The following is a 452,295-nucleotide window of genomic DNA, read 5'->3' as shown; positions in this document are numbered from 1 at the left end:
GTCTTGCATTGTTCACAAACATTACCAGGCAATGTAAGACGATATATTACATCGCCAACAGCACTCGTCAGGGCGAGATCCTCCATCCTCTGCACTGTCGACGCCATGTTGGAAATCAAAGTAAGCGGTCTTTCTCCCGTGATTACTCGGGCACGCGAGCGCTCAATAATCACTGGCCGTTCAGAAGCTAGCGATAGCTCGCGATAGCAATCACTCACTCTCCTGAACACGCCTCAGATGTCATTTTAAGCGGACAGCAAGTCACAAAATGGCCACCCTTGAGATGGTGCCAGTAAATAGCATTGCGTTTTCTGGAGTTTTGGGGTTTTTTATTTTGTGACTTCCCGCCGACTGAAAATGATGTCCGTTTTCAGATCTCCGTTAACAACCAATCACGGCGCAGCTTCCGAATGTCACATGAACAAACTCGAAAAACTGGTGAGTCGGGGTTGGTCGTCACTCGTGATAGCTTTGATGTCAGCTTCGGGCAACAGCAAGTCACAAAATGGCGGCTCAAGATTATTCAGTAAATGGTGTTTTCTGCTTAATTGGTATTTTATAAACATGAGTTTAGCGAGATTGTCGTTTTCGAACAATGTGTTAACAAAGAAGATGTTTTGGTTTTTCTTTTTCATTTTTTGGATGACATAAACTGACTAGAATTTAATCACTTAATAGTTAAAATAATAACCAAGCCTTTCTTTGTTTTTCAGCTGATAGTGACCCACACTCACTTTGCCCAAGGCATCAACTATTAGCTAACGGTTTTAAAAATCTCAATGTTTTGCAGCTCTGTACTGAAAAAAAAAACAAAAAACAAAATAACAGCTAAATGTTTTTCAAAAACACATACTTAAATGACAAATCAAAATGTTTTTTGACGTAAAAAGGAAAAAGTAAATTAGAAAAAATACTTAAACTGACATGTTTTGCTGGAAAGGTTTTATCGCCAATTTGAGGTTTTTTTTTTTTCAATTATCATTTTTTGGGGGGTATAATTCTTTAATTAATATTGTTTATTCTCTATTCCACAAAAAACCCAATTGTTTTTTCCAAAAATCACATCACAATTAAAAAAAAACGTTCAACTAAAACTTTTGTGGAAAAAAAAATCTAAAATAAAAAAAATATGTATGAGGAATCAAAATCATTTTGTCAAGTTCAAAAAACAAAAATAAAATAGACTGAAAAAAATATGTTCTACATTTTACGTTTGTTTTATCACTTATTCATATTTGCTCCTCGATGTTGCTTGAATACAATTAAGATGAACAGTTGAAATCATTTTTTTAAGTTGAAATACAAAACAAAATAATTTAAGTATTTTATTTTATTCTATTTTTTTCTGAACGTTTGCAGCTGCGTATAAAAAGAAAAAAATGCTATAGTTTAGTTTCTTTGAAAAACTATAATTTAGTGGTTGGATGTTCTAATTATTACACACTTGTAAACATAGTAATAACATAACTACTTACGCCCATACCTCCCTGAGAACACTTGATCTTGGAAAGTTATGCAGTCCGGTTAGTACTTGGATGGGAGACCACCTGGGAATACGAGGTGGCATAAATCGATCATGGTGCACGCTTTGCTGCAACAGCGCTGACTACATCCCCCGGTATAGTCGGTGAAAATGAACCTCTTTTAGGTGGACAAAATTAACTTCCATCCTTTATCTCTACCGCTTATCCTCAGTAGGGGGGTGCTAGAGCCCATCTCATCTATCTTCGGGCAGTGGGCAGGGGACACCCTGAACTGGTTGCCAGCCAGTCGCAGGGCACATAGGGAAAGGCAACTCGCTCATTCACACCTCGGGACAATTTGGACGGGCCAATTAACCTAACATGCATGTTTTTGGAATGTGGGAGGAAACCGGAGTGCCGGGAGGAAACCCACGCAAGCAAGAACATGCAAACTCCACACAGGAGGTTTGATGTCATGACCTCAGAACTGTGCCGCAGACGCGCTAACCACTGTGTCGCTGTGCTGACTAAATTAACTCAATTGAAATTAATTATTTAAAAACACAGGTTGCTATTTTAGTCACAAATTTCAAACTAGTAGCCCCTCGTGCTAATCAGGAACAAAAATGGCTCTCAGATTCAAGTTGTGGTTGTGGTACCCCTGAATGTAAAGGTTAAAATCTTTCTTTTTTTCCAAGAGTGTGGTGCACTTGGAGTTCTTGGATGCAGATACAAAGCAGTGTGATTGAGTTGGGTCAGAGAACGGGCGGGCTGCTTTTCCTGGCCTGGGCGGCTATTTGGCCAGGTGTGAAAATGTGTACTCACAGGGGCGGGACCCCATCGACCCCAAGGCGGCGGGCAGAGCACGACCAGCAAAGCCACATGTAAGCCGTGGGGCCCCTGAGTCCGATTTTGGCCCCCACCTTCCCGATCCCCGCCCTGCTTGCCTCCTACTCCTTTGACACACTGCCACATCTGTCACTATCAGCCCGGGCGGCACAGGGCAACCAGTGTAGAGCGAAGGATTCTGTGTTTAAAAAATGTTTTTTTTTAAAAAAGGAACGGAAGTTTGAGTAGCTTAAAGACGTGTTTGAAGTGAAGAAACTTGCTTCTACCTGGACGGGGGCCTGCCTGGCTTATCGTGTCCTTTAATATGTTTGGAGGTGTGACAGGCTTTGATATCGTTTATACCAGGGGTGGGCAACCTTGTTTTGTCTTGGGCCGCATTGGACTGACAAAATTTGTAATGGGGCCATAGGAAAATAATTGCAGATTGATGACTGCATTTTCTGGACTATTAGCTGCACCTAAAAACTCCAAACTGGTGATAAATTCTATGGTGCGCCTTATAACCCAGTGCAACTTATAAACCACAGGTTTTACGGTATACAGTATTCCCTCGCTCATCTCGGTTAATAAGGAATAGAATCCCGTGAAAAGTCCCGTAAAATCTGCGAAGTAGCGATGCTCCTGCAGAAAAAACCTCAAGGGTCAAACTTACCTATTGATGACGTCCTTACCCACTGAGAGTACATGATTGTAACAGAAAAACAAGAATTACAAATAAAAAAACAGAACTGGTCTTTATTGTCATTTAATTTGGAGGGCTTGTCCTTTTAGTGAAAGTAAAGGATTTAAATAGTGGGTGGCTAGCTGTTCATTAGAAGCGGGTAACCTTTAAATGAGCCAGGAATCCTTGAAGGTTAAAATACAAGGGTCACAAATGTAAACATTTCCCACAAATTTTAGCTCCATGTCATCCATTTCTTGGGTAATTGATCTGGTGTTAGTATTAGCTGTAGCAGCAGGCCGGACCTGCGGCTTTGGTAATGCAGTTTCCCTGACATTGCCCCAGTTAGTTCCTGGAGCCTTTAACAATCCACAGAGTTCCCGCTGGTAATCACCATTTCTTTGTGCTTCTCTGACTTTCCTCAGAGTCTGATTTAACTGATTCTTTTTTATGTAAGGCTGCTAAAAGCTATCTGTAGCTGTGCATTTGCAGTTTGTTTTGGGTGGACACATTGACTTGTGAGCCCGTTCGCTCCAGCTGTTCGACTGACAACATACACCAGCCTATCACAGTCTAGGACATACACATTCACGCCCACCCGGCACACAAAGCCCCCCCTGACCTGTCCCTGTCATAGCATTTGTGTGCTATCACACACAGCACACAATGACACAATGGCATGATGACACAATGACAAAAAAGACCGTTCAATTCAAAATATGTGAACCAGCAATGACTAAGCACGAACTCACTACCTTATTTGTTCAATGATTGATCATTCAAAAACATGACAAAATTGCAAACATTGTATCCGGGCTGCAACTTACAAGTCGATTACATAGTTGATAAATTGATGAATTGTAATTTAAAATAATATATATTTTTTCAAATATTAAAGTTTTGGACGGATAGATCATTTGCCACAAAATAACAGAATATTCTATAATATACTGTTTAAATATAAAATATCCAAGTGTTTTTCAAATAATTTAACAATAAACAAAAATACATCAAACTGAATGCCATCCACCTGCAAATATGTAAGATTTTTTTAAAATAAAAATGGTCTGCCGGACCAAAGTGCAACTACAAGTTGCCGGATAAAGAGTACATCCCGCAAACAAAATATGGTCTCGGGTCGCCCTCTGCTGGATTAAAGTCGTACTACAAGCATATCCTCTCAACGTCAAAATAAAATTCAATTAACTCGTATTTGCATCAAATTAACGTGCTGAGTGGCACATAAGGAGTGTGACACAACAAATTGATTTTGAAATTCATCGCCACTGCTTTTAATAATTGGTTTAAAAATGTTTTATTGATTTGTTCTTGCAACCCTACATTGAATGCAATGGGAAACAAAACAATAGGACTTAATCACGAGACCACGACTGTTTTTTATCTTATTATCACACTTTTACTCATAATGCCAGAAACTAATGTATTAGAATGGAGAAAACATAAAATAATTTTACATTGCTCTGTATCATTTGAATGCAATTATGCATTTCCAACTTTTCTTCCACTGTATATTCCAGAAAATATGAGACATATTAGTTCTAACAAATACAATCTTATTCAAAAGTAATATCTAACTTTTCAAACCACTAAATTTGATAATTTGCACTAAATATCTCAATGCAAAAGGGCTCTTGCAAAAGTGTTTTATTGCATGAAATTTAAAATCTTGATAAAAAGAAAATTGATTAAAAAAAGAACAAATACTGAAAAATGTAGCCAGCTATTTGAATCTTGGGCATGAGCACAATGAAAAATATAGTCTTTATGGGGTTACACAAACAGACAGAGGCCGAATAAATCCAGGTTAGTGCAATTGTATTTGTATTATACAGCACGTCTGTGACTTTTTTGATAAGTCAAATAACGTTGGGATGGTTCGTATCCTAAAATGTTCTGTTGATAAATGGTAGTCAGCAAATGCAGCTAACAGTAGGTGGTTTGGAGTGGCACCTGGCTATGGTGAAATTCAGTGAGCATATTTAAAACTGAAGGTCATTGTTTGATGTGAGGTGGCTTATTTTTCTTTTGTGCTTCTCTAAGTTTTGTCTCGCTGGCCAAAAAAAAAAAAAATCCCTTGGCGGCCCTGATCTGGTCTGCGGGTTATAGTTTGCCCACCCCATTGCTTTTACGAACAGTTGCCACTTTGTTTTGTTTTGGAGACCTTTTTTGATTGCCCAAGAATGATTAGAAATCCTCATGCCATCTTGTTGAAGACATTTTTTTTTCCTGAATTCAAATTTTGTATTTTGCCTTGTGTAACAGCAATTCTATTTCAAATAATCCTCTTAAAAAACTGAATTATCATATACAAATTAAAACAGTAAGAAGAATAATGCTGTTGTTTTTTATATTTTTTCAAATACATTTTAATTTATTTAACAATCGTATTTCAAATAGCCCCATTCGAAAAACAATTCTAAAATCAAAATAAAACCAAAGACCTCATTTTATCTTTTATTATTGTTTTTATCAGATTTTTAAAGGGACTTTTCAAAATATAATTGCCAATCGAAACAGAAAAATGCCAAATTTAAAATAGAATTATAAAAAATGTTTTTAAAATGTTTTAATTGTTATTGTTGTATTTCATATTTCAAGTTTTGAACAACAAAACAAGGATATCAACAGGTAACTATTTAATTACCATTAAAACGTTAATAAGTAAAGATTTTTATAGGATACTGACAGAAAAATGTGTTCATTGTAAGCATGATATCTTGTATAATGGCATTGTTAATAATTTTAATTGATTTTCTTTAGATATTTTAAAATCATTTTTAGTTAGATTTTTCTTACGTTGCTATATATATATATATATATATATATATATATATATATATATAATATATATACCAGTATATATATATATTTTTTTTTTAGTATGGAGCTGCAAACCTACAGTAAAGCTTTCAGTAGAAAATAATGAAATCATATTCATAAAAAAGATTCTCGCAATTTTGTTGAATAATAAATGCTTAAAATAATGAATGAAATGTAAAAAAATATATATACTCGTAAACATAAGAACAAGTTTCATTTGGAAATATTTCAATTATTTTTTCTAAAAGGTCCATACCTTGTCCACATTAAAAATTAAAAATAAATCATAAAAAAAAAAAAAATGTGAAAAATAACACTTAAAATTTCTGCCAACTGAAACACATTTATTTGCTGTGCAGTCCTTTTTGTTTATTTTTATTTGAAACAAAAAATATATATAAATACGTAGAGAGAGAAAAAGAAATGTATTTGCATATTACGTGGATATCTAGTTGTATTACTGCAATGTTTCGTACCCAATTGCTCATAAATATATTTTAAGATGTAAATAATAATATTATACGATGATTGTATTTGCAAAAACAATGTACTAACTGTTCGGGAGTAGCTCTTGGATGGATTTTTAACCTAACTATTATACAAAAAAAAGATGTAGTATATTGTGTAAGGTATTGCCCGCATAACACACAAAAAAAAACAAAAAAAACCAACAAAAAAACAGATACTTTGCCACCCCCACTTGCGGTTTGCATTTCTATATCCACAAGAGCTCCGTGGAAATACCTGTCGAGATAATCAAAACATCCAGTGAGTTTTATTTATTTGTCGTCCAAATGAATGGAACCCGAATGATCACTTCTGGGTGACAACGGAACCTCAGCAGCAACTCGGTCGCTGTTTTATTTTCTTTTTAGAATTATTATTATTACCATTATGCATTTACATGTTTGTTTCAGGAACCAGCCAACAACTTACGCTTAACAAAATGATTGCCCCCTCTGTGATCTTTTTGCCATATTGCCACGTTTCAGGCTTCAAACTCAAAGCCAAAACTTAAAGCTTTTTAAGAATCAACAAGATGTGAGACACAATCTTAAAGTGGAACCAAATGATTTCAACATTTTATAGTCTATTTACAACAAAAACAAGAGAAAAGTAGGTGTTGCAAATATATTGGCACCCTGTTTCTATCTATCTATCTATCTATCTATCTATCTATCTATCTATCTATCTATCTATCTATCTATCTATCTATCTATCTATCTATCTATCTATCTATCTATCTATCTATCTATCTATCTATCTATCTATCTATCTATCTATCTATCTATCTATCTATCTATCTATCTATCTATCTATCTATCTATCTATCTATCTATCTATCTATCTATCTATCTATCTATCTATCTATCTATCTATCTATCTAAGAGCATGTCTGCTTCCTTTAATTTTCCTTCTCAAGTCAAGTCAAGTCAATTTTATTTGTATAGCCCTTACTCACAAAGAGTCTCAAAGGGCTTCACAGGTTATTACACAGACTATTTTTTCAGATTATTAATACACCATCCCCTGATCTGGAACCAACATGAGGGCAAGGAAAAACTCAAAAACCTCAACATGAGGAAAATTAAGAAACCTTGAGAAGGGACCGCACATGTGGTATCCCCCTTTCAGGATTACCAGACAGCAAAGGATGTTGCAATCACAAATAATACAGAGATATTGTCCACGAAAAGTGTAGGTTATTCTCGAAATGTATTTGTTTTGTTCCAAAAATCCCCTTTAAAAATTGACAGACTTGTAAAGCTATTGTCTTACAAATCTACCGTCAAAAATGCCCATGCCATTATCATCTGTAAAAAATAAATACATAAAAAATCAAGCAAAAATAAAAACCTTAGCTTTATGTATGTTCCAACTCAGACTATTCAATCTTAGCAGCACTTGCAGTGATTATTTCAGTTTGGGACAAAACCTCCGAGTGTTATAATTCAAGAGAGAACAAAATCGCCCATATCCTCCAAATGATTAAAGAAGATCCTCCAAATTACTTTGGGCATGTATTGGATTTGGATTTTAGGTGAATTGTACAGGAACATTAAGGGGTTAAAACTAACAATATAAAGTGGTTAAAACGGCCAAGCCAAAGTAAAGACCTCAATCCTATAAAGCATTTTTAGAGATCTGTAAAATGCTGTGCACAATCAAAATCAAACCTTAGGGAACTTGAGCTGTTTTGTTAGGAAGAATGAGCAAATATGTCTGTTTCAAGACGTGAACATTTTCCGTGTGTTAGCACAATATAAAAAAAGACATGTGCTTTCTTTTCACGGTTGTGTCTCACAAGTTGCTGATTCTTAGAAAATAGTTTGAGGTTTTTAATTTTTTTAGTTTTAAGTGTTAATCCTGAAATATGTCCAAATGTCAAAAATGTCTTGGGAGGGCAATACTTTTTAAAGCATTGTATTTGTCCTCACTCTCGTTTGTATAACTCGGATTTGCCTTTAGATCTCAACCAACACTGTAAACGAAGTCCTTCGGCGACTTCCTACTCCTCTGGTTTCTTCTTGATGTTTTTTTTTTTTTTTTTTTTTAACAATATGCACTTTTCCAGGCACATATATATACAACCGGTTGGACTTTTTATGTTTCCTGATGATGTTTGTCCTTTTTTTTTTCTTCACAGTTGCAATTATATCTCATATTTTGGTGCTCTGCTACATAGCGAATTATGTCGGAACTGTACTATATTTTCATAAAGAAGAGTCATGAAGATGAATATCATGTTTTTTCGCTGTCATTTATTGTGTAGAAATAAAACACTGGTTAAAGTGAGATTGTTGAAGAGTGGTCATTTTTTTGTTCATGTCTGTGTGTTTTGAAGTATCAGAAGGAATGATTCAATCATTTTCTCAGATATTTTGTTGTAGTTATTTTATTGACCAGTCACGTTACATTCTCTGGCAAAATGAGAGCCGTGATGGACGGCAAGAAGCATTTGAGTCCACGGCAGTTGAATAGGCAGGTGACTTGGAACAAATACCATTAACCACCAGGTAAGAATAGAACCACCACTTTTTTATCGATGGTGAGTTATTACTGAGCCAACTGGCAAGGTTCTCAGCCCGATTTGATATTTTATCTGCAAATAACACAGAAGGGACTTGCATCCCTCAATTTATTCCATTGTTTGCAGCGAGCATTTTTACAAGGTACGTTTGATTCCGATCAATTTCATGTTAAGTAGGTACAAGTGTTGTGGCTAACTTCGACTCAACAACAGCGTAAACGTGCACTCTGTTTTTCTTATTCTTCTTAGTTCTGCGTTTCGACAGAATGAGTGTCATGATAGTTGTCTGTATAAGGTGTTTATTAAGGAATATTATTTGATGCAATCAAGGGGGGGGTTTATTCTGCAGGAAATCAGAAATTAGCCACAACAAGTCACAACAAATGCACTCAATATAGTTACTGGAGCTAAATTTTTAATTATAAACAATACGAGCAGCTTTCGGTTACAGTCGATTTGAGATTTTATGCCAGCCTGGATAAAATATATTAGCATATACAGCTAACGTTTGTGTCTGACCTCCGCAATGATGAGGTGCCTCCCCGCGTCAGTGAGCAACATGTATCAGTAACCTAACCAGCTAAGAAGAACTGGAAGGCATCCAGACTTTTATACACGTTTAGCACGGGTGTGTGGGGATACTCCATTTATAATATAGTGGTACAGATCGTGTGGACTGAAATCAGACAGACGGGACCATTTGTTTCGATGTGTCAATATGTAAGGATGAAGCTACCAATGTACTGTTTACTACGGGTTACTACCGTCTGCCATAATGTCGTCACATGGTTAGGTCACGTGTGTGCAAAGGGTCAATACTATCCAGCAGGGGTGGGCAAACCACTGCTCGTTAGGCTTTTTCCTTCTGCCCGCAAAAAAAAATAGTGAACATATAATGAAAATGTATACAGTAAATAAAGTACTACTAATAAAAACAAGTTATTTTTGACTTCTAACTTTGTCACCATTGTTTATTTGTATTTCTACAAAAAAGTACTACCACAGAAATGCTACAAAAATACTACAAAACTAATTACAATTTAGTGCTTAAAAACAGGGACCTAATACGTTGTTTTGTAAACATTCAGAAAATAAAAAAAGTATAGAAATAGTAGAAGAATTTTACTACACAAATACTATATTGCATATGTACTACTGCAAAAATATAACAACAGAAATGGTACCAAAATACAACTACAGAATATTACAAAAATCCTACACAAAAATACTACTATGGAAATACTTCTGAAATATTTTACAGAAATACTACAAAAGTACCACTAATACAATAATTGAAAAATATTAGTACAGAATTATCACAACAAAATTACTACTTCTACAAAAATGCTCAGTAGAACAAAAACTACCTTAATGATGCAAAACTAAACATCAAACTTAGTGCTTAAAAGAGGGACCTTTATATTATTTCACTTTAATTGTGATCTTATCTATTTAAGAACAAATAAAAAGAAATAAACATCTAAATGTCTGATTGTTTATTTATTGATTATTGAAAACATTGGATAGGTCTCCTGGAATGGCCCCTTTGCCCAATGTAGCCCTGGAATCCTAATCGTTGCCCACCCCTGCCGTACAGCAAAGGTGTGAATGCCAAATTTGGCTTCTGATGGAATGTTAAAAATTTTATAAATACCTTTATTTAGCAGCCAGAAAACTTAAGATTATTTTCAAATACGATCAGATATATAAAGCAATAGTTTCTATTGTCTCTTGTCATTAGTAGCCTAGATGGTAAGGCGCCCGCTTTGAGACTGGGAGGTTCGGGTTCGCGCCCCGGCCGAGTCATTCCTAAGACTTAAAAAGTGGTCGGCGGCGCCCTCTCTTGGCTGCGGCTGCATCGGGTCAGGTGCAATCGACATTTCGTTCTGTGTACATTGTTACACAGAATGACAATACAAGGAAATTATTATTATTATTATTATTCATTTTTCATTTTCAACGGGCACAAAATTGACTTTAAAAACAACATCAATGCTAAGAAAAGAAAGAAAATCTTTATACAATGATCCATTTTGCTGGAATATGACCCCATTATTGTCAACAGTTTATGTATTTACTATTTAACCAACTTTTAGTTTTTTTTAAACAGTAATTTGGGTCAAATCAATCCAAATAGTTGATAAACTCTTAACCCAAATTGGGCTATTTTTGACCCAGCAGCTATTTGAGTGCACAGTTTTGTACACACGTACGTTTTGCCGTTTACTGTATGCTAAAAAAACAATTTTGAATATGGACAATAAAATTATCTGAAGTTACTTGAATAAAAATAGTTATTTGAATCATACACATTCATTTGGATTGGATCAAATTATTTTATTGTGATCCACAATATAACAAAACAAGAATAAAGAATAAACGATTACATTTAAAACACGATTTGAACACTTTTTATTCCAGAAAAGAATCGAATAAAAGTTTTGTCTTTCACTAAAATCAAGTATCTCCTCCGTCAGGATTTTTTTTACTGTAGGTATCGATCACGCTTGCATGGCTATTGAATGTTCAAAAAAACTCGAAATTATAATTTGACATGATAAGTTTAAGGAATTGGTTGTTGTTTTTCACATTTTACATGAATATTACAGAATACCTAAATTTGAATTGATTGCAAGTCTGCAAAATTCTGAAGGTTATTCCGTTTAAAAAAAAAATCAGATTAAAAAAAAAAAAATCACAATACGCCCATGAGGAAAATCGATGAGATAGGGATTTTAACGGAATAGTTTTACGGGGATAACTGGAAAAAGTAAGTGCTTTCCCAGCAGTCAAACTCACGGCTGGCTACGTTTTTGCTTAATGATATCATTTAGAGAATCCAAGTGGTGTGTTAGCTCAGGAGCTAATGTCAATATTTGCCCTATGGATTGCGCTAACTGCGTAGAAATAAACAGTTTTATTACGTTCCAGCAGATCATCTTCCTTGCGTGTGGGCTCACCGACCTCTTAACACGCCAACGACGCGTTTAGAAGAAGCATCTTGTTTACAGGCTGACCTTTTGAACGGAAGCCTGCGCCCATCGTTGAGGGTCATAAATCTCAGCTGGGTCGACCAAACCATTAAAGTTGATAAATACTGCGGTCGTGCGCCTGAACGCCAAACCGTGACGATTACACTTTGTACACTTCGGCCTGACTCCTTATGTGACAGCTCATATAATTATCTCATTTTAATGGAGCGCTTATTTGTTCCTGAGTTAAGTCGCCAGGAACATTTTAATGCGACAGACAAAAGTCCTAAAAAATCTCTGTTTTGCAAACAATGCACTGAAGATGGTATGTATGTCTGCCTTGCAGTCAAGAGTATGTGGATTCAAATCTCAACAGGCACTGTGAATCTACTGAAAAATAATACCATAAAACGTGAATATGTGAACCCCGTATTCATGAATAAACCCTCGACCCAAATAAGCCACTAAGTCTGTCTTCCATGAGGGGTTATTAAACATTCTCTATCAGTAAAAACCAAGCACTTCCATATTTAGTAAAAAACGACGTGTGCATTTGAGTTGAATTTGTCATTTATTTGTTTTATGATTGTCATACTTATATGGACCCGACTTTAAAGTCTTGTGCTGTTGTGGATAAGAGTCACTGAAAAAACTCAAAAGAGGAGACACAACACAAAACAATTCAAAAACAAGATACGCAGAAAGAAACCACATTTGAAAACATGTACTATTTTGCACAATGTTGACTATTTTTGCAGCATATTGCACTAATACAATCCCAAAACTGTATGTAACATCCTACATGCCCACATTTCTTGTGTAAATATTGTGTAAATTATAACCTTTATCTTCTTTGTTCCTTTATCTTCTTTGTTTTCTTTTATCCTCACTGTTAAATGTGAAACTGGAGTACCACGCCCAATTTCGTTGTCACAATATGTTTAACCCATTTTTTAACAATGACAATAAAGGTATATTCTATTCTATTCTATGTATAAATGTATATACATACCATAACAAATACTTTTATGTACTGTAGTTTAAGGATAACTTATCATAAAAAAACACTCGGACCAGTAATTTGACTCACGTCTAGCATCCCGGACGCTAACGTGGAGCTACCCTTTAGCTATCCAGAGCTAGCGCTGTTAGGACACACAGAGACACGAAAGCCTGCCGGAAGCAGAACACGAGGTAGTGTAACCCTGGGCACAAAGATTTCCGTCTGCTGCAAGGACGTCGAACTTTTGGCCTAGCGTGTGACATCATCCACTCTGCTGTGGCTGAACTACAACACAGCACCCCGAGGCCATCCTGTTAATCTGTTAATAAACAACATAAGGATACTGCTGGAAGTGTGAATCTTCCTACGGGGATAATTTAAGTATCTATCTACCTTTCTATCTATCGTTCTATCTATCTATCTTTTATTTCCATGTTTTATATTTATTTTGTTTTAGTGTAGCCTTATCACTGGACTGACTGTATGCTTAGGTAAGTGTTTTGTGGAGTTAAAGCAGCAGACAGTTTTACATTGCTCTTAGCCGAAGGGGCTTATTAAGTGATATATGATCTACTGGTGGATCACAGAGTAGTACTGGTAGATCACGGGAAAAGTGTATGTTTTTAAAAATATATATTTTTCTCAAGATTTGATAAGTATTTAATGATTAGTAGTTCAAAATAAATCTCATCTCATCTCATTAGCTGTACCGCTTATCCTTATTAGGGTCGCGAGGGGCTGGAGCCCATCTCAGCCATCTCCGGGCAGTGGGCAGGGGACACCCTGAACTGGTTGCCAGCCGATCGCAGGGCACACGGGGACAGGCTACTCACTCGCCCAGTCACAGCCAATTCACCTGAAATACAAGTCTTTGGAATGTGGGAGGAAACCGAAGTGCCCGGAAGTAAACCAAGCAAGCGCGGGGAGAACATACAAACTCCGCACAGTAAGGCCGGTAGCTGGATTTGAACCCACGCAGGAGGTTCCCACGACCTCAGAACTGTGCCGCACACGCGCTAACCACTGCGCCGCCGTGCTGCCCTAGTTCAAAAGAAATGTGAAATTTATATTCATTTTTTAGTTAAATTAATGACACAGGGGTTTATCGAAATGCCTTGCAAATTAATAAAGAAAACAATATTGTTAATGCATTTATTTTTTAAGTATATGTTGGAATTCTAATCATTACCTCAACAGTACAGGGTAGTCATTATTTTCGTATTAATCAATATGCACTAAGGCCGTTTAGTGTTACTTAATTCTCGCAAGAGTATTATTGGACAAAAACATTGGCAACGAAAAAAAAGAAGAACTTCATCTAAGTCATGGTGTTGACTAATATTTCAATTTTTCTGGTGTATTACATGTTTTATTTTTGTAGAGAATATTTGAATTACTTAGGCTGGGTTGAGAAATAGTGTCAGTTTATCACTCCACTAATTGGGAAACATTTTTTAAATTATACACTGCTATTAAATCTTTTTTGGGGGTGGGTAGATTATATTGACACATTCCTTTGTTAAATAGCTTGCATGCTGTGAAAGTGTGAGTAGCCCTTTTCCAAGTTTTAAAGCTCTCCTTCATTGAACTTTTTGGAACAAACACATAAGTAGGGATTTGATTTATATCAGCGATGAGATTGATAACTGAATTGTATCTGTTTAATTCAAACGTTGACGTAATGATGAGCTGAGCTGTGTAGCTAACCATCTGCAGCGTCTACCGAGGCACGGTAATTGCTCACCAAATGCTTAATAAAACGTAATAAATGCATCAATCGTGTGACTGGCGTGTACAACATTCCGATCGCACATTTTCAGTCGTCCTTGGCCGCCATCAGAGAAACATGTGCTCCATCTCATTGGTTTTGAAGTCGGCAGCGCCTTAAGTTATGTCTTGTGGGTGTTCCAACATATGTTAGCACTTTTTCGGAGGCCAAGTATCAACAAGCACGTCTTCAGTTTCTCCTGATAGGAGACGGGGAAGCCGAGAAGAACAGCGAGAAGTCGAGGCTTGATTTCTTTTTTCTTTTTTTGACTTCCAAACTGGGGTTGTATAGCAAAGCCGTGCTGTTGCGGCGGCTCATGCTGAATTACATTCCGATGTACGCCGCTTAACAAAACTAGCAGTCAATCAATCACCTGTCATTGAGTTTTCTGGCTGAGTGCTGCTCAAAAATGTGTTTTTTTACTTTTTATGCAATTTCAAATACTCAAACAGATGGCACAAAAGTTTTGAGAGAGTACATTTACATTAAAACGATAGTATATAATATCTACCCACCGACATACCTACCTAGTTGCCTACCTACCCACTTGCATGTCTACCTACCCACCCACATACTTACCTAACCACCTACATTCCTACCTACCCACCCACCTAAATATCTCACTAACAACCTACATACCTGGCTACCGATGTGCATAACCCCCCACCCACCTACATACCTACCTCTTTCTCTCTTTCTCTCTCTCTCTCTCTCTCTCTCTCTCCATTTATCTATCTATCTATCTAAATTTTTTAGGAAGCGTCTTTTTTGCCGCTAGTGAAATGGACACACGGGAAACATTTTACGCTAACCGTGGTACGGTCAAAACATCACTGAACTGTTTTCGGTTCACTTACCAAGCAGTGTTTTTATTAGTGACTGCTTCGTTACCTACCTACCCACCGACATACCTACCCACCCACCTACTTGCCTACCTACCCACTTACATGTCTACCTACCCACCTAAATACTTACCTAACCACCTACATACCCACCAGGGTTGGGTAGGGTTACTTTCAATTACTTTTGGATTACTCCAATACCAAAATAAACTAAATATGACTAAAATTACTAAATTTTGTGCAGGCTTGGGGAGTAACGGAATACATGGAACGGCAAAAATGATGTTGGCAAGCTGTTTGGATTTATTTTCATTTTGTTTCTGTCGCATTTTATGTTAGTTTTGAGAGCAAAGAGATCAAAGCCAGGAGAGAAAGCTTACCATGTGTTGTGAGTCATAATTTTATTCGTATTTAGTTTCTTTTGTCTTTTATTAGCATATTTGGTATTGGAGTAATCCTAAAGTAATTGAAAGTAATCCAGTTAAAGTAACCCTACCCAACCCTGATACCTACCTACCCACCCACCTAAATACCTACCTACCTACCACCCTCCATACCTGGCTACCCACGTACATAACCCCCTACCCACCTACCTACCTACCTACCTACCTACCTACCTACCTACCTACCTACCTACCTACCTACCTACCTACCTACCTACCTACCTACCTACCTACCTACCTACCTATCTATCTACATTTTTTCACTGTCCCTTTCTAGGAAGCATCTTTATTGCCGCTAGTGAATCAGACACACGGGGAACATCTTATGCTAACCGCTGTACGATCAAACATCACTGAACTGTTTCCAGTTTACTTAACACGCAGTGTTTTTACTAGTGACTGCTTTGTTACCTTTTGGCCATGGACTGACTGAGCTTGGCGTTCGAAAGGGACTAAGGTTTAGAAACAGCAGCCTATATTTGTGTGTTTTTTTAAAATATATTTATAACTGTGAAAGACACATAGAAATGCAGACTTGAGATCGTACACCAGCAAGACATTTGCTACATGCCTCCAAACACGGTAAGTCATTCCAGTTTGCTTTTCGTAATCATTCTTAAAGAATTTCTTGCACGACAAATTGTGAAGACTGCATTCTGGTTTTAATTTTTATATTTTTTTCAAAAGTGGCGGCCAACTATCATCATTCAAAAATGGACAATAGAATAAGCAGCTCTTTTATCCATGACAAAGTGATGAAAAGAAGTTTCGTGTGGCGAGACAATCAATCAAGCTCCAGTCTGAATAAGTAATGTTTCATTCGTGAACAAACTGCTCAAAGAACAGGCTCATAAAAGTTAAATTTACATGTGAGGACTCGATGGATTTGAGATGATTTAGACCAATTCCGGCTCCATTGCGTGCCCGTGTCCGGCGGCAGCGTTCAGCGCTGCATGGTACATGAAGCCTGCCTTTCGTAATGAAATCTAACTTACACAAAATGATATAAACAGAAGAACAATGAAAGGAGGATAAAATTAAGCAAAAGAGAAGCTCGGCGCAATCCAAATGTAACAAATATTATTTTAGGCCCGATCGGCATGACATTCAGATTGGGTCAGGTTTGAGATCTTACCTATAGCTGGAAAGTGGCAGACAAATCCTTTTCCAGGTTGAGAAAGGCTTGCTCGTTTCGATTTGTCCAATCTTTCGCTATTAAATCAACACTACAGAATATTTCCTTGTTCTTAGTCAGCAATGGTTGAGCGAGGTTTTCTCTAGGGATTCTATGTCTATTCCTCTCTCTCTTTTTTGTTCTGTGTTAGTTGCAGTGATGGTAAAGGACGAAGCAAAAACATGATAACCATGAAAGCATAGCTTGTGTTTATCAAGAAATTCGAAGAATGGCCATGCATTTTTACCTTCGTTAAGGTTTATGGCCATACCCATTTGTCGATCAAGACATTTATCAAGAATCAGGACCAATAAAGTATTGAAGGGCATAGCAATCATTATAAGTAAACGTTTTGAAATTGGTTTTAATCTGCAATCCCTACCCCCCGCTGAATCCACCTACTTACTCGACTGCACCAGCTCAAGTCACGTTACACTACAGGTAAATAAAATGTAATTTATTTGTTATATGTTTGTATATGTATGTATGCATATTACGTATACAGTAGGTAGCACTCACTATATAATATTTCATTACTATTTTTTAATATGGCTATACAATTTTTTTTTTTTTTGCCTGGGGTTTGTAACGCATTACTTAATTACCATAGGTTTCTATACCTCCCCACACGGCAATTTCACCTTATGATCCCCACCTTTGAACAAATCAATAACATATACTGAGGGTCTACTCTTTATATATGTTTCAACACTAAATAATACCAAAACCTTTTATAAGTACATTTTTTTAATGTTCACATTCTTCAAAAGTAAAATGACAACCCACATAATACATTTTTTTTTTACAATTGTACAATGTGCAATATAATTTAAATTTACAGTTTTATATCACAGAAAATTAACATACAGTAAAAAGAAATAAAGACCATATGTAGGTGAAAAGATGGACAAATATCGGCTTTTAATTTCATTTATTTTTCCTGCTTATTATATTTTGTCTAAGGTGGTAGAATCTTGTCGTCTGCTCTGGTGAATGCTGCAGGAAATTGTTAAATGTTAATGAAAAAGTTTATGAGAAGGCTATTATCCTTTTACTGATGACAAAACAACGTTATAAACAATACATTCAAAGCAAATAGCGCTCTCGTGATTGAGTTTAAATAATTCAAGGTATTAACTTTGAAGAACATCTCACAGAATTACTTTGAGACCAGGCTCAATATACTGAAATAATTTGTTTCCCTTTCGACTGAAATGATCAATCATGAATTTGATTGTAAGTGTTTGAAATTTATTGACCTTGTTATTTTGAGTTTTATCACACCGTAAATTCAGAAAACGTATCAAACAATAAAGGAATAGCTCCATAGTAAATTTGTTTCTGTCAGTCTACAATATTCTGAGGGATCCATTTTAAGATTAAGGTGTTTTTATGCTGTGGATCAAAGCTTTAAAGCACTAACTCTAAGTTTCCACTTTAAACTACCTTTCAATGTTCAATTCATGATTTAGAAGAGCCTTTACCAGAGGCTTCAGGGCGTTAACTGTGAGTTTATACTGTAAGCCATTTTCATATTCTCTCTTGAATCAGCTTCAGAGCTTTATCTTAAGTTTAATGAGCTTTAACCCAAAGCTTTAACTCTGAGTTTACACTTTTGAACCAGCTTCGAGTTTTGAGTTCAATCTGCTTTAAAGCTTTGACTCAAGAAGTAAAGTTTTGACTTAAAGCTCTAACTCTGATTTAACTGTTTAAAATAGCTTTAAATTTGAGTGAAATCAACCCAAGAGTTAGAAGTGCTTCAACTCTTATTTTACCCTTAAAAAAGCTTTGGAATTTGGGTAAAATCATCCTCAAAGTTTTACCTTAAAAGAAAAATTTTAAAATGTGTAAAGCTTTACTTCAAGTTTAAATTTTAAACAGTGTTATATTTCGAGGTAAATTAGCGTTGAAGCCCTAAATCAAAAGTTACAAGTACTTTAACCTAAACCATTCAAGCTTCAACTCTGATTTTACCTATTTGATTTTACACTTTAAACCAGCTTTGATTTTTGAATAAAAATATAATAAAATCTGCAACTCAAAAAAAGAAAAACATATTTTCTTAAAGCTTCAACTATAACTTTACACTTAAAAAAACAGCTTTCTATTTTGAGTTAAAACTTTAACTAAAGACTTAGAAGTGCTTAAACTTAAATTGTTAAACCTTTACCTCAACTCAACTTCAAAAAGCTTTGAATTTTGAGTTGAATCAGCATCAAAGTCAATGCTAACTTAAATGAACAAACCTTCAACTCGGAGCTTACACAATAAACCTGCTCTACATTTTGAGATAAATCAGCTTCAAAACGTGAACTGAGAGTTAGGAAAGCTTTAATGTAGAACTTTAAAGTTTTAACTCTGATGCTACATCTTAAACCACCTTTGAGTTTAGAGTTAAGCTAGCTTTAAAGCTTAAACTCAAATGGTAAAAAGGTTTTGATGTAAAACTTCACAGTTTACACTTCAAACCAGCTTCATATTTAGAGCTAACTAAGCTTTAAAGCTTTAACTCTTAGTTAAAACAGTTTTAACCTAAAGCTTTAAATCAACAGTTGAAACAACTTTAACTTAAAACTTGAATGCTTAAATATACACATCCCTCGTTTTTGCTTTTTTTTTTAGGTAAAATGTTCAGCAATCCATCCGAATTGCTCAAAACAATAAATTATATTGTGTTCTTTAAGGGCTGATGTTTTGGTTAGCAAAGACGTTCTGACACAAAGGGGGATTTCTAGGGCACTTTGGGCCCTTGTTGTTAGTACTTTTTGAATTTGAAGGGTTATACCAAAAGCCATGACATTATAACACAATCTAGGATCCATACACCAAACAAATATCTTTTACCAACAATCTCACATTTTAGGGAATATTTCCGTGGTAAAATTTGTTGGGAATCTATGTTTTGGTTTGGGTATGAAATAAGAAGAAGACTGGAAAACTTACAGAATTAACTATGCAATGGCTTTAACAGTTCCCTTTTTTAAGGTACGATTTTTCAGTAAATCTACCTTTTGAGGTTTAGACTTTTTTCCTCCTCTTTTTAAGTGCTTCACGTACTTTGAAAGCATGAACAAAGCAACTACAATGTTACATTCAACGTATTTAAACAGACCACTGGCTGATCGGCTGAGGGTGACCTTCCACTTTCTATCCACATCTATCTACAATATTCACGTCGCTTGTTCTTCCCATTTGCAGGTTTTGTGTCTTACATTTTGGCCACCCGCCCCCCTTTTTTTTTGCGGATTTCTCCGCTGACACCTGCGACGGGGCAACGTCAGCTGGTAAATCAGTCAGTGACGTCCAGGAAAGGACAGTGTGTCCCTGTTGCAGTGTCTCACCGGAGTTTGGTGTTGCTGTACGTGTTGCGCTGTACAGAAATGAGCTTTTCCGTGCAGGCAGTGCGGCCTTCGTGCAACGAGGCACTCAACTCGCCTCCGCTGGCAGGCGTTCGACCGTCGTCGCTGCGGCAGTAGACGTACGCCATGGTGTCGGTGCGGCTCTGGATGTGCCTACTGCGCAAGAGGGAACGGCAGTAGTGGCTGATTTTGTCCACTCGGCGGAGGATCAGGTTGGCTTTTCTATTACAGACATGGGAATGACAATGAAAAGAAGGACAGGACATGTTAAATATTATCAAACACAAATTCATACCTCTATATACGAGCAGCTCTAGACACGTGAATGTCGGTATTTAAGATGTATATAGATAAAACATATACCCTCCCAAGAATATGTTGACATATTGCCATTGTTCAGGCTATAGTTTTATAGATAAATAACGCTAAATAATTTTGAAGAATAGACAACATGTGCAACACAATCGTTTAAGGTCACACCATAGCATCTCAAATGTATTCAAATCTGGCCACTCCAAAACTTTAATTTCATTATGTTGTTTGAATTATTTAGGGGTGGGCTTGCTGGTGTATTTCAGATCGATGTCCTGCTGTATGATCCAGGATCGCTTGAATTTAAGGGCATTACCTGATGGCTGGACTTTTACTTTCAAGATTTTCTGGTAAATGCTGGAATTTACTATTCCATCAACCACAGCAAGTTGTCATAATCCTGTGATAGCAAAGCAGCCCAGGCCATCACACTGCGACAACCATGCTTTACTGTTAGTATCATGTTATTTATTCAAATGTTATGCACTGTTTACATCACCGGTTACTGGCTGTACACTTTCCAAGAAGTTAAATTTTGACTCATCAGTACACAGAATGTTTTTCCAAAGGTCTTGAGGATAATCAAGTTGCTTTATGCCAAATGTGAGACAATTCTTTGCGTTCTTTTGTGACAGCAGTGGCTTTGGCCTGGGAACTCTTCCATGGATAGCATTTTCGGCCAGTGGCTTCTTAAAGTGGAGTCATGACCAATGACCTTAATTGAGGCTAGCAAAGCCTACAGTTCCTCTGAAGTTTTGCAGGTTCTTTTCTTTGACAGAAAAATGATTTTTGGTGTTTATCAGAAAATACTGAAGGAGAATGTCCAGCCATCAGTTTGTGCTTTCAAACTTAAGTGCTCTCAGATTATACAGCAGGACACCGATCCGAAACACACCAGCAAGTCCACCTCTGAATGGCTCAAAATACACAAGATGAAGGTTTCTGGAATGGCCAGGTCAAAGTCTGGATTCAAATCCAATTGAGATGCTGTGATTTGACCGTAAACAGGCAGTTCATGCTAGAAAGCCCTCCAACACGGCAGATTTGAAACAATTCAGCAAAGAAAAGTGGGCCAAAATTCCTTCACAGCGTTGTGAAAGACTCATACCCAATTATCGTAAATGTTTGATTTCTGCTATCGCTGCCAAGGCGGCCCAACTCACTAAAAGGTTCAGGGGGCAATTACTTTTTTTAATAGGGACGGATAGGTTTTCATTTTTTTTTGTTCCATAATGAACGGAATCAACATTTCAAAACGGAATGCTTGATTTCCTTGGTTTGTCTCTGTGTGATATTAAAATTGGTATGATAATCTCAAATCTTTGTAAGTGATAAAGATGCAAAAACAGGGAATTCAGTAAAAGGGCAAATACTTTCTCATTACACTGTATACTTTGGGCCGGACAACTAACCCGTTGCTTCGCTTCGGCTTCGCAAACACAAAAATTGGAACATCACATAGTAGGTTTTATTAGCCCTAATTTTATTTTGGACCCAAAAATACGGACAAAATGGGCCATATGTAGCTTGCAGACCTCTGTTTTGGGGTGTCCGATTCTGAACCGGGGCAATTGCCCGCCAACCTAATGCGTTGTTTTGTGTCAAATCCTCAAATAAGCGTGCATTTGAACGCCCCACCAGGGGCAGCTGCCTGGAAACGGGTGAAAGGGAGAATCCAAATCCGCAGTCCGCTTCTGTTTACGACACAGAAGCCCAACAGAGGAAAGAGGCTTGCGGTGCAGAAAAACAACCCAACACACCTACAGTCGGGTTTCAATTCAAGGTTGTTAAGCTGGTGGGGATTCTGAAAATGAGGAAAACACACACGGAGAAGGGGGGCGGGAAATTCCGTTTGTTTTGAAAAGCAGCGTCTGCTGAGCATCAACATCTGTCTTTAGTTAGGCAAAAGGAGTACAGACATCCTTTTCACTTATTTGCTGAAAACGGGGGAAACATTTTCTCATTTCCCCACTCTGAAATTCTTGCATATGACACAACAGAATACCCAACACATCATCAAGAGAGACCTGCCGGCGTGTGAACTGGAGACAAATTAAACATTTATGACGCTAAACTAACTGAAACGAACCCCCAAAAATCTTCCAATGGGTGTCAGGTTCCACCCTCCTGTGATGAAATTGAATGGGAATACTTTTGAATGGATGTTTTTGGGAAAAGTGGCTAAAATATGACAGTTAAAAAAAACCCATGTGTAAGTCGAGACACTCCAAGAATCATAGTTGCTTAGTTGAGTGCTTATTCACCTTTGATTTGTCCGGTCAGTTTTATTTGGCACTTAAACAGAAATTGAGCATGCTTTGGAGTTATCCTGGAAGACATTGACCTGATTCTTGCTAACATAAAGAATTCTGTTGCTTACATTGGAGGAATTTGCTGCGGACGCTCATTTTGCTTTAGTTAACAACTAGAATATTAAACTTAAATGAAAAATGTTAATGGCTGTTAAACAAATGATTAACTGTAAATATTTCTGTAAACTTTGTAAATCCCGCAACACCAATATATAGATATTTTTTATTTTACCTGTCATCCTTTCTTATTTTACTTTTTATTAATTATTTTCAATTTTATTTTTATTTTTATTATTTGTTAATGCAACATCTATTTCAGCCTAGTCATCTTGGAAATGGGGATTACCTCATGTGCGGTCCCTTCTCATGGTTGATACATTTTTCTCATGCTGAGGTTTTGAGTTTTTCCTTGCCCTCATGTAGGTTTTAGATCAGGGGATGGTGTATTAATAGCCTTCAGATTAAAACAGTCAGTGGTCTGTGCAGCACTTTGAGACTCCTGGTGATTCGGGCTATACAAACACCCCAAGAGGCCGCAAAGCTACCAACATCAAGCACTAAATAATCCAAAGTGTGCTCATCCAGGGGAGACCCTGATATAATCAACATACCTAGATACCAATTTGTAAGCAAAAAATAGGGTTGTGGTAGGACAAGAATTAGATAAGGCTATACATTTCTACATTTATTAATAATGTTTTTTCATCCTCTCCCTCTCCTCAAGGAATGGAGTTTCGATGTTATTCACAGCAGCGATATATACAGTAGAACCCGGGTGTCCAGCAAAAAAAATGTTGGCGCTTCGCCATCAACACCAAATAATTTCAAGTGTCCAAAGACATATAAAATTAAAATATTGTGGTGTTTATGCGTATGACGAGTTAGGTTTCTAACATGCCTGTATGCTATTGGTCATGTAAAAGGCTGTTCTGCTATTGGTTTGCATAACAGCATTATGAAACTACAGATATGCTATTGATTGAACTACATCCCCGTATATTTATTTTTGTGCGCTTTTTAAAAAAATTTATTCGGCGTATTTTTGTCCTGTATTAATTTGTTTTGGGTCCAGGGCGTGCAGCAATGCTAAAGGTAGAAGCACAAATACGATAACTCTGTAAACGAAGCTTGCAATTATCAAGAATACAGGTAGCTCTACAAAGTATTAACTCAATAGTTTTGCACACTTTTTGTTTTTTATTTGTTAAAATTTTTTAAAATATCCATTAAAGTGTGTTCCACTTCATGATTGTGTCCCATTTATTGTCGAATCTTCACAAGAAATTACAGTTTCATATCTTTATTTTTGTAGTCACAAACTTCCATACCTGTCAACCTGTACGGTTTTCCCCTACAAAGTACGTTTATTATGCATTTTAAGACGTGTACGACGTATGAAAAAATATGTACGGAAAAACGTAAATTTGTCAATCATGGGTACCATCTGCTACACACCGACTTTCACGAAACGGCAAATCAATCAAGTCCAACGAGTTCGCCGCGGAAGTCTTTACCTCGGTATGTTTTTTTTTTTCCGTTGCAAACGAAGCGAGTGGTTTGATGCAATGAAAGGAAGTCCGTCTTTTTTTTAGAGAACCGGCTTTTTCGGCTCAACTCATCAAAGAGAGCTGGCTCTCAAACGGCTCACTTGCTTTGATGCATTAAATTACGAATTATTATTTTTATTAGTTTTATAAAGAAGTTAAGAAAAAAAGGAAGTATAAAATGAGAAAATTAAAAAAAGACAGGTTTGTGGTTATCCCTTTCAGTATATTACCAACAATAATTTAATACAGAAAACGATTTCATAATTTGAATAAGAAAATGTATTATTCTACTTAATTATACTTGCATGTATTTTTTCCTTCTACAGTGAACATCCAAGCTACTTAATTTTTGAACTTTTTTTATAGTAAACCTCATTCATGTCGAGCAACTCAGGATCTCACAACGAAATGTTAATTAACAATATACATGATATAACGAAACACATGTACAATATAACATGTCAAACTACATGAATAAACATGTTTAAAAAAAAATATGGTGTAAGATTGTTTTGTATTTTGTAACGGAAAATACGACAGTTTGTAAGGGCATGGAGCCGTGGAGGTTGACAGGTATGAAGTTCAAAGTTTTGCAAGCCACTGTACAATAAAGAGAGCAAGCAAATCGCTCCCCTACTAAATTGCATGGCCATAACCAATCAAAGATCAAGATTATTTCAGAACAGATTACAAGGGTTTACTTTGAATTGCATAAAATGGACAAAACATCAAAAAAATGTCCCGACCGGAGAACTCACCTGGGGCCCAGCTCGTCCTCGCTGCGCCACACAAAGTCACCAAACTTATCGTAGAGGGAATTGTAATGATGCTGCACCCGGTAGAGCATCGGAGGCGGGATTTCCATCAAGGTGTTGTACGCCAGCTGCTGTTCCTTTCCACTTGTGTAGCCATTGTACAAGTTGTACACCTTGTCTGCGATTTCTTGGAAAAATGAGAGAAAACGTTCAAGAGATACACTTGCATCTAAAATGGCCGGCGGGGTTCGTTTGTTTTGAGAAATCACGGTCAACTACTCCAAATTTTTGAGGTTGGGATAACGGCGTTGGTGTTTTCCTTTTTTCCCTGAGTTCAACTCAACACTAAAAGTCATTTGAGTTAGTGTCGTGATGGGGAAAACAAGTTTGTTAGTTTATGTCCTTCAGATGTGCTTCCTTCACAGCCAGCAGACCAACTATGGGGTGATTTATCGGCAGAAATTACGGAAAGAAGAAAAAGAAAACCACCCGGCATTTGAGAAACGAGATCATTGCTTGATTGTATTATCTGAGTTTTTAGGTGCTGTTTTTCCTCATTTTTGATTAGTGAGGCAAGAAAAAGTGGTATGGGGCAAAAACCTCCCTACCTTCGGCTCGGGTATCGTCCACCATGGGGCAGGACGTGCGAATGGAGACGTAGCTGGGGTCCGAGTGACTGCCTCGGCTGTCCACTGCATTGAGAGTGAACCTGGAAAATAAGTATGGAATACACTCAAAAACATTTTAAAAATAAATAGCTATGATATGTTTTTTGTCGGATATCTAAAATGTTGTCCCATTTTAGTCCAATTCCAGTAGCACTTTCAAAAGTTGTCATCAACTTACAATTTTAATTTGGTTGACTAAGATCCAACCATTTTATTCCAAGTCTTCATTTAATTTGTCAAGTTTTAATCAATTAAATTGTTTTTTGTGTTAATCACGACAATTGTTTTCTACTTTGGAATATTCAATAACAAAAGCTATTGCTTGATCAGGATTTAAGCCACAGTAATGTTAATATTTTTGAGGAAAAACAATGGTCATGAAAATACCCAGGAATGGCCATTTTGTTTACGTGCTGGATTCAAGGACAGGAACGAGACAGAATCCGACCAAAATCATGCATAGACCTTGTGTCTTGTTTTTATCCTGAAAGTCAAGTGTCCATAGATCTTATTCCGGTCTGCATTTATTGCAATTTTTGTTTTTTTGTTTTTTGTCAGTTGACAGAAATCCCCCTTATTTCAGTCTGGGTCATTTTCTGCATCATGCTTTTTTTGTCCAATTGAATCTAGTAGATAACAATGTTTTATATTTGCTAACAATATTGCTACTAGCTGGTAGTGGCACATAAATAACGCACATAAACGTCTTTAGAATGATCTAATATTTCACTTTTGTATGAAATATCACATAAATAAATGTTTTTTATCAGTTAGATGGTAACATAGTTTATTGCTAACCTGGTGAAACTATTTATTTTAAACAGTGGTCCGAGGACATACCATTCCACCCCGATGATGAGCTGCGACACAAATAAAGCAAAAAATAAAACCAAAAGCAAAATTCACTTCTCAAAGTGATTGAATTAAAGGAAATACAAACGTTCTTATCACCCATTAATATGAGCATAAGGGTAATAAAACAAACAAAATCACAATAAAATTAGATGTGGTCCTTCTCTAAAGCACAGTTGGGATGGCGCCAATTGACTGAACAGGAAGAAGAGATCGAGCAGGGCACTATCACCTTCTACTGTATGATTGAGCCTCTGTTGTTTTCTTCTTGTAGGTTTTAGATCAAGGGATGTTTAATAATAGTGTGAGGTTTACAATAATCTGTGGTCTGTGCAGCCCTTTGAAAACACTTCTTCTTAGCATAACTTTACCAGGGCAAAGGCCCTCGACCCACTGATATTGTGTCCCATGGGTGAGAAACACTGGTTTAAAAAAAAACATCTCCTATCTGCCAAAAATGTATCATTTGTAACGTCTTTCCACTGTCAATCATCAGTCGATAATCCATCAGCGCCAAAAGTCTTTTAGGTACCTTACATTTTGGACACATATGTCCATTTGTGGATCACAGCTCCTCGAAAACTAAAAACGGTGAAAGTCTAACTCAAAATAATAATCCACACGGTTAATAATCTTCACGAGTAACAGTCCTTCTGACTTTTCCCCTTCCGAACTCCGACAGGCCAAAGTTTATGCCTCTGAAAATGTCAACCAATACATTTTATGGGAGAGCTCAGTGAAAATAAAAAAAGGGAAAATGGTCGAGGGATCAGACGCATAGCACTTCTCAACTTTAAATGGCCTTTTGCAAATGTCGAGGTGTGCCACTGTGTTTGAATAAAAGGGGGAGAAAAAAAATCAAAGACAGCTTTCCAAGTGGCAGGGAAAAACGAATGTTTTCTAGCAAAACCATGGAGAATCTTTGTGGTTATCTTTACTCCAAACCACTATAAGAAGAAAATAAAAATGTCAATGTATTGTATTCATAGTTGTTTAGCTATATCGGGATTTTATGCAGGAAAAAAGACCACAACTCTTTGAAGTTTCTGTTTGTATTGTCGCACCTGTGTCACCTCGTAATATCTTATATCCAAGTACGGCGATGCCAAACCACAGTCTGGCCGCATACTCCGACAGCCGGTATTACTGAAAGCACCTGCACAGATCCTCCCATGGAAAGTGTTACAGAACGTCTGCTGGTTTATTCCGCGGCTGCCCGAGCCGGGTATCCCAAATTTTTAGGACCGTTGCACTGATGCTTGTGGTTCAATGGTTACTGAAAAATCACCCGTGTGCAAAAAACATTCCATTGGGGGGAAACAAAATACACAAAAACCTAATGTGAAAAATCATCAAAATGCACAACTGGATCAGGGACACCATATATAAAATAATATATAAAATAATTACGTAAACTTTGTATTGATACACACCCATGCCTTATTTATTAATTTCCCAACCACTTAAACAGTGGGGTATTTTTGTAAAACAAGGTAACTTAAAGGTGTTTATCCGTCAACAATTAATAATAATAATAATATATTTTTAATCATTTAAAAATAGTATCGAGATTGTGAGCAAGCTGACTTTATGGTGGAAAAACACAGTGAAGTACAGGAGAAGAAGAAGGTGGGAAAAGAAGGTCAAAAAGAAGAAGAGGAAAGAGGGTAAAATAAAAAGGAAGAAGAAAGAGAAGAAAAGTAAGGTAAAGGAGCAGAAGGAAGTATAAGAAGAGAAAAACTGAGAAAAGAGGAAGGTAGAAGAGAAAAGGAAGAAAGAGAAGGGCAGAGAGGAAAAAGGTGAGAAGAAAAAACAATGAAAGAAAAGGATGAGGATAAAAGATTAAAATGAAAAATTGTTGAAGAATGATTACAAGAAAAGGAAGAAGAAGAGTAAGGTGAAAGAGCAGAAGGAAGTAGAAGAGAAAATATGAGTAATAAGAAGGGAAAAGAGAATAAAGGAGATTAAGGCAAAGAAAGAGGACAAGCTCAAGAAGGAGAAATATGAGAAGGAATACAACAAGAAGATTAACATTTGGGGTACAAGACGAATAACATGAATAAGAAGAAGTAAAGGAAGAACAACATGATAAAGAAAAAGAAGAAAACGAAATAGAGGGAAAGCAGGAGGCAAAGAAGAAAAAGAAGAAGGAGCAGAGGAACGGAGAACAGTCAGAAGAACGAAAAAAGAAGAAGGAGAAAAGGAGATGAAAGAAGAAGAAAGGTCATTAGGGAATTTAATGAGAAGAAGGACAATGAGAAAAAAAAGGGGGAAAAGGAAAAAAAGAGAAAAGATGAGCGAGAAAAAGGAAAATAGTAAGAAGAAAAATAAGGAATGGGAAAATTCGGAGGAAGGAGAGGAAGAAGTAAAAGAAAGAGAAGAATGAGAACAAGATGAAAATAAGGAAGAGAGAAGGTTTAGACAAAACAAATGAAGAAAAGGGTGAAACAAACAAGAAGGCACCTAAGAAGGAAGGAGCAGAAGAAGGAATACTAAGAAGATAAAGAAGTATGGAAACAAGAAAAGTAGAGAGAAGAAAGCCAAAAAGAAAAAGAATGAGAAGACAGTGAAAAGGAGTACAGAAAGGGATGAAAACCAAAATATGGGTAAGAAGGGTAAGAGGAAAAAGAAGACTAAGAAGAAGGAAGGAGACGAAAAGGAAGAAGAAGAAAACTGAGAAGACAAGGAAAGAGAAGAAAGAAAAGGAGGAAAAGGACATCAAGAAGAAGGAAACGAATAAGATGATGAAAATAAAGAAAAAGTAAAAGAGGGATTAAGATAGAGAATAAGAAAGTGATAAAAAGAGTACTTTCTTCACAAAACTAAAATGATTGACATAGAACAAATAACATATCCTGTACTGTTGTGTAAACATATTAGGCAACCACTTGAAAAATAAATTTGTCTGTTACAGTTTATTTGGTGTCGAAAACAATCATGGGAAAACATTGCTAAGCACAGCAGCGAATGATATAAAACTGCAAATTAATTCATAAGAAAAAAACGTTTCAACATTTTTATTCAATTAGCTTTTCTTTAAACAATCGCCAAAACAATTCAGACGCCCGCATAAACACAACGAGACGGAACAACCGAACACAAATTCCAAGCATTAACCCTGCCTCATGCGCACATACCAATACAATATTTGGATTGCATTTCTTCTGAAACACATTTGCTGTGTTGTAAATCCTGTGCATTGAGGCAAGGTCCAAGTCAAGCCTGTTTGTTTTGTAACGTGACCTTTTTGGGCATTGCTAGCATACTTTATCTCATCTTGCGGAAGTGGCATTCCCCCAACAACCTCACAATGGGGTTTTGCACGAGATTTGGTAGCAAAAAAGGCAGTTTAATTAAAGCACTCATCTTTAGCAGTGGTTGTTTTAACAGATCTCTATAAACAAGTTGAGTTTTATTATAGTCACATTGACTATAGATTTAAAAGTATAGTGGGATGTTTGGACGCGTTCTAAGGGATGGGCAGGGCACCTGTATGATGCGGCAGAGGTAAACCCGTGAAAGCTGTCGGGCTCTGCTGTTGAACAGAAGTGTTGTGTCACCCTGACCCAATGACACTGGAGCTTTCTTGTGTTCCGTTTCATCTGGAGGGACGAAAGCATGACCGACTAGGGTGCCGAGGTGCTTAACTTGTTTGGGTGTTTGGGCATTTGCGTTGGTCATGGCCCCCCAAAAAATGTGTGTGTGTTTTTTGCTATTTTTCAATTTTTTTATTTCCTTTGTTTATTGTGTATGTGTTTATCTTGCTGTCGGTCACCCCTCTCGAGGGATATGACCAGGGTAGGTGGGTAGGTGGGTAGGTGGGTAGGTGGGTAGGTGGGTAGGTGGGTAGGTGGGTAGATAGACAGACAGACAGACAGACAGACAGACAGACAGACAGACAGATAGATAGATAGATAGATAGATAGATAGATAGATAGATAGATAGATAGATAGATAGATAGATAGATAGATAGATAGATAGATAGATAGATAGATAGATAGATAGATAGATAGATAGATAGATAGATAGATAGATAGATAGATAGATAGATAGATAGATAGATAGATAGATAGATAGATAGATAGATAGATAGATAGATAGATAGATAGATCAGGTGCTCCGTAGACTACCATCAGGTCTGAGAAACGGCTGAGGGGCGTCAGGAGAGAATGTAAATGCAACGCTGCAGGTCTGGCCTACTGTCACGGCTGAGCTAAAAAACAACCATCACAAGCCACCACTGACAAACCTGTAGTTACCAACAACAGATCAGTTCCCCATGAAACGGATGACCTAGCGCTACAACTTGGAGGAAACCACTACATTTGGGACAGTTGTATTTTAATCATCATGGGGACCTGGTTCAATTCGATGTAACATGATGCTAGCATGCAGCTAGACAGCCTCTCTTTAAATTGCTTTCTTGCACTGAAAGGAGATGTCCTTCAATTTTGTTCTACTTTTAGATAATGACAATAAAGACCATTCAATCAACAGCATTTTTGTGTCCTTTGTCTAAAGTTGTTATTTTGTTAGCTGTATACTCCCAGTCGGTAAAGACATCATCTCGAGGTAAGATTGACCCTTGAGGTCTTTCATGAAGGTGCAGCGCTGCCTCACAGAATTTCACAATTCGTGGGGGGTCCTGGTCCCCATTAACCGCGATAAAAAAGGGATTACTTTATAACTATACTTGTATGATTTTGTCATTTGCTTTTTTTTCAGTCATTTATAACTTCTTTAACTTTATAGTTATGTTCCTGCACGGAGCCTTTGCTTCATGAATGACGGTCCACTTGTGACTCCAAGAACCAAGAGTAAGTCTGCAGCTTCGAGAGCGTTCTCCATCTGCCTCCGACAAAAAGATCTGCAACCTTAGTGGAAGTTTTTAAATCTAGACTTAGGACCCACTTCTATTCAATAGCTTATGATTGATGCCCACCTCATACTTTTCTTTCCGTCTTTTTCCGACTTCCTGGCTGGTGGTGATACAAAGGAGAAGGACGATTCGAGATGAGTCAGCGGACCAGCATCTGGACCTGAAGCATGTCAACGCCTGCATTGACCAGCTGGCAGAAATGGGAAGCTGCGTCGTTGCTGTCATGGACTTTTTGGATTATTTTACAAGCTTGAGGCATTGTTGCTGTCTTGCACTTTCCGGACACATTTCAACATATTACCCATTTATTTCTTTTCTTGATGTTAACTGTGTTTTGTGTGCTGTTTCCCAATGCTAAATCTATTGCACCCTGGTCATCCTGGAAGGGGGATTACCACTCGTGAGGGCCCTTCTCAATATTTTTTTTTTCCTCATGCTGAGGTTTGGAATTGGAAGATCGGTGGATGGTTTAATTGTAACTTGTGCAGTCCTTTGAGACATCTTGTGATTAAGTGCTACAAAAATAAATGTGACTTGACTTGACTCGTCATGATCAATAACTTTTTTTATTTATCCAGTTGCATTTGTAAGGCTTTTCCATTGTTTCAGTTGTGTTCTATTTTGTTGTCGTTTGTTGCTTGGGATCGTCATATTAGTTACTATTAGAACCAGTTTGGACAAACTTTTGTTTGGGAAATTCCCACTGTAGCTTACTCTTGGTTTTATTTTCGCTCAGCATTTAGACTGCCCTCATTGTATAAAAGTAATGGTCAGACACTTTGACTGAACACTCAAGAATCCGACAGCCAAGGTCTTGTATCACATTTGTGGCTGGAATAATGTGTACTAAAAATGTTTTTGACCTACTCACGACACTGATATAAAAGAAAAACGTGGACGAAGAAAAGCCGCTTCTTCCTTTAATTTTTAATTTGGACAAATTAATGCATTACTATATACAGACGGTCCCATAATTATAACTTCTCGACTTACGCAAAACCGTATATATGAACTTTTTTTTCCGGATGTGGAAAAATATCTTAGCAAGTTGTCCTGGTCCAGTACATTGCTGTAAGTTAGATTTTGTATTGCATGCACCTTTTTTAGAGAAGAGGACAGTGCTGTAGTGCTTCTTTCCGACGCGTGGAGCTGTGAGAGGTCACTCAGCATTCACTCCGAAGAAGAAATACGGCTTCTACTTCCTAGTTTGTGTGTAAACACACTGTACTGTATTTCTAGCACATTAACAACTTTGACATTTTTATTGCTTAATTTCTAATGCATTCATTCAATATGGTTGGTGTAAAGTGTAAAGAAGAGGCGAGCCGTTTCTTTTGGAATGAAAGTGGAATAAGAAAGCTTGATGTGGTTGAGAAAATGGTATGATCACTTTTTTTCCCTCCACTTTTCACCACAGAGGAGGAAGTTGCCTAACTTTTCCAATAGTAAGTTAAATTTACCTTTATTTATCATTATAGTCAAGTTATGTTTATTTGTGACACCCTTAATCACAAGGTGTCTAAAAAGGCTTCACAGACCACAGAATGTTAACATCTAATGTGTGGCTTTGTTTTTCAGTACTATGCTTAATCATTCAGCCTGCTTTGTAACGTTATTACATATATATATATATATATATATATATATATATATATATATATATATATATATATATATATATATATATATATATATATATATATATAGCTATGACTCAGCCGAGGCTTGAACCACAACCCACCAGTCTCGGGGCGGGCGCCATACCCCCAAGCCCACCGAGCTGGTTGTAACGTTATAGAGCATATTATTGTATTAAACGTTTATTTTTAAGTTTCAAAACAATACAAGTTACTTATACAAGCTTTAAACATACTTACATAAACCTTAAACATAAAAAATAAAGCACTGAAACAACTTACAAACAAAATCAACTTACGAACGATTGTCTGGAACCTATCTCGTTCGTAAGTTGGGCAGTGTCTGTACTACATTATCACTTGAAATAAAGGTTGCGTAGAAATAAGCTTTTTACGGTCAAAAGTTTACAGATACACTAACGGTTTACTTGGTTGACATTGACTTAACTTACTGAATAATTATACACAAAAAAGCCTCCCGAATTTGTAACATTTTAGTGCCCTTTAATAATCGACCACTAATGGTCTTTTTTTCAACATAAAAACTTTTCAATTATGGTAAAGACGTCCCTTGTGTGTAATTCATATTTGCCAGTCGAATGCACAATTAGAGTAATTTATGTACATGTACTGGCCACACATACGCTGCCGCTCATGCAAACCTAAAACAGGGGCCTTTTCTTTTCAACGACATTTTATCAAAAAAACAAAAACCCGCATGAAGTGTTTGCCAACACTTCATAGCTGCGTTTTAAAAGTTGGCTTCAGTCTACACGAACGGCAATTACAAGGTTGTTATGTGCAGTTATAAAATAGTTTCTGCCAGGGCTTTAAACCTCTCCGGGGACTCGACCATGTAGATGTTTTTGTTTGCTGGTTGTGAGACAAGCGCGGGATAACTGCTCATTGTGCAAAGACGTTAACTTATTATGTGGAAATGGAGGGGAAACATTTTTGAGCTTCGTTGGCGTATCGCCGGAGAGGAACTTTTCGTGGCTGCCAGTTTGGGTTTCATTCTTCAGACGCGATGGAGGGAGTGCGCAGGGGGTCGGGTAAACAGGGTGTCCGATGATGATAAAGATCGCCTGGGAGCTCAAAGAAGCCAAAATGTGGTCTGGCCTGCCACGAGAACGTCAAACATCAAGTATGAAAATTGGCAAGACGCACAAAAACTTCTGTGGCCACCCAGCCTCGACTTGCTCCAGATTTTTTGCCCCCTCCTTCATTTCTTTCAAGGAGTATATTACATAGACGTAAACATACTGTAATCACGGGCGACTAAACGAAGCCTTACCTTGACCCCCAGCGCAAGGCAGCCATTTCCCCCTTAACCACGGACTTGGCCTTTGTCCTCCATTTAACAAGCTCCCCTACAAAACGGGCTGCTTTTTAGTGCCAAAAGTGTCCTTGAAAAAGAGCAAAGTCGTTTAACACGCAATTTTAAGAGGCAGCTCGTCTGGCGCAACACTTTTGGGTCCCCGCTGACCTGTCAGACCCCACAGGTATACGTCGGTGGATTGACATGACCTCAGGATGCCACTGCAAACACTTGGGTCCTTTGTGAGACCCCACATGTTTAATACTAAAATCACACACTGACACAATACTAAGTAGGCACTTTTGGTCCCTATAAACTTTTATTGTGATTCAATTAACAAAACACAAACAGGGTTGTTTTACCATCCATGTGGTACCATCCCTACTAGTTGCCTAATCTCTTTTAGGGTTTACCCGAAGAAAGTCTGTAGACTCTGAACTCTGAACACCAGGAGATTCCTACTCTGAGGAGCGATGGTAAAGCCTCTTACAGGGTCGGCACACTGGAGCTCTGCTCATTTTGATCCCAAAGTATCCGGGCCCCATTCATATTTAACCCAGGAGAACCCGCTGGTCATAATTTTCCAAAGAAGAAAAGGGTTCTGGGGTTCTCTAGGGTTTAAGAGGACCTGTCGGCTAGGGAGGTACTCAGTGTCAGTCCGAAGGTGTCTCCCCAACCAATTACAGTTTCTGAAATTTCTTTGGTAGTGAGTTTTCACCAAACGCATACAGGTTGTCTTACTATTGATGCAGTGTCATCCTTACTGATTGCACCAATCGCTATTAGGATTTATCCTAACCTTAGAGACCAAAAGTCTGTAAACTGGAGATCTACAAACCTCCGCCCCTAAGAGTTCAGGCCTCATGCAAACTTGAAAGGGGAACTGGCTACTTAAAAGGTACTTCAGGTCAGACCGAAGGCCTGTCCTCAAACGGGTACAGTTTATAAAAGTGCTATACAGGGAGAGTTCAAGCTACCTGGGTCAAAAGTTAGAGAATCAGGATCTGAATTATTTGCAGTTTCCAAGCCGGATAAACCAGGTTCATGTGACATTATACTCTAAGGTGCGTGCAGTTTTTTGGCACGAGTAAGTTACCTGGCTTTTTCTTGCTTTAGCTACTACAAAAATGTCATCCATACGCCCACGCTGGCAGAATGCTCGCCTTCACTTTCACTTCATATCTGGTACAGCGCTTTAAAATCTGCTTTGTTAAGTTGGACTCTTGGACTGGAGCGCAAAACTTTTAGACTGTTTGTGATTAAGAGCTACACAAATAAATGGGAATTGACTTGACAAGCAATATGTGGATGGCCATTTAATTAGTAACAAGTTTTCTTTCACCTTTGTATACTTTTAACTTGATTAACTTGAGGTATAGCCTATCAATAACCAAACCCAAATCCAATTCAAACATGAACTCTAACACCAAAAATAGGTCTGGACCAGAGAGTCACGACAATTGGTACCCACAGTAACGGTAAAAAAACTGTCATAAGAACCTCATTTCATGGTAAAGTAAAAGCTCAGCAAGAGTCGAGGAACACAAAAGTCAGATTAGAGTGCAAACAAACTACGTTGACGTTAAAGTGAGCAGTTCCCCTCGTAATCTAATGACACAGTCAAACAATGTCTGTACATGAGATGACAGGACAACCTGAAAGCGACAGCAAGCAAGCTAGGATCAATTAGGGAAGTATTTTTGGCTCACGGATGGAAGCCGGGGAACGAAGAGGACGCCTTTTCCATTACGTCAGCAGTTTGGACATGCATCAGTCGAGACAGCCTGCAAATCAATCCGTAGAATTGTCCATCACCCCCGCAAGATTTGTGGCAGCTTAGAATACCTGACTGTTTGGAAATCCTCAAATCTTCTAGATCAGCAGCAGCGTCACAGCCCAAAATAACACCAAACATGTCTTGAAACAGCCAAAAATGTATCAGGCCATCGCCGTTTGTTAATTTCCTATGACTATTTTAACTGTTCTGGCAATCAAACAGCAAAATCAAACTCTATGCTGCAATCCACAGGCAATACCTGCTAACTTTCTCAACAATGGTTCCACATGGCCGTTGGCCTATTACATTTTGGACGGCGGGGAAGACACTGGAAAGAGAAGAAAGAGGGGAAATAAGGAAATGAAAACACAAGAGAGTTGATGTACTGCCGAGTAGAGAAAGAGAGAGTGGACAACATATAATAAACCCTATTCCCTAAATAGTCATGAATCATTCTTTGGAAAGGTTTTACAGGTCATTTAAGAACTTGACCTTTTTTGGAGATGTGGGTTGTGCAACAACTGGTACAAAAAAGCTTGGCGGAGTTTCTTCAAATGTATAATGTTCACTCATTTCCATAACAGTTATTTCCGTTGAAAATCATTCACAGAGAGGGGGGTACAGTCATTGGGTGGGGGAATAAAAGGTGGTTCGCAAAGGTTAGGAACAAGATGGATGTGGTGGTGAAGGAATTCCAACAAATGGACTGTTTGGTCTGCAGACTGACTTTCGGAGACAATTAGAAGCAGCTGAGGAGTAATCAGGGAATAGTTGGACAGTTTGTAGAACATGAGGACACTGTCCAGAAATGTGCACAGTTAAAAAACAAAAACAAACTGCGGATAGAAAAACATCCTTCGATGACACATTTTGGGGAATGAATAAGTTGTGACTTGTGAAATAATAAACCGCGGGGCACGTAGTGAGTTTTTTGGACTGGAGGCATCGGGAGTTTTGTGTTCTAAATTGGACACAATTAGCAATAGTTGACTTTTGGAAATGAGTGTATATGTATGTGGTGATAGCCTTCTAATTTTTACATGCCCAACAGTTTGTGACTCTTGATATCTGTGCCACTTCTTTTATTTCTATTTACTGTCTTCGAATTACATTAATGTAAAGTACTGTAAAAATAACAGCGAAAAAAATGTTGAACGTATTGTATTTGCCTTTAGCGCAACATGAGAGATGTGGATAAGCATTTTTCTTGCCCCTAGATGGTATCAGCGCAACATGATTAAAACAAAAGCTTCTTAAGTTAATAATGTAACAGTGTCAGTCAGCTTCTTTTCCCACCCCAAATAATGAAAAATGTCTAAAAATAAAATCCTATATCAAAATTATCATTATTCTTTTTTTATAGTTCATCAAAACCTGAAACCTAGAAACCTGATTTGTAATCTACCAAATTAGATCACAGTGCTTATTTCAAGGTTTAATTTTCTTTTCTTTTACTCAATATAAATACATGTAAAATCAAAATAGGATTTTTATATGATATATTTTGGTGATTGTTGGTGATAGAAATGAGTGGAGAGGTGTTGTGAAAGGATAGTTGAAAGTTTGAACACATTCTAAGGGATGGGCAGGGCACCTGTATGATGCGGCAGGGGTAAACCAGTGAAAACTGTTGGGCTGAACAGAAGAGTGTGTTGTGTCACCCTGACCCGAGTGACATGGCTTCTTTCTCATGTCCTCTTTCATCTGGAGGGACGGAAGCAAGACCAACTTGGGTGCCGAGATGCTTAACTTGTTTGGGTGTTTGGGCATTTGGGTTGGCCATGGTCCAAAAGTGTTTGTGTTTGTTTATGCTATTTTTTTTCCCTTTTTTATTTTCTTTGTTAATGTGTATGTGTTTGTCTTGCTGTCGATCACCCCTCTCGAGGGATATGACCAGGGTGGATAAATAGAATCTTTTAATGAGTAAAATTATTTAAAAAAATAGTAAAAAATGAAAAATAATACAATGGAGTTTTTTTTAGAATTAAAATACTTTAAAATGTAGTAAATGAAGAAAAAAATACTTCATTTTGTATAAAATATTTTTAAAACCAAATTTTGTCTCTTTTGTTTTGAGATTTTACAAAAGGAACTGTTTTAAACATAGCAAAAAGAAAATACAATATAAAACTAATGTCAAAAGTAAAAAACTTTTTTGGGGCCAGGCGATAGGGGGAATATCTTATTTACTTTTTCTTATTTGATTTGGTGCACAAACTAAGCATTTACAACAACCAGAGTACCATTGCATAAAATGAGAATTAATGGGAAATCCTTATCGATATATTTATAATATATTAAAAAAGAAAAGATAGGTCAATGAATTAAATGACTTCAACAGTATCACGACTGTATTGTTCCGTTTGTCAGAAGTGGGTGCTTTTCTTCCAGGAGTCCGACGTCTCCATTGCTAGAGAATGCCTGCCGGAGGTTTTATCTGGCTTCTCTATTCAAGTGTGTTTAGCTGCAAAACATATGTGCCCTCAGACGTAATTTCCACGTAAATTTGGCCCTTATCAGTCTTTAACAACGCTGTGAAGAATGCATAAACAAAGATAACCGGCCCAGTTTGAAATTAGCCTTTTTTTGCAAGTTAATGTAACAGGCCTAACCCAACAGATGTTACCCAAAAAATGGTATCTGCTGATAAAAGTTCTGGGAGAGTCTTGATTGTGAAGCAAAGTTATCAACTGTAATGTGAAATAAAGCTTTGATTTGAACAATTTATTTCCTTACTAAGTCAGATAGCTTTGTTATCATGTTTGAACAATTCACACTTGTACATGTCTTTTGAAAAATGGACCTGTCTTGTTGTGGTTGATGGGCAAAGATGAACTTCTGAAATGAGATCAAGGCCACCAACCAATCAAAGCAATGCTAGAACTGACAGCCACAAAAACATGTGGGCTCTGCTACTAAAACATACAATGTCTGAAGAGCATGAGCTGGCTGTCTTGTTTGGAAATAAGTCAGGAGAAAGGAGATTGTGAAGATGTTTATATTGTTTTGTTTTTTTTAGATTTGAAAATACATATATGTATCGCGGTTCACAGTTGACGCTTCACTTATCCTTTACAGTGATTCCTAATTCTAAAACATACAAAATGTGAGAAAATAGTTAATGTTTTTGCATAATATCTATCTATCTATCTATCTATCTATCTATCTATCTATCTATCTATCTATCTATCTATCTATCTATCTATCTATCTATCTATCTATCTATCTATCTATCTATCTATCTATCTATCTATCTATCTATCTATCTATCTATCTATCTATCTATCTATCTATCTATCTATCTATCTATCTATCTATCTACCCATCTACCCATCTATCTATCTATCTATCTATCTATCTATCTATCTATCTATCTATCTATCTATCTATCTATCTATCTATCTATCTATCTATCTATCTATCTATCTATCTATCTATCTATCTATCTATCTATCTATCTATCTATCTATCTATCTCTCTCTCTCTCTCTCTCTCTCTCTCTCTCTCTCTCTCTCTCTCTCTATCTATCTATCTATCTATCTATCTATCTATCTATCTATCCATCCATCCATCCATCCATCCATCCATCCATCCATCCATCCATCTAAGTTAAGCCAATCTCATCCCAATCTCATTTGGCAAAAAGCTCAGTTCACTCCGTATGAGTTTCCAGACAGTCTCATGGTTAATCACACTTGACTCCAGTCAAAGAAGAACTCTCCGAGGTGAACGTCTTGGAATCTTGGCGTTCAGTGAGTACATAGCGGATTCTTATATCACTGCCACCCCATCACATCATTGCAGAATATTAAATATTACCACAAAGCTCAGAATGTCTGTTCTTGGTTTAATATCTGGTGCAGTTCACAGTACGATGCTGAGCATGGTTGTTGATTTTGGAGTTTACGGCTAGCCTGGATGAATTAGTGCTCAGACAGTGATAAGAGACACTTCAAGCCATCCATTTATTCTGACGCTGAAGGTAGAGAGGTGAGTCGGTCTGAAGCGGTTCAACTTTGCTCTGATCTGCTTCAGATGTTTGTTTTGGCAAACTTGAAAGCTGCCAAAAATTTCTGAAGATGTTTGCTGTACATTTTTTGAGTGCAAAATGTCAGTGCTTTCTCATTTTTATAATTTTTCTGGATTTTAAACCATGTTGCAGTCAATTCTCCATACAGTTCTTTAAAATAAATAATCGTTTGGATGCTCTTAATGTTTTGAAGCTGGAAACAAATGTTATAATATACATTCTGGGCACAGCAGCGGCTCCTTTTTCTGAGAGTGCTCAGGAAAAACAACCTGGCACAGCACCAAACCTGCTGGTATCTTTCTACAGAGCCACAGTGAAGAGCACGCTACCGTACGGCATTACGGTATGAGATACCGGGTGCGCAAAAACAGACAGGAGAACCTTGCAGAGGGTCATCAGCACATCCCAGAAAATAATCGGCACCTATCTCCCTAGTCTAAACAACATTGTTGGCCTAACTGCTGAAGCAGAGCCAGCAAATTCTCACCCTGGCCACCACCTCTTTAACCTGCTTCCTTCTGGCAGACTAAACAGATCCTTTAAAACAAGGAATAACGTGCTCAGAAGCAATTTCTTTCCCGAGCCATCACCATTTCAAACTATCACACAGAACTATAAAGAAATAACCTGCTTGTTTACGTGAAAGATTACTATATCATACTTATTTTTACACAATGTTGCTTTTAAACGTCATTGTACGATGTATTTACAACCTGGGTCAGTCTACAAGAACCTTGATACCAGTGCCCATCCATCTTAATGTTATTTTTGTTTTCTTTAAGTCTTTTACTTCATGTTTGTTAATCAATAAAAATAAACACACTGCAGGTATGTACCATACTCCAAAAATTCAAAAAAAATAACCCAAAAATAGCCTGACGATCAACTACCCCCAAAAAAACAGAATTCACAAACACAAAGTTATTCTTTTTTTTTTTTTTCTTAAACCAGCCCAAAAATAACAGAAGATCCAACTTACTTGTAAAGACTGTCGGGCTCCAGGCACTTGAAAACGACAGAATAAAGAATTGTGTGGGGGTGTTCGCCGCTCCTTTTGCCGGGCACGACACAGGATGAACCCAAACCTGAGAAGAGGTCATCCAACAGGCTCAGGACTTCTCCTGGTTGGGACATAAAATTAGGAAAATGAAATAAAGATACCAAAAGAAAAAAAATAATACAATTGTTGAGCTGTACTGAAAATACTATATCCTGTATTTTTGTCATCCAGGCAAGATTTTTCTTTTTTTTCTTGCGGAGTCCCACACAGCTATTTTCCAGAGCTCGTGGATAAGATGGAAAGGTGGGAGCTATAAAAACACTCGAAAAAAGCGCTGAAAAGGTTCGATTTCCAACCATTTCTACACACAAGGAAAGGCCTGCTTAGTCGAAGTTTATAATATGAGCGCCAACTTGTAAATACACGAAAAATCTGGCTGGAAGGCCGAAAAGTTAGGCGAGAAGTCCATGAAAGAGAGATTTGACCTTTCTGTGGGGAATTGATGTGAATATACAAAATGATTTCCTAGAATGCGTTCCTGTTCTGCTTTGTTGGCTGAAATGCTACAATTTGTTTATTTTATCGCATTTTATTCCTTTTTTTGCTGCTCCATACCATTGTAGTTTCCGAGAAAAAAATGCATCCATTATGTTTATCATCATCCCGTTTAGGTCATGTACAACTATATATGAATAAATAAATAAATAAATAAATAAATAAATAAATAAATAAATAAATAAATAAATAAATAAATAATTACATAAATAAATACATAAATAAATGAATGAATAAATGAAAAAATGAAAAAATAAATAAATAACCAGTGACATGCTGTCAGGAGAGGCAGCTGAGAGAGTGGCTCACCTGTCATCATGGAAATATAAAATGAAAAATATATTAAATGGTTAACTTTATTCAGTGTTAATGTTGTTTCTGATGTGCCTTTTTGGTCTTTTCAAATTTTCAGACATTTGACTTTATTTTATAAATATCACTAATAAATGCTCTAAGTTATGTATTACAGTGCCCAGTGTCTGAAGATAAAAAGTGAGACACGCAATTCTCTTGAATCATGCCAGAAGGGGATAAAAAGACCAAAGATCCTGATAAGGCTCACACCTTAGCCCAAAATAATAATACTAACTATAGTATTAGCAAACTAACATTATGTCGAGCCATCCAAGAATTGCTTTCTTGTTGCATGTATTTTTTGCATAATTCTATCTATCTATCTATCTATCTATCTATCTATCTATCTATCTATCTATCTATCTATCTATCTATCTATCTATCTATCTATCTATCTATCTATCTATCTATCTATCTATCTATCTATCTATCTATCTATCTATCTATCTATCTATCTATCTATCTATCTATCTATCTATCTATCTATCTATCTATCTATCTATCTATCTATCTATCTATCTATCTACCCTGGTCATATCCCTCGAGAGGGGTGACCGACAGCAAGACAAACACATACAAAAACAAAGAAAATAAAAAAGGGAAAAAGTAGCAAAAAACACATACAAAATGTTTTGGACCATGGCCAACCCAAATGCCAAAACACCTAAACAAGTTAAGCACCTTGGCACCCAAGTTGGTCATGCTTTCATCCCTCCAGATGAAACAGGACAAAAGAAAGCGGTCGTGTCACTCAGTTCAGGACACACTCTTACACTCTTCTGTTTAACAGACCCTACTGAGGATAAGCGGTGCAGCTAATGAGATGAGATGAGATATATATATATATATATATATATATATATATATATATATATATATATATATATATATATATATATATATATATATACCCCACTAGACAAGATGTCCTCACAAATGGTGTACGATGTACATAATTACATGATTTTATAAACCAATACTAATATATATCCATCCATCCATCAATTTTTGGCAACAAATATCCTCACTAGGGTCTTCTGGCAGTGGGCAGGGGACACCCTGAACTTGTTGCCAGCCTATTGCAAAGCTAATACAATACACAATAACCTAAACAGTGTTCCTAAAAGGCATAAAAAAGAAAGAAAACAGGCCTTGTACTTGTTTCTTCACAATTTGCTTCATTGTATCTATTAAAGCACAAAACAATGCATTAAATAGTTTTTTCCACAATGGATGCTTCTCATATTTACAATGGCATTTTTAGAAACCCAGCATGCCCACTCAGTGACAATTTTTTGGGGGGGGAGAAGCAAGTATATTAAAAACATTTGATCCCCTTTTTCAATTGTTTGTCCTTTTGACCGTGACAAAAACCAACCAACCTACCTCAATGCGAGCTATGATTTAGTGTTTACTTACATTATTTTAATCACAGCACCACTTGTTATTGCCAGCATTAACCCCACCATACTCATGACCACAACAACATTTTATGGAACAGCAATTATCCTGCTCTGACCACTTAATCATCCACATACATGATCTATGTTCTTTTTTCAGAATTTTTTTTTTTTTTTTACTTCATCCATTGTCCCTTTTTTTAATTTGATGTAAAGAACAAAAAACACAAAGTATGTAAACACATTGGCTAGGTTTTGTAAAAGACAAAGTCTTTCAATATTGATGTAATTGAAGTGTTTGAAAATATGTGAAAAATATATAAAAAGAAGATCTTTGGCTGGTCTCTGCCCAATCTGGAGAACATTGCCATCTCGTGTCATCACAGCAGAGCCATTTACTTTAGAAAATACTCTACTCACTAACAGGCTCAAAGAGAATCACTCACAATTTTCTTCCCCAGGGCCAAAACTATCCTAAATAAGTGTGCAAAACTGTGCAAATATGTAAGTTACATGTGACTTATTTGGGAATTATTTTTTGTTGCTACTAAATGATTTTGCACTAGTTTTAAATGTACTATTGTTGAGAGTGCACAAGAATGCTCACGATTTCCACCATTGTATCTATATATAGGGTTTTTACGGGTGCTTGAAATCCTTGAAAATAGTTGAATCTCAATGTTAGTGTTGTCACGGTTGAAAACTGCTTCCATTTTGGTTGAAGTGCTAGTAAATGCTCGAAATTGGGGCCATGTTTTTCATTAAGTGACTTTGGACTTCAACATGGCGGCGCATGGATGCATGCATGCGGCTAGTTGCTCTCCAGCTAATCTTCTATTTATTGCCGTTCTCTTGTCTTTTTTGCTTTCACTTTTGGACACATGTGTGGCCAAAAATACTTACAGTAGGGACACACTTATTCGGTTGGGTGGGCATCTAAATTTCGACTTTTCGAGCACTTTTTATACCGCCTATGATATACCGAGCGAACTTCAAAGAGATCCGGTCTTTTAAATATTAGATCGCTTGATCCTAAAGCTTTACTTGTTGATAACATTATTTGTGATTATAAACTTAACTGTATGGGTCTTTGTGAAACTTGGTTACACCCAGATGAGAATTTAGCGCTAAATTATGCTTCACCCCCTCACTACGCGCGTAGCCATGTAGCACGCACGTTGAAAAAGGGTGGCGGTGTCGCGCTCATTTCTGAAAAATCGCTCAAATTTAATCCTCGTACCTCTAATAATTACAAGGCGTTTGAGGCTCTTGTGATGCGGTCCTCTCTATTGTCAATTTATGTAATAACTATCTATCGCGCACCTGGGCCATACACAACTTTCTTAGAGGAATTTGCTGAACTTTTGTCTGAACTAGTAACCTATGCAGACAAAATTATAATTATGGGGGAATTTAACATTCATATGAACTCCCCACTCAGTTCACTTACTATTGCGTTTAGGTCTCTAATTGATGCATTTGGTTTTAATCAACTGGTTGATTTGCCAATCCATAAAGATGGGAACACGCTCGACTTGATTCTGACTCGAGGAGTTTTAACCTCAAACATTATGGTGTTACCGTGTACTACCGTTATCTCGGATCATTATTTAGTTACATTTGAGGTGCTAGCTAAATGTAGTGTTAAAAAAGCTGAAGGATTTAGCGGACGCAATATAAGCACTGGCACAGTTTCTGAGCTCTTTGAACTCCTTCCTGGAGCAGTTGCGTCCTTTCCTTCATACAATGGCTCGATTGACTCACTCATGAATGAGTTCAATACCACCCTGACTAGTGTCCTGGATTCAATAGCGCCCATAAAGCTAAAATCACGTCCTAAAAGATGCACGCCTTGGTTTACTGATGAAACTAGAACCCTTAAACAAGAATGCAGGAAATTGGAAAGAAAATGGCGCGCTACCAAGCTTGAGGTTTTCCATCAAACCTGGTGTGACAGCTTGTTAAAGTATAAAGTGGCCCTGGCCTCTGCAAAATCGGCCTACCTTTCGAAGGTGATTGCGTCTTTTTGGCGTCCTTGGACCTTCAGTTCTAAATATTATAAACATATCACTCTCCTCAGGTGTAGTTCCAGCAGCTTTTAAGTCCGCCGTTATTAAACCCACACTGAAACGACCCAACCTTGATCCAGAAATCTTAAGTAATTATAGACCTGTGTCAAACCTACCTTTCCTCTCTAAAGTACTTGAAAAAGTAGTGGCACAGCAGCTGAATGTTTTCATATCCGAGAATAACCTTTTGAATCCATGCAATCAGGATTCAGGGCTAACCACTCTACTGAGACAGCTCTGATCAAGGTAACAAATGATCTCCTACTGGCAATGGATTCTGCAGTTCATCACTGTTGTTGCTGCTGGATCTTAGTGCTGCATTTGACACAGTGCACCACAATTTCCTACTAGAACGGTTGGAAAAATGGATTGGTCTCTCAGGAACCGTCCTCTCGTGGTTCAGATCCTACCTCTCAGATAGGACGCACTGTGTTAAATATGGTGAAATGACATCTGAGCCCTTTAATGTTACCTGCGGTGTTCTGCAGGGTTCAGTGCTTGGCCCCCTTCTTTTCAGCATTTACATGCTTCCATTAGGTGATATTATTCGCAAGTACAATATCAGCTTCCATTGCTACGCAGACGACACTCAACTATATCTTCCGTTGGAGGAATCTCCCACACTAAACTGTGGAAATTTGGAGGCCTGCCTCATTGAGACAAAAGAGTGGATGTCACTCAATTTCTTGCGTCTTAACTCTGAAAAGACCGAAATGTTAATCATTGGTCCATCTAAATGCCGTAACTTATTCTCAAAAACTGCTGTGAACATTGACAAATGTCACATCACACAGAGTGACTCAGTTAAAAATTTAGGTGTCATATTTGACCCTGATCTATCTTTTGAAACGCATGTAAAGAAAGTTACTAGAACCGCTTTCTTCCATCTTCGTAACATTGCTAAAATCCGTTCAATACTGTCTCAGTCTGATGCGGAAATTATAATTCATGCATTTGTTACCTCCCGTCTCGATTACTGTAATGCACTACTCTCTGGTCTCCCAAAGTCTAGAATCAAGTCTCTTCAGCTGGTACAAAATGCCGCAGCGAGGCTTTTAACTAGGACAAAAAAATACGATCACATAACACCGATTTTGGCTAACCTGCATTGGCTCCCAGTTAGCCATAGATGTGATTTCAAGGTTCTCTTAGTATTTTACAAAATCATACATGGACTTGCTCCCTCTTATCTTTCAGATCTGATTTGCCCATATGTCCCGGTTGGAAGCCTACGATCTGAGAGTGCCGGTCTTCTGGTGATCCCAGGAGCAAATAAGTGTTCTGCTGGTTCGAGAGCGTTCTCCATCTGGGCACCGGTGCTGTGGAATGCTCTTCCCCCTGAGATCCGATCTGCAACCTCAGTGGAAATGTTTAAATCTAAACTTAAAACTCACTTCTACTCCATAGCATATGAATAACCTACTCTTCTTGTCGGCTGAAAAATAGTCTGTGTAATATAGTGTACCGGTAATAATCTGTGAAGCCCTTTGAGACTCTTCGTGATTTAGGGCTATACAAATAAAAATGACTTGACTTGACTTGAGTCTACGTAAAAATTATGCTGACGCTCCTCTTTGGTCAGTTTGCTTTGCCATTGCATTTCTTCTTCCCTTGTGACTAACAGCAGCTATAATTATTGTGTTTAGAATCATCAAATTGTCCTTAAGTGTGAGTAGGAGGTAAGATGAGATCAGTCTAACAACAAACTATTTTCTTCAATTCAATTTTTGTAATTAAATTTTCCTGTACAAAATTTTTTAAATGGTGGATACAATTTGAAATGATCAATACGTTGATAGGTATGGAAAAGGTGTCCGAGAAAAAAGGAGAATGATGACTATTGAAACCATTGTAACATACAAGACTTTAAGTCTAATTTTAAGTGTACAATGTGGTAAAGTGGTCTGTGGCAAATTCACATTTGCACATGAAACAAGTTCACCTTACAGAAGAGCATTGAATTGAACTGCAACCAATAATGTAAACATGGTACTGTTCCTGAACAAATACCTGTAAATCTGTTGTCAAGTCAAGTCAAGTCATTTTTATTTGTATAGCCCTTAATCACAAATAGTCTCAAAGGGCTTCACAAGTTATTACAAATAAGAAGTTTAGGTTATTCGTATGCTATAGAGTAGAAGTGAGTTTTAAGCTTAGATTTAAAAATTTCCACTGAGGTTGCAGATCGGATCTCAGGGGTAAGAGCATTCCACAACACCGGTGCCTGGATGGAGAACGCTCTCGAACCAGCGGAACACTTCTTGGCTCTTGGGATCACCAGGAGACCGGCGCTCTTGAAACGAAGGCTTCGGGCCGGGACATAGGGGGAAATCAGATCTGCAAATGGATGAGTCACAACATTAGCTTTTCTGTTGGCTTTGATCTCATTGATCTCATTGCAGTTCTCTCTGATAAGACTCCTGTTGTCACAATGGCAACAGAGCAAAGAGTGCTTGTTCATTACTTTGCTGATTTTTTTGGTTTTACTCTCTTGACTTTTGGTCTAACAATTGTTGCAGTCAAAGTGTTTTATTTTCTATACTGTAAAATGTTTTTTTTAGGTTTTATTCAACAAATGATCTTCACTTTCTGACTTGATTTTAAAAAATGCAATGGAAGGTTGACACAGACTTTGTCATATTTTTTATGCATATTTGTTTATATTATGTTGCTGCTTTTTTATTTAAGCCTCATTGCATTTGTTCTGAAACAGTTGTAATGGAAATATTTATATTTATTTTTTAATACTGTGGATTTTTTAAATTGTAGCTGTTTAATAAAAAAAATGAAACAGTTTTTTGGAGCCTAAAATCTTTGTGCTGTGTTTATTGTGAATACAAACTAACTCAAGGAGGAAGATTTAATTATTCAATGATTATGACCTTTTCAATCAATAAGTTAAGGTTTATTATTAAAAAAGTTGAAAAATTAAGTAGCCTGGGCGTTAACTGTAGAAGGAAAAAATACATGCAAATATACTTAAGTAGAATAATACATTTTCTTATTCAAATTATGAATTCATTTTCTGCATCAAGTTATTGGTAGAATACTGATTAAAGGGATAACCACAAACCTGTCTTTTGTTATTTTCTCATTTTGTACTTCCTTTTTTTCTTAACTTCTAATTCTTCTACTGGTTGAAACTTAACTGTTTTGGTCTCTCTGAGACTTGGTTACGCCCGGATGAGTTTTTACCACAAAATAATGCTTCGCCACCAGACTACGTTAACAGCCATGTAGCACGTTCTTTGAAAAAGGCCACCCTTTTCGCGCGGTGTCGCGCTCCTTTCTGAAAAAACGCTCAAATTTACTCCTCGTACCTCTAATAATCACAAGTCGTTCGAGGCTCTTGTTATGAGGTCCTCTCCATTGTCAATTTATGTAATAACTATCTATCGCCCACCAGGACCATACACAAGTTTCTTAGACGAATTTGCTGAACTTTTGTCTGAACTAGTAACCTATGCAGACACAATTATAATTATGGGGGACTTTAACATTCATATGAACTCCCCACTCAGTTCACTCACTGTTGCGTTTCAGTCTCTAATTGATGCATTTGGTTTTAATCTACTGGTAGATTTGCCAACCCATAAAGATGGAAACACGCTCGACTTGGTTCTGACTCGAGGAGTTTCAACCTCAAACATGACGGTGTTACCGTGTACTACAGTTATCTCGGATCATTATTTAGTTACGTTTGAGGTGCTAGCTAAATGTAGTACCAAAAAAAACTGAAGGATACAATGGACGCAATATAAGCACGGGCACAGTTTCTGAGCTCTCCGATATTCTTCCAGGAGCAGTTGCGTCCTTTCCTTCCTACATAGGCTCTATCGAATCACTCACAAATGATTTTAATGCTACCCTGGCTAGTGCCCTGGATTCAGTAGCGCCCATCCGGCTTAAATCACGACCTAAAAGACGCACGCCTTGGTTTAATGATGAAACTAGATCCCTTAAGCGAGAATGCAGGAAATCTGAAAGAAAATGGCGCGCTACCAAGCTTGAGGTTTTCCATCAAATCTGGTGAGATAGTTTGTTGAAGTATAAAGCGGCCCTGGTCTCTGCAAAATCAGTCTACCTTTCGAAGGTGATTGCGTCACAAAAGAACAATCCCAAGGTCCTTTTCGACACTGTAGCATCGCTTACAAGGCAACAGACTATCCCAGATAGCTCCACTCATTCTGCCCACGACATAATGGTCTTCTTTACTAAGAAGATCCAAATCATACAGGAAGAAATCGCTAAAGACAGTATTAATTCAACACATACTAAAGCACTCAAATCTATAGATGCACGACATGGTGGCTGTCCAAGGATTTTGTCCCGTTTTAGTGAACTGTCACTCGATAATCTTAAACAGATGGTGAATACGGCCAAACCGACGACTTGCCAGTTCGACCCGCTTCCAGGTTCACTTATTAAAGGTCTCTTTGGGGTTCTTGCACCTTCAGTTCTAAATATTTTAAACATATCACTCTCCTCAGGTGTAGTTCCAGCGGCTTTTAAGTCCGCCGTCATTAAACCCACACTGAAACGACCCAACCTTGATCCAGAAAACTTATGTAATTATAGACCTGTGTCAAACCTACCGTTTCTTTCTAAAATACTTGAAAAAGTAGTGGCACAGCAGCTGAATGATTTCATTTCCGAGAACAATCTCTTTGAATCAATGCAATCAGGATTCAGGGCTAACCACTCTACAGAGACAGCTCTGATTAAGGTAACCAATGATCTCCTACGGGCAATGGACTCTGGCGCATCATCACTTTTGCTGCTGCTGGACCTTAGTGCTGCATTTGACACAGTGGACCATAATATCTTGCTAGAACGGTTGGAAAAATGGATTGGTCTCTCAGGAAACGTCCTCTTATGGTTTAGATCCTACCTCTCAGATAGGACACACTGCGTTAAATATGGCGAATTGACATCTGAGCCATTTAGTGTTACTTGTGGTGTTCCGCAGGGTTCAGTGCTTGGCCCCCTTCTCTTCAGCAATTCTATGCTTCCACTAGGTGATATTATTCGCAAGTATAATATCAGTTTCCATTGCTACGCAGATGACACTCAACTCTATCTCCCGATGGAGGAATCTGCCACACTAAACTGTGGAAATTTGGAGGCCTGCCTCACTGAGATAAAAGAGTGGATGTCACTCAATGTCCTGCGTCTTAACTCTGAAAAGACTGAAATGTTAGTTATTGGTCCATCTAAGTCAGGGGTCGGGAACCTTTTTGACTCAAAGAGCCATAAAAGCAAAAAATATTAATTTTATTTTGGGAAAGAGCCACACCATATATTATGAGACAAATTTACTAAATTGCAAAAACCCGCGCCCCAGACAAAAGCTTAGTCTTCAGCACATTTATTTTTGATGATTTGATTATGAAAAGAGAATAATGCCAGAGCCCCTGTCCCAAAATCAACAAACATACCACTTTAAACTTGTCTCTTTCTTGCAATTACTCAAGATCGGTTAAACTCCTTTTGACCCTTTTTTTCATACATATTGGTTTCAAAACTAGATGCAAGCAGTTATTGTGTAAAAACGTCACAACATTCTGCAAATAGGGAGCCTGATGAGCTCACTTTTGGCGCAGACTTCGTAGGGCGAGAGATGGGAGGGAGTGCGTGCACTTTTTGCATAGCTCCACCCATCCCTCCCACTCACCCAATCAAATGACTAAGTTCTCTTCCGGTGTTTTGGCGTATTTACAGTTCTGTGGATTCATCATAAGGTATCTGAACACTGAACACAGATTATATAGTGAACTTTTATATAAAGGATTCTTTAGCGTTGTACAGCCAAAACAGGTTTTTTTCCCCCTTTTTTTGTGTGACACCTTGACTGTAAATTGTAGTGAAAAACGTGCCCTATATATACTGCGAAGTAATTCAATGATATTTAGCTTTGGTTTGGATTTGCGTGTGCCTGTAAAGGATGAACGACGCAGGTTTTGAACAAAATGGAGGAATTTTGCATGCAATCAAATTTGTCTCTGAGCCACAGATACTCATAGAAAGAGCCATATATGGCTCGCGAGCCATAGGTTCCCGACCCCTGATCTAAGTCCTGTGACTTATTCTCTAAAACCGCTGTGAACATCGACAATTGCCACATCACACAGAGCGACTCACTTAAAAATTTAGGTGTCATTTTTTACCCCGATCTGTCCTTTCAAACACATGTGAAGAAAATTACTAGAACCGCTTTCTTCCATCTCCGTAACATTGCTAAAATTCGTCCTATACTTTCTCAGTCGGATGTGGAAATCATGATTCCCGCGTTTGTTACCTCCCGTCTCGATTACTGTAATGCTCTACTTTCCGGTCTTCCGATTACCAGACTCAAGAGTCTTCAGCTGGTACAAAATGCTGCAGCGAGGCTTTTAACTAGGACAAAAAAGTACGATCACATCACCCCAATTTTGGCTAACCTGCATTGGCTCCCTGTTAGCCTAAGATGCGATTTTAAGGTTCTCTTATTACTATACAAAATCATACATGGACTTTCCCCCACATATCTTTCAGATCTGATTTCCCCCTATGTCCTGGCCCGAAGCCTTCGTTCCGAGAGCGCCGGTCTCCTGGTGATCCCAAGAGCCAAGGAGTGTTCCGCTGGTTCGAGAGCGTTCTCCATCCGGGCACCGGTGTTGTGGAATGCTCTTCTCCCTGAGATCCGATCTGCAACCTCAGTGGAAATGTTTAAATCTAAGCTTAAAACTCACTTCTACTCCATAGCATACGAATAACCTAAACTTCTTATATGTAATAACCTAATAATTTGTAATATAATGCATCAAAGCAAGTGAGCCGTTTGAGAGCCGGCTCTCTTTAATTAGTTGAGCCGAAAAAGCCGGTTCTCTAAAAGGAGACGGACTTCCTTTCACTACATCAAACCGCTTGCTTCGTTTGCAATGAAGAAAACGATACCGAGATATATAGACACATTGGACTTGATTGATTTGCCGTTTCGTGATAGTCGGTGTATAGCGAATGGTACCCATAGTTGACAAATTTGCGTTTTTCCGTACAGATTTTCTCGTACGTCGTACACCTCTTAAAATGCATAATAAACGTACTTTGTACGTCTAATCCGTACAGGTTGACAGGTATAGAATAAATGCAAAACGAGACGAAGAGAGAAGCAACTCTTTAGTGTATCTGATGATGAATCAGACTTGGAATATTTCAGGACGAAATGTATGATTTCTCTATTCTTTAACGTTTGTTTCTGGCAATATGAGTCAAAGTGTTAGCGCTCTCACTGTCGTGACCTGGGTTTGATTCTCATTGTATCCATGCCATGTGATTATGGTCAGCAATTTTGGTGATCTGATTAATGAATGCAAAAAGACAGTAGTATACAGTAAAACCTCGTGCAGTAACCCACAGGTACTATATGCAAGTCTTGACCACTGCATTTTGAGATATATGAAGGGCACTTTCATATTTCTGGACAACTTGTGGTTTTCAGGTGTGTCTTGCAGTAGTCAATATCCATCCATCCATTATCTGCACTGCTTATTCTCAGTAGGGTCGTGGGGGTGCTGGAGCCCATCCCAGCTATCGTGGGGCAGTGGCCAGGGGACACCCTGAACTGGTGGCGAGCCAGTCGCAGGGCACACAGGGACAGAGAACTCACTCGCCCATTCACACCTAGGGACAAATTGGTTAGGCCAAATAACCTGAGATGCATGTTTTTTGGAATGTGGGAGGGAACAGGAGTGCCCGGAGGAAACCCACGCAATCACGGGGAGAACATGCAAACTCCACACAGGAGGTTCGATCTCATGACCTCAGAACTGTGCCGCACACACGCTAACCACTGCGCCGCCGTGCTCAGGCAATATCTATAAATATAATAACTATGTAGGAAAATGCCGTTGTTCTTTCCGATAGATTTACATTCCTGTTAAAACTTAATTAATAGTCACACTACGTTTTTTGTGCACCAAAAAATCCAAATAGCAGGATTCTGATGGCAGAAATTACAGTCCGTGAAGTTCGATTACTAAAAAAAAAAACATTTTGCGTGTTCTCTGTCTTACATAGCAGTAATACAAAAGAGGTTAGTTTTTTTTAGGTGTAGACGGGAATAAATTGTAACACATCACAGGGCTAGCATGTATTTAGAGGAGATGCTGAAACGTATGATGTAATTCCATATGTGTGCCTGACCCAGACTGACCCAAATGTTGTGAGAGGACGAGGAAAGCCCTGGCAGCCCGCCACAACAAGCGCAATATAGCGACGGGAGCGGATGGATTGGAAATTCAGAGAAGGCGGCCTCGCTTGTACAGGCTTGAATGCAAAGGAACTGTGGGCAGTGAAGGACCGATTATGAATAATGAGCGCAAAAGCAACACATGTAAATGCAATGAGCACATCTTTTACCATTTAAATTCATGTGTTAATCTACAAAGTCTTTGTAGGTTCTGAAAACTGGTTCAGGGAGTTTGTGAGTGAAACGTTTGATTCACAACCCCAACGTCAAAAATGATTATTTTCTAAGAAAGAAATACAGTATTTTCTGGACTACAAGGCACACTTAAAAACCTCCAGATGGCCAGAAATTCGAAAATGCGCTTCATAACCTAGTGCACGTTGTATACCATAAAACACGGTCAATACATTTTAAGCTGCATACGGTACTTATACATATGCGTTACGGCACAAAATTTTGGAATACTACTTTAAATGTGCAATTAAATAATTAAGCAATTTAAATACATTGCTGACAAAATTCTAAAAACAAATGTATGCAACAGAAATTGAACCTGGGTTTCAACGGTGAGAGCACTACCCTAAACCACTACACTACCAGTAATTCAGACAACATACATAAAGGCATTTCACTTTATCTGATTCTCACAGTATTTTTTCTTACCAGAAATGAATGTTAGAGAATGGAGAACACAGAATGTCATCCTGAAGTATATGAATAAACGCAAATTTCTATTCATCATCGGATGCACCAAAGAGGTGAACTGCACTTGTACGGCCACGATCCATTATCCTGTCATGTGAATTTGCTTCTAGCAGGACTTGTAAAGACAGGTTAGTTAGCCCTGGAAAGTCTACACTACACTTTACACTCATACTCATGCAATCCATTATCCCCAATCCCGTATTGATGCAAGTAGGGAGCGGCAAAAGGCCCTCTTGTGTGAAGGCTTGCTGTTTTGGCACGCCTAAAACAAAATGCACGGTTGTGGCTGCGATCTGTTATCATTGGTTGATTATTGCTGGGAGCAGGCGCTGAGAGAACACATTTATGCCATGTGCGGTGGCTGTTCTTTTTTCTTTTTCTTTTTGCCTCAAATTAAATCCACTCATGCTCCTACGATCCCTTATTCCCAATTACAAAGGGGTGCAGGCGGGGGCCGGCAAAAGGCACTTTTGTCGAGTTGCGTGTTGTTCTGAGCCACCTAGAATAAACGATCCATTATCCCTGGTTTACTACTGCTGAGGGTGGGACTCAGAGAAAAAAAGAACACATTTGTGTGGTGACTGTTTTCTTTTTTTCTTTCTGTCTAAATTGAACTCCACCTATATCCCCGTGATCCCTTATCCCCAATTCCGTATTGCTGCAAGCAAGGGCCAGCACAAAATACTTTTGTCAGGAGGCTTGCCGTTCTGGCCCTGCCTAAGCCTGGTCTTTATTAACCGCGATAAACTAGGGATTACAGTATCTCAATAAAAGTGATCAACAATGTTTTGAATTATTGAAGTAAAATGATAAAAACGTTATTCAACCACAATTGTCAAATGTGTAACGTGTGAACGATAGTCAAGAGATCAGAACTAATCCCTCGACTGTTCCTGGCTGAATCATATCTGTTTATTGCCAGAGTGTGCTGTGTTATAAAAGTAATTAAAATCTACACTGATATGAATTAATTGCTCATCAAAAGCAGCCAGGCACGACATTCCCTCTCTTTTTTGGGGGTACAACACCACCAACAACCACTCGTTGGCCTGGATGTCATTATCGTTGCTGTTCGCATGGCCGTGCTTTTAGAAGAGTGCTTGCAAATATTCCACACCACTTATCCTCTTGACTGTATTCTTTTCTTCCCGCTCCAAACATGTGCACCACTTATGCTTGTCTGGGTCCCAGTTGCATAAAGGGGATTATGGAAATTATAATATCAAGGGGTGATAAGTGGGATTTTAAAATGTGAAAATTGCCATGTTGAGTGCTGCTATAAACAATTAATTTGTCGATTGTTTTGTAGATTTATAGATGAATTGAGAGAAAATAATGCTCTCATATTAGTCCCCGTATTGAAATAGATCATTGATTGTTGAAAAAAAGATTTTTTATGAAATGAAATGATCTGCATTTATATAGCGCTATTCAAGTCAATGACTACCCAAAGCGCTTTACAATGTGCTCCACATTTCCCAATAGCGGCCTTGCAGCCATGGGGAGGCGCTAACTTGCTTATTGGGGGCATTAGGGGTTCAGTGTCTTACCCAAGGACACTTCGACACGTAACACGGACGAGCCGGGATTCGAACTTGGATCCCTTGATCCCAAGACGAGCGCTCTACCTCCCGAGTTACTGCCGCCCCTTTTTTAGTGGCTATGCCTAAAATACAGCATAACATATGCCAAACATATGTCTAATTAAGAGCAAAAAGAGTGATGGTTTGAATGATTCTTTTTAAAAATAAATAACATTTTCTCATATAGACACAGTTAGTTCTTTCTGTTTAGTTTAAGCATTCTTTTTTCAAACCTAGAGTTAAATATTTTTAATGAGCTAAATAAAAAAACAAATGCAGGATTAGATCATTATGCTTATTTTAAGGATGTTTTGTTTATTTTTATTTGTAAAAGAAGACAAAATCTCTTCGGAAATCGCTCACCTAATACACCAATATTTCATCACACTAAAGTCAGGGCAAAGATACATGATTTAGAAGGGCCTGCCTTGGGAAAAGCCTGATCCCCTCTGTCATTACCCTTCTGGCCTATCCAATCAGCCTACCCTCATAGACCCACTGCAGTAGCTCAGGAGGTAGAGTGCTCGTCCTGAGATCAAGGGATCCCAGTTCGAATCCCGGCACGTCCGTGTTACATGTCGAACCGTCCTTGGGTAAGACACTGAACCTATAATACCCCCAATAAGCAGGTTAGCGCCTTACATGGCTGCAAGGCCGCTATTGGGAAATGTGAAGCACATTGTAAAGCGCTTTGGGAAGTCATTGACTTGAAAAGCGTTACATAAATGCAGATCATTTCATTTTCATTTCATTTCATCCTGCTATTTTTTTAATATAATGCCTGTTGTTTTCCTCCGGGTCAGTAGGTGAAAGTGAATAATTACAAAAAGAAATCGAAATCTGAATAAAAAAATATAAATATATACAAGTTTCTGCCAATGGGGCAGGAGTTTATTTTTACTTTTTTGCTATGAGTTGATACATGTACAGTATATGTATTTATTTACTTTCTATTTGTAAAGAGTAAAGAGACCTTTCAGAGAACATCTAGTCACTGTAATATAATTATTTCTTTAATTTTAAGCGTATTTTTAACCCAGTGTGCCTAATGTTTGGCGAAAGGAAGAGTATGAGATTAGAAGAGGATACATTATTTTTATTTCTGTGTTTGCAATAGAAAAAAGGTTTTATAATATATTTTTGTGCAATGATTGATCAATCCAAATGAAGTTTGATTCCTCGTCAGATAAACCAAAGAGTTGTTTCACTCGTCGTGCTTTTTTGCATTTATTTTTTTTATCTTGTAGGACGATCCTGTTTTCTCCGTAATCTATAAATCATTTCTGGCACCATGAGCAAAAGATGAGTTAAATTCATATGCATTTTATACGTCACTGTATCATTAGCACGATGTTTGGCGATTTTGGTCAGTGACATTAACCAATCAAGCAATGCAATAATACATACTGTATATGCATAAAATGTGCAATGGCTATTCAAATATTTATTCACTAGCTCTTACAAAAGTGTTAATTCCATTAGTTCAGTGTGCCTCATATATCAAGAATAAACGACAAAAGACTATTTTAGGGGTGCACCTTATAATCTGTTGAGCCTTATAGCAGGCCTGGGAAATTATATGAACGGGGAGGCCACATTGGATTAAAACATTTGGTTGGGGGCTAGGCCAAGGGGAGTAAAATGATTGACTTTTTGATTTGATTTGATTTTGAATCTGCTACATTGGTGACACAAAACAGATTATGAAGACCAATGCAATTTTTTCCATTTGCGTTCATGAAAAAATACACACAGGCATCTACATGTTGTATTTATGTTTGTTTAGATATAGATTAGTTTCATCAAACTGGTATTAAAATGTCTTTTTTAAGGACTGCATTTGATAATATGCATTTAAAAGCTAAAAGTGTAATAGGGCTAGCTCAGAAAGCTTATTTTTCTTACGTGAAATTTTGAATATCTCAAAACATAAAATAAATACATGCTTAAAAAAATAGCTGTAAGGTAAAAATAAAGCCAGCTACTTGAATGTTTCTATATGGTTATCAAGCTCTGGCTTTTTCCCGTCAGCCCTTTTTTCTTTATTTTATTAGTTTTAAATTTAGTGCAACTGCGTATTTTGGTTTTTCAATCAAGAACACATTATTGCTTCATAAAAAATATATTGTTTATTGGGACTGGAGACACAGACAGGGACACTTAAACAAACAAAAGTGATACTAAAGAAGAATTTTTAAATTAGTGGTACTGTATTTATCATTTTATCCATGATTTCATCAGGTCCCATGCCCACTGTCTGAAAATAGCTGGGATAGGCTCCAGCAGTACAGACGCTCCCCTACTTACAACCATTCGACTTACGATAAACAGCAGATACAAACATTATTTTCGGTATGTTGAAAAATATTCGTACATTGCTGTAAGTAAGATTTTGTATTGTGAGCACCTATTTCTGAGTACAGGACATTACTGTAGTGCTTCTTTCAGTATGTGTATATGTATGTACAGGTATGTATACAGTGTGTATATATGTTTATATGTATGTCTATATTATGTCTATATTATGTCTATATTATGTCTATATTATGTCTATATTATGTCTATATTATGTCTATATTATGTCTATATTATGTCTATATTATTTCTATATTATGTCTATATTATGTCTATATTATCTCCAGCGCGGTAAGAACTTTTACATTTTTATTGTTTGATATCTCGTGTTTCCATTCAATATGGTTGGTGAAGAGTGCAAAGAAGAGAAGAGTCGTTTCTTTTGAAACAAAAGTGGAATAACAAAGCTTGATGCGGTTGAGAAAATGGTTGGTTCGCTTTTTAGGCCCCTCTCCAACACGGAGGAGGACCTCTTGAAGCTTACCTTCCAAGAGTAAGTTACACTTAACTTTTTTTATCTTTATACAGCATATTTCTTTTGAAATGTTTATTTTTTTAGTACAAAACAATACAGGTTACTTATGCAAACCTTAAACATACAAAATATAGCACTGAAGCAGCTTAGGAACAAATTTAACTTATGAACGTCCTTTGTAAGTAGGGCAGCGTCTAAACTATTCCATCCTGACTCTAGTGAAGATAAGCGGTGCGAATAGTAGATGAATGGATAATCTATTTTTATTTTTTTAACACTTTCATTTAGCGGGTCAGCTCAAAAGGCCTGTGGATTGCCCTGGGGAAAATATTGTATTTTTTGCATTGTATCAACTTGCCAATAAAATGCAGGTCACAAATCTATCTTTTACATTCTCATGTATCGCTTTCAAGTCTAAATGAAAAAAGTCTTAAGAATATTAACGGCAGAACAATTAGGAATGGGCAACATAAGTCATGTTTTAGATTCATCACATTCAAGGATTTTTCTTTCATTGCGGTTGTTGTAACCGGGCCAAAAAAAAACAGTAATGGATAGAACACTGTGCTTGTTGAAGTTTAACTGAGTGAATATTTTCTAAAAACGGGTAGAGGGAAAGGAGGCAACATTAACAATGTTTTGTGGGGAGACAGAAAAGAAAAAGATTAAGTACGAGCGGGAAAAAAAAAGAGGACTGCTGAAACTCCTTGGCCACTCGCCTGCGATCCGCAATCTGCTGATGGCGAAGCTCGTGACGACTACGTGCACGGCGTCCATTTTTAGCGATGAGGTCATTTTTAATTAACAAAACAAAGAGTCAGCCGTGTCACTCCAATCTGTTATCTGCACCCGTGCTCAAGGACGTCGGTTATCTCCATATAATTCAATCTCTTTTGGGGCTTATCAACGCCATGACAGCCCGCTCGTGTAAACAAGGGGCCGAGATACATCGTCGGAACCGCCACAGGAACTGAGAGAGACGTTCCAAATGTCATGGCTACGTAGGGGATTGAACGCCGGTTCGGTATTCATGCCGCATAATCGAAAGTGTGGGATGACATCACCGCAAAAAGATTTAGTCAATCGCCAATCGTCCAAGTTCCTCCACTTAAAAGAATGAGAAAAGAGTGCAACTGTCATTAGATGTACACCTCAACTATGACAAATACAATTTGAACAATACCCTTCTCTGCCCCCCATCATCTGTCCCCCCAGAAAATCACATTGTCCTATCTTTAGAGAAAATATTTGCTCATTCTCATGCTGGAAACCCAAGCTAATTTCCTCTTCAATGCCATTAGTGATGGAAGAAAGTTTTCATTCAAAATCAAACAGTCCTTTATTAGATCATTCAAGTGCACTTGACCAAACTTCATTCGGGCTTCGCTGTGTACTGGTTTTAGCAGAGGTACATATCTGGCACTAGAGGATTGAGTCCTTGGCAGTATAGAGTCTTACTGCCTTGTTATTTGGGTTCCAGCTCTGTACTTTCGCAGAGTCATTTAATGAATCATGCAAGTGCTCTCTAGCAGACTTCAGATGGGCCTGAACGTGTACTGGCTTAAGCAGGGGCACACAAAAGGCCCTGCATGATTTAGGTCCCTTGCGGTGTAAGTTTTACTCATAGTAGTCTTTGTTACTTTCTTCGTAGCTCTGGACATTCGAACAATCCTTGTCAGAAACATTAAAATGCTCTTTAGCTAACTTTATATATGCCACTGGAGGATTTGAGTTCCCGGTGGTTTAGTATTTTACTGATCGTAACCTTTGTTCCTTTGGTCTCAGCTCAAGACATTCTACCAGTCCTTTTCTGGATCATCCAAGTGCTCTCTAGCAAACTTCAGTCAGGTCTGAACGTGCGATGGTTTACACAAGAGGTCATGTCTGGTCCAGCAAGACTCAAGTTGTTGGTAGTGTTGTGCTTTACTGATAGTAGCCTTTGTTACTTTGGCCCCAGCTCTCGACATTGCAGAAGTCCATTTTTGGATCATCCAAATTCTCTCTAGCACTGGCAATGCAGCATTGGTCTCTGGTGGCATAGAGTGTTGCTTTGCTCCCAGTTTTCTGCAGGTAATTTTCTTAATTTAATGTCTGACTCCGTATTCCATGGTTAAGGTCAATCTAAGACGACCATTTTAGGCCTGTCTCATCACTTTAGGTGGAAAAACGTGTACAAAATGTTCTTCACCACTGTAACCGCCTCACACGCCTCAGGGAAAACTTAAAAAAAACGTAATGTGCTAAAAAAAAAAAAACTAAACCTTTTAGATTTTTAATTAGTATAAAAAGTACGCGTGTGTTTGGGCATAAAAGTGTCGCCTGGGCTGAAGTGTGATTTAAGGACACTGAAAAAGTGGCTGACAAAACAACTGAAATGGGGAAAAAAGAAAACAGGCGATGACGGAAGCCAGAAGCGTGTCGGCGTCCGACTCGTACGCAAGGCGCCTTCCACTTATGAGTTTTACTAGATGCTTTTCGTAACAATTTTGGCACCTTCTCTTTTCCTTTTGGGAGCTCACCGTGAGAGACAGGAAACGCAGACGTCTGACGTTACAGACGAGGTAAGCCGCTAATCATTCCCATGCAGTCAATCCATAACACGCAATTTAGTGCAAAACAAACTCAAGTGGCAAGAACTGTGTGATGTGTTTTCCTGAATGGCGGTGTTTCTCCGGTGTGACCTATATAACACGTATCCAATCAATGTGGGCGGCTGTCAGCAGGTCTTAAATCTTAATTGATTATGAGTTTCTGCCACATTTATGTGTGGACCCAGGAACTAATGCAGGTGTTCTCAACAAAGAACAATCTGAAGTAAATAAAATGCAGGTAAAAAGTAACAAAAACAAGAATGGGGTCTCAAATCTTCTAAGAAAATATTGAAACAAGAAACCTGATTTGACCTTGACTGTGGCAATGAATTGTCCAATTCTAGTGTCTGGGCCAGTCAGTGCTATAAAGAGACGGAATTCGATGCATGTTCAGACGATAAATAGGCACAAATGTGTGCTATCTTACGACTCTCCCCCGGTTGGCACCCTCTAGATCCTGACAGTTTTCTACCCGGAGTATAAGGGCTTTTCCTTAAACTTTAGGTGAGAAGCTCCAACATCCAGTAGGGAATCGAAATAAGTTGAGGTTGTAAGGATCTCTGTGCAGGTTTTGACCCTGAATAGACACAGGTGGGTGTGTTCTTGTGTTACTCGTCGCAGGTTTGCGCCATCTAGATCAAGGCAGTCTTCTCCTCAGGGTATTAAGGCAAAAACATAGGATGAAAAACTAATTATTCAGTAGGGAATCCAAACCAGTTGAAGTTGTCCATGAGTCCTTTCTGGGGGCCTCCCAGACTCAGGTGTTCCCGGAATGATGTCCCACCAACAGTAGATCCTGGGTATAACCTGGGACATTGTTTTTTGGCTGTTTTGAAAATGCATGCTTCCTAGGAGATAGAGTGAGAAGTCTCACCATCCTTTAGGAGGTCCAAACCAGTTGAGGATGTTCTGGAGTCTGGTTTGGACACAACCAGGACTCCTGCATGGAATGTTTTTCCACCAATCTGAGATCCTAGGTATGACGTGAGACTTTGTTTCTCTGCTGGTTTTGAAACATGTCAGGATGGAGGTGTTAGATAAAGTGACTTGAGTAAGGGAATTTAGGAATTCTGTGTTGAACCTGACTGCACCCCAGAAAAGAAGAACACACATAAATGATTGAATAAGAGAAGGTTATAAAGTAAATCACCAGCAGTCATAATTCTGAATGATTCTGATGACCGATAGAAAATTTGGTTTCAAAACAGAGTGAAAGAATGCCAAACCTAACACCAATGCAACAGTACTGCCATTTCAAGTAGGGTGTTTGTTGAACACTACCCCAGACTTGGTGTGCCATCTAGAGGCCATCAAAGTAAGACCCATGTGATTTTGGGTCTTTCTAAAAAGCAATTCCAAATAAAGCAAAATACACTTCTTTGGAGAACAGGAAACGCATATATGGTAGTAGAACACCATACATGAATCTAAATTTACCATACTATTGCAATGGCAGTGCAAAAACCCCAGTTGGTAATGGAGGGCACTTCAAATGGTACTAAACATTTTAAAACATACCTTGAAATTTAGAAACAATGCCATGCCACAACACTTCATTTCACGACACACTGTAGAAAGATATAAAACACATTTTATTATTTTTGTAGATTTCTTTATTTTCCAGACATATTAAAGTATTTTTGTGAAATAATAAATTGTGTGATTAAAATCCAAATTAGCTTATTTATGTATTTATTTTAATGGTATATTATACAGAAGCTGCCCGACTTCCGGACGATCATTGGGAAGTTGATTTTGTTCATAAGTTGCTTCAGTGCTATATTTTTTTATGTTTAAGATTTATATAATTATGTTTAAGGCTTCTATACGTAACCTGTATTATTTTCTACTAAAAAATAAACATTTCATAAAAAAATATGCTCTATAAACACAAATAACGTTAAGTGTATCTTACTTTTGGAAGATGTGCTTCGAGAGGTCCTCCTCCGTGGTAAAAAGTGGCCCAAAAAAAGTGTTCCGACCATATTCTCAACCGCATCAAGCTTTCTTACTCCACTATCATTTTAAAAGGAACGGCTCACCTCTTCTTTACACTTTACACCAACCATATTGAATGGATGCACGAGATATTAAACAAGTAAAACGTCAAAGTTCTGAGCGCGCTGGAGATTCAATACACGTAGCACTATATGTTTACATACGAACTAGAAATAGGAAGCGGATTTTTTTACTTCAGGGTGGGTGCTCTCACAGCGCCACGTGGTATAAAGAAGCATACAGTAATGTCCTGTACTCGGCAAAATAGGATCGCAATACAAAATATGACTTACAGCAATCCCCCAAATTGATTTATTTTGTTTGTTTGTATAAAATACTTTTTCTTTTCTATTGTTGCTATAAATGAATAAAGTATCTATCTATCTATCTATCTATCTATCTATCTATCTATCTATCTATCTATCTATCTATCTATCTATCTATCTATCTATCTATCTATCTATCTATCTATCTATCTATCTATCTATCTATCTATCTATCTATCTATCTATCTATCTATCTATCTATCTATCTATCTATCTATCTATCTATCTATCTATCTATCTATCTATCTATCTATCTATCTATCTATCTATCTATCTATCTATCTATCTATCTATCTATCTATCTATCTATCTATCTATCTATCTATCTATCTATCTATCTATCTATATGTTTATACATATCATTAGTTAAAGTGTCCTCCTATTCTTGTTTCACTTAACATATACGAGCATAATCAACTTCTCCTCAAGTAGATATTCTCCCTACCCTCTTTACTCACATCCAAGCCAAATAGACAACTACAAATAAAAATGCTGAAATCAGGGAGCTTATATGCACATATGTGGTTGTGTGTAACCAGTAGCGAATGGTATGAGCGCATGGGGAGGGAGGCGTGGCTTATACAGTAACAACAAACAAACTGAAAATCAATGGGGCAGACATGAGCACAGAATTTGTAAAATTATTTTTGCAACACACCATGCCAGGAGAAAAAAAGAAAACGTCTTGGGCAATAGTCAGAATTAGGAGAAAAAGACCTGGAGTGGTTTAAAGCCCCGGGACAAAATGTATACGAAGCGTCTCAGCCAAGTGTTCATTTGGAAGCTCTCAAGAAATAAGAAAGGTTCACTTCTTCCAGAGGTTGGTCTACATGTTTTCTTCTGTTAATTTTATTGTGGTTATTATAAAGCAGTTTAAGAATGTCGGCTTCTTTGCGAGTATATACTGCATTCATATCATTTCCACTGAGAAATAAGTGTTTCTTGCATGATCCGTGTCGCAGATCGCATTGCGGTCGACCTTAGTCTCCGTTGTAAGCCGGGCCTCAAATGACTTATCTCCCATTCCTCAACACAGAGAGAACCGGGCCGGGGGTGACGTTTTTCTCCACTAAGTACTCAAACACAGCTCGCCTTTGGATGCCTTTTGACTTTTACGCACCCGGCACGCTCATTCGAGACTGCATGCGGCGAAGCAGCGAGTCACAATTTACATGCCAATGGGGATGAGTTATCATATTTGAAGACTATAAATGCCATCACAACTCACCTTTACATTTGCTTTTATTCGCCACTTGGGATGATGGACCGCCATCTGCGGTGACCTCACGTTCACCTGCACTCCATCTCAGTGAGTCAGTGTTTCTATGGCCAGGGTTTGTGGGAACAGGTGATCCCCCTCTGTCTGCTCCCAATCTACGCCTGGCTCCTCAAATGTTTTTTGTGACGTAAGGGTCTGCGCATGAAAATGACCTTCATGGGGCCAAGCAGATTGATAAAAGGACGCAACCCTGATACGAATGTTTACTGTCATATTTTATGGCTTTTTGAGCAAAAGTTTCCGATCACGTTTTACTCATTTTTAGATATTTAGCATCAAAACTTAGGAACGCCTTTCAACATTCCTGACCCTCCCCAACACTGGATGGCTTTTGGAGGTTAGAATTTGGGCAAAACAAAAATAGCAATAAAAAAAAACAGTAACATAGAAAGAAAACATGCAATTGTCTTACCTTCATATTAATTAAGTCTATGTGGTGCTCCTTTGGAATAAAAGTGTTAATAGATAGATAATTCTCCATTTTGAGACACAAGTCCATCCAATGGGTAATGTTTGGGGCTGAAATGTGCACCAAATCGGATACCTTTGCCTCACTAAAGCCTTCTGCAATGAGGCTAGAGAATTGGGTGCCTCATTCTCCATGTACTAATAATGAGCCCAGTAATGCATTAAATACAATAATATTTGTGTCATGTGTAATGTGAAAATTCTGCAATATGTATATATTTGCAAACGACCAAAATTGAATGATGATAACCTAACGGATGATTTTTTTTTTCAAAGTTAACATTTTATTGAGCAGGAAAAAAGGAAAACTAATTGAGGCATTTTTGTCTTCGAAGCAGAACAGGAATGCATTCTAAGAAATTCTCAGATGCCTCATCTGCCTCCCTACGTCACTGCATGATTGGTGTAGGTCCTATTTTCCAAATCCAATCATTTGTAAATGTTGTTCAAAACATGTTTATAATATTGATTTAGGCATTGTACTTTGTGTTTTTTGGACTTATTAGACCAATAATTTCCTTTTTTTTTTTTTAAAATGTATCAGCCACTATTTTGGTTACAGACCTCTTTAAAATCTTAATATCGATATCAGTCCTAAAATAAAATAAAACACCAGTCCAATTGAGGTTAAATAGTTACAAAGACCTGATTTGAATATATGTTCCTATTCATATTCAAACACAGGACATCCAGCATCACTGCAGGATTGCGTTCCACCTTGCAGATTTGTCCAAAGGGACTGTATTTATTCCCTAATAACGCACATTTTTCGTACCTAAGAAATAACTCAAAGGTTGGGTGCGCCTTTACAATGTGTCCAACAATTGATCATTCAAAAATATCGCTGACCACAATCACAAAATGTTCAATGCGACCACGTCTCTCAACCCTTAAGACACAGTCTATTTTTAGTAACAACATCCCGAACACTTGCAAAACCGTTTTATGATGTATATGGCAATCCTTGATAACTTGTGCGCAATGGAAAGGCATTACCGTCACAATTACTAATATTTGAACTTATGAGATCTCAATTCAGTCTTCATCTTATTAATGATGTATTGGTGTATGGACTTAATAAACAAAATTTGTTGGGACCGGCATAAAACAGCAACAACTTTTTGAGTGGACTCGTTTTCCATTCATTAACGCAGATACTAAACTGTATCTCTGACCTCTCTCGCTGTCTACAGCAGCGAAGGAGTTAGCAAATAGTAGCCAACTACGTTAACATTAATTTGCAGGACAGAAAACGAAACATGAAAAAAAAATGGATGATTGTATTAATTCATGTGGGGAAGCTGTGAGGGACGAAAACAAATCTCAATTTGGGAAAAAAAAGCCTGGTTAATAGTTAAAATCACCGCACAGGAACAAAGCCCTTACACCTAATCAGTCAATCACACTATAGATGTTCATCACTTGATAGGTCTTAGCCAGTTGTATATGTTCAGAAGGGCAGGTCAGCAATTCCTCTTCCTGCTGTCGTCTAGACAGCCCTGGCATTCGAAAGGCGTCTTGAAAATATGCGAACTTGTTTCCGTGTGCATACCATCAAAGGGCGAACTCTTGAGTGTGTGACTCATGCACTGACGTTTGCATGAATGTGCGTGCGCAACTGCTTTAAAATCGCCCGACCTCAAGCCAATATTTTTGTTTTTATTGCCTCAGTAAAATATTTTTGTCAAGAATTCTAAAGTTCGTACTGTTGGTATCATAACTGCAAAAAATGCAGTATTATCAACGGCAATGGTTATGAAACAAAGGGCAGCAAAGTGGAGACTGTGAAGCAACATTGAATGCATGTTTTACAATGAAAAAAACTGTAACCTCTCTGATAAAAGTGAAAAACATGATGCTTCTCCACTTTAAGTTTCTGTTTGTCTAGTTTACCTCTTTTAAATGTTATGGCATGAAATTACACTTAACAACAACCTAAGAATATTAAAATATTAATTTCCTGTTTTCGTGCGTATCGGATCGGGAGTGGACGTTGCACTTAAACATTATTTTTGTAAATGAGTGGCAATATCAGTGAGTGATACAGGAATTAACCTTCAAAAAATAGCCTAGGTTTGTTTTTAAATGTTGTGTAAGCGTTTTTATTTTTCATTTCTCTGTTCTAACTTTGTATATGATCACTGATTTGTATTCATTAATTAACCCAAATGTAAAGCTTGAAAAGTTCAATAAGTAGGTAGATTGGGGGGTCGACTAAACTCTAAACCCTAACTCCCAACAGTAACACAAAACCCTAACCTCAAACCCTTAAACCCCAGACGCTAAGCCTCAATGCTCCTCACTTAACCATGATCCCTCAACCACTAACCCTTTACCCTTTATCCTCTAACCATAACCCTCTCACTTCTAAGTTTACAGAACTCCTAAACCTATCCCTAACCTAAATACTCACTGTAACTTTAACTCTAAATCATAACGATAACCGTAACACCTCCTGAGCTAATCCTGACCCTTAACCTAGTGTTTAGGGTTTATGGTCCAAGCCCTGACCCTCTAATCTTAACTTCTAAACCTAACCCCTGACCAGCTTACTCTAACCTAAACTGCAACCATAATCCTTAACCCTTACCTTTTAACCAAACTGTAACTCTAGCCCTGTAATCTTAATCCCTTAATAAAAACATAAAATTACTCATTCATACTGTAGGTCCTTGTTGTAAACAGCACCGCTGCCGGTTTTTATTCCAGAGGAGACTAAGGGCACAATGCGGCAAAATAAAAACGCCATTGTGTTTTTTTCCACCAATTGTCAACACCTACTTGAAGTTGGTCTATACAGAACAACGTCTTCAATTATAAACTACAGAAAAAAGTAGACAAAAAACAAAAAAACAAGTGTACCTATGGCAACATAAGACGATCTTACAACAGAAAAAAAAAGGGATAAAAAAAAAAAAAAACCACACATTTTGACCCAGTTTCGCATTCAAGTGTACACGATCACTTAAACGATTCAGCCCGAAATGAGCCAAACCTCGACTTAAGCGATGGATAAGAATTTTCCCTTCGGATCGTCAAATACGGCTTTCTGTAAATCAGACAACTAATCCTTTACTGCGTGCACACCCGCCCTTTAGATGTCCAATGTCAGGAAACGACTCGAAATCAACATAGACTTGGAAAATATGAACAGGGAAAAAAAAAACACCAAGATGCCCCGAGCAAAGAATGCTTCCCCAGAATAGGCCTCCGCCAAGGAATGCGCTCTTCCTTGTTTGTCAAAGTAAAATGTTTCAATGATGGACGGTGTGAAATTTTATTTTGAATCTCCTTCCAAAACGGTTTGCTTTCAAAAAGCTGTCTTTTATTTTTCCCAGGAAGCACCCGAAGATGATCCTCGGAGAGAGAACGGCCAGTACCAATCTGATAATTTCCAAATAAGACAGTGTAAGTATGAGAAAATTATACATCACAAGGTGGTGCGTCATTATTTGCTGAGTCCGGAGAACAAGATCTCATCGTCTTAAGAGCCCCCCTATTATTTCATAAATCTTCTCCCTCGGGCGATGCCTGCCTTCCAAGTACGTACAGCGATCTTGCCCACGTTGGAGACCAATGCCGACCCTTTAATTTTTTTCGAAAGTTTTCCAAAGCGACAATCCGATAGAAACCTAGACATAATAGTGGGCGTGGTGTGAAAAATGAAGATAAAGACGTCTAATCTGTTTTAGGTGCTCTGCAGACGACATGATTTATAGCGGAGACTGGCACGTAGCGGAGTGAGTCACCCGCACCATCTGCCCCTTCCAACCACCTTGCTGGGGCCCGCCTGCTTCATCAGCACTCCTCCCAGGGCTGATGGATGGCCTGTCCATATTTCCCAATGACTAAAGCCAACTTCTTCCACACCAATTTTACTCAATTCCTTTTGCCCCATCCGCCAACTCGCGGAAGCTAGCCATGCCATTAACCAAGCGCCGGATTCGCATAATAAGAAAAGGTATAAACATAAAAGAATCATCGTTTGGATCAGAAATATTAAAAGATATTCCTCATTGGGCCGAACGGAGAATACTTGAAAGATTTTCTGGCCATTTTTTTATAAGTAACAGTAATTTTCAAAGTTAGCTGTGCCATTAAACTTGCAGTTTCAGCATTGTAAGTAGAACCCTTAACCTAGATCACATGGGCCAATCTGACCAAATGTGGCCCGCCACATCATTGCATGTGGTCCGCAGGACAACACTGAGAGAAGCTCAAGAGAAAAATGAATGTCAAACATTGACTTGCAGTTGTAAGTACTACTTATCAACAACTCAAAAGCACCACTCCCAAAGCGTTATATGCTGATTATCATTAATCAACCAGAGAACCTTTTTAAAAACTATCCCATCGTTATTTTACAAATGCAATATGATTTTTTTAGGTAGCACCTGAGTGTCTTTGCAGGAGTTTAGAGAAGCCTTAGATGCTTTCTATAATTGACACATTCAGGTAAACATTTTCATAAAAAATAACTAGCAAAAAGCCTTTTAAATGATTAGACCAATTATTTAATTTAGTGTGTGTCTGCCATTTTTGTGTCTGAGTCATACCAAGCCAAATAAACAGTGATGGAAATTGATTCAGTGCGGCACGGTGGGTGGTTGAGTGGTTAGGCCCTAACCGTTAGGGCGTCTGCAGAAAAGTTCTGAGGCCATGGGTTCAAATCCAGCAACCTGCCTCCCAGTGCTTGTGTGGGTTTCTTCCTGGCATTTCAGTTTCCTCCAAAAACATGTCAGGTTAATTGGCCGGTCCAAATTGTCCCTAGGTGTGAATGACCGAGTGAGTTGTCCGTCTCTGTGTTTTCTGGCTGGCAACCAGTTCAAGGTTTCCCCTGCCCACTGCCCGAAGATAGCCGGGGATGGGCTCCAGCACCCCCATGACCCTAGTCAGGATAAGCAGTGCAGATAATGGATGCATGGAAATTAAATCAATTGTTGTTTTTCTTCTTTTTATTTTTTTATTATATTTTATTTTTTTACAAATGCCCAGTTCACATATACTACAATAGACTGGTCAAGGAAAATATATATTGAGGAAAAAGAAATCATGAATAGTAATTTATAATGATGTGTTTTCTACCACTTCTTGTTTCCTGGTCTTTGAGAAAAAGGCTAAAAATGATTGGACAACAGGTGCACTTTGTCACTTAATACCTCATAATGTGTTTTTTGAAACAATTGCCAATCAGTGAATTCATTAGCTAATTATAACATTTTTTCCCAAGCAATAGTGACATTACTGTTTATACATTTCTGATGCAAATAGGCCTTCCAACATCTGATAAATTTGTAGGAAAAAATTACATAAAATACTCGATTTTAAAATCATATTGTATCTCCATGCATAAAACAAAAAAGTCGAAAAAATAAATTGTTGAAAGGCAAATCATTTCATTAATCCGAACAATTTCGTTAGTAAACGAAATAGAACAATTTTACTTAACACTGAAAAGAAATATATATTCCCATACCATAGACAGACAATTGTGCATATTTTTTGTGTACATTTTCCAATCTATTGTTGTCCATTACGTCAAATACTAGCGTTGTCTTCTACATCAAAAACTGTCGTCGTCTTCTTCTATGTCAAATAGAGAGACCCTTGCTGCTTCACGCTTCGGTTATTGCCAGTTCACTCCTGAATCGATTTAGTCATTGTCATTAATATCATTGTATTGTGCATTGTGTTCAGTGGAGACTGATTAAGGGGGTCGCTCTGTGTTGGGTTGCCTCCATAAACAAAAAATGAAGCACTCTGATGGCTATCTTTGAGCGGTCCATTACATTGAAAATTTTCATCAATCATATCAGACTCTAAGGAAATTCAGAAGAACACAACTAAATGCTCAAAACCAATGGGTGCTTCCTGTATTATTATCAGCTTCTGGGAGAAGGCTCATCTGGCATACAGCTAACGTCTAGACTAACAACTCTTCGAAGCAACCACTGCGCGCCCTATATCTTGCCAACGCCAGGTCCATTAGTCATGAAATGGATGACTTGGAGCTACAACTTGTGTGAAACCGCTATATTCGGGATAGTCTGTTCTAATCATCACGGAGATCTGGCTCCATTTTGAGGACACCCAAAGGAAGTGTGCAGCTAGCCAGCAGCTCTCTAAATATCCTTTCTTACTTTGGAAGAATAATCTCTCCATGACACTTATTCAACTGCTATTATGTGATGTTTTTTATCATTTGTAGATCTATAATTGTTTCTTTTCTTACCTTCGTATATTCTCAGTCGGTAATGATGACATCTCGTGGTAATTTTAACACTTTAGGGGTGTTTATGAAGGTACAATGCTACTTCTCGGATTTGCACTTCTCACAGATGGTTTTAGTCCCCATTAACTGCAAAAGCCGAGGGATCTTTGTATTAGCTTGTATTTATTTTTTATTCGTTTTTTTAACTTATTCTATTTTGGAAAGGTATCTTTGTATTTTTTACGTCAAAAATCAGTGTTTCTTCAAAGTGGAAAACTATTATAGATTTCTTCCACGCGGAACTTCTATCGTTTTTGTCTACATCGAGCCAGAAATATGTCTTCTTCTACATTTAAAGAACAATTGTCTTCTGTGTCTTTTTTTTTTTTCATATGCATTTATGTCTTTGTTTTATTTTTTTGACAGATATATTTTTAGTCTTAAAAATACATTTATACTTAGTGCCAATAGTAACTGTGCTATTGACACAATGACAACTTATTGCTGTCTAAACCAACTAGCAGGGAACAAAATGTCGATTTTTTTAAATTAAATTAAGATTTCCTATCTCTTAAAAGTACATAACAATTAAGATTTAAATCTCACTACTCAATATTTGGCACACAAGCTTTCATAGCTGGCACTTTAAAAAAAGGAAAAGATGTGACGTTTCTTGAGAAGAGTATTTTTGCGAAATAAACAAACCTCCTGGACAAGAAGACAGACACGGTAAAACATTATTAAACAATGTCGACGGACCATACCATCCTAATTATGTGGTGATGCTCCCCCCTCAAATGCATCTTACAATTTGTTTACTCTCCTGGTGCTTTTGTCTCGTTTATAACCTAATTTTGGGGGCTCAAGTCAATGACAGGTTTGAAGTATCCTTATCGGGTTTCTTACCTGTATAGACCTCGGCCTCTGAGGGGTCTTCTACCCGTTTGTGCTGGATGATATAGTCCGAAACTTTGCAGCCAATCAGGGGCTCCACGTCCAGCCACTCCAATGCTACCATTGTGCTTGAAGGCTCCAGGTAAGAAGCTAGGCGCAACCTGAAGCAAATGAATACAGTTTGTGTACGAATTGAACAGTTTGTTTTACCGTGAGTTTTTATAATATTCTTATAACATGTCTATAAACTAATCAGCCTAAACTGTAGACCCCGGGTTACAGTGTATTTCAAAATGTTTTTATGTAGCTTACTAGATAAGATGTTATTTCGGCCCCTCGAGCATTTTCTTCACCATACAACTTTGACAACCAAATCTTGCACATTCGCAAAAAATCGAATTTCCCTGTGTCCATGCGAATATGTGAGTCAGGTTCCTCATACGTCTCTAAGATGCCTGACTGCTATTAGTATGTATAAAATGTTGATCTGCTATTGGTTTTCTTCACAAAATCACTAAGTGTCCAATGTGCTGTTGGCTGGGGTATTGGGGGTTCGGAACCCATTAGCTTATTACCATAGGTTTCTATCCCCAGTTGTACTTATCCTTACTATCCCCACCGAATAAGTTTATTCCGTTTTAGTATGGGACACCTGCAAAGTTGATTTCACAGGATGCCAGTTTGCTATTTTGACCATTATTGTACATTTGTTGTTTTTACTATGACATTATTGTATCTTTATTGTGTGGCTGTTTTTTGAAATTCCACACCCTTTAGGGTGGATCTGCTTTTGTAGCCAAGTAGATAAAATTAAAAGAAAGGGCCTTTAGAACTGGTTGGACTTTCTTATCTCAAGGTTTTCCTCCCTGTCCTCCTTGCAAGTTCAAAATCCAGTGTCGTCTTCTCTCCTCATTGTGGGTGTTTACTAAACTTCTTGATTTCTTGAGACTCAAACTCTTGTTGGATGTGCGTTCATGTATACACATGTGTATGCCACGTCACAAGAAGCTAAACTTAACACCAACTCAGAAGGGTTTAATGTGGGGGGCAAAATATGTCATATTTGAGAGAGCTAACCAACCACCCCTAACAAAAATCGCACTTACACCGGTTGCCTGAGGGGACTGCAGTTGGGCAGTCCGTCTTTACCGAAGGCACTCAGGTCACAGCGACACCAGTTGTCGATGACGTCGCCCTTTCCGGCACACCAATATGAGCTCATTGTGGCGCTCTTGAAGGCCTGCAAAGGGTAACAGGTGAGAGAAATGCAATTATCTCTGAGAACATGCACCGGCTGTCCATCTATGTGGTCTCTTTCCGACCACACACATACACGCACGCTAGCACACATAAATGCATAGTAATCGGCAAAGCTCTTTTTATATGACTCTTCTTCCGTCACAAAATTTCATAAAAGATCATGAACCTCTAAGTATAAAACCCTAAAATAGCTAAAACAACCTTCTTTGCATACATATTTATGAAAAGATGGAGCCCAGGAAACACGTTTCCCACACACACTTTCACGCATACACGTCGACAGAAAGACCTTTTCAATTCCGCTGCTCCCAATTACCGGAAGCCAGGAACATCTCACTAACATCGTGGAGCTTGCGATTTCATAGATACACTGCGACTTTGGTGATGGAGGTGTGACAGCCCCGCCCTCCACCCCTACCGTCCGGCTATGCGAAGGAATGACATCATCCTCTGCTTCATTAGGATCTCAGAAGAAAAAAATCAAACCCACAGAGCTCAGTCATTCTCTAAAAGGCAGCGAGTGCTGTAAAACACAAAGTAAGGGTTTCCCTTAAAGCACCGGGAGCGAGAAGGAGGGAAGTTCAGCACTTCTCGATCAAAATCAATAGAGCACTCACAAATCACAGTCACAAAAATCGGACGGTGGATTGCAAAGGAACATTATTGCTGGGTAGCGGGCGCCCGGGATGAAATATGAAGAAATGTCTGCTTTGTTTGCTAAGGGTTAGGGTTAGGGTTAGGATTCACATGTCAAAAAGCAATGGCCCACTTTTTAGAGACTTCCATAGTCGGCGCCACATAAAAAAAAAACGCGCACTGAATTAATTATTGATTCCCATCCATCTTTTTTTTATTCCTTTGGAACAGGGCCAAGGTCAGTTACGAGTGCAAAGGTAAAGATCACAGACACAAATTTAGAGCAAGCTATTGCTTTGTTATAACAATAATCATTTTATTGCCTGATTTATTTTTCCTACGTATCATACCACCAACAAGCACATTTAAAATAACTAAGTCACCCAGAAGCACCAAAAAATAATAGGTTTAGAATAGTCTGATTAAATAAATAAATCTGATCAGTGATTTCCACCTTGTTGCAATTTGACATTTTAGATATGAATAAGATATTGAGGTGCAAATTGCATTCACAATTATTTAATAACAATACAGTTGACAAAAATAAATTACATGAATAACTAATCAATGTTGACAAATTAATGCAGTATCGGTAAGGATAAAAACGTACTAAACCAACCTTAACAATAAATCCTGAACTCCTTGGTAAAAATCACAAAACCGAGAAAGGCAGGCTCCTGTAACCTATACTTTTGGCCGTGTTCACTCCAGAAAAACATAGACAACACACACTTAAGCATGGTTTATGCGTTGAGAGGAGTGGCATCTCATGATAGCATTCTCACCGATGCTGCTTCTCCCAGGAATCTATTGGCAAAGTTTGAACATGATTACAAAACGTGATATTGTTCGCCCTTAATAGGGAATTTTCCAAGCCGTATCACACACCCTGCATGTTTTATGATATCAGGGTTTTGTGATCGCCAATCAATCCTGACTTTCTCTGGGGAATCAATTATATTTATTAGGCTAAGATAGTTCCATGCGAGTGGCAAGTGATAAAATTGAAGGCTTTAGTCTGACTTAAGTCAATGTGACTTGATTTTTTGGATAATTTATTGGACATTCTTCTGTTTTTTTGGAAAATGGAAACTTCGATTTGATTTTCAGTACCCTGCACTAAAAGCTCTGCAGCACATGTGTCTGTTTTTTATGAGAATCCGAAAACTTCGATTTTTCGGTTTTATTTTTTTTTTGTGGGAACCTGGTTTCTTTGACCTGAGTTTTAGATTTTTTAATGAAAAGTTGGTTGATTGACTTGGTTCTAGGACATAATAATGACAGCTCTAGAACAGATTCTATAGGTTTTTGGGACTCTGTGACCTTTGACTTAAGCCCTGAGATACCGCTCTGATAGCTATAGTGCAGTGTGTCTATTTTTCTTTTTTTACTGTATGCTACAGTGATAGCTCAAGACTAGAGCATATTCTCAATTTTTACTGGATACAGCACTAATAGTTATAGAGAAAATTCTTCTGTTTTTGTGGGAACCTGGGACATTCTACTTGAGTTTTAGGATATTGCGCTGATAGCTGTAGAACAGATTATTCTGTTGTTTTTTTTAACAGATACTGCACTGTGAGCCTTAAAGCATATTTTTTCTGGTTGTTATTGAAACATAGGACCTTCGACTTAAGACTTAGGATACTGCTCTGATAGCTGTGGAGCATATCCTTCTGTTTTTTATGGGAACCAGGGATTTTTGACAGTGACCTTTAAGGAGAACCTAAACAGAACTGTTGAGGCCACAATCAAAACAAAGTCCAAATCAGCAGCAGTATACTCAAGATGACAAAATCAATGCCCGTGTCAAGATCAAAACTAAGCCTCGAGCCCAAGCCCTGAAGTTTTGATTTATGAGTCTGTAAAATAAACAAGACCATATTGTGGACCCTCCAAATGAGCCGGACAAATAAATAGATCTGGAAAACCAAACAGCGGCACGTGTTATAACTTCTCTCCCCATGTGGCTGGGGGGAAACAAAATCAGTAGGGGGCTTGGCTTCTTACGTCACCAGGACACAGGCCACAGACAAAATCAAGACCAAAATATAAAAATGGATGGAGGTCTATGTCGGCTTACAGATGAGACAAATCGGAGGTGTGACCTCAGCCGCCCCAGGCGAAAAAATGCTAGAGAACGCTATCAGATTCCTCGAAAAAAGCAAAGAGCTCCATATGGACTGGCACGATTGGCCGCATGGCTGCGCATGTGAAAAATAGACAAAGCGATTAGCACCGTGTTTATGTTTGACAAGTAATGCATGCCAGTCCTCTCTGGGTAAACATGGAATGGAAGTGTAGTTTGGGGGAAGTGGAGAAAGCACAAAAGCCGCTAATGGTGCTGAAGTCTTACGGGTATCCGGACAAACTACTGGAAGTAGTTGGTTCAACCATCAATTCGGGAAGGGTTGGCTTGCGTAATAGAACGCGTTAAGTGATAAGTCTTGTAGCTAAAAAAGGGTTTGAGTTAGTAATGGAATGCGTTGCCCAGTGATGTTACTTGATAAGAGGATGATCGTTTACAACATTGATTATCCATAGATACATTTCCCAGAAGTATATCAAAGCATATTCTGCATATTCCTTCTTTGACTAATGGGAAAGCAAGAGATAAATCATTGTGCATTATGCTTCACTTTGGACATTTTTGACAAAGACATTACTAGATGTCCGGATTTGTTTTCATGGTCAGTTGCCTGTATGGCCCAAAAAAAAAATCTGGATTTTATCACGCAGTCTGAATGTATTTTTTTTTATCAAGTTTTAACTATTAACCCCATCTAACACACATTTACTGGATGACAGTTTTAATGATTGAAAAAAAAAATGTCTTGTGTAAAATCTCCAATCTAAGTCAGTGGGTTCAATTCATACAATTAATTTCACGATTCAGCAAATTTAAAATGTTCAATATGATGAATTATTCAGCTTAATTAGAATCCATGCCTAGCCCTAAATCAATGCCCCCCCCTTATTATTTATCATGTTGCGCATTTTTTTTTAAACCCAAGAATACTAAAAGTTTGGGTGCGCGTTTTTGGTTGTAACGAGATTAAATCCCTTGTTTCAACAGTGAGAGCTGGACTGTTACTACTGTTCTACCAGTGATTTTAAAAGCATTGGGTTTTCTCTCATCATCACACTATCTTTAATCATGGTACCAGAGACAAATGTTAATTTTGTTATGTATCACACATGTTACAATGACAATTACTTGTCAATTACAATGCTTGAAATATAATAAATACATACATTCATTGTCATCATAACAGACAGTGCATCCGGAAAGTATTCACAGCGCTTCACTTTTTCCACATTTTGTTATGTTACAGCCTCATTCCAAATTGTATTAATTTAATCTCTTAACTCAAAATTCTACACAAAATACTCCATTATGACAATGTGAAAAAGTTTTTTTTTTTACTTTTTTTGAATTTATTAAAAATAGAAAACTAAGAAATCACATTTACATAAGTATTCACAGCCTTTGCCATGAAGCTCAAAATTGAGCTCAGGTGCATCTTTTTTCCACTGATCATCCTTGAGATCTTTCTACAACTTAATTGGAGTCCACCTGCAGTAAATTCAGTTAATTGGACAAGATTTGGAAAGGCACACACCTGTCTATATAAGGTCCCACAGTTGAGTGTGCATGTCAGAGCACAAACACCAAGCATGAAGTCAAAAGAACTGTCTGTAGACCTGCGAGACAGGATTGTCTTGAGGCACAAATCTGGGGAAGGATGCAGAAAAAAATCTGCTGCTTTGAAGGTCCCAATAAGCACAGTGGCCTCCATTATTCGTAAATGGAAGGCATTTGGAACCACCAGGACTCTACCTAGAGCTGGCCGGCCTTCTAAACTGAGCAATCGGGGAAGAAGGGCCTTAGTCAGGGAGGTGACAAAGAACCCGATGGTCACTCTGTCAGAGCTCCAGTGTTCCTCTGTGGAGAGAGGAGAGCCTTCCAGAAGGACAACAATCTCTGCAGCAATCCACCAATCAGGCCTGTATGGTAGAGTGGCCAGACGAAAGCCACTCCTTAGTAAAAGGAACATGGAAGCCCGTCTGGAATTTGCCAAAAAGCACCTGAATGACTCTCAGACCATGAGAAACAAAATTCTCTGGTCTGATGAGACAAAGATTGAACTCTTTGGTGTGAATGCCAGACGCCATGTTTGGAGGAAACCAGGCACCGCTCATCACCAGGCCAATACCATCCCTACAGTGAAGCATGGTGGTGGCAGCATCATGCTGTGGGGATGTTTTTCAGCAGCAGGAACTGGCAGACAGGATAGAAGGAAAAATGAATGCAGCAATATATAGAGATATCCTGGATGAAAACCTGCTCCAGAGCGCTCTTGACCTCAGGCTGGGGCGAAGGTTCATTTTTCAGCAGGACAACGACCCAAAGCACACAGCCAAGATCTCAAAAGATTGGCTTCAGAACCACTCCGTTAATATCCTGGAGTGGCCCAGCCAGAGTCCAGACCTGAATCCGATCGAACATCTCTGGAGAGATCTGATAATGGCTGTGCACAAACGTCTCCCATCCAACCTGATTGAGCTTGAGACTTATTGCTAAGAAGAATGGGCAAAACTGCCTAAAGATAGGTGTGCTAAACTTGTGGGATCATATTCAAAAATACTTGAGGCTGTATTTGCTGCCAAAGGTGGATCAACAAAGTATTAAGCAAAGGCTGTGAATACTTATGTAAGTGTGATTTCTTAGTTTTCTATTTTTAATAAATTCAAAAAAAGTTAAAAAAAAACGTTTTCACATTGTCATAATGGAGTATTTTGTGTAGAATTTTGAAATAAGAGATTAAATTAATACAATTTGGAATGAGGCTGTAACATAACAAAATGTGGAAAAAGTGAAGCGCTGTGAATACTTTCCAGATGCACTGTATAACATGCGCACAACTGAATTAACATTTGTCTCTGGGACTGTGACTAAAGACAGTGTGAACATTTTATAAATCTACTGTCTTTTCAACAGTCATCTATACAACTGGTGGTCCAGTGGTCTGATTAATGAGCTGAATTTGGAACTTATTTTTCGTAAATAGTGTTATTATTCATTCAACATTATTATTATAATTATTATTGTTATATTATAATTTGTGATTACAAACTCTTTTAGTTCACGATTTCCGTCACCCAGACCCCTCTGGAGCCACAGCTGGAGCCGGGGTCCGCTTGGGAACGCCAGGTGGCACGGGGGCTGGGAGGCATCAGCTCGGAAGGAAACGTGGGTCCCCCTTTTCCATGGGTTCACCATCCTTGAGAGGTGTTCCAGGCATATTCCACCGGCAGGAGGCCCCGAGGATGACTTCTCTCAGGTGGCCTGGGAACCCCTCGAGATCCTGTCAGATGAGTTAGATGAGGTGGCTTGGAAATGGGCTTCACTGTTGAGGCTGCTTCCCCCCGCGAATGGAATTTTCGAGGAATATATCAAACATTTAAAGTAGTGGTTCTCAAATACTGGGGCGCTAAAAAAGGGCAAAGATTTGTCATGAATGAAGGTGACGTGTTGCGATGAATATCGAGCAATCATTGTTTTTTCCCTACCTATTTGATGTGATTAAGAAAAGGTCGATCGATCAAAGCAGCGCAGAAGGGTTAAATTATGTTCTCTCCTGATCCATAGGCCAAATGTATTGGCGGTACTTTTCCCCTATTTAACGTGAGATTTTTCATTTGTTGTGATTTGGTCCTCACTGCCAAGTCCAAATCTACGTCTTGGTTTCAATTGTAATTCTTGAGTCAGTATACCAACGAGCGTTATTGGTATAATGTTGTCAACACAATGACGTAGCGAGACAATTTTTTATTCCAAGGGGCGTGTTCTTAGGGTGATACTTCGTACCAGTGAGCACCACGTTGGTGATCTCAGCCCTATTGCCATGATTAATATTACAATAAATTGCACTGAAAATATTTTAAACCCTTGAGCATAGGCAAATTATAAGCATTGACGTCAATCTGCCAGACTTGCTGGAACCAAAATTCTATTTGGACATTTCCATTTTAGAAGCCTGACGTGCCACAAAAGCCACTGTGACCTCTTTAATGTATTAATCAGTTGGTCCACGATAAGCTGACCTTATTACTGTCCGTCTTTAGCGGCTAATATAAGAAAACACAGGCCAGCTGGCCCACTGTATTGATTCATAACGTGATCACCAATGGTGGTAGATAGTCCGTCTACACAGGAAACATATTAGATGTGGCGCTTCCAAGAAATTTGAGATGTAGGTTGGATTGATTCATCTCAACTGTGATGGGTGGGCAAGAGATAATTTAATCTAAAAAGCCACAAGAAGATGTATTTGTGGTTTAAGCATCGACAATCAATACAGATCGGGAAGAAAAACAAGGCCAGAACTAGGAGTAATTTCCATGCCAAGCCTGTAGTTGGCAGTATAACTTTGTAAAAAAATATAACATGTTCATCAACTGCTTTTCCTCCAGTGAAATGTGCTTTGCCCTGACAGTAGGATTTGCAAATATCGGCACTTTTCTTAAAAAGTCTGACAACAAAATGGCAACCTCCACAAAAAATATTTTCAAGGTCTTGACGAGTATGTGGTTTTTCTGAATTCCATCATGGAGGAGGAAGAGCAACACAAAAGCACAATAAGTATATATATTTTTTTTGTTGCCTTTAAGCAAAACACAATTAACATATTAAGTACAAAGTCACTTAGATACCACTTTATATGTTTCTCAAGGGCAGCACGGCGGCGGAGTGGTTAGCGCCTGTGTTGCACAGTTCTGAGGTCATGAAATCGAACAACCTGTGTGGAGTTTGCATGTTCACCCGGTGCTTGCCTGGGTTTCCTCTGGGCACTCCAGTTTCCTCCCACATTCAAAAGGCATGTATGTCAGGTTAATTCGTCGGTCCAAGTTGTCGCTAGGTGTGAATGACTGAGTGAATTGTCTGTCGTTGTGTGCCCTGCAACTGGCTGAAAACCAGTTCAGGGTGTCCCCTGCCCACTGCCCGAAGATAGCTGGGATGGGCTCCAGCACCCCCGCAATCCTACTGAGGATAAGCGGTGCAGATAATGGATGGATGGATGTTTCTTATTGCCGAACTGTTACTGTATACAGTGTAATGTAATTATAACTTTGCATATCCAATTTATTCACCATATTTTCCGGCGCACTCGATTAAAAGGCCTACGTTCAAGTTTTGGGCCAATTTAGTGTTTCTGGGTGTTTAATTCAATTTCCTAGGGTTGTACCAGGGCTTGAATCCTTGAAAATACTTGAATTTCAATGTTGTGTTTCAGAGGATGGAAAAGTGCTTGAAATTTGGGTGAAGTCAAGTCAAGTTAAAGTGCTTGTAAATGCTTGAAATTTTTGCCACGTTTCTCAACAAGTCTACTTTAAAATGAGGCAGACACTGACCTCTGGTGGCTTCCCTTTGCAAATGCATTTCTTCTTACTTTAATAATAATAATAATAATAATTTCCTTGTATTGTCATTCTGTGTAACAATGTACACAGAACGAAATGTCGATTGCACCTGACCCGATGCAGCCGCAGTGCAGCTGGCATTAGTTTGTACGGCATTGTCCTATAAAGCTCAAGAGGACAAGTGGATGCTACACATAAACAGGGCACTATGAAATGTGTATTAGTGCAAGGGTTACATATCAATTACGGACATTTGTTATGGGCCATGCAAAGAATGTAAATGTAAGTTACATAATGCATCTTTACCCAACATCTGTATGGAGATAGATGAGTCTTAAAAACAAATATATTCTCTCAAGATCTAAAAATTATATGTCTTAAAAAATGCACACGCATGATTGAAAATTGCATTTGCAAATCCCAGATATACATGTGGCTCTGCAAAATGCTCGATTCACACGTTTTTTTTCTTTAATGGCACTGTGGAAATTAAAAATTGGCTCTAAAAGTCCTCAAAAAGTGCATGAATGTGGCAATGAAAAGGATGTAAAAACCCTGATTTCAGAACATCAAAAACACCCAAAATACCCAGATTGGGAAACAATCTGCCCCAGGTGTTAAATGAATTTCATTCACTGTGTATTCATTGAATTTTGCACATATACAGTTCTAGTCTTACGTCATCCACCTGCACAAAAGCAAGAGCAACCAAGTACTGGGATTTTTTATTTCTGCAAGTCAAGCCCAAAAAATAAAAATAAATAAATAAAAGGAGAAGAACAAGCTCATCACGGAGAGAGCTTTTGCAACATGGCAGCTGTCTTTCCTGATCGAAGCAGCCAAGTAGAAAGAAGTCTCAAAGGTGTGTTTGTGTTGTGTGTGTGTGTGGGAAAGACACGCACGAACACACAGCAAACTAGATGGATGTTTTAATCCAAAACATGTAATACATATACCATGTTATACCTACCTCAGGGTTAAGGAGTAACAGAATAGATGTAACGGTGTTACGTAATTAGGATACAAAGAAATTAATTGTATTCCATTCCAGTTAAAAAAAAATACTTAATACAATTACAAGTACATTTAGTTGAGATAAAGATAACTTTGCAGAATTGCAATTTAATTGAACCTATATTTACATATCCATAATGGCATCTGTTTCTATCAATATTTCAATCACTGATATCGGGGAAACAGATTGTTGCACAGATTGCAGAGACGGCCAACGCATACAATGTGTTGCAGTAAAATCAATTTACTTTTTGTCTTTATTTTATTTCTCCTATACTGTAGCACTCATTTTGTTAAATTGGCATGAGCCTGCAGTTTTGTCAGTGCAGCGCAGTTGTGCACTAGTGATGCGTTCAGGGACACTTAATAAATATTATTGCTTGTCTTCTTTTGTATTTTGCAGTTAATTAGTGTTTAAAATAATCATACAATCACTGTATTGTTAAATTTTAAGAATGTTTTACTTAGCCTGGTAAATCGGGATAAAATAATGGATGTCACTCCACTTCTTGCGCCTTAACTCTGAAAAGACTGAAATGTTGGTTATTGGTCCATCTAAATGCCATGATTTGTTCTCCCAATCCTTCCTTCCAAACACACGGTTAGAATATTAATAGAACAGTTTTTTTCCATCTTCGCACCATTGCTAAAGATCATCCTATGCTGTTCCAGTCCGATGCAGAGATTATAATTCATCCGTTTCTTACCTTCGGTCTTGATTACTGTAATGCACTACTCTCTGGTCTCCCAAAGTCCAAAATCAAGAGCCTGCAGCTGGTACAAAATGCTGCAGCAAGGCTTTTAACAAGAAACGTTTGATCACATTACCCCGATTTTAACTAACCTGCATTGGCTCCCTGTTAGCTTAAGATGTGATTTTAAGGTTCTGTTGGTATTATACAAAATCATGCATGGACTTGCTCCCTCATATCTTTCAGATTTTATTTCCCAATGTGTTCCAGTCCAGAGCCTTTGCTCTAAAAATGCTGGTCTACAAGTGATCCCAAGAACCAAGAAGAGAACAGCAGGTTCGAGAGCGTTCTCCATTCAGGCTCCGACGTTCTGGAATGATTTGCCCCCTGATATTCGATCTGCAACCTCAATGGAACTGTTTAAATATTGGCTTAAAACACTGTTATGTTCTATAGTTTACGGGAGACTTATATTTCATGTTGACAATAGCTGTGTATTGTTTGTTATTGCAACATCCATTGCAGCATCGTCATCCTGGAAGGGGGATTACCTCATGTGCAGTCCTTTCTCAAGGTTTCTTCATTTTCCTCATGTTGAGGTTTTTGAGTGATTCCTTGCCCTCATGTAGGTTTTAGATCAGGAGATGCTGTATTAATAGTCTGTGGTTTGCAATAATCTGTAGTATGCGCAGCCCTTTGAGACTCTTTGTGATTAAGGGCTATACAAATAAACATGACTTTACTTGACCTGACTAGGTTAGGCCTCCCCCTTCAATCAAGTAAAACTTGAAAACAAGACATCAAAGAATTTGTTGGGAATCTAAAAAGTGAACACTTGGTGTGTTCAAAATAATATGTTTTTTCTTTATATGATGTTAATGTGAAGTGAAACAGAGCATGTCTGGTCTGCCATGTGAAAGAACAAGTTTTATTTATGCCTTTCAAACTATTCTACGCAGTTAAAATGTAAGCACTTAAGCAACTACCTGATCTTTTCAAGGTTACTTTATTCATTTTTCATTATTATTTGGTATTGGTGTAATCCAAAAGTAATCAAATTACTGCAAATATTAAGCAATCTTATTACGTTACTGATTACATTTCTAAACAGGAAGCAGGGGCCAAAAACAGAAGCAAAAGGAAGTAAAAAAAAAAGAAAATGAAGGAGGAGAATGATGGACTCCCCCTCCTTTCCTAGGGGTCAATGACATCAATTAGAAGCTAATAATCCTGCTTGGAGCAATACAATGTAGTCCGGTTCAACTTCCCTTTCTGTACATCCCTGAAAAACATGGCTATAAGAGGTGAAATAAGGGGCGGGGGAGCGTAATGCATAATGATAAAATTGAGACATTGTGTGCTCGCTCCTTCAGTTATCGATGGGGCCCACCGGGGCTCGTCAGCTTTCGACTGCGCTAGTCGTATGTACGAGTGGGTTTTGTTAGTGTTAGTGGTGAGCTGATTAGACGCTTGATTAAAGCGTGCATAAACTAGTTGTAAGCACAAAATCCTGCATGATGGATGCATCTATGTAAAATACTTCTTATGCAAAAGCAATCTCCTATGATTGACTTCAACGGTCCAAACATTTAGCCATTATACTGATACTTTATACACACAACTGTCAAGGCTTGTTTAGATACACACACGCACACACATGCACGAGTAAACTGCACACAGACACACGCGGGAGCTGCACACATCTACTTTTTAGTCTGTGACTTGCTCACAAAGGGATAAAACGATGATGTCATCTTTTAGCTGGGCCCCGTTGGGTGAAAATTTGCCGTTTTACGCCCTCTAGAGGTGATGGGTGGCAGCCGCTTCAGGATGTACTGTTAATCAATAATAGGCATAATGTTCATCAATCTATAAGTGTAATCCTTCGGGTACATGAATAGATTTTGGTGTTCCTTGAGATTTTAAAATACATTAAAATACACAATAGTTTTGTTTATTGCAAAGAATGAATGTCAAACTCAAAGGGCAATTCATTATCAAATAAGGTTTTTTACGTATTAATTAATTAATTAATCAATTAAATGTATTGATTAATTTAAAGGTTATTTGTCCTACTTCTATTTTGATTTGATTTATACATATTATATTTATATGTTGGTGAATTTTGGTATATTTTGGTAAATTTGTTATAAGTTTTTTATATTCTTTATTTATCATATTTGTTTTTTATTTTCGTACTTTCAATATTATTATTATTTTTCTATATTTCTCTATTTTTACATTTGTTTTATTCCATGTGGTTAAACTTTTAGAATGTCATACTTTGTTAAGATTTTTATGTTTTTGTTATTTGTGGTTACATGAGGCGAAAAAACAACCTGAAATGAAAAAATAAAATTAGATATGGAAGGTAACAAAAAATTATGCTAATTAAAAAATAATACATTTGAAAACATATATTTTATCGCTTAAAACTTTTTCAACAAACTAAAATTGAATGAAAATATATATGTTTTAAATATTTGCCTCAATGGAAAAAAATATGTTTTATCATGAATTTGTTTGCTTATTTACATAGATTTATTGTACACAACTTTTATATGTTTTTCTGTCAAATCTTTTTATTTCCATACACATGATCAATACTAACATATAACTGAAGCTCCAAATTTGAATAATTTAAAGGAATTAATTAACAACAATAATAGGGATAACGCAGATGTAATTTTGTATATTTATTATTCTTTGTAATGTGATAGGCACGAAAAATTGGTTAGTATGGTTAGGGGATTTTGGCTGGGAAAAAAAAGACAGGGCTTACTTCACTAAAATTATAATAAGCGAACAGATGCGGAAATAAAGTGTATAGATGATTCTTATGCAGGGTCATTGGTGTCCCCCTCACGCCCCTACGGGACGTCTAAAACCCCCGACTCGCCAGCAAAGCCACCAGGATTGCAGGTGACCCCACCCGCCCATTTTACAGCCTTTTAAACCTGTTGCCGAGTGGGAAAAGACTGCAGTCTCTCAGAGACAGGACCAGCAGGCTAAAGGACAGCTTATTCCATCAGATTGTCAGGACTTTCCCCCTGCCTTTTGCTAAACAAATGCAAAACTGCTCTATTTAGATTGCTGCTATATTTTGCACATTTTTTAAATCAAAAAACAATGTATTTTTATATTTTTGAAAAATACTTTAATAAAGAAAAAGGAAAATTTGCTGCAATTGTTTTATTGTATTATTCCTTACCTATTGAATGTTTGCACGAGAAGAGGAATCAATTTCAATTGTGTTGTATGTCGTGCATATATTTTACAATACCATATTTTACAATAAAGTTGAAGTTAAAGTAAACGTCATAATGATGTTCTCGCAGGTAAGGCGATGCCGAAAACAGTGACCGAAAGAGAAAAAAAGCCTTTACATTTTTATGAGCTTTCTCAGCCACCAAAAGAACATTTGGGGACGGAACGTAATGTACTATTATGTCAGCAAGGTGCTGAACCGTGTAAAAATTTACGAGACAGTAACAAAACTCTGAAAACCGCATCTCCAAAAAGGCGGGCAGCGAACGCGACTTGGCAAGTCGAGAAGTAATACGATCAAACTTTCTTGTCATCGTCAGACGTCTTGCTGAGATATTTTGGACTAACTGTGGGCTTTTAATATTAGACGTGGGAAGACAAGAAAGCAGTATGGTAAAAAAGTCCCCTGCCTTCATGCGGATTGAATTTTTACAGTATTTTTGATTTGTAAAACACACGTTTGCAGTAAAATTCAGATTTTTAAGGATAATCCAGATGTTTTTTGTTGAGTAACTTTGGTAATGTTGCTATTAAAAACAACGATGCTGTTACCAAACAAGTATCTGAATTGTTAATTTTACAAATTTTGCATAATTAACTATCAAAAAAGGATTTATTGACCAACAACAAATAGTTTGATTACCATTGTGATTAATCTGATGGTTATTTTAGTGATCATTTAATGAATCAGATTAAATAAAAAACAGTCTCGTCCAATTAATGAATGAATGTGAACTAATTAATTTAGTTATTTATTTCATTGTTCATTCATCTGTTTTATAAGTCAACAAATCAATCAAATTAGAGAAGTTTTCATTAAACTTCAAATGGTTATTTTGAATAATAATTTATCATAATTACCTTATATAATTCATTCTGTCATTAATTTGTTTATAGAGTCTATTAATTTGTCTTGAACAATCAATTTATTTTTCAATAAGTGTTCATTTCATTTTCATTTAAATATTTCACACAAAAATAATTAATTTGGTTATCCATTTGATTCATACATAAAATTGATCAATCTAATAATCACATTTTAAAAAAGTTTAAATTGGAATAATTCACCTTAATCAATTAGTTGTTGATTTTATTCATGTTTCAATTATTTGTGTTAGTAAATCCATACATCAGCATACTTTGTAAATAAAGTTATGAATCCGGGTAAAAAAAATGTTTTCTTTTCAGAAAAAAAGGTTATTCTAGATAGTTAATTGTAAGAATCTTTTAACCTACACTAAAAATGTATTAATTTAATTAATCTGTCAATTATTGTGTTGATCAATCAACAAATCATATTTAAAAAATGTGCATGTCATTTTAATAATCATCCTAAATAATTATCAACCAAAAATAAATTATTGATTTGATATGTATTTGATGTGTAAGTTATTCCTTATTTGTGTTGATCAAGCAAAGAAAATGTTCACAATATTTCTGTTAAAATTACTAATGATAATTAATCAAATAACCTTAATTATTCAATTCAGTCATACTTTTTGGTTATGTGCTGAATATTTTGAATTCCTTCAAAAACATCGTGACAGTTTTCCCCATATGAACCTCATCTCATCTCATCTCATTAGCTGCACCGCTTATCCTCAGTAGGGTCGCGCGGGTGCTGGAGCCCATCCCAGCAATCATCGGGCAGTGGGCAGGGGACACCCTGAACTGGTTGCCAGCCAATCGCAGCCATATGAACCTAGTTAACTATTTATTGATTTAATGAAATAAGGTGCAGGACCTCTAGCACCACCTAGTGTGTATCTCTGCACAACCTGAAACTTTTAGTTGACAATTCATTAAACAATGGAAGTCTCACCTCTTTGGTGACATTATCCTGGACCAGGCTGAAGAGGGGCACCACGCGGCTGACTTCAAGCAGTACGGGCACGGGGGAGGGCGAGGGCTGCTCGCCTCCCCTGTTGCGGCCCCTTATAGCGGCTGGCCCCGCCTGGTGGTGGCACAAGTGACAGCTGAGTGGGCAAATTCCTTTTTCTCCACAACGTATCTCCACTCCGTCCACTGCGTCGTCCGAGAGCACCTGGCTCCTCTGCAATGCCGTCAGGTAACTGATGAAAGGCACTGATTTCACCTCATGACGCCCGCCTCCACCTGCGAGCGCTTGCTCTGTTGCTTCTGCAAACAAAAACAACATACAACATAAGTAGAATTTCTGCACTGTTTACTGTAGTTGTTATGACAATGAAAACGTTTCAAATTTTAATAATAACAAACAGTCCTATCCCTAACTTCTGACCCTAACCCTTAACCTTAACCAGTAACCCTAACACTATCCCGTAAACTGTATCCACCGAAATATGTCTTAACCACTCACCTTAACCCTAACCCCAACCCATAACACTGAACCCTAACTACTTACGACTAACCCATAAACCTTTACCCTAAACCTTAACCACTAACTCTAATCAGTAACTCCCTAACTATAACCCTAAACACAAACCACTTACCTTAACAGTAACCTAATAACTACCTACTAACCTGTAAACCCCCAAACACATAACCCTAACCACTAACTCTAACCCTTAAACTGTAAACCTCCTGACTATGACCCTGAACCCTAACCACTAACTCCAACTCTTAAACTGTAATCTCCTAACTATGACCCTGAACCCTAACCACTAACCTTAACCATATCCCTAACTACAAACCACTAACCCTGACCTGTAACCCCTCAACTAGAATCCTTAAACTAACCCGAAACTTAACACCTAACCCTATTGTTCTACCCTAACACCCCAACCTTTGAACTCTCACCTCCTAATCCTATTACCTAACCCTTTACCTATATGGCCCTAAGACCAACCCTTAAGCCTATTACTAACCTGTAGCCCTAGCCTTAACACTAACGTCAACCCCTTAAGCCCTAAACCGTAAACCCTTACCCTAAACCTGACCCCTAAAGCTGGCCCCTCTAACCATCTAACCCTATGATCCTCTAACTCTCTAACCGTACACGCCCACTCTAACCCCTAGTCTGACCCTAATGCGAGCCCCCTAAACCTAACCGGCAAACCCTATGACCCTCTGACCCTTTAACCACACAACCCTAATCCCCTAAACCTAGACCACAACCTAAGCCTGACCTTAGACTACCCCCTAACCCCCAAATCCTCTAACCCTTACCCCTAACCCAAACAGCTGGAGGGACACTCCTCCCCAAGAAAAACAAGCTCTCCCCGAAACACCATTTCACCAGCTTTCGAACGGCCGGATGGCAGGAAGAGGGGCTTTCAACCCCCATAAAGTGTCAACAAGCAATGTTTGATCTTCCCATCAGGGTTGGTTTGACAGTGAAACAAAAGGGGCAAAGGAGGATGGCGAGGCAACGTGTGCATGTCAACTCAAAGGTTTCCTCGTCACACGGTCGTACCAAGAGCTCGTAACTTAACATCTGCTGCTTGACCCAAAAACGCCAACTGATCGCACCAAGACATTATTACAGATACAGCAAAAAACATAATATTTAGGAAATATTTTTATTTTATTTTAATCATTATTACACCTTTGATTTTACCATGTTTTTTTGGATTATTTTAGTTCAATACACCATTCCTTTTTGAATGCATTTTTCTTGCTGTGTGAAGCTTCAAGCATTTTGCAAAATGCCAATTGAATAATTCAGGAAAAAGATACAAAAAAAAACTAGAAACAAAAAAGAATAAGAAATTAAAAAAAATCTGCCTAACAAAAATATATTACTTGGAAAAAAACTTTAGTTTTTCCATTTTATTTTAGATTTTTTTAACATATACTGTGAACTGGGCAGCATGGCAGTGCAGTGGTTAGCGTGTATGCGGCACAGTTCTGAGGTCATGAGATCGAACATCGTGTGTGGAGTTTTCATGTTCTCCCCGTGCTTGCGGAGGGTTTTTTCCGGGCACTCCGGTTTCCTCTCACTTTCCCAAAACATGCATGTCAGGTTAATTGGCCGGTCAAAATTGTTCCTAGGTAATGAGCGAGCGAATTGTCTGTCCCTGTGTGCCCTGCGATTGGCTCGCCACCAGTTCAGGGTGTCCCTTGCCCACTGCCCGAAGATGGCTGGGATGGGCTCCAGCACCCCCGCGACCCTACTGAGGATAAGCGGTGCAGATAATGCATGGATGGATGGATACTTTGAACTTTTTTTGCAGGAGGGAGTTAAAACCAGACTGTAAAAATTGTTCAGTTTAAATATTTATGAAATAAATCCATAAAAATCTTAATATATATTTAGAAATAAAAATCGATCTCCTCATGTAGAAATTCTTCCTCCTGTATATACACACATATAAGCTGAATTTACAACAGTGAAATAAAATACTGAAATTAGGGGGTCAGTTTGTATACACATATGTGGTTTTGTGTCACCAGTAGCAGATGAGATGCAGCATGTGGGAAGGGGGCTTGGCTTGTACGGAAATCAACAAACTAACGAGAAATCAATGGAGTAAATGTGGGCACCAAAATTACAGTAAATGTTTGCTGAATTTTGGTGTTTTTATCTGTAAAATTGTTTTTGTAATACACCATACCTACATACATAGAGAAGGTGATCTTCAAGTGGTTCAAAGTTCAGATAATGGATATGGAGTGTCTCTGCTTTGTTTGCAAATTCTCAACATTATAAAAAAAGAGAAAGGGTTACTGCTTTTACAGGTCAGTGTACACATTTTCTCCTATTTGTTTTATTACGTGTCTATTTTAAAGCAGTTCAAGGCAGCCGACGGTAATTTTTAACAAGATAGTTACTTTCAGAGTAACAAGTTCAGTTTTGGTGTCTTTCTAAAAAAAGAAACTAGTTGCTGTAACTACTTTTTTCACTACCGTGCTAAACACTGCAGCCATTCTTTCTTGCATCATTCCTTTTTCACTCTTAACCTTTGGCATCCATCTCCTTTCGGCCTTTGGGAAAAGTTGCCAGTGGACGTGTAGGTGGACACAAACACAGACAAGAAGAATGGTGCCAATTTCCTCGGCCATTGATCTTGCACCAGCTTGTGAATTAAAATGTCATTGTTGCTTGCAGTATAATTACTCATCTGGGACCAAACCCCAAAGGGCGGCTGGGGTTGTGTTGCTCAAGGCAACAACCAAGTAGAAGACATATAAGTAACACGACGATTCAACAAAGATGTCGAGAGGTATGCAATTGTGTTCTGGATATGTCAAACATTATTGTGAATTGTTGCTGTGTATGTATAATGGAAACTAAAAAAACGACTCACACTATATATACGTATAATAATTGCAGTAAATACTTGAATTTCACAAGTAAATTCCAGTACTACTTATCAATCTTTTATAAGTCTAATAATGAACTGTTTAATATGAAAAACCTTATGACATCTCCGAATGGGAAATGTACCCATTTCTTTTCATGCGGTTCCGTTACTATGCACGTGAAATGCTTATACTGACATCCAGTGGCTAAATACTGCAATTACGCCCTCAAATAAAAAACAATGACGTCATTTCAGGGCTTTCTGGAAGACGTTGACATTTTGTTTTTTTCTCTCTCTTTGTTCATCTGCATAAAAGGTTACACTTCAAATTCCACAGCTTCACATTATAAACGAATGAAAACACAAAGAAAGGGCTGACTGGAAAAAGCTGCAGCTTATCTTGACCCAGTCCTCTCAACTCTCCTGATACTTTTCACATGTGTATATTAAAAAAAAGGGGTATATTAGCACTTATATCACCATTTTTCAAAGAAAAACGACAGTATTATTGGATTTACCTTTCCCCAGTTTAACATTTTACTTGGAAGAGAAAAAAAAATAAAATCAATATGTAGCTTGATATAGAATAAGATCATAATTGTGACTACTCATAAAAATATCCGATTTAACATAATCATACACCCACACACAAACACACGCACACACACGTGCACCCTCACAAACACATGCATGAACGAATGCTCGCACACACGTGCAACAAAATAATGTGTTTAGATACATAGATATAACACATTTCCTCTTTTCTTTCCTGTTTTTTTACATGCTCTCTCTCTTTCACCGATCTTCTTTTTGCCACGTGAAGAATAAAAATAAAAGACTACCCGCATCCATCTTGTCTCTCTACTCCCCTCTGGAATTATTTTGTGTTTAAGATAAAACTGGAAAAAAAGTGTATTAAAAGAGATTACAGAGTACTACAGCAATTATGACTAATAAGGATAATTATAAACATAACACCACATTTGTACTTAATGATGTCATGTTTAACAATTCGATATCACAGTTTTTATTTCATCTCATCTAATTTTATTTCATTCCATTTATTTTTTTATTTAATTGACCCTTTGCAGTAACAATACCAATAACCATAATAATAATAACAACAATAATAAAAAAGTATAGTAAAAGTATCATTAAAATAATATAAAAAAACAATAACAATAATACTAAAAGATTATAATCATGGGAATCATCATCCTTGAAAAAAATATAAAATTGAATGTATAAAAATATAAAAATATTTATTTTAAAGAAGAATAAACTCAAGGTATAGAAGAAAAGAAAAACGTGTGCCCTTAAACAATGAAATATTACAATCAAGATAACAACAATAATATTAATAATAATAATCATCATAATTATCATCATCGTCGTCCATCTCTTATCTGCACCGTTTATCCTCAGTAGGGTCACGGGGCTGCTGGAGCCCATCCCAGTTATCTTCGGGCAGTGGGCAGAGGACACCCTGAACTGGTTGCCAGCCAGTCTCAAGGCATAATAATAATAATGATGATAATCATAACAATAATAACAATAATAATAATAATAATAGTAATATATCATTATCATCGTAATCATCACCATCACCATTGACAAAAATATAAAATGATATTAAATACTGTAAATAAAAATATATGCATACACATCCTCACCAACACTACTGTTTAATGTGTTCGACGAGGCATGTCCAAAGTCCGACCCGAGAGCAACTTATGGCCCGTGATCGGATTTTTACCGGCCCCCGGCCTCCGTCAACAAATGTGTGGCTCACCAGTAATCTTTACTGCAGTATAAAATAATTTGTAAAAAAAATATGAAAAAATTACAAAACAAAATAAAATGGAATCACATTTTCACCAGATGATGGCAGGAGCCCTTTAGCCACATTGTCGTTGGCTTTCTGTGAGAATTTATGACATGGTGATTGCAAATAAAAAAAGAAAAGGAACGTTGACTGTGAGGGCTGCCGCATCCAGGACAAGTGGAAATTGGAGTATTTTTTCAACAAAATCTGCAACAATTGTGTCCGCCTAATTTGAGACTGTGGCTGTTTTCAAAGAATATAATATCAAGAGTCACTGCCAAACGAAACATGCTTATTACTACAAGCGAACTGGAATGGAACACTGTGAAAAGGTGAAGCAACTGGAAGCGCTATTTTACCAGAGTCTGAGAGTCAAATTCAAATGCTAAAACAATATTTTTTCATTCCTGAGTAGAACAAATATTGTTTAAAATAAATGTTATTTTACCCAAAAAGACATTTTGTTAATTTTATAATGGTGTGTTTTTTTGTTAAAATAAAATAAAAAAATCTACCACTGCAATAAATATATTTGTTCATTCATTTTCTTTCCCTGTTTATTCCTGGGCTTAAGGTCACGTGGTGAGAAGCCAGTTTTTAAAGGGCCACAAACAGACAGACGATCATTCACTCTTATATGAACACTTACAGACAATTTATTGTGTCTATTTAGCTTTTCATGCATGTTTTAGGTGTTATTATTATTGTTAATTGTTCAAAGAATGCAAGGCTGAATAGTCTGCATTTTCAGCTTTCCAAATCTCGCCCGCTTTCTGAAAAGTTTGGAAACCCCTCTGTTAGGCTACCACTTTCTCCCCTAAGAAACACATACCGCCAATTGATTTTTCTTAACTCCACCGTTTTTTTTTTTTTTAATTGCCCCCCCCAAATTCATGACACAAGACAACTGTAGTATTTTAGTCTATAGCTTCTGTATTAGTGAACCAAGACATATTTCTGCATGAATAAACAGCTCCAAAGCCCACATTCGATTACTTTCTTAATATCTGGATGTTTTTCGTGCTACTTTTGTTTGGAATGAGGCACTTTTCAATAAAAATGCGTTTTAAAAAAGTTTGCCACTTTCGGTTTTTAAACAAGGACAACTTGTTTGTAGTTTTATTCATATTCTGTAGACGGATTGTGTGTTGCGCTTAAAAATAGTGTGCAACAACATCAACAGCTTTTTAATATCATATAGGGTTGTCACGCTTGTAATAATAATAATAATAATAATAATAATAATAGTACCGTTACGCCGAGAAATGCATCCCTGCCGAGATTTGCATTCCCTCGCTACTATAACCACTTTTACCTTGTTTTATCTCACTTTTATATCACTTTTTGGGAATGTAATGGCGAGCATATCACCAAAACCACTTCGACTTGCATTTGTTGGGAATGTAATACAACTTAAACAATTCCGTCTTTGTATTTGTTGTGAATGTAACCGAACGGTAATGCACACCGTTTACAAATACATTCCGGACTATAAGCCGGTACTTTTTCCCCAAACTTTCAACCCTGCGGCTTATTCAGTGATGCGGCCAATTTATGTAATTTTTCTAACGGCCGCCAGCGGCGATCAAGTACCAAAGGTAAGATTTAGACCGGTGGAATATATGCGCTGAGGAAGACTGCAACTTCTTGGCTTGACTAGCGGCAAGGAATCTTTCGCTAAAACTGGCCGCATGTGAAAGTCAACTTTTTCGCAAGTCTGCCAGTGGATCCTGACAGCGTGGGGCAGCATCAAAAAATCCACCATCAACAACGGGTTCCAAAAAGCCATGACGGAGAGGAGGGCACACCAGCAACAGTGACCGCGTGAGTGAGGCTGCGGGAGCGTGGGACAACGTCTATATGACACTGTTTCTTTCCGACATTGAGGAAGACGACCTTGATGGCTTAAGTTGTAAGGAGGAAGATGAGGACGGTTTACCGTGATTTTTACAAGTACGGTATGTTTTTTTAACAGACCCGTTTACTGTGTTGCGAGCGTGGTGCTAGTGTGTTGCTACCATTAACTGCCCTGTCAGGCACCGTTTGGGATGAAAGTTATATTATTATTACTATTAAAGCTTTGAAAACTCTTTCAGTGTACCATCTTTCTTTGTAAATATGTGTAACCCATGTATAGTATATATCTGCACCTGTATATTTTTGTAATGTATTTATTTGAGACATTTATTCTGAAAAATAAGGGGCAGAGGAAACGCGGGCCGACGGAAAGTGGGGTAAAGGTAAGTGAGACCTGTTGTTGCGGCGGACAATAGTGGATATATATTTTTCCCACCCTTACCTTTGGAAATATAGACTTTTTTTTCCTTTGATTAGTTTCAACGGGTACCCGGACTCTGCAGGTCTGCATCAAACCTTAAGTACCAGTATCATTTTCCGTTCATTTTGCCGGCTGTGATTCTTGGACTGTGTACTTCAATGAAGGACATTTAGTTTCAACCGCGTGACTTGAAGTCGGGTCTGGATAAATTTAATGTTTGTTACAATTTTTTAACGTGGGCGCATGCGGCTTTCCTCTGAAAATGTGGTGGGTGAGGCTTATAATCAGGTGCGCTCTATAGTCCGGAATTTACGGTAATAATAATAATAATAATAATAATAATAACTCATCCATTCATCCATTATCTGCACCGCTTATCCTCAGTAGGATCACGGGGGTGATGGATGCCATCTGTCTTCGGGCAGTGAGCAGGTGACACCCTAAACTGGTTGCCAGCCAGTCGCAGGGCACACAGTCAGACAACTCACTTGCTTATTCACACTTTAGGGACAATTTGGACCGGCTATTAACCTGGAGGAAACCCACACAGGCACAGGGAGAACATGCAAACTCCACACGGGGAGGCTGTGGAAGCTGGACTTAAACCCTGATCCTCTGCACCGTGGGGCTGCACGCTAACCACCCAGCCGCCGTGCCGCCCAATAATATATGTTTACTGACATTGCTGGTAAAACCCTTGTGTGGAGCTTATTTGCCCATAATAAAGGGATGCAATTTAAAGTGGCACTATGAGACAGGATGAGCTAAAAACTTATTCTCAAAGCAGAAGGTACAGGAATTGAAGAGTTAAAGGGGAATATGATTATCCAGCAGAGGTTTTTCACCTAAGCAAAATCCCAAAGTGAAAAGCACACATTTTAGTTACATTTTTCACATATTTTTTATATTTTGAATTCGCGTATTTTGACAGAAGATATTTTTACGGAGTATTTTAATTGTTTTTTTAGTATTTAAGTTAGTTTATCTGGAAATAGTATTCCTGTCAGTTTTGAATTGATTTTTATTTCAAAAGCACACCTTTTGGAGGAAAGCACAAATTTGATTTTTATTTCATTGTTTTCCATATGGGCAGCATGGCAGCGCAGTGGTTAGCGCATGTGTGGCACAGTTCGTGTCTTAGGGAACCTCCTGCGTGGGTTCAAATCTAGCTCCAGACTTCCTGTGCGGAGTTTGTATGTTCTCCCCGTGCTTGCATGGGTTTCCTCTAGGCACTCCGGTTTCCTCCCACATTCCAAAAACATGCATTTCAGGTGAATTGGTCGGTCCAAATTGTCCCTAGGTGTAAATGAGCGAGTGAGTTGTCGGTCGCTGTGTGCCCTGCGATTGGCTGGCAACCAGTTCAGGGTGTCCCCTGCCCACTGCGCGATGATTGCTGGGATGGGCTCCAGCACCCCTGCGACCCTACTGAGGATAAGCGGTGTGGCTAATGAGATGAGATGAGATGTTTTCCATATTTTGAACTTGGGTTTTGACCGGAGATATATTAATGGAGAGCAAATTATTTTAAGCTATTGAATGTTTAAGTTTGTTCATTGTGGAATAATACACCTGTCTGTTTTTAATTAAAAAAAAAAAAAGTCAACCTTGAGTCTATTCAATATATGTTTATCCTGACGTGGTGTATCCAGTCCAACTGTTTAGGAGGCGACCATTTGCGTTGCCGTGACGACGCAACGGCAGCCAATCACGACGAACGTCCACGCTCTCACACACTTTACGTCACCGCGTAACCTAGCGTGATGACGCCACCACCCTTTCGGTCTCCTCAGCGGACGCAGAAGCAGTAACCGAAGCGAGCGTGCCTCTTGCTGCACATCTTCACTTGTCAAAAGCGAAGGTATTTTACTTCCACGATAACTCGTTAAAAGAGGACATTTTAAATGCGCGGGCGTTAAAATGAGCTATTTTGTCCTGGGAGATGGAGTATCGAGGCTTGCGTGGCCTGTTTTGGAGTTAGCATAATAATATAAAGGTTGCTAACTCATTAGCTTCACCGTCTTCACTATTTTACAATGTGATTGCTCTCTTCTGTGTTTATTGTTTACGTAGTCATGGTGTATTTTTTGATTTCTTACAATTTTATTTTGCATGATGATTGCTTTAAGATGCTTCTGCATCGTGCGTCGCAAACAATACGACGTGTGTAATTCGAACTGGGTATTTGCAGATCATATGACAGCTATCTTCATGTATCAGAATATTCATAGTTATAGTAGTTACTATATAATCATAATAATGATAATTCTGATGTTTAACAATTGCTCACCGATGCTAAGGTGACACCCGTAAAATAGAATAGAAAGCCCTTACAGTATTGTCATGACAAAAAGTGTAAATGAAATTCAAAGTCTCAAAGCTGCAAAGAAACATTACTTGCATTGTGTTTAGTGTATTTAAAGTTGTAAGAGATTTTTTTTCAAAATTAGCTTGCACATTTAAAGGAAATATTGTCTTTTACTAAAACATCTTGTGGTCACGTTGTGTTTTTACGTGACAAATGCATGTATTTTTTTCATTCATTTCTTTTAAATTACATTATTTTTTTCACATAACGTTTCTCTATTCTTCCTTAATGATGACTTCATAGTCAAATAGCCTTCGTTCCACACAAAAGCTTTATATAAATTCCCATGTTCTCATAAGTTTCATGTCCTCTTAAAGGGACGTTTTTAGTTTTGAATTTTACATCATTTAGGATACGATTACACACTTACCTAAATCAAACGTTTTAATGTGAAGATCTTCTCTTTTATTTTATGCAAGTTTTGTATTTTTTCCATAATTTTTACATTTAAAAATATAATTAACACATATTTGAAGGTGATGTGTGTAGTTTTAAAAGGTCCTTAAAGTTTGAAGTGTTTAAAATTAAACATGTTCTTTTAAAGGGACAGTGCAATACTTAGTGCCTCATAGTGGTACAAAAAAAACGTTTATTCAGTTAAAAAAAAAACAGATTTGAAAACTGGGGAAAAAATGCATGAACCATAATACCTATGTTAAAATGTATCTAAATAAATCATAGGTCAAGAAATTTGTATTTATTTTTCACCGTGGAATCCCTTTCTTGGATTTGTGCCATGTTCTTTCGGCATCCTGCCTCCACGCTATGCCATGAATCACTGGCCCTCGCTTGTACCAGACGAGACTGTGTCATCTAGTGGTCAAATATTACACATTAGGGCTAAGTATGTGTTAACAATACCTAACTGAGTTCAAAGAGCATTTAGATTATTCTACTGCCCTCATCTGTTTTCATCTTACTTTTACCCTCTGTGTTCCTACCACAGTGCATTACGCTGAAGGAAAGGAGTAGGGGCTGGGGGTCATGGGTCTAGTGATTCCACACACTGGCTCGCAGTTTTATTTTATTCTAGAATGAAAATGGTGAAGGAGAGAAAAGGATTGTTACAAATACAGTCCAAATTTCAAATCAAACCCCATAAAAGATGAAAAAGGAAGGTATTTCGAGGGCTCCTAAGAATTTCACATTCTTGCACGTGCAACTAAAATATAATAACAGTGGCTGAAATTAATTTCAGCCAGAATGCGGCGTCAGCAAGTAGAATATTTTCAAAGTTACAGACAAATTTAAGTATAACGTATCTTGTTTCCGCATTATATGTTTGATGTTTTTATTTAAATGCAACTTTATTGCAGAGCAATTTCAACATACCGAGGGCCCAATACTGCGTCATGTCCTAGGGCTGTTGCAAATATGACATATACTGGTATGTCTAATCGTGAATATTTTTTCTTATTAATGAACATTCTTCACAGTTGTGTTTACTGACTTTTTTAAACTCCTTTTACTGTGTTGTAGTCTTTGTTTTCAAAGCCTAAAAACTTGAAACAAAGAAAAGAGACATTTGTCTGCTGCTGTTAGCTGCATTCACTTTAAATGTGTTGAAATCTTACAACTGAAAGCGAAGCAAAGATACTTGTATCTGCTCTGCTGCTGTATTTACTTTAAGTGTTTGTGTTGAAATTAGAGTATTTTTCACATCTGTGCACCTCATTTTTGCACTTTTTTCAAAAATGCACTTTATTACTGAAAAGTTTAGTCAAAGACATTACAACCTGTAACCTCACATGCATTATTCCTCAAAAGGTTTTAACCTAACAGACGGAAATCCTGCACTGAACAGAATGTTAAGTTAATTATGATTTCTTGATTTTTCTTGACTTTATTTCTTGACCATTAAATTGTTCTTCTTTAGTATGGTGTACAGTATATGTTATATTAAGCTCATATTATCATAGTATCATATAATCAGGGGGGAAAAATGACAATATATCTGTCAATTGTTATTATGTATCTGACAATTTACCATCCCCAGGAATTCCTAATCGTGACAGCCCTATCAAAATCATGTTCACTCACAACTGTGGCCAAAATCCTAAAAAATAAATACATAATTAAAACAGTTACACAGCGCCTGCGTATTAAGTTGTGTCCGTAAATTAGAATTACTACACTAAATTGTAAGTGCATAGTGTTTTTAAAGTTAGTCACCTGCAAAGGAGATTTCATAGTAGGCCAGTTCGGTATTTTGTTGTCCGTTGTTTTGACTTTTATGTCATTGTCACTTTCTGCCAATCACCGTGCTTTTCTTTGATTTCCACGCCCTTTAGGGTGGATATGTTTTTGTAACCAGGGAGATGTAACAATTATGAAGGGCTCAAGGAGGGCCTTTAGAAATGTTTGGACTTTCTTATCTGAAGATTTATTTCCCTTTCCTCATTACAAGTTCAAAATCCATCTCTCCTTATTTTGAATGTCTACTTATAAGTTCCGACCTATCACTAAACCATGAAACATATTTGACAGATGCTACTAAAACTGATGATTCAAACAATGTTCCAGAATTCTATTAGGTTTTTTTTTTTCCAGGTAAAAGCCACAATGGCGCAACCCTCTTATCCCCTCGATCCTGATCTAATGAGGGAGGTCCTTGAATGCCCCATCTGCCTGGAGACCTTCAACGAGGACCAAGTAAGGCCAAAACTTCTCCAATGTGGTCACACCGTGTGTCGTCATTGCCTGGAGCGACTGCTGGCCAACACCATCAACGGCGTGCGTTGCCCCTTCTGCAGCAGAGTGTCGCGAATGAGCAGCATCTCCCAGCTGGCCGACAACCTCACGGTCCTCAAGATCCTTGACTGTGCTACGTCTTGCGGCGCTGCAGCCGCCGCTGCCCTCATGTGCGGCTCCTGCCGCAGTCGCCTGCCACGACACTATTGCCGAGACTGTGCCACCGTCCTCTGTGAGCTTTGCCAAGGGGAAGGACACCTGCGTTCCGGGCATTCCGTACAGCCCGTCCGGGCGGCTGCGGAGCAGCGACGGAAGGAACTGGGTGGCAAACTGTCTGCCCTTCGCAAAATCATGGGCGATATCCAGAAAAAGAAGACAGCTCTTGAAAACATCGCCAAGTCGTTAAAAGCAAAGTATAGAGCGGTGCAGCAGGATTACGCAGCTGCTGAGCTGCAGCTCCAAGAAGAGCTCTGCCGCTCTCGAAATGTGTTTGCCGCCTCTATGGAGGAGGTTCAGAAACGTAATGGGCGGGTCCTGGACGAGCAGACTTACCTCCTTAACATTGCAGAGGTAAAGGTGGTCTCATGTTGCGACTACCTGACCATGAGGGCAAGGCAGAGCGACATTGGCCTACTGAGGGACGACGGTGGCAGTTGCGAGGATGAGGAGTTGGATCTCAGTGGTAGTCTGCCCACCGTCTTCCAGCTGCACCAGCCAGAGTTAATCCGGTCAGAACTGAACCAACCGATAGAACTTGGGCGATTGACCTCCAGCACCTACACAGTTGATACGGACAGTTCAGATTTGGATGAGAAGCTTGAAGGGGCTTCGGGCTGCACCAAAGGGTTGGCGATGGATCTTTACCGAGATGTTGATATGGTTGCGATGGTTGAGGACACACTTAGTGGACCACCTGGAAACTTTAAGTCTAAATCAATGGATGAGGGAGGCGATTCTCAGAATGGTGCGTGTGCAGGACCCCCAGTGTGCCAGTTTGTAAAGAAAATGGGTTGTAAGGGGGCGCTCCCTGGTTCTTTCAATCTGCCCGTTGCCATCTGTGTGACCCAGCAAGGCGAGGTCCTGGTGGCAGACCGGGGCAACTACCGGATCCAGATCTTCAACCGCAAGGGGTTCCAGCGGGAGATCCGCCGAAGCGCCAGCGGCATTGATAACTTTGTGCTGAGTTTCCTTGGCGCAGACCTGCCCAACCTGGTGCCTCTGTCAATTGCTGTCACGCCTCAGGGTTTGGTGGGCATTACTGACAACTATGACAACTCGGTGAAGGTGTACACCATGGAGGGGCAGTGTGTGGCTTGCCACAAAAACCAGCTAGTCAAGCCTTGGGGAATCGCAGCCACCCCATCGGGCCAGTTCGTTGTGTCGGATGTTGAAGGCGGCAAGCTGTGGTGCCTTGCTGTGGACCGGAACGTTGGTGTAGTGAGCTACAGCCGGTTGTGCTCGGCGGTGCGGCCTAAGTTCGTGGCGTGTGACAACACAGGGAATGTGTACTTCACCCAAGGCCTGGCGCTCAACTTCGAGAAGCGCCACAATGAGCCCCACCTCGAGGGCGGCTTCTCAATCGGTTCTGTGGGTGCCGACGGGCAACTCGGCAAGCAGCTCAGCCATTTCTTTTCAGAGACGGAGGACTTCTGTTGCATCACCGGAATGTGTGTGGACACCAACGGGGACTTGCTGGTTACAGACAGCGGAAGGAAGGAAATCCTGCAGTTCCCTAAAAATGGGGGGTTCAAAGTCCTTGTCCAGGAAGGGCTTAACTGCCCGGTGGGTGTGGCTACCACTCCCAAAGGGCAGCTGTTGGTGCTGGACTGCTGGGACCACTGTGTCAAAGTCTACACATACATTCAAAGACGTCACTCATCCACCTCGTAGAACAGGAGTCAGGAACCCAATTTTTTTTTCTTTTCTTTTCTTTTTTTTTTTTTGCGAGCCACACCATCTATTTAAGGACTAAATTAAACAAAATCACCAGACCCATCCTCCAGACAAAAAAGCAAATGCTTCAGCAGATTTATTAAATCTTTCTTAAATATTTCTATATTTCTATCAAATAATACTAATCCCAGAGGCTTTGTTCTATCTCAAAAATATACCTTCTAAAATTGCCCAAAGTTAAATAACATGATCGAAGGTTTTTTTTTACTGTCACTTTTGTCGTAAATAATGGTATTAAACAAGGTGCGAGTTATTTTGTAATAATGTCACAAAATACAGCAAACCAAAAAAATACAGACGGATTAAGGAAAGTGTGCTATATCTGCAGAGATCCGCTCACCCAATCAAATTGCTCTGGGTGCTTGGCTAGCGTTTTTGCTTGTTTACAGTTTCTTCTGTTGGTTAATGAGCTTCCATATAAAAGATTCCTTCCAGACATACAGCCAAAAAGGTAGTCTGTTGGTGCAATACAGAGAGTGTCTAGTGTAATTGAAACTTTGCTCTATATTTTGGACTGAACACACATCTGTCTGATATGCTTCAGCTTTGCATACACTAAAATTTAAAAGCCACAGCAAAGATTACCATGACCTTTATTTTAGATGTACTGGCTCACTAAATTGTCTCGACCATGTCCACAAAGTTATTTTATTTGTTATTTTAATATCATTTTTATCTTGAGAATTTGTATAAGCCAACTCAATTGAAAATCGTATCAAAATTGGGTTACGCTCACAACATTCATGGATGTTGTCAAAATATCTCTTTCTACTGATAACTGGATTGGAATTGCAATAAAATAAAGAGTTAAAGATTTCAATCCATGGGCGCTTAGCCTGTAGAGCACTTTATTGTGAATTCCTTGTTTTAATTGTTGAGAGCTTTAGAGTTAGACTGCGAAGTTAACTAACATTAAGTCACTAACTTTTGTAAACTGTACAAATCAGGGAGCATGCAAATCTTACTTTGTCATATGCATGATGTGTCTTGTTAACCGTTGGCTAGAAAAAGTGACACAAAAGTGAGCCCTCATTTTTCGATGACTATGGCTCATCCGCTATCGTTGTTTTAGTTACTCCACGTGTTGCAGTCATTGATGTTCTACCATTGTAAATTTACATAAAAACAAACAAACAAAATATTTCAACCTATTTTTTTATATACACTATGCAAGCTTTCTTCAAATTTGATTTTTCTTCTCTGTTGAAAACTTGCCTCATCTGCAAAATCTAGTGTCTCTCTCTTTGTTTTATTCGCCAAAAACTAGCAATGATTTTTTCCTACAAGCAAAATACGAATGGTATTTTCCTCTACATCCCTCAAATTGTCTGTTTTTGATTCTAAAACTAGCGTTGTCATCTATCGATAAAGATAGTGTGTATTCTATGGCAGAATGAGCCTCTTTATTAATCCTGAAAAATCAAGCCATCTTCTGTGCATACAAGTAGCATGTACACGGTTAAAACGAGGCTCGTCTTCCACGCCAGAAAATTAGCCTCGCCTTCTGCACATTAAGCTAGTCTTTATTTTAAAAGACGGTTAAAACGAGTCTTGTCTCTTCTGCACAGAAAACTAGCTCATTATCAACACGGCAGATTAAGAAACTCACAATGAAAATAAGCACTGTCTCTTTCTACGCCAAATGTAGCATTCTGCAACCAATATCAATGTTGTTTTTCTTTGATGCGGAAAACAAAAGTCAACTTCTTCACCAAAAAAACTTGCTCATTCTTCTACACCTAAAAACACCACGTAAAGCCACATGTATTGTTTCATACTGAAAACAAGCTTCATGTTTTCCTCTGCGCCCTTTTATGGATCATAACCTTTAGTATTAACCAAGGGCGTAGTTTTAGCATGGACAGGGGGGACGTGTTCCCACCAATATAGAGCAATCATTGTTTTATCCCCATCACTATCATGTGATCACTTACAAATGCTCAATATTGCACATTGGGGCTTTAAAATGATTGCTGGACCCTAAGTATTCAGTCACAAAAAGAAAGCGAGATTACATGTTAGAGAGACCAAATAATATTTCAGCTGACTTGGGAATTTTTTTCTCAAATGGACAGCAGTCGTTGCAATATTTATATGAAAGAAGTCATTGCACACTGTAATTAAGCAATATCTGTATTAAAGTAAATGTTATTCACAGTTGGATGTTTGCAGTTCTATTACCAAAGCATACATGTCTTTCAGTATGAGAGAGTGCAGTTGTACACAATACAAGTATAATGAAATAAGCACTATCATAGTGTTATTTATACATATAATTTGTACTACCTAAATATATATGTCAGATTTAGGGATTTGCTTTTTGAGGCATATAAACGACTTGCTATACTCAGGGTTTGGAGGGTCACTTTAAAAAATGTAATCCGATACAGTTACTAATTACCTGTTGACAAATATAATTGGGAATGTAAATCTATTAATTTGGATTACTTTTAAAACAATACGAAAATATTCTAATACAATTCAAAATAAAAATAATAATACAATCACTATATTTAATTAAGACAAATAAACAATGTAACCTTATAAATGAATTAAAGGGGACCATAATGACTTGTAGTCCTACAAAAGGGACTCTAATTTTAACCACATAGTATTCTCTTTTACCGGTAAGCAAAAATAAAACTTACTTTGAAATAGTAGAAAGGTAGGCTCTGTTTTAGTTTACATTAAATGCACATTAATAACCAAATATATATGTCAACACACCAGGCTTTACTTTCTAAATTTCCAAAGAACTCTAGAATGTATTGTGTTCAAGTTTTCCTTGTTTAAAGTATGGATGCTAAACTTCCCGGCAATACTCAGATTGACCAGGCTAAGTAAAGTATTCTTCCAATATAACAATCCAGTTATTGTATAGTGATTTTGAATCATATTGACTAAACATCCCTGAACGCATTACTAGCCAGCAACTGCGCTGGCCTCACGATACTGCAGACTCGCACCAATTCAAGACAATGAGTGCTATATTGAAGGAAAAATACAATACAGACAAAAAGAGAAGTGTTTTTACCTGCAACATAGTGTATGAATTGGCCGTCTGTACAATCTGATATGACGTTACTTTGTTGGACTCTCTCGAGTGTCGGTGATTGAAATTATGATAAACACAATTCGCCTGTCGGCGCATTTTATATATATATATATATATATATATATATATATATATAAAATCAACATTAAGTATTCCTTATTTTGAATAAACTTACCTGTAGTTTGATTACATTTTGTCTTTTGTAACTGTAACATAATTCATTTACAATTTTGGGGTGTCCCAATTACGTAACGCCGTAATTATGTGTATCCTGTTGCTCCCCAACCCTGGCTATACTATACTTAAACTGTTAGAATTAACTTTGTGAAGCAGAACTTCCATTTTCCGTAGGGAATCTTCATGAAGTGAAACGGATATGCACCTTCCAGCCCAGGTTGTCTTCTTAAGAGCACATTGTTTGAGCCTTAAAGCTGACTGCACTTAAAATGTTGCTGTACATATTATAAAGGAGATTGAAATCACGTTTATAAATGTCCGGCATCTCCTCTTGTAAAAACTTCACATTCAAGTGGTTACTTGCTGTGTTCTGGGTAAAAACCTTCAACAGCCGAAAAGAAGAAGAAAAAGTGTCCTTGTGGCAATCTACTAAAAATCAATGTGTGAAAGTGTCATGTTATTGTTTTCTTTTTTTTTTAACGTGTGTTTAGTCCTTCAACTAAAGTCATTTTGGATATGTCTCTCAGGTCCTCTGGAGCATGCTACTTTTATTTTGTGCAAAACACCGAACATAAAAAAAAAAAACATTGTGTGTGGTCAAATCTGTATTGTTAATTCCCGAGTGCAATAAACATTTCTGAAGTAAAAATGCATTTGTATTTTTATTAAAAAATGTATTTGTTTCTCAAACAAATGGTGAACGCCATTAAAGGTGCAAAAACATTCATTACTGTATATTCTCGCATATAAGCCTATTAACCCATATAATATAGGACGGATCTTTAAAACGCCTTTAAATTAACCACATGCTAAAAAAATACATACCAAATCATTAATGAGATGTGTACCTAGACAATGATAATTATTTAAATGTGTAGATATTAAAGATTAATGTACTGATTATACAGATATGATTAAAACAATTTGACATTATTTATTGGACACTTCAAGCGGTGCTTCGATGTTAGACACTCATACTTAATTGTTTGTGTTAAATGTATTTCCTTCTTCGTCACAATCGACAGTTTTTCACTATCACTAACGTTCTTGGGACCCATTATTATGAGCAAAAAGGGCAACAAAACGCACCAAATTACAATAAAATGAGATGTCACCCCTTAAACACATCCGGTTTGTGACGATTGACTGAAGAGAAAAAAGGGATTGGGTGAGAGGAGGGCTTGTGGACACACCAACGCCCGTGGCCAATACGTGGTTGTACCTGCCTAACGGCCCCATATGCGCATAGACCGACTACCTGATTTTAATATTGAATATTTTAGTTTAGAATTTGGTATAGCCGGTATATACAAACAAAATGTTTTAAATAGTTATTTTGGATTGTTTAACATAATCAAAGATGTACAGCTGATGTTACCAACCCCTTTGGAACTGAGTGACACATTTTGTTACTAATGGAATGGGCAACCATTTGCAAAAACATTTATGAAATAACTTGTGTTTCTACTATGTTGGTACTTTATTACAAGCTTTTATTATATGTTAAGTCAACCACTAAAACATCTCATCTCATTAACCGTACCGCTTATCCTCATTAGGGTCGCGGGGGGGCTGGAGCCCATCCCAGCCATCTCCGGGCAGTGGGCAGGGGACACCCTGAACTGGTTGCCGGCCAATAGCAGGGCACACAGGGACAGACAACTCATTCGCTCATTCACACCTAGGGACAATTTGGACCGGCCAATTCACCTGAAATGCATGTCTTTGGAATGTGGGAGGAAACCGGAGTGCCCGGAGGAAACCCACGCAAGCACGGGGAGAACATACAAACTCCACACAGGAAGTCTGGAGCTGGATTTGAACCCACGACAGGTTCCCATGACATGAACTGTGCCGCACAAGCGCTAACCACTGCGCAGCCTTGCTGCCCACCACTAAAACATATCAGTTATAAAATGTAATGTACACTAAAATTGCAATGATCCATTACTGGTGAGCTATTGTCAGAACCTGGGCTAAACAGCTGTTTTAAGTGGGTTACGTGGTGCCCACGGGCACCGCATTGGCAACCCCCCCAAAAAGCGTTTTTTCCAGGGAATTTTTCATATCAAGTATGTGCTGGGAGCCAACAATTTTTACATGGTTTGTACACCCGTTGTAAACCAAGTGACTCTTTTCATGTGTGAGTAATTACATACTGTCTTTTGAAGGAAAATAATCCCCCTCCCAAATAAATGAAGAAAATACACCCACTTTTTAATGTACTCACCTTTCTGGTACTGGAGCCAGAGCTGCTGCTGGGCCTTCTTGCTGGGGAAGAAGATACTGCAGCTGAGCTCGGAGCCGTATAGCGCCTCGGACACGTAATGGCTGCCGTATTGCTCAAGGAATGCTATCAATTCCTCGCGCGTGCTTTCGCCAGACAGGGTCTTTAAAATCTTGGCGAAACCTACAGAAACGGTCAAGAACAAATACATTTATACACATATTTGACCGCCAATATGGGTCAGTGGAACATACATATGATATAGAGCCCACGTATAGCAATAGATTAAAAAAAAAACTAAATTGGGATGGGTCCCAAAATACAACCCTGTGGCACTCCATGTAAGATTTCAAGCTGACCTGATGCCAGAGTGATGGAGCTGAGCTTGACTTTGTACATATTGCTGCGGACTCGCCACTGTTGGACCACGGGATATCCGGCAGCCTCGTTAAAAGTGGCGTCGCCTGAAAGAGACCAACAATAAACATATTTAAATTGCATTACAATTGAGTTAATTACATTTTTCTGTTTCCAAATTTGGCAAAAACATAACCCATGTACAATATTAGCGGATATACTGTTCCAAAGAGTAGTATTTTTTTCTTTTTCCAGCTGGCCTTGAAAAAAGATATTGCATTAAAAGCCATCCAAAACGTTTTAAGAAATACCTTCAAATCCCCAAATTATATTTTCTTATGATTGCATTTAATTATTGGTAGTTATTCCTCAAATTTCCGACTGTTAAACGGTCCCTAGAGGGCAGACAATCTCCATTGTTGAGAGTACAGATACCTTGGGGAGAGATACTGATAGTCTCTCTATACCAGAGTACCAACGTTTAAAATATTAAAATGACCTTTTGGAACCAAAATACTTTTCTTAAAAAGAGGCTAATATTCAATAATGATATTTATTTTAAAAATATGATTTTTTTTTTAATATTTACGTGCGATTCCTGTAAATCAATTAACCCCCGAACAATCGTGTAAAATGTGCCTAAAATCCCAAATTCAAGGCGTAGCCAAAGTAAACTGAAGCTGTTCTTTAACCCATCCATCCATTATCTGCACTGCTTATCCTCAGTAGGGTTGCGGGGGTGCTGGAGCCCATCCCAGCTACCTTCAGGCAGTGGGCAGAGGACACCCTGAATTGGTTGCCAGCCATTCCCAGGGCACACAGAGACAGACAACTCACTCGCTCAATCACACCTAAGAGCAATTTGGACTGGCCAATTAACGTGCATGTTTTTGGAATGTGGGAGGCAACTGGAGTGCCCAAAGGAAACCCAAGCACGGGGAGAACATGCAAACTCCACACAGGAAGGTTCGATTTCATGACCTCAGAACTGTGTCGCACACGCGTTAATTACTGCGCCACTGTGCTGCCCCTGTTCTTGAACCATTTGGATAATATGGAGGGTGTTGGTCTCTTTTGAAAGCTAACACACTGAAGTTTTGTCCCAAACTGAAATAATGACTGCAACTTCTAGTAAAATTGAGTAAATTAAGTTGGAACTCATAGAAATAGCTTCTTGCAATAACATACCTGCAGAAGAGTGGAGCATGGGCATCTTGGCTGAAAAAGAGCTGGGACAATAGCATGGTCCCAGTTCCAATTTGTTCACAAAGGTATGTCAAAGTGTTTTAGAAAGTGTCCTTTTGGAGATGACCAGTGTACAGCTCTAAAACCTCGGCAACCGTGTATTTTACTTTGGTCAATTTGTAAACATTGTGAAAGAGTTGTTAATTTTCTTCTCTTTCCAAAAGTCTATCACTCACGCGTGATAATCGTGCATAAAAATAGATCTCACGTCGCATCACGCACGTTTATTTTCGGCTCTAATTTGAATACACATCGTAAATATGCATACATTTATGTTGGGTATTTCATTTGCTAACCAATGTGCCTCTCAACATTTTGGTCATTACTGGCAAAATATTTTTTAAGCCGAAGTAGGTAATGTCATTTTTTTTAAATACAGGCCCTCGCAGGCTGTCAAGGGCTACGGACCGTGAAAAAAGCTTGCAATTGTTGCAAAACGCTGTCCATCGAAAAGTTATAGCCTAACGACTATATTAGAAATCATCTTACAAGTCGGTTTACTTGGTGGGTTTAAAAGGGCGACCACAAAAACTATGAACACAATATCATTAACATTAAATTCATCATCAGATCCACCAAAGAGTTGTTTTCCTTGTCGTGCTTCATTGCTTTTGTTTATATCTTTCAGGATGACTTTCTTTTTTCTCAATTCTGTAACATTAATCCCTGGCACCGTTGATGAAAATATTATGATAAAAATACTAAATGGAATTTCTTTTTGTATGACATATATATCACTGATGGTAGTGGTTAGGACTCAGTGCTCTCACCGCCGTGACCCGGGTTCTATTCCCATTGCAACCAATGTTTTGCGATTGTGGTCAGTAATATTTTAAAACTGATCAATCATTTTAAAAATACAGTATACTACCGTAAAATCTTGCACCCGAGTAATTGTTTTGGCAAAAAAATGTGTGTTACACAAGAATAAATACAGTAATTGCCTTTTTTGCCCCCAAAAGATTGTTTATTGGATGTTGGCAGTATTTAAAAAAAAAAAAAGTCACCCGTGAGGAGGTCCAAGTTGGGCAGCGGTTCTGACAACACGCCTCTGCATTGCTCCTCCACCGGCAGTGGGAGAACCATTAAGCCATCAGCGAGCTGAGGGAAGTCCTTTACAAAGTTGTTATCTCTGTAGGGGGAGAAATGAGGTTAGCCCACATCAAACCTGCCATGAATATTAAAGCAAAAGTAGAGCTTTGGCGCCGACAATCAGAATCAGAATCAACTTTGTTATAGTGGTGTTAAAACAAACAAACTAAGTCAGTTGGCAAAAATATATAAATGTAAAATATAATGAGTAGAAAATATATAACTATTCTAAAATGAACACTGAACACAACCGGGATATTTCACTTAAAACTGTTTTCCACGTGTCCTATGTGAGCTTGTGGTTTGACGTGTCGATAGCTCTGGGAAGAAGCTATCTTTCAGCCTGTCTTTTGGGCCTTGTGGGATGTGAACCGTCAGCCTGATGCAACAGTTCGAAAAAGTAGTTTCTGGGGTGCAAGGAGTCCTTCAGCATGTGTTTAGCTCTGCTGAGGTAGCGAGAGCTGGCATTATCCTACGGGCAACCGGTGATCTTTTATGATCCTCTGTAGGGCTTTCCTGTCTGCTGCGGAGCACCCTGCATACCACGCTGGGATACAGTTAGTTAGGATGCTCTCTATGCTGCGCTTCTTCATCAGGTTGTTCCTCCTGAGGACTCTCAGGAAGTGGAGGCACTGCTGGGCCTTTTTTTATCGCGGCCGTGGTCTTAGCCTACCAGGAGAGGTCTTTGGAGGTCAGCGCGCCCAGTAATCAGAAAGAGTGGACCCTTTCCACACTGTCCCTATTGATGTGAGGTGGGGCTATATCTGCTAAACCATTCTTGAAGTCCAGGATTATCTTCTTTGTTTTTGTGATGTTCAGTTGGAGGTTGTTCACAAAATGTCAAAAAGGGCGGGGGCAGACCTGAAAATTGCAGATGAAAATGGACTCTGCAGATTGCTCCCAATAACAAAAGGAGGGATATCGTATGGGTGAAGGGTTCCTCTAAAATATAAAAAATGGCGTTTCAGGAAAAAAAAAACCAGAATATATATGTGTTACACGCTCCACATGTGTCCAATAGATAAACTGCTTCAGACTTTTAACAGCCTAAATGAAGCCAGCTCGGTTTAATTTCCTGGACCCAAAAAAAAATGAGTTTTTCGCGGCATTGCGAGATGTCTGGCGACAGCCAACGATTCCCCATAATAATCCACTTTCACGGAGGTGAGCACGGGAGCTATGAACGAGTGTCGTGAGGACTCCAAAGGGGTTGGGGTTAGATATGATAGATTCAAGGGCAGGCAAAGAGGGGAGGAAAAAAGTGCTTTGAGGAGATTGGAGGAGCTTAATGCTCACATTTGAAACACTGTTTGATAATAACAAATATGTGTACTGTAATCTCTCGTTTATTGCGGTTAATGGGGACCAGAAACCTCCGCAATATGAAAAAATCTGTGAAGTATCCCCCCTCTATTTTTAACATGCGCTCTACGATCCCCTGTTAGCAGGAATAGTCAACTGGCGATAATGGACCAAGGCTGCACAGGTGCTGTTTATTTTATGTGGAAAGAACAGAAAAAAAGACCTGCGACATTACAAATTTGCTATTATAGTCCTTGCTCTAAGCAATAGTCGATTTGGGATAATGGATTGCACCCGTATGTTGCTTTTCTTTTAGATAAGAAAAAATAAAATCAGTGGATGACTCATGTTGGCACTATCATTAATCGCTCTCAGCATTAATAGACAGGGGAAAACGGAATGTGGGCAAAACAGTGCAATTTATTTCAGGCGGGTCATATTGGCACGCTTCAGCAGCCCAAACTGGGAAAAAGTTGCTCTGCTGGCCCCTGCTCACAGTAATAGTCACGGGAGAATAACGGATTGAGGCCGCAAAGGTGGTGTTCGATTTAAGCTCAAAAAAGGGAAAAAAAAGAGCTGCCCTACATGGCTCAAATTTACTCTCTCAGCCCTCGCTCTCAGCGATTGTCGATTGGGGACAATGGATCATGGCTACAACAATGCATTTCATTTTAAGTGGGTTGCAATGACATGGTTCAAACGCATTTCGTTTTAGGTGAGCCACAACTGCACGCCGCCCAACAAGAGTAACTTCTGACGGCCCCCATCTCAGTAATAGTTGACTAAGATAAGGGATTGCAATTGCACGGGTGTTGTTTATTTAAGGCTAAAATAATGGAAAAAAAAACGAGCTGCCATACATTACACAAATTTGCTCATTCAACCTATGCTCTTAGCAAAAGAGAACTGAAGGAATGGATCGCGGTCAACACAGTACATTTCATTTTCTGACGGCCCCCGCTCACAGCAACAGTCAACCGGGGATAATGAATTGCAGCCAAACAGATACTGTTCACTTTTGGGGGGAAATAATAGAAAAAAGAGCTGGTCACAAAAAAGTTCTCTCTGTTTATATAACTGGAAATCGAATCGTGGCCAAAACAGGGCAGTTCATTTTAGGCGGACCCAATGGCATGCTTCAGCCGTCCGAACTGAATAAAATATGTTCTCTCCCGGCCCAAGTTCTTGGCAATAGTCTATGGGAGATAACGGATAACTTTCGTACCTGAGTATTTTATTTTCGGCGGCTCGGAACGGGACAGGACTCCCGACAAAAGTTGTTTCTGCTCGCAGCAATAGTCGACCAGGATAATGGATCATTGGTGCTGTTCATTTAAGGCTGAAGAAATGGTTAGCCAGAATGGTGGCAAAGTTCCATTGCCAGGAATAGTGGATTGCAGCTGCACAAGTGAAGTCAATTTTTTGATGAACAGAACAGCAAAAAAGAGCCGCCTGACCAGACAAAAGTATCCGCAGCAATATCAATTGTGGAGAATGGAACACAGAATATTTTTCATTCCGTGATGCACTGAGGACGCCAGATATGAAACTAGTACGGTACATGTGTCCAGCCGCGTCACGCTGCATCCATGAATTATTATTGTCCACCACATTTACTGATCTCTGCACCACTGGGCCATCCAATAAGGGTCGCGTCACCAGGTTTTAAACATTTGTGCTCGACAATGCAATACCGATGCGGTAAGCCACCCAAGATCCACGCGCGGGGAGCGCATTCTGAGACTTCCTAATCCTCCCCGATGTAGCCCGGCACAGAATACAAATTCTCGGCACGGGCCAGCACAAAGAACTTGCTGTACTGTGTATCTGCTGCTAGCGAAATTATGTTACGTCATGTAAGATTCACCCTTATTGAAAATACTAGTAATAAGTTTAAAATCAATAATAAAATATGTAATGCGTATTAAAAAACAATATACCGTATTTACGGCATCATAAGGTGTACTTTCTGATGTATTTTTCATATACAGTAATAGGCACACTGGACAATGAGGCACACTAATAATTTGAGTTGTATGAAAAATACGTTTAAAATGAAATAATGTATTTTATAGAGTGTAAATTAACAATAAATATAGTTTCACCACTAAAAATTGTTTTAACAACAAATGATTAAGTTATTAACCACTAAAGGACACTCAAAGACGACTCCATGTTTGGGCACCCCTGATATTTTCGAGATTTTCCTTTATAAATCATTGGTTGTTTGGATCAGCAATTTCAGTGAAATATATCATATAGCAGACAAACACAGTGATATCTAACACATCTAACATTAATTGAAATTAAGTTCATAAGATTTACAGAAAGTCTGCAATAATTACCTAAACAAAAGTAGGTAGGTGTATACATTTGGGCACCCTTGTTGTTTTTTCCCTGTTGTGTTGTTTGTGTCTATTCTATATTCTTCTATTCTTCTTCTGTTTTATTGATTTGAATACCTTGAGCAATAATTATTGAACAAAAAATGTGTTTGGTTAACACATTGACCCTTGAGCTACATACACATGGAAGCCAATCACGAGAAAGGGTATTTAAGGCGGCGAATTTCAAGTTGTTCTCTTTGCATCTTCTCTGAAGAGTCGCAACATGGGAGCCTCAGAACAACTGTCAAATGACCTGAAAACAAAGATTGTTCAACATCATGGTTTAGGGGACGGATACAAAAAGCTAGCTCAGAGATTTCAGACCTCAATTTCCACTGTGAGGAACATAGTGGGGAAATGGAAGGCCACAGGCACAGTTCTAGTTAAGGCTCGAAGTGGCATTACAAGAAAAATCTCAGATAAGCAGAAGCAGAGGATGGTGAGAACGGTCAAACTCAACCCACAGACCAGCTCCAAAGACCTACAACCTGATCTTGCTGCAGATGGTGTCACTGCGCATCGTTCAACTATTCATGCGCACTTTTCACAAGGAGCTGCTGTATGGGAGAGTAATGAGGCAGAAGCCTTTTCTGCGCACATGCCACAAACAGAGTCGCTTGCGGTATGCTAAAGCACATTTATTTGGACAAGCCAGCTTCATTTTGGAAAAATGTGCTGTGGACTGATGAAACTAAAATTGAGTCATTTGGACATAACAAGGGGCGGTATGCATGGCAGAAAAAGAACACAGCATTCCAAGACAAAAACTTGCTTCCCTCAGTAGAATTTGGTGGTGGTTCCATCATGCTGTGGGGCTGTGTGGCCAGTGCAGGTACTGGCAATCTTGTTAAAATCATTCATGCAGAGAAACAAGTACAAAGTTCTGGAATGGCTATCTCGGTCCCCAGACCTAAATATTATTCAAAATCTCTGGTGTGATTTACAGCGGGCTGTCCATGCTCGGAAACTATCAAACCTGACTGAAGTGGAGATGTTTTGTAAAGAAGAATGGTCAAAAATACCTTCAACCAGGACCCAAACCCTCATTGGAAGCTATAGGAACCATTTAGAGGCTGTTATTTCTGCAAAAGACTACTAAATATTGATGTCATCTTTCTGTTGGGGTGCCCAAATTTCTGCACCTGTCTACTTTTATTCAAGCAATTATTTCACCTTTTCTGTAAATCCTTTGAACTTCATTTCACTTCTCAGATATCACTGTGTTTGTCTGCTCTTTGATACATTTAACTGAAATTGCTCATCCGAACAACCGATGATTTATAAAGGAAAATCTTGAAAATGATCAGGGGTGCCGAAAGTTTTGCATACGACTGTATATAACCATATGATGGCCTGGAGACGGATAGGTGCCACCAGGCTGTACTTGCCGAAGACACGTCACATGAAATGGTGCCCCTAAGGCCCCATTGGTTAAGGGATCTAACCAACCAACCAACCATATCAACAAATAAAGACTCCTTTGTTAATAATTAACTCATTGAAAAAAAGGAGCGCATTTAAAAAGTGAATGAGAATAAATAAATAAGATAATAATGGAACGCCCTGTTAATATGTATGATTTTTTAAATGTACTTGTTTGTAATGAATGAAAAATAATCAAATTACTTTTTGGGCATAATGATTCAGACAAACTAATCCTCTGATTAATAAACACACCATTAGAAGTAATCATTAATATAAAGCATAAACATGTTGATAATAATAAAATAGTAATTATAAAATCATTGATAATATTAATAATAATAACAAACTAGTTCTCTGTATTTAGTGAACATTTTCTTAAAAACAATAAAGGATATATTAGTAATTATGAAATTAAAAATATTAATCGGATTAGTGACAACAGCATTAATAAAAACATAAATTAATAATCATAATAATTGTTTAAATGTTTGTTTCTATTTTGTTTGAATTTAGAATTCAAACTATAATTGTATGTTTTAACCTTGTTTTAATATTAGCAATAAAAAACAACAACAATGATAATACAATTAATACTAAACATTGTTTCCACTATTATTTTCACAAGTTTAAGCTAAAAAGTTGTATTTTCATTTGCATTCGGGAATTTACATTGAATGAAATGATCAATTAATCATAAGAGTACAAACATTGTCAATAACTGCAACATTAACTATAATAATAATGCTAACTTTGCAAACATGTGTATTTTTACTTCGCAATCATTTATGTTTAAAATTATAATTGTAAAGTGTACATAGAAGTAGTCACAATATTAAAAATTATAATAATGGTTTTAATTACAGTAATAGAGAATGTCCCCAAAAAATGTTTATCTTCAAATTTGTATATCCTTTTGCATTCAGGATTTTCCATTTAAAATTCTAAATGTATGCAATCTCATTACATAACAAAATTAAAACGACTCTCTCTCTCTCTCTCTCTCTCTCTCTCTCTCTCTCTCTCTCTCAAAAAGCTTGCGTTGAAAAAACTTGAAAACAATGCATTATTGTCAATGCCAGTAAGAGATGTTTATCAAGGAAAAATAATTATACTAAGTTTATTAATAATACTTTTCTCCACTATTATTTTCATTTTTTTAAGCAAAAACGTTTTATTTTATTCTGCATTGAGGCATATACATTTAAAAACATAAATTCATGCAGTTTCCATAAATAACGAAATTTAAAATGACTCAAAAAGCTCAAATTGCGTGAAAAATGTGCAGTATTGTCAGTTACAGTGAGAAGTGTTTATCAAACACAAGCTGCAAAGACACCAAATTCCACTAGAGTTCAGTGTTTCTCCGCATGAAAATTTGATTCCTGCGCCTTGAACCCAAATCGGATCAGCAGCTTCATTTTTTTGTGCTTTATTTAAAGCTGCAGCATGTAACATACTTATTCTTTGATTACGAAGAACTTTCATGCATCAAACTTTTTAATGTGTTCACATAACACAAACACGATTGCAAGCAAAAGAAAACAGTTAGTGGATATATACCAGTATATAAAAGTGACACATAAATGAATGAGGGGGAAAAAAGGCCATTGTTTTTGGAGTTCTTGACAATAAGAAGAGATTATGCTTTTGAAGTGGAAATATTATGACAAGAGATCCCAGCCAAGAAAAAAAATGTATTCCTGCTACGAAGAAAGTATTCAATTATAATTGTATTCCTCATGAAATAAATCTACAATGTATCTATATTATTTTATTAATTATGATTAAAGGTGGTGTCCATAACTTCAAAATATTGTAGTGGCTGACCCCATCTTCTGACTGAAATCGCAATTGCAGCTCCTTTTGTTTTGCTTTCAAGTGTGTGAAATTCTTAGACACGCTCAGATAAACTCTTCTTTTTTCATATTTTTGGGGGTTTGGGTTGTCATTTGGACTGTATTTGAAACAGTCCTTTTCTTACTTTCACCAATTTCATCGTAGATTGAAGGATTGCCGCCAGCATACCCGTGATTTCACCATCCACCCCTGGCCGGTGGATGATGTAATGTTGCCCGCAATATTTTTCCGTGTACTGTATATCAAAAAAGAAGCGAGTCTCGAGGTCATTGACATCAAAAGATTTTTTTTTTTTTTAATAAATGTAAATAATTGCAGACCAAATGCTTTTGTAGGCTACTAGAGGACAATGTTGTGTTTATAATGCAAGGTGAGTTGGTTCAGGTACAAAACAGTTAAGACATTCAATGCCAAACTTGAACATCTTTTTACCCCATTGTTTGTGAACAACTGGACAACTGGTTCATTTCTTTCTTCCTTTGTACCTTTCTTATTTTTCTCTCTCTCTTGCTCTCTCTTCTAATCTTACTTTCTTTCTTCTCTCATTTTGGCTCTTCTTTTTTTCTCTCTTACGTACTCTCCATCTCATTCTTTTTTTTTTTCTTTCTTTTTTTTTCCTCTTCACATCCCTTCTTTCTTTTGCTCTCCTTTTCCCACTCTCTCTCTCTGTATTTCCCTATCTGTCACTTTCTCCCTATCTGTCTATTACTCTCTCTCTCCTTTTCTATCCGTCCCTCTCTCCCTCTCCCTCTCATACTCTCTCTATCTCTATATCCGTCTCTCTCACTTTCTCTCTACCTCTCTCTATCTCTATCTCTATATCCATATCTCTCTCTATCTCTCTCTACCTCTCTCTATCTCTATATCCATATCTCTCTCTTTCTGTCTCTCTCTCTCTTTCTCTCTCTCTTTCTCTCTCTCTCCCTCTCTTTCTCTTTCCCTCTCTCTCTCTCTCTCTCTCTCTCTCTCTCTCTCTCTCTCTATATATATATATATATATATATATATATATATATATATATATATATATATATCCATCTCTCTCCCAGTCTCTCTCAGTTTCTCTCTCTCTCTCTCTCTCTCTCTCTCTCTCTCTCTCTCTCTCTCTCTCTCTCTCTCTCTCAGTCTCTCCCTCTCTCTTTTGCTTTTATATCTTTCTGTTTCTCTTTCTCTCCTAATCTATATATATATATATATATATATATATATATATATATATATATATATATATGTATACATATATATATATATATATATATATATATATATATATATATATATATATATATATATATATATATATATATATATATATATATATATATATATATATATATATATATATATGTATATATATATATATCCATCTCTCTCCCAGTCTCTCTCAGTTTCTCTCTCTCTCTCAGTTTCTCCTTCTCTCTCTCTCTCTCTCTCTCTCTCTCTCTCTCTCTCTCTCTCTCTCTCTCTCTCACTCTCTCTCTCTCACTCTCTCTCTCTCTCTCTCTCTCTCTCTCTCTCAGTCTCTCCCTCTCTCTTTTGCTTTTATATCTTTCTGTTTCTCTTTCTCTCCTAATCTCCTCCTTGCTTTCCTTTTTTCTCCGTCTTTCTTTCCTCTCTTTATCTAACTTTCTTTATTTCTCTCTCTCCCTCTCTCTTCATCTATTTCTCCCCCTCCCTTTCTTGTTCTCTTTATAGCTCTCTCTTCATTTTTTCTCTACCACTGTCTTTCTGGTCTTCATATGTCTTTCTGTCTTCATACAGTATACATTTTCTACTCCCATTGCCATGGTGACTCGTGGACTCAGGTCTCCATTCATGCAACCTTTTTTTTAGCGAGCCAGTGAGGAGGGTACGATTCCTCACTTTATTTTGCGTGCAGTCAAATTTGCACTCCTGGTTTTCTATATCAGGGTAGCACAACTGAAAAAGTCAGAGTTAACTTCAGCGCTGGTTGAACTTCCTCAGTAAAATGGGCCTCTGTCATTGAACATTGGGGGCGGCAGTAGCTCAGGAGGTAGAGCGATCGTTTTAGGATTAAGGGATCCCAGTTCGAATCCCGGCTTGTCCGTGTTACATGCCGAAGTGTCCTTGGGTAAGACACTGAACCCCCAATACCCCCAAGAAGCAGGTTAGCAGCCTTACATGGCTGCACAGATCATGGCCGCTATTGGGAAATGTGAAGCACAATGTAAAGCGCTTTGGGAGGTCATTGACTTGAAAAGCGCTATATAAATGCAGATCATTTCATTTCATTTCAACAGAACTGATCAAATGATTCATTTAAAAACATCATGCGAACCTCTTGTTTCAAGCACTGACTCTACTATTTCAGTTCTTCAAAGGAGCTGTCATGCCCATCACAATCAGATACGGGTCACATGAGTATAATAATATTAAAACAAATCTGATAACGTCACTTATTCCTAAGTGGGTATAAAAGCCAGCAGTGTAAAAGCAGCCTAAAGCAAACAGAGCCTCCCGATGCTTCATATCTTGCTCCATCTTCCCGGCGACGTGAAAACAATCCCCCACCCTTCGTTCTTCCAAGGATGTGATGGTTTTTAAAAGATAAGCGCTTGTCGCGGCAACTGCTGCGAGATTATCATAATTGTGTTTTTGCACGTCTCGCCATAAAGAAAGTCGTCATCCTTCCCGTAATCTTCGCACATGCGGCAACGGGTAAAAAAAAACACAAAATAGCAACCATAGAACTGGATGATTTCTGCAGCTGCCTTGCCGGTCGGATTGCACAATGGAACGGGATAATTAGACCAGTTGTCAAAGGAAAACAGCAGCGCATAACACAAAACAGCAGCAAAAGTTGAGCGGAGGGTTCAGTGGGATATGTTTACAGTTTTTCTATGGAGTTTGTGCAAATTCTGGTTTTTACCCCCACACAAATTGGAAAATATGATAAACCGTTGATTATTTCACTATTAATCAGCATTTATTTGGATTTTTCATTCACAACACCTTGCAAAATTAGTGTCAGGCTTCAAACGTTTGGATAAAATGATCTAAATATTATATAAGAATCAACAACACGTGGAACACATTCATCATTAAACATTTATATCGTGTTAACAAATAAGACATTTAAAATTAGGCCTTGGCAAAAATATTGGCCACCTTTGAGTTAATACTTTGCACAACCTCCTTTTGTTGCGATCACAAGCCTTTTTGGGTATTTATCTATACGTTTTGCATATCTTGAAAAATAAATATTTGCCCATTCTTCCTAACAAAACAGTTCAAGTTTCTTGAGTTTTGACGGTGATCGTTTATGCATAGCATTTTTCAGATCTTTCCATAAATGCTATACACTATTTAGATCTGGACTTTGCTTGGCCATTTTAACACCTTTATATTATTAGATTATGCTTTTTGTTCAGGGTTGTTGTCCTGTTAAAAGGTGAACCTGCATTCCATTCTCAGGTCTTTTGCAGACTCCGACAAATATTTTGACACATTCATCCTGGATTTAGCTCAATCCACCTTCTCATCAAATTGAACGATCTTGCCAGTCCTGGCTGAAGAAAAGCAACCCCAGAGCATGATGTTGCCACCACCATGTATGACAGTGGGGATGGTGTTTTTTGGATGATATGCCGTGATACTCTTACAGCAAACGAAATGCTTTGTCCATTTAGGCGTCGCCCCAAAATATACGCAGATAAGGAGATATGGCAATGGGGGAACGCTTTTTATTCAGAAATGTTCAAGCAACGTTCATTCAATGTTTGAGCAATGTTCAAAGTTCGTTTAAGAAACGTTGGGCTTTATACTCGTGCTGGAAACATCTTGTAATGTTTTCCCGGCCCAGCATGCTCAGTCAACAACTTGTGACTTCCTGCAACAACATTATCCCATGACCTCCGCCAGATGTCTTCACACGATAGGTTATTGTCAGCTCAAAGGCCACTAGCTCACAGTTCATCCACAACACCTTCAGCCCAAAAAAATAAATTTTGCTTGTATCTGACCAGAGCATCTTGTTTGACATGTTATTTGTGTCTCCTATATGGCTTCTTGCAAACACCAAATGGACCTTATTATGGTATTCTTTCAAAAAGGGCTTTATTTCTTGCCACTCTTCCATATAACGCAAATGCCTAATAGTTGTCTTATCCACAGATTGTCGGAACTCAGCTGGGTATGGCTGCAGGTCATCCAATGTGATCATGAAGCTCTTGCTTGCTTCTAAGATATGTTTTCTCCTTGCTCCGGACACAGGTCTTAGTAGGTTTTTAGGATTTATGTGCACTGCATTTTCATTGCACAGTTCTTCAGGAGATGTGTAAACGTTGGGAAATCTACTTTTGTTCCATTTCTGCTTTACACTTTTACACATCTTTATCCTGGACCTGCTTGATGTCTTCTTTGGTCTTCATAATGCTAGTGTCTCTTTTCACAGACCTATGAGCCCATCACAGAGCATGTGCATTCTAACTGAGACTGAATGACACACAAGTCCACTCTGTTTTTTATTATAAGTCATTTAGTTCAACAATGGATCATACAGAAGGCATCAGGGAACATCTCGAGTCAGTTGGCTGAGTTGAAAAATCAGGGGACCAATGTTTTTGCTACACCTATTTTTTTATTTTTTTCCATTGTGAATATAATATAAAATGTTGAAAAATATAGGTTCAACTTCACGATTGTGGCTCACATAGAGTTGATTCATGGAAAATATTTCCAGATTTTTAGCTTCTAAAAACCTAAAATATGTCAATATGATTAAAAGTACTGGAGGTACTGCGGTACTGTGTTCACTAGGCACTGCAACAGGGATTTTAAATCACGTTTAGTAGCTGCTGTTTGTTTTCTCCTACATTACAGGACTGCACAAACAAATCACAACCCGCCTTCGAGTTGTTCATACAAGTGTAACACAATGTAAATATGCAGCTCCCTGTTTTTGTTTTTGTTTTTTTTCATCATTGTGTGAAAATGAACTCCATTGGCTGGGAGCATTAACATAGAAATTGTGCTTTCCTAATGCAGATAGAGGAAAAGACGTAAGGGGTACATGGAAGGTTGGTTAATTGGGCCATTTTTTTTTTTTTTTAACACGTTGTAAAGCCTGAGAAAAAATAAATGAAAATGTGTTCATTTCTATGTTTTTCTCACCCGAATGTCACTTGTTTATGACCAGTGACAACTATATAAAGCAAAGCTCTCAATTGAGATCAGTCAATTCTAAGTTTGAGTGGGTAGTGGATCAGTTTTGTGACATTTTAGTATTTTTACTATTTTCTGATAGGTTCCTTTGGAATTTTGTTAACATTTCTCAGTCAATATCATCATCTAAGCTGCAAATCCTAACACACTTTAGCGCATGAATACATTGTTTTTAAATCGATTGCATTCTCGATACACAGGTTGAATCAATCATTCAATCAAAACTAAATCTTACAATGAAAACTATTTCTGATTTCGGCCATGACAAATTCTTTTGTCATTTCAGGAACTTTTTATTCATGACCAAAATACAAAAATACAATAATACAAATACAATACAAACAAAATATTGAAAAAAAAGGGAAATTAAGTGTTAACATATGATGAGATCATTTTTGCGTATCAATTACCATTTAAAGTGAACATTCTGGGATTATTTTTGGGATTGAGTATTAAATGTTGAATCTTGAGGTCTAACAATGGTATTAGGTGTTTTGATTTTAATGCAGTTTAAAAATGTTTGAAAATTGAATTATTTCTGACATTTTCTGACTTTAAAGCAAGAAATCTTGACAACACTGTTGGGTTTGTCACTATGGAACACCTTCTAAACCTTTTCTGAACTAGTGCACACTTTCGAAAAATATATATAAATTACAAAAAGATCAAGCCACACTGCCTTTAAAACACCATTATACAGTATTGTTGAAATTCTAGCTTTTATTTTATATTTTAAATTGACTATTAATATAAACATGTGGAAATAATAGTTAAAATGACATATTGTCCTATAGCAAATAATTGTACTCATTTTTAATTCTCATCTCATCAGCTGCACCGCTTATCCTCAGTAGGGTAGCGGGGATGCTGGAGCCCATCCCAGCAATCATCGGGCAGTGGGCAGGGGACACCCTGGACTGGTTGCCAGACAATCGCAGGGCACACGGGGACAGACAACTCACTCGCTCAGTCACACCTAGGGACAATTTGGACCGGCCAATTCACCTGAAATGCATGTTTTTGGAATGTGGGAGGAAACCGGAGTGCCCGGAGGAAACCCACGCAAGCACGGGGAGAACATACAAACTCCGCACAGTAAGGCCGGGAGCTGGATTTGAACCCACTCAGGAGGTTCCCATGACTTCAGAACTGTGCCGCACATGCGCTAACCACTGCGCCGCCGTGCTGCCCTTCATTTTTAATGTATTTTTCTTATTTTATGTACCGTTATTTACATTTCAGAAAATCCCAAAAATGATTAGTATATCCTATGGCTGCAATAAAAGATTATTTGAATAATCGATGTATCACTCGATTATTTTTTTCCACTAATCGATGAATCTGAATTAGAAAAAAAACAAGTTTTTTCCCTCCTATTTAGTAAGATTTAGATAAATATTGCACGAAACAACAGAATATTTGATCATTTCAAACAATACAAAATCCAAGTGTTTGTCAAAATAGCTCAACAATTTAAAAAAAAATGTATGCCGTACACGTGTACGATAAAAACGGTATCCCCCTCTGCTGAACCAAAGTGATACTACAAGTTTCTCACCGAATCAAGATGCACAGGTAAATGTGGTCTCGAGTCGCCCTCTGCCTGATCAAAGTGTAACTACAAGCATATCCCCTCAACGTCACCCATAATTGAATGCACTCTTATTTGTGTTGAATTTACGAGCTAAGTGGCGCACAAATCACTCGACACAACTAATAGATGATAACATTCGTTGTTAATGCTCTAAATCATTGATTCGTTGTTGCAACCCTAATACAGTAATCCCAGGGTGATCGTGTTAAATGGAAGTGAAAATCTGGGAAGTATTGTACAAAACAGTTCTCTTGTCAACAATTGTCTTTGTTTTTTTATTTGCTTTTCCTTGCCATGTAAATAAATAGTTATTTGTTTAGAAACAAACCATGGTGCATAATTCATTTGTGTGTCTATATGTTTTCTTTCGGATTGAAATATCAATGGACTGCAAAATCGATGATTTAGAGCTACAATGCAATATGTTTTGATGATTGCTTCCTTTAGAACACAATGAGACTGTATTTTGACTTAATCTGGTGGGGAATCTTGAGCACCATCTGTTGGTCGATGAAGTAACCACCAAATTAGATTATAAACCAAAGAAATATAATTTAAAGCAGTTCTCCCGACAGCCAACTTTGATTTTGACTGAAAGTATACACCAGGCAAGCACACGGAGTCCAGCCCATGCAACATACACACTCAACCTTCCCCAGTGATGGCATTTGCTGCAGAACACAATGGGATACTTGAATATTAAGGACAATAAAAAACAAATACAAATCCACGAGTGAACCAGCGATAACTGAAGCACGAACTTGCGAGAGGTTACTGTATTGTAAAAACCCAAACAGCTGCGATTGAGCCCGTTCTGGACTAAAAATCACCTTGCTGAGCTGTCAGTAGAAGAAGCAGCGGACCACCGTCTGACAAATGAGAATATTCGCCGTAAAGCATCAAAGCGTCAACATTTGATGGAGTTGCCTCACAGGAGGCAGCTAACAATGCCTGGCATTGATAAATGCCTTCAGTTGCTTGCTAGCTTTTAATGAGGAAAAAAGCCCGGCGAGGAGTAGAGGTTTCTTATTTATTTTTGGGGGTTTTGACTTGGGCTAAAAAGTAGGAATTAGAACCTGTATGGTTTTAGCATTGATGAATGTACTCCCGGCACGGCAGTGAACTTCGCCCAACAGTATTTGCAATTTCACTTCACCCTCCGGTTTGCTATCTGTCTCCGTCCTTTCATCCTACTTTTCCAACATTTACCTTTCATGCATTTTTCATGAAACGCGATATAAGTCGGCGGCGTTTAGCATTCGCTTACTGCCGCCGGGCTTCTTTTGCGATATGATCGCGTCACTCATTTGACATTGAATGGCAGGCCCGGCAGATTACGTAATGGCGGATAATTGTAGCTTAATGTCCCTCGTGTTGAGTCTTAATTATTCATTGATAGAGCTAATTGTATGCAGTGGTAGTGTCAACACGTTTTTGGAAGGTGTTTAAAAGGGAATAAACTGATGATCCATCCCTCCATTATCTGCACCGCTTATCCTCAGTAGGGTCGCGGGGTGCTGGAGCCCATCTCAACCATCTTCGGGCAGTGGGCAGGGGACACCCTGAATTGGTTGCAAGCCAGTCGCAGGGCACAGAGGAACAGACAACTGATGATATTTTACTATATTTATTTGTGTATAATGATCTCTTTAAACACTGGATATGTAAGAATAAAATATTGAATAAGTAAATATATAATCATTTTATAAAATATGATTTTTAGAGAATTATTTCACAGATAAAAGATACTTTAAGGGAAAAGAACGATACCATTTTTCAGAGTCTTAAATCATCAAAGTCATTAAAGATACATTAAAACAGGTTTTGTGACCCATCCCTGCTACGAATGGGACCGTAAATTACTTGATTTAATAAAATATAGGCTTAGCGACAAAGCATTGATGGTTGTGAGTACCCTTGTGCACCCCCTAGATTTGTTTGTAACACTCATACAGAACATAAACTCTGTAACAAAATCCTAGCCAGTCGAAAGAACTGAAAGAATAAAAAGTTCTACATTGCTGCTAGAATCAAAATCTGAACTGTTCACGACTCCATAGACGGGTATAGAAGTCAGTTATGTACTGAGTAAAACTGCACGTAAATATGGAACATGATACCCCAAAAGAGAGACAAAACGGTTTTGTACTCATGTTTTAATGAATATTTGGATTTTAAAAGCAAAAACACCCTCGGAAATATCTCGACTACTTTGTTTACACAGTTTTGATTGCATTCAAATGTAATATTTGTTGTAGCTCAAGAGCAAATTTTACTGTTGTGAGTGACCCATTTTACTGCTTCTTAGTGATCACCATATTTTCCGCACTATAAAGGGCACCTAAAAGCCTTCAATTTTTGTTTTAATCCGACCATGCACCTTATAACACAATGTGCCATATATATGGATCAATATTTAGTCGCAACAGGTCAAATCAAATCAAATCATTTTTATTTGTATAGCCCATAATAACAAAGAGTCTCAAAGGGCTGCACAGACCACATATTATTGCATACCACATAACGATAGAGAGAAAAAGATGGGGAGGGAGAAAAAGTCAAGTCAAGTCATTTTTATTTGTATAGTCCTTAATCACAAAGAGTCTCAAAGGGCTTCACAGGTTATTGCACAGACTATTTTTTTACAGACTATTATTACACCATCCCCTGATCTGTTGTAACCTAAATGAGGGCAAGGAAAAACTCAAAAACCTCAACATGAGGAAAATGAAGAAGCCTTGAGAAGGGACCGCACATGTGGCATCCCCCTTTCAGACTGCAGATGTGGCATCCCCCTTTCAGGATTACCAGACAGCAAAGGATGTTGCAACAGGTCTCACAACTACAGAAAGCAGTGATGAGTCATTGTGATTTTCTGGAAAATGTGTATTCTTACTGGCATGAGAAATCATTGACATGATCAGTGTCTCTAAAAACAATGTTTTAGTAGTCTACTGTGCTTATTTTAACCTTACTTCTAATTATCGAAACTTGAAAATAACACAGTGGTAACATTGTAACCACATGCACGGTTTACGGATCCCTTAACCGCCAAAGTCATAGGGGTACCACTTACTGTAGTGTGTCTTGGGCAAGTACACCCTGGCGGCAATCATCCATACCGTTTGTTTTCAGGTAGGGGCTTGCTCCCCTAAAATTAAACTTATAGTGCTGGTTTCCATGTTTACCAATCACAGGAGATTCGCCCTGATCTGACTCAGATACAGCCCCTTCATCAACTGGTTGCTGTTGTTTTTCGGTGTTATGAAGGAGTCAGAAACTCATGGCTCGCGAGACATATATGGCTCTTTTTATGAGTACTTAAGGCTCGGAGATAAAATCGAGTCAAAACACACTCCCTCCTGTGGAGTCTCAAAGCTGAGAGGGGGGTTTTTAAGGGTTATTGTTCTATCTCCGTTATTCATTATCCATTACCTGTTATCGGTCAGGTCAGTTCATAATACGCTACAAAGCCTAGGAGCCGGGACACTTACTCTCAGCCAAAAGGCCAAGCTAAGGTCCTATCCCTAAAGCCTTGCTGCGATCATTGCGAATGCACCTCTCCCGGAGGTACTGCAATACCGGGCCGATGCGTGGAGTGGACAGAGCAAGCTCTTATTCCATCTCCGGATTGCAAAAATCAACTTAGCCAAAGGCCAAGCTAAGGACCTAGCATCAAAGCCAGAAGTTTCTGGCCAGCTCTTATTAGTTTACAACCCTAGAACCACAGTCGGCTGGTTAAACTCGATGTTGGTACATGCAGGCCTAAGTAACGCTCACATAATTCTCGGTTCAGTCAAGTATATGTAGGGCACCTTTTGAACTACAGTTTTATAGTCAGGGTGACACACCAACATACCCTGTTTTGGCAGTAGGTCGCTAAGAAACCCTTTACATGTAAGCTCATTAAACTATGTAAATGCACTGTTGAACTACTTTATGATGAGGACTCACAAAACAAAAGGCAAATACCCGGAAACACCAGCAAACCACTCTGAGCTGTTTGATTGTGTGAGTGGTAGAAGTGGGCCGATCTATGCACACAGCGCAAGGCACTCCCTTCGCTCTCTTGAAGATTTTTTTTTTCATCAGAACTTTGCTTTCACCTTGTTTTCAAACCATTATTTCGGACACAAATGAGCACTCATAAGTCATAAGTAACTCATAAGTAATTGAGGGAGGGAGACACAGGCTCTGGTATTATTATTTTCATTATTAATATTATGAACAATATTATTAGAATGTCATAATCTTTTTCAAATCATCAAATTACATGATAAACAACTGTAATGTGACAGAAACCGGGCAACTGCCACAAGCAATTATATTTCTGTAACCATGTTTTGATATTATCTTTTCAAAGAGTTCCATGTAAGACATTCAATCTGAATTATTTCTACAGACCTCTGTAACCGCTTATAAAACCTTGATCTCGGATAAAGAGCGAAGTATAGAACATTTGATGGGAAAAAAAAACAAAAAAAACTCTTGAGTATATGTCTGCTACAAGTGGCTGGCTATTAGCATAAAAAACATAGTAATGATTTCAGACTTATAGCACTAATCAAACGAACATGTAGTTCTCGCATTCAAAGGGGTTGGCGACCCATGGTTTATATTGTGCTAGAGTAAACGTTGATTTATTTAAGGGATAATCGGGAAGAATTCTGCCATCCAAATATATTTTTTTAATTCAATACCAGGGCATTAAACCCCCAAATATTATTTTCTTTCTAACATTTCTTCACAAGCTTTCCACTCTAATTCTTTTTTTAGAACGCATCGTTTTAGTTTTGACTACATGGCCTTATCTCGGCCCACTTCTTCCCTCCGGTCAAACTGGCTGCAAATTTGCCGTACGATTCTTTGGAAACCACTGTATTAAGCCAAGTTTGCTTTGGGCGCCTCGTATGAGCCGATGACCAGCCAACGGACGCCTAGAGACAAACATGAGTTCGTGTAAGGACAAAGAACCAACCAAGCTTGCCTTTTACGTGCGCAGACACCCCTCGCTACATTTATACAGTTATCGCTGGTAAACGACTTCACAGATTTTGAAATCACTTGACTTTGTTGTCATTGATATCAAGGAATTGTTTATTGTGTTCTGAAGCACACAGTGGAATCAAATGCTATCAAAGGGGTTGTATGTGTGTGAGTTGGGTGGGCGTGGCTATCTGTGACCGTGACAGTGAGAGGCTGTTTCATGTGGCCACCAAAAAAAATTGCGAAGCAAAACGGCAGCTAGCTTTTAGCGGCTAGTTTTATTGTAAACAAATTCGTCAATTGAAATGGGACCCTGAGGAAATTCCGAAGAGCACAAATACATGGAGATTACCAGAGGGTGTTCTGTGGATTGTGATTGGGTACGGTAAGGGGCTGCAGGTCCAACCTACTGCTATGGCTACATTACAAGCTTTAAGGGAAATTTCGGTTTGATTATAGTTTGAATGTGCCTTTGTATGATGTTATCCTCAAAAGAACCTTAACAAAGCCAAATAATATATCAAGGTGCTGTTTGTATTCTTGCTACAAATGTATCTTCTTGGGACCCGCAAACTATTAATCAAGATGCCCTTCGCTTTGGTGCTGGGAAGTGCAGGGAAGAACTTTCCTCCCTCTATTCCTTTTTATTTACATAGACGCATTGTACCTTTTGTGTTACAAAGTTTCATTGATCTTACTGCTCACACGACATTTAGCGACCAGCATTATTCATTTCATTTAAACATGTGATTTCTGTCTACACCAATCAGATTATTTTCTTGTATTCATGTAACCTGGCTTAAGACAATCAGATGCGTTGTTCTATGCGTGCGCTGTCCAATAAATGAGCTATAGGGGGAGTGTGATTCCTTCCTAAGCCAATCTTGGAAGCACGCACCTCCAAAAAACCTAAATATCCGACTCAGAATGTGTTCTTTCCTTTATCCTAATACAAGCTCAAGTTTTAACCTTGACAAAAGCCACCCCTGCCAAGCATGTAACTCACCAATGCCAGATATATTACCAAGGAAACGGATGACCTGGAGCTACAACTCGTAGGAAAGCACTAAATTCGGGTCGGCTATATTGTAATCGCGGAAAACTATATATGTATATATATATATATATATATATATATATATATATATATATATATATATATATATATATATATATATATATACAGGACTGTCTCAGAAAATTTGAATATTGTGATAACGTTCTTTATTTTCTGTAATGCAATTAAAAAAACAAAAATGTCATACATTCTGGATTCATTACACATCAACTGAACTGTTTCAAGCCTTTTATTATTTTAATATTGCTGAATTTGGCTTACAGCTTAAGAAAACTCAAAAATCCTATCTCAAAATATTAGAATATCATGAAAAAGTATACAAGTAGGCTATTCAACTAATCACCTGAATCATCTAATTAACTCGAAACACCTTGCGAGGGTTTCCTGAACCTTAAAAAACACTCAGCTTGGTTCAGTAAACTAAATCACAAGTATGGGGACGACTGCTGATCTGACTGCTGTCCAGAGGACCATCATTGATACCCTCCATCAGGAGGGTAAGACACAAAAATAAATTTCTCAAAGAGCAGGCTGTTCACAGAGTGCAGTTTCAAAGCATATCCACAAAAAGTCTGTTGGAAGGGAAAAATGTGGCCGGAAACGCTGCACAACCAAGAGAGATGACCGCAGCCTTAACAAAATTGTGAAGAAGAGCCGCTTCCAGAATTTGGGGGAGGTTCAAAGACAGTGGGCTGAAGCTGAAGTCCAGGTATCAAAAGCCACAGTTCACAGACGTGTCCGGGAAATGGGCTACAATAGCCGTATTCCCATGGTCAAGCCACTTCTGAACTCAAGACAACGGAAGTGTCTGACTTGGGCTATGGAGAAGAAGCACTGGACAGTTGCAGAGTGGTCCAAAGTCCTCTTTTCAGACGAAAGCAAGTTTTGCATTTCATTTGGAAGTCAAGGCGCCAGAGTCTGGAGAAAGGCTGGAGAGGAGCAAAATCCAAGTTGCTTGAAATCCAGTGTGAAGTTCCCACAGTCAGCAATGGTTTGGGGAGCCATGTCAGCTGCTGGTGTTGGTCCACTGTGTTTCATCAAGTCCAGAGTAAATGCAACTGTGTACCAAGAGATTTTAGAGCACTACATGCTTCCATCTGCTGAAAAGCTCTATGGAGATGAGGATTTCATTTTCCAGCATGATCTGGCACCTGCCCACAGTGCCAAAACCACCAGTAACTGGTGCACTGACCATGGCATCACTGTCCTTGATTGGCCTGCTAATTCCCCTGACCTGAACCCCATCGAGAATTTGTGGGGTATAGTTAAGAAGAAGATGAAAGACACCAGACCTACAAATGCAAATGAGCTGTAGGCTACTATCGAAGCATCCTGGGCATCAATAACACCTCAGCAATGCCACAGGCTGATTGCCTCCATGCCACGCCGGATTGATGCAGTAATCCGTGCAAAAGGATTCCCAACCAAGTACTGAGTGCATCAATGGACATGTTCAAATGTTTGATTTAGTTTTGCTGTTATAAAATTATTTTTTTACTTGGTCTGAGGAAGTATTCTAATATTTTGAGATAGGATTTTTGAGTTTTTTCAGCTGTAAGCCAAAATCAGCAATATTCAAATCATAAAAGGCTTGAAATAGTTCAGTTGATGTGTATCCAGAATGTATGACATTTTTGTTTTTTTAATTGCATTACAGAAAATAAAGAACTTTATCACAATATTCTAATTTTCTGAGACAGTCCTGTATATATATATATATATATATATATATATATATATATTTATATATATATATATATATATATATATATATATATATATATATATATATATATATATATATATATATATATATATATATATATATATATATATATATATATATATATATATATATATATATATACAGAGAGAGAGAGAGAGAGAGAGAGAGAGAGAGAGAGAGAGAGAGAGAGAGAGAGAGAGAGAGAGAGAGAGAGAGAGATTAGGAAAATGTTGTTTCCAGAGTAAAAACATCTCTCTTCAGCGAGTCTTCTGCTCTTTGACATTAGCGGCGTGTTGTTGTATATGACTTATTGACAAAATGATTACTGGCCACAAAAGTGCCTGACAAGAGCTTTAAGATGACGCATGACTCCAGCTACACAATGCACACATAACTGAAGGTGACTTAATCTTAGCATACTAAAAATTCAAAGAAAAAAAAAGCCTGTACATGCAGACGAGGAAAAATGCAGTGATAACCTGACCTCTTGTCCTGGCCACTCATTAAACCCTTAACGGGCCGCCACAATGTTAATGTACGAATACATGTCTGTAGGATGTCACCAGTCACTGAAACATGACAAGCAGTCGAAAATAAGATACATGAAAACTATAAAGCTAACCAATTACGTCCCTTAGCAGTCATCAAATGGGTTAAATCTCCGCAAATACGCCTTTGTTACACCCAGGGCCGTCCAGTGAATCCAACCATGTACAATATCTACTCCAAAACAGACAAGAATAGTGACGGATTAAAATAAATAAGCATAAAAGCATTTCTGTACCATTGGACATTCCTTGTTGTAATCTATTAATTTCGCTGCATAATTTCCATTTAAAAATAAAAATACACTTTTTTTTCCGAAATGGCTGTTCGCCATTACACCTTTTGATTGACACCTCTCTCGGCTGATAACAGGCTTTTTTTCACCGTCCACAACCCACTTTAGCATATAAGGGCCAGTTTGAATATGTTGAACCAGTAGTCACAGATTCAAATGATGATTACCACATTGGTTATCGAATGAAATTCTCAAAAGAACAATACGCAGATGTTCAAAATATATTCAAATTAGACCCCAATATAAACATGCGTAACGCCCCTTGTGACTCACTTTTATGCACCGTTTTTACGCACAAGTAAGCACAATCATTGATTGACTAGTCAAACATTTACAACTCTTTTAGATGGCTATAAAATTGGCCTAAGCAGAGTACAGTTTTTATAGCTGTAAACTTGTCTCAAAATGGCCACTTTTTTAAAAGGCTTGACCTTCTCTTAGAAAAATTGGTCAAATTAAATGTTTCCTTTTTCTGTTTGTGAACTAATTTGAAAAGGTACTAGGTGAGGCTTCAAGCTATTGTCGCAACTGTTTTCCAGCTACGATGACAATGCTATACGCATCTGAAGGCAAAAAATGCGAGAATAAAAACTTCCTATTTTTGTGTGTTCCAACTCATATTATCCAATGTTAGTAGCACTTGCAGTAGGTATTTCAGTTTTGAGACAAAACTTCAAAGTCTTATCTTCAAAAGAGACCAAAACCACCCATATTCGCCAAACGGTTCAAGAACAGTATTTGTTTCACTGTGAGTATTTCTTGGATTGTGATTTTACAGAAACATTAATCGGGTTAAAGAAAGGAAAAAAATTGCCTAATATCGTTTCTTGGCTCGCCGGAGCTAATTACTGGAAATTAAAGTTGAGCACATGTGAAGCGAGACCCACAAATTACACGTTCGGGGGGAACATAGTTTAGTTCGACGGATATCGTTAATAGAAGATGGACAAAAGTAGACACATTGTCTCACGCCATCTTTTAAATTTCAAACTGGTTCCTGCGTTTCCTTTAACTTTTTTAGTGAAAGACGTTTTCTAGCATAATGTTTTATGGTCTCATCATCATGGCACTCCTTGCGCTGTGTCAACCGTCTTTTATGTTTTGTTCTGAACTAATTGGTATTCGAACATATCTTCCATTTTCTCCCTTTAACGTTTTGTTAAGTTTTTCCTAAATAGGGTTGCAGCATTACAGTCTTGTCCCCATGGTACTCTTCTCTGTCCATATGTGGGAAAGTTTCTGACACTCTATACCTTTCATGTTTTTTTTGGTTAAAACTAGTTGGTGTTCCATGTTATCCACCATTGACATCACTTTTTTCAGTTAGAACCAGTAATTTCAACATAGCTTGTGTTTACTTACTACATGTTTTGTGTTTTGTGCAGTTACAACTAGTTGGCATTTCAATATATCATACGTTCTACTCTTTTTCATGTTTTGTTCTGTTAGAACGATTTTATATTTTAACATGATCATCCATTGTCTTCCTTTCATGGTTTGTTCAGTTAGAGCAGGGGTGTCAAACTCGATTTAACTCGGGGGCTACAAGATAGAACAAATGTTCTCTCTTGGCCGGACTAATGAGGAAGGAAGAATGAAAAGGAGAGATGGACAGAAAAAAGAAGGAAAGAAAGAAAGAAAGAAAGAGCGCAAGAGAGAGAGAATGTAAGAAACAAAAGAGATGAAAAGAGAAATGAAGAGAAGAGAGAGAAAAATAAATTCAAACAGAAATAGATAGAGAGAAAGAGAGAAGGAGAGAAAGAGAGAAGGGGAGAAAGAGGAGGAGGATGCAAGAGATAGAGAGAAAAGACAGAGAAAGAGAAAAATGAAGCGAGAGCAAAAGAAGGTAAAAAGGCACAGATAGGTAAAAAGACAAAGAGGAACAAAGAAAGAAAAAGATAGACAGAGCGAGTGAAAGAGAGAGAGATAGAAAGTGAGAGAAAAAGGGAGGAAGAGAGAAAGAGAGAAAAAAAGAAGAAATACAAGTACAGCGTTTGTAAGAGGCGGCTGGCTTTGGCAACATCAAGTGGACATATTTCAACCGGCAGCTCTTTTTTCTCTTGTACTTTCCTTAGCGTTGTCTCGCGGGCCAGATTCAATCCCTCAGTGGGCCTGATCCGGCCCGCGGGCCACCTTTTTGACACCCGTGGGTTAGGGGTAGTTTGTGTTCTTACATAACCTGTGTTGTTTTCCTTTCATGTTTTGGTAATTAAGATCTACTAGGTGTTTCAACAATTGATAGCAGGAATATTTAGAGGCACTTTAAAGTAGCTTTGATGCATTTGAATTCTTAAGATCCTCGTAAAATTTGTATTTCTGTTTTTTAGTACTGTATCCAATACAGACGACTGTAAATAAATCCTTTTCTAAAATCTAATTTCCGTCCGCCTGTATGATATCCGCTTCTCCGAAACCTACATCCACTCATCTAATTTCCTTTAATGAATTCAAAAAGGTATTTTATATTTATATCTGTTCGATACAACATAGTGAGTAAGCATAGCCTCACCCAAACCAAAGGATTTGATTAGCAGGAAAAAGACCGGGATGAAATGTCAACTACAGATTTGCTGCATGTTGTTGCATTCCCAGTCCTATTGCATACAAGGTGTAATGGAATAGCTCTCAACCGTAACATTTACATTAGCACGTGCCGCTTTATCACATCCCCGGAATTCGCCGTCCGCCAGAAATGGTAATATTCCGTAATTCCATAACTGCAAAAAATTCATTCCCGGGACTCGCTGGCGAGACGCCTTTGGAGATCAATTTGAGACAAAATACATGCAATGGAGTTATAAATCACACAGCTTTCTGTTTCTGTTCTTTTTTTCAATACAGTGCGGCACCTGAGAGGCTAGGACTGGAAAAGTCGACAAATTCATCTACCTCATCTAATATTTCATTTTGCATAGCCAACGGCCTCTGCTGATGTGGGAAACCGCAAAAAATTGGAAGTTGAAGGCTGTGGGATACGACGCAAATCTACATATCAAAGCTAGGAGGGGTGGTTGAGGTGGGTAAGGGGGGAATTAGGTGAATAATATCCCGCATTTATACATCGCTATATATTTTTTCAAAAACGAGAGCTCGTGCACTGGGAGGAAGTCAGTCATTAGACAAAGCTTTTGTTCGTTTTAACAAAACGTCGCAGCGGATTTGATAAGCAGCATAAGTGCTTAAGTGACACTGACACTCGGTAATGTTTAATTAGCGAGGAGAGAGTGAGGGTATCGCACTTGTGTGTTCTTATTATATGGTCCTACTGAGAAAGATGAAAAAAAGGGTAACAAAGAGGTAACATTATGGATCTTTGAAGTCTGTACCGTCAACGGAAGTTAATGAGTAATCAAAGAGCCTCATGGCATGAGTAAGAAAAGATCTCTTCAGTCTGTCCGTGGTACAAGACAGTGACAGCAGTCTGTCGCTGAAGCTGCTCTTCTGTCTGGAGATAATGCTGTGTAGTGGATGTGATGCATACAGTGGAACCTCGGTTTTCGAACAAATCGGAGTCCGACCAAAAATTTAGAGAACTTCTTGCTCCGCTGTTCGGTCAAAAAATCGGAGTTCGAACGCCGGTAATGCGTGAGTGCGTACGCTAGGGTGCGATGCTGAGCGGCGTACGGGTGTAGTTGCTCTTTTCGTGACCAACTGTTATCGCGTGCGCACGTGCTTCGTTTTGCTTTCGCTTTTAATATAGGTGTATGAAGTGTTTTAGCCCCTAATTATGCCTCCGAAGAAAGTCAGTGCAAGCAGCAAAGTTGCTACAGGTGAAAAAGTAGTGCTTACAACTATGGCATTTAAGAAAGAAATAATAGCAAAATATGAAGGAGGTGTGCGAATGTCTGATCTTGCCTGCGCCTTCTGCCCCGACCACAAAAGTACGAAATCCTATTCATAATTCTTTTCTTTATCCTTTTTTTTATTTTTACACGTTCATGTGAGCGTAATCTTTCGTACGGAAGATTACGATAACGCGAACGTACGATTAGCCTGGGTTAGCTTTATGTTTGCGTTAAACATTCAAGGTAAACATTCAGGGTGTTGGAACGGATCCCAACATTCAGGGTGGTTGAACGGAGCCCCCTTTCCAATGAACCGCTCACCACTTGTTGTGGAGACCCGGGTGCTAAATGACTTGTAAACGACCTGTTTTTTTAATTTTTACACGTTCATGTTAGCGTAATCTTTTGTACGGAAGATTACGATATTGCAAACGTTCGATTAACCTGGGTTAGCTTTATGTTTACGTTTAACATTCCGTTTTGGAACAGGGTTCTGGAACAGATTATGGTCCAGAACCGAGGTTCCACTGTATTTGATTTTGTCGATATTTTAATGTAATAGACAAAACCATTTATTTTGTTTTAAGATTTTTTGTTTTATTCAAATACTATGATATAATGTATTTTCCTTCCCTACAATACTGTGACTGTTATTACTTTACGGGGTACAAATTTAGATTTTTAGGAGATTGTGGCATTTGAGTGTCATTACAGTCCCATTATATGTTGGAAAAACAGAAATTCCACAAATGCCAGAACTATCCCCAGCCAAAATATATATTTTTTTTAACATTTGCCATAGTTTAAAAAAAGAGCAAAAATGAGTCAACCATCATTCAAAATGTTTTAGTTTTAATGAAGAAGGTACAAATTATTTGACAATCTAGAGAAAAAACAAAGTCATTTTGCGTTAGTAGCGTTAGCATTAGTAGTGGTACGCAAAATCCTCAGAAATAACAGCATTCTGTCATGATTACTGATTCGGGGCGGCTTCCCTGTTGGCGCCAACAGCCCTGGTCGCTGATTGGCTCCCGGCCACTTTTAAAACCCCCCGGCTCCCTGTTACCAGCCTCAGATAGTTCTGCGAACCTATGCTCCTAGCTAGGTAAGCTCTGTACCTTTCGACATTTTCCTGTCCTGTTTTCTCCTTCCTAATCCGTTTCTGGCTTGTGACACATTCAGATTTTTATTCTAAATATTGACTGCACATGGTTTTGACCCAAATGTCAAAGACATGTGATGTCAAAATTATGCCATTACTTCAAAATAGAAGCATAACAAGGTTAATTTTTCCGGGTATATTTTTTGTCTAAGAGACAGTATGTAACATTCAGTGCCTCCTGGTGGTATAAAAAAACTTCATTCAATAAAAAACAAAAACAAAACATTGATTTGAACAATAGGCAAAACTACATAAACTATTTTACCAATGTTAACTTTTATAAATAGGTCAAAAATTGTGTATTTTTTTACATAGTGGAATCCATACCTAGTAGTTGCTGCCAGGTTTGTCTGGCATCTTACTGCTACGCTCTGCTTATTTGCCACTGGTTTTCGTTCACATCACACAATACAGTGCATACAGAGGTCAAATATTACACAATGCTGCTTTTAGGTGAAGTTTATCGTATATTCGATTAAAAAAAAAATCGTTTTCTGGCATTATACCTAAATGTCAAAATGAGGTTTTAAAAAAGCCATGAAAAAAAATCCAGCCAAATACTGTTCATTAATAACATTTGAATGTTTTAAACTCGAAAGTGATCTTTGAGTGTGGTGCAAAGGTTTATGATCCATTCTCCCATTTTTATATGATATTTTTATTTTTGTGGAGGCAGTGATCAGAGACTTTGCTAATTGGCTTCTTGAGAGCGCCGTCGTCACGGAGGTTCCTTGAAGGGGAAGACCTTAACACAATTATTTCCCCGTTGTAAGAGATTTGTATTGTTAACAGCGAATGAAGAAACATGTTTTAAAAGTGAAGCAAATTGCAGATTATTTCCTTTCAAAGGTATGAACTATAAAGAAAGCTGTGAACTATCAGCCAGGGCAAAGGCTGATAAAAAAAAGGGTGGTAGGATCCAGCACGCCACCGTCCTCTAGAGGGCGCCAACAAGCAGATGAAATCGAGGATACTAAACTTGTTCCCTATCACCCACACCTGACTTTAATCAGCAACCCTACATTTAAAGACTGTGCCCAAATCAAAAACTGTCAGAATGTTGTTCCTACTCTCCTGCCTGAGTATACCTGTTGTTGATCTCCTTTGGACTTCCTGAACTTTGCTACCTGTAAGTGTTTTCCTGTGTTTTGTGTTACTTGTTTTCTCCCCCGTCCAATATGCAAAGCACCTTTCTTAACTCCCTTTGCCTGAAACAAACTCTAGTCAGTTTGTCTCTCTGGCTCTTGGATCCACCTCTAAAACGTAATATTCTAACCAGAGTATCATCATTTATCCTTTTCTTTTCCCTTTTCCCGATTACTGCATTTCTTTGACATGAGTTGCACCTAAAAAAACAAACGCTGGATAGAAATTTCAAATTGCTTGTAGTCTGGTGCGGTTTATATACTGGACAATAATCCTGCATGTGTGAAAGAGCGAGCAGAGACCGTAAACAAAGCCAATGCGAACGAGGAAAATAATCAAAACAGTAAAACTAACGCACACTTCAATATCATCTTCTGTAGTGTGCAACATAAAAATACTTCTAAATAAAATTATAATCTTGCAAAGTAATCCTTATTTCAACTTTCTATGTAACTGTAACGGAATACAGGTACATTTTTTTGTATCATAAATTAGTAACGCTGTTACATGTATTTTGTTACTCCCCAAGCCTGGCTGTTTATGAGCTTTTTAGCTGGTGAAAAAGGGGATACTTTGGAGTGTGGAGAGCACAGTAACCATATATGAATAATACATGTCATGGTTGCCCATTGCCCTCAATTGGCCCCGCCCATTTGGTGCCAGCTGCGGCTCGTGCCTGATTGGCTTCCCTCCTATTTAAGCTCAGTGCGCTCACTCACCCTTTGTCAGTCTGTCAACGAACTGCTCCACCCGCAAGACGTGTGTTTTAACTCTGTCCGGTAATCGATCCAGTCTATCTCATCCTGTTTGATATCTGACTCCAGTCTCCAGTGTCTGGTATCGATCCCACCTGTCTCGTCTTGTCTGATATTTGATCCCAGTCTCTAGTATCGGGTATCGAGGCCGTCTATCTTGTCCTGTTTGATATCGGACTCCAGTGTCTGATATTGATCCCGTCTGTCCCGTCCTGTCTGATATCTTGCTACAATATCCGGTATCGATCCAGTCTGTCTCGTCCTGTCTGATATTTGACTCCTGTCTCCAGTATCTGGTATTCATCCTGTCTGTCCCGTCCTATCCGGTATCGACCCCGTCTGTCCGGTATCTGGTAATATTCTCGTTGGCCTCTGGCTTCCTGTTTTTCCACACCGGACTTCTGTCTTACTTCTTCGGCCCATCGATCGCCGAATCACTGGCGTTTGTGTTAACGTGCATGACTGCCCCAGTCCCGTAAATAAAGCTTGTGTGAAAACGTTATGCATCTGGGTCCTCCTCCTGTTGTGGTTCCGACACTATAATCTACTTTTGTGGTGAAAGCAGATGTCATAATGTTAATATTTGTTCTATGATATACATTATTTAAATGTATTCCTTTTTTTTTTCTGCAACCCAAGCACTTACTGTAGTTTGAATTCCATGCAGCTTAAAGTCCAGTGCGCCTCATGCATGAACAATACATCACAAAAGACAGGTTTTTTTGGGGGGGTTTGCCTTAAAAACTGGTGCCCTCTGTACTGCAAAAACACAGTAATAGTTTAATCAGAGTTGGGCCGGTGCAATGGAAATTATGTCTAAGTGTGCCTTTTATACTATAGTCTATATTTTACACCCAATATATACTTTATACGTTTTATGTTTATACATTTCTATAGTATACTCAAAACCAGTTACGTTTTCAAGCACTTTCAAGGTCAAGACAATAAGTTTCCCAAGCCAAAAGAATTTGTCTCTATCTAAAAGATGCAATTTGGAAAATCACTGGTAGACTACTGTTATCAAACAGGTGCACATTACTCCTCTACAACTTGAAGACCACTGGCAATTTTTTCAAGACTTCTATTTATTTTCTAACAATGAACTGCTGTAATGTATCACATGAATCATTCAAATGAATTAGTTAAAAAGGTACAGGCTTCAAGTATATTGTTATGATAGCTTGCCCTCCAGTGGAAGAGTGTACTAAATTCTTTTCATGTTTATTGTTGGGTTAAAGTGCCCTTTAACGGCCAGCAGTGTATATCACACAATGTAACCAAAGAAATCGTCTAATCAGAATAGCTCTACTTGCACATGTTTTATTCTGTCCTCCAATCAGAATCCATGAAACGTATAAGAAAAAAGGCTCGCGCTTCAATCCGTGGAAATTATTTCAATAGCAATCAAAGAGTATTTTTGCCTTGCCCGAAGTTGACTCCTTTTTAATACATAAGTTTGTTTGTAAGTCAAAAAGAGTATGATTTCATCTTTACATCATTTTGAACCTGACAGCTGGATCTATTGTTATGATATACAGGGTTTGAGCCAGAATATTCCCCTACAACTCCATATTTTATTTTGTCAAATTTTCTAAATCAAATTTAAAAAAAAAAAAGGCTTAAAAACTTAAAAGATATTGCAGTTTCACCCATATAGTTTCGAGGGTGGCTGCGCGGATTACAAACTCTAAAATAGATAAGCAGGGGACATACTGAACTATGGGAAAATTACTTTTTAATTCATTGGATACAAACGATTGGGTCCATGAAGTGTCTGCCCACCCATTAAGTGTGAAATTTTACATCCCGGTAAATCAATTGCATTAGAAGTGTGCATGTTCATGTGCATTTGAGTGTGACTTGCACTCACTCTACTGTAGTACTTTTATTGTAATTTAATTTATTTGATGCGTTTCATTCGAGGAATAAGAAATGTAATCAACATTTATTTATAAGTTTTGAGTACTATATATCGAAAGATATTCATTACAGGGCCAAAAGTAAACTCTTGATTAGTGGCGTTTTTTTAGGCCAAAAACATCAATTACCTCGAACTGCTCTCTATTTGATTCAACATATTGTTGGTGTCATGAGAAAAATACTACTGTTTGTACAAACTTCAAATATTGAAAAAATATTTAGCGTATTTACTGCACCTTTATAGGTGCACCTAAAAAAAACATCAATCTTGCCAGAAATTCTGAAGTGCACCTTATAATCTGATGCACATTCCAAATAGGAAAATATGTTCCGTAAAATTGGCAATGCATTTTCACACTGAATTGTTAGTATATTTTGTAAGCATTTATCGATTCACCAATTGATATACAGGTGATATCAGATTTCATGATAATTATGTAATTTTTCATGAAGTAATAATGTTTACAACTTTCAAATAGCTAGCTACATATTTCTGTATTTGCATTTTTTCCTTAATATGTATGTTCTTATTAATCAAGATATGTATCAAATTTCACACAACTTAAAAAAGAATAAAATGTGCTGCTTAAAAAGAGGGGCATGATGTATGACCTTTCAGTGTTTCAAAACCAAGATGCTGAGAGTATCTCCTACAAATATGCAATCAAATATAACATCTCTTTGTAGATGATTGCATGTACCATTACATACAAAGCTTTGTGATTTTGGTCACTTATCAACTGATCAAATATTGCATTATTATATTGCATGAATACACACGGTAGCTCTTACTTTAGTATTAATTTCACGGCCCTTATGGTCAAGTTAGCCTTATGTATGCAAAATATATGACAAAAGACCATTTTGTGGTGGTTCACTTAATAATCCGGTGTGCTTCATAATGTAGAAATATGGAATATTTATTCATAAATACACATGAGAAAAAAAATGATGGATCTTTTTTATGCCTAAGATCTCAAATACAATAATCAGTGTGATACAAAATAATCAATCAGTATATATATATTTTTTTTCCTCTTGGCCCAGCCCATCTGCCAAGTTTTTCAACAAGTTTGCTTGCTCCTGGTTAAGCCTGAGAGTGCATTAAGCAAGGCACAAGTAGCATGATGCATTTTGCCGGAGCTGGCAAACCCTTGATGCCGTGTCCTTAAAGTGTCAGTAGTGTAAGTGCAAATGAGTAAATGGAAGGTACTCAGGAGGAAAGTGCAAAAGACTCTGCCCGTACTTTCGCATGAACACTCTTAACGCCTTTTTGGTCGCGTGATTACACCAGTGCTTTCCACACATGTACCTCTGTTCAAAATATAATACAAGGCAAGTATATAAAGAAGTGTTCTACGTTACTATTTAGTGTCAACAGTAGTCTCATAGTTTGGCTGACCTAACTGCTGCATGTCCAATCCATCTCCATCCATGTTAAAGGATTAACAAGGCACTGTCATACACAAAAGTATTAACATGATGAATACAACAACTATATTTTGTAGTGGTTAAACAGGATAAACACGTGACAAAGACTTAAAAGAGAGAAATAAATATAATAATATGAGGATAATTGGGCTAACATATTTTCATGGTAGTGCTTTGCCTAAATTGTTACTGCATCAGACTAATAATAATAACATAACATAATAATTTAGTGGAAACAACATTTTCTCTACATGCGCAAGGTATTTTTTCAGTCTTTTGCGTTTGTTCAGGGTGGCAAAGAAGTGGTTCATTTCGTGTTTGTAAAGTTTTAAATTGTATGTATTTTGTATTCGATTACTGTCATGCACGACTCTACGGTCTCCCAAAGTCCAAAATCAAGAGCCTTCAACTAGTAGAAAATTCTGCAGCGAGGGTTTTAACTAAGACAAGAAAGTTTGATCACATTACCTGGATTTTAGCTAACCTGCATTGGCTCCTTGTTAGGTTAAAATTGTGATGTTAAGGTTCATGCATGGACTTGATCCCTCATATCTTTCAGATATAATCTCCCCTTCTGTTCCAGTACGGAGCCTTCGCTCTGAAAATGGTGGTCTGCTAGTGATCCCAAGAGCCAAGAAGAGATCTGCAGGCTCGACAGCGTTCTCCATTCGGGCCCCCGTGCTGTGGAATGCTCTCCCCCTGAGATTCCATCTGCAACCTCAATGGAAATGTTTAACTCTAAGCTTAAAATGCACTTCTATTCTATTGCATATGAATAGCCTATATTTTATGTTGACAATATCTGTGTATTATTTGCCCTCATGTAGGTTTTAGATCAGGGGATGGTGTCATAATAGTCTGTAGTTTGCAATAGTCTTTTATCTGTGCAGCCATTTGAGACTCTTTGTGATTAAGGGCTATACAAATAAACATGGGTTGACTTGACTTGACTATTCTAAAAATATATTTTTAGGTTTTTTTGGAAGTGTGAAATAATGAAACAATTGAATAATTATTAATTGGTGTATGCAATTACCTATTTATATATGTAATGGGGTAATTACTTATATATATATATATATATATATATATATATATAATTTTTATCTATTTCTGTTTCTATTTTAAAATGCTTCATCCATCCAATTCTACTCTAAACATACACTCTTATCATCATTTTAGTCGCGTGATTACATCGGAAGTTCCCCCACATGCTCCTTGGAGGAGGAATAATATCTGTTTTCTAGAGGGAATCTGCAGAAAGAGGGTCAGCTTTCAATCTTAAATCGTCATCGTCTATAGTTTGTTCCTTGCTGCAAACTCTGAGAGCACTATAGTTGCACGACCCGGTACAAAACTCCGCTAACACGAGACGGTGAACCTCTTTTCTTGTCTGCAGTTTGAAAACTGATAAAAGGCAGCCGATCCTTCACGGTTATATCTCTTCAGAGACGTGGACAGTAAACACAAAAATGTCGAGCGAGGCTCAAAAGACAATCTTGGTCTCGATATACACCAGCCCACAAATCAATGAGGCGCAGTGTGGTCCCGTGGGGTATAACAAAACAGAAATTGACAATTTAAGCCTCTGCATGTGTATTAGATACTACCTAATGGAGTTGAAGGAGGAAAAACGTTTTTACATAGTTGTCAAATCCATCTGAGAATGTTATACAAATCAAAATCATAACTTTTATGTGCTTTTCTGAACACGTATCACAGCTAAAAGCACGACTCAAGCATATATACATATCACACAGTTGGATTTGGTTAGGAATGATGGACACTGCTTGGATAAGCCTTGCGGCACCTGCATTCCATTCTAGGTGTGCACTAAAAAAAACAGGCAAACACTATACAGATGCGCCAGTATTGGGCCGTCAGGGGCTGCAAGGCCTTCTCTGTTAGCCTGAAATATCCGAATCATTTGATGTTTCGTCTATTTTGTCCATGAAGACTTATTAAATAATAAAATGTTTTCAACCCCCCTTTATCGCATCTTCCCTGGTTGTGCCGCTTCCAGATGTGTGCATCTTTAAGCATTTAACCAATCACATTTCAGCAATTACTTGTTGCCAGTGTCAGAAACCAATGTAATTAGTTCTTATTTTGCTCAATAAAGGTTGAGATATCATAAAAATCGGGAGAAAATCTTAACTTTATGTCTGCATTTATTAGTTCAAAGATGTTTTTTTTTTTAAAAACTGATTTATTTTTTAAATGCAGAGGATCCTGAACATCAATCCCTACAAAAGTGTATATATATAGATATAGATATATAGATAGATAGATTACTGTATACGATACACCAAACTGTTTGTTGGTACTGGACTTCAGCATTACAAAAACCCCAGAAACACTTATGGACAAATATCCAATGTAGAGTGTGCAACTTTTGAATTTTTGCAAGTGTTACTGAGTGTTATTAAACATTACTGATTTGAAAGTGTTTTCATAAAATATAATTAATCCCATGAGGTTTCAACACTTTACGAATGACCAGGTTAAACAAATTACCGGTATATCAAAAGTTATCTAATTACACTGTTAAAAATACGACTTGTTTTGACACTTATTACGTGAACGTGGCAACTAATTACCGGAAGGTCATCTGGAAGATCTGGCCCAGGTTGACCTGTTGGCTCTTGTTGTCGTATCCGCGCAGCATCTCTCCGAACAAGGTGGCGTTGAAGTGTACGGCCTGCCGTGGGCATTTGGGACCCTCGCAGTTGTCTGACTGCAGCAGGCACGAACGCCCGTCCGATGCCAGTTTGTACTCCTGCACGCACCTGAGGAAACCACGAATCGGGGGGGGTTAGGGTGACGTACACCGATGGGATAACACTTTAACAGACTGAAGACCGGCACTTTACTCGTACATCTTCGTGACTGCGGGAATAAAAGGAGCTAATGCCCTGTGACATCGTCCCCAAAGAGAGGACCCGCTCAAGGAGAATTAGCATATCCTTCACCTGTCATTTCCTTACTTTTCTGCCCCGGCTGTATGAGTTATGCAAATGGCCCAGCAGATGGCCATCATTGCGTTTTCCTGAAAGTCAGCGGGAATGATCTCAATGGTGATGACCAATTAAAGAGCTTTTCGACAAAGTTAATTAACCCATTCAATGCTGGACATTTTTCTCAAGTTTGGAAAGCTGAATGAGTTACGGTGTTTGCGCTCACCCGCAGTACATGAGTACATTGCTGGAGCCAGGCTGGTTTTGGAGGGGTGCGAGCTGCTGGTGGCACAATTGCTCGCATCCTCCGTTGAAGCCGTCGGTGCAGTCGATGCCCCCCGAGTAGTCATAGCAACCGGAGCCGTCCTTCATCGGCCTTAGCCCATTAGGACACTGAAAAAACGAAAATGGGAGGGTCATGAGTTAGATGGAAATAGAGAGGGCACGGGGGTCGGCGCGTGCATTTTAATCAGGCGTCACCGAGGAGGTAGCGGCGCAGATCAGAGTCGGGCAGCGAAACCGAATCAAAAAGTAGAAAGAAAAGCGGAAAAAAATGATGAATTTAAATATGGCTGTCTAGAAAGCAGCTTTAGATCACAACAGCCGTGCATACATTTTTTTTTGTTTACTTTGATTTCTATTATGAGAGAGCTATTTGGAGCAATTGAGACTCCTGGATCAAAGATTCTTTAAAGAAAACACGTTCTGACTGAGCGTAAATCGTCCTTCCGGGGAGAAAGAATACGCAAACGTCTGACCTTATTTGAGCAATTTTCCTCCCTTAGATCAAAGCCCGATTCGACATCCAATCAGGTCTAACAAAAAACGATTTTCTTTTTAATTAAAAAAAGGGTTTCTGGACAAAAAATAGTTAAACAGTGGTTTTCAGGCAAATGACCAGAGCTAGAAAAAAGGGATGACAGGTCGAAGCTAAAGGCTACTATAGTAAACATGTAAATCTATGTACTATTTAATTTATCTTAATTATTAAGGCAAAAGCCCAAATAAGAACTGTATGCTAGTTAATTCTTCTACACAAAAGGTTCATCCTTGAAAACCTAAATTGACTGAATAATGAATAGGTTAAATAAAAAAACATTTCTTATTAATGTGGCAAAACTAATAAGGAACTAGATAAACACAGATACAAAAAGCCGTTCTTCTCCCCCCCCCCCTTTTTTTTTTCCACATTTCTAAGAGTTCCCATAAAATCACAATTACTCAATGATGCTGAAATAATATTGGAATTGGTATGAGGTCATGTAGCCCTTGTATGTCTGCCGCAAAATAATGATTGCAAAATATTGCAATAAACATTTTGTTTCATGGAATACATACGCTCCCCTACTTACGACCATTCAATATTGTTTTGAGATGATGGCTTTTAGAGAAACTTATTTTGTAACATAGGTCATTTAAGCTATTTTACATATGTGTACAGCTTTGACTGGAAGGAGCAGGGCGACTTTTTAGCCAATCAGAATACAGAATAGAGTGAATAATAAATATCCTTAAATAGCAAAACCGACCCAATGAGGGATTACTGTGTACAGACGCTCCCTCGACTTGCGACCATTTGACTTACGAAAACGGTAGATTCGAACATTTCTTACAGGATGTCGAAAAATATCCGGATTTTGTATTGTGTGCACCTTTTTCCGAGTACAGGACATTACTGTCGTGCTTCTTTCCGCCGCTATCAGTGTGGGGCGATGTGAGAGGTCACCCAGCATCCACCCAGAAGAAAAAAAATCTGCTTCCTCCTTTTAGTTTGTGTGTAAACAGTTTTTACTCTCTATACTATATCAATACTATCTCCAGTGCGCTAAGAACTTTGAGATTTGTATTGTTTAATATCTCGTGCATGCATTCAATATGGTTGGTTTAAAGTGTAAAGAAGAGGCGAGCCGTTTCTTTTGAAAAAAAAAGCTTGATGCGGCTGAGAAAACGGTTGGAACGCTTTTTTTCGGCCACTCTCGAACACGGAGGACGACCTCTTGAAGCTTATCTTCCGAAAGTAAGTTACACTTAACTTTATTTATCTTTAAAGAGCATATTATTTTATGATTTTTTTATACAAATAAAATACAAATTACTTATACAAGCCTTAAACATACATATACAAACTTTAAACATAAAAAATATAGCACTGAAGCAACTTACGAACAAATTCAACTGACGAACAATTGTCAGGAACCAATCGCGTTAAAAAAAAAAAATAATAATAAAAAAAAATCAACATCTATGGTCTAACCTTGAAACTTTCTCCTGTTCACTTTACTTTGTGTAACCATGTAAAGAGATGTCAAAAGTTACGACCACTACCACATCTTTTAAATCTTTTTCCCCTTTTATTTCATCATTTTCAACCGACATCAACCTTTAGTATGTCACGCGCGTGAGCGCTACACAAAGCGACACTTAAAACGATTTGAGATTGCAGCGGGATTTCAAAATCTGTTTCAGAGCGAAAAAAAACAAAACAAAAAGAGCGTAAGATCCACTTTACTTTTCACAAACACAATATCATCATGAGCCGAGAAAGGACACAGCCTGTGTAATGTTGTTCATTGTGTATTTGTTTCTATTCCAATCTAATCAAAACTAAACAAATATGAAGATTTTTTTTGTATCATATTTTACTGGGCTTTTTGGCCAAGCAGTAGTCTGAAAAGGGGTATTTGGCAGAAATATAACCACATCTGGTCCATAAATAACAGCAACAATGGAAACATTTTGATATTCTATTTGGCATTAATTGACATGTCACGATATTGACTTAATTTGTGCCACCCAATCTAAATTACAATTCTTATCTGTTAAAAAGGTGATTTTAATCCAGTTGAAAAGTAACATAACCTCTTGTGGCTAATACATTCATGCAGTTTCATTTTGATTAAAAATATTTTTGTCAAGGATGGTCCCTCATATCATTCATACCAGTAAATAATGTTTACTTTGCTTTACATCTATTTATTGAACCCACTTCACACAAACTTCTCAAAACACATATAACTGATGAATATTGCATACTTCTAAGTTATCTATGTCCAAATTTGCTCCTTATGTCAAAACACTCATGCGTTTTAATAAATGAAAGAGTTAAGTAGTTTATGATTAATAAATAAGAGTGATGCATGTTCGTCAACTTCACGCTGTGGTAACACGTTTGGTCGAAAAATTAGGTGATTGGACAAAGGCTCTTGAGTTGGTTGATGAGTTTAGATTATCAAAGGGTGGAAAATTGTTGAAGGAACAGAGTCAACTCTAAACAAACTTTGCAGGACACGTCTGTAAAGAATGTTAAGTAATACAACTGTCCCCGCAACTATAGTTTTTCAAAAACACCTTGTCCAAATTTGAAGTTTTTAAGGTTATTGTTAATGTCAAAAGTGTTTGATCAGCTTTACTCATTGAAAGGGTTAAATAATGAGAGCTGGATAAACGCGCGTGTTCAGTTTATGTCAACTACCTGCCCAGTCATTCATCTGAATAACATTTTTATACAATATTATAATCATGAACAGTATTCATCCATGGGGATTTTGGGAATTGGATGCGACGTTTGAGAAATACTTTGGGGGATGATTTTAATTCAGCAAAGGGGGGTATACTGTGGGAAGTAAACTGCACAAATTGTGCAGGGCACATCTGGAAAGGAATTTGGGTTACAGTAAAGCTGCACAGCTGGAAGTTTTGAAAAATCACTTTTGCAAATTTAGTGATGTTTTTAAGATTGCTGTTTTTGATGTTGAGATAGTTATATAAGTGTTAACGTACTGAAAGGGTTTAATGATTAATACAGCATACATGTCATTTGCATGCCATGTCTTCTGAACAACATATATGGATAACAGCTTATTTATTCTATACATTTATTTTTATTATTACATTATATCAATTATTTCCATCATAATACCTGTTGTTACCACATATTGTGTATGAAAGAGTTGTGATAGCCTAGAGTATATTTTTTTCAAGACTGAGAACAGAAGTTTTAGATGAACTGAATCACAAGAATTAGTTCTTTAGAAAATATAACTTTTTGATATGTTTATGAATAGCTTGACATAAGCAGTTAGCCGATACTTTAACCTTAAAAAAAAACTTCTAGATAGTTAATCAAATGGATTTAAGTTTAAAACAATTTTTGATTAATTGCTTACAATACAGTTGTATGCATGATTTCATAAAAAGATAAATGAAGAGATTAGTTTTCCTTATTAAAAGTTTTCAATAATTCCTCCGTAGACCCGAGAAAACATTTCATAAAGCAAACTTGCTAAGGTGTTTACTATGCACATTCTCTCGCAGGGCGATTACAAACGAGACATTCACGACACCGATAATTACCACCAAAATTATGTTTCACTCCTGAGTACACTTCAGGGGATTAAAGAAAAAAAAACACACAAACACACTAATTAACTTGGGGAAAATTGAGCAAGTCAAAGCAAAGTGTAGAAGATCTTAAAGTTTCGATGCAAAAGCTGCTTACTTTAAATACCATCGGAAAATTTAGGGAAATATTTTAGCTTCTTTTTTTTTAATCCTTAGCTAATTTTCACGAGTCGATCTATATTAAACATCAACAAGCAAATCATCTCAGAGGCAGTTGGTGGGGTATCCCACATTAAACCCATTCCCCCCAAAAATGGGAATAAAGCGAATGTGGAATTTGACTTTAAAAATGTTCGCTTCTCAAAAATGTGGGATTTTAAACTGCCGTCAATAAATATAAATTAATTAAACGCCAGTGATACAATGAGTCGACAATTGTTGAGAGCGGGTTAAACAATATTTGGGAAATGAGACCAGAAAGTCCCATGGGACCAAATTACTTAGTAAATGCTTACATTCTCTTCATCAACACGATTTCAGATTGTCACCAGTAAAATGTTCCCCATTTGTATCGTCCCCTGTGACAGAATCATAATTAGATACTTATATGTGTATTGAATACAATTTATTGAGACATTTGGAATGGAACTTGGCCACAATTTCCAAATTCCCTTCGTTTCACTTTGCAGTTTCCAAATGGTGTATATACATTGGTGTTTTGTACGTGTCCCAAAAAAAGAAACAGGAATTAAAACGTTTTCTTAATGACATTATGCTGCAAGCACAACTACAGAAAAAAGTGCCACACCTGAAGTACATTTTGTTAATTGGATTTTTATCATTTAATGTTACCACATTTTGATTTGCCTTTTAAATAGAATAGGAATGGAAATACTTAACATACAACGAGGACGTCAACCCAAGCCAAATATCTCAGAGAGTAAGGCAGGTCCTAAAAACTTAGCTGAATGGTAGAAACAAGGTCTGAGCCATTAACATGTACATACGGCCAGTCAACAGATACCACACTGGTATAATAAGCTGGGCTAAAGATGAAATGAAAGCCACTGACATCAAGACAAGCGTGTTCATAACCATGCACCATCCACCCCAAGTCCAGCACCCTGAGGCTATTCGCGAAGCGGAAAGAGGGAGACCGAGTACTACTGAGCATCAATACCACAGATAAAAAGTCGAAAATCCAAGACTACATCGAACAAATGGCCACAAAATCTGACCTGCTAAGGGAATGTCTCAGGTAGCAGACCCCTGATGAGAGTGTAGAGAAAGAGGAGCAGACATACCAGAATGACAATCTCCTGCACAGAAATGTACCACCGAGAAGGTGACTGACATCAATAAATCCTACCAGTATTTGGAAAATGCAGGACTGATAGCACATATATTTTGATCATGGGACCACAACAGGAGTCCATAAGCACAAAAGCAGACTAAATTAGACTAAAGATACAAACTGTGCAAAGATGCCCCTGAAACAGTCCAGCGTTTTGTGGCAGGGTGTTGGATGCCTGCAGGAGCTGCATACATGGAGAGGCACAGCCAAGTTGTTTAGCTAGTCTACAGAATTATTATATGGAAGTACTCAAATGACGATTGGACATACCGAATATGATGGGAACATCAGGGCCAAGATCCTGTTGGACTGACAAGAAGTTCCTGGCTAACCAACCAGACATAGTGGTGGTGGTCGAAAAGCAATAAATGTGGCGATCCCAGCTGACACTAGTATCAAAACGTAGGAACACGAGAAACTGAAGGAGCAGCTAAGGTGCTTCACAGAACCGTTAAACTCCCGAGCATATGATGCTAAGATACTGCACAGAACCCTTAAAGTCCCAGGCCTATGATAGGGAACATTCCATGACTAACGATGCTCGCTAAGCTTTTTGTCAAGCCCACTCTGGTCAAAAATAAATATTAAGAATCAGCAGCTTTTTGAAGAAAATGTCAAAGGTGCAAGGCAGCCAACCTAGACTTGATGGTTGATTGGACTGAATGGGGCAACTTAATGCTTCTTATTTTGGCGCGGCGTGAAAGCACTCTCTAATGGCGCTATCAAAGGAAAGAGCAATTTTAGCTAGCTCCTCAGAGACGACATGTTTACAGAAAGAGCTACTCAAAAACACACCACTTTGTCAGCTTCTTTATCCAAGTGGATGACTTCATTTTGGTGGGAGTCACAATGCCTACTTTTGACATACATATCCGAAAAAGTGACAAAGTAATCTGCGATTACGCAGTTAGCTAATGGGTCTATTGTACCACCGCCACACTCCAGACCATGGCTTAAATAACGCTCGGGTTGCGTTCTGCTCTTGCCGCGGGTGACAACATAACAAATGAGGACTGACTGTTCCTTTGTCCCGAATCTCCCATCAGGCCATGAAGCTCCACTTGAAGGGGAAAGGTATTTAAAAGCAGCTTTCTTAGGAAAGGCGGACACCAAGAAAACAAAGGGAGCAAAAGGCTGCCTTGAGGTGATATAGAGAAACAGTACGCGTATTTAAAATCCGCCAAGGTCTAACTCGCAACACTCGGTGGAGGCCTTTTGACTCCACACAAAAGAGTGGAATTCATTATACACCGACTGGACAAATCATTAAGGACGTTGACACAACGCAATGAGATCAAATACCGAATTTAAACCACCGCAGAAGCTAATATGCGCTTTTGACTGAAATATTAACTGAACGTATGTGTATGGTCCTTTGAATGACTAATTAGAACAAATGGCAGAAGGCACTCGGCGTAATTGGTTACCCGGCGACTGCAGAAAATATGCCGTACTCCATTCTACTGCTGGAAGACAGGAAAGCCGTATTGCAGCACAATTTTCCAGTAAGTGTTTGTTCACTCACTAGCAGATGTGAGAGTAATCTACAATGCATCATAAGAGAAGGTATATATATATATATATATATATATATATACCAATTATTATACAGGGTTGGGTAGGGTTACTTTAACTTGATTACTTTCAATTACTTTTCAATTACTGCAATACCAAATATGCAAATAAAAGACAAAACAAACTAAATATGAATACAATTATTAAATTTTGTGCAGGCTTGGGGAGTAACGGAATACATGAAACGGCAAAAATGATGTTGGCAAGCTGTTTGGATTTATTTTCGTTTTGTTTCTGTTGCATTTTATGTTAGTTTTGCTAGAGATCAAAGCCAGGAGAGAAAGCTTACCAGGTGTTGTGAGTCATCATTTTATTCATATTTAGTTTCTTTTGTCTTTTATTAGCATATTTGGTATTGGAGTAATCCAAAAGTAATTGAAAGTAATCAAGTTAAAGTTACCCAACACTGAAGGCAGGTAAGGCTGTGCCCTATCTTTTTCATACATTTTGGTAAAACAGTTGGTTTAACTTTTCCCAAGCTCAAATGAGGCATTGCAAGTGACAAACATTGAATTTGCGTGGCCATGATTAATATCCTTTGTTGAAAACGTAAACTATATACAAATTATCAAGATGAAATTTTCAATGTATCCAGTTATTGTTCTTTAAAGTCCTTCACATCATCAAATATACCAAAGAGTTTTTCTCCCTTGTGTTTATTTCTATCTTTTAGGACAACTTTTTTTCCTTCATTCTTAAAAATGTATTTCTGATACCGTGTATAAAGATAGTATGACGATGAGATAAAAACAGATGCCTTTTCAAGTTCCATCCAAACCACTGGTGAACTACCGGTTACGTTTGGATGCTCTCACTATTATGAACTGACCGATAACGGGTAATGAATAACGAAGATAGAACAATAACCCTTAAAAACCCCAAAACCCCCTCACCGTCGTGACCTGGGTTTAATTCCCGTTGCATCCAATGTTTTGTAATTATGGTCAGCACTATTTATTGACTGAGTGTTAATATGTTACTCTCAAAACATGTGCATAATGTGCACCCAATTTGCGAGTTTAAGGTAAAAAACAATGTGCATTTGACAGAAATAAATATGGTAGATGTTTATATTTATTCGGTGTTAAGGTTTCTTGTTTCATTTAAGTTCAAAGTATTGTAATTTTTATTTTCCAAACAGCTTAATTTTCACACCATAAGTATACAAAGAGAGCAGCCCACCAGGAATAATTTGTCTCACAATTGCCCCCCATAAGAGCGAAAGGATTACTGCACGCCTCGTGTCAGGGGCAATAGTGAGACCACGATTAGTGATTCTGATTTGGCACATTCTCTTCAGGCCAATCAATAGAAAAAGAGTATTAGCAAGCTACCAAATATTTAAGTGTAGGATATTTTTGTCACGTTAGAGCATGTGTGTCAAACTCAAATTCACAGTGGCCCAAAATTAAGCAGAGAAGTAAAATCACGGACCAAAGTCAATGTCGATTGAAAAATTAACTGCAACTGATATGTACTATTTAACCTTTTCATATGGAAACAGAATTTAGTTTCACTTAAACACAGAATTTGGAACATCTAAAGCTTAATATTACAAAAACATGAGGAAATAAATTTGATATAAAAGACACAGCGGTATTCATTTCTTATTTTATATTAACAACAGAACCAAAAATGGTCATGTCATTTGATATAAATCCAACATGTCAACTATTGACAGACCATGCCTTGCAGTCGAAAAAGTCCAGAAGAAACAGATATATTCAAGCTCAGTTTGCTACACTCTGATTTACTCTGTATGTTGGTCTAAGCTAGATACCTAGCATCATTTCTTAGATGCAAGTTCATTTAAGTCTGGAGCCAGGCTCTGTGCTGAGGAAAGCCTCAGGACGGAGTGAAGGTGCTGATCAGTGAGTCGACTTCTGTGAGGTGTTTTGTCCACCTTCATCACAGAGAACACTTGCTCCCATAGATATGTGCTGCCAAATTGTGTCTGGGAGAAAACATGGAAACTGAAGACTTTTTTTTTAGTTGTCCATGTAGATTAGTGGAAAACTCTCACGCGCTCAGCCATGGTATTTCTGCCCAAGCTCACGTTTAAAACATCTTGTTTCTTATCTGGGCACACGATTTGACCATGCCATTTTTGACAAACTGTCCCTCATTGAAGGGCCAGGCTGATTTTGCAATCTCTGCTGCCACTAAAAAGCTGGCCTTTACAGCAGCATACCTGTCAACCTGTATGTTTTTGCTGTACAAAGTACGTTTATGATGCATTTTAAGACGTGTACGACGTACAAGAAAATCTGTACGGAAAAACGCAAATTTGTCAATTATGGGTACTAGATGGGAAACACAGACTATCACGAAACGGCAAATCAATCAAGTCTAAAGAGTTCGCCGCAGAAGCCTCTATCTCGGTATCATTTTTTCTGTTGCAAACGAAGCAAGCGGTTTGATGCTACTGTGTGCATGTGTCTGCCGCCTGGGGATTTCCCATCATGCATCATTCCGAAAAAAATAATATGGTGTAAGATTATTTTGTATTTTGTAAGGGATAATACGACGTTTGTACCGGCATGGAGTCGTGGAGGTTGGCAGGTATGCAGCAGCTTCACTCTTTGAATTTGCTTTCGTAAACAAGGTCTGCCTGCAAATCTTACTTATTTTCATCTCCTCCGAATTTTGCAGCTTCTGCTTTAGGTCCATGTCCTTGTACTTTTCATTATGTTTCATTTTATAGTGTCTTCTTATGTTATACTTTTTTTATTACAGCCACGCCAGCTCTGCACTTAGGACAAACAGTTTTGTACATTATAGTCGTGAAATAATTAGCCTCCCACCTGTCTTGAAAGGTCCTGTTGTCTATCTTTCGTTTTGCCATTTTTGTGGAGAGTGAAATTATTAATTTGTCCGATGCGACCGGGGCATGAATGAATGACTGTGATTGGAAGTAAGGAACACTTGCCGGGTTTTACTGCATGCCAAAATACTAGCAAAGCTTTGTGGGATTTGTAGTATTAGTGGCAAACTACATACCGCGGACCAGCTCTAATGCACATTTGATATAATCTCGCGGGCCAAATATAATCACACTGTGGGCCAAATTTGGCACGCAGGCCTGAGTTTGACACATATACGTTAGATGATTAAATGTCGATACAAATGTTTTCAAAACTAGACTTCAAATTAAGTACAAGACAAGCACGTTACGAAGCTTTTAAATAGTAGGTGGTAAATGGACTGCATTTATATATATATTTAACCAGTCACTGAGGATCTATAAAGCGCTTTACAGTGCGCTTCACACTTTACGCATTCACAGTCAAACAGAGATAGCGGAGTTAGGCAAGGCACCTGCTTACCAAGGGCATTAGTTCATACAAAAAAAAAAATGAGCGCAGACTTCATTTATAAGTAATGGTAAGGTTTAAGGTTATTTATACTACAGTTTGTATATTTTTACAGATAAAGTGCTGTTTTTTTAAAACAAAACACGTTCAATGTTGCCTAACAAATAATGAATAAACTGCACAGTAGGTTTATTTATTTGGAGATCTGACTGAGGCTAACCAGACATAAAAATCACTACATGCCACTGCATGATGGAGTTTTTTGAAAAAAAAAAAGCCAATTTTTGTGCCTTCTGTCTAACTGTAGCCATAAAGATTGCCATGATTAAAAAACATTACATACATTTTTTATAATATAAAAATATGTTCTCTATACAAAACTCACAATAGCAGCGTCGCAATCCGGTTACAAGATAAAAACAAGATGGCCGCAGTTGATGGTTGGTAGCATTTAATTTGACACTGTTTAAGCCCGAGGCACTTTTGTTTCCTATATTGCATGATATTCAATGGAAACGTATTAAAAACAAACTGGTATAGAGTTCAAATTACATTTGAGAATTGCTAAGATAGTTATTTTTTAACGTATGTACACTTTAACAATTTTTTGACTGACACATAAATGTGTAATTCCAAATTGTCTATTTTGCGTTGACTTAAATTAGAAGTCCTGTCAAATAAAAAGGATAAGTGAATTGTAAATGAACTATTTAAAGTAATAATACCCATACGACCATAACCCCTCATTATTGTGCGTCCGAAGTGCATCACAGGTTAAAATCTAATCTGCAATTCACTATCCCAGATGACATATCGCTGTGAGTGGTGGCCGGCAGAGTGAAATTTTGTCTGGCCTGGTGGCTTTTTTTTGCCCTTACTGTGCTTTCGCTTAAAATGAACTTCACAAATGCGTCCGCGATCCATTTTTTTCCATCACATATTGCTGCGAGATGGGGGTGACAGAAGGCACTGCTATTGGGTGGCATGACGTTCCGGCCAGGGTTAAATGAAATGTCCCCGTGATTTATTATCCCCGATGGACTATTGAGGAAACTTAAGTCCGACAGCGCACATTTTTTTCCTGATTTGAGATGCTGAAGCATGCCATTGTGGCTAGCCTAAAATGTATTTTTTAAATTGTTTTGTGTACGGTATATTTTATTTGCTATGTCGTGACAAAAACACTTAGAATAGGGCTGCCAATTAGTGTTTAGTATGATGTAGTGACGCTTTGAAATACAGGGGTAGTTTTTATTTTTAATTGTTATTGGGTTTTTTTTTATTTTGGTCCTGTTACTAATCCCGATAGACTTTTGTGTTTTTTTTCATAATATTTCAAACGTGTTTGATATATAAATTGGTAAGATAGTGGAAAGGGGACTAGTAACATCGATTAACATTATTAATAAACAAATGAACTATAATGTACACAATTCTATTGTTATAGAATTCTAAACTAATCTACTACTTCTATAAGAATTTATATCGGAAAAAAATGGGGCATATCCAACGGGCGCTTCATCTACTTCAAGATTTGTTCTCACTTCAACTGTATCCGAGTCAATTCTTATTTATTTTCATTGTTTACTGTTCAATACATTATTAAACAGTTGAAAGCCCAAGATGATTTACAACCAGGATTATGAATTAAATATCAACTATTCATTCTTCAGAACTTGTCAAAGTCGACTGAGTGGAAATGGTCGATAAGCAATTTAATAAAATAATAAATGATAATCTAAGGTTAGCAAGCAGTGTAATAAAACAAACGAGAAATAAAAAACCTTGAAAACCTCTTCTCTGTTTTAGATTTCAGATTTAATTCCCTGCAAATGGATTCCAAATGTCTGGAGTGCTGCAATGGTGCTTGAAGGACTCCCATAATGGATTTTAAGCCACCCGTGTGCCATATCGCCGCTGTGCTCGCTCCCACTCTGACAGGGTTGGTTGAAATAACACCCACCCAGCTGAGTTTGGGAAACATAGAAAAGCCGAAAAAAAGAAAAAACAAGGATGCTGAATTAATCTTTGAAGACTGGAGGGCTTTGTTGATGTGCACGAGGTTGTTTAGAACTTTACACAAGTCTCTTTGCACTTGTGATTTGAACCCGACGCCATTGAGTGTTCAAGACCTTTTCTTACTTTCCTAAATGATGTTTGCCAAGCTCTTCAAATGCTCTGAACTCATAACCTCGTGTTTTTACCTTATTTATATCTACGACTCGCTCCCGGCGAGTCCATGAGATTCGAGGTTTCAGATGTGAGTCAACGTAAGATGTCGATTTGTGTTTTTTTATGAGGTTTGTATTCTTAACACTAACTACATCCGATCCTTGTGTTGGCGAAGGCAAATATGAATTTTACGTAGCAGGACTATTTGCCACTTTATCACAAGCACATTGTATAATGAAACAAAAAAACAAAGTGCCAATATTAATGAATACTATTATCACGTGGAGCAATGTTTTGCAACTGGTGGGTTTGGTCTCAATGGATCTCAGGCCTTTTTCCTTGGCAAAACAATGCTAGGAAAAAGAAAACGGTGTCCATACAATCCTACTACAACACTTTTTCACAACATGGGATAAGGCATTACACAACAAAAAAACCTGTGTTTTGCCAAAATTGCACTGATCAAAATTAGAGAATGTTTTCATGTGCCTCCCATTTAATGATGCTAACCTACCACATGGTGCTAATTTATTTGATTACCTGCCAACCCCTATTTAACTGGTAAACTAATTGTCTGTTTCACCGACTTAGCAAGATGATGGGCCTTTCTAAAGTGACTGAAACGCTCCGGCAGCAGGTTGTGCAGATGACAACAAAAGGGATGACCTTATCAGCCATGGCAAGACAAGTTAATAATTAAAAATCTGTGATTTCAAGAATATGTAATCTTTACAAAACTACAAACTTGGAAGACGGATGCAAAAGAAGACAGGTCACTGCAGAGGATGTCAATGAGTAATGGTGTCCACGCTGCAGCTGGAATTGCTCGCCAGTTTAGTGCTGTACATGGTAAGGAACTGTCTCGCCGTTATGAACATTTGGACTGAAAACCCATACTGCAATGACCAAACCTCTTATTATCAAAACAAAATAAAAAAGTGAAACTGAGCTTTGCTGAGTAGCATGTTGTTTGGACAGAGGATAACTGGTCCAGAGTTCACTTCAGGGATGAGAGCAAATTGTAATTTCTTTGGGTCTGATGGAAAGCATTATGTTCAGCGACACATTGGAGAAAGACTAAACCCAATGTGTGTAGAAAAGTCAGTGAAAAGTTGGGGTGGAGTGCCATGTTTGGGGGCATGTTTCTGAATCTGGCAGTTAGGATGCAATTTAAATAGGGGCTGGCAGATAATCAAGGAAATTAGCATCATTAAGTGAGAGTTACCTGAAAAGTTTTAAGTATATTTAATGATTTCATATTTATATATATATATATATATATATATATATATATATATATATATATATATATATATATATAAATAATCAGGTAATCCTACCATTGGCTGGAAAATGCAGGACTGCCCACAGGCCATAAGCACACCACCCATAGTGTTAGAACAAGAACAGATACAGGACCCAATTGCGTGATGTTCTCACACAAGCTTTTTATTTTATGGGGAATGGTGAGTCATGCATCGGTCTGGCGTGGAAGTATAGGACACCAGAGACCGACGAGATCGATAACGAGTCAGGGTAACGAAAATAAACAGGAAAAACTAGACGGGAACCAAAACTGGAGAAACTAACGAACAGGACAAGAAAAGACGGGAAAAAAACTGCAACCCGAAATTAAATAGTACAAAAATAAACTGGAACAATACTGGACTGCAGATATCACAGGAAACCAGGACAGAACCCACGTCTTGTAGGGCATAAGTTCGTTGACGAGCTGACACCAAAGCAAGAGAGCACTGAGCTTTATATACACAGAAAGTCAATCTCTTAACGAGCCGCAGCTGGCACAACACGGGCGGGGCCAATTGGGCCCCACGGCAACCGTGACACACACGGGCGCGGCCAAGTGGGCTTCATGGCAACCATGACACACACAGGCGCGGCCTAGTGGGTGCCAATTGCAATCATGACACATAGGGGCCAGGATCTACCAGAGAAGATCAGACCCAAAATGAAGATTATGCAAAGATACCCCCTCAAAAAATCCAGCACATTGTGGCAGAGTGTAAGATGCTAGCTGGATCAGCATACATGAAGAAGCACAATCAAGCAGCTGGGATATGATACAGGACCATCTGTAACCAGTACCCCAATCCCGGTGGGCACTACCACAAACGTCCTCTGACAAGTAGCTCCTATCTAACTAACTGGACATAGTGGTGGCGGACAAAGCGCAAAAGCAGGTGGTGATAAAAGATGTGACAATACAATCTGAAGCTAACATAAGGAAGACACAGATTTGGAGAAGTCCCAAGGGTTGAAAGAGCAGCTGAAACAGATGTGAAGTGCCAAGGCCAGCTTTGCCCCCTTAATACTGAGGGCACTTGGACTAGTAATGCAATTGGAAGAGCACTTTTAACAGAAACCAGGAGCAACATCTGAAACCTCCAGAAGAGAGCGGTCGAATGACTAGCTAAGGTAGCGTGCAGAACCCTCAAACTCCGAGGCCTCTGGTAGAGGACACGAGTCTGAGGATGATACAGACGCCACACCGCCATCGCTGAGGAGGGGATTTGTCTTATGTTATTATAAAAATATGTTGACACATTGCTTTAATGGACATTTCATTTTTTTACGGACACAGCGAGTTCCGTGTTTTTCCCAGCAACTTTTATTCTCTATTGTCAACTACAAATGTACAAGAAAACAAATACAAACTAAAATCTTCTTACCATGCAACCAGAAGAATCCAACTGTCGGTCCGACACGCACTTGAAATTCTTCTTGCAGCCCCCGTTGTCTTTGGAGCAATCACGAACAGGCCCGAAAGACGACATCAAGTCCTCCACCGTTTCGAAATATGTGGACATCATGGCTTCGTCTCTAGAATTAGGAATATACAAAATGAAAATCATTAAAAGGAGAAATTACATATTTTAAGTATAAATGACAAACGGAAAAGAAGGCTTAAGCGGATAAACACAATCCCTTGTCGTTCGGAAAGTCGTTTCGTATAACCTTGCAGTTTCTGGTGTAATTAAGATCCGAGTCATGTGAGTCTGGCTGTTGTTTCTTTTTTTTTTTTTGAAGTGAAAAAGTAACAATCAACTGCACTGACTCTTTTTTCACCGACAAGTTGCGGAACTGGCGTCTATCAAAATGACAGCGCAGCTTTTCCCTTGAGCCATTACTTGGGTTGGTGACAGGAGGCAAATTTGTCAGTGACACACTTAAAATAAAGCTGTTGGCAACTTTTTTAAGGTTGCGCGCAAGTACAGAACATTGGAAATGTTTTGCTGCTGTACTTGAGGTCCATACGATGGCTTGGGGGCGATATGTGGCCCAGGGACCATTTTTAGGGTCCCGATCCCCCCATATACTAAAAAATATTATATTTGTTCCTAAAATGCATTCCTATTTTAGAATTAATCAGTTTAATAAAATGTAATTAATACAATTTTATATCCAAAATTATATCTTTTGTTTTTGAAGTAATAGTTATTTAATTTTATTTAATTTACTTTTTTTTTTTTTCTATTTTGCGTATTGTTTTGTTAATATGTTTTTGTTTTCAATATATATATAATACCTCAAAGAAATGGTGCTCACCAGCAGATGCTCGGGAAGCGACTGACCGAGGCAAGGTCGGGAGAGAAGGCAATAGCGCAGCTGCAGGTTGGGCCTACTGCTACGGTTGCCTATTTGACAACTCTCACAAGCCATTCCTGCTGAGCCTGTATCTCACCAACGCCAGATTAATTGCCAATTAAATGGATGACATGGAGCTACAACTCGTGGAAAACCAAAATATTCAAAAGCGATGTACTTTAATCATCACTGAGAGCTGGTGGAGACCGCCACTCTCTAGATTGCTTTCGCTCACCAAAAGGAACATTTTCTTAAACTTCTGTATAATGACGATAAAGATCATGCGTTCAACTGCAATTTTGTGTTTGTATTTGTAGATCTATAGTTTTATTTTGTTACAGTTATATACGCTTAGTCAGTAAGGGCGTCATGTTGAAGTAAATGTGATCTTTGGGATTTTTATGAAGAGTCGCTACTTTGTGGCTTTTCACTTTTTTAAGGCGTTCATGTTCCCATTTACCACAATAACCGGGCGATTATTGAACTTGAGTATTTGAGTATTCTCTACCTTGCGCCATCTATCAGGCCCTCAAATGTCTGCCGTCATCCTAAATGACTGGGTGAGTGACCCCTTCCATGTTTTATTTGCAGAGCAACAACAATGGCGCAACGTAGGACACCCGGTGCGCCCGACAGTGACTCGACTCCATAAACAGTTTCGGCATCGTAAATGACGGCGAGATGGATGCGCTGCTGAGTAGGTCGAATTTCACGGTCTTATGCCATATTTTTTTACTGCCGTTAATTTGTATCAAGCGGTGAAGCTGTAAAACTGAATAGCCGCTGTTCGTCAACATATACGCATCAAAATGCGAGTTTGCAAAATTCAGTTTGACACACAAATTTACCATACATACTCTTGGAGGTGGGAAGAGTATAAATACTGTATCTAGTTGCAGTATTAAATATTGGGGTACTATGCCAGATTTTTTTCATACCAAAAACCAAATCTTGAAAAATATTTGCTACCAAGACCAAATACTGATAGTAAATCCATAAATGACTTTACCATTTACCATTACTTTCATTTTCAATTCTTGGTTGTTAAATGGCCATTGGAAGGCATACTATTGCACCTATACTCACACCTGGTATCAGTACTCAACCTGTGATTAGCATTACGTACCATATACATTTGTGTAAAACACACACTAATGTTTTATTTGCAACCCTTATATTATTGCGCAAAAAAACGCAATATGCTACCGTAATACAACCCCTAGCAAAACGTATGGAATTACTAGTATTGGGCAAGCCCTCCCTCTGGATTTTAGTTTCCTCCCACGTTCCAAAAACATGCATTTCAGGTGAATTGGCCGGTCCAAATTGTCCCTAGGTGTGAATGAGCGAATGAGTTGTCTGTCCCTGTGTGCCCTGCGATTGGCTGGCAACCAGTCCAGGGTGTCCCCTGCCCACTGCCCGATGATTGCTGGGATGGGCTCCAGCATCCCGCGACCCTACTGAGGATAAGCGGTGCAGCTGATGAGATGAGATAGAAAAAAAATCAGATTACAAACATGAAACAAGTAATTCCAAAGTGTACATATTAGCATTCAGAGACACTAAAATAAATTAACAAAAAATATTGCAATGGTCAGTAAATGTTACTTTTATAGAACAATTCCAGGGAAATAAACATGGAGATACTCAATTATGTGGAAACATATGGAATGAGTGCATTTTTAGTAGAAAATAAGGACACACTAAGTCAATTACCTTTACTTAATCTTGCACCTGGCTTTGATCAAGTCTGCTCATTAGTCAGCGGTTAAAAACAGTGCAGTTATCACACTTTGGGGCGGCTATAGGACTAAGTGGATAGGAAAGTATCAGGGTTCCAACAAGAGAGAGGTCTCTTGAGACCAAAAACAGGATCATCAAACTTCTTGAACAAGGTAACTCTACTTGTATGGTTGCCAAAGATGTGGGCTGCTCACAATCAGCTTTATTAAATGTTTAGACCAAGTACAAACAGCATAGGAATGTTGTTAAAGTCAAGCGTGTATGTATTGAAAACAGAAAATGCACAACAAGACAAATGAAGAGAAATAAAAGTATGTTGGAGTCAATGTATGTGACAGAACTGTGTAAACATGCCTGAAGGAAATAGGATTTTCATATAGAAAGCTAAAAGGAAACCATCGTTGACGCTCTAACACAAAAGAACAAGACTGCAGTGGGCTAAGGAGAGGCAATCATGGACTGTAGATGACTGGATGAAGGTTATCTTCAGTGATGAGTCACGAATCAGTTTGGGACAAGGTGATGATACTGAAATTTTCTTTGGTGCTGTTCCGGTGATCTTTACAAAGAGGACTGCCCAAAGAAAACATCCTACAGTCTTTAATGACATGGGGCTGCATGTCAGGCAAAGCCACTGGGGATGTGCCTGTGGTCAAATTTGCAATACATGCACAATTTTACTTTGACATTTTGGACATCATTCCTATTCCTTCAATTGAAAAAAAAATGTTCGGGGATGATGAACTAATTTTCCAGGATGACAATGCATCATGCCACAGAGCACTGTGGAAGCATTCCTTGGAGAAAGACGCATCCAATCAATGTCATGGCCTGATAATATCCCAGATCTCAACCCAATTGAAACTCTTTGGTGGATATTGAGAAATATTGTCCACAGCGATGCTCCGATCTGCAAAGAGGATCTGGCAACTGCATTTAAAGAGAATTGGCACCAGATTGCTAAAAAAATACCGTTTGTCACTTATCGAGTCCTTGCCTCAGGGACTGGAAGCTGTCATACAAGCCAAAGGTGGTGCAACTAAATACTAATAATACGTTTTGATTGATTTCTTTGTCTGTTTTTCATGATTCCATTACTTTTTCCTCAGAATGGAGTGATTCCACATTTTTTCCCTGTGCTTGGACTATAAAAGTAGCATTTACTGACATCCACAAAACTTGTTTTATTCATTTATTTTCATGTTTCTGCATGCCAAGGAGTTGCACTTTTGAAAATGTTTATTATTTATTTTATTCTGTTTATCAGAGTTATTTCCACAAAATAACATGTCGTGAGTATATGTCCTAGACTGGTGGCTCCATACTTTTTGCCAGGGGTTATATGCCGCCTAGATTGTCAGCCCAGCTCTCTTATATAACCTGCACACTAGAAGTTATATTTTCGGTTAAGAAAAAATATGATACGAGAATAGATACGGTATTAATTTTTTTTATATCTATTTATTATATTCTACTTCCAATACTCAGAGACAGGTAGGACACGTTGTTGAATTAGGGTCAGGCAAGGGCCAGGACACCATATCCAGTGTTTTTTAGAGGGAAAAGAGCATTCAGTGCATGGGCCATTGAAAAAAAATGATTTTGATCTATTATCCCTAATCTCATAATGTTGGGCCTAGTGGCCAGATTCACCTCTGCCTTGCTTCATTTTCTTATACAATTTTCTTGTATCTGTATATTGTTTTTCATAGGAGGGGGTGTTTTTCTTTTAAAATGGATGTCTTTACACTGCACTTTGAGATGCATTTTCACGTGCGAAAATGCTTTAAAAAGAACATTGATTTGTTTCAATATTTACAATGGAGGTGAATCAAACATAAAATCGACCAGCCCCTCAGCGAGCCTCCAAAGTTACTCACGACCAGTGTGCCTATTCTTCTATATAAATTATTTTTACTTGTGTCAAAAATTGTCATTTTTTTAATGTAATTTCTAATCCCTATATTAAACACATCTGCTTCTATTCGAAATATAATTTAATTGTCCAAAGACAGCTTGCAACCTCTATCTATTTCCTTAATGATGCCCGCAGGCCGCATATAAAAAGTATTCTAAACGGCCAGGGCTTGGGAGTGACCTTTTGGCAAGATGCAGCATATCTCAAAGCGACAGTAAACTTAAGCCCGTCTGGAAAATACCCACAGGACAGTGTTATGTTCTTCCGTGAAAACCGATGGCCTCGCAGTTGGCCTTTACTTCTGGAATGAAAATGCGAAAAAAAAAAAAAAATACTGTAGCAGTGAATAAATCGATCTAAATCCTGCTCAAAAGTGATGTCCGTACATTCAAAATAGTTAACTTGCTGACGCCATCCTATTGCTGAAATCATCATTCCAGCCTCTGTCGAGCTGCTTGTATGGCGCGTGCACTTATGTGTCTCTCGTAAATCTTTTGGGGGGTTTGGGTTGGCATTTGGACTGTATTTGAAACAGTCCTTTTCTTACTTTCACCATTTTCATCCTTGAATAAAAGGAAACCACAAGTGTGTGTGTGTGAAGTCCATCTGCCTCCCCCCATGTCTCCCACCTCCTTTATTTCAGCCTCATGCACTCCACGGCTGGAACACCGATGATTATAGTAAGATAAAAAGAGACAGGCGCGATGGGAAAATATAAAGGCTCTTTGAACTCATTCGGGCATTGTTAATTTGGTTTCCACTTATGTTCCTGCACGGAGCCTCCACTCTGAAAATGCCAGTCTACTTCTGACTCCAAGAACCAAGAAGAAGTCTGCAGGCTCGAGAGCGTTCTCCATCCGGGCCTTGGTGCTGTGGAAAGCCCTGCCTCTGGAGATAAGAACTGCTACCTCAGTGGAAGTTTTTAAATCTAGACTTAGGACCCACTTCTATTCAATAGATTATCATTGATGCCCACCTCATATTTTGTTTTGTCCTGTATTTTTCTGACTGCCTGGCTCGTGATGATACGAGGGAGAAGGACGCTTTGTGGTGAGTCAGCGTACCAGTGTCTGACCTGATGCATTTCAATGCCTCCATCGACCAGCCGGCAGAGATGGGAAGCTGCGTCGTTGCTGATATGGACTTTTTGGACTGTTTTACAGGCTTGAGGTTTCGTTGCTGTCAGGTACTTTTTTGAACTAGTCTACAGGTTCGAGGCGTTGTTGCTGTCATGCACTTTCTGGACAAATTTCAACATGCTACCTAGTGTTCTCTTTTATTGATGTTTACTATGTCTGTGTACTGTTACCCAATGATAAATATATTCCACTTTGATCATCCGGGTAAGGGTAGTACCACTTGTGAGGCCCCTTCTCAAGGTTTCTTTTTTCCCCACGCTGAGGTTTTGAGTTTTTCCTCACCGCATGTTGGTTTAAGATCAGAGGTGTAATTGCAATCCTGTGCAGTCCTTTGGGACATTTTTGTGATTAAGGGCAATATAAATAAATATGACTTGACTTGACACATACTTAATATAAAAATATTTAATTTTAAATTTTTTAATGACACCAAATTAAGCACCTCCACTTTAAGAAAACTAAAACAGATTTGTGAAATCATTCAGAATCACCTTGAACTTGCTTCTACGCTAAATGATCTCAATGGCGAACATCAAAGGTAGGATTTTTCCAGAGTCAAACCTGAGGCGAAATCGACAAAATAAAAATGGCCTCCGGGCACAAGTGTAAAATAAAAGCACATTTATCAGACCCCTTTGTATCGTTCTCAGCCACTTAACGGCAATCGTGATACCATCAGCACCTAACTGGATGATACCCAATATTATTGATTTTAGCTGGAAAATCTGTCATTAGTAAACGGATTAGACAGTTGACACGTCTGGGACATTCACCGCTCCATATTTTCCACTTCTCTTTTTGTTTTGTCACCTGAGAACAGCAAAACTAAATAACTCTGAGTGTCCTGATTTTCACTTCCGGTACCAATATTTGTTCCCAAAGTATCGCCAGATACCGATATTATCCTTTTTAAAATTAGTAGGACAAGTACCATATTTTCCACATCATAAGGCGCACCTAAAAGCTTTAATTTTTTTTCTCAAGCTGACCATGCTCCTTATAATACAGTGCGCCTTATATATTGATCAACATTGTGTTTCAACAGGTCCTGTAGAAGTGGTGTATATATATATATATATATATATATATATATATATATATATATACCGGCGTTTCATTTCCTAACCAACGTGTCAATCTCTATTGGCTAAAGTTATTCGGAGGTAAAAGAAGCCGGTCCTTTTTAGCATTTACTGGCTCGTACATGCTAAAGCGCGGTAAAACAAAGCCTGAAATTGGCCGATAAAAATGTAAATTACAAGTTAGGGTGGTCTACGGGCAAAAGAAAATAATTTTACTAGCCGGTTTATTTGTAAACAACAATTATAGGGTAAACAAACCAACAAGCAAAATCCATCAATGCAGATATGCTTTTCGTTTTTTTTTGGAAAAATTGTCGCATTTATTGCAGATTTTGGAGTATATAAATATTTTATACAGTTGGATTCGCTACAGGGCTCCAGCACCCCCGTGACCTTACTGAGGATAAGCGGTGCAGATAATGGATAGATGGATGGTTTGATTCACTACACTCACAGATGTAAATAGACCATATTTGCAAGATGACTTCTTTGGTAAGCTATCACCGTATTATATTGTTCGGGTATCTTGATTCAGACTGATCATGCTGTTTGTGTTATGAGCATTAAATGGTCATCATATCTTGAATCCCAAGAGTTTAAGCTATCCAATGATATGTGGAATGATGTATTTTAGTGATTGGTGACATCGTACAGACACCGTGTCCGTACATCTTTGAGATAAGTATTTGTTTTTCAACAGTCCGACTGCCGGTAAAATCATTAAGAGGTTGATAAGGTTTGACTGACCTATCTGACTGTTATGTTGACGTCCATACTGTAGCGCCTTATAGTCCTGTGCGCCTTATATATAGAAAATGTAAGACGAAAGATTTTTTTTGGGGGGTACGCCTTATAATCCAGTGTGCCTTACAATACAGAAAATACTGTACATGTTGTTAGTGAAGTATTCCCTCTTTCGTCATTATTCACAACTAAATTGGGCTGAACATCGTTTTTTGACCACTTCTGTTCCGCCTTTACAATAATTCTGGTAAACAATTTTATATTTTATTTTTAAAAATATAAATCCAATACTGTTTTTTGTCTGAGATTGGAGCAATATTGTTAATGGTATCAAATTGGTACACTTACAACAATAATTGATTTAAATAATATTACATTTCTTTCTCTCTTTCTCTTTTCTTGCTTTCTTTCTTTCTCTTTCACTATCTATTTATTATGTTCTGATTTATTTTAAAATATACAGATTGTAATTGTTTTTATTTTTACATTTGTTCATTTACTAATTTGTTTTTTATTTCAGTGGACTGCTTGGACACGAGCAACAATGAATTTAAATGTAAATAATTATTTAGGGATGTATGCTTTCATATTTTTTCTTATGTCATCATTTACTCACTTTTTTCAATCAATTGAACTGCTTGTATATAACTAATAATATAATAAATTTATAATAAAATAAAATCCAATACTTTTTTCTGTCTTATGTCAGACCGATATCTATAATGGTATCAGATTGTGACACCTTTATTGGTTAGAAAAAAATAACTGTTTGTTTTGGGCTGTATGTATTTATTTAGTGCTAGGTCTGTTCATTTATTCATCTATTTACTATCATTTTCATTGACTGCTGGTATACAGTATGGGGCCGGTCACACAGACATTTGCGGCTGAATCACGGCCAGAAATTACTGCCTTTGAGGCGGACGCTATTGAACGTATTGAGGTCGCTATTCAGACGAGATACAGCGGTGCTTAATACGAGGTCGGAAATTCGCGCATGGGTGGCAGCGCAAATTTATTTGGCGCTGCTCAATTCTTCAGAGCGCGGGTACACAGCCTTTCACGAGCGTATTGAGGCTGACCCACGGCCAGAATATTTCTGGCCGTGAAGCAGATGCCGTTGGGCGCTGTTGGACATTTTGAGACCGCCATATACACGAGATAGAGCAGTGCTTTACTCGCGGTCGGAAATTTTCACATGGTTGGCCGCGTTCAAAACTTTTGAGCTGCTCAAAAGTTTGAGCACGTGTTAAACCGCGTGCCGCACACGTGGTCAACACGAGGAAATGACGCGGAAATGACGCGGAACGACGTGCTCTGGCCGCGGCCAGGGCGTGCTTACACATGGGTAGGACGGGAAATTTCAGCGGGTAATCGTGGGTGGAGCATGGTAATAGCATGTTCTGCGCCTGTATCGCGGTGTTATTACGTGAAATTAGCGTGTTACGCGTGTGACGGTCAAACGCCTTTCTCCGCGTATAAACAGCGCGAATGCCGAGCACACGTCAGTCGTGCTCGTGACGTCAAGGGGGTGAACATGGATCCCCGTCAGCGTAGTTTCTCTTCATTTCGAATAAATCTTTCGGTGCATTCGCAATGGTCATAGCAAGGCTTTAATGCTAGGACCTTAGATTGGCCTTTTGGCCGGCTGTGATTATTGGACTGTGGACTTTAATGAAGGACATTAAGAGCTTGCTCTGTCCACTCCACGCATCGGCCCGGTAATGCAGTACCTCCGGGAACGGTGCATTCGCAATGATCGCAGCAAGGCTTTAGGGCTAGGACCTTAGCTTGGCCTTTTGGCTGAGAGTAAGTGTCCCGGCTCCTAGGCTTTGTAGCGTATTATGAAATGACCGATAACGGATAATGGATAATGAATAACGAAGATAGAACAATAACCCTTAAAAAAACCCTTTTGGCTGGGCAGTGTGGGTGTTGCGTAGGAGTCGGATTTGGGCACAACACCGGCTCGGGAGCTTTTATAACCATGGTCCACACGAGAAAAAGACGCAGAAATGACGCGATGAGGAAGCGGAACAGTCGCTGGCGTCTGTTGAACAGCGGAACAGCGGGTTGGCCAATTTTGCGCATTTTCCATCCCGGGCAACCACGGGCAAAAAAAAACCGCAAAATTTTAGCCGTGATTCAGCCGCAAACGGCTGTGTGACCGGCCCCTATAACAACAATATCAGAAATTTTAGATAAAATCTGATAATTTTTATTTATTTGATATTGGATTGGAACACCAAGAACATCCATCCATGTTCTGTGTATCTAACAACTTTGTATTCTTGTCAATCTAGTTAATTTTTGACTGCCAAGAAAAAACCCAAATTTGCTAAAGGCTCTAAAATCTTGGCTGCCATTTTTGCTGCAATATATTTTTTTAATTAGGACAGCAAGGGTTGAATAGTTTGTATGTTGCACTAATTGGGAACCTTAGGTTGCTCCCTCCTAAAGGAAAATCCTGAGTTTTAAAGTTGATTTTGAGACTTACTTCTCTTAAAAAAATCTGCAAAGCTTTATTCTAATCTCCAAACGCTCCCTAACGGGAACATCTCATTACTTTGTGACAAGTAGTCTGTCAACTTACGCACTAAACAAAGCAAAACAGTGCAAAAGCAGGAAAAGTGCAAGGTGCAATATGCTGCATCTGACATTCCTTTTTTAAATGTATTTGTATATATTCAAAGATGATGACCTAAAAACCTTATGTAAGCTTATCCCACTAAACAAGCACTTTATGTAACCAGGAGACATTTTCCCCCTTCACCTTGGACTTTTTACTCGGCTTCTTGATACCCACAAATTCCCCAAAAAGCAACATTGGGTGTTTCTTGCTGGTCCTGCTGACAAATGACTGCTTAATATGGAGGAAAAGCGCAGGGAATGGAAATTGTGACAGGTGGAAAAATAATGACTTTGGCTCAGCTGTGTGGTGCATGCTAACTGGATTTCTGCATAGTGGGTTGAAGGTGCAAGTGATCAGTCACATTAGGCCAGTTTAAGACACACAAAATGAGAACTCTTGACTTGCATGTTGTAGTTTGTATATATAACATTATTGTTTTATTATTGTTACTACCAAGGACATTTTATTAAATATTTGCATTTGTTATATTTTCAAACATCCGACCCCCCCCCCCCCCCCCCCCCCAAAAAAAAAAATTAAATAAAAATAAAATAAAAATAAAATAAAATAAAATAAAAATAATTGAATACCATACTATTCGCATTATAAGACACGCTGGATTATAAGGGTCACCACAACAATAGTCTTTTTGATCTATTTTTCATATATAACACACTGAAGTATAAGGCACATGGAATGAAAATTACAGTATAAGTTAAGGTTGCATACAAAATAAATAAATTAATATAAATTACAAAAGTCTATTACATACATTAAAAATTAACTCTATGACATCTGGTTTCACCACAGAAAATTATCAAGAAAAAATTCACATGTCAACCATAAAAGGGCAAAGACCACTTTATCAGGGATCAGAATTTTCCGCGGATCCGCGGATTTCCGCTGTTTTTGAACCCCAAAGGTCATTCCCGTAAATCGTCTAAATTCGATGAGAAAATATTTTGGGGGGGTGAGGTATGATACGTGACTGTTTCATCACCCCAAGTTAGCAGTTAGAGATTGCGAGAAAAATCGGCAAAAAGAAGCGCAGCGCATTAGATCTATAGCAAATAGATCGACTCCTACCAATCAGCGGAGCTTTTGTTCAGAGCATTGGCTTTCTCAAACATGGCGCTCCTTCCGGTCTTTTCAAACGGTGAGATGAGTGTTTGAAAAAGTAAATATGAAAATACTAAGAAAAGAAGACGAGGCTTTTGTCTTTAAGATTGATAAAGGAATCAAGAATAAATTTAAGTGGTCATGGCTGGAGAAGACTGTCACAGTAAACGTTAAAATCGGCGCAAAGATCGAGGAAGTTACAGAAACTTTGAGCCAGTTCATCGCAAAGTGTGATGTTCCAGGGAAAGCAAAGTGTCTATACTGTGTCGATCTGATCAATTATGGTACGCGAGGTTGTGTGGCACTGATCGATCATGCTAAAATGAACAAGCACAAAGCAAAAATAGCTTGCCAGCGATCTTATTATGCACTCGGATCCGCATTTAAAATCGGCAGTGAAACTAACAGTAACGCCACCGGTTCAACATTATTGGCCGTTCCAAATCCTTCCACTTCAAATACCAGCAGCAGTCAACCACTGGTTCCCCTGTGTGACAGAAAATCCCAATCTGAGGTATTTATAAATCTATTTATTTATGAAATGATTTTATCTTTTGTGTTTATACAATATTTAGAACAGGATAAACAAAAATTTATGACATGTATTTTCTTTAAGCATGTTCAGTTTGTGCATTCTATTTTCAAATTAATGATGAATGGTTATTAATGTATATATTTTCATATATATTGTTGATTAGTAGCTAAATACAAGGTCCATCTTCATCATCAAAACACAACAACAATGGTGATGGTTGTAACATTGTAATCCCCCAATTGTTTTAAACATCTTAAAACTGAAAAAAATACATGGTTTCTGTTTTGTTGGATTTAATTCATTCTAGTGCAATTTTCACATAGCAAATAAGATAAATGCTGTTGGCTTCAAGGGGGGCATCGCCCCCCTGAGCCCCCCACCGGGCTCCGCCCTGGACCTGGCCGGGGCCTGCGGCCCCTGGACCCTGGCTATTTCAGCTGAAAATGAAAATCTCCATTCTGATCCCTGCCTTATGTTTCTCAACGGTAAAGCAGTTACCATATGCAGTACTGTTTAAAAACAATTCCAGGTAAATTTGTACAAACCATTTTCATAAACAAAAATCTTAAAGATCAAGGGATGGTGTAATTGTAACCTGTGCAGTCCTCTGAGACATTTTGTGATTAAGGGCTATACTAAAACATGTGACTTGACTTGACTTATTTAAGAAACAAAATAACCCAGATCTTTAAAATGTTGTTATTTTCTTTAAAACGGTTTGGGAAAAAATCACTTCTGGGTTAAAAGTACAGTTGTCGCACTATATCACCATTCTGCCAGTTTTGTGTCGAGTTTAAGGAAGTTAAAAAATAAGATAAATGTTCACTGTAGGCAGCCATCCTTGTAAACATTCTTCATTTTATGTATCGTATGCACTGGATGATCAAAAGTAATAACATTGATTAGTAACAGTGACATTAATATCACAAACGCACTCTAATCAGTAGCCAAGAAGGTCTCAGTTTCAAAAAGGTCAAGGACTCCTAATAGGCTGACCTGATATCGACTTTTTCCGGGTGGCGTTTCCAAAAGTTGAGCGACGCGAGGTCGATTCCACTAGAACTCATCTGACCTCAAAGCATATTCATAGCATATAAACAGTGACTAATGCACTCCCTCTAGAAAACTCCTCTTGCTTATGCGGATGATGAACGATCCAAATGCGACTCCCCAAAGTCAGAGCGGTGCGGCGGTGTGATTACAGAGTGCGCCCCCTGCACTTGATTAATGCTCCTTGCAAATGTGCTGACTTGTGTTGAATATTGCAAATTTTCTGGAGAAAAGAAATCCAAACATTTCAGCGGCATTTAGTGTAAAAACCAGCATCTGAAAAACACGATAGAAAGATAAAATGAAAGTGTTTCGGAGATCCGGCGCCGGTAGGATTGATGTATTTGTTTCTGGTGTCATTCACGCTGACTAATGGCACGTTTTGATGTCTCGCTTGATGGCAGTGAGCAAAATCGTTCATCACGCAAGCCGAGTATCTTTTTTTAGCCAAAAAAAATAAATACATCTTATGAATACGGCTTGAATACGGTTTGGAATAGAGACGGAGTGATTGTTTGTTATTTTCTGTCATTATAAAAAAAGAGGGCAACTTGGATTAAAATTACCTTGCAAAGTTTGGAAACAAATACATTCATCACATTTGAAGTGTTGAAAAGTTTTTAAAGTGCTGTCTTTTTTTCCAATGAATAGCCTGAAATCACCCATACTTGTTTTTGTAAATAACAAAATGAGTCACTGCGCTCACTAAATTTGCACCAATACTTTTAAGTACACAGAAAACACTTGAAAAAAAGACAATTTCATGACCAAGGAGGCATTTATGACTGCATATACCAGGTATTGGTTGCAAACTGATACCAGTTCTTATTTCAAGTGACCGATACAAGTTAAAAGTTGGATATCACTTTTTAAAGATCAGTAGCCACACAGGAACCGTTTGAAAATAGGACAATTTCATGACCAAGGAGGTATTCAGGATTACATATCCCAGGTATTGGTAGCAAGTTGTGAATACTGATACCCGGTTTTGATACCAATATCTAGATGCATGCATCATCCTCACTATGGAATCAAGACCTACACATTTGAAAATGCAACCGTTCCTCCGGGCACTCCGGTTTCTTCCCACGTTCCAAAAACATGCATTTCAGGTGAATTGGCCGGTCCAAATTGTCCCTAGGTGTGAATGAGCGAATGAGTTGTCTGTCCCTGTGTGCCCTGCGATTGGCTGGCAACCAGTTCAGGGTGTCCCCTGCCCACTGCCCGGAGATGGCTGGGATATGCTCCAGCCCCCCCGCGACCCCAATAAGGATAAGCGGTACGGCTGATGAGATGAGATGAGAAAAATTGTAGTAATTCAGGTAATGCTAAGAGTAACTATAATGGACAGGAGTTTACATATACTAATGCTTGGTAGTTGTACTGATAATAATCTTATTCAAAGATATACAGATAACATCTGACATATGCTTGATTTAAGTTCATTCAGCTGATGCTTATTGTTTCCGGCAGATAGTTCAATGTTTCAGAGAGCAGCGCGTAAAAGCCAGCAATTTTGGCAGCGAGTCGGCATAGCAATGCTCTCAGTGCAGTTAATAGATACTGTTTTAGCAGGAAATAGTGCCAATGTGATGGATTTCCGTACGGTTGGTCGTGAATAATCCAAGTCCTAAATACGGCTGCAAAATTTAGTCAACATTGTCAACAAAAATCAATGATAGAAAAGTTCAACAATGAATTCTATTGTCAAGTATTCTCACCCGAAATGTTTTTCCAACAGAGTAAGGCCTCTCTTTATGATTATAATCTCTGCTATGAGTCGCTCATGCAGATTAGCGTCTCTGTTCAAACCAATGAAATATATAAATAACAGCGTCATCAACAAGTACACGTACCAGAACTTCGGGAGCATTTATCCTGAATACTGCAGATAAAAATACTACTATCAACGTTCGCAAAGAAGACATGCTTAGCGTGGCGGTACCTCAATGATGCACTAACATTTAAAATGAACAGTCGGACATTTAAACAGAATGGAGCCCTACTCGCCTCGGTAAGATTCAAATAACATTCAAGCCAATAAGGTTTTGACCACATGCTTTGTACAATTTGTACGTGTATATTTTTTTTAAAACGCTAGAAACTATAAATGTTAAAACTGTTTGATTTCATACTGTGGAGAATCATTGAGTACTTCTGTTACAGAATTTGCAGTTGACCACTGAATATTAATCACAAAATGTGCAAAACGTTTGTTTTATTTACTTTTCTACTGCTGCCAGTGAGCCTGTTTTTGATTTATAGGAATAACAAATCTTAATAAATGTTGATTTGGATTTATTATTCATTTGCCTGTCCCTGAAAAAAATAGGTTTAATTATGGATTTATGTACCGAAAAATTTGGACTATAATCTGCAACTTTCTTTCAAGATTTCAAACTTGCGGGTTATGCAACGATGTGGCGAATTTATGCATTTTTCCTAAAGTCCACCAGGGGCGCCCGAGCAGTGAAGTTAAGAGTGAGACACACGTAATATATGTGTTGATGAAGACACAAGTTTAAGGTAACTTTGAGCTTTGTGCATAAATAAAATTAGCATGAAATACCTTTATTATGGAAAAGTGTCAATCAAAAGGGGAGCGCCAACTACCATATTGGGGATGATTTTACGAGTTTATTTATTTGTAAACATTAATGATGTGATGAAATGAATGGATTAGAAGAAGGAACTTAATAAAGCATAATGTTGGTCATTAAATGGTCATTGTTTCTTCAATCCCAAGAGTTTAAACTTTCCAATGATATGTGGCATGACGTATATCAGTGACTAATGACATCGTACAGACACGTATTTGTTTATCAAAAGACCCACGGGCGGCCCGGCAGGACGTCAAGGAGTTAGGTTACCTTGTATTGTTGAAATTATTTTTTTGTACTGTGTCTTTTTGTAAATATATCATGTTTCAATGTGGGCACATGTGGCTTATAGTCAGGTGTGGCTTAAGTATGTCCAAGTTTTTTTTTTTTTTTGTTTTTTTTTAACTGGGTGCGGCTTATAATCAGGTGCACCTTATGGTCTTTATTTTCGGTATTTCTCTACTGACCAAGGACTGTTGGCAAACTAATTGGCAAATCTGTAGTATCTTCAATAAAAGAGGTATTTGTCCTGAGTTTATCATCACGTTTCACATAATTTAATCAATTTCAAACTATAATTAAGAAAAACATAATGATAATCCTATTATCCGTTCAATTGTTTGAATAGTCGTGACTAGTTGAGTACAGAAATAGTCGTTAATTGCAGTCCTAGTCCTAAATCGGATGTTTACTGGTAATCACAGGGTTCGTACTTTTCCGTGTCAAATTCAAGCACTTTTTATGGAATTTCATAGCCTACTAGAATGCACTGTATTGTCTAATGTGAACAAAAAACAGTGCCATATGTGCACAGCCTAGCAGCAAGATGCCAGAAAAACATGGAAACGACTATTAGGTATGGATTCAGCTATGTAAAAAACATTCAAATGTCTTGACCTATGAATATTTATAAGAATAAACAATGGCTACAATATTTATTGATGTTTTCCTATTATTCAAATCAAATTTATTTTTTGACCACATGAAAGTTTTTGTACCACAAAGAGTCATTAAATAATACACACTATCCCTTTAAAACAAAAACAAATCCTGTGTGAATCATATATTTTGTTGTTTTTTTATTTAATTTCATTTTTTCGTTTGAGTGAGACACCTTGACTGTACATTGTAGTGAAAACGTGACCTATATATTCTGTGAAGTACTGCCTTGCATATCAGCTTTGGTTTCTCTTTGCGTTTATCTGTTCAGGATTAATGGCTCAAGTTTTAAACGAGATGGAGAAAATTTGCATGCAATCAAATTTGTTTCTGAGCCACAGGTACTCATAGAAAGAGCCATATATGGCCCACGAGCCATAGGTTCCCGACCCCTGGTCTAGAGGTAACATATATCTGTCGTCTTGGGCGCGAACTGTAGGGGGTGATGCTGTTTCATAGAACAATGCCTTTCAACCAAATGCCAGGTGCAGTAAATAGAGGGAATAAAAAATGCAATGGCCAAGTGAAGCCACCAGAGAGCAGTGTCATAAAGATGACTTGTTGAGAAACATGGCAACAATTTCAAGCATTAACAATCACTTGCCCAAACATTCAAGCAATTTTCAAACCTTGAAAAAGCAAAATTAATATTGACGCATTTTCAAGGATTCCAAGTACCTGCACAAACCCTGTAAATATTTGGAAGGTTGTTATTATTGGTATTAGCTGTTTTCTCGTAGCCGGTTTTAAAACTTCAGGAGGAAATAAAAACAAGATGCCATTATTTAAGCCAATCCATAGTGAAATTTGGGGTGGAATTTCAATTGATTTATTCACAAAGATCAGTAATTTATGATATCAGCATGTCTGTCATGTTCTGAATGAAATCAGTGTTCTCAAAATTTCCAAATTCCAAACGCTCCCACGGGACAAGCCAGTTCACACTTTGGATAATGAGACGTTCCATTATTCATTGCTGCCTGACAGATCTGCCATGTTACGCAAACTAATCACAACATAACCCGACCTGAGTTGAACTCCACACACAAAAAAAGGGAGAAAACACATTTGTGTAATGTATGCGAATGCAGAAACATACACTGGGGTAAATTTATCTCCAGCTAGTAATGTACTTTGGTTATTTTTTTTAGTTATTTATCATTCAATAACAAACACATTCTTTAAAAAGCAAGCAAACGTATGCAAATAATAGTTACAGAGGTTGTGAAGGTCAGCAGCAACTTAAATGAGCAAAAGGGAAAACAAAATAAATAAAAAAAATATGAAGACAAAACTGAATGGAAAATCACAGACATTATTCGCTGACAATTTTTCTTCTAGAATAAATTGTATTTTAACATTATGGTGTGTTTTGAGAAAAAAAAATGCAATATTTTTTCAGACAGTACTTTTGTTTATTTTTTGTAGTGCAGTGGTCAGTGAAATAATGATCAAATAACTTGTTCAGTTTAGAGATTATATTTTTCTTTTAAGTATCATTTCATAGATTTGTTCTTTTTTTAACTATTTATTCTTAATTTCCAAACCTGACTTTTACAGTGCAGGGCTCCAAAAATTGTGGAAAAAAAAATCTAGCAATATAAAAAAAAACGAATAATAAATGAAAAACAGTCAAACGAATACAAAATCAAAATATGTTATTTTTTATGCTTAATAATGATATCAAAACTATAATACGTTAGTATTTTTTAAATAATTCTATATATAATACCATCAATTATTATATTGTATTTTCCTGTATTCTTAACTCAACTTGTGTATTTATAGAATCCTCATTGGTTAAAGTGAGAAAGAATAGTCATTACAACAATAAAAATGTATTTATTTTTTAATACCAACTGCCACTGCATTATTACAACAACTACTATAGTCATTATAATGTTATTAAAAATATTAACTTATTCTTTGCCAACCATTATTTGAAGACAAGTGACAACTAATAAACTCAAGATTCAAAACACACTGAAACTGTTAAAAAAAAAAAAAATACAAATAAAATGAAATATTTTTTTGGGTGTAAAACGAATTTCTGGAGTTTTCTATTACAATCATCTGAATGAATTGGAACCATATGGCTGATGAAAAAAATATAAAGTGATGGAACAAATTTGAATGCGTTCAAATATTTTGATATATTTAGTAACATTTGATGAAAAAATTAAAGTATGCAAACTTGAAGTGCCATAGACAGCCATTGATGTCAAAATAAGTTTCCACATGATTGGCAGGTACGAGGTAACAAAGGTGAGGAATGGTCAGTAATGAAAACTTGGCAGAAAAAAAATGGAAATTGGGACTCACCGGACCTCTCCTGGGTCTTCGGTCACCAGCACGTCCGTTTTACAGCTGGCAATGGGATTGATTGACAGCTCCACAGGCGGCACCACGAAGCTCTTGCTGACAGGCAGCCACAAGCCTTGGCCCAGACTATAGAGTGATCTGTGTTAGCACAATCACCAGACGGACATTTCAAGCAAAAAAACTTTGTGACAAACATGACCATGCCACAACAATGATTTCATGTCTAACAGCTTCACACTGAATAAAACAACAATGCGGCTTCATGCAGATCAGTGATACAGTCAATGACTGTTATTTGTAATAGTAAAAATCAACCTGAACCCACAAAATGTAAGGATTTATAATATCTTATTGTGGGGGAAAATAGTCATATTAATATTAATAACACACAGTATTGACTGAGTGTTTCTATTTGAGCAAATAGTTTAATTTTGGGGGTTTTGACTTCATGCCTGTGTTCATGTTTCTGCCTGGTCACAGCTGGAGTAAGTATCTTACAGAAGAAAAAGGTTTGGAGTCTGACTTAACGTGACGAGCGGGGCAAATTTGGGACCATCTGTTGTTGGTGCTTGTCGAGAAGGAACACTTGGAAAAGACGGCTATGTTGCTAGTTTCTATTCATTTGAGTTTAAATTACTTTACTTTTAATTTAACTACTCGTGAGTATAAAGTATGATGTTAAGTATTGACTATTTGAAAAATGTAGGGGTAAAAAGGAAAAAAAAACAACAAGGATAGAAATGTCAGCAAGGATTTAGGACACACAAAGTGAAAATTGGGACATTTGATTATTCTACCCTATAATGTCGCTAATTTGGGGGCTGGTGAAAAAAAGAACAAAAATGATCAAGTATACACCGCTCAAAGTTTGGGCTATCATGTATAAACCAGGATGTCTGGACACCCTACATTGTAATACAGTTTAAACATTTTAAATTGGCTATACACTGAATCACAGACTTTCAGTGGAGACGATAAATTATATCCTCAAGTTACGATTCCTGTTTATTGAAGTGTTTGGAGCCCAATACCTTCTCGATTTTGCTCCATTTTTTACGTCTGTTAAAAAAATGTTGATTTATTTAACACTTTAATTAGACATTAAAAACAGAAGAGGTAGCTGTTCGAGTTATGTCTGTGATCGAGTCCCTTGGAATGCATGTTCTGGTAAAATCTCTTCACTTCAAGTATTTAAAAAAAACATAGTTAAATTTGACATAGTTTTGGAATTAAGTTTATTTATTTTTTTTACTAAAAAAAAAAAGGTAGTGTATGTATACATGTAGTTATTGATATTTTGTTGGGTTAAACATTATACTAAAATTACATTTTAAACTGACTTTTTGTTTTTATTTTTGAAGGCCCCATACTGTATCATATAGCTCAAGGGACCCTAACCTTTTTGAAGCCGAGAGCCACTTTTTTGTTACTATTAGCACCAAGAAATACAATTACATATGCATTCCTAAATAACAATTTACCGTCTTATCTCTATGCTGTTTCAATGTTATTTTTTTGTTATGACCGAGCAGTAATCATTAGAAGTAGGGTTAAAATAGGTTCGGACAACCACTAAAATACTTACACGAGGGCATTGTTTGATATACATATACAAATTATAAGCTTAATTTAAAAATAATTTGAAAATATTTGATCATGTGTCACCAGCTTTATTGTGTCATTTAGAACACACATTTCCTAGAAAAGTATAATGACCCATTACTGGGTTACTCTTTTTAGAACTGGGCACCACCTTGGTGGCCTCTGATACAGCACATTCCACCTGTCCAGTAACTTGAAAATAAAACTAGATTTGAAAGACGCAACTCAAAATCTGGGCAATGTGGGATTAACCAGGATGATGCCCTTAAATTATAAACATTCAAACTGCTACTTTAAATCTATTTTCTCTACGGGTTCCTTGGTTTACTATGCAGCCTATTCCTACAGCAGTTACATGACCCAATTGTGTTCATCGTCTGTTACTGACCTCGGCTAAAACACATTTGAAAGCATATAAATTTGAATTGTTTTTACTGTCCTTCTGGACATTCAGTATCCAAAATTAGACCCGATTCTTCATAAATCAAATACTCAAAACAGAGTTCATAAATTCCAGTTTGATTTAAAAGCTAATTGTAGTATACCTCCACATGAACAATTCAAATAAAAAGGAAGCTGTTTTTGTCTTTTTTCCTGACAAATCTCCAAGACAAAGAAAAAACAAAGATTAAAATCCACAGGAGTCCAACGCGCAGGAGGAAGGAAATAAGATAATGCCTCACTAGGAACACGGGGCATGACTAGACTTTTTATCTTGGAGTGTTTGATGCCTATTAGCAGGTGGGAGACAAACAATGGGGCAAAAAATATCCAGAATCCCGGAAGATATATTTAATTGAAAACTTTACGGTCACGGCCACATTATCCGAACACTCTTATCATAATTTGCAGCATCAAAGATGCCCCACTTGCCAAAATCGTCTTCTTGGATGCCAAAATAAGCAACGCGCTAGCATCAGTAAAACTATCTCGGGGTAGCAGGCTTTTCAATATTTGCTGGTAAATTTTCTACGGTGCTATTTTTTACCCTCACTGCTGTTTTCATCCAAAGCTTCCAATCTTAAAGCCAAATCCCTGCTGAGATTAAACTCTACTTTTCAATCGCCTTGAAACTGAAGACCTGGGCGGTGATCTCCGCCCTCTGTCTTTAAATATGAACAAAAGCTCAGGTTGACAATTCTTGATCGATGGTTTCATCAATCATTACTTTAGATAACCACACCCAGTCCTCTTTAGAATCCATTTTTTTTAGGAAACGTCATCCATCATGGTCTCTCTTTTGTTATGAAAAAGACTACTTTAGAAGTTTTTTAATCATATTCGTCTGATTTGGAAACTCATGTCCTGTACCAAAGTGAACCTACAAAAGGTTCAATGACAAACACATTTCAAAGGTATTAAGTCCTCCGGGAAGAAATAATAAGTTAAGTGGCAATAGCACAACTTAACCCAAAAAATTGAGCGCGCTGTGAATTTGATTAAAATAATTTAAAAAAAGAAAAGTTCCCGGAATAAGTGCAGCTTTCAAGAATCTTTAGGATGATTTGGGCTCAATTGTATACACATATCAAAAATATGAATAATATTGGGTGCTGATGCATGCCTTTTTTCCTTTCAGTTAGATGATTGTAATGCCCTGCTCTACAGTTTCTCCAAAAAGAACATTCCCAGTTTGCATCTACTACAAAATTCAGCAGCACATGTGCTTATGGGTGCCTTGGGGATGGTTCACAATCAAACCAGTTTTAAAATCGCTGCATTGGCGCTCTGTGATTTAAGGGGCTTTTACTAGTTTTTAAATGTATAACGCTCTTGAGCTTTAATAATCAGCTCGCGCGGTCCCTGAGGGCCTCTAGCAGCGGTTTGTTGACTGCTCCTAGGGTGAAGACCAAAACCTTTGGTGAAGCAGCATTAGGCCACTTTGGTCCTCACCCATGGAACAGTCTCCCGGAAGATATCTGTCAGAACCAAAACAGATACAGGACCCAATCGCGTGACGTTCTCAAACAAGCCTTTTATTTTACAGGAAATGGGGAGTCATGCACGTTAGGAAGCCGGTCTAGTGTGGAAGGACAGGAAGCCAGAGACCGATGAGACCGATGAGACCGATGATACCGATAATACCGATTCCAATTGGCCGAGTTGATAACGGACAGGTGGGGTCGATACCGGACAGGAAGGGACAGACAGGATTGATGACAAATCAGGGTATCGATAACTAACAGGAGAAATTAGACAGGAACGAAAACTGGAGAAAATAACAAACAGGACCAAAATAAACGAAAAGAAAACTGGACGAGAAATTAAACAGTAACAATACTGGACTGGAGATTTCAACAGGAAAACAGGACCAATTCAGAACCCACGTCTTGTGGGGCAGAATTTTGTTTGATGGGCTGACAACCGCAAGAGCAAGAGAGCGCTGAGCTTTATCCAGACAGAAAGTCAATCTCTCAACGAGCAGCAGCTGGCACCACACGGGAGGGGCCAATTGTGCACCATGGCGAACGTGACACACACGGGTGCAGCCAATTGGGCGCCATGGCAACCATGACAATATCATGTCTGCGGGGAACCTTGACATTTTGAATACCCATTTTTAATTTAGCTTTTAAATGATCACATTTATTAAGTTTCATTTGTTTAATTTTTAACCTTTTACAGCAACATAATGTATTTTTACTAATAAATAACATTATGCTTTTAATAATGATATATATATTTCAATTTTTTGTTTCTGTTCTATTTGTATTTTTTTTTAAATTATATAGTGTTTTCTCATGTTAGGAGACACACTGGTTGAAAATTGCTGAAAATCCTGAGGCCATATTATGTCATCCCTATCGGTGTGAATACGCCTCCTTCAGGTCCCTTTCCTCACATGGTTATTTTGTGCCTTGCCATAATCATATTCTACTTTTTTTGTATTCAAACCATTATGTGTGGATGTTTATTAGGTGTTTTGGGTTGTTGGGCAGGGATGAAAGAGGCTTTGTTTGATTTGTTTTACCCAGCACTTTGAGTGGCGATTGATTGCCTAAATGTGCTTTACAAATAAAGTCGAGTATTGATTAATGTAATTACTAAAAATAGATTAGGTATCTGTTAGAGACTAAAGAAGTGGGAAATAACCTAAACTCCTGGGTTATTTTGATGCCGGTGTATTGCATATGTTACAACAAATGATGGTCACTCAAGATAAAATCCATCTACTGGTAGTCGTTGAACCTTGCTGTATACGAATGGGTTTTCTCAAGAAAAAGAATGTCTGTGAAATAATTTGAATGGAGACATCCATGGGGGCCCGCAGTGGGGGTCGACTCCTCCCCAGCATGAATTGCATTATCGTGTCCAGCCGGCTGTGTCTGCTCCTCTGCAGGCATCTTTATGCTCCGTTAGACCCACAAACACATGCCAGAAAACCAAAAAATACTGGGCAAGGCGGTCAACAGGATTTTTCCCTAAACTACAGTCTGTTGGTCACATATGGCCTGCAATATATATATATATATATATATATATATACGCAGTACGGCGACGCAGTGGTTAGCGCGTGTGCGACACAGTTCAGAGGTCATGAGATCGAACCTTCCTGTGTGGAGTTTGCATGTTCTCCCCGTGCTTGCGTGGGTTTCCTCCGGGCACTGTGGTTTCCTCCGACATTTCAAAAACATGCTTGTCAGGTTAATTGGTCGGTTTAAATTGTCCCTAGATGTAAATGAGCGAGTGAGTTGTCTGTCTTTTTATGCCCTGCGACTGGCTGGCAACCAGTTCAGGGTGTCCCCCTGCTCACTGCTTGAAGATAGCTGAGATGGGCTCTAGCACCCCCGTGACCCTACTGAGGATAAGCGGTGCAGATAATGTTCATTCGTATATATATATATATATATATATATATATTGAAAGTAATTGTATTACAAAAAAATAAGGTATATGAAAGAACATATTATTTATAAATATTTCTGATCGCGACATACATTATCAAATATTGTTAAATTTAAATCAAGGCACTGATTCACACAAACATTTTAATTTTCATATTTCTTGATCCTTTTAAAATGAGCAAAACTATCTGCCAGTCTAACAAAAAAATAAGATAATTTTGATCACTTTGTTTATTAATTTGATAATCACATCTATTTATGTATTTGTCTTCATCAAAAATATGCATACTGTATAGTACACGAAATTGTGATGGTAATTGGTTAATATTTTGTGTGTACATGTTTTTCTTTTTGTAGAAATAATTCTTAAAATAGGAACAAATATTAATAGGAGCCAAATCATCTGATATATCCGGACTACCAGTGGCATTAGATGAGATATGAAAATGAATTGTTTTATCTGCTTATCACATCTTGAGTGACAATACCAGGAACAAATGTTAAATTTCTAGAGCATTTCACATGTTACAATGACAATAAATTTGTCAAATAATTGTCATTTTAACCAGGGTCGGAAAGTTACTTTAAAAATGTAATCCAATACAGTTATTAGTTACCTGTTTAAAAATGTAACATAAAGTAACAGAAACCTAATACCATCATATTGCTATAATGTAACTTGATTACTTTCAATTACTTTTGGCTAAATCCCAAACCATATGAGCTGATAAATTATAAAATTGTGTTCAACATGAATGATCAATGTAACATTGAAAAATAATTGGAAGTCAGGTAGTTGCTTGGGTGTTGTGTGTTAGCATCATCTCTCTTTGTCTCATCTATTGGTGCTTTATATAAATATGCTAATAAATAAAATTGTAATCCTGCAAAATAATCCTTAATTTCTTACTAGATATACCTGTAATACGATTATGTATTTTTTTCCTGTAACTGTAACAGAATATAATACCGTCTTTTGGTATCCTCATTATGTAACACCACTACATGCATTTCATTACTCCCCAAGCTTGATTGTACCATTTGTCTCTGGTATCGTGATAATAAGATACAATCCAGTGCTCTGACAACCAGACAGAACCTGTGAAGACAGTGCACAGCACAAAATAAATTATTTTTTTCTGTAAAGAGCCCACAGTGTTACGTGGTTATCATTATTTTCATAAATAGTGTTCTTATATAATTTCCGACTTTGTTCTGCAAACATTTCAGGGTAATTTGGTTATTATGTATGTTATCAACTCATTCAATGTCATAACATATACTGTAAATGTGTTTGCGAAAGCACTGTTCCTTATTCCCATAATGAAAAGATGTGTTTTTAATGTTTTATTAAATAATAAAAAAATACAAAGGGTTTGACGCTGTTCATCAGTAAGTACGAAGCCCGTTATGGGCGGCAGTGGCTCAGGAGGTAGAGCGCTCGTCTTAGGATCAAGAGATCGCATTTCGAATCCCGGCTCCTCCGTGTTACATGTGGAAGTGTCCTTGGGTAAGACACTGAACCCCTAATATCCCCAAAAAGCAGGTTTGCGCCTTACATGGCTGCACGGCCGCTATTGGGAAATGTGAAGCACACTGTAAAGCGCTTTGGGAAGTCTTGACTTGAAAAGCGCTATATAAATGCAGATCATTTCATTTCATTTCATAGAATGATTTCAGTTTGATATATCACCATTGGATGGCAAGAATGGCTTTGATGGGCTTTGATCGCGCAGTGAAGCAGCGTGGTTGGAGTCGCGCAATATGGACTGATACTAGCAGTTAACTCTTCAATGGAGCTTTTTTTTAAAAAAAGTAAATACATGACAACGTCCCATTGTCAGGTCAGAGAGGGATGACGTTACATGCGCGTCCATAGGAACACGGTCGCCCGAAGAGAACACAATCGCCATGGCAACCAAGCTTGTGTGATCAGTTCACCAGGCGGTGAAAAGTTCTTGCAAAGTTCATGCATCAGTACATCTGTTTTTAAAATAAACTGTGATTTCACAGACAAATTGCCCTTGTGTTGTTAATGGAAAGCATTGTTTAAATATTGGAGGTACCAGAAATGCAAAAAAAAAAGGCACCAAAGTGAAAGTTCTGCTCAAAAGTCTTTGCTTCACAAAAAACTGTTTCGCTCAGAAGTTTTCTTGTAAATGATTATTTTCTAGAAACTTGTGTTCGAATATTGTTTACTAAACAATGTTAGCAGCTAAAAAAAAACATCCTTTTTTTCTCACAAAGAATGAGGGTTCAAGCTATCTCTTGATATGTGCCATCTATATAAAGCCAAATAACTAAATTGTCTGTATGCCTTTAAAAATTGGCTGGCAACAGCTCTCTGAATTAGAGAAAAAAACATCCAGTATCGAATGAGTGAATGGTATTTTTTGTTTTCAGACATTAGTTCTGTGAATAATTCAGAGGAGTTATTTGATTGTCGCTTTCTGGAAAAAAATAGATTTTTACAGTTGAGCATTACTGCAACTGGCCCCTTTCAGAAAAGTAAAAAGTTATGTGACCCTCAAAGGAAATATTTGGCGACCTCTGCTCAACAGTTCATACAATGTTTCACAACATTGATATCAATGACAACAAAGACGATTCAATTCAATTTAATTCATGCAATGGGCTGAGGGAAAATGTTGTGCAACTCACCTGAAGATCCTCTCCGGGGCTTGTTCGCCTGTAACAAGGTCATATCCTTTCTCAAGGTTAGCGTACGGCCAAGGCCTTGACGGAAAAAGAAGGAAAAATGACATCACATAGTGGCACGCTTACGGCACGAGTACACAATTCATTGGAGCAGATGGAAGGCACTTTACGGGCGCACGGAGGTGATTACCGTCTGTTACCAACCTTCCCGCAAAACGGTGAGCTGGAACAAGATCTGAAGCTGGACCGGATCCAGCAGATGACAAGTGGAGGGGAACAGCAACGTGGAACGTTAAACACGGTTTTAGCTGGCTGCTCCGATACTTTCCACTTATTTTTATACCTCCGTTGGGTTCGTGCACGATTTCCAAGGTCAGATTCAGACACATTGCCATAACTTTTATGAGAAATTTGAGTTTTTGATAGACCAGTGATCAGGTAGTCTGTTTTTTTTTTTAATACTGACTTGGAAATCTGTTTGCATGTTAAATGTACACACATTCTACTGAAAGTAATTGTTTTTTTTGTACGGTATTTTGTGGACTATAAGTTAAACCTCAAACCCCCAAATTGGCCAAAAAGGTAAACGTGCACCTTTTATTCCAGGGTGTCTTGCATACAATAAAATTGGTAATGCATCGTTGCAATTTTGCAAACGATAAGTGTTCTGCCTTTGAAAAACATAAAGAGTGGTCTTTGAGTGCCCTCTTGTGGTTGACATGTGAAATGTTTGTTGCACAAAACTCAAACACCAACTTTTGAACCCTAATTGCAAATCCTCTTTTGTTGTTGCTTTGTAAGTATAAAACATATTGTGATTACTTAAATGAAGATTTTCTTTATGGTTATGTTTTTTACAAAATTAGGTACTCTTGTTTGAATTGTTTACATTTTCATATATTAGGTGAGATGGCACAACATTCATTTGGACAGGTAACTTAAAATTAGTTTTACCTGGTTATATCAGTATCAGAAATTATTTTCCCCCCATTTTATTAACACTCCACTTATTGAAACATAAATATTTTGTTTGTTTGTTGTACATGATTCAATTGTTTGTTTGTTTGTACATGATTCAGATTGAATCGTTTCTTGTACATGATTCAATTGTTTGTTTGTTTGTACATGATTCAAATTGAATCGTTTCTCCGGCGCCGTCACGAATGGCAGCCACTCCAGCAGCTCCCGTGTTATTTTCGATTGTTCTCAGTTATTTTCGATTGTTCTCAGCTTAGGGATGCTGCTGGAAAAGTGAATTTCCCTTCGGGGATGAATAAAGTATCTATCTATCTATCTATCTATCTATCTATCTAACCTGCATGTGGTAACTGTTGTCCCTTTGAGAAAAAACATATAGTAGAATTCAAGTGTCCTCTTGTGGTTAACGCGCTAAATGTTGCTAAAATAATTTTTTTAGTAGTGAAACTAGTTATCATGACTTTAATTTCTGTTTTATGATTTTTTTTTTTTATGAATGTTTTTTTTTTTTTTTTTTTTTTTATGCAATGTTAGCTCTCACTGTAGTCTTAATTCAACGTCCCTTATAGTTGAGTGGGCCTTACCTATGCAAAGTAAATCACAAAAGATTATTTTTTTTAGGTGCAACTTATAGTTTGGAAAATACGGTATTTTAAATATTTTATCGATTTACAAAAACGGCAAATAAAGTAATACATTTCAACTGATTTGATTTAAGTTACATCAAGCAGTTTTTAAGTACGCTGTTATCAAAATTTTCATTTTAAAAGCAAGATATTTAATATGGAATGAATCAAACCAACTGTTCACTTAAAAAAACTGTCAATCTGTAATGTATAATAAAGGGGTCTCCAATCTTTTTCAATCTTAGAGCCACTTTTTGTTACTAATTAGCACAAAGGTCACCCTGTTTTATATGCATTTCTAAAGTAACAACCTATCATGATATAACTATGTTGTTACTATGTTATTACCAGGTTATGTTTTGGAAGTAGGGTTAAATAGACAACACACAAACACACACACCGCTGGCCTAATAAAACTGTTGCTTTAGTTATATATACATTATATATATATATATATATATATATATATATATATATATATATATATATATATATATATATGTGTATGTATGTATATATTACCTTTAATTTGAATTAACTTATATACTTATATATTTACCTTTAACTTTAACACGTAACTAAATGTTTTTTATGTATTTGTATATTTACTAATTATTTATTTATCTATGTTTTTTAATTCATTCATTCATGTACAGATTCATGTATTTATGTATGTATATTTTTGCTGATTTTACTTCTTATTTGAACTGCTTGGCAAAAAAAAAATAAACAATAAAAAAAAGTATTCATGTATGCATTTATTTATTCATTAATTTACTGACTCGTTTATTTATTTTTGCATATTGTTGTTTTATTTTTCAGTTTTTAATGTAAAATATATATCAAATATTTTTGTCACTTTATGTATTTGATAATTGTTTTTTAGTCTATTTTATTGTATTCATTCATTTATTGATTTTTAAATGTATAAAATTGTTGTTTTTTGTACCTTCTGATTTAAAAATATACATAAATGTATGTATGTATTTATATATTTACATATAATTTATGTATTTATTCATATGTTTTTTATTTATTTTTCAAAAAAATATGGGAAAAGATATATTCTTCTAAGAAAGTAGTTTAAAACATGTTTTCAAGACCCACTATGAAATTAAAGCCCAGGTTTCCCTTATAAACCATAGTAAACTGGAGCAGGTGACGGTGTGTCCCAAAAGACTTAATTAATTGGGGACATTTCTAAAAATAGCTCACTAGTGATTGAACTCTATGACATGTTAAGACAGTGATGTCTGAAGAATGGCAACACTTATGTATTCAAACTTAGCATATTTATAAATGCATCGAATGATAGATGTTTTCTAAAAACAAAATACAGGAATCTCTCGTTTCTCAGTGAGGTTGCGTTCGAACATTGTCCTGTGAAATTCAAATTCCACAAAGTAAAAACCTTTATTCATTTATTTGATTACATTGAAACCAAAGAACAAGCCCTATTTAAAGACTCACACAATTAATAAATGAAACTTCCGAACTTGATATTTTTTGTTCTATAAACAACTTCTGGACCGTTAAATTATAATTTTGAAAATAATCCTGCTAGTACTATTGATTGGTTAGAGACATATGATTGGCTAACCGAAATGGGCACATGTTCAGAAAAAGCAGCTTTATTTGAAACCTGATTTAGGCAAAAATCTCAATTTGGCCCAGAAAGTGAATTATGCACTCCTGTAATTAGTTTGACAATATATATTTTATAATTTTGCAGGTTTTTTTTTTTTTTTGGGCTGTAGTAAAAATGATTAGATATTAATTCTAAACGGGCAGCACGGCGGCGCAGTGGTTAGCGCGTGTGCGGCACAGTTCTGAGGTCGTGGGAACCTCCTGCATGGGTTCAAATCCATCTCCGGCCTTACTGTGCGGAGTTTGTATGTTCTCCCCGTGCTTGCGTGGGTTTACTCCGGGCACTCCGGTTTCCTCCCACATTCCAAAGACATGCATTTCAGGTGAATTGGCCAGTCCAAATTGTCCCTAGGTGTGACTGAGCGAGTGAGTTGTCTGTCCCCGTGTGCCCTGCGATTGGCTGGCAACCAGTTCAGGGAGTCCCCTGCCCACTGCCCGATGATTGCTGGGATGGGCTCAAGCACCCCTGCGACCCTACTGAGGATAAGCGGTGCAGCTAATGAGATGAGATGAGATTAATTCTAAACATTTCAAAACTCTTCACTTTACTTCACGTGTTATTTTGTCACCATCTTGCATATGTAGAGGAAAACTGCTTTTACTTTCTTTTAGCGTGTCTACATGTCTAATTTGTTGGCGATAGAAAGCATCTTCCTTTGCCTTTTGGGCCCGGCTGCAGTCGGTCCAGAGCGTTTTTTTGAGATGATGGCTTTTAAAAAACATTTTGTAACATAGGTAAGTTAAGTTATTTTACATATGTATACAGTTTTTACTGCAAGGGGCAGGGCCACTTTTTAGCCAATCAGAATGCAGAACAGAGTGCATAAGAAATATCCTCAAATAGCAAAACCGCGAACAGTTAACAGCGACGCTGCGAGGGATTACTGTATACAGACGCTCCCCTACTTACGACCAGTGCTCCCTCTAAACTGCGCACGTGCGCAATTGCGCACTGCTCGCACATTCTCCGCACACAAGAAAATCTAGCCAGCGCACAAAAATGAGGGCTCAAAATTACTTATTAAGAAGCGACTCAAGTCAAAGTTACAGTGTATGAAGGTAAAAATACACGAGTTCCCCTGACGTTGTGTTATAAATGCGGTATTTTGAAGTCGAGTCGAAGGAGAACGTAGTTGAGTAAAGTTAGTAGAGTTTGTCAGGAAACCGGCTTCTTCGGCTCGGCTCACTAAAATGAACCGGCTCTTTCGGGTCCTAAACGCTTCTTCGGGTTGTTTTTGCTTCTTTAATCCCAACATGACCAAAAACTATGTAAAATTATGCGCAAAATGACTTAAAGGAAGGGGGAATAGAACAAAAAAGAAAATATAAAAATACCAAAATGAAAAAGTACTGAAAAGCTGAGAAAAAAAGAAAAACAAAAGGAAGAGAAAAAGAAGGGAAAATTTGGAAAAAAGACAGAAAAAAAGAAAGACATGTAGGAAAAAGGTAAATAGAGAACAAAAAGAAAAAAGTAACAGCTCGGAAAAAATAAACACAACGAGTTTTTTTAAAGGAATTTACAAAAAAGGAGAAAAAAAAACACGTAAAAAAGAAGAAAAAGTTTGTGTTGCATTCAAATAATTTCCAATTATATCAAGTGAATCTTGTTGCCAACATTGTATTTCCACTAAAAAATGTGATCAAGTACAGTTCTGTATCTTACGACCGACTAAATAACTTGATGTCAAGTTTTGGACATGTTTGATAATTAATTATCTTGCCACACTTGGGATTATGGTTGCTCACTGTTGTTTCAAGCGCTGCTCACAGACTTTGTGTGAACGCTCAGACCCGTGGAAAATTAGAGGGAACATTGCTTACGACCATTCGACTTACGAAAAACGGTGGATACGGACATTTTTTTCAGTTACATTTTGTATAATGTGCACCTTTTTCCGAGGAGAGAACAGTACTGTAGTGCTTCTTTCTGCCGCTACCGGCGTGTGGTGGCGCTCAAAAAGGTCACCCAGCATCCACCCCAAAGAAGAAATCCACTTCTTCTTCCTTGTTCATGTGTAAACATACTACATATACTGTACTGTATCTCTAGCGCGCTAAGAACTTTGGCATTTTTATTGTTTAATATCTCGTGCATCCATTCCATATGGTTGGTGTAAAGTGTAAAGAAGAGGCGAGCCGTTCCTTTTGAAATGAGTTGGAATAAGAAAGCTTGATGCGGTTGAGAAAATGGTTGGATCGCTTTTCTTTGGCCACTTTTTACCACGGAGGAGGAAGTCGCCTAACTCTTGAAGTTAATCTTCCTAAAGTCAGTTAATCTTAACGTTATTTATCTTTATAGAGCACAATATTCTATGAATTTTGTATTTTTTATTACAAACGAAATACAGGTTACTTATACAAGCCTTAAAAATACTTATATAAACCTTAAACATACAAAATATAGCACTGAAGCGACTTATGAAGAAATTCAACTTCTGAACGATCGTCCGTTTGTAAGTAGGGCAACGTCTGTATGTATCAAATATGTTTTTATTTTTTTTCACCGTGTGTAACGTTATGAAATTGAAATTAAATTGTCATGATGCCTTTAGGCTTTTGATATCGTGTGACAGCTCTTCAGGCGTTTTGACAGACGCTTCTCAAGAAACGAGGGGCCGCGTGAAGCTTACCCTTCGTTGTGACCCCAGTCACTGCGAACGCAGAGGTGCTTATGGACGAGATCCGGGGAATAGCCGTCATGACAGCTGCATTCTCCTGAGACGGAGGCGAGAAACACATTTGTTTATTGTCAGCAGCTGAATACATTTCCATTTTGAACAGTGCAACTTCATTACCCGCCTTTGCTTTTCCACAACAGAAACATCTGTCGAAGCTCTTTCTTTGAAACTCATAATATTCCGGAAAAATACTCATTAATGGTGATGAATTAGAGTGCGGCACTACGTTTAAAAATATGTTAGGATGGATTTAATTAAGCTGTGTAATTGGTTTAAACTGGATAAATTCAAGATTGATCGCTTGGAGTAAAATACATTTTCAGGTTTGGAAAAAAAAAAGACACCATCGTTTCTCATAAAGTATGAGTGCAACTTTTACCAATAGAGCAGCCGAATAAAAGACAATTGAACATGTTGCAGTGGTGTCTAGCTTGTTATAGCTAACCAGAAAGGCTATTGTAGTTGCATAGGAAGCTAGGTATAAAAACAACTTCTCGATAGTTAGCCAACAAGAAAGCCAATCTTAGCTACATAGCACAAAAAAATAAAACTACCTACCGACTACCTTTCTGTCTACCTACCTGCCTACCCACCAATCTGTCTACCTACCTTTCTGTTGAACTTTATGTCTGCCTTTCTGTCTACTTACCGACTTTAGTACATTTCTGTCTACCTTTTGGCTACCTACATACCTACCTAACTATTTACCTACCTACCATTCGGTCTATCTTTCTGTCTACATACCTACCCACCTACCTACCTACTTACCCACCTACCTATTTACCCACTTACCCACCTGTCTACCATTATGTTTATATTTCTTTCTACCTACCTACTTACCTTTCTGTTCACCTACCTACTTACATTTATGTGTAACTACCTACTTACCTTTCTTTCTTTTTGCCTTCTTAACTGCCTGCCTGCCTGCCTGTCGACCTACTTATCTACCTACCTACCTACCTACCTACTTACCCACCTACCTACGATTATGTTTATCTTTCTGTCTACCTACCTATTTACCTTTCTGTCTAACTACCTACTTACCTTTCTTTCTTCCTGCCTTCTTAACTGCCTGCCTACCTGCTTGCATATCTACTACCTACCAACCTACCTACCTACCAACCTACTTACAGTGCTGTGAAAAAGTATTTCTTACCTTTCTGAATACAGTGTTTTTGCATATGTATCTCTTACAAAGGTTTCAGATCATCAAACCAGTTCTAATAGCACACATAGACAACACAAATAAATATGAAATGTAGTTTTTAAATTTTCACTCCATTTATTGAGGCACAACAAAATCTTGCCCTATCTGCCACTACGTGGAAAAATAACAATGCACTATTCTATTTCATCGTATTATTCTAACTTAAGCCAGTTTTCTTGTGACTAATTAAACAAGTTACTATGTTTTGCCTATTTATCCTCATTGTCTTATCTTTCCTATATTTAAAATCTGTATTACATGTTTTACCCTGGAGTGTCATGTCTATTCTTGTTACATGCAATGTTTTACAACGTTGATTTCAATAACAATTCAATTTAATATTGAAATATTAATGCATGAAACAAAAAATTAAAGCGCATCTCGCTAAAGGAAGGAGGCAAGGGGATGGGGGACAGTAATTTTACGCAAGGACTGGCATTTTTCTTGTATTCTGTTATGTAAATGGTGAAAGTAAGAATAGGACTGATTCAAATGCAGTCAAGATGCCAACTCCAACTACAAAAAAGATGAAACAGGAATAGTTTATTGGAGCGCTAAGAATTTAATCTGAATCCAATAATTTAAATTTATAATAATTCATAATATTAAATCATCGCCTCTTTTAACTCTACTGCGCTATTTCTTGTCATTACGTATTGGTGTAATGGAAAAGATATTATGCTTATACAATGCCCGCTGTCCTCACTTAGAAGGTATAGTTATGCAATTGCCCCTGAGCAGGCTGTAGCAATTAAATCAAGAAGCTCACGTTTTCCACAGCGTCCTCGTCGAATTCACAACGTGATGACTCCAGTTATCATTTTAAGACGACGAGCTGTCCCCATTATTAGCCAATTCATTCTACCATGCTGTTAAATGGCCGACCAAGGAAGAATGGATTGTGTCATCGATCATCATAAGTATCCTCATAAAAAGACCTGTGAACCTCCATGCTCGCTTTGTTTTTTCTAATTAAAAATTTCACATCTTCACCACAGATTTGTGCTATTTTTGTGGGTAAATTTTGGTCAAGATGTGTATTTAATTAGTGTCACTTTTAAATTAGAATTAGAATTGTCTATTCTGTCAGTGATAGCACCTTGGTTATTATCGTTTACATGTTTAGACATGCTATTCCAGGACAAACACGTAATAAACTATTTCCCCTGGGCCAAGCAATTCAAACCCCCCCACCGTACGACAATGTTAAAAATATAATGATAATAAATGTTATGGTAAAAAAGTACTTCTAATATGTATATACATTAATTTATAATTCAATCATTTTGAAAATAAAATAAAAATTGCTACAGAAAAACTACAAAATACTAGAGAAATACTACGAATACAGCTACAGTTATACTCCAAACATACTACATAAATTCAACAAATACACTACTATGGATATACTACAAAATGTAGATGTAGATGTCTTAGTGTATACCGGTATTTATTCATTCATGTAAGAAAACTGGATAGGTCTGAATTACCTTTTCCCATTGGGTATCAGATTTGACTCATCAAAACATCTTATCTATTTTCTCTTCGCGACCCAAACCCTATGCCACATTTTTAAACTAATGTGGCCCAGGACCCATACGGTTTGCACACACCTGTATGAAAACACTTTAAGGAAAAAAAGATGTCAGAATAAATAGGAAAATATATTTAAATGATAGTGCTTGGACACTGGCCTAAGTTTGTCGGGATCCACTTTTCTGAGTTCTTTTCCCCTCTTTTCTGCTCTCTCTTATCTGTCGCTTCACCCTTATTGTCACTCACTATGGGGTTCAATTTACAGCTGTTGTCACTTGTCTTAATTTCTCTTTGTTTATTCCTCCTATCATGACTTGTCCTCTTTCCTTTATTTGTACCTCACCTTGGTTCCTTGCTAGTTCATTGCCTCTCTCCATGTCACAGCACTATATTCAGTGTACTAAACCCCTGCCTTATGTCCCGGACTACGAATACAGCCTGATGAACTTTGGAAATGTCAATTTCACTGCTTGGACTCACTGGATCTCTGAACCTTTTGCCCGTTTATTTCTTAACTCTTGATTGCCTGTGGTGTTCTGGAAACTGTTGCCTCCTTTCTATGTGACATACCTAATAACGGACAATTGTTGAATTGTACTAATCTGTGCTTTTCATTGTGCTTCCACATCTTCTTAAGAGAGCCCAGAAAAAGTTGTAAATACTGACCTAAGTTTTAAGTGCTTTGTAACAATTATCTAATGACAAATAGTAGAATAACACATTGTTGTAACAAAACTCCAAAACAATTCAATCAATAACATAAATTCCCATTTTTCTATACATTGGCAAAACATGTATTTTTTCACTGATGTGCGTGCCTCTTTAGGGTGGTTATTGCACTGGTGAAGAAATCAGGGTCAATCTTGATCGCAATAAAAAAAGGTTTATTTTTACAAACACAACCATTTATCTGTTAGAAACAAAGACATTTAAGGAATGGTAAAAGTTTACAAGGTAGCAAAATTAAGTATGGATTTGAAAATGTCGATTTTACGGTCAGCGACAATATCGTCCATCCACAGATCATGTTAATAAGCCTGAAGCTTTGCAGGCAGCTGCGATTATTCATCAGATGGAACGCTGTCTTGGGTGCAACTATTATCCCACATTCTCCAAACTTTATTGCGGCTCGTGTTGCTTTTCAGCCAGGCACCGTTTACCAGACAAAGGCGGAATATTTGTTGCAGCTATTTAACTGCATCCTATACGGCTGCCGCGTCTCCCCTTGAGGTGAGCCGAGAGCCTATAAACATGGCCGGTAAATTATTAAATAGCGGGTGATAAAATGTGAATTGTGTTGCCTGCGTGGCCATTACGCATTTTTCCACTATTGTGCCTCCGAAAGCGAATCGAGCGAACGAGACGATCGCCATTTATTTTGAGAACAGTCGAGGGTTTCGTGGAATATGACCTGAGATTTTACAAATGTCATCCTCCTGAAAGACATCATAAATTCCTATGTACTATTTTTTATTCTTATTTACAGACAAAAAAAGAATGAGGGATAAATAGATTACATTCATGAAAAAATGTTTATTGTTTTATGAAACTTTAACATTCTCTATCTCCATCTATGTATTTTTATGACTGTGTTTGAAACCAGCATTATTTTATTCTATTACAAAAAAAAAAGCTCGGCAGCGCAGTGGTTAGCGCTTGTGCGGCACAGTTCATGTCATGGGAACCTGTCGTGGGTTCAAATCCAGCTCCAGACTTTCTGTGCGGAGTTTGTATGTTCTCCCCGTGCTTGCGTGGGTTTCCTCCGGGCACTCCGGTTTCCTCCCACGTTCCAAAAACATGCATTTTAGGTGAATTGGCCGGTCCAAATTGTCCCTAGGTGTGAATGAGCGAAAGAGTTGTCTGTCCCTGTGTGCCCTGCGATTAGCTGGCAACCAGTTCAGGGTGTCCCCTGCCCACTGCCCGGAGATGGCTGGGATGGGCTCCAGCCCCCCCGCGACCCTAATGAGGATAAGCGGTACGGCTAATGAGATGAGATGAGAAAAAAAAGCCTCATTTTTTTCCCTATCATCTAAAGTCGGCTCTTATACTACGGCTAATACTAGTGTTGTTATTTCTTTGTGGAGGACTAACGTTGCCTTCATCTTGAAATTAGTGCATTATTCTTTAAAGTTGAAAGCTAGTGTTGTTTTTACGAGGGAAATTAGCAGACATATTCCTCTGAATGGAAAGATAATGTCCAAAATTGTTAGTGTTTATCATATTCATTATAAATATATATTATATTTATTATATTCTGTGTGACAAACTAGTATATCATTTTTATAATCATTCTCTTTTACGCAAAAAAACAACAACTCGTTTTTTTTTTTGCTATCCTTTAGACTAGCATCATCTACTACGGCTAAAACTAGCATTGTTGTTTTCCCTGCATAAAGCGTTAATGCTTAAAACAAGCGCCATAGTCTTCCGCGCAGGGAGTGTATCTGGCCTGTTTTCATGAACTAAATTAGCGGAAATGTTTTCCTGCGTGGAAAGATAGCCTTGTTTGTTATTATATTAATAATCTAGCTGAAAAAAAATGCAATTTTACTGCAGTGCCACTTACACAATTCTTAAATTCAACCATTCTTTGAAGTGACTTCAAGTCTGGAATACAAGGTAACAAATTTTGTTCTTAAACTATTTTACGGTTCATGTTGCTTCAAATAAAAACACACAGATTTATTTATAATAGAAAGTCTCTTCCCCAGGGCCACCACCACCCTAAAAAAGGATATAAGACTGAAAAATGAACATCTTGCCTAGGTATTTGATAATTCTATTCTGTTTTTAACAATGGACACGTGCAAAGGTGATTTCAAAGGATGACCATGTAAATTTTTGAGGTCTATTGCACACTGTTAATTGTTATTTTACTTTGACATCATTGTCAGTATCGGCCAATCATGTTGCTGTTCTGATATCCACACCCCTTAGGGCTGACCTGTTTTTGTCATATTGACGATTTGATAAAAAGAAGGAGCTCAGGGGATTGTTTTGATTGGGATTGAAATTATCTTATCTGAAGCCTCTTCTCCCGGTCCTCCTTGCAGGTTGAAAATCAATTGATGTATTTTATCCTTATTTTGAGTGTCTACTAAAGTTACAATTCAACAGCATTGAAAAATGTATATGTTTATTTATCTACTCTTACTTTGGAGGCACGTTGCTGTTGATGTCATTACACTATTGTTCTAATGCACTTACAACCTAGGTCAGTTCCTAGCACCTACTTTTTAAATACGCCCGTTTAATGTAGCATTCTTTATTTTAATTTATTTTCCTCTTTTTATCCTGTTTTTTACATGTGTATCCTGAAGAGCCACGTCTAATCTCTTTGTAAACCATGTTTAACTGCGTTGTTATCAATGACAATAAATCTAATTCTAATTCTTACCTAGTATCCTTTAAACAAGTCTCACCGACCCATTAAAATCAAACCCGAGTCTCCACGGAAACCGCTCTCCTCTCACATCGTTATTTTTTCTGCCATCTAACGTTCCTGCCATCTGTTCTGCTCCGATCGTAAGTTAGCTTCGCCCTCGGGCTTATGTTTATCATTGTTTTGTTGTGATTGTGAGGAGGACACTGATAGAAATAGAACACTCTTGTGAAGAGCACCTTTAATTTTCGCTAGCGGACAGATTAGGCCCCCATCTACTCCCCCTCTTCCTCAAGGAGACTCAACGCACTTGAGGGCAATCACTCATCAAATAATCTTGGATGAAACTGGGTGGAGGGGGGAAGGGGGTAAATTGGGGTAGACAAGGAGCCCAGGCTAGACGAGGAGCATTAATATGAAGGGAATCTCGGAACGTAGCGAGCTGTGATAGAGTAAACGGATTCTAAATTGAATTAGACTGATTACTGCTCTCGCTGGGTATAAATACACAAGAGAAGAACGGGGGGATGCTGTCGATACTTAACACAGCACAATCTACAAACTCCATCGTCGGCATCTCGACGAATGTTGTGCTGATCCATTATGCATCAGCCTTCAACATGCCCTTGACCACGGTGACATTAATTCACATACATTACAGATGTAATCCATTCTAATGAGCTTAGGCTTGATGTAGTGGGCACGGAACAGCAGCAGGAGCTACGCTCGCCACTCGAGTGACGGCATGACAGCCTGGACCTCAGGGATTTACTTCAAGTCCTCTTTTAATGTCAGTGCAAATATGCTCGCTGATGTTGGACTTGCTAAATTGTGTGATCAGGAACCGTGGACCTTTAGGCTAGTCTTTTTTTTTGAACACCTGGGACTATTCGATTTTTTTTAGACACACAAACATGGATCCTTTCCTTAAAACTTTAAATCGTGATCCATCTAATAACCCTCTATAGCACTCTGCAAACAAATACAAAATATATTTTATTAAGGGATATAGTGTATTATTTAGATGTCACTAGTGTTAAAAGGTGTCATTCATTTAAAAAAATGATTTGAATAATAATAAAAATACATGAACATTCAATGAACAATTATATAAATGACCATTTTTTATATGCTGATGAAATTATAATTTGTATTCATTTTTCTCAAAATTAGTATCACGTAAGTTCAGGGAGCTGACATTATTATCCCTCATCTTGATGCTACACGTTGTCATGATTACTGATGCGAGGAACCTGAGCCCGCTCCTTTGGCGCCAACTGCCTCGGACGCTGTTTGGCTACGCTAGGCAAGCCTTTCGACCCTGACTCTCTCCTGCTCTGATTCCCGTCTGTTTCCTGGCTCCAACCCATTTTCTGAACTTGACTACGATTTTTGTTCCCCCCGTCCCGGCCACGGATCTGTTTTTTCCCGCTCTCAACACTGCCTTTGCTCGCCACAGAAATGCCAATTCCACGTCTGAGCAACCTGCTCCTCGCAACCGCAATCTACGGATCGTGTGTACTATCCTTTCCCTTCTTCCAAATAAACTAAGAGAAACGCACAAAAGTGGGTCCTGTTTTTCTTCTGGTCCTGACACACCTGGCCCACAAAAACTAAAACCTAGTACTTGGATCCAAACCAAACTATTGTCCTGGGATCAAAACTTCGTATCTCCATCCATTACCTCAAAGCACCACCTTTCTATGTAGATAATGTAGCCCTTCCCTCTCACACCAGCACACTTTGCCATTCTCACAGTTTATGCCTGTGATGACAATCAACTAGATTTTTTTGATGCAGGAATCTACAACCCTAAACTGTGGAAATTTGGATGCCTGCCTCACTGAGATAAAAGAATGGATGTCATTCAACTTCTTGCGCCTTAACTCTGTAAAGACCAAAATGCTAGTTATTGGTCCGTCTAAATGCCGTGACTTGTTCTCAAAAACTGCACTGAACATTGACAAATGTAATAGCACCAGAGTGACTCAATCAAAAAGTTAGGTGTCATATTTTACCCCAATTTGTTCTTTCAAACACACTCTAAGAATATTACTAGAACAGCTTTTTTCCATCTTCACAACGTTGCTAAAATTCGGCCTATGCTGTCTCAGCCTGATGCGGAGATTATAATTCTTGCGTTTGTTACCTCCCGTCTTGATTACTGTAATGCACTATTCTCCGGTCTCCCGAAGTCCAAAATCAAGAGCCCTAAGCTGGTGCAAAATGCTACAGCGAGGCTTTTAACCATGACAAGAAATTTTGATAACATTACCCCAATTTTAGCTAACCTGCATTGGCTCCCTGTTAGCTTAAGATGTGATTTCAAGGTTCTGGTGGTAGTATACAAAATCATGAAAGGACTACTTTTCATGAAAGGTCTACTAGTGATCCCAAGAGCCAAAAAGATATCTGCAGGTTTGAGAGCGTTCTCCATTCGGGCCCCGGTGCTGTGGAATGCTCTTCCCCCTCAGTTTTGATCTGCAACCTCAGTGGAAATGTTTAAATCTAAGCTTAAAACACACTTCTATTCTATAGCATATGACTAATCCAATATTTTATGTTGACAATAACTGTATTTTTGTTATTGCAACATCCATTGCAGCCTGGTCCTCCAAGAAGGGGGATTACCTCATGTGCAGTCCCTTCTCAATCTTGAATCTTATATACATATGGGGCTGGGACTGTATTTTGTTTCTCAGAAATAAAAACATGGACTGCTTCAAACCTTTGCTTAAAACCTTAAATCATTGGTCGCCAATATAGCCATCACCCCTCAAGGACCACTTTTGTTGTAGTTTTCTCGGACATTTGAAACCCCTGCAAAAGTCCAGAGATTTTTATAACAGAAATCAAGTTAAAACAATCATTACCACGATTAATGTATTAATGTTGCATGGATACTGATACCAAGTATTAGTATCAGACCAATGATGCCAAGACTCATGTCAACATATTCATACTTATAATTACCGGTACTTAATACAGGTATCGTCTTTAACTTTCTGTACTATTACAAGCTGTTTCATGTCTATTTTATTTTTTACTTTTTAGAGTAACTGAGCATTTGTAGTATTTCGTATGCATTTAATATTGTTCACGTTATTTTAATTGTGTTCTGTATACATAATGCTATTTTAAATAATTGTAAAAATAACATGAAAATTACCATTGGATTCACATAATCATAGCTTATTGATCGTTGTATTTTATATATATATATATATATATATATATATATATATATATATATATATATATATATATATATATATATATATATATATATATATATATATATATATATATATACAGTATGCTTATCCTTGATATCTATATCACTGAGTATCGTAGGGATACGTATTGGTATTATTATCTGTTCTAAAAGAAGGTACAGTGACAGATCTACCTGATTTTGAAAATCAGTCCTCAGAACATTTAATTAGTGGTCACCAAATTACTTTCTGGTCCTTAAGGACTATAGGAATTGCAATTTTCTAGGAAAATGTAAAAGCAAATCATTTAAAACAATCATAAAAAAGTAAAATATTTCATGTTTCCTAATTCTTGAGAAAGTCATAAAAATATTAGTTCATCAAAATCAAGGATTGGTGAGAACTGATACCATATACATATTGGTATCAGTAATTCCACGTCTCAAGTCTTATCTGTCCTCAGAAGAGCTATCAATGCAGGTAGCGACCACCACTTTCTGCACCATTGGCAAATTAATTCCAGAATAAGGAGAACATCAAAGTAACAATGTCTCGTAAGGGCATGAAAATCTAATTTGAATTCGCCATCTTCTCCTCCTACTGAACCCACCCACTAACTCCAGTGTACCAGCTCAAGTCATATCAAACCAAACATGGTAATAATTTATAATCTGATCTGATCACATGCATGCATTTTACATATAAGTAGTATTAACTTGATAATGCTTTGGCATTTTAATATTTTTATCTGGGATATGTTGGGTTTAGATAGATAGATAGATAGATAGATAGATAGATAGATAGATAGATAGATAGATAGATAGATAGATAGATAGATAGATACTTTATTCATCCCCGCAGGGAAATTCACATTTCCAGCAGCATCCCTTCGCTGAGAACAATACAATAATAAAGCAAAAGGAATACAGTATACAAATACCCAATGTGATGTGCTAATACCCACTGTAGTGTGTTGTATAGAGTATTTCAATTGTGCTACATAAAATACACACTGCAATAAAAGTACGGTAATATGCAATGTAGGGGGTGTGGTTTAATGTGGGCCTTTACTCCGCCGGGTGGAGTTAAAGAGCCTCATGGCATGGGAAAAAATATATTTTCAGTCTGTCCGTGGTACAAGACAGTGACAGCAGTCTGTCGCTGAAGCTGCTCTTCTGTCTGGATTTAATGCTGTGTAGTGGATGTGATGAATTGTCAGTGATTGACTGCAGCTTTTTCAGTGCCCGTCTCTCACCTACTGTTGTCAGGCTGTCAAGGTTTGGAACACATTTGCCAAGTATGATAGCTTGGTATTCCCTATCATAATCCCGGGGATAACTGTATTTAATTATTTCAGAACTTGCTTTTAAAACTGACTTGTGACGTCAATACTTGGGCATTGTGAACGAGTAATAAGTATTTGACGTCTACATCCGTCAATGGCAGTCAATGTTAGTTTTGCTGTTGCACTTTCACTAACCTGTATCCTGGTCACAAATCTGCTCGCAAGGGTCGATGGTCCTCTGCCCACAGTAGTCTCGGACCCACTGCGAGGATGAATTGCTTTGATAGTACAGGATGAGCTTGGCCGGGTTGAGCCAATCGGAAACGTCGAGGAAGCTGCCCACGCCCACAACAAAACTACTTCCTGTGTAGCAAAGAAATGAAGTTCAGACAATTTCTTGATTGCTCTTTGATTAGTTGATTCCGCTTGTTTCCGTTTCAATATTGGACACATGTAAAGGACTTCACATAGGATGCCAGTTTTATATTTTGTCTATTATTCCTTGTTGTTGTTTGTTATTTCGACTTGTCTGCAGTGTGCATCAGGTGTAGGTGAACTTTGAACCGCGGCAGGATTTGGAATTGGTTCAGCCAAATGAAAACGGTCATAGTTTCACGACAATGATACACAAGTAAATAAGGTACAACTAATAAAATATATATAAGATTTTATGCCAGCTTTGGTCTCATTGACTTTTGAGTGCTCAACAAAATACTACAACAAGAAAACTACAAAAATAAATATGAAATTTAGAGCTTAAAAACAGGGACCTAACATATTGTTTTAATTTGCTTTCATTTTGAAAGAAAGACAATGCTACAAATAGATATACTATAATACACATAATATAATAATGAAACTACAGTAATGCTGTAATATACAAATACTACTATAGTAATACTACAAAATAAATTTACACTAATAATACAAAAACACTACAGCAATACCCCAAAAATACTATTATGCAAATACTACAAAAATACTCCTGCAAAAAACACTACAAAAATACAACTGCAAAAATACTACAAAACTACCACTCTAATCCTTCAAAAATACTATTATGGAAGCACAGAATTACTGTAGACATACTAAAAGTTCAATTTTAAATTAAGTGCTTAAACATTGACTTAATTTATTTTTTTTCTTTAATTGTGAGCACTCAGTAATACTATGATACGGGAATACTACTACAAAAATGCATATATAGCACTACTACACATTACACTACAAAAACGAATCCACAGTAATACTACAAAAGTTTATCTCCATTTATAATGTACTACAAAAATATTATGTTGGAAATTCTAAAATAATCCTACCTCAAAATTATTTTAAAACCACTGTGAAAATGTATCTCAGTAATACTACAAAAATACCAATGCAATCCTATAAAAATACTCCAGAAATGAAAAAAAAAAAATAATCGTAAATACAGCAAATATACTACTACAGTAATACAATATTAATACAAAAAAAAGACAAATCTTATTAAAAGTGATTATGAAAAGAAATATAACATGAAGATGTTTTCATATACATTTATTCAAAAATGAGAACAAGTTGGATCGCTCTCCCGGACCGGCTCCATGATCCACAATTTTAACCTTATGTGGCCCGCGATTCAAACTTTGCCCGGACCTAGTTTACATTATTGTCACTATCTGCCAAAAATGTTGCTGTTCTTTTATTTCCACAACCTTTAGGGTGGATTTGCGTTCGAAAAAGAGATTTAATAAAAAAGGAAAGGCTCAGGAGAGGGGTTTCAGAACCAATTTGGAATTTGGCACTGTTTTTTGTAGAGTCTCCTCCTGTGTTCCTTGCAAGGTCAAAATTCATTGATGTCTTCTCTCCTTATTGTGAGTGTCTATAAACATATCACAATCAGTAAGAGTAAAGTCATCCTGTTTCTTTATTTTCACGACACATTTAGATTCCTTGATCCATACGGCTTATTTAAATAGGAGTATTTATTGGACTTCCTCGCTCATTGGCACTGACTTACTTCTCTTTCTTATTGCTCCCGGGCCTATCATTAAACTCTGATCACTGAACAAGATTATCCCTAATTGATGCCAACGACTTTTACTTTCAATGAAGGCGCTGAGGGGAATCCCGGCACACATAAAGATTATTTTACGGCAAAGTATAACCGAAGGGAAGTTGGCCGGAGGAGGCCTTCAGAAGGGGTGCACGTTGTTGGGTAAAGGTCAATTTAAAACCTATTGTGGAGACACAGTTGGACACAAAGGTTGCCATGGCATTTCGAGCCACCGAGGAATGGATGTAAACTTTAAAACAGTTCCTTGAATGTAAATGTTAAAAAAGCGTAAATAACGTATTTTCCCAAATATATTGTTTAACTAGTAATTGGCCAGGAATTTGAAACTGCGAAATATTATCGGGTGCTCCTTTTATACCGCAAATTTGGTGGATAAAATTGGAAATAAGGAATAAAAGAAGCGGCAGCTCAGACGCCAACTTCCCCTTTTGTCGTCAGTTTGGACAATAATTACCTGTGAGTATGAAATATATTGCAATTACTTGATTGAATATATTTTTTTAATGGTAATGTTTTGTAAAAAATGACGTACTCTTGTTTAAATTGCGGTTGGCCCGACCCACTGATCTCAAAGCCTCCCGAATTAGCTGCCATCAGGTAAAAGACTGCAGAGTCTCAGATGCAGAACCAGCAGGCTCAAGGACAGCTTGTTTCATCAGGACTCAGAACTCTCCTACCCCTCTGCCTTCGGCCAAATCAATGCAATATGGCTCTAATTAGATTATGGCTATACTTCAACTGTTTTTAATTATTTTTATATTTTGACATTTATACTTTTTTTTCTAACCTTGCTGATATTTGTTATTTGTGTTGTGTATTATTTATTGTATGTTTTCACAATGGGAAGAGGGAAAAAAAATATGTTTTGTACATTGTGCATATATTTTTTTTCACAATAAAGTTGGATGTTGAATTGACGTTAGCATAACTTAGCTTAGGTAAAACTGTACCTGCCTAGTTAGCAGGCTAATAGGTCTTTGAAATATAAGGCTAACAGTAGAGACCATTGTCTGAAAAAACTCTGACTCAAGAAGATTAAATCTGGGTGAACAGAGCATTGTTCATTACCTTTCTAGCTATCCAAAAAGGGGCGGTTTTGGGGTGAGGACGGCAGAGTAACCATTTATGAAAAAAATAATTCATTTTAATGAGTAAACCAGATGTCCTAATGCTAATTTATGTTGTATGAAATATTTTAATTAAGATTTATTTGTCTATGTTTTATGCAACCCTAGTTTTATTGTAGTATTAAATATATGGACCTAATAGTCCAGTGTGCCTTATATATGTAAACAAATATGAAATATCAAAAAAAAAAAAAAAATATGGGGGGAGTGCGGTTTACAATTCTTATATAGTGTGGAAAAAAGAATAAGCTTCTGGCTTGTGATTTCATTGGGCCAGAGGTTTCCAACGTGGTGCTCACGGGCACCAGGTTGCCCCCTAAGAACATCTGAGATGCCCGCAGACCTGTCACAAAAATAGCTCTCAAGTGCTGGGTCATTTTGAATTTTTAGTAAACATATTTTTTGAGTGGTTGGCCAAGTCTATTTAACCCTACTCCCAACAAATTAACATGGTAATTATATAGTAAAAACAGAGTAATAACATGATACGTAAAAAAAGTAGCTTTTAGTTTGAAAAATATTGCATTAGGCGAACAAATATAGACACAACATTAACAGACCTGTCTGTGTTGTCTTCACCTTCGCTTGTAACAATTATTCTTTTTACACTCGCACCACCTTAGGGTGCAGGAGAGTGCCAAAATGTAAACAGTGCTATAAGTGAGAATAGGCTGCCAGGTGAACGTGAAATATGATATGATGCAATAATGATGACACTTGAGGTTTGTTTGTCTATCCAAATATGTTAACAAATCTGAAGATAGCAATTACTGCTGCCACTGGTACACTTCCAACTAATGAAAAAAATTAAAATCAAATGAAATTAGATTAATATAAGATAAAAAGTAAAAGAATAAATACAGGGCAGCAAGGCGGATGAGTGGTTAGTGCCTCCGTGGCACACTTCAGATGTCATGGAATCGAACCTTACTGTGCGGAGTTTGCATGTTCTCCCCATGCTTGTGTGGGTTTACTCTGGGCACTCCAGTTTCCTACCACATTCCAAAAACTTGCAGTTCAGGTTAATCGGCCGGTCCGAATTGTCCCTAGGTGTGTATGTTTTTAGATATTAGAAATATAATTAAATGGTTAATTAATAATAATAATATTAATAATTAATATGTATAATTAATAAAGAATGTTACTTATCGCTTTATTTTGTTTGTTTAATAATGTGTTTTTTATTTAGCATATTTTAGGAATTGTTTCTCTATTTAACTGTATTTCAATTAGAACATAATACATATCCTGATATTCATTTTCATTTTTTTTTAAATGGACATTGTATGGGATAGATCTGCATGGATAGAGGGGGAAACCAAATATCCAGTATAATAAGAATGGAAAATCAACTAGATTTATTATTTTTTCATTATTTTTCTTCTTTTAATTTAAATATACTTTAACTACATTTTTATTACTAATTCAACACATCTGAATGGTGAATACATATTGTTTTGTGCGCCTGGCCTGATTAATATCCATTGTGTAGCAACAATCTTTGGTTTACCCCAGGAATTAAACAAAAAATAAATAAAAATAAACAAATTAAAAATAAATATCAGCCATTAATTCACTAGCAAACAACCTTAACAAATAACAATACATTTAATTAAAATGAATCCCCAAATTAGCATTGTAAGCTAATTTTCAGTTGACGGATTTGTGGGCAAGACAATTAAAATCCAACAGCCAAGGTTTTGCATCCAATTTTCTTGTGTTGCATTTATTAAATGCACAGTACTCGCTCGCTGTATCACGGTTAACTTTTTACGTTTTTTTTAACTTTGCGAATCTTTATCATGCATTCAGTTCTGCATTCTGATCAGCTAAACAGTCACCACCAATGTTCCCTCAAAGCTGCGCGCCTGTGCATTCGCGCACTGCCTGCACATTCGCGCACTGCCTGCACATTCTGAGCGCACAAGAAAATCTAGCCAGTGCACAAAAATCAGGGCTCAAAATTGCTAATTAAGAAGCGAATTAAGTCAAAGTTACAGTGCATGAAGGTAAGAATACACGGGTTTCCCTGACGCTGTTTTCTAAATGCGGTATTTTGAAGTCAATGTCGAACGATGTTGAAAAGTAAAAGTCAGTAGAGTTTTTCGAGAACCGGCTTCTTTGGCTAGGCTCACTAAAGAGAACCGGCTCTTTCGGGTCCCAAACGGCTCTTCAGGTTGTTTTTGCTTCTTTAATCCCTACACGACCAAATATTATGTAAAATTGTGCACAAAATGACTTAAAGGAAGGGGAGGAAATGGAACAAAAAAGAAAAAATCCCAAAATGAAAAAGTAGTGAAAAGCTTAGAAAAAAGAAACAGAAGGAAGAGAAAAAAAGAAGGAAAAATTCAGGAAAAAAGACAGAAAAAAAGAAGAGAAAGAAACAAAGGAAAAAAAGTAAATAAATAATAAAAAGAAAAAAGTAACAGATTGGAAAAAAGACCACAATGAGATTTTTTTAAAGGAATTAAAAAAAATAGAAAAAAAACTGGGAAAAAGAAGAAAAAGTTTGTGTTGCATTCAAATCATTTCCAATTATACCAAGTCAATCTTGTTGCCAACATGTACTTCCACTAAAAAAATGTGATTAAATACAGTTCTCTATCTTGCAACCGACTAAATAAGCCCCCAAAAATGTTAGTATTATGCGTCAAAAGATACTAGGAAAAAAAAGAAAATTTTGTGAAAGAATTGTTGTAAAAACAAATGTAGGCCGTAAAACCTTTGCAATAATACATAAGTCAATTAATTCAAAAGTGAAAAATGTTTTTGCATTGCCGGAAACTCAGCAAAATGTAACTTGATGTCAAGTTTTGGACATGTTTGATAATTATTTAGTTGCCACACTTGGGATTGCCGTTGCTCACTGTTGTTTCAAGCGTTGCTCACCGACTTTGTGTGAACTCTCAGACCCGTGGAAAATTAGAGAGAGCATGGGTCACCACACATATTTTCTGCCTGTGTTTGTCTGTGAGTCTGTACCATTGCGGTCTAAGATACACATACCTACATTACGTATGCATGAATATTTTTAAATTTCCAGTGTCTCAAATTTCTTTATTTTCAACAAAATGGTCTGGACCCACAAAAGCACCAAAAGGGAGAGGAACATGATTTCTATCGCCAACAAAGTTGGACTTTTTCGACATCCTAAAGTAGATAACATTTGAAGTAAAAAGTTGTGACCTTAAACATTCCCAGTATTTCAATATAAAACCGTTTCTTTTTTTTTTTATCACAACTTACAGGACAGAATTAAAACGAAAAAAAATACAACGTGATTGGCTGGCAACCAGCTGGGATGGGCTCCAGCGCCCCCGTGACCCTACTGAGGATAAGCGGTGCCGATAATGGATGGATGGATGGATGTTTACAACGTACAGTACTTTTACATTCTAAAGAATTGCTTGAGCTTTCACATAGCGTTTGTTCTTTGGTTTAATGAATACTAGAGTATTGATGAAAATAAACAAAGGTTTAGACTACCGCGGGTTTTTGGCATGCAAACCCTGTGCAAAATAAGGCATTACTGTATACCTTAGCCACTGAGAATACAAATAGGTGAAAAAATCAATCTCCAATTGGACAGGCTAAAGCCAAAAGCAACAAGGCTATTTTCAATGAGGCAAGCGAACAAAGGATCCGCTGTGTCTCATCAGCTGTCGAAAAGGCAAGGTGTCATTTTTTTTTTCTTGAACAAATAAAAAGATGGCCTCCTTTTTCAGAATAAAAGTCTAATTATGTCATTTCATGGAAGCCATCATCATTACATGGGAGACTCTTACCACATGTGTCATATGTCAATCGAAAAATGTTGTTTTTCTCCTTTCTAAATGTCAAGGACCCGTGATTGTTGGAGTTTGAGGCATACTTAAAGTATATTTTTAATTTACAAGGACACAGAAGTGAAAAAAAAAACATGTTTCCTTCTTAGTGGTAACCCTTTTCACACGCTGCCTATTCTGTTCTTTTGTTGTTGTTTTCATTCCTGCTTTGCCGCCGTGGTCCATTAGTCACTGTTGTCAAGGTTTGTTCTTCATACCGATTCGCATCCTTATCTCTCGTCTCTCAGCTACTTTCCATCACTCATTATTTTCCCACTAGAAGGAATTTCTAGAGAAGGGCTGCTCAACTATTTGGGCAGTACTGGGTTAAGAAAATTGTCCTTGGGGGGCCATACCTAGCCCCTTTTTTAAAATAACAATAAATATTAAAGCAGACAACTACATGCTTTATTTCTTTATATTTGTTTTTAAATATATCAGTTTCACATTTGTTTAGAAACACTCACAAATAAAGTAAAACTATATACACGTTCCCTGTTTGAAGCACTAAACTTGATATTTAGTTTTGTAGTAGTACTGTAGTTGTATTTTTTGGCAGTAATTTGCTGGGATTTCTGCAGCTGGATTTTTTAGTATTTATGTAGTATTTTAGTGTATTACTGTGGTTTTATTTTGTAGTATTTCTGTAGTCAGATTTTTGTAGTATTTCCTTGGTATTTTTGTTGTATTACTGTTGTTTTATTTTACTAGTATTTTTGCATTATTTCCATTGTACTTTTTTTCTAGTTTATCTGTAATATAGTTGCAGTATTACTCTATTGTCGTTTTTGTAGTGTTTCTGTCGTATTGTTTCTGTGTGGTATTTTTCTAGTATTTCTGCCGTAATATTTCTGTGGTGGTATTTTTGTAGTATTTCCGTTGTAATATGTCTCTGGTAGTTTGTATCACAGTATTACTGTAGTGTATTTTTGCAGTATTTATGTAGAAGTATTTTTTTAGTATTTCCATATTAGTATTTTTGTCATATCAATGTTGAATTTTTGTAGGATTTCCATTTTGCAATTTTTGTATTGAAGGGCAGCATGGCGGCGCAGTGGTTAGCGCTTGTGCGGCACAGTTCATGTCATGGGAAACTGTCGTGGGTTCAAATCCAGCTCCAGACTTCCTGTGCGGAGTTTGTATGTTCTCCCCGTGCTTGCGTGGGTTTCCTCCGGGCACTCCGGTTTCCTCCCACATTCCAAAAACATGCATTTCAGGTGGATTGGCCGGTCCAAATTGTCCCTAGGTGTGAATGAGCCAATGAGTTGTCTGTCCCTCTGTGCCCTGCGATTGGCTGGCAACCAGTTCAGGGTGTCCCCTGCCCACTGCCCGGAGATGGCTGGGATGGGCTCCGGCCCCCCCGCGACCCTAATGAGGATAAGCGGTACAGCTAATGAGATGAGAATTTTTGTATTGAATCAGTAGTGTATTTGTATTTTTTGTAATATTTCTGTGGTATCTATCTAGTATTTCTGTTGAAATATTTCTGTTATAATATTTTTGTATTATAGTGTTACTGTATTGGTGTTTTATTTCTGTAGAAAAAAATGTATTTCTGTAATAATTCTGTTGATTTTCGTCGAATTAGCTCTGTAGTTTTTTTAAGTAAATAGTTTTGTAATATGCTGTAGTAGCATTATTATTATAGTATTACTGTAGAATTATTTTTGTTGAATTTCTATAGTATAATATTTTTAGGATGAAAAAAATACATATATGTATTGGGTACCTGTTGTGAAAGTACAGATTTTGATTGTAAGTTTTGTAAATATTTTGTAGTATTTTTGTAATAATTGTGTAATATTATTTTGTTTTGGTCAAATAATAATTCTGTTATTTTTCGTCGAATTAGCACTGTATATTTTTTTAAGTAAATAGTTTTTTAATATGCTGTAGTAGCATTATTATTATGATATTACTGTAGTATTATTTTTGTTGAATTTCTATAGTATAATATTTTTAGGATGAAAAAAATACATATATGTATTGGGTACCTGTTGTGAAAGTACAGATTTTGATTGTAAGTTTTGTAAATATTTTGTAGTATTTTTGTAATAATTGTGTAGTATTGTTTTGTTTGGGTCAAATAATAATTCTGTTGTTTTTCGTCGAATTAGCACTGTATATTTTTTTAAGTAAATCGTTTTTTAATATGCTGTAGTAGCACTCAGTAGCCTAGATGGTAAGGCGCCCGCTTTGAGACTGGGAGGTCGCTGGTTCGCGCCTCGGCCGAGTCATACCTAAGACTTATAACATTGGTAAAATGGCGGCGCCCTCTGTTGGCTGCGGCTGCATCGGCTCGCTAAAACGGGTCAGGTGTATCGACATTTCGTTCTTACAAAGAATGACAATACAAAGGAAATTATTATTATTATTATTATTATTATTATTATGATATTACTGTAGTATTATTTTTTTTGAATTTCTATAGTATAATATTTTTAGGATGAAAAAAATACATATATGTATTGGGTACCTGTTGTGAAAGTACAGATTTTGATTGTAAGTTTTGTAAATATTTTGTAGTATTTTTGTAATAATTGTGTAGTATTATTTTGTTTTGGTCAAATAATAATTCTGTTGTTTTTCGTCGAATTAGCACTGTATATTTTTTTAAGTAAATAGTTTTTTAATATGCTGTAGTAGCATTATTATTATGATATTACTGTAGTATTATTTTTGTTGAATTTCTATAGTATAATATTTTTAGGATGAAAAAAATACATATATGTATTGGGTACCTGTTGTGAAAGTACATATTTTGATTGTAAGTTTTGTGATTATTTTGTAGTATTTTTGTAATAATTGTGTAGTATTATTTTGTTTGGGTCAAATAATAATTCTGTTGTTTTTCGTCGAATTAGCACTGTATATTTTTTTAAGTAAATAGTTTTTTTAATATGCTGTAGTAGCATTATTATTATAGTATTACTGTAGTATTATTTTTGTTGAATTTCTACAGTATAATATTTTTAGGATGAAAAAAATACATATATGTATTGGGTACCTGTTGTGAAAGTACAGATTTTGATTGTAAGTTTTGTAAATATTTTGTAGTATTTTTGTAATAATTGTGTAATATTATTTTGTTTTGGTCAAATAATAATTCTGTTATTTTTCGTCGAATTAGCACTGTATATTTTTTTAAGTAAATCGTTTTTTAATATGCTGTAGTAGCATTATTATTATGATATTACTGTAGTATTATTTTTGTTGAATTTCTATAGTATAATATTTTTAGGATGAAAAAAATACATATATGTATTGGGTACCTGTTGTGAAAGTACATATTTTGATTGTAAGTTTTGTGATTATTTTGTAGTATTTTTGTAATAATTGTGTAGTATTATTTTGTTTGGGTCAAATAATAATTCTGTTGTTTTTCGTCGAATTAGCACTGTATATTTTTTTAAGTAAATATTTTTTTTAATATGCTGTAGTAGCATTATTATTATGATATTACTGTAGTATTATTTTTGTTGAATTTCTATAGTATAATATTTTTAGGATGAAAAAAATACATATATGTATTGGGTACCTGTTGTGAAAGTACAGATTTTGATTGTAAGTTTTGTAAATATTTTGTAGTATTTTTGTAATAATTGTGTAGTATTATTTTGTTTTGGTCAAATAATAATTCTGTTGTTTTTCGTCGAATTAGCACTGTATATTTTTTTAAGTAAATAGTTTTTTTAATATGCTGTAGTAGCATTATTATTATGATATTACTGTAGTATTATTTTTGTTGAATTTCTATAGTATAATATTTTTAGGATGAAAAAAATACATATATGTATTGGGTACCTGTTGTGAAAGTACAGATTTTGATTGCAAGTTTTGTAAATATTTTGTAGTTTTTTTGTAATAATTGTGTACTATTATTTTGTTTGGGTCAAATAATAATTCTGTTGTTTTTCGTCGAATTAGCACTGTATATTTTTTTAAGTAAATCGTTTTTTAATATGCTGTAGTAGCATTATTATTATGATATTACTGTAGTATTATTTTTTTTGAATTTCTATAGTATAATATTTTTAGGATGAAAAAAATACATATATGTATTGGGTACCTGTTGTGAAAGTACAGATTTTGATTGTAAGTTTTGTAAATATTTTGTAGAATTTTTGTAATAATTGTGTAGTATTATTTTGTTTTGGTCAAATAATAATTCTGTTGTTTTTCGTCGAATTAGCACTGTATATTATTTTAAGTAAATAGTTTTTTAATATGCTGTAGTAGCATTATTATTATGATATTACTGTAGTATTATTTTTGTTGAATTTCTATAGTATAATATTTTTAGGATGAAAAAAATACATATATGTATTGGGTACCTGTTGTGAAAGTACAGATTTCGATTGTAAGTTTTGTAAATATTTTGTAGTATTTTTGTAATAATTGTGTAGTATTGTTTTGTTTGGGTCAAATAATAATTCTGTTGTTTTTCGTCGAATTAGCACTGTATATTTTTTTAAGTAAATCGTTTTTTAATATGCTGTAGTAGCATTATTATTATGATATTACTGTAGTATTATTTTTTTTGAATTTCTACAGTATACTATTTTTAGGATGAAAAAAATACATATATGTATTGGGTACCTGTTGTGAAAGTACAGATTTTGATTGTAAGTTTTGTAAATATTTTGTATTTTTGTAATAATTGTGTAGTATTATTTTGTTTTGGTCAAATAATAATTCTGTTGTTTTTCGTCGAATTAGCACTGTATATTTTTTTAAGTAAATCGTTTTTTAATATGCTGTAGTAGCATTATTATTATGATATTACTGTAGTATTATTTTTGTTGAATTTCTATAGTATAATATTTTTAGGATGAAAAAAATACATATATGTATTGGGTACCTGTTGTGAAAGTACATATTTTGATTGTAAGTTTTGTGATTATTTTGTAGTATTTTTGTAATAATTGTGTAGTATTATTTTGTTTGGGTCAAATAATAATTCTGTTGTTTTTCGTCGAATTAGCACTGTATATTTTTTTAAGTAAATATTTTTTTTAATATGCTGTAGTAGCATTATTATTATGATATTACTGTAGTATTATTTTTGTTGAATTTCTATAGTATAATATTTTTAGGATGAAAAAAATACATATATGTATTGGGTACCTGTTGTGAAAGTACAGATTTTGATTGCAAGTTTTGTAAATATTTTGTAGTATTTTTGTAATAATTGTGTAATATTATTTTGTTTTGGTCAAATAATAATTCTGTTATTTTTCGTCGAATTAGCACTGTATATTTTTTTAAGTAAATAGTTTTTTAATATGCTGTAGTAGCATTATTATTATGATATTACTGTTGTATTATTTTTGTTGAATTTCTATAGTATAATATTTTTAGGATGAAAAAAATACATATATGTATTGGGTACCTGTTGTGAAAGTACATATTTTGATTGTAAGTTTTGTGATTATTTTGTAGTATTTTTGTAATAATTGTGTAGTATTATTTTGTTTGGGTCAAATAATAATTCTGTTGTTTTTCGTCGAATTAGCACTGTATATTTTTTTAAGTAAATAGTTTTTTTAATATGCTGTAGTAGCATTATTATTATGATATTACTGTAGTATTATTTTTGTTGAATTTCTATAGTATAATATTTTTAGGATGAAAAAAATACATATATGTATTAGGTACCTGTTGTGAAAGTACAGATTTTGATTGCAAGTTTTGTAAATATTTTGTAGTTTTTTTGTAATAATTGTGTACTATTATTTTGTTTGGGTCAAATAATAATTCTGTTGTTTTTCGTCGAATTAGCACTGTATATTTTTTTAAGTAAATCGTTTTTTAATATGCTGTAGTAGCATTATTATTATGATATTACTGTAGTATTATTTTTTTTGAATTTCTATAGTATAATATTTTTAGGATGAAAAAAATACATATATGTATTGGGTACCTGTTGTGAAAGTACAGATTTTGATTGTAAGTTTTGTAAATATTTTGTAGAATTTTTGTAATAATTGTGTAGTATTATTTTGTTTTGGTCAAATAATAATTCTGTTGTTTTTCGTCGAATTAGCACTGTATATTATTTTAAGTAAATAGTTTTTTAATATGCTGTAGTAGCATTATTATTATGATATTACTGTAGTATTATTTTTGTTGAATTTCTATAGTATAATATTTTTAGGATGAAAAAAATACATATATGTATTGGGTACCTGTTGTGAAAGTACAGATTTCGATTGTAAGTTTTGTAAATATTTTGTAGTATTTTTGTAATAATTGTGTAGTATTGTTTTGTTTGGGTCAAATAATAATTCTGTTGTTTTTCGTCGAATTAGCACTGTATATTTTTTTAAGTAAATCGTTTTTTAATATGCTGTAGTAGCATTATTATTATGATATTACTGTAGTATTATTTTTTTTGAATTTCTACAGTATACTATTTTTAGGATGAAAAAAATACATATATGTATTGGGTACCTGTTGTGAAAGTACAGATTTTGATTGTAAGTTTTGTAAATATTTTGTAGTATTTTTGTAATAATTGTGTAGTATTATTTTGTTTTGGTCAAATAATAATTCTGTTGTTTTTCGTCGAATTAGCACTGTATATTTTTTTAAGTAAATCGTTTTTTAATATGCTGTAGTAGCATTATTATTATGATATTACTGTAGTATTATTTTTGTTGAATTTCTATAGTATAATATTTTTAGGATGAAAAAAATACATATATGTATTGGGTACCTGTTGTGAAAGTACAGATTTTGATTGTAAGTTTTGTAAATATTTTGTAGTATATTTGTAATAATTGTGTAGTATTATTTTGTTTTGGTCAAATAATAATTCTGTTGTTTTTCGTCGAATTAGCACTGTATTTTTTTTAAGTAAATAATTTTGTAATATGCTGTAGTAGCATTATTATTATGATATTACTGTAGTATTATTTTTGTTGAATTTCTATAGTATAATATTTTTAGGATGAAAAAAATACATATATGTATTGGGTACCTCTTGTGAAAGTACAGATTTTGATTGTAAGTTTTGTAAATATTTTGTAGTATTTTTGTAATAATTGTGTAGTATTATTTTGTTTTGGTCAAATAATAATTCTGTTGTTTTTCGTCGAATTAGCACTGTATTTTTTTTTAAGTAAATAGTTTTGTAATATGCTGTAGTAGCATTATTATTATAGTATTACTGTAGTATTATTTTTGTTGAATTTCTATAGTATAATATTTTTAGGATGAAAAAAATACATATATGTATTGGGTACCTGTTGTGAAAGTACAGATTTTGATTGTAAGTTTTGTGATTATTTCGTAGTATTTTTGTAATAATTGTGTAGTATTATTTTATTTTGGTCAAAAAAGGGGCAATGGGGAAAAAGTTGGCACCCCAAAAATAGTATTTCTGTAGTATATCTGTTGTTTGTTTGTAGAATTTCCACTGTAATATTTTTGTAGTAAATCTTTTCGTAATATTTCTGTAGTAGTATTCAAGTATTATTGTATTACTGTAGTAGTATTTTGTTGTACTTCTATATTATATTTTTCTTTAGAATGAAAGGGAATTAAAAGTACTGATTCTGATTGTTAGTTTTCTGATTATTTTGTGGTATTATGTAGTATCATTTTTATTTTAGTCAAACGAAGGGGCAATGGGGACAAAGCTGGCACCAAAAACGTTTTCATTCGAATAACTTTGTTTACTATTACATGTATTGTCATTAACTTTTGTAAATTTTCGTGTTCGGTGGGCCGGATAAAATAGCCTTGCATGTAGCCTGCGGGCTGTAGTCTGCCTACCCCTGTTTTACAGTGTGCATCACATGTTTGGCAACCATGAAGATTATGCTCCCTCCGCCCCCTTTTCCACCCAAGCCAAACACAGATCTGTCATGTTTGTTTATTGTGTGGTGGTTTGTTAGTCTGTCGACTCAGCCATGGACCTTCAATTTTTTTTATTCCACCAACAAATTAGATATTTTCTAAAAGCAGTAACCGTGGCCCATTAATAGTCAACAGATTTGGCTCATTTCTAATATTATTTTTTATTAATTCATGAAAATAACGGGTGAAGTCCCATATCTGGAACTTCACTTATAAAAGTGATGTCCAGAAATGAAACATGTTCTACTCGCTGGCGTCATCTTTTGGCTTAAGTCATCATTGCATCATTGAGTCATTGAGCTGTGTATGTACCGCTCGAACACACTCTTCCGTCGTTTTTTTGTTTTTTGTTTTTTTTTGTTTGTACTGTACTTACAGGTAAAACGACTTTTTTTTACCTTCACAAATTTCATGTCACACAGACACAGAAAAAAGAAAAAAAAACTGGTGAGATGAAAATGGGAGCACTCCCCATGCCCCCTTTTTTTATTCGAATGTGTTCTGCCCTGAATAGCTCTGATGAAAGTAAGATAAAGCAGATTGGTGCGGTGGATGAAAAAACATAAGGGCTCTTTGAACTCAATTGGGCATTATTGGCGCATACATAAAAACAAAAATATTTCACTTTCGACTATATAAAGAGACCTCAAACAAGGCACTCCACCTTTGATATATATAACTATAGGTTTGCTTTTTGTGAATTTTGACTGCTGCTAGACTTTTTTGGGAATTTATCCCTTGCGAAAAACGAAGGATTACTGTAATTTGTTTTGGTTGTAAACCATTATGCCTAGTTGACTATTAATGAGAGCGGGGTATGACAGAGCAAATTTTTGTCATGCATGCCGGTTCTTTTTTTAAATGTCTTTTCAAAAAATATTTTGCACAAATCGGATATCACTTTTGTGGCTGCAATCCACTATATCTGGTCAAATATTTCTTAGAGCAGAGGCCTTTAAAGTGCTCTTTTTCAGTTCAGGCTAGAAGTGTCCCCCTGTGACCTGCCTAAAAATGAACTGCACTGTTTTGGTCGTGATTCATTATCCCTAGTCGACTATTCACGCAATAAAGTGTGTGGCACTTGGAGCGTGACCTTGACAGTGAGGGTGCAACCGAGACCGGCAGTGTTTTTTTTTTAATTATTGTTTTTATCCATTCTGTTGAAGCGTGCCATTGTGGACTGCACTGTTTTGGCCGCGATCTATCATCCCTGGTCGATTATTGCTGAGAGCAGGGAACGAAAGGGCACATTTGGGTCATGCGTGGCGGCTATTTTTTTAATTTGTTTTTTTATTCTCTTTTTTCTTTTGGCTTAAACCAAACAGCACCTGTTAGGCTGCGATTCACTATCCCCGGTCAACTGTAGCCAAGAGAAATGGATGGAAGAGCGCATTTTTTTCCGTTCATGTTGCTGAAGTGTGCCACTGTGGCCCACCTAAATTGAACTGGACTGTTCTGGCCGCATTCCATTTTCCCCGGTCTACTATTGCTGAGAGCGGGGGCCGGGAGAGAAAATTTCTGTCATGCATGGTGGCTTGCAGAGCATATGTATATATTTTTTTTCGGTTCAAGCTGCTGAAGTGTGCCACTTTGGCCGGCCTAAAATGGACTGCACAGGTTTCGCGTCACAAGTCTATTATCCCTAGTCGACTTTTTCTGAGATCAGGGCCGAGTGATTAAGTATGTGGTAGCTCTTTTTTTCTGTTCTTTCAGTTCTTTATTTAGCACAGAGTTGTTCACAATTTCCTGCCCAAGCCTAATGAATATGTGGTGCTTACCATCTGCAACAAAGTGCTCCGGCACGTGGAGCGTGACCTTGACAGTGAGTGGGCAGGAATCCTGCGTGGCGTAGACAATGGCGAGCACGCAGGTGCTGATGGTGATCAGCGTCAGGGTCACCTTGTTAAGAGGACTGTGTGGGTGGCCTGCATGTAAACCAAAGAGAAACAAGGTTAAATATTTTGCGGTTGCTCATTTCTACATCGATCCGAAGCTGGAATGGAGGCATGCAATCACACCGCGTCTCCGTCTACAGTATAACACAAGTTAAAAACATGGTGCACTGACATTGGAGTAGACAAAATGATAAATTAGGAGTGTTTGGTTTATGGTGTTTGTGAAACCATTTTCAAAAGCAGGTAAAGAGTGGGTTATCCCATAGTTATTTGGAATAATTATGTGCATATTCTCGGTTTTGCTGTTCACAAAATTACCTATTTGCATTTAATAACTTCAATCCACCTAACCAAACACCAAAAACACTTTTTTGCAGTTGTTTTTGAAACAAAAACTTCTTAGGTCACAATCAGAAATCAATGTCAAGAAAATATGTTGAAATTATACCGTTTGAATAAGAAAAAAAAAATCATTTTCTCTTTCCCTTCCTCTTTCTGCTGATTAACCTCTCTCTTCCCCTCTCACTTTCTCTTTCTCTCTTTCACTCTCTGTCAATTTCTCTCTTTCTCTCTATTTCTCTTTTTGTTTCCCTCTTTTTGTTTTTGTTTCTGTATCTCAATTGTTACCCATTTCTCACTTTCGTCCCTCTATCTTTTTATCTCTTTCTTGAATCTCGTTTTTTTCTGTTTGTGTCTCATTTTATCCCTGTCTTATTCTACCCCCACCTCTCACTTTCTATCTTTTCCTGTTTCTGTCAATTTTTTTCTCTCTCTATTTGCCTCTTTCTCTCCCTGTGCCTCTCTTTCTCTCTCTGTCTCTTTCTCCTTCTCTGTCTGTTTGTCTCTCGGTCTCTCTTTGTCTTTCTGTCTTTCCTATCTGACTCTCTTTCTCTTCCTCCTATTTTGTCAGTCCATCTGTCTCACTGTTTGTCTCACAGTCTTACTGTTTCTTTGCCTTTCTATCCGTTTCTCTGTCTCTCTTTCTGTTCCTCTCTCTCTTTATGTCCTGCTTTTTTGCCTCCCTCCCTCCATCCTCATTTCTCTAAATCTCTCTCTCTTTCAATTAAACTTTTAAGAACACCATATTTGTTTAACCTGATTACCATGCAATGGGTCTTTTGGCCAGGCACATGAATCGCGGAAAATAAGTACGAAACATATATGACTTAATAAAAAAAAAGAGAGAAATAAATCTATATCTATTGGGTCACTTTGTTTCCAGATGTGATTTATGTTCTTATTGCCAATGACAACCTTCCAACTGGCTTATTTTCTTTGCCCTTTGGTTTTGTCACAGCTCCCATTTCCCAAAGAGGGTTTGAAGGGAATTAAATTACCCATCTCATTTCCATCCACCTTTTGGTGTTTGTCAGTTTTTATAATCCAGCTTTAAAGTTATACAAACATACTGTGCCTCAGGCTTCTTAACAAAAGCAGAAGTTTAAAAATAGAGTGTTTTATCTGAAGGTCAGAAAGGACAGAGCTAGATTGAGGACAATGAATCCCCCTTATTGAATCACGTGTCGATCGCAAGGTTGTAAAGAGGCGGAAAGTGTTCAATCTGCAGGGAAAGTGCTGGGCCAGCTAATCCCTTTGGGGTGCGGGTGATGTCACCGGCCACAGGAACGGGGTCTCTCAATTACGATAAAAGCCTACTGAGTAGACAAAAGCGTGTGCACTCACGCTGGCAAATATTTGCTTTTTAGCCGCAAACCCGACGCACTTGGTTGTTTGTACATGGCCAAGCCCACGGCGAATGTGTGTTCAGGCTTAAGAGCTTGACGTGTGTTTATCTTGAAATTCCTTTTCACCGGCGCATCTTCTGCCGTCTGGCTACTAACCTTTGCTGCGTCGCCGTCCTCTGTGCTGCTCCGTGTAAAACTTCATCTGGTTGTCGTCTTCAGGCTCTGACCCTGATTCTCCTTGAGGACCGAACATGCCTGTAGTGGCTTGGGAGGATAAGGTTTGGGGTAGAGTGGGGGAGGTAGGAGGAAATACAATGGCAATCAATTACTTGATCGCTGGTTAAATCAGTGGTAGCTTATGAAGCAACATGTGCTTCAACCAAAGTTATTTCCATAAACAATTTTCTGAGCACTGTATTTTACAGACTATGAGTCACTTTTGAGAAGGAGCACTCACACCTTTTCAATGGCCAAGTCAAAATGAGCTACCCACTTCAAAAAATAAAGATTCAAGAGCAGTTTACCCTTGAAAAAAAAACTCTTAATTTGTGGAATTGAATGCTCACAATATTTTTTTTCAATTCACGTCCAAATGATTTAAATATCTTTAATTAAAACAATAAAATGGAATAGTCAAAAGCTAAATAATTGTCAACTCCATGATTCAATTTATCAATGTATCAACGTTGTGAGTCATTGTACTACATTGGACATGGCGCTATATGGTAAACTTGCAATAAAGAGAAAGAAATATAAAAGCCTATCAGGATAAAAGGCAGAAAGCGATACAATGTACTGTCATGGACCAGGAACGGAGACGGGACCCAATGGCGTTCATTTTACTCAGTTTTTATTAAGAAAGAGGACAGTGCTTGCATCCACGATCCGATGATCGTCGGTCAAAGGTAGCAGATAGCAGGAACGGGGAAGTGGCACTTCCGTGTAGAGCGAGGGTAGTCGTTGGCAGCGAGAAAAACAGGTCAATGGCCGGGACGCAGGAGCAAAAGCAGAAACAGGTCCAGAAAAGAGGTCGGCAACAGGTATCAGGCAAGAAACAGGGCAGGATAGTGTCGGAGAGTACAAAAGCTTGCCTAGCTGAGAGCATAGGTTCGCAGAACGATCCGACGAGTGTTGTCAGGAAAGCGGAGGTTTAAAAATGAGGAAACAGCCAATCAGCGTCCCCGGCTGTGGGCACCAACGGAGCAGACTCAGGTGCCCCGCATCAGTAATCATGACATGTACTGCTTAGAGACAGTTTTTACAATAGTGCAATGGAAGAATAGTGCACTGTAACGATGCAATGAAAAATACCCCAAAAGAGTCTAAATATACATATCTGTAACGATGCAATGAAAAATACCCAAAACGAGTCTAAATATACATATCTTCAGGCAATAATATTAAGCAGGAAAAAAAAAAGTTGCAAGACATGTTTTCACAGTTTTGAGCTCTCATTTAGAGTGGTGATGGCCCTGGGTAAAAAAAAAATGAATATTTTTTCACAAATGAACAAAAATGGGTAGGTCTCCAGTATTGGCCCTTTGGCCAAATTTTCTAACCCAACCCCTGAATTAACTTGATCTTATTAGAACAACAACAAAAAGCTGCAGTCAAAGTGAATAACTTTGATTTCAGAGTGCCTCAAGGAATTCTTAATCAGTGATCAAAAATCCCAAGAGTCGGCATTCTTTGCACAAAATGCGCTGAAATGTTAAACAGACTCCACGCTTTGTGATTCCACTCAATAAACCGAAAGCTCTCTCAGGTCTCAAAAAAATAGTCGAGATGGGAGAAAATAAAACCCGAGAAAGAGCTATGGTGAATTAGCAAGAGGGAAACAATCTCCCCAGTGCATTAGCAGCTCGCTGAACATCCGAATCAATTTGGGCTTTATTAACAACACAGTCACTACTCCCTGCGCTCTTTCGGTGTGTTATCATAAAATAGTCGGATATCGCGACCTTTATTGTCCGCCCAGTGTGTGGAAGTTGTTTCTGCCATTTAATGATCTAGTGGTTTCCATTCCGCCGGTACGAGTATGAGTGGCAGGCCGTGCATTTCACACCTAGGCCTTCCTTAGAGCTACGTCTGAATGAATCTAACGCTCAATAATTATTTTATGCCTGTAGAATATTTACTGCAGCAACAACTGGGACATGTATACAAAGCATCAATAATAACCTCATACATTTGAAATTTTATTCGGGAATAGAGTAATATTTTATTCACTGAAATCCTTTTTCATCCGTGCACAAAATTCGCTTCCTTTGTATCCTCATGAAGATCTCACTCTTCCATACAGATTTGTAGTGTGTTTCAATTCCCCTAAAGAAGTTATTTTCTCTGCCATTGAATCTAATGCTGAAATTTGAACCTGTCCTATCGTACTTCTGGCATACGTTTTTATTCGAATCTGAGCTAAAAATGTCCATTCGACATAGGCAGTGGACACAGGGATATTTTCTTCGCCTTTTTGGTGTGATACCTCTGTTACCGCCCCCTAGCCAATCATAGTTTGTGAAACCACTGTTTCCTTAGGCCAGGTTGAAGGCCCTGCCTACACCAACTCAAAATCTCATGAAGGCCTCCGGGTAGAATTCTGACCCTGACAAGCTCTACACACTCTGCAGGCTCCTTCAGGGTGCATGGGATATTTATCCATACCGTCTACATGTGTTTTGTGGACTTCTCACCAATTATGTTCAATACTTTATCGAGAGATTTTTTTTAGGCGCAGCCTTGGCCAAGAGGGAATCCTGTTCTGGGGTTTAATCATTGCATTTCTGCTTTTTGCAAATGATTTAATTCTGTTGGCTTCTTTAAGCCGTGATCTTTTCACTGGAGCTGTTCACAGCATAGTGTGAAGTCAAATATTTTGTCTTGTTTTTTGCCAATGGTGATTTTGTTAAAGTACGCACATATTTGGAAACTTTTTTTTTGTAGAAAGCCTAAATTACGTTAAAATAAATAATAGAAATTACATATTTACAAAATATGATATATGCTATAATAAAATTTTGATTATATGATATAATTAAGCGAATTGATTGACACTCAACTTTAAAACTAACTGTTCTCCGTCCAAAGAGACGTACAAATAAATAAATTCAAATAGAAAAAGTGACACAAACTTAATTTACTTAAAGGCGCTGTCCATAATTTTAAAATATTCTTCTTGCTTATGCTATCATCTGGTTTAAATCATTTTTGCAGCCTCTGTCAAGGCTGCTTGTGTGGTAGGTGCAAGTACGTGCGAGTCCTATATGTGTTCATTTGAACACTTCTTTTTCTTACTTTTTGGGGGTTTGGGTTGGTATTTGGACTATACTGTATTTGGAACAATACTCCTCTTACTTCCAGCATTTTGATGCTACGCTAACAGGTAACTGCGAGCTTGAGCTTGAAATAACTCCACCCTCCACTTCTGCCTCCTAATGTGTTTGGACTCCCAAACAACTATGATTTAAGTAAGATAAAAGTAGATAGGGACGGTGGACAAAAAATAAGGCTATTTCAATTCAGTTGTACATACGTAATAGATCAAATATTTAAAAGGAAAAAAGAAAACACACTGCACTTTTAAAAAGGAATTTAAGCAGCTGAGTAAACATATTAAACTTATTAGGATTTACTTCTAACACGGGTATCCAATAACGGAAACAAAGATAAACATAGGTGAAAAAATTCCCGGGAAGAAATATCATCAACCCTAAAACAATGTTGAGTTAGATAAGATTCACAGTTCCATTCACAGATCCGTTTAGCGCGTAGGCCGCCGAGGCACCAATGAGGACACAACTCTTGACAGCTTTCTTCATTGTTGATGGTTCCTGGCCTGTTTTTGAGTGGAGGCAAAGTTAGCACCAGTCCATTCCTTAATGTTGTCAGCCCAGTTCTTTTTCAGTCTTCCTCTCCTCCCGCCCTCGTGGACTGTGTCCCGGAGAATTTTCTTGGTCAGTCCTGATGATCTTGATGTACCATACAACTAAAGTTTCTGTCCGCGCACAGTCGACAACAGTTCTTTGAAGGGTCCAATATGCCCTCTAATCGTGCTATACACCGTTTCGTTTGTCATATATGGGCTATGTAGCTGATGCCTAGAAGTGTCCTATATCATTTCATCTCCATGGCCTGGATTTTCTTCTACTGTTTTGCTGTGAGGGTTCATGTCTTGCAAGTGTAGAGGAAGACTGAAGTAACCAGTGCTTGCATGAGTCTGATCTTTGAATTTTCTTCTATATTCTTGTCACTCCATACGGGTTTAAGTCTTACAAGTCTGGCTGTGTTTTGAGCTATCTTGGCTATGATTTCTGTTTTTAACCCCTCTTCTTATGTGACTGCTCCAAGTTAAGTACATTTGATGAAAGGTTTAAGCTCTTGGTGGTTGATGATGATGATATTGGTGTTACCTTGGGGGTTGATGTGTATTCATTTTTGTTTTTTTTTCGTTGCTGATTTTCATCCCATAATTGGTTGATTCTTTGTCTAGGCGATTGACCAGATCTCTAAGTTGCCTTTACTGCAATATTCTCAGCAAAACGGAGGTTTGTGACATTGTATCTCCCAATGCCTACTGTACCCTCATGTTGGTCTAGAGCATCAGTCATAATCCTCTTCAGGAAGATGTTGAATAAAATTGAAAAGAAAATGCAGCCTTTTCTCATACCGACTGGTTTTTAACCACTCTTAATCGGTACCATTGGTCTGAACTAGCATCTGGCCCATTTTGTGGCTTGCATTAATCCGTCAAACACCTTCTTGAATTCCACCACGATGTAACATAGGTTTCACTGGTGTTGTTGAATAAAAATAAGAATACAGATGGATATTAGGAGAGAATGAAAATGTCCTTGCAAAGCATTGACCTATGAATAAAAATATGATTTCATTTTTTGTTGATGGCCACAGCTGATTTTTTTTTTCTTATTCGGTAGTAGTAGTATTATTTTTTTTTTTCGACATTGTTTGAATTGTTTTTTGTCACCCACACTCATGTTTTTCTAACATTCGTGTCAACTGATAACAGCTTTTATTCATACTGTAATATCTAAAACAATCAATGCGTCCTGGGTTGTAGAATGGACTGACTTCTTCAAATACTCCCTTTCCATTAGAAGAGATAATGGCCATTTAAGGGGTCAGGGTGATAATATCTGGAGGGTTTTGGGGAGTGTGTATGTGTGTGAGATCTACTGTAGATGACAGGCCAATTGTGCTCCCAGGCCACTGCAGCGGCTTGATAAATATAACAGAGAAGGGAGAGGCTTTGGAGATGCTGCTGAACAAAAATTGCTTTTTACAGTATTTCCCCATCCTCCCTTTTAGCTGTGTTTTTGCAGCTCATTTCCTTCACCCACCCACCCCTCCTTCTGGTTCCCTCTCCACCGATATCCTCAAAGCAAGTCTCTTAAAACACATTTACTTCAATTGCATGGTGGTAAACCTGCTATGGCAGTGCAGCAGTTTTCTATTTATATGCAAAAAAGGGTGTTTTCGTGGCAGGGATAAGACGGCCTTTGACCTTTGAGCAATGATAATATTTGTAAGACTAGAAGCCGTTCATCAATAGAGTACAATTGTGCAAGGGGGAAAAGCGGTAAGGAGAACATTTCAGATTTGAAGAATGGTGAAATATTGTAGTTTAAAATGAATTGTGTTTTACTTGGGAGTGAAATGACAAATAGAACTCCATACAACACAAATAAATAATTATTTCTGAGGTGAGGATAAAGAAAACTTCCTAAACAAACTTATTAACCTATTATTCATTTTTTTTTCAAACCAGCTTATTACCAAAAGACCAGAATATTTTTGGCTCCAAATGTCATCAACTAATTGAAAATAAACCAGATTAAAAGTAGCTTGCGGATATATACAACACAGGGGAGGTATTTTTTCCCTTATTGTGATAGTTTGATGAATTGTCAAAAATGTTATAACACAACAAAGGCACTTCGAGTATAGATAGGTAGAATATAACAGAAGTTATTTCCAACCCCATGGTAAAGGAAGTAACTCAACTTTGTTTTTGTACAAACCGCAGGGTCAAACAGGCATAACGATGAACTAATTCACGTCCTTGTCTTACATATTCCAAAAATCAGCGGGGACATGTCTAGTACAGAGAAGTAACAAAGAGTGCCACTTGTTTTCATACTGTGACCGCAGCTGTCGATGTTAATCAACTAGCGTAGCCGTCCATATCCATTAAATTGGAATTGACGTATATGCAGGTGTGCAACAAAAACATTATTAAAACAAATCTCAATGTACTGAACTGACTTAAATTTTAGAGGCTGGTAAAATGCAACGGATCTTGAGCTCTCTCACCCCTCGTGTGCATGCCAAAGTGATAGAGAGGAGGCCCAGTATTAGTACTACAACATTAACAAAAATATATATACTTATATGCTTGGAATCTTACCAACAATTAGTGTCGGCCGATTGAATATTTTATCGTGGCATAACAAATTATATCTTTCTAAATACTTCATATGCCTCAAATAACACAAATAAGTATTTCAAATCAAGACACTTTAATGAAAACAGCTTTAAATGGTCAATTTAGTCGACATAGTAACAGTTAATATAAATGTAAGACTAAAAAAATAAAACTGAAACTGAGAAATTGATTTTTTTTTTAAATATTTGTTTCCCTCTGCAAATTATTTTATGAAAGATAGTGTCTAGTGGCTTGCAAAAAAGATTGAAAAATAATGATTTGGTTGCATGTTGTCTTACAAAAAACAAACCCAATGGAGTATGTAAATTACACGTGGTTCTACTAGTTCTTCCATACTTAACATATTGTGCAGAAGTCTGGGGCAGTAATTACAAAAGTTCACTACAGCCCCTTTTTATCCTCCAAAAACGTACAATTAGAACCATACACAGGGTAGGATATTGAGATACTAATATTTTATTCCTGCAGTCCAAATTATTAAAATTAGATGATTTAGTCAAATTCATCACTGCACAGCTGCTATTTATGGTCAGCAAAAACACAGTGCCAGAAAACATCCGTAAGTTATCCTTTCGGAAAGAGGGAAATTATAATTTAAGGGGCTGTAGTGAATTCATAATCCCAAAGGTGAGAACCACTAGGAAAAGTATGTGTGTGGAGTCAAGCTTTGGAACAGATTGCAAGACGAGATCAAACGGTGTCCAACTATTCACTTGTTCAGGTTTAGATACAAAGGAACATTCCTGGTAGAATGCAGAGAGGAGGAGGATGGGATGTGAGTGGTGTAGGAGATTGGGAATAGTGCGTCTAGGTAACTTTGTGTTATTGTTGCTATTCTTTTATCAAAACTGTTATTATTAATATCATTACATTTGTTGTTATATCATTGGTACATTTGGTGGGAAAGAAGAAGCGGTAGGTAATAATAAGCAATAATAATAAAAATAAGCATTTGCTTCTTACTACCCCTTTCGAACAGATTATGTAAAATTATTTTGTTGTTGAGTTATTGTTTTTGTTCTCTCTTATTATTTTGATGTTCAAATAAAGTTTTCATTCACTCATTCAGGTGGAGGGAGGAAGCGTTAGAAAATCTCCTCTGGGGCTTAGTGCCTCTGCAATCTCATCATTGTTTAATTTAATTTGGAAGATGAATAACCCCATAAACTGATGGCATAAATAAGTCTAAAACTTTATTTTTAGCTCAAAGGTTAAGAAATCAGCCACATTCCACAATCCATAATTTAGCATCGTTATGTAAAATCCTACATTTTACTTCATAGGCGTATCGCATAATTGTCTCGCAGGCAAAGAAGCAGCTCGTTTCGAGAGCCTGTCTCATTTTGGATCAATATCATGCGTTACCAGAATTACTGCAGCGAGATAAGTTCAATTTCTCTTGCCTTGGAGGTTTGAAAAATCGTTATAACATTCGCTATCGTCAGACCGACTGGGTCAGAGTTCAGTTTTTTTCTTATTTCCGGAGGAAGAGTATACAACATGGGAAGTAACTTCACAAAAAGGGCAAAACATATTATTATTTTTTAAATAACAACATTCAAACTGTAATCTGTTGTTGATCCCTGTTAAAAAAGGGACAACTACCTTCACCCAATATTGGAAACATGCCTCCTTTATAACAAGCACTTTGTCCTGCTCACAGCAACAATCAAGGGATAACAGATCACAATTGCATAGTTTCGTTCATGTCAGGGGGATTATTGGTGTCAAAAGAGTTGCCAGGCATGATGCAACTTTGCTCTTTAAATCCCCCCTCTCAATTAGTCTACAATAGATAATGGATCGCGCCAAAGCAGTGTAGCTCATTTCAAGTCAATGATATGCTTCAGCACCCAGACCCCAACAAATACACTCTGCTGGCCCCAGCTCACATCAATAGTTGACCAAGGATATTGGATCGCGGCCCGCATCATGAATTCATTTAGTCGAGCAGAACGGCACAATGTATTTTTTTTCTGTAACTGTAATGGAATACAATTACATTTTTTTTTAACCCTGATTACATCACGGGGCAGCACGGCGACGCAGTGGTTAGCGTGTGGGAGTTTGTATGTTCTCCCCGTGCTTGCGTAGGTTTCCTCCGGGCACTCCGGTTTCCTCCCACATTCCAAAGACATGCATTTCAGGTGGATTGGCCGGTCCAAATTGTCCCTAGTTGTGAATGAGCGAGCGAGTTGTCTGTCCCTGTGTGCCCTGCGATTGGCTGGCAACCAGTTCAGGGTGTCCCTTGCCCACTGCCCGATGATTGCTGGGATGGGCTCCAGAACCCCCGCGACCCTACTGAGGATAAGCGGTGCAGCTAATGAGATGAGATGAGATTACATTACGTTGTTACATGTATTCCGTTACTACCCAACCATGGCCATATATGATTGGAGATAAGAGGTGGCAGACTTATTTTCAATCCGCAAAGCGAAGTAGCGAGGGTCTACGGTATTCGATTTTAAATCCATTTTGAGTATTGGAAACCGACACCGGCTTTCCACATTTTTTTAAACTTTTCTTTCAACCGCAGATGTTGGATGTACGGAACCCGGGTGCCATTTCTCGCTAGTGTGAAGGCACGTCGAGCACGAACATCAGCGTCCAGGGATAGCGAGCGCGCTTAAATGAAGCAGACAGCCGCGGTCCTCGCGCGGCTGTAATCACATTAAGGCGACGTCTTAGACACTCTGACACAAGCTAAATATGTCCCAGTCAGACTCCATGGGCAATCAAACACACACACACACCCTAAAAAGGGAAAAAGGGGGAAATGCAGATGAGCCATTTATAATGTAGAACATGACTTGTGAGAGACTGCTAAAGCTATAATCTAACTTCTTGTTATAATTTGTGTTACTTGCTGTGACTGTCATTCATTGCAGGACATAAAAGGTGTGGCCCGGGGGCCAGACAGGCCTGCGAGAAGGTTTTCTTCGACTCCTGAGATGATCCTGATTCATTTTTGCACCATACCATTTTTTCACTGTATGATACATTTTGAAGAAAATGCGGTTTTTGCTAATACATTTATTCTCTTAATCTTGAGGCTCTTTAACTCTACACGGCAGAGTAAAAGCCCACATTAAACCACACCCCCTACATTACATATTACAGAATTTTATTGCAATATGTATTCTTTGTAGCACCATTTAGATAGTCTATGTAACACGCTACAGTGGGCATTTGCATGTCACATTGGGTATTTGTATTTTGTATTCTCTTTGCTTTATTATTGTATTGTACTCAGCTCAGGGATGCTGCTAGAAATGTGAACTTCCCTGCGGGGATGAATAAAGTATCTATCTATCTATCCATCTCTATCTTTTCTGTGCCGCTTATCCTCACTCGGGTCGTGGGAGTGCTGGAGCCAACGCAGAAATCTTTGGGCAGTAGGCAGGGGACACCCTGAACTGGTTGCAAGCCAGCTGTTTATATTTCACTCGATTTTATTTTTTCAATTTTTCAGTTGAGTGAGTGATAGAAAAGTTATGTTATTAATCATTTCTTGTAAGACATTTCAGTTTACTTTTGCAAAACTATGGTGCCTGAATACTAGCAGGTTGAGTCTCTGAGGCAGCTTTCAGCATCAATAACCACAAATTTACAAACAATAAATTTTGAAAATGATCAGTAATTTGATCTTGGGTCTCTTGATTGCATCTCTGATTAGTTTTCTCGTAATCTGGGCCAAAGGTTTAGAGGGACGACCGTGTCTTGGTAAGTTTGAAGGGGTTTTATTCCTTCTCAATTTTTATATTTGTGCTCTCACAGTTCTTCGGAAGACGTGTAAATAAAATATAAAATATTGAAGTAATTTGGTTCAATTTCACGGTTGTGTCTCCAATGTTGTTAATTCTTAGAAAATATTTTCATTTTTTTTAACTTTTAGTCTGAAGTCTGAAATGTGGCAACATGACAGAAAGTTATTGGGGGGCAAATACTTTCGTTAGTCACTATACATGCAAGTTTTTTGGCTGTCACATCTGAGAAGAATCTGGCAAGACCGATATCAAACCAAAACAGCCGATGTTCAGAAGTAAAACGAGTGGCTTCCGATCCACAAAAAGGGATTAGGAGTCCAATCGGTGTTTACTTCCCAGGTGTTGTGCTGCTCTGCATTTATAAGCATACGCGATGCCTAAAGGTATGTCACAATGGCCGCCCACTCGCCGTCAAGTCTTCACTCTGCACCGTTAGTAAAAGCCAAACATTCAAAAAACATCAGTGATTTATTTCATCATCCAGATTTCAGTTCCTCACTTGTTATGTTTTGCCTGATTGCTTTATCCCAACGCTTCGAAGTTTGCAATTTATTTAATTCGCCACTCAGAGTGGGAACATATTCATTTATAGAAAAGCTACATGTCAACACCAATATTTGTATTTCAAGGATGACCACTCGAAATGTGCCGCCTCATTTTGATTTTATTGTTAAACAGATACTTGAGCCTGTGAATAGAGTTTGCTTTTAGGTTTTTTTTTGTAAAATATCCATCCATCCATTATCTGCACCACTTATCCTCAGTAGGGTCGCAGGGGTGCTGGAGCCAATCCCAGCTGTCGTTGGCCAGTGAGCAGGAGACACCGTGAACTGGTTGCCAGCCAGTCGCAGGGCACATGACACCGACAGCACAGACAGACACCTCACTCGCTCATTTACATCTAGGGACAATTTGAACCGGCCAATTAACCTGACATGCATGTTGTTGGAATGTGGGGGTAAACCGGGGTGCCCGGAGTAACACCACGCAAGCACGGGGAGAACATGCAAACTCATCACAGAAAGGTTCGATCTCATGACCTCAGAACTGTGCCGCTGACTCGCTAAACACTCACCAGCGGTGATGTTACCTTTGTAAAACGGAATATTTAATACATAAATAATGGTTAATATTTTGCAGATTTTGACTATCGAGAGTAGCAACCTCCAAAAATAATTACTGTATCAGAAAAATGCAAACACCACACAACAGCTAAATCTATTTCAATAATTTGATCTTTTGTGTTGTATTCTACATGAGGCTAAACAAAGTATAATCACATCATATTTTCAAAATGGCTATTTTTACAAATACATGTGCCTTATTTGCAATATAGTTGATCTCAATTACATAGTGTTATTGGTCTGCTTTGTTTTTTACATGAAGTTTGTGGATGGAAATGCATTACTATGGGCATCTGTGGTAGTTTATCAAATGTATATCTGTTACTTTTTATCCAATTTCCACTTTTCAGGCAGATAGGCAAGGACAAGGTGAACTAATTAAACTTAAATAATATAATATACAATAATAATATAATATATAATAAATAATTAAACTTGTTGCCAGTTGCGTGTAATGCCAGACAGAACTAAACTTCACAGACATGTATTTTAAGTAGAGTATATGGCCAAAAAACTGAAAAGTTTTAATCCATTTTAAACAATAAACCCGACAAAATATATATAATTATCGAAAGAAAGTTGTAAAAATTAAAAAAACAAAAACATTATCCGTAAAATGTTTAGGGACGAATATCTGATTTAAAATCAGTAGAAAACAATTTAACTTTGAAGATCAATCACGCCAGCAGCATTTAGAGGACGCCAGGGGACTCATTAATGCACACAACTGGCACACAAGAACTACCTGGCACTACGCTTGTGTCAGATTGCTGTTTGTTTGTGACGACCCAATATGATGCAGTGCCCGGTCTTGATTACAGGAAAACATATATGGATCTACCTGGATTTTTTTCACGGAACTGTTTAACATAGTAATCCTCAAAAGCCCTTTTACAACCAATATGCTAAATAGACATAGACAACCTCACTCCTACACTTCTTTAAGAGACTTGGAGCATACTGGATCAATGCTAAATGCTAATTAGGGTCTCTGAAGACTCAAAGCTTTCTTCTCACTCTGCAAGAAAGAAACAAATTCCCATTTGTCAAAAAAAAACCCCTAACAAAACACATGTTTTTGTTCTATACATATTGTTAACGACAATTTTTTGTTAAAGAAGGAAAAAAATACAACAACAGCTTTATTAATAATAGTAATAACAACAGCAATACCAACAATACTAGAATATTAGAGTAAAAATGGTTTCAGACCCACTGCGAATTATCATGATTAATAATAGTGAAGCAGATATGAAAGACATATCTACATTGTTAGAGGTTTGGTGCCCGTGTGTCACTTTGTTACTTTGTTCCCTGCTTTTTTCCATTTCCAGTTTCGGTCTTTGTTTCTGGTTTGGACTTTGTCAGGTTTGGTTTAGTTTGAACATTCAGTTTTGTGAACCCTTGTTTGTTTGTCACTTTGTACTTCCTTCTTGTTGCTCAATACTATCCTTCTTGTTGAGCACCTTAGTATCCAGTTCCTGCTTCCCCCATGTGGGTCCATCACCCTAAACAACCCAACATTATGCTTTATTTATAGGCACCTAATCTTCACCCTGTATAACTTGTACTGTTCAACAACAGGGCTGTAGTGGGGAAGGCCCAGCAGCGACTTCACTTCCTGAATGTTTTCAGGAGGAACAACCTGGAACAGAAGCTGCTGAGGTACTTTTACACAGCCACATTGGAAAACATTCTGGCATACGGCACCACCATACCGTATGCCGGGAGCACGACAGCGGACAGGGAAAACACACATGAATCAACACAGCCCAAAATATATTTGGCTGCTATCTGCCCAGTCCAGTGGATACTCCTGGCTTGCAATACTGTAGCAGAGCCATTACCTTTATTAAATACAATTCCACCTCTTCGACCAGGTGGTAGGCACCACAGGTCCCTCAAAATTGGGATAAAAAGGCTCAGAGACAATTTCTTCCCCAGACCCTTCACCACCCTAAAGAAGCGCACAAAAATGTGTAAAGATATCTTGCGAATAACTTTGGTATTTTGCTTTCTATTGTTGATGCTAAATGAAAATGAAAACATATACTATTGCACACAACTTTGAAAATATTTACCTTGTGACCTTTTTTTAAATTGTTGTTGCCTAAGGTTTTTGCACTTCTTTATATTTGACTATTATTTTACTTGAATTATTACTATATATGGGCCAGTTTTCAAAGCACAACATTGAAAGTAGTTTCTACTTATTCATCCTGATGGTATTTTTTTTTTCTTTGTTATATGTTTTACCTTGGAGTGCCATGGCTAATTTAGTTGTATACAATGTTTCACAAGGTTAACATAAATGACAATAAAGGCCATTCAATTCATTTTTCTTCTATTGTGCCTATCTGGCTTTATCCTACATTTAGCAGAGCCACACATTAGGTCAGAAGAATGGGTGGCAGTGCTTGAGAGTGATATACTCTTCCCTGCGGCTTTATTTTATTTCTATTTGTCAATGGAGCATGAGAATAGTGAAAGTAAGAAAAAAAAAAACAAAAAGATAAAATAATAATAATTTATTCAAGAAATGCACGTACATGAACATGAGCATCATGAACGAGCCGCAAACATGACTTTATGATGGCGACAGAGAGTAACACAGTTCCAAGTTCGGTACAGCTCTTTTAAGGATACCAAGGTGAGAAAGTGGGCTAATACACACTGAAAAAGATGCAGAAATTTGTCAACCCTAAGCAAAATTCCAACGCGGAGTTTTAATGACACAGGAAGACGAGCACGCTAACACCTGCAGAGCTAAGCTGAGCCGACAAAAAAACACTGAGAGTTTTCCAGCCGAGCAACTGTTGGGACTTGCCGTCCTCCCAATGCATTCATCACTCCTGCCTACCTCGCTTCTTTACTAAGTAAGGTAAATATAGCAAAGTGCCAGTTCAGCTGATATAATTCCCCAGTTATTAAAAAAAAAGTACGGAGACAGAACATAACCGCTTGTTGTTTAGGCAGCCATCGAGACAAATAAAGGCCGTTAGTGACAAAGTGACAGTTAAGTGTTTTATTCTGCCTCCTGACCCAGCCAGCATCCACCCCCGCATTATACACTTACAATACTGCCATTTCAGCCACCTACTCAAATGATGTAGGATATAAGATAACTTTGGACAAAAACTATGTAAAATTAAATCATCTTCACAATGTGTATTCAGAGCATAATATAATGTAGCAAACTTTGCATTATACATTGGAAGATGCAATGATTATAGGTGGTGAAAAAATTACTTCAGTGGTAATATTACAAGACTTTTATTGGGTATGGGTCCTTAGAACTAAAACCTATCGAGTATGTGTGCAATTATTTAAAAGGACATTAAGTATTGTTTAGTATCCCCTTGTGGTAAAGCAAATGCTCTGTTTAAAAAATAAAAAAGTTGATTTGAACAAAAAGCAAAAATACGTGAACCAACAAAATTAACATGCATTTTTTTTAAGTACTTGTGGATCGAGAATTATGTATTTATTTATTATTTTTTATATAGCCTGAGCTTTACTTAGATACAGCTGACTTGCTGCAATAGGTACCCCAAAAAAACAACAAATCTTGTAAAAGGCTGGACCAAATATGAGAACAAAAATGATACGGTTTTGTGACTTTGAGTTTAGTTAATGATGTTCCTTGTCCTTTATAGCGCTCATTTTTGGTTGCGTAAAGCAGTACAGCAACGTCTGCAGGTGGAGAACAGGAACTTAAAGATCTGGTCAATCACCTGGACAAAACATCAACCCAGTACGGGATGGAAATCCATACAAACAAGTGAAAGTAATGAATAACAATCTTCTTTGTATAACCACAAACATCCCCTTAAAACACAGAGAGCTAGAACCTGTCACCAAATTTAAATAAATTGGAGCTGTCATATCATAAGAGGAGTCAGAACCAGAAATCATGGCAAGGATGGCTCAAAACACAGCCGCGCTTGTCAGTACTCAACTCATCTGTCGGGACAGGAACATAGCAGTGAAACCAAAGACTCATGCAAGCTCTGATTATTTCCATCTTCATCTACACTTGCAAGACATAGAATTTCATAGCAAAACTGGAAAATAAAATCCAGGCCATGGAGATGCGATGCTACAGGAAACTTTGAGGCATATTCTACTTAATATATGTGACGAACAAAATGGTGGAACCGTAAAGTAGAGGTCACATGTTACGTAGTCCCTTTAAGACAACACCCAAGGTTTACTTAAATCGATTTTGATCAGTTAATCGTTGAGAATTTGACTAAAGACGTAACCCTACTTGATAAATATGAATGTACGACTGACGTAATAAAACTTTTGTAATGTGATGTTCTAAAAAGGTTTACTTGAATTAATTTGATTAGTTAATCATTGACAATTTGGCTAAGGACATAACGCTACCCAATAAATATAAATTGATGTCTGGCATATTAAAATGTTTGTAATTTGACGTTCAAAGAATGTTAGGTCGTTTCGCTAATAGTCACACCTCCTGAGATGGCCTAAAAAATCCTAATCAAAATAAAATGGAAACATAACAAGCCTACAAAGCGTACCATTACAGGACTAAAATATTGATGTTTTAAATACTTGAACACCATACATTTGGCAAAAAAAAAAATATGAAAATGGTTGTAAACTAAATAGGGTGCTAGCTTATTTCAAGCATTCAGCACTCAGAATGTAATGGTTTATTATTATTTGAGCCCAGGTAATATCAAATGAAATATGATACTCACTTTTCAAACCTCAACCTCATTCCATTTTCAATCATCAGTAATCAGCAGGACATGTGCTTGTTTTCTTCTAAATTGCCTATTCCACACAATAAACGGATGCAATGAGCTTTTTGTATCTTTTTAGGATTGGGGAGTTTTAGGCTGATACATTTTTACGTATAAATAGCAAAAATTCAATGCATTTTCAAAATAATAACCTCTAAAAAAATCAATATTTGATCAACTCTGCGAAGTATTTTAAGATGTATGATTTTTTACAGATGAGTGCTAATATTTACTGCAATCATTCTTGTATGGTGGTAAATAGGGACCAAAACCCTCCGTTATTTGAAAACCCTTATGAAGTAGCCACCCCCCTTTTTTAACATACGCCCGCCGACTCTAGCTAGCACCAATAGTTGACCAGGGATAATGGATCTCGCCTACAACTGTGCATTTCCCGGTTCCTGTAACCAACAAAGGAGAATGTGTAGAATTTGTCCAGACCTACAAATACCTGGGTGTGCAACAAACTGGACTGGACTGCCAACACAGAAGCTCTATGTAGGAAAGACCAAAGCCGACTTTACTTCCTCAGAAGGCTGGCCTCCTTCAAAATCTGCAAAAAACTCCTGAAAATATTCTATGAGACAGTTGTGGCGAGCGCCCTCCTCTATGCGGCAGCGTGTTGGGGAGGCAGCGTCATGAAGAAGGATGCCTCTCGTCTCAATAAACTGGCAAGGAAAGCGAGCTCTGTTGTGGGCACAGAGCTGGACAGCCTGACAACAGTAGCTGAGAGACGGGCACTGGAAAAGCTGCGGTCAATCATGGACAATCCATCGCATCCACTACACAGCCTTATCTCCAGACAGAAGAGCAGTTTCAGCGACAGACTGCTGTCACTGTCTTGTACCATGGACAGACTGAAGAGATCTTTTCTTCCTCATGCCACGAGGCTCTTTAACTCTTCCCGACAGAGTAAAAGCCCATATTAAACCACACCCCCTACATTGCATATTACCGAATTTTATTGCAATATGTATTCTGTGTAGCACTAATTAGATATTCTATATAACACGCTACAGTGGGCATTTGCACGTCACATTGGGTATTTGTATATTGTATTCTCTTTGCTTTATTATTGTATTGTTCTCAGCTCAGGGATGCTGCTGGAAATGTGAATTTCCCTGCGGGGATGAATAAAGTATCTATCTATCTATCTATCTATCTATCTATCTATCTATCTATCTATCTATCTATCTATCTATCTATCTATCTATCTATCTATCTATCTATCTATCTATCTATCTATCTATCTATCTATCTTTCTATTTCAATTTAAGCAGGGCAGAGCTGCATGCCCTCAGACAAAAGTGCCTACCACTGGATTGCACTACACATGTGTAGTTCATGTTTTGGTAGGACAGAATGCAAAAAAAAATTGCTACCAGGCGAAAACAATGTCGCTGCTCCCCCCAAAAATATTATTCGGGATAATGGATTTTGTTTAAAAAAAAAAGGGATTTCTTTTTAGAAAGAAAAAACTCAGTTCAAGCATTAACTGTCTGTACCCATCCATGTACAGTATTTGGTATGCTCACCACATGGGCCGACCTACACACTCTCAATCACTGTATACGCGAAAAAGTGGGGGCTTCCTCAGTGAGTGGAAACCACAATTTAACAAAGCCAATCTTGCCGTAATACGGTGATTTTTCATACTGAAATCATTCTGAGAGGCCTGCTATTTACAGATGAGTTGCGCCAAACACTTCTAATTATCATTATTATTTATTTTTTTTACAAAACAAAAAAAACAATGGATTTTTACGTTTGAGCACTCAGGGACAATGCTTGTAAAAAAAATGTTTAGACGTTATGGCATTGAATTAGTTAATTATTGTTTTTAACAGACGTGTTGGCAATATTAAACATGTGTAATGTTTTGCATCACTGAAAGCATCATCTAATCACCAAACCACCAAACAAGACAATGCTCTGTTGGCCAAGGTCATTCACAATCAAAATAAAATATAAATTATTAGAAACAGCTAGCTCAAGAAGTAGTCTGACCTTTTCGTCCACGACACTTGCTGCTTGAGCAACTGTTAAGAATAGTTTCTGTTAATGGGTTCAAGGATCTGATATTACAAAAATACAAAGGTGTTTTTTTCTAAAAACTCATAATTAAAATAGTAGTTTCATGTCCTACCTCTGTTGTGACTTGGTACCCTTCGTCGGCTGGTAGACGAACTGTTGATGACGTGCTGGTATCGAGAAATGTCCGGCGGGGTTTTGGGAACACGGAAGCTGTCCTGGAAACGTTGCATCAAATCCTCCACGGCTTCCCTGCTCTGGTCCGCAGCTGCCAGAAGAGTGAAAACCGTCAGACGCATCATAACACTTTGCGGGAACGCTACTAAAGCCATTTCTGAGATGCGCCCAGAATAACTTCATTGAGGACATGTTTAGGACGTTAGCATCAAATACATCACGTTCCAAAAGGTTTTTTTTCTAACTTTCAAAAGATTTCATCAATTCAATATTGCCTCATCACTCTGCAAGGATCCTACAGACACTCAGCCTCCGTCATTGTGATTGATGAATCCGAAACACTTGTCTTCGGGCAAAGTGACTATTTTAGAGAGAGAAGAGAAGAGAGGAGACGCTGGCTTCCCCTTTAAACGGCAATAGATAAAACGGGAGGGTATAAAAGTCAACCGCTGTACGGCAGTGATCTTTGTGCCTTTTGACATCAGAAAAAAGGCCAGCGATACTTTTGACGCCGCGCTTCAAAAGCTTATTCCAGTGAAGTGCGATGAAGTTCTTGTCTGGTGAAGCACAGTCAGATTTACAAATAAATTAACCTAGATTCCATTCATCATTTGATAGGTAAAGCAATAAAACAGTTAATATAAACTAAAGCATAGGAAATTAAGTCAATGCACTTCTTTTAAATAAAAGCATCACTAGATAGATAATAGGTTGGAAAAAAAACATGAATCCCTGAGTTTATGTTATCTGAAGTGTTTCTTATTTTAGCTGCTTCCGATGCAGCTTTGATGGCTCTGTGAAGGGTGGCCTCAGATTCCCAGGTCTACCAACAGTTTGGTGGTAGACATACCACGAAGCCTCTGCAGCCCAACTCCACTGGGAGGACCTCAACATTCCAGCAACAATGTTGTGCTTCAGTGGCAAACTTGGCATAGTATAGGTGTTTCCTCCTGAAAGCCTCATCCACTGAGTCCTCCCAAGGTGCCGTGAGCTCAAAGACAAACACTTTTTTTTTCTGAGAAGGGGACCACAGCACCAAACCCGGTTTCAGGGTGTTAATGGCGATCTCTCAAGCTGCTGGCCAAGATGAGCCAGCATCCTTCGGTCCCTGGCCAATCATAACTGGCCTTGTTCGGTGAGTATGGCGCTGTCCTTGGCTTCCTTAGCCCCTTCAAGGACATTGGTAGTTGCCTGCTGGTGGTTGATTGGTGGTGGTAAGGCGTTGGTGGCTGCTACGTTGTCTTTCAGAATGGACGCAATCACAATATAATGAGAAAGTTCAGCGGCTTAAAAAAAGAAAATCCCTAAATTGGAAAGTTAAAGGAGAAAAATGAGACACGCAATAAACTACAAAATGAATGCCATTGGTATATACGAGAAACACAGCAGCATTGATGTATTCCATTTTAATGTTACAGTTGTTTCCCTAAATTACCTTAAAATAATGAACCCCTATTTGAATAAACAATGCCCATTTTTGGTTCGGTCCGCCCCCCCCCAATTTTTTTTTTTTAGCAATGCTGAAATACACCTTTTTTTTTTTTTTTTTTTTTTTTTTTACATACAGCAACAAGCGTTCAACAGTCATTGTTCTATAACAACATAAATAAAGTTGAAATAGAGTCATAGGTAATATTATGTATGTAACGATCAGCTTTTTGGGTCCCAGAATCTTCTTGTTTTTTTATGGAACCAAGTCACAATGCAATACGTTTCTCCTAAAGAAACAAATGAGGAAGAAACCAATTCAGTGTGCTCCGTAATGTTTGAATCACTGTAATCACGTTTTGTTAACATTTGTGAACAAGAAGATTAAAACAGCAGCTTTTGATTCTAACACCAACCTTATTTTCTCGAATTCTCGTAAGAAGACACTAATATCTATTGACAATCACAAACTATGTTAGAACACTTGATTAGGTCTGGACATGCCACATGAGCAGGATACTGGACAGGAGTCAAAATGCATGTGCAAGTGCAAGTGCAGAGGTTTGTTGACGGATTGACAAGGAGTGAATGGGAGCACTGAGTTTAAATTGGAGAGGAGTCAATCAGGCAACGTGCAACAGCTGGCGCCAAACGAGCGGGCCCAGTTGAGGGCAATAGGCAATCGTGACAACATTACTTGACTAGTGGTTAAATTTCGCCCACCTGTTGCAATCAATGTTGGTGTGATAAATATTTGCACAATTACATGATATACTCACATAAAACCTTGTGTATAACTCGCGCCAGAACTTTAAATTACTTTATTGGGAAACAAAAATGTGCATTATACACTAAGATACACGGTATATTGTGCACCTGACAATGGCCAATTATCACTTGAAAATGAAAACATCAAAGCTGTTTTTCATACTGTATTTGAGAAGTTGGCAACCCGCTGTGCCAGTTCCGAAATGGCTGCATTGGTCAGAGAAAAATCAATCCGAAATGTGTGAAAAAAAATATCAAAACACTTGAAACGAGGGTTCAATTAGCATTTAAATGATTGGCTATAAAAAATATCTGGGGTTTTTGGGACTTTACGTAAATTTCTCATTTCAGAAAAATCTGAGCGTCTTAATACACCTTTGATTAACTTCCAATAGTGTTTTGTAATCACTTTTTATGTTTGGATTAACACCAGGAAAAACAGACCTTCTAATGGGATTTTCAACCTCTATTGTGGTACCAGTTTATGTTTAAAGTAGGGCTGCAATTAATGATTATTTTAATGATGAATTAATCGGCATGTTATCTTTTTGATTCATTGATGAATCGTTTAAAAAAACATTTGAAATGTCCTCTTCTTTCAAATATTAAAGTTTTGAATGGAAAGAAAAGAATGCAAAAATAATAAGGGTCTCAAATGTGGGGCCCAGTAGGGTGTTTGAAATAAAGACATTACAATATGAAAAAAAACTAAATAGAAAACAAAAACAAAAAAAGAAAATGAGAAAAATGTAAAAGAGCAAAGAGATTAAATGAAAAATATCAAAAATAATTCTAAAAATGAGCAAATAGGATCTAGCAGTGGGATGTTTTAATTGTTTTCTTTGGACCTAAGCGGTGTCTTCAAACCAGTTCTGAAAATAGCTCACAAATGCTGGGTCATTGTGATTTTCTAGTAAAATTATTTTTCATTGGTTGACTGATGCTATTCAACCCTGTTTTTAACAATTAAGTAAGTAGCATAATAATAACAAAGTAATAAGCGGCTATTTTAGAAATTTAAATTATTACATCACAATTAATGGGCTTCATGGACAAGAGAAAAACATCCATGTATTGATTTTTGGACAAGTTTAGAGGTTCGAAGTTTCGTTGCTGTCAGGGACTTTTTAAGACTATTTTACATGTTTGAGGTGTCGTGGCTGTCATGCATTTTCTGGACAAATTGCAACATATTACCTATTGTTTTTTTCCTTTTTAATAATGTTCACTATGTTTTGTGTACAGTTACCCAATGCTTAATTTATTGCACCCTGGTCATCCTGGAAGGGGGATTACCGCTGTGAGGCCCCTTCTCAAGGTTTCTTATTTTCTCCGTGTTGAGGTTTTGAGTTTTTCCTTGCCCGCATGTTGGTTTAAGATCAGGAGATGGTGTTATTGTAACCCGTGCAGTCATTTCAGACATTTTGTGATTAAGGGCTATACAAATGAATGTGACCTGAATTGATAATTGTTTTTAAGTAAATAAACAAATAGAATCTGAATCTATTCATGCATTGAACAACATAATTTATTCATCTTCCTATTCATTTGTTTTTACAGGGAATACAAAAAACTGAATTCAAATTCAGTTTTTTAAGGGAAGACACAAAGTGAAGACACAAACAAATTGAGTTTTACTTTTAGCTAGCTATCTGGCTACTTTTTTAGCTCTGTAGCTAGTTATCTTCCTATTTTTTTAGCTAAATAGTTATCTAGATAGATGGATAGATTTTACATTTGTTGCATGATATCTAGCTAAAATGTAATTTTTGTTCCTAGTTATCAAGCTAAATGTTCGCCCTTTTTCTATTGTTTATGTTTTTAATCCTCCGAGCTGGCTTTTTAGTTGGATTGTTAGCTAATCCGCAAGCCATTTAGCTAAGTAATTCATATGAACCTGGGTGCAATTAGCGCTAACTTGTAACAAAAGGTAGCTCTCAGCTTCTAAAGGTTGGAGACCGATGCTAACTAATATCCACTGTCCCTTTGAAGCAAAATTGTGTCGTTGACTTTGTGGGGAGTTTTCATCACTGGAGTAACAGTAAAGAAAGATCACAAGAAAAAAAGGGAAATATGTTTCAAATGTGTTTGAATGTGTGTTATGGAAAAAAAACAGCTTTGATGGCTTGGCGGCAACAAGGTTTTTTTTTTCTTTTTTGTATGTATTTATTTATTTTTGCCTCTGGCTATGTTGTAAACTGAAGCTGCGGGTGTACCTGGGTCACGTGTGAGGGCGAGCACTTACAACGAGGGAATTTTCGCCTGCTTTTCCATTATCCAAATATAAAATGCTAGCCAAGGGACTTTGGTTCCCTTGAAAAGCATTTCAGATATGAGAGATTGATTCTCTCAAGACCTCCGTCATCATTTCTTAGTGTATAGGTTTCAAGCGAACATCTGAACTCTCAAGATCAAAAGTAAAATAATGCCAAACCACTGATGCTCCTAGTTCTTAATGGAATCTGCCTAAATGATAGGCACTCAATTTAGAGTGCATGCTCCAAACTCGTGGCCCACCACTTTATAAATGCCCCGCGAGAATCTAAAATATCAAAAAATCTAAAATGAAAATAGCTCAAAATATTGCTTGGACCAAAAACTCTATTTCCCACAATGTTTGTCAAAATCAATATCTGCAAAGTGACGATTAAGTGCCACTACACGCCAATGTTTCGATATCAATGCTAATGAGTGAAAAAAATCAATTATTTTAAAAATGTCCAAGGACATTTTGTTATACAGTGGTACCTCTGCCTACAGGATTCATTACCATCATATCTAGAATTGCTCGTATCTCGAGCAACTTTTCTCTGCAATAAATGACAGAAAACCATTTATTTTGTTCCCAATCTCCCAGAAGAATCTAAGTTAACCCTAAATAGCTATAAAACATGTCCTCTTTATCAATAAAAAACACATTCAAATAGTTGTTGAAGATATAAATACAATAATACTACACATAAGATGATAAAAAAATACCGTGTCTGGAAATTCTCGTAACTTGTATTTTCTTTCATATGTCAAGCAAATTTTGCTCAAAAAACATCTCAAATGTGATGTTTATCTAACTCAAGTATCTTGTATGTAAAGGCATCACTGTATTTAATGTATAACATATCAAAGAGTAGTTATATCTATTTTACGTATCAATTGCCTTCAAGGTCAGTCATTTAGCTGATGTGGCTCTCAGTGAAAACTAGTCTGACACCCCTGATCTAGAGCAAACCATGTTTTTTTTTCCCCGAAGCCAATTTATGGGTGTAGTTAAACTCGGGGAAAAAAAAAAGTTAACCAATGATATCAAAATATACAAAATAACCAAATCAATTATTTTTAATAAGCAAAAAAAATAAATAATACTGTCAATGCATGATAAAGCCGCAGTATGTGAAAGTGATATACAAATGATATTTTAATAGAAAAATGACATTTTGTATTGATTAAGTTTTCCTAGCCTACCAAGTATTTCTTGACGCCCTAAACGCAGATTAAAATATTTTTAATGAATTCATTTCCATTTTAATAGGTAACATCCAATAAATAACACTGATTTCCAAATAATTTTAAAATGAATCCTAAATCCAGTGGTGGCATTTTTTAAAATACTTGACAGTAGATATTACTAGAATTATTTAGGCAGCACTAAGCAGTTTTAAGAAGTACATGGATTTGTTCAGATTTTTTCGGCTACATATTTTTGGGATAGAGGAAAATAATGCTATATTTTGAGGCTTGCAGTACAGTGTAGCAGGTCATGAGCAAATGTCCATGATTTGTTTTATATTCACTCAATTTAGAACAGTATATTTGTTACTGGATACATCACTAAATTGGAGTTTATCGTGCAAAATAAGTATGCTGTCATATGTGTACTGCACTTTACTCTTGTTAATTCTTCATCTCACTCTTGCCTCTAATTTCCCTTTGTTGCAGCACCGTTTGTAAATTATATAGCACAAAACAACATAAAAGCATTGAGTTGGTCATTTCACTCCCAAAATTTCTTACAACTAGTCATTAATGACGAGGAGTTTTACTAGGCACTTCAACTTAGCTTTGTGAAGGGAAATCTTGATTTTCTTAATCCAACCCCCTCACCATACACCTTGTGGATGAATGGGACAGTCTTTGAAGCTAAAAACTACTTTTGTGAATTGAATTGTCTTTTTTTTATTGATAACAAACTGGTGAACATTGTTTTTAAGAAGATTAGACATGCTACTCTAGTTAAGCATGGTATCAAGTCTTGAAAGAGAAAAGTAAGGCAACCCAGCGATGTCCTCTAGACTGGACAGAGAGCAACCAATATTATCACGCTGATTATCATGTTGATTACTCTCTATTTTTCATATTATTTTTTCTGTCTGATGTCGTGATCTCAGCATAACAAGTTGTGACCAGAAGGGTGATTTATTGATTTGCTCAGTTATAGATATTGTTTTGTTTTTTTTGTTTTTTAATGAATTATACAGAAGAACCGAAATAGCAAAATCTTGGTCAGTCAATTTTGTGTTTGACGCAAGCGTGTGCTTTTCTATGTTTTCCCTTTGCTTGAGCTTTGTCGACATTGAACAGTTCAGCAATCATCAGTGCATTCATCCATCTTCCCAACTATCTGCCCATCAATCATCAATAACGCTTCTCCCAGGTCACGGCGCTAGGGAGGGGGCCGGAGCCAATTTCAGCCTACGTGTCACCTGACTGACGAATACGGTTTCCGGCTCCAAGTTTCTTCCTTCCAGCTAAGCGAATGATTCAAGACGTCTCAGGAAAAAGAAAAATTGTACCTTTACATATAATTTCAATGTCGGTTATATGACACACGTATCATATTAATTACATCTGTACTTAAATCATTCAATGTCATGACATAAAACGGGTTTTCAGAAGCATCGTCCCTGAGTGCCAAAGCATAAAAATATATTTTTTGGTTTAATTTTGAAAAACAAATTTCAGAGGGTCATCAGTAAGTATCAAACCATTATGAATAATTTTAGTATGAAAAAGCACAATTATGTGGCAGGAGTGACTTTGATCGGATATTTGTCCACACATCGATAAAGCCCCCACTGCCTTGTGTTGCTTCCTGTATCCAGAGAATGAGAGTGTGTAGGTGACCAGTATGGTGAGTAGGCATAGTGAAGCAGTATCGTGAGAAAAGTGACGGCATAAGTACAGACAGTTAATGCTTTAAATCTTTATCATTTCTAATAAAAATGATGGGCGGAGAGGGATGATGTCCGTGCATGTCCGTGATCGCCATGGTGACAGATATCAGGAATCCATTTCACTGGCAAAACTGGGTGCTGAAAAGTTTTTGCAAAGTTCATGCATAAGTTCAGTGTATTTGCAATACAATGTTATTTTGTAAGCAAAGTGTCCTTGCGTTTATGAGAAGCATTGTTTAGATATCTCAAATGCAAAAAAACAAAGCAGTGGAGTGAAAGTTCTGCTTTAAATACCTTTTTCTAGAAAATATTTTTGTAAACGAGTATTTTTAAGAAACTTAGCAATCATTAACTACAGTTTACTAAACAAGGGTTGAAGCTTGAAACCTTCCTTTTAAGCTTTATTTTGATGTGTCATATACCTATAAACTGTGGCTACAAAACAAAACTTTCCATACGCCTTCAAAAATGAGTCAAAATGGTAAAAATGGGCTGGCACTGGCTTTTCCCATAATAGAGAAACATACTTGTTTGATATGTGCTACCAATCTGTATTTCACTTCAACAATGTTGTTGTTACTGCTACGTGATGGATAAAATATCTCATGTTCTCAGAAAAAAAAATCCTTTCACTGTTCTTGATAAAGGACAGGAACAAAGTTCCCCCAAAAGAACCCAATGAACAAAACTGCGAGAACGATTTCACCGATTCTCGAATGCAGCCCGAGGGAATTGCTGCCTTCACAATCGTAAACCTTTGACCACGTCTCTCTCCCTCACTCCCTACTAATAGTACTTGACCCTCTCTCTGAATCTAGATGGAAACTTTTCTCTCCACTGGTTGTCAGTGGGACCGAATAACAATCGGAAGTCCTCCCACCCGACCCATACATCCTGGGGGCATCTTGGAGCAGTAAACAATGTGGCACGGAATCTGGTTTGCTGTGCTCCGAATTCACTTAACTCCAGGTAAAGGCGAGAACTTGCTAGCAAAAAGTCGTGGCAGTTTTTCTGTTAAAATGTGTTTTTTGTAAATATGAAAGTGTCAATGTCAGCAACCTAAGCTAAATTGTGTTATCATAGAATGCACCAAAAGTTGACTGCATATCCCTGATTTTGTATCCACCACTAACCATTGTTAGTGGGTCAATTTTGGCAGCAAAAATAAAGGAGTATTGTTCAATGTAGTTTATACAGCATCCTTACAAACATGATATGCATCCAGACATGGGTGTAACCATCCCGTTTTTGGAGGTGCTCGAGCACCCCCAAAAATTATAGCATTTTTAAAACTCTCTTTTCTTTGATAAATGAAATGATAGGCTTAAATATGATTAAAAAAAGCTGGATAAAAAAATGCAAAATGTTGCATGAATCGGTGTCAATTATTAACATTATTATATCCCCCATCTGTCAGTGATTACTGCAAATAATTCTGTGTGTGTTTTTTTTTTTTTTTTTATGATAACATATTTAATTGTATAGATGAATGTGTGTGCTGTTGCCCTGGTAACACGCATTAGCTTTGTAATGTAGTATAGTGAAAAACGATTTGTGGTCATTGTCAACTATGAGGTCTTGGACATTTTATCCGGAAAAAAACAAAAAAAAAACCAGTAACAATAACGTTGTATAGCTGCAATGATCATCCAAACATCATTATTTTGACAATTATGGAGATATTGTGGGTGGGGAAAATAAAACTCAGCATATTGAATAAAATCTTAGAATATTGGAAAACAAAAACATACAAACATGTTTGATTAGTACAAAATAACAGTGTCAAGGAGTGTATTTAAAGGTTGTCCAAATAGACAACAAACTGCTATAAAAAAAGCAACTCACTAGAAAGTTCTAAAACTAAGTTTCTAGATTATTTTTGTCACATTAAACATGAAATATGTTTGTATTACAAAATTTCCATTATCATTACAATCTGAGTATACTGTCCTATAGGACCAGGATGGCTCAAACACAATAATTAATCTTATCTAAATTAAAGATAAAAGCCAGATAGTACATTTTACTATATGTCAAAAATGATATGTATCTTATTTAGTTTCAAGAACCATTCAAAAAGAAGTTAAGCACTTGGCATTTTAAACATTTCATAAGCTTGGCTAAATTACAATATCTTTTTTTTTTTTACTACAACATACACGGTCTATGTGTTTTTTTTCTATTCTATTGTGTAGTGCAATTTACATTACTCTAAGCAGATTTAACCCAACTAGAAGTAGACGCCAAACTAACAGTTTAGGTGCTTGTGCACTCAAACACAAACAAAGCATAAAAATCTCGGTTTCCAAAAGTTAAGAATTTTTCTCCCCACAGGTTTATTTAAAAAAAATCATGATCACGTAGCGTATTGTGGTCTGGTTTAGAAAAAAATCATCAGTTTAGTTTATTCTAGGAGCTAAAAAAGTTAAAAAAAAACTCAATGGAAAGTTCAGTATCCGAACGTCGCTACACTCACTTAAATTTAGGGTTCATAAGAATTACAAATTAATTTAAACACGTTTGATTGATTTAAAACATCGTTCATTTTACTAAGATGCCACTTCCACACAACACACCAAACAAGACATCTATAATACAATGTCTACGATCATAGTTCCATGTGCACAGGGTTCAGGGGGTTACTTCAAAAATGGGTACCTTTTGAAAATTGTAATCAGAAACATAATCCAAATACCATACGCACCAAGTATTAACTTTCTAAATTTACAACACACTCTTGGATGTCTGTCGTACAGGTTCAAATTTGACTTATTTGAAGTTGAAATGCCAAACCTCTTGAAAATATTCAGATTTACCAGGCTGTCCAATTATCTCAAAATGGCTGATGTCCTTCTTATTCAGATGTAAGCATCTTGGATGTTATTTACAACAACAATGACCATGAAGTAAACATGTATACAACATAATACAGTGATCCTCTTTGAACAACAATTAAAATGAATACTAAAATAATGCAATCAATCAAATTTACAAAATGTTCCTCAACGCATCACTAGTGCACAACAACACTAATACACAAATACATAAACAGCCCCGGCCACAAACCTGCAGGCTTGTGACGATTCAACAAAATGAGTACTCAGTTGAAGAAGAAATAACATACATACACAAAAAAGTGCTTCTACCTACAACACAATGTGACAAACATGCAGTGTTGGATGAGTGGGCCATCTGTACAGAATTATTATGAAGCATGCCCACGTGTTGTGATCACCTTATTTCTCTCTGTTGCGTGTCAGTGATTGCAATTATTTATATTTTTAAATAATATTGTAATATATACAATTATATTTTTTTGTATTCTAATTAGGTAACGCCGCTACATGTATTCCGTTACTCCCCAAGCCTGTTCGTGCGACATTATTCCACATGGTAACAACGATAAAAACAAAGATCCCATTTGGAGTTTGTTCGTGTAGGGGTCACAGGACGAACGATGTGTGCCTTGGAAAACGTCTAACAGGGAACATTGTTAATCCAAGAATTGGTAAAGCCAGGGGCTACGCTTCTTAGTGTACAAGTTCCGACCTCCTGCGGCATCATCCTCATCTGTCCAGCGCAAAGGGTCCTGTCTCAAAAGATGGGGCTTGAAAAGACATATAATCCAAGAGGGGATGTCTTACATGCTAAGTTCACAATACCCTCAATGCCGCCAGTGAAATGTATTTTGTCGTCACTGTCGTGTGTTTACTTTCGCATCCCGAGGGCTCATTTAAAGTCAACGCCAACATCAAAGTAAATGCCAGCGTGTCATTTTTGCCTGAATGCCAATTTAATGGCAATTCTTTCCCACATATGCGTACCTTGTTCTCATCCATCTTGACTGGCAGCTGAGAATCATTTGTATTCATGTGAGCGGATGAAGCCACAAGGGAAATGACGGGGAAGGGTTTTGAAGATCGTTGGGCCCCCTGTGGTTTTAATTTGGATAGTGAGAGGGACATCAGCAAAGGGAAGCTGAGAAATGACATCCTTAAAAATCCATGCTTTTACTGATGCCTACCTTTCACCTAGCTCAAAAAAGCAATAAAGTTGCATTAGTGTTGCCTTGTTTTCGTCTTCCCTTTCACGCCTTGAAGAGCAAACGATGGCAGAGCCGATCAATAAGGATGAGATGAGTGGTTTTGTACCAATGCATACTATTTTGTCCACACTGTCCCAAAAGCTGTGAACCGGATGCAAAGACAAAGACAAAACTCTTGGAGTGACAAAAAAGGTATGATGAATATGGAGTCGAAAAGAGACAGGAGTTGAGGATCAAGTGGTTTCGAGATGAGACAGTGCAAGCCCCGGTGGACGTAGGGAAATCCAGTCAGTCTTGCAAGATAAATGTAGATTTATGAATTATTTAGCATCCACCATCCGTTTTGGGAGTCCTGTAGAATTTAGGAATATTCACGTTTGTTGCGGAGAACTGTTCAAACCACTCACCTCTACCATTAACCCCAAACCTTGGCCCAAACACTAAACTTGGGGTCACCAATGTGGTCCCTGCGGACCCCCTAAGAACACTTAACTAGCTCTTGGTCACAGAAAAACCCATTCTAATGTAAGCAAGAATATAATCAAAGTTAACAGAACTCCTAAACACCACCATAAAACAATCATTTGGGTCCTAAGCATATTTGTATAGTTGTTTTTTTTTTTTTTTTTTTTATAGCCACAGTATGAAATGATATTTTCTAAGAAATTTCAGGCACATACTACTAGGACAATTATTGACCAAAGCAAAAGCAGCTTAGAAATGCAAGTCAAATGTGTATTATCTTGTTATAAAATACCTGGATGTCCCATCTCCCAGGAGTTGTTAATGGACCAGGAAAATAATAGGAAAAGGTATTGTGTCTTGCCTTCAAATTGCTCACTGCCAAACAAAGAAAGGATAGCAAACATCCTAGTCTCAATCATATCCTACCACAAAGCAATACTCCATGTCTGGAATTCCCTAGTTGTCGTCTACTTCTAATATTTTTATGGGTTGTAAACTGGAAACCGACATGCTCCAAGGCATCCTGATACTTTCTGGCGCCACTAGGGAAAATAAGGACGATGATAGAGAGGATGTTCTATAGCATAGCTGGCACTCCCCTCCTTTACTTTTATAGGGGAACAGAGTGTCCCAACACCCCTGAAGCAAAACGATCTTTGTGGAGTGTTAAAGAAATATTCTTTGCATTGAGAAATAGACAACATTTTGTGTCTATTCAAGCATCTATTCAAAAAAACGATGCAATGCCGAAGTCCAGAGACTCAAAGACACCTTTGTAATCCCCCGTGAATTCCAAAGCCAGACGTGACAGGGTTCCATGTGAAATGGACTTTGAGACTCTCTCTGCCAGCTCTTGCCGCAACATGGATGTCTGACGGGGTTGTTTATGTCGCATGGATCCGGTGCTATCTATAGCTCGCTTCACTCGCCACGGGGCCACAATAAAATATGGATGTGTCCCTTCTTACTTAAGGCATGCTGAAGAGATACAGCCGGATGGTGACCTGTTCCAGACGGGCATAATCATCAAAGTGATGAACACAAATTATCATAGCTCATTAGACGGAGCGTAATAAAGCCTTGTGTGGATTGACCCATGGGAGGGGCTAGTGCTTAAAATGATTCTGACAGAATAAGCTAATCATACATTAATTCCCCATCCATTGTTGGTTTCTTCCAATTTAAGGGTTTGGTTCATTGTATCTGTTATTCATTTTGTGGTTGAAACGACAGTGGCTTAATGCGGTAACCCTTACATAAATTTGTCACACAGCAGAGGGCCTGCATGTAAGTTAAAGGTTTTCTGATACTAAAAATGTGAAAACAAACAAGTCATTTGTCAGTTTTATGTTGAACGAAAGATGAATGTGCAGAAAGACTTCCACAAAAGATAATCTGGCTCAAATAGTGCAGTGGACAGTATAATACAAGGGTACCCTTGTTCGTATGGAACAGAATTTTCCTTTAAAAAATAAATAAATAACTAAATAATAAAAAGATACTCTAGCAAAGCAGTTTGATTGGGTGAACAGTACAAAAGAGCGGAGCTATACACAGGGTGTGCACACTCCTTTTTGTCCTTGCCCAGGACTGTATGCACGGTAAATACCTTGGTATCCTTGTTTGCAGTATTTTGTGACATTTTTACAGGAGAGGTTTGTGTCAAGTTCAAATCGATGTCCGGATGAAATAATAAACTCGTTTATTACAGAAAAAGCAAGCACATTAAGACAATGCAAAATTGCGTTCTTGAATTGAATGAAATACTTCCGCAGACTGAAGTGTGAGCCTCCTTCTTATACGGTTTCAAAGATTTCTGATTGGAGGATAGCGTAAAACACAGGCACATAAGCACATTCTGATTGGTTTAGGCAGGAATCACATATTCAAATGCAGTGTATAATGTTGGTCACTAAATGGCGTGAGAGCATAATAAACGATACATCACAGCAGTTTATTGTTTGTACATAGAGAGGAGTCTTGGGAGAATTAGCAGTGACCTCGAAGTTGTGGAGGCAGAGTTCAACTGGCGATGGGAACATTATGCTCATGTCCTTGGGTTGCTTGGGTTAGCCGAACGCAGTTGTGTGCACCTGTTTGATAACAGAAAGGGAGCTTCTAGCTCTGTAGGAACAAAGGTCCTTTGGCCTGAGAAACCCTGAGATTGCTCGCTCCGGAAAACAACTCGACAATACAACTGCACAGATATTGAGTATGTATAAATGTATAACATGATTGTAATATAGTATAAAAGGCACACTTAGACCATAATTTCCCTTACAGTTTGCTCCCACCTTGTTCTGAAACTATTATTTAGGACAACAATGCCAGGGAGGAAGGCACATTTTAAGTGGTATATTTATACTGATATGGCTCTGGCATTTTCATTATCTTTATTTCATAGATTTGATCAAACCATCAAACATCACACAGTGAAGTAAATTGTTCTGAAAATTTAACTTTTGGCTGGAGATAGGGTTTGGCGGTTTTGTTAAATAGTCTTAATACATGTAGGTGTGTCTCTCTCTCCCAAAAAATACTATCGCTTTCATTGCTCTTTGAGTCAAAAAGTTTCCCGACCCTTGTACTAAAGGATAAGATTCTCACAAATGTTCAAAAATTCTGCCATTCAATGCACCTGACTCGCATAGTAAAGGTTCTACAAGGCTTGAATTCCAAGGCCCAGGACCTGCGCAATATTTCTGATTAATTTCATCCAGCAGGCCCTGTTTTAAAAGAGTATGAGCTCCATTCGACTTCTGGGCAGAGCTTAAAACATTTTACAAATACAGAACTATATACCTAATAACGTATATGATTTCCCCGTAATTTTTATGGGTTTTGATCATTTCAAATGTGTACACCGTACAACAATCTATTTATTCTTTCAAACACTTTTTTTGTTAAACAAATCTCCTCTTGCCTTTTTTAGCTCTAATCCAGATCATCTCGGTCACTGGTAGCAGGCAACGTCAATGTAATACTGTCACAGTATTCTCCATGGTCTGTCTTGCTGTGAATAAATAGGTGCCAAAATGTGTTTGTAAGGATTGTTATTACGTATTAATGAGGGCAGCAATTGGCTAACGTTGGCAGGTATGGGACTAAGGCTTTTGAGGACCAGATTCTTGCAGATTTTAGTAAAACCAACACACCTGATTCTAAAGATTGAGGTTATTATCCGGCCTGAAATATCTCTAGTCTGCGGGACTAAGGCCCCAGAGGATTCGAGTCCCTGTTTTTTATATACATTTATTTGATTTTGAAAATCATAACTTTCATCAGGCTTCAGCAGAGCTTGAGATATCTAAAATATCTAGGATTAAGGGCTAAAGACAAGTCTTGCAGTTGTTTGATCATTCTATTTTCCGACTGATTTTATTGATTAGGAATCGCACGACTTAAAAAATAAAAAATACAAACTTTTTAAGATGCTGCATATGAGCCCCAATGTTGTCATATTTATATTCATTGTGATTCCCATGCCTCTGAGGCTCAAAGATTTACCTAAAACCCGCCAGACCAGCTTCACAGCCAAACTGTATACTGACTTCCTTCGAACCAACAGTCATGCAACACGTATCTTCAAGGACACAGGCTTGCTATGCTTCACCACCCAACAAATTGGCAAATAAGCACCACAAGTCTTCTCCCCGCACTAAGTCTCTCACATTCACATTTTGGCTACTGTAACATTTCTTTTTAGTTTTTCCAACCCAAGAGCTCCAAGCATCCAGATTTGCTCAACACTAACTCAACTGAGACCAATGATTTAGCTCTTAAAATAGTTATTCTATTTTGACTATTTTTCATTTGTGTACATATTTTACAATTGTATCTAAAAGGGTTGTTACTATCGAAATAGTGCAAAGGAGCATTCATGGGATGCCATTTCCTTATCTGGACTCACTGTTGTCTGTTGTTTTTGTCGCAATAGGCCAATCGTGTTAACGTTATTTGAAATCCACACCCTGAGGTAAGATCGGGGTCAAAAAATTAAGCCCGACCAGACCCGATTCGAGGCCATAGAAACATGAACCCGCCCAAACCTTATGGACTAACTTGATCTGATAAACGGGCCCGAAATAAACCTGAAACTTTAATTTGTCACCAAAGTAAACATGAAACTTTACTTTGGCCTTGCACACTTCCGCGCTTAATTGTGCGTTTCAGCTAAACTATGCAACTTGGGGTTTACTTGGGACTGAGTCCCTCAAATCAAGTGTGCACTGCAAGTGGAGAGCTTAAATGAACGGTTTGGCGCTCAAGTGCACATTTCGCCCTCGTGCAGCGAACCTAAGTGAAACTGAACAAAATGGGGCAGAAAATCATTAAAAAAAATCATATTCTGCAGACAACAAGATGCAAATAGTGAAATATTGGGCCAAAAAGCAAAAAGAAAGTTTGTTAAGCTTGTAAGCTATTGCCAAGAAGCGGAAATGACGTCTGATGAGAGGGAGATGGTAGCCGAGTGTCTTTTACCGAAACATCGAGGATGGAAATGTCTTTGGACTCAATGATTTGGTTTTTATCTATGTAAATAATTACATGAGTCGAAATAAATGCATATGGTGTAGAAACTCCACAATGGGTAAAAAAAAAAAAAAAAAAAGTACATTTAAAAAACGTGAGAGATACTTAATGATTGTTTCTTTAATCCCGGACCTAAGATTTGAGCTGGGTTTTGGTCGGGTTTTGGCCCTGGCCCAAGATCTTACCTCGAGCTGATCTGTTCTTTTTAACCTTAAATATTTGATTAAAAAATGGAGGTTTGGATGACTTTAGGACAGAATAGATCTTTTTCTTATCTGAGAGTATTCCCTGCCAGTTTCAATTCCACTGATGTCTTCTCGCCTTGTTTTGAGTGCTTACTATAGTTTAAACTTAATAAAGGCAAAGCGTTTTTTTTTTTATCATTCACTATAGAACATTTTAATAAAGTAGTTTGGATTTAGATGTCAGTGTATTATTCTATTTATTTATTTCTAACTCAATTTTTAACAGACAGGTGTCGGAATTCGGTATCAAGGACAGCTGAACAAAGATGAATGGGCGTGACAGGATACTCAGAAATAAATGTTGTATATTTGCAAACCAATTGTCGATGAAGGCGGAGGTGAACAATTGACAAAAAAATTAAAACGTTGCTTGCATTTTGCTCCGACATGTAAACATTGCATCCAGTTTTCACTATTTTTTTCAAATCAAGCGGATACATCTTGAATAAAATGTTCCTGCTATTGGTCAACATGAGATTCCAGTGAGACTGATATAGCCTGGCAGTGAATTAAATTAACGTAATTGTCTCTTTGTGTGATGAATCATCTTGGTTACGTGATAAATTCGCAGTGTACTGTAATTATATTTGCATAATGTCTCTCTGCTCAGTTTCTATGCAATATGCTTTGGAAAGTTCTTCATCAACATTTTTTGTTGATTTCGGATTTTCGAATTTCAGTCTCGTCCTTGGGTAATTCTAGGGATATTTGTTAAAGCTTTGGTTTAATTCCCTCAAAAACTACAGCTCATTGTGATAACCCAAGTGATAGATTTCAAACAAATAAAATGAGTGGGTTTAATTTGTCATGCAGGAAGTTAAAAGTTAGGATGCTTGTAACAATGGCCATTTATATATTTTTTATTCTATGTACACTTAAATGATTTATCTACAGAACATATATGAATATATATTTTGGGGGAATTTAAAACAAAATTGTCATGATTGCCGATTCAAGGCACCGGTGACTGCCCAATTGGTCCCAACACCCCTGAAAGCTGATTGGCTAAGAGACTCTTTTTGATCCCCTGGCTTTCAAGAGAACACTGTCAGATCTTTGTGAACCGATGCCTCCAGCTAGGCAAGCTCACACTTTCAGACATTTTTCCTGCCCTGTTTTCCTCTGCCTGATACCCATTGCCGACATGTTTCTGGACCAGATTCTGCCCTGTCCTGCCATCCCGACATCCGACCTGTTTTGCCCGGCTACCTGCCTGACACCTGTTGCCGACTTTGTTTCTTAACTCGATACCGCCCTTGCTCTTCCGTCCCGGCTAACGACTAGTATCCCTGCAAATCTACGATCATCCTCGCTCTACACGGAAGTGCCACTTTCGTGTTTCCAGGCACGTGCTACCCTTGTCCGTCAACCATAGGCTCGTGGAAGCAAGCCCTACTCTCCCTCTTTATTAATAAAACTAAGTAAACGAGCGCTATTGGGTACTGTGTCTGTTTCTGGTGAGTGACAAAAATAAACATGGTTGGCTGTTTCATGCCAATTTTTTTTTTGAATGATGTGATGCTCAATGAAAAATAATTTTTAAATAAAACATTTTGTTTTTACAGAGTTGTTAAATATGTACAGTATAAAACGATAAACAACTTACTGTTATATTTCTAGATGCTAATTTTGAGTCTATCATTTATTGAATTCTCCTTAAAAAACAAAAAGGGGCATTTAAGTGCTTAGAAAACCCTTAAGTAGTTGCCTGTTTTGTTTGTTTTTGATTTTATTTTAATTTAGTTTTATATCATTAATCCTCCAGAAGAACCAACTTTTCTTTTTTTGACAAAAGGCCGATGAATGGTAAATGCATCTATACATTCTGTATTAAACTTGCCTCATGTGCGGTCCCCTTCTCAAGGTTTCTTCATTTTCCTCATGTTGAGGTTATTGAGTTTTTCCTTGCCCTGATGCAGGTTTTAGTTCAGGGGATAGAGTGATGACAGTCTGTAGTTTGCAATGGTCGGTGCAGCCCTTTGAGACTCCATGTGATAAGGGGTTTACAAATGAAAATGAAAATTAAACTTGATTTAATCTTTTCAAGGAGTTTATGTTTTATATTGGCTTTAACTCCAGCTGATGTATCTTGAATGCGTTAACTTAAAGCTTTAAATTTATTCATGCTAAAACTAATGTATGTATGCTAATTATGTATGCTAAAGCTAACCTCTGACTTAAAGCTTTAATTTTGCTTTCATTTAAGAGTTGAGGGATATTTAAAATTCCACTAAATGCTTAATAATCATAGTTTTTTTTAAAGCAAATTTAAAGTAAATGGTAAATGGTCTGCATTTATATAGCACTTTTCAGGTCAACGAAGACCTCCCAAAGACCTCTGCAGTCTTTTCTCTGATGGCAGCTAATTCGAGAGGCTCTGAGATCAGTGGGTCGGGCCAACTGTAATTTAAACAAGAGTACGTCATTTTTTACAAAACATTACCTCTAAAAAAAAATCTTCAATCAAGTAATTGCAATATATTTCATACTCACAGGTAATTATTGTCCAAACTGACGACAAAAGGGGAAGTTGGCATCTGAGCTGCCGCTTCTTTTGATCCTTATTTCCAATTTTATCCACCATATTTGCGGTATAAAAGGAGCACCCGATAATATTTTGCAGTTTCAAATTTGTGGCTCATTACTAGTTAAATAATATATTTGGGAAAATACTTTATTTAAGCAGCACGGAGGCACAGTTCATGTCTTGGGAACCTCCTGCGTGGGTTCAAATCCAGCTCCAGACTTCCTGTGCGGAGTTTGTATGTTCTCCCCGTACTTGCGTGGGTTTCCTCCAACATTCCAAAAATATGCATTTCAGGTGAATTGGCCGGTCCAAATTGTCCCTAGGTGTGAATGAGCGAGTCATTTGTCTGTCTTTGTGTGCCCTGTGACTGGCTGGCAACCGGTTCAGGGTGTCCCCTGCCCACTGCCTGAAGATAGCTGGGATGGGCTACAGCACCCCCACGACCCTACTGAGGAGCAGACAATGGATTAATGGATATATGTGTTTATAGCATATAATTATAACATTGTGCTGCTGCTTTCTGGCTTTCTCTATTGCTTAAGAGGGGCCCGAAATCTTCCCTTAGCTTAAACGTTCATGTGGAATCACGAACATCCGAATTGAAAACATTTAAACGTGCAACGTTGTCAAAATGACCACATCAATGGCTACTCAACCACAAATAGAATATGTTTTACACCACACGGATTCACAGCCTGGCTACAGAGTTCAAACGGGCTCAGCGGTTTTGTCCTCACGCACACGGAATCCAGCCGACGTCTGCATTTGGCGGCCGTCTGCATTCGTTTGAGTAAGGCACGTGTCCATTTGATCCCTTTACCTTTGAAAAAATGCACCGCACCACTTAAAAAAGGCCATGAAAATTGCATGCCGATTTACCCCGAGACTGAACATTTGTGCTTTCCGCTTGAATACTTTTCCTTTAACTCTAGGCATCAGCAGAAAGGCTTCCCTCTGGACCTAGTTGGACTTTAATTCATTAATTGATTAGCTTTCTTATCCTGGAGGGCACATGGAGTAACGTGACATTAAGAAAATGCATACTAACCGCAATGCTTGAGGCACTTCCCTTCAAGTGGTATACTACTTACATATTTGACTCAAACAAGACACACGATATTATCATGCACTCAAAAGAGATTACTAAATAAAATTGCACGCAAAAAAAATTGAAACCAAGCAGCTAATAACTGGTGTCCATTTTCTTCTTCCGTGTAATTGAAGGAAAAATGAATTATTCATTTATTTATCCAAATATGTATTCATTTTTACTGTTATTTTTCAAACATGCAAACATCGATCATTCAGTTATTTATTTAATTATTTTTTGGAAGTTGTCGATTAATCATTTGACAAATTAATCAGAGTGCTTACTGAGTTAATATTAAAAGTGAATTCCTACTTGATTACAATTAATTAATCCCTCTAAAAACATTTAATCTGTTGGGTGAGGACATTGAGTTGCAGTTCAAAACATCATCTCAGGGTGAAGCCTCTTGCTTTCATTGATTGATTAATCGAAAAATTAATCAGCAGATTAACTGAGTTAACGAAAAGATACTTCCTGCTTGTGTTGTTTGTGTTTGGACAACTGCAACAAGAAAAACAGCATGCCAAACAAAGATTTTAGATATAAATGAAAATAATCATGCCCCATTAATTGCAGATAATAATTAATTATTTTCTTACTTTTTTGTAACTTTTTTAAAATTTTAAATTTCAAGTAGCGCAAGAAATGCTTAATGTTTGGTGGAAGAGAAACAGATGACGCCATTCAAAACATCATCACGGGGTAAAGGATCTGGCAGAAATTGATTGATCAATTGACAAATGAATCTGGGTTTATTAAATGAGAATTCCTACTCGAATAAAATGAATTAATCTCTCTAAATATTACATGTCATCTGTTGGGTTAGAAAATTCATTCAAAACCTCATCTCAGGGTGAAGCCTCTTGCTATCATTGATTGATTAATCAAAATATTAATCAGCAGATTAACTGAGTTAACAAAAAGAGAATTCCTAATTGTGTTGTTCGTCTTTGGCCGACTGAAACAAGAAAATCAACAAGCCAAACAAAACAATCAGATATAAATGAAAATAATCATGCCCCATTAATTGCAGATGATAATTATTATTATTATTGTTTTACTTTTTTTGTAACTTTACAATTTAAAATTTCAAGAATCGCAAAAAATGCTTAATGTTTGGTGGAGGAGGAACAGATGACGCCGTTCAAAACATCATCTCAGGGTGAAGGCTCTTGCAGTCATCGATTGATCAATTGACAAATTAATCAGAGTGTTTACTGTGCTAATTAAAGGAGAATTCCTACTTGATTATAATAAATGAATCTCTCTGAACACTAAATGTTATCTCGTGGGTTAGGAAATGAAGTTACAGTTCAAAACATCATCTCAGGGTGAAGCCTCTTACTCTCATTGATTGATTAATCAAAATATTAATCAGCAGTTAACTCTCTTCATTATAGGATAATTCCTACTTGTGTTATGTTTGTCTTTGGCTGACTGAAACAAAAATCAACAATGCCAAACTAGCAACTCAGATAAAGTTAATTATCTAAAGATGACAATCAATTAATATCTCTTATTTTGGTAACATTCTCAACTGTGTTTAGGCAGAATTTGAAACCATGAGCCATTTCTAATGTTTCTTGGTCCGTGAGGAGCTGAGACTGCTGTTCAAAACAACATCTCGAGAGGATCGCACTTGCAGTCGGCTCACTTAAATTGATCCATGGTGAAACATTCATACTGGAAAGGGTTTTTTCTGTTTTCTTGTTTTCCCCTGACCAACACACATATGATGAGGAATGGAATTATTATGATGTCCTCATTTCCTAGCGCTCTACCTTCACCTCCCGGAATCCTGAGCTTTCATTCATTCCTCTTCTTCCTGCTCCAAATGACCGCATCAGATGTTCTGCTGTGCTTGAGGGGGTTTGTTCATTAAGCTCTCTGTCACCCTTTTCCAAGAACACAATGCGGCAAGAAGAATTGATGAAACTCGTACAGTTGGCTTTCAGATGAGAATAAAACAAATTGGATTTTTCTTTTCTTTTTTTTTTTTTATGATGTACTGCCTAAAAATGCAAGATTCGATCGGAGCGTTATCCTTTTACGGGCTCATTTTTCTCACTGCCGATATATTTGATTACGTGTTGGCCCTGAGTTAACTTAAGATGCGCATTGATGATTCTGCAGAAAAATGAAAATAAAAAGAAAAAAAGGGAACTTGTGCATTTTAATGGCATGGTATAAAAATCCAAAATGGACCTGTTTTATCTTTTGGGGCCCTCGGGACAGTCAGGAAGGAAATGCAGCGGTTCTTGGATTCAACAGGGAAATGTGAGATCTTATGTGGAGTCTGCACCAAAAAAAAAAACAAGGGAGGAGAGGGTGTGGGCCAGTTGCATATAAAGGGCCACTTCACATTTGTGATACTGCATTTTTAAACGCTTTGTCATTGTTTACAAGACTAAGTACGAACGATGTGTTTTTGCAAAAATAAAAATGCTTTGTGCTCATGTTTTGTATAAATGCTGTTGCTTTTTAAAATACATTTTAAACCTTTTTTTACATACAAACATGAAAAAATGACACACATCATTTTTTTTTAATAATTATGATAAAATATGTTTTGGAAAAATATCTGCCGGCATAACACAGGCAAGTATGCATATTCAAAAAAAAACAGCTCTAGCATGGCTGCAGTTTATTTAATTATTGATTACAAAGTAAAACACACAAATAAAAACTTGTCAGAGTTCCTTTTTCCACTGCGAACCTTTTATTGTCATGATTACTGATGTGCCCGCTCCTTTGGCGCCAACTGCCTCGGACTCTGATTGTCTCCCTGTACATATTTGAACCCATTCCTGTCTGTCACCTGTTGTCAGTCCATCTGTGAACCTCAGTTTACTCTAGGCAAGCTTTTTTTGACCCTGACTCACTCCTGTTTTTGCTCCTGTCTGTTCCCCGGCTTCGATCTGTTTTTTGATCTTGACCATGTCTACTCTCCTGTCCTGGCTTTTGACTCGTTGCTGATCTCGACCACGTTTTTGGTCTCCTGTCCAGGCTACACACCGCCATCGCTCACCACAGAAGTGCCACTTCCGCGTTCAGAGCGAACTGCTTCCCGCGACCAGCGATCACCGGATCGTGGGTGCAATCCATTCCTTTCTTCCCAATGAAACTGAGAGAAATGTAACGCAAGAGGGTCCAGTCTCCGTTCTGGTCCTGACATGCATTGATTATTCTTAAAATCCCTGGCGGCTGCTCGGTTTCCATGTTCTTCCGCGTGGCGTAGAAATCTACACACCATGGCGGATGAAAAGATGGAAGGCATTTAATGAGGGGAAAGTAAGGTTTTGTATTTAATTCTTATTTGTTTGGACAATGCTGTAGTACAATTACATTTTCGAATGGCCAGATTCACTACGGCGTTAGCATCAATGAGTATTTCAATGCTAACAATGCATTGCGTATGATGTGACGCTTAAGTCACAGGAGACGTATAGAAGCCACATTTTGTTAGAAATGTGAACAATCTCACAGACAAAAAAAACGAAACATTGGATTTTACCCAAAAATGCTGTTAGTCTTGACTCAGACAAAGGCTCGAACCTATAACCTCCCAGTCTTAGAAGCAGGTGCCTAACCCTAAGGCCACAGAGCTGGTCTTAATCCTTAGCTCTGCATAAGAGACATGGGAAACTGCATGATACATAATTTGACTTACGGTAATGTTTTTAGGATGGTGTATTAACCATAATGAGCGATACACATTTCTTGTTGGAAGCCAGGACTGAGTTAGACCCAGGGTCAAAATTAACCGCTTAACAACATTTATTGGTGCCGATTGATGCATGAGGCGACTATTTAGTCAAAAAATAATATCAATTATTTAAAACGAGCGAACTAACTTGTTGATGGTACCAGAACAAAATGTAAAGACATAGTAAAATGAGATACGCAAAAATGTTACACTCACAATTATAGGCTGAAAATGTGCTTTTTTTAAAACTAGGCCATGATATTAACATAACATTTAGATATTCTGCCAGGACCAGAACGGAAACAGGACCCAATTGCGTTCCGTTTCTCAGAAGTTTTATTGAAGGAAAGAGGAAGGCTGCGCCCACGATCCGGTGTTCGCTGGACAGGGGAAGCGAGTCGCTCTCGTACACGGATTGTGATTCGAACACGGAAGAGTATCTTCCGTAGCGAGCGATGGCGGTGTCAGGGATGGAAAAACTGGACGGTAGCCGGGACTGAAAGCAAAAATGTGGTCGGGGTCGGAAACGGGTCATAAGCCGGGACGGGAGCTCAGACGTGGTTGGGATCAAAAAGGGTCATAGCCGGAGACGAACGGGAGCAAAGACGGGACAGGAGTCATGGTCGAAAAAGGCTTGCCTTGTAAAAACAGAGGTTCACAGACTGACTGACAACAGGTGAGTGAGAGGACTGGGTTTAAATAGCAGGTAAGCCAATCTGTCTTCGAGCCATAGCTGGCGCCACACGGGCGGGGCCAATTTGGCGCCATGGCAACTGTGACATATTCGATACTATATTATTACGCTACCCAAAATCTTGAGTAAATATTTAAGTTACTTTTCATAATCCAGCGACATCTGATGGTTAAATAATACACACTGTCCCTTTAATGGTGGAAATATACCAAGAAACTCTTGTGGTACAGTAAATGGATTATTTTAGTTCATTCAGATCTTTAAATGCCCACCAGAAGATAGCAAATAGGCAAGTCGCAACCTAAAAAAGGTTTTGATCGACACTGATACTGACATTACATTGACTTTTAATCACTGTATTTATCTGTGTATATCGTGCACTTGTGTATAACCTGCATTCATCATTTTTTAATACAAATCGTGATCAAATGTTCTTTCACCTTTTCACCTTAAACTAAGTATTCTAAGTGACAAAGGGCTCATCTTGGAACCAAGAGGTTGCAGGTAAAATTCCAGGCTGCTCAGAGTTAAAATGTCAAGGTGTCTTTGGATAAGAGACTAAAACCCTCATGCCCCCGATAAGCAGGTGGGCGCCTTGCATGGCTGACTTCTCTATCAGTGTGTGTGTATGTGAATAGATATGTGTTAAGTATATAATAAAGCACTTTGGGAAGGTATTTAGTGACGGGTTAAAGAGCTATAGGAATACAGTCTATTTACCATTTTACAGACTACATAAACCACTGTTTCTTAACTTGTGGGTCGGGACCAGATAATGGATCGCAGACCTGTTTTTAGTGGGTCGCCGGCCTTTTCCGTGGCAAAAAACATGTAAGGAAGAAGAAAAAAAACAGAGGGTCAATTACACTTCTAACAGTAGTATTTTCTTCCTGCTCAGTCAATATGTGCCATACCAGTTGTGTGTGAGAGGGACTGCATTTCACTTTATTGTGATTTTATTGGTTCTATGTCATATTTATGCCTATTATAATAGGTCACATAACGTTGTAATAAGTCAAAAGGAAAAGTGAATAGCAGTGACAACAAAGAAAAAGTGGAAGAAGGAAATGATTGCAAATCGCAAAGATTATGTACGAATGATGTATGTATGACAATAAGGTACAATAAATGGTTTAAAAATGTTATATCTCCATTTTTTACTGGTATATTGATCTTTAATACCTTAATAATCAATTTATTATCGACAACCTTCGGTTTTCTCCATTATCTCACGTTCATTTCTGGTACCGTGAATATAAACAGAGTGATAATGTAGTGGAAAACTTATGTATCTTCATAACATTAGTGGTTAGGATTTGGCGCGATCACCACTGCTTACCGGTTTCGATTCCCATTGCATCCAATCTTTCACGATTGTGTTCAGCAATGATCAATTCTAGAACAAATATGGTAATATACTACGGAAAACTGCACACCCGACTTAGCGTGCACCCCAACTTTAATTTATTTTTTAGGTTAAAAAAGAAGTTTGGCTTAATACACAAATACATACAGTACAAGTGCATGAATGAACACCAGTTGTAAAGTTCGCTAAATCTTCTACTTTATGGAATCGAGCTGCTTCTGTCAGATTCCCTGCACATGAACTATGAGCGCAAGATGACATTTTTCGCAGTGCAATAGAATATGTTTCCTGATAAGCTTTCTGAAGGCGCCCGAGGTGTGACGCCGATAACTCTTGTGACTTTTTAACGATGCCCATAGCAACATCAAATGGATTTCAATCTGTGTACCCTATTTGAGTCGTGTGAAGACAAACTATAATAACAAATATCCTTGAGCCAGTGCCATAATCCATTAAAAGAAAATGCAAAGGAACGTGACAGGAATGCCACTGAAAAAAAAGCAGCCTGGTATTTAAAAGCTTGCATCCTGTTCGCCTTGTGGTGTAGATCAGCCGCTGGGACACAAGTTAATTGCCCCCTTACTCAAATGCCACCCCCTTCACACAGAGTGCAGATAGGGAAGCAGACATCAAATTAAAAGCTTTGTGTTCCGTCTCTTGGAAAATGCCAAATTGCGCATAGGGGATGCTAGACTGGCTTATTTAGAATGTGTCAAAAAGAAGGGGGAAAAAAGTAGGCGCCTACACATAAATTACACTCTTTAAGATACAGCTACAAGGAGAAACATGCTGAGTGCTTGATCCATAAAAAGAGAAATCCAAGCGGCTGTCAAGAAAACTTAAATTGTCACACAAGTACCAACCAATAGTTCTGTGCAGACTTTTCCATGGGCAAGTGCTGACAAGAAAAAAATAAATAAATAAATAAAATAAAAATAAAAAGATGAAAACTAAAAAAAATAAAATACAAAATGAAATAAAGTAAAATGAAATAAAAATAAATAATAAAAACACATTATATATATTATATATGTAACATCAGCTGGAAGGGGTTTAAATAGTTTTGGGGTGCAAAATTATGTTCTGTATTTTATTTGATAGAAAAAATATTTTGTACTTATAAATATTCATATATATATATATTAAGAATCCCTATCATCCATCCATCCATCCATCTGTCTTTTTTGTCATATTTATTTATTTGTTTATGACTCCAAATTGGGCCCAGAGCGTGAGTTTTTTGATATTGTAGATTTATTAACAAAGATTCTTTGACTTAAAAATATTTTGTACTTATAAATATTCATATATATATATTAAGAATCCCTATCATCCATCCATCCATCCATCTGTCTTTTTTGTCATATTTATTTATTTGTTTATGACTCCAAATTGGGCCCAGAGCGTGAGTTTTTTGATATTGTAGATTTATTAACAAAGATTCTTTGACTTAGCAAAGCTTTTGTAAATCTTGCCATAAGATTAATTCCACATCATTTTTTCAAAGGAAACGTAAGCTCTTTATGTAGCATTTCAATATTTCCTGATTAAAATACGAATGTTTTGTAAACCTCGGTCAAAGGTGATGGAAAGGCTCACTTCCTTTACAGAGAAATCTTTCCGTCAGTTAGGTCACAATACATCTTGAATCAACATGTATTTAGGTGTTTTAAATGTACTATAAAATTTGCAAGAGAGCGTCTGATTAGTTAGTTTTGTCTTTTTAATGTGACTGGTCTCTGTACTGTTGGCCTTGATTTGTTTATTTATTTAGATAGATAGATAGATAGATAGATAGATAGATAGATAGATAGATAGATAGATAGATAGATAGATAGATAGATAGATAGATAGATAGATAGATAGATAGATAGATAGATAGATAGATAGATAGATAGATAGATAGATAGATAGATAGATAGATAGATAGATAGATAGATAGATAGATAGATAGATAGATAGATGGATAAACGGATAGATAGATAGATAGATAGATAGATAGATAGATAGATAGATAGATAGATAGATAGATAGATAGATAGATAGATAGATAGATAGATAGATAGATAGATAGATAGATAGATAGATAGATAGATAGATAGATAGATAGATAGATAGATAGATAGATAGATAGATAGATAGATAGATAGATAGATAGATACTTTATTCATCCCCAAAGGGAAATTCACAATTTATTCTGTATTATTATATTTAATTTCTTTTTTTTGTATTTATTGCATTTAACACACAAAGACTGACCCGAAACACACACCTGACATAGCATACATTAGCAATGAGGGTAACGTTTAACTGGACCTTAACCCTATTGACCATGCGATTGTCCTTCTAAATTTGGGACTGAAAGGAATAACAATTAAAATGTACCTGTATCATTTAACGACAAAAGTGTTGGGGACACAAAAAAAAAATATTCACTCCAATCCTTCTGGCGTGGACTCTTATGTATCTTTTCTCGAACCAACAATATCAGATTTGTTTACGTCACGGCATAACGTCGGATGACGCTATGTACAGAAAGCACATTTCCTAAAGCAAGATGACATAAATAACCTCCAACTCCGTCAACGTCCCGCTTCAATTATTCAAAGTTCGACATGGAAAAGCGTGGCCCACTTCCGATATCCACAGATGCCCCAAATGTACCATCATTTTTTTCATTTTTTTAATATTCTTTCCTAAGCACAAAACCCATTTCAACTAGGACATAGTCAAAAATTCTGTACATATGTTTGTCTGATTTTTGACAAAAGTAAATATTTTTTACCTCAAACATACATTTCTATCTATCCATCTATCTACCTTGGTCATATCCCTCAAGAGGGGGTGACCGACAGCAAGACAAACACATACAATAACAAAGAAAATAAAAGGGAAAAAAAATAGCAAAAAAACAGGGTGACACAACACACTCTTTTGTTCAACAGCAGGGCCCGACAACTTTCACTGGTTTACCCCTGCCGCATCATAGGGCTGCCCAGCCCATCCTTAAGAACGCGTCCACAATCCCATTATCCCACTATCCCACTATCCTTTCACAACATAAATTTCTGATTATTTATTAAGTTAAGTTCTATTACTTGACTGCCTATTTATTGTTATTGTCATGGTTGCCATGGTGCCCAATTGGCCCCGCTCGTGTGGTGCCAGCTGCGGCTCATTGAGAGATTGGCTTTCTTTCTATATTAAGCTCAGCGCTCTCTTGCATGGTCAGCCAGTCAAACAAACTTCTGCCCCACAAGATGTGGGTTCTGACTCGGTCCTCTTTTGCTGTTGGTATTTCAAGTCCGGTATTGTTCCCGTTTATTTTTTCATCCTGTTTAATTTTGGGTTTCAGTTTTGTTTCCGTCTGTTTTTGTCCTGTTTGTTAGTTTCTCCAGTTTATGCTCCCGTCTAGTTTATCCTGTTTATTTTCGTTATCCTGATTCGTTGGCGATCTCGTCAGTCTCTGGCTTCCCGTCTTTCCACGCCAGACCGGCTGCCTAACTCCATGACTCCCCATTTCCCGTAAAATAAAGGCTTGTGTAAGAATGTCACGCCATTGGGTCCTAATCCTGTTCTGGTTCTGACAGTTATTGTGTTGTATTTAGTTTTTACTCAGCCATTGTAATAACCTGCTGTGAAAAAGCATCGGATGAGTCAATGGAAATGAGCCTAAATGGACCGATAAGTATGAATTATGTTTTTAATTGATCAACTTTAAAAACATGATTTACGTATCGCATATAAGCCAGATTTACCTCCATAAAATGCAATATGAAATTAGTGAGTCAGTTTAAAAACACATAAAAAAGTCACCAAACAGCTCATGGCCTTGCAGTGTCCTTGAGTTCCCTCTTGCCAGTACTTTTCTTCCGTTTCGGACAATCGGTGCCGTCCTGATGGTGTTTGAGAAGGACCACATCTCATTTTTTGTGATTTAGGGGATTTGTTTTCCTTGTCTTTGTCAATAATGGGTCCTATATCCGATGTAGGCTTGTATGTGAGTATGAATAGAAAATGACTCATTACATGTTTTCAGTCAATTGATGAATAATGTAAGAAAAAAAAACAGTTTATAAACACCTACCGACTTGTTCTGTAAGTTAATGAAATCTAAATTTAAGAAAAGTAAATTGTTGTTTTCTAAAGGTAAATGATTAACATTACCCTGTTTTTTACAGGCTTGTAAAGATTATATTTGCCAGTAAAACCCCAGGCATTTACACATTTTCAAATTAAATCCGTTATACAAACAGAAAATGCGTTTAAAATAATAATAATAATAATATATATATATATATATATATATATATATATATATATATATATATATATATATATATATATATATATATATATATATATATATATATTAATTTAATACTCTTCTCTAGTTCCCTATTAATGTATTAATGTGTTAATGCTATTATAAATTAAATGATCTTTATATTCTTGTCATTGTTTATCTAGTACATAGTCATTTACTGAAAATATAATAATATAATTATATTACACAAAATGGCAGAATAGAATCATGACCATTTTATTGATTGAAACATTTTTGTGGCCATAAATCATAATGGAAAAAGCTGGATCTGAGACTACAATTTAACAAACTAACCAAAAGGGACACAATTAAACACCAAACACATTTTGCAGAAATTCATACGGTACATATTTATATGTGTATAATGCACTTTTTCATTTTTTTGACCTAAAAACTAAATTATGACTTCCAAATCACTGCTAGTTTAGTGGTTAAAGGATGGCGTTCTTGCTGCTGCGACCCTGGTACGAATTCCATTATAACCATAAGTTTGCGGTAAAACCATGTGTATAACAAACACCCGAATATAAAAAACGGTATTGGCTTTTATTTTATTATCGTGCAATATTTAGTCACAGTACCAGAAACAAATTTTTTAAAGTTGTTGTCCATTTCCGATAGTCCAATAACACAAAATATGTCACTTATAATGCATAGAATAAACTAACATGAATAGTATACAACGTATTGTCTTCGTAACGTGAAAATCTACGTTAAATCTACTGCCTATCTTTTTTTTCATATATACCACTGGTGGTCCAGTGGTTAGAATTAATGATTTTGTAGTACAGAAAAGCAGAGGTTATTTCTCGTGACTAGTCAGAAGTAAACTGCAACCAAATGCGAGCAGTACAAGCTGTGCTCGCGGCTAACAGGGGTGGTCTTGATCTGAGTCAAAGTTAAGCATCCTTGCTGGGAGCTGGCAGCATTCATGTACAAATGTGGCCCATAAATAGGGAGTACCAACCCCGCAGCACACATTTTTATAAAAATCACATCTTACAGTACTATTATAGTAATAATAATGATAATAATAATAATATCAGAGGATGGGTGATTGTATTAACCAGGAATTGACGACGATCCCGGACCTACTTTAAGGAATCAGTACTCACAAAGGTGCCTGATACTGGTGTCAGATGCCCTCTAGTGGACGTTTTACCATAATCAATCAGAACAGATATTAGTGGATTAATAACTTGCAATTTTATTATGATAATTTAAAATTTCTCTATAAGGCATCATGTCAACCAAACGCTCCGGACCGTATATGCACCGACGGCTGGGACCAAATGGCAAAAAAGACGCTTTTTGCCGCCCCCAAAAATGAGGCTTTTCGACCCGCTAAACTTGCTTGTGGCTCCTTGACACTCCCTAGTGGCTCCCTGGTGCTTTTTTTAAAAATATTTGCTATACTAAAATAAAAAGTTTCTCTCTTTGGGGCGGCAGAAGCTCAGGAGATAGAGCGCTCGTCTTGGGATCAAGGGATCCCAGTAAGAATCCCGGCTCGTCTGTGTTACATGTCGAAGTGTCCTTGGGTAAGACACTGAACCCCTAATACCCCCAATAAGCAGGTTAGCGCCTTACATGGCTGCAAGGCCGCAATTGAGAAATGTGGAGCACATTGTAAAGCGCTTTGGGAAGTCATTGACTTGAAAAGCGCTATATAAATGCAGATCATTTCATTTCATTTCTAGGAACATAAAAAGGACACATTCTTAACGTTTTGCAACAATTGTAGAGAGACAGTATGTGTTTCCCTCCTTATAAGGATAATGCAGCTTTTGAGTTTTAGCAGCTCCAGACATTTTTTTTATTTTTGTTGATTTTCCAATATTTTGGTCCGCTGACCCCTGCCTAAGTAAACTAATTTCAATTTTCCTGTGTTTACATGATGACAAACAAAATATCATGTGAAGTAAAAACCTAGTGTCCTGGAATCAAAAGAGTATTCTTAAAAAAATCTCAAATACCAAAATATTTTTTAAATTCAGCTCAGAAGACGTAATGTTCCTCCCATGATTATGCAGATATGTTGCAAAATCTTCTGCATACAGGGATACTTAAGAAAGTTGACCGAGCTAGCTTGTTCCCTCTAGCGCTGTGACCTCATTGAAGGAACATATAGCATATGAGGGGGCGTGGGGGTGGAGAGTCATTACATACACATGCTCACGGCTTTCTTATATTCGAGGATGGAAATGGTGAAAGTAAGAAAAAAAATACCGTATTTTCACGACTATATGGCTCACCAAGAGCCTTGTTTTTTTATACAAGTTGACCATGCACCTTATATTACAGTTAGCCTTATATATGGATCAATATTGAGTCGCAAGTTGTCGTAAAGAGAGTAAGCAGCCATCGATTAGTTTTTTACCCTGCAGGCGAAGTAGTTCGCGGTGCATGCTGGGATATATATACACTGGCATTTAATTCCCTAAACAATGTGTCAATCATTATTTGAATCAGTCACTATGACTAAAGTTATTTGGAGGTAAAGAAGGTGAGTCCTTTTTAGCATTTACAGGCTCGCATAGGTTAAAGCGGGGAAAAACAAAGCCTGCAATTGGCCGAACAAGATGTGTGTTTGGTTGCTCTACGGCCTGGAGAAAATGTTTTTTCAACTGTAGTCTGTATTTGTAAAAAGGTTTTATGGGGCTAAACAGACAGCTAACAACAAGCAACGCCCATCGATGCAGATGCTTCTCGGCTGATTTTTTTCTATTATTTGTCGGCATTATTGCGTGGTTACTACACTCACGGATGTAAGAGGACCATGGTTGCGTATTATTATTGAACGTGATGGCTGCAAGACGACTTTGGTGAGCTACTTCGGCTTTATATTTTTCCAGTATCTCGTTTCAGATTGATCTTGATGTTTCTGTAATGAGTTTATTTTTAAATGCAGTGTTTATTGTCATATGCACAGTAAAAAAAACACATTTTCCTGCACAATGACATTCTTACTTTGCTGTCCACGCAGTTGCCAGCAAAAAATAAAATAGAAACTAATAAATGGTTAGCATTTCTTGAATCTCAAGAGTTTAACCTTCCTAATAATGTGTGGAATGACATACTTGAGTGATTGGTGACATGGTACAGACACCGTGTTCGTACTTGTCTGAGACACGTATTTTTTTATTTGTCAGCAGTCGGAATGTTAAAGGGTTAATAAGTTTTACTGAACTATCTGACTTTTTTGTTGAGGTTCCTACTGTAGCTCCTTATAGTCCGGTGCGCCTTATGTATGACAAATATAGGACAAAAAATATTTTTGAGGGTTGCGCCTTATAACCCGGTGCCCCTTATGGTCGTGAAAATACGGTAGAACATCAAATATCGTCACATACTTGCACATGCAACACAAGCAGCTGCAACACTGATTTCAGACAGTGAGTAGATTAATTTGAAGTTACAGACACCACCTTTTAACAAATGATATGACATGTAAAGTTGGTTTTATTCTTTGATTTTGATTTATTTAAATCATTGAATAAAAAATAATAATAAAGGTTTCTAATTGTGGGTTTTAACAATCGCGTGACCTTTTTTAAAAGCAACCCCTGCGAAAAACAAACAAACAATTTGTTTAGTCTAGCACATACCTCGCTTGTCAAAAGAATGCATAAGATCCCCTTCCTTGACATCGGCATGTCCGCCGTATCCAACTGCGTAGTCTTCCTGAATCATCCCGTCACTCAGTTTGTTGTGGAGCTGGTTGGGCGTTGAATTTAGCGAGCGCGCTACCGGGTCATCGTCATCGCAGTCGTAGTCATCCAAGATGGGCGTCTCTCGGATGGGCACGCCGATGACGGAGCTGCCGTGCTGATGGGCGCTCCGAGAGCCCCGGTAGCTGTCCCGGCCCTGAGGACCCAGCAGGACCGAGGGGATGTAGTGGATCTCGTGGGTGGCCTCCGTGCTGGCGCTTTTCTGGGGGATCCGGCGGCGTTTGCACCATCGGTGGCGGGTGTAAAGGACCAGGGTGAAGAGAAGGATGAGCAGGAGAAGGGCGATGAGGCCTCCCTGAGGAAATTAATTATGTTCAATTATTTTATGATCCGTGTATAAACCTAAAATATTTGGAGCACCTTACATGCAACTAATTGGAAATACATTACCATATTTGTGCAATGATTGATTTGCTGATAAAACGCTAACCACAATTGCATATCAATAATGGCGACAGGGATCGAACCGGATAGCAATAGTAAGTGTACCGAATGCGAACCATCAGGGCGCAATGTACATGAATAGTTGAGCATACCGATGAATGCAACAGGAATCGAACCCGGATCACGGCAGGGGGAGTGCCGGAACTAATAGACCACTATAGATACAAACGACACATGAAAAGACATTACGTCTTATCTCATTATTACTCTATTTTTAGTCATGGTACCAGATAGATTAGAAGATGAGAAAAGTAAAAGTGAAGACTTTTCGAGTCGGAGAAACAGAACTGTATTGCAGTTGTGGCCCGGCCCAATAAGAACATCAACAATTTTATACCGTGGATAAAAATTGTGTGATGATGAGATAAAGCCTAATACCTGTTCATGTGTCGTCTGTACTCGTTATGGTCTGGTGTATAGAATCTACATACCATAGTGTTTGCTTCAGCACCATGGTGTTTAATTCAGCACTTTTCACCAGCTCGGGCTCAAAACCGAATCCATAAAAATAGAAATGTGCTGCAGTATTCCATCACTTTACTAAGCGAGTGTCCCTTGCAGATATTTTTAATTCCGGTTTGTCATCTGCAGCAGGGCTCAAATATTAATTTACACTAGCATATAAGAAATCAGTTGCTTTCTTTCTAACATGCTATTGTTTTTTAAACCCTTTATCTAGTCAATTGCTTTGTGGATGCAACGATATTTTCTCATCATTTCATGGTTCGACTCTTCGGTCCTCTGTGCGTCATATACTTTTTCTATAAATAACTTTCACGGATCAATACGTTCTTTGGTGAATTAAGGTGTCACTTTACAAAATGCCTTTGGACTCAAACCAATTGGAGAACTGTGTTCTGTTTCTTGGGCAGTGATTGGAGCAATCCAGATGAATAAAAGCTGAATGAATTCTGTTTACAAGGTGTTCTTGAACGGGACTTGCCAGAAGCATGGACTTACACTATACATGGCCAGATACAAGTGTGACTTTTTTGCCCTGGGTGCACAAAGTAAAATGGAAATGTCTTGGAGAAAACAACCAAAACAATTATAGAGTTAACTGATTTTTGTGTATCATTTGTGTCTTTAGTGCAAGTCCAGAGTGCTTTGCACATGAAAATAGCCCGGACAAGATAAACTGCTTGTGCGAGATAATGCGCACAAGAAAACTGATTATTTGCGTTAGGCTTAAGTACCTAGTTCCTTCTTCACCAGAAGTTTACTTGATATGGCAATGGTGTATAACTCACGGCCTGTGGTTGAGATTAGGTCTGCCAACAGATTTATTCTGGACCAGGAGACAACGCTAATGAAAGCTCAAGAGAAAAATGAGTCGCAAACAATTTGAAATACATCCACAAGATGTCGCCAAAGCAATGTGCCACTCACAAAATACACATCCACATACAGCAGCTGTATTTGCAGACTACAAAATATCAACCAGAGAAAATAAAAATCAGGTGAAGATTTTCATTAAAAAAAAATATTAAACAGACTTAAAAAGCATTAAATAAGTTAATTTTAAATTAGTCTTGGCCACTTTGCTGTTTGTACAGATTTTCCTGAGCTGGATAAACTGTAGTGAAAATATGTTTTATTGTTGTTTTCTTGATAAAAAATATATATAAAACATATGAGTGAAGGACGAAAACCATTTGGAAGAAAAAAACATAATATATGAATTTTATATAATAGAATCATCATTTAACATACATGCCTTTATTGGCCCATTTGGGTTGGATCATTTCCATTTTGATTGTGAAACGCAATCCTTTACCAGAATATTATAAGCTAAAATAAATCATGTGCTTGTCCAACTCTGTAAACCTAGTGCAACCATCGGAGTGGTTTATTCCTGCACAAATATTTAGTCTCCCTTCAAGATAAAGTAGCCATAAACCAAAACACTCGTCCCGCATAAAGAATACATTTGAATACATAATAAAAAAAAAAAAAAAAACATTTTTAACACAGTTTTTATTTTATTTTTTTTAAACTGTAGCCGTTTTAAGAGGATAAAAGCCGTAGTGTAACACATAAAACGGTAATGTTGGTAAGTATGATTTAATTGTGAGCCTTTGGAAGATCTCCAACCCACACCTGAGGCATATTTGTTATGCCATTCATTCATGAGAGAGTGCCATTTCTATTAATGGCCCCTGCTGTAAAATTTGTTTGAGACCCCTGTAATATGGAATTTTAACCACAAAAATTGGGGGAATACTTAATTTAACACTCACCCCAAAATTTGCAGTCATTTTTTCTAAGATTAAAAGATAGGCCGTTCCAAAGTTTGAGAAAAACAAAAATGTTTTACTAAGGAGACAAGAGGCATCTCTACAAGACAAGCTGTTTAATACAGAGAGAAATTTTGGGGGACATATGATAGTACGTGATAACGGTTGTGTGCTTGTTGTACGTAGAGATTTATTAATACGGAAAAAATAAATACATGTATATTTAGAATAAAATCCAAAGTGAAGTCGGTCAAACAATTCTAGCAGATGGTAATGTGATTACTTTTTTATCATTATTATAATTATTTTTAATTTGGTATGCTGGTTTGAATCCCAGATCGTACATTGTAATCAGCATAATTTATTTTAAAACATTTTGGGCAAGCCACCAAACAAGTACAATGATCGATCCAGTCAGAGAGTCACTGCAGCATCGTCTGAGATTTAAACACGTATGGTTAACTGTAACTCTGTTGCCAAGATTATTAAATAAGTTATAGTTTTGCAAAGTTAATAATTTGAAATGAGAGTTTGAGATCAAAGGTGGGTATGGAACTACAACTAGCATTGCTAGATTTTACTCACTTTTATTCTAGCATTGGCATGACAGTTGAACATAATTTTCAATAAGGTGGGAGCTAAGTATGGTTGTGTATAAATTAGGGAAGTGAGTTAGAAGTTTTAGGGGGCTGGTTTGAACAACTCCACACTTAAATGGACACTGTGATATATTTGACTACTACAAGTTGCTGTATTGTGTCGTGCAACCACAAACAAGTGCTAAAATGCACACGTAAGAATACAAAATACAGAAACTCTGTGACCATCCTGCAAAAATCTTCTGCTCAGCCTTTTTTTACACCATTTTTGGTATTTAGGGGTACCGGTGCAGCAAAATGGCAAACATTAACAGTAGCTGCATGTATATGAATTACAAAGACAAATTAAATATGTTTTTTAAAAAAATGCCTTCTTAGACGATAGATTTTTTTTCTTAATACTCAAAACAAGATTGTTTTTTCAAGAATGAAGATATTGTTATCACTAGAAGGTTCTAAATAATACACACTGTCCCTTTAAAGCCACAGTGCTCTATATTTGACATATTCTCTAGTCCAGTGTAAATGCAGAAAATATTATATCACACATATACATTTCCTTTTAAAGTGATGTAAAGAGCAAACTTATTTTTAGAATGTTAACTGATAAATGTAGCAAAACATTAAATAATCGAGTACAATTATCTTGTTCCACTGGCAAGTTATTGTATTTATTTCAAAATACCTATTTTTTATTTTGCTATTTTTTAATGAATGTTTTTTGTATTCATGTAGTTTATTTTAATGAAATATTTTCCTATTTTAAGACATAATTAAGTAAAATAAGCTGTTGAAGTTAAACAGACAAAAATACATATTTGAAGTATATTTTCGCAAAATGTACAGATTTTGAAAATATTTATACCATAAATGAAAAATCTGCTAAGTAGCATTTTTTTGTCTTCGTAATTTTGCAATGCTGAGGTCCATCTTATCTCTAAAGAGTGGGATGACGCTTTACATCAAAAAACAACAGTGACCAGATAATGAAGTTACTGTATCTGATACGGATCAATAGGCCTCTCTTGCGACTGGTATCCATGGAAACCAGTACTGTTCCACATGGGGAAGCAAAGCCGTACTCAAAAGCCAGCCTGGAGAGTGATGGAAACTGCCAGGCTGTACTTGCCCAAGACAAAAAACTCGAAGTGGTGCCCCTATAACCTTGACGGTTAAAGGATTTGTGAACTGTGAACTGAATTTTTAATTCACACGACCAGCCAAATATACATGAAATTACCTATTTTTGTTATTGTTTTTCTAAATAATAATTGTTGTAAGAATTAATACCTTAGTGTAGTACAATAATTGCCAGTAGAAGAATATTTTTGGCGGTGTATGTGTTGAGAAAAATAATTCCTGTGGCAAAAACAAGCTAATTTTGAGTTCCATCCATCCATCTGCACCGCTTATCCTCACTAGGGTGCAAGAGCCTATCCCAGCTGTCTTTGGGTAGTGGGCAGGGGACACCCTGAACAGAGACAGACAACCATTCACTCACACACCTAGGGACAATTTAGACCGTCCAATTAACCTGAAAAGTGGGTTTTTCTCGGCATGTGGGAGGAAACCGACGCTAGCACAGGGAGAACATGCAAAATCCACTCGGGGAGGTTGCGGTAGCTGGACTTGAACCCTTAACCTCTGCACCGCGCTAACTACCGATTTCAAAATATGTTATCCTTTGTGTCAAACAAAGAGGGAACAAAAATCATCCTTGACAGGTAATCATGGTAATTTTCAGAAAATGTTCAACCTAGATTAGACAAAAAGCACTTCAGCTCTACATTTCCCATTTGTACCCTAACCACAAAGTAAAATGTAAAAAGTAAAAAATCCTGAAAATAAGTAAAAGTGTCTTCCAAAGGTGTAAGTAGTGTAGTGTGCAATGACAAAATTCAGACTTAGTTTATTGGGCTTCGCTGAGAAGCAACTGCGTTGTGTAGTCTGCATGCAGGAATTAGTGATTGTGCGCTGGCACACACGGTGAAGGAATAGTAAATCAAAACCCAGATGGGGAGGTCATTCCTCACAACATTTAAAATTCAATCTTCACGAGGAAAAACAATACCACCTCCTTTCCTACTTCCAAGTCACGTGCACCTGCATGTCCATAAATCACGCAACGATGTTAGGGGAGGTGAGCGAACCCGGGGACGGATGTGGCGCACACGAACTCCATGATTAATCTCCCTGTGGATGGCACTTGAAACTAGCGATGGGATTTCTGAATATTTTAGGAGAACTGGATCTTTCGGATCAGCTCACTAAAAAGAGCCTGCTCTTTTGGCTCCTAAACAGGTCTTCAAAATGTTGTGGTTGCTTAAATCAATGCAACAGCATACACGGAATGATGTAATAAGGGAATAAATAAAGCGGGAACAACGACAAAAAGCAGAAGAAAGGAAAGGAAAGAAAAGAAGAAAATAAAAAAAAATGGGAAAATAGAGAAAAAGGAAGAAAAAAAAGGAAAACAAATCTAAGAAAGACGAAAACTAAGGAAACAAAGATCAGTAACAATAATGAATAATAATTCAACATATGCGAAAATGTATTTGTATATATATTTTTACTAAATTTGAATAGCTTACGTTATTTCCAACTTTACAGTGAACTTTAACTTATTTAACAATGTCACGTTTACATACTAAGCAATTTCAAAGTCAAGCAACACAAGGTTCCTAAAACACAGCACAAAACAAAATTAAAATTCAACATATTTGCTTTGGAGTGCAACCACAAATACATGCCTTTTTTTATATTTAAAAATATCAGGATAACTAAAAAATATATGAAAATATAAATAAAAAAATACACAGCCTGACAATTTATTTTTAACATTTTATACATTTTATATTTTGTAGAATCAAATGTTGATGTACGGTCAATCCCTGAAAAACGGGATGTGTCTTTACGCCAAAAAACAATGGTGACCAGAAGATGAAGGTGCTGTTCCTGAGTCAGATCAGGAGGTTTCTTCTGAACAGGTAAACATGGGCACTAGTACTATAAATTTCATGTGGGGGAGCAAACCCCTTCACAACGGGCTGGTGAGGTATTGGCCCAGCCAGGCTGTACTTGCTCAATACACTCAACAGAAAGTGGTGCCCCTAACCCTTGTTGTTTGTATCCCCAGTGGTCTAATGGATAAAATCTGGCGCTCTCCTCGCCGTGATCCAGGTTTGATTACCAATGCATCCAACGTAATGCAGTAGTGAACAACCATGACCTTAATACCCTGGTGGATAGGTTTTGGTGCGCTTAACATTGCTACCAGCTCCGTGGCCTTGAGGGTAGGGCGCCCGCCTCGAGACTGTGAGGTTGCTGGCTCGAGCCTCATTCGGGTCATACCTAATGTCGTGATTACTTAACTGGAGCCACCTGAGGTAATCAGCTGGCGTGCTTCCTGATTGGTGGAAGCTTTCTACTTAAGCTGTCAGCGTCCAGAGATGGACGTTCGAGTGTACTCCTCGTTTCCATGAGTGAGCCTCCAACATTCAAGGTACCCACGATCCCTTTGTCTATTCCAAGCCTGCTTCTCGTTGCCTGACCCTTTTCTGTTACAAGTTTACGATCTACTCTCCCGCCCCGGCCACCGACTTACCTGCTACGTTGCTCGTCACGCGTTTCACCACGGAGCTGCCATTCCGTCCAAAGAGGCTTTCTGCTACCAAGACCCGACGTCTCAAGCCTGCTCCACCGAACCTTGTCCAAATAAACTATATAACTGACGCTATTGGATCCGAGTGCTTGTTCTGGTCCCTGACACCTAAGACTTACAACATTGGTACCCATTACCTCCCTAATGACTCCCAACGAGAAGTTGCAACACATCAGTTGGGTGGAGCGAGGGGGCTGGGAATCCTCTCCTCTGTATCAATCTCCCAGTAAGATTCAAAATGTAAACATGTTCTTGACTCTAGCCACCTCCCACTAGGGGAATACGGTTCCGGTATATATATTAGCATTGCTATTTAGATCAATCCCGTTGCCACCATTGTTAGGCAATTATGGTCAGCAAAAACGTTTATCTACTGATCAATAATTGCACAAATATGGTAACGCATTTTTAATTAAGTTCGGTGCACCGATAACAAGGCGCACATTCAGATTTCTGGCAAATTAGGGGTTTTTAGGTGCACGTTAAAGTGCCGAAAATACGCTTCTTTCTTTCTTTTTCCTTTGTATTGCATTATTTTTTTCTCTAGAAACAGAAACAACACCATACATCATGACTAATCACGTGTGCCTTCAAGAGAAAAAAGCAAGAAAGGGACGAAAAATATTGTCTTGAAGGGAGACGCTCCAGATTAGTGGGGAGCCGGCTCCCGTCGGTTACTTTAAAGAGCCGGATCATAAAGAAGCAGTGCAACCACCTTCAATAAAAAATAATAATAGCAGTGCGGAGTGACTAACCAGAATATCCCTGTTTTTAGTTTATTTTTTATTGTTACATACCAGTAGGTAAAGTCGATTCTCACAAAACAAACACAACCCATCATTGATAATAGGTACACTCAGAATGATGTGGAATTGGGCATACCGTTCAAAGTGGTGTGTGCAAAAAGGTCATCATTTTTGGGGAAGAAAAACAAAAAAAACAAAAACAGGTGTGGTGCCTATTTAATGATGATGAAGCCAGCACAGGTTGAACATGCATTTGAGGAAAATGGGTCGCTCAAGACACTATTCCAAAGAAAGCCATTCTTTACTTAACAAGTCTATTGGCGAGGGGAAAAACTATAAAGAGGTTCAAAGAATTGTTGGCTGTTGAGCTGAAAATATCTCAATGCCTTAAAATGGGTTGAAAAAACAGAGACACGTGGAAGAAAACGGAAGACAGCTATTAAAATGGACTGTAGAATAACCAGAATAACAAAGGCTCAGCCAATGACAATCAAACACAGTCTGCAGTAAGTGTTGTGACAGTTAGAATACGTCTGTGTGAGGCAAATGTATTTTCAAGAATACCATGCAAAGTCTCTCCGTTAATAAAAAGGCATGTGCAGAAGAGGTTACAATTCGCCAAAGAACACATCAACTTGCCTAAAGAGAAATGGAGGATCATATTGTGGGCTGATGAAATTAAATTGTCCTTTTTGGGTCCAGGGGCCAAAGACTGTGTGTGAGACGACCACAAAACACTAAATTCAAACCTCAATTCACATTGAAGGCAGTGAAGCATGGTGATGCAAGTATCATGGTCCGGGCATGATTTTCCTACTCTCATGTTGGGCCCATTTATCGCATACCAGGGATCATGGATCAGATACTTGAAGAGGTTATGTTGCCGTATGCTAAAGAGGACATACCCTTGAAATGGGTTTTTCAATAAGATAATGACCCCAAATAAATCAGTGGACAAGCAAAGTCTTGGTTCCAAACTAATAGAATTAATGTTATGGAGTGGCCAGCCCAATCCCAAGATCTTAAAGGTAAATGGTCTGCATTAATCCATTCGAGAACTTCTGGAATGATATCAAAAATGCTGTTTGAAATGAAAATGAATTGTGAAATGTTGTTAAGCAATCATGGAGTGAAATAACTGAAAGGTGCCACAAGTTGGTTGACTTTATGCCACACAGAAGCAGTTATAAAAACCTTTGACCATGCAACTAAATATAAGGATTACTAAATTCTACCTATTTTCTGGGAAATACAAAATAGTTTTCAGTTTGTACAGTCAGCTGCAGACACTGCTATTTTTTTTTCCCAATTACACAGTCTGCGGAGCGTTCCTATTATGAATGCTGGATCTTGTTTGTTTTCTGAGAATCTACTGCCCCTACTGGTAACTTCTTTGGCATGTAACAAAAAAAACATATACTAAAACCTGGGACATTGTGATTAGCATACCTGTCAACCTCCACGGCTCCATGCCTGTACAAACTGTCGAATTTTCCCGTACAAAATATTAAATAAAGTATCTTTTTTTTCCGGAATGATGCATGATGGGAAATCCCCGGGCGGCAGACACATGCGCACATTAGCATCAAACCGCTCGCTTCGTTTGCAAGGAAAAAAACGATACCGAGATAGAGGCATCCGCTGCAAACTCCTTTGACTTGATTGATTTGCCGTTTCGTAATAGTCGGTGTATACCGGATGGTACCCATCATTGACAAATTTGCGTTTTCCCATACAGATTTCCTTGTACGTCGTACTCGTCTTAAAATGCATAAAAAAACGTACTTTATACGGCAAAACAGTACAGGTTGACAGGTATGGATTAGTCACATTGCACTGCTGTTTTTTGAACAGCACTGTATGTTCCCAAGAAGAACTTGTACACACATACAATATTCATATATACAATAATGACAGTGTTGCCATAGCAACTGTGAACTAATGAAGCGACAAAGAAAAAACAGGCACTGTTAACGGTTCAAAAAAATGCTTTTAACTTAAAGACATCAAACTCAAGGAACTTGAGAGTGAATCGGAATTGCGGGAAATGGGAGGCTTTAAGTAAGACACAGCGCTAGCTAGCGCCACTTTCATTTTAGCTGTCATTCTGACTGAGCCCGGATGAGTAATGAGCTTTGTGCTCTCTCATAACTTACTTCCAGCGCAATTTCCTGCTCAGACTTCGATTCATTTCTTGACTCCGTTTTCATTACTGAAGATGAGGCCACGTTCACGTTTGTTCGCCTGAGTTTTTGTATGTGGAAAATTCAGAATTGAATTGAAAATGAAATATCATGTAATTCTTAATTTGTATCAATTTGTGTGCTATTATGTAGGGCTAGTGACAAGTGACGGACTAGTAATGTTTGGTACTTTTTAATTTTGGGCAAAACAAGAAGATACATGAAAACAAATACTCATACATTTTAGAAAGAAAATACTTGTTTGGCTGGAATGCAATCCATTACAGTCTACAACAGGCATCTTCAACCTTTTTTAAACTGAGAGCTACTTTTTGTTACTAATTAGAAAAAAAGACCACCATTTACAAATGCATTTCTAAAAAAAACTGTATGAATTTTTATTAACAGGTTCGTTTCATGAATTAGGGTTAATGGACTCAGTCACCCAATTATTGAATAAGCTGCTAAATTCAAGTTTGTCCTTCTGAGCTGAATTGAAAAAGTAAGCTTTTATTTGTATCAATTCGGGTGTTTTCTTTCAAGTGACAAGTGACAGACTTATATGGTCTAGTGTATTTTGGTAAAATTAAGTAAATAAGTAAATAAATAAATAAGATACATGGAAACACTTAATCGCTGGTTCAATGCTCATGGATTCTGAATTGAATTGTGTTTATTGGCATTAATATTGACAAATTGTGCATTGTGTTCTGCATCAGACAGCACACAGCAAATGCTATGAAAGGGGCAGGTTAGGGAGGGCTTTGTATGTTAGGTTGGCGTGAAGGCATTCCATTCTCCCAGGACAGAACAATATTCAATTCCAACACCATATTTCACAGACTGTCAGGTAAGTCAAAACTGCCCAAAAAAACATGTTTGGTTTTGCTGGCCGAGCAGCTTTCCTAGAAATAAATTCTACTCTCCCAGGCCAAAAATAACATTGGCCAAGATCCGAGTATTTCACAACCTACCGGGTAGGTCGCTATAGAGGTGAAAATACAAAGAAAAAAAAACAAAACGACCCAACACTTTTTCCAGACAGGCATTTCCCTCTTCTAAGCCAGAAAAACATTCAATTTCAACAGACACTTCTACAGGTTAACCTATATGTGTAAAAATGAACAGAAAAGCTGACTCAGCACCTTTCCAGAAAGACATTTCTCTCTCCCAGAAAAACATTAAATATCCACACCAAATTTTAACAGGCAGTTGGTTACTGCATATGTGAAAACTGCCACCAAAAAAAAGCTCACTCGACATTGTTTGTGTTGCTGACGTAGCAGCTTTCTCAGAAAGACATTCTACTCTTTGAGATCAGAAAAAGTTTGGGCTTATGGTCAATCCTTTCCTCACAATATATATGTAGTAAATTACATACTGTATGTGGACTTTTGTACCCCCATTTTAGGATTTTAGTCTCCATCTGGACACAATCTCACTTTTTGAGTTTTCTATTCTTATGTGCCAGTGACCCTGTCAAAAATGAAAATGCCATCCAAAATCGGTAATGCATTATAACGCGGGCGATGCACTAATGGCGAATAGCCATTTCAGTATTTGTTGTTTTTACTTAGAGCAGGACAGCTTCGATTATTGTTTTTATTTCTATGACATACGGGGATGGGGGCGGAAATCAACTCAGTAACGTGACCCCCAAAATAAGTATCTGATTTAAAAAAGAACAGGACATGTACTGCTGCGATATTTCTTGCTTCCTCCCCCTTGGCATCCTTTTTATATGTCTCGGTTGGGATTAATTTTCCACTGGCTGTGTCGGCAAGAGCTACAAGCGATCGATGTGTCGATAGAACACCAGACGAGGAAGCAGCAGGACGGCTCCTTGCAAACGCTTTTATCTCGCTTTATTTCACACAGCGATCCCGCATAACTTTGTCACTGAGGAGCTCCGTGTAAACAAGCAAAGCGACAGTCACGTTGTGAGAATGCCATGTTGGCGATGAAGTGCCTCGTGAGTCGTCTTCCTACAATTAAGTGTCGGTTAGTGCTTTTGAGTTGGAAATCTGATACAAAAGCGTCAATATTCTCTTTAATTTGATGATTACTGATGAACTGTTTTATATGCCTGTCTCTCCAGTGCTCAATAGGTATATGGTCAAATTATTTTCCTAGCTATAAGTCAAATTTTTCTTCATAACTTGGCTGTGGTTGTGGCTTATACACTGAGTAGAGGGTTATACATTTGACCAGGGGTGTCAAACTCATTTATCTTCGGGGGCCACGCGATAGAACAAACATTCTGTCGGGGGCCGGAATAGTAGATGAAAGAGAAAGAAAAACAGAGATAAAGAAATAAGAGAAAGAGGGAGGGAAAAGGAGAGAGGGAGGGACAAAGAAAGTAAAAGAGGGACATAGCATGAGAAACAAAATATAAAAAGTTGTGAGAGAGGGGGAAAAGAAAGGGAGAGGAAGAAAGAAACTAAAGAGAAATAGAAAGACAAAGGGAGAGAAAAGAGAAAAGAAGGGCGAAGGGTAGGAAGAGAGAAAGAGAAAAGAGGGAAAAGGAAAAAAGTTAGAGCAAAAGAAGTTAAAAAGACAGAGAGAGAAAGAGACAAAGAGCAACAAAAGAAGAGAAAAAGAGAGACACAGAGCGTGAAATAGACAGAGACAGAGGGTGGGAGAAAAGGCGTGGAAAAGAGGGAGAGAGAGAAAGAGAAAGAGAGTAAGAGAGAAATAAAACAGAAATAAGACAAGTACAGTGTCTTTGTTCGAGGCACCTTTCTTTGGCAACATCAAGTTGGCATAAATCAACCTGTGGTTTGTTTTCCTCTTGCACGTCTCTGAATGTTGCCTGATCTGGCCCGCGGGCCGCCTGTTTGACACCTGTGCATTGGACCATGGGTCGGAAACTATTTTAAGTGCGGGCCAAAATTCGTTGAAAAACTGTCCAAGGAGCCAATCCTGAGGACCTATCCAGTTTTTTTCATTTATGAATAAATATACACATAGACATCGGTGTGTTATATTGTTATTTCTATATGTTATATTTCATTTCTACTGTTTTTCATTTATTGAAACACAAAATATCTTAACATAACAAGCAAACGTACATGGTTTTGTTTTTCTCCCCATTGCAAAGAAAATAAAGATAATAGAAACTTCTCAATTATACAATATACAATAGACTTAATAATCATAAAGAAGCATCCTCCCCAAACACACAAGCCTCCGAAATACAAATATTTGTTTTAAATAGATTAGTGTCATCACATTTATTTTTTCAAAACATATTGAAATAAATACAACAGGTCCCTGTGTCAAGCACAACATTTGCTATTTAGTTATGTGGAACTACTTCACTTGTATTTTTGTTGTTGTATTTTCAATATTTCTGAAGTCAAATTTTGGTGGTATTTTTTCTAGTATTACTGTAGTTTTATTTCCATAGTATCTCTGTCGTAGTATTGATAGTCTCATCTCTCATCTCATCTCATTAGCTACACCGCTTATCCTCAGTAGGGTCGCGGGGTGCTGGAGCCCATACCAGCAATCATCAGGCAATGGGCTAGTTTGATAGTGTTATTGTAAATTTATAAGCAATTTACTAGATATATTGAGCCTTACAAAGTTCTAACAGTTGAGTAAAGTATTTCCTTACTTCAAAACGCCTTATTTTTATCTACTCAATCCAATCAATCATTTGCCTGTGGAGTGAAGCTGCATTTTTCTGTTTAATGTACCCCTGTAATACAATGGAGTGCCCCATTGTTTCTACCCCTAAATTCCTTCCCCCAACAATTATGTGACTGAGCAGTAATAAAAGGGGGGTGTGTTGAAGTTTTGTTCGGATGAAAATCAGGCCCTGAACTGATTACATCTCCTCATGAGCTAAAATTAAGCTGAAATTAAACCCAACCAATAGACCACCAGCGATATACAATGGCGCGAAAAACAAATTTTAAATAATAAAATACTCTACACATTTATATTTTATAGCTTCTGAATGACCTATTTTTTTTGATTGACAATATCGGTGTATTGATTGTTATTGCAGCATCTGTCAGAGCCTGGTTATCCTGGAAAGAGGATTACCTCATTTTTTTTTTTTTTTTCATTTTCCTCATGTTGAGGTTTTTGAGGTTTTTTTTTTTTCCTTGCCTTCATGTAAGTTTTAGATCAGGGAATGGTGTAATAATACTCTGTAGTTTGCAATAATATGTGGTCTGTGCAGCTCTTTGAGTCTCCTTGTGATTAAATGCTATACAGATAAACCTGACTTGACTTGACAAGAAAGTGAACGGAAAAATGTCCTGAAAGATACAAATAAATTAAATCAAGCACAACGAGAGAAAATACTTTTTGGTTTATCTGATGAAGAATCAGACTTTGTGTTTATTTATATCATTCAGGACGAATGTCTGTTTCCTCCATTCTCTAACATTCGTTTTTGGCACGGTAAAACTAGTTTGATCATGAGATAACACAAAAGGCCCTTTCATACATCATCTGTGTCACTTGCGATATGTTTTTTACCCCTTTATGGTCTAATAGTTAAATGTCTGCGATTTCACCGCTGTTACCTGGGTTTGATTCTGGTTTATAAGATGTTTTGTAATTGTGCTCAGCGATCTTTGCAAAAATACAGTAATGTACCGTAAAACTTTGTATGGTTACGCAGATGTACAGTACATAGTACGCAATTTACACTCTAATCAACTATATTTTGCAGCATATAATATGTGTTGGATTACTAATTGTGTCACTGAATGAGTTGTCATGATTGCATGAGTTTTCCAGCTATATTACTTTTATTACTTTATCACATTATTTTGATTATCATATTATTTATTTAGTTGTTATAAATGCTTTTTATGTTTATCCACTTATAGAGTTGGAGTTAGTCATAACAACTAGGTCTCTTATGAAGATGTGACTTCCTTTCTTTGCCTGGTTAAGTTTCTTTTTCCAGCTATGTTTCAATTTTGTCAATCCATGCCCCCTTTCCTATAAAAACAGAGGTCATCCATTTTTCAAGACTTGCTTGTTTTATGAAGGACTTTCATTATTATGTCCCGAGCACTGAATATTTTGTTTAGTTATTTTTTTGTTTTTTGTTTAAGAATTCATCAATAGAACTTATCTGTTAAGGTCTTATTTCTACATCTAAACACGTGGTCCAAATTCCCGAGACATGGATTGTCTACGCCAACAGGTGCAAGGCACACTGCCCAGTTTGAGTTTTTAGGTGCACCTTATAGTCCGAAAAAAGGGTAGGTTTTACATATCTTGAACCAAAAAAATAGTCCCTGTTTTCTGTTACAGTCCAGCTTTCTTAACCGATCCTTTCTCAATTGACCTTGATGGTAAAAAAGCAGGCACCCAAATGTGTGTTGTTCTATCATAATTGGAATATTCAAAGTACACCAGACACGGCGTGGTTTGGTAACCATCTGTGCACAACAGAAAACTCCCAGCCAAACATCTGCCCTACTGCTTAGGATGAAGATTGAGCTGGCATCACAACCTGCACCAAGGAATTATTTCCCTTTATTTGTTTTCATCCTCGGTTACACTTTTCGAATGCAAATTTCATGTGAATTTGCTTCATTTATGAAGAATTTGTGTAGAGCCTACTGAATGTTGTTAGACATAGGGGAGAAAAGCTTTTTGACTATTTCTAGCTTTGATGAGTGAAAGGAACCACCGAGTCACAATTAATTTGACTAAAAGCCGGTAATTTGCAATAGTCCCCATTTAACATAAAGTAAAAGGTTTAAGGTGCTGGATGATAAATCATAAATCTGGTTAATTTTGGTTTTCTAACCCGGTTTTATTTCTATTTCAGTTTGAACACTTACTCTGTGTGACCCAAAATCTTGACACAATACTTTAAACTTTGATGACAGGTCAAATGACTGACAAGAATGTTATTTAAATACACATATAAAAACAAAAAGGGTCATCACATAAGCCGAAAATAAGATGATGTTTTCCTATTCAGGGAATCCCAAATTCATGGGTATTGCTGGTTTCTCAGAGTCCACTGTCAAGTTTGAAGGAATAATCCAATTTCTTGGTTTACAGTAGCTAGCCTCTCAGATCACCAAAATTTAACAATCATCCGAGGGATAGAGAAATTTTCCCAGGAGGGAAAAGAACGTGGCCAAAACTTTCAATGTGACTCATACAGTTACGGTGGAGTCAACAAAGAAATAGAGGTATTCTGTTTTCCAATTCCAAGCAGTAAAGTGCTATCTATTGGTGTCATAGTCGCAGCTTTTGCTATCGTCCACTCTGGTGTGTGTGTTCTGCCCACATTGAGCAATGACAAAAGACTGGCTATCAGCCCTCGCTATGATGTCTATGATGCATTTTATTTATTTTTAACTTGCTTCTTAAGGGTGTTACATCTGGCTCAGTATTTGCAAAGCAGACTTTACACTTAGCTCAGTGTAATATGGATCCAGCTTTTGCCAATAACCAGGTAGCATATCTTGCAGCATTGCCCCAACAATAAACAAGATGATATTCTAAACCTTTTTTTTTCTATGTAAGATATTATTACAGTAACCAAGTAATCCAGCACTTCACGGCCTCAGTGCATCACGGGTAGAAAAATCTTCCACAATCCTTTCTCCCCATTCAGGCGTTGTTTGTTAGGCCTGACGGCTATTTCTGTCCAACTATAGTGAACCGCTCTCGCACAGCTCCGCTCCAATATCAATGATTGTATTTTGCTGGAAGCAAGGACCCGCAGAAAGCACTTTTTTCGAAAGGCATGTCATTCCAGCTCCCCTGAAATGAAATGCATGCTTCTGGCTGAAATCCATTATCCCTAGTCAACTATTTCCTGAGAGTAGGGGCCTGCAAACCCCCCCCCCGTCCTTGCTGCTAAAATGTGTTTTTGTTGCCAGGCTAGTACAAGCTGCAGTGTTCTGACAACAATCCATTATCCCCAGTCAACTTTGGGTCATGCATGTCGCCTCTTTTTTGCTCCGTTCCTGCTAAAAGGTATAGCATCCATGAGGCTGAGATTCTTTATCCCAGATGGTGATTTGCTGCAGGAGGCACTTTTACCAGGAGGCGTGCCTTACTGGTCTGCTTAAAATCAAATGCACACTTTTGGCTGCGATACATTACCACCCATTGACTATTGCTGGGAGGAGGGGCCCGCCGAGCGCATTTTTTTCCCGGTTTGGGCAGGTGAAACATGCCATTGTGGTGGCCTAAAATAAACTGCACTGTCTTGGCCACGATCCATCATCCCCAGTTGACTGTTGCTGTAAGCAGAGGCTGTTAGAGAGAAATTTGTCTCCCATGTAGTTGGTTTTTTTTATTACCAGGAGGCGTGCCTTACTGGTCTGCCTAAAATCAAATGCACACTTTTGGCTGTGATACATTATCACCTATTGACTATTGCTGGGAGGAGGGGCCCGCCGAGCGCATTTTTTTCCCGGTTTGGGCAGCTGAAACATGCCATTGGGGTGGCCTAAAATAAACTGCACTGTCTTGGCCACGATCCATCATCCCCAGTTGACTGTTGCTGTAAGCAGAGGCTGTTAGATAGATTTTTTTTTCCCATGTAGTTGTTGTTTTTTTTTCCCGTTATTTCCGTAGAAAAGGAAACACATTCACGCAGGCCGCAAATCATTATCCCCTATCAACTATTGCTGTGAGGGTGGCTCGGCAGAACACACTTTTGCCCAGAGACGTCACATTCTGGCCCACCAAAAATGAAATGCACGTTTGTGTAGGCGATCCGTTATCCCTGTTTGACTATCGCTGAGAGTGGGGGCCAGCAGAGTGCATTTTTTATCTGGTTCTGTGTAATGTGCTAAGCCAAAAATCAAATGTACTATTTTGGGCATTATCCGTTATCCCCAGTAATCTATTGCTGAGACATTTGGGAATAGTGAAGTGGAATGAATGGTTTGTTAATGTGAGTGTGATCTTGACTCTAGCCACCTCCCACAAGGGGATTTGGCATTGGTATATAAATAGATAGATGGATCTTTTGCTGACAGTAGAGGATAAGAGAGAAATTTTGTCTCATGCATGGCGGCTCTTTTTTCAGCTGAAAATAAACAGCACCCATGCGGCCGGGATCCATTGATAACAGATATTGTCTGAGCATGGGCCAGGAAAGTGCATTTTAAAAAAGGAGGGAACTCTACAGATTTTTGCCTACCGTTTGTGGTTCCTGTTCCAATTAACCACAATAAACGAGGGGAAACAGTCGATTTCTTCATAATTTTCTCTGCAGCAACATTGTAAATTTGTTTTACACACAACTCAGAATGTTAAGTTATGTTAATCAAATGAAAAGCAAAGGCAGAAGGCCCATTCGGATAATATTTTTAATTTATGTTCAATGGCTCAAATGTCCATTCCCTAAGGTCAGTCACGTCAAATGTGAATTTACTTTGACATTCAGAACTAAATGAGTTTTTCATCATGAGTAGAAACAGAACGTACAGTGTCAAACATATCTTGACATAAATTAGCAAATGAAGGAATGTTTATACTTCTGTAATTTAAAAGTAATTTTCGTTTTGATGTTAAATATAGTATCTTTGACTTCAGTCATGCCTTCATCTGACATGTCTGGCTTTAAGAATGTTTTGTTTTCCTACCCACTTGATTTTTGTTGCTGTTGTGTCACAGATGTGACACAATTTTTGTTTTCTGCTGAATGTGACAATATGACAAAATGAAGAAATGCTGGTTGTTTTACCCGAGTTTTTCCTATCATTCTCAAATTGGAAACGGTGACAGCTGAAGTCTATTGACATATGAAGCGCATATGTTTTGCTAGCACGAACAAGTATGAGATGCAAATGTGTTTATTTTGTCCCTTTTCAGTATGTATCTTTGTTGTTTGCAATGAAATTAGAATACTTTCTATATGACATCGTATATATGAAAAACTGGCAAGAACTGACATTGATTGATTGCCAACATTACTGATAACGGTCTTGCTTTTCGCCGCAAAAATGAATTCATGTGAGGTGAGCTCACTGAATAGTTATGTAAAATAGCACCTATTGCCTTCATTTTTTTTGCACTGAAAGTGAGTTGCATAGCCTGTGTTCACAGAAATGGACTTTTCAGAGTTAGTATCACGGAGTAAGCACATGGACGTTCATTTGAATTTTGGAATTCTAGTTGTGAATTGGAAAATACATTTTGCCTGACTGGCAGACAGATGTGTCCTTTAACCCCTGACCATTCATGTGACATTTGCCTAAACTCTCAATCCATGTAAAATGTTCTCTAACCGTTTGAATAATTATGGCAGTTTTAGTCTCTTTTGAAAGGTTACACCCTGAAGTTTTGTCCCAAACTGAAAAAAAAAAATCACTGCAAGTGCTACTAACATTGACTAATCCAAAGTTGAACACACAGAAATAGAGTTTCATTCTTGCCAGCCTTTTTTTTTTCAATCAAATGCCTGCTGGCTTAAGATCAGGTAATTATGAAATTTTGTAATTGTAATCATGTGCAGTCCTTTGAGATATTTTTGTGATTAAGGGCTATGTCAATAAATGTGACTTGACTTGACTTGCAAAGGATCCGGGCTTTAACAAATGAGACAATAGCTTAAAGCTTTACCTAGTACCTTGTCTAATTTGATCAAAATCTGAAAAATAAATTGGGTAGATATATTTTCTAGACTAATCCCTCCTCAGTAACTTGTAGTTCACATTTTCAGTTGCAGGAAGTGTTTGCCATGAGAATTTACCACTTCGAAACACTACCTTAATTTTTTGCATGGTCTAAAGTATCCATATCTACTATGTAGACCTTGCACACATTGACATTTTAAAGTGCACAGTATAAATGTAGCATGCACCTGTTTTCTTGGGTGGGGGTAGGGGGCGATGATGTTGCATCGGACAATGTCATACAAACTAATGCCATTTACCGTTAATCACGAGGGAAGCATAATTGCAATTACAAAGTGAAGCCACCAGAGAGAAGGGTCGGCATCATTTTAAGCAAACTTGCTTACAAACATGGTAGCAATACAAAGCAATTAAAAGCACTTCATCCCAAATGCAAGTGCTTTTCAACCCTTGAAGACACAACATTAACATGTACCGTAAATTCCGGACTATAGAGCGCACCTGATTATAAGCCGCACCCACCACATTTCAAGAGAATAGCCGCTTTTGTACTTACACAAGCTGCACCTGCATATAAGCCGCATGCACCCACTTTAAAACATGTAACATAATCATAAAATTAACCCAAACCCTATTTTGAGTCCCGCGATTTTAACTGAACATAAAGTATGCAGTTCAAAAACCACAGCCGGCAAAATAACGGTAAATGATACCGGTACTTAACATGGTTGCAGACCTGCAGAATCCGCGTCCCGTTAAAAGTAATCCAAGGAAAAAAGTGTATATTTCCGAAGGTAAGGGTGGGAAAAATATGTATCCACTATTGTCTGCCGTGTCCACAAACACTCACCTTTACCGGTCCCCACTTTCCGTCATCCCCCGCGTCTGTTACGCCCCTTCTTTTTAATTGGTCAGTGCAAGACTTATCAGAATAAGTTTCCAAAAAAAATACAAATAAATACATTACAAAAACATACAGTTGCAAATACATATTATACATGGTTACAAAGAAAGACGGTACACCGAGAGAGTTTTCAAAGCTTTAATAATAATAGTATAACTTTCATCCCAAACCGTGCCTATGAAGGGTAGCAAAACGCTACTAGCAACACGCTCGCAGCACAGTGAACCGGTCTGTTAAAAAGAACACACCATACTTGCAAAAGCCACGGAAAACCGTCCTCATCTTCCTCCTTATAACCGACGTCATCAAAGTCGTCTTCCCCAGTATGGGCAAGAGACTATCATATAGATGACGTTCCACACTCCCTTATTCATAAACACGCTAGCAACACGCTTGCAAGGTAAAGTTTGCGTGCAGTAGCTCTTTTTCCTTCTTTATCGGACTGCTCGATTGCGTTTAGCTTGTAAGCTGTGTCATGTGCCCTGAACTTGAGCGCCGCTGGCGGCTGTTAGACAAATTACATAAATTGGCCGCATCACTGAATAAGCCGCAGGGTTGAAAGTTTGGGAAAAAAGAAGCGGCTTATAGTCCGGAATTTACGGTAAGCATTTTCAAAGATTTTGAACACCTGTATGAATCATGCGATTTGTAAATTGCTCAATTTGACTCATTTTCATGACCAGGGCTTCAACCTCTTATGACTGTCCTTGAAACTGGTAAAAAAAATAAAAAAAATAAAATAAAAATAAAACGGATATGTTTCGAACTACAGAAATAAACAAAAGTGTCCCCTTTGAAAGTTAAGTCAGGACATTTTTAACAGGCAGGCACGTTGACAAGTACTTGGTAAAGCGTCAAAACAGTCACTCCGAAAACTGTCCAACTCTGAAGCCCTCAAGCTAAATGTGTCAAACCTAAAATATAGACAACCTTTTCTTCTTTTTATTTTTTAGTTTTGAACCAATTTTTCTACTGGTACCTCGCAGCGGTATATCGGAGTGACATGTGCCTCGGCGTCTGTTCTCTTCTCGGTGTTCAACTGGAATGACAAGCTTTGGCTCTCTGGCCGAGTATTTCCTCCCTGCCAACTCGCTTTGGGGAAAGCTTGGCTATTCATCACCTGGGTTGGGTTAGAGGGGGTGTTAGTTAGACCATTCCAGAACTGGGGATGATCAATCCCAGAGGGAGACGGCAATGTCAGGTCATGCAAATCACTGGATAAATCAGACTGGACAAAACAAAAGACGGCGATGCCTAATCGCAAAATCTGATTACGACAGAAAAATGGAATGTAAATCCTCAGCTAGCTTAACTGAGCGGCGACTATCCAACCTTTCCATTGTGTCCCTTCCCGCTGAAAGCAACAAATGCACATCATCCCGCGCCTATCTCGCTAAGCTTCCATCACCAACTACTTCATCTTTCACACGCTACGCTACTTGCTGTCATAAGGGTCCAGAGCTGTGAGGTCAGATAATGTCAACCTGACACCCTGTCCTTGTGAATTATAAAACGGAATTAGGGCTGATGTGTGTGGGTGCTTTTTAGCAGAATAGGATATTTTATAATTGAAATCATTGAATACAAATAGCTATTACATTTTTTTCAGAGAAATACCATCAATTCTGGACTACAGAGTGCATCTGATTGAAAGCAGGATGCTCAAATATAAGAAGAAAACTCATTTTTTTCTTTGTACTAGCCACACCGAAAGGCGTAAATAATTAACACATTCATGTGCATTTCTTATGTTTTAAGCCTGGCGCACACCTGGCACCTTTGGCTGTAGAACACCAACTGCACCACGACCCCGCACATCTGATGTAGTTTTCAGTTCTGCTCTAAGTTGTTTACATGACATGATTTTGGATCATGTGAAAATTCAAGATGGGGATTACAAAGACAAGCACAGATTTACTCCCGTGCGCAAAGAAAACTCAAATGAAATTGCGTAAAATGTGAATCTGAAAAATTCTACATACACGAGCAGCAACACACTGGAGATTAGTGCCAGATTGCAACATTGACCTATCTTTTAGTGTTGTTGTCGTTAGTGGTTGACATCAATGCGGATAATACGAAAAGAAAAGTGTAGCCTTTTTGATAGTTAACCTCCACTGCTTTATCTAATCATTTGTCTAAAGATGGTTTATACAATCAATGGCCGGTGGTCCAAATGCGGTCCGTTACCTTTTTCAATCTGACCCACCAAACAGAAATGATACACATGTAAGGATAATACTTTAAATGGAAAACATGAATGCTAAATGTATATACGTATCTATTCTAGAACAGTCATGTCCCAATTCTGGCCCAGGGACCAGTGATGGCCTGTCATCAAATCTATACTGGCGCATGGCCAATGCAATAAAATAACTAATATGTGGCCCACCAAGAATGTTGACCGACGCATACAATATCTTTGTACTAGGAAAAAAAAAAAAACACTATTTCACCAGATGATGGCAGTAGCCCTTTGGCCGCCTTGCCCTTTGGTTTCAGCAAGAATTTTAGCTCACCCCATTTCCGACATGGAGACTGTAGATAAAGAATAAAAACTGACAAGTTAACTGCTGTTTCCACTATAAGTGGACATTTGAGTAATGTTTTTTTACCAAAATCTAAAACAACTACGTCTGTCTAATTTGTTTTCTAAGAATATAATATCGACAGGCACTGCCAGACGAAAAATGCTGACTACAAATTTGGATACGCCCAGACATTATACAAAAATACTAATGTTTAGTTTTCTAGACTGTAATCAAATTGGACCAGGTAAGGCTTCTTGCTATTGTCCGGGGTGTTTTCCAGCTAAGATGCCCATGCTACACTCATCTTGAATGTGATTGCAAAAAAAAATAAAAAATAAAAATAAATAAAACAAAAACCTACTATTTATGTGTGCTCCAACTTAGATTATTCAATGTTAGTAGCAATTGCAGTGATTATTTCAGTTGGGGAAAGAACCTGAAAGTGTTTCCTTTCACAATCGTCCAGATTCTCCAAATAACATCGGCATTCAATTCACTTTCGGTACGTCTTGCATTGAGATTTAGGTGAAAATTACAGGATTATTAAGAGGTAAAATTTAAGTAAATATTGCCCTCTTTTGGGGAGCTTTGGTAGGGTTAATTGTCTATAAATTCTTGAAAATCACAGGGTTATGCGATTGCACTACGTCACATATCGCCATGTCGATTAGATTTTGGTTAATCTGCACGCCCTAGTGTGAGCCAAACAAAAATGCTACACAGGTGAGTTACGAGGTTGCCAAGCACTGCAAACCTTTCACGGAGGGTGAATTTATCAAAGACTATTCTAAGAATGTCAGGCAAAAATGTCGGCACTCACAGATTTTTTGGCTTACCAGATCCGGCCCGCTTTCTGAAAGGTTTGGACACCCCTGGTCTAGATAATAAATCTCTCTCTTAAGTATAATGATGAGTAACATTTCATACTGAGGAGCAAAGCTTTTTTTACTGTAAATCCTAGTAGACCTCCTGACGGATTTTAAGAAACGTTTAAGAAAGGCTAAACGCTTGTATGTGAATGACATTCACGTAGTCCTATAAAAGAAGAGCTGACATTTCAATAATGCCTTGTTTGTTTGCCCGTAGTCATGGAGACTGTGGAAATGCACCCAGTGGAAAGCCATTCCGTAATGTTCTCTATTAGCAAGGAACGACCATAATCGCTGATTGATCATGCACGGCTACATTGAAGTTTCAACAAAGAAAGTGAATATATATCGCTCACACCTCAACGTGCCAGACTCCTGGCACATTTCGTTCTCATGAGAAACTCTGAAAAGGAAAAATTCCCCGACAGTGCAGGCTGCCTTCAAAATCAGAACATTCCTGAGACTTGTGAATGACATTGAAGCCGTGAAATAGATAAACCACGCTTGACATTTGAAAACACGGTTTCTTGTTATAAATCCATTAAGATCAATTAAATCCGATTACTCCAACATGGCATTAAAAGTTTGATCACATTACCCCGATGATTTTAAAGCTCTCTTCGTATTATACAAAATCATGCATTGGCATGCTCTCTTGTATCTTCAGATTTAATTTCCCCCTATGTTCCGGTTCGGAGTCTTTGCTCTGAAAATGCTGGTCTACTAGTGATCCCCTGAAATTCGATCTGCAACCTCAGTGGAACAGTTTAAATCTGGTCTTAAAACACACTTATTTTCTAAAGCTTATGAATTACCTATAATTCATGTTGACAATATTTTCTGTAATGTTTGTTATTGCAATCTGTTGCATCCTGTTCATCCTGGAAGCGGGATTACTCCATGTTAGGGTACCCTTTAAAGGTTTCCTTATTTTCCTCATGTTGAGGTTTTTAAAGGGTTGTTCCTTGGCCCCATGTAGGTTTTAGATCAGGGGATGGTATTATACTAATATGTAGTTTGCAGAAATATGTGGTCTCTGCAGGCCATTGACACTCCTTGTGATTAGCGGCTATTCAAATAAACATGACACGACAACAGAAAATCCAAATTACAATCAATCCCAAAGGCAACCACAAGTTACCGCTCACCATCGGCATTGTGTGTGTGCGTTCATTTAAGTTGACAGAAACTTTAATTTTAAGTGTTCAGTACCTCCTCCTGCACCACACATACATCTCTGTTGTGGTTACTCACTCTATGGTATTAGCCTATTATAATTGTTTTCAATGTTTAATTACTATTTGTATCCGTTTGAGTGCAAGATGTGTTTTATTGCTATTTAGAGTTAACTTGGAGGCTTTTGGTAGGTCAGGATTGGATTATTTAATTTCTAACCATTTCATATAAAAAAATCCGCTTGTTGTACGAGAAATTCAAGATAAGAGCATGACCCTAAAATATCCATCCATCCATTATCTGCAATGCTTATCCTCAGTAGGGTCGCGGGGGTGCTGGAGCCCATCCCAGCTATCCTCGGGCAGTGGGCAGGGGACACCCTGAACTGGTTGCCAGTCAATCGCACACAGGGACAGACAATTCGCTCGCTCATTCACACATAGGGACAATTTGGCCCGGCCAATTCGACTGACATGCATGTTTTTGGAATGTGGGAGGAAACAGGAGTGCCCGCAGGAAACCCATGCAAGCACAGGGAGAACATGCAAACTCCACATGGGAGTTTTGATTTCACGACCTCGGAACTGTGCCGCACACGCGCTAACCATTGGGCCGCCGTGCTAGCCCGGCCCTAAAATAATTAAGCTCTATTGTAGAGATAAGCCAAAGCCTAACCCTAATTTGGGAGTTGGCTCAAATGACCCCACCTTCGAGGTCTGCACGGTAAAAATATGGAAATTCGGATTTGTTTCAGGCTCGGTCCCCCAAATCAACGTGATTGGTCGGGTGCTGGCTGAGTAGGTCTTAAATACATGCGGGCCTGGGTCTAGTCGGGCTGGAATTTATTAGGCCTGACCTTCATTCTACCGTAAAGGTACTACTTTACATTTAATACATTTATTTTATTAGGTATGCATGTACTGCAACTGCTTCGAAAAATTAAGTGGAATATTTTGTTATGAAGTTCCATTTTGGAGTCTTGAGTAGTTTTAGTCTTGAGTGCCCATGAGTTGACAGGGAAGAACACATCTTGCGTGAGGGTGCATGAATGACAGGCTTGATCGGAGAATCTGCACAGTCAGAAAAATCCGCAGGTGCCTTTTCACCCGTCTTGCACGATTAGCAAGAAGGAAATGCACAAAGTGCTTAAGCTGTGTCTCACGGGTCATCCATGACTTCCCACCCACAGAAGAACCATGTTTTTTAGTTGTTTTTTTTTTTTTTTACAAATGTCCTTGTTGTAATAGATAACAATGCTAAAGTGCAGCTGGTAAAGAAGTGTTTCCCGGCGTGAGTGGAGTCCTTTTTTTGCAGTCGTTCTCTTGCTTGCGGACCCAGGACCGCACCCATAATGATCTTACAGAGATAGCTAAGCCATGGCTCCCATAGTTGCAGTATCGATGTATCACACCAGGAGCAAATAGAGCGGCTGAACAGACTTTAGTTGCTATTCCTGATAGCATAGCCATATAATTTCTTCCTAATTATGCAAACTTATCTCAAAAGACAATAGAAATGGCTCTCAATTCATATATACAGTTACATTTATGGCATCAAAGTGTCCAAAGAAATTATCTTTTAAGGGTTGATGCAAAATGTTGGCAATCAATTTGAAGAAGCCCCGTACCAAATAAACATTGAAATAGATTGAGATTTGTGAGAGATAACTGTATATTGAGGATAGACAAATGAGTCACCTAGCACAATAAATTCACGAAACTAGTTGTGCCATCTCAACTGGTTTCGAATCTCCGGCGAGGAACAATAGGAAACTACATCGCGAGCCTCACAAACCTGATACACGGGATCATGAACATCCTCTGTTCCATAATTTACAAGATTTACTTTAGTCAAGAAACGTCACCTTCACTTGTATTTGTTGGTGTCATATGCTAACGGTGTATGCTAATGACAGCTCATCGATATGCTGAACGAAAGTGCAAGTAAAGTGGCCGCAGAAACTTACAAACTTCTCTTACTGTCAAATAACTGACCCAACAGCAGCATAATTAAAAGAAAACACTTATTGTAGAACAAATACACCCTAAGCTGGCTATGGCAAGACTTAAAGGGTCAAAAATAGACACAAAATATAAGCAAATAATTTTTCAATACTTAATGTTTGATTGACATTGTGGGGGTGGAAAAGTACTCAAAGTAGTCGGCATGGTAGTGATGCACTAAGAAGTAATATTGTTCGAGATACAAAATTATATGTGTCATAACAGTAATTGCAATCCCTGAGTGCCTTTGTAATATGTTAGTTGCAACAATGGACATAAGCAGTATTTGATGTGGACTCCTACTTCCAAGTAGTGTTATCCCAAGCTTCTGTGCAAAAAAAAAAAAAATTTATATTGCTTTAACTGGCAACACCTCGTCAGCGACATTTGGCAGAAAGCCGTGATTAGAAGGGTAAAGTCAATATTTATAGCTAGGTTGCAAAGGGCCAACGTTCTGGCATGTTGATAACAAGGCAATAAGAGCCCTCGGACAATGAGCCCCTTGGGCTGACTTTGAATGAGGAAAGAAAATTCTAGTGTTTGTTCTGGCCACAATACCAAAATCCGGAGAACGAAGAAAGGCACTTTCCCCAAATCGAGAAGCGAGGTCAGCACAACATGTCATTGAGTATTCGGAAGCGTGACGGACCTTCTTGACGGTGACTTTGAAAGTGATTTATATAATTGGTTCTACCCTGGGTGATGGCGCACTGGGCTGACCTTTTAGCTCCACCGCATCCATTTCAAGCAGCCGCAACTGCTTGTTAAAATACACCGTGGATTTTAGAACTTTAGCTTCAGCTCCATACCAAATCAGTGATGTGTCAATCACGAACGACCCGGCTAATGAGTTAAATTATTTGTGAATAGGGGAGGCGTTATTTTGCCGCCTGGCCCCCACCACGGACCAGGTTATTAGTTCTGAAGGGTGGAAAGGGTTTATTTTTACTCTAAAGGACCCCCGTGCGCTTCTGTAAAAACACAAGAACTATGATGGGTGCATATATACATTTTTTAAAAGGCAGCGAGACAGAAACTCAGATTAGTGACATTTTAGGTACGACTGGCTGACATTTGGATTGGGTTGGAATATGGATTGGGCATAAGATTTTAGGCTGAAGGTGGCAGACAAAACCTTGTCTTACTTGGTCGCTTCAGAATTGTCCGATATCTTGCTATTATATCAACACAACCATAATATTTTCTTGTTTGGCAGCTGTTGGCGCTCCCCATTCACTACGCCAGTCAATTTGTGAAGCTGGTAGGTTGCTCAGCGCCTGCCAGATTCCTGTCAGATGCAAACTCAAAATCCGATTGGATACACCAACTGCTCTCTCCAAGACTGATTGTATGGGCCAGAGACTGTAAATATCATCCTGTGAATCTCATCCTGGAGCCATGAGGGTGAATTTTTGAGCCTAGCAACAAGTAGGCGGAAATAGTGTCCTTTTATATGCTGAAATATAAAAGCACACATCTGGAAGCAATACAACCAGGCAGAAGCAAAAAAAGCAAGCTGACAGACGAAGTTTAAATTATTTATTAAGTATGAATGAATAAAATGTAATTAACATTACATGATTCAGATATTTTTTGGGCCAGCAGAGAGGGCCTAATGGGCCCTCACGGCCCACCACTAAATCTCACTGTTGACTTTTGAAGTTGCTGAGGGAGAATACAGTGTTTCGCTACATTTTCAAGGGTGGTAGATTCCATGTCTGATCATAATCAGTGCATTTCTGTGAAATAAAATAAGTGGATTATACGCTACTCTAATCCTTCTTTACTTCATGCTTCACAGTTTGTGTCCTCATTGCAGCCCAGGTTGAAAAATATTCTGTAATCAAATATACCTGACCGCATATTGCTGTGATTAAGGGCCGCCACAGTGCATTTTCGTGAGGTCTTTTGGTTACTTTTGGTTGTTAAAGTTAACTGCACTCGTGTGGCCCCAATCCATTATCTCTGATCGCATATTGCTGACCAGTGTTGTGCCAAGTAAGGCCTCCTTCCAAACACATTTTAAAAATGAGGGGCCCTTTTTGTCGATATGCGGGGGGTTCTGATCACCTTTATTGGGATAAACGATAAAAAAAATATAATGGTATATGATATTATAGTATTATATCAGATTACTTTACCATAGAAGAGTCTCCTATAGAATAGTAGGGTTTTAACAAAAGAGAAAAGTGCAATTTGTCCCACTTGAAAGTATACCGGGAAACATGTAGTTGTCTTTTTTATTGAAACTCCGAAAATCGACAAGATCATTGAGATATACATACAAAATAAAATATAGAACAATTACTCTTAAACTGAGCTGAACAACACAGTTCTGATCCTCGGGCCGATAAGTTCGCTCATTTTAGTGATTATTTAATGTGTTATTTTTAATGATACATTTGAACCTTTTTCGTAGTAAAATAAGAACAAAATATTAAATTAGCCAAATTATAACAAATATGAAAAAAGTCCAAAATATTGCTCAATATTAATGTGTTTTTCTTCTTGAGTAAAACAAAACTGTTTTCAAATAAGTCTTAAAATAAAAAAATAAAAACATATTCTAAATAACAATTAATCTGGCAGTGAAACTGATGTATTTTATAAGTAAATGTGATGCTTTCAATATTTTTAATCGATCCATTTTTTCTCATGATCTGACAGCTTAATTATCTCGTTTTAAATGCGTTGCCCTTAATGTAATACAAATAATGATAAATAAATACATACATAAATAAATAAATAAACATGATAAATAATATGTGTTAATTATTTTATCAATCATGAAAATCTTAAAAATTATAATAATAATGAAACTTCGATTTAAATTGATTTCCTTTTTTAAACCTTAAAATTACAAAATAATACTGAAAATGAGATTTATTGCAATATTTTTGCCTGAAAACATAATGATTTTACCTGTCTCCTACTGTTTTTTTCTTTTCATCTTAGAAAGGTTTTTATAGTATTTTGAATGTAGTAAAAATACCAAGTCAAATCACTAACCTTTCCCCTTTCAACAAAATCAGAATTACCTATACATGATGTACCCTACAAATATGCAACAGGATGAATTAGCAATAAAATTATCTCAAGCTGACCTCACCCACAACTCAAAACTGGCAGAGAAGTCTGGGGAAAATACATCTGAGTGCTTAAACTAATTGCAATCTCAATTCTTTTGGAAATTCGATGAAAAACTCAGCCCTAGGTGCGACCCATAGAGACAGGTGGGAATGAAGCCCCTGGCTCCCAAATGAAAGTGCCCAGATGTTCCCATTTGGCAGTTAACACATTTAGGCCTGCTTATAGCTGAGCACATCTGCCATTCTTAGCACATTGGGGTGGAGAAAATAATGTAGTACGTTACATACTAATTCTCTTTAAAATACTCATAACGAGAAAATTCAGCAATTTCGAAAAAGCAAACCTAAAAACTTGAAGTTAAATGAAAACTTTAACATTGAATAAATATAGTCTTATGATACATTTTTGAATTCCACAATGAAAGATGAGGCACGAGCCTCATCTGCCTCCCCTGACAGGAAGTCAAAGCTTCACTGTTTCAAAATGTTCAAGAAGCACAATATGTCTCTTTATTTATTATGCAACATAATAATCCTTTTTGTTTTAAACTGATCGGCAAATGATGCTGCCTTATACTCCAAAGAGGCGTGGATAAACACCGCAAAATGATATTTCCAGTAAATACGTGCGGAGATAATGTTAATATATTTCGCTATCACATCTTCCCAGAGACTGCAATAATTGCTTGGTTTTCATGTCCTTATTGCTTCAATTAAGGGATGCATGCACTTACTAACAATGATGGAAAACCAGTGAAACTATCTAATTCACATTGTGCCGCGTTACTAAACAGATACAAGGGAAAGAGCCAATGGAACATGTTTATTAGCAAAACGGCAAGTATGTATCCACAGTACATTTGCACAAGCGCTTATGAAAATGTGTTTGTGAGTTCAGTTTTTATATTACATTCAATTAAACACAATAGACAGGGTGTTATGGCCGAACTGGAATAAATTGAATGACGTTGGAAGAAAATAAAAAAGGAACTAAACAAATAGCATGGAAATATAATGACGCAACATTACAAATCTTAGTCCAAAATGATTCGGAAAATAAACATTTGACCACTTGATGCCGCTGTATTGTCCAGTGCAATTAAAAGTGAGTGCTACTAAACACAAGGAGGAATATTATAAATACGGAGACTCAAAATGACCAAACCGAAACATTTTCTTTTATTTTTTTTTTATTATTTTTTTATTTAAGTAATTTTTATTTTATTTTGGGCAGAAAAATGTGGGACAATGATGTCAACTCCCATCCATCCATCCATTATCTGCACCGCTTATCCTCAGTAGGGTCACGGGGGAGCTGGAACCCATCCCAGCTATCTTCGGGCAGTGGGTAGGGGACACCCTGAACTGGTTGCCAGCCAGTCGCAGGGCACACAGGGACAGACAATTTGCTCGCTCATTCACACCTAGGGACAATTTGGACTGGCCAATTAACCTGACATGCATGTTTTTGGATTCTGGGAGAAAAACAGAGTGCTCGGAGGAAACCGACGCAAGCACGGGGAGAACATGCAAACTCCACACAGGAGGTTTGGATGTCAACTCCCTCTATGTGATAATCATGTTATGTAAAACAAATTAAAATATTTCAACCTATGAGTATATAAAACAAATACACGATTACATGGTGGTTTATTTACATTTTCTTATTTCATTATTGTTTTTAAAATTTGTTTTTACCACAAGGAGGTGTTTAAGATTCCATAATGTCCATTTAAAACCGATTTAACGATAAGAACAAGTTTGTATAGATTTCAGTGTTTTCTCAAAATTTAGTTTCATTATTTTTACTCTTTGTCAAAATTTAGAAATTTCAGAACATGTTTTAAAATATTTATTCACAATTTTTTCTTCCTAATGCGTGTTTTTCATGTATACAATTTCTTTAGCAAAAACTTGTGAATAGCTCCTTTTCTTGTTGATTTTCTACGACTAACCTTTTTTTTGGTCTTCCTTTTGATACTTAGGTATCATTTGTTTCAACAAATACATAAACCCTCGTATTTTGTATTAGTGACAATGACGTATTGTAGGAATATCAGAAACATCCAGCTTCCCTGAAAAACAAACCGAAAATGGGTCAGGTATTTGATGCTTGTTATTGCAGAAGCATCAGCTATCCCCGAGGACCGTAAAAGCTTATGCCACATTTTGGACAATAGCGTGTTCATTTTTTTTTTTTTTTTTTCTTGACTTGTCTGAACAATTTATTCAGCAATTTGACAATTCTGCCTCGAAAAAGAAACTAACATGGTTGAAACATATTTGTAGAGAACATATTTGTGTGTGTGTGTGTGTGTGTGTGTGTGTGTGTGTGTGTGTGTGTGTGTGTGTGTGTGTTACAAAACAATTCAAACGTACATATCATGCATGTACTGCACGCACATTGGACTTTGAGATGTTGGTGCATTGCTGATTGAATATTGTTCCAAATCAAATTTTGCTGAAAGTAAACAACGGAAAAGCTCTTTGTTGACATTCTGTCCACAAAAAACTGCACTTGTGCGGCTGTTATCCATTATCCAAGAATGCATATTATTGAGAGCAGGTACAGGCAGAGCGCATTGCATTGGGCCAAAATGAATTGCACTTGTGCTGCCGCAACTCATTTTCCCCAATCCCATATTGCTTCAATGGGAATCGGCAGAAGGCATTTTTGTTAGGGGCCGGTCACTTAGACATTTGCGGCTGAATCACGGCTAAAATTTTGCGTTTTTTTTTTGCCCGTGGTTGCCCGGGATGGAAAATGCGCAAAATTTGACAACCCGCCGTTCGTCTGTGGTATGGCCGGAAATAAGACGCCGGCGACTGTTCCGCTTCCTCATCGCGTCATTTCTGCGTCATTCTCTCGTGTGGACCACGGGTATAAAAGCTCCCGAGCCGGTGTTGTGCCCAAATCCGACTCCTACGCAACACACCCACCCCCCCACACCCTCGCGTGAACGTGCATTCTGCTGCGATCGCTTTTGACCTTTTCATCCGCGTTAACAAACGCATTTTGTAAAATACGATCGCACTTTATTGTTTAAATTAACGCGTTATATTGACTAGGATCTCCCAATTATTATAATTAGCTCGCTTTACTGTTTTAATAAGCGTTTCATATAGAATACGATCGCTTTTGATGGAAGCGCAGCAAAATGAGCGTTCACGCGAGGGGGGGAGGATTTACCGTCCGATTACGTTCACAACAAAAACAAAGACGGAATGGATTATGTTGTATTACAATCCCAACGAATGCAAGACGAAGCGGTTTAGGTCATATATTCGCCATTACATTCCCTAAAATTGTGATAAAACGAGATAAAAGTGGTTGGCGAATCGAGGTGATGCAAATCTCGGCAGGGATGCATTTTTCGGGCTGTAGAAATCTTAAACGCTCTAGACACAGTCCCGTGAAAATCAAGAATTCAAGCTATGGCATAATTTTTATTTTATTATCCCGATAATAAATGCCAAGAATTCGTTATGGGTCAAGACGATATCACTACACTGACGGGGAGGGGGGAGGAGTTAGGTGAGTGTAATTGTTCTATTTTTATTATTCATTATCCATTAACGATCAGTTCTTATTACGTTACAAAGCTCAGGAACCGGGAAACTTACTCTCGGCCAAAAGGGGTTTTTAAGGGTTATTGTTCTATCTTCGTTATTCATTATCCATTATCCGTTATCGGTCAGTTCATAATACGCTACAAAGCCTAGGAGCCGGGACACTTACTCTCAGCCAAAAGGCCAAGCTAAGGTCCTAGCCCTAAAGCCTTGCTGCGATCATTGCGAATGCACCGTTCCCGGAGGTACTGCAATACTGGGCCGATGCGTGGAGTGGACAGAGCAAGCTCTTATTCCATCTCCGAAATGCAAAAATCAAAGATCATGGCAAAGGCCAAGGCCAAGCTAAGGACTTAGCATCAAAGCCAAAAGGCCAAGCTAAGTACTTAGCTTCTATGCCTTGCTGCGACCACTGAGAATGCACCGAAAGATTTATTCGAAATGAAGAGAAACTACGCTGACGGTGATCCATGTTCACCCCCTTGACGTCACGAGCACAACTGTGTGCTCGGCAAATCGCGCTGTATATACGCGGAGAAAGGCGTTTGACTGTCACACGCGTAACACGCTAATTTCACGTAATAACACCGCGATACAGGCGCAGAACATGCTATTACCATGCTCCACCCACGATTACCCGCTGAAATTTCCCGTCCTACCCAGGTGTAACTACGCCCTGGCCGCGGCCAGAGCACGTCGTTCTGCGTCATTTCAGCGTCATTACCTCGTGTTGACCACGTGTGCGGCACGCGGTTTAACACGTGCTCAAACTTTTGAGCAGCTCAAAAGTTTTGAACGCGGCCAACCACGTGAAAATTTCCGACCGCGAGTAAAGCACTGCTCTATCTCGTATATATGGCGGTCTCAAAACGTCCAACAGCGCCCAACGACATCTGCTTCACGGCCAGAAGTTTACGGCCGTTGTCCAGCCTCGATAAACTCGTGAAAGGCTGTGGTCCCGCGCTCCCAAGAAATGAGCAGCGCCAAAGATTTTCGCGCTGCCACCCGCGCGCGAATTTCCGACCTCGTGTTATGCACTGCCGTATCTCGTCTGATTGGCGATCTCAATGCGTCCTATAGCGTCCGCCTCAAAGGCAGAAATTTCTGGCCGTGATTCAGCCGCAAATGTCTGTGTGACCGGCCCCTTAGGAGGCAAATGGTCCTGGCCCGGCAATAATAAAACACATGGTTGTGACCCCAATCTATTATCCCCGCCTGACTAATGCTGAGAAAAGTATTCACTTAAACAAGGGAAAAGCAACATTGCTCAGTCTAGAATATGCCAGGTATGTATTTCCATTATACTCAAAATATAGTGAAAATGTACAGCTTGTGTTATATGCAATTTATATCTCTTTAACAAATTTACCTTTTTTGCATAACTTTGTTGTCTGTTTGGACTTTTTGGGCATTTTTATGTTAGGTTACATAGGTGGGCACATTATGGCCCGGGGGCCACATGTGGCCTTTCATGCTTTATAATGCGGCCTGCCAAACAAAGACGGTAAAATTATAATGAAAATTATATAAAGGTAAGTACTGCTTATCAATTGGTTGTTTTGGTGCCACTGTCCTCCGTCTTCCGTGATATTTTTAATGCATATTATGTATTTAGTGCATAAAATCAGTGAGCTACTAAATTTGTATGTGTGAGTGCAGAATTAACTAGAATGGTTGTGCACAGCAGCGGCACAGTGGTTAGCGCATTTGGCACAGTTCTGCGGTCATGAGATTGAACCTTCCTGTGTGGAGTTTGCATGTTCTTACTGTGCTTGCGTGGGTTTCCTCTGGGGACTCCGGTTTCCTCCCACATTCCAAAAACATGCATTTAATGTTTATTGGCCGGTACAAATTGCCCGTAGGTATGAATGAGCGAGTGAGTTGTCTATCTCAGTGTGCCAGGTGACTGGATGGCAACCAGTTCAGGGTGTCCCCTGCCGACTGCCCGGAGATAGCTGGGTTGGGCTCCAGCAGCCCCGCGTCTCTACTGACGATAAGCCGTGCAGATAATGGATGGATGGATGGGTTGTGCACAGTTAGGGCATCACCAGGGTTGAGACACAAAACCATATTTGGGTGGCATTACCCTTTTTGGCAGGGTTTTTGGCACATGGGAGTGGCCTGTGTGATTGGAATATCTTTCCGGCAAAAATAATGAGTCAACAAAACCGAAACTGCTGGTTTAACTTTTGTAGGCATTGTTAACATCTAGGTTAACCTACTTGCCTGCCTGTGAAAGATCGTGGTCATATGTAAACTCCTTATCCCTTTTCGAACAAAAAATATTATTTTTCCCTTCATGTAGTAAGTACCAAGGCATTGGATCAAGACTATATCGGCAGATACAAACAATCAAATCCATCATTTATTTTCCTCTTGGCACAGCCCCTGTGCCAAATATTTTAACACAAATCAGCCAGCGACTTAAAAGGTTTGCCTGCCGCTGCTCTAGGAAAGTTTAACTAGTGAATGAATATTAGCAGTTATTAACATGTCTAGTTTTTTTTTTTTTTTTTTTTTTTTTGTCAATTTATATTTTACCTTTTTTGCAACTCAGTACAAATTAAGTATTTAATTTTTCTATTTGCCTGTTTCATTTTCAGGCATACCAGCTGAGTGGTTAGCGCGTCCGCGGCACAGTTCTGAGAAAATTGGTTCAAATACAATTACCATCCTTCATGTGCGTAGTTTGCGTGTTCTCCCTGTGTTTGTGTGTGTTTCTTCCCAAAATTAAAAAACAAACATGCATGTCAGGTTAATTGGCCGGTCCAAGTTGTCCCTTGAGGTGTTTGAGCAAGTGAGTCCTCTGTCTCTGTGTTCCCTGGCTGGAAACCATTTCCGGGTGTCCCCTGCCCACCGACTGAAGATGGCTGGGGTGGGCTCCAGCACCCCTACAGCCCTACTGAAGGTAAGTGGTGGAGATAATGGATGTTTCGTTGTATTTTTTGTTTTTTTTTGTTTCGGCCTCACATTTTTATTTTGGTCCAACTGTAAAATGTATCCCGTATGCCATGGAGACATTTATTATTTGACTTTTCAAACTGATGAAATGGGTTTTGGTTCCTTAACACAGCAGGAAAAAGTCAAGGACCACTTAATCATATGTCCTTCCTTGTCACAATACAAACATCATGTCCCCACTACCCCCACAAAAAAGCTGTCTATGTCATGAGTGCCTTTTCAAGTCAGCTGCAAATGGGAAAACATGGGAAACGTGACAAGGAGCATCTGCAGGAAGAGCTTCCACCCAACCCACCGTTTTTACTGTTACCATAACTACAACCGGAAAAAAAAAATAGGGCTGCAACAAACTTTTTTTTCTGAAAAGTCAGGCCAGCCCTGACTTAAGAATATGTCCTTCCTTGCCACAATATGTGCATATGCATTATTTTCCCCATACACCCACAAAAAAGCTATACCAGCGCACCAATCCATGTGATTAGCCCCTTCTTGAGTCAGCTGCAAATGAGAACACTTGGGAAATGTGCCAGGAGCATCTGCATGAAAAGCTTCCACCCAACCCAAAGTTTTTATCGCTGCCATTACTAAAACCCAACTAGGGCTGCAACCAATTTTCCCTCTAATTTTCCACGAGTCTGAGCGTTAACACAAAGTCGGTGAGCAACGCTTGAAACAAAAGTGAGCAACCATAATCCCAAGTGTGGCAAGATAATTAAATATCAAACATATCCAAAACTTGACATCAAGTTACATTTTGCTGAGTTTCCGGCAATGCAAAATTATTTTTCTCTTTTGAATAAATTGACTCATGTACTATTGCAAAGGTTGTACGGCCTACAAACATCGTTTGTTCTTACAATTCTTTCACAAGTTATCCATTTCTTTTTATTTCCTGATATATTTTTCCGCATAATATTAACATTTTTGGGGGCTTATTTAGTCGGTTGTAAGATACAGAACTGTACTTAATCACACTTTTTAGTGGAAGTACAATGTTTGCAACAAGATTCACTTGATATAATTGGAAATTGTTTGAAAGCAACACAAACTTTTTCTTCTTTTTCCATGTTTTTTTTTCTACTTTTTTTTTAAATTCCTTTAAAAAAATTAATTGTGTTTATTTTTTCCGAGCTGTTACTTTTTTTATTTTCTTTCTCTATTTACTTTTTTCCTACAGTTCTATCTTTTCTTTTTTCTGACTTTTTAAAAAATGTTTCCTTCATTTTTTTCTCTCTTCCTTTTCTTTCTTTTTTTCTCAGCTTTGCACTACTTTTTCATTTTGGTATTTTTTTCTTTTTTGTTCTATTCCCCCCGTCCTTTAAGTCATTTTGTGCATAATTTTACATAATATTTGGTTGTTGGGATTAAAGAAGCAAAAACAACCTGAAGAGCCGTTTAGGACGAAAGAGCCGGTTCCCTTTAGTGAGCCGAGCCGAAGAAGCCGGTTCTCGACCAACTCTACTAACTTTACTCAACTTCGATGTACTTCGACTCGACTTCAAAATACCGCATTTAGGACACAACGTCAGGGGAACCCATGTATTTTTACCTTCATGCACTGTAACTTTGACTTAAGTCGCTTCTTAATTAGTAATTTTGAGCCCTCATTTTTGTGCGCTGGCTAGATTTTCTTGTGCGCTGAGAATGTGAGAGCAGTGCGCAATTGCGCACGCACGCAGCTTAGAGGGAACACTGGCTGCAATCAACAATTATTTTAGTAATTGATGAATCGATTGATTAATCGATGAATTGGATTTCAAATATATACATTTTTAATTTCCTCATCTTTTTTATAAAAACGGCCTCGAGGTGTCCTCTGTCAGACCAAAGTGCATTGAAAATTCATGACGGAATTGCTAACATTTTTGATCATAGATTTGTATTTGATTCCTTGATTCGTTGTTGCAACCCTAAACCCAGAACACCGTATGCACACGGCTTTGCTCCACGTGAGCTAAAGAGTCATCGGCAAGTGTCCTCCTTCTGGACTAATGGAGGAAATGAGGCTTTCGCTTGTGCCCCAAGTGTACCGTTATCCTCATATTCAAGCTCAGCGGGACAGTAAATACCTGCACTGTAAAATCAGACATCTGGCTTGTTAGAATGCAACTATTCCAAACAAAGACTAATTATCATACAAATAAAAAATGGCTCCTATAAAACCTAAATCAAGGCCACATTCTGATCTTTTGAATGCTTGCTACCCTTTGATGCCTTTCGAGGACCTGCAAAGAGAGGACAAATTGTCTTTCTTCCAAATTGCCAGGGTGATGAGAAGGTGCCCCTGCAGTAGAGCACATTTAGTGTCCCAGTAGATCAAAGGCTCACTCTGATGTCACACATTGTATTGAAGAAAGGAGAATACATCAAGTGTGACTTTGCGATAGGAGGTAAAAGGGGAACGAAGAGGTAGTTTCATCCATTCATCACATTTTAGATCTGAGAAAGTGAAAAGGAGACCTTGGAAAAAAATGCATTTTCAGTTGGAAATTATTCTATGTAGGTTTGGAATCTGAAAGCCGAGTAAAAGTGCAAAAGAAAAACATTAATTTTCTTAATTTAGCTTCAGATAAATATACAAAGTCCAGGTTTTGGAGGTTGCAACTATTCATTTCAGACAAAAAATATAAAAATAAGATACATATATTAATATATATATATATATATATATATATATATATATATATATATATATATATATATATATATATATACACATATATATATATATATACACATATATATATACATACATATATATATATATATATATATATATATATATATATATATATATATATATATATACCACAGCCATATCCCCCTAGTGGGAGGTGGCTAGAGTCATTTCTGACTCTTTTTGGGAGATTGATTCAGAGGAGGGGATTCCCAGCCCCCTCGCTTAACCCAACTGAGGTGTTGGGAGCCATTAGGTGAGCAAACCCCCCCAATTCCGACCCCTAATGCTGAACGCCAAGCAAGGAGGCAATGGGTACCAATGTTTAAGTATTAGGTATGACTCGGCCGAGGCTTGAACCACAACCTCCCAGTCTCGGGGCGGGCGCCATACCTCCAAGGCCACCGAGTTTGGGTTCGGGTTTTGACAACGGAGTATGTTTATGAATAGACAAGTAGTAATTCTAAAAGTTATATATAATATCACAAAAGGAGATGTTTATCAATTTTATTAGTATTAAGTGGGGGTGCCTTCACCTAAAAAAAATAGCTAAAGACACTCGAAAAAGCATAAAATACAACTGCATGAATTTTCAAGAAAATCGCTTGAGCTGTTTCTGATTCTATGAGGCACACCTGAACAAACACACACACACACACACAAATCTGAATTTTTAAAGTAGTTTAGATATATTTTGATTTTGTTTTTCATACAATTCCGCAAAACATAATGACATATTGGCGCTGGGGTTGCACCGACTGCTGTTAGGGTTGCCGTTAAAATCATATGAATGGAGGTGACTGCTTTTGGGTCCATCACTCAAGCAAAAGCCCGGGATCTGAGCGGCTGATTAAACACAATAGCAATTTAACAAGCCCGAGTGAGATTGATGGCATAAACAATAGCGCGCGGTAGTCACGAAATGTTTACGAGAGCCGCAAAAAAAATAATCGTAACTCATATAACGCTACTTAGGCTGTATAAATAATGAGTCCGGCGGGCCATTAAAAGCAAAAGATCCGAAGTTCTCATGCGTATGACAACAACAAAAATCGCTGATGGATTGGCCACTCATGACAATCGTACTCGAGTGATGCCAAAGCGAAGGTCAAACGCAATCTGTTGATTATAATAAATACCAAAAGATGGGAAAGAAAAGCAATGCTTGCATAGCTATTACAAAACAATCATGTCAAGCTGACTAATGTCACCTTGAGTATTGCTTGTGTCATTGGTAAGCTATTATTACCATTTATTTCATGGTTCACAGATATCTCAACCACCAGGGTCGTTGAGGCACGAATTCCTGTGGTGTGTCTTGGGCAAGTAAAGCCTGGCAGCGCTCATTCCTCTCTAGGCCATTTTTTATAGGTGGAAGGGGTTTGTACTGGACATAAAACAAATAGTATTGGTTTTCAAAGAAGACCGCTGATCTGACTAAGATACCGCACCTTTATCATCTGGTCGCGCGAACGCAAAATCTGAATTTATTTTTAGAATTCAATGGCATGCTGCATTCAAAGTGGCAATGTGTTCACCACTAGAGGTCGTAGTTGTCAAAACCCGAACCCAAACGCGTAACGTTTTCACGCCAAGCCTTATTTTAGGAAAAGGGGGCAGTCAAGCGCGGGGACAGAAAGGCCAGCGATGTGGCGATCGCTGGGCAGACGTGAGACAGAGAAGTCAGGCGCAGGAAAACATGAAACCAGGAGCAGACAAGATCGAAACCCGACATGACAGACGGGATCGATACCAGATACATGATACATGAGCAGCATACCGGACAGGCCGGGGCAGACGGGATCAGTACTGGATACTGGATACACGAGCAGGATAGCGGACAGGACAGGGCATACGGGATTGATACCGGGTACTGAATACACAAACAATATACCGGACACAACGGGACAGACGGGATCGATACCAGATACTGGATACACGAGCAAGATACCTGACAGGACGAGACAGACGAAATTGATATCGGATATTGAATACACGAGCAGAATACCGGACAGGACAGAACAGACGGGATCGATACTGGGTACTTGTTACACGGGCAACATACCTGACAGGATGGGACAGACGGGATTAATACCGGATACTGGATACACGAGCAGGGTACCGAACGAGCAGCAGCTGGCGCTAAACAAGCGGACACAGGTGAGGGCATTGGGCAATCGTAACAGTTGAGCTTGGAATGGAACTGAACATGTGCACTCAAAGGCACACCACAAAAGCCAGAAGCATACCCATCCATCCATCCATTATCTGCACCGGCTATTTTTAGTAGGGTCACGGGGGTGCTAGATGTCTCAAAGAGCTTCACAGACTACCATTACAACGTCCCCTGATTTAAAACATACAAGAGGGCAAGGGAAGGCTAATAAGATTCTGAGCAAACCAGATCTGGATACAACCATAGCTTCTGAAAATAATTAAATTGGCCAGAGAAGGAAAAGGTAGACGCTGTCTTGATTTTTAGAAGTAATTATTATTTGTAAGCCTACAAGCCTTTGACAACGTATATGACACAGTGCACGTGTTTTTGCTAATATCTTGATATACCAGTATATTGTTTGATTTAGTTATTTTCCTTTGAAGCAAATCAGGAGGGCAATGTTGTTTAATTTGAAACATCGGTTTACTAATTACCATCACATGACCTCCATTGAATTAAATAAATATATTCTTATTCTTGAGCTTTATCATTTTCTAAGCTCGGTCTACTAACAACCGAACAGTGACACAAAATGAAATGATGTGCATTTATATAGCGCTTTTCAAGTCGATGACTTCCCAAAGCGCTTTATAATGTGCTCCACATTTCCCAATAGTGGCCTTGTATTGCAGCCATATAAGACAGTAACCTGCTTATTGGGGGTATTAGAGGTTCAGTGTCTTACCCAAGGACACTTCGACATGTAACACGGACGAGCCGGGATTCGAAATGGGATCCCTTGATCCCAAGACTAAGGAGATACTTGCACACATCTAGGAGGGACGCAAAAGATGCATGCATGAATGAAGATATGCGAGGCTTAGATTTTACCTTAAGTATCCAAGGTCATTTTGTACATGACAAAAAAAGGGTAGGATATAAAAAGGAGAGTGTTTAGAAAAAATGTTGTTTTCTGCTTCGCGTGAATGAATGAGGGTGAGGATAGTTCTGAGTAATTCTGTTTCATCCATTGAGTGTCATTGAAAAAACAGCCATTATTTTAATATACCGTCGGTGTAATTTGACTTTAATCGTCTCTTTCTCATCTCTCTTTTTTGTCTCATTTTATGGAGGGAGAGAGAGAGGGAGAGAGATGGATAGGAGAAAAAGACAGATACAGAGATAGAGAGAGTGAGAAAGAGAATGTGATAGGGACAGAAGCAAAGGAAATGAGAGAGAGAAATAGACAGATACGGAGAAAGTATCAGGTAGGGAAATAATACAGAGAGTGAGAATGAGATAGGGACAGAGATTTTTGGAGAGAGAGAGAGACATAAATATTACCATTGCTGTAATAATGTTTGTTAATTATCTAAACCACCCTTCAATTATTATGATTAATAATTAGTTTTTTATATATATATATATATATATATATATATATATATATATATATATATATATATATATATATATATATATATATATATATATATATATATATATATATATATATATATATATATATATATATATATATATATATATATATATATATATATATATATATATATATATATATATATATATATATATATAGACGCTACCCTACTTCCGACCATTCAACTTACGAAAAACGGTAGATACAATCATTATTTTTGGGATGTCGAAAAATATCCGCACATTGCTTTGCGTTAGATATTGTATTGGGTGCACCTTTTGCAGAGTACAGGACATTACTACAGTGTTTCTTTCCGCCGCTAACTGCGTGTGGTGGCGCTGTAAGAGGTCACCCAGCATCCACCCCGAAGAAGAAATCCCCTTCTTCTTCCTCGTTCGTGTGTAATGATACTACGTATACTGTACTGTATCTCTAGCGCGCTAAGAACTTTGGTGGTTTTATTGTTAAATATCTTGTGCATCCATTCAAAATGGTCGGTGTAAAGTGTAAAGAAAAGGCGAGCCGTTCCTTTTGAAACGAGGTGGAATAAGAAAGCTTGATGCGGTTGAGAAAATGGTTGGCTCGCTTTTTTTGGGCCACTTTTTACCATTAAGGAGGAAGTACCTTAACTCTTGAAGCCCATCTTCCACAAGTAAGTTAAACTTCACTTTAATGATCTTTATTGAGGATATTATTTTATGAAGTCTTTATATTTTAGTACAAAACAATACAAGTTACTTATACAAGCCTTAATAATAATAATAATAATAATTTCCTTGTATTGTCATTCTGTGTAACAATGTACACAGAACGAAATGTCGATTGCACCTGACCCGTTGTCGCGAGCCGATGCAGCCGCAGCCAACAGAGGGCGCCGCCGACCACTTTTTAATCATACTTATATAAACCTTAAACATACAAAATAGACCACTGAAGCAACTTACGAACCAGTTGAGCTTACAAACGATCGTCCGGAATCTATCTTGTTCGTAAGTAGGGGAGCGTCTGTGTATATACATATTACATATACATGAAAATTTAAATCCTGATAATTTAAATCCTGATAGGAAAAAAATAACAAACATCAATTTTATGCCAAAGTTAAAAGCTGCTAATCGGCGTATCGTGCCTGTAACTCGATCCACTTAACTCTAGCGCTTCAAAATTTAAGCTACCCTCTAACGAAGCGCATATTAACGCACTAAGCTCAAATCACGTCCAATAATTCTTCATCCAGAAGCTTTAATGTCGGTCTCAAGCAACCAGTTCGACGTGCACTTTTAATTAAACGTACGGCACAATAAACTACAAGCGTACAGAGGTGACCGAAACAATTATAGCCGGGAGCAATTAAAAAAAGTATCGTGTCCTTTATTCATCATTTCAGTCCACCAATTCCACGCTTTCCCCATTTCCTCGATGACCGGGTTGCCATACATCACCCGTGACTGGTTAATTATAAGAAGGCCGTGTAGGAAGCACTTGGCTGAGAATAGTCCCTGATCCTGACACACAAAGCACGTTCCAGAATAAAAAGCCACCGTGGACCCACTGCCAGCTGGTGTAAATCAGCTAGGGGGGTTTAAAATTGGCCACCCTTGCCACTAAAAAACCTAAAGAAGGGGTTTCAAAGTCAAATGGAAGCTGAGGGCCAGGTCTATGTATTGGTGAAATGTTTTCAAGACACATCAAGTGAACCTAATGTGTTTTTTTGTGTATAATACAGTTTTGTTTTTTTTACCTGGCGGCACAGTGGAGAGTTGTTTGCACATAAGCACCACAGTTCAGAAGACCCAGGTTCAAATCCAGCCACAAGTCTCCCTGTGTGGAGTTTGCGTGTTTTCTCCGTGCCTACATGGATCTAACTTTTAGCAAGATGGCGGTGACTGCACACACAGCTGCTTGTTGCTCTCGTATGGACGTATTTGTTTTAAATCGCATCATCGTTCGTTTCGTAAAACAATGCAACAGTTCTAAATTGTTAAGCTTTAGAACACCGTTCAGGCTTCTGAAACTTTCCAAATTGGACTTTACTGCACCAGAGTTTTAACGGATATTCCCAGATTTCCCAACCATTCCCCCCACTGGTCCCCAGGAAGCGAAATCAAACTTGTAAAGAGAACAAGGGGAAGTGAGTCGGCGGGAGAGCCGGGCTACAGGCCAACCTACACAGACCGGCTCTTCCGAGCATATTTCTATCGACATTACTGTATTTGTGCAATGATTGATCAGTCAATATACTGTATATCGCTGACCACAATCACAATGCATTCAAAGCAATTGGAAAATGATCCAGGTCGTGTCAATATGAACGCCTAATTCCAACCACTAGACTTCCAGTGATATACACTGTAAATAACATATGAAAAGGAATTTGATTTGAATTTGTCACACAATACCAGAGACGAATGATAGAGAACAAATAAAACAGAAGGTTGCCCTTAAAGATATAAGTAAACGCAAAAAAACATGACAAGGGAAACAACTCTTTCAGCTTTGAAGGACATAAAATAAATACATTGAAAATTATACCTTGGTACTGTGTTAATAGTTTACGTTGTAAATACATTTTAATATGTCCACATGTATTCGATGCTTGACTATTGTAACACTTAGTTTAAGAAAAAGAAAAAAGTGAAACAACATTTTATATATATATTGAATTGAGTACTAGGGGTGCACATCATACTGGAGTGTGTGATACACACAAATAAATGCTACAATTGACCCTACTGAATGCAGAAAAAAATCTATTCCAATATGATCACATAAGCAAAGCAATATTTTTCTAAAGGCTCTTTTAGTAATCCATCCTTTTCTATGTATATGTCTTCTCCTTTCATTGTTAGAAAGCGATTTAGAGAGCGGACGGCTAGCTGGACGCTAAAATCCCGTAGCTTGGCTTGACCCAGGTCTCTGTGATGAATAAAATACTAGTCACAAATGTAGAGGTTTCCCACTAGTTACAGCTCCAGGTGATTGGTTTCATGGTAAGCCTGTATCTGCCGTTGGTGAGATACAGGCTTAGCAGGGGTGGCTTTTGAGAATTGTTACATAGCCTAGTCACAGCAAGTCAGCTTCACTATTGCCTTCTCTCTCAACCAATTTAATTGAAGCATATCTTTACAATGTAACAAACCCCTAAAAGCTAGCTTTCGCCATACTCTGCCCGTGTGTTTTAGACTGACCCATTGACTTTTCGCCCGCCCACCTAGGCTGTTCAAATGACAGAATACACAAGCCTATCAGTCACGCCTACCCAATACACAAAGCCCTCTTTATCTGCCCCCATTATAGATTTTGTTGTTTCCAGTCTGCTGAACACAATACACAACACGTTGATATCAATGAAAACAAAAAAAAAATAATTTAGTCCAACACATGCAAAGCAGTAAACCAGTGATAACCGAAGCGCGGAGTGGGGAGGGATTACTGTACATGGGTCTCAAGCCTTGATTTTAACACGTCACTGAGGTTGCAGATTGTATCTCAGAGGGCAGACCATTCCACAGCACTTATTAGAAGTGTTGCACACATTACTTTAAATATACAAAAAAATAAACAGTATACAATAGAAAGTCAGTTTATTCATTTTATGGTCCATTGTAGAGGTTGGAATTCCGACTCTTTTTAGAGAACAGGCTTTTTCAGCTTGGCTCACTAAAAACAGCCAGCTCCCAAATGGCTTTTCAGGTAGTTGAATCCAAATATTCCCATTTACAATGTATTATTATGAATTACTTAAAAATGGGGAAAATAAAGCAACATTGACACTTAAACACTAACACTGAAACACACAGGAAACATGAACTAAAATATTTAAAATCTGAAACAAAATAAAAAAGATAAAATACAAAACAATTATAACCTTTTTTACACACAACAAATTCAACATCAACAGCACAGAATGCACTTTGACCATTCACAAGAGAAAAATGGCGCCTCGAAGGCAACCGGTTCTCAATTGGTGGGTAAGCCAGAACCACTTCCAAGAGCCATAAAGTCATTTCATTGTCGAATGACACGAGTCTGTTGCTGCCGCATTCACCAATTCACCCTTTCTTTCGGCGCTTTAGTAAATACTACATTCATAATCGCTATCTCATTTTGATTATGTGGTAGTCGCTGAATGGTGACATGATCCTAACAGACGTTACATAACAAACTCAGAGGAGAGCAAAAATCCTTCCTGACGAAAAGAGCGTCCGGTGTTTGGGCACATGCCGCCAATGTAACGCACCGCTTTTGATCGACAGTAACGATAACGGCATTGTAACAGCGGGAAAAGTAAATAGATTACCCCGTTATTAAAAAGATAATGCCGCCATTCCCAACACTGCGTATTAGCATCTGTGATTGTTAAATCAGAAATGCTTTGCCAACAGACAACATTTTTGGAAAGTGTGATTGGTGCACTAGGAACTGAGAAACTGAAAAAGAAGACTCAGTGATATGTCTTAAAAAACTGAGACGGTTCCATGGGGTAGAAATCCCATTGCAGTAAAAAGTCATGGACAACTCTCTTGGAGGCGGTCAGAATTGTAAAGCGCCTCTGTTTGGCCAAGCAGCCCAAAGGTGTCCTCTGGCTATTCCACTGAACATCATTATGTTTTCCACTGTCAGTCCGGGGCCAGACTGTAAGAGTGAGGACTCCATTTCAGCTGTCAGTCACACCATCTTTTCTCCGTCTCTGGCACGTGGTTCCGCTCATGTGTGTCACGCCGCAGGGATGACCCGAACACGGGATCGGGTGATGAGACAGCATGGCATCAGGTAGCTGGGTTGTGACAGTTTAATTCGCGGTTGACTGAAAAAGACTTTTGCTGGAACTATTGTGGGACATGACAATCAATTATTTGATCATTTTGGGGACAAACATTAAAAATTAATTGTAATATTGTTAGCACAATAAAATTGATTTGACAGGTAAAAATAAGAGCTGGAGTGTGCAGTTTAAGGTTTTTAAAGGGATAAAACTAATAAAATACTATATCTTCTGCACTAGAAGGTGCACAGGATTATAGAGTGGACTTTCAAATTTCTAGCTAATTCAGGGATTTTATGCACACTTTACAGTCTGGAAAATAAAACAGAATATTAGTGGCCTGTGAGTACAAAACAAGGCTGTAATTGGTTCACGAGTGCAAGTTCAAAATGGAAGACAATCATTTAAATACCATAAAGCAGAAAAAGAAGTTACTGGAAAATTCCCAAGGCACCAACTTCACACCAGTCCTTTCTCCAGACTGAATCCTGCAAGTGGTGTGATAAGACTCAAGGCCTCACCATAAATTACAGTTCAGAGTACACTTAGACTAAGGACAATATAAAGACTATGTTACAACTAGATAAATGTATATATTGTGGCAACATGTGAATAAATACACACTGTAACCCTGATATCTTATTTGTATTTTTGTTTTTATTATAGCATTTTTTTTATAGTCATTATAGTTGGTATTACAGAAATACAATATTAAAAATCAGTATATTGAAAATATGTTTGCCCCATTTGAAAATAATGCTTCTTTTATTATTTATAATAATGTATTTTGAATTGCTTTTTTTTTTAATATAAAATATCAAATATCTATATCCCTCCATTATCTGCCCCACTTATCCTCAGAAGGGTCCCGGGGGTGCTGGCGCCAGTCCCAGCTGTCTTCCGACAGCGGGCAGGGGACACACTCAACTGGTTGCCAGCCAGTCGTAGGGCACACACAGACACACTCGCTCATTCGGTTGTATCCGGCAACTCTGTTTGACCCCCTCATCATTCAACCTTTGTCTCTTTGTTTCCTTATCCTCATTGTAAATGTGGAACTGGAGTCGTCCAATTTCGTTGTCACAGCATATCCCATGTTGTAACAATGACAATAAAGGCATATTGTATTCTATTCTATTCTATTCTATTCTATTCTATTCTATTCTATTCTATTCTATTCTATTCTATTCTATTCTATTTACACCTAGGGACCATTTGGACCGGCCAATTAATCTGACATGCATGTTATTGGAATGTGGGAGGAAACCCGAGTGCCCAGAAGAAGCCCACACAAGCACGGGGAGAACATGCAAACAAAAATAAAAAAGCAAATAAAAGAGCACTTTCTTCTGACAATTTAGATAATTACAAATATTTTTTAAATGTTTCCCCAGAAAAAAAGATATAGCCTGATAATAAAACAAATAGAATTAACAAAGTGAATATCATTTTCGTTTTAATAACATTTTCAGTGATTATTTTAGGAAACATACTTAGAAAACTAAAACAAGTTTTCTTGCAATTAAGATAATTCGAAAACATATCTTTCAAATGTTTCCCCAAAAAAGTATGTCCTCAAAGATATTATAGTCTGCTAAGAAAAAAATAACTCAAAGCTATCTGCATTTTTTGTTTTATTTTATTATATATTTCACAGTTTAGTTGTAGCATTAATGGCAACAGTAGCAGCAGCAAATCAAAATGGTTCAACTACATTATTGTAGCAATTAAATTGTGTTTATGAGGAAATAATTATTAGCGCATTTACTAGACTATTAGTTCCTCCTGAGGGTTATTTGCACCAAGTAAAAACACATAATTAGGCTAATAAACAAGATTGCATTAGAATATATTTAATATGGGAATTGTGAATTACTGACAATATCATCTTTGGTTATAGAAGTACATGATGTGAATGTTGACCAAAAGAAAGGAAAGTGGGGAACTTCACACACACCTAAACTATGAAAAAAAAGCTAATTACACTAAAATCTAGCATTCATACTTATCTTTAAGGACATTTTTATTACTTTTGTCATTTTTTAATTATATAAAATAACTAAATGCAGAGAGGGCAGCACGGCGGAACAGTGGTTAGCGCGTGTGCGGCCCAGTTCTGAGGTCATGAGATCGAACCTCCTGTGTGGGGTTTGCATGTTTTCCCCGTGCTTGCGTGGGTTCCCAACAAGCACTCCGGTTTCCTCCCACATTTCAAAAACATGCATGTTAGGTTAATTGGCCGGCCCAAATTGTTCCTAGGTGTGAATGAGCGAGCGAGTTGTCTGTCCCTGTGTGCCCTGCGATTGGCTGGCAACCAGTTCAGGGTGTCCCCTGCCCACTGCCCGATGATTGCTGGGATGGGCTCCAGCACCCCCGTGACCCTACTGAGGATAAGCGGTGAAGATAATGGATGTGTGGAACTAAGTGCAGAGTTGTTTTTAAATTTAAAGATGAAATTAATGGATCAGCAAGTTTTGTTTTCAATACAAACTTTTTTGATGCAGGACCAAGCAAATCACTGCTCCTGCTCAATTATACGACGTAGGAGTCACAAAGCAGGATGATTGTCGGAACCAAGGACGTAGGTTTAGGATTGGCATTAATAAGGACCAAATCATACCAAAACATAAGTCTTGCATGAATAAGGGGAAAGGCACAGCCAATACATTGGTCCTAATTGTCAGCGCTTCAGTAAAGGACGTTCAATTATTGCACAACGATAATAAAACTACTACTGTTGTTTTTTAAATAAACAAATACGCTTTATTCAAAAATACTGTAAAATACAGTATGAGTATGTTAAATCATAAACTTAACAGCCACTCACCATAACGGAGATGTGCAGCAGGTGCACGTGTTCGTGGGTGACCAGCGCTGGTTCCCGCACCGAGGCTTGCGTGGTCTGGGCCGTCTCCTCCGACTCGGTCATGGACACGTGGAAGTAAAGCGTCCCGTTTTCCAGCCACTGCTGCTTCCAGTGCACTTTAGAAATGTCTTGACCCGTTCCGGACATCTCTGCAAGGCCACAAGAGGGATATGTTTGAGAAGAGCACTTTCTTTCTGATGCTGTGTTCGAAAAATTTAAATTATATATTTTTTAGTATTTCTGTAGGATAAGTAGTGTCTGCAAAACACCATTGTCAACATCTACAGTGAGGTGACTCCAAATTGCTGGCCTACAATGCAGGGTGGTGAAGAAAGCCACATCTGAGACTGGCCAATAAAAGGAAGATATAAATATGGGCAAAATAACACAGATTTTGGACAACTCATTTGATTAATAAAAGTGTGACTCTTCCATGAAAAACCCCAAATTGTTTGGGTGACTACACATTTTTTAACTGTAGAGTATTTCATAAACTATACGGTTATAGAGTAGTGCAGTGGTTCGCAAATTCGCTGAGTGGAAACGTTTGTTGGCCTGGAGAGGTTTGGTTGCCACCAGGTTGTGTTTGCCCGCAACACACCACAGGAAGTGGTAAATGGTTCCTCTAATGGTAAAGGGTTCCAGTCAACCATTAAATTAATAAAAAAATCACATACCCTTATTGTTATCATACTTATACTGAGTTTGCCTTAACCCGGTCACGCGACATATTATTTCATGAGAAAATATGTTTTTAAAATCCCCAAAAGGCTGCATGTCCTGCATTTGTTTGGAGATTCTCTGCTCCAATATAAATGATTCCACTCATCATCTTTATCAAGTTCCCACACAGGTTCCAGCTGATAATTTGCATCACGACAGATGGGAAAGAGAAACCTCAAAAACATGTAGGACATGATCTTGATGACTGGGTTGGCCACCCTTCGTATAAACAAGTGCTTCTTAGTTAGTTTCTGTTATATTTTGTCCAGAGTCACGCTTCGTCACAATTCCTTCTCTTGGCTTTTTCGAGGGGACGTTTGTTTGTCTCTTCATCCTCGATTCTGTTGGTCTGTCCTCTCATCCATGTTCAATACTTTCACTCATAGTGTAACTTGATGGTCTGTAAAATTACACACTCAGTGCAGAGCGCTAATGTTCATTGTAAATAAAACGTCTTCACCATGAGCGCACACTTTTACAATGAGAGCGTTACTGCCCCTTATGTACAAGAGTAATATTTGCACATTATTCTTGGACAGTTAACACAAAACGAAAAATTCCCTAAGGTCACGTGCACCCCCTTGACAGAGACTCGCGCCCCAATTTGAGAAACACTGGTATACCACAATATAAAATTATAAATGTTGGATCCATCTGAGTGCATCCAGTGTGACTCATTTATGTACAACTGCGAAAAAAATGTCAATCTCTTACAAGTGTCCTATTATCTAGCCTGTTGCTTCAAGTGCTCTTTGGAAATTTCCTGAACCCTCGCTGAGATCTTTGCAGAGCCACAAGAGGGAGCTGTTCAAGAAAAGCGCTTATTTTTTACGCTATGTTTAAAGTTTTGTATACGCTGATTGGAACCGTCATAAACGCCAGTTAGGGGGAATTTTTGTCAAACTTCGCACCAAGAAAAATCTGAAGCGTGTCATTGGGATTAGTCAGAGATTTGTGCACATTTGTGTATTTCAAAAGGTGGATCTAGCATAAAAATTGTCTGTATGTACAACTTATGATTCATGTTTATCTTTATATCACACCTGATGTTTTGGTCATTGGGAGGAATAATAAGCTCCAGTTGGACCACAAAGCCACATAGGGCTCAATTAATCGCCTAACTGCAGCAGTTGCTCGCAATCACTGCAGCATAAATCCCCGTGCAATTATTGTCAATAAGATAATTTGATTCCTTTGTTCCTCAGATATCGCACAATTCTCAATATAAATCTTATTTTAGATATACTGTAAACTCTGTTTGCTATCCATATGATATCAGAAACTATCCAAACCTTATCCATTAATAATAATCTATTCTAAGATCAATGTTTTTGTCCTCATTTGTATATTGAACTTCTAGGCTGGGAATAATCAAGCATCAATGCTTTTTATAACAATAATTTAACCATATTTTCCGCACTATAAGCCACACCGGATTACAAGTAGCACCCAGTGATTTATATAATATTTATTTTATACGTAAGGCACACCAAACTATGAGGTGAAAATAATCAATACTACAGCAGATTTATGGTTACGCTAAACACTATTAGGTAGAATATTTGCACAATGCTTGATAAGTGGAACATCATAGATTAGAATTGCAAACATTGGATGGGAATCAACCTGAAACCTGACGGGGAGAGCCCCATCTACTAAACTACTAGGGGTCCAGACAACACTCAAGAAAGCATTTGGTTTTATGTCATTGTTACCCATTGATAGTCATGGTACCACGTTGTTGATGTTATTATTGGGACAGGACACGAGTATATTTTCAGACATTGAACATGTACGTGGAAAATGAAAAGTTAGTCACCACTGAAATACAGTATTGTATTGCTGACTCACTAAGTCCTCACAAACACTTTTTTCGGACACAAGGCGTACTGCTTTCTCAAGCGCACTCTTTATTTCCTGGTTTGGATGCGACTTATAGTATGAAAAATACGGTATATAAGATCATGGAAATATATCACGACTGATAAGACAGTATGTTGCTGAAAATACATTTTTGACTTTATCACCAAGAAATAAATCAGATCTTTGAAATGTCCCACTGACACATAGGTGATATGGTCAGAGGATTAGTAACTCATTTCACCGGAATCTAGAGATTTGCAAAAGGGCAAAGCGGTAAAAGCGTAGCGATGCGGCGATATTTTATCATGCGAGTGACAAGAGAGCAGACATCTGTGACATCCATCAGTGGGGCAGGTGGCAAATGACAAATGCCGCCGAATGTGGTTGGTTATTAACCTACTGACTCGAGGCTATGCCGTCAGGGAAAGCTAAGCTCGGCTCTGCCTTGAGGGCCCAGGCAGGGTGCATTGTGGGAGTCAGGCATGTCAGGAAATGGCCCAGTCGATCTTTTACAATCAGAAGGAAGGCACCCAGTTGTTTGGATTAATAGCTTCTTGGACCAACCGGGGTTTAACAATGGCCTACGTATTCTACTCAGTACAACACTAGAATGGAAAATAGAAGTTCACGGTATTCGCAAAAAACAAAATCTGGATCTTATCAATCCATCTCGAAAGTCAGAATTCTAATTGATTAACAACGATAGAACCTATTCAAGATAAGAATGGGCCTAAAAAAAATCCAACCCGACTTGACCCAGCCCGAGGGTATAAAAGCCTGGCCCTGCCCGAGCCCGACAAATCAACTCGATTTTAGGAAAAAGACCGAAAAAAAAAAAAAATCACATTTGACTTGTGATGCCAAACTGGGCTTCTCTCTTTTTTAAATTACCCATCCATCATTGTTCTTTGTCTCTTTTTGTTTGTGTAAAGCGGTGGACGATGATCAATTCTTGTCAATTCTACTGCAGTATGTTGCAAAGATGGCTTGAAATAACTTTGAAAATGAGTGAAAATACAGAGAAAAAAATACGTTTCGCAGGGGATCCAAATGCACCGAATCCAGTGAGCCAAAAGTGTGCATTATTTACAGTTTGTTTATTTGTAGAGATGGCTGAAGTTCAATAAAAAGTCTGTTTAAAGACTAAAATAGGTGTGAGCCAGGATATGTCCTTGTATTCCCGGGTCTGCAGCTTCGGTCGAACTTGGCTGGGATAAAAGGTAAGCGTGGCCTTAAGGCCTGCTTGTAATTTATTAGCAGGATGGTTATTAATCTCTATACGTGTGTGTGCATGCTCGTGCATGTGCGGGTAAACCAAATGGAGTCCAAGGACAAGCCACAGGAATCCATTAGTGAACTTTTCTTGGAAGGCTAGCATGGCATGACGATCATTGATAATTAATAGATTGCCAGTGAAAGAAATCGAATGAGCTGTAGGGGGGAATCAGAATGCATGCTGAAAAGTCGGAAGATCCGAGTTAAAGTTTGCAGGCTCAGAAATTGGACAGTTGGTGTTGAGAGCAGATGTGATACAATTTGACTGAAAATCTATACAAACTATAATAAATTGAAACAAATAATGTATTCACCTCTAATATGAAGTACAGAAACTCCCCTACTTCCCGCTATTCATCTTACGAAAAACGGTAGATACAAACATTTTTTGGGATGTCGGAAAATATCCGGACATTGCTGGAAGTTCGATTTTGTATGGTGTGCACCTTTTTCCTAATACAGGACATTACTGTATGCTTCTTTACGCCACTTGGTGCTGTGAGAGGTCACCCAGCATGCACCCCAAAGAAAATATCAGGCTCTACTTCCTAGTTCGTGTGTTAACATACCATAGTTCGTGTGTAAACAAACTCCGTGAACTTTGACGTTGTTAATGTTTAATATCTTTTGCATCCATTCAATATGACTGGTTTAAAGTGTAAAGAAGGAGCGAGCCGTTTATTTTCAAATAAAAGTGGAATGTGAAAGATTGATGCGGTTGAGAAAATGGTTGGATAGCTTTTTTTTGCCCACTTTCTACCACAGCGAAGGAGACAGCCTAACTCTTGAAGGCCATCTTTTAAACTTCAGTTAATGTATCTTTATAAAGCATATTAAATGTTTTTTTGGACAAAACAATACAGGTTACTTATATAATCCTTAAACATGCTTATATGAACTTTAAACATACAAAAGATAGCACTGAAGCGACATACAAACGAATACAACTTACGAACGATCTTCCGTAAGGTTCGTAAGTAAGGCAACGTCTGTAATTACATCTAAAATGAAAACCATGATATTTCACTTAACCATTAATAAGGTCACAACTTTCAAGGAAACCGAAGGTGCTGCAGGCGGTGCAGTGGTTAGCGCGTGTGCGCCACAGTTCTGAGGTCATGAGATCAAACTTTCCAGTGTGGAGTTTTTATGTCATCCCTGTGATTGCGTGGGTTTCCTCCGGGCACTCCGATTTCTTCTCACATTCCAAAAACATCCACCTCACTTTGGGAGGTCTTCAGTGACTTGAAAAGTGCTATATAAAAATATAACCTTACCATTCAAATTTTATTTTAATAATATTTTTTAATAGTTGCATTCTCGTACAAATAACTGTTTCTGGTGTAATGGTAGTTTTGTATGAAAATGTTAAAATAAATAAAAACAAAAATAGCAATATGTGTTTATTCATAATAGTAATACGCATATTTATAATTCGACACAAACTTTTTTTGAGTTTTGTTCTCTCTGCACTTTGATTTAATCATTGAGTTTATAAATGTTGTACACTCAGGGCATATTGCGTCTAATTTGGAGCTCGATGTTGCCTTTAATGTAATAAATCCAAGAAGGAATTAATAAAATAAACTCCCTTGCAGCCAAACAGATTGATGATTTTTGTCTTTAATTTTTCGATCCTGTGAATGAAGATCTGTGGATTTAGTTAATCATCCAGGAGAAATTAATATATACCGGTAGATAGAAAATATATTTAAAATAAGTTTGTATTTCATCCCATTGGTATAGTTAGGGTCCTTTATACAAAAAAGTTACTGTTTTGTGTTTGTACATTTTCCTAGTGAAACATTACCTTAACTAGAGGAAATGACACAATCCTTTTTGAACCGCCAAATCATTTAACTGGGTACACTTGGGTAAGTGTATGATGACCATGCACTGGTAAATCCTTGGGAACTTTCATTATAATCTTAAACAAAAGAAAAGGTAAAGAATACAGATAGAGCATAGTCAGGGATTATACGATCAGCTTTTCAAATTTGAGTCATGCAGGTAAAATGTGTTTGATTTAAGAACATCTCTGGTGCCCACACTGAGGATTTAGCGGTGGCGGGAAGGCCTTATCTAGGATTGTGTCCGGGCTTTTTACATCTATTCCTCTTTTTCCGAGTTGTTAAAAATGACAAAGAAAATTGTTAGCTGTATGTGGAGATATAGAACTATTTGAAAATAAGCCATTTTTATATACAATCAAATTGATTTAAAGTACTATTTATTTCAATCCGGCTGTAATAACATTGTGGGTCAAACAGAAATCTGTTCAACTGTAGGATAATGGTGTTTGATCAATTTTCTATTACAATGTGTCAAATCAAGTCATTTTATTTGTTTAGCCCTTAATCACAAGATGTCTTAAAGGGCTGCACAGACCATGGACTATTACAGACTACAGACTATTATTACACCATCCCCTGATCTAAAACCTACAGGAGGGCAAGGAAAAACTCAAAACCTCAGCATGCAGAAAATGAACGGACCGGACCCCACGTGATAGTAATCCCCCCTTCTAGGATGAGCAGGCTGCAATAGATAAGTGACTTGATCTTCACGTGTGAACGCGCCACAAACTTTCAAGCATACTCACAAGAGGACACTTGACATCACATGCAATGCACTCATATTTGAGGAAGTACTCATTGATGTAAACAGCAGAGCATTGTCTCCCCCAAATATTTATTAAATGCAAAACTTCGCTTTCCCCAATTGAAAACTGTCAGTGTGGTGCGATTTCAAAGTAAGTTTTGTTAACTAATATAATGTTCATTTTATCCATCATTGGCAGTCTTTAAATTGTTTTCTAGAAACATTATTTGTCTTTGAGCAATCAATGATTCTTAATATAATAAATCTTTTTAAACGTTTCATTTTGTGAATTGGTGTTTTTTTACGTCACATTTTCTCCTAAAATCAACCCAATATGCAGTTTATTGTAATATGGATCATTAGCTTTTAACTGAGTGAATATAACAAATGTTTTATTAAGTACTAATTTGCATTGATATTGTTCAGAATATTAGTATTAGGTCAATAACTGTGTCAGAAGATGTATTATCCGGAACTATGACTTAGAATAAATTTGACAAATGTCTAATCACATTTAAGAAAACAATGGGTGCTTTATCAGACTTCCTTTAAGACAATTTGTCTTTGTGTATGTTAGAAATGTACAACAGGTATTTAAGTTTAAGCCTCGGGAAAAAAGTGGACTGTGCAGTCCTTTGAGACTTTTTGTGATTAAGGGCAACATAAATAAACATGATTTGACTTGACTAGAAAAATAAGAAGCACATTTTCATCTTGGATGAGGGCAGTGCTATTTTTCAGAAAAACAAAACAAAACGATAGGGCAGACTTTGTTGTGGGAGTTTATACTGTGAACTTTTTGATACAGATGAAGAAGCTAGTTATTTGAGTACAAGAAGTAAGGTTATTTTTCAGGACATAACAAGACGAAATTCTGGTGTTTTTGTTTTGTCATTGAAGAAAACTAGTCCAGTTTTTCACAGGCTTTGGACACTACCTTGTACGACATGTATTACAGTTTATTCGTTAAAAAAAAAAAATATATATATATATATAAATATATATATTTTTTTTTTTTTCCAGTAGTTTGGCAAACTAGACATAGATGATATATATATATATATACCCGGGTCGGGTTAGGCTGAATATTATAGGCTCGTTCTTACCTCCTCTATGTACATAGCACAAAATAATAAAGAAATCCTCCCTTAAGTCTTGACAGGTTGCAACTTCAATCCAAGGTCAGTTTTGATTAAACTCAGCGAAGCGGAGTTGCTCCAGTCTTTGATTTCACATTGACATTCCGGAACGGCTTCTTCGTAGTCTCACCGGAACGCATAGGGTTTCGAATGTCGGCCGTTGACTACACTCCCCCCCCCAGGATCAAATTTGATCTTTAGTGATTGTCGGACATAATCAGAGGGCATGTTGAAAAACCGTTGCGGTCTGCAACATAGGGTTTCTACCAGCTTGCCCCAGGGTTCGTACAACTTTTTTTATGGCCAAATTCAAGCACTTTTTAGGACTTACAAGGCCAATTTTCCAATGTATCCAAGAACATTAAAAGAAGAAAGCTGGTGTTAATCAATTTATAGCCCTGTGGTTTGAATTCAATGAGTATTCCTCATAAAAAGGCAGCATTTTTTTTTTCATTTCCACAAACATGTTTGAGATTAACATATGCAAATTTTAATCCTGCATATACATTTATCAAGACATATAATTAAATGGATCATGAGTAATTTGCAGATATATGCATCTGAATGATACGTGTGTAAATATTTTTGAGACACGTATCTTCTTGTATACGCCCCTTTCCAGCATACATCATCACTAGATCACCTCATTGTTGTACATTGTTGGCACAAAACCGCTTTAGTCGGAGCACGTGTTTGAATAAAGCAATGGAAAATGTGTGTGGTGAATTTCAATTTAAATTCACAATTTACAAAAACAACATTCCCAGTGGTTGTGTGGACAAATCACAATTTTAAGGAACATGTTTTATTTTATTTTTTTCATTTCTAAAAAAAACAAGTTTTTTTCAGAAACACCTAACGATTATGTGGCTGAAACCGATTAAAATAACTTACTGGACTGAGAACATCATTTGGAATGTCCGTGCTTTATATGATCAAGATTTATTTGAATACTGAATGCCAAGAAGAAATACAATGGCAACGCGAAGCCAACAGACAGCATTTTCGGTGTAATTTTTAAGCAGACTTGTTTTATTTTTTCATTAATGCGTGGTCTATCGAGTCATACGTAACTCTAAAATGGGTGATCGTAGCAACTACGCACGTGATCGTTTAAATCGACAACTCTGTGACAGTTTTCCGACCGGCAACAAGACAGAATCACCGACATTAAGAAGGCTTCTGGCGAAGGCTAGCACCCCAAGGATTCTCAGTAATACGCGGCACATTGTCTTTGTACAGGTCGACTATACGTTTGCTTTTGACACGTGACAGCACACAAGGCGAGCGAACTTTCAAAAATGTTTTTGAGGAGGAGTCGTTACAGTGACAGTACATCAAACAAGCTAGCAAGGGATGAAAAGTGGAAAAAGTATAAAGCAGGATTACAAAGGATTGCAGTATTTCAGTCCGACTGGGAGTTTTTGAATCATTTTGAGTCATTTGGGACAGTCTCAGGTTATTTTTGTCATTGTAAACCAAGCAATGTGAGTTCATCTGCAAGAAAACCAGAGCGAAAACTGCTTTTAAAGCATAATTTAATGTTAAACATTAAAATGTGTTTTGTTTTTTTATTCATAGCACCTTTTCACTTGTGTTTTTGCATATTCATGTGAAAGTGCCAATCTTGGGATGTTATTTTTTTTTTTTTTTTTAAGAAAATAATTTAGTTGGAATTGTTTAGTTAGTTAAGATTTAAAAACCCTGTACATACTTTTGCATTATTTTTAAGTAAACATTTTAATTTTCTACTAGAATAAAAGGATAGTAAACAATAATTGGATAATTGGACAAGTTGTTTTTTTTGTTCAGCTAAGTCACTTTTATTGAATTAAGAGGGTAATTTTAAACATAAATAAATGTACTTCCATTTATTTATATGATTTTCGTTTGTTTTTATACAGCAAACTTAAAAAAATCAAGTTAATCCATGTTTATTACAACCCCAAGTATTTTTCTTCTAATAACGGGGTGCAAAGAGTTCTACATTTTTACATAAAAATGACAATCGTCAAACAGAGTATATGTATATGTATATATATATATATATATATATATATATATATATATATATATATATATATATATATATATATATATATATATATATATATATATATATATATATATATATATATATATATATATATATATATACTGGACTGTCTCAGAAAATTAGAATATTGTGATAAAGTTCTTTATTTTCTGTAATGCAATTAAAAAAACAAAAATGTCATACATTCTGGATTCATTACACATCAACTGAACTATTTCAAGCCTTTCATTATTTGAATATTGCTGAATTTGGCTTACAGCTTAAGAAAACTCAAAAATCCTATCTCAAAATATTAGAATATCATGAAAAAGTATACAAGTAGGCTATTCAACTAATCACCTGAATCATCTAATTAACTCGAAACACCTTGCGAGGGTTTCCTGAGCCTTAAAAACACTCAGCTTGGTTCACTAAACTAAATCACAAGTATGGGGAAGACTGCTGATCTGTCTGCTGTCCAGAGGACCATCATTGATACCCTCCATCAGGAGGGTAAGACACAAAAAGAAATTTCTCAAAGAGCAGGCTGTTCACAGAGTGCAGTTTCAAAGCATATCCACAAAAAGTCTGTTGGAAGGGAAAAATGTGGCCGGAAACCCTGCACAACCAAGAGAGAAGACCGCAGCCTTAACACAATTGTGAAGAAGAGCCGCTTCCAGAATTTGGGGAGCTTCAAAGACAGTGGGCTGAAGCTGGAGTCCAGGTATCAAAAGCCACAGTTCACAGACGTGTCCGGGAAATGGGCTACAATAGCCGTATTCCCATGGTCAAGCCACTTCTGAACTCAAGACAACGGAAGAAGCGTCTGACTTGGGCTATGGAGAAGAAGCACTGGACAGTTGCAGAGTGGTCCAAAGTCCTCTTTTCAGACGAAAGCAAGTTTTGCATTTCATTTGGAAGTCAAGGCGCCAGAGTCTGGAGAAAGGCTGGAGAGGAGCAAAATCCAAGTTGCTTGAAATCCAGTGTGAAGTTCCCACAGTCAGCAATGGTTTGGGGAGCCATGTCAGCTGCTGGTGTTGGTCCACTGTGTTTCATCAAGTCCAGAGTAAATGCAACTGTACCAAGAGATTTTAGAGCACTACATGCTTCCATCTGCTGAAAAGCTCTATGGAGATGAGGATTTCATTTTCCAGCATGATCTGGCACCTGCCCACAGTGCCAAAACCACCAGTAACTGGTGCACTGACCATGGCATCACTGTCCTTGATTGGCCGGCTAATTCCCCTGACCTGAACCCCATCGAGAATTTGTGGGGTATAGTTAAGAAGAAGATGAAAGACACCAGACCTACAAATGCAAATGAGCTGAAGGCCGCTATCGAAGCATCCTGGGCATCAATAACACCTCAGCAATGCCACAGGCTGATTGCCTCCATGCCACGCCGGATTGATGCAGTAATCCGTGCAAAAGGATTCCCAACCAAGTACTGAGTGCATCAATGGACATTTTCAAATCTTTGATTTAGTTTTGCTGTTATAAAATTATTTTTTTACTTGGTCTGAGGAAGTATTCTAATATTTTGAGATAGGATTTTTGAGTTTTTTTCAGCTGTAAGCCAAAATCAGCAATATTCAAATAATAAAAGGCTTGAAATAGTTCAGTTGATGTGTAATGAATCCAGAATGTATGACATTTTTGTTTTTTTAATTGCATTACAGAAAATAAAGAACTTTATCACAATATTCTAATTTTCTGAGACAGTCCAGTATATATATATATATATATATATATATATATATATATATATATATATATATATATATATATATATATATATATATATATATATATATATATATATATATATATATATATATATATATATATATATATATATATATATATAAAATAATACATTATAATATTTTTATAAACGTGATAAAATGCCATGAAAAAACTTTTTTTTTCAAAGAAGAAAACAAATTATAACGTGACCCCTTATTTGGGGACCACAAAGAGTACAATAAAACACAGCATTCAGTTATCTACATGCAAACAGCAGCCTTTTAAAAGGCTACAGTAAATCAAATCCATTTAATATTGTGTACATTTGCTATTTGTGAAAATGTCAAACAAGACGTGGGTAAAACAAAGATGCACCCTCCTTCCTCTCTCAAATAAAACATTCTTGGGCCCAACAATATACAATATCCCTAAATATCATTCAAACATACATACCGACAATAATCAGAAACAATTTAATATAAACAGCTACTTTGTTATTGTTTGGTCACCCAGATTATTGTGATTTCTGTGTTTGAATAATGGGTGTAGAAAGATAGTAGTAAGTTAAATGGCAATGCTGTTCCTTTAGAAGGTGCAAAGCTTGGGCCACACACAACGCAGCTCTAACACAGGAAACATGGTAGAGAAGGAAGAGCAAACTGAGGAGAGGTCCGCCAAAGTAGTTGGAATGTAATATTTATTCTACACATTTTTACAGCATTGGAAAACATTATAAATGTCTGTGTTGTGTTTGTCCTCCTACAGAACCCATATCAAAAGAACAATATATTTCCCTCCCCCAACTTTTTCAATTCGTAAACATTTTTGGAAAAGCGCCAGGGAACCACTCAAAAGGGCGAAAGAGCCACATGTGGCCCCTGAGCCATGGGTTGCCAAACCCCAATTTAAAGTTTTATGTTTTTTATGATCTCACGTTCCTGGAAAAAAACATACAGAAAATGTCATAGAAAGCTGTTGGATTTTTTTACTTAAGCGCCTAAAACCTCATCTCCCCGCATTGCCAAATGTGGCCATTCCACAAAGCATCTGCTTGCCTGCAGAAGCAGCGCATCAGACATAAAAGCAATCATCTTTCCACCGAGAATGACTCACTCTTCCACTAAACTCAGACTAGGTGTGAAAAGCATGTGGCTTAAAGGAGATATGTTGGAATCATTTACTTTTACCCCTTGGGATGAGTCATCTCATTTGAGACTAGAGTACAACATATGGATTGAATACATAAATCAGCATAACACATCTCTCCCTTTAAACAAAACCATGCCAACGTATATTGAAAAACTGTGGGAAAAAAGGCATCGTTGGTAAATCTGAGCCCCACAACATGGTGTTTGTCAACCTTTTTTCAGGCAAGCCAGGCTTTTCCAATAAAGATTCTCGAGGCACTTGTCGGTCGAAATAAACTGTGATACCTCGCTACTCCATGCTTTGTACTTTGCGGCCTCAGTGCATCACAGTTTGAAAAATATTCTGCTATCTGTTATCCCGAATCAGCGAGTAGAAACTGATACAGCACATTTTTGTCGATCTCTGCGGGATTATATTTGCCTTTCTATTCACCAGAAATAAAAAAAATGAACTGCACTCATGCAGCCGTGATTCCATTTGCTCCAATCCTACATTGCTGCGAGCAAGGACCAGCAGAAGACACTTTCGTTGGAAGACATGTGGTTCCGGACCATTTTACATGAAATTCACTGCTGTGGCTGCATACTATTATCCCGAGTCGGCTATTGCTGAGTGAAAGGCCTCACAAAACACTTTTTTTGTTCCCGGTTATGGAAGTGTGCCATTGTCGCCCACCCAAAATGAACTGCACTGTTTTGGCAACGATCGATTACCCCTAGTGTACAATTGCTGAAGAACAAGGACTGGCCGGGCACATTTTCAGGTATGGCAGCTGACTGCACTTGTGTGGCCGCAATCCAAAATGATGCTTTACACGGAAAAAATACTGCGATCAGATGATGAAGGTGCTGGATCTGAGTCGGATCAGAGAACTTCCCCTGCAATTAGTAACCATGTAAATTAACACTATCTGTTTCATAATGAGGGAGAGGAAACTCCTACCCAAAAAAACAGCCAGGAAAGGGATGGGCATTGCTAGGCTGTAGTTGCCCAAGACACACCACAGGAGGGGGAGCTACTACAACCCTGGCGGTTAAGGGATCCGTGGACAAGAAAGCCAAAAAAAAATAGTGTCCTCATTCATGCCTTAAAGCACAGGTGTCAAACAGGCGGCCCGCGGGCCAAATCAGGCCCGCTAAGGGATTGAATCCGGCCCGCGAGACAGCACTCAGAGAAGCGCAAAAGAAAAACAAGCTGCAGGTTGAAATATGTCAACTTGATGTTGCCAAAGCCAGGTGCCTCGAACAAAGACACTGTACTTGTATTTCTTTATCTCTCTCTCTCTCTCTCCCTCTCTTTTCCACCCCTTTTCTCCCACTCTCTGGCTCTGTCTCTTTCACTCTCTGTGTCTCTCTTTTTCTCTTCCTTTGTTGCTCTTTGTTTCTTTCTCTCTCTGTGTCTTTTTAACTTACTTTGCTCTAACTTCCTTTTTTTCCTTTTCTCTCATTTCTCTTTCTCTCTTCCTACCCTTCGCGCTTTCTTTTCTCTTTTCTCTCCTTCTGTCTTTCTATTTCTCTTTGGATTGCTTTCTTCCTCTCCCTTTCTTTTTCCCCTCTCTCACGACTTTTTATCTCTTGTTTCTCATGCTCTCTCCCTCCCTCTCTTTTTCTTTCTTTGTCCTGCCCTCTCTTCTTTTCCCTCCCTCTTTCTCTTATTTCTTTATCTCTCTTTTTCTTTCTCTTCAATCTACTAGTCCGGCCCCCGACAGAATGTTTGTTCTATCGTGTGGCCCCCGAATTAAAATGAGTTTGACACCCCTGCCTTAAAGCATATAACCATTAACATTTAAAAGGACCCTGTCCAACCTTTATGAAGATATTTAGAGTGTTCAGTTCTCAAAAGCATGCTAAAAATACAAATCCATTTTAAAGATAAAACAAACTCTGTTTTGACTTACAGTGAAAAGACTTATGAAAATGTCAACGGAACAAACAAATAGTTGTTTGCCTTTGGTCCTGCTGTGCCACGGCGGGACCTCGAGTGTCTCTCGTTAGCACGTAAAAGACGCTTCCTAGCTTGAGGTTGTTTGTGTGCTCGTCTTTCAAGGTCATTTGCAGTCATTTAAATTCCGCTCACATACGCGGGCAATCGCCAGCTCCTGTGCACACTGTGTGCTTTGTAATTAATTCTAAACATAATGCTGCTTTACCTCAGGTAACGGGCCTCATTAACCAACTGTTACTCCGTAATTTATGTGCAGATCTATACTTACGTGGCCCCCCCTGTGCTCTAGTGGCTTAGTGAGGCAAAAAGCCCGACCCCCAAAAAAATACTCCAAGGCATATAACTCCTAATGTATTTAAATTGACATATTAACGGAGTAAACAATCCTTTTATCCGTCGTAGCACGTCGGCGTTGTCCAAAACAATACAATCCTATTAACAAGACCTTGACTGATTCTGAATCTCCCCCCATGTCTCTTAGCATAATGTAATACTCGACGTTTGTCTGCCGGTGCCAAAAGTGGGAGGACGTGTTGTAATAAAATACACATTAGTGGAGGCTAATCCTTTGTTTTGGCTACTACTGTAGAAATCTTACTCGCAATAAAACATGCAGAGTGCTCTGGAAGAACCAAAGTGCAATCATAAATACCACTGGCTAGCTCATAAGTTAGCTATGTTAGATGTCTACCTGCTAGACATCCCTCATAGAAATATTAGGCAGATTGATTACAACTTAACATGAATGTGTAGAGCTAACAAATTAAATTGAGAATAAAAAAATGAATTAAAATTGTTTGTATTGTTTTTACAACAACAGAATGAAGATTGTTTACAATGAGATTAGACGTTACACACCAAATAGACATGTAATAAAGGAAAAAATGGAAAAAAAAAGAAAAAAAAAACATCAGACCAGCCATCCATCCATATTCTGCACCAATTATTCGCAGTAGGGTCACCAATGTGCTGGAGCCAATCCCAGCAGTCTTTGGGCGGTGGGCAGGGGACACCCTGAACTGGTTGCCAGCCAGTCACAGGGCACAGAGAGACAACTCACTCGCTCATACTCACTGAGGGACAATTCAAACCGGCCAATTAACCTGACATGCATGTTTTTGGAATGTGGGAGGAAACCGGGGTGCCCGGAGGAAACTTACGCAAGCACGAGGAAAACATGCAAACTCCACACAGGAAGGTTAGTAGCTGGTTTTGAACGCATGATCTCAGGACTGTTCATGGGACACCGTGGACCGGTTGACACCCAGTCACATGGCACGGATGAAAAAAAAGGGGAAAAAGGTTTTGGTTAACAAGCAGAATCCAAACTTTTAGAAACGAGTTTTCCATGCCATGGTATGTAATTATCTCTGTCGCTCAGATGTAATCTTGGTAGTCACCCATTGCCCCCATGGTAAAGCCTGGGTAAAACTGGGTAAAATGTGAAATTGACAAGTTTGTGTTTTTTTTTAATTCTTGGTTACCAGAATAAAAGTTCAGCGTTGAGGGTTTTACACAGAAAACATGCCATGTCAAACTGCCGCCATTTTTGACAGAGCCCAAAAACACAGGACTGCCATTGCGAGCAATTAGAAAATTTGCTCAGAACAGGAAAACACTGGTCCTAACAATAGCTCATAAGTCGTACGCTACAATAACCTTCTGTACACTATCAAAGAACAGGCACCATGTTATAGCAGCAATCACAAAAGCAGTGGTCCTGATATTTAATACTGTAATTGACCAAATCACATATATGAGTATTGAATTTAATTCAATTTTAAACCCATATTTTTGATTTGGTGTATTCATTCTTCGATATAATACCTTAAAATAGTACAAGCTCAGCATTCTAACAAATTGCATTTCACTCCTGTCTCGTTTACCGTGGTTTGTGGTTGTGACTTGTTTGCTGTGTCACTGCCATAACCAGTTGTATTCATCAAACATCCCTGTGTGGAGTTTGCATGTTCTCCATGTGCTTGAATTTCTGCCGGGCACTCCGGTTTCCTCCCTCATTCCAAAATCATGCATGTCAGGTTAATTGGCCGGTCCAAATTGTCCCTAGGTGTGAATGAGCGAGTGAGTTGTCTGTGTACCCTGCGACTGGCTGGAAACCAGTTCAGGGTGTCCACTGCCCACTGCCCGAAGATAGCTGGGATGGGCTCCAGCACCCCCGCGACCCTACTGAGGATAAGCGGTGCAGATAATGATTGGATGGATGGATAGTTTACAAGAGCACACATTTTTTTTAATTTAGCTCTGACAATGCACTAGATCGATGTAATTCTGTTTAAAATGTAAGTAAATTCTTTCTAAAATTCTTTAGGAAACACTGATCATATATACTGTTATATCCCAGTTACAAATGATACACAAGCATAATGGTGCATGCGAAATAATTTCTGTGATATCAGCCAAATAATTACGAAGAAGATAAATCCTATCGAAAAATTATCTAACAGTTAATCTGTTCAAACTATTTTGGCTCTTAAACCCCTCAGCTATCTGAGACGCTGACATCCTAAATCTTGGAAGGTAGTGCAATTATGATTGTTTCCTTGAATGCAAAGACACAGATCATCTAAAAAAACAAACAAAAAATCATATATCTTTTTCTGTTGCGCTCACAAAAAAACGACACAACAGTCAGCTTCTTTAAAAGTCCGTATCGAATAAGCAATTAGTTGTACAGTCACATTTTTACACAGGAACTAAAACACAGCATGTAGGTTCAAATTGGTAAATGAAACAAATATGTTTTTGCCTTTAGCCCTGTTGGTCCTCAGCAGGAGCTTAATTGTATCTCATTCATAAGTTGTAATTAAACACTGCATTCCGTCCATATATTTCTCGGTTAGCTTGGGAAACTGCTAAGAGGCTAATTGTCTGTAGTTGGGTGACACTAGGACAGGATTGAGAATGTCTTGAAATACTAGCGTTACTGGCTGATTGTGATTTTTACCGAGAATGAAATAGTAAGCTTAAATTAAATTTATCGTGTATGTTCAATTAATATGGAGTTGATATTCATTATCTTGTGTATCACTGAAACATTCGACTAAAAATAAACTAATTTATTTTATAATTGTGTAACCACATTAATTTAAACATTGTATTACGGCTATTACTGTATTTCTGTGTTTTCTAGTAGCATTTAAAAAAAAACACTGTGCATTATTTTGTATTTTTAGAAGTTTTGTCGCTCTGAGTCTCCATAGTTTGTATTTTTCCTTATGCTTGCAGCACTCATTTTCATTTAAAGTACACAATCCAGTAAAATCTAGCTGTTGAATAATACACACTGTCCCTTTGAATGCGCCATTTTAAGCAGCAAGTTGTTCTTTGGAAAAAATCAACCCCACACACAACCTGATGTTACTGCAAGTGTCCAGCAGATGGAACTCATGCACCATAAATAACTGAGGAACGATCAACATTATTGATACAAAGGTAGGCATTGCTTGATTTTGTTTTTTTAATTTTTGTAGTTCTCATAGATAATGTGTAATTCATTATTTCCACGACAAAACTGGTCATGGGGATTCCAGTCTTTTTTAGAGAACCGGCTCTTTCGGCTCGGCTCACTGAGAAGCTCAAACTTTTAATATGTTTTTGTTGTTGCTGTAATAATGCGAAAATATACAAAAACATTTTAAACATGTAGTAAACAACTATAATGCATCTATTTTTCACTCTATCTTGGACTTTTAACTCATTGAAACGTTTAACATTTTTATACTAAGCTACTTTAAAGTGAAGCAACACACAAAACAACAAATGTAAATTAAAACGTTTACTTTTCAGTCCAATAACAAACTAAGTAATAAAAACAAGAATTAACTTTGAATGTGTTGAAAAAAAATAATTGTTTAACACAGCATTCCTGCAAAACGGAGGAAATATATATTTATTTTTTTACAGATCTTCCCCCGAACATTATAACATGCATTCGTTAACATTTGATGAACTCAAACAATTTAAAGTCACACAAAATCCCTGAGAAAAAAAAAAGCATATTGACCAATCACGCGTGCCTCCAAGAAAATAAAAGCGTTTTAAAGGGAATCAGCTCATGATTGGTGGGGAGCTGGCTTTCGTCGTTTCGTTCGTAAACACATGAGTTTTATAAACTGGCGTCGTAAACTATGGACGATTCTTAGTATCTGTTAGCACTGAGTTAAGAAGCCAAACCACCCATTTTTATCCATTCAAGCAGTGGCCATCTTGCTACTTTTTGTCGAGTATTGATGACATCATAGTTGCTTGGTCTAACAACAAATACTTTTTGGGGATTTTAGAAGACGAGTGAACTGTGATTGGACTATAGCCTCCAGCCACTGTGATGCCATTTCCAATCAAGAGAAAACTTCAAAATGGCCACCTATGAAACAAAAAAACAGCTGCATTTTACAGCTTGAGGCGTATTACACAGATTAAATAACAATATTCTGACATTTTGGACGCAACGCCTTCGGTCGACATGGTAAACGTGCAGGTTTGATACTTGTTGGTTTCAGCAGGCAAAGTAAATACGTGTTAGTTCTTCCCGTCAGGAAATGCCGGTTGTCAACATTCACTTTGTGTTGTCTCTACTTTTGGGGGGCAAACATTTTTTGTAAATGTTCAGAGTGATGTGGTTACAGCTTGCTGAGCTTGTTCTCGGGGAAAGCGAATACATTATTTGTGTGTGTCGATGGTAAGCTTCACTTGTTGCCCAATAGTTTAAAGCTGAAGACAGACAATTTTTTCGGATAGCCACATTTGGCTAAATAGTGGGTTTCAAGTAAACGTTTAAGAACCTACTAGATTTATCAAAAGTTGATAAAACAATCAGTTATTGCAGCTTAAATCAATATACCATTTTATTGCAGGAAATTCAGATTTTTCACTTTCAAAATGGCAGAACCCATTGACACATCATGTGAGGCAGCTCTGAAACAGACAGCAATTTTAGTAAACAGCAATTGCATACCGTAATTCTGCTTGGAGAAAATGTGAACTTTGTTTACCCTGTCCCTAAGAGCCTTGTGGACTGCTTTGTTGGAGTTGTGTGCAACCACCTCTAAAAGCTGTGTGGGGTTAGTTAACCTCCCAAAGCCTTCTCCTCCTTTTAGGTAAGCAATTGTAGCTTTCCGTTTGTATTTTTCACCACGTATGTCGGGGTTGTTATAATTTTGTCCGGCTTCCTCCCTGTTAGCTTCAGGGCTGCCGAGGGCTTCCCGCAGTGCGTTGTTTGGCCAGCTAGCCTGGAGTTAGCGCTGGTTTTTCGTGTCCCTTAATTTATTTCTGACCAACTTCAGTTTATTGCCATCACCATAGCTATTATTTGCTGATGATCCGTTAGCCTGCATGCTCACTGCGTGTTTTTGAACAGTGAGCCTTGCAGCTTTTCGTTTATTAGTCTTGGTTAGCCCCTCACTAGGGGCTCTCCGTGGATTATTTTTGAGTTTGACACTTTTTGGCTGCTCCCCCTTTGTTATAGCATTACTGTATCCACCTGCAACTCCATAAAAACTACCAAAACATGGCTTAAAACTCTAGTAACCTTTTTTAATTATTATGAATTATTATTATAAGTATTGCTAAATGCATTTAAATGTATGGCGACTTGCTCGCTGGGGTGCTGGTGTTACTCTGATAATGTCACATTACCTTGGAATTTTGTTGGAATATACTGATAAAGCATAAACAGATTTGTAATGCAAAAAAACATGTATTATTTCCTCACATTTTACATGTAAGGATTTGAGAATACCTTTAAATAAAATAATATATAAATGAATACCCACAATAAATAAGGTCCTTTTGAATAAGGTGTCAAAGTTGATTTTTAAAGAGTTCCTTAATTTCCGGTGGCCATGGCCGAGTACTGGACTGATTAATGACGCCGATGAGGCCGCGTGCTGAGTCGGCTGGCCTGTCGCGAGTAATAAATCAGCAGCGCTCTGCATGGCATCATGCTCCATTCGTGTCCAACACACTCCTCCTTTTGAAACGGTTTCCTGACCAAGGAGAGAGGTGAGGCCAGAGGCCAGAAGCGGGTGATGGCCCACCTGCATGGACTTCAGTTAAGTTGGCTGTCGCTCATGTGACTGGCACGAGGGATACCGGAAGATGTCTCTAAAAATAGAAGCCTTGCTCTAAGCAGCCTTTTCTATGTACACTAATCTCTTGTTTATTGTGGAGGTTACGTTTCAAATAGAACCCAAGTAGTATGAACCTTTATTGTTAGATAATTATGATAAAATCAAATACCTTTGTATACACTGAAACCACAGCAGAAACCCCTTTTACAGGCTGATGCATTTGTTTGACAAAATAAAAATCCTGAAACACTACCTGGGAACCCTGAATGCTCTTTAAAACATTAGTTTGGGGTCCAAACCAGAACAAACAAACAAACAAACACATACACAGCGAGAGCTACAAGCCACTACAAATATGCTACATTTATGTATTTACAGTATACGCTGGTCAAACAACCGGACATAGTTGTGGTGGACAGAAAGCAGAAGAGTGTGGTGATAACGGATCCCAGCTGATGCCAACATCCAGTAGAATGAACAAGGGTTGAAAGAACAGCCTGAACAGATATATATGTATATATGTAATAACTTGTGAAGCCCTTAGAGACTAATTGTGATTAAGGGCTATACAAATAAAAATGACTTGACTTGACTTGACTTGACAGATGGCCACTGGGGGCAGTAACCCCAAACTGATTCCAACAGAACCTAGGAACAACACCTGAAACCTCAGCCCAAATGAGTGCAGTACTAATTTGAATGTCTGTCTGTCTGTCTGTCTGTCTGTCTGTATGTATGTATGTATGTATGTATGTATGTATGTATGTATGTATGTATGTATGTATGTATCAATGGTAGTTTTCTGGCCTCTGTATTTGTTTCTGAAAAGAAAATGAAAATAGTAAAAAAAAAAAAAAAAAAAACAATTATATTGTACAGTCACGTGAATGATGATGTGAACGAGAATAAAGAGTAAAGTTTAACCAAAGACAAATAAGGGCTGCTAAGGCTTGGAAAGTTTCATTTGAAAAAAAAATAAAAAAAAAATAAAAAAAAAAATATATATATATATATATATATATATATATATATATATATATATATATATACTGGTATATATATATATATATATATATAAAGTTAGGAAAGTTAGTGCAAAAAGATGACAGAAATCATATGGCCTTTCAATCAATTATATTTGCTTTCTCAGAGAATAAATATGGGATAATAGACTTGAGCAATTCTGGTCAAGAAAACAGTTTTTAACTAAGGACAGCACAGTTCAAGGGAAGCAAGAAAATGTAAACTTACTAAAACCAATACATTTTTCAAAAATCCACCATCCACCAATCGTTGGTTTTTTTTCCATTAACCTATTACATATTGAAGAGGAGGTGGAATATGCTCAAGCACATCATCGCCACCTGGATTGGTCAAAAAGATCAATCCGTCATATTCGATCAAATATACCCAACCATTTTCTATAATTCGTGAACAGGAGTTTACAACCGTTAACCTTGGTAAGAGCGGTTTACAGCCAATCTGAAAATCTTAACTTAAAACAGAAAGTCAAAATCCAGACCTCATCAATTAATTAATTATTGAATATACCCATAAAAATCTCTGTGGAACTTCCCCTACTGAAGATCAATAGAATATCTTTTTAATCTTATTTCAGTACTTGGCTCAAGAGGGCCAAAGTTATTTCAAGCCCAATAAAACTTTTGCGAATGATATGTTTCCATTAGTGGCTCATCTATCAAAGCCATAAACGAGGCTGGAATTTGCGCTTAAGATGTACATTGGAAGAATAAAATTGAAAAAAAATTAATACATAATAGCAGCTGGAATGAAAATCAAGAATTCTTCTGATGGTACGTAAAGAGTGACATGGTGAAGTACTGCAAAAATATTTCTCAATGCTATGCCCTACATTTGAATAATAGTTCTCAAAATATTCATTTTCCTTTTTTCTGCATTCATAGCCATTGACAGAGAGCACTCTCATACCTAATGTTCCACATAATGCAGCTGAATGAAACACAGCATGGAGTTTTATAGCATAGCAACGGTTGAACATGAACCCCATTCATCATTATTTGAATCATACTGGAATTAAATGTGGACAATAAAACCAGGTCTCGGTTGTTTCTGTTTATCGGACGTACAATGTTCCTACTGCCGCAGTTCATTTAGTCGTAATTCACAACTCGTAATAAAATGTAATTATTAAGGTTTAATGAAGGAGAGAGGAAACTTAATTGCCCTGCTTTAATCTTTAATCCTAGCTGCTGTTTTCCAGCTTTCTATACTGTGTGAAAAGAAGTTGGACTCAGTTTGGAATTTTGCAGCTCCAGAGGTAAAATCTAGCGAAATGCAAAACGGTAAAAGGAACAATAACATGAATTTGCCACTGTCTCGCTAACATTGCTTACTGCCTAAGCCTTTTTTTTGTCAATAGTAATTCTCTCTTAAGCCAAGGTTGAAAAACATCTACCATCTACTGACTGTGGTATTGGTCTTGTAGAGATGGTGCTTTTTAAATTGCGGAACCATTACAGGAGTTAGTTAGTGTTGGAATATTGAAATATGTCACTGCATATTGTAAATTCATAATTGTACGAGTTTTCCAGTTATATAATTTTCATCATTTTAAATAATCAAATTAAAATTTTAATCAAGCTGTTCAGGTAGTGCTGAATTACACACAGTATCATAATCCATACATTTGAATTTACATATATACTGAAGTATATATATATATATATATATATATATATATATATATATATATATATATATATATATATATATATATGTGAGGTCATGTACAATAAATGTAAAACTAACTGATATAATAATTCATCATTTCACACACAAGTGACACTAGAGTATAGATATACATGGTTTATTCAGTTGTTACCACCATATATCCATTTATCTAGTTGTTGTGCGATCTCTACATCGCTTTATCTGGTGGTCTGATTTACTTTTGGGAGAGGGGCCTTGGCCCTTATCAAAGAAATTGGAGGACTCCTCTAAACTATTATTTTTCGCCCCTTTTGTTTATGCCATTTCGAAAGACATCTACTTGTAACCATGACAGTCTTGTTCTGTCCTCACACACATAACATCTCATCTCATCTCATTAGCTGCACCGCTTATCCTCAGTAGGGTCGCGGGGGTGCTGGAGCCCATCCCAGCAATCATCGGGCAGTGGGCAGGGGACACCTTGAACTGGTCGCCAGCCAATCGCAGGGCACACAGGGTCAGACAACTCACTCGCTCATTCACACCTAGGGACAATTTGGACCAGCCAATCCACCTGAAATGCGTGTCTTTGGAATGTGGGAGGAAACCGGAGTGCCCAGAGGAAACCCACGCAAGCACGGGGAGAACATACAAACCCCGCACAGTAAGTCCGGTAGCTGGATTTGAACCCACACAGGAGGTTCCCAAGACCTTAGAACTTTACCGCACACGCGCTAACCACTGCGCCGCCGTGCTGCCCACAAACATAATATAATCAGTTTTATTTTTGTTTTTGTTTCATTGTAATAAAAACCTTAAACTGCTTACTCCAGCACTTGTTTTTACCAGTCTCGTTTCACAACCCAAATGTTGATTCGAACACACAGAGGAAGAAAAGGACGACACACCTGTAATTTGAACACACAACCTTCTGTAGTACACATGTTGTATGCTTATCATAACAAAGTACCGATCGTTGTCAACTTGCGCCCTCGGTTATGGATTTTCCCGTACCCGCACTGCTATGCAGATGACGTACCTCTCTGCACCGTTTCATAGTCAGTGGGTACATTTACATGTAGATTAGAATTGGACTATTACCGGTATTTGGGTGATGTAAAGCTATTTAAAGGCACACGGAAATCCAATTATGTCTTAATCTGACTGCAGATAGTCAGATTGAAATGGTTGTGTTAGTCAATTTTCTTATTACTTGTACATGTATACATATTCGAAGAGTACATGCTCAATTTTCCATATCTTGGATACCTTTTTATCTTGAAAGTGTGGCAAAGATATCTAGACCTGTGGTACAAAGACAAATGATTCAAGCTAACTCCGGCAAACATGCTAACCAATGGTTGGAATGGTTGATTACTACAAGATATTTCCATTTGCTTCTCTTTCTCCATGGTAAAAATGCAGCAGCTCTATCCATCCGTATATTCTGTAAATCCATGGTTCTGGCAAGTCACATCCAAGCACAACATTAAAACAAAGAGGCTGCTTAATTGGAGCCCTCTTTTAGAGCAAGGAAGAAAACTAACAGTACTGGGTTGATTTTGGTGAGTGACATGTATTACATCATACTTTTTTTAATGTCATAGTTTAAAGGTGGAAACAACGCATATTTGCACAATTTATTCGCTCACATTTTGCCGTATTAATTACATTATACGCTATGTATACAGCAACGTTTGTTTCCCATTAGTCATGTAAAAACCCTGTTCTTTATCAAGGCACGGTAACACACACATAGGTAAATTGTTTTGAATGTGTCACAAAACATTACATATTGCCGGTATACTATCCAGTCAAAATGTCTACACTCAAATGAGATATCTCATGTATTCAACCATCCTACTCCAAATGCAAAAGTCACAGAGGTCTTTGAAAAATAATTCCCCGAGTAAATTAATTCCAGAAAAAAAACAAAAAAATAGTAAAACTCCAGAGACTGTAATCCCAGTCCCTTTTGTTACCCTTGCCATTGTCTCCAAACAATATGAAGGGTTGGCGTGATAGTGTATTTACTTAAGAAGCTTATTGTCAGTATACAAACCCAGTTTTAACAGCACCGCTTACTGTATGGTTATAAGCCTTTGGCTATAGATTATAACAGCTTTCATTGTGCAATCGAAAAGTTGAAGTAGATTATTGAAAATGCTGCGCAAGACCTTGGGGATTCAATAGTTTGATTGAAACACTACAGGGACTGATACAGGACATTTTTTCAATTAAAAAATAGTGTGGTTAATGTGTGTTAAGCTGGTTTGAAAACATCAAAGATTTATTGTTTTTACGTTAAAAAATATTGCTATTGTGGTGGCACTATGTTTATGGTTCATGGTCATGGCCATGTTGTTTTCATTTTGTGACTGTTTAACTGCAGAATAATTTAAACCGTTCCAATTGTGACATGGATAAAACCTCTACAATTTCCAATGCCGTTAATTTTCTTTTTCCAAACATTTCAGTTTTTCATATTTCAAAACTAATTAACCCCTTCACGTTCCCTTAAATTTTACCTAAAATCCATATCCAAGGACGGTTTTGGCGTCTTTTGAAAGGTGAGAGTTTTGTCCCTCACTGAAATAATTACTGCAAGTGCTACTAACATTGAGTAATCTGAGTTAGTTCACAAATAATAACGGGTTTTGATTCTTGTCTTTTTTTTTTTTTTTGCAATGAAATGCCTGCAAAATAGTGTACCATGTCCATCACAACTTGAAAACAGGTGAGACAATAGCTTGAAGACTGAACTGGTATCTTGTCAAATTTGATCCTAATCTGAAAAATTAAATATTTTTCAAATTTTTCTAAGGGTACGTTTAGGCATTTCCAAAAGTGCCTATTTGCTTTCCAGAAATCAAATCAACGATTGTGCACACATGCGCGTAATAACCGTACGAAAAATGAATTAGAGGTTACCTTGCACACGTTATTTTTGGTTCTAAATTGACTAAAATCCCGGAAAATGGCATAAAATTATGTTTGGATTGTATTGGCTTACAAACATTTCAATTATCTTTGGATTTGTTTACAACTGGCTGAAGACATTTGGAACTACAGGAACCAATCCCTATTTTGTCAAACAAGCCTGTATAGGCTAATGCAGGCTGTGGATCATGAAAATAGCCTGCCATTGGCTGAAAGTAGTGTCAATCAAAAGGTCAGAGGCTAACGGCTATAATGAAAGTCATCTGAAGAGTCTGTTTATTTTAAATGAGGAGTTTTTGAGCGAAACCAACGCATTACAAAAAAAACAACAAACTAAGCAGACACTTTTTATCTGTCGGCATTATTGTGTTTTTTTAGAGTAAATATCGTACACGATTGGATTCACTAGACTCTTGCGGATGTAAGTAAGCCATGGTTGCTTTGTTTATTGAATTTGATAAAAGCAAGACGACACCTTTGGTGAGTGATGCCTGCTTTATAGTTTTCTGGTATCTTGTTTCGGACGGAGGGTGATATTTCTGTACATTTTGAAATGGTATATATATCTTGAATCCCAAGAGTTTAATTTTTCTATTGATATTTGGCATGACGTATTACAGTGACTGGCGACATCGTACAGACACATATTTGTGTATCGAAAGGTTTCGGGGTTAGATAATTTTTTTATGCACTTTCATTAATGTAACTGATTTGCCTTTCAGTTTTGCAATGAGCTTTACAGATGCCACTAGTCATGTGAGACCAAAATGTGTGGCACAGTGGATGACTAGATAGCACATTCGGCTCATACTTTTGAGGTCCCACGTATAATTTTGGCTACCGGTCAATTGTGTGGATTTAGCATTTTCTCGCTCTGCCTGAGTTGGTTTTCCCCAGGTACTTTGGTGTCCTCCCACGTGCATGACAGCCAGGGTTGGGTAGGGTTACTTTCAATTTATTTTGGATTACTCCAATACCAAATATGCTAATAAAAGACAAAATAAACTAAATATGAATAAAATTATGACTCACAACACGTGGTAAGCTTTCTCTCCTGGCTTTGATTTATTTGATATCCGGCAAAATTAACATAAAATGCGACAGAAACAAAATAAAAATAAATCCAAACAGCTTGCCAAGATCATTTTTGCCGTTCCATGTATTCCGTTACTCCTCAAGCCTGCACAAAATTTTGTAATTTTATTCACATTCAGTTTATTTCGTCTTTTATTGGCATATTTGGTTATGGAGTAATCCAAAAGTAATTGAAAGTAATCAAGTTAAAGTAACCCTACCCAACCCTGATGACAGCAGTGTGAGAGCCAGCGTCACATAGCACAACATGAAGTCATCACAATATTGTTCTTTGGAAGGTTAATTTCCTTTTTTTTTCTTTTTAACAAAACTGAAAATGTTAACTTTTTTGTTATTTTTAGCAGAAACATTACTGTTGCTGAACATTTGGTGCATCACACATTTTGGGTTTGCCTAATCTGTTGTTTAATTGTATGATGTCAGTCTTTTCTTATATATACATATATGAATTGTAATTGAATTGTAATTGAATTGTAATTGAATTGTAATTGAATTGTAATTGAATTGTAATTGAATTGTAATTGAATTATAATTGAATTGTAATTGAATTGTCATTTAATTCTAATTGAATTCTAATTGAATTCTAATTGAATTATAATTAAATTCTAATTGAATTCTAATTGAATTCTAATTGAATAATAATTGAATTCCAATTGAAATCTAATTGAATTCTAATTGAATTGTTTATATTGTCAATCATAACAGCGTTTGCAATAAGATTAGACATGGCATACAAAGACCTAAAAGAGAAGAATAAGATAAAATCATGTAAGGATATTTTGATAAAACTATAAACAAGGTAGTGTTTGGAGACCGGCCCAAGTTGACTGTTATTAAAAGCATGTCACTGTTTAAATTATTAACACTATTGGCCAATCATCTTTGCACTTTAGGGTTGATCTGCTTATGACCTAGGATATTTTAATAAAAAGAAATACCTTCAGAGCAGGTTGGATTTTTACACCTTGGAGGTTTCGTATGGCCGTTTCCTGTACTCATTGCAAACTCAATATTCATTGATGTATTCTCTCGTTATTTTGAATGCCTGTTAGACGATTAAATTATTAGATGCATTCTTACATTCAAAAAATTCACACATCTGTCTTTCATATTGTTCCTGAGCTTCAGCTGACTGAGTAATAGCTATACAATCAATACTGAGCAGGTACTTGGATCAGATGGATTCTAACTTTTTGGATTAATTTATTTTCAAACAAAAAGTATTGTTTTTGGATCGGTTTGGATCTTTACTACTGTGTATTTACTTGGATCGGATCAATAACAAAGTTCTGAGTATTGCCCATGGAGGTACTGAACATAGTTTATGAAGGTCACCAAGGCATCACAAAGTGTATTTCCAGAGCACCACATTCCATATGGTGGCCAGGTCTGTCAAAGCAAATAAAGCTGAAAGTGGGACATTGAGCAATATTTGCATTTGACGTCCATAACTTGCCTTAACCGCTGATAGCGATAGGAGCAGATCTACAGGCTTTCAGAGAGAACGATTAGAAAGGGATAGAGAAGCAAACATCCCGTTTTAACAAAAGACACCACGCGGAGTAGAGACAGGAACTGTGATTAGCATAGAGAGTCTGGGTTAAGAGCACTGAGCAACCTGGGATCATCACAGCCCCAGCCCAGGCACTAAGGTCCTGGCACATCAAGATGCACTCAGGAAGTCTCAGGAAAAAAAAAAAATCCCAAATCAGGGTCATTCCAGAGACTCATACTGTGACTCAATCAAGGCGCATGAGCAGAAGACCCATGAGAATGGACTTTTAATAACTTGTCTTACATTAAAAGCAACTGTTGATGTTATTGTTAATGTCATTCAAATACATGTGGGTAACTCACTTAAAAGGGGATTTTTGGAAGTATTGGTAGGAATCAATAGGAGGAGCTAATGTGCCTGTGTTAGGAGCGAGCTGACTGAGGACATTAAAGGTAATGCCCATTTCCAGAGAGACAATGTTAGTAGATGCCAAAGCACTTTGATGTATTATTAAAGCAGCAAGAAAATACGCACTTGTCCCGAGAGTCATTGTCACACAGACAAAGGGTTGTCAAATAACGGGATATATGTGATGGCGTAAAGTAGTCATGATACAAAAAATGGTAGTGTTTCGTAAGTTACAGAAAAAAAGACGTAATAAAATTACAGATACATATAATTGAAGTAAGAATTTAATTGTATGATTACAGTTTTATTCAAAACTATATTGTATATACATAATGCGCCGTTAGACAAATTGAGTCATAATTTCAATCATTGACACAGGAGAGACAGAGAAAGATTAGATTTATACACCTGCAGAAGTTATGAGCTCCGATTGTACAGACAGGCACCTTATTCACAACTCCATGTTTGTCAGAGAGTGTTGCAGGTAAATGCACTTTTCTTTTAGTCTTTATTTTCTTTCTCTTTCAATGCAGCATCAACTCTGTTGAACTGGCGTGAGCCTGCAGTTTCGTGAGGGCGCTAACGTGTGCGTATTGGGCCTAAGGCTGTAAAAATGTTGGCTAGTGATGTGCTCAGGGTCCTTTGGTAATTGTGAACGGTTATCCTCTTTTTGTATCTTGCAGTTATCCCCACTTCAAACAAGTAAAAGGGTTTGGAAGTTTAGAAAGTAAAGACTTAATTCGTTGAAAACAATATTTTTTTCTCAATTTCCTTTTAGTGAAAACTAAAATGTTATTTTTGCTTAATAAACTATACTACGTGGTTAGGCCCTTTTTGTAGGACTACAGGTTTAAGCAACTACCTAACTTTGGTTTCCTGAAATTTGTTTTCAACGTTACATTGTCTGTTCATGTTAAACACAGTTTAGTATTGTATTCTTGTATAAGCATAATTAGAGTTGGAGTAAACCAAGAGTAATCAAATGTAATCCAGTTAATCCATATTATAATGTTTGAATTACGTTGCTGATTACATTTTTCAACAGGTAACTGTATCCGATTACAATTTTAAAGTAACCCTCCCATTCCTGCACAATGTACTGTTATAAATGACAGTAAAGACTATTTAATGTCTATTGTTGTAATCTCCTATTTTACATCAATACTTTCTGCATTTGAATGCCATATTTTCTTGAATTCAAGCATTTGCCCACATTTGCTTCAAAATGTTCCTGAGTGCAAGTCGATTTAAGTCCGACACTGTTTATCCGGTCCACTGAGGCGACACAAGGACAAGCCTTGGAACCAGCTAACCTGAAAAAAGGTCCTTTTAAGGACCCAGCCTTCAAATTCGAACCTGGCCAACATCTTCATTTTGTGTTTAGTTCTTTGAGTATGCCCTCTTAAATTTATCAACAGAGGAGCTGTGTAGTCAATCTCGGAGGTTTGCATAGTCTGTGAACTACGGCACGCCATGCTTCTTGAGCCAACGACAAGCAATGAATTTAAATGGTTGTTGTACCAGGGAAAACCCCCATCATTCATATTCATATAATGCTCTTTTGGAGCAGACAGAAAGTAATGCTTCAAAATCTTATGGTCATTTGATCTCAGCCCTTTTTTTTATGAGCCCAACATGTCTTTCGTAATTTATTGCAACTCATTAGCCCGTCGAATTGATCATTATTCATAGCGCCCTTAAGTAAGTCAGCATCTATGAAATCCAATTTAGCTTTTACAGGGCAAGTGGTGATAACACCTACGAGGCTATTCCTTACGTAGTTCAATAATCTTTTGGCCTGTTTGCTGAATTTTACCTTCTAGTATCAAATTGAATTCCGCGTCCTATTGATTTTCTACGGGAGTTTTACAACTATTTTAACGGTCCACTCGTTTTGTGTGGCTCTACCAAGTAGACGTGATTAATTGTGTTTTGGATTAGAGGTTTTTTTTTTTTTTCATCTAACTTATCCAAGATTGTTCATCGGTGAGAACCCAAAACAAGAAATTTGCTTGTGATTTATACTTTGGATTACAAAATACAATTGATCGTGAAATAAATCAAGAAGATCCAAGACTCTTAGAGAGCTCTCCTTAATTTTGCAATCTCATTTACATAATACCACCCGCCCGCACAAAGACTTCCTTCCCCTAAGATTTGGCAGCTTGTGCGGTTTGAAGAGCTGCCATTTCCAATCAGTTGCTATGCTAGGCTGCTTGACACTCTTATCTATTGAAACCAAAAAAGTAAGCGGTTTTAGTATTAGTCGCATTAGTGTTTCCTCCTAGTAGGTCGCTCATTTTGGAATGAAGTAGAATAGCCAGATGGTTAGTGAAATGTTATCAAGAATAAAGTCATAGGTGGCTTTGTCTAAGCTGTGCAATTTTCAATAAATCTTATGACAACATGCAGATTGTTTTCATATTTTTTTAAAAGCTATTTTAGCTCATACATTTCTGATTCTTTCCCTGTTTTTCTGTTTTCGTATTATTTTATGTTAATAAGTATGAGTTCTAGCGTCATGGCGGATGAGTGGTTAGCGCATCCGGCTCACAGTTCTGAGGTCATATGATGAAATCCAGCTACCAGCCTTCCGGTGAGGAGTTTGCATGTTCTCCCCGTGTTTGTGTGGGTTCTGCCCGTGCCTGTGTGGGTTCCATCCTCCCACATTCCAACAACATGCATGTCAGGTTAATTGGCAGGTCCAAAATGTCCCTAGGTGTGAATGAGTGAGTTGTCTGTCTCTGTGTGCCCTGTGACTGGCTGGCAACCAGTTCAGGATGTCCCCTGCCCACTTCCCGAAGACAGCCTGGATGGGCTCCAGCATCCTCGCGACCCTACTCGGGATAAGCGGTGCAGATAATGGATAGATGGATAAAAATGAGTATATCGAATCTATCTAATTCAATAAATCTATCTAATCTAATCCAAATTAATTTATAAATCCCAATTAGTGTGTGTGCATGAGTGTGTCTTCGTAGATGATTTGTAGGCACCGAAATGGCTGAACCTTTTTTCATGTACATTTTCACAGTTTAAACTAAGGCCCCTTGAGTAGTTTTTGTGACCAGGCATCCCCAATAAATGCTTGGTCCCTAACACTGTCTGGTGGTCAAATCTGGTACTGTAACTTCCGACCACTCCAAGCAACCAAATACAATCTTCTATCGGACCGGCAAAGCCATGCAATTTTGCTTGTGAACAACTGGGGAAGGGAAATATATGTTATGGTGCTTCTTCCTGTGCTCTTTGAAAAAGTAAGCAATGCTTGCCCTTTGTTTTCAAATAATTATTTTATTACTCTCTTCTTAATCTTCACTTTTCTTCTCAGTATATTGTATATGTTTGTGTGTTTAAAAATTCAATCAAACTATAATATCATTTTTTGGGGGAATATTTAATCATAAAAAACATTGTTTCTTAATTAGTTTAATACAAAAACTCTTAAAAATAATGCTGATAAACATTGTGAAAACGGGATTGAAAAAAAATAATGAACAAAAAAGGCAATTGGGTATAAAATTAAGCAGTCCTACGTCTACGAACACTTACAAATGTAAAATAAACACGATAAATCATGTTTTCTCAATTTATTTTTGTTAATTATTTTGAATCGGTCTTTTTAGAGTTTGTTTTAGTGACCAAAAATAAGCTAAGCATGATCACTGTTTTTTTTTGTACTAATAGCTGAAAAAAATCCCATCTATAGAAATCAATACAGATAACTCGCCAATGCCTCGCACACATCATGGAGAGATGAAGCAAAGACACGTTTCAGTATTATATTAATAGAAAATGAAATTATAATCTGAAAAGGAACTTAAAATCTTAGAATTTGTATGAATGAGTTAATACAATGTTGGGTCTTGTTTATTCTTTTGGGCTAATATTCATCCATCCATCCATTAGGGCCCGGTCACACAGCCGTTTGCGTCTGTATCGCGGGTAAAATTTTGCGGGTTTTTTTTGCCCGTGGTTGCCCGCAATGGAAAATGCGCAAAATTGGCCAACCCGCTGTTCATCGGTGGTATGCCTGCAAAACAGACGCCGGCGACTGTTCCGCTCTCTCAACGCGTCATTTCCGCGTGTGGACCACGGGTATAAAAGCTGCCGAGCCGGTGTTATGCCGAGAAATGCATCCTTGCCGAGATTTGCATCTCCTCGCTACTACAACCACTTTTACCTCGTTTTATCTCACTTTTATATCACTTTTAGGGAATGTAATGGCGAACATATAACCAAAACCACTTCGTCTTGCATTTATTGGGAATGTAATACAACTTAAACCATTCCGTCTTTGTATTTGTTGTGAATGTAATCGAACGGTAATGCACGCCGTATACAAATCACTTTTAAGCAGGTAACATGTTTATTTTGCCTTTTTCTATTCAAATCGCTCGTATTGAAACTGTTATGCACTCTACCATAAAGCTTATTTCTGCATAATAAGCTTTACGGTAGAGTGCATAACAGTTCTCAAAAGTGATTTATATACGGTGTGCATTACCGTTCGATTACGTTCACAACAAAAACAAAGACGGAATGGTTTATGTTGTATTACATTCCCAACAAATGCAAGACAAAGTGGATTTGGTTATATGTTCGCCATTACATTCCCTAAAAGTGATATAAAAGTGAGATAAAACGAGGTAAAAGTGGTTGTAGTAGCGAGGGGATGCAAATCTCGGCAGGGATGCATTTCTCGGCATAACACCGGGCTGTAGAAATCATAACCGCTCAAGACACAGTCCCGTGAAGATCAAGATTTCAAGCTATGGATCCGAGGAAGCCAATATGTTATTATTGTAATAGTTTTTCATTTTTATTTTATTATCTTGTTATGAAATGAAAAGAAATGTCAAGAAATAAAAATGGATTAAGACGAGGTCACTACGGTGACGGGGATCCATGTTCACACATTGACGTCTCGAGCACAACTGACGTGTGCTCGGCAAATCGCGCTGTATATACGCGGAGAAAGGCGTTTGACCGTCACACGCGTAACACGCTAATTTCACGTAATAACACCGCGATACAGGCACAGAACATGCTATGACCGTGCTCCACCCACGATTACCCGCTGAAATTTCGCGTCCTACCCACGTGTAACCACGCCCTGGCCGCGGCCATAGCACGTCGTTCCGCGTCATTTCCGCGTCATTGCCTTGTGTGTACCACGAGTTTCGCCCGCGGTTAACACGTGGTCTAAAGTTTTGAGCAGCGCAAAACTTTTTCGCGCGGCCAACCGCGTGTGAATTTCCGACCGCGTGTAAAGCACTGATGTATCTCATCTGTATGGCAATCTCAAAGCGTCCAACAGCGTCTGCTTCACAGGCAGAAATGTCTGGCCGTGATTCAGCCTCGATACAGACGCAAATGGCTGTGTGACCGGGCCCTTATCTGCACCACTTATCCTCAGTAGGGTCGCGGGGGTGCTGGAGCCCATCCCAGATTGGGCTGATATCTGTGACATTTTTGTGCATCCATACTAAAAAAGTTTATCTTTGATTGTTATTTATTTATTTATTTATTTCTGTTGTGATTGCCTAAGTGGAGCCACCTGGGGTAATCGTTTGGCGCGCTGGAGCGCGCTTCCTGATTGGATGGTGTTCCCCACTTAAGCTGTCAGCGTCCAGAGATGGACGTTCGAGTGTACTCCTCGTATCTCTGAGTGTGACTCCAGATTACAAGGTACCCACGACTTCTCTTGCCTGATTCATGCCTGCCTCTCGTTGTTTGACCTATTTCCGTTACAAGTTTTGCGACCTACTCTCCCGCCCCGGCCATCGACTTACCCGCTACAATGCACCTTACGTCTTCCGTCACGGAGCTGCCGTTCCACCCGAAGAGGCTTTCGACCGACAAGTGCCGACGTCCCAAGCCTGCTCCAACTATCCTTTCTAATCAAAACTCTGAAACTAACGCTATTGGATCCGAGAGTCTGTTCTGGTTCATGACAATTTCATTGTAATTGAAATACAATTATGTATTTTTTTTAATGTGATTTAGATATTTCTCTATTAAGCTCATAATGTATCTGACAGTGAGTCTACCATGACTTAACCTATGATTACATTAGAACATATCAGGCTGCTCCCCATGTGCAATAAAAAAGTAAAGATCACGTTTTCTATGAGAAGGTTCTAATGAGAAAAAAAGGAAGCAGGCCGGAAGGATACCGTCCAAGGGAAATGAGTTTCTAAAAATAGACATCCAGTAATAGGACATTTCACAAAGGTGTCAACTTACAGTTTGACCACTGCGCTCTTCAACAAGAAGCACGATATGGGTTATTATTTTAGGGCCTGCACACTCCACTGACCATCTCTTTCTACGATTATGGCGGAAGTACTTGGAAAAGAAAAAACGGAGCAGCTTGATAGCGGCGATGAAGCCTTGCCAGTGTCCGCCCTGAGTTGAAATCCATGCCAGCGCGGCAGGAAGTCGGCATGGCCGTCCGTTTGCGCCGATGCCAAAGCGTTGCTTAATTCAGGGGTGAACCGACCCAATCGCCAGATCCAACACGAATAGAAATCAACGGAAAGTTCACGTTAGAAAGTTTGTTGGAAAAAAACATCCTGGTTTTCTCTAAAAAAACTTTGCAAATATGAACTCATTCATTTTTTATGCAGTAGAAAGATAATTCATGCTTTCAGGATAAATACGTTTTTTTTTTCTCGGGTTAGACCGATTATTATTATTATTATTATTATTATTATTATTATTATTATTATTATTATTATTATTATTATTATTATTCGCATTATTATTATTTTTATATTTGGCACTGATGTTTGTAAATTTGACAGATATAGTATTGTCATTGTTTGTTGGAAAAAAACATCCTGGTTTTCTCTAAAAAAAACTTTGCAATATGAACTCATTCATTTTTTATGCAGTAGAAAGATAATTCATGCTTTCAGGATAAATACGTTTTTTTTTTCTCGGGTTAGACTGATTATTATTATTATTATTATTATTATTATTATTATTATTATTATCATTATTATTATTTTTATATTTGGCACTGATGTTTGTAAATTTGACAGATATTGTATTGTCATTGTTTGTTGGAAAAAAAACATCCAGGTTTTCTCTAAAAAAACTTTGCAAATATGAACTCATTCATTTTTTATGCAGTAGAAAGATAATTCATGCTTTCAGGATAAATACGTTTTTTTTTTTTCTCGGGTTAGACCGATTATTATTATCATTGTTATTATTATTATTATTATTATTATTATTATTATTATTATTATTATTATTATTATTATTATTATTATTATTATTATTATTATATTATTTGGCACTGATGTTTGTAAATTTGACGGATATTGTATTGTCATTGTTATTTATTCGACAAGCTGAATATGTTTCAAACTGTGTTATTCAGGCTCAGACGCGGCCGAGTCTCTCTCTCCCTCTCGCCTGCCTTCTGTCTCCTACAATACCTACCCTGCGTCTTCTGATTAGATAAGCGACCAAGGCGGAGCTAATGAAGCAGAAGCTTTCCTGACTCCGCAGTCACACACAGCAGACTGAGCAACAGTACAGATGTGTAGAAGGTAAACACAGAAAAGTCCCTCGGATATGTATGTATATGTAATACACATTTCAGTCCGCCACATTTCACGACTATTACTTACGATACAGTGAGCAGGAGAATAACGTTAAAGGGAGTAAACAGCGGCAGCTCACCTAACTCCTGAGTCCAACATGTCTGTGAATCAAGACAACTGTTAGTATTGAAATTCTTCAAAAACGGTGGTGGAAAAGCATGTGTGTGATTAAAATGTTGTGTAAAAAGTGTAGTTAAAATGTTTTAGGGATGCATGTTTAGGTGGAGACTTATTTTTAGCTATTATCATAACATTACTATGAGTGGCTGCTGGCCCTCATTCTATTTCCTGCACAGTTAATTTCTGGTTTAAGTAAAAGATTAAGCTCAGAGTCCAGCTCCAGAAAGGGAAGGAGCAGTACAGGAGGAAGTTGGAGAAAAAGCTGCAGCACAACAACATGAAGGAGGTGTGGGAAGGGATGAAAACAATTACTGGCTGCAGCACCAAGCAGGGTGTGGCTGTGAATGTAGATGTGGGGCGAGTCAACCAGTTGAACAACTTTTTCAACAGGTTTGACCACTCCGCCTCATCCTCACCCCTGAGTACTGCAGCTGTCCTTTCCACCCCCCTCTGGACACTAGTATTGAAGACATCCCCCCACTAAAAATAACTGCAGCCCAGGTGTGTGGAGAGCTGAGGAGGCTGCAAACCAGCAAGGCAGCTGGTCCAGATGGAGTATCCCCCCGACTGCTGAAACCCTGTGCGTCTGAGCTGGGAGACCCTCTACAGCGCATCTTCAACCTGAGCCTAGAACAGGGGAGGGTCTCTCAGCTGTGGAAAACATCCTCCATCATCCCAGTCCCAAAGAAATCAAGACCTGAGGCACTCAACGACTTTAGGCCGGTCGCCCTGACATCACATGTGATGAAAACCATGGAGCGGTTGCTGCTGCACCACCTGAGGCTACAGGTCCATCACGCCATCGACCCTCTGCAATTTGCTTACCAGGAGAAGGTGGGAGTGGAGGATGCTATAGTATACATGTTACACCGATCCCTCTCTCACCTGGATAGGGCTGAGGGGGCTGTGAGGATTACATTTTTGGACTTCTCCAGTGCCTTCAATACCATACAGCCTCTGCTACTGAGTAGGACACTGACAGAGATGGGAGTTAGCTCACACCTTGTAGAATGGATTACGGACTACCTGACAGGCAGACCCCAGTATGTGAAACAGGGGGGCTGTACATCGGACACTGTGGTTAGCAGCACAGGATCTCCGCAAGGGACCGCGCTCTCTCCGTTCCTATTCACTCTGTATACATCGGACTTTAAGGACAACTCTGAGTCCTGCCATGTGCAAAAGTTTGCTGACGACACTGCGATCGTGGGATGTATCAGAAATGGGCAGGAGGAGGAGTACAGGAAATTGATTCAGGACTTTGTCCGATGGAGCGACGCAAACCACCTGCACCTGAACACCACCAAGACCAGGGAGATGGTGGTGGACTTCAGGAGAACCAGAACTCACCCGGTTCCTGTAACCATCAAAGGAGAATGTGTAGAATTTGTCCAGAGCTACAAATACCTGGGTGTGCAGCTGGACAACAAACTGGACTGGACTGCCAAAACAGAAGCTCTATGTAGGAAAGGGCAAAGCCGACTTTAGTCCTCAGAAGGCTGGCCTCCTTCAAAATCTGCAAAAAGCTCCTGAAAATATTCAATGAGACAGTTGTGGCAAGCGCCCTCTTCTATGCGGCAGTGTGTTGGGGAGGCAGTGTAAAGAAGAAGGATGCCTCTCGTCTCAATAAATTGGCTAGGAAAACGAGCTCTGTTGTGGGCAAAGAGCTGGACAGCCTAACAACAGTAGCTGAGAGACGAGCACTGAAAAAGCTGAGGTCAATCATGGACAATCAATCGCATCCACTACACAGCATTATCTCCAGACAGAAGAGCAGTTTCAGAGACAGACTGCTGTCACTGTCTTGTACTACGGACAGACTGAAGAGATCTTTTCTTCCTCATGCCATGAAGCTCTTTAACTCTACCCGGCAGAGTAAAAGCCCACATTAAACCACACCACCTACATTGCATATTACCGAATTGTATTGCAATATGTATTCTGTGTAGCACTATTTAGATATTCTATATAACACGCTACAGTGGGCATTTGCACGTCACACTGGGTATTTGTATATTGTATTCTTTTTGCTTTATTATTGTATTGTTCTCAGCTCAGGGATGCTGCTGGAAATGTGAATTTCCCTTCGAGGATGAATAAAGTATCTATCTATCTATCTAAGATTAGTCATGTAGTTGTGTTGAAATTGTGATGCATTTACTGTAAAATCTTTACACACATATATATATATATATATATATATATATATATATATATATATATATATATATATATATATATACTAAATTATTACTAAATTATATATATATATGTGTATATGTGTATATATGTATATAAAGATATATGCATATAAGAATATATGTAAATGTTTTTTTCATCTTGTCGTTCAAATGATTTTAGTTGCTCATTACAGATCCATATGCTAAACAAAACTGCAGTTCCTGTCTCTCAGATGACAATGAATTCATTAATATGGATTTCGTGTTGGTGTACCAGTTTTAGGAATGGAATAGTTCAATTGAATATACTATCATGTGAAAAAATAAGGATTACAAGGTTATCCTGTATTGTGGTTGCTCATTTAAACTTTGTGTGTGAACCAAAACAGCAGTTCTAATCCATCTAGTAATGTTATCCAGTAATGTGGATTTTGGGTGGGTGTACCCGTTTTTGGAATAGTAGAATCAAATTAAATATTCTGTCGGGTAAAAGAAGGATATTCATTATTGTCTTCTTTTTTGTAATCTAAATGAAAACAATGAAATCAAATACTATTTTAATGCAAAACATGTTTACAATGTTTATACTGTAAAAGCCTCAAAAATGGAAAAACAAAAAACAAAAACCAAAAAAACATCTTATTTCCACAAATTTTTAACACCACAATCCGCCAAAACAAAAATCATGAAATTTCAGCACGTTTTTTTTTTCTTGGTTTGAGTCATCTATTGAAAAAACAGATATGAATGTAAACCAATCAGTAATTAAAAAGCAACCCCCTAAAAAAAAAACACTTATCCTGGAACTCAACGACAACACTAACATCAGTGGTTCTTCACAGAGGAAAAAGAACATACGGCCTTCGTACATACAGATTTTTTTCCAAGCTGCAATAACTCTGTTCGTTTGATCTTAATCAAGTTAGATTCCCTTATCAAGTTAATGAATTACAGCGGCAATATTTTTCGTGTAGCTTAGGGGTCTAAGATGAGCAATATAATGTAGTTTCAAAATATTTTTTTATTATTTTGTTTTTTTTTCGCTTGAACGAAAGATTAATTAAGAAGTAGCTATATATAATATTTATAAGTTCGATAACTTTATAAAATGGTGCCTAGTTTGCTTAAGACCTAAAGCAGTGTTTCTAAAAAGGTGGGTCGTGACCCACAAGAGGGTCACGGACCTGTTTTTAGTGGATCACCTTTGTCAAAATAATGCTAAGAAGAAGAAAAAACAGAGGGTCAACTACACTGGTGATGGTTATTATGCCGTGCTTCATCTCCTCTTCCTGCTCAGTCAATCGGCGCTGTTTCACATCTTATTGTATTGTGATGTTGTTCTTTTGTTTTATTTTTCTGCCCATAATGTTGGGTCCCAAGAAAGTGTTTGCCATCGAAGCACTACTTGAAGGTTCAGTATCTACACTTTTAGGTAATTATAATTGTTTCGGTACACAATTGTCCAAATTCCTTTGGGATTTTGCTTTTTTTAAGCAGTTTTAGGGTGTCTTTTATGTGCAATGCAGGTTAATATGTGAAGTTGTTTGGTGGTTATTTTGATTTTTGGAAGGAAAAAAAGGGAACATATATTCTATCATATCTGCTTTTAAATGTAAACTCTTTTCATTCGATACATTTGTGAAGTGGAATGTTGTTGTTTTTTTTATTTGGGTCCCAGCTTGTCATTAGGGTATAATGGAAGATCCAGACCAGTTGAGATCCACTGACCTAAAGGACACAACAATATTGGCGAAAAACACTTTACTGTGTACCTATTCTCGGTAAGGATCAGAAATGTCACACCTTCTGCGTTAAAACATGTTTGTCATTAAACTGTGGATGACAAATCTCAATACAAAACCAAATGTGAAATCTGCTACATTGTTCAAGTCCCCACTCAGGAGACATCGAATGTGCCTGGCTTTGCAACGATCCACCCCCCCTGCATCCCCAACCACATACCCCGTCGTCGCTTTGTGTTAGCACGCTGGCGTGCACTTTCCGATCTTTTCCTGACCGCCAACTGGGAGCATCCTGCAGTGAAGCTCATACCCAGCAAGCTTCTTGTTTTTTTCCTTTTCCCAGACTTGTCTCCCATATTGTGGCGTCTCCCGGTGTTATTATTTCAAGGCGAGTCCCCCCCCCGTGTGCTTTCCCCTTCAATGGTTTGAATCAAAAGCCTGGAACTGGATTTCTATCTCAATTGCGTTCACTTGACTGGTTTATTGATTTGTATTTACAAATTTGACGGTGGGTTTGTCGTCCTGGTATTGTTGACATCAATCAGATCCAAGTAAATACAGGATAGTAACAATCGATACAGATCAAAAACGGACACGTTTTGCTTTGAAACAGGGGCTATTTAAAGTTCAGAGCGTTGGGGGTCCTGAGCACCCAGAGTGTCTGGCTGGTTAATTTTTTTTTTTTTTTAATTTACTTTAAGGTGATTTGCAAAATATGAAAAAACAAAACAAAGACAAAAAAAAACAGCTTGGTAGCCTAGATGGTAGGGCGCCTGCTCCGAGACTGGGAGGTCGCTGGTTCAAGCCTCGGCCGAGTCATACCTATGACTTACAACATTGGTATTCATCGCCTCTCTGCTTGGCGCTCGGCATTAAGGGTTGGATATGAGGGGTTTGGTCACCTAATGACTCCCAAAACAGCAGTTGGGTCTAAAAAACCCGACGCCAATCGAAGGAGACGTGTCACGTCGAGAGATTCGCGTGTCAAATGATTTCTGGTATATATCATGTTTATGGTCTATACTGGCTGAATAGATAAATAAATACAATACAATCGTACACTTTAGGAGTGTCACTTCCCATTTGTGAATATCACATTACACATTGTGGTTAGCATAAACACTATTACTACTATTTAATGCATCTTAAATGAGGACTAATATTTATTGATGATAATAAAGTCATGGTATTGGACAGTCAAATAGATGTTCAACATTACAACTGTAAAATCCTGAAATAATAAGAATCCTGAAGCCTTCATTGACTATGCAGCTATGCCGCTAGTGACATTTCAAGGCAGTGGAGCATGCCAGTGGTGCTTTCGAACCATTCGCTGCGACCACACCCCAATCACCTGTACTACCTGCCCATGGGGCTTCCATAAATCATGCACCGGCCTGTCTGAACGTTCTAGGGACTTCAGAGGCTTCGTATGCTTAGTTTGCTTGGGTCACGCCCCGTCAGGCCTGGCGGCACAGGACAGTTGCAGCCCCCTCTCCTTCGGAGAACTACGAAGACTCCCACGGGCGAGTCTAGCGCTACTAAAGATTACCTTAGGCGCCTTGAGTGGCTCAACAACAACAACAACAACAGGGGCTGACGGTCCTCTCTTACAGGGAGTTGTCAACCAAGGCCAGAAGGGCGAATGAGAATGTGGTGGTGTTGGTTGCAGTTCCACCTCTGGCAACTTTAGCGTGGACCTCCCAAGGAAGTCATCAATCAAGATTATTCTACACAACACCAAGGTGTGCAGAAGAACACGCCAACAAGATTGTTGTCGCACCGACAGGAGAAGGAGGGCACAAGAACCAGCGGACATGACTTAGGTGAACTACCTTTCGCTGGCAACAAGACCCAGGTGCAAGCATTTACTTCACAGCAACAACACAATGGCGGCACCGGTGGTGATGTCCTGTTCGGAAGTCAACATTCAATATACAGCAGACAATAGAGTGGACAATTTTGCGAGGCAAGCATTAGCACATTGTGGCTTTGAAAAGAAACATAAGTTTTGGATTAAGGCTGGTAACTGCCAAAAACTAAATGGATACAATGAGCTGTAAAGACGATTGTTTTTGTTTTGGTGGCTTTCAAAAATGTTAAATGTTAAGAAACAATGTGACTTCTATGCTTGTATCTTGCCATTCATGATGCTCTAATTTTATTTTCAGTCCAATTGGTTGTGGTTTGGTATGGAATTAACGTTTTAGATACATACACAAACCTTTATAATAGCAGCAAAGCTCGGTGTTCATATTTCTTGGGTGCACCTGTTATCCAAAAACCTCATTCATTATCACTCTTTTTTATTAGCGGCTAAAACAGACTGTGGCTATTCAATGCTAATGTTAAATGCATCCAAAGGCAACCCGCCAAGTGGTAATGGTAAAGACAAGTCTATTATTAAAAGCAACTGCCCTGTGGAAACTCATAAAATAAGATAGCCTTATGTTAGCATGCTAACACTTTTACGTAATATATTCATGGTAGGATTACTACTTTTATATATTCCATTATTTTAAAAAAGATCTCTCAGACTCTATTCACTTGTTTTATGGAACATTACTCTATATAATGAAGACTTCTTAGACTTTCCGCCATAAAAAAAGAAAACAAAACTGTTTTTAATATATTCCTAAAAGGTGTGTGTTGCAGCAGCAAATTATTTTATTTTTAGAAGACTGAAAGATACATTTTATTTTAGACACTTTTAGACACATCTTCAAAAGTTAAGTTAACTTTTGAATTGATAATTGGGCACTGTGCTTGAGTTGCCTAAAATAAAAGTAGAATTATGACTGCTAAATCATAATATTTATATTCCTACAAACCAATTTAAAAATTCTGATTGGGCCGTCGGTGTGAGAAGGGCGGGTGTGGATTTCCACGTTAACATCAAAGTAACATGTTATACTTTTTAAAAAAATAATTCTAGACACTTGTTATTCCAACGCAAGACACTGTGCTTGAGATGACTAAAATCCATTTAGTTTTAATTAAAACTGTTTAAAAATCCATTATACAACTAAATCTTAATATTATGATTCTTATGAATTGAATTCAAAACCTTTGACAAAAGTGGGTTTGACAAGCCAAGCAAGTCTCAAACTACATCATCCAACATTTTTTAATTTTAATTCCATACACGAATATACTTAATTTTAGATTACTTCTGTATTACAAGACAGTGTCGTTTGGATACCTAATATGAACTTGATTTTAATTTAAAAAAACTAATCTAAAAAAATCCATTATAATTTTGAATGTTTTGATTTCTACGAACCAATTTAAACAGGTTGTTCTAGTGAAAAAGTGGGTGTTAGTTTCCAATTATTAGGAATTTAAACATTTTTCGTTTCAATTTTAGACACTTGTTTTTCCAACATGGGTTTTCTTTTAAATTGATAATGGGGCTTTGTGCCTGAGACGCCTAGAATGCTCTTATTTTCAATAAAAAAAACATTGAAAAACCTATTATATGACTGCTAAATCCTAATATTTTAATTCCTATAAGACAATTCAAGCCTTCCTACAAGGTTTTTTTGTAAAACACATGGGTGTTGCCTGCCAAGCTAGCCTCAAATTATCTTTGATTTCTGACATTTATTTTTCCTATTTAAGCTTACTTTTAAATAGACTATGGGACGTTGTACTTGAGACAGCTAAATACTTTTTTTTTCAAATCCACTTTAGGACTGTGACAGCACGAAAGCAAAAAAAAAAAAAAGTACAACAAATGACTTACTTAACAGACTGCAAGGTTCCTATATTTCCTCACTATTTTCTCAGTTATAATTAATTCTGGACTTTCTCATGAAAAATCAAGGGGCATAATTTGTATAGCTTTTTGCAAAGCAAAATGCCTCTTGAACTCATTAAAGCTCAAGTGTTAGATTAACATGCAAAATGCTCCTCTGGGTGTTTATTTCATTCTTTTTTTCAGTAAGTGTTTGAAAGGTACCATCTATCATCTTTAGCAGATATGCGAATGGAAGGAAACCCTATTACGTTTCCACAGAGCTTGATTTGAAAAAAAGAAGCAACCAGCAGGAGAATAAGAAGCATATAATAAGCCTTTCTTGTCACAACCTCGCAACTCAAAAGTGGTCGGCACTCGGCGTTGATAAAATATGCAGCAGCCCTGGAGCCATGAGGAAGAAACACACAAACCTGACATTGTAAAGGAAAACGTTGGAAAACCGCAGTCAGTTGAGCGACGTTCTCCAACGGCGAACAATCGCAAGCAGACAGTTGCAATATTTTTTTTGTTCACTTCCTCTCCTGGAGGTCAGGTGACAATATAAGTTTGCAAAATGTGTTATTGATCGTTTATTAGTTGAACTTGGCTGAACTTGGTTGTTGTTATTCCATTACTCCAGTCGATGCAAAATGGGTATAAAATAAATTGGTTTAGTAAGAGCGGCATTTATATTAACGTTCCTCTATGTTATTTAATGCCAGACGTGGGGGCATGTGAGGATGGAAGAATTATATAAAAAAAGCTTAAACCCTCATATTTCCCCCCAACAATTAAAAAGGGTGTTTTTAGCTTCTACCATTGTAAACAACATTTGAACACTGCTAAGTGTCTTGAAAATACTCGTCCTCAAGAAAAACGGCTTGTGACACAATAAGCAAAACTTTATACCAAGGTGTCTTTTTTACATTTTTGATACCTCCAATATCTAAACAATGTGTTCTATAAACACAAGGAAACTTGGCTTACAAAATAACATTTTATTGCAAGAACACTGAACTCCCGCCTTTTTAAAGCAATTCGCCTACAGAAATCAGTAACCTGTTCCACACTGATTCATATCTATTTTTCAAATGAACTACAGTGGTACTTCCAGGGATTATTAGAATCAGCAATTTCTTAACATTGTGAGTCAAGGCAAAATTGAAGATTTTGATGGAAATATCATAAATAATGTTTGATGAACGGGAATTGAGTGGAATTAAGGTGGAAAGATGAAGAATATTAAATACACCAGAATAGAGAATGGAGTGGGTTAAGGCATCAATAATTAATTTGGTTGTGGAATACATTGGAATGTAAAAATATTAATTGAATTATGATGGAGGGCAGCACGGCGGCGCAGTGGTTAGCGCTTGTGCGGCACAGTTCATGTCATGGGAACCTGTCGTGGGTTCAAATCCAGCTCCAGACTTCCTGTGCGGAGTTTGTATGTTCTCCCCGTGCTTGCGTGGGTTTCCTCCGGGCACTCCGGTTTCCTCCCACGTTCCAAAAACATGCATTTCAGGTGAATTGGCCGGTCCAAATTGTCCATAGGTGTGAATGAGCGAATGAGTTGTCTGTCCCTGTGTGCCCTGCGATTGGCTGGCAACCATTTCAGGGTGTCCCCTGCCCACTGCCCGGAGATGGCTGGGATGGGCTCCAGCCCCCCCGCGACCCTAATGAGGATAAGCGGTACGGCTAATGAGATGAGATGAGATTATGATGGAGATGTTGAAAGAATGGTTCGAATCTATCAATAATCTCGAATCTCATTAGCTGCACCGCTTATCCTCAGTAGGGTCGCAGGGGCGCTGGAGCCCACCCCAGCAATCATCGGGCAGTGGGCAGGGGACACCCTGAACCGGTTGCCAGCCAGTCGCAGGGCACACAGGGACAGACAGCTCGCTCGCTCATTCACACCTAGGGACAATTTGGACCGGCCAATCCACCTGAAATGCATGTCTTTGGAATGTGGGAGGAAACCGGAGTGCCCGGAGGAAACCCACACAAGCACGGGGAGAACATACAAACTCCGCACAGGAAGTCCGGTAGCTGGATTGGAATCCACACAGGAGGTTCCCAAGAACTGTGCCGCCCACGCGCTCACCACTGTGCCGCCGTGCTGCCCTCCATCAATAATCTTATTGAATACTTAACACAGCATATACTATAATGGATTGGGTAAGGCATCAAGAATGGATGCTATGAAGTCAGAAAAAGGTCAAAGACATGTTTATGCTGAATAATTTTACATTGAATTGGACTGAAACAAACTAGAAATGTAGGAGCGGCATCTGAATCGCTCAACGAATGTGTCTATGTTTCAATAATTTGGAATTGTCAAAACCTGAATTATGGGTAAATATTAAGAAATGTGTATGTTGAAAATGCTCAATATCATATCAAATTTGAAATGAAAGAGGTGAAGGCTTTGAATATGAAATGGGAAGGATGTATATGGTTTGTTTGAAATGTTCATTGTAAGTGAATGGACAATTTAGAACTCAAATCAAGTCAAGTCAAGCCATTTTTATTTGTATAGCCCTAAATCACGAAGAGTCTCAAAGGGCTTCACAGATTATTACACTATATTACACTATATTATTACACAGACTATTTTTCAGCCGACGAGAAGAGTAGGTTATTCATATGCTATGGAGTAGAAGTGAGTTTTAAATTTAGTAATCTGGGTACTAATCTGGGTAGTAATCTAGAACTCTGGGTAATCCTAAAATAAGGGGTTAGGAAAAATACAAATAAAGTTTGGAACATTTTGAAAATGATGGAAAACTGATTCATGGGAAAATTAGGACAACGTGCACGGCATGAATACGCTCAATACCATACAATTGGCGAAAATCCTATGTGGAAGATACAAAGAATAGAACGAAAATGTATATGATAATAAAAATTTTAAACTAAACAAGTATCAATGTATAAAAGCCTTTTGCCTTCAAACAATTAAATTCAAAACAAGCAATACCACTGTAATAGAAATAATATGGAATTGCCTTGTTTTTTTATAGTATTTAACATGCGAACATGATCAAAGTCTTCAAAACAATTCAGTTAAATGTAACTTTGGCTGTCCAAATTAGGACGAGACAGCAGTTTTTCCATAACGTTCTAAAACTGCCCCTCAAATCCTCCAAAGCCCAAATAAGACCTTCAGTTGAAAGGGCTCAAATTGGCTTCATGGAAACCCACGATCTTATTAATTTCACAATATCCCATAAATTGGAAATCGGTAGAGGCTACTGAGTACATGTTGTAGTATGACTGGGGAAATAGAGGATTCCAAAAGAAGAAAATCAGCTCAGTCAAGGGGAACAGTAATCCTTATTGTATTAAATTGGGGCCATGTATCAAGCCACCAAGGCATTGATTCTTAATTCTATTTAATTCAAGAAAATACCTGTGGGCAAAGGGAAAAAAAGGAACGAGGGCCATCTTATTTCCCTGAAATCAATCTAAAACTTCAATACGAACGCATCTCTTCCCCCAATTTGCGTAACTTTTGACGCGCCGTCCGGGCGGGGAAAAATCGTTACTCGAGAGCGACGTCCAGCCATCGATTGTTTATTTGTAAATCCAGTCACTCTCTGAGTGGAAGTACCACATAAATTGAAGACATTTACGAGATATTTATTTTTCTCCTCACATGGCATGGCTCATCAACAGGGCGTTCTTGGATTTGACGGCGTTAATTGGACCCTGGAACAAGAGAACAGACGTAAAATGTCACCGTGGTGGATCTGTGGACAAAAGCCTTCAAAAACGGGACAGAGCCTCTCTGGCAGCTTATTACGCCAGCTAAGACGGTTACCAATGGGAAGAGTCGATAATTGCACACACAACACATCATTAAGAGGCCGTCTGACCTTAAGCGACGGATGCACCAGTACGTGCCTCGCCAAATAAACTGAACAGAATGCAAAACAAGACACGGATCAATTCAAATTAATCTATGGACAATTATCATTATAATGGCGTGCTGTTGAAAATGCGGAAAGTACACAACAAATCAATGGTTTCCCCAACTTTCTACCGCATCAATGTTGTGGTCAGTAGACAATCATTCCAATAACGATCTTGGCGTTTTTTCAAAATGTCTGACTCAAGATACCCAAAAAACTCTTTTTTTTTAACATACTTTACAAAAAATGGATGCTATTGTGGTGAATTTCCGTGCTTTGTACAGTAGGTCACGGTCAAAATATTCAGAGTTTGAGTCATAAGCATAGAAACGAGTCCGTATTTGGTCACCACTCTGAAATACTTCCCAAGTTTATGTTTAAAAACTGTATTGGACTTGGACACCCTTCGAATATACTGTGTCTGATTATGAGGTTATAAATAGTTGAAGCAACGACAAATCACTCAAAATGGAACAACTAAAGATGTGAAATGTCACCAAGATTATTATCAAAAGTTAAGACTAAAAATGAAACCAAACTGTGATTTCTAAAAAACTGCAAATACAAAACGGACATTTGTGTCACGCTTGCCATGGCGCCCAATTGGTCCCAGCCGTGTGGCGCCAGGTTCTGTCGCGGTTGCCACGGCGCCCATTTGGCCCCGCCCATGGACACTAACTGAAACACGTTGACAGATTGTTCCCTGGGAGTACTTAAATGCTGTCCTTTGAGCCGTTAGTTGTCAGAGCGTCTGCGAAACTCCTGTTAAACTTTGTGTGAAATGACTAGTTCTGTGAATTTGCCTGTGTTTGATCCTGTTTTATTTTCGTCCTGATCTGTTTGATTTTGACCACTCTTTTGTTCGGATTTCAATCCACTTTCGCAACCATCGATCCCCAGATCGAGTTTGTGCGCATTCCTCCTCTCCCTGTGAATATGTTACGCTATTGGGTTTTCATTCCTGTTTCCTGCCCTGGTTTGTGACACATTTGCACTACTTGGAGAAAAACTTTCAGTTTTGGGCCATATGTATATCAGCCAGTTGTTAAAAAAAGGTGTTAACATTTAAAATGACACCTAGCTATAAATTCTAGACTGTTGACCATGGAAAACAGTTATAATAACAACCTAGAAGAAAAACCTTCATATTTGGGCGATAAGAGTTCCATCAAGAATGTTAAAATGAAGTGTTTTGACTAAATATAACACGAAGCTATGATTTCTAAATTATTACAAATGGAAAACAGACATTTGAATTACCTAAATGAAAAACTGTCGATTTGGGGCCACATGAGTTCCACCGGGTTGTTGAAACAGTGTTGGGATTAAATATTAAATCAAGTTGTAATTTCTAGATAATTGCGAATGGAAAATGGACATTTGATCTACCAAGAGAAAAAAACGTCAATTTTGGGCAGTATTAGTCCCAGTTTAAACCCAATTGTCTGATACTTTGTATAAATCCAGTGTGCTAAATGTATTTTTGTGACTACTGGTGTAATTTGTTCAATTCATATCAAAGAGATCAAAGTGAACTACAGGTATGTTAATATCGAATCACTAGGTGAAGCGTTTATTGATCCGATAGGTAGATATTTACAGTGCCTGGGGCAATAACTGTCCATTTTGGGCCCTACCCCTTCTGATTTTTTGTATAAACCTTGTATGGTAAATGAATTCTTATGACAACTGATACACAGGGCTGGGTAGGGTTACTTTAACTGGATTAATTTATAAAATAACTAAATTTTGTGCAGGATTGGGGAGTAATGGAATACATGGAACGGCAAAAATGATGTTGGCAAGCTGTTTGGATTTATTTTCATTTTGTTTCTGTCTTCCGTCTTAGTTTTGCCGGAGATCAAAGAGATCAAAGCCAGGAGAGAAAGCTTACCACGTGTTGTGACTCATAATTTTATCCATATTTAGTTTATTTTGTCTTTTATTAGCACATTTGGTATTGGAGTAATCCACAAGTAATTGAAAGTAATCCAGTTAAAGTAACCCTACCCAACCCTGCTGATACAATATGTTATTTTAATATCGAAAGGATGAAAGACAATCATGTTAACAGTGAATGACGAGTCTGGATACCATGATGATCCATTGGGGAAAAAAAATCGTATTTTTCCAATATGTACTGCATTTCCTAAAAAATATTTATGCGTGCATTTACAGATTATGTTCATGGCATATTCACTTTATATTAATATTCAAACTGCTTTTTAAAGGCTCAAAATTAGGGCTAAGCCAAATAAAAAACAGTAATAAGTATTAATTATGATTACTTTATTTATGATTACCTTATTCAACCACTTTATTTAATAAGACCCATTAAAAAGATAAAATGCAAAAATGTTTGCTTTTGTATGACATTTGATAAGATTTTGAAGAATAAAAGTATTACATACAATTCCAATTACAAAACTATTCATAATTTAATATTTTATAATAAAATACATTTAAAATATGTGCATGTTCAAAATGAATACATACATTGATTTTTGTATTTATTAGTATTTTAACGCTATTTTTATGAAAGAGAAGATCACAAAGTGACACTGGACTCGAGAGGGCACCAAAACAGATACATTTAGAAGGGGGATTACCTCATGAGCGGTCCCCTCTCAAGGTTTCATGTTGAGGTTTATGAGTTTTTCCTTGCCCTCATGTAGGTTTTAGATCAGGGGATGGTGCAATAATCTCTGCAGCCCTTTGAAACTCCTTGTGATGAAGGGCTATACAAACAAACATAACTTGACTTGATTATTAGTTGTAGTCCATTTTTTTTTTTCAGTGACCAGATTTGAAAGCCTAGCAAGCCGTATTCGGAACGCAGGCCCTATTTTACATAGTACTGATTTAGAACCATTATAAAAATGAAGAATTATAACTTCATGAAAAACAATTAACGTGTGTATTTGTTGTAATGTGTCCTTTGTTTATAACATACGCAACTTTTTTTTGTAAGCGGTATAAAACTTTTATTGTTCTCAGCTTTGAACAAAACGCTGTAAGTGACAAACGCTGTTGAATATATGCGACCATGATTAGAATCAACTATTGTACCATAAACTATGCACTATGAATGTTATAAAGTTTAAAGTATTACCTCAAATTTTTGCAACGCCTACTTTTAATATTTTCATTTGTTATCACCATATAAATGTTAAATACATTTTCCTTATTTTCACGACTGAGTCACATATATTTTGAGTTTTTCATCTATGCATTTAAAGCCTGAAATCGGGCAGCATGACAAAAAGTTGTTGGGGTGGTGGGGATACTTTTTCAAGGCACTGTATGTGTGATGGCCTAATCCAACAGAGAAACAAAGACGGCCCTAGAGATAAACCATCCGGCTTTCTCTCCTATTGTGTCTGGAAGGCATAACAACAACAAAAAAATCAATATCCTTAAAATGCGTTTGTTTCGTATCCTCATCTATGAGATGTCGGCTTCCTAAAGCCACGTAACCTTTAACAGTCAACAGATCAATAGGTGGAGAACTGAGAAGCCTTTTCAAATCCACTGACGGATAACATTAAGTAGTCAAAGCAAGTGCCAAACTTGGAAACAGCACAAAACACTGACGGCGAGAGGGGAAAAAGGAACTGGTGACTTATCAATTAGGTAAAGAGAGAACAGGGCTTGCCCACAAGCAGATAGCATCCATTACGGAGCTCTGATAATGACGTATAAATGCAATTAATATGATTGATGAGTCGCTGCACCCCAACAATTATTTTCCTACTTCATCATCGTAGTCAGAGGAGGCACATCCCATTAGTTGAGTAACGGTGGGAGTGAGAGTCCAGAGAAATGATTCCATTATTGTGTTCTCACAGACTTTATTATAGCACATCAGACATTCACTTTATCAAATATTGGATAAGTGAGGTAGTTTTTATTTTAACATTTACACTACCGTTTTTTACAATTACAGTATGTCTTGCAGCCTCTTCACCCACATTCAATGCCAGATGTTTTTTCTCAAATTGGGAGAGGCAATGCCAGCCAATTTTGGCCATTTTGACTAATTGTTGAAGGCCTAGAGATATGTTTTTTTGTAGTTATGTAAGCATTGATGTCATGTCCAGCATGGTCACAGTGGCGACCGGCTGGCCCCGCCCCCTAGGCACCGGCTGTAGAAAATCTTCTAATTTGCGTGTGTGCTTTTTAATGGCGGTTGTGGGTATTGCCGGTGGCTGGTTCATTGCATTTTCTGTTCTGTTTTGCTCTGTCCTGTTTTGTTTGATTCGGAGGAAACCTGTGTTTGCACGTTTTGAGTAAAAGCCTGTGTTGTGAGTATCCCTAGTCTTAGTTCCTGTTTGCCTGTAAGCCTGTTTTTGTTTTGTTATGTCCCTGAGGGTTGGACGACTTTTATTTCCTTAATAAAAGTATCTGATCGTTAACGCGAATGACTTCTCCCTTCCTGCCTCCGGTCCGGTCTCGTGACAATTGAGGCTTCAAGCCCCGTCTTTCATTTAAAAAAAAAAGTTCCTACCATTCTATGATAATCAAACATTTTTTGGATTAACCTTGTCTGCAAAAAACTGAGAAAACGGCTTTTTGTAAAAGAAAGCATTTTAAGTCGAAATTTCACTTCAGTGCTTTTTATTTTTGCGTTTGTGATACCTCCAACACATAAACAATGCTTTCAGATACGGAGGGGCACTTTGTTTGCAAAATAACATTTACTTGCAAGAACGCTAAACTGATGCAGGAAATATGCAGGAACTATTCAAGGACTTCCCAAGTGCTTTCACAAGATCTCAGCCACCATGGCGATCGCATTGTCTTGAGAATGTTCATGTAGACCTTGAGACATTGTCATCTTTTTTTTGAAAGGAATGACCTCTGTCAAAGAGTTAACTTCCTGTTACTATATGTCCATGTCTGGCAACTCTCACCACGCTGCTTTACTACGCCTACTCAGCATATGGGGCTGCCTACGCACACTCATTTGCTGAATAGAGGAGCAACACTAGTAAGTTGGGCTTCCCCTCAATGAGTGGACAAAGATCTGATCAAAGCCACTCCTACCATGTATTGGTGGTTCATTATACTGAAATATTTCCCAAAGGCTTGATACTTACCGATGAGCAGCGCCAAAACCTCTCTATTTTTTATTTTAATTTTTTTAAATAAAATAATAAAAACATAATTTTACATTTTGGCATTCAGAGACAATGCTTCTGGAAACAACTTAAGTGAGGTAATACAATACTCCAGAAAGTGAGCCTGGAAAAAAGTGTTACCAACAAAATGTATAGCTAACCTTAGGGGTTAGCTAAATATACTAACAGAGCTTCACCCTGGACGTGCAGAGTTAAAATGTCAACTCAAGCAATGTGAGCAATTTAAATTCTTGTGGGCACGCTTAAAGCATTAGCTACAGTAGGTCCCAGGACTCCACAGGAACAGATTTGCTTGATCTTTAGTTTTGCATAATCTTTAGTTTAACTTATTTAAGTTATACAGCCCTCTTTTATGGATACACAGGCTGGATCTGATAATTTTAAATCACCAATATGTTATCCTACAACGACCTTGCATTTGAAATGAATTTCTCAATACATGCTTTCAGACATGGGTCTTTGTGATTTTGAGGAACTGTAACTTAAACTACAAATTAATTGGTTGTTGCCAGAAAAGCCAACAAAACCTGAATACTGATCCAGCCTTCAACGTTGGGAAGTATGTTATGACCAAAGCAAATAAGCGTATCTAATAGGTATATAACAAAAATCGGTTTGAAAAATGTGATATATTTTTTTTGACAGGAAAGATTTTGGTTAGGGCAGCACGGCGGCGCAGTGGTTAGCGCATGTGCGGCACAGTTCATGTCTTGGGAACCTCCTGCGTGGGTTCAAATCCAGCTCCAGACTTCCTGTGCGGAGTTTGTATGTTCTCCCCGTGCTTGCGTGGGTTTCCTCCGGGCACTCCTGTTTCCTCCCACATTCCAAAAACATGCATTTCAGGTGAATTGGCCGCTCCAAATTGTCCCTAGGTGTGAATGAGCGAGTGAGTTGTCTGTCCCCGTGTGCCCTGCGATTGGCTAGCAACCAGTTCAGGGTGTCCCCTGCCCACTGCCCGATGATTGCTGGGATGGGCTCCAGCACCCCGCGACCCTACTGAGGATAAGCGGTGTAGCTGATGATGATGATGATGATGATGATGATGATTTTGGTTAATCAATGTGACAGAATCGAATGCTCAGAATATACCCCCAATGCAACTAATTGTCTTTTTGGAGGACATAATTTAGAAGAACATATCACAATCTAAATTATTTTTTTTTTACTGAGTGGAAGTGTATAGTTTTCTTTCACATGGAACTATCATTCAATAGTTGCCCTTTTAGAAATTGTATCGAATCAGTTTTGGGTAGTGAAATTTAACCCTCAATTGAGACAAATAAAATGTTTTGTGTGTCGGACATTACACCACAATCATAATTTGCTGTCTGAATAGAAGCTAAGCTTGTAAAAGTGTCTAGGTAATGTTAACATCAGATTTAAGTTATTTTTTTCTGTCTATTGTTTTTGAATATGTTCACAATTACCTATCACAAAAAAAACTTTTGTACGAATTGTAATCATTTGCTGGATTTTGGATTTAGGTTTTCAAAATTATTCCAAAATTGAGTTTCAAAAATAGCGTCCGCAGAGCCTACATTAAGGACCGGAATTCTTTAGAAGGTCACATTTTTCAATCTGATTCTGATTGAGTTTTATGTACTGCAAATATGGCGTTGGTTTAAGAACTGGGATCCTTAATTGTGAGGGTATCCACGCAAAAGAATGGATTGTAGTATGAACTTTATATTTTAACAATTTTTGTTTTTTTTTAACTAAAATTGACCAATTTTGACATTATATGAGCATTGTAAGGTCGCAATTCAACGCAAATTGTTGTCACCAATAAATTACCCAGGCCTAACACATTTGGGCATCCCACTATCCACTCTTAAAAAGGGTAATGCTTTTTGGGATGCGGTAGGGAAACAATCGTTCTTTGAGAGTCATAGTCTGGCTTTTTGGGAAAATTTCACTTTTGCAAAACAACAGCAGCTTATAAGCAATCTTTTGGATCGTCCTGTAATACATATGGAGAGGGATGGGCCCCACCAGGCTGTACTTGCCCAAGACACACCACAGGAATTGATGCCCCTACGACCCTAGTGATTAAGGGACCAACCAACCAACCAACCAATGACCCTGGTTTCCTACTTCATCATCGTAGTCAGACCCTACCTTTTTTGGAAACAGGGAGGAGGACTATGGCTTCTAAGGAGTATGGATTTAATTAACTTAATTTACAGCAAACAAGGCCCAGGTTGGAGGTACTGTCTTGTTTTGTCTAGATATTAGGCCTATTTCCGTTGATGATTGATTGTGAAGACGAACAAACAGTAAAGCACATCATTAAGCTATGCCACAGACTTCAGGGGCCTAAGTTGGACTTACAGAGAGGTTTTAAAATGTCTGTCATCAATTCAACGGAGATGAAGCGTTAGAAAGCGAAAGCCGTATTTACCCGACTTAAATGCTGATGGCTTGAAAGTGCCGCACTGAATGAACCCATTAATACTGTTTGTTGAGCTGTCTCATTACCAAGTTAATTGTGCATTTGTCCCGATCATGGTCACGCTACGGAACAGTGAGCTTGCAATTGGACTAATGGATAAAAGGCGCAAACTGCAAATGTGCACCACTTGATTATAAGCGGCAAAGTTCCCTAAAATCGCGAAATCGACTGCGACTGAAGGGGAACTTTAATGCAGGGTACTCGCACCAGAGGCAAAACATCTGATCTCTATTGAATATTCAATTTAAATTTACATTAATTACTTTAAAAAAAGTTTCTGTCTCATTTTTTTTGTGCAAATCCAGACCTGCTTGTAGTTGAATCTGTACCTTTTTGTCACTAACTAGCTAAGCACTAGTATAAGGTGTACCTCCAAAACAACAACTCAAGAGAAACCTTAAGTTCAAGTGTATTAAATAATAATAATAATAATAATAATACCGCCAGTGTTTAGTGAATATCAGTTCTAGTTGTCCTGTGATTATTATCCTATTCTTGAAATCGATGAATCAAAATAATGATCGGCCTTCTCGTAGGAAACACATATGTATAGAAGATGATACGACTAGGGTGCCTATATGGTGGTTTTATTGGTTGGGTTAACGTCCCAATTAAGGCAATGTATGTACCAGTGTTCTCGTTTGCACGCGTCTCTGCGCCCTAGACGCATAATTATAATTATCTCCGAGCAAGAAAAGGACTTTTCTGCCAAAATGGACTAAATTATATTCCTGGTGACGCTATGAGGAGGATGATAATGGATTGTACCTTGAGAAGGCATTACAACTATGGCGGGACAGCAAACCACAAAGAATACATAAACTGAAAAATTTGAAGTGATAACTGCTTTGTATTACCAATTAACTGTGATGATTAAAACTGAATGAAAAATAGATTAATATAATTACTTCAGCAAGAATATTTTGTATAATGTACAATTGTTGTGAACTGAAAAATCTTGAAGTGATAACAATTTGTATTACCAATAAACTGTGATGATTAAAACTGAACGAATATATATATTTTTATTATATATTTGTCGCCGATTTACAATTTCAACCGCGATAACACTAAATTTTGGGGACCCATAGATCTCTGTTGGAACCCATAGATTTTTGAGCATGCGGGTCCCTGGGACCCATCACTTTTCAGAGGTAAAATTAACACTGATGTACATTGAAAATAAATCATAACCAGCTCATTTTATAACAAATGTTTATGCGGGTAACTTTTTTGTCAATGTTAGCACACACTGTTATTGCGGAAAATTGATTAAAAAGTATAAAAACAGTAAAAGGTTTTTTTTCTTAAATCAAAAACAATGTATCCCAACAACAATTTATAAACAATATTATCAGGTACAAACAACTGCTTTGAAAGTTTAACACTTTGTATAAAATTAATCAAAAATACTATTTACAATTGAAAATCAGTGTTAGGTGTCACCGTTGGAGCCCATCCCAGCTATCTTTGGGCAGTTGGGCAGGGTACACCCTGAACCAGTTGCTAGCCAGTCACAGGGCACACAGAGAAGGAAAACTCACTCTCTCATTCACACCTAGGGGCAATTTGGACCGGCCAACCTTACATGCATGTTTTTGGAATGTGGGAGGAAACCGGAGTGAGGAAATCCACGCAAGCACGGGGAGAACATACAAACTCCACACAAGAAGGTTCGATCTCATGACCTCAGAACTGTGCCTCACACACGCTAATCACTGCACTGCCATGCTGCCATGCTATTGATTATTATAAAAAATAAAAATACAATGTTTTTGAGTATTCTCTTGTAAAATAAAATAAAAAAAACATTGGACATTGGGGGTTGTTTCTGAAAATCAACCTTGGCATTGGATTGGTCAATTTTTAACCCGAACTTCGGTTAATTTTAACCAAACTGTGTTGAGAGTGTAGGATTGAGTGTTTTGAATAAAGCTGAAATCTTGTTATTTTTCTACATTAACCTTTCTAAGAAGAATCTATCTTTTTATTTTATTTTTAACGACAAAAAAGGCTTTGTTAATAAACTGGGCTGGTCAACCTTGTGAAGCAGTGGTCCCCAACCTTTTCTGTACCATGGGCCAGTTAATTGTCCGACAATCGTCATGATTCCAGCCAGATAATATTATTAGCAATAATGAAAATAAAAATAATTGTAATAATGATAACAACAAATCGACCGTTTAATCACAAGACCTCTATGGGCGTAGATGTCATTAAAGTTTCTCTCATCATCACATTATTTTTACTCACAGTATAAGAGACAAATGTTAGACAATGGACAAAACAGAAAGTTGTCCTGAAAGATATAAATAAATGCCAAAAAAGCACAACGAGAAACTCTTTGGTGTGTCTGATGATGAATTAAACTTTGAAGGACATTGAATAAATACATTGTAAATATGTTAGTGTATTTTATTCATAGTTTATGTTTTATTTTTATTTTTTTTTAATTATGGCACCATTTATTCCACAATATGATGCCGTGTGATGATAAAAAAAAAAAAGAATGTATTTTCTGTCGTCATCTAATCTATTTTTGACTTGGTCTCTTTGCTATTTCTAAAACATGGTTTTACTTGAATTATGTAATGCGACGGACTTGGTGTGAATCCTGTTTAAAAAAAACTTGGGGAAAAAACAGGCCCAGTCTTGTAAACCAAGCTGCTGGCAGGCTCTCTTTGGTCTCCGCCGAGGACGGCTGCAGGCTGTGAATCACCACGGTAGCAGCGGAACAACAAAGAGGAAGCAGGACAGGAGGTGGGATGCATTCTGAGTAATGTCTGAGTTGTTCACTCAAATTGCTGATCAGCTTTCAGGATTACATTTGATGGTGCAAAACTTTATAAATATCCATCAGGCATGATTGGGAATAAAACAAAAACATCAATCGGTTATAATATTTGCGATTCACTACGAAACAGAATGACCTGTCGATATTTCATGATTCAGGGTTTAGATTAAATAACCCGTCTGGATTTTTCACAGAACAAAAGTCAGAAAATAAACAATAACGCTATTTATAAAACAAATAATAACCAAATAAATCTTTTTAGGTTTGTCTTTGTAGCGTGCAAAATGTTCAACGAAATTGGTATACTTCTTTGGTACTCTGATTAAAAATAGTTTGATAATGAGATAAAATCCAATGCCTTTTCATTTCTTGTCTATATAACAGGTAGACTAGTCTTAAGAGTTTGGCACTCTTGCTCTGTCCACTCCACGCATCGGCCCGGTATTGCAGTACCTCCGGGAACGGTGCATTCGCAATGATCGCAGCAAGGCTTTAGGGCTAGGACCTTAGCTTGGCCTTTTGGCTGAGAGTAAGTGTCCCGTCTCCTAGGCTTTGTAGCGTATTATGAACTGACCGATAACGGATAATGGATAATGAATAACGAAGATAGATCAATAACCCTTAAAAAACCCTCTCACCATGGCAACCCAGATTTAAATACCATTACCATAGTTGTGTCACACTGCTTTTGGGTATTGGTAGGGGGTTGGACCTAATAGGGAAGCGTAACATGATTTGGGGACCACTGCATGATAGCTTGAAATATTATATCAGGTTGTGCTGACTTCGAGGACCTTTTGCAGTTGTTTAAAATTTCCTTCATCCATAAAATAAATCATTTAAAAAACGTGGGGATTAAAAAAATAGTACTGTTTGCCTCAAATGCTTTAATACTCATTATGTAAACTTCCCACCTGAAGGCAATTGTGAGCCACAAATACAGCAGGGGTATCCCAAGTCTGTTCAAAGACAGGTTTTTTATTCCTATACTATGGGCCCTATTTTACAAAATAACCCACATGCATTTACCACAAAAAATTATATTGTATTTACCGAGCAAAAAAAAAAAGGTTGCCTTATTTTATTTATTTGCTCGAACCACATTTATCCGTGTACATATGCATTTTCTCTACCACTAAAACCATAATTAAAAGTTTAGGTGTGGTTTGAACAATTTTATTGACACTTTTAACAGCAATTAAACACATTCACAATTTCATTATATCATATTCTAACAATATGAGGTTTGAACAATTTTTATCAACACTTTTAACAGCAAGTGGGGTTTTTAAGGGTTATTGTTCTATCTTCGTTTTTCATTATCCATTATCCGTTATCGGTCAGTTCATACTACGCTACAAAGCCTAGGAGCCGGGACACTTACTCTCAGCCAAAAGGCCAAGCTAAGGTCCTAGCCCTAAAGCCTTGCTGCGATCATTGCGAATGCACCGTTCCCGGAGGTACTGCAATACCGGGCCGATGCGTGGAGTGGACAGAGCAAGCTCTTAAGTGTTTTTTTGGTTTGAACAAATTTATTGGCACTAATAACAGAAAACAATTATGACAATCTCAACAGCAATTAAGCACATTCACAATATTATATTCCAATATGACGTTTTTAACAGCAAACACAAAGTGAGGTTTGAACAACCCTTCTCGAAAATCTCATGGTCTACCCGAGAGTAGTACTTTTTTTGGTTTGAACAAAGGTTTACTGTAGCATATGACCGTATTTTAGCAGAGGAAAATACATTTAATTTTATCTTATCATTACACTATGTTTACTCATGGTTCCACGGTGTACATTGTAAAATGGGATCCTTATGGGAAGGAATTCAGCCAAAACAACATTTTACAATATGGCATGGAGAGCGAAATTAGTGTAATTTTTGTGAACAAATTCAACGCCTTTTCCAATGCCATCTAGTGGTCCAGAAAATCAACATTGGCTTTGAGATTATTGTATCATTAGTATTACTAATATCAAGTCAAGTCATGTTTATTTGTGTAGCTCTTAATCACAAAGAGTCTCAAAGGGGTGCCAGACCATAGATTATTGGAAAACACAGACTATTATTACACCATCCCCTGATCTAAAACCTACATGAGGGCAAAGAAAAACTCAAAAACCTCAAAATGAGGAAAATGAAGAAACCTTGAGAAGGGGCCGCACATGAGGTTTTTCCCCTTCAAGGATGACCAGGCTGCAATCGATGTTGCAATAACAAATAATACACAGATATTGGCCCTGCGATTGGCTGACAACCAGTTCAGGGTGTCCTCTGCCCACTGCCCGATGATTGCTGGGATGGGCTCCGGCAACCCTACGACCCTACTGAGGATAAGCGGCGCAGCTAATGAGATGAGATGAGACACAGATATTGTCAACCTAAAATATAGGTTATTCAAATGCTACAGAATAGAAGTGTGTTTTAAGCCTAGATTTAGACAGTTCCACTGAGGTTGCAGATCAAATCTCAGTGGGCAGAGCATTCCACAGCCCTGGGGCCCGAATGGAGAACACTCTCGAACCTATTGATGCCTTCGTGGCTCTTGGGACCACAAGTAGACCAGCATTATTACTAATGTTATTATTGATTACGGCCATGACCATATTGTCAGACATTTAATCGGTCCATGGTACAGAAAAGGTTGCGGACCAATGTATTAGACAACGTGTCAATCAACTGTCGCAGCAATTTCAAATTTTACACAAAAGAAGCCAAAGTCCAAAGTCCAAACACAAATGTTCCTTGCCGTTACTTTAACTACAATTACAGCTTTCCCCCTATACAGCTGCCGGGTGGACGACAGATGCGTAGAATTTTTTCATTTTCTCCTCAAATCTGGCATCTTGAAAGTCAAATCTCATTTATTCTCCCAAGCACGCCTTCAATATGCATGACGATCTCAACCGTCTGCTGTGTAAATACCTGTGGCAACATAATGGGACGCAAATCCACTGCTCACCTCAGGCCTTTAACCAGTCTAAAGACAGATCAGCGAGCCGCAACCTCTGGAGGCAACGCTCGGCTGTGTTCTTACTTCTGAGGGTAATTGCTGACGGATCTGAGCTTAATCCACTGCCAGACAAAACACCTGCCCAAAAAAAAAAATTTTAAAAAAATCCACCGATCATCAAATGCAAAGACTGTGCAAAACGGAGTTTCTACAACCTTGCCATGCCAATGAGCCTCTCCGTGTGAGGCGAAATCCTCCCTTTGGGCTGAGAATGCTCAGCTTGCTTTAAAATAGTGTTGTTCAACCAGTATGCCAGGTAACACGAGTGCGGAGTTCTGAAAAAATTGCCTCATTTTATCTTTGACAATATAGCATGTCATTGGTCTGTCTTTGCTTTTTTCGAGTGACCAGTTGAGTAACTAGTACAGAGTTTCCCATATAATTTTGTGAGACCACGGTGGGTGGACAGTCTAGGAAGGACAGGGCATGCATCAACCCCTTCCCCTCCCGGAAGGATATTTTGTGAAAATGTAAATTTAAACACAACAATCTGGTGTTTTATTAGAGCAAAATCAAGAGGCTAGATCGAAAATGAATCCGTGCCATTGTAAACAATTGAATCAAGAATACATCAGTTAGAAAAGGCAATAAGGCACAGCACAAAAGTCACAACCATAAGCATGGTAAAGACAGGAGTTTAATGCAAAAAATAAATGGGAAAAATAACCGCACAATAGGGCGCGAGTGCCCTCTGCTGAGGCAGCTGTTGTGCGGAAGAATAAAATTCCCCATGAGTAAAAAATACAGACAAAAACTTGTCGGAGTTCGTTTTTAGCTTCCTCTGCTTACGAACACTTGGTTCATTAATCTTCAATTATCTCATGCCTGTTCAGTTTCCATGATTTTGCGTTTTAGCATATAAATCAACACACCATAGCGGACAAACACAAAGAAAACATTCAACGGCGGGAAAATTTGGTTTTTGATTTAATTCATATTTGGGGGGGGACTCTGTTCAGCTTCAGCACAATAAATCAAATTGCAAGATACGCTACGGCATTGGCATCCATGATTACTTCCGCGAACAATGCATCACGTGTGACGTAACGTGTTCTCTTTCGCGTAAGAGGGATGCGCTAGCATTCGCACAGGAGACACATAGAGGTCACAGACGACAGCATCCAAGTCGCATTTAGATGGAAATGTTAACGATTTCACCCAAAAATCGCATTTGAGCATTGAGCACTGCAGTGTGAACGGCAGCCTCTTCGTGTCGCCAGCTACGCCCGCTGATTTACTTGACACACAGGGCGAACTGCACGATAGACCATGCATTGTTTGAAGAAAATCTGAGACATTTTTATGTTTGCCTTATACATATGAAAATAAGCTAAATGAAACTGGTGCTGGATGGTGTGCCTTCAAAATCTTTGATAAAACAATGTGTGCCTTGGCTCAAAAAGGCTGCTGCTTTTTAAAATCCAAAATGGATAATGTAATCGTTCTCCTCCATATCGTTTTTTTACAGGACAGTTAGAAAAAAAGATCTGCTCTCACTCTACAGGGAATGTTCGGTTTGGCTCTCTCGTGTATTTGAATGGGACGGCAGCAACCGTGAGTCATTTTCCAATTCCAAACGGGATGAGGATGCGCTAAAGCTGGAACACTTCCAAGGTACGGAGGGAATTCCAGTAGGAATCAGATTTAATGGGTCTTAAATATCTTTGTGATGGGCTTTATAAAGACAAAGGCACCCTTTTTTCCCGTTTCATGTCAGTCATCACGTGCTTGATTATGAAAGACATGATTTAGGTAAATCCTTTAGTCTAGACGACTCTAAGGGAAGTGGCACAATGGCAGTATGATGCACCTTCTATTTCAAGATGATCCGTTTGGGTTAAAGTCTTATGGTTGGATAATTCACAATAAAATGACAACCCCTCTGGTCTGTTAGCCGATTCGAGAAACAAACAGTGGGGGATTAAAACTCCCCACAAAAAGTCGTATACAAATAATATAAATAGGGGGGAAAAATCAACAAATAAAATATATATACCGGTAGAATAAGAAATTAATAATTAATAGATGGATTGACATATAGTACAAACGCTCATGTTGAAAGTATTTTTTTTAAATAAATCTGAGCACAGCATAGTTTGATAATTTTTACTCTAAATACTTGTACTTATTTTGACATATTGTGGGCCCCTAAATTTCATAAACATCGGAATGAGCTCAGCAAATGTTACCATTTGATATATTTACTGTTTTGCACGATTTTTAATATGTTGATCTTGAGTTAATGTCGCTGATCTGATTAAATGCATTATTATTTATTGATTTCATGTAATTTCATTTTCCGGTACATGGTTTGACAAGGTCAGTCAAAAGGTTTATAGTTTAGAATTTCTATTTAATTTTTGAATTTCAGATACGCTATATTTTTTTCTGTTACCGAGTAATAAAGTTATTCGTTGTTTTAAGATGGTCCATATTTCTTATTTTATTATCCTACATGTTAATCAGGATCATGTAGTGTACAGCAGTGTACGTTGAACAATTGTATGGACACATTTACTCAGGGAGTGCTAGGTGATTTAGGGTGTTATTCTTGGGGGGCAGCAGTAGGCGGATTTTGCGCAAAATGATTTCTTCTTCCGAGGGGTGTTGGGGTGGGGCGTGCCAGATACTTTTTGAGAAGCACTGCTTTACATAAATCAATTGATCTGTGTTGCCATTTGGATTTTTTTGAAGTATTTTTTTAATAGACTGCTACAAAATAGATGTATGTCTTTATTTTAGGTTTACATATATAGTTGTGTATAAGTGGTATATTTAGCAAATATGTTTTATTTTCATATGTATTATTACTGTATTTATAATTCATATTTTAATTCTATTTTTACATTTGTAATACTTTACATATTTTTGGGGGTTTGCTGTTTTAATACTGTATGTTACTTTCAGTTATCTAACACTACAATTTGTATCTGTTTATGTATTTGCATTTTTACTTCCCCGTTGAAACTTCAGGGTATTAAGGAATACAATATTTTAGTTTAAATACCTCAAAGTTGAAGGTGATTATCCATAGATGTTGATCGTAAGTTGTGTTCTATCCAAATTTTGCTAGGTCAATGCAATGCTAGGTCGTGTGGTTTAAAATAGTTAAAAGCAACAAAACAGAGGCTAGAAACCAGGCTAGCCACAAGCTATGCACAGGGTAACTTTGTACACGCTGGGAGTTTTAGTATTGTACTTCAGTATTCATTCCAGATCAACAGTATCAATCAGCTCCAAGTAGTTGTTTAGTATCGATCATATTCATTTGGATCGATTTGCCTACTCTTACTTTTTAACTCCACTTCTAATTATTACCTGTTAATAACATAGTATCAACAAAGTAATAAAATAAAACGTTGTTGAATTAGAAATGCATATAACTGTGTCAGAGCCCGAACAAACGGTGGACCCAGACGCGTAATGTTTTCATACGACTTGTACCAGCTCGGTAGCCTGGATGGTAGGGCGCCCGCTCCGAGACTGGGAGGTCGCTGGTTCAAGCCTCGGTCAAGTCATACCTAAGACTTACAACATAGGTACTCATTGCCTCCCTGCTTGGGGGCGAATTGGGGGGTCTGGTCACCTAAGATCGAAACCGGACAGGACAGACGGGATCGATACCAGATACAGGATACACGAGCAGATACCAGACAGGACGAGACAGACGGGATATATACCTGATACGTGGTACAAGAGTAAGATACCAAACAAGACGGGACAGATGGGATCGACACCGGAGACCGGATACTAGTGCAAGATACCAGGAAGGACGGGACATTTGGGATTGATACCGGAAAGAGTATACCGAACAGAGTCAAAATGCACGTCTTGTAAGTGCAGAGGTTCGTTGACAGACTGACAATGAGTGAAGCAACTCTGCCTGTATCCAAGGTATCGTCTTTGACAGGCTTGTACAAAGATAAAACTGACTTTAAACAGGAGGGGAGCCAATCAGGCAATGAGCAGCAGCTGGCGCCAAGCGAGTGGCCCCAGGTGAGGGCAATCGGCAATCGTGACAAACTGTGTTTCCCATTGAATTTTGTGAGATGGATGGTGGATGGACAGTTTACACAGTTCCGGGGCCATGTTCCCCAGGAATACATTTTGTCTATTTTGTTATCAAACACATTGATTATGTGCATTTTTAGAGCAAAACCAAGAAGGTAGCTCCATGATCAATGTTTGCCCTTCTATTTTATTCTTCTATTCTAAGCATGGTAAGTGACAAATGTATTGACATTGTAACATGTGAATTGCACAAGGAAATAAACATTCATCTATGGAACCGTGACTAAAAAATATAATGAGATGATTGCAGAGACCCGGGTTCGATTCCTGTTGAATCCAACCGCAAAGTTTGAAATGAGAAAAAGTGAGACAATGTTTTTTCTGATTTCTAATTTCTAAAAACATAGGATTGTTATAAACAAGCGAGTGTTATACACCATCAAATATGGTATAGTTTCCTCCAAAAATAGTATCCTATGTTTGACTGTACACGTTTATGAGACTGATGGCCCGCTAGAATCTTCCAATGGTATGGAAAAAACTGAAATCAAACTGGGTGCCTTTTGTGCTGATTTGTAACAAAAAGTAGCTTTAAATTTGAAAAAGCTTGGAGACTGGTCCATCTAAATCTACTTAAAGCTACACTATCTTACGCTACGGGCAGAGTGCATTTTGATGGGACACCAACCAAAGTCACTACATCCCAAAACTGTTGCGAGTATTTCCAAAGTTAAGACACACATTACATTTTATTTGCCACTTGGGTTGCTCCATTATGTAGCGGGGACACATTAGAGGCTCCACAGGTGCAGAAAGAGTAACTCACCTAAATTGCCCTGATAAATCAGTGTCACATTACATATTCAATGGTCACACACCAGGGAGTTGATACGAGGGCTGCATGATTTTCCAAAAGCAAAAAAAATATATAGTTGTGATTTGTCAGACCTGTATTGCAATTTGATGCGATTTTCGAAGCTTACATTTCTGTGCTTGTTTGGTATTTGGGGAGAACTTAAATGTAGTGACATGCAAACTTACCTTGAAATGATATCCTTGGAGACTGAGAGTATATGACTGAAACAAAATAACAACTATAGATCTACAAATAATAACAGATTGCTGTTTTATAAATGGTGTTCATTGTCTTTAGGAAAAAATAACATTTATCAAGTTTCCAGCAAGTCATTTGTGTCCCCTGTTGTCTTTCGCTTTTTCAACATCATGAATAACGATTAAAGCATAATCGCCTCAGCAACTTATAATATAGAAAAGCCTCATTTACCGTTGTTGTAGAACAGGGTTGTCAAAGTCAATTGGACATTGGGCTGAATCAAAATTGTGACTACAAGCCCAGGGCGGGACTGATCGCAGCTGGTGACCTCGAAAGCAGGGCTAGACAATACTAAAGTTACTAGCTAACAGCTAAGGCAAAATATGTGCTCAGTTCAGGCTCAAAGCCAAAAATCCAAAGATAATTAAATTTATAATAAAGAGAAAAAATATTTATTTCCTGTGCATTCATTTAAAATGTTCCAAACCCGATGCTCGTTGCTAATACTTGTTGTAAATGCTAATACAGCTAGTGACAACATCTGTCTATGTCAGCCGCTTAAGTAAAACTAGTTGTTCATGTTTTGCTAAACGCACTTAGCAACCCCTAAACCAATTAATATACAAATACTTACGGTAACAGCTAATCACTAAAGGAAAATATGTTCTCGCTCCATTACATAATTAATTTTGCTGTGTATCATGTGCATTCATTGTTTATCTTCATTTTTTTTTTTTTTATTTTGATATTCGTTGTTTAGAACCTTGGAGGTCTCACAATGGTTATTTTTGTACAATTTCCCTAATTGTAAAAAAAAATAAATGAATAACTTGCTCCTTTTAATTATTATTATTTTTTGTCAATTAAAACAAGGAAAAATCTATTTTGAATGAACAAAAGTTCTTGGGAAGCAGACGGTAGAGCATTTTAAGAGATTATTTCTCCAAATGTTGGGGAAAAAACACTTCAAATGGGCAAAACAATTTTGCTTAAATTAAGTGAAGAATATCTTAAGAAAAAAAAATGAAAAAGCAAAATGTTCCGCCAATGGGATAACAATTACTAGTTTGCGGTAAAAGATTTGAAAAAATGGAGAAACATAAAAGAGACACAGAAATATGAAACATGCACATCTCCGTCCCTATCATCGCTGTCAATTTCAAGTCGCTAAAGTTTCCTATGTTTCCTCAGAAGAAATAGCAAATACAAATTGCTCCATTACCCTGGCAACCAACAATAAAACAACTCAAACACGTGTGTGTTGCAATCTGGCACTATTCTCTACAGGGTGGTTCCCCTGGCGCTGTCGCCTCATAAGATAGGGCTCACAGTTTACACGACACAACCCACATTTCGTTGTTTTTTTGATGCAGTATTTAATATGTGTGTGTCTTTGTAATCATCATCTTGAATTGTCGCATTCAGCAGAACTGAAAATGACGTAGTTAAAAATGGCCCAGATATACGCTGAGCTTAAAATGTAAGTTATTGACGGCAATTAGTTTATTTTTATGGCTTTTTAAGTCGGAGAATAGTGTGGAAAATTGTCTTTGTTAGAGTATTGTATGAAATTGTATTTAAGTCTTTGTTCTAAACTGCGTCTCATGCTTTACATTTAGGAAACTTGAGCCATGAAGAAGTCTTTAACATGTATGTGTCAGATGAATGCATCACGGGTTGCCACACATGCAGATTGGTCCTGACTCCTGATCTATAAAATTGTGGGATTTTCATTTTTCGGCGCTTACTTGGAATGGAATGTATTTGTGTTATAAAGTATCCAGCGAGTCCCATCAACTCTGCATGTATCCAAGGTATCGTCTTTGACAGGCTTGTACAAAGATAAAACTGAGTTCCGTTCTTAGATTTGAGCATGCAGCTTTTAATCTGGTGCAATCTGTTGTCTTGAATTTATGGTGAATATAGTAAACTAGAGTTATTGATATATATCTGTAAGTCATATACCAAGTGGATGGGTACGTACTGGCAAATGCTTTTCTTATTATTTCCAAGATATCGTTGAAAGGGTAAGTGTGTATTATTCATCTCCTCCTAGGGGTAAAAAGACAAAAAAAACATCCCTAAACAAAAAAAATGTTGATTTAAATAATAAGTAAAAATACATATAAATGTACATGTTGTGAAACTCATAGGTTGAGAAATTTGTATTCATTTTACCCTACAAAACACAAAACCTCAGGAAAGGCTGGGCAAAAAAATGAATAAAAGAAAAAAATGTGCTTTTCATCGCCGTGGTTTATATTCTCACTTACGTTTTCCGTCGTAATACACTTTTCAGAGACAGCAAGTGGTCAAATAATACTCACTGTTCCTTTAAGCTCTGTTTCCACCCACTTCCACCCAACATGACATACTCCCATGTATTTTTAGTTTTCCTTAATGTTATAATACAATCGTTTACATTTTTTTTTCATCACGCATCATAAAGCCCGAGTTTGTATACAGGCATTCATAAAGACAAATGCAAAAGCCTCAGCTTCATTTCACATGGGTACTCAATTCTTTGAGGGAGCATACATTGTTGAAATATATACAATCAGTCTTGTTTTTATCTCACGTCGCCCTTCTGTCTGCAATTATGCAGCACTTACAGTAAAAAACAAGTATAAAAAATATAAATCAATGCAACGATGGGCGTGGCCGTCCAAAAAGAGTGTCTTAAATGCATGACAACAAGGAAAGAAAAATGAAGAGGGAAAGAAGGCACCCAATGTATTTCCTCAGCACAGTTCATCTATTTTCCGCGACACTTGCAGTCATAAATCAAAGTGTAGTAGACAGACCACAAGGGGAAGAGTACTTGAGCTGGCTTCCCAATCCTTGATTCCTTCCCGAAACCTCCATGGTGCCGTCAATATTGAAGATGGAAAACCAGGGCTCTTGTGGCTCACACAGCTTCCGTTCCGACTCATGCGCACAAATCTCAAACTGTTACAAAATACAGTGACTGCAGGTGCTACGATACTTGAATTGTAATTGTTTGTACAATTTTTAGAATTGATTTACAGTTTAAGCACCATTGGAATTTCAAACTTTTTCGATTGAATTGTTTATGTTCAGTCAACATTGGATTCTTGACAGATTGATCATGACAGAAAATAGCAGCTGCAATGCACATAGCTTCAAAAATGATTTAATCAGAAGCTAATTATGCAACTACGGGTGGAATTTAAAAAGATCTTGAGTAAATTCTGCTTATTTGTTCATGAAGGAAGTCAATGTTTCACATGTTTAGTAGGCACAAGCCTATTAAAGACCTTGGTATCACTCCCCTTGCAACCCCTTCCCATGAAAAATACATTATTTTCAAAGCATCCCAGCTGCACGTTAAAGTGTATTGACTTCAAGGCTAACAAGAAAATTAAGCAAATACCTTTGCTATTCGTTGTTCCCATTTTGTAACTATTGTAGAGTATTCAACATTTGGTCAGAATTCCATTTTACAACATCAGAAAATGATCAAACAATGTCAAAACATGTGAAGTGAATACTGTGTTTTAAGTTCATCACATAGTATGTTATTTGACTGATACTGGTGGAATGTGAGGTTGGGGAGGGGGACGTATGTTTGCATTGGCGCATCAAAGGTTGCTGTGACAACTCCACCACAGGGAGTCCGCCCCTCCCAGGAGATCGGAACCCAGAGCTGGTAAACGTCTTACCTCGCAATGGCCGTCTGAAATTTTCCAGCCAGAAGGCAGCAGGGCATATCCTGACAAGAAAAACTGGACCGAAACCCTGGCCGGTCCTGACCAAGTCTCAGCTCAACAAGCAGTCAGAGAACTTTGCCAAGTCAGCAACCAAGCTTGATCAAGCTAGCGGCCAAACCAGTGGGACAAAGCCAGCGAAGCCAGGTAAGCCTCAGGCCACCAGCAGTCTACCTCTGCTTCAAAACCTTGCATCCTGTGGTCCTTTTCCTACCTGAGTCCCAAGCCTTCCGAGGTTCTTAATCGCTCCACCGCCGAGGACATAAAGACGGGCTGTTATCTTCAACGACGCAAAACTTGGCAGAACATCGCATTGTTGCTAGGTATGGGTATTAGTGTGACATTAAAGGGATAACTCTATCAAAATACAATAATGAAATAATCAAGCAAACGTTGATGTCCATCAAAATGGTGCTAGTTTAAGTTTTTAACTTCTAGTTGTCATTGTTTTAGTTTCTTATTATTGATTTGTGTTCTATTCAAGCTTCTTCAGTAGATGATTAGTATAAGAAAAGTCCGTAAATTCAAGAGTGTGTGTCTTGATTAAAGTATATTGAAATATCAAAAACGGGGAAAAAAATGACCTAAAATGTGTCTAGCCAGCCATCAGAATAACTAAACAAGGTTTTAATCCGTTTTCCTGACATAGTGATCTAAAAACGTATGTGGTGCTCCAAAAAAGCCGAGACGAGTTTTGGAAAAAATAAACTTGGCTCTTTAATTCAATTGGTCTATAAATTGTTTGTTAGAATAATTTATTGAAAACCCATATTCGCTACACTATTCTTATTATATGTTATTTATCGAGTAAAATAACAACATCCCAACACGTATTCGCCCTATTGCCTTTTGAGTTTAACACTTTATCAAATGCAGTGCTTAAAAGTGGAAATATTATTAAGTTATGCTTTAATTCTTTGTGATCCAGATACTTTATCAAACTATCAAAGTTTTGTTTTTTTTCTTTCTTCTGGCTTTGCCCTTCTGCAGAATTTTAGGATGCAGTCAAAAGGTTTGTCCTCTCCTGGATGAAGTCAAGTGTAATAGCAAAACAACGTAATGGTTTACCCAGAAGTATTTTTAAACAAAAGAGGAAAGTGTCATAATATAATACATTCGAGCTATCTAATTCCAAACACCAAAAGATAGAAACTTTCCCAGGTCGGCTTGAGGTAAATTATTTTTCTTGCACAAAACACCTGTCCGCCCAAAGCTTTTACTGCACTAGAATATTGGGTGTTTTTTGACAATGTTCTGTGCTTGTATTTGTTTTCTATTAGGCCATAACACGTATTAAATTTAGAGCATTTGTCAGCCTACTCAAAATCCCTCAAATTAGTGTAGACAAGTTCACGCCTTCACCAAAACTGACATTAATAGAGTGCGTTCGGCTTCCGGGCGTCTGCAGAAAAAACACTCATGAACACCTACATAAAGTTTTTGTGGGGTGTTAAAGTGCAGAGTGACTGAAGACAGGACAAATGCTTTGGTGTGTGTTGGTGCGTAAATATAAGAGGCTATTTGTGAAATAAGTCGTACTTGCTCTAACATATAATGTCATACGCTCACACAGTAAAACTATACTCCTATACTGACACTTTTATTCCCATGCACAAACACTACTATACTCTCCCATACATGATACTGTGCTCCCATACACACACTACTATCTGCCCATGCACATACTACTGTACTGTTTCACTCATATCACTATACTTACTATCTTACACACACTACTATACTCTCTCACACATATTACCGTAGTCTCATACACACACCACACTACTCACTCTTACACGTATTACTAGACTCTGGACACACTAATATGCTGTCACGCACATAGCAATGTACTTTCTCTCATATATATATATATATATATATATATATATATATATATATATATATATATATATATATATATATATATATATATATGAGTTATGTCAAAGTAAAACAAAACTGAGGTGAGGTTAGCATTACACTAGGTGTGGAAACCCTTTACATTAAAAGCAATTTTAATGGTTTTTGAGAAACATAGTAATGTGTGTGTGTGATATAGAGTCTATACCAGTGTGTTTGTGGGAGTACAGTAATGTGCATTAGAGAGTACAATAGTATGTGTGAGAGTCTAAAGTATTGTGCGTGTGTGTGCGTGCTTGCGTGCATGTGTGTGCGTGAGTATAGTGGTATGTGTGAGAGAGCATAGTGGTATTTGTGAGAGGGTATAGTGGTACAGTATGTGTGAGAAATTATAGTAGTTGTTTGCATGAGAGTAAAGTAGTGTGTGCATGAGAGTATAGTAGTATGTGTGAGAGTACAGTATATTAGTGTATAGCATAGGCATAGCTGTGTCCTTATGGGAGTATAGTTGTGTATGTTGTTATATGTCAAAGCACATATGATTTACTTCTCAAACGGCCTTTCATAGACATGGCTTAACTTCAACGCTCGTATGTCAGTCCCAGCAAGAAGAAAGAGGGATTCATAAGACAATAGCATTAGCCCGTAACAGTTTGTAGTGTGTGATTAATTCAAGAAAGCTAAATCACAGGTGACAATAATTGTGGTTAGCTGGCTAGTTGAAAGAAACAACTGTCTTGTGTTGATTACGTGCTAAAATAGCATAATAGTTACAGACTCACTCGTTTAGTAAAACGTAAACGTATGCCAACTATTTAAGTTTAAAGACCCTCAAGGCACTACTATTTTTACCAGTAATTAGCAACGGATGGATGGATGAATGCCAAGCTTGGGTAGCAGTCTACATATTTGCTCATAAATAATAAACATTACATAAATAATACATGACATGTTTTATAATAGTTAACCATCCAAGCTGAGCAATGGTACCACTATCATTGTATTTCACCATTGACATACTCACGAACACTACCACTTTACACGTCAGACTACCACATTTCTTCCCCTCAAAAATACCTATCATTTAAAAAAAATTACCACTTTTTCAAATTTTAAACACCACAAAAAATGTTTGAAACTAGTATTTTGGTCTACAGTTTCTTTGTTCTGAAGCGAGACTAAGTCTGTGCTTGAATAAACCACTCCAATAGACTCAGATTAGAATTCCGTTTTGTCTGACACTTTTGGTTTAAGACATGCACATGTTGTCACTTTGTTTTTCAATATAATATAGACAGAATGTGTTGCGTGCATAAAACACGAGTGAACATTTTTTTTTTTTTTTTGCTTAATATTTTTATTTGTATAGCCCTTAATCACAAGGAGTCTCAAACGGCTGCACAGACCACTGACTATTGCAAACTACAGACTATTATTACACCATCCCCTGATCTAAAACCTACATGAAGGCAAGGAAAACTCAAAAAATTTAGCATGAGGAAAATAAAGTAACTTTACTAATCTCTTGTGGATCAACTGTGTAACTGTTAAACAAACAAAAAACAACAACAACAATATAATTACACTAGAGTAACTCAGCGATAGTATAAATAGCACACAGACACTAATTTAAATAAAAATATTTAAAAAGCTTTTCTGCTCCCTATTTTTATTTTTTATGAAAATATCTATGTACATGTGGGAACGTCGCAGTTAGATTTTACATATTATAGAAAGGAACTAAAGCACTTACAACTTCTGCAAAGACACCCAGGTGATACGTTTTAATTTTGTACTTTTTAATATAGGTGCTAAACTATAATTTGGTCAAAAAAAAATCACCGGTGATAAAAAAATGCATAGCTTAGTGGCAAAAAGAGTGATTAAGAGAGACTTCCAAGCACCACACGTAAATGCAATCCTATTCCTTTAGATAGTGTGTCCGTGACTTCTATTTTAAGTAAAATATCATTGAAGTGGATTTTTCCTCAAATGTTCTCTGGTTGATAAATTGGGGTCAGCATATACAGCAGCAGTGGGTGGCTTTCTTTGGGAGAGTCCTTGGCTATGGTGACATACATTGGAGAAATTTAAAAATCCAGGTCATTGTTTGATGTTTTGGGGCTCATTTTTCTTTTGTGCTTCTCTCAGCATTGTCTCGAAGGCCGTAATAAATCAATTGGTGGGGCTGATTCAGCTCGCAGGCCTATGATTGACACATGTGATCTAAATCGATGTGATAAGTCCAAGAGACTCTTCATTTAGAGGCCTAAGTCGCATTTCGTCCCAAAATTACACATGGCGCGTCATGAAAATGAATTTGCCTGCTAAATGCCTCCTTATTTTTATCTAAATTTACATTTGCCTAGCCTTGGCCTTTACAACAACTACTTCCTGCTTTTGCATCAAAGAACTGAACATGTAGTACTACTGTGCTCACCAGTCACTGTTAAGATGGCTTGGCTTCCATTAGGCATCAAATTTAAAAAAAGGTATGCATAAGCTAATGGTGAGCTCAGTGACTTGATCAAAACCGTTAACTAAGTCAGCTTTTTGCAAAAGTGAATGCACTTTTTAGCAAAGCTAAAGCAGCGGTGTACAGCTGTTGGACAAAAATGATGGCACTGAAATTTCTGGTCTACTAGTGATTGCAAGAGCCTAGAAGAAATCTGCACGTTTGAGAGCATTCTCCATTCTGGCCCCTGTGCTGAGGAATGCTCTGCCCTCTGAGATTCGATCGGCAACCTCAGAGGAAATGTTTAAATCTATGCTTAAAACACGTATATTCAACAGCTTATGAATGATGTTGACCTTAGGAAGCTGTCAACCGGACATTTTATTATTACTTACAGTGTATTTGATTTTTATGTTGCCTATTTATTGTTTGTCAATGCCATTGCAACATCCATTGCAGCATGGTCATCCTGGTGAGGGGATTACTCCAAAAGCTTCGTTTCATTCTCAAGGTTTTTTTATTTCCTCATGCTGAGTTTTTTTTAGTTTGTTTCTTGCCCTCATGCAGGTTTTACATCAGGGAACTGTGTAATGGTAGTACGTACAGCCCTTTGAGTCTCCTTGTGATTAAGGGCTATACAAATAAACATGACTTGACTTCAGAGGTAATGCTCTTCCGTATTTAGCCACGGATAAATGGAGCGGTGCTAAGCTAATGTAGCAGTAACAGTTCGAGCTGTAAATTTGCTAGCTAGCTGTCTGAGAGCACAGAGGGGCCCTTTTTTCTCACCAGTCGATGTGAACAGAAGTGATTTACTAGTTTAGTGCTCCAAGGCCTTCGCCATCCTGCTAGTGTTTTAAACTTTCCTGCAGAAGCTCTGAAGGAACATGAGGACCAACATAAGAGATTAAAATAACACAGCAGGCTAAATATAGTCATTAAAAAAAAAAAATCGCAGGGTCATGATTATCTAACAGTCGCCACAGTTTATTTTGTATGCTGTACTTTATCTGATATTCGAATAAACAAATAGTTTTCCGATATTTTTCCCAATCCACATCATTGAACCTAATATTTAATTTGCATTAGTTATTTTAGTTTTACAAGAAAAGTACTCCAAATTTATTATGAGCACTCCTAAAGGATATTGCTAATTCTGTGTCAAGCTCTCTGATCTGGTCAATTTTGACCTAAAAATGATCATTGGACATTTGGGGTTAGTGGTAACCTAGCCGCAATAGCCTTAAAGGAAAAGTGTGTACCGTAAATTCCGGACGATAAGCTGCTACTTTTTTCCCAAACGTTCAACCCTGCGGCTTATTCAGTGATGCGGCCAATTTATGTAATTCTTCTAACAGCCGCCAGCGGCGCTCGAGTACAAAAGGTAATATTTAGACCGGTGGAATATATGCGCCAAGGAAGACTGCAACTTCTTAGCTTGTACACAAATTAAATTAGCGCAGAAATATCCTCACCATTCAAATTGCAAAAAAAAAAGACACATGACGCAGATTTCAAGCTAAATGCAATCGAGCAGTCCGATAAAAAAGGAAACAGAGCTACTGCACGTAAACTTTACTTTGCGAGCGTGTTGCTAGCGTGTTTTTGAATAAGGGAGAGTAGGAGGACGTCTATATGATATAGTCTCTTTCCCATACTGGGGAAGACGACTTTGATGACGTCAGTTATAAGGAGGAAGATGAGGATGGTTTACCGTAATTACTACAAGTACGGTATGTTTTTTTAACAGAGCCGTTTACTGTGTTGTGAGCGTGTTGCTAGTAGCGTTTTTCAACCCTCCACAGGCACGGTTTGGGATGAAAGTTATAATATTATTAAAGCTTTGAAAACTCTCTCGGTGTATCGTCTTTCTTTGTAAATATGTGTAACCATGTATAATATGTATTTGCAACCGTATATTTTTGTAATGTATTTAATTTAGAGACTTATTCTGATATGTTTTCCACGGGCGAATCAAAAAGAAGGAGCGAAAACAACGGGGGCTAACGGGAAGTGGAGTAAAGGTGAGATGTGTTTGTGGACGCAGCGGACAATAGTGGATATATATTTTTTCCACCCTTACCTTTGGAAATATACATTTTTTTTCCTTGGATTATTTTCAACGGGACCCAGGTCTGCATCAAACTTTAAGTACGGGTATCATTTTCCTTTCATTTTGCCGGCTGTGGTTTTTTGATTGTGTTCGTTATATTCAGTTACAGTCGCGGGACTCAAAGTCAGATTTGGGTTACATTTATGATTGTGTTACATGTTATGATGTAGTCGCATGCGGCTTATATACAGGTGCGCCTTGTGTAAGTACGAAAGCGGTTATCCTCTTAAAATGTGGTGGGTGCGGCTTATAATCCGGTGCACTCTATAGTCCGGAATTTACGGTATTTATTGTCCACTACATGTGTTGTATTGTGTAGGGGAACCAAAAATGAGTGTTCAATTGAAGAATACAGACTTCTTCTTAGCATTACTTTGCCAAGGCAAAGACCTAAACCCCACTGAAAATGGGTCTGGGACCCACATTTAAGTTATGTCCCACCAGTTGAGAAACCTTGATTTATTCCACTGCTAGTATAGTGGTTATAATGACGCACTATCACCAACGCAACCCAGACTCGATATCCTTAGCATTCTACGTTTTGGGATTCTGGTCGGCGATGATTTTGACTGATCAATACACAATTACGGTAAAATACTAGACACACCATTTTTTTGTCAAGAAAATGTGAATTGTACACAAATAAATACGTGCTTTGGCTTCTTTTTTTCAGATGTAATGGGGAAAGCAAAAAAAAGTAAAGCGCTTTCTAGCAAAGCTCTTGTTTGACAGCAGAGATCTTTCCGCCCCGCTACTAGACCTTCTATTACGATGAACTCAGTGAATCTTTACCCCCAAGATCATCTCAAAAGTGGAACATTCCCACAACCTGTCAACTTAGCAGTTGGGTGCCGTTTACATACATTCCCTATTCTCTGCATGTGTGTGTGTGTGGTATCTCTCATTGCTTGACAGTGACGCAAATTCTAGCTAAGCATCTTATTGAGTAGAAGTAGCACCAGTCACCGTGCACGTGTGCGTGCGCGTTCCCGTATGTGTGAGTGTGTTCTGGTGTGAGAGTAAAATATAAATTTCATGCATATTTGCAAGACCAAATTGCGTCCCTTGATTGGGGCACAGAGAGGCTGAGGGTGTGCATGAAATGTAATCGTATTCCAGCTACAACACAAGGAGAGCCAGCGCACAGGATGAAAAAAAAAGAGGAGATTGTAACTTAAAACGTGTGCAGTGAGGGAAATCACTTTTCAATGGATTCCAAACTGAGGAAAATGAGAAAGTTTTGTTGTCATGGGGTTTAAATAACATTAAAATATGCAGAAAAGAAGCGGAATAAACTTACAGTAATACTCTGAGAATACATTTGTAATTTACATATGTGGTTTATCTGTGCCCTGCCAAATTCTGTTTTCATTCTATACTTTTTAAGTGTTTTCCTTATTTTATGGTCTATTGAAGGTTCTTTATTAGTTAAGTGTGATATGTTTACAACACTTTGTCTTCAGTAGGGGCTGTTATAAAGGGCTTTATAAATAGAGTTAAGTTGAGTACTTTTTTAAGGCTAGTATTATGTGGTACCGTAAATGCTTTAACTACAGGACATTACTGAAACATGATTTTATTTTCCCCACAGCCTTACATATATTACACATGTTAACAGAAAATTAATGGTTAGCTAGCTCTGAAATCAGAAGCTGCCAATAAAATATAAGCACTGCTTCTTTATATTGCACTATTTTTAAAGCACTACTATTGTAATTCAGGGCAATCTCTAAGCACTATGTTGAACATATTTTTACATATTTAGCATGTCATTTTAGTATCTAATTTTTCTCTTTAACATCTTTATTACGTCTTTTAACTTAGAGTGCCATGTTTAATCTTGTTGCATCCAATGCTTCAATACAATATTTATCAATGACTATAGAGACAAATGGTAAATGGTAAATGATCTGCATTTATATAGCGCTTTTCAAATCACTAAAGACTTCCTAAAGCGCTTTACAATTTGCTTCACACTTACACATTCACTCACACTCACACACCAATAGCGGCGACAGCAATGCGAGGTGCCTGCCTGCATATCAGGGGCCATAGGGGTTTAGTTTCGACTGCTCTACAATGTACTTCACATTTTGACCCTTCATACACGCAAATCAATTCAATAGTTTAATTACTACCCAGATTTTGAAGAAGATTTAAAAAGAATTAGAATGTTTTAGTTTTGAGGGTTTAGCAATAAATGAATGTAACAAACATGGTTTTCTTTCGTGGGCCACAAACAATTCAATAGCCGGCCAATTTTGGCCTCCAAGCCTCAAGTTTGACACTTAGTGACTCTTTAAAACTACTTGATATTCGGATATTGTAGTTTTATAATTGCATTTGTTGCCATCAGTATAACTTTTCATAAAACTGTGTGTGGACAAATTGTGTCCTGCACGCCTATGTCCGTTTGTTACTTTGTTCCTGGTTAAGTACCATCCTTATTTGGAGCACCCACTGCTTCCCCCCACATGGGTTCATCACACACAACATTCAACAATACGTTTTATAAACAAATTGGGGGGATACATTTTTGAGGATATTTTCTTTTCAGCAAATTATTGGTCTTGGGGAATCTTACATGAAAAAGCTACTATAGGTATCAACACTTGGTAGAGTAAATATAGGATTAGTGTACTTGATTTAGTATCATATAAATACAAAATTTACACTTTCAAAAACGGTGGGACACAAGTGGTGTGCGATGTTTCATTTATGCAAATGTAAACTCAGAATGCATCCAGGCACAAACATCATCATCAGCAGCAGCAGTATTCATACCTGCCAACATTCCTGCTTTTTGCATTAAACTACAGCTTTTCACCCCTTAAAAACAACTACCGCTTTAAAAAAAAAACTACTAACCAAAAAATCTGTCATTTTAAGTTTCTCTAAAAACCATGATGTCAACAACAACGTATGGACCTACACAAGCACATGAAGCCGGCACAGGAAGATGTTTAATATCGCCAACAAACATTGACTTTTTGACCCGCCAAACTTGCTCTGGAACTGTATGCGGCTCTTTGGCTTTCCATAGTGGTTCCTTGGTGCTTTTTCAAAAATGTTGTATATTGGAAAAATATATGGTTTCTGTAGAAGGACATTTCTGTCATTATTAGGCTTTTATAAGGCTTTTGATTTGTGTGGGTCCAATATGGCTCATTAAAATTTTTGGGTTGCCGACCCCTGCCTAAAAGCAAGAAAATGCAATTTTCCATAACCTCCACATGTTGCCGACAAAGTATAATTTGAAGTAAAAAACATAGAGTCAAATCATTTCCGGCCAGTACAATATATGCTGCAAGATCATTTTTAAACTTATAATTTCAGAGTACATAAGTAATATTAAAACAAAAAACATTTGAAAAGTACAATATTTGTATTTGTTAAAGAAATGTTTGAGCCTGTAAATTGGGTTTGTTCTTTGGTGTCTATAATAATAATGATACTGATAATAACAATAATAATCATCAATATATTAATAAAAGTATCTGCTTCACATGTTTTAGCTATCGCGGCACCTTTTTGGAACGCAACCGCGTCATAAACAAGGGACTGCTGTACTTGTGTTTGGTGTAGACAAATACTAAACTCACACTTTTGAAAATGTTGGGACACATATAGTGTGAGATGTTACATGTATGCAAATACATACATGCCAACGTAGATCTGTCCCTAGAATAGAATATTATAAGAAAGAAAAATAAGTGCTAGAAATAGCCAACGTTCACCACAACAGGAATCTAATGTGATCGTTGGTTAATCACGCATAAAGACAAAGTCTTATTTCAAAATAAAAAAGAAGTCGAATAAAACACTAGTCGTGAGTCAAGATTTGTTTTTGTTGAATTTGAAAAAAATGGTAGGTGTTTTTAAGGGAAGAGAAGGGGTAGTCTAAAGCATACAACGGTTGTGTTGGTGAGTATGATTTAATTGTGAGCCTCTGAAAGATCTCCACCCTAAAGCAAAGGCACATGTCTAATAATTTATGAGTAGGGTCATTGCAAGCATACTTTTTCTACATTAGGGGCGCTGACGAAAAAGAGTTTGACACCCCTGTTATTTAAGTTGTTAAGGTAGCGAATAACCATGAAATAGTAGTCTTAAGAAGTTGAGAAAAGGCATTACTTTACATGTGTTTAATTTGAAAAAAACACAGTAGATGTTCTCTTTTAAGCGGTAGGCGTGTTTATGGAACGGAAAGCGGTGGTCTAACGGTAAAGCGTATGTGTTGGCATTGTATGCAAATGTAACTTATTATGCATCCAGGTACAAGCATCATCAGCATCAGCATCTTCTTAATTTGGCACAGGTTGTCTCCGACAAAGTGAGAAGCAGCTCGCGCACAGTTCTTACCGAGTGCGAAGTACGGCAGAGCCGTGTTGTCCAGATCATCCATGACCGAAATCCTCCCCGGTAGGTCCGTCCTGACGAATAAGAGGAGCCGCGAATCTCCTCCAACTCCTCCCGGTCCTCCTCCAGCGGCGCCCGCGGCTCCGGCGCCCTCTGCACCCACACCTCCACCACCTCCGACCGAGCCGCTGGAGGCTCCTATACCGGTGAAGCTGAACTCGTTTTCCCGGAGCACGGGCAAGGTGGATACGGTGACGCTTTTGAGCTCACACGGAGTCCCCGCGGCGTGTCCCTCTCCGCCAGGCGTCCCCTCGTCCGCGGCGAGGAGCGCGCGGATGAGGAACATAAGCAGCGGCGCGGTGCTCGCCATTTGGGCCGCCCCCCCGAGCTCCTAAGCGGGGGTGTGTGCGTGCGTGCGCCGCTGTGGATGCACCGAACTGAGTGGCGGTGCACTTATGAAGGAGCGAGCAGCCTGACCAGCCGCCAGCTCGCTTGCACACGAGGCGATGCACGGCCGTCCAGGAGGCGGCAGCACAGGTGAGCTGGAGAGGTAGGGGGAGTGCAGGGGGGACGGTTTGAAGATTCCAAATATCTAGCCAAAGAATCTCATTCGTGACAAGCTCAGCCAATTGCTCCCGTTAAACATGATTGCAATTCCCCTTTTTAAATTATAATGATCTTACAAACACAACGCGGCACCTATTTGCCATAACAACTTTTGTCACACTTTTTGTCACTCATTTAACAATAATAATATTAACCATCGTCTTGTCTTAGTGTCGCCGCGCACCTGTTTTGAATTGTAAATGCATACAAAAACAACATCTATTTATCTATCTATCTACCTTGGTTATATCCCTCAAGAAGGGTGACCGACAGCAAGACAAACACATACAATAACAAAGAAAATAAAAGGGGAAAAAATAGCAAAAAAACACACACAAATATTTTTTTAACCATGGCCAACCCAAATGTCCAAACACCCAAACAAGTTTGGCACCTCGGCACCTAAGTTGGTCATGCTTCCGTCTCTCCAGATGAAACGGGACACAAGAAAGCCACCATGTCACTCGTGTCAGGGTGAGACAACACGCTCTTTTGTTCAACAGCAGGGCCTGACAGCTTTTACTGGTTTACCCCTGCTGTATCATACAGGTGCCCAGCCCATCCCTTAGAACGCGCCCAAACTATCATTTTACAACACCTCTCCACTCATTCCTATCACCAACCCTGTGGTGAGGGGCCCTCTCCTCGTGAGATGAAAGATAATTCTCCCACCGTGGTTCGCTGCGTGTCGTAAGAGGCGACTAAAGGGGAGGGAGCGAGGGGACTGGGGATCCTCTCCTCTCTATTTCTACTCCCTAAGAGACAGCAAGGCAGAGACAAAAACAACATATGCGTGTTTATATCATCAAGGCTTCCTGACTCTAATAGGGCTGTCTGTTTCAATAAAATAAAGACATACTATGTAGGATAAAAACAAAATGTATGTAAACCAATTAGGTTTATTTACCAAATAAACAATACAACCAATTATTTCAGTATCCTTCTAATTTCTGTCCCCACATGCAGTAAATTTAGTGTTGTTTAATATAAGTAGCAGTGTAGGAATCAGCATAACTTCATTAGCACATACCTGTTAACCTCAGCCGATTGTTTGCCTTATCAATGATTACAAATCCGCATAGAAAGCGATATTCCACCAAACAAAAGGCTGCGGCTATTTACTCACAGTTTTCATGTGGGGGAGTTTACAAGGTGTCTTCAGGGACAAGGGTAATTATGAAGGTAATTAGGAGGGATGTGTTCACTAAAACTGTAACACAGTGTCTTATCGCCTCAAAAAATAAGCAGAACTCATTCATGAACATGTTAAAATTCACCAATAGGGAGCACGGTCGTGTGTCATCAATTGATTTTTAAAACATATTCAAAGCTACCTGCTTTGCAGCTTATGCTTACTGTTATGATCGCTCTTTCACCTCTCCAATCTTGCCAATTCAACAAATACTATTTATAAGAAGACTTTTAAATGTAAATGCTTATTTTTAAATCAAACTTCTTTTTTTATGAAGTTTTTTTAACACTCTGAGGCACTAAATAATATACATCCATCCATCTGCACTGGTTATCCTCACTTGGGTAACGGGGGCGCTGGAGCTGAGCTATCTTTGGGCAATGGGCAGGGGACACCCTGAACCGGTTTCCAGCCAGTCGCAGGGCATACAGAGACAGAAAATCAGTTTACCTGCCAAGAATGTTTTTGGAATGCGAGAGGAAACTGGACTGCCAGGATGAAACCCAGGCAGGCAATGTCAAGACAAGACAGAAGGAAAACTGAGATCACTTGCACTCGTTTCTTGTTTTTTATTGGAAGGAAGGAATGACAAGGCGTGATTCTTCGATCCGTTGTTTGACGGATTGACGAAGCTTGACAGGCGGGCGAAGGCTTGGCGGGAATGGTCGTGGACAGGCAGAATCGTCGTGTTGTTGGTCGGGGCTGGGGAAGAAGGGCATCGTCATGTTCGGAAATGTGATCAGGAATCAGACGGGCAGGGCAGGTCGTAGGCAAATTCGGAAACGGGTCGGCAACGGAGATCAAGTAGAAAAAACAGGAGGCAGGCAAAAAGTCGCAGGTATGGGCTTTCTGAGCAGATGGCAACAGGTAGCATAGTACTATCAGACATCTTTTTTCCGTAAGCTGAGGATTTAAATGGACAGGGTGCGCCATTTAGCTGTCCTGGCTGTTGGCGCCAAATCCTGAGCACAGGTGTTCCAAAACCGGGTGATTGTGACAGGCAAGGGGATAGCATCTGAACCCCGCACAGGAAGGTTTATAGCCGGATTTGAACTCATGACCTCAGAACTCTACCTCGGACACACTAACCGTTTTACCACTGTGCCGTTCTATAATATAGACTATTCCTTTAAAAATGTAGGTCCGCAGGTTGGAAGGCGTTCTCCATTCAGGCCCCGATGCTGTGGAATGTTCTGCCCTCCAAGATACGATCTTAAACCTCATTGGAACTGTTTAAATCTAGGCTTAAAACACAATTATATTCTATAGCTCGTAAATGACCTATATTTTGATATATTTGTACTGTTTGATATTGCAACATCTGTTGCAGCCTGGGCATCCTGGAAGGGGGATTATCTCATCTGCGGTCCCTTCTCAAGGTTTCTTCATTTTCCTCATGTTGAGTTTTTTGAGTTTTTCTTTGCCCTCATGTAGGTTTTAGATCAGGGGATGGTGTAATGATAGTCTGCGGTTTTCAAAAATCTGTGGTCTCCGCAGCCCTTTGAGACTCTGTGATAAAGGGCTATACCAATAAACATAATTTGACTTGACTTGGCTTCATACATTTTGTGGCCAAGAATCAGTTTATAGATATAGATTCATACAGTATGTGTTTTGTGTCATTATTAGGCTTTTATAAGGCTTTTGACTTTTGTGGGGCTCCTCACAATATTTTTTGGGTCCAATATGGCTCTATATATCAGTTTTCGCCATTCAACCGACACAACCTTTTGTTCACTTTTTAGACACACGTGCAATTTTAAATTAATCCCACCGTTGCAACTCATAAAACTCCACCTGAGAGATCCCAAATCCAATTACAAAATATTCACTCCGCCTTGGAGTAATTCACTCTGACTGAATGCACCAGTGAATGGGAATGAGGCAATCTATAAAAGCGTCATTATCATTACCGCCATCTCTCTTTTGGAACAACGCTGACGATTACCAAGCATGTATATCTCTGAGACATTTTATCAAAAAAACATTCGTCACTCGGTCTATCGGCACGACAATATAGTGATGGAAGTTCCAGGTTCTTTTCAGAGAACTGGCTTTTTCGCCTTGGCTCACTAAAAAGGGCTGACTCTTTTGGTTTCCGAACGGGTAATTCTATTTTTTTTGTCGCTTTGATGGATATATTACCAATAATCAGTGTTGGGAATAACAGCATTATAAATAATTTCTGTTATGTAACGGCCTTCTTTTTTTTCAGTAACGGGGTAATCTAACTAATTACTTTCTCTGCCATTCCGGTAAAAAGTGTTGCGTTATTATGGCTGCAGAACGCAAAGGACAGTGTCCCCCCACGAACCTGACGTTGTTTTCAGCTGCGCGGTTTACCCTTGTTCCGAGATGTTTACATCACGTCTTTCTGGAGGATGTTACCATTCAAAAAAGTGATTATCGTAATGTTAGAATGCAATTACGCTGTTCTCATTAGTGGATGCCTAGGCTACCGACTTGTGTCAATTGCAAAATAGCTCTATGATTCAGCTCTTGGAAGTGAACGACAGAAGCCAGCTAACCATCAATCAAGAGCTGCTTCGAGAAGCTCTTTTTTGTCTGGTGATTGCTCAATATGCATTTTTGGGGGGATTCTTTGTTGTTGACTTTTAATTCCATGACTATAGAGAACGTTAAAATAGTTTTGTATTTTATCTTTTCTTTATGTAGATTTTTAAATCTTTTATTGTTAGTTCCTTTTTAGTGTTAATGTGTTAACAGGAAAAACATGTTAACTTTATTGTTTTTTTCTCCTTTCATCACTCTTTTTTCTTTTTATTGTATTTTTTCTTTTGTTTCTTCAGGGCTATTTTTTTTCACTACGGTAATAACGTTTTTGAGAATTCAAAGTGTAAAGGTTATTTTTGTGTCCTATGTTTTTCAAAGATTCCATGTTACTCTTCTTTAAAATATAAAAATAAAATTAAATTTTCACTGTAGTGTGAACAAATTAAATGTTATTTTTATTGTGTAGATAATATATTTTGAATAAGCAATGCATTTGAGTAACTGGTAATACACCAATCAAACAGACCCCCCCAAACAACTTTAATTCTCTCCTTTATTTTCTTTTTTTTTAGTCAGGAAACCATAGCTTTAATGGCTTTACAAATAAACATGACTTGACTTGACTTTAATCCTTACCATTTTATTCTTTTTTTCTTACTTTTTTCGTTTTATGTCCTTCTGGGGAATTAAAGTTTGCAATATTCTGCGGTCTGTGCAGCCCTTTGAGACTCTTTGTGATAAAGGGCTTTACAAATAAACATGACTTGACTTGACTTTCCTTATTTCGTTTTTTTTTTTCAGTTTTTGGTGGCTAGTTGTTTACTTTTGTCGTTTTTTAAATATTTTTGTGTGTCCTCTCTAACTTTGTTCTTTGATTTATTTTGTTTATTTTTCAAACGTATGTCTTTCTTTTTATGTATTGCTTAATTTCCCCCCATTTTTGGAGTAATTTTGTTCGTACTGTTACTTATTAAATGATCATTTATGTATCAAAGCAACAAAAACATTGTAAAAGTTATTTGGGAACCAAAAGAACCGTTTCATTGTAGTGAACTGAGCCGAAAGAGCTGTTTCTCAAAAAAGAACCGAAAACTCTTGCCATTGCTTTCAAGAGCTGGCTTATGGAGCCGCTTCGTTCGCCAATGAGACATCACTATGACATTGGTATGGCGTGTGCTCTCTAGCAATTTTTTTAGCACACTCTCTATCGTGTTCGTTACCTCTGTCGACGAGTGTGAACGCATCAGCCACTCCAAATCTGTAAGGGAAAACACATTTTCACGAAAAGTGCTAGCTATTTCTTCCGCCTCTTTCACTCCGAACAGAATAATTGATGCAACAGCCGCCGCCCGCTGGGAAATGGTTTGAGTCATATTTCTTGTTCGTTCTTTGCCAGGCGGAGAGTAGCAGCCGCTCGGAGCAGACCCACAGGGTCCGCTACACAAAATCTTGTGATGTACATGGCAGCCACTGTCATATTTTTGCTTAAAATTGAGCCGCCACTTGTGCAGGAGGGAACAAGCACATGCGACTCTAATTGAGGCAAGTCGTGATTTGACAAATAGCGAGAGGTAAGATCTTGAGCCCAAACCCAATCCAAGCCCGAGCAAACATCCGGGTCAGGTCAGGTCTAAAATGTCAATCATTACGTTTGGGTCGGGCCAGGCCGGGGTTCTCTCATGCTGACTATTTTTTTTTATTTTGATCCACCTGTCATTGGTTTTCTTTGTCTCTCTGCTTTTGTCTTCTGAAGTGTCGGACATCCTTAAATCGTTTCCCCTTAAATCTTACAAAAATCGATCAATGATGGAAAATTGGTTGTCAATGTACAGTAACCTCTGCAGACACAGAAATATAAACTATGTGGTGTTATATAGTCTTTAACTGAGATTTCTTTACAAAAGACAGACTTTAAGTGTCGTGGAGTGGAGGATCCCCACTCCCATTGCAGCCCACGTTTGACACAGTAAGACGCAAAAAAATGTGCTTGCAGCAGACATTAATCAAAATCACATTCTCCTCCCGAATCCTCAAAAATGAGGGTTTGCTTCTTACTTATACTAGGAGACAATTCAGGTAAATTTTGACACTGACACATCCCAAAGACAAAATAATATCTGCTCATTTTATTTTATTTTTCTCATTTTACAAAATAAATTCGTAAAAATAAAGTTATCATTTAGTAAAATATTTTTCTCATTTAAAGGGACAAATTATATTATTAATCTCTCCATTGTGGTAAAGAAAATAATTGTTCATTAAAAATAAAATACTGTATTTTGGCAGAGGCAGTGTTGAGGCTAATGTGTTTCAGAGGATTTATTTCTTTGTAATCAGTACTGTAATGCATTATTTTTGAACTATTGTAACTCAACTTTCGTTACTGCATTTTGCTTTATCCCGCTATGTGTTATAAGCAGACTAAAAATTAGAGTGTCCTCTGATTTCTGACTGTCTCTCTTTTGTTCATGATGTCACATGCAACCCACAATTCAGCAGCAACATAGAAGAAGGGCGGGCGTGTTTATCTTTACCTAAAAAGTACAGATAAATACAGTTAAGGTGGCACTGTCTCAAGCATAAAGGAAGAGAACTCTGAACTTCTGCCGATATAGATATCCTCCCCACCATATATGCTCGCATCAAATTCAAATTTAAGACTATAAAATACAATACGAAAACCAGGGAGTCCACTTTTTATGCGCATATTTACTTGTGTGTCACCAGTAACAATTGGTAGGCAGCATGTGGGTGGTAGGGGTGTGGTTGATTCACATGACCCAAAAACTAATGGATAATAAATATGCTAATGTGAACAAACAATCTATGGTAACAAAGTGCTGAATTTAAGTATTTTTATTGAAAACAAATATTTTCAATACTAGATTCCTGGAGAAAATGTATTAGACATTACTTAGAAAGTATATTAGAGTGTTTAGAAGCCCAGAGACAAAATGGATACGAAATGTCTTGGTTAAGTGTTTGTTTCCAAACCCTTACGATTGCACAAACCAAAACATATGAAGGGTTCAACTGCCCCCACAGGTTTCTGTACATGCTTTTCTTTATTTATTCTATTATGTGGTTATTCTAAAACAGTGTCTAAAACAGGGGGTTGGGTCCTATGCCATCATGCTGGACAATAAACTGGACTGGACTGCCAGCACAGAAGCTCTATGCAGGGAAGGACAAAGCCGACTGTACTTCTTTAGAAGGCTGGCGTCCTTCAACATCTGCAAAAAGCTCCTGCTAATGTTCAATTAGACTGTTATGTCAAGCTCCCTCTTCTATGTGGCAGCGTGTTGGGGAGGCAGCGCTAAGTAGAATGATGCAGCTCGTCTTAATAAACTGGTGAGGAAAGTGCGGCCTGTTGTGGGCACAGAGCTGGACAGCCTGACAACTATAGCAGAAAGACAGGCACTGAAAAATCTGGAGTCAATCATGGACAATTCATCACATCCACTACACAGCATCATCTCCAAACAGAAGAGCAGTTTCAGTGACAGACTGCTGCCACAGTCTTGTTCCACGGACAGACTATTATTTCCTCCTCATGCCATGAGGCTCTTTAACTTCACCCGGGGGAGTAGAAGCCCACATTAAACCCCACCCCCACATTTGCATATTGTCCTATTTCTATTACAGTGTGTATTTTATGTAGCACTATTTAAGTACTCTATATCAACATGTTATATTTCTGTATTCTATGTCTTTTATTTTATTATTTTATTTTTCAACACAAGAATACTGCTGGAAGAGTGAATTTCCCTACGGGGATGAATAAAGTATCCATCGATCTATCTATCTATCTATCTATCTATCTATCTATCATTTACAGTACTTCTTTCAGAGTAACATGCTTCTTCCTTGCATCAGTAATCAGAGGGATAGCTGAATTGTTTTTAAAATGAAATAACGAGCAACTGTAACTAATTAAACTTTTTCAGTTACAGTCCCAAAACTGAATATATGTATAAAGTCTATAGAAATCTCAGATTAAAGAGAAAAAAATACAATCACTCTTTATATTTGTGAGTGAAGTATAATTATTTTCTTTTTACAAAAAAATCATTGCATGGCCGATCTTGAAAAACCGAAAAAAATGCATTAATTTCTTAATTTAATGTAAAATGAAGAAACTTGAAACTATGACTAATTACTTTGTTTCAGTAATGTTCCCAAAAGTGATTATATGTATGTATTCTATAAAAATCTTGGATTAAAAACAAAAACAAAAAAAAACAACAGTGTCACTCACCTGTGCCCGCTCGCTGACGCCAGCTGCTGCTGGTTACCTGATTGGTTCCCCCTCCTATTTAGAGCTCCCACTCGCCCTTTGTCAGTCCATCAGCAAACCACTGTTTACACAGGGCAAGCATTTTGACTCTGACTCCCGCCGGTCCCGTTTTGTCACCCCTTTGCTGTTCCTGATTCCCTCGTTAGTCTCCAGCTTCGACTCGGTTTTTGACCCTGACCATGTTCTGATCTCCTGTCCCGGCTAACAATCCTTTTTTTGACCCTGACCACGTTCTGATCTCCCATCCCAGCTAACGACCCGCTCCAGAAGATCCACTTCCGAACACGCTTCGATCCTGTGAGCGGCTTGCTTCCCTTGTCCAGCGAGCAACGGATCGCTGGCGCTGATTTCTCCTCTATATCTCAATGAACTTGTGAGTAACGCATCTGAATCCTCCTTCTGTTCTGGTCTTGACAAATAGCTCCTAGTATTTGTGAGTGAAGTATCATAAAAATAAAAATCTAATTAAATTTATAAAAATCATGTTTCATTGCCAATCTCGTAAAATCAGAAAATTCATTGATGTCATGATCACTGATGCGAGGCACCTGGCGGCCTTTGGCGCCAACTGGCTAGGACGCTGATTGGCGGCATGTCACTTTTTAAACCCCCGTCTTCCTGTCACCTGTTGTCAGTCCGACTGTGAACCTCAGCTCCTGCTAGGCAAGCTTATTTCGACCCTGACTTTCTCCTGTCCTGATTCCTTTTTGATTCTCGGCTCGGACCCTTTTTCTGAATTCGATTATGTTTTTGCTCCACCGTCCCAGCCATGGATCTGTTCTTCAACCGCTCTCGGCACTGCCTGCGCTCGCCGCGGAGGTTCCGAGCGATCTTCCAGCAGTGACCGACAATCACCGGATCGTGGATGCAAGCCTTTTCCTCCTTCGAAATAAAACTGAGAAAAAACGATTTCTGGTCTCTGACAATTGATTGCTTTATGTAACGGAAAACAAAATCATTAGTAACTATTTTTTTCTGTAACATTCCCAGAACCGATTATACATATATAGTCCATACAAATCTCATAAAAAAATACAACCACAAAAAAATGATATTTGTGAGTGAAGTATCGTGAAACACAAGGAAATTCAGATTACATTGCCAATCGGAAATCGGAAGATTGCTTTATTTAATTCAATATTCAAATTGCTCAAGTGGGTATGAAAAGGTTTGCTTTCCCAAAGTAGAAGTTTAGTCACTAAATAGCTCATCGAAACCTTAGCCTGTGCAAGTAAAGTTTGTGCTCAGCATGTTTGCAGCCTTGTGTCCACTCTAAATCTCCACCCTGACATTTATTTACCTTTAAAACACTTGCTTGATCAGCTAATAGAGCATCTAACTTCAAAGATTAGCCCAAAAGGCAAAAGTGGTGTTCCCATTTCCACTTAAAAGTGCTCGCGCCACATTTTCCCCGATAGATTTCGTCTCGTCTGGAACGGCCAAACGGTAACAAGACATCATCAAGTGCGATCGATGACTGTCGGCAAGCCGCGACTAAAACAATGCAGCTCAACGAGGAAGAGACGCGTTTTTATTAGCTGACTGAGAGCTTTTTAAAAAGGTTCCTCGCTTGGTTATCGGAGATTTATAGCTGTGGAAATTGCTTTGACCCCAACGAGACGTCGGCGGAGGCCTTTCAAATGTGTCCAAATTGAATTTGACGGACAACAAGTTTCACCTGAGACGGGGATGTTAAATAGATTTTAGACACGGGGGTGACCTTTAGCTTCCTTTCCAAGTGAAGTCCTATCTGCTGTTATCGAGGGAGAAATTATATGCTGGCGCTCTATGCTCGCCAAATGTTGTTATTGCGGTTATGACCGTTAGCTTGTTAGAATGACGATATTTTACAATTTAGAGCAGGGGGCTCAAACTGACTGGGGGCAATTGTTGCCCCTGCCTTGATTGAATTGAATAGTCAATCTTGTCATTGATATCATCGTGGTGAAACATTGTATGTAACACGATTAGACATGGTGGCATGGCAGCTGAGGTGTTCTGATCTAAAACCTACATGAGGCCAAGGAAAAACTCAAAAATGAGGAGACCTTGAGAAGGGACCGCACATGAGGTATCCCCCCTTCCAGGATGACAAAGGCTGCAAAGGATTTTGCAATAACAAATGATACACACATATTGTCAACAGGAAATATTGGCCATTCAAAAAGTAGAGAATAGAAGTGTGTTTTAAGCCTAGATTTAAACAGTCCCACTGAGGTCGCAGATTGAATCTCAAGGGGGCAGAGCATTCCACAACACAGGGGCCCGAATGGAGAACGCTCTTGAACCTGCGGTTCTCTTCTTGCCTCTTCGGATCACTACTAGACCACCATTTTCAGAGCGAAGGCTCTGGACCGGAACATAGGGGGAAATTAAATCTGAAAAATTTGAGGGAGTATGTCCATGCATGATTTTGTATAATACCAACAGAACCTTAAAATCACATCTTAAGCTAACAGGGAGCTAATGCAGCTTATTTATTTTGAAGCGAAATATTTGAATTTTCTTTCTCTGAGTTTTTATGTGGTAATGTCAATTTCCTATTTTATTTTTAATCCACAATAAATGTATTTAAGTACAATTACCTATCTCTTTCTAGCAGCATAGTGGATGGGTGGTTAGCGGGCAGCCCCATGGTGCGGGGTCCAAGATTCAATTCCAGCTAACTTCGTTTAGAGTTTGCACGTGCAGTGCAGATAATGGATGGCTGGAAGATTAGACATGTCACTCCAGGGTAAACATGGAATAAAGACTTTGAAGGTGGTGTGCGTCGATTAAGGTTTTTAAAAAGTCAATGTGATAACATTGCCCAATTGAATTCAAAGAGCCATTCAAATTTTTTCTTTCTACCGCGCTTATCTGTTTCTATTTTACTTTTAACAAAGGTAAAAAGCTATTTCGGCCACAAAACACACTACAAAAGACGATGAGGAGGGGATGTTGACTTTATATCAAAGTTTTGTTAGTGTAGCATGATAATGGTGAAAGTAAAAAAAAAGGCCTGTTTCAGGTACAGTCAAAACGTCAACCCAAACCTAAAAAAATATGAAAAGAGTGTATTCAAACGCGTCTAAGAAATGCATGTACTTGCATGTGCATCATAAGAAGATTGAGAGGCTGCCATGATGACAGAAAGATGCCATCAGCGAGTTAAAAATAAAACCTTTACAGCGATGTATAAGATAAAGAGAAAGAATAAAAAGTCAGAATCAATAGGCAATAATATTTACAATGCAGTGCTTAGAGACTGGCCTAATAACTGTGCAATAGGAAAATAATGGATCATAACTACAGTACAATGAAAAGTAGTGCAGTAGTACAGCAGCAAAAAAAAATCTCAAATAATATAAAAGTTAAAAGCAAAGTGTGTATTATTTGACAAAAAGTGAGTGCTGTATTTTGTGGTGCAACCAAAAATGAGTGTAAAAACGCACGAGTAAGAATACAAACTACGGAGAAGTGACAAAACCACCATTTTTTGTTTTTCATTTTTGTGGGATTTTCAGTTGTGCTTTATAGTCTTGAATATACAGTATTTAAAATGAATCCTGGCTTGTTAGCAGGGTTTGATAAACACTGACTAAACACTAATAAATAGAAAACAAAAACAAATATAAAATTGATATCAACATGAATGATATATGAATATATATTTATGTACCATGTGGTCATTCATACATATCAAAAGGTCAAGTCAAGTCATGTTTATTTGTATAGCCCTTAACACAAATACTCTCAAAGGGATGCACAGACCACAGATTATTGCAAACCACAGACTGTTGTTACACCATCCCCTGATCTAAAACATACATGAGGGCAAGGAAAAACCTCAAAAACCTCAACATGAGGAAAATAAAGATACCTGGAGAAGGGACCACACATGAGGTAATCCGTCTTCCAGGATGACCAGACAGCAATTGATGTTGCAATAACAACAAATACAAAGTTATTGTCAAAATATAGGTTAGTCATATGCTAAAGAATATAAGTATTTTTTGGCGTAGATTTAAACAGTTCCACTGAGGTTGCAGGTCAAATATCAGGGGGGAGAGCATTCCACAGTACCGCGGCCCGAATGGACACTTTCAAACCTGTGGATCTCTTCTTGGCTCCTGGGATCACTAGTAGACCAAAGTGCACAATTTTCTTTTCTTTTTTTCCCATCAATTAATTCACAGAAGATCTTGTTCTCGCTATTGTTTTCTATTAGCGTGTCGGCTTTTATAGCTAGATGACCACTAAATAACACTGCATTATGAAGTGTGACCAAAAACGAGTGCCACAAAGGACACGGTGGAATACAAACTACGGATACCCAAAGGGACCAAACCACATCATTTTTTTTCTCTGTTTTCTTTTGCTGACCCTTTCACAGGCTTTGGGGTTTTTGGGGGTCCCTGGAGCAGCAATAAAGCTGACAATGATCTTAGCTCTAATAGGTGAGTCTCGTGTAAAATAAGTACAAAATGCCTCGATCTTTGAGTGTTTACAAACATGTAAGTTTGTATAATTGTTTTTCTTTTTTCCTTCTAATTCTAATCAAAAGTGTCTCTTTTTTCAATTACTTAAGTTTTTTTATTTTCATTTTAACTTCTAGGAAGCCCAAAATAGCATACTATGTGCCGTTAAGTACACAAATACAAATACATTTTACATTCTTTTTTTTTTTTTACATGGATCATTTAAACATTGATTACATGTAGATTTTTAAGATGCTAACGTATTATTGATACAAAGAACTATAGCTATCCATTTATTCAAATATATGCCTATCAATTTATTATTGTCTTCTTTTTTCAAACAGGAAATGCCCAACTGACCTACGTACAGTATACATTGATTGCATACAATGTCAGGTTGGAGGCAGGTCATGGTTTGTATTTGCACATTACCGGAGGAGAGAAACATGTTTATGATGGCCACGGTTGAGCCACGCGGGAAATTTATGGCAAGGGGGTATCACGGACTGTTTGTCGGCCAAGGTTACACTGCTCATCATCGATAGCGACTCCATTTGTAACAAGATCTACCTCTGGGTGACCCCCAAGACTCGCACCATTTTCCGTCATCTGGCTTGAGACAAGGGTCGGGGAGTCACGGAATATACGTAACGACATTAAGCAATTGGGATAAAAAAAGGTAACAGTATTATGTTACAGTTATAGAAACATTCATAATCAAAATACAGGAACTTTTAGTTAAAATAAGGATTACTTTGAAGGATTACAATTTAGTTTCAAAGGATATTTCATATACATATTGCGCTGACGGATGAATTGTGTATATAATCGTTTCAATCTCTGACACAAGAGAGACATGCACGGCGTGTGTCAGGCCTATCTGCTGCGCATATTGCACATACTGGCACCTTGTCCATCACTCCATGTATGGCAGATTGTGTTGCAATGAAAACCACTTTTGTTTTAGTCTGTATTTTATTTTTCTTTAAATGTGGAACTCATTTTGTTGAATTGGCGTGCTTACAGTTTCGTGAGGTTGCTAACTTGTATGCCCATCCAGCACTGGACAGCGCATTCAGCACTGGATTGCGCATCCAGCACTGGACTGCGCATCCAGCACTGGACAGCGCAGATGGGCTGCTAGTGCTGCGTTGAGGGACATTTTTGCACATTTTGATTAATTATCTTTATTTTCAACTAGTTCAGGGTGTCTGCCCAGAGATAGCTTGGATGGGCTCAAGCACCCCCACGACGGATATCATTTTTTTGTTGTTGTATTTTTCAGATTATTGTTGTTTAAAATCTATTATTTGATCGGTGTATTGCTATGCTTTGAGAATGTTTTATATAGCTGAGTAAATCTGAATACTTTCAAAAGGTTGGGAACTTGAATACAATCAAGAGGCCGCATGTTTGATTACCGGCTTCTCCTGTTATATGTCGAAGTGTCCTTGGGCAGGACACTGAATCCCTCATGCCCCCAATAAGAAGATATTTGCCTTGCATGGCTGAAACTGCTATCGGTGTGTGAGTGTGTGTAAATGGGTACGTGTGAAGCACATTGTAAATCACTTTGGGAGGTCTTCATTGACTTGAAAAGAGCTATATAAACGCAGACGACTTACATTTACATTAAATTCATTCAAGTTTCACTTGAACTTGGACACAAGACATCCCAGAGTTTGTTGAAAATTTACGAATGAACAAAGTGTGTTTTTAATGTCCTCCGAATGTAAACTTAAGTAAGGTATATTCTCCCATGTGAAAGTGAAATGTTAATTTTGGCTTAATAAACAATACTACGTGATTAAAATAAAAGCCCTTTTTGTAGGATTACAAGCAACTATTGATTTCCTCCAATTGTTATTCAAAATTGCATTGTTAATGTATGCTAAACAAAAGTATGTAACTGTATTTATACTGTTTATTTGTATTTTACAGTATTAGCGTAATTGGTATTTGAGTAATCCAAAAGAAATTGAAAGTAATCCAGTTACATCTCCCCAATATTTTAGTATTAGGATTGTGCAACTGATTATTTTTTTCAACAGGTAATTATTAACCCTGCCAAACCTGTGTAAATATATCAAGAAAGACAAGATTTTTGTTATATATTTTTTGACAGATATTTGGTATTTTGTTCTCATCTCATCAGCTGCACCGCTTATCCTCAGTAGGGTCGCGGGGGTGCTGGAGCCCATCCCAGCAATCATAGGGCAGTGGGCAGGGGATACCCTGAACTGGTTGCCAGCCAATCGCAGGGCACACGGGGACAGACAACTCTCATTCACACCTAGGGACAATTTGGACCGGCCAATTCACCTGAAATGCATGGCTTTGGAATGTGGGAGGAAACCGGAGTGCCCGGGGGAAACCCACGCAAGCACGGGGAAAACATACAAACTCCGCACAGTAAAGCCGGGAGCTGGATTTGAACCCACGCAGGAGGTTCCCACGACCTCAGAACTGTGCCGCACACGCGCTAACCACTGCGCCGCCGTGCTGCCCTGGTATTTTGTCATATCTAATAAATATATAGGGCGGCAGTAGCTCAGGAGGTAGAGCGCTCGTCTTGGGATCAAGAGATCCCAGTTCGAATCCCGGCTCGTCCGTGTTAAATGTCGAAGTGTCCTTGGGTAAGACACTGAATCCCCTAAAACCCCCAATAAGCAGGTTAGCGCCTTACATGGCTGCAAGGCCGCTATTGGGAAAATGTGGAGCATATTGTAACGTGCTTTGGGAAGTAATTGACTTGAAAAGCGCTATATAAATGCAGATCATATATAAATATTTCTACTTTGCGGTTTCTGACTATCCCTCGACATTTTTGAAAGACAACCCCCTTGAAAAACAAGGCATTACTGTATTCCAAACAAGGTTGTAGAGCTCTCTCCCCAACTTCTGTCATCACATGTAAAGCCAGGTTCTTCAAAAACATCCTGGCATGCTGAGCAACACATCCGTTAGTTCTGTCAGTGACAGAAGGTAGCACCGGGACAGCCCGTTAAGGTCCGGTGCATGGGCCCAGTTCCATTTGCTCTGGGCTTGCTCCTCAATGTTGTGTCCAGAATTCACAACACGCCAACCGACCTTCTAACCACGACCCTTTTGTCCCATCTTTCATCATGGAGGACAGGAACAATAAATGTCTTACCCCAGAGGTGGCTTTATAACCACATGGAAAACTGCATTTCACTTCACAGTACAGTAATCCCTTGCTGTATTGCACATTTATTTTTCACTGTTTTTGTGAATTTTTATTGTGCATTGTGTTCTGCATTCTGATCGGCTCAACGGTCACCACGCCCCTGTTCAGCCTGTCCGTAAATAATGTTGCAGTCTAAGTTGTACACTTACATAAAACAGCTTGACGAACAACATTGCAAATGTGTGAATCATTTTGAATTTCCAGTTTTTAAAAGCCATCATATGAACAAAATGCTCCAGACGGACAAAAACTCCAAAAGGCATAGGAAGGTAAAAGCTTTATACGCCACCATTTTGGATTCAATAACAACCACATGATGGCCACGAAATATGGAGTGTTGGAGCCTTCGCCCTGAAAATGCTGGACTACTATTGATCCCAAGAGCCAAAAAGAGATCCGTAGGTTCCAGATCCCTCTCCATATATATATATATATATATATATATATATATATATATATATATATATATATATATTTGTCAATGATATTCTACTTTAACTATTTTATATTCAGTTTTCATTTTTTTTTATTTTTATGTTAATTCAACATCCGTTGTAGCCTGGTCATCCTAGAAGGGGGATTACCTCATGTGCGGTCCTTTCTCAAGGTTTCTTCATTTTCCTCGAGTTTTTCCTTGGCCTCGTGTAGATTTTGGATCAGATGGTGTAATAATAGTCGGTAGTTTGCAATAGTCTGTGGTCTATGCATCCTTATTGGACTCCTTGTGATTAAGGGCTATACAATTAAACATGGCATGACTTGACTCGACTATTTTCCGTGGTTGTCTGAGTCTATTTAACCTACTTCCAATTGTTAATTTGGTAATAACATAATAATAACATTGTAACAACAGACTGATAACATAAGATGTTTTCGAAATGCATATCAAACTGGTTGCCCTTGGCAATAATTATTAACAAAAAGTAGTTTTCAGCTTAAAAAAGGTCAGAGACCCCTGCTCTAAAGTGAGTTATTCCTAACAAGGTTATTTAAAAGGCTACAATATCACTCTGGTCCAGTCCGGGTGCACGCCCATTAAGCCCACCCCCGCCTCATCAGCATGACCCGGACCCTTATTTAAAGCTACCGGTGACACTTCCCTCCCACAACGCTGACCGCTGTTGAACCAAGGCCAACTAATTACGCGGATATGCGCTGCAATTAATGCCGCGACTTCATAAATTGCCCGGCATTTATTTTTTCCAGAGTAGCATCAGATAAACACAATCAGATTATCATGGAAAAGGTATTAAGGAAGGTGACTTCATTAACTTCTTTGTGGGGTATTATTAAAAGATCATCTCTTGTAGGCAATCATTATAGAAGATTATGGCAGTCGAGGAGAAGGAATGAAGACTAAAATAGTATAGTACTTTTGGGACTAAAAGGTTCACCTAAAAACACAGAATCGGCCAAAAATTTGAGCATGGGTCTTATACACTGCAGAGTACGGAGTATAAAAGTGGAAATGCATACGGTATTCATAAAGTGTGCATTACTACATGGGGATTTACAATTATTGCCATCCCAAACTACGTTGACAGGACTCCGATCTGGGTCATGGCATACTTTACCAATAGTACAGATGACATGCGAAAGGGCATCAGATTTCATTATCACACTATCTACCAGAAACTCTTATTTTCCCAGTGCTTTCTGATAGGTTAAACAGTCTCTTCGCTTATTCAACTATGCGTCAATAACGTTGCAAAACGACAGAAATAAAATACAGAAAGTCTTTCAACCAAATGTTACACACTCTTTTACCTATGTTTACACATTAAACCAAGAAGTAATTGGCACACTGATGTAGAAGTAGAAAGACTGTTTAACCTATCAGAATGGACTATGCAAAGGTTTTTTGGCACAGTGACATAAAAAATAGTGTGATGATGATATAGGGTTTAATATATTTCTTACTGTATATCACCTGTCCCATTTGTCATTTAGTAGCCTAGTAATTGTTGGAAGTGAGGTCCGGGTTTGATTCCTTCTAGAGGCAATCAGCATTACTTATCAGTTAATCATTGCATTATTATATACTGTATGTATAACCACAATACATTTTTAGTCTCAATTTATTGCGACTTATATTCCAGTGTTCCTTGTGTATAAAACATTCAACCAAAACTATTTTGAGGGGCTGCGCCTTATCTTCCGGTGCACTTTGTAGTAGGGATAATATGCGAATTACTTAAAAGTAAAAAAAAATATTGGTAAACACATATTTAGGTACACTACAGTATACTACTCGTGTACAAGGATTATTAGTTAAGTTGTTGTTTTTCAAAGTACCTATTTGGGTGCTTGAAGGCCCTTGATGGGTACGTAAAATCTAAAAGTGTTTTAAAAGGTAGTGTCATTTGAAAATCAGAGCAATTGCGTTTTTTTTACGTAGTTAAATTGTAGAAATCTGGAGGCTTGCCATACTGTGATTAAAAGATGGATGTCACTATTTTTTTGCGTCTTAACCCAGAAAACACTGAAATGTTGATTATTGTCCCAGCTCATTGTTGTGAGTTTTTTTCGAACACTGCCCTGAACCTAGACAAAGGTAATATCACCCATAGTGACTCGGGCAAAAATGTAGGTGTTATATTTGATCCTAATCTGTCGTTTTAGTTACACGTGAAAAATGTTACTGGAATAGCTTTCTTCCACCTCCATAATATTGCGAAGATTCGTTCGATGCTGTCCCAATCAGATGCAGAGGTTCTAATTCATGTGTTTATTACTTCTCTGCTTGATTACTGTAATGCATTTATTTCTGGTCTCCCGATGTCTAGCATCAAAAGTTTGCTGCTGGTTCAGAATTTGGCAGCAAGACTCTTGACGAAGACAAAAAGGTTTGATCATATTACTCCTGTATTGGCCAACTTGCACTGGCTCCCAGTCCACTTAAGATGTGACTTTAAGTTTGTCTTACTAACATACAAATGTTTGCATGGACTTGTGCCCTCTTATCTCTCAGATTTGATTTCACACTATGTCCCTGCACAGAGCCTCCGCTCTGAAAATGCCGGTCTACTTGGGACTCCGAGAGCCAAGAAGTCTGCAGGCTCGAGATCGTTCTCCATCCGGGCCGTGGTGCTGTGGAAAGCTGATAAGATAAGAACTGCTACCTCTGTGGGAGTTTTTAAATCAAGACTTAAGACACACTTTTATTCACTAGCTTATGATTAATGCCCACCTCATATGTTGTATTGTCCTGTCTTTTTCTGACTGCCTGGCTGGTGCTGATATGAAAGAGAAGGACGATTTGAGATGAGTCAGCGGACCAGCGTCTGGACCTGAAGCATGTCAACCTCTGCATCGACCAGCCGACAGAGATGGGAAGTTGCATCGTTGCTGCTATGGACTTTCTGGACTAGTTTACAGGCCTGAGGCGTTGTTGCTGTCATTTACCCTTACGGACAAATGTCAACATATTAACTATTGTTTTCTTTTACTGATGTTTACTATGTTTGTGTACTGTTACCAAATGCTAAATATATTACACCCTGGTCATCCTGGAAGGGGGTTTACCACTTGTAAGGCCCCTTCTCAAGGTTTCATTTTTCCTCTCGCTGAGGTTTTGAGTTTTTCCCTACCCACATGTTGGTTTAGGATCAGGCGATGGTGTAATTGTAATCCTGTGTAGAGGTAAGATCGGGCCAAAAAAAAGCACCCGAGCCCGACGCAGGCCCGAGGGGTATTAAACCCGACCCGGACCGAGCCCGACTAATTAACTGGATTTGCTGGCCCGGCCCGAAAGGGGCCCGAAATTACATGTTTTATTTATAAGGAGGGGTGATTTATGATAACAAATTAAACTCTGCCTTTTGTTACAACATCTAGGCCTAAGTTAAATAAAACTGTATAAACATTTACATCTTTTATATTTCTGCAGATGTTACATTAAGCGACAATCTGTCATTGACGTTTTTTTTTTTTTTGAGGTAGCGAAAACATTTAAGGGCGTCCGTCATTTTGACGACTTGATCATTGGGCCATAATCCACAGCAGCAGTAGTAGTACGTCCTTAAGATTTTAGCGCAGCACTTTCATTGAGGGGGTGTTGACGTGTTGTGCCCTTTTCCGACTCCTATGCAAATTCCCCCCCCCCCTGATCGTATTCTATATAAAACGCTTATTAAAACAATAAAGCGAGCTAATTATAATAATTGGGAGATCCTAGTCTATATAACGCGTTTAATTAAACAATAAAGCGTGATTTTATTCTGCAAATTGCGTTTTTTAACGCGGATGAAAATGTCACCAACGTCAATGTACGCTTCCGACAAAAGCGATCGTATTCTATATAAAACGCTTATTAAAACAATAAAGCGAGCTAATTATAACAATTGGGAGATCCTAGTCTATATAACGCGTTTATTTAAACAATAAAGCGCGATCGTATTTTACAAAATGCGTTTGTTAATGCGGATGGAAAAGTCACCAACGTCACTGTACGCTATGATTTCCGCAATCACAACTAATTGTACACAAATAATATTTATTTGATTTACTATAATATCCGTATACATACATAGTTTAAGTATATATTTTTAATGAACATATATTTATAATTATTAATTAATTCAAAAAAACAAAAAAAAAAAAAAAAAAAAAAAGCAGGACCGAACCCGACCCGACCCGACTGTATGACTGACATTTCGGGCCCGACCCGGCCCGAAATTGCCTCGGGTTCGGGTTCGGGTTCGGGCTCGGGCCATAAATCTTAGGTCTAATCCTGTGCAGTCCTTTGAGACATTTTTTTGATGAAGGGCTATATACATAAATGTGACTTGACTTGACTTGAGAAAAAAATAAATAATTAAATTGACAATATTTCTAAGAATAAGTATTGTGAATTTCCCTACGAGGATGAATAAAGTATCTATCTATCTATCTATCTATCTATCTATCTATCTATCTATCTATCTATCTATCTATCTATCTATCTATCTATCTATCTATCTATCTATCTATCTATCTATCTATCTATCTATCTATCTATCTATCTATCTATCTATCTATCTATCTATCTATCTATCTATCTATCTATCTATCTATCTATCTATTATCTTTTTACTTTTCAAAATACTTTAGTAGAAACACAGTTTTGAAATAAATCATAATTGTGAAGGGATTTTCTTAGTTATAGCCTTTTTAATTGCCAATACATTGTCAGCAGAAAACCCCAAATCAAATCATCATTTTAGACATTGTTTTATATATTATATGTTTGGAAAAACACTTTTAGATATGTCTTGGATATAACGTTGTCAGGTTCTGCACGGTTGCCATGGTGCCCAGCTGGCACCGCCCCTTGACACTGGCTGACTCGTATTAATCGATTACTTCTGTGGGTACTTAAACGTGCCCTTTTGAAATGCGCTTTGCCAGATCGTTGTTGAAAACTTGTTTATGCTTGGTTATACTTCTTGGATTTTGTTGCACTTCGGTGTAACATTCTGAGAGATTCCTGCAAGTTCTGTATAATTCTGGAAATGCCTAGTTTGTAGTTTTGCCTGTCTACGCAAATGAGTTCCTACTTCCTGCTTCCCGATCCCTTTCATGACAAATGTAGTTACATTTTAAATTGTTGTTTTCATTAATTCGAATTTTAGCGTCATCTTAAGAATGTTTTTTTAGAAAAACAATATATATATATATATATATATATATATAGCTACATTTAACCTTAACATGTTTGTTGTGCATATTTAAAGTGTTATTATACATAATTTACTTTTAGAATGACACGTTTTTTTTAATTTAAATACAATTGGATTTTTGAATGATCCCGCTCATTGCTGCTCAGTTTAAGTATACATATTTCACTTTAAGAAAAACTACAAAAAATATATTTAAATAATTGCTTTTGTTTTCAATATTATTAAATCGTTTTTGTTCAAGTTAATACATATTTTGTGTGAGAGAAAACAAATCCAAGAGTAAAATGTATTATAGAATCTGAGTCTATATATGTAAATTGATTAGAGTTAAATACAAGGATAATTTTTCACATGTTTCCAGAATAACAAGAAATAATTTATACAGTTTAAATAAAGAAAAAAAATCTACAATAAATAAGCCAAATATATTTTTTGTAAAATATTCATAGTTAAATCCATTTTTTTTTCACATGATACCATAATTACAAAAAAAAATGAAATAAAATTAGAAGAATAAAACACTTTACAGTAATCAAGCAAAGTCTATATATTTTGACTAAAATGTTTTCACAAAGGGTTACTGAAGGGATATTCATGAAAAAAATGTTAAAAATATTTAAGTTAGTTAAAGAGGTAATTTTATTTGTTTATTATTGGCTGCAGTAGATAAAAACAACATAATTTAGTCAGAAGTCGCATACTTCAGTAAATGCAGTGACAGTTGCAGAAAATATCGGCGTATAAAGTAAACACTCACATGTATTCTCATAGCTAACGAGATGAAGCCATATTTGCAAAGGCTGCAATGACAAAGAAATATTCCGACTGCTGCCAAATGATGGTGACTTCAAATCAGGAAATGTTTTAAAGGCAATAAAAAAGTCCGTGCTCAAAGCCTGCCACACGAGACCTCAACCCTTCATTGTTTTTTATGCTCTGACAAATTCATGGCTCCTTATCAGTCACGTGCAGGGCCAAACCTTTTCATTGTCGCAGGGGATACTGGACACGAATACAACAACGGACATGTCTTCATTTTCTTTTAACACTGAAAAGTGTTAAACACTCTGCATAAGAACTGACTTTATCTTTGTATGGGTTTTGCACGGTTTAACATGTCTACATGGCAACCTCTTGCTCACTTGAATACAAATCGTCATAACAAGAAACAAATGCAAATGGTAATGCGAGTGATAATATAAAACATTCTTAAGCTTATTAAAAGAATCAACAACTATTATGTATTTGATTCCTAGCATTACTGTTAATCGCTGTGTTAATGTTGTTGGCATTAATTAGCATTAGCATTGTCGTCATCATTATTTATGCTTTTTTTGCATTAGCAGCAAATATTAAAGAAATCTAAAACATACATGCTGACTCAACAAACCGTAAGGTGCTGAATCAGCTCTTATTGGGTATTCACATCTGGGGAAACCTACCTGACTCCCCGTGATAAAAAGTGGCCATGTCTAAACCCCTTCCCTCTTTTTAGGGCAAACAGACACGCAGACATACAAAGAGACAAATCGATAAATACACTTCGATCCAAAACATTATCATTGCCTTCGCTTAGTTTGCGAGTGAGAAGAAGACAATGACTGACTTATATTTAGATTTTGCTGTTTATTTTTAGACTAGTCTATTTTAAACTACTCGTGATGGAAATGCAACCAGTTCAGGGTGTCCCCTGCCCACTGCCTGAAGATGGCTGGGATGGGCTCCAGCACCCCTGTGGCCCTACTGAGGATAAGCGGTGCAGATAATGGATGGATGGATGTTGGAAATGATGTATGAGGTCAAAAAGATGTGTATGCAGCTTCCAAAATTATGTAGCAAATGAGGGGGCAGGAGTTCTCTATGACAGGCATCCAGTATCAGTGAGTCTACCTCCAGGAGTCCGGGTGATACCCCATATTCTGCGCAAAATGACACCAAGCAAACTGCCTGTGATCAGATTATGGATTTGATTCTTCGAAGTCACTGACAGGGGGCAGCGTTGCTCCGCGGTTGAAACAGAGACTGCAGCCTGACGCCATCGGAGCGTGTTTACAGAGAGGAAGGTCGCTGAACAATACCGCAGGAAAGAAAATCGAGAAACACAAGAGGAAATAAGTCTGCGACTTGAGGCAGCTTCATTTGAGCCCACTAAATTGGATATCAAGTTGAACCTATTCAATCATTATCATTATAAAAAAGGGGCTATTTTAAAATGTCATGGTAAATGTATGCCATGCACGTTTATGTGCAGAACACATGCAAGTGCAGGACACTTCTTTGGCATTTTGTTTGGTCGTCACGCCCTCTAAATTAGTTCACTGGAGCCATAGCAACGGGTTTTATTTAATCAATGTGCACATGTATAAGTAGAAGTGAACACATGGTATTTTTTCCCTGAACAATGACTTATATATTTTCCAGTTTTTTAGGACATAGTTCTGTCTGGAATTTGGAAAGCAAGTCATGAGTGAAATTGGAAGTTTTAGCTATTAATCTCCCTTTCTAATTGTGAGCTAAAATTTGATTTATTTGATTCGTACACAAATTTAACAAATTTCACTGAGTGGTGGCCATCTTGTCTCTTCCTGAGTTTAACTTAGGGAAGCAGCCACTAAAGTAGACCATGGAGATGTGATGCCCTCATATATGAGTAGGATATAGGCTATTTTAGTTTGGTATATTTATCTACATGATGGAAATATATATATATATATATATATATATATATATATATATATATATATATATATATATATATATATATATATATATATATATATATATATATATACCACAGCCATATCCCCCTAGTGGGGGGTGGGTATAGTCTTCTGACTCTTTTTGGGGAGATTGATTCAGAGGAGGGGATTCCCAGCCCCCTCGCTCAACCCAACAGAGGTGTTGGGAGTCATTAGGTGACCAAACCTCCCAATTCCAACCCCTAATGCGGAACGCCAAGCAGGGAGGCAACGGGTACCAATGTTTAAGTCTTAGGTATGACTCGGCCGAGGCTTGAACCACAACCTCCCAGTCTCGGGGCGGGTGCCAAACCCCCAAGGCCACCGAGCATGATGGAAAACCAAAGTGAATGTACAGTATTGCTGCAGTGTGTTGTCATAGGAGTAGGAACCTTTGTGTGGTATCTGTTCGCCGGTATGCTTTACAGTGTGAGTCACTTTCACCAAAATCAAATCAGTGGATGGATTCAAGCAAAGTGCTTTACACAATCTCATTCCAACACACCATATCCTTATGTTGCACATTAGTCAGTTGTTTACACACTAATTAATTACACAGATAAGTATTGTCATGTATATAGCAAAATTTCTGACCGTTTATATGTAAATAATGAGTGCTTATTTTTTAGGTTTATTGAAAAAAGAAAGTTCATTAAGTAGCCGGTTAAGTTTCACCTATTTGATACAGAGTGTGTTCTTTTATCTATTTTATCCATGTCAGTTAGTTTGGAGTTGATAGTTGAAAAAGTAATGGATGGCTGTGTACTTTTGGTTACTTTATTAAATACCTGTAACTGGATAAAAATGCACTAGATGAACACATGTGGAAATTTACAAAGGGAAGTTGTTTCTTAATACTTACTTTCGTTATTTGATTTGTTTTTGGATAATATTATTGTGAATAAAATCATATGAGTGGATGGATTCAAGCAGAGTGGTCCAGACAACCTTATTCCAACAGAAAATCTGCAATGTGATACTTAAAATTTCGCAACAAAGTTTTTCCCCAGTGATTTAGGATTTAGTATTGGTGTTGTCAAACAAACGCTGCTCCCAAAAGTTGGATAACAGACACTCTACACTGAAAAAAAACAAATTGGGACCAGATGATGAAGGTGCTGTATATTAATCAGTTTTGGAGGCATCGCTTACTACAGTACATGTAACCATGGATAGCAGTACAATCTGTTTCCTGTAGAGGAGCAAACCCTACCTAAAACACAGCTTTAAGAGGGATACTTGCTAAAAACACACCACACAAAGTGGTGTCTCTACAAATCTGCCGGTTCAGAGATCCATGAGCCGCAAGTGAAGCCGGTTGGTGGTTTTCTTTTGTTGTCCTTCATGTGTTAGTGGATTTTCTGATTTAGAGAATGCTTGTAAAATAAGAAGCTGAAGATGAACTTCTTCTTGTGAAGTTTTTTTTTTATTATTATTGGCAAAATATATTCTGGACACTATTGTGATGTAACTATTCTGACATTTTTGCAATAGCGTACCTTTGATATTTTGAAGTAGGGATCCTATACGTGAACACAACTGAAGTCTTCTTCTTGCCATCGTTTGCACATTTTTTTTGTTTTATCAGCCAAGTTTATCAATTTGGAATCACACAATTTCCTGTTATCAGCAAAATCGACAGCTTTTAATCTTTACAAGTTGCTGAACATTCTCTTTTATAAGAAGTCTGGAAAATTGTGTGTATTGTGCTTGGTCTTGTGACTGCTGACTTTGGATTGAACCTCTAGTAATCACTTTAAAGTTGGTGACATTTCTTATAACTCTGAATTTGCACAGAAATGTCCTTATTTGGCTCAAGCTGATGTATTTCATGTACCACATAGTCTTCGGTTGCTACTGATCAAAGCTTTGCTTGTTTTAATGGAAGCAGAGCCATGATGTTTACATACTCTATATTAATGTGTGGGAATATGAAAATATGAGTAGAAATCAAACTGACAGTTTTTTTTTTCTTGCCCAAAAAAGTTATTTGAATAATAAGTCAAAATACATTAACTGTCATATAATTGTGCATTTTTTTAAACAGTTGTGGGTCAAGAAATTTGCATTTATTTACCACAACATGGGAAACCTTTACTCATGGTCAAGGCTAAACCAATACACCTGATTTTGTGTCACATATTTTATACATTTCACAGTTATAAATGATGAGCGATATTTAGAAGACAGTAGCCACCAAATGATTATTTTATGTATTAGTATAAGTGAATCCCTACGGTCGTTCATTTTGAGAAACCTAGTCAGAGGTGAACCGCCCCCAAGCCGAGCTGCCATTCCCCCACGCTTTTGCTCGTCTCTCTGCACATCTTCACAGCAAAGCAGGGAAATTAGAGCTGCAAAAAAATGTGCCCATTTTACAGGGGCAAAGTGATCTGTAGTTAGATTATATACAGTAAAACAGCATTGCAGGACACATTTATTATCATTATTTTTATTTTTTCTGAAGTTTTTGTGCCGCCCCCCATGTGTCATGGTAAAAATGCTGCCCCAGGCGGCTGCCCGCCTCGGCCGTGGTTAAAACTGCAACTGAGTGTTTGTGCGCTATTTTGGTCACTTTCCAGTCTGCATCAGTTTCCTAGAGTCAAATAAACTGTAGCGGACATGGATTTAATTGTTGTTTTTCCATTTTATTTTTACACATCCACTGTTGATAAACACTAAAAGAGATTCAATATTAGTGAAGATAAAACACTGACAACCTCAATAATCGTTTAATCATTAAATCTTTCTCTACATCCCTGATTTAATTGTGAGCCTCCGAAAAGACCCCCACCCCTCCAGATAATGCACACTTTTTAAACCAATATATTACTCGTACAGCCGCATATTAAAATGTTTTTTCTACCATCTGGCCCCTGAACTAAAATGAGTTTGCCACCCCTCATATAAACCAAAACAAATTTGAGTGGTTCCTTTATAGGTCATTGTTTAAAAGTGATTCTATTTGGTTAAAAATCATTTTGAAAAACAGCTAAAATAATTCATCCTTAATTTTAGTCTTTTTATCTCCGGTGGTTGTTATATAATGCCAAGTGTCATCCACAAAAAGATTAATCACTTCAGAAAGAGGCAGTCAGCCATAACTTATATTTCAACAGATACTTTGATTAATTGAAGAGCTCGCTAAAGAATAGATTTTCGGTTCGGCTGAAATTGACAGCGTACTATAGAGTCAACGTTAGCCAGTTGGCTAGCCATCCGTTGCTGAATTAGTGAAAGACACCCCGGCGTTTCCCTGAAGAATGTGCGGCATGGCCCAATAACCAAACAATAATCGGCACGCTTATCAATGCGACCAATCCAGCCATGACAGCTGGATGAAAGCGAGGGGGACATGAATTAAAGCCCTCACATCCTTGACAATAGCTAGTACATGGCATGAATCACTAACAATCAGAGTCAAGAGACGACAGTTCAGAAGGGGTGTGACTTGTTTTTCAAGATGGCACTCCCTGGACAATTTTCTTTGAAAGGAAAGATGTAGGGAATACAGGACCTTTGCACGTTTGTCTCTCTGGTGGGGGACAGCGCAGCGTAAACTATTTTATCTCTTTGTATGAGGAACCAAGGTTCTTTTGCACTATTCCCTGAATGGACAGGGCTTATTTACATATGAATGATACCTCAGTGAGTTGACAAAACGAAAGGGATTTGGCTTTTTAAAACCTTATGATACATGACCATGTTGTGACTGTCGGGTGTCTGACACTGATGCATATGTGCAATGCTAAATATTCGATATTATATGCAATTAAAATACATTAATCCCTCGCTGTATTGCAGTTGACTTTTCACAGTTCCGCTACTTCGGTGATTTTCATTGCGCATTGTGTCATGCATTCTGATTGGCTAAACAGTCGCACCAACCCTTTTCTGCATGTCTGCCTGACCGTCAATATTACTGCGTACAGTTGTGCACGTATGTGAAACAGCTTGACAAAACTACAGTACAATACGAAGAAGAAAATCTAGTATTCTCAAAGCCGTCATGTCAACAACATGCTTTGGACCCACAAACGCATCAAAGATATTAAGATATTACGATGTGAGATATTTTTGATTGCCAACAAAATTTGTACTTCTCGACATGCTAAAGGAAAGTGAAAGCATTTTCATGCCACATTTTTGTTTTCCCGATAACGTCCAGATAATGGCAACAAAATATCATCCGGAATATGAGTGTCTTGCAATAATTGTAAATGCTGTCATGCAATACAGTGTTGCAGCAAGGTTAGAATTTGACAGTACTTGAGTTATTTCTATAAAAAAAGTTTGTAAAGTACAGTATATGTCTTTGTTAAACAAATGCCTGAAGCTGTAAACAAGGTTTTTTTTTTTTTATCAATAAATAAATACATGTTTCTACCTAGTGGGTTTTGACTATCGTGGTTCCTTTTTGGAATGAAACACCTGCAGAAAACGAGGGATCATTATTATAAATACTACTTCTACTACTATTACTACAACTACCACAAATTGTTTGAAAATATTAATGAAAATGGTGATAAAACCAATACAGACAATATCTTTGACATAATTTTAGGGGTAATAACAATCCATTATATAAATACTAAATTCGACATAATAATACGTAAACATTTTTTTTTATTCAATAAAAAATCAAAATGAACACATGTCATTGAACAGAACCGCCCTCCCGCAGGCCCCGATATACAAAGAATGAAAAAAAGAATGAAAAAAGTAATTAAAATGTTAAGTCGTTACGTACAAAGTAACCCAGAAAATTGGATGCCAATGATCCATGTAATGCCTGGTCCTTAGAATGATCTGAAAATGGGTTATTTTCAACCCAAAGGGATTGAGGGTGAAGAAAAAGACTGCTATTTCACCTAAATTACAATAATTATTTACAAATATTTTTTTAGAAGTAAAACGTTCTGTTTATTTTGAATCACTAAATGTCTTGATGGAACCAAAAACAGGTAACACAGGTCAGTTTTGGGTCCATGGTTGAGAGCATTTGCAATGACTTAACCATAAACTAGCAAGGGGAAAAACAAAGCAAACAATCGTGTTTCTATCCACCTAATTTTCATTTTAATATCTGGTTGTGCTGAAGTGCAATGCACGCATTGTTTGTTTTGTTTTGTTGGAATATGGGATAGTTACTTTGACTATAGTTTTCTTATTATTTCAGTTTTCAGTTTTATCTTGTTTCTTTGTCATATCTGATCCGGTTAAAATGAGTTTGAGCAAAAAGGGCTGTTACCACTGGAACATTCCATTCTCTTAGTTCCGTTTTTACTCAGGGGCCGCCGTTTTAGGATAAAAGTAATGGTCAGCCATTATGATTGCACACCTTTGAATTATACAGCCACTGACCTATAACTTGCTTGTGCCTGGAAATGTATTTAATAAAAACATTAATGAAAATGCTTGTCTCTCAGCCTTTATTTTGATTGTCTCAAAACCCAGGTATAAAATGAAGACACAGGGGAGGGAAAGCCTCTCTTCTTCAGGTTATGTTTTATAATGGGGAGTGTTCTCATAATTAGTTCTTGTAATAAGATAAGATAGATAGATAGATAGATAGATAGATAGATAGATAGATAGATAGATAGATAGATAGATAGATAGATAGATAGATAGATAGATAGATAGATAGATAGATAGATAGATAGATAGATAGATAGATAGATAGATAGATAGATAGATAGATAGATAGATAGATAGATAGATAGATAGATAGATAGATAGATAGATAGATAGATAGATAGATAGATAGATAGATAGATAGATACTCTATTCATCCCCGCAGGGAAATTCACATTTCCAGCAGCATCCCTTCGCTGAGAACAATACAATAATACAGCAAAAGGAATACAATATACAAATACCCAATGTGACGTGCTAATACCCACTGTAGCATGTTGTATAGAGTATTAAAGTAGTGCTAAATAAAATACACACTGCAATAAAAGTACTCTAATATGCAATGTAGGGAGTGTCGTTTAATGTGGGCCTTTACTCCGCCGGGTGGAGTTAAGGAGCCTCATGGCATAAGGAAGAACAGATCTCTTCAGTATGTCCGTGGTACAAGACAGTGACAGCAGTCTGTCGCTGAAGCTGCTCTTCTGTCTGGATATAATGCTATGTAGTGGATGTGATGAATTGTCCATGATTGACCGCAGCTTTTTCAGTGCCCGTCTCTCAGCTACTGTTGTCAGGCTGTCCAGCTCTGTGGCCACCAAAGAGCTTGCTTTCCTCGCCTGTTTATTGAGACGAGAGGCATCCTTCTTCATGACGCTGCCTCCCCAACACGCTGCCGCATAGAAGAGGGCGCTTGCCACAACTGTCTCATGAAATATTTTCAGGAGCTTTTTGCAGATGTTGAAGGAGGCCAGCCTTCTGAGGAAGTAAAGTCGGCTTTGACCTTTCCTACATAGAGCTTCTGTGATGGCAGTCCAGTCCAGTTTGTTGTCCAGTTGCACACCCAGGTATTTGTAGGTCTGGACAAATTCCACACCTTCTCCTTTGATAAATACATGAACCGGGTGAGATTTAGTTCTCCTGAAGTCCATCACTATCTCCCTGGTCTTGGTGGTGTTCAGGTGCAGGTGATTTGCGTCGCTCCATTGGACAAAGTCCTCAATCAATTTCCTGTACCCCTCCTCCTGCCCACTTCTTATGCATCCCACGATCGCAGTGTCATCAGCAAACCTTTGCACGTGGCAGGACTCAGAGTTGTACTGAAAGACCGATGTATACAGAGTGAATAAAAACGGGGAGAGAACGGTCCCCTGCGCAGATCCTGTGCTGCTAACCACAGTGTCCGATGTACAGCCCCCCTGTTTCGCATACTGGGGTCTGCCTGTCAGGTAGTCCGTAATCCATTCTACAGGGTGTGAGCTAACTCCCATCTCTGTCAGTTTCCTACTCAGTAGTAGAGGCTGTATGGTATTGAAGGCACTGGAGAAGTCCAAAAATGTAATCCTCACAGCCCCCTTACTTATGTACAAAGTAACCCAGAAAATTGGATGCCAATGATACATGTAATGCCTGGTCCATAGAATGATCTGAAAATGGGTTTCATTTACTTTAATTGTCGTAAAGTAATTATATTATGTCATCAATGAGGCTGCGTTGACCGTGGCCTAAGATTTTGAACCCAAATAGAATGTGGCCATTATTTGCTTAAATCTTGAAAAAAAAAAATACCCATCACAGCTTCTTAGGTAATAATTTGCAAACTATAAGACACGAGAGTAATAAAACATCAAACAAAAACAGCTTTTCCAAAAATAATTTTGACAAAATTGCCACAGAAAGCTGTTTTAAATCATATTTATTTGACTTACACCAAAATTATCAATGCATTAATAAAAACAATACGTGTAGAGTTGGGTACCATTACCTTTAGTGTAAAAAAACATATTTTACCTGATTTTTGCTTGTAGGAATGGATTGAAAAACTTTCCATCACTTTTAATTTTTTAATATGCCAGCTTGTCTAATGCAACAAATGACTTTTAGCCGTCTGGCAATCACATGGCTTCCATTTTCTATGCCGCTCGCTGGTAGTCCTCGTAGTCAAACTTGGTCACAGTTGCACACTAGATCAATAATTCTCTGCGAGATTGTGTGCAAACGGTGTGACGCTTAGAATAGCAAAAAGATCCTATGTGGCAGCCCGGCACTTTACTATTGTTGAGGTCGCAGGGGAGAGTGTGGTCAAACAAGATGTAGATAACATTATTGTAACTACAAATAAAAAAAATATAATTAAACATTGAATATTAGCAACCTATGAACTAATCCCTTGTTTATTGCTGTCAATGGGGACGAGTATCCCTAGCGATATGGAAAAATCCACAAAATAGCCCCCGCCCCATCATTTTTAACATGCACTCTTAACATGCTTGCAACAATAGATGACTGGGCATAATCAATCATGGCCAAGACCTTGCATTATAATTCAGGCTGGCTAGAACTGCAAGTCTCCAAACAAATGTGCCTTTTGCCAGCCCCTGTTGGCAGCCATGTGCGATTACAGATGATGGGTGGTAGCCTCACAAGTACAGTTCACTTTTTTGGGGGAGAGAATGGCAAACAATACTCGCCATGCCCGACACAAAACTACGCTCACTCAGCCTAAAAACAAAAGTGCCTTTTGCCAGTCCTAGATTGGCATCAATACAGTATTAGGGATGATGAATCGTGGTTTCAGGAGGGAGAGAATGGCAAAATAAGACTCGCCAGACCCGACACAAATCCGCGCTCTCTTTGGCCCAATTCTTGGTAATTGTCTACTGGGGATATTGTATCGCGGCCACTTAGTGCAGTTAATTTCAGGCGGGCTATACTGACATGCCTCACTGGCCTGAACCGATAAAAGAAAAGAAAATGTACGCTCTGCCATAATGCATCCAGTAGACAGGCAGCAGGGCTTAATTGTTTGTTTTAGAATAATACAAATTCATAGAATAGATTACTGTATTTAATTACAATTAACTTTTCAAATGTATAAAATTTAGCCCAAAATTCAGCCCGAAAAAAGTTTTAGTATAAAAACAAAACTAAATAAAAATAATTTTGGGGAACCTGGTTAACTATAATATCCAAATAAATAATAATAATAATACATTTAAAGTAGGCTTTAATGTATTTACTTCAAAGTCTTTCTTTATGGTGGCCATCCAAAAGAAAGTTTTTCACACTTCTGATTCATACATTAAAAGTGAGCATTCAAATTAAATAATATATTAAAATACTCATGTGAAAATTGGTTAAACTATATATTTATAGTGTTATTCTGGTTTTAACAACAATATTGTTGGGGTTCTTTTATTTAAAAATAATTTTGATTATATTTATTCTATTTTTTTCAATTATAAATGTGCATACATATTGTGTCGCTGGAGCCCACCCAAAATAAATAAACCAACAAATAAATACAATGTAAACAATCGTACAAATTAGAAAATTGTTTTAAATGTTTACATGTGATACTTACCAATACTGACTAATTATCAAACAACATCAATTTGAATTTTTTTTTTTAAATCAATGTGTAATTTTGTGAAAGTGCAAGCAGGTATAATTGGTATAAATGTATAATAAGCAGAAAGGAGTTTTAATTAAAACCATATTTCTAATGAAAAAAAATACTCTGTGATCCACAGTAGCTCATAAAAAAATCCTCTTTCAATGATATTGATAGTAAATATGAAACAGGCCAAGGATTAATCATGAAAATCATTTCCCCAAAGGTTTTATTGCCCCATACGCCAAATTTACCTGCCAAGTCTTCCGAAAGCCAGCACGCCATTTTTTTTACCTTTCTTTTTGCTTTCCTCAAGAGAGATTTACTTCATGAGATGTGATTCCTCTGCGCACGTTGCCATCTTTTCTTTTTTCTTCTTCTGTGATACCATTGGTGATGTTTTCAACATTCTCATAGGAGAAAACACAGTAAAACGAGCCCATTTTTTCTGCATTTATTTCTTCTTTGGTCTATATCAAACCTATTAAGCAATTCATTTCTGTGTTTTTTGTGCCCCTTGTGAGGGACAAAATGTCAGTTCAAATGACAGTAGTTGAAAATTGAAGAAATAATTAGAATTGGACGTGGTGTTGTTGTCCTTGGCTTTGGAGGCACTTAAAGGCACAGTGTGTATTATTTTACTGCTTTAGCGTGTGGCGCATGCATGCCAGATCCAGACTTTAATTTCTCAGGTACGGGATTAGTAAAAAAAATGTCAAAAAAAAATATTTAGCTTTGATTTTTAGTAGTATGCTTCATCATTCAACCTACGTTTGTAGTCTACCCTAAACAAATTTGATTAAGAATAACAACATGTCTTTTATGAGCAAAACACATATATTCACTAAAAATGGAAAACAATTATTTTCATGTTTAGCATTGAATGTGTTAACAATGTGTTTATTTTAACAGTTATGCAAATGCAGCTTTACATCTGAAACAATTCACCACAAACATCCCAAACATAAAAAAACCTGTAGTCCGAGTTATGAATAAAAATATGCTTTCCTCACTAGATCATCCGGCTTTCAAAAAGATAAAAAAAAGCGTAACGAAATGAGAGTTTCAGCAGTGATTGGGTAATTCGATAAGATCAAACTATATAGAAAAGACTGCAAATTGTTGTCTTTAGCATAAAACCAAACTGGACTTAAGCTCTTTTACACCTTTACTGCCATCTTGCGGTGGGAATAAGCATTGAGACAATTTTGGGTATTTAGACAACAATTCAATTCAATTTTATTTGTATTTATTTAAACGATCATAACTGTTTAGAAATGAGCTTGGGAATTTTTTTGGCACACTCAGAAATATATGACAGGAAAGATTAAATCATCTGACAGGCCAGATCTGCCCTGCGAGACTTACATTTGACATGCCTGGTGAAGAGCAACCATAAATGTTCTAAAAAGCACAATGAAGAATATTTGCTGCGAATCAAAGTGACAAGTACAGAACATTTTACTTTTCACCTTTTTGCCCAGGCTTTTGAAGATTTTGGGTACCCTGAGCAGCAAGATAGCAGACCTTTGTGTCTGCTCCCTTTAGGTGAGGTTCAGTTCACGGTTCATGAATCCCTTAACTGCCTGGGTCGTCGGGGCACCAATGAGGATACAACTATGGGCATCTTTCTCCACTCCTGAGAGTTCCTGGCCTGTTTCTGGGTTGTGGCAAAGTCAGCATTAGTCCATTCCTTGATGTTGTCTGCCCGTTTCATTTTTTTTGCTTTTTTCCATCCTCCTGCCCCCATGGATAGTTCCTTGGGGAATGATCTTGCCCAGTCCCGATGATCTTTTGACATGATCAAACCACTGCAGTTTTTGTCTGTGTACAGTTGGCAACAGTTCTTCGTAAGGTCCACTGTGCACTCTGATCGTGTTGCTCTCGGTTTTGTTTGTCACTTTGGATACATAGGTGAAGCCTAGGAATTTCCTATTACATTACATCTCCATAGCGTGGATTTTTTCACAGCTTAGCTGTGAGATATCATGTCTCGCAAGTACTGTATAGAACAAGATGGAAGTAACATGAGTCTGATCTTTGAGTCCACTGCTACCATATCTTATTTTCCCTCAAGATGGGTTAAGGTTTGGCAATTGTGGTTTGAGCTATCCTGGCCATGATTCCGGATTTTGACGCCTTTCTGATATGACAGCTCCGAGATATGTTCAAATTTGGTGAGAGGCTCAAGTTCTTGGTGGTTGATCTTGATGTTTGTAGTGATACTTTGTGGGTTTGTGGGAATTGATAAAGATATTAATCCACGGCTGACCAAAGAAATCAGGCAAAGGCAGATTTGGAGTTTTTAAGGGACTACTGCACAGCAGGGAAAAACCGATCCGTCCTTGCTGAGCCGAATCTTCTTCTCTCCCACTTCCGGGTTAGCAGTCTCATTTATTCATGCGTACTAACATACAATGGAGTTACACATGAGCTTTCCGTTAGATACAATGAAAAACCGAAACGTGTGTGTATTTTAATTAGACTATGTCTTTGTATTCTAATGATTACTTGGATATAAAAATGGAAAAATAGAAAACAGAAGTAGAAAAACGGGTTAAGTTAATTTCATCAGGATCATTTGTAACATAGGTGTCTGTGAAATACACAAATGACTAAATGTAATTTACTTTACAGGGTTGTTGGTCATTACTTTTGATTTTTCTGTGCTGGATTTCCATCCCATAATGGGTTGAAGCTTTGTGCAGGCGTTTGAATGGATTTCTAAGTTCCTGCTCCTCTCAGGTCAGTCCAGCGATATCATCAGCAAACCAGGTTTAGTGAAGGTGTGTTCCCTAAGCCTGAAGCACTTTTGACCACATGAGTAAACAGCGTATTTCCACTAAAAAGTTTGATTAGATCAAATTTTGTATTGTGCAACCGACTAAATTAATCCCCCAGAATGTTAGTATTACGTAATAAAAGATACTTGGAAATGGAAATCTCATGTAAAAGTTGTTTGATATTTGTGAGCCATACAACCTTTCGAATAGTATATTAGTCAATTTATTGAAATCTGAAAAAAAAAATAGCATTGCCGGAAACATTTTAACTTGATTCGGGTTTTGGAAATGTTCGATAATGATTTGGTTGCCACACACAGGATTAATTTGCTAACCGTTATTCCAAGTGATGCTCACAGACTTTGTGTGAATGCACAGACCCGTGGAAGAATAGATGGAACATTGCTCATACTACAATTGAAAATTTAAGAACACCACTCTAATACATCACGCGTTTTCATATTTGGTTACGTATTTTATTACAAGTCGTAGTTTGGGGGAATATGATATCCGGTAAAATTCACCCACGAAAAGGGATGGTGTTTAAATAGCGAAAGTGTTTTAGGATTAATGTAAAACATAACATGGTAAAAAATCTGTCAAAACCTCACAGGAAAAAAAGTTAAAGAACTGTGGTAAAATCCAGACATAAAAATTCAATTAATTTCGATGTCTGTTCCCAAAATTTCCCAAAGTCTCCATTAACTATGGAGCATATGCTGGCCATGTTCAAAGCATCTGCCGCAACATTCTGGCCGAACTAGCCAACATATGGGAGGTAAAATGCACAAGATGATAACCTGTCATTATGTTTCATCAGGATTATGAGTATTTGAGCAGTGAGAAGATTGCAACTAGAGCCCGAAGGTTCAACTGGATTTGTGTCTTTCCTTCAACCCAAATAAAAAAAAATGGAAAATTGTAAATTACAAACGAAAAAAACATTCAGTGTTAGCTAAAGTAGTCACACAACAGAAAACTGAGTAGAGAGCACTACTTCTTATGGAAAATTTGAGGTGAAAATGAACACTACTAAGTCAAAAACTGTACTAGCAGCATAGCTGGGTAGAAAACTAAGACTATCCAGTAACAAAAGGATTATCCGTTGTATTGTCCAATATGTAAAACAAGGAATTGTATTACAGTACATCCCTCAATAAATGTATGAAAAACATAACTTTGAAGACCTCATTTTTTAAACGTAGATACATTTCTAGAATTGGCCATATTTTAGAAAACAACAAACCAGATTGATATCTGTCATTTGAATTCACTAATTATGAATGTAAAACTCGTTTTAAGAAAAATTAACAAATATTTTTGACCAGCCACACTTTACATAGTATTTGATTTAAAATTAAATTAGCTTTTTCTAGGGATGGGCATGTATTAATACATGTTATGTATGCAATTATCAGCCTGATTCAATGATATCACAACTCATGTTGATACTGGTCTTGGCTGTCATTTGGTGGCCATTTCTTAATAAGGCACACGTGATCAGAAAATGAATGAACATTCAAACGATTAAATCATTGTTTTTTTTCTTCATTTAATTTTGAGTAAAATATAATATTCAGAAAAATGGGCAAATAGCCATCTCTTAAATTGTGTGTGTGTTTTATAGGGGGATAAGGCATTTTTGGTGTAAGTGGTATTGATCAGTAGGCATAGGTAACAATCTAAAATAACATTGTGTTGTTGGATATCCCTACGTTTTCCTATGTTTTTGATCAGAAAAACGTGATTTTTTTTTTTTTAAATGAGGAGTATTGGACTTAACGGGACTGAATAAAAAAATAATTTATACAATTAAAAATCATATCAATACAGGAAAGTAACGCTCGTTACCAGATTGATTAGTGACTTACTATTCCTAAAGTAGGTTACACTTAACTTTATCTTTATAGTCAAGTCAAGTCATGTTATATTGCAAACAGTCTCAAAGGGCTTCACAGACCACAGAATGTCAATGCCTACTGTGTAGCTTTATTTTTCACTAATATGCTTTATCATTCAGCTTGCTTTGTAAAGTTATAGAGCATATTTTATTAAACATTACTTTTCAGTTTTAAAACATTACAGGCTACTTATACAAGCCGTAAACATACTTATACAAGCCTTAAACATACATTCCATACAAAATATAGCACTGAAGCAGCTTGCGATCAAATTCAACTTACGGACGATTGTCCGGAATCTCGGTCATAAGTAGGGCAGCGTCTGTACAGGTGACATCCAACCCACAAACGGGATCAATTCAAACTAACCGGCCGTAAATCCGTTACAGTGGCGCTATCTGCAGCCAAGACGTATCTAGTTACTGAATGTAGTGGTAGATTACTTTGCCAGCTGGCTGCCAATATTGTTGTACACATTGCCAGGCTGCGACACGTTATGGTACTAGATATTGAATTTAAAAAGTGAGCAAAAAAATAGACTCTTCTGGATAAAAAAAAAAGATCTTCTAGCCTTGGCTGTAAATACGAATGGACGTTGATCAACCAGGTCACATGCTGGATATTACCGGTCTATAAAATAGCTTTGGATGACATGTTTTTCAAGTATTAGTCCTTCTCGAATTCTAATAACAGTACAATCTGGAATATGTGGAACAGGTAACAGGTACAAGCAGATGGCGCCGATTGGAATGTCTCTCTTTTCTTCAAGAACATTTGCACTCAACGTCACGCTGCGAGACAGACGGCCGAGAGTCACGGCGGTGATTGGCTCAATCACTCGGTGGACTCGATTCAATTGGAAATACGAATTAAGTTGAGGCTCTGTCATCTGAATAAGACGGCTGGAGGATAATTGCAACAAAACAAGGATTACTTTCATACATCATTTTTATGCAAAGTCAGCGGGTGGAAGGTCTGTGATCATACATTTAGACAATGAAAGTAAAATAAGTCAATTGACAAAGAAATTTGCTCTGCCAAGTCTCTAAGGCAGTTATGGATTAGGTTGAATTCACATCAAAATTGTCCCTTATCTTTAATCCAAACGAATAATTGGAAACAATGTGTGCAAAATGTGCATCATGTCGCAATCTGCATCCTACTGTCTAATAAGGGTCGATATTAATCTGCTGCCCGTATTAATATCGGGTCTATCTATTTTTTGTTTTTTGTTGAGGTGGCTGTGAAAAGTAGTTTGGCAGTCACAAAGATAAGTTCATATTAAGTGCTGGACTTTGCATGTGTATTTTATAGAAAGACCATGTTCATAATTTGCCTTAAGTAGTAGGAAGTACAACAGTAAAATATATGAATCAATATTTTATACAATTCCAAATAAACAAATAAATGCATGAATAATCAAGCTGATAAACCCACCAAAATAATTAAAATATAAAATACATTGACTTTAACCCTTGGCTGCATGACCTACTAGTACATACACTCATTTCATAAACATGTTTTATGAGGAATACCTGGAATATGACGATAGTGCAACTTTTTTCATGTCTGAATATTTTGAAAAATAACAACCCCTTGGGTCATTTTTTTCCCTACATATGGATTGAAAGGGTTACATAAATTGACAAAATGAATACATGAACTAACGATAAAGCAGACAAAACAAACCAATTAAGGAGACAAAACCAAACAAAACAATTAAAACATAAAACTACATTTTTGAAGAAATAGATACATGTAAACAATTACAGACTATGAATAAATAAATGAATGAGTGAATACTGCAAATGAATAAATCAAACACACCCACACAAATAAATACATAAAAAGAACCCCAACTATGAATAAATAAACGACTAGAGCATTTAAACAACTCCAAAATGTAAATCAGTGATATAATAAATTCATGAATGCATAATCAAGTGCTTGAAATAAATGCATGAATAAATAAATAAAGTAAAAAAATCCAATTTATGAAGGAATAAAATAATGCATGACAATTACCAATTTAAAATAGAAAAATAAATCAATAAATAAATATTAGAAACATATCGGAATAATATTTTTGAAAGTCTCCTAGAGAAAACTGTCACGAAACGGACCGGGAAGCAGGAAGTTGGAACTCAATTGCGTAGACGATCTGTCACTTTAATTGAGAAAGAAAAGTTGTCCAACACACAAACGGACCAAAAACAGAACAAAGCAAGTTCAAAGGCAGGCAAAATTACAATCTAGGCATTACTCAGGTCAAACAGGCATGAACAGGTTTTAAACAAGGTTAATCAATGACCTGGCAACGGGCAGTCCCAAAAGGAGCGTTTAAGTACTCCAAGAGCAATCAGTCCAATGCGTCTCAGCCGGTGTCATAGGGCGGGGCCAGCTGGGCGCCATGACAACTGTGCAGGACATGACAGAAAACAAAAATAGATAAAAGTAAAAATACATTTTGAAAAATATGTATATGAGATTAAAAAGTAAAAACAAAGTACAATAATGTGAACAAATCCAAAAGTAAAACACAATATTAAAAGAAGTAAAACAACAAACAAAAGAGAGAGAATGTTCTGTACAGGGCAATCAAATACTGAAAATACAATTTCGTTATCATTCATTTTAAATGGGCATTTTTCCATATTGGCCCAAATATGGTCCATGTCACAATTTTAGACGTCCATTTTTAGTCAAAATCAGGTCCAAAACTGACCAAACACCACCTCTATCAGTAACCTTTTTTCAACCACATCAGATAAGTTAAAACAGTGACTATATTTAGACCTACACAATTTAGATCTACACAATTCAAACAGGTCATCGTTTTTTTCAAATTCAAATTCACCAAAAGGTGAGAGATTTTCACGCCTGAAGACTGTGTTGTTTTAAAGCTTTAACTTGTAAAACTGAAGCTTTGGTTTGTAAAATCAGTGCAGCAATTTACGCTTATAGACCGCAACATTTTCTTTTAAAATACAAACAGTCCTATACATGAGCTCTGACAATCAACAAGCATCTCAGCGGCTGCTCTTAAGACGTATCGATCCGTAAGCGCCCCCTCCCAAGCTTCTCTCTCGGCATGAATCCAGAACAGTGCCGGAAAATAATCCTCTCGATCTCTGTCCAAAGAGCGCCGGCTCTCCCGTGCTGACAAACCCCCAATGAGATGGAGGGCGTGTGGATGGAGTGTGTGGGCGGACGTGGATGAAAGTGCGGCCTTTGTTTTCGGGCGAAGCTTTAAAGTCAAGGAGGAGAGCCGGGAGAGCGCACTTCCTTGCACATCGATTTACTCGCACGCTTGGGATCACAACGTTGTCGTGCTTACAAGCGGATGACTCTGTAATTGTGTGATGACCTCATATTCAAATTGCTTTAGCCAAGCCAAGTAGAGCCTGGGTTCAAGCTTGGCTTGACAGTTTTCAGGCATGAAAATCTCTCACCTTTTGGCGAATTTCACCGTTTTGAAGTCAAAAAGAGTGACCTGTTTGAATTGTGTAGAGAAAATGTTTTGAGGGGAGTTTTATGAGATTTTGCAGGGAATGAAGTGGGCGTTTGAGGTCGTGTGTTTGAAATAAGGCAGCAACTAACGAGGCTTTTAACTAAGATAAGAATGCTTGATCACATTACCCCGATTTCAGCCAACCTGCATTGACTCCCTGTTAGCTTAAGATGTGATTTTAAGGTTTTGTCGGAAGTATACAAAATCATGCATGGACTTGCTCCTTCATATCTTTCCGATTTAATTTCCCCCTATGTTTCAGTCTGGAGCTTTTATCTGAAAGTGCTGGTCTACTAGTGATCCCAAGAGCCAAGAAGAGATCCGCAGGCTCAAGAGCGTTCTCCTTTCGGGCCCCGGTGCTGTGGAATGCTCTTCCCCCTTAGATTCGATCCCCAACCTCAGTGGAACTGTTTAAATCTAAGCTTAAAACACACTTTTATTCTATAGCATATGAATAACTTATATTTTATGTTAACAATATCTGTGTATTATTTGCCCTCATGTCGGTTTTAAATCAGGGGATGGTGTAATAGTCTGTGGTTTGCAATAGTCTGTGGTCTGTTCAGCCCTTAGAGACTCCCACTAAGGGCTATACAAATAAACAGGACTTGACTCATTTCAATAAATGAATGTTCACTAACTATTGAAACGATTAATCAAATAATCAGATTGTTATTATTTTTACTTTTTAAGTTTAGCTTGATTTGATTTTATTATGTGTCAAATGATAATATACAAAGAAAAATGCGTACAGGGAAAATGTTTTTTTTTTAATTGAAAATGGGGTTTATTCGTATCCATATTAAGTAAATATATCCTACTTACAACCAATCAAGTACAGTGCTACGTCAGTATGGATGGAAATCTATTAATGAAGTAAATATGTTTTATCCCAGGAAACAAAAAACAGTCTCATTTGCAGAAGTTTAACGGTAGATAAATCAAATTTTATGTGCATTTTGGGAAGTACTTTCAGAAGTCAACCGCAAAGTTTGTAACAAACCGTATGTAACAATTCTCAGGGGGTTGAGGTCAAATGGTTTTAACAAATTAGGTGCGTCATTTTCAACGTTTTAACAACAGACTTTTCTTCTTCGGACTGTGTGCATTTGATTTCTAATAAGTTTGTCAGGCACAGTCCAGCATAACACTCAAGCTCTCTTTTATACCCCAATATACACGCATGAAATGTACAATGCTTGTCATCCAAACCATATTTCTTCTCCCAAGGCGTGTCAGACTCTGTTTCATTCATCAGTCCTACTGTTCTCTTTAATGTTTATGAATCGCAGAGGTACTGACATTATATGGATCTGGTCTGCAAACAGTTGTCTTTTTACTAGCCGTATTCAGACTAAAATACTTCAAAATTTCACAAGTTTTCATATGCTTACTTGTTGACAC

At 37.7% G+C, this 452,295-nt stretch overlaps 2 protein-coding genes, 2 long non-coding RNA genes and 2 pseudogenes across 7 annotated transcripts; 3 read left to right on the top strand and 3 right to left on the bottom strand.

Annotated features, from left to right (window-relative positions):
• Nucleotides 1-17,727: 17,727 nt before the first annotated feature.
• On the bottom strand, nucleotides 17,728-409,512 carry astn2 (astrotactin 2). 4 transcript variants are annotated; one of them, XM_088355423.1, is made up of 24 exons: nucleotides 389,572-389,602; nucleotides 389,366-389,494; nucleotides 327,460-327,647; nucleotides 276,909-277,326; nucleotides 242,880-243,032; nucleotides 224,761-224,868; nucleotides 222,803-222,949; nucleotides 206,347-206,514; nucleotides 195,479-195,563; nucleotides 189,601-189,675; nucleotides 181,493-181,630; nucleotides 162,754-162,904; nucleotides 147,534-147,700; nucleotides 146,951-147,139; nucleotides 111,687-111,811; nucleotides 109,437-109,541; nucleotides 109,081-109,260; nucleotides 89,104-89,420; nucleotides 74,094-74,227; nucleotides 73,000-73,148; nucleotides 41,474-41,615; nucleotides 25,941-26,041; nucleotides 25,336-25,519; nucleotides 17,728-20,628 (listed from the first exon to the last, which is right to left on the bottom strand). In XM_088355423.1, the coding sequence occupies exons 3-24, from the start codon at nucleotides 327,643-327,645 to the stop codon at nucleotides 20,385-20,387; spliced, it is 3,666 nt and encodes a 1,221-aa protein (XP_088211549.1). In that variant the 5' UTR covers nucleotides 327,646-327,647; nucleotides 389,366-389,494; nucleotides 389,572-389,602; the 3' UTR covers nucleotides 17,728-20,384. The 4 variants fall into 4 exon arrangements, with proteins under 4 accessions (XP_088211549.1, XP_088211547.1, XP_088211548.1 ...); XM_088355421.1 differs by lacking the exons at nucleotides 389,366-389,494; nucleotides 389,572-389,602 and adding an exon at nucleotides 409,000-409,512; XM_088355422.1 differs by lacking the exons at nucleotides 389,366-389,494; nucleotides 389,572-389,602 and adding an exon at nucleotides 409,000-409,512 and having other exon boundaries at nucleotides 181,493-181,618.
• trim32 (tripartite motif containing 32) lies at nucleotides 98,370-107,499 on the top strand. Its single transcript, XM_088355426.1, has 2 exons — nucleotides 98,370-98,467; nucleotides 101,525-107,499. The coding sequence occupies exon 2, from the start codon at nucleotides 101,537-101,539 to the stop codon at nucleotides 103,553-103,555; it is 2,019 nt and encodes a 672-aa protein (XP_088211552.1). The 5' UTR covers nucleotides 98,370-98,467; nucleotides 101,525-101,536; the 3' UTR covers nucleotides 103,556-107,499.
• On the bottom strand, nucleotides 129,069-129,212 carry LOC148350741 (U2 spliceosomal RNA; annotated as a pseudogene).
• LOC148350740 (uncharacterized) lies at nucleotides 140,116-170,006 on the top strand. Its single transcript, XR_015853000.1, has 3 exons — nucleotides 140,116-140,227; nucleotides 164,261-164,366; nucleotides 169,925-170,006. It is a non-coding gene; the product is annotated as an uncharacterized LOC148350740 (long non-coding RNA).
• Nucleotides 310,854-311,012, bottom strand: LOC148350739 (U2 spliceosomal RNA; annotated as a pseudogene).
• Nucleotides 408,982-428,975, top strand: LOC148350737 (uncharacterized). Its single transcript, XR_015853001.1, has 3 exons — nucleotides 408,982-409,533; nucleotides 417,856-417,978; nucleotides 428,274-428,975. It is a non-coding gene; the product is annotated as an uncharacterized LOC148350737 (long non-coding RNA).
• Nucleotides 428,976-452,295: the final 23,320 nt, after the last annotated feature.

The sequence above is a fragment of the Urocampus carinirostris genome, chromosome 16 (assembly GCF_059441175.1).
Source record: "Urocampus carinirostris isolate Australia breed hairy pipefish chromosome 16, RoL_Ucar_1.0, whole genome shotgun sequence".
NCBI lineage: Eukaryota > Metazoa > Chordata > Actinopteri > Syngnathiformes > Syngnathidae > Urocampus > Urocampus carinirostris.
This window is presented reverse-complemented; position numbering and strand designations above follow the sequence as displayed.

Excerpts from the sequence above, each read along its gene's own strand:
- trim32 (XM_088355426.1), top strand. The coding sequence starts at position 101,537 with ATGGCGCAACCCTCTTATCCCCTCGATCCTGATCTAATGAGGGAGGTC.
- astn2 (XM_088355421.1), bottom strand. The coding sequence starts at position 409,366 with ATGGCGAGCACCGCGCCGCTGCTTATGTTCCTCATCCGCGCGCTCCTC. Across the intron at positions 327,648-408,999 it reads TCTGCCGTACTTCGCACTCG|AGATGTCCGGAACGGGTCAA; the intron begins GTAAGAACTGTG and ends GTGGCCTTGCAG. Across the intron at positions 20,629-25,335 it reads GAGGACGAGCTGGGCCCCAG|AAAAGCCAACCTGATCCTCC; the intron begins GTGAGTTCTCCG and ends TGTCTGTAATAG.